This window comes from Poecilia reticulata, chromosome 11, assembly GCF_904066995.2.
Source record: "Poecilia reticulata chromosome 11, P_reticulata-male-v2, whole genome shotgun sequence".
NCBI classification, from domain to species: domain Eukaryota; kingdom Metazoa; phylum Chordata; class Actinopteri; order Cyprinodontiformes; family Poeciliidae; genus Poecilia; species Poecilia reticulata.
The window spans coordinates 20,646,986-21,155,190 of record NC_088840.1 but is presented as its reverse complement, the minus strand read 5'-3'; the positions used below and the strand labels follow the sequence as shown (position 1 = coordinate 21,155,190).

General features: G+C 39.0%; 22 protein-coding genes and 3 long non-coding RNA genes across 33 annotated transcripts; 15 read left to right on the top strand and 10 right to left on the bottom strand.

Moving 5' to 3' along the window:
• Nucleotides 1-31,918: 31,918 nt before the first annotated feature.
• ext1b (exostosin glycosyltransferase 1b) lies at nt 31,919-176,367 on the top strand. The gene is made up of 11 exons (XM_008422746.3): nt 31,919-33,598; nt 142,384-142,477; nt 145,072-145,179; nt 147,849-147,968; nt 153,030-153,162; nt 156,493-156,611; nt 161,765-161,860; nt 170,027-170,116; nt 172,607-172,767; nt 174,461-174,632; nt 176,038-176,367. Exons 1-11 carry the CDS (start codon nt 32,655-32,657, stop codon nt 176,221-176,223), a joined length of 2,223 nt encoding a protein of 740 aa, XP_008420968.1. The 5' UTR covers nt 31,919-32,654; the 3' UTR covers nt 176,224-176,367.
• On the bottom strand, nt 169,886-172,301 carry LOC145553778 (uncharacterized). The gene is made up of 2 exons (XR_014089821.1): nt 171,757-172,301; nt 169,886-170,156 (listed from the first exon to the last, which is right to left on the bottom strand). It is a non-coding gene; the product is annotated as an uncharacterized LOC145553778 (long non-coding RNA).
• Nucleotides 176,368-176,369: 2 nt separating the features above from the next.
• Nucleotides 176,370-181,403, top strand: LOC108166726 (uncharacterized). The gene is made up of 2 exons (XR_001777078.2): nt 176,370-176,662; nt 181,125-181,403. It is a non-coding gene; the product is annotated as an uncharacterized LOC108166726 (long non-coding RNA).
• Nucleotides 181,404-184,758: 3,355 nt separating this feature from the next.
• med30 (mediator complex subunit 30) lies at nt 184,759-237,486 on the bottom strand. The gene is made up of 5 exons (XM_008422743.3): nt 237,344-237,486; nt 236,676-236,967; nt 233,254-233,412; nt 225,577-225,684; nt 184,759-185,516 (listed from the first exon to the last, which is right to left on the bottom strand). The coding sequence occupies exons 2-5, from the start codon at nt 236,862-236,864 to the stop codon at nt 185,421-185,423; spliced, it is 552 nt and encodes a 183-aa protein (XP_008420965.2). The 5' UTR covers nt 236,865-236,967; nt 237,344-237,486; the 3' UTR covers nt 184,759-185,420.
• A 2,192-nt stretch (nt 237,487-239,678) lies between these two features.
• Nucleotides 239,679-250,186, bottom strand: slc30a8 (solute carrier family 30 member 8). Its single transcript, XM_008422741.2, has 9 exons — nt 249,631-250,186; nt 247,135-247,295; nt 246,647-246,793; nt 244,067-244,220; nt 243,792-243,955; nt 243,596-243,708; nt 242,658-242,763; nt 242,428-242,562; nt 239,679-240,410 (listed from the first exon to the last, which is right to left on the bottom strand). The coding sequence occupies exons 1-9, from the start codon at nt 249,702-249,704 to the stop codon at nt 240,265-240,267; spliced, it is 1,200 nt and encodes a 399-aa protein (XP_008420963.1). The 5' UTR covers nt 249,705-250,186; the 3' UTR covers nt 239,679-240,264.
• Nucleotides 250,187-251,767: 1,581 nt separating this feature from the next.
• On the top strand, nt 251,768-256,388 carry LOC103472888 (uncharacterized). Its single transcript, XM_008422747.3, has 2 exons — nt 251,768-253,293; nt 256,031-256,388. Exons 1-2 carry the CDS (start codon nt 253,108-253,110, stop codon nt 256,265-256,267), a joined length of 423 nt encoding a protein of 140 aa, XP_008420969.1. The 5' UTR covers nt 251,768-253,107; the 3' UTR covers nt 256,268-256,388.
• A 171-nt stretch (nt 256,389-256,559) lies between these two features.
• Nucleotides 256,560-259,176, bottom strand: aard (alanine and arginine rich domain containing protein). The gene is made up of 2 exons (XM_008422749.3): nt 258,726-259,176; nt 256,560-257,584 (listed from the first exon to the last, which is right to left on the bottom strand). Exons 1-2 carry the CDS (start codon nt 258,933-258,935, stop codon nt 257,462-257,464), a joined length of 333 nt encoding a protein of 110 aa, XP_008420971.2. The 5' UTR covers nt 258,936-259,176; the 3' UTR covers nt 256,560-257,461.
• Nucleotides 259,177-262,629: 3,453 nt separating this feature from the next.
• Nucleotides 262,630-271,933, top strand: rad21b (RAD21 cohesin complex component b). The gene is made up of 14 exons (XM_008422750.3): nt 262,630-262,743; nt 264,122-264,322; nt 265,275-265,404; nt 265,513-265,612; nt 266,416-266,522; nt 266,610-266,819; nt 266,908-267,030; nt 267,412-267,540; nt 267,633-267,856; nt 267,922-268,081; nt 269,228-269,373; nt 269,438-269,623; nt 269,697-269,780; nt 270,559-271,933. Exons 2-14 carry the CDS (start codon nt 264,179-264,181, stop codon nt 270,748-270,750), a joined length of 1,935 nt encoding a protein of 644 aa, XP_008420972.1. The 5' UTR covers nt 262,630-262,743; nt 264,122-264,178; the 3' UTR covers nt 270,751-271,933.
• Nucleotides 271,934-272,083: 150 nt separating this feature from the next.
• On the bottom strand, nt 272,084-274,384 carry utp23 (UTP23 small subunit processome component). The gene is made up of 3 exons (XM_008422753.3): nt 274,021-274,384; nt 273,763-273,937; nt 272,084-272,715 (listed from the first exon to the last, which is right to left on the bottom strand). The coding sequence occupies exons 1-3, from the start codon at nt 274,206-274,208 to the stop codon at nt 272,311-272,313; spliced, it is 768 nt and encodes a 255-aa protein (XP_008420975.2). The 5' UTR covers nt 274,209-274,384; the 3' UTR covers nt 272,084-272,310.
• Nucleotides 274,385-275,141: 757 nt separating this feature from the next.
• rnf5 (ring finger protein 5) lies at nt 275,142-285,311 on the top strand. Its single transcript, XM_008422751.3, has 6 exons — nt 275,142-275,543; nt 280,673-280,691; nt 281,088-281,200; nt 281,870-281,927; nt 282,037-282,148; nt 282,611-285,311. Exons 1-6 carry the CDS (start codon nt 275,332-275,334, stop codon nt 282,727-282,729), a joined length of 633 nt encoding a protein of 210 aa, XP_008420973.1. The 5' UTR covers nt 275,142-275,331; the 3' UTR covers nt 282,730-285,311.
• A 1,030-nt stretch (nt 285,312-286,341) lies between these two features.
• On the bottom strand, nt 286,342-313,076 carry slc44a4 (solute carrier family 44 member 4). Its single transcript, XM_008422758.3, has 22 exons — nt 312,761-313,076; nt 301,169-301,217; nt 301,016-301,089; nt 298,803-298,881; nt 297,691-297,790; nt 297,480-297,611; nt 297,337-297,397; nt 296,088-296,208; nt 294,751-294,834; nt 293,237-293,349; nt 292,937-293,059; nt 292,460-292,559; nt 291,309-291,401; nt 290,345-290,447; nt 290,012-290,271; nt 288,802-288,896; nt 288,578-288,681; nt 288,409-288,482; nt 288,233-288,303; nt 287,799-287,893; nt 287,631-287,715; nt 286,342-286,858 (listed from the first exon to the last, which is right to left on the bottom strand). Exons 1-22 carry the CDS (start codon nt 312,798-312,800, stop codon nt 286,758-286,760), a joined length of 2,157 nt encoding a protein of 718 aa, XP_008420980.1. The 5' UTR covers nt 312,801-313,076; the 3' UTR covers nt 286,342-286,757.
• Nucleotides 313,077-314,624: 1,548 nt separating this feature from the next.
• ehmt2 (euchromatic histone-lysine N-methyltransferase 2) lies at nt 314,625-333,323 on the bottom strand. 3 transcript variants are annotated; one of them, XM_008422759.2, is made up of 28 exons: nt 333,238-333,323; nt 331,806-331,875; nt 331,553-331,708; nt 330,433-330,671; nt 330,302-330,356; nt 329,749-329,822; nt 329,535-329,657; nt 329,397-329,447; nt 328,954-329,041; nt 327,938-328,024; nt 327,382-327,518; nt 326,374-326,517; nt 325,941-326,257; nt 324,928-325,158; nt 324,057-324,139; nt 322,030-322,136; nt 321,823-321,945; nt 321,631-321,732; nt 320,813-320,917; nt 319,760-319,914; nt 318,595-318,762; nt 318,378-318,522; nt 318,196-318,273; nt 317,848-317,963; nt 316,903-316,989; nt 316,747-316,825; nt 316,330-316,505; nt 314,625-315,329 (listed from the first exon to the last, which is right to left on the bottom strand). In XM_008422759.2, exons 1-28 carry the CDS (start codon nt 333,262-333,264, stop codon nt 315,149-315,151), a joined length of 3,504 nt encoding a protein of 1,167 aa, XP_008420981.2. In that variant the 5' UTR covers nt 333,265-333,323; the 3' UTR covers nt 314,625-315,148. The 3 variants fall into 3 exon arrangements, with proteins under 3 accessions (XP_008420981.2, XP_017162770.2, XP_008420982.2); XM_017307281.2 differs by having other exon boundaries at nt 327,938-328,021; XM_008422760.2 differs by having other exon boundaries at nt 331,553-331,672.
• Nucleotides 333,324-334,225: 902 nt separating this feature from the next.
• On the top strand, nt 334,226-343,822 carry LOC103472895 (uncharacterized). The gene is made up of 5 exons (XM_008422761.3): nt 334,226-334,572; nt 336,841-337,063; nt 337,141-337,335; nt 337,436-337,627; nt 340,632-343,822. The coding sequence occupies exons 2-5, from the start codon at nt 336,860-336,862 to the stop codon at nt 341,703-341,705; spliced, it is 1,665 nt and encodes a 554-aa protein (XP_008420983.1). The 5' UTR covers nt 334,226-334,572; nt 336,841-336,859; the 3' UTR covers nt 341,706-343,822.
• Nucleotides 343,823-344,277: 455 nt separating this feature from the next.
• nelfe (negative elongation factor complex member E) lies at nt 344,278-348,162 on the bottom strand. Of its 2 annotated transcripts, none has more exons than XM_008422764.2 (11): nt 348,093-348,162; nt 347,793-347,874; nt 347,377-347,446; nt 346,799-346,944; nt 345,994-346,068; nt 345,879-345,916; nt 345,504-345,799; nt 345,142-345,286; nt 344,984-345,038; nt 344,536-344,638; nt 344,278-344,451 (listed from the first exon to the last, which is right to left on the bottom strand). In XM_008422764.2, the coding sequence occupies exons 2-11, from the start codon at nt 347,865-347,867 to the stop codon at nt 344,375-344,377; spliced, it is 1,080 nt and encodes a 359-aa protein (XP_008420986.1). In that variant the 5' UTR covers nt 347,868-347,874; nt 348,093-348,162; the 3' UTR covers nt 344,278-344,374. The 2 variants fall into 2 exon arrangements, with proteins under 2 accessions (XP_008420986.1, XP_017163075.1); XM_017307586.2 differs by having other exon boundaries at nt 348,096-348,120.
• Nucleotides 348,163-348,325: 163 nt separating this feature from the next.
• skic2 (SKI2 subunit of superkiller complex) lies at nt 348,326-376,031 on the top strand. The gene is made up of 29 exons (XM_008422762.2): nt 348,326-348,441; nt 349,242-349,360; nt 350,850-350,971; nt 351,108-351,225; nt 351,365-351,479; nt 352,526-352,600; nt 352,694-352,747; nt 352,845-353,008; nt 354,275-354,430; nt 354,526-354,671; nt 355,924-356,070; nt 356,150-356,234; nt 356,316-356,422; nt 356,727-356,873; nt 357,484-357,580; nt 357,663-357,875; nt 358,311-358,421; nt 359,825-359,936; nt 360,022-360,140; nt 360,780-360,911; nt 361,018-361,155; nt 367,790-367,894; nt 368,111-368,246; nt 369,377-369,503; nt 369,678-369,888; nt 372,302-372,412; nt 373,733-373,951; nt 374,344-374,484; nt 375,621-376,031. The coding sequence occupies exons 1-29, from the start codon at nt 348,429-348,431 to the stop codon at nt 375,819-375,821; spliced, it is 3,741 nt and encodes a 1,246-aa protein (XP_008420984.2). The 5' UTR covers nt 348,326-348,428; the 3' UTR covers nt 375,822-376,031.
• Nucleotides 376,032-377,340: 1,309 nt separating this feature from the next.
• Nucleotides 377,341-391,231, top strand: prrt1 (proline-rich transmembrane protein 1). The gene is made up of 4 exons (XM_008422765.3): nt 377,341-377,685; nt 382,013-382,341; nt 382,946-383,137; nt 385,467-391,231. The coding sequence occupies exons 1-4, from the start codon at nt 377,667-377,669 to the stop codon at nt 385,641-385,643; spliced, it is 717 nt and encodes a 238-aa protein (XP_008420987.2). The 5' UTR covers nt 377,341-377,666; the 3' UTR covers nt 385,644-391,231.
• Nucleotides 391,232-393,998: 2,767 nt separating this feature from the next.
• tmem268 (transmembrane protein 268) lies at nt 393,999-416,640 on the bottom strand. 3 transcript variants are annotated; one of them, XM_008422767.3, is made up of 9 exons: nt 416,524-416,640; nt 400,422-400,557; nt 398,921-399,015; nt 398,731-398,838; nt 397,156-397,308; nt 396,964-397,074; nt 396,498-396,587; nt 396,064-396,282; nt 393,999-394,739 (listed from the first exon to the last, which is right to left on the bottom strand). In XM_008422767.3, the coding sequence occupies exons 2-9, from the start codon at nt 400,534-400,536 to the stop codon at nt 394,572-394,574; spliced, it is 1,059 nt and encodes a 352-aa protein (XP_008420989.2). In that variant the 5' UTR covers nt 400,537-400,557; nt 416,524-416,640; the 3' UTR covers nt 393,999-394,571. The 3 variants fall into 3 exon arrangements, with proteins under 3 accessions (XP_008420989.2, XP_008420990.2, XP_008420991.2); XM_008422768.3 differs by lacking the exon at nt 416,524-416,640 and adding an exon at nt 403,774-404,062; XM_008422769.3 differs by lacking the exon at nt 416,524-416,640 and adding an exon at nt 402,652-403,279.
• Nucleotides 406,492-419,592, top strand: neu1 (neuraminidase 1). Its single transcript, XM_008422766.3, has 7 exons — nt 406,492-406,755; nt 409,810-409,999; nt 410,133-410,395; nt 414,684-414,866; nt 416,569-416,788; nt 417,818-418,054; nt 418,143-419,592. Exons 1-6 carry the CDS (start codon nt 406,669-406,671, stop codon nt 418,036-418,038), a joined length of 1,164 nt encoding a protein of 387 aa, XP_008420988.1. The 5' UTR covers nt 406,492-406,668; the 3' UTR covers nt 418,039-418,054; nt 418,143-419,592.
• Nucleotides 419,593-422,785: 3,193 nt separating this feature from the next.
• prrc2a (proline-rich coiled-coil 2A) lies at nt 422,786-443,466 on the top strand. Of its 4 annotated transcripts, none has more exons than XM_081612280.1 (18): nt 422,786-422,938; nt 423,046-423,125; nt 428,286-428,437; nt 429,325-429,502; nt 430,487-430,583; nt 430,660-430,741; nt 431,235-431,378; nt 431,485-431,726; nt 431,810-431,898; nt 431,984-432,129; nt 434,370-434,472; nt 434,565-434,754; nt 435,317-435,409; nt 436,210-436,765; nt 437,759-438,015; nt 438,104-438,407; nt 439,008-439,239; nt 440,205-443,466. In XM_081612280.1, exons 3-18 carry the CDS (start codon nt 428,323-428,325, stop codon nt 443,113-443,115), a joined length of 5,739 nt encoding a protein of 1,912 aa, XP_081468406.1. In that variant the 5' UTR covers nt 422,786-422,938; nt 423,046-423,125; nt 428,286-428,322; the 3' UTR covers nt 443,116-443,466. The 4 variants fall into 4 exon arrangements, with proteins under 4 accessions (XP_081468406.1, XP_081468405.1, XP_081468408.1 ...); XM_081612279.1 differs by having other exon boundaries at nt 434,370-434,484; XM_081612282.1 differs by lacking the exon at nt 435,317-435,409.
• Nucleotides 443,467-447,302: 3,836 nt separating this feature from the next.
• On the top strand, nt 447,303-455,631 carry csnk2b (casein kinase 2, beta polypeptide). The gene is made up of 7 exons (XM_008422770.3): nt 447,303-447,461; nt 448,714-448,795; nt 450,304-450,406; nt 450,580-450,695; nt 452,038-452,113; nt 452,937-453,126; nt 453,236-455,631. The coding sequence occupies exons 2-7, from the start codon at nt 448,724-448,726 to the stop codon at nt 453,324-453,326; spliced, it is 648 nt and encodes a 215-aa protein (XP_008420992.1). The 5' UTR covers nt 447,303-447,461; nt 448,714-448,723; the 3' UTR covers nt 453,327-455,631.
• Nucleotides 455,632-469,402: 13,771 nt separating this feature from the next.
• On the top strand, nt 469,403-490,145 carry LOC103472903 (prostate stem cell antigen-like). Its single transcript, XM_008422771.2, has 3 exons — nt 469,403-469,602; nt 485,317-485,427; nt 488,223-490,145. The coding sequence occupies exons 1-3, from the start codon at nt 469,554-469,556 to the stop codon at nt 488,444-488,446; spliced, it is 384 nt and encodes a 127-aa protein (XP_008420993.2). The 5' UTR covers nt 469,403-469,553; the 3' UTR covers nt 488,447-490,145.
• Nucleotides 476,223-483,818, bottom strand: LOC145553648 (uncharacterized). Its single transcript, XR_014089704.1, has 3 exons — nt 483,381-483,818; nt 477,361-477,420; nt 476,223-476,454 (listed from the first exon to the last, which is right to left on the bottom strand). It is a non-coding gene; the product is annotated as an uncharacterized LOC145553648 (long non-coding RNA).
• Nucleotides 490,146-496,766: 6,621 nt separating the features above from the next.
• On the top strand, nt 496,767-499,218 carry LOC145553898 (uncharacterized). Its single transcript, XM_081612997.1, has 3 exons — nt 496,767-496,906; nt 498,494-498,604; nt 498,720-499,218. The coding sequence occupies exons 1-3, from the start codon at nt 496,849-496,851 to the stop codon at nt 498,965-498,967; spliced, it is 417 nt and encodes a 138-aa protein (XP_081469123.1). The 5' UTR covers nt 496,767-496,848; the 3' UTR covers nt 498,968-499,218.
• A 2,779-nt stretch (nt 499,219-501,997) lies between these two features.
• Nucleotides 501,998-503,380, top strand: LOC145553761 (uncharacterized). The gene is made up of 3 exons (XM_081612648.1): nt 501,998-502,146; nt 502,718-502,828; nt 502,914-503,380. The coding sequence occupies exons 1-3, from the start codon at nt 502,095-502,097 to the stop codon at nt 503,147-503,149; spliced, it is 399 nt and encodes a 132-aa protein (XP_081468774.1). The 5' UTR covers nt 501,998-502,094; the 3' UTR covers nt 503,150-503,380.
• A 2,225-nt stretch (nt 503,381-505,605) lies between these two features.
• LOC145553762 (uncharacterized) lies at nt 505,606-508,062 on the top strand. Its single transcript, XM_081612649.1, has 3 exons — nt 505,606-505,774; nt 507,402-507,512; nt 507,587-508,062. Exons 1-3 carry the CDS (start codon nt 505,723-505,725, stop codon nt 507,820-507,822), a joined length of 399 nt encoding a protein of 132 aa, XP_081468775.1. The 5' UTR covers nt 505,606-505,722; the 3' UTR covers nt 507,823-508,062.
• Nucleotides 508,063-508,205: the final 143 nt, after the last annotated feature.

The following is a 508,205-nucleotide window of genomic DNA, read 5'->3' as shown; positions in this document are numbered from 1 at the left end:
AAACCGTCCACATGTGGAGTCTCACTTATTCCCTGCATTGACACACAGCTGAAATGATCCTGATCCATTATTTTTCTTTCACATAAGAAGAAGTGAAGCTGCTTGACACTTTCTAAAGTTAAAACCTTAAAGTGGACCTATTATGCAAAATTCACATTTTGCACATTTTTGTATTTCTGTTTGAGTCTCAACTGCTTCTAAATAAAAAAAAGAAAACACCCAGACGTTTTTTTTTTGGCAATAAGTAAATGTTTTTTGTGTGTTTAGAAAATAAGCCGTTTCAAAAACCTTCGGAATCTAACATCACAAATCAGCAGGCACTCCCTGTTACCTAGCAACACCTGTGGAGTTCCACCCGTTACCCAGCAACCCTAGAAGCTCTCCAGCACTTTTAGTCAGCTGGTTTTCAAATTCAAAAATACTTTATTAATCCCAAAGGGAAATTAAATGTTGCTGTAAATCACTAATTTAGATTCTCCAGAGTTATTGAAGATAGTGATGGCTTTTGCGCTGTACAATGGCTGCTGGAAAGGACAAGTGTTTTATTCTTGACTTACCATCCAGAAACCACTTGCTGGATTCTATTAAAAAAAATTTTCAAAGATGCACGGTTGTAAAATTTGCGCATCTGTTTTCACATGCGAGTGTAAACATTTGGGTAGGGGGCGTGGCCAGCCGCAGCTTATTTAAAGTGACAGGAGTGACGGCTCATTCTGAAAGGAGCTTAAAGTAAGCAGAACTGAGTAGATAAAATCTCATTATCTATGAATGATATTGTGTAAAACATGTCATGAACATGTTTTTGAGAGCCAATAGGCCTATCCTAAACTGTCCAAGGAAGCGTGACAAATACTTGCTTTGCTGTTTAAAACTTTGAGGAGTTTAACTGGCGATACTCTGAGTAATCAGTTCTCAGATCCTTGAAGCAGCTTTTGTAGGACAGTTTGTGGATGGATCAGGAATGTACCACTGTGATGCCTGCCAAGTTGTTCAGACAAGCTCAAACCCATTGAGTGCTGGGAAAAAGAGGGAATGTCAAACAGGATGTCAAAAAGAGACATTTTTGTACGCATGTATTGGCAGTCGTCCTGCAGATAAACTAACATGTCTGATAAAAAGATAAATATGGGGAGGAAGAAGTTTCAGGACTGGAGAACTGGTTGTTTTCCCCCTGCTAAAGTCCAGTTTCATAAAAATGTCCTATCACTCTTGTGATCATAGCAACAGATCTGTTTGCTGATAATCCATGTTTATGCAACTCATGTTAGCCGTTAGTGCTTTATATTGCCCACTCAAGTGACAGCGACAGCTTTGCTGTAAATGACAAGAACAGGAATAACAAGTTTATAAAAGAAAGTTGTTTCAACAGCACAACCGACTTCTGAGTCATGAGAAAGTAGTTTCACTTGGGATTTAAACAGCTTTTGATTTATGAGCTTATTTTGAACCCATCTTAACATTAATATTCCTTCTTTTTCTTTTTTCAAATATTTGTGAGATTTGTAGTTTTTGTCCTTTACTATTTCAATCATGTGGTAAATATTGTATGGGTAGATTCATATTACAGTTTGAATCAGACCTCCCAACTTTCAGTAAAGTATTTTCACTCAGTATCCATAGAGACGATTAAATGCTGGAGACATTTGCTACTGCTTGCAAAATTTCTGTCCTCAGTTCCTTGTTGCTACTTGTTGAATTTCTTCTGTCTTTATCGCTGTTCATGGCATAAATTGCTTTCCCTGAGGTTTGATGATCTATTTAATGTGAAAAAATGCCAGATTTTTGTGAAGCATTTATTTTGTTATGTAACACAGAGTGGTATTTATAATCATCTCTCTGCTATTCTCTCCTGTAATTCACTAACTTCTGTAATTATCTACTTTCTGTAGAATGTACGCTTGGCTCAGCGGTTCTGAAATCTGAACAAGGTGACGTCTTTTTTCCTCTATGAATGTAGAGCTTGTGTCAAACTCAAGGCCCAGGAGCCAAATCTGGCCCGCCGTAGTTTTTTTTGTGGCCCTCTAGACTCCAAATTAAATCAATTATTCCCTCCAGTCTTTCACAAATCTGCAAAATTCATACAAAATCGACAGATCCCCACATTTTTCTGATTTTACTGAAATTTTTTCTCAAAATTGGCCAAAACATTCAGTTCAAGTGACCGCTGCCTCAGCCTTACTTGATGTCAATCTGACCAATAAAGCGATTAATTAAAAGTCATATTTAACGTCACACTTTAGCGTAAATATCATAAAATGTCCTTGCCAATATTTCTAGATCAGCACCACAAAATCACAAAAACATCACAAAACTGATCAGTGTGAAAGAATATTCAATATTACACTTATTGAATGCTGAAACAAACGGCTAATTATTGATATTTTAACAATTTAATGGTTTTAAGGGCACAACCTGCCCTTTAAGAACATTCAGATTTTTGATACAGCCCAAAATGAAAACAGGTTTGACACCCCTGATGTAGAGGAAGACTAATATAAGGATGTGGTAGAACAATTAAATAAAAAAAAAGTAAACCTGGAGATATTAATTCACAGCAGTGCTCCACAGCAAAGGGAAAAAATAATGCAGAAAAACAGTTGAAAAACAATTCAAAACTGTTCGTATTCATATTTTTTCCTTGCTCTGTGTCGGCTAAGCTACCCACAGACCCGTTGCCATAGCAACTGACTGACAACAGCTCCACTAATGCATCAGCATTCAACACCAAAAAACATCAACATTTCCCACACAAAGAAAATAACATTCAGTCTCTAACAGCTTTATATTTTCAAGCCTATTTATTTTGCCATTATTAATGAATAAGCTAACACAAAGGTTAGCTTGTTAATTAAGCTAACCCAGCTACAGCTGAACTTGACAGCTGTTGCCAGCTCGATGAGCTACAGCAGCTATTGGCTAATCTAACACAGCACTGGTTTGATTAGCGAATTTGAACACCTGCTCTACTGATGACATGTCAGAGTTGGTAACCTTGTTTTTCCATTTCTAACTGCAACACAGCGAATTGAGCAGCACAAATACACGTTACGGTCGTCAAACTTGAGCTATTACAGCTGACCTCATCACCATGGCAACGTGAACTCACGGCTGACAGACATTTGATAATCAGCAGCTTCTTTCATCTCTGTCCCACTTAGAAACACTTTGATAAATCCAGCCTCAAGTTTTCAGCAGTTGTTGAAGTGATGGACAGCGCGGGCAATTTCACCTCAGAGTTTTGGGGGGATAAAAAGGTGTAATCAATCTCGATTAGCTATCGGAGGCTTCAACGAGGATTGTAAAAGTAACTGTAGCTGCTGTGGTATTGAGTTTGATGCGTCGCCATGAATCCTGCTTTATTTTCACCGACTCTCACCTGCGAAGCTGTTATTCTGAAAATCAATGTCTTGTGCTCCCAAAACTTAAATAAACAATAAAATATCTAAAATACAATTTCTTCCAAGTTACCAAAGGCTAGAATTATGTTGGGTTTTTTTTGGGGGGGGGGAATAAAAGTTCACTATTGTCAATCTGAGTGGCATTGTTGTTAGTTTAAAGAGCGTTTCTGTCTTCTTGGTAGATGAATGTGATTTACAGGGATGCGTCCCCCTGTGGTGTGTTTCATGTGACAGATGTTCTCGGTTTCATATAATGGCTTCATTCTGAGTTTTAGCTGCTGTTCAGGACACAAACATCAAAGCTGGTTAATTGGATGTTGGTTTGTTTAGTGTTAAGATTGGACGTCAGTTTTTTTACAGGCTGGATGTATTTAAATTTTAAGATTTTCTGTGTTGTTACTTTCTTATGTTACTGAAAAAGTTTAAATTCAAGAAAGCATAAACCAAGAAAAACACTTTAGGGTTTGGCCACATGACTTTCTAATGGGTGTTTTTATACATGTTTTCAATGAAATTAGCAAAAAAAAGATATAAAAAAAATGTTAGCAATTCTTCCTGGCAATAAATCTTCAACCATTGGAAAAAAAACTTCCTTATTTTCCTTTAAATTTCTGAGTATGTTGGTTGCAGCCATGAAAAATCTACCAGATTTTCTCTCCCGACGCCAAACAGCTGTGCGACGCGTTCCTCACTGGAGCAAAACGAGCCTCGATATCAATGGACCCAACCTGAACACAGAGAAATGGTGAGATGGGATTCTGTAATCAGTCACTAATACTGGTGGGAGAACAGCATGCCTGACCAAACTGGGTGACCAAACTGGGAACCAGTAAGAGGAGAAGGTGGGGCCAGACTGTTCACTTAATGAATAAGCCTGTTATAAAAACACATTAATATATTAATGACATAATGAATTAAAATGTCTGATTTGATGGGAAACTTAGTTTACAGATGCATCATAATCCATTATTTTGTTGTTTTCAGTTGAAAGTGGTTTTTATTCATCGTTCTTTGGTTGTTTCTTTGAAAAATTTCTTCCAGTTCCAAAGTTAAAGTTTACTGGTCATTGTGAGGGCGACCTTTCATGATCAATATTTTATTCTAAAATACCCTCAAAACAACAATATTATCGTTAGTCATTCAGCTGAATTTATTGTGACAGGCCTTCACTGTGTATTGCTTATATTCAAACTTCAATTTCCCCAATAAATAAAGGACATGAAACAACAGTCGGCAGCTGAATAACCTGTTTGGGCCTCCGTAGGGAAACCTGAGGACGTTTTTTAAATGAATTCAATCCTCATAGTCAACAAATGCTTCCTTATTAATGTTTTACCATTTACATGGAAATGAACAGGCTTTCCAACAGTGCAAGATTTATTCCCAAAAAGCAACATTACAACAAAGAAATGAAGGACTAAACACATTTTTATAAAACATTGATGTCAGCAATCAGTTTGCTATAAATCAGCATGTCCACTCATCCATAAAGTCATGTCTATACATCAGTCTACTCCTCCATCCATGCGTCCCTCTGTGCATTGCTCTACATGTCAAAGACTGACCACTGCGGATAATGTAAAGTGAAATGTTTTCAAAGTTTGAGCCAGAATTGGACTGACAATGCTGGAGATTTGAATGTGGAAGAGTCTGAAACGTTGAAACCGTGTGTCGGATAAAAACATTTTCTTTTCCATAACGCAGTGGACAGATTGTCAACTCTTCACGCATCAGTGCTTTTGTCTGAAACACGAGAACTCCCGAACAGCTGAAGGCAGTTTTAGGAAAACGTATGTTTCCTCACATGTGACATCTGGTGCTAACATAAGCAATATTTAAATAAAAATATGTCATAAAAGTGGAGCAGTGTCTCATCAAGCTGTTAACCCTCCAAAAAAAGCCAATAAGGTTACATAAGTATTTACATGTTTTTAGGATGTTTTCAACCCTGGGTTGGCAAATCTGTTCAAGATTAAATCTGGTTCATTTCCCCACTTGGTGCGGCTCAGTTGAATAGAACCAAAAAGGTCCAAAGGAACATCGGACCTTCTTGTGGGACGCAACGCAAACATCAGGTATTTTTAATTGAAAATTCTGATTTTTTTCTCTCTCTAATTCTCACTAAAAACAGATGAAAATAAAAAAGGGCATATATTTGTTTTTCATTTAGTTCCATAATAATTACTCACAATAAGAGCTGCCTAATAATTCTATTAAGAAAGCCTAAACTTCACTTTTACTTTCTGAACTTAAATATTCATGTTTGAGGTTCATCAGCTTCCTGGGATAACAGAGAGTACTGCAGTTGATCAACAAAATAAAGATAATCCTACCAAGTCTGTTTTACAGTATTTGAGACATCCTGCCTGATTTAAGGCAGCACCTTGTTTTGTTCTCCCTTCATTGAAGACAATAACCTTTCCATAAATAGCTACGTTTCCATTGACCATATAATTGTGTAAAGTCACATCTCTAAAATATTTTCACTTCATTTTGAAAACTCTTGTTTTTCGATAAGTTTTGCCTCTTAAGTTTAGTTTTTTTTTTTTATCATATTGAACCTACAGCGGAAACACTTTTTTCACACCACACCAGTCAAGCCACCAAGAAGACGACAGGAAGTAGTTCGAAGATTATAGTGTGGCTTTTTTTTTTTTAAATGACTTATTGTGTGAACAAACATATTCACTCGTGATTTTAATTTTGTTTCTCGCTTAATGAAAATGCAAAGTTGTGTTTTCCGGCACCAGCAGAATGTTGACAAAGTTTTGCTCACGTTTGTAATAAAAACATAAAAGGTGTCATCATTAGGCCGGTGAACAGCCTCTGCAGTGTCATGGTTGTCAAGGAAACGAATTTTTGACTGTTGAAGACGTAAAACTTTAATAACTACCAATTTGCTAATCTGTTTGATGAATGTTTTGGATCGTTGTCCTAGTAGAGCACGCGGTTATGTCAGTGTTTCAACCTTCAGTGAAATTCAGTTCAATTCAGAAATACTTTATTGATGCCAACGGGAAATTGAATGTTGTTGTAACCCATTAATTCAAAGTCTTCAAAGACTAACTGTAGATGGTGATGGCTGTTGTAGAGGTCTGTACTGCAGCCGATCTGAAGAAGCCTCTGACTGAAGACACTCTGTTTTTGCATCTGTCCGCCATTGGACTAGTTAAAGCAGACTGATATTAAACTTCTGGAACGTGCTGCACCTCAACCCTGTAGCAAATTAACTAACTTTGCATAAAAGTCGAATCAGTGCCGGGAAACCAGTCGATTCAAATGAGCTCCAACGTTTGTGATAGTCAAATATTCAGCCACAGTTACGCCTCCAGCTTATTGATCTCTACAAAAATCATAAAGTCAAAGCGCAACAGTGTAAAGAACATTTATCCATATATTAGTGGTGGTGTATGTAAACAAAAAGGGACACATTAAGACAGCTGACGTGTTTTTCTTTATGTTTGGGCGTAAATTTCACCAATTCAAGTTACTCAAACAATTCAGAAACTACAGATATTTTAAAATAATGCTTTTCTGGTGATAAAACAGTCCTACATTTGTTCCCACTGAAAGTGGCTACAATCACACACAGGCCATTGAAGAGAGAGGAAACTCCATAATGGGATCCAAAGAGCTGTCTGGAGGCCTGCAGGAGGAACTGTGCAGCAGCTTAAGAGTCTGGTAAGAGATTTAAAGAGGTCTCAACAGAATTTGAAAACACTATGCTGAAAATGGTGAACAAGTTGAGAAAATTCAAAACTGGCTGTCCAGGCAAATTCCTCCCAAGAGCAAACGGTCTGTGAGACTCGGAAAACATTCCCCGTCATCTCCAAAACGTCGCAATGGGACCTGCAGCAGGATCTTCTACGAATGAACACAAATCAGAAAGAGAATGGACAAGTTTAGCTGTCAGGAGAGATGTGCAAGTAGGAAGAAATATAAGAAAAATATAAAAGCTAGACTGCAGTTTTCCACAGAGTGTAGTGAAGACCTGGCCTCCTGGAATAATGTTCTTTAGACAAACTAGCTTAAAGCTGAATGTTAAGGAAGATGTGCAAAAAGGAAGCCTTTGATTTCTTAGAAACAAAAATAAAAATTGTAGGTATAGAACCTCATTCCAGATGTGAAGGATCGTTTGAGTATTTGCAAGCATACGTCTAAACTGTTCATCTGAGGGCATAAGAGGATTCTTGAAGAAAATCTGAAAATATCAAAAAAAAAGTTTGAAGCAGAATTACGTCCCGCAATAAAATGATCCAAAACATATCAGTAAATTCACCAAGGACTGGCTGAAAACTAAGGAATGAAAGTCATAATGGGTTTTCTATCAGTCGAGATCTAAGATTATTGATTATTTTGGGGGTTTTAAATATCTGAAATCCTGCCAGAGAGGAGCCATCCAGATTTCCTCTCATTTTCTCCCTTCTCTTTATGCCTCTTTTTTAAAATTATTTTTAAGCACAAACCTTAAACTGCTGCGGCGCAAGTTACTCAACAGGTTGTTGCTAGGTGACCGAAGAGTGAGTGAGTTGCTAGGTGACCGAAGAGTGAGTGAGTTGCTAGGTAACCAAAGCCTGGGTCAGTTGATTCCACCAACTTGCTTTTAGCTAGCCGTGAGAGATTGAGCAGCTAATGTCTTTCCTCTGCCTACATCCCCCAGAATGCTGTGCGGTTCTGAATCAAGCTCAGTAAAATTATTGAACCTTATATCTGACATATTTTCTATTTATATTGATTAAGTATCTGTGGTAATATAAATTGTTTTGATTTATTTCCCAGCTCTGACTGTGAGTTTAAACTTTTCACAGCAACTGAGATGCCATAGAAGCATCTGAGTAAAATTATTACGTTAGCACTAGCTATTAGGTTGTAGGGTGTTCTAAATTGCTCTTACCTTGAAAATTTGTGTTTGTCAATATATTTTGTAAGACAAAACAAGGGTAATTTCTTTCCTTTTGATTAAAGACTGAACACTTGCAGGTGTTTTTTCACAAAGACCTATTTTTCTGCACGTATTTATGTATAACTGCAGTCCTGCATGTTTAAAAGACAATTAATTCAAACTTTTACACAAACGTTTTGATTTAAATTTGCCGTGATTAGAATTCACAATCTTCCCACAGTAGCTAAACATCTAATTTTCAGGCTGTTTAACCTCTGAAAGACACAAATGTAACAACATAACACCACTTCATCTTGGCACGCTTATTATGCTAATCAGAAGTCCGGAAAGTGTTTTAAAAATTAGAGCATGTGCTGTTTTATTACAATGATTACCATCGACCGAAAGCGGCAGAACAATTAGTAAATTGACCCGTCTTCTCAATAATTGCTGTGCGGTCGGTTGTTTATTATGGGGGCGAAATATGAGGGAGCCGTGTCTAAAAATGTTTCTCAGCTTCCGATGTGTCGGCTCCCGGTTTATTTTAGCTCGACGCCTGTTCTTCTCAAAGCCCCACGCATATTTCTTTTTTTCTCACTGCAAGCACACAAACTCATCATTACTTCAATGAATCCCTGCAGATGGGAGCTTCTGCTGCTGCAGCTCCACCGTCTCGGCACCTGGCCTAACATCTGGAAGGAGCTTTTAGGACGTTGTTAAAAACACGTTTTTATCCATCTTCTGTCAGATGCAGCTGTTGAGATAAGATATGAGATGAGCTTTGTATGTTTCGCTCCCAGATGATTCAAACTTTTTCTGTCAGTTTTGGTTTTAAAGCCCTGCAGGGACACAGGCGTCCAGGCCAGCGATGCATTCAGTGATTTTCTAATGATGATTCAGAACAAGGAAGTGATTTAGACCCAAAGTTCCTCTTTGTTGAGTTATTTTAATCCACCAACACGCTCCGAGCTCGGGGTGGGCGATATGGACTCAAAAGTTTTACCACGATATTTTATAGTAATATCGAGATAACGATAAAAGTGGCGATAAGAACTGTTGGTTACTTCGTTTTTAGGTGATTTTTTTGGTGACTGAACTTCACAGCAATCATAGCTGCTCTTGGAAAAAGACACAAGTTACTTAAAAAAGTTTGCATTTAATCATATTTTCACATTTATTGATGCTCTTGATGAAAACACAGTGGAAAAAAATAGTAAAATGAATCCCAACAATAGGGACAGTTTTAGAAGATTGTAATCACTGCTAACTGAAATTTATCGTAGCAATGATAAGTCAGGATTCTTATCATGGTAAGAAATTTATCACGATAAATGATAAACGATCCGATAACCTTTAAATAATCTGTTTTTCTGCTTCGTAAAGCTCCTGCTCTTACACAAACACGTGAACATTTCATTGGCTTTGTGGAGAACCAATCCCATACCTATATTTATCCGACTGTTAAAATGTAAATGTTTTACTTTGGTGAGCGTCTTTTAATGACAGCATGAGAAGAAGGTGAAACTAAAAGAAGCACAAACATTAGAGAGCGTTGCCGCCCGCTCAGATGACGCTACAGAGCAACATGAACACAGCAGACTGCAGTTTTATTGGTAGTTACTGGTTTCCAGCTATGCACACCTTATCCCAGTGCCGTCGCCTAATTAAATCCAGAACGGATCAAAATATCAGGAGTCTGAGCCTCGGAAACGGCTTTCAGAAACAACAGAATCTTTTAATTTCATTTTTTTTAACAGAAATGTCCAGGATGAGGAATCACTGCCAAGTCAACAACAACCTTAAACATTTTTTTTATTAGTTGGCAATGTTTAAACCTCTTATTCTGACGATATTTGTTATAGTTTCAACTGAAACCGAATCTCTTCCACACCAGTAGATGACATGGCTCCTCAAACCATCGATGGCTGTGGAAAGTTTGACTTTTAAACAAAATGTAAGTGGCTCCTGTGCGCTTGACTGCAAAGCCTGTGGGATGTTAATCGTTGTCATCTGTACCAGTCCATCAGTGAAACTTTATGGTGCCCCAAGGGGAAACTTGCTACACAGTCAGCAGTTACACACAAAGAAACTACAACCTCCCCAACAACCATCATGCATGAACATGTGCAGCAGCAGAGGCCACATTTTAGAGCTCTTCCACCTGGATGCTCTGCTGTTTCCATGATTACGACATCATTTAACGACAGCCAGTTATCTTTCGGACAGCAATCAATGTTTGCTGATAAAATGTCTAAATATGGTTCTACATTTATGTTTCTGTACAAATGTTGGCATTTTCATGTAAAAATACTCCTAAAAGTACTTTTTTTCCCCCAAAAAAAGTTTCTCAAGTGAATGTAATTAATTACAACTATCAGGGCTGTGTAATAATATCGATTTTGCGATATATATCAATATTTTCTTTCCTAGAAAAAAATGTATATTCATCCGTAAGTATCGTAACATCCAACTGTCACCTTGTTCACTCACCTATGCTTCACTGGGAGAGTGATTAGGTCATCAGGCTTAGAGTGATTCCTTCAGATGTTAAGTGTCAAGGTTAAAAAGGTATCAAACTATTCAGAGCAGGTACTTGTTGCACTTTATTTACTTTACAAATGCATGTAAGCTACAGTTTGTACTGTTTCAATTGAAAGAAACATGTTTTCCCACCACTTCTTTGATTCATTTTGTCCAGCTGTCGACTTTAAGTCTGTGTCCATGTCCAGCCAGAGCCAGGTATTGTGTAGTTAGTGCTTTTATTCAGTTTTCAATTAAATTAATTCAATCCAACTCTATAACAGTCACAAAATGTCACCAAAATCACTCTGTCCCTCTAAAATATTTCAGAAAATCGCAAATGTGTATTGAATTGTATCATTTACTGAATATCACAATATATATTGAATCGTGAGCAGAATATCGTGTATCGTGTCATGAGATTGTTGTATCACTACAGCCCTAATAATTGCTAGTAAAATTTTAAATATGGTTAAAAATGACCATCATTGCAAACTAAATGAATCACTTTTCAGTCACAATTTCACTCCTATTGGCTGTTTTGGGAACTTGACTATTACAAAACAGTTTATATGAGCAGAGACAACAAGAGTGACAAAGACAGATGTTAAAACAATGCCATAATCGATAAATGACATCATGACCCACATAGGATGCATTCAGATCTGTGAATGAACCAGAACTAGTTCATATCCTTGACTGGATTAACTGTTTTGGCACTGATACTCCCATTCAGTCGGATAGTTGTTATCCATCTGAAGTGAAGAAAAAAATGGAAAGTTTCATTTTTTTAAAACTTATTTCTGAAGTAAAGTCACTTTTCAGAGTTGCATTTCAAAGTAAATTGAATCGAATTGCTTTTTCTGCCTTTAAAGTTGAGATGTGACCCTCCTTGTCCACTGCTGGGGGTTTGGTTAATCCCCAGGGACACTCTGATCGAGAACAGACACGATACGGGTGGTGGATGCAAGACTCACCCAACGAATCGATCCATCAAGTTTCTCCTTATTTATTCTTACTTAACAAACAGTCCAAAGCAGATTTGGTCTGAATGTTCGGATCTCTCCCTTTGCCTTAGTTTGTACCTTTTATATAAAAACCTGTCCCTTAGGATTCAGCCGTAAAATCTTAACAAGGAGTCAGTAAAATCTGCCGACTTCACTCGACACCAGTCGCGGGAAATTTATGGGAAAGCAGCAGTTTGCTGTAAGTGTGTAGCGGGTGGAGCGTGGGCGCTGCTGTGCCATCAGAGCGAGGGGAAACCGTTATCACCGTTCCAGTTTACCCCGGGGCGACCTGGCGTGTGGCAGTAATGTGCCTGTCACTGCATCCGTGGAGCGCGCTGAGTGATGAGGAACTCCCTAACTGCTAAACACCAAACTGATTTCATCTGCAACTTTTCATATTCCCCTTTCTGTCACTCCGACTCGTTCTCCGTGTGTCCTTTCCTTCCACTCCTCGCCTTTCTCTTTGTCCCGCTCCTTTTTCCCTCCTCCTCCTCCTCCTCCTCTGTGATCTAAACAAATTAGGAAGCAAATGAGGAGGGAGGAGTGCTGCGGGTGATGAGGCATGCCAGAATGTCAACAGATGAGAAGGAGTGCTGATGAGGAGAGTAATGGATAGACAAGGAGCAACAATGCGATGAAAAGAGAGAAGTATTCCCTAAAAAGCTTGACTTGAAAAGAAATGATTAATGAGCCCAGATGTTGAGCTTCTTTTCTGGATGAATCCTAGCATTCCCCATGACGAAGCAAGATTACGTCCCAGACGGAACATGGTGTAATCTGATTCTGCTTTCGGCTTTGACAACTTTTCCTTCAGAAAATCAACTACATTTTTCAGGGCTTTGTTTTGTCGCGCTCCAGATCTCTGTGGCGAAAACAGCAGTTCCATTAAACTGCATCTTTATGGTGCTTTTCAAAGGTAGAAAAACTAAATCTGGCTGCTGTATTTGGTCTCTAATTAGCTAACGAATGTTTTAAAGTGGGCTGCACAGTGGCACAGTTGGTAGAGCTGTTGCCTTGCAGCACGAAAGTTCTGGGTTCGATTCCCGGCCCCGGTCTTTCTGCATGGAGTTTGCATGTTCTCCCTGTGCATGCGTGGGTTTTCTCCGGGTACTCCGGTTTCCTGCCACAGTCCAAAAACATGACTGTCAGGTTAATTGGCCTTTCCAAATTGTCCCTAGGTGTGAGTGTGTGTGTGCATGGTTGTGTGTCCTGTGTGTCTCTGTGTTGCCCTGCGACAGACTGGCGACCTGTCCAGGGTGACTCCGCCTCTTGCCCGGCACGTTAGCTGGAGATGGGCACCAGCAACCCTCCCGACCCCACTGAGGGACAAGGGTGTAAGAAAATGGATGGCTGGATGTTTTAAAGTACTGAATCAACCAAAATCCTTCTAGTTTTGGGGTCACGTGACGCGTGGAGGAGAACCGGCTGCTGTCGGGTCGCTGAGCTCCAGGAGGTTCTGCTCGCTGAGGCGTGGTTAAAACTTGTTTATGTGCAATTTGTCTGAAAAAACAGGAAAAAACCCTTTACTTTAGCGTTGGTTAAAATTCGTCCAGCTGGGAAGACAAGATTCCAGCCAGACATGCTGTAAGTGAAGTAATCTGCCAGTCCACATTAAGGACTTATTTACTTAAAACAAACTCATATTTCTTGCTTTAAAGTTACTTGTAAGTTAGTTTTGTCTTATATTTGGACTAGAAACTAGACAAAAATACTTGGTGATATTTTGCGTCTCTTCTTCCAGACTGATGCAGCTGTAACTCCAACATCATTGCAGTTACAAAACAGTATCATTACATAATCACATGCTACGATTATGCCTGTTATTTTATTATACATCAAAGTATATCAGCATTTTTTTTTTTTTTACCAAACCTCTTAATTCTTCGTTTAAGAACATGAATCAGAATCCATGCTGCCATGTTCCTCATTTCCAGTCCGATTCTTCTCTTCAGTGGAGTTTGGTTGCGTTTTCCTCTCGGCTCCTCAGAGGAACGCGGCTCACTAACAACCTGCCTGTAAAATGGGTCAGGCGTAGAACATCAGTTGAAACTGCTGCTAACTTCCTGTGTCAGAGAGCTGGTTTGAAATCCAGCAGCCCACCTCGTCCTCCAGCAGGAATAAAACATAAGAGGACCTAACGCTGGCGTAGCCAGAAGGCGGCCGGGCCTCGGCCGTCCCCGTTGCCCTCGCCTGGCGAAACAGGCCATCCATAATGAAGCCCGCTCTGTCGAGCCAGAGCAGCAGCCATGACATGTTCTCACATGTCACTCTAAGCCTTCGTTTTCTCCGCCATCGACTCATCGCCAACATCTGTCGCCTCCTGCGTGAGGACTGCTGTGTGAGAGGGTGAGGGAAAGACGCTTTGATCTGCCGCGCTTCCTTCACAGCTCTCCCACGACGGCTTTGAACAGCGAGCGCTGCGCCGACCAGAGGGGGAGAAATGTGTTCCTCGCTTGTGTCTGTCGAGGTCGACTTGTGTGATTTATGCCCCGTTAGCGAGGCCTGATCGGGATGCTCGAGCCGCAAAAAAAGCTAAACATGAAGCCGATTTCCTCCACTTCCTTTGCTTCCTTCTCTTTATCCTGTAAATATTAGCAAATCTGTCTGTGAATAAAGATTTCATTAATCCCGGCGACGGGGACGTAGGCAATTAAAACGAGCGAATCGAAGGGGAGGGGCACAATTGACTGAGTTAAAAGGTCAGAGGGGTTAAATCGGAGTGAAAAGAGAAACAAGGAAAGGAGCAAGAGGGAGTGATTAAAAAGTGAAAGGAGATTGATTCTTGCATCCATCTTTGGAGACTAAAATAAGAACTAATCAAATGTGTGGGTGGGAATCTGCAGTGGAAAGCCCGGGGCAGAACCGGGGTCAACTCAAAGACAAAAACAACCACGGAAAACGTTTAAAGATTCATTTGTCTCCATCTGAAAACTGCTGTGGGAGTAAAATGGTGTGCAACAAAAAAAAAAAAAAAAAGGGATGGCAGAATCACAAGACTGGAGCTGAAATATATAAATAAAGGGAAGATTTACTGTAGCTGGCACAGGTCAGCGCTACGTCTTTATTGAAGACGGAGCAGCGTGAAATTCCCACACCCACATCCATGTAATCCCAAAGAGCAAATCCAACTTTCCTCAGCTGATCTGCCACCTCCCTTATGCTCATCATGGTGGTTTGTAATCTTATAGTTGCAGAAAGCAGCTCTACTTGCACTATTTTTTTTTTCCTGTAACTTACTGACGATATGTTTTGGGCAGATTTACATTCACAGTTTAAATATTCAGCAGTTTGATCCAACATGAGTTTCACATGAGAGGAAACAGACGGTCCTGCAGACGGATCATTTGTTTGTAAACAGAGCAACTTGACTGCAGAAGGAACCACTGGTTGCCATGGTTACCAGCATTGATTGTGCTGTTTTAGTACCATCCATCCATTTTCTTACACCCTTGTCCCTCAGTGGGGTCGGGAGGGTTGCTGGTGCCCATCTCCAGCTAACGTTCCGTGCGAGAGGCGGGGTCACCCTGGACAGGTCGCCAGTCTGTCACAGGGCAACATAGAGACACACCTAGGGGCAATTTAGACAGGCCAATTAACCTGACAGTCATGTTTTTGGACTGTGGGAGGAAACCGGAGTACCCGGAGAAAACCCAGGCATGGACAGGGAGAACATGCAAACTCCATGCAGAAAGACAGGGGCCGGGAATCGAACCCAGAACCTTCTTGCTGCAAGGCAACAGCTCTACCAACTGCGCCACTGTGCAGCCCCTGTTTTAGTACCAAAACCTGTAATGAATGAATTATGTTTGGAGTTGTTCTTGTCACTCTGATGACCGTTAGACCCTCCCGTTAATTTACCGGGCGCTGGGTGGGTGGACGTCTTGTCCGCTGCGTTGACGGGAGGTTTTCCTAAAATGACCCTTTCGACCACTTCTTGAACTTCAAGCATCCGATTAAGTTAACTTTCGTTTTCAACTTAAAGGATTCCAGTTAGGAATCCTTTAAGTTTCCAGTTAGGTGGTATCAGCTGCTGATTTAAATTTCCCCCACAAATAAATTTGACCTCGACACGTGTACCATATTCTCTTTCCAGTCTTGGTCAGCTTGTTCTGTCTTTCTAGAGTCACAGGAAGATTTCAGTCTCTGCGCTCCAACTTTCGATTTGTTACAGGTTTAAAAATTGATGCCATATTAACAAGATCTGTCGCTTTAACAACTGGATGTAACTCAGAACATTTGAAAGCATCCAGTTAGGAATCCTTTAAGAGCATATTTGTGTTTTTTTCTCACTCCAGCAAAGTAATTACGGTCAGTCAAAGTGATATTGCTTTCATCTTCTCTGAGGCTTTTGACTTGAGGAAAGCATAAACTGCTGCTTTGTTTACGATTTGTTTTTGAAATAAAAGCTGAGGCATTCTGAAGTGTTCCTCACAGTGGAGCCAATCTGCCCAGAAACGCGTCTAGCATCCGTACAACATGATGAAACAGTCATGTAATCTCGATGTAAATCCCTAAAAAGCAGCCGATGCTCTCGGTCCGCCTTTCCAACACAATGCAGCAATCAGACATGTCCTGATTTCTGCAGGTGTGGAGTCGGGCCCACTCCTGTCCACCCATGGGTCGCCACATAATCCACAGACGTCCCAGCAGTCGTCGACAGCTCGGAGGACGTTTGGGTTGGTACGTTGGAAACCGGGTTGTGAGTTTAAAGCTGACAGCTGCAGCGGGGAGCTGGAGCATTAGCATTCACTCTGCACGTCCAGGTTTTTACTCCTGCGTTTCTCCTCAAAAGCAGGGAGAAACTTGCAGACTGCAGAGAGGGAGGAGTGTGTAGTATTTGTGAAAACCTTCTTTCTGCTGCCAATGTGTAGCAAATGGCGTCAAATGCAGAGCCGTGATGAGGTTTATCCCCCCCATTAGAGATCTGTCGCAGCTAAGATACCAATATGTCAGCTAGCAGTTGACATATTGATGCCATTGGCTTCATCATTCCTAAGCTAACCTATGTTTGTAACATTCCTCGGGTTAGAGGTCAACCAAACACTCTGAAATGTTCCCACAAAGTGTGGATAAACTGCAGATGTTGGAGAAAGAGTCACAATTTGATTTATAAACCGTTAAAAAGTCTCTGTTTTCACTCCGCTCGCGGGTTAATTTGCCCTTCTCGGTGTCTGACAGGCAGGCCGCCGGTAGAGGTAGGTCAGGTCTGCCCTGTGTATTGTCTTGAAGGCATGACGCCAGGCTAAAATAGATTGGTTTCCCCCACACAGAATTTTTTTATTTATTCACAGTACGATAACTAATTATAAAGAAATAAGTGTATAAGGTTAATTATTTAAATTAAGGCAGATTATTTTGATTGTCCTTAGAGCGAAATTAAAACCAAGATTTAAGTGCCAAAGTCCTTAAACTTTATACTTTAGTAAATTGTTAATATTGAATACAGTCTGAGTCTACTGTAATGTCAGGATAGCAGTCTAATATCTTATTTATTCATCGTTTGATTGATGTTAAACTCTATTGGAGAGAATGTGGTACAAGATACTACAGATTCGATTTGTTTGAAGACATTTAAATGTTTCAGTTATTAGAGACTGAAGTGCAGAAATTTGAGGTCAGGGAAATGTTTGTTTAAAATAATTTTTTACAAAATAAAGAGACTCGGACTTGATGACATAGACGACCATCAACCTTTTAACCTTACAGGTGAAACAAACTTTTTAAAAAAAGGTGGCTTTTGAAATGGACCGTTTAATTATTTGAATGTAACGTCACCTGATGAACACAAAATTTTACAAGATTGATATGTTGACATCAACAGGAAGACAGTAACCATTATTTGTCTTACAACTTTTAAAACCAATATAGCAGTTGTTTTTATTTGTTGTATTTCTTTATCATGCTAGCCTTGGTGCTCTTGGGGGCCCCCTGGTGGTTTGCTTACCTCGCATATTCCTTGGGCCGGCCCTGCACACCACCACCATGTTTAACTGCCGGTATGATGTTTCCCTGACATGCTGTTTGTGTCATCCCATAAGTCTTTTCTGGTAAATGTGAAATGATCCTTTGTGAGGTTTTCAACCCATGAAAGCAACTTTTGTTGAATTACGACCTCTGACCTTAGCTGAGCATGTGAGGCCTGCTGTGCTTCAGATGTTGCTCTGGGTTTTTTGTGACCTTCTGGATGAACCACAGATGAAATCCTGGAGGAAGTTTGGCCGCTCCTGGGGACGTTAACCCATGGTGTCAACGCATCTTTGAAAAGTCTTATTTTTTACCTAAAATTAAGGTCTTAAAATAACTTAAATTCATTTTAAAAGTACATGTTTGCCTTAAAAACGTTCCAAGTCTTAAATTCTGTATAGGCAGGACTATTTAACCTCATTTCTATGTAGTTTTTAATTTTCCCAGAGGACGTTTCTGTCAGACGGCTCCATTGCGCGACTGGAGGTGGTTCAGGCTACCGTTAAGCTAGCTGCCAATATGTAAATCCTTGCTAGCTGGTCATGTTTTTCGCATCTGTTATGGATAAGTTTGAATTTATCACCAGTTGGCTTGAAGATGTTTAACTTCGCTGTTTCCAACCCAAACAAGGTTCTGCGGGAAAAAAGAAAAAAAAAGCGTAAGGCTGTAGAGAGCACTGAAAAATATTCAGATTTCTTCTGTAATTGTCTGTTGTGATGCAGGTTCTTTAATTTAATTCACAACGGTCTAATAAAGGTCTTACGTTTGAGTTGGTGAAACCTGCAAAACATTCAGGTTTGTTTGTTTATAGCGCATGTCAGCAGGAAGGCACTGAGCTCAAAAACCTGATTAAGATCAATTAATTCAGTTACTTTCTTACAAACAGCTTCATATAACTTTGTTTCTTCTAATAATGAAAATAATCGCAATTTTATAATTTGCTCAACAAAAAAAAAAAGCGAATTTGATCAAAAACATTTGCATTCAAGTTCAACCAAAGAGGAAATACTTCTTCACAGCTCTGTGTGGAAAGGCTAATAAATGGATTCAAAGACATGGAAATGAAGGAAACATTTATAATGTCAGGATGTTTCAGCCTTATGAAAGCACAATATACTTTGCTCAAAAAAATAAAGGGAACACTTAAACAACACAATATAACTCAAAGTAAGTCAAACTTCTGTGAAATCAAACTGTCCACTTAGGAAGCAACACTGATTGACCCTCGTCGGGTCAATCAGTGTTGCTTCCTAAGTGGACAGTTTGATTTCACAGAAGTTTGATTGACTTTTAGTTATATTGTGTTGTTTAAGTGTTCCCTTTATTTTTTTTGAGCAGTATAGTTCCAGTTAGTTATACTTAAGTAGCGTTTTTGTTCCTTTAAGTCAAATGTTCTCAAGTTCAGTTTACAGTATTTAGTTGTAATAAGTTATAATAACCTTTCTCTGGGTTCTGTTGGTGACACTGAGCTCAAAAACCTCATTACGGTCAATTAATAGTTAAGTCACTTGCGTTGTGCAGGTTTCCTTTAATAACTGAAATAATCACTGAGAAACGGCAGATTTGGTCTAAAACATTTGTGTTTAAGTTCAACCAAAGAGGATCGTATGGAAGCACAGCAGCCCCTCAGAGTGTGGATGGCCTGACTTTTCTCTCTCTATCAGTGGGATTACTTGAGCCTATTTATCATTCTATATGAGTGTGGCTTGCATGGGTAATTGTAAATTAAGTGGATTACTTTGCAGTGGAGAGCCCAGGGGGAATTAGAGAATCTCTGAATGGATGCAAAATCCTCTCCGTACTGTAGCCGCCAGGTCCCAGCGCAGCATCAGCACTTTCTGCAGCAATATCGGTGCGAGCCTCTCTGAAAGATCCTGATTTAATATCAGCTCGGTAGATTTAATGACACCGGCGCTCATTATGTCTCGGCTCCCTGAAGAGGGGCCGACGCTTCGAGTGATTGGCACATTCATTCCTGAGTGTGCTTAAAAGTAGCTGCTTTATTGGGGTGTATGTTGGACCCTGCTTTTATTCTGTTCAGCCAAGACAGAGGTTTCATTCTTAATTGCGAAGTTTGAAAGTAAGTGAGAGAGGGCAAAGTAGATGTCAAGTTTCTCTTTCGGGGCTTTGCGTAAGATGAAACTGGGAGATGCATCCTCTGCCTCCTGGCTTCAGTGGCCTTACGCCGTCCAAATCCCCCAAATCAAAATCCACCTCAAATGAATCGCGGTGGAATACAAATGAGGAAGCAGTGGCAGGGATTTCTGTTTTAATGAGGACAAAAACCTTTCACCACATCTACCCTGAAACGCTTCATTTGCTGCTGCCTGCTGGCCGACTCTTCCCTGCAGAGATCTGGGGTTGGAGCCGTGGCGTTTCAGAGCTGTTCACTCAGGGCCCTGGCAACAAGCGACGTCCTCCCTCCCACATCCCCCAAACATTTAAACCCTTCTCAGTTTGCCCTGGAGCCATCTTGGCTCGCGAGTCGAAAGGTCACATAAAGTAAATAAAGAATGCGGAGATCACTCGGCATCCCACACACCGACTGAGCAGCGCTTTGAGCAGATAGCCAAGGCTACACCATTTAGCATTCAGTAGCCTGAAGCAGTCCGCGAGCCTGGCAGTCTGAGAACAGAAAATCCTGAGTGGAGGTTCACTCCCACTCACTTGCCACAGCTTCGTCAGTCACAGAACCGCCTGCTGAACCTCTGGCCTTTTTGTCGCTGTGCCATTTGTGATCGTCAGGTAGGAGAACGGACAACAATATGGAAATAAATAGTTGCCGCAGGTAAGGAGCGAGGTCAGTCCTTTGACAACTGCCTCGTTACATAATGGATGTTTTTCAGTCTCCCTCAACTTTTACACCACCGGCATAAGCAGGAGGAAGTTTCCTTTGCAAACAAATAACATGGATGCATCTGGTTTACAATCAAAGTCTATGGTGAGGCGCTCGTCGTGGCGCCATTGGCACATCTAGGGCCGCTAAGATGTGAAGCGTTTGGCACATCCAATGCGTCCAAAACGTCCGACAAATAGGCCGGCAATGGAAAACGACGGCGAGAGTGATTTTGACGCATCTGGCGTTCTCTCAACACGTCTTATCAAGATGATCCCTCCCAAAAACGAGTCTGGGTGGAACAAATGTCAAATTATTGTGAATGAACACTGCGCAAACAATTTATGCTCCCCACAATCAAAAAGAGCATTGCTGAATTACTTCAGTAGATTTCATATTGTCATATTATGTAAGCAATGTTACAAGCACTTTTCTAACACTATTTGTAGAAAAGTATTGAAATCTTATCGGCATACATGGCTACAACAATCAAGGTTCAGCTACTTGAAGTCGACGGCTAATCAGAGCTGAGCCAACAGACTATAGCTAAAGTCTTCTCAATCATGCTAATAGCTACATGGAGTAAAGCTAGTAGACTGTCAGACTCGAGCTAAACGCTAATCAGTGATGCACCAGAGGATTCTAGGACTCTAAATCATGTTTAACCAAGGTAAAGAAAGCTAACGTTAAACAGAGTCAAGCTAACAGCTATTCAGAGACGAGCTAAAGAGCTAATCAAAAACAAGCTAATAACTATTCAGAGGCGAGCTAAAGAGCTAATCAAAAACAAGCTAATAACTATTCAGAGGCGAGCTAAAGAGCTAATCAAAAACAAGCTAACGGCTGATCAGAAACAAGCTAACTGTTCAGAGACAAGCTGAACGGCTAATCAGAAGCAAGCTAATGTGTTGTTCAGAGGCAAGAGACAGTCACATTTTTCAGTCATATTTGATGTATATAGCATTTTTACTTCATTTTTATTTTTATTACAACTGAAATTATCACAGTTACTTGATTGTGCTATAAAAATGACTCTTTATGCCTGGAAAATACAAAATTCCGCCCCTATAAGCGCACTGCTTTATTTTAGCCAAAATTAGATTCATTAGCAGTCTGTATCGGAGGAAGCTCTTCATGCAGCTGAGAGACCGAGAACTGGGTCACCTGTGAGTGCTTTGGGACAAAAAGAGGAACCCACTGCAGCTTCCAGCGCTTGTTGTGAAGACTGTGAATACATGCAGCAGAAGAAGTTTGATTAATTGCTAGTTGCAATTTTGAAAGAGATGGCTTGTAGAAAGGTTTTAAGGGTCGCTTATATAGCAACAAAGTCGATAAGTTGGTGGCTTTGTTTACCTCTGATAATCACGCCATATGTTGTCACTTCATCTCTCCATAAAAAAAGAGTGCAGCTAGCTTTGCTGTTGTTATTGCTCAAATTTATGTTGGGATTTTGTCACTGATAACATGTTACGATCATCTCAGGAACTTGTAGCAACACAATCTCATGGAAAAGTGATTTTTGTATGCAACTGTTGAGTTGTATAAAAGTGTATGAAGCACTGTATTTACTTTTAGCAACAGTAAAAACTGCAAAAACACAAAATCCTACCAAGTAATTTTGGTGTAGATCCTTGAAAAAATATCTAACCACACTTAAAATGAGAATAAACTGACAAGTAACTTTTCAGCAATATACAGGAGTCTGTTTAGTCAATAATTTCTTAATATTGATCAAAAATTCTAGTTCCATTGGCAGATTATTTAACTTATAATAAATTTCTTCCATGTTATATTTTTCCATCAATATTAAGTAATTATTGACTTAAAATAAGCTTTTAAATCTTGCTAAAAAGTTGCTTTTGAGTTAGTTTTGTCTCATTTCAAGAGTACTAAGATACAGCTCTGGAAAAAATTAAGAGACAACTTAAACTAATCAGTTTCTCTGACTTAACTCTTTATAGGATGCCTGAGTAAAACAAACTTTGTTCTTTTATTGTTTTAACTCAGGAAGAGTTTGGAAATCAATATTTGGATTGATATGGACGTCGGAAGTGAAGGACAGGACTGTTGAACTGAGCGACTGAAATTGTTTTCCCAAATTGTTTTTGTCAGTTTATTCACGGTTTCTACTTGTTCGAGTCGAGCTAATTTATCTGTGAACGTAACACACCTGGTTGGGGTCATAGACGGCAAGTTTGAAACAGCTAGCTTAGAAACCGACCCGTAGCTCCTCCTTCCTGACGTGCTTATAAAATTACCGACTCCACCTGAATTCACACCACATGATTTATATCTGTATGTCATAAACAGCGTTTCCCCTTAGACAGGAGCAGCATTAAAAACGTACAAAAGATGAAAAGCTACCAGTGTTTTCCAGACATGCTATGCTACATAACAGTGTGGCACTGTTTCCATGGTTACGGCCAGATGTGTAGCTTCTCCATAATACAATATTTGATATGTTTCTAATAATACTTACTTATAAATAATTTGAACGTTAGTCTTCTTACCTTGTAAAAAGTGTTCGCTGCAAATCCGCAATCACACCACGGACTGACAGTCGTTATGATTAACGGCTGCTACCCATCGCCGCCATCTTTCCTCATTAAACGTTTTACAATAAAATCACAAGTTGGCGTTACGTATAAAGGGCCGATAAACTGGACCACAACTACCTGGTAAGATGTGTTTTGTTTCTACCATGGTTTCTAAGTTGAGATTTTTCAGAGTGATGTTTGGTGCTGGTAAGATACTGACTTCACCACACAGCCAAAAATAAATAAAACAAGACATGGGGAAAAAAATCCAACGTTTCCCAGTTTTCTCACGTTATAAACTGGCATTTATCTCCCATACGGAGGACAGGTGCATACCTTCACCACACTCTGGAGGCTTAGTATTTACAGTCATTAGTGCCTGCCTTCGTACCAATACACACACACACACACACACACACATGCCCTTTGTCGCTGAAGCAGCCCAGCTTGTTACATCATCCAGAGCGAAGTTTATCAGCACCTGATCAGCAGAAGCCTGAAGACTCTCAAAGGCTGTTTTGTCTTCGCTCTGCCTGAAACTCCCTGAACCCACAGATTACCTTCCAGCCGCGCGTATTTGTTTACCGCGACCTGAATTTGCAAGTCTTTGTGGCAGGCGGCCGTCTCTGCCGGGAAGGGGTTTTCACACGGCGGCGTTTATCAGTGCCAGGGAAGCCCAACTCTCCAGTGATCCAGGTGTTTGTTTAAACAGCGGCCTGGTTTATTTGTTCAGTCGGAGGTTTTGAACAAGCCGAGTTAAGTGTGTGATTTGGTAGGAGTGGTTCTGATCTTATCATGTCATTCACACTGATGAGATGCTGTCAGAGCCACATGATTTACTGAAAGAGATGGTTCAATATTACGTCATTCCTTATGTTGAAACTATAATTTAAATGTTGTCGTTTTCCGTCATTTAGCTGAAGCCTCAGTTCGAAGAGACGTTGAAGGATTAAAGTGACGTCAGCGGAGAATCATCAGGAGAACGATACAAACACGGCGCAGCAAATCAGAAACCAATAATCATAAAAACGAGACAGCCGAGCGTCTGACCTTTTAATCCCAAAGCAATCTGTTTGCCCAACAGTGAAACACAGGGGTGGCGGTGTCATGCTGTGGTGTTGGCTTTTCTTCTGTTTGTCTTTGTTTTCCATCAGGATGGACGTCATCCCAACAGTTTCAAACAGTTTTTCAGTTTGGACACAAAACCTACTTATGTCTTCTGGAGAAGAGAAAGTGATGAAAGTTTGTTTTTATTAGCGTCACAGTGAGCAATAAAATGAAAACAGGCGCTTCTTTTTCTCTAACATGAAGCAGATTAAGCTCCTAAAGTCATCATGTTTCCGTTCATTTCTCAGAAGTCAAGGGAGAGGTTATTTTGAGGGACCAGTCAGAAGCTTTTTGACCCGTTTTGAGTCTAAAACCGGAGTTCAAAAAGGGAAAATAAAAAAAATAATATGACAGAAACCGTTGGAAACTCCCTGGACTTTCAACGTATTGAGACTAAACTTTAAAGGTTGAACACACTGGGAGTCAGGCTGATCTGTTTTACTTTATTGGTACATGTCCCACACCTTTTACGCTGCAGTTTTTCCTTCCACTTAATTTTCTTGTGGCGTGTGTCACAGGAAATACAAGCATTTCTGTATTTAAGATGTTTTTTTAGTCTCATTTAATATTAATTTCTGATAAACTGGTTTGTGTTTTTACTGACTGAATATCAAATCATCAAAATAAAATGAAATGAGCCATTTCACGGTCATCATGATGTAAAATAAATTGTTTCTGAATGACAGAAATTAAGTTTTTGATGATTTTATATCCATCCGTCCATTTTCTTGACACCCTTGTCCCTCAGTGGGGTCGGGAGGGTTGCTGGTGCGTCTCCAGCTAATGTTTCGGGCGAGAGGCGGGGTCACCCTGGACAGGTCGCCAGTCTGTCGCAGGGCAACACAGAGACACACAAACAACCATGCACACACACACACACACCTAGGGACAATCTGGAGAAAATCTACCATGCACAGGGAGAACATGCAAACTCCATGCAGAAAGACCGGGGCCGGAAATTGAACCCAGAACCTTCTTGCTGCAAGGCAACAACTCTACCAACTGCACCACTGTGCAGCCCTATGATTTTATATCATAATCAGAAATAAATCAATTACTTGTATGATAAATCAAAACAAACTCAGTAATTTTCATTTGTAGTATTTATCATTTTTCTCTTTTCTCTCATTTTCTATCAAAAACTGGATGACAAAAAGTCGTCAGTTTGGTGTTTTGGTCTCAACTAGTTATTGTTTGTTTACAGAGACTAAATCATTCATTTTATTTGCTGTATTTGCTGAGTAATTTTTCTATATTTAAAATGTCTTCCAGTTCCAATATTAAATATTCATCAGACTTTAAGGCATATTAATTTTTCAGAATGTATTCTTGCATTATTATGCCTTTATGTTACTTAAAAATGGTCTAAAAAAACCAATATTATCATTTATCGCAATAACATCTGGGACAATTTATCATCCAGCAAGATTTGTAATCGTGACGGGCCTAATTGAGATGAATATTCCCCTTTAAAAATGTCCCCATGTATAATTTAATTCCTCTGTATGCCGGGAAATAAATCAAAGATTAAGCCGTCGTAAATGCAGCTCATCATCCTTTCCGCACCTCGTCTGCTTAGAATAAACTCCACTTCTCAGAACAAACCCAACATGAGGATTTCATTTTCCTAATGGGAAGAATCGACGCCAAAGGGATGCGTTCCCTCTCTTCCAAGTCTCCTCTGTGTTTTTTTTTTTTTCTTTCTCATTTGTGCAGATTAAAAAGCGGGATGTTTGACATGTGTTGCTTTGTCCAGCTTCTAAGGTTTCACAGCTGCAGAGCCTTTCTTGTCCTCTCATATTTCAGCACCGACAGTTCTGAGGAGGAGGAGGAGGGGATTTTTATTTTCTGTGGTTGGTATATTAGAAGTAAACACGAGGAAGGATGAGGGAGCGGAGAGCAGCAAAGCTCGTTGGACGTATTCCCAGTCCTCGGCACCATCGATCTGAGACCACACAGCCGCAAAATGTTCCCAAGCAGCTTGGATAAAGTAGGAGTATATGGTTCCTTTCATGAAGGGCTGTTAACACAGTAGTCTGCTAAAGCCACCGAATCCAGTCCATTTTAAAAATAATTAATAATGGGGATCCAATCCATCTAAAAATAACACATCGACTCAAATTACCCACATTCTCTGGTTTCACGTGTCGCTTAACAACCAGACATGTTTCATCAAAAGGAGCTGAGAGCAAAAAATGCACTAAAGTAAAAGTAGCAGAACAAATACAAAGAGTATTTGTTGAAACGTCTACTCAAGTAACTGATTAAATTAATCATTTCATATTTAAAAGTTCAATCCTTTGATGGACCTACATGTAAAGTAAAGTTGGAATTTTGGTATTTTAAGGACTAAAATGACAATAATTCATAAAAGTAACAAAAAATAACATTTTTGGCCATTTTTTTCTTTCTGAATCAGTTTCTTTCAATGCAAAACTTTAAAAAAAACACTGCAGGTCTCGTTACTTTTTGGTTAAAACACTTTTGCCTTTCATTCAGTGGGTAGAGAATCAAGTAAGAGTAGAAATACTTCATTATAAAATTACTCAAGTAAAAGTAAAAAGGTATTTGGTAAAAAGGTTTACTCAAGTAACTGATCAAATTATCAATCATTTAACATTCAAAAGTTACAAAACCCAACGGACCAAAATAAGAAGAAAATAGTTTTTAAATCAGTTTCAGTCAATAAAAACTTATGAAACTTTAGCAAAAACTGCCCGTCTGAGTCTGGTTGAAACACGTCTGTTTTTCATTCGGTGGGTAGAGAAGTTTACTCAGGAGTGCAAATACTTCATAATCAAATTACTCAAGTAAATGTAATGTAGCTAGTTACCACCCGGCTCTGATTAAGTGAAAGCTCCTCTGGGTAAAGACAAAGTCAGGAGAGGCTCTGAAGGATTCCTGAAAGAAGAAACTGTGACTGCGTGAGCGGCAACAGACGGATGATTTAGGGAACACGTTCAGCTGCAGGCGGTCGGCAAACCCTTACGACATATAAACTATTTAACAAAGAATCCAACAGAACGGCCATAAAGACGCGAGCAGCCCGCTGGAACGACACGCAGGCCTCTCCATCAGCAGCACGCTCCCACGTCGAGTGCTTTCCGACCGCAGGATGCTGGCCTGCCTCCCAGCCAGCCCCGCTAATTAGTCCCCCTCTCTTCTGAGCTAATTGGCTGGTAAAAAATGAGGATGGCCTCTTCACCCGGCCCCGAGTGTTGTGCCACCAAATGGCAGCGAGGAGGATTATGTTGGCTTATGAGGCATGGTGACACTCGGCGAGCAACACTCCTCCGCTATTAGTTTCCCCTTCAAGAGGGTCGCATCCGCCGCGTCGCTCGGGTTTGTTAGTGGGTGAAGCTTCAGCCCAGTAATGTGTTCTCATTAAACGCCTTGGTGTAAATTAACAAGCGGATCATTCATTTAACAGGACATTGAGGTCTGGGTGATATCAGTGTTACATCATGTAGTAATAAAATTTTTAAAAACCTATTTACATTTTTTTGTTTTTTTTGCCTGTTGGGATAATGGGTTAGAGATCTGAGGCTTGCTCCTGACAAAAGGCCTGGTGTTACACTCAAATGGGTCAGAAATAAATCAGACTTGATGAAAAGTCCCAGTTTTCCTCTAAAATACAGCACAGTATGAATGCAAGTGTTGAGCAACATGTTTTTTTTACATATTTGTTAAAACTGTCGCTTTGTTTTGACCCCTTGTAGCGTCACGTCACGTGTGCAAGATCCCGCCCCCATCTGCCTGCTTTAGGGCAAAACCCTGCTGGCTAACGATGATTAGCATTGGTTTTAGCTGTTACGTTATCAGTATAACACACTAAATCTTAAATGTACACCTAATATATAAACGAAAAAAGGAAGAAGAGCTTTGCTACTAATTGTCAACACTACAACAACTAGATGACAAGGTCAGGAGAAAGATTTAAATAAGAAAGAAATAGCGAGGGAGATGGAAGTAGCTCAGTTATGCTAGCTTGACTTTGACAAATGTGACATGTAGACATGCTGTGGAATTTGGTGTGTTTTGGTATGCTCTATAATATGATGACATATCATCAATAGAGCAGGTGTTAAAATTAGCTAATCAACCACCGCAGTGTTAGATTAGCTCAGAGGTTCCCAAACTGTGGGGCGCGCCCCCTAGGGAGGCGCCGTGCCATTGCAGGGGGGGCCGTCTGGATGAAAAAAAACATGAACGCTGTTCATGGGTTTTTACCTTAGAATGGCCAACTCTGTTATTCCTATGTCAATTTGATACAGTAGGGGCTGCCACACTTCCCATATCTGTGTCCTTTGTCTCTTTTATCAGCATTTAAAACTGTTTAATCCGTGTGGTAACCTGTTTCTCCGAGCTGCCTTTAAACGCAACATGAACGCTACGACACTCGCACTGGGTTTACCCCTGTGCGGCAGCGAAGGAGACCTGCTGCTGCTGTGCAGAGCTACGCAGGTGTGTTAGAATCATGGCAACAAACCAGCAAAACGCAAAGAACTTTTCAGTTTTTCCCCCAAACTAATTGACTGAGTTAAGTAAAGCTGTTGGATGCAGGTAAAGTTAGCTAAAAGATGACTAGCTAATATCAATACAGCACATTAAGCGTTAAGCTTGTTAACAAGTAGCCTGTAGGCTACCGATGTTGTTGTCTATGTTCAGCTACATACATTCATTTTGCCCCCAAAAAAGTCGATCCCCCACCCCCACAGGGGCAGGGACAGGGAGTGTCCAAGAATCCTCTCTCCCCCCTCCAGCCCCCTCCCACATGTCGTTCAACCAGACAGCCATTTGTAATCCATAGGGGGGGCGCAGGAGAAAAAGTTTGGGAACCACTGGATTAGCTAATAGCAGCAGTAGCTAGTCTACTTCAGCGATCACTTGGTAGTAAAATAAACATCAAGCCTAAAAACTTAATACTGTACTGTAATGTTTTGTTCTTTGTGTGGAAAATGTTTGAGTGTTTTTTGGAGTTGAATCCTGAAACATAAAGTGACATTGTTGCTGCAGCAGCTAGCATAGCCTGTCATGAATGTTCAGTCTGGTTAGCATGAACACCGATGACGGCAGATAAATGTTTTTTATCTGCTGTTATGGTAAGTTGCTTTTCTATCTCTAGCACATTTAGCAGCGAGTGCATGAGGATGATTGACAGCACTAAAACCCTCCTCCTGGCTCTTATTGGTTTTTTTTTTCAGTCTTGGTTCATTTCTTCAGACGAAAATAGCAGCTCAGGGAGGAGATCAATATTTTCCCAGATTGTCTGTCTCACAACTAACATGGTGACAGTTTTATAAAAGTTACATACCGCAGCTTTGAATTCTCTCTTGTTCAGCCAATCAGCAGCAAGAAAAAGGAATAGCAGACCTGGATTGGTTGGTTTGTAAAACCCAGATATTAGCTTAGCATTATGCCTAATTATTTCAGCATTTTCTTTCGAATAGTTTAGGAAAAAATCCACGAATAGGAAAGTTTTCCATGAATAATTTGAAGTTGTGGTCCGTAGAAAAATCCAGGAGTAGGTGACTCCTCAAGTACTGAGCCGCAAATAGGTGGGGGTCCACTGCATTCCGCATACCATTGTAACCATTCTGACCTTTGACCTCAACAAGGCTTTTTTTCATCCACACAAACTGCTGCTCAGTGGATATTTTCTCTTTTTCAGATCATTCTTTTGAAACCTGAGACCTGGTTGATGGAAATCCCAGTAAGTCATCTAAAATCCTCCCTATTCGTCCCACTTTAAGGTTATTTCATACACATATACGCACATACACACACATTCGAACATATAAAAAGAAAACCTTGAAAAATAAATTTATATCAACTCATACATCTACTTTAACTGAATGTTAAAGTAGATTAAATACTTCATAATTACAACAAACCATAAATACATCTATAAAGTCAATCTTAATCCATTGATTTGCTAGAACATAGTCGGCTGATTCTTTATTTCTGTTTAAAACAGTTATAGCAGTTGAACCGGTGTGCAGTCGGGTGAGAGCAAATGCAACTTAAAGGCCTGTTTTGTTCTCCGTTCTGTAACCAAATCTATTAAAAACAGCAAAGATAACCGTCTGATGGATAGAAATGATATTTTACCACCAGCAAGGTGATTTCCAGAGCGCTATTAGCCCAAGCTTGGCATTCAGTGGATGATTAAGTGAATGACGGCGCATCCCTCAGGCTTAGTTTCGGGATTTTTTGACGCCTTTTTATATTTATTAAAAAAACTTGACTCTTTCTCGGCAGGTTAAACATTTTTTTCTGGATGGATTTGATAAATCCCAGCTGAGAACGTTTCTGTTACAGTAAACCTGAAAGTATAAATGACAAAAAAATGTGTAATACTTTAAATTATTAGAATGAAAATGTTAAACGGAGGAGTGTAATTTCTATTTTTAAACCCCTTTCTATGGGTTTACAGTCTTAATCTTACTGTAAATGTTTGGCTTACTTTGCACTTAAGTTAATTTTATGATTTAACTGTCTGTACCTTTTATTTTTTGTTTTGCATACTGTAAAAACTCCACACAAAAAAACTCATCAGACTTCCTGGTTAAAAACAAAAACGTTAAATAATAATAAATGCAACAGCGAGGCACGAATGTGGCCAGAGAGGAAATATTTTACTTATAGGAGTAATAAATAACTTTAAAAGCAAATTACACAGATATTACTGCCAGTTTAAATGAACTCTGGTATTTATACACTGTGAACTTTAGTGCATTTTGTCCCATTAGAGGATGTATATTCAAAACACACAGATTGTTATTGGTAAAATAAACAAGAAATGTTCTTCCACTTTAAACTATGCAGTACACTGTAAAAAAAAACTTGGCTCAGTGTAGTTTGTTGCTTTGACTCAGTAAAGTTGTATCAACTTTACCCGTCAAGTTCAAAACACTTAATAAAAGTTATTGCTACAGCTTCAATTAAGTTGACTTATCTGTCTTTAGCAATTATAATAAACTGATAATTAATTACAATAAATTTTTATAAAGTCACCCCAATCTTTTTAGGTTTTTACATTATTACATCAAGTTGACTCAACATAAATTTTTTTTAATTTTTATAACTTTTTAACTCATTTCTAAACTAACCTTGTAATGTTCATTTTTTACTCTATGGATTTTTTTTGGTTTTTGTTATTAATTATGTTGGTGAGTATAAATAAAAAAATACAAAGTTTTATGGATATTAAGTCAGAAAATTGTTCAAAATTCATACAGCTGTGTTGGTGTGTTAAAAGGAAGTTGGTTGTTATCTGATTTAATCTGAATAAAGGTCGAAATATTTCTCCTTTCGCTTCCTGTTGGGGGCGGGTGGCAAAATATATATGAAAACTGAAAAGCAGAAGTCTCATCTGCATGTTGTGACCGCGTTATGGTGCATTGAAACCCTGAGAGAGGAGAACAAAACGGAAAATAAAGTCAAAATGGTTAATTAAAAGGCTAAAACAAAGATAAATCCTCACTTATTCTTAAAGGAGACGGTGTTTCGCTTCCTTTTGCGTCCCCCAATTATAAAGTTACAATCAGATAATTTACACCGGTTATGAATGGGTGCTTTCCTCCAAGTCCCGCCCCTTCCGTTCCCACACACGGACCAATCAGCGGCGCCGCTTCCTCTCGGTGGGACGTAACGTCAACTGGCGTCGTGTCGGGATTGGAATGTTAGCGAGCAACAATCGGAACAACTGAGCACTCGGTAATTGGACACTCGGTCTGAGGAATCCTGCCTTTTTTTCCCAGCGTATCCCTCCAGTTTGAGGCTGCCGCTCGCTTCCCTCTGCTCGGCCGGACAACTTCGCCCGCTCCGCCGCTGTCTTCCGACCATGTTCTTTTGATATTTGTGAGGGAATGAGCGGAGGTGATAAATAAGCAGAGAAATGCAGGGATTTGTCAGGTTACAGTTGGACCGCTGAAGCGTCTCCCGGTGTTTTTGATTCTTCCAAGCCGGGCACCATGGAGCGATAAAAGGACAACATCCAGCCGGAGAGGCGTTCACACCGCCGGGGATTCTTTCTTTCTTTATTCTTCTTTTTCTTTTCTTTTTTTAAAAAAAAAATTCTACCCGGTGTTCAACATCCACCCTCCACGTCTGGGAGAGCCTCGGGGACCCCGGCCGCTGGCGCTCCAGCCTGGATGAGGGGAAGCGGCCGCAGCGCAGAGGCTCCGGACAGGTCTTTGTCGGTGCGTCGCTGGATGTGGTGAAACTCCACAAGCGGCGTACAAATCGCCCACATGCGCTGGATCAATCGCCGGATCTCGGAGCACAACACGAAGAAGGGGGGTTGGGGATGGAGCGATGCAGCCGGGGCTGGTGAGAGCCTAACTTGGGGCCACTTTAGCTTTGTTATTCCTGAGCAAGTCGCCTCTGTTCCCGGGACACATGCAGGCCAAGAAACGCTACCTGATCCTGCTGTCCGCCGGAGCGTGCCTGGCGCTGCTCTTCTACCTTGGAGGGGTTGAGCTTCCAGCGGCCAGGAGGAGCCGGCAGGACCGCAGCAGGAGCGGGTACCGGCCCGAGCAGCCGTGGCCCCACTACTCGGACCCTTTACACGCCTTCCTGCCCTGGGATCAGACGGACACCGAGGATTACAACCTGCACATATCTCCGACGCAGAAGCGGGACGTGAACAGGAGCGTTTACAGGGGCAAGCGGTGCCGCATGGATTCCTGTTTCGACTTCTCTCTGTGTCAGAAGAACGGCTTCAAAGTTTATGTTTACCCCCAGCAGAAGGGGGAGAAGATCTCGGAGAGCTACCAGAACATCCTATCCACCATCGAGGGCTCCAGGTTCTACACCTCCGACCCGGGACAGGCGTGTCTGTTCGTCCTGAGTCTGGACACTCTGGATCGGGACCAGCTGTCCCCTCAGTACGTCCACAACCTGAAGACGAAGGTCCAGAGCCTGCCTTTGTGGAACGACGGCAGGAACCACCTCATCTTCAACCTGTACTCCGGAACCTGGCCGGACTACACGGAGGATCTGGGCTTTGACATCGGCCAGGCCATGCTGGCCAAGGCGAGCATCGGTTCTGAGAACTTCAGGCCCAACTTCGACGTTTCCATCCCGCTCTTCTCCAAGGAGCACCCTCGGACCGGAGGGGAGAGGGGTTTCCTGAAGTACAACTCCATCCCGCCTTTTAGAAAGTACATGCTGGTGTTCAAGGGGAAGCGCTACCTGACCGGGATTGGCTCGGACACGCGGAATGCCTTATACCACGTCCACAACGGGGAGGACGTGGTGCTGCTCACCACCTGCAAGCACGGGAAGGACTGGCAGAAACACAAGGACGCGCGGTGCGACAAGGACAACGCGGAATATGACAAGTAAGTTGGATTTCACCACGTTTCAAAAGCTTGTTTTGGAGCTTTTACGCGCCAGGCGTAAAAGTCTGTGCGTAAAAGTGGATCTTGCCCACATATCCAAAACGCCGCAGCTGGCGCTTAGCACATGGAAATGTCAACCTGCGCCTGCAGCGTGAAGTTGGGAGTTGTGAGGTTTTTCAGGTTAGGCATCCAGCTGTTTACAGGGCGGATCCAGATTTGTGTTTTGCACTTTAAGAGTTTGATTTACTCAAGTTCATCCTTAAAAATGTCAGATTTCTCCTCAACGACTAATTGAAGGTTTAAAAGAATTGCCCTCAAGGTAGCAGCTTCCTGTTGTAGTTCATTTATTTATATAGGAAACGGAAGTAACATCATGTCAGTTATTTAAGTGAGCATAATAGTTTAGTGTCATTTATTAGCGGTTAGCATGACTAACATCTGTCTCTGCATGGAGAATGCAGATTTGTTACTGCAACTTTGACTTTGCCAAGAAGCTGCTGAGCATGTTCCAGAACAACCCGAGGTTAAAAGAGGTCAGGAGGATAAAATCTGAGCTCCTTGCTGCAAAACCATCCCGTTATCTGCTGAAAGTCTTGCTCTCTTTTGCTTTCTCGCAGCCCTGTTGAACTACATGGCGTTTCTTTTTTTAAAAAAAAAAAAAAGATTCTTGTCTCTCACTGGTTTGATTTTAAACAGTTCACTGATATTGAAACTGACTCAAGTTGAGTGTTTGTACCACATAAAAACTTTAAAGAGTGTTTATTAGACACACAACAGCTCTTACATGTTAGGTGTTAATCAGAAAACAAGGCGGTTTCCATTCAAGCTGAAAACTATTCAGCATAATTTATTTTTTTACACATTGTCAAATACAATTCAGTTCAAAAGTACTTTATAAAACCAACAAATTAAATGTTGTAACACATATTACAGTTTTCTCCAGAGAGTTGCTGTAGATGCTAATGTCTGTGGGTAGGAAAGATCTCCTGTAGCAGTCAGTACTACAGTGAGTTTGAAAAGGCCTCTGACTGAAGACACTGTCTCTTCTTGATTTCAGGAAGAATCTTTGTTTGTACTATCTCCGGTGGTCCAACAGAACAGAACCGGTCTGATTTATCAGCATGTTGAGCTTTTTAAACGCCTGGTTCTGAAATCTGTATTGGAATTTGTGAACAGAAATGTGAATTTAACATGAGTGGTTCTGGCTTGAAGGACTGAGGAAGTGCAGTTGTGCTGAAATGGTAGAGATTTGAAGAAACACAGATCTTTAAATCCAGACAGGAGTTTTAAACTTATCATTATTAATAAAGATAAAAATGTCAACTTATTTACGTTTTACACAGCTTGTATTTACATTAGTTAGCTAGCAGTAAAACAAATACACGATTACTTTAACTATACAGTAAGTAAAAGTGAAAAATACATGCGTTCCTTCCTGCAGGTCACTCCAAGTTTCCTCGCTTGCCTACAAATTTATAGAAAGCAAATTCTTTTCCAAATTTTTAAACATACGGATAATTTTAACTCAACTTAAAATGATCTTAAATTAGGAAAAAATTATCTTTGTTACTAAACTTTCAAACACATCAATAATTTTAACTTTCCTACATGTTGATCAATTAATCAGACAAAAACATTGACACATTCTACAGATTTTTCATTATACCATTAAAGGCTTTTTTAAAAATACATTAGTAAAAATAGATTCACCATAATTTATTGATTCCTCTATGAAGGCTCGTTTTGGACTATAGCACCAATGTACGGAAAACTGATAGCATCAATAATGAGACGTATATCTTGTTCTAAATCGTTATTTTTTTTCTCATGTGGGAATCTTAACATAATGTGAGATAGCATTAAAAAAAAAAAGTGTTGGCGTAAATAACATGCAGTGGGGTTTTATTCATACATTATCACTAAGACTCTGTTATTAGTGATCAGTATTTTTGCCTAATCAGCAATCTGCAAGACACAACTAGAAGATCACTGAAAATGTCCTAATCACGCACAGATTAGCAGTACAGTTTGGTCTGATGTTCACTCTACCTGTTATTATTGGATGATGGCAGACGAATGATCCGTTTAAAAAAGTAATGGCATTTGGTTATACACAACCTACAGAAAAACTGGTTTTATTTAGTTTACGGCTGTATTTTCTTATTTTTATTTCCAAAAACACGCTGGTGAACATCCCTATCGCCCGTTCTGCCAAGATCAGCACGTTTTCTGGGGGAATCTCTGTATTTTGTACAGTTTTGACTGAATTACTTCTTTAAGTATGTCATTTTATTTTTTTTCAACAAATGGCTTTTTTTGAGTCTGTATACTTCAGTTGACAATTAACCAATTACTAAATTTGTTGACGATTATTTCAACAATCGATGGTAACCATAGATTAATCAGAAGTAATCATGATTGATCCGATTAATCGTTTCAGACCTATATCATTTATTAATTCAAGTTATTTACAGACCTGAATCTGTAAATAACTTGATCACAAATAATCCGACTCCTGACATGTGTAGGTCTCTCAGCTTGACCTCAGCTAGGCGTTCTCTCCTTTCTTTCCCTACTTTCCTTTACCTTTTTTTCCCCCCCAGGCAGAAACCCAGGTTTCCTGAGGGAAACTCAGCATTTTGTACAGTTTTGACTGAATAACTTCTGTAAATATGCCATTTTCTTCAGCAAATGGCCTTTTTTTTGTGTCTGCATATTCCAGTTGAAGATTAATTGACTACTAAATTTGTTGATTATTATTTCAACAATCGATTAATTGCGATTAATCATGATGAATCATGATGAATCACAATTGATGACAGAGGAGTCACGATTAATCGTTTCAGACCTGTATTATTTATTCAGTTATTTTCAGACCTGAATCTGAACCTCTAGGTCTCTCAGCTCGGCGTTCTTTCCTTTCGTTCCCTACTTTCCCTTCTTTTACCTTCGCCGCTCCGCTTGCAGGGAGCACCGCAGCCTTTACGAGGATCTGCACGGACACGTCTGATTTGCACCGTGTATTTAGCGCAAATTAAGTGAAAGTCAACCGTGGGAGCCCTCCGCTATGAAACAGTCGTTAACATCAGAGGGACCTCAGGCTTCCCGCTGCGTAGTTTATGTAAGGCAACACCTTTGATTGAATTATAAAGCGATTCGGTGCAAATAAATCAGTCATAACGGGTTAATTACAGCTTCAATTTGCAGGCGTTAGTGGCATCGTTGCTATCTGGCCCCCCAGGGGACGGCCAATTACCTCTAATTTTGGAAACCTCGGTTTTGTCAAGTTGGTAATTAATGAATCCCCGCCACCTCCCCTTTGGTGGAGCAGCTGTAAGCGGCAGGTATGTTTCCACGCAGAGGGCGGGGTCGTCCCAGGTTCACAGGGTTGAACTTGGCTGTCGGGTTGGCTCCTCTGGGAGTGACTCGGGTTTGAGTTCCTCGGCATTCACGGAGCCTGGATGAACTGGAGGCATGTGATGACAACACTTGTCTTCATTGTTCTTGGAGGGCATGTTTGCGTCGAACTGCTGCTGAGGTTAAAGGCAGAGGCCAGGAATATTTCGGCGCGCTCTGTCAGAGAGCGGGAGACGCCGGAGCTGCAGGCGCCGATAAGGAGCTTTCAGCTCCGTTTCGCTGAGAGGGAAAGACACTTCTCTCCTGAACTCGGCGTGAACTCGAGAAAACCTCAGACTAACTCGTAAAATGGGAAAGAGCTGGAACAAAACTTCACAAGCACGCACTTGTCTTTCCATCCGTCATCCCCACCAGTTCTCTCGCTCCCTCCATCCATCCCGCTGTCCCCTGGAGAGACGCGGCGTCATCCGTGATCTGGCCTACCTCTGCTCCGCGCGTCGCTCTGCCTCCCGACGGATCACACGTCTTCCCCGGATCATCTTCCGATCGGATCATCGATCCTGCTGTAGTTCAGGGAAATCTGAGTCTTTGTTCCAGTGTTGTGTGTTTTTACAGTTGATTTGCTTTGATCAATACCACTTCCTGTTAGTCGTTTCATTTCCAGCATCAGAGCTAGATTTGATTTCTGTTCCAACAAGAAAGACTCTGAAAAATCTATTTTTAATCTTCTGTGCAGCGCAGAGTTTCTGTTCCTCTTCTGAACTCCTCTGTGGTTTAAAACGTCTGCATCAAACAAATTTGGCTTCTGTGCTCCGTCTGCAGATCTGCTCTGGCAACAAAGTTCAACCTAGAAACGAGAACCTCTGCTCCTGTTATGGTTTAGTAACCAGTTTAAAAATTAATCAATCTGATGCCTTTTTCTTTTTAATCAACTCTAAAGCCCTGTGGGTGCCGACCCACGCTCCGCAGAAACCCTGACAGCGCGCTCTCAGGTAAATGGATTTCCATACAGTTAGACGAGCGATGCTCAGCGGGTCAGATGCCTGGCAGGGAGGCGTGTGCTGGTGTGATGTTACCACGGTAAACACCGCAGCTTCGCTGTGTCACGGTGTTATGATTGCAGCTCTAAAATCTGGTATCTTGCTTCTTTTTTTAAGCATCTTTGATGATTTGCTTCTTAAATGTTTGCAGAACTGCTGGGCTGATTTTCAGCCTTTGACATGACCGCTGTTCTAAACCAGCAATTAGGAGAGACATGAATTTAACTAGAATTTCAAATAATTTTATTTTACTAAGGCCATTGTAGATGGGGGCGGGAAAAAAAGTAAATTTCTGCCAAAAAAACCAAACAAAAAACTGATAAATTGAGATTAATCTGAAGAAAAACAAGGACATTTCTGAGCTCCAGACGTTGATTTTTTTTTTTGATATTTTGAGATTAATCTGGAAAATTTTCTAGAAAAAAAAAAAGTCAAATATTTTAGACTTTTGAAACTTGAATATTTCCTATTTTTATTCTAGAAAATTCCTGAGTCTTAAAAAGAAATTTGCTATTCTTTTTAAATAAATTTAAATATCTAAATGACCCTAATCCACCGTCATAATTTCAAGACGGCAAACTTTACCTTGACGTTGCCTCCAGTGGTTGCTGCTGTCCGTAAGCACAATTTGCACGTAGGGCAACGTTCTTCCTCTGTTTGTCTGTTTTATTACGTTAGCTGAAGTATTAGCATATAGCAAACCTAATTGTATTAAACAGGGAGTTTATGGGACTTGCCCGGGCTTGCAGAGCTACTAGCCAATTTTCCCTCCACTTTATCTTTGACCAGACGTAGAAAACTCTTACACCACAGGAACGACCATGACAAAAAATAGAAACCATGACTTTTCCATGTCTCGGTGTTCCTTGAAACCAGTAATCGGCGCATGCGTAGTCGCAGGAAAGCCAGGAATGCACATCATGTGTGAGAGCAGCTGCAGACCTCGTCCACATACCTGGGAGCTCGTTTAATGTCACTGCACATCCACCTGCCAGCGTGCACTCGCCCTCCTCTCCGCCCGTCTTCCAGAGGTATGCGGCTGGAAGTCGGCGCATATCATGCAGAAAATGCCTCCCACCCTCCAGCGCCGCACACACAGCCCCTCACCACGCTCTGTACATTTATCCGATTGATTTTCTCTGCCGTAATAGCCTTCAATTGGAGCCACTCCGGTCCACTTTCATGGCCGAGCACCGATGAAAGGAGCCCATTCACCGCTACATTATCCAGGGAGTTTTCAGGGCTGCTGACAATAATCCTCGGAGAGGACAGTGGAGGGCTATTATGGGCTCTGCAATTGTTAAAAAAAAAATTAAGTTGGCAGAAATCCCATGCTTTGTGCTGACTAAACCTCTTTAACCAGAATACATCCTCCACATGATACACTTTTCCTGGTTTTAGTGATTCCACTGGTGCAAAATCATCCCTTCTATTTATAAGATGCTAATTAGAATAATTTAATCTTTTCATCAGATAACGCCAGTCATGTACTGTGTCACACTCAGACAGTCGTTCAGTACTTCTCAAGTGATTTGCTGTTTCTAGATGGTTGGAAAAGTGTCAGACTAAACTGGACAACGTCCTCCAGCTTTTTGACGTGTCCCTGGTCCAACACACCAAACGAAATGATAAACTCCTCAGCATCAACTCAACTTATAAATATGAGATTCAGGTGTTTAGAAGCAGAGACGCATCTAAAAGCTGCAAACACCTTCACCCTATTCCACTGTCTAAAGTTGAAACCAGGACTGAAACGATTAATCGCGATTAATCCATTATTGAAATAATAAACTAATTTAATAATCGATTAATCGTTTACTGTAGTATACAAACCTTCCAACAAAGGCCATTTAGTGAAAATAACAAACAAAAAAACATAGAGAAGTAATTAAGCCAAAACTATAAAAAAATTACACATTTTCCATTTAAGATATATAAAAAAAAAACTTTGTCTGTAAATCTGCTCTAAAACCGTTTTCTCTCTGGTAACGAGATAATGCCTCCTTGTATTTTCAGCAAGTTTGTAAACAAATATTAATGTAGTTTTTAGTTGGAGCTGAATGATTAATCGAATCAATCGCGATTAATCGATTAGTGAAATAATCGTCAGCTAATTTAGTCATCTATTTATCGTTAACTAGTCTATATATACAGGTTCAACAAAAGGTCAATTACTTAAAGGGCAAAGATTAAGCTAAAACTGTACAAAAATATCTTCATTTTGTATTTAAGATTAAAAAAAACAACAACATTTGTCTAATTATTTTCTACCTAAAACTCAAGTTTATAGTTTTAACTTCACCTGGTCCAAATTAGGTAAAAAAAATTAAAAAATTTACCACCTTTTGTAATTTAATTATTAACCAGTTAATCAATAGATCAGCCTACCTTCACTAGCGTTAACATTTATTCCATCCTTTGCCTAAAGGAAAGCTGTTATTGCATTTTACCCAATAAAATGTTTATTATTTAAAACAGGAATTGCATTTGTTGAAAATTCAGAATGTGCCAATTTTTATATCTGATTAATGGCGATTAATAAACGATTGAATAATTGATTACTGAAATAATGATTCATTTCAGGCCTACTTGTATCTGTCCATTAGCCTGTCCTTGTCCTTCTTTCCCTCTATCTGTTCTTCCATTTGTCAATCTGTCCCTTTAGTCCGTCATCCTGTCACCCGTCTTCTTATCATAAAGCTATCATTCCTTCATCCTTTCATCAGTCTATCAGTAGTTAAACCCATAAATCCACCCTTCTGTCCATCTGTTTATCCATCCAGGTAATTTATCTGTCCACCCATTCTGGAATCTGTCCATTAATTCAGTGTTTTTCAACCACTGTTCCGCGGCACACTAGTGTGCCGTGAGTGATCGTCAGGTGTGCCGTGGAAATTATTCAATTTCACTACGGTACCGTATTTTCCGGACTAAAAGCTGCTACTTTTTTCCTTAACTTTGAACCATGCGGATTGTAGCCCGCTGTTGCTTTTCTGCGGATTTTTCTTCAACCACCAGGGGGCTCTCTAGCATGAAGTGAATCATTACAAGTCCAAATTGTGAAACAAAGAAGAACGGCTAATTTTCATTTAGAACAAGCACATGCTAGCAGCAGGCACGACGGAGAAATGTTTTCAAACTCGTATGATGCAGCTTTTAAGTTGAGGGTTGTCGATCTGGCTCTACAGGAGGGAAATGGAGCCGCTGCACTTAAGTTAGGTGTGAACGAAACCATGGTTCGGCTTTGGAGACGGAGGGCTGCGTCCTTACAGCAGATTTATTAGGACGCAGCATTCTGCTGGGTCCTAATGGAAAACCGAGAGCAGCTTCCAGTTTTTATTTTATTTTATTTTTATTTTTTTAATTGAGGGTGCTAGTATGGTGAGCTCTATAGTCCGAAAAATACGGTAATTAGTTTTAAAAGAATTTTTGAAAATGAATTATCTGCAAATAATGTCATCTTCAAGTGTCTGCTGTAGCAGTAGCAGCGGCGTAATCATGTAATTTTCTCACCACTAGATGGCAGTAGGTACAGAGCATTTTACATTACAACCAGATAATTAGTGATGCATGAATATTACAGGTAGCAGTGAGAGCACTGAATCTAGAAAGACTGTGATGACAGTGATGGAAAAGACAGTGAAGCTCAGCAGTAGTTGGGTTGGAAAGAACATGGGTCCATTTCCCACAACATGTCTGTGTGAAGTGAGCTTCTCAAGCCTGGCTACTATAAAAACTAAAACCAGAGAGAGACTGAGATGTTGAGGAAGAGCTTTGTCTTTCTTCAATTTCTGCCAGTAAATCAGCTGTTTTCATCCAAACATGCACAGGTTTCACACTAGGTGGGTAAAATATACAGATATTGACATTTTGTACATGCAACTCTTCATATTGTAACAGTGAATATGAAGTGAAATGTTTCCCAAATATTATTGCTTCTTTCAGAATAAGAATTATTTTCTGTATTCTGGCTATAAGATGCTTGTGGATTAGTTTGTAAAACACTTTGACGTTTTCTACAACTTCTTTAAATTTAACACCACAGTGTTGTGGCTGTTGAGGTGTATTTTTGAAGTGGACATGTTAAGTGCAATTTGAAATAAGAAATGTAAAATGTGATAATACATTTTTGTGTTTATTTGATTCCTATTCAAGAGACTTTGATAAGAATGACTATATATAGGCGGCTACAGAGTATCTTTATTTCCATTTTTAGTTAGTGGTGTGCCTCGGGATTTTTTCAATTAAAACAGTGTACCTTGACTCAAAAATGGTTGAAAAACACTGCATTAATCCATCCATGTTTCCCTTCATCCATCATTCTGTCCATCCATTTATCTGTTTGTCCATCCAGTCATTAATTTTTCTCTTCATCCACTCCTGAGTTTATCCAGTCATCACTCCATAAATCAATCAGTTCCCTCTATTTATCTGTCCACATGTTCATCCATCCAACCATTTGTCGTTTTGTCCGTCCTTCCTGTCTTGGTTTTTACTGTAGGAATATCTGCCACAAACTCACACCTGACTTTTAAATTTAAACGTCAAAATCGGAGGAAACGGGGGGCTTTTATTGTGAAAAACGTGCAGCAGGAACCCTGCATGTGGGTCGAAGTTGGATCAGTTGGAGCTCCGTGTCCTTTTGGCAAACCGATTATCCTGCAGAAATCAAAAATGCAAGCTCATCTAATAGCCCGAGTCAGTCGCTTCATTGCTGCGATGGAGAGTGCCATCAGAGTCTGACGGGACGTTTCTGAGGCCGAGCAGCTGCGTCATCATCCCCCCGTTTAAAACCCAACCGGCTCTGGTGACTCCTATCGATTTTGTACTGCAGCTACTTTACGGGCCGCCGCTCCAAGTCACCCTGAGGGGAAACTTTAGGACGATCAGGAGGAGTGAAGGGAAGCAGGAACTGGTGACGGATTGTTGTTGGTGTTGGTTGTTTAAATGACAGGAGCAGCAACCAAACCTGTGAGCAGACTGAGGTCGAAATATGAACATATTCTACTCTCAGATCCCCAACCAGAGCTGGGAGCTCATTTACATGAGGAACTCTTTTTTTATTTTTTATTATTTACTTTTTACTTTTTGTTTTACTTTTGCTTGAGTATTATGAAGTATTTCTACTCTTGAGTAAAATCTCTGGATTTTCTACCCACTGAATGAAAAACTAACATGTTTTAATCAGAATTTCACCAGACACAGACCTGCAGTTTTTGTTAAAGTTTCATAAGTTTTTTTTATTGAAAGAAACTGATTTGGAAAAATTTTCTTTTGCCTGATTTTGTTATTTTTTGTTACTTGTGCAAATTTTTGTCATTTCTGTTCTTAAAACACCAAAATTTCCACTTAACTTTACATTTTCTTCAGTTTGATGATGTAATTTTTAAACATTAAATGAGTGATTATTTGATCGGTTACTCAGTCCCAGAGTAGACATTTCACCAAACACCTTTTTAAGACCGTTATGAAGGGAACTTGAGACCTAAATCTCCACAGAAATGTACGATCTTGAGTAATTTCTTGGACGGCTACGTTGTACTTTAACTGGAGTATTTCTACTCGTTTAGTGTTTGGTCGCTCTCCCCCCCTCTCTTGCTGATTTGTGGCCGTCGTTGCCACGTTTCCACCGGCCGCCGTTGACAGAAACTCTGCCGGTTCTTCCTCCCCGCCGCTCTCCTCTTATCTTGGTGAGACGCTGTTATTTCGAGTGGGAGCCGCCGCTCTCACGTGAATGTCGGCGCCCGACTGCGGCCTCTTGTTGGAGATTTTTAAGTGGCTGAGCGGGAAGCAAACAAACATTTGCGCTGCTGCAGGAGAGGGTGTCACACTTCTCGGGTTGCCATTGTTTGTTTTTTTTTTTTTCTGTACTCAGATTAATAAATCATGAATATTTCATTATTGCCTGCTCTCTCCTAGATAAAGCGCCCGGCTCGTGATGGAGAATGCTAATGATGTAGAGGATAATTAGTTAGAATGCAGTGCGGTGTAATTGCCGCCCTTTGATATTTTGGTGTGTGCGTGTGTGTAAGAGGCAGATTTAAGCCTATAACTACATAAAACCTCTGTTTGTTATTCCATCTTATCAGCCTGTGTAGCCATTTCAAATCCCCTCTTTCAGTGCTGAGATCTCTGCCTGGCGCTCGTCTCATCACGGCCGTCTCGACTGCCAGTATGTGGGGCGAGTCGGCGTGTCAGGGTAGTTCCTCCTGCCTGACCCCGTTTGCCTCTCAGGCTGCAGACTTTGACAAAGTTAATTTGTTTTCCAAGTTACATGCCGACACTTTCTAAATATCGGAGAAGGAAACCGGAGTCTGCACATCCTTAAAATATCTTAAATACATGTATAGAAAATTAAGACCTCAACATGCCTTAAATTTGTTAAATTAATGTATCTGACTACATTTAAAATGTTATCAGGACAATTTAATGTCGTGTATTCGTGTTATTTTTTTCATTCTGGCAAAAGTTTGAGTCTTGCGCACACATTTGTGAGTCGAGGCGGTTGAATCTGCGTTTAACTTGCTGCTAACATGCTCTGGCTAGCTACTTACCTCTTTGTGTCTGTCCTGGGTAAGTGCAAATATATCAGTATCAGGACGAAGATCATACATTTCCATGGAGGCTCATTTCATAATGGTCTTAAAAAAGGTTTTTAATAGCCTTAAATTTATGTAGCTAAAATGAAGCCCTTAAAATGTCTTAAATTCATTAAATAAAACTAAGTTGGGCTTAATAAGTTAATCACAGGGCTTAACCTGTTTGGTTCCTCAGGTTTCAAACATTCATGCACAAATTAATTGGTGACAATTTTTACACCAATTTTAAGATTTATCAGTTAATCTGTTGGCCAGGTTTCTGGTCGGTGTTGGTACAAAATAGTAAAATATTTGGGCATGTTGTGGCTTTTTACCACCATCAGCTTGAACTGTTGATGCTAGGCAGGACCTGGTGTTGTTTTATGCCAGGTTCTGACGTTGCAGATAAAATCAAGATTCCAGGCCATATTTTCCAGTTTTTTATTGTTTTGCTTTGTTGTATCTAGCCTCAGTTTCCTGTTTTTGGGTGAAACCAGGTGTGGCTTCTGCTGCTGTAGCCCGTCTGTTTTAAGGTCGAACATGCTGTTTAGTCAGAGACGGCGTTCTGTCGTAAACGAGTGGTTAGTCGAGGAGTTATTTGTTTTACTTTGATCCACGCCGCTGCTGTTCATTGGATATTTTCTGTCTCCGTGCATCGAAATCCCAGTAAATCAGCAGCTTTGGAAATGTCTGATTTCTAGCAGTTGCTGCTATCTGATTGATTTGCAGACGATTGAACGAATCCCATGTATTTCAGCCTTTTATAAGAGAAATATTAGCAAAGTAGGTGACTTTTTCTCCCCAGAAAACAATCCAAACACAGCTGACCTTCAAATCATTGAACGCTTCTCGTTTGAGATCCCAAGTTTTTGTTGCAACTTGCTTTCATTTCAGCAGGTTTTTCCTGTGTGCATCTGCTCATCCACCCATATCTGTGTGTGTTTGATCGCTCTTTGTCTGCAGACACAGGCGTGTAAATACAAGCCTGTGTGTGTGTGTGTTGGAGGGAGCACACATGATGGCCGGGGTCATGACCCTGCTGTCTGAGTGACGAGGACAAAGGCCCACTCTCTGACCCACATTCACTGACGGATTAACAACACAGCCAAGCCGACCCCCAAACTCAAAGGTGGCGGCGGTGGGAAGCAAGAGAGCGGAAGAACCGCAGAGAAGAAGTGGGGGATGGGAGGCTTGGACACTGAAGCCCAAGTCCAACAGCATGCATCCTGCTGCTGCTGCAGGCGATAAAAGAACACCAGAACAAAAAGACACTTGAAAAGTAAAACATATTTAAACGATTAATCGTGATTAATCGGTTGTTTAAATAACCATCAACTAATTTAGTAATCGATTGTTAACTGGAGAATACAGACTCTAAAGAGCCCATCTTTTGAATTAAGGAAAAACTTAATTGCAAAATATATGTATACACTTTGGATTTAAGATAAAAACACTTTTTGTTTATACATACACTGCAAAAACACAAAATCTTCCCAAGTCATTTTAGTTTAAAGTGCAAACTACACTTGAAATAAGACAAAACTAACTTTTTGGTAAATAATTCTTAAATATTGATGGAAATACTAGTTTGACTGACAGATTATTCCTGTTCTAACATGAGAAAAATTTATTTTTGTAAGTGCAATAATCTGAAAAATGAAACTAGAACTTTTCCATCAAAATAAAGGAATTACTGACTTAAAGGAAGCTCATATTTCTTTCTGAAAAGTTACGTATGAGTTAGTTTTATCTTCTTGTGTACTAAACTAGAAATTAGACCAAAATACTTGGTAAGATTTTGTGTTTTTGCAGTGCATGTTTTAGCAAAAACTCCTCGAGTTGCAAAGGTTTAGCCTCAGATTCACTAAAGACAGCACAGCCATTCTATGTTTATTTCCTTTTGGCTGATTGATTCTTGTTTATTTGTATATCACTTAAAAACAGCCAGCCAGGAAAACTAAAGCAAAAAATATTACATGGCAAATGCAATAACTGCACCGTATTATATAGTTTTAAAAGCCTGCATAAAAAGATAAATCTGAAGTTTAGACTTAAAAAAAATCCTGGTTACATAAAAAATTTGCAGAATGTGCCATTTGTTTTGTCTGATTAATCATCAGAGTAATCGATTTCTAAGATAACAACCCTAAAATATCTCCACTTTGTTCCCAAACCAGCTGGAAATGACTGTTTTATTAGCTCTAATTGTAAAAATGTGAGTTAATGTCGGTGCGTGTCCCTCCCCAGGACTGTCAGGAAGCTTTTAAAAAGACGGAGCTAATGAGGGATCTGGGATTAAGAGCTGGATCCGCCTCTCTCGTCCTTCTGTCACAGCTGAAGGCCTCTCATCCCTAACTTGTGCTGATGTAAAAGTTTGCTGGCAGAGAAAGAAGCAAAGTGAGGAGCTGAGCAGTTTTTGGAAAGCTCTGACAGCACAGAACAGAAAGGGGAACAAGAACCTCGCTGTGTTCCTGTGAATTCAATTAAACCAGACAGCTCTGTGACTGGCTGCGGCAGAAACTGATGATCAGGAGAGACTGATTGGTCCTCATTAAATTTTACTGCTGACGGCGGATGAGAGGCGGATACTGGTTCTGTCTGCAGGTTGGAGAGGTAGTCCGAGTCGGGTCTCGGCTTTTTCACCTTCCGGCACGCAGAGGTTGATTCTTGAAGAAGTTTCTGTCCCTTCAAAAGCCGGGAATATATAACTTTAACAGCTTTACTGCACTGCAAAAACACAAAATCGTGCCAACTATTTTGGGTCTTGTTCACATGTGTCAAACTCGAGGCCCGTGGGCCAAATCTGGCCCGCCACAGCTTTTTATGTGGCCCTCTAGATTCTGGACTTAACACTGATACTTATTTTCTGAAGTTACACATTTATTCCAAACGTGGGGGAATTGGACGCACTGTAAAACGAGCTTTATTAAAAACAATTTTTTCTGATTTTATTGTTCTTTTGACTCAACTTCTGATTACTTAGTTTCAGTGATTTAAAAAATGTAGGTGATTTTGTTAGGGTTTATAGTGTAAGTGCTGTAAAATTGGCTCAGATTAATTGGTCTGATTTCCACCAATTTTTAAGGCTATTTTTTTTCTGCATTTAATTGATCTTATATTGGTGTTTTCTTAACCTAACTTGATTATTTTTGCAAGAAATATCAAATTTTTCTGAAGTTACACAATTTTTGCACACTGTAAAACTAGCATTTTTTAAAACGAGTTTGATGTGGTTTTTAGTTTGGTTTTATAGTGTAAGTGCTGTAAAATTGGCTCAAATTAATTAATTTGCTGTTTGCTTTTGTTATGAATTTTTATCAGTTAAAAAAAGGCATATTTTAGTGACACATTTCCACCATGTTTGTGGTCATTTTACTGAAGTTTTTTAGTGTAATCACTGTAAAATGAGCTCATTAAAAGTCGTATTTCACTGTTTTCCTGAGTCATCTAAAGCTTTTCCTGCTCTTCCAGCATACAGAGGAATGTTCTCTGGTTAAAGATGCATAAACAAATGTTCCTTTTATGAGCTCTAGCAGAGATTAAACCGAGATGCTTGAAAGGGAAAGCAGAAATATAAATGCTGGAGGTTTAAGCTCCGGCTCCTTTGCTTTATAGAAGGTGAGCCTGGCAGTAAATGACCCAGCTTCCCCCCTCCCCCATATGGACCACAGCGTCGTTCGCTCCTGGCGATGACGATGGCGCGCCAGCCTTCATCAGCCCGGATCTGCTCTGCCAAATTCCTCAACCCTTAAGAGATAAGCAGCAAAGCCAAAACTAAAGAAGAGGAGGAGGAGGAGGAGGAAGAAGAAAGCATTTGGTGTCACCAAGGAGAGTCTTGGTACGTGCAGAGTGTGGGTGTGTGGTCGCCTGCAGAGAGCTGTTTTCTTAGTTTTATTAGGAGTTTGTTTGCTGCTGCTGCTGCTGCTGAGTGGAGTTTATTCAGCAGCTTGAATGAAGCTGCTTTTTATAGCACAGAGTGGTTATTGGCTATAATTCTGGTTTATTTAATTAACACCTACGCTCCTTTTCAGTTTCCATCCATCTTCTCCTTTCTTTGCTGCTCTTGATTTGCAAACGGTAATCGTTTCTGACGTGAAAAGCCAAAAATTTTGAATTTGCTGTGAAAATATTACTTTTTTTCACAGTCTGTCACTTTAAAGCTAGAAACTTCTGCCTTTGGTAACGTTTTATTTGAAGGGGTGTGCATAAAACTGACATGAAGCTGTCATAAACGTGATATAACACCTGCTATAGACATGAAGGAGTCTTAATAAATGTTTACGACTGCTGTCATGAAGTGTTATTAGGTAAATAATGACACTTTTAATGCAAAGTTCCTCTAATAGTTGCATTAAACGTCCATTATTTACCAAGTAACATTTCATGACAGCAGTCATAAACATTTATTAAGACTCCTTTATGTTTATAACAGGTGTGATATCATGTCATTGTCAGTTTTATGCATTATTAGTCCGTTAATCCAGAATAAATCAACGGATCCGCCCTGGACTGATGAGTCGAGCAGAACTGGCTCAACTTTTCACATGTTGATGTTAGAAGTTCATTTGCTACAAATGATCAAACGTTTACTGAAGGAAACATTCAATAAAATGTTTATTTCCTCATTTAAAAAGGGAATTGAATTGTTTTATCTGAACCTTTTAAAGTATAATATGTTTTTTAAATAAACCTAAGCGGTTAATGAAAAATCTGCATAGTGTGCCAATTTTTTTTATCCGATTAATCGTCAGAATAAACGATTAATCGTCAGAATAACTGATTAATCAGCTAAAAAAGTTGATACCTAAAATAGTTGTTGGCTGCAGTCTTAATCAATAAATAAATGCAGTGGTGGCTGGAGTGAAAAGTGGGTCTAGTTTTGACTTGTGGAGCTTGAAAACAGACTTGCAACATTTTTCTGCGGTTTTTACTTGTTAAAAAATGAAACCCATGAATCATCTTCCTTCCACTTTCAGATTATATGCTTGTGGTTGTAATGTGACAAAGCAGTACTCTTCTAAACCCAGAAAAATAAAAATATTGTGTTCAGTTCAAATTTTCCGCGATGTCGGCGGAGTTGGGTTCTTTTTCTGCCTGCATGTCACTTTCTGTGGTTGTATCGCCGAGCCTTTATGATGCTTTCCCTTTGCACTGCGGCTTCCTTTTTTTCTGCATCCTGGCTTACCGCATCCTGGCCCATGGCAGCAAATTAAAAACATGTAGAAGGAGAAGAAACCCGAGCGAGTAAAACCCAGGGATGCCGTCAAGAGTCGCAGCCTCGGAAATGAAGACAGAACAGAGAAGCGGAAAGATGAAGTGGAAGGAAGATTCATAACAAAGAGCGCGGCTCGACAGGCTGTGCTTTTTATTTTTCTCTGCTCAGGTGAAGCGAAGAGTTTATTTCCCCGGAAAGTTGTGGCGTGACAGCACTTTGTTTTTAAAGCTGGTGCCTCTTGTTTGCCAGCTCACTCGGTAGCGTCGTTCTGCGGCTGTCGGCAGACAGGCAGGCGAGCGGCGGCGTGAGATGGGAAGGTTGGCTGCAGAGAGGAGGAAGGTGGAGTACATCATGCGAGTCTGTGAGACCCAGGATTTGCTGCTGGGAACAGAAATTCAGCAGGTTGGGAATGGTGCTGGGGGAGGAAGCTGGTTCTGTGTGTTGGTTTCTCCTCGGCGGCCCAATCAAAACCTTGGAGGCAAAGTTTGAAACGTCAACACTTTACGCTGTGAAGCCGTAGCTTTATATGAGGCCCTCTAGAATCTAAAGACCAAGAGTGATTAAATATTATGTTATCAATCCAATCAATAGTTTTTGATTACTGCCAAATTATATCAATCAGTCCCTCCAGTTTCTTGAGAATTATCGTGGAAATTCACGCAAAATCAGCAAATCCACACACTTTTCTACACTGACACATAATTATTAGTTTATTGCAGATTTTTCTCAAATTGTCAAAAACTTTCTTACTTGTACTAAACAACTGCCTCAGCCTTAATTAATGTCAGATTATAGCCTATAATTCATACAGCGAGTGATAAAAAGTCACATTTACTGTCATAAATAAGTGAAAATATTTCCAAAGTAGTGCCAGAAACAAAATCCTGGAGGGACTGAAAAGATGTTCAATAATATTTAAATTTTCAGGTTTTATCAATACACTCTGGCACAGCCGGCCCTTTAAGAGCATTCATGACCTTGATTTGGCCCAAAACGAAAACGAGTTTGACACCGCTGCATACGCCACGTAACACACCTGATGGTCCAGTAGACTCGGTCCAGTCTGCTGGACTGATTTGTTCTCTTAGTGGCCAGAATCTCTCTGCCTTTAAATCTAACAGTCAGACACTTAAAGAAGCAGCAAAAGCAACTGAGCTGGATTAGCCTGCAATTAACTGACTGTGCTATCCAGGACATGCTACTATTGAAAACGGAGTTGTCGGCGTGTCATGGTGGTCTTCAGTCAGAGGCCTCTTCAGGTGTGTTGCCAAACTGACTGCTGCAGGAGATCTTCCCCGCTCATTTACTGCATCCCCATCCATGACGACTCTTTGAAGATGATTTGAGTTGGAACAACATTTAATTTCCACTTGTGATCAAGTATTTTTGAACTGTGCTGCATTGAAACCTGATGGTGTCTCAAACTGCAGATGTTCAGAAACACAGCAGCTCCGACACCAGAAGCCTCTTTTATTCTTCCTGCGTTCCAAACGCTCCTCTTCCCACTTTCCAAGTCGTGACATCTTTTGTACGAGCGTCGCTTCATTCCGGTGCGCAGTAAATGAGCTCCCGTTGCTGCGGGGAGCTTTCTGTGCCGCTGCCTCTATATTGAGGCCAGAGGTCAAATTCTCCTGAGGTTTCTCAGACAAACACGCGTGTGGGTCTGTCTGTGCAAAATAAAGCGGCTCTATTTGCGAGCAGGTCCGGCCTCGGGTTTTCAGGCGATCCTGTGTCCTGGGAATGTTTGTTCTCGGTTCAGTTAGGAATGAGCGCCTCGAGGCGCCTCATCACTGCTCTCTTTTTTTTATTATTTTTTTTATGCATTACTGTATATTTTTGTCACTTTAAGTCGGAAAATGTTGGTGACTCAGAATGTGAAGCGCCAAACTTAAAGATGCACTGAAGCAGGAGTTGGATGGGTAACTATTTATAAGAAAAGCCAATTTATTGCTAATGTTAGCATCTATTTGTTTCTGTACATTTCTGCTGCTCTGTCTATATAACAGACGGGAAGAAAAACATTTAGTTCGACGCCTCAGCATGAATCAGACTTTTAGTTTTTCTAAAATGATTTTTGAATGTGACATTTTCCTTCTTTTTTTTTTTTTTAAGGATAATAATAATATTAATAGTGGCTTGTTTATATTAACTTCTAGATAAATTGTTGCCACTTATTTCTTAGCTGTATCTGGAAAAACTTAAGAGGCCACTTAAAATGATCAGTTCTCTGATTTTACTCTTTATAGGTTTGAGTAAAATGAACATTGTTCTTTTATTCTATGTCTCTGAAATCACAAGCAAACATTTTGTATCTATTTGCAGAAAATGAGAAAAGGTCAAAATAAGGAAAAACATGCTGAGCTTTCAGACCTCAAATAATGTAAGGAAAACAAGTTAATATGCATTTAGAAACAACAACACTGTGTGTGTGTGTTGCTCTCTGACTCTGTGTGTTGCTCTCTGACTGTGTGTGTGTGTGTGTTGCTCCCTGACTGTGTGTGTGTTGCTCTCTGACTGTGTGTGTGTGTGTGTGTGTTGCTCCCTGATTGTCTGTGTGTTGCTCTCTGACTGTGTGTGTGTGCGTGTGTGTTGCTCTCTTTAGCTGATTCAGAACCGGCTCCTTCCATCTGCACTTCATGTTTCCCTGTGCTGCCGTTCATCTTTCCGGTGCTCTCCGACCTCTTCCATCCCCGCCAACACACACACGCCTCTCCGGACCCCCGACGTTCTCCGCAGCGTCTTGTTTGGTCAGCGCCGGGTGCTAGCGCTAACCGAAGCTAACCACTCATGTGCAACACCCAGAAGCTACGATTTATGAATAATTCATCCACAGAGGGATTTTTTCTTCACTTGCTGTACAGTAGTACGGCATTCAGACGGGTAGTCAGTGGAACTCAAACGCCTCCTTGACGATAATAAAGACGATGATAATTATTATACTGGGAACTAAATTAAAATCTGACCAGACAGACATAAAATAGATTTTCTCTTAGTATTAAATGTCTTTTCCTGAGTTGCTCAGCCTTGTTGTTCTGTAAAAGTGATGCATCTCTGGTTGGTGAAATGAAGGAATAATAAGTATTAGAGTCTTTTCCTGTGAGGATTAAATGAAGCTTTGCATTTGTTGGTCACTTAGCAACAGTAAGGTTTGATTTATTTTTCCCTCAATGACCAATACAGGTATTAAAATGGCATGAAGATAACTGGTTTTACCAGGCAAGCGAATAAAATCGCCTGTTAATACACAGAATTGATTAAAATTAGGGAATATTTTGGCTTTATATCATCTGAATGTGACTTCTCTCTATACCGCAGATAATGACCACACCTGCCTTTTAAGGCGATAAAACACAGTTTTTGTTGCTTCATTATAAAGTCATGGAGCTGCGACTGAGTCAGGTTTGTAGTGACTTTACTTCCCGAGCTAATCAGTGCGTTGAAGCAGGATTAGCATCCCGTAGCCCTGCTAATCACTTCAAAGCTGCCCACATTATCTGTATTACGCTCCCCATCGGCTCAGGTCCCGTTAATTCAGGATGCAAACGGCCAAACTTTGCTATTGCGTGTTCCATACGCTGCACTCCGCCTGACCTTTCTCAGATGCATGCTGGACACGCTCCAGATTTGCTTTTGTTGCCCTTTGGTTTTTGTTTAGCAGATTCAGCATTTTGACCAGATTTATATTCACCAAAGCACTCCGCCGCTGGCCGTGGTCTGGAGACGCAGAAAGAAAGTTCATGTTTACAGGAACTGGGATATCTAATTAAACTACTCGTTTTGTGAGGAAAATGTAAATGAGACGCTCCTCCAGGCTGAACGGCGTTGATGTTTGGACACATTTCCTACGACTCGTTTCCACCTTTCCTCCCGCCGCTCAGCTTGTTGTGCTCAGACCCTCCGCTGTGTGAGCAGCCAGCAGCTCCAGGTCCGATCTGCAGCGTATAGTTAGCGATTGTCAGATAGCATTACCCAGCATTACTTTATCAAGGCCGCATGTGTCAGGCCGTCACTCCTTATCAGCCTGTTAGCACACGCCTGGATGCACATCCCTGTTTGCGCTAAGTAAGCAGCGTGCAGCAGGAGCCTGAAACACTTTTAATTCGCTCATCTGTCCGGACTGTCATGGCGACGTTGTTCTTTCTGTAGGAAGTGGAGAAAGTACCAGGAAGTACCACCCTAAGCTCTGATGAGGAAAATCACTCCAGGCAGATTTTAGTTTCATTTACCAGGATAAATTCACACTTTTGTTTTCCTTAATCTGCAAAATGTGCCCCGAATCCAAACCCTGAATCCAGTTTTCTTTTCAGGATTCGGCTGTGATGAACTTTTCTTTTTGTTCACTTTTTGTTTGTATGGGTGACGGTAAAATACTTGTAGGATATCTTTTTGTTTCTCTTTTCACGGTTCCAAATCCAAGGTTGCAAAAATGAACCCAAAACTAACCAAAGTTACTCTTCTTAAATCTGTTTGGGATGTTCCTAAACTCATTCCTGTTTACTTTCCTCTTTCTAATTAAAACCTTTGTTAAAAAACAAACCTTTATCTGAAGAACAATCCCCTTGTTAACTTTTTTAGATAGAATGAAGAATAGACGTTGGTTTCATAACACAATTATTCCTTTATGGCATTAACTGTTTGTTCCCAGTGATTTATCGTTACAGAATCTCATTTTAAATCCATGGAATTTATATAGAAATAATTCATTGTCCACGGATTTTCGATTGATATAAATTGAGACTGATTTGTCTGCGCTAAAACCGGGTCTCTGGACGCGTTTCTTCCCTCCACCTCGAGCTCCTACTTAATCTGCTTTTTCAAACAAAGTTTCACCGCAGAAAAACAAACTCCTCGGAGTCTGAGCGCATTATGTTAATGGGTCGGTTAATAGCCGGCAGAAGTGCATCCCGCATTTATGAATCAATATGGCAGTAAGTGGGGGCCTTTATCAGTGGCCAATGGGAGCTTAAATGGGCCACGGAGCGCGTGAGCGCCAGATTGGTTGGCCATCAGGGTTTTTTTTTATTGAAACATGTTAACAAAGTTGAAGTTGATGGAAAAAAATCTACATTTTTAGAGCTGGATGTATTGATCAGATGATGGAGAGTAAATTGGGTTCTATTAGTTCGATGTTGGGCTCTTTGCCAGACAAATTCAAGCTTTTAGTTTGTTTTATTAATGGCGGCTTTGAAAGAAATATGACTGCAGACGGTCAAATTTGATTAAATCTGGCTGTCTGCATTTATTGTCACAATTAGACTAATTTATTTCAGGAAACTCCTTTTTTTTTTTTTTTTTTGCCGTGGCTTCACTTCCATCTCTGATTAATTGGCCTGCTAACAAACGTACAGCGTCACAATCAATGGGTTACCTGCTGCGTTGATTCGGACTGATCCTGACACTTTTTGTCTCGTTATCTCGTGTAGATTCCCACTGATTGAATAAATAATCGGCACGCCGCTCGTTAAACACGAAGCCCTCGCTGTGAGAGGTGGCGCCGCTGCTTGTTTTCCTTCAAAGCCAAGTGATCCTAATGGTGACTTTGATTAGAAAACATTTGCTCCGATGTAACCAGAGGTGCTTTCTCTTTCAGTTGAGGTACCAGGTAATTTTTCTGTTTCACTCTGCAGTTAAAATTAGAAACCTTTTCAACAGCTAATTGTCTTATAACAAGAGCTACAAGCCATCCTGCTGATTTATTGGTTTTTAAAATGATCACTAACTAATGCAGTAATCGCGATTCATCACTAACTGGAGTATGTAGAGTCAAAAAGGGCTTTTCGTTCTGAAAAAAAGAGCAGTAACTAATCCAAAACTGTACAAAATCCCTATAAAGTTTGCATTTAAGATAAGAAACATCTTTGTTTGTCACTGTTTATCCAAAACTCCTCAAGCTTTAGCTTCATTCTGTTCAATTCCACTAAAGGAATGCTACGTTATTGCTTTTTAAGCACTAGAATGCTTATTTTGTTACTTAGAAAGGAATTTAATTGTTTGTTCATCATATATGAACAGGTTTCAGTGGTTAGGTGGAAAATATGGAGAATTCTTTAATCCGATTAATTGATTAATCGACAGTTTAATCAATTAATCATCGAAATAATCGATTAATCGTCAGAATAAACAGTCGTCAGCTTACCTGGTGTTTTTGTTTTTTCTAAGCCGTGTCTTCTCCAGCTACTGGGTGCGGTTCCAGGTCCTCCCAAAGTGGTTTTCAGAGATGTGAATGGGAGGCGAGAGGTGGTTAGTGCTTGCAGACAATGGCTTCTTGCGGCTGCCGGCAGGAAGCTGAGCGACTTTAAATCAGAGTGACAAGGCGACACGCCACAAGCAAAGGCAACTTCCGGCTCTCTGCCTCCAAAAGCAAAAGCATCTTGCTCTCTTTCCACCAGTCCTCGGGCTCGGGGCCTGGGAGATTCGCTCAGGAGGTGTCGGAGCCGGTGACGGTTCTGTTTCTTGTTGTCCCGTCGAACTGCTGTGACTCACATTGAGTCGCCATTTACCCTGACATTTCAGAGCTCACTGTGCGTCTCCTTCATCCAGGAATTGCTGTTGAGACTCTAAGTGGAAAGCTTTCCAGAGTTTTCTTTAAGTGTGTGCTGCAGGTTTTCTAACTGTTGAAGTGAATATACAGCCACTCTGGACTTGTTTTTATGTTTCATTTAAATGTCCTGATGGGGATTTTACTGACTTGGACATTAATTCAAGTGCTTCAAGAAGGGGTATTTTGTCGATTACAGATTTTCTTAATACCTTTAATGTTTACATATATACAGTGTTTAAATAGTAAAATACTATATTCCTTCATAATTCACATGGTTTACATTAATATTATGTTTGTGTACAACTGAGTCTGATAGACTCGGTTTGATTAGGGTCCAAAGTTTTTCAGCTGCTGTGGTTTGCAAAACAAACAAAACAAACTAATTGAAAAACCTGTTCCCCTCCTCACCAGTGGTGGCGCTGCACCAAGAATCACTGAAGGAAAGTTGAGAGAAAAGATAAAGATAAAAGATAAAAGAACTGTCAGTAAATATGTTCAACCCAAAACTCCCCAAGTGTTTTAACTTTAAAATTCTGTTAAAAATAATAAAAATCTCCTATTCAGCAACTTTTGCTGTCCAATTTTTAGTAAGTCTGTAAATCACTCATAATTATGGGTTATTTTTTTTAGGTGCAGAAAGAAAACACTGCTATAAATGATGAAGCGTCATTACAGGAATGCGATGTTATTGCATTTTAGGCAAAAAAATTTCTTATTCTAAGAAAAAATTTAATTATTTGCATTTTTGAATGTATTTCTAATATTGTTTAAAAAGGCTGAAATGGATCGACATAGAATCTGCAAAATGTGTTGATTTTTAATCAGATTAATCGATTAATCATCAAAATAAGATTAATCGATCAGTAAAATAATTGCAGCCCTATAAGGAAGAATAATCCTCTCTGCGCTTCTTCTGTTGAATCCTGTGACGTAATATTTGCATCAAATTATAAAACTTGTCTGTAAAGTAAAGAGGCTGAAATTACAGCTAAAGGATCATTAATGCGTTCACGCTCTCAGAAAACAGAGTGAAAATAAAGTCAGTCTGCAGCATTTAGCTGTGAAATAAGAAACGCAGCGAGGGAAGTTTGCAGCGGAGGTGAATTATGAGCTCAGATGGGTGATTCTGGTGAGCTGCAGCGAGGCCGACCACAGGATGCCTGTAAGCACAACACAAACAGAGAGCATGTGTGTTTCTGAACCCAAGCAGACCACAGAAACTCACTCCGAGCCTGACCCAAACCCAGACACAGACCTCGGTGTGTGTGTGTGTGTACATAAATATGGATGTATGAGGAATGCATGTGTGACAGTGTTTGTTTAAAACCACAACACAGCAGCTGCTGGGGCCGGTGTGGTCAGCGCTAACCCCCGCTGCACCCAGGCCTCATTTACCATCATATTTCCAGTCTCTTGGGGGGTTCTGTCTCCAGCCGCACACATTTGCTCTGCTTGTATTAATTAAGCGTCCCTCAGTGGAGGGCTGTTGTTGCACAGGGCTCGGCAGTATTTGTGTGCGACATTGAAGTGATGAAGATCGGCTCTAACCCTTTAGCAAAAACAACGATGAGGACGAGCAGCGCCAACGATCTAAGCCGGCTTTAATGGCTTTATCTAAAGCATCATGTTTAAACATCAGCTCTACATAATGGCCTTAAGATGGGATATAGTTTCTCCTCATTAATATTTCAAAGAGAGTGCTAAAAGAGGTATTAGAAAAACAGACTCAGGAACATGGAAACTTTTCTTTCTCAGATTGTGAAGTTTAACAGATGAAACGGCTTCTTTCTGGATTAGACTTTGACTGATTAAACTGCAAAAACACAAAATCTAACCAAGTATTTTATGTCTAGTTTTTAGTGCAAATATCTTAATGCAATAGAAATCAGACAAAGCTAACTTGATTTCACTAACTTGATATGTTCCCATTTTATAAGTGGAATAATCTCCCAGTGGAGCTTTTTCATTTGTACGAAGGAATTATTGACTTGAATAAGCCGGTGTATCGTGCTGATACGTTACTTGTAGGTTAGTTTTGTCTTAGTATTTCTGGTGTATTAAGATATTTGCACCAGCAACTAGACATAAAATACTTGATCATATTTTGTGTTTTTGCAGTGTGAGAGCGAACCTGCTTGAATCCTGCGACTCTTTACGAGAACAATGGCAGGAACTGCATTGTTGAGTCAACTCTTCCGAAACAAACATGTCCGACTTTGACTAAACAAAAACAATCTCCCTGGCTGCTGGTTGCTTGATCGGCTCACTGTTTTGCTGTGATTCATTTCTGCAGGGAAGTCGGTTTGAGCCGCACGACATGCTGAACTGATTCACATTGGTATGAATGCAGATGCAGCAGCTGCAGGTCTGTGTGTCGTATCATGAAGAATCACATCACTGCTGCCAACATTTCAACGTTACAGCAATGTTTAGCGACTCTTTAGGCCCTTTTTTATATAAAAAATCTGTTTTGGTCAAAATTGGTATCCGCAGGTTAGACTTTTTAAAGATCGGTGATCGTCTCGAAACTAGAATCAGGGCATCTTTAGTGTAAACATCAGAGTAGATTCTGTATCTACTTGGACGACTCACGAGTTCATGGGTCGATTTTTGAGGATCATCTCACCCAAATGGTGATCAGAACCGAAATCAGTGGATAAATAAAATCTTCTGACAGTAATTCATAGGGTTGCAACTAATGGTTATTTTATCAATCGAATAATTATTATTCTGATAACTAATCAGGCAAAAAAACGGCACATTCTACAGATTTTTCTTTTTTTTTTTAGAAAATATCAGAACTACATTAAAATACGCAAATAAATAATTTAATTAATCATCTAAATAAGAAAATGAACATTTCATTGCCTAAAATGACATAGTAAATCTGAATCAGTTGATGCTAAAACTGCCACTTAAAGAGTTTGGACTAAAACGTATTTTTAGACAGACGTGTTTTTATCTTAAATACCAAATTTCTATACTTCTTTCTACGGTTCTGCTTTAATTACTGCTCTGAATACATTTGGGTTTTTTTTTTATCTGCATTCCCCAGTTAACGATTAATCAGAAATTGGTTAATGGTTATTTCAATAATAGATTAATCACAATTAATCCGATTAATCGTTTCAGACCCAATTGAATTTAAATAAACATACAGAAGGGCAACATCAAAAAGCTTCAACATAACAAGTTATGCTAAAATATCAGTTACACCAAAACATGACTGAGCAGAGTTCGAAAGGTGAACTATAAAAATGAGCAATGGTTCAGTTACATAGGTGAGAAACGGAGAATCTGTTGAACTGGACTGATAAAACTTTACATTAAATCCCAGTTAAACCAAACACTTTGCTAAAAGTGCCAGTGTGAATAATGGCAGAAGGTCCAGTTTATTCTTCCAACCTCATTGGGACGTTTTCTCTGGGTGGGACTGGGTGCAGCGTGGAAACCTAGCATTGTTTAGCATTTCAAAGGATTTCCTGCAAGAAAGGAAACGATGGGAGTGGATGGATGAGTCGATGCCAGCCAGACTAAAAACCCTGACTCTCTCTAAAAGTTTGGATCTTTCTTGTATCAATTATAAAAGTAGTTCTGTTGCTTTTCCAAGATTCCCCTCTTGCGTCTGACGCATTGCTTCCTGCAGCTCTTCTCCCTGCTTCTCTCTGAGCCAGGCCTCACTTGCCAGGAGAGACATTTCTTGAGGGTGTAGTCGGGGTGTTAGGAAGAGAAATTAGAATGCATGGTGGTATTTTTTCTTCTCCCTCCCACTCTCTCAATCCCTTTGGCCATAGCTCCCTCCTGGCTTTTCTTCGGACTAACCCTTTTTGCCGACCTGTCACTCACTCGCTGCTCGGGAAAATCCGACTTTCTCTTCAGCCGGGGGATCAAAGCCGGGCCCAGCCGACATACGAGAAGTCACATTCTTGGGCTTTCTGCTGATCCGCGGAGACCTGCCTCGCTGCCCGGCAGTAGAAAAACGGCCCAGTCTTTGTCGTTTGTCTCCCGTTTCTCCCCCCACTTTCCTTCTCCTTTTGCGTCTGCATGTAAATCATGAGTCACGCACAAACTGGCACACCTCAGTGGCTTCATCGGTTTATGTGCGTTCGAGTCCAATAAGGGATTATTCCCAATAGAATCACTCACAGAGAGGGCAGGGAAGAACTCAACTTACCTTCACCGCTTCAGTGATGGAGGGAGGGGGAAAGCGGTGGCCTGTGGGAAGGGTGAAGCTGGAGGAAAAGACTGAATATCTCAGTTGAGTGTGATTTAATGGGAGGGATGATGAATGTGGTGCATTTAATCCAGGAGGGAGGCAAGGACTCCATTCTCTTGCTCCACAGACTCTCTTAGGTCCAAAACTGATGACATTCATCAGGGGGAGGACAGGGTGGGTCGGGTTTCCAGGAATGACGGGGGGGTTCTGCTGTTAGAAAGGCCGACAGATCTGTTTTTCAGATTTCACTTCCTCTCTGAAGACCTTTGAGTTCGGCTTCAGAAGTTCATATTTTACTCCCCAAAGTCTCGTCATTGTTTAATCGTCAAACTGTGAAGCAAGCTATTAAAGTTCTGCCACAAAATGAAACTTGGATACTTTGGTTGAGAAGAACAAATTTTCTACATCATTACTGTTTCTCCCAAGCGTTTTTTCCCTCCAGTTTTTTCTTGACAAAACTGTGAAAACTTTAAAATTTGCTTTCTTGCAAAGGGCATCAAGAAGTAACAGGTTTTTCACCCAGAAACCTGCTGCGCCTGATGTTAGCGGCGCTAGGCAGTCATCCAGCAGCCCACCGTGTTTCTGTGTTAAAAATGTTAAAAGTTACAAAAATTTGCAGGTGCACGAACAGGCATCATAATTTGTCTCTACCGTCACTGTTACTGGAGTTACTGGAGTTTTAAAAACTCTATTTAAAACAAACAAATTACGTTAAGCCTGGTGGGGAGGCAATTAAAGCCTGGAGGCCCGCCAGGCTTGTAGTACATTGAGGAAAGCCTGAATAGGAATGTTTTTCCTGATGTTTAGTCCTTTTTTCAGGGGGTCCACTCATCTTTTAAAAGTCTTAAAAGGTCTTAAATTTATGTAACTAAAAATGGCCTTAAAATGTCTTGAATTTTAAAAATGTAATCTGGCCTTTAACACGTGAACCACAGGTGGCAGGGATATTTAATCTATTTGAAGTTGTTTTTCTTGTGGGATTTTTCTGTATGCATGCAAACGTCTTCACTGCTTTCGGCAGTTGAGGCTACCGCTAACTAGCCGCTAATACATGCTTGCTAACTAGCTAGCTAGCTTTTTTATGACTTGATTGCATCCAGCAGGATCCCCCAACCATTCTCTATTTTTATAGTATTCCAGTCTTAAATTTTAATCGAGGTGGCATTAAAAATGTCTTTAAAATCGACTTGCTGAAACCTGAAGATACCATGTTTTGACTATCAGTATGTTTGTGCTTTGGTGACAAACTGTCCTTTTTGCTGAGTATCTTTTTTTTGCATTTTTTTTATTTTTTTATTGAATGAAACGATTTGAGTTTCCTTGATCCATAAGCCGCAGGGAAATGTCTCTCTTTCTCTCGCCTTCTGTTTTTTAATCTTATTTCTCTCATCCACAGCATGACATCCAGAAATAGACCTGGACAAAATGGTCCGCTTGCTAACTGCATGCGTCAGAGAGAGATGGGAGCAGAAAAAAAAGAGGGAGAGGTAGCGGAGGAGAGGAGACGCAGCAGAGTGAAGTGAAGGACAAGCAGAACAGAATGAATATGACCCATCATGATGCGCTCAATAACTCCAGCAGCAGCCTGTTAAGCCCATCAGACGCAGACCTTTACTGCTGTAAAATAAAGAGAAAATGCAATGTTCTCAACTCTCCGTCATGATAGAGTTTAATATCCGTTTGCTGCAATAACGTTGAGAGAGAGAGAAAAAAAAAAGGCAGGTTGATGTCTTGCCGTTCTGAAAGCCCACAACGTAATATTTTCACGATAACGGCATTTCGCGCTGGAAGAAGACATCAGCAGACGCAGAAGTCAGCCGGGATGTGGAGGGTTTTTGCATTATGTTGGCAGAGGATCCACATTACAGGCTTTCCAGCAGAAAACCTGCGTGGTTTATTGTTGCTTTCCTGGTTCAGGCTGATGGATCTGTGATGTGACCAGCATAAGGTGATGTTCACCTCGTATCTGGGATACGAACACAGATCCTACAAACTGCGAAGGCAGGACTCCAATAAAGATGTTAAAGCTTTTGTTGCCATTTAGCTGGTATTAACCAAGAGATTATCAGGCTTTATCATTTTCATTGCTGTTGCAAGAAAATCTACAAAATGTTATGTTTCTTTAAGTCATGAATTCCTTCACACATTAAAGCGTTTAGAAAATTTGCTGCAACGGTCATTTTATTTATATGGCACATTTTCAGCAACAAGGCAGCTCAAAGTGCTTTACATGAATTAGAAGGAAATACAAATTAAACAAAACAAAAAGGTAAAAGTGTAAAACTACATATTGGTTCCCCATTTTTAATAAGAATAAATAATCCATAATTTATTAGCTAGGGGATTTCTCTGGATTCTTGTTCTGATAAAACTAAATGTTGGATCCAGTTGTTCTGGGTTTGTACAATGAAAAGCTAAATGTTGGTTCTCCATGTTTGATTATGGTTCTGCGTTGCCAGGTAGACGGTACTTTATAAGTTTGTTCTAGATTTATTAACTAGCAGGAGTTTCTAAAGGCCTCGCTTTATTAAAAGTATAAAGCTAAAAGTTGGTCTAAAGTAGTAAGTTTCTAAAAGTAGCTGTGTAGTACTATAACTGTACTGTAGTACAGTAGTAACTGGTTTGTCTATGTGTGATCCAGATTTACAGATGTAAACGTATCTGTTGAGAGTTCATCAAAACCCAAATTAAACTATTAAATCCTTCTGGGGTTTTACTAACAACATTTTAAATGTCTGTTTAAATCCTTGCTGTGATCACAAAGCTCCATTTATTATCTAGTTGCTTCATTTTCTTCACCCATCCAATTTGTTTTTTATAAGGATGTTCAGATAGGTTCTTTCTTTGTCGACATCAGCAGATGACCACAAGTTTTAACTACCCAAATGTTTGCTGAGCCTCATGTCTGGTGTTTATTTTAATTAAACCACTAGTTGTTGTTGTTTTTTTTTTTTTTTAATCTACAGACAAATCTTTTAGCACGTCTCACAATTTACATTAAAAAAATACTCAGCGATGATTGATTTAATCAGACTCTGGAGGCGTAGTAAACTACTTTTATGTGTTTTCTGCCAAGTTAGAAATGTAAATATTATAAATTTGTTAACCTGATGACAAGTTCAAGCAGTTATGAGGCACAGTGGAGAAACGTGAAACTGCTGCTGTGGCAGTTACTCAGCAGGTTGTTGCTAGGTAACCACAGAATGAGTGAGTTGCTAGGTAACCAAGGAGTGAGTGAGTGAGTTGATTCCACCAGCCTAGCTTTGCCACCAGTAAGAGGCTGTTCAGTTGAAGCCTTTCCTCTGCCTACATCTCCCAGAATGCCGTGCGGTTCCAGACTGAGTTCAGAGAATATTCTGTATATTCGATACTGAATATTGTATCACTTGTATTATCTGCTACTTATTGCTCAGCCCTATTGCTGCCTCAAAGTCGTTGGTGACATATTGATGCTACTTTTCCGTTTGCCGCGCCGTTAAACTGATGTTTATGTTACTGCAAAAACACAAAATCTTACCTGTATGTTTGGTCTGATTTCTAGTGCAGATATCTTATACTTTAGATAAAACAAAAGTAACTTTTGTGCAATATACACTGCTCAAAAAAATAAAGGGAACACTTTAACATTTAAGTGAACACTGAAGTGTTCCCTTTATTTTTTTGAGCAGTGTATATAAAACTTGTTTTATGTCAATTATTTCTTCAAATTGGTAAAAGAAAATGTTTTAAAAAGTGCTTGTTCCATTGGCAGCTTACAACAATACATTTTTCTCATGTTATAAGTGGAATAATCCACCAATGGAAGTAGTACTTTTTCATCAATATTAAGGAATTATTGACGTAAAGTATTATATATATTGCAGAAAAGTTAGTTAAACGTTAGTTTGGTGTCATTTCAAGTGTGTTAAGACATTTGCACTGGAAACCAGACCAAAAATACTTGGTAAGAGTTTGCGTTTTCACAGTGTGGACAGATTTTCTGTTTTCTCAAATAAAGGGAAAACCTAGAGCAGGGATGCCCAAAGTGCAGCCTGTGGTCTGCCTGTATGTATGCCAGGGGTCAGGGGTCAGCAGCCCAATCAGAGCGACCCAGACTTCCCTGTTCCCAGCCACTGGGACCAGCTCCTCTCGGGGAATCCTGAGACATTCTCAGTGTAGAAACACAGTCCCTCCAGCGTCCATTATACTGAACCTGCAGTTCAGTATAATCATACAAAATTAGCCGGCCAGTACAGGTGGTTGATGCAGATGGAGGTTTTGTATTATTAATTTTTGCAAAATTATTACCAACAAATTAAAACCTAGAAACGGTAGACGTCTTTCACTCAGAAGCAGCTTTGCTGGACCCAAATCTGGTAAAACCCTGCTTATGTTTTGGATCTGCAACGATTTACTCAAACATTTCCAACCAGATTTTGACTGTTTTTTTGTTTTATTTAAAATATTAAATGCTTAGTTTATTGTTGAGCTGGTAAAAAAAAAAAAAACTCCTACAAACAGAAACTGACGCATTAAAATCATGACTTCAAACAAGAACCATCAATGAGACATTTTAGATTACAGACACAATTATTTGCGCCGTTTGGTTCGATTTCTGGTGGCAAATTGATTTGCGGCGTCTGTCATTTTAAATGTTCAGATGAGCGGGAAGTCGAGCTGACGTTTTTTCTTCCAGGTCGATGTCATTTTCAATTGAATACCGATGAGATCGGTATCTTCTGGCTCCTCCATCCCCGTTCCTGTTGATCTGCTGCAGAAAAGTGCGTCATCAAACCCCCTTCGCCCAAACCAACAAACAGTATCTGTGTTTATATAACCTCGTGAATAACTAAAAACTTCAGCAGAGGCCCCTTCCTGGACGTCCGGCCTGAAATCGCGATGGTCTTCGATCCGCGGCGCAGAAATTAAATCTGCTTTCGCGAGCCTCGACTTGAAAGCACCGTGTCTTTCTTTGAAGTAAAAGAAAAGAAAAGAGCAGCGAAAGTGACAGTCTTTTCCCAACATGAAGCTGTTGCAGGAGACATGATAAAGCAGAGCGCCTAGAGCGCAGCCCGAGGAAATGTTTATGGGGGTTTAGAGCTCTAAATAAATCAGCTAAACTCTACGTTTCCCTTTTTATTCCTTTCACTTTCCCGTTTTCTGAAGGGCGAACGATTGCCGAGGGAAGCTTCATCGGTGACAGGCCGACTCTGCGGCGTATCCTAACGCTTTCCCATTCCTTCTGTTGTTTGCTGCATGCCGTTTGTGTGTGCTGGTATTATTCTAACCACATATGTTTGTGGCGGGAAGGCGCCGTGCGTCATAATGTGCGCGGTCCCACTGCTGCTTTTACTTTGAGTGTGTGTGGCATGAAAGCCGGGGCAGCGAGGCCATATGGTACGCTCAGCGGACGATCCCATCCAGCAGGAACAACAGAGAGCGAGCTTCTCTGCGTTCAGGAAGGGGGCCAGAGAGCGTTCCCTCTGAGCCTCATTAGGGAATCTGGCAGCAGAGAGGAGGAGGAGGCGGCGATGAAGGCAGCTGGTGGAAGAGGAGGATGGGATGTATAGGTATGGGTTAAGAACAAAGGCGGGAAAAGATTATGAAACCATGCAGCAGGAAAAACTGGGATTTAAAGGTGACCTATCACATATTTTCCCTCTAAAACATTCTTAGACCATGAGATGTTGGTCTGCTCAGTTCTGACCGTTCTGAGCTGTTTTAGTACGTTCTGTCACTTTAAATCCAAATAAGCTGCTTCTGGCCCCAACTCGACGTTTACACTCACATGAGAAAAGGCTGCAAACTGATGCGCAATTACACAACCATTGAAAAGCATTGGTAGAGTCTCCTGCACAACCAACAATAATGCAGTCGGTGGTTTCTGAATGTTATGTCAAGAACAAAACTCTCGTCTTTTCCAGCAGCCATTGTACAGCAGTGAACCTAAGTTTTTTTCTGGACTCATTTATGAACATATTTTCATATACAAGCCTTTTATTTTATTTATAGGTGATGTTTAAACTACTTATAGTTACAGTCACAGTTTTCAGTTTTATACTGATTATGCTTGTATTGCCTTTGTCAATATGTAACACTTTCCATGGAGCTTGTGAACAAATAAATAATTTGCCATTTGGGGTCAAGAAAGTATATTCCATTCTATTCTAAAACCAGCTGATCAAACATGCTGGAGTTCCGCTTTGGTTGCTAGGTGACGGGCGGAACTCTGCTGAGGTTGCTGGGTAATTGGCTGGGGTTGCTAGGTGAGGGCCAGTGCCTGCTGATTTGAGACTTTACATTGGGAAAGTATTTGAAACGGCTGTTTTCCTAGACACCAAAAAAACATTAACTTATTGCAAAAAAAAAAAAACCGCCAAGGTGTTTTTTGTTTTTGTTTTTTTACACATTTTGTCTGTGTTTAGAAGCAGCAGAGACCCAAATGGAACTACAGAAACATGAAAAATATACATTTCGCCTTAAATGAAGCAAAAGAAACATAGAAGAACATCTCCAGGCTTTCCTTTTACTCCGTTCAGCTTTCATTGTCATTTTGTCCTTTCTTATGTCTTGATTTGCTCTGATATTCATGCTACCACCTTCTAAAAAGAACAACAAACCTTCTCAAAGCGGTTCGGGTTAAACATGGGGCCTCATACGATCCTGCTATACCGCTGGAAGATGGATGCATAGAGAGATATTTTTAAAAACCTAAAGAAGTGAGGCAGTGATGATGTGTGATCAGGAAGACGGTGGCGCCATGTGAGGCCTGAAACACACAGCTGGGTGTTGATTAGTGCAGAAAATGGCTTGAAGCTCTTCGCTCCAACATCCTGGTTCGTGTTTCCATGCTGCGGATTGTTGTGGTTCGTAGTTCAGCTTCCGCTAATTTACCAGAAGAGACGTCAGGCTCCGTGAACCCCCAGGGGTCAGGGAAGAGGTCGCTGAGCCGTTTGAGCGTTTGCTTTTCTCAGCTGCTGATTTCCACCTGAGTTTTGCAGCTCAGATCCAACAGTGACATCACATCCAAAGACTGCGTTTTACTGTTCCAAGTAGGAAAACCAGTTTTAATCCACATTTTATGCATTCAGTCACAAAGTAAGATGTTCACAAATAGAGGTTGGACATAACTGTGTGTACCTCTGTGTGGTTTAATAGGACACAAACAGACTCATAAATAGTTTATACCTGCAATATTTACTGCTTTATATTCATGGCAGCCACACTGGACACTGAACTCTGCTAATGAGGACTTCTTGTTGCATTTCTAATAGAGCTGAATAACAAGATGCAATATCTTACATTGTCATGTAAGATATTGCTAATTTATTGTCCTATCAATATGGGAAATGACTGCGTGAGCTAAAGCTCACATTAGCTAATTATATACAGCTGAGGCCAGATAATTAAATTAGCTGTATAAACAAGAGAAGCATTTTGTTTCACTGTGTCAACTTTTCCTGTTTCAGGTTAGTTGGGATTACCTAATTTTGATTAGATTTGTATAATTTCATATTGTTCACAAATCACAAAATTTCGGATAAACAGAGGAAAACCTGTGTCTGTGTTTTATATCGACGCTCCAGACACTCGACTTTCTCATCATGGAAAGCTCAAAGTAAATCTGCCAAGACATCAGGAGGAGAATGCAGATCTCTGTAAAACTGGTTCGTCGTTTCCAGACAGAAACTGAGAGCAGATTGAGCTTTTTCTGTTTTCGAGCCCAAACTTTTTAATCTGTTGCCTTTGAATATCAGACGGGCATCGTCACTTCCTGTTTTAAAAACATGTCTTCTTTCAGCCGTATCTGACTTTTGAAAGAAACAAGTTCCCCTTTGGGACCAATGCAGTATATTTATTCTATTCTAAAAGCCAAAAGAACTGGAGTTGTGCTTTGGTTGCTAGGTGACGGGCGGAACTCTTCTGGGGTTGCTGGGCAACAGACTTGGGTTGCTAAGTGAGGGGCAGTGCCTGCTGAATGTGAGCAGTTTCACTGTTTTAAGTTGACTTTTATTCTTTTATTTATCTTGTTTTTGTTAAGGACTTTGTGCAAACGTCTGTATTTTTTGCGCTTTATATGTAAATTGGATTTGAATTCATAACCTCAGAACAAGAGGACTTTCGAAAGATGCAGGCAAAACCTGCGAAGGGTCTCATTAACCAAAGTGAAGCTGTACTTTTCTATACCCTGAAGGAAGAAGTTGTCACTCTAAAAGCAACACAAGATGGCCAGACTAGTTTGGACTCGGGGGACTTTAATGGAGGCTTTTTGTGGACGTGTCATGTAGTTTGATGAAACTAAAATCATGATCTGAACCGTGGGAAACGCTGCCAGCCCTGCAAACCCCAAACACACACTGCAAAAACGCAAAATCTTACCAAGGATCTTTGGTTTAGTTTCTAGTGTAAATATCTCAGTATGTTTGAAAGAAGTCAAAACTAACTTACAAGGAACTTTTCATCAGTCAATAGTAGCTTGTTTTAAGTCAATAATTTATAATATTAGCAATAATCTCTAAATCTCATAACATGAGAAAAATGTTACAAGTTAAATAATCTGCCATTAAAACTAGTACTTTTTAATCAATATTAACATTTCTACGTAAAACAAACCTCTTTATCTTGCTGAAAAGTTATTTGTAAGTTTTTCTTTTATTTCAAGTCCACAAAAATGTTTGCATTACAATCTAGCCCAAAAATCCCTGGTAAAATGTTGTGTTTTTGCAGTGCGCTCCCTATTGTTGTTTTCTAAAAAATTCATAGAAGTTGCATGAATCAATAGATTCATGGCAAATCTAAAGTCTGGGAGTGAATTAGGTGCTTTAATGAAAACATGAAAACAGAGTCGTCAGCTACCAATAGCAGAGATACAATGTCGAGCCAGAAACATCACAGGGAAACATGCAGGTCCAGACTCTCGGCAGCACAAGGGGAAATACAGAAAGCGATAAAAGGGAAGGAAATCTGCGCTTTTGAGCTGTAATTTATTAAATTGCTTAGTTACACCACAAACAAAACAAGAAGTTTCCCTGTGGGGAGCTGTAATGAGCCAACCACTTCCTGTTTGGCTGCTATCTGCCTCTGTTAAACATCTGACTCTGGATGTTGGAAGCCTTATCTGCTCCTGAAAGGAGCTAAACAACTAATCCAAAAGATGAAAGAGACATTAGGTCTAATATTCAAAGTCAGGTAAAGAATTATGGAGCCAAACATAATACACAGTAAATTCATGGGACGTAGTTAATTTAATGTACTTTGTGTGCTAAATTAGATGGATGTTTAGAGGAGGTAAACTGCTGCATGTTGTTTTACAATAAAGCTGATTTTTCTTTTCTTCCTCTGAGTCGTTTCGTTGTTCAGTTTCCTTTTTGAGAGAAGAACGAGTGAACAGGGAGAGGAACTAGTGAACAGGGAGGGGAACGAGTGAGCAGGGAGAGGAACTAGTGAGCAGAGAGGAAAAGCTTTAGGGAAGATATGAAAATGAAAATACAGAATTTTAAGAAAAAGGAGATCTCAGCCGTTCCCCTTTATCCATCCATCCATCCTGTGTTCATCCATCCATCCATCCAGTGTTTATCCATCCATCCATCCATCCACCCTGTTTATCCATCCATTCGTCTATCATCCATAGACGGATGGATGGATGTCATTTATCCATCCATCCGTCCATCCTGTCATTTATCCATCCATCCTTTTGTCGTTCATCCATCCATCTTGTGTTTATCATCCATTCGTCTATCATCCATAGACGGATGGATGGTTGTCATTTATCCGTCCGTCCATCCATTCATTCCTTCTCTACTGTTTCCTGTCAGATTCTCTCTGACTGTCAAACTGAGGTTGGATGTTTTTGCCAGAATCGGGTTCAGAATAAACCAGAACAAGAGAAGGAAGCAGGTGATCGGCGCCGCAGACGGCGTTCCCTTAAATCCTCTGCTTCCGTCTGTGACTGTTTTCCTGCAGGCGGGGTTGGAAGTGTCAGCTTTCACATTGATTGTATGTGTGGGTGTCAGAGATGCAAGCACATAACAAAATATTTATCTTACAGAAAAACACTCCAGTTAGCGGGATTCACTTGAAGTCCTGGGCGGATGAGCGATCAACCCATAAATGCACCATTTTGCACTTGTATTGGGAATCTGTTGTGTGTTGCTCTTAATGCGCTACTTTAAATGCAGATTGTCTTTAAGTCACTATTGACTGGGCCGATTATTCAGCACAAGCTTTTTGGAAAGCAACCGAAGCCGCCTGAAGTTGTTCTGATCGGTAGTTTTATGTAAACGGGACGTCTAAAGAAGCCGTGGTAATAAACCCTCAGCGTTTTATCAATTTCTGCTCTTAGCTCAATGTTTTTCAGCCGCAGATTCTCCAGCTCTGCTGTCAGATGGTAAAACAGTGCAGTGTTTACCACTTATATTACTCTGAAGTTATCTGGGTTATTATATCAATATAAACCGATATCATCAGCCAGGACTGCAGGTCATCTGAACTATTTAGCAAACAGATTGTTGGAGTGACTGTATCTCTGAGCTCAAACAGAGCAATGCAGCGTTTCTGAAGGTTGTGTTTATCTTTCCAGAGTTAATCAAATATCGATGCCTAAAAAGATGAATAATACAAAAAAGGACAGCCATAGGAAAGACTTTATCCTCATGTTTTAATGTTTTTGAAGAAGTTTTGCTGTTTTGGAAAAACCTAAAGAAATTGGATATCAATTTTAAGCATCCAGATGATGCAACGTTCAATTACCTAATAAATTATATGTGAATATAAACCTTGAATGTCCGGCCATCATACTGAGGGAGGCGGGTTGTGAGCTCCAGAGATAAACGTGTTCAGACACGGAACAAAGGCTAAAGATAAAAGCTAAAGCTGGAAAAATAGACACTTTTACGGCGAAACAAGTTGAATCTGAACAGCCGCTCAAAGAGGAAGAAGCCACCAATCTGTCAGAAACACTTTGATACAAAGACCATATTTTATGCTGACATTAAATTCCTTCAGATGCAATCATAGTCGTCCCAAGTGTGATGTACGGCGGTGGCAGCATCATGAAGTGGTGGTGTGCTAATGCAGGAGGGACTGGTGCCCTTCACAGAACGGAAAATGACGCAAGGAAGAAATATCTTCCATGTTTTATCAAGAGATGATGAGAAAGTCAACCAATAAACCTGACTCTGTTGATCCAGTTCTGTCTGGATGAATTTTGGCCCAAATTTCAGAAAACTACACTGAAAAAACTGAGTAGTAAAATTTACTGAAAAAACAACTTAAATTTTAAGCAAATGTGAATACAATACTTATATCTAGTAAATTATACCAATACAAAACTAAAGATTATTGAATAAATTAGGTCAATTTTGCTTTGAACAAAACGTTGTTACATGGACTTAATAAAAATAAGAGCAAAATATTGATTACAGTTTGGCATAATTACTGCTCTGTGCCGTCAACCATTGGCTATTTTTAAAGTCTTTAAACTCAAGTTAGCGATTAATCAATAGCTTAATTAGTTGACAATTATTTCAAGTCGATTAATCACGATTAATTCGATTAATCGTTTCAGCCCTAGTTGTTTCCTTCAGTTAGTATGGAAAACGGGACACTGCAATTTCATCCAACAACTTCCTGCCTTTTTGTAACAAAGTGTAAGTCAGGAAAAGCCTCGTGTTATTGGGATGTTACTCCCAGCGGGCCGCGCAGTTGAAAATAAGTGCACTGCACTGTCAGGCACTCGGATAAAAGCCCACTATATTTAGCGTTTGGAAGTGGAGCAGTGATGTTTGGAGCTGAACATAAAATACAGTGAAGTGATGGATGTATTTCTGTTCTGCTCTGTGATGCTGCCTGTCCGTATTTACTCTGAAGTGTGAGCGCCGGTATGTAAATCTGCGTCTCATTCGTCTGTGTTTATTCTCATGCGCGCTGACAGCCACCAGCTCCCAAACAGTCTAACTAGAGATTGAGTCTGAAATCCCGCTTTGATCCCCACATGTTCCCCTCCTGAACTCTCTCTCTCTCTCTCTCTCTCTTCCTCTATCCATCCATCCACCCATCCTTCCCTTCTGTCTCTGAATCTGTGGAGCCTCGTCTTTTCATCACGTCGATATTTACTGCTGTTTACTGGTGATGTCTGGATGTTTTGTAATCTGTGTCTGTGTTGGTGCTGACGCGGTGTTTCCGTGCGGAGGGTGGGGGTCCGGTCCCGAGGCCGACAGCCCGGCGAAACCAGACGCACCTTTAAGTCAACCTGACACCCTTTTGTTTGTGTTTTATGTCCCTTTGCGTTCTCATTTAGTCTGCACCTCGGCGGCGGCCTTCGGTCCGCCCTCAGAGGCTCGTAAAGCAGTTTCAGAATGAGTTGTTTGGTTTATCACCTGGCAAGGCTAAGAAAGCAACTTTAAATCTGACAGTCTGGCCATCAGGCAGACGGGACCATATTTATTCCTTCCCAGGAATGTAGCATCACATTTTATGACGCGTTTGTTGGTAGCGTTGAAGCTGCAGTTTGTAACTCTGATGTTTGTTTTTTCTTTTCTGACAGTAATATTACACTGCAAAACACAAAATCTTACCAGGTATTTTTTTGTTTAGTTTCTACTGCAAACATCTTAATACACTTGAAATAAGACAAAAGTACTTGCAAGTAATTTTTTAGCAAGATTTAGAAGCTTGTTTTAAGTAAGTAATTCCTTAATATTGATGATCTTCTGTTGGCACATAAATTAACTTCTAACATGGGGAAAATGTCTTGTTATAAGTTAAATAATCTGCCAATAGAACTAGAACTCTTTCATCAATATTAAGGAATTATTTATTTAAAACAAGCTTCTAAATCTTGCCGAAAAGTTACTTGTAATTAGTTTTGTCTCATTCAAGTTTGCTCATTAATTTGCAGTAGAAATTAAACCAAAAATACTTGGTAAGATTTTGTGTTTTTGAAGTGTAGACAGTTAATCCGTGAAAAGATGAATCTCCTCCACGTTCTATCAGAGCTACTATTGCTGTCTAAAGAAATGCGCCACTCTCAATAAAAAAAACAACACAAAAATAAACAAAACAATTAGAGGCAAGAGGTGGGTCTTAGCGCTGTCAATCATCCTCATGTAGTCGCTGATGAATCTAAGAGAAACGGCTTGCTGTTATAGGAAAACTGTTTAACTAGCTTTAGCATTCAGTACAGTCTCTGCCAGCTGCAGCATTAGCAGACAGCCATGGGTAGAAGGTTGTCACTGAGAGTGATTGACAGCGTTAAGATCCGCCTCCTGCCTCTGATTGGTTGTTTGTAGTTGGCGCAGGAGAAGGCAGAAGAGCTTGATTTATTTTATTTTTTTTCACAGATTTTCTGTCTCATAAGCTGTCATGGCAGAGTGACAGTTTGCAAAAACAGATTTGTTTCTAAACGCTGCACACTGCAGCTTTAAGGGCTGACTCCAGCCACCGCCTTCAGTGCGTACTTCTTGCTGTCGTACATCTGATCTGCGCCAGAGGTCTGTCCCGTTCTCTTTCCACTGAAAACCATTCATATTCATTTTGAGCCCTTTATATTTTATGACATCAGAAAGTTGGCAACAACCCACAGCATTTAATAAAAAATAAAACGATTGCAGGCACCAAAGCTCCAGCGCCACAGCAATTTGTTAATTATGTTGCAGATGCATTTGGCCATTTATTTTTTCTTCCCCCTTTCACTAAAACGGCATGATTTTATCTAGCTGTTCAGATTTACCAAATTATTATGTTAAATGTTGGACAAACTGAACTTTCTGACCCTGAAGGCCGTCATCTTCAGACATTTATTATGTCTCTATGGAAACGGCGTTTGTTTCATCGTCTGCCATTAAGACAAGCTAAACTTTTCCTGTTTAAAGTCATTAAGGATTACCAAAAATAGTTTCTATGAAACACTCCAAAACCTGGACTTTGTTGACCGTGTCCACTTTGTAACTGATTTGTTGACATGATTGGGACCATTTTCCATGTTTATGCCCAGGCTTTAACTTACTGGATGATATTTGGAAGTTTTTGTCAAATGTTAACATTGTGGCCAGAAAATGTCATTTTAGTGACTAAACCACTTGTTCTTGTCTCCAAAACCAAAGATCTTTGTTCCAGAGAACATTTTAAACTCAAATCTGGTTTTTTATGGAGAACTGGCTTCTTCCTTACTGAGCAGCCATTCAGTCCAGGTTTGTACTGGACTCCTTTCACTGTGAGTAATGAAACTTTCACCAGGTTTTGGCAGCATCTTCACAAAATAAATGACTTTTTCTTTTGCAACAATAAACTAATGTGGATTATTTTAATTATATAAATTAAGCAGTCTGAATTTTTATTGTAAAGATGGAAAAGTTAGGTTTTACAGGTTTGCCTCATTAAAGAGAAAGGCATCCAGTTTTTACATTTATTTAGGTCTCAACTAGGAAAGACGAGGGGAAAAGATTGGGTCCATTTTGAGAAATAAAAACAGGATTTTCTGAGATTGCTTCCTGTATTTAGCCAAGTTTGGATGCAGCAAAGTTTGCTTTTGAGAAAACCACAAAGCTTGGTGACAAATACGTTGAGTATTTCCTATTGGAAAAATGTTTTCATTTAATTATGTGTGGGCATCTATCGCATCGTTCATCATTTATTGTGATATTTTCACCTGTGCATTTGAACTTCTTCCATCTAACATATGAACAAACATACCTGCAATGCTCAATGAAGTCATTTAAAGCTCCTTTTTGCCCCCCACACGCTCTTCAAAGACGGCCCTCCCCTTTAACTGTCTCCCCGCGGATGAAACGGTGAAACAAAACATTAAAAAGATCAACAGTTTTCATTACAGCAGCTAATTAAATCAGCCCCACTTTAAACAGTTCAGCTCAAGCGCATCTTTTATGTCCTGCACGCCCTTCGCCTGTGTTCCTGTTTGACTGCGAGTATCACTGAGGGCCGCTCATTGTCTGCCTAATCCCAACCAGCTTTATTTGTGTGAGCATTTGTAAGGCCTCCGTCTCGGCTTAGCGTGACTTAATGCCGCTGAGAGCAGAGCCACTTCTCTACCTTTGATCGGCGGTGGGAGCCAACGCACGGCTAAGGCCACACCAGCATCTCCAGGAAGTCTCCCATCCTTCCCTCTCACTCTTATCCTTCCTCCATAATCTCAGCTGCTGCTGTTTCTTCTTCTTCTTTAGTTTTTTTTTTTTTGCAGTGACACAGCTGCACAAAAACCTCCCACATGTCTCAACGTCGAGGTGCAGCGAACCGTCACAGCTAATTCCACGCGGCCGCCCGGGTTTCACGACATAAGCAGACAGTGACGGAGCGATCTATAATTTTCCTCCTGCTTCTTTTTTTTTTTTTTTTTTTTTTTGAAGACTTCCCCTCTCCGTTTCCGTTTCGTCGGCAGAAATGGGAGCCGGATGAGGGAATTCCTCGTATTTATCCCCAGCTGCTGCTCTGTTTTCTGGTGTTTCTATGAGAACAGAGCCGCCTCCTTTGGTTCGATGCTAATCACCCAAACCGCAGGTATTTTCCTTCAATGTGAGGTGAAAATGTCCGAGTTGTTTCAAAGAGGAATAAGTGAATTAATGGCATGATAAATTAAAACAACCTCAGTCATTTCTATTTGCAGTAAAGTTTGCCTTTGTCAGGAAAAGCAAAAAGCTCTGTGAGTTAAAGACAAAACTTTGTGTTGTAGCCAAAGTTTCTTCTACTGAAGTAGAAGAAACTTTGGTAGAATAAGTTTTGTTCAGAGAAACTTCGTAATTCTTTTTATTTGTTGTTTTTATGTTTTTGTTAAAATGTCCTCCAGTCCAGTGTTGAATTTAAAGTTTATAGATATTTAAGAATGTGTTACTGCATTTTTACACCAATATATTACTTGAAAATAATCTTTAAAAAAAACAATACTATTATTGTTTATTGCAGTAACTTCTGGGACAATTTATCGTGCAGAAAAATGTGACTAACCCAAATTTTCATTCATACTACTTGATGAAAATGGGATATTAGTAGCTACTAGCAACTGCTGGATACTACCTATCATCTTCTTTTTATAGTTATAATTATTATTTACTCTGTGTGTATAATCCGTCCATAAATTAGCGCCCTGACTCTGTTCAGTCTGACTTTAGCCGCGCTCCAGGCTGCTCAGCTTAACCCTCCACACCGATTAGTCATTCGACGTTTTACTGCTCCGCTGCGTTTATTTTTAAAAATGCTTCCAATTTCTCTTTATGCTGGCACTCCCATCCGCGCGCTCATGCCAAACGGCTGAGGTTAGAGCAGGCCAGATGATGTAATGATGCAGATTTTTCCAGAGTCGATCACATGGGAACCGGCTCAGCAGAGCCTTGGAGCAGCACAGCAGCACCCGTTTAAATGTCTCATTTTTCGTAGCATTACGGCCACAAGCTGCAGTGTATTTTCATTTTCTAGGGTTGCAAAAACACACAATCATTTTGTTTAGTTTCTAGTTTAAATATCTTAGTACTTGGAATAAGACAAAAGTAACATACATGTAACTTTTACACAAGAAACAGGAGCTTGTTTTAAGTTACTAACTCCTTGATTATTTCACTTACATCATGGGAAAATGTCTCGCTATATGTGAAATAATCTGCCAGCGGAACTAGAACTTGGTTGCTAGGTGACGGGCTGGGCTTGGCTGGTGTTGCTAGGTAATGGTGCGGCGTCCATTGATTTTGAAATAAGTGAAAAAAGTCTAGTAGTTTTATCATCAACATTAAGGAATTCTTGGCTTAAAACAAACTCCTGTATCTTGTGGAAAAGTTACTTATAAGTTAGTTTTGTCTTTTTTTTCCCCCACCTGTATCTAGAAACTAAACCAAAAACACTTGGTAAGATTTTGTGTTTTTGCAGTGCAGCATGTTGGAGTAGCTCTGTTACGTTACTCCTGATCTGTTCTTTTTGTAGACTTTGTTCCTATTTTTGCTTTTATTCCCTCTGGTTTTGGAATAACAGCATTTTTTTTTCTTCTCTTACTTTTTTACTTTTGGGACCAAAAACTGAAGTAATTCCTGAACAACAACCAAGAGGAATAAAAAACGGAGGAACTTCAAACCACCTCTCCCATCCATCTTATCCCCAACTCCAACATCTCTCTGCATTGCTTTCTAATCAAACAGCCACAGGTGAATTTAAATAGTGCTTTCTAACACCTGATGATGTCATCCAGGGCATGTTACTGTGGAGCCTCTGCTGCTCGTATATTCATCTGTTAGCTCGTCATGTTAGTCGGGTAACTGTCATACATCACCAGCCTTCAGTCAGAGGCCTTTTCAGATATGTTGCAAGACTAGCGTCTACCCTCACTGCCCAGATACTTGGATGATTGCATTTGATGAACATGGGATACATAAGCACATCACTGTGAACTATGGAAATGCAAGGAATCCACTGGTTAAAAGAGGATCCCAGTTTTCCAAAACTTAAATCTCCAAAACCAAAAAATGTGATCAGTCGATAAAATTAAGTCAATAACATAACATATCGCGATACACACTTTATTAATATCAATAGGTAATACATTCTAATAGAATATTCAGTGCATAGAATATTCACTGAACTCCAATCCAGAACCGCACGGCATTCTGGGAGATGTAGGTAGAGGAAATACTTTATTCGCTCAACCTCTCACAAGCAAGGTTGGTGGAATCAACTGACTCACTCACTCTCTGGTTACCTAGCAACTCACTCACTCTCTGGTTACCTAGCAACTCACTCACTCTCTGGTTACCTAGCAACAACTTGAATAATGTGGCTACCCCGTAGCAACTTGATAAATTTGCGCAGCAGCAGCAGTTTAAGGTTTTGCCACCGTTCGTCAAACTGTTTTAAAAATAAACAGCATGGAGTGAAAGCTGGATAAAAGAGGAAAGGTCACACCACCAGCCTGGCAGTAACAAAAAAACCGAATCAATAATTATTGGTATTGTCTGATATGAGACGTAGTAAGTTTTTCAGCCGTGTCGCCCAACTTTGTGTTGAACTCCTACATAAAATCCCAATAACATTCATCCAGTTTGTGCTTGTTGAAATGTAAAAAAAAAAAAAAAAGTTAAGCGGCTATAAATAAATGTGAAAGCTGCTCCAGATGACATCAGAGGCTATAATGTTTCTGCTTGTGGGTCGTAGCGGTTATGTATAGCCGCTTGCTCACGTTCCCACAGCATCCAGCTTGTTTTGCTGAGGCTTTCATCCCTAAATAAACCAGTGGAAGCCCAGTTGCTGTTCGCCTGTGTGTTTGTCTCTCGCCTCACTGGAGCGGACGGCTCGGTGCGCCTTGACGTGTTTACCCTCCACCGCAGATCGTGGCCGCGGCTATAGGCCGGCTGTGTTTGGAGACTGGAATGAGAGCGTGAGCTTGTTCGCGCCGAGGTCGACGGATCAGAGGGGGGAGCAGGTGGAGGCTGCCACTACAACCCCCCCCCCCCCCTCGGTCCCCTTTCATCGTGGCAAAGGTTGGAATCAGGTTGGGAATGGCTGCCGACCCCGAGCAGGAGGCATTCCAGCATTCCTCTGCGGTCAGAATCAGAGCAAACGAAGCCGCTCCCTGGAGATCAAGGGGCCGCCGGGTTATTTCTAGAGCTGCAGCAAGTGGTTACTTCAGCGATCAATTATTCTATCAATCACCCCGGCGATTAATCGATTAATCGTATGGAAAGATTTATACATTCTTTCCAGATTTTTTTTGGAGATGCATAAAAAGATGAATATAAACAAATAATTTTATTTCTTTTTTAAATGAGGAAATAAACATAGCCTGAAAGGCGGGAACACGGCATTCCTTCAGTAAATCTGAACCGGGTGAGGATAAAACCAGGCCTGGTTTGGTTAAAATGTATTTACAGACAAAAGTGTTTTTATCGCTAATGCAGAATGTGTGGTTTTGGTTCACTTACTGCTCTAAATATTTTTATTTTTTCAGCAAATATTAGTTTTCAATAATTGATTAATCTGATTACTTGTTTAAACCCTAGTGTTTGTTTTTCAGCAAAAGGCCTTTTTTTTACTAATCAATTAATCATGATTAATCAAATTGTTAATTTTCATCTTTTTTTCAGCAAAAGGCCATTTTCTAAGTCTGATTTCTCCAGTTAACAATTAAACTATTACTTAATTAGACGATCATTTCACCTGTTTCAACCCTGATGTTTTTCCAGTAAAATGCCCTTTTTTGGTTCTGTATAACGATTAATCTATTACTGAATTAGTTGATAATGATTTCAATAATTAATCTGATTAAACTACATTTGTTATAAAATATAAGATGAATATAAACAAATCATTTTCTTTTTTTTAATAAGAAAATCATAATTTCTTAGTTAAAATGCAGTAATAGCATTCAGCAAAAATATGAAGCTAAAACTTTTTCTCCTGATGAGTTTTGACTAAAACATGATTATAGATAGCCATATTTTTTATCTGAAATACTAATGGTATATATATATATATATATATATATATATATATAATTATTATTAGAAATATTTTGGCTTAATTTCTGCTCTAAATATGATTTTAGTCTGTGATCTCCCGTTTACGATTAATCAGTTACTAAAGTAGTTGATTCTTATTTCAAAAATCGATTAATCACAATTATTCACGATTAATCATTTCTGCCCAAATTATTTCAATACAAGGGCTGAAAGCTGTTCTGGATGTCCCAGAACAGCATGAAATGACCTCTTTTTTTTCTTTGTAGACTCCAGTTAATGATTAATCACGATTAGCTCTACTTGTTCCAGCACATGGGCTGAACGTTGGGCTGGATGTCCCAGGTGAAGTCAGATCTCCTGCCTGCATCGTCTCAGAATCTCAAATTGAAAATATTCCCTGAAATCAAACCTTTAAAAAAATGACTCGTATCATAAGCTTTAATGGTTTCTTGTGCAAGCTGATGTGAGAACGTAGCGTGAGCAGAATGAGTGTAGGGAAACAAGTGAGCCAGCAAGCTGAGGCAGCAGATAACAGGCTATCAGGGAGCTCACACGCTTGTAATCCACCTTGTGATAGCTTCAGCTTTAAAGTATCAGGCAGAGACCAGCACGGATTTCCAACTTCCTCGGTGCTGAAACCTTCTTATGTGATGCTTTTTTATGATTTTTCTGCAGCGTGCTGCGTTCTCCTTGCTGTAATTGGCAGCTCATTCCAGCACCAGGCTCCCCTTAAAACTGGTTTAATGCTCAGCTCTTTATGTGTAACAAAGGATTTGTTTTTATTGCTGGAGAGGTCTTGATGGCGCACAAGAATTTAAAATGTCAGCTCTAATCTCTCAATCTATTTCCAATATCTGACATTTATTTCCTTAATTCAACTAATACATGTTTGGGTTATTATCAGTGAGGGACCTAATTAGGGAGGTGCAGCTCCAGGGAGCTGAAAATCTCAAAAATCTGGTTCCCATTTTCCATTTGCCATTTTTTTGTCCTGCCTTGTGGTTGCGTTATTCTGCAGAGATGCTGAAGGCCTGCAGAAGAAAATGAGGAACGAGACCAGAACCGAAGCGTGCTGTGCGTGTGTGTGTGTGTAGGGCAGAGTGGGAGAGACTGAATGATTTATGAAGATTGATGGCTCACTGTGCCGGGCTAAAGCAGCAGTACATCAATGTGGGAGAATGTCACTCGGTCCTGGAGGATTGTGCACACAGCCTGACGGGCTGTCTCATAATTTTTATTTTTTTTGCTGATGCAGGATCAGCAAACAAATGTGCATCGTAATGAAATGGGCCGAGTTCATGCGGCTCTGGTGGAGCTGTAACTTAAATGAAAGGCGCTTTGTGTCAGGATCAGCTTCTTACCTCCAGAATCTTGTTTCAAATGAGTATTTATGGGTGAATTCACACCAGACATGTTTAGTCCGCTTTAATCAAACTCCAGTTCGTTTGTCTAGAAAGTGCAAACTCCAGAAAAGCGACTGTGCTCCTCCTAAAAACCTCAGTCTTGGTTCGGTTGAAGTGAACTCTGGTGCAGTTTGAATTCATTTATGAATGCCAAACTCTCCAAAAGCAGGAAGTAGTCTATAGTGCAAAGCATTCTGGGTAAATGGAACTAAAACAAATGTGTGAGTCTGGCACTATCACTGGAAATGGATCATAGTATTTTTACAAAAGAAATCCTACAACCTCTAAAATCTGACGCCACATTTTCTTTTTTCACATTTTGTCATAAATTTTGCTGGACGATATATTGTCCCAGATGTTATTGCGATAAATGATAATATTGTCGTTTTGAGAAAAGTACAAAGATCAAGTAACTTAATTTTTTTTAACAAATATTTAACATTGGAACTGGAAGACATTTTAGGTATCCAAAATAAATAAATAAAACAACAGAAACAATAAATTTGTACTGAAGCCTCTGTAAACAAGATTGCCTTTCAAAAATAGGCTACTTGAGACCAAATCACCAGATTGTAGCTTTTTGTTGCAGTTTTTGTTAAAAAGAGATACAAGAAACAAACATCGATTTTATCATACGATTAATTGAAGTATTGCTTATTACGACAGACTCACTTGTCGTTTCCGTCGGTGTTTCTTGGTGCAGCGCCACCAACTGGAGGGGAACTGGATTTTCAAAGGTTTTGGTCCATTTTACAAGTGCAGTTTGAAAGCAAAGCATATAAAACTGACTAAAAGAGAGATTTATTCACGCTTAAGTTGCTGTTGCTGGTTTAAATCTGACCTTGGGTTGGCATCAGTTAGAAATACCAGGGCATAAAGTTTACACCAAGTTTTAGCATCTCCCAATTTAAATGTTGACGTCAGTGTTGCTTTACGCCGTCGACTCTTTGCATTTCAGGGATGTTGACATTGAAAAACTGTTGAATTAGTAGAAAATGTTGATCCAAAACTGCACAACAGCTGAGTGGTTGTTGGATTTACTCGTGAAATAACCTTCAGTAAGAAGGCTTTCTAAAACCAAAACAGTAGTTGTGGATCTGGAGGCTAAAGTCAGCCAGCCGGGACAGACCATATGCTGCTCCTGCTGTCCGGCTCTTTGCTTTCCTTAACGATGTTCTCATGGGTGAACTGCGCTCCGAGTTCGCACAGCATGACTCTACTCACTGACTGTTAGTCCACAACATTTCCGTACAGTGACTCGTCTTCCAAACGTAAGCAGACAAACACAACAAAGCTCCATTTCACATAAACGAACGTTTTTAAACGGCAACGAGCGCTGTGCCGAGGTTTGATCATTTCCAACAATCGCAGCTATTTATCTTAACTCGGAAGGGCAATTATACAAAGATAATTACTTTGATGTGCAGCAGGAAGCTTGAGGTTTCACTCATGCATGCATTAACAAGTTCAGACTGTGTAAACTACTCCTGACTTGGCCCAATTATTCTCACAGCCCTGGGAAAGCACAGAGACGGATGGCGTTTGATGAGGAAATGGAAAGTGGAAATCTTTGTTTCCAGAAAGCCGCTTTCCCAACTTATATGAAGAGGCCTTTAAAGAAAGCTCTTTAGGCTGCGTCCATTTAATTTGATCTCTTGGTTCTCTTCAGTTTGTACTTGAAACCAAACATTTGCAGACACTGCATGAAAACACACACAACCTCTTCTTTTTCCTGACTTTAAATCGACTCACATTTTCACATTGGGTGCAACTGGAGTTTTCAAAATGATTTGTCTTTCTTAAACGGTAAAATAACTGCTTTTATTCACTCATAACCAGGAAAAAATGTCTTTATAAATAATCTGCCAGTGAAACTAGACCTTTTAAAATAAATATTAAAGGTTTTTCTTCCCTTCAAACAAGCTAACATATCTTATGGAAAAGTTACTGGTGGGTTAACAGAAGGAGATATTTTAAGGCACCACATCAATGCTGCTTTCTTGTGACTTTATTAAATATCTAAATAAGTTTAACGAGATGAGAACTGTGGACCTCCACAGGTTTGGTTCATGCTGTTCAGGAAGAAGACTGGTTCTCTTCTTGTGATAAAATGTTTTTTTCAAATCCACCAGAAAACAAAAACTGTCTGATGCTCTTAAGAATAAATTTTGAAGAGCCACAATCCAAAAAGAAGAAAACAGGTTGAAAATATGCTTTATTTTTTAAATAAGTACCATGTGGTCTAATTAAACTAAAATAAAAATGTTTGTCCATTATGGCAGCTTCTTCAGCGACCAGCTGAGAAATGGCAAGTGGACAGAAATGGACCTTTCACTTGGACAATGACTCTAAATATCAATCAATCAAGTTTATTGGTGTTGCACATTCCAGCAGTAAGGCTGATCAAAGAGCTTCACATCATAAAAAACACCATGAGAAACTAAACTTTACATTTTGTCGCCTGAAATGATCAATAAGTATCAGTTATGTTGGTCAATGATTAATTTATTGTGGCTCCAAAGCAAATCTTAGTTGTTGGGTTTTTAGCTTTCATAGGAAGGATCTCGGTGTTTCAGCCGTTTTGCAGTTTTCTGGAAGTTTGTTCCTCATTTGGCTGCATCGAGTTTGTTTGAAGGAATGGGCCAAAATCCCAGCAAACAGTGGAGAAAAGATTGTTGCAGAAAATTCAAAATGTTTGACCCGAATCCTACAGCAGTTTTACCAAATACTAAAGAAACACTGAGTTCCATTAAGTCTGAACAGCCACCTGTTCAGAGCTGCTTTTGAACCGTCATAAATGAACAACATTTTGATGTGTAATAACGGCTCTTTGCAAAATGTGATGTTTACTGGCTGACTGTAACAGAGCGATCTGAACTGCCTTGTTGCTGAAATGTGATGTATGAATAAACTCTATTGACTTATTTAAGGAAATGGATGTAAATTCCTGACTGTGAAGAAAGTAATAACATATTTCTGTTTATTGTTGTGACATTTAGCAAAATAAAAAATTCTGCTGATCCCATCACCAGAATTTGTTTCTTGAACTTCTCCAGTTCGAGAAACAAAATGCCCGTCTTTTTATACAACGTATGCAAATATCTGTCTTGGAGACGTTTCGCCTCATCCGTTTTGCTTCTCCTTGCTTTTCTTTACGTAAATATATTTTTTAGATGGATCCATTTATCTGCTGGCGTCAGTGATCCAGAGTGTGATCCTGCTCTCGTCGTCTCGTAGGTTTGATAAGTTGTGGGATGAGAGGCCCGGGCCCAGCGAGGCGCTTCGTGTCGGAGGGAGTTAATGTCCTGGCATACGGAGGGAATGAATTAGGTGCTAAAGATGAGCGTGTTGCAAACCAGCCATGTTCAACATCCAATCTCATCACAGGAGGAAAGAGGCAGCTGAGTAAATCAGAAGTTGTAAGAATGTGTGGAAGGTCGTCATGCCAGGTTTGTAATGGATCTCTTTGACTGTTGGGCGTGGACGGCCGTAAACAGCTGCACCTTTTCGAAATCTCTCCTCTTCTTCCTCTTCTTCTCTCGATCATTTATCCTCTACACGCGCGTACGCGAGCTCTGGCACCTGGGGAAATGAAGATGGATGATCAGCAGGGCGGCGAGAAGCTCAGGAGATAATACAGCAACATTTACGGCCACCTATTTAAGCAAAAACACATTTCACACACCCCACTGTGCCTTATCTGGCTTGTCGTGGAAAATGGATGCACTTAGCTTTGTGCCGTTGCTTGTTGGTCGTGTTTAAACCATTTGGCTCGTTGCAGCCGGTGAGCTTTAACTGTTTGTAGGGAAGAAATGTGCTCATAAAACTCGTCTACAAACATCTGATTCTTTCTGGCAGAAACGATTAATCGTTATTAATCAGCTACTTGGATAATCAATGTAATTTAGAAAGCGATTAATCAAGTAATCATTAACTGGAGTTAACTGAAAGCCATTTTCTGAAATAAACCCAACATATTCAGAGCTGTAATTCATGCAGAACTGTACACAAAATGTTATTTTGTATCTGACATAAAAACAGTTTTGTCTGTAAATGGGTTTCACCCAGAACTCAAGTCGTAAAGTTTTAGATTCACCTGGTTTCAGATTTACTAAAGAAATGCTATTGTTTGCATTTTAGCCAATGAAATGTTTATTTTCTTTTATTTTGTTTCAAATACTTGGTCGTTTATGGAAAAAACTGTAAAATCTGATTAATCGCCTGAATAAGCGATTAATTATTTAAATAATCGTTACTTGTGTATAATAGCCTAAATAAATATTTTAAATGTGCTGGGGAGTACACAAAATATTAGCATATTTTTATTGTATGGAAAAGATATTAATCGTCAGAATAATCAATTAAATTATTTGAATAATCATTAGTTGCAGCCCTACTTGTGTGTAATAACCTAAATAAATATTTTAAACGTGTTTTTCTGGGAAGTGCATAAAATCGCTTTTTGATGATTGCACTAACAAGCAGCCATACAACATTGCATCATCTTCATCCAACAATAAAAAAATCCAAACGCTCTCTTTTAGAACCAGAGAAAGAAGCTTATTAATCACATCTGGGGCCTGTTGTACTGACTGAGCTCCTCAGAGAGAGATGCTTCATTAACACCAACCCACTAGAAACCAGGCTAACAACACACACACACACACACACACACACACACTGTAAACTGATCATATATGCGTCAGACGCAAGTTAAACGGTGAGAGCGATCATGCAGACGCACTCCATACTGCTCTGTCCTAACCTTTGCATGTGCATCGATCTTAGCCTGGCAGGCACTTGTCCATGCATAGAAAATGTCTACATCGATAATCATCACACACACACACGCCGAGGCAGAAGGGTGTCTGTTTGACTTATTTATTTATTCAGCAGCCGCTTCTGTCCAGGTCAGGTCGTCTCCAGCAGCTTAATGGACACCAGGCTCTGCTGCATGGAAACATTAGCCAGCCTGAGCGCCTCGCTGCGTGTTTTCGGACTGACAGCCGAGAAGCAAACACACACACACACACACACACACTTGAGGCAGGGGCGACTCTGAAATGCTCAGGCTGCTCGTCTGCAGCTACCGTTTGATGTTTTTATAGCAACTCCCAACCTCTCCGTGGCGTTCCCCGGCTGACCTCGCAGGATGCTGCAAACCCACACAAACACTCAGTGGGAGGTACAAACACTGGGATAAACCCGAGCACAGAGGAAGTGTCTGATTGGATGAAACCAGAGGAAGTGACCGACTTTCCTGTTTTGGGGGTGTTGTGTTCCCTGAACGGTAAATGAGGTGTGCCGAGGAAGTGAAAGCTCGCAGCTGAAGCCATTAACTCACACACATCACGCTGATATGTGTGTTTTGGTTGTTTGATTTGGAGCCGGATCTGGTTTAACCAATTCCCTTGGAATAACAAAAAGAGTTGGTTTGCTTTTTTAGCATCACATTGCAGCACACAGAGTTCAAGTCATCAGCTGCGTTTTCGTTGATCGTATAATTGCTCAAATTGGAATTAGAAAAATAAATGTGCTTAATGGAAACACGACAATTTTGATTAAATGTTTTGTGCTAGGAGGATGTAGTTGTTTGGAATGTATTTCTCAAAACTGCAAACAAAATACTTTTTTGCATCACAAGTCATGTGATCAACAACTGAATGATAGGAAGTGGTATTAGGATGATGGCGGACATGTTTATTAACGACGTATTGTGTGAACAAACATATTCACGTGTGATTTTAATTGTGATTCTTTAATGGAAGCACAACAGTTGCAAACAGTTGCAAAGTTGTTGGGGGTTTTTTTCAACAAAGTTTTATGCACATTTGCAATGGAAACGCAGCAACTGTTTAAAATTGTCTCCAGTTTGGAAAGGACATCAAATATGGAAAAATAGTTGTATTTCTAGACTTTATTCTCTATCAAATTTGCATGAAAGATTTATCCACTCAGTCGTTTGCAGTCTTGAAAACTCTGGAATCAGCTGATCAAACTTTATTTATGCAGCACTTCTGCAAATAATACAAATTATTTATAATACAAATAAGACAGAGATAAATGTAACAACTATGGGAATAAATTAGATGATCAAATCAAGTCCAAAGGATAAACCAAGTGAGGGTTGGTGCCTCTGCAACTATTGTTTAGGTAATGGATGAATAACTCTCGGTTATTCTGGCGATTAATCGATTAATCAGATGGGGAAGAAATGGCACATTCTACATATTTTTCATTTAACCATGTAAATCTTTTTTATACAGTATTAAAAATACATTTATCAATGAGTATGAAGAAGATCAATTCCCTTTTTCAATAAATATAAAATATTTTCTAACTTCAAATATAGAAAACTCCCACTTAATATTTATATTTATCTTAAATTCAGCATGTGTACTTGGTTGTACAGTTTTGGCTTAATTACTTCTCTAAATAAGTTCAACAAATGGCCTTCAGTTAGCAATTAATCGCGATTAATCGCTTTTAGTCATGATTAACCCGATTAATCGTTTCAGCCTGTGGTTACTGATCTTGGTAACTTTTCTTCAGCTTCTTGTTCTTCATCAATCAATCAAATTTTATTTGTATAGCACATTTCAGCAGCAAGGCATTTCAAAGTGCTTTACAACATTAAAAACAGATACACAGAGTCATGTAACATTGAATAAACAGTAAAAAAAAAAAAAAAAAAAAAAAAGCCTTTTCACCTGTTCAGAAAACGTTGTGGTGTTTCCCACAGATGTGAGAGGAAGCTGTGGTTTGTGAAAAGCTGAGCACCTGCTTCCATGTAGAGGAAATGAACTATAGGAGCTTATGAGAAGTGCAAACCCAGCTGCTTCATTTCTGGGAACTGTTTGGGGTTTTAGGTGTTTGTGTCCTCCTTTAAAATGTAATTCAGTTCAAACTCGTGTGCAAACTAAAAAGGAAGTCTGGTTAATTAGCATGATGCAGATTTCAGGGCATAACGTAAATGAAACTTTAACTATCCAGGTGTAAAACAGGGCAGAGTTGCTTGAACTTCCTGCGTTTGATATAATGTAGCAGTAAATGTTGCTCTGAACCTGGCAGCACATTATCAGCCCATCTGTCTCCTGATGTCTGTGTTTGACAGTCGCTCTGCTGCTTGTACAAACCTCCAGGCCAGAACATTATGGAGCCCCTAATGGACCTTTCTAATGGGTTTCAGACAGAGAAAATATAAAACGTATCACTGCAGCGTAGTGCGTAGCCCTGCGTGTTTCACCTTCGGTTCAGTTTCAACAAGAACCTTTATAATCTGAAGCTTTCAGTTATTGCTGAACGTTTTCCCTCCTGGTTTCTTCTGTTCGATCTTTAGTGGGTTAGGCTGATATGAGATGTTTGGGTTTCCTGTTCCGGATGTAAACATGATGATGCTCAGCTGCCGTTCAGCTCATCACCAACAGCGATCTGTGCAGAACAGACACGTTTGAGTTAGGGCTGTGTAATAATATCAATTTTGCGTTATCGATATTTTCTTTCCTAAAAAAAAATCGATATTTATCCACAATTATTGTGACATCCAACTGCCACCTTGTTCACTCACTGCTTGCTTCACTGGGAGAGTGATTCGGTCATCAAGCTTAGAGTGATTCCTTCAGATGTTAAGTGAAGGTTAGAAAGGTATCAAACTATTCAGAGCAGGTACTTGGTGCACTTTATTTACTTTACAAATGCATGTAAGCTACAGTTTGTACTGTTTCAATTAAAAGAAACATGTTTTCTCACCACTTCTCACACAAATAATGCTGGTTGGGATTAGGCAGAATCATTTTGTCAAGCTGTCGACTTTAAGTCTGTGTCCATGTCCAACCAGAGCCAGGTATTGTGTAGTTGGTGCTTTTAATCAGTTTTCAGTTAAATTAATTCAATCCAACTCTATAACAGTCACAAAATGTCACCAAAATCACTCTGACCCTCTAAAATCTTTCAGAAAATCGCAAAAGTGCATTGAATTGTATTGTTTGCTGAATATTGCAATATATATCGTATCGTGAGCAGAATATTGTGTATCGTATCGTGAGATTATTGTATCACTACAGCCATAGTTTGAGTCACGTAGATATCAGGAAACACTTAAAAACAGAAGCAGATTGATGATAAATGAAGTTGACATCACTTAAATTATGACCTTCTTTCCTTTCTTTCATAAACTTTGACATTTTATTAGAAAATCTTAGAGCGTGAAATGTTGCTTTTGGGATTTCCCCAATAAACATTTGAAAGCAACAAGGTGAATATTTACATTTTCTGATCAGTTATCACTTTAATGTACCAGTGATTTTATTTATGTAGCACATCTTCAGGAACAAGGAAGTTCAACGCGTTTTACATCATAAAACACAAGAACACAAGAACTGATTTCTTAGGCAGACCTGTGAAGTTACGGTCGATGCGACTAAAGATAAACACATGGATGAGTTTCTAGATCTTGCTCAGACATTAATCCTCTCCTCCTGGAAATGTTCTTCAGGTGACAGAAACCCGACTTTGCAACTGTCTTTATGTGGCTCTGAAGGTTCAGGTCAGAGTCCATCACTACTCATCTCTCTCTTGCTAAATGTTTTCCGTTTCCTGTTTATTTTATCTCTAAAATGACAGAAATCTCTCCGTTCAGTTAAAATTTGCACATTTCCTTTGACTTTTTAAATTTGCTTTTCACTTTCTTCAACATTTTGGAGTATTTTACCAGTCTGAATGTTAGAAAGCACCCAGCTTCACCCTGTAACTGAGAGTTTAGCTCCCTCCACACATCTCTGTAGAGATGAGGTTGGTGTCCATGAACCGTTCAGCTCCTCCGATCGTTTAAAACAAAAATATGAAACAACCAGGCTTGTTCCGGTGCAGCTGTTTCTGTTGAAACTCGGCCCTCTGTTTGCTCCGAGTCGTTTGTGTTTGCAGTTTATTAGCGCGGCTCTCTGGTCTGCAGCCTCTTTACGAATCTCGGCTGATGGCTTCCTCTGTGACTTCCCTCCCTCTCGCTCTGCGGCCCACGCAGGCCTGCCTCTGCCGCTCTGACACCTGAGCGCGCAGGTTTGGTTACTTTATCTAAAGGAAAGCGGTGGGTGGAAGGAAGCGCACAGCGGCACATCAGCTCTGGAACAGGCGCGCTCGCTTCACGCCGAGAAGAAGACAAAATGTCAGGGCTGGTTGTGGGAGACAACAGCCGGCGCTGCCATGGAGACCGCTGTGGAGTACGGCTGCAGAGGATGACTGCCGCGCTTACATTCGCTCAAAATGTCACAACACCCGAGGTAGGGGTGGAGGAGTCGCGCCTGGGCCTGATCACTATCAACCTGTTTGCTTTTTTTTGTGTTTTTCTCGCGCTCTGACACAAAACCTGCTGATAACTGAGACCTTTCCAGGCGCCACTGTGACCTTTATTTGTTTTCCAATCATGATCCGTCCTGTTCTGCTTCACACCAACCCGGTTCAGAGGGTTTCCCCGCTCAGGGCTCTGACGCTCCTCTTCACCTTTGTCATAAATAGCATAATGAACACGGTACATGCATATTTCACAAACAGCAGGACCATTAAGGAGCCCATTAGACCTCCGTTTGGCTTTGGCACGTCTGATATATTCCCTGCATGTTAACTTGATGCTTAATGGCCAGGCGTTTTCCAATCATGCGCCTTGAAGTCGGTGACGCAGCTTTTAGCAGAGGCTCAAAGGGAAAAGAGACTTACTGAAGGTAAAGTGTCCAATGCAGCCGCTACAGAAGTGTGTTTTATTTATGAAAGCTCTGGTTTTTATTAAGGCTGAAGCGATTAATTGTGATTAATCGATTATTGAAATAATCGTCAACTAATTTAGTAATCTATTAATTGTTAACTGGAGTATACAGACTTAAAAAGGCAATTTGCTTAAAGAATAGCACATTCATGTCGGCAATTAAGCGTAACATATACAAAAACTATAGAGAGATTCTTCATTTAAGATCAGAAAAAACTTTATTTGTAAATATTTTCTACCCAAAACTTCACCTGGTTCATATTCTGTAAGTAAAATACATTAAGCATCTTTTTCTCTCCTATTGTTGTTGGTTAATCCAAATATAATCGACAGATCAGCCTACATGGTATTGATGAGTCGAGCATAAAGCACAGAGCTTTTCACATGTTGATGCTAAAAGCATTTTATTTTAGCTGCAGGTTCATCATTTGCTACAAATAATCAAGCTTCCACTAAAACAATGATCTGTTATTGCATTTTAGGAAGTAAAATGTTTATTTTCTTTTTTTTTTAAAAGAGGAATTTATTTATTTGGCATATTTTAATGTATTCTGTAAACTCTGCAGAATGTGCCAAGTCTTTTCACGCGATTAATCGATTAATCGTCAGATCAGAATAATCAGATAGTAACTAATCGTTAGTTTCTCTGTTTAGAAACTGGTGAGATTTGTTGAAAATCTTGCCCTTTTTTTTCCTCTCTTGTTTTCAAAGCGATCTTACTAATTAGTTGAACATTCGTCTTCCTCTGTAGGCAAATTCCTCATTGTTTTTCTGTGAAGATGCAACACAAGCTTTCGTGTCAACAGTTGTGCTCCAAATGCACTCGGTGTGTATGAACACACTCACGGTCGCGGGCCTCTGGGCTACCGCAGAAAGAAAAACGCTGCGTCTCCTCCGCTGCGCCTGCTGCCAGTCATCTGATGGCTTCGCTCCGAGCCACTTGAGGCCGCGTTCGCCTCATCAGCAGCTCGCTCGCTTTCTTCCTGTTTTAACCGCAGCAAACTTTCCCGTCGCCGCAGGCCGTGTGAACGGCTGACTGAACGACTGGTTGGCTGGCTTTAAAAGGACTCCCAGACTGAGGGCTGGTGTTTGGTGTTCTCTGCTTACAGTAATTGGTAGGATCAGGCTGCTTCAGGAAAAGGGTGGCAGCGCTAGCATCATTCAGGAATCAGGATTATTTACAGAAAGGAAGGATTGGCTTCTGGAGCGCTGACTGGAAGTTTAAAAGAAGGATTTGACAACAAAAAAAAAGAGAAAGTATTTGGACTTGTGATAAAACTTGGCTGAAGTTGAGGGTTCCTGTTTATTCCACTTTTAACTCTAGTTCATTTGTGAAGGTGCGAATGCGCAAATCTTAATCAAAATGAAAATTTCCTCCTGAAAACCCAGGTTTCAGTTTGGTTGAAGTGAACTCTGGCGCGGTTTGAGCGCCGAGTGGACCAGAGACTGATCAAAAAGCAGGAAGTGGAGTACAGCGCAAGGCATTGTGGGTAAATACAACCAAGACAAACTTGAGTCTAGCGCTAGCAGGATAAATTGTACTTGGTCTATAATCGACGACAAAAGAGACAACTGCTAAAATCTGACGCTACTCCATATTTGTTTACATTTTGTGAAGAAGGAAGCTGCACCCTTGTCTTCTTCAGAGGTTTTCATGTTGTTTTCTTCAGTAGTTCTTGGTGCAGCGCCACCACAGGCGAGGAGGGGAACAGGTTTTTCAAAAGGTTTGGTTTGTTTGACAGTGCAGAGTGAAAGCAAACGGCACCAGCTGGAAATGTAACGAATGTCGCAGCTTTGGTCCCAAATCAAACCGATTCTCCAGGACTAATGTGGAAATATCCTAAAATCCATTTTTACATTTTTAACAGGAAGGATTGCTTAAGTAAGTTTTGACAAAGCCACCTGTCTGGTTCTCAAATGTTTTGCCGTGTCTCTAAATTACTACAGTTTCCTTCACATCTGTTGGAACTGTTGCCTTTAAAACAAAACATTTCACATTTGGCTGAAACATATTTACAGATAAATGTGTTTGTTTCTTAAATGCAGAATGTATAAATATTCTCTGCAGTTTTGTCTTATTTGCTGCTCTAGAAATGCAGTTTTTTTTCAGCAAATTGCCTTTCTTTTTGAGCCTGTGTACTCCAATTAATTAGTTACTATTAGATTATTTTAACAATTGATCTTTTTTTTCTTTTAAAGGTATTTCTTCTTCTGATTTTTTTTCCAGCGAATGGCATTTTTTTTTGTCCGTATTCTCCAGTTAATGATTAAACGATTACTAGATTAGTTACTGTTATCTCAGTAACTGATTAATCGTGATTGATCTGATTAATCACTTCAGCCATAGTGTAAATGTTGCACAAAGAAAGTGGATTATTTCATGTTCAATGCTATAAATTTTCAGTAAATATGTGGAGCTCCAGCTGCAGTCGTCACTAATAATCAGTTCTGCATTATTGCAAAAATATCACTTGCATGCAGCTCATCGTAGATTAATGCATTTCATCCAACATGCATTAACACACTGCATGGAAATGATATATGTGGCCAGTTGGATGAACCCAAGAAGTTTTATAAACCCTTAACCTGTAGAATGCAAACCTCTCCTCCAGTTTACATCTTACTGAAATCCGATTATTGGCAATAATGGAATTGCTATGGAGCATGTGGCTCCGCTCCGTGCTGCTTGGGGAAGGATGGAACAAGCTAAGTGGGGAAAACGGAAATGAAGAAAAAAAATAAAGAAAAACATATTTCCCAGGTTGCCAACTCAGACGTTTTAGCTTATCTCCCCAAACCATGCTCTGCTTTCCAACCGGCCTAATCCAAACCCATCCTCCTGTTTGACCTCCAGGCTTCCCGGCCCCTGAGGGGGAACCAGTAAGAGTTGAAAATCTGCTTCTTTAGACGTTTGCAGGAAGGGAATCAAAATCTCAGGTGCTGCGTTGAGTCGACTCTGCTGGTTTTGCTCGTTTCCACCGTTTCCAGCTCTCCTCAGACGGTGTTTCACTTTCTGCGGTACAAGTGCTAACAGAGGAGAAAATAACAGCCTTGGCGAGCGCCAGAAAAATAGGGGTTATGAGTCCGGCTGTAGATAAGAGGAGAAAATGAGAAGGTGAAATGATTGTCGGGGGAGTAACAGCGCAACAAAGGCAGCACTGAAGGATTCAGAGGCAAAGAGCTTAATGTGGAGCTCTTTTCTGATAAGGAAGCGAGTCTGTGAAAAGGAGGCAAACTCGGTGAGACGAGTGCCTGGCGGATTTGTAAAGGCGAACTGCCGGCATCAACCTGTTTGAGCTGAACAAGAGAGAGCAGCTTAACTCTCAGCCAGTGAGGCTGCTGGTGCTGAACTCCAACACTAATCGAGCTTTTCTCCTTCTGTTTTCTCTCCCTGCGCCGGCCGTCCCCCAACATCGACCAACTCCGTCCAGGTAAGAAACAGTTTTTTTTTTTTCCCTTCCTCCCCGTTTCTTCCTGTGAGTTTTGTGTGAGAGTTTGTGGGAGGTCGGGTGGAGCGTGAGAACCGCCAGGGTGGCAGAGCAAACATTTCCCGGCAAATTAGCAAAACACACAAACACGTTTCAGACACTCTGCGCACGTTTGTAAATACGTTCCTTTTTAAAAGTGAAGCGGTGACGTATTTTAGGTCTTTAGTTTACCAGTTTTCTGAAGAGGGAAGATCAGAATACGTGCTGCTGCAGTTTCGAGATCCTGTTGTGTTCAGACCTTTTCTGCTTTATACCAATTATTTTTGTTTTCTTTGAGGTCTGTACAACGGAGTTTTGGGGCTGTTATTGATAAAATAATTTATAAAATGGTCACTGATCCAGGAGTATAAAAACAAAATCTTACCAAATATTTTTTGGCCTCGTTTCTGTTGCAAGTATCTTAGCCCATTTGAATCAAGACAAAACTAACTTACAAGTGATTTTTTTTTTTAGCAAGATAAGAGCTTGATTTAAGTAAATGACTCCTTTCTATTGATGAAAAGTTCCAGTTCCCCTGGCAGGTTATTTCACTGGGGAAAATGTCTTGTTTGTAGTAATCTGTTGATGGAACTGGAACTTCAATGTTAAGGAATTATTTACTTAAATCAAGCTTTTATATCTTGCAAAAAAATTACTTCTAAGTTAATGTGTCTTATTTCACGTGTGCTAAGATATTTGGACTATAAACTAAACCAAAATTACTTGGTAAGATTTTGTTTTTTCGAGTAATAACTCCAAATGTGCAGCTTGGATGGCTTGGTTAGCGCCGCTAACACCTAGCTTAGCACGTTTTATTTGGAAAACCTTGCAGTAAATCTGTTTGAGAAACAGCAAAAGCATCCAAATTTATCTACTAAACTATTAATGTTTGTATTGTATATATTCACATTTATACTTTTTAGTATTATTTATTCATTTTTTAAATTATTATTATTGTTGGAGCCTTGCAATGAAATTTTGCTCAATTTGCGAATTTTAAATGTTCAGTTGAATGAAAATAAAGTCTCTGTCTAAATGTCAAACATCTGCGCATATTTAAGATTTATCTGTGTGTCATTTAGGATCTAATGAGGAAAACCTCATCACATGTAAAACTTTTTAAATAATTGAGATTGAGTTGATTAAATTTAACACGTTTATGTTATTTTTAGATGCAGAACTTCAACATTCACAGATTATAGAAGGGATTATGTTTCAGATTTTCTGAGCTTCCTCTTCAACCCAAACCAGATTAATATATATCTGATATCAGACTCACCAGAACAGCAGCCTCTAGTCTCTCTCTGTGCAGGTTTTGTGTCCAAATGGCCGCCGGTTCATGGGGTCACCGCTGGTGCAGCAGGAAATGAATCATTCAGGCCAATATTTAAGGTTTGCTGCTTTGTTTAGTTTTGGAAATTGTTTGGACCTGAGGACATGCTGGGCTTCTGGGACGTTCAGACGGCCGGACGTAGGCTTTTCTATTCGTCTAGAGTGGCAGAAAAATCAGGGTGTTTGTCTCATTTCCTGTTTAGATCCTATGTTGTTGCTTAGAGAAATATATTTTTTCTTACATCCTCACACAACACAACACAATACGTAATTGATTTTATTGATAAAAACAATTTTTAACAGGTAAGTTTTGAGGTATTTGGATTTTTTTCAACAGTTCATCTCTTGGATTTACATAGTTTGTTTGGAGTGATGTTAGCACACTCAAGGCCGCCATCTTGTTCAACAAACATTTTTTACAGCTTCGATTTATGTAGACTTTGAATTCAAGTCAACTCTACAACAAAACAAAAGGCCCAAGCTAAGATTTTGAGGTGTTTTTACACAAATAAAGTCAAAATGTTACAAAAATGTCGTTGTCTTAGTCATGTGACCAGAATGAAGTCTGAATATTAACACTGCAAAAACACAAAATGTTACCAAATATTTTTGGTCCAGTTCAGGACTGTCAAACTCATTTCCAACTTGGGTCATATCAAAATCTGAATCTCCTCAAAGGGCCAGTTTTTCCAGAATGTATTGATAAAAATAAATTCAGCTGTTAAAATATCAATAAATAGCCGTTTTAGCTTTTAATAAGAGTTTCTTAAAATTAAGCACTCATTTTCACACTGATCAATCCATCCAGGATTCTTGATTGTTTTTGTGTTATTTTTTCAATCAAAATCTCAGATTTTGTGGTGATAATTTAGAAATATTTGTAAGGAATTTTTAGGGTATTTGTGCTAATATATGATGTTTTTGGCCAATTTTGAAAAACAATTTACAGTAAAAATCAGAAAAATACTTTTGTAATCTGTTGACTTTGTATGAATTTTGAGTGAATTCTGTGGATTTGTTGAAAAACTGGAGGGACTTTGGAGTCCCTCCAGTTTGGAGTCTAAAGGGCCACATAAAAAGCTACTGTGGGCCAGATCTGGCCCCCGGGCCTTCAGTTTGACACATGTGGTTTTCTAGATACAAAACAAACTTACAAGTAACTTTTAAGCAAGATCTGGGAGCTTGTTTTAAGTCAATAATCCCATAATGTTGATGAAAACGGTACTAGTTCCACAATAACGTGACACTCTGCCGTTACCAAGCAATGCCAGCCAAGCGCAGCCCGTCACCTAGCAACCAGTTTTAGTTCCACTGGCTGATTATTTCAGTTGTAACATGGGGAAAATGTCTTGTTATAAGTGAAATAATCTGCCATTGGAACAAGAACTTCCCAAAGCAATGGGACAACAGTTTTCCTCTAGGAGCGTCTTTAGACTTGGTTAAAGGATCAAAACGTCTCGTGTCCCCCGTCCCGTCTCTCCTGGAGGACACGTCTGCTGTGCCCTGATTGGTGGGAGGTCTGCTTGTTGTTTGAGGTCTGCTGGTTGTTTGCAGCTGCCGGTGGGAGGCTGTTTGGTCTACTCTCTCTGGACTGTTTGTGGACAAACAGGAGGACTGAAGGCTGCTTCACTCTCTCTCCTGTCCCTTCATGGCTGTTTCAGCTGGAGCTGGATGAATGGGATGTGTTGTGTCTGCATGTCTGTTAATTATACCCCAGACAGATATTCATATTTACACTCGGATGTGGCACAGACAAGTTTTCTTCATGTTTCTAAGCCTTTATGCAGAGAAAGCTTCCTCCTGGCTCAGGGAACAGGACTGTAAACATGAGCTGTGCAGCAGGTTCAAAGGTCAATGGCAGCAGTTTCATTTTCTTTAAACTACCTGATGTTTTTAGTGCAGCACTTCCAAAGTCTGGGTTATATTTAAGCAAAAAATAGTTTTTTTCATTATCATATTTAGATTTTTATTTTTTACTTAATGTGTTTATAAATGTATGTCAGAATATGACTTACGTCTGTTTCAGGACAAATTCACAGTAAGTCTGGACAAAAAGTCTGAATTAAATTTAGATAACGTTTTACTTAGCACTTTAGCATTTTTGCTGACTTTGAAAACATTTAGCGCGTTAAGCTTCCCCTAAATTAATTTTCTGGGTAACTTCTAAAGTACTAATTTACTTGTTTGATTTGTTAACACGAACTTTATTCCACCTAAAAACCTAGAGGCGGCTCCAAAAGCAGGAAGTGAACTATGTCGCAGAGAATTCTGGGTAAATGCAACCAAAACAAACACAAAGCAGGAGAAATGGGTCGTGGTCTTTTGCCAAAAGCAAGAGAAATCCTACAAATGCAAAAATCTGACACCAATACATTTTTGTTTACATTTTATGAGGTAAGATGTTACGCTCTGTATCCTCAGAGGTTTTTGTGCCATTTCCTTTAGTCGTTCTTGGTGCAGCGCCCCCACAGGTGAGGAGGGGAACAGATGGCGAACTACACCAGCTGAAAATGTAACAAATGTTGGGAGTTTTGGTGCCTGTTCAACTGATTCTATCTATCATGACTATCATTGTTTGTCAGCAGCTTCTCATTCTTTCTATGAAAACCTTAACATTGGTGTGTTTTTAGGACTGGAGCAGCTAGCTAGATAATCAAGCTGTTAAAACAGAGCGGTAAAGTATAAGTTTCCTTTTGGGTGTAGATTATGCAGCCATATTGAGACTCTATCCCTCCCTCTTCGCCGTCTCCTGTGAATAACAAACTTTTCTCTTATTTTCTCAGTCTATCTCTCATTCTTCCCTCTCTCCTCCTCAGTCCCTCCTTCCCCATTCAATAAACTCGGCTTCATTTGCCGCGGCGCTGCAGCGGGCTGCTTGGCAGACGTGACGGCCCTGTCGCGCTGCGCTGACGGTTGAATGCGGCGCGCCGAGCACACTGGTTGCATTGTGCTTTTGATGAGGCCCTACATCTTAGTCACTCGAGAGCCTTCATGTGCGACTGTGTGTACGCGCGTAGCTGACGGCGGGGGCATGCACACCGTGGACTTCGGCGTGCAAAAAAAAGATGCAAATGCAGCATTCTGGGAGCACATCAGCTGCACTTTGGCAGCTAGATTTGCCGCCAAGCAGCTGCTGACACAGGAATACAGGGATCTCTATTAATATAGCCGCTCTGATGAGTGATTATTACCTGGGCGCTCGGCTCAGCGCAATTAGCAACTGGCTAACACGGTTTTCTCTGAGGGTGAATCCCATTTCACGTCTTGTCCCCACCACTTAACCTCGCCTCCATGATTTGAATGTTCCTGCCAAAGGGGGAAGGGATGTTATTTACAAACCTTCTGTCAAACAACCAGCAGCGTCTGGAAAGGCATGAAAACCTTCCTCAAGCAATAGCTAATTACATCTGCATCTGTTTGGACTTACAGCAGTCAAAAAGCACGTAGAAGAAGCTCCTCTACCGAACAAATGTTAGAGAACTGAATAAACATGAGATCCCTTTTGTTTGAAAGCAGTGCAAGAAACTAGAACCTCAATTAAAATGAGCTGGGAATCACTAAAATCATCGGCTTGCTACTGATTAACTCAGGCTTCATGAAGTCATAAACTCTTCTGTAGTAGTCGATAAATGACTAATAAAGATTAACTCAAACTACAATAATCTTATCAGGTCTCTGGAGGCAAAACAGAAGAGATTTTAGGTTGTAATTCTGGTTTGTTGTTCAGATTTAAATGGGATCAAAACTTCTGGACCTTCAGCACCAGAGTTAAAACGCCTGATTCTGATGGACAGACCAGCATCTCTGTGGACTTTCGGTTCTTTTGTTCAAACGTGTTGAAAATATGCAGAAAGTACAGAGAACCGCATGAAGTAAGAAACTTTTCCTTCCCCTGTTTTAGAGTCCAAGTGTTTTTTCACCTGATAGTCCAGTCGGTTCGATTGGGACCAAAGTTTTCAGCTGCTGTGTTTCGCTTTCACACCGTGCTGTCAAAGAAACCAAACTAACTGAAAAACCTGTTCCCCTCCTCACCTGTGGGGGCGCTGCACCAAGGACCACTGAAGGAAATGACTCAAAAACCTCTGAAGAAGACACAAAGATAAAGTAACGTCAGATCGTGGTGGTTGTCTGATTTCTGTTTGCTAAAAGACCAGGATCCATTTATTCCACTTCTACTAGATTTGTACATTTGTTTTGGTTGTATTTACCCAGAAAGCCCTGCTCCATAGTCCACTTCCAGGTTTTGGAGCTCTCTCGAGTCTGATTCACATTCAAACTGGACCAGAGTTCACTTAAACTGAACCTTGATTGACCAAGGTTTGGTCAATAAATCAATCAATCAACTTTATTTGTGTCGCACATAACAGCAGCAAGGCGGTTCAAGGTGCTTCATATAATAAAAGCACAAAGTTTCAAAGTTATCAAGAAAACGGCACCCAGTCAACAACTGAACAAACATTACATTTTGATGAGTGCCATCGTTAAACATCAAAATGTTGGTTCATGTTTCATTTATATTTAAAAAACTCCCCTTGTTGCTGAAAATGTTCTATATAAATAAAATTAGACTGCAGCTTACATTGGCATAAATCTTATTTTCCAGTGTTCATGTGACTCTGTGGTTCTCGCTGAAGGTTATGGTTCTTATTCTTTCCCAGAATCCAGTGGGACTTTGACTAATAGGTCGGGGAAACCCGTAGAAATGGAGTTAAGCCCAAATCTTCAAGCTTACCTTTTAGTTTTGATCACATCGACTAAATGAGTCACACTGAGAAACTTTAAGGTCTGCTGAGGCCAAAGCTTCTTCCTCTTTAGGCCAGCTCTATTATCTCCTACGCTTCAATCATATTAAGTGCTTTACGGATTAAACTTTTGATGGACACTAAAACAATATCTCGAGTGCTTCCCTCGGCGTCTCCCTGAGGAAAAGCTGCTGATTCAGAGTCGAGCGCCGTGTTGTTCGCTCTCCTCTCGTCTCGTTTCCCTTCGTTTTTCCTCCCCGCCACACGAACGAACTCTCTGACTCGCACAGGCTCAGAACCGTCTTCCCACCTGATTGCTTTCCCATTTTTCTTGCTGGGAGATTTATGGTTAGGGGAATGTTGGAGACAGGCTATTACCATGTCCTGTTTGAACTCATCAGGCAGACAAAGTGTTCGGGGTGGCTGCGGCGACATTCGCCCGGCTCTTTTACCGAGACACAGTCCCTCCCACACCTCAGTTAACCCCACTTCAGAGGCTTTCCGCCGCACCGCAGAGTTTTTACTTTGCATTACGCCGCAGCGCTGATCTCCACGCTGCTGCTTTCTTTTCCTGCTGGAAGTGGAGCCATGTTTTCCCTGCACTGTGCCAACGTTTGCTCCATGAAGCGGCCGCTTTACTTCATCTGTAAGTGTGAAAAAGTGTCCGATTTTACTCCGTTTTAAATACCAAAACCAGTTCTAGAAAGTAATGGCGTCACAGATGTTTTTGCTCTCTGCTTCAAGATCAATATATCTGATTTTATCCCGACAGTAAAGTTGATTTAATTCAAAATTCTTCATTATATTAAATAAAATACAAAAGATCCAAAAGAAAAAGGAACAGTTGTACAAAAGGAAATCAAATTTTCCTGAGAAACTTTTATTGACATTAATCAATAATGAAGATTAAGTCTGTCACATTAAGCAATGAATCAATTGATAAATTAAAATTAGCTCGTTTTCTAGTCTGATTATTAATATGTTTTTGATAAGAAATTCTGCTGATGAAGACATAAAACATTTCATTCCTGGTTTTGATGTCCTTGGTAAGTGGTTTTTATTTGAAATATCTTTTAATTCCAGTGTTAAGAGTTCTTTATAAAATTCAACTTTATTTTTACGTTGAGAGCCCAAACTTGCATTTTTATGTCATTATAAAAATATTATATGAAAATGGTCTCAAAGTAACAATATTATCGTTTATCGCAATAATTACTGGGATAATTTATCGTTCAGAAAAATTTGTTATTGTGTCAGACTGGATGAAAATACGGTTTTCAAAAATTGAGTTGCAAATTTCTCCTTCTCGTCTTTCTAAATTTCTAATAATTTTTAAGGTAATTTATGATTTTAATGAAAATATTTAGTTTGATGTCCAATTTTTCAGATTACAGGAATGCTTTTAACTCGTTTTATTCTTTTCGGTAACTTTCAGAGAACTGTGGCTCTTTAAGCTGCTGAGTTTGAGTCGGAGAGCAGTGGCCTATCCAAAGCACCGTTTTCTGTCCTTACTCCTACCAAATATTTTGCCTAAAGCCACAAAATCTACTTAAAACCTTGCAAAAAATATCTTAAACTTCATAGAGCTTCCTTTATGTACCTTTGGAAGATGAAGACAAATAGATAAGTAGCATTGAAAAGGGGAGAAAAAGGAAAAAGCGTTTCAAAACAATCCTCCCAAAACATGTCAAAATGAAACCAAAATACCTCCATCGACTGGAGACGTCCCGGTTCTTATGGTCCGGTGGACGGCTGCAGCCTCAACATCTAAGTAAGGAGTCACTTCTCCGAGGCAAACATGCACAAGCAGCCATCTTGGACTCTCCAGTTTACCCAATAAATGTAGCTTTATGCCGTTAAATAAAGCTGTGAGTATCCAGAGAAAACCAGGCCAGGCTTAAAGGATAAAGCTCCTGCTGAGGTCCAAACGCTGCACCCTTCATGCTTCCCCAAAATGCTCATAAAACGGATTATTAAAACAGCAAAACACATCTGTGGAGGAGCCCGCTGTGTTGTAAATGGTAAATCATTACCCAATCAAAGTATCAGAGGGTTTTAAGGAAGCAAAGCAAACTGAGATCATAAAACAATAAATACAACATAAGTTCCCGTCTCATAAAATTACCCAATTTCACTTCTTTACACATTATGAAGCTAAATGAAACACTGAATATGGTGACTTGGTCTGTTTGTTTTTCTCCTGTTACTATATTCTTCATTTGTTTAAAACTCCATGTGTGATTTTATTTTTTTAGCAGTTTATATTACATTTTCTATTAGCTCATAAATAAGACTTTAGCTGAAGTGTAATTACAAAAGATAATTGCACAAATTAGTAACTAAGTTGAAGAAGCAAACGGATCTAAACACCAGTTCTACTCCAGTAAAGGAAAATGTTTTATAAACATCGAAAATACTTATGAATCCAACTCTGACCTTGAGAAATGTTTTTGTAGGTGAAAGTTCAAACCTGAGGATGGAAAAGCTACTGATGTTAACGGCTACTGTAAAGCTGTAAAGTTAGCTACTTTACAGCTTTAGCTTGTTTTAAAACCTGATAGACTTGATTCAGTTGAGGGACAGAATTGCAACATTTGTTACATTTTCAGCAGCTGCTGTTCACTTTCACGCTGCTGTATTAAATAATCCACACCTGTTCCCCTCCTCGCCAGTGGGGGCGCTGCAGCGAGAACCGCCAACGGAAACAACACAAAAACTTCCAGAGAACTTAATTCTTCATGAAATGTAGACCAAAAAAAAGGAGTATCATCATATTTTGGTGGTAGTAGGATTTCTGTTTTGTTTATTTGGACTCCAGTAGCTGTTTCCGTAACAACGGGTACTGGCGTCCACATCATTAAAACAACATTTATTACAATAAACAGTTACACACACTTATCGTGATATTAAAAACACAGCACATTAATTCATAAATGCACAATTATCTCACTTTATATGATAAAATAGGTATCTTATATTAGAAACATAACACATTTTCACAATTATAACATTTTGTAATTGACTAATTAAGCACGGCTCTTTTAAAAGCTCCAGCATTTGCTACATTCACAACAGATCCAGGAAGTGCGCTACATGTTTTCATTCCTCTAACAATAACTTTTGTCCAGCAATCCTGTCTTTGTCTTTTTGCCATTTCTCTTCTTAGCATGTTTGTTTTATTGTATTTACCCAGAATGCCTTGTGCTTTAGTCCACTTCCTGCTTTTGGAGCGGTTCACATATGCAGTCAAACTGCACCAGAGTTCACTTAAGCGAGACAAGGGTTCTTAGGCAGACCGGTTCACTTCTTTGGTCCACATCAGAGTTTGATTAGGCATTCACACTTCCACAAACAAACCAGAGTTCAATTAAAGTGAACTAAACATGGCTGGTGTGAACGCACTCAAAGTCCGCAACCCTTAAAATGTACTCTGGTTTCTCCATCTCTATAATTAGAAAATTTTATGAGATCTTTCCTAAAGCTAAAACTCAAGACTTCACGTCTTTGTGTGAACGTCCATCGGTCTCGTAGGAATGAAGTCGGTCTTTGAGTGTGTGAACTTTCTCAGTGGACTCCATCGCTTTGGGACGAGGGTTGTCACTTCCAGTCAGAAGTGTGTTGATCTGCCTGCTTCCCTGCTGCACACTCTCGTGATGTACTGTCATACCACACTGCCCGGTTCCTGTATAAATTTAATTAGAAACGACTCCGCTTTGGTTGGAGACGTACAGGGAGCAGACAGCAGTCGGCTCTCTTGCTGGGGGAATAATGAAAGCCACACAGCTCACTGGATCGTCCGGCGCTCATAATAGCCTCCTTGTGTTTTTGTGTTATTTGTTCTTGTTTGGCTGATTTTGTTTTCCAGCGTCTTTCGAGTGCTGGTGGGCTTCAGTTTTGGCGGTCATCGGCGCTCGAAGCGTCCATTTCGCCAAGCCTGAATTCCACACTTATCTGCAGGCGGCAGAAAGCGTCTCTGGGGAGCAGAGAGGGAGGAATTTACTCAGAAACCCACCCACCGCTTTTGGAGAGGTGCTCAAGGAGAGCAGCGTTAGCCGGTGAAGTAGCCATGTATGTATTTTAGCACATATCAAAGCCTCCCAGAGAGCCTCTTTTCCTCCTTTATCCCCGCGGCTCAGGGTGCATTGGAGCAATAGTGTTGATGGAGGTGTGTGCCCGCTGATAACGTAAACACTCTCAAGAGGCTTATAAAGAAAACGCTGCCGAATATTTCCCCCATTGTGCTGCGAGACAAATCAGCTGGCTGACGTAAATGGATAACGAAGCCGCTCCCTGAGCCAAGACGCTCGTTAAGGCGGCGGGTGAGGCCGCTGGACGTTCGGCTGTCCTGTTCAGCAACCGTGGCACAGTCAGAGGTTTGTTTTGCTTCAGTCAACACAAGTGTCACTTGTCATCCCTGAGGAGGGCCCGTCTAAGAACCAGGGCTCCCTGACAAGTCGCAGTGAGCGAGATAGTGGGCGAGCGATGCCAGATTGGCTTTCCCCTGCTGCTCCAAGCAGTCTGATAAACGCAGAGCCGGGTTAGAGTGGCTTAAAAATGTTACAGGTGTCACTCATTCATTCATTCTTTCAAGCACAAGCTGGGTTTCTTCCAAAGTGACAAGCCAGGAAAAGCAGGAAAATAGCACTTTCTGTCATGGCTTGAAGAAAGTGTAGATTTAAAAATGGCTGTTTTTCACCATTGGGCTGTTTTGGGGATCCAGCATTTTTTTTTAAAGATGACCCGTTATTCTTTGTTGAACAGGTTAGAACAAGTGTATGGTCTACACAAAACATTTTCCACATAATTATTCTTAATAATGAAAATTTACTATGCTCAGTTCTGCCTATTTTGAGCTGTTATTGGGCGTCTTGTCACTTTAAATCCAAATACGCTGCTGCTGCTCAACGTTTACGCTCCCACATGAAAATGGCTGCAAACCGATTCGCAATTATAGAAATGTACGTCTTTGAAAAGTATTAGCAGAGCCTCCTGCACAACCAATAAGAATGCAGCAAGTGGTTTCTGAATGATAAGTCAACAGCAAAATGCTCGTCTTTTCCAGCAGCCATTGTACAGGGGATACAGCAGTAAAACCAGCTGACTAAATGTCAGTGCTTTGGTTGCTAGGTAGCCGGGCCTGCCTTGGCTGGGGTTGCTGCGTAACGGGCAGTGCCTGCTAGCTTTTGATGCTACATTTCAAACGTTTCTGAAAAGGCTCAGACACTAAAAAACATTAAACTTATTGCCAGAAAAGGTCTGGGTTTTTTTAAGTCCGTTTTTAGAAGTATTTTCCATGCTTTTATTCTTCCGTTTGGGTGTCAACTGCTTCTAAAAACAGCCAGACATCTTTTCAGCAACAAGTTTAATGTTTTTTGGTGTTTGGAAAACGAGCCATTTCAAAAACCTCTTGATGTTTTGAATCACACTGCAACCCCAGCCATGTTCCAGCATGTTGGTTCAGCTGGTTTTACTGCTGTACACGACGTACAATGGCTGCTGTAAAAGACAAGTGTTTTGTTGTTCACTTACAATTCAGAAACAACCTGCTGTATTCTGGTTGTTTGAGCAGGAGGCTCGATTTCTGCTTTTCAAAGATGTACAGTTGTGTGCACGTGTTTGCAGCCGTTTTCAGGCGTGAGTGTAAACGTTGGGTTGGGAGGCGTGGCCAGCAGCAGCTTATTTGGATTTAAAGTGACAAGACGCCCTAAAAGAGCTCAAAATGGGCAGAACTGACCAGAATAAAATCTCATTATCTATGAATATCTTTGTTCAAAAAGTGTAATAAGATGTATTTTAGCCGGTTCAACAAAAGGAAGCTCCTTGTGAGTTTACTTTTCCGTCACTTTGTGAATCAAAGTGTAAAGCTCAGTTGCTCCCCTGGATGAAAACATTAATAATTTATGGACATCCATTGAACAAATGTCAGCCAGGCCCCCACACGACCCCCTGTGGAGCTTCTGTCTCACGCCTGGGATTGTGTTTTATTTCCTCTCCTTGTTTATTTCCTCTCTCCGTCTCCCCGAGCGTCCAGATCCTTCTCCCCCCGTCGACTCGGCCATTCATCCGCCCGTTTCCCTGGAGGCCTCTGGGTTTGAGGGGATCCCCTTCAGAGTGCGAGTTCCTCTGGAGCCGGGCCAGCGGCGTGAGAGCCTTTGTTTAAAGAGCGACCCTCTGTAGACTCGCTGTCAGGCTCGCAGAGAGGCCGGCTTGATGGATATCGCCGCTTTTCAGCGAGCCTCGCCTGGCGCTGCGGCTCCTCGGCCGGCTGGCCGGCCAATGGGAAACCCCGGCCCGCTCCCGCTTCTCTCTCTCGCCTGTTCATTTCCGCCGCCTTCCCCTTCGATTCCATCTCATTCCTGCTTCTGTCGCTGCCTGAACTTAATTATTTTTAAGGGTTGTTGTACAAGGTTGAGTTCGAGGAGCAAAGCGAATTAAATCTTTCTTTAATGAGCGCCTCATGTGAACTGCGGTCAGCTGCGCTGCCTGCGGAGAATTTTACACGTACATTTGAAGGTTATTAGCAAGCTGGAGCGTCTTCGGGTTCTTCTTTCATGCAGCTCTCAGGAATTTGCTCCAACGGGGGGAAGCTTTAGTATGCTGTTGATGTGATTAAAACATGAGCAGTGTAACGATGTAGCCTTATTATCTCCTCTGCTGTGACCCACAGTTGACTGTTTCCTCCACAGGAAACGTTCACAGGGTTTCCTCTACGTCAGGGTGTCCAAAGTGCGGCCCGGGGGCCATCTGAGGTCACCCTCCGTGGAGCTTTGGCGGCCCCCAACTGTAGTTCAAGAATGGCTCGGATTTCAGCTCAGATGGAGACTTTTATTTGTAATCAGGGTAAAATTATTAGCAGCATCATTTTCTTACAATGGAGAATGTTAAATACGAAACAAATTTTTTGTCTTTTTCTAAACACGCTTCTTTAATAAGTAGAAACGTTTGCAACGTACCGTTACAGATAAACAGATACAGATACAGATAAAGTGATCATGAATCTTGTTGTTTCAGAGTTTAAGAATCTGACTTTTTGTTTTCCAGTATGAAATTATTATTTAACTCAGATTTAATAACTCAAGAATTTTTAAAGGAGAAAAGTAGGACTGCAAGCTAATGATTATTTTAGCTATCAATTATTCCGACGATTAATCGTCTAATCATATAAAAATGGTTATCTAAAAATTATAGATTTTTCATTTAAACACTTAAACCATTTTTATATATTAGAAATACATTAAAAGATGAAAATAACAAAATAAATCAATTTTTAAAATAAAAAAAAATTAACATTTTACTGCCTATAACGTTTAGCAGTTAGCTCAAGATAGCTAGCTTGAGCTAACTAGCTTAAGCACCCATGCTTAAGCTAGTTAGCTATAGCTTAACTGGCTAGTTAAGCTAGTTTAAACATAACTAGCTTAACCATTCAGCTAGTTAACTAGCTTAACTGCAGCGCTGCAGAGAGCAAACGGGGAGGGAGCAGGTATCTGTAGCGCCACAAGGAGTGTTGATTGACAGCACTAAGACCCTCCTCCTGAGTCTGATTGGTTATTTCTAGTTAGCACTGGGAGAAGGTGGATTAGCTTGATATTTATTTTTTCCACAGATTATCTGTCTCATACATTACTAACACATGTAAAGAAAATAAAGTCACATAGTGCAGCTATAACTAATGTATTCTGGCCTTCATGCTTCAGACACGTTTTGAAGGCTTCCTGATTCTGGGATTCGGCGTCGTCTCATCACCACGGTGATTTAAAGAAAAATCCTAGAGGAAATCCTGATCTCTGACTTTGGTCTCCTGTGTTTCAAGCAGCGGAGATTTGACAGGATTCTCGTCCGTTTTAATGCGCATCGAGTGAGTTTTGTATAAATGATGAGCCAATTAAGCCAGACTGCAGAGGTAGTCTGATTACTGGAGCTTAGCGCCACAATGCGACCTAATTCGGCTGTAATGAGCGTGGCTGAGGAGGCCGGCATTACTCACTCTAAACCCCGTCCTGCAGAGATGAGCTCATTCTGGGGAAGCAGCGCTGTGGCTTTACAGATATCTGCCAAGTTCAGACAAAGTCATTGTTCATCTGGCCAAAAAGAGTCGGTGTTATTGTCATAACACGGTGAATCATGAATCAGACGGCAGCCGGCCCGTCGTGTCGCAAGAACGTCTGGAAAAGCTGACGAGGAGCTTTGTGAAATGAAGCAGAGAAAATCCCGTCCTGGAAAAACCTGGATCCCAGCACAAAAGGAAACGATGTTTTATTTTCTATCTGCTGCTTCACTGAAATGGTTCATTTCTGATAATTAGCAAAACGTGAAGATGGAAAAACAACACAGAGAAGAAATGGAATAAAGGAGATTAAAGGTCTGGAAAATATGAAGGAAAACATGAGAAGATGGAAAAATATTAACCATTTCATCACCAGGTCATCCATCCATCCATTTACTCACTCATTCATCCATCTGATCTTCATCCATTTATATGAATTTATCTGTTCATTTTACTGTAAAAGCTGGAAAAACTTTTGACTAACTGGAACTATAAAGTCTGTCATCTTGAGGGCAGAATTAAAATAAATTAGAGAAACGTTAAAACATTTCCAGCGTCTCTCGGAGGAAACTCACGTTAAGCATTTTCCTCTTTCTAGTCATTCTGCCTGAAGCTCCAATACATTTACAGAGTTAATTAATTAACGGCTCAATTTTCTAAATTCCTAAATAACTTCTTAATCAACCATTTTTTATTTTCAATGCACATAATTAAATCTTGATAAGACATTATATCTGCTGCTGTTGGATGGTAGATATTTTACGTAAACTTCACTTCACCTCGTCCTTTTAGGAATCTCTTTTTTTTTTCCTGCCTATTTAAGTAACATCCTTATCTAAAGCGCATCAAATCGACGTCCTGTGTCCCGTCCCGGCTTATGAAACCGAACCCAACGGGAACATTATCCCTTCCACTCCATGCACTCGTCCCCTGGTGGAGCCAGGCGAAATGTACGGTCCTGTAAATGACAGCCGGCAGATGGTGCTTCTGACAGCTCCGCTAGCATCCCATGACTGATCTCTGCTGATGTCTTTACCTTGCCGGAGGAGATGGGGCGGCGGTGGAATACCTTCTATGACTCATTAGAAGTGCCTCAACGCCAGCTTAGTCACAGGTTAAAAGTTTTTGGAGAGACGCAGCAGCGGCAAATTTTAGGCATTAATCTTTTCTCGCTGAAGAGCAGACGATTGGGACCTCTTGAAGTAACGAAGGGGGAAAAAAATCAAAACAAAGCCTCATGGGTGCCTGTGGGTGTTTTCGCGTGCCCTAATTAGTCCTGCATTTGCCTGAAACGTTCCCAGGCTTTCTCGTCAGGCTAAGTCCCCCTGGCGTTCATCTCGTTCTCCATCTACATGTTTACTATATATATATTCTCTCCGTGTTTTAAGTACCAGAGTTTTCCCGACGGGAGTTGGATTTCCAACACAAATAGACATAAAGAAGACGGATGAGATCTCTGCTTGGAGAGCAGAAGGAGAGGCATAAACACCAAGCAGTGCCATTAGCAAATGGCTCATGTTAGCACACCTACGGTTAAACAAGGCTTTAAGGCCTCTTTCCAGTCTTTAAGCTAACGTTACTCTGAGCGCTGAGGAAAGGAGATGATGGCGCATGAAGATGGACAGCTTAAGAAGAAGCTAGCAGTAATTTTAAAGAGGAATTGGGTAATATGATTAACCGTTTAGTCTGTGTTTGGAAAACTACAGAAAATTAATGCATAATTATACTTTGTGGTTGTTTAAAAGACTGATATTAATATGGAAACTGCTACTTAGATGACGATAAAATGATAACTTAAGCTATAGTTTAACGTAGCTAAATGTCACAGATGTCAATTCCTGATTAGCATTAAGCTAAGTCACATTTATTCTTCCGCTGACATTGAAAATAGCAAACAGTAAAATTCCATGTTGTCTTAGAACAAATCTAAGCTAAATATTTTGTTTCTACATAGCCTAGCGCAAAGCTAAATTCCCACTTAGCTTACCTAAATATTTTGCTTCGGCTTTACCTAGCACAAAGCAAAAGTCCTGCTTACCGAAGTACATTGTTAAACTAATTTAAAATGAAGCTAAATCTGCAATTTCAAGGTCATCCATATTACCACAGAAGTAATTCCTGTGATATTTTAGCACAGAACTACTGCTGGATTAACACAACGTTGGTGTCCCACTTATCATATTTAAGCTAACGACACATTCCTCCATTTCTGAACTGACGTTCATGGTTGGTTGCACATTCTAACTGTCCAAAAGCAAAAAATATAAATCCAAACTGCAATGCCTCAACAGAAAAGTTAATAATAAAACAGAACCAGAACTTACATGCTGCCACCATGAGCGTATATAAAGTTAGCATAAAGCTAAACTCCCACACAGCAAAGTAGCCAATTAGCCTAGCCAAAAAATAACTTCCCATATAGCTTAATCAGAAGCTAACTTAATACTTAGAAGCCCGTTAGCTTTGCAGAAATGTAAGCTTACAGGTAGCTAATCTTATATTAGCAGAATTTTAACTTTTGAATTAGCATAAAGCTAATTTAGCTTTGAACAAGAAAATTTCAAAAGAAGGTACCGAGCTGCAGGGATGCAAAAATCAAAGTGTGACACCTGTTTCTTTGATCGTTGCTAATTGGAGCTAAGGCGTTCGGAGCGTACCATTTTATTTATGTCAGAAACAAAACTATCAGCCATTAACTGTACGCCGCATTGCCATTACCAGCAAATTAATCTGGTTTTTCATTACCCGCCATTGCTGGGTTATGGGTGCAGAGCAGAACGGAGAAGCATACGATTCCTCCCTGCGGCCTCTAAATATAAATCTGTGTGACCTTTTTATTTCCCCAGATGTACCACCGCAAAGTAAATTGCATCAGCTTTCAAAAAAAAAAAAAAAAAAAAAAAAGCGCTACAGCTTTATTCTCTCTCATCTTGTCTGGCAAATTGCTCTTTTCTCATTTCCAAGTGAGGGTGATTTGTTTCGCAGCTCTGGTTTTCAGTTTTATTCTCTTTTTCTCTTAGACACAAAATGTTACTCCTGTAATTGTGGACAAACGTTTGTGCTTTCTATTCCTAATTTCTTGTTTTTGTTACCATTACCCCTAGGAAATAAGCAGAAGTATTGCTCTACAGAGAGGTACTATCTGGTTTATTTTGCTTTCCTTTTAGTCATTTTTGTGTTACTTTAGTTTTATTGTCCATACAATATCAATATCAATATTTTTTTCCCGTTGATTTTGATCTTTAGCCTAACTACTAAAAGCAAGTTTCTTCACATCAAGGTCAAAATTATGGAAGCAATTACTTGTAACTCATTAAGTACAGTTTAGCCCTTGGGCATGACTTTTTCCATTTAATTGGGATTTTTGAAGAAATGTTTTTGCAGTTAATCATTCATCTAATAAAAAAAAAGCAGTCCTCCAAACTGATTTCTGTCCTATGAAAAGGAGTTAATGATGCACTCCTCTATAGTTGGAGCAAATAATGACTTCCCAGAATGGTGTATCTCAACAATTACTGGATCCCATTTCTCAATGCACGGGGATGGGATGGTGTTTTAAGACCCTTGTGGCCTCGGCTACTCATTTATTTCCCTCTGCACACTTCCTGTTTATTATAGGAATCCTAAAAAAAAAATCCAAGACCTAATTTATAGGCTGAGGCATCCTTTCTGAGCCAAAAAAAGATGTTATAAAACTGTTTTCATGGACAAAAGTAGTAATTAGGGCATTCACCTACATGTTTGAAATCCCTGGAGAAACACTTGACCACAGAAAATACGTTACATTTAAGTAGAAAGCACTGCTTCACCTCAAATATCCTGGTTTTATATGTACAACCATTAAATGTGTCACTGAAATAAACTGCTTGAAGAGAAACTGTTCAAATTGAACAACTTGTTCAAATTAAATCCTTCTGATTCATAATCAGGTACAACAGATATTTCTAGTATTTTTGGATTATTATATAGTTGAATAATTAACAGAATCAAAAAAGTCACATTGGTTACTGATCATTTACTGTACTGACCACTATTATCAACTCCATACTGGTCTAATAGATGTAGACTAGTATAATGATCAGTAATGGTGTTTTTCTGATCTGTTAAGAGGTGAGATTTAAAGGAGAAACACAAACATAATTTTAGAGTCGCAGGAGGATAATCCATCATCTTTGGCATCAGAACCAGCAGCAGCACAACAGTAAAAGATGCCTTACTGTTGGTTCGACTCATAGTGTTTGTTCATGATTGGTTTTTCTACATTTGGTTGAATCCCTTTAGTTGAAAATAGCTTATTGGCCAAACAGGAAGTCACATTTATTGTGAAAGGTTTCCTCCTGGCACTGGAAACCCACCACCTCCAATTCTCTGACAACAGGGCTGAAAAAAGTTATTAATGATTAAAGTGGCCTGACATGCAACATTTACATTTTGTTTGCGTTTGTACTTCCGTTTGGGCCTCAACTGCTTTTAAAGGTTAAAATAACATCCAGCCAGTTTTTGGCAATTAGTTAATGTTTCAAAAACCTCCCAGAAGTTGAGTCGCTCTATGTCGTTGCCTAGCAACCACTGCCCGGCCCTGCCGGTTACCTAGCAACTCAAGTAAAGCTTGGTAAAGTAAAACTCCAGTTTCGTTGTTGACTTCCCATTCAGAAACCACTCGCTGCCGTATTACTGGAGACTCCACTTCTGCTTTTCAAAGATGTACGGTTGTATGACTGCTCATCTGTTTGCGGCCATTTTCACGCGCGAGTGCAAACGTTGAGTTGGGGGCGTGGCCAGCAGCTGCTTGTTTGGATTTAAAGTGACAAGACGCCATAAAACAGCTCAAAACATTTAGAACTGGCAGATTAAACTTCATTATGTAAGAATGATTTTGTGCAAAAAATGCAACGGACATGTATTGTTTAGCCCGTAGACCTATCCTAATCTGTTCAGTGAAGCATAATAGGTCACCTTTAAGACAACGGACCAAGAAATGTAAGCTTTGAAGACAGTGCAGCCTCTTGGCAACATGAGAAACTGCAGGAACGTTAGAAAACCAGGCTTTAGTTTGAGAAGCTCTACAGGAGTAGTTCATGCTACAGAGATTCAAAGTCAACATGTTGAACCTCACACTTACTCTCTAAGTGTATTACTGAACACAATGTCCTCCTCTTACTGCCAGAATGTTGAAAGACCGTGCTGCCTGCTGATGTGGAGAAACTCCTGACCTTTGGCATAAAATACATGTTGCTTCTGGGTATTAAGCAGCAGAAACCCAACAGAGGCAGCCATGCAGCTCTGGGTGATGTGGAGGAAGAAGGCCTCAAGGTTGGAGAGAAACATTCAAGGAAACACGCTCCGGTCTGAGTTTGTGTGTTTGCATTTGGACCTCAACCCACACCAGGGGGATTATCAGGCCTTCGGAAGACATCTTTGTCCAAGAGCTGCCTTACAAATCCATCACAGAAGAATCGCTCATGTTGGTCGGAAGGAGGCGTGTAGATCATCAGAGTGCTAATTAAACGTATTTAACCCGAGGTCGCTGCTAAAGAATACAACAGAAGTCCAGACTTAACCCAGCAGAGGAGAAAGCAAAACAAGCCGAGGCTGGAGGAGAGAGCGCAGAGAAAAAGTCTTAAACACGTTGTAAATGTTTTATTTAGCTGCTTTGAACATCTCCCTCTGAAGGCGTGTGAGTGTGTGTACGATGCTACGATGACCCACTTATTCCTGAGGATGATAGTCAGAGTAGATAAAAGACCAGAACTGCAGGGAGCATCTTTATTCTGTATACTACATCTGTTTTCCTTGTAAATATCCAAATATAGTCATTAAATCAGACTAAGAGGTAGTGGTTTTAAAAACGGCAGCAAATGAATGAATTGCAACATCGTCTATAAACTCAGTTGTTTTTTTTAAAGCGTATTAGGAAACAGAGAAATATATTTTACAATCTCAGATTGAATCTTCAATAAATCAACCTGGATTGACATGAGGAATTTTTCTGGATGATAAATTGTCCCAGACGTTATCAATAATCTTTAGCGAACATTTAACACTGGAACTGGAAATATCCAAAATAAATCAACAGAAACTACAAATAGTGAATTATTTAGTCTCTGTAAACAAAATTGTCCTTTAAAAAAGGGGATAGCTGAGGCCAAAACACCGGATTGAAAACTTTTATCATCCAGTTTTTGGTAAAAAGAGAGAAAATGGAAAAAATGAATCAATGATTGATTGATGTACTGCTTACTGGAATAACTATATAGTCTATTTTTAAGCAAGCAATCTAAATAAAACATGCAACCAGGTCGGTTTATTGGTTCTTTGGAACTGAAATCTATTTTTGCTGTCATAAAATATAATTAGTTGACATGTGAAAATATTGTATCTGTAAAACAAACAACCTCTAAGCCTCCTTTAATTTATCCTTTTCCATTAACAGTGTATTAAATCACTGTTTACTTCCCCCTCTCCATGTCTCATAACTTTATTAAATGCTTTCTCGTTGCTCTAATAAACCTGTGTGCTACAGTAGCTAGCAGCAGGAATGTGATGAACTTCTTCACAGCAGTAAAATAAACAGGAAAACGTGTGAATACTGCTGGTTCAGAGCGAGCGGCGGTGAAGAGCGCGGCGGGTGGATTTATACGGGTGAGCGGATAAACGAAACGCAGCGGGCTGCTGCGCTGTAGTTGATGCTCAATGAAAGCGTAGCTTCACGGACAAACCAGGAATTAAATTTATCACCTGGTCTCAACAAATGTGTTATATTATTCATGGGAAAAATAATATAATAAAATCATTTATAAAGATATTTTCACCCTGTGGTTTGTACTATAAAGTACCTATTTTTCATTTAATTTAACCAAATATGATTTTTTTTTCTCTTAAAAATAGCTGATTTTTCGCATTTTCCCATTCAAATGGTTAGAAATGAAGCCGGTGAGGCAGCAGCGAGCCTCACCTGGGATTACACAACCTCTCGCTTACTGCACCGGCTGCCATTATATGAGAGCATGCTCCTCCTGTCTGCATGTCGCCAATAAAATGGTTAAAAACATTTAATGTATGAACTGATTTTCCATAATTTAGCTTATGTATTTAATGTACTGTGTTTTTATTGTCACCAACTGTGTGTGTAACGTGTTTCGTGTGCTGAGGAGCGATCAGAAACGGCAGAGAACAGATTCGAGTCATCGCTGGGGGGCGCTCATGAACTCAGACATTGTGACTCCACAACTGCAGAGTAAGACACAGCGATCTAGCCATACAGCTCTGCGCTGATACAGAACCACGAGAAAGACGTGGGTTTGAGTTGGACTTTAACTGTTTCTCCCTTTGCTGTTAAGCACAGCACGAAATTAATAATATGTACATGTCTATGTTTGATTGAGATAACGGAATTATTCTGCAGCAGCGGCGCGGCTAAGCATCACATGTTAAAGAATAGTCTTTTTGCCCTCAGCATTGTACGCATGCGCAAAATTTCAGCAGGAAATTTATGCGCAAAATTGGGTTTGTGTTTGTAGCAATAACATGCAGGGGTCTAGATTTGTAAATCCGATTATAATTAAGTCGGTGCCTCACCAGCTATGAACCTCACTGCACCTCACTGTGGAGTATAGACATTTTTGTAAGAGTATTTGTGAGCCTGCTTCTTTATTATTAAATTAAATGGAATTTCTGATTTTTGTTTAGCTTTTATTCAGGTGAACAGAAAGTGAGCTATTATTGGTAGTTTAATTTTCTAAACTACAGAAAAGTTATTCGTTTGGGAAGCTCAAATATGAAAAAAATGGACTGATGATAAAATCCGATGGTAACACTGCTGTTGAGTTAGATTTACCAAATGTTTTATGTTATCCAATGTTTTATCTGATTACTCGATTAATCGTAAGAATATTTGATAGAATACTTGATTACTAAAATATTAATTTACAGCAGCCCGGGTGTAGTATCACAGCCGGGACCAGGAACAGGAAGCTTGAAGCTTTTTTTTTAAAACATGTTTTGTGATTTGAAAAGATAAAATCAGCAGAAATCGTCTGTTTTTGTGTGTGTGTGTGTGTGTGTTTTTAAGTTTTGATTGCGCTCTGCGGATGCCGGGGCAAAGCGAAGCGTCGGGTCCTTTCTAACTCATAATGTCGTTGTTATGATTAGCGCTACTATTAGCATTTATGGCTCTGGTAATTGGACTCTCAGTTGGAGGTAAATCTATTACCGCAGGATTAAACGGAGCGCTGTTCCCTCAGATGTTGGAGTAAAAAAAAAATGCGCAGCGTTTTATTTCTGTTGAATTGCTGCTTTGATTGGTGTCGGGATATGAAACCCCGTCACATCCTCTGGGTTTGTGTTTGTAGTTGTGCGACCGGTTTACCAGACGGTCTCTCCATTTGAGGCTTTAAAAGCGGCGGCGGCGGCGCGTTGACTTTCAGGAAGTGGAAAGTGTGCCATCGCCGGAGTGCAGGATGGGGGAGCAACAACACGGAGCTGCTGCTGCTGCTGCGGCGGCGGCCCATTAAGCAGAATTACACGCTCAGATTGGAAACGACATTCCGGTTAGATCAAAGGCGGTCTGATAATTTCCCTCAGCTCTGTTCGGCTGCACAAAAAGCTGAGTCTTGGTGGTTTTTTTAAGAGATGTGGCTCCAGGTCCGGGCTTTCCTGTCAGGTTTTTTAACGTACAACTTTAAACCGTCACTCGTTTCTTTAATTTCTGATCCAAAGGGCAAGATTATCCACTTTTACCTCACTGTGGCAGCATGTTATACAAAAAAATATATATATATAAAAAATGAGAGAAATAGACGGATCAAATAAATCACTTAATTTATTTGATCCGTTAGCCTAGGTTATGTAGATTAGTCGGCTTTTATCAAACTGTCGTTTATTTTCATAAAAGAATTCGGTTCGTTTTCGGAGATGTGAAAATTTAGATCTGGAAATGACTAAGAGCCCCCTGCACTGAAGCCCATTGAAAACCTCGTGGTTATTCCACCAAATATGAAATCAGAAGACAAGTACAAACATATTTTCAAATACGCAAAAAGCAAACAACATTGTTACTCAACACCATGTTGTTTTATCATAATTTTCAAATTTCTTTCAAATACGGAAGGAGATTAAGATTGTTTTTATCTCACTGTGAAAATTATTTCATATGCATTTCAAGCATATGAATTGTGCAAGAATTGAAAATGCATTTTTCTATTGTCGCCACTATCAGTGATATGTGAACTACAAAGCAGTGCATTCTGGGTAAGTACAACCAAAACAAGCGCAAGAGTCGAGCGCTAGTCAGAGAAATGGCTCCAGATAAATACCGCTAAGACCTACTTCATTTTTGTTTACATTTAGTGAAGAATGGAAGTTGCTCTCATGTCTTATTCTTAAGTTGTTCACTTATCATTCAGAAACAATTTGTTGCATTCTTGTTGGCTGTGCAGGAGGCCCCACTTCTGCTTTTCAAAGATTTACAGTTAAGTTTGCATTTAAAGTGACAAGATGCCCTAAAACAGCTGAAAGAAGCTCAAAATTGACTAAAATCTTATTATCTAAGAATAATTTTGTTCAAAAATTGGGATATTTATGTTTTGTATAGGCCATAAACCTACCTTAACCTGGTCACCATTGAGAAAACAAGACTTTGAAAAATTCAGTGAGCTGCACCATGTGGTGTTAATGCTGCTGTCCTTGATCAACCCTGTCTGTGTTTCCTCACTAAAACTTTTACCTCAGGTTACCTTTCCATGTTCCTGTCATTTGAAGCTAAGAGGCAGGAATGTTTCTGGAAACCAAAGTCACGGTTCTGTGGGAACAATATCCCTCCGTTCGTTCGCTCTACAAGAGACTGGCGCTCTCTCTGCTCCGCTGCACCGCAGACATTTCTGACTGCGTCGCCTCTTAATGGAAAAGCGAATGAGGAAGGAGATAAACCGGAGCCCTGTTTACACAACGCATTTACATTTTTAAGATTCCCAGTTTGTATCCGTGGGAGCACCTGTGAACAAACCGAGACGGGCGGGTTTGGGAGGCCCAACGTTCCTCGTCCTCGTTCAGGTCCCCGCCTCTGTTGTTCTTAAATCCTTCACAGATAGAAGAGTAAAGAAGCAGCTGCAGATGGTTAGAGAACGAGAGATCTTGGAAGCGCATGAAGGAGCTTCTCACAGACCTGCATTGTTCAACTTGAAGTGCTGAGCCAGAGCTGCCTCTTCATGTTCACTCCCGTCTCATTTGTATTGTCTCAGAGGAGGGAAGAGAGCGTTTTGATGAGATTATTGCTTTTATAGGGAAGGACGTGAACTTTCCTCTCCATCAAACGAGCTTAAGAGTGTTTTTAGATTTGAAACGGGGCTAATGTTTGGAGTAGAATGTGCGTTAAGGTGATCAAATATCGTTTAGGAGTGCAGAAATAGTTTGCTTTTATGGCAGCAGAGTTTCTACAATGACGCTCAGATTTTTTAGTTTTTCCTTAGTTGCTTCATTTGAGGCCAAAACCCCCACAGTGAAGCATTGAGCAGCTTAATTTAACTTCTCTAACATCATGTCCAGAGTTACTAGAACCCAATCACAGTTTTTAAATCTTTTTTTAAAAGATGCTATAACAATTTGGACTGAGGACAAGAAAAGTAATTTTTATTTTAAGTAGGGATTTGCAATATATTGATGTCAGATGTCTTAAATTCATTCAAAGAAATGTACATAAATATTTTAATCCCAGGCCTTAAATTTTGTTGTAGGACTGTTTGATCTTATATATGGTTATTTTTTTCCCAGGACTTTTATATCAGCTTCTTCTAGCTACTAATTTGTTAGCTAGCTAGCTAGCTTATTTTTGTATCTATCATGTGCAAGTAAAAATGTATCACCAGTTGGCTGAATAATGTTTTAGTCACTTCTACGAGTTGATATGAGCCATCAGAATCTACCATCCCCTCCATTTATAGTTTCAATCTTATATTTTATTCAAGCTGGCTTTTAAAAGGCCTTAAAAAGTCTTAAATTTGATCAAACCTGAGGCTGTACATGCTCTGGGTAGAGAATCATGTTTGTTTTTTGCTCATGTAGAACAGAAAACTGGTTTGGCTCTCAACTAAAAACATTTTCTTTTCATTCCACCCCGAGTGCTTGTTCTCCCCTGGGTGGGGAGCCTCATTGTCTGAATCAAAGGCTTCCACTGGTTTTAGCACGCGATGCATGAATATTCTCAGCACGTTACTTTCCGCTGCAATCCTCCCACCGCATAACTAGAGTTTGACTTTTTATTCCTGGCTGCTTTTGGAAGGAAAATTAGTCATCTTCCTCTCTCCCTGAGAAAATAAATGTGCAGAAATCCCGGTGGGTGACGGCGCGGAGTCATCCCAGCAGCGGATATGCCACAACTCCGACGGCGCGCGCTGATACGAGATGACTCGGGGATAACAGCTGCACCCGTGGAAACCTTCTCCGGGTAGAGAAGCGACACCTACTTCCTCCTTTTGTCTGAATGCTCCTCCATGTGTGACCGTCAGCGACGTACGAGACGACGCTTATCTCTGTCGGCTCACCAGTTAACAGGAAATCAAACTTCGTGTACGTCAGATCTGGTTGCAATCGATTTAAATTCTCATCAAACATCACAGCAGCAGTGGAGCTGGCGCCTCGTGTTTACTGCATGTCATTGAGGATGTCCAAAGTGGGAGCCGGGGGCCATTTGTGGCCCAAAAAAAAATTTTTTTTAAGGTCCCCAACTGCAGTTCAAAACTGATGCATATTTGTTAGTTTTATTCTAATCAGTATGAAGTTTTATATTACAACGCAAATATTTGACTTTTTACGCATTTTACGCAATTTATACGACATTTGAGTCAAAGTATAAATTTTGATAAAGTATAAATTAATTATAAAGTATAAATTTTGACTTGTCATAACAATGAGAAGTTGTTATAGAAGTTGACTTGTTGTCATAGCAACTGACAACAATGCTACTTTATGTTTCAGGATTCAACAACAAAAAACACTCAAACATTTCCCACACAGATAACAGAACATTCAGCCCATTGGAGCATTATGTTCTTAGATGTTTGTTTAGTGATTAATAAGTGATTGCTGTGATTAGCTACCACTGCTATTAGCCAATCTAACACTGCAGTGGTTGATTAGCTAATTTAAACACCTGCTCTCCTGATGATAGGTCAGAGTTGGTGCTTAGGTCACTTTTTGTAGCTAAACTGAATAGATCAAATTCCACAGCACATCTACATGCTGTGGTTGTAATAGTCAAGCTAGCATAGCTGACCTACTTCCCTAGCGATTTTTTTTCCCTAAAACTTTTTCCTGACCTTGTCATCTAGTCGCGCCGTAGACAATTAGTAGCAAAGCACTGCATCCCTTTTTCTTTTACATAACAGCTGTACTTTTAAGACTTAGCGCCTTGATAACTTAACAGCTAAACCAATGCTAGTCATTGTTAGCGAGCAGCTTTTTGCCCTCCGGTGAACAGTCATCATAAAGGTCATCTGCATTTATCTGAGAACTTCTTGGCTCAGCCTCCGTATCATCTTCTTTGTTTCTTGTTGTAGATCGTATTTAAACTGCTTTAAATCTCCTGGTTTTAATGATTTCAGGTTCACTTGCCTTGCAGATGGCAGTCTGCGATGTTTAATTTACGCTCTGCTTGAGAGGAAAGAAGTGTTCTTTTTCCTTCCCGTTTTTGCAGAAAGTGCTCTGAACTCCTCTTCCTTTCTTTGCGTCTCCTTCCAGAGCTGCAGCTGTAAATTGGCCTACTTCCATCTCCTGCTCTGTTCCCTCGTATGCTTCCATAATATTATTCTTGCAGGAGATATTAGCCTTTTGCTGAATCTGTCAGGCAGAAAGGATTTAGTGTTGGGTTCGAGCAATTTTAAAATTTTTTTTTTGTTCTCTGAAAAGACGTACAACAGCTTGGGTAGTTTTTCTTGGTGCCTCGGTGAGATGAGCCCATTTCTCTCCCGTTGCAGGAGGCTTATTAGTTTTCTCTGCTGTTCTGCCGGTTCTGGTTTCTCTCTGATGGAGCGGCGGGCCGGCTCATGATTGTCTGTGCAAAACTATGAAGTGATTTCCCAGAGTTATCGCGTGATGCTCTGCCTTGAAATGTGTTAGCTTTCAACATGTAGCTGCTCCAGGGAGTTCTTAAAAGTCTTTAATTCATTTAAGAATGAATTTAATCTCATATTCCATGTAGTTTTTTTTTTTTTTTTCGTTTGAGGAACTTGAAGTTGCTCTTTGACGTCTTCATTAAGTTCTGTGACTCTGGGCTAGGGTTGCCACCTTTCAGAAATCAAAATAAGGGACGCCCACTAATGCGCGTCGTCCTAGTCTCATAAGCGGGGGAGGTTCAATACGGGACGGTTCCGTATTTTAAGGGACGGGTGGTAACCCTACTCTAGGCGGCTGCAGCTACCGCTAACTAGCATCTAGCATACCCATGCTAGCTAGCTTTTTTGCGTCTATCCCGGGTAAATACAAATTTATTTCTGTTTGTCTTCATTTATTCCTTTTTTCCTTCATTTGCTGTGTTTATCCTTCCTTCCTTTTCTCTTGTTCATCCTTCCTTACTTTTTTCCTTCTTCCTTAATTCCTTCCTTCCTCACATGCATCCTTTTTTTTCCTTCCTTCCATCCTTCCTCAATTTATCCTTTCTTCCTTCTATCCTTCCTCATGTCCATCCTTTCCTCTTTTTTCTTTCATTCTTTCCCATGACCATTCTTCCTTCCTTCCTTATTTCCATCCTTTCCTCTTTTTTCATTCTTTCATGTGTTTCTCATGTCCACCCTGTCTTCCTCTTTTCTTTCCTTCATTCCCTCCTTCCTTCCTGTCTTTCTACCTTTGTTCTTTCCTTCCTCATGTGCATCATTTCTTCTCTTTTCTTTCATTCATTTCTCATGTCCATTCTTCCTTCTTTTCTTCCTTCCTTTCTTAACTTCTGTACAAATATTTTCCTCATTCTGAATCTATCCTATATAAACTTACTGGGAACTCTGGGAGTTGGGAGTCTGGATGGGATTCTCACAGGTTCAGTTTCCCCCCTCCTCTCTCTCTCTCTCTCTCTCTCTCTCTCGTCTTCTCTTTCTCTCTTGTCTTCTCTCTATCTCTGTTTCTCTCTCATCTTCTCTCTCTCTGCACATCTCTCCCACATCGCTGAGGCCACAGTTCCCACAGGCCCGAGGGCCACAGCTGTAGTCCGTCGACTTCTCCCCTTGACCTCTCCGCACAGCGCTGCTGAACAGCTGTTCCACACAGACACACTCTCTCACACACACACTCTCTCAGAGCGCTGCAGGTCAGGCCTGCAGGACGGGGCAGAAGGTTTCGGCGCGCTCAGACAGGCACATGCGGTCTGACATGAACACAAGGTCTCTGCGGTTTGCACAGAAACAGACGCTGCAAATCAAAGGAAGTCAAAGGAAAAGTTGTGCTAACACGACTCTGCAAGCTGCAGAACCACACTGCTGGGCCCTTGAAATCCTGGAAAATCCTTGAATTTCAATGAGGTGTTTGAAAAGTGCTTGATCTTCACGGATTTACAATAAAGTGCAATTTAACGTCTGGAATCTGGAGATGATGATGCAAAAAGGATTTTACATAAAATCACTGAAAACGGTGTCTTCAGTCAGAGGCTTCTTCAACCCCTGTAACACAGACTGCTACAGGAGGTCTTTCCTGCCATCTACAATAACTTTCTCTTATAGTTAATTTGTATCGTTTTTACTTCCAAAGTCTGGGTGCTTGAAAAGTTTTAATAAACTTACCTTGAAAATGCTTGAAAAGTTCTTGAGTTTCACTGTGGGAACCCCGACCCGGAACGACTCGGCTTCAGTTCAAACCGTCTTCACTTAAAGGCTTAGCCGACCCTTTTGTGGCTCAGGGTAGGGACTGCTGCGACCTTTGACCTCTGCCCGCTGACCCCAGCCCACTCAGGCCCTCGGTTCAGTCGTCTGAGACTCTTTTAGCCTCCATCTGTCAAACAGCTAAAATACATCAGTGGGAGCTTTGGGTGAACCTGAGCGATGACATAACAGGAGGAATGTGTGGAAATATTTCTGCAGTCATGAATAGTCCAAAAATGTAGATTTCAGGAAGTTAAATCACGATCTAAATATAGGAACATGTGACAGAATAATGCTGAAACAAAGGTTAAAAGGAATAACTGTTGCATTTAGAGCTGAATTTAGTTTCTTTCCAGATTCAATTCACAAATTTAAACATTTTTCTTTCTTGTCTAAGAAAGAAAAAACTAATTAGAGAAAATACATTTTTTAAAGTGGCTTTTATTTCAATCATCCCTTCTGTGTTGCAAGATGCTAATTGCTGTGCAACAATTACGAAGAAAAATTGGTCTGCTCCACTGAATTTTGAGGAAAGAATTTAAATTTTGACCCAAAAAAAAAAAGAAATACTAGGAAAAACGTCAGAATCCCGATATTGACTTCAAGTTTTTCCTTAAAAATGTAAGAAAAATAAATTTTAAGAGATAAAAAGTCAGATTTTTTAAGATTACCATTATGAGATCTCATAACTTCAACTTTCTTCATAGAATTTTCAGGAAAAATTCTGAATTCTGGGGGAAAAAAAGAGTCAGAATTCTGACTTTTTTTTTTTTTAGAATTGGGAGATTACTTTTTTCTTGAAATTATTTGGAGGACAAAAACTAAATTTTGAGGGGGAAAAAAAAAATCTGAATTCCAAATTTAAAATCAATAAATCAATTTAAAATCAAAATTGTGAGAAATCAGAGTTCCAACTTTTTTTTCTTAGAATTTTGAGAAAAATATCAGAATTCTGACTTTTTTCTTGGAATTTTGAGAAGAAAAGTCATTTTAAGAGAGAAAGTAAATTAAAATCAGAACTAAAAGTCTTTTTAAAACCTTTTTCTCAACATTGTGAGTTATTTTTTTTTCTGTGGCTCTAATCCTCTCCCACACTTTCTCTCCGTTTCTAATGTATCTCTGTCTCTCTGCTGCTTGAAGGAGAGTCATGATCATCCAGTTCATGCATGTTTCACACAATGAATGACGTGAAGCAAAATTACAGCGACTGGTTGTTAAAATAAAAGATGGTGGAATCCATTTCATAGACTCGACCTCCCTTCATGGCGCTCCGCCTCACTCTGCTTCAGATCGTTTTATTATTGTGTCAGACAGTTTGACGCATGAGTTGTTGTAATTACCGTTTAGGGCTGTTGACGTAGCTGCTGGTCAAACACAGGTCGGGTAATTTGTAACTTCTGGGTCAAACGCTTTCAGAAGGAATTTAAAATCAGTGTTCGTGTTCCGTGCCACAGCTTTATTTATGAAATTACATGATTCATATGGCATCACAATGCACGTTATTCGGAACAAATTCAGGCATTTACACTGGGGCTGAAACGATTAATCGGATTAATCGATTATTCAAATAATTCAGTAATCAACTCCTGGTTTTATAGCGGTGACTAATGATCAAATATGTTTAATTTCCAGTGCATTTCAAATTTCAAAGCAATTATATTTTTAGCCAATATTGTGTTATTTGTGATTAATACTGAATTTCTATTAATTTTGCGCTGTAATGGAGACGCCCTGGATTATTTTCACATTTTCTGAATAATGGTTCTGTTGGAACCTGTTTAAGTTCTGATGTACTGGAGCAGAAAATCCCGCCGCCGCCCGGCCTCAGATAACGCTTCGCCACGCCGCCGCCTCGTCACTCGGTCGCCAATATTACAACTCGCCCTCTGAGTTTCTCTTGCTGGAGAAGCCGACGCAGAATATTAAACTGCAGCTGCGGCGACGTGCCGTGACCACAGAGGTGACAGGTCAGAGGTCAGTCCCGACAAACAGCCACATTGCAGCTCATGCACACGCACTCACACACACACACACACACACACACACACACACGCACACACACACACACGCACGCACGCAGACACACAGAGGTCTGGAAACGGCAGCTGAATCTGAATGCTGACCTGCAGCTAAAATCCATGATCACGATTTCTTTACTTCCTTACGTTCCTTTGTTCGTTCCTTCCTTACTTCCTTCCTTTCGTTTCATTTCTTATTCTATCGTTTCCCCTCCATCCCTCCTTGTTTCCTGTTTTTCTTGTCCTTCTATTCTTTCTCCTTCTTTTCTCATTTCTTTCCCTTCATCCTTTTTCTCATTTCTTTTTCTTTTTTTCTTTCTTTGTTTTCTTTCTTCCTCTTTCTTTCACTCTTTTTCTATTTGGTTTCCTTTCTCCTCTATTCCTTTTCCTCTTTAGTTGTTTTTCATTTCCTACTTATTTCTTCTCTTTCCTGCATTCTTCCAGCCTACATCCTTTATGTCCTTCCTTCTTTCCTTCTTCTGCTTTTTGTATCCTTGCTTCTTTCTTTCTTCCTGTCTTGCATCCTCTCTTCCTGTCTTTCGTCCTCTTCCTGTCCTGCATCCTTTCTTCCTCCCTTTCGTCCTTTCTTTGTCTTTCTTCCTGTCTTACTTCCTTTCCTCCTCCCATCGTGTTCAGACGTTTCTCCGTTTTAAATCCTGAATCATTTCGATGTGTCGCATCAGAAACTCCCAGCTTCTCTCCACGCTGGGCGGCAGCGCTCTCGAATATTAAACTGCAGCTGCGGTGACGCGCCGTAACCCCGCAGGTGACAGGTCAGAGGTCAATCCTGACAAACAGCTCACACACCAAACAAACAAACACACACACACACACACACACTGCTCTACTGCAGCAGAATGTGAATGCGGACCTCCAGCCGACATCCATCCATGATTAATGAGCCGCCTGGTTAAGTTTGGGCTCCTTAATGAATCCAGTTTGAGAAGTTGAGGAGCCTATAAATATTTGACATGTCTCCCGAATGTGTTTGCATAATTGATGCAGGAATCTAAATTGAATCATAATTGCATCATAGTGGACATTTTCGTCCCTCCTCCACCTCTCGCCTTCATCACTTTATTTTATTTTTTCCTGTCCGTTCTCATTGACGTCCCCCTCCAGACCAAACGCGGCCCCTTCGCTCCAGCTTACGCAACACACACGCGCAGACGGGGGGCCGACAGACAATCAATGCAATCTCGGGGTGTGACTGACACATGGCACTGATGAACTCACTGGGTAGCATATCGCTTCGCTCGCCCCGCCGCCCTGATTGACAGCTGTACCTTCTCCCCGTCTCTCTCTCTCTCTCTCGCACACACCGTCTCAGACATCACGCTGCTCTCCAGTGTCATGCTGTGCTGACATAGTCTGTGTTTGATGCTGATGTCAAACTCGCTCACAAATGATTTGCTGTGTTCCTGACTGCCTGTGAGCGCGAGAATCAGACGGCAGCAGAGCTGGAGGAGGAATCAGAGCCGCGAAAAAAGCTGTTGCTTCGTTGAAAACGTCGGGAAATTATGCAATTAGGAAGCGTTCGTTAAATATTACAGTAACAGTATCAGCTGATGTTGACCTTCTGTCTCTTTTCTGTAATTTACTGACTGATTGTCTGCATGTTTACATGAGAACTGCAGTTTTTTTTTTTTTTGACGATCGCCGATAAACTGGCTTTAAAAAGCCTGACCTGCAGGTTTTGATTTTGGCAGATACCAATTTCTTTTCTGAAATGTTTCTAAATACAGTTAGTGATGCACCATTTCCTGTACTGGAAAAACACAAAATCTTACCGGATGTTTTTGGTCTGATTTAAGTCTAAATATCTTAGCACACTTTAAATACGGCAAAACTGACTTACAAGTGACTTTTCAGCAAGATATAGGAGCTTGTTTCAAATCAATAATTCCTTCATATTAATTAAAAATCTACTAGTTCCGCTGGCAGATTATTTCACTTATATGGGGAAAATTTATTGGCAAAAAGTTTAGATTTTAAGTTTATTAAACAGTTTCTAACAGGAAATGTCTTTTGGTTTTCAGGTAAATGTTTAGGTCAGCTGTATAGGGAAAACTTTATATTCATAATCAAACCACATTAAAGTTTTAGTATGCAAGTTTTATTTAAAAAATATTTCTTACATGTTTGTTGAAGTGCTCAATAGAAACAACCAGTCTTGGCGCTGTCAATCACCCTTGCACGCGCCTGCTCACCCTGACAGCAGACCCTGTCATGAGTGTTAAGGCTAGTTAGCATAGCCACCGATGACAGGGGGTAAATGGATTTTCTGTATCGTTGTGTTGTTTCTCTGCCTTTAGCATATTTAGCAGCGAGAACATGAGGATTATTGACAGCACTAAGACCCTCCTCCTGTCTCTGATTGGTTGTTTCTGGTGCATTTCTTCAGACGGCAACAATAGCTCAATGAGGAAGTGAAGGAGATTGATCTTTGAACAGAGTATTATTTGTCTTATATTACACTGTCACAACATTTTTAACAAATATTTAAAAAGCGTATAATAAAAGTTACAATCTGCAGCTTTAAGAGAAATAAATCTGGGTGAACTTTAATGACTGGACTCTTCAGGACGAGTCCATGTTCATGAAATCCTCTCCTGGAGCGACTGCTGCCAGAATCCAATCATGCACTGAATTAAAAAAGCAGCTACCTCTCCAAAGTCTGCAGAATAATCAGATAGAAAAGCTGGTGTATCTGCACTGCTGCTGTGGATTGGAGCCTGGCCTCTGATTGGTTGCGTTCAGGGTCCCAGGTGGCTCCAAAACCCCGGCTTTTATTTTGATTTAGAGGAATCTTCAGTGGGAATACATTAGAGTGTTTTGCAGACAAGGAATTAGGTGCAATTAAGTTTCTCCTCACCTATTGGGGGAAGAGTTTTGCTGGTGTTAGTCTGCAGATGGGACCTTGATAATGGTCAGCGGCGCTTTGAAAATAACAAGGCTAGTGTACGTGTGTGCGTGTGTGTGTGTGTGTGTGCGGTTTCTGCATAATGACGTGGACAAAAGTGTGAGTCGGAGTGTGAAGAGACTTCAAGAGTTTGGATAACGATTTATTAGAGAGAGCCTGCAGCGGCCGCAATGTGGATGGATCAAATTAAAGCGTTTCCCTCTCCGTCTCAGTGTGTGTGTGTGTAAGATGAAAGGCCTTCTCAGTGAGGGGCATCTCTGGCCTTCTCTTTGCTCTTCGTTTCAGTGACTCTGATGACAAAACGTGTCAGTGTTTAAAAGGGGAACCGCCGCCGCAGAGCATGTGCTGACATGTTTAAATCTGAGACCGTCTCTCACTCTCGCGGCGCTCCGACACACGAATCGTGCAAACCTCCGACACACAGCAAGGCACAGCTGGGCTCCAGCAAACATCCTCGGAGTCCGGATCCCTCATCCTCAAGATCACACAGTCAAGCGCCAATTACTGACTCTATCTCTCTCTCTCTGTGTGTGTGTGTGTGTGTGTGTGCGTGCGTGCGTGTGTGTGTGTGTGTGTGTGTGTGTGTGTGCGCGCGCGCGTGTGTGTGGAGGAAAACGGGCACAAAGAGCGATCTTTGGAGTCATCATGCTGCCCAACAGACCCAGCTCCAAACGAAATTAGTAAGGGAGAGCAGAGTAAACCAGCTTTTACTATAATATAAATACACAAACAAAGCTTTATGTATCCTTTCACATAAAATAACCATTTTTATTTGAAAGTGACCTACAAAATGTTGAGTAATTATGCTCAAATTAGCTTAAGCGATTAGCTCATACGTTGCAGAAATCTAAGAATCTAAGGTTTCCAATCTGAATTTTTTTTTTTTTTCTTTAACTGCAAAATCAAACTCAATTAAGAGTAGAAATAATAGTAAAAGAAAAAAAAGTATAGTGGAGTAAAAAAGTACATTTTTACTCAAGTAAATGTAACCAGTGCTACCTACTTTTTGATAACAATAGTAGCTAACAAGCTTAACGGTTGACCCTTTGCACGTGACGTCACGCTCTCAGAACTCCGCCCACTCCTCCCTGACGGACATTACAACCAATGCGCTCCTAAAGCTAGTCTTAAAACATCAGGTAAGCTAATATCGCTTATATTTAGTTGATTTCACTTGAAAAATGATCACGGGGCCCTGCGGGGTCGGCTGCAGAAACGGACAAGGAAGCAAACCAAACTTGTCATTTTATTTTATAACTTTTAATGAGGAAAGATGACGGCGATGGAGAGCAGCCGACTCGGTGTAATCGCGGATTTGTAGCGAACACTTTTTACAAGGTAAGAATATTAACGTTAATATTAACTTTATAAGTAAGTGTGATTAGAAAAATATCAAATATTGCATTATGGAAAAGGTACGTGTTTAACCGTTAGTAACCATGGAAACAGTGCCGCACCGTCATGTAGCCTAGCATGTATGGAAGAAAACTGGTTAGCATCTGTCTTGTGTGTTTTTAATGCTGCTCCGGTGTAAGAGAAAACACTGTTTATGACGTAGTGATATAAATAATGCGGTGTGAATTCAGGCAAAGTCGGTAATATCTATCAACACGTCAGGAGGGAGGAGGTACCGACCCAGTAAGCCGACCCGTACTTCTGTAAATACTATGAGCCCCAACCAGGTGTGTTACGTTCACAGACAAATTAGCTTGACTCGAACAAGTAGAAACAACTTAAAACAATTTCAGTTGCTCTGTTCAATAGTCCCATCCTTCACTTCCGACGTCCATCATGACGCTACGGATGATTTAGTGACGCAGTAGCAAAGAGTCAATAGAAATGAACTAGTCATGATTTAGCTAACATTAACCGAATTTAACGGCCTTACTAAACTCGCTCTTTTAGCCTTGGGGAATAAACGGCAAAGTATTTTTTTATGTTTGTGTGCCTTATTAAGAATATTCGGCACTGCCTAATAAATACTTGTGAGGAGTAGCTGTCGTCTGGGTTGAAGTTGACCTCACCTCTGACTGCTGTGTAGACGCTAAGCGTAACTGAAAAACTGCCTCGGTCTCTCGGGCAGGGGAAGCATCCGAGAGGACAAATTGAAAAGATTGCGAGGGTAAAGCCGTCATCGCGAATTAGCTTCGTGGCAGGAAGGGTTCTTGTTATCAGGGTGTTGGTAAAATATGCAGCGGGAATCGGGGATGTCAGGATGTGTAGCTGCAAGCAAAGTTTCTGATGTGTGTAAGTCTGCGTGACGATTTACAGTGCTGCCTAAATACATAAATAGTTTCCCCCTCCAGACCTTGTGTTGTTATTAGTCTGAAAATGTACATGTTAGAAGGCCTAAAATGGTAAGAAATGTTGCTTGATGATAAATTGTCCCAGACGTTATTGCAATAAACAAAAATATTGTTGTTTTGAGACTATTTTAAAGGAATATACCGTAGTGGTATATAAATCAAGAATACATTATCAAGACCGAATAAACTTTAAATTCTATTGAACATTTAACACTGGAACTGGAAAACATTTTAAATATCCAAAATAAATAAACAAAACAACAGAAACAACAGATTAAATGAATTGTAAAGATTTAGTAGAGACCAAAGGACCAGACTGAAGGTTTTTGTTAACCAGTTTTTGGTAGAAAGAGAAAAAAACGATAAATCATTCAAATTAAAATTACTGAGCAGATTTTATTTTATCATGTGGTTAATTAATTTATTAGTAATCTATGTGTTCATACAAACTTCATGTTTTTATTTTTTTAAAGAAGATTAATCCAAACCAGCCTGCTTCTGTGTGAAAATATAAACTTTGTTGAATCATGAAATAAATGATTTAACTGCATTCATGGCTGAGTAGACAGATTTATTTAGAATTGTCAAACGTGATTGGGATGTGTGTCTAAAATTTAGGTTTTAAAATGCCTTAAATTCATTTTAAAAATGTATTTTGTACATCAGTCTGTCTTAAAATTTGTCGAGGGAGGAGAATTTAATGTAGTTAGTTTTCTGGCAAGACTTTTCTGTCAGGCAAAAGTTTGAGTCGCACATAAACATCTTCATAGTTTGGGCGTTTTGCCATGCTTCATTGTAATGTCGCAAATTCCCTCAACCATTCTTTATAATATTTGGCTTTGAATTTCATTCAAGGTGGCATTAAAAAGTCTTACATTTGATTTGCAGAAACCTTGTTTCAGCCCATGTTTCATCCTGTGTTTAATCCTTTGTTTATGCTTTTCAGTGTGAATTGAGATTTAACACTTAAGTCAAAAAATGCGTCACAAAGAGGGGAAAAAAAACATATAAAAGTCAATAAGTCACATGGCCAGCCAAACTGTGAAATAAAAAATGTGATTTATAGTCTGGAAAATATGCTAAGTAGAACCCGATGAAGCAGACTAAAACATCAGACGATCTAAGGAAGCTTAGCAGATACATTTTTGTTGGTCTGGAAAGGATAATAAAGAACCTAATAGGCTTTGGGACTCCACTGGGAACCATCATCTACAAATGGGGAAAACATGCAACAGTTGCTTCGGAACGGTGCCTGGCCTATTAAAATAACTTCTGGGGAACATTGACAACGAACCCAGGAGGTCGCAAACGAAACCAGAACAGCTTTTAAAGCACAGCTGGCCTCACTTCCCTTCATTAAGGTCAGCGTTCATGATTCAGCAACAATAAATACGCTGGGTTTTTATCTGGAGTAAAAGTAACACGTGAAAATGTTCATGAAAAGAACAACATATCAGCGGTGAAACGTGGTGGTGTGAAAGTTTAGATGTGAAGCAAAAACACGTTTCAGTAGAGGGATTACCAGTCCACGTCACGTTGCGTCAGCAGCCGCTTTCCTGCGCATGTCGCCTTCAGAACGCAGGAAAGAAAATATCTTTCTATCTATTCAAACTATTTACAATAATAATTTACAACTCTCCACCAGCGCAGATCGTCTCTCTTCGCCCAGTGCAACTCTTTCCGGCGTCTGCAGCTACACGAGGTTCTATTTAGCCCATCTTTTCTGTTCCTCACACTGCATCTTTCTCATCCCGCTTCATTTTTAATTTCTGACCTCATCACCTGCATTGATGGATGCAGCCACATCTTCGTTTTCCCTCTAACTGTGAGTGCCCTTATCGCTCACTATTTAAGTCTTATTTAGACACTCAGCATGTCTCATTGGGAGCCAATGATCTTTCCGTGAACAAATAGTTTTAATATTGCTAGGTAGTCCGACCTTTCTGCCATTTATCGACTCACCTGCATTTACTGCATCACTAAGATGCATCTCATTCACTAATGTCAATAACTTATTTTATTATGCTGTGATAAACAGTTGTAGTACGCTGACAACATGCTAGCTAATGTTAAAACGGCAAGATAAAGGCGGGCAACCATAGCAACCGGTGAGAATTTAAAGGCCGGCTCTTTCTGCAGTCAAGTTGTGCTGTGTTTACAAACAAACAGTCCCTCTATAAGGAGGAAAATACTTTTTCACTCCTCTGTAAGACGATGTGTGGATGTTTCATTCTTTACGGTTTGGATTCGCTCACCGTCCAGCCCTCATGTCTGTCGTTACACAGATCCAAAACAGAGAAACAAAACCATAGAAATCCCTCAAACCTGTTTGCTTTGTAATTCATGCTGCAGCGCTCGGCAACAGGGGCTTTCCAGGGAAAGTCTGACGAGTACGGCTCATCGTGTATTGGCAGCAGAGATATTCTTAATATACATAAAGCAGTGGAGGGGGATGTGCAGCGCCTGCATATTGATGGACCGTAACAATTCAGACGTTTTCTGAATGTCTGCAGGTAGTTTAGGATTTGTGAAAATGATTCTGGTGTTGTGATTTGACTGAATTCGGTTAGAGTGACAGTGACTGAGAACTGCAGAGAGGAGAAAAAAGTAATAACCGATCCATCAGAGGGAAACACTGCTGACAGGCAGAAAGACCTTTCATATTGAGGTCTTGTTCCAGTTTGATCTATCCTCACGTCAAAATACTTTATATTTAACGTCATCTATCAGAATAACTTATATGTGATGTGTTTAAATAATAATGTTTAGGATTTATATCCACATGCTTGTCTTACCACCTGCAGCACTTCTGATTCTACAGACACATTACAGCATGATTGTTTGCATGAATTCTTATGTTCAAGGTAAATATGATTTCTTTGAAATTATAAATTTAAAAACTACTACTCTAGAGCACCTTTGTTTATTTCACAAAGCATCAAAACATTCCCTACATCTTTGCTAATGTCTAAATTTTGACCAAATTCCCAGAGAGCTCACCCTTAAACAGATATCCTATAACAGTTTTATCTAGTTGTACATTTTGATGCGCACCAGACAAAGAATGGATGTAAAAATGTTTGAGATTTATTTGACTTGCCATTCAACGTTGTGCGAGATTTGTATCGTAGAAGGTTAGAAAAGTATGGTGGCTCAGAAGGGACAACAAACTCAAAGCCGCAGTGCAACAGCAAAAAGCTACAACACAACAAATTAAAAGTCGCAAAGCAGTCGTGAAAAACTGCAATGCTGCAGCAAAAAACTGGAACACAACTAAATCTACAACAGAACAAATGCTAAACCGAAGCATTATATGCTGAACCGTCGGTAAGTTTAACATAACGTATGTTGTGTTGGGACTTTTGCATTTTGTGTTGGGACTTTTGCATTTTGTTGACCTCTCTGGGCTACCGTAGAAAAGTTATCATACTTCTATATAGCCTTCAAGCCTTAAAAGGAAATATTGAACCAAAACAAACAGTACATCCATAGAGGTACAGATGAAGTTTTTGTTGTTGTGGTTTTGTAATAACTTTATTGCAGAATCTTAGTTCATGGACAGGGCATCCACATCGTTAAACATGGTGGTGGCAGTATCATGGCAAAAGTGTTAGGCTCCCATTGTGTGAAGCTGATGAAGACGCACTCCAAAAGTCTTGCAAATGTGATTGCATATAAAAGCTAGCTAGCAAAGCAGTGACCTAAGGGGTCCAATACAAACATATCTAAAAACAAAATTGAAAACCATGCAACCTTTAGCTTCCTCTTCAGAATTATACCCTCCTTTGTGTTGATCTGTCACATAAAATCCCAGTAAATTCCATGAATGGCTGCAGCTGAAATGTGGCAAAAGGTTAAATTGATATTCTAACTGTTGCAAGACTCTGAAACTGGCTTATGTCATCATTGGCTGCAATAAAATGTGTATGTGTGTGCTGCGTCAATCATTTGATGGATTCCTCAACAGGCCTCTCTTGTCTGTACACGATGGCTTGGCTTTACCCTTTTTCAGTGGCCTTTTCTTTAGATTTAATGGTCTGTCTTCACGTCTGAGCCTGTATCGTTTAATTCATGACATCTAACTTGGGCTTAACCAAAGGTTTCTGGAGGTTGTTTGAATGTTTCTTGCACGGTTGCCAAAGTCATGAAATTAAGACGTAGCCTGCCTGCTCTGTGTAGTTTGGATATCAATCAATAGACAATAATTAGTTATGGGATGACATATCCATGCTGTGTGCTAACTCATCTTGGAAGGAGCAGCAGCTTCATAAATTCAGCAGACAACAATTACAAGCTCATGTATTAAGACATGAAGCCAGATTGGTAAATATTTCAAAATTAAAAATCCCAAACATTATTTTAGTTTTTCAGGTTTGCATATGCCATCGATTAATTTCTTTATCATCATAAATCAGTTTTCATGATGATAAAATTCCCTCTTAATGATAAATAAAATAATAATTACCTATCAATAGCTTTTATTTAATAACTTAAATGACTTGACTTTTTTTTATTACTTATTATTACATAGCGCAACCTTGGAACTGCTTTAAACTTACTTTAAATAATTACTTAATTAATATTTTATAATATAAATTTTGTCACTACTTTGACTACAGAAACCTCTTTTACTGACTAGCCAGATCGTTGTCGCTTTACTTTCCTGAATGTTGGCATAAGCTCGCTAGCGGTTTCTTATTAAATGCTTTCTCTATTTAAGTGGTACAAATTACATATGCCTGAGCAGGTTTTGATATCAAAAAGTGCCCAAAGTTTCTTACCCTCTAGTAATGACTTGACCTAAGGCCTATTAGAAAGATTGATAGCATTTAGCATCAACTAAGCAGCTAGCTTGTAACTGTTGCACATTTTATACTCGGGTAAATTGTAAATGCATGAGTATTTTGTGATGTGAAAAGTCTCTAAACATTACTATACTTTTCTTAACCTTTAACCCTTTAATTGAAGCTAGCCTATTACAGCACTAAGATTGTTAGCGTATAGCATCAACAGAGCAGCTAGCTTGTAACTGTTGCAATTTTTCTTTAGTTTTGCTGCCCCATTCCTTTATAAACACCTCCTAAATTTAGTCAGTGGATCTCAGTTTTTTCAGTGCTTCACAGAAGCTTGTTTATTTAGCCAGACATTTGTAACATTACATGTTAGAATGCTAATTGGAGCTAGCGTAAGCTGGCAAATGAACGCAAACTAGGTTAATGAATTAGTTTGTCCGTGTATAGCAGAAGTTGTACTTGCAGTTGGAGGAAAATTGAACGAAATTGACACACAGATGCCAACACACACACACTTATAAATGCACAGCTGTGGGGTAAATAAGTAGAGATGTAGCAAGTGAACGGACATAAATGCAAAGTAACACTGCAGATGCTTCTGCAACCCATGTTTGTCACTCTACCCATGTGAGAACACATTATCTGCCTTAAATGTTTATACAGGGAAACGGCTGGATGGATCCCTGAATAACACACACTCACATTCCCCTTCACCGAACACTATCTCTGTTAGGCAGGACTGCATTTATCCAGCACATCTGCCGCATTCTCATGGGAACATGCACAACAATATGCTCCAGCTTACACAGTTGTCCTTATTGGGGGCTTGAGGACTTTTTTTTTTCAGCTAAATTCTATTGTTAAACATTTATTTCTTTTATTTTTGTTTTAAATTACATGACTTCATGTGTGACCATCATAGTATTTATCATGTCTTAGATCAGGGGTGTCAAACTCATTTTCATTTTGGACCATATCAAAAATCTAAATGTTCTTAAAGAGGCGGGTGGCCAGAATGTATTGATAAAACCCATTGAATTGTTAAATTATCAATAAATATCTGTTTTAGCTTTCAAATTAAATAATATTGAACATCTTTTCACACTGATCAGTCCATCCAGGATTTTGTAATTGCTTTTCTGCAATTCAATCACAGATTTTGTGGTGCTAATTTACAAATATTTGTAAGGAATTTTTACAACATTTGTGCTAATGCATGATACTAAATGTGACTTGATGTAATTTTGAGTCTAGAGGGCCTCATAAAAAGCTATGGCGGGCCAGATTTGGCCCCCGGGCCTGGAGTTTGACACATGTTGTAGTTGATGTAGTGTTTTGTCATTGTAGTTTGTGAGTCACAGGTAACCAAAAATTTAAACCAAAGTTTGACAATTTAATAGTTTATTTACCAATCATTTTTTATCAACTTGAGAGCCCACATGGTTCTGCTCACAAGCCTCTACAGTTTTATAGCCCTGATTTTGTTCCAGACACCTATTATTAAACCGACGCACACAGAAACTCACATTTGGAAGACAGAAATTAGAGAGAGAGTGAGGAGGAGTGCATGAAAGACGTCCTGGAGGATGATGTAAGAGGAGTCACAAAAAGCAGCAAATTGGATCTTTTTTCTCTCTGCTCCTCTGAAGACAATCAGACTGGGTGGGGTTGTGAGTTTTCATCACTCTGGAGAACCACATTTAGCTGATGGACTGTCTGGTTGTCTGTTTGGTAGCAGCAGTGAAACAAAAGGAAGCCCTGTTGCACCTCAACTAAACTAAACTCTCGTTTTGTCCTTCTGTACATCTATTTCAGTACATTTCATGCTTAAAACTGTTGAATTCTTAAACAAGAGAAGCTGCTAGACCTTCTATTGAAGGTCTAGCAGCTTCTGAACAGAACAAAAACTTCTGAACAGTCAATTTGTTTTTATGTGAAAAGGAGACATTAGATGTGATTCCATTTACCCTAAAACTGCACAAATTGAAATTATGAAAATAAATTTGCTTCACAGAAATGACAATTTAGGGAAAGAAAATCATGTTTTTCACAAAATTTTTGCGATGGGCTTAGGTGGTTTTTCAGCTGTACCAAAATTAGTATATTTTCATATCACACAAGTCATTTGATCAACAACTGGATGTTACTACTGACGGAAATGAAGAAGACGACAGGAAGTGGTAGGAGGATGATGGCAGAACCTGTTTATCAGTGACTGACTGGGTGTACAAACTTATTCACGTGTGATTTTAATTGCATTTCTTATTTAATAAAGACACAGCAATTGCAAAATTCTTGAGAAAATCACAAGTTTTTACTTACAAACTTTGTGCTTTTCTGTGAAGAAAAGCATCAATAAAACATTTCCACTCCATGTTTTGCACTATGAAAGAACACCATTACACCACCGCAACCCTGAACTGTTGATATGACAGGACGGATCAGCGCTTTCGTTTTGTTTACGCCAAATTTTGACTCTGCTATCTGAATGTTGCAGCTGAAATCAAGACTCATTAAACCAAGTAACGTCCCATCTGTTATTGTCAACTGTTGATGAGCCGCTTTCAACTTTTAGCCTCAGATTATTCTTGTACTCACAGGAGTTTCATCTCGTGTTGTTGTCTGCTGCTGTACCCACTCTGCTCTGAGGTTCTGTGCAATTATAGATGTTCTGCATACATTTTTTGCACAAAGTTCTTAATTTTAGTCTGCCAAATCTAAATAAGCTGCTGCTGGCCACGTCCACCAACTCAACACTTGCACTCGCATGTGAAAATGGCTGCAAACAGATGCACAATTACCCAACCGTACATCTTTGAATAGCAGAAGTAGAGCTTCCTGCACAACCAACCAGAATATAGTGAGTGGTTTCTTTATGCTAGTAATCAACAACAAAACACTTGCCTTTTCCAGCAGCCATTGTACTGCGAATACAGAGTTAAAACCAAATGTGCTGGAGTTCTGCTTTGGTTGCTATGTAACAGCACAATGGCTGCTGATTTGTTACACTCTAAAAAAAAAAATTATTTTCCAGACACCAGAAAACATTACTTGTTACCAAAAAATGGCTGAATATTTTTTGGGGGGTTTTTAATGCTTGGACTGTTTTTAGAATCAATTGAGACACAAATGGAACACAGAAATAGTGTAAAATGTGAATTTTGCATAATAGGTCCCCTTTAATTTAAAACATGTCACATCAATCTGATTTATTTCCCATTCTGAACCTCATCATAACAGCCACATAAATAGAAATACCCATCACTCCTACTACATTGCCACAGCCATGTGCTTCTCAAATGCAATTCCCATCAGTTCCCTCTTCAGTACCTTCACTTCCTGACAGGACGATGCACATCTCTGAGTAATTATGTGCAAGTGAAAGCTCTTAATGACGGGTTACCATGGCAGTGTTGTAGCATGCTCTCATTAGGGACTAAAGACCCGATTCAGTTTCTCAACACTGATGAAAAGGCAGCAGAAGCAGAGGTCATCCTATTTGTTTCTGGTTTCATTCTGCCTGTGTTGTATTCGCCGCTTGCCTGACCTTGCTTATTATTATACATTTGTGTTTCCAGTCCCTCAGATGTGGGCTGCTAATACTGATTCAGGTGGTTGTTGCACACACACACACACACGCACACACACACACACACACACACACACACACAGATGCAGGTTAATGAAAAAAGCAAAGTTCACACAGAAGCACATTGTGTTGTTTTGATGGTTTTTATGCTCAAATAAAACTGAAGAGCTTCTTTATTGTAGAAAATAATGCAACACAGCAACAACGGGAAGCAAAGAAAGATGCTTCTATAAGACTCTTCAGTGAAAAGAAAACGATCTGTTAGGTGAATGATGTGGGAAGGTTTTCTTGAGAGGCTTCAAATGGACATAAAGCAACTTTTCAGCCTGTAAACACCTGGACAAAAATGGAGACAAATGCAAAGCAATCTGTATTATATTAAACATGAGGCGGTGGAACTGCCTGCTTAGACTTGTTACATGACTGTTGCTCATTAAACTCCACATTTATATTCATTGCCTTCAGATGCCGGTGTGTCTTGTGGGCTGTTAGCTTACTCACGCGGCGTCCGGGCGGACAGATGGCGTTGGAAATATGAGCTAAGATGGCTTCTTCGTCTCCGTCGACAGGTGACGGCACGTCAGTGTGAGGGCGTGCAGCTGTCGCCTGTCCTCGTTTTTGCGAGTCTGTGAGGATGCTCTGCAACACGTAGGTGTGAATGAGGGTGGGATTTTTATCGCCGGCCTTCGTGTTCCCACACATTAGTGGAGCGGGGCTTGAGAGGAGATGTTCGGCGGCTGCCGAGTTTGTGTTTGGGAGGAAAAAACAGAAAGTCGATCGCTCGATTTAATCCGTATGCAACGCGACGCACCGGAGGAAGCATTAGCAAGCACTGTCACACTCCCGCACAAAGCACAGTCACAGCATCATCAATGGTGCAGGATATATATCGGTGTCCTGTAACCTTCACCTTGTATGGATTATAGTTACTTTAGAAATGATTTTCTGCCTCTGAAGTCTTTTAACCTCAAACCTGGAGAACCTGTAGGCTCATTTTCATTTTATAGCACTCAAAAAAAGGACAGTGTGTACAGGCCTGTCGCAATAAATCAATTCATCTCATTGTGAATTAAAATGAGCTTCTGATCATTTCTCTTTCTACCAAAAGCTGGATGATAAAAGTTTTCAATCTGGTGCATTGGTTTTTAAAGGACAATTTTGTCCAGAGATTTTATAATTAATTTTATTTGTTGTTTCTGTTGTTTTGTTTATTCATGTTTGGATATTTAGAATGTCTTCCTGTGTTAAATGTTAAGTAGAATTTAAAGTTTGCTGAACTTTGAGAATGTGTTCTGGCATTACCAATATGTTACTTCAAAATGGTCTAAAAGCAACAATACTATTGTTTATCACAATAACTTCTGGGACAATTTATCATGAGGCAAAAATTATCATGACAGATCTAAGTATATAGCAAAAGTTTTTTGTTTTTTTTTTAGATTAAAATAGTGCATAAATTAATTACTTTATGTAATTTATGTTTATGGTGAAAGCACTACTAATTCCTATTGTAATGCCAATATTCTTATTTCAGCTCTTTGGAAGCCTTAAAATATTCAAAAACCCATCAAACCTCTCTTAGAATTGTCTTCTGAACGAAAACTTGGTACGTTGGTAGACCCCCATCAAAGCAAGGGAAAACGTACAGGGAGGCGGATATTTTTGCCATTTCTCAGGTTTACAGACCTTAAACTTTAGCACAAAATCCCCAAGAATTGTTTATCGGCTTCATCTTTGGTCAGTGTGGTGTTGAGGGATGGTGGCTTAAAAGTTATCAAAATGTTCAGTTTTTGAGCATGGGGCGTGGCCAAGCGGCAAACTTGCAAATGCATTTCCCTCAATATGATTGGTTGATGATGTTGGCTTCTTGATTTCTCATGTTTGGTTCGATGAACCTATCAGTCACCCAATTTGGCCAATGGACTTGTAGCAAACTGGCACTTATTTAGTCCTAAAAACACTTATTTGATGGAATGACGATCTATGGTGAGATATAAGTGGAAAGAAAAAAAACACGATGAATTTCAAAGGGCACACATGGTCCCAAATTGTGCCAAAATGACTAATTTGGAAGCTTTTATCAACTAATACCTTTTTTATTATTTTTGCATGAATTTTGGTGCAGCAAATGGTCAGATCCTGCTGCATACTTTCAAACACATTTTTAAGGCGAAAATGTCTCTTTTTTTCAGTTTTATGTTGTGTGCTTTGTTAATTTACTTTCACTCGTTAACATTGTTAACTTTTAAGCCTGTGGGGTATTTTCTGGAGTCTGACCCACAGCAGTACAAATAAACCTTGCAGTTCCTGAGATATTTTACTTTTATTCTTGACGTGTCAATTTTGGGCAAATTTCTGAAGAGGTTCCCCAAACGAGTGAAGATCATTTCCGTAAATTTGACAGAAAAAACTTTAGTTGCCGAAAACAGTGCGACTTTAACGTCAGCGCAGGAGATAAACGGGACCCTATGAGTAAGTAAGTCTTAACAATGGGACTATCTGTATTCAGAAAACGCTGAGTCAGTTTTGTCAGTGTCAGTCTCGGGTCACATCTGCAGTACAGTGTGATGCTGTTATCTAAAACACAGATAATTTGACGAGAGTTCAGGAAAACAGGAAGACACAGATAAAAAGAACAAAAACTGGCAATTCCACTAAACCATCCATCTAATATAATAGTTTCCACAAATGCCTGTCAAAACATGGAAAAGCAGCATGAACTCGCCAGACTGATGCACAGATACACTCGGTTTCTCCACTTCTGTCTCGGTTTATCACACGGAGACGGAGCCAGCTGTGTGGTGGAAGCAGGTGTCACTCTCAGCTCATTACCCCTGGCAGGGTTGATCACCCTGTTTGGAGAGTAATAAGACACACCTCGCTGGAGAAATGGAGGGATCAGGGAGCTGCAGGAGGGACAGAGGGCTGGAGGAAGTGAAAAGATGTCGAGTAGGAGGAAAATTAGCTGGCAGAGTGGCTGAAGACGGAAAGGAAAGAAAGCAAAGAGTAGAAACAGGATGTGGAGTGAAAACGGGATTCATTAAATTCACTTCTTCTTGCTCCTTTTCAAACAGAGAAGTAGTGGTGAGCTTATTATTTTGTCCCTGTGTGTTTCTCTGTTTTAAAAAACCTATTTGAAGTGAATAAAATAAAACCTGCTGTGTTGGTGAACTCACAGACAGTTTGTGTCTATTTTGCAGATATGACTACAAGGAGATGCTCCACAACTCCACCTTCTGCTTGGTGCCCCGCGGCAGACGTCTGGGCTCCTTTCGGTTCCTCGAGGCGCTGCAGGTAAAAAACAGAGAGAAGCACAAACACGCTGAACATCACCTTCCACTACTAGAAAGAATCATAATTACCCATCTAACACAGATCAGTTAGCTGTCTTATACTGTCAGGACATGGTGACATTTTAAATGTGTAAAAAACATAATTTTTTAAAGAAATAAGTTGCATTCGGCAGCTTTTACCAGGACAGTTCAGTCTGCCACACTGACCTGAGGAGCCTCACACCTTTCACTGCAGCATGCTGCAGGATTTTCAGGCTTTCTGGATCAGTTGTAACTCGTTACTGCTCTTATTTCTTAGTGGAGACAGATTTTTTTTCTTCCTCCAGCCTCACTTATCCCCCCATTCATCCATTTCTCCACTGCACTGTCCTTTACCTCTCCTTTCCAAACACTTCTGTCCACAGAGTGCGCCCTCAGAAGTGTGCTTATCTCACCATCAGCAGCCACACACACACTGCACTTCACTCAGGAGTGAAATATGCCCTTTTCTCTCCTTCCTCCATTTGTCTGACTCAATGATCCATCAGTTTTGCACAGTCGTGTTGGAGATGAAGGGTGCAGAGTGTGGAGGCTTTTGAGCTTTGCATACGGACGCCGCTCCGCTTTGAGGTCAGCGTCGTCTTTTTGGTTCACGTGCGGCTGCTGCTGCCGCCGCATCTGTGGAGCCCAGGGGCCGGCGCTGCTTCAGACGACACCTTTATGACCCGGGAGTGACAGGCCTGTCATTACATCAAACTACCAACACACACACACACACACCACCTGTTCCCTGCAGCTCTCCGCCCATCCTTCTATCCCTCTGCCAAAGGTCACATTCAGCCTCACTATCTCCCCGCTTTTCATCTGTTTTTAAGTCTGTGTATCCACTTTCCTTTTGGCTTTTGATCTTTTTATTTTTTGTATTCCCTTTTCTCCTCATCAGTCCTGCAGCTCACCACCTCTGAGTAATAAACTCTCCCACTCCTGATGTTACCATTTCAAACTGAAGAAGAAGAAAACAGCCATACACAAAGGCTGAACACTTGATATTAGGTTCAAAGAATTTAAACGCTCCGTCTCATTGATTTTCTTTTTTTTAAAATTTATTTATTACTTTGAGGCTTGTGAATGATTTAGAGGTCTTTTATAAATCAAGTAAACACACACCAACCAAGTAATTAAGATATTCTTTTTAAACATCTCAGACTTTGTGCGTGTTGCTGCTGTGGGATCAAATGTTGTATAATTTGGTGTTTTTCCTCAACTTTATTTCTTCTGTTTTTGCTGCAGAATAATAAACCACAGCATATCAATAGATACATGTTTGCTCTCTGGGCCTATATATTGCTCCTGATCTGCATTGCACACGCATCTTATTTTTATGTATCAGGTGTTGGTCAGAGCTCTTGTTTTATATTGTGTTGCTATGATCCCAGAATGTGTAACTTTTTCTTCAGGCCTGGATAATGATAACATTTTTTTTTTTTTTAATATTTGTATTTTCAGAGTTTATTTTTGTCTCGTCTAAAAGTTTATTCATCTGTTTATTCATCTGTTCATTCATCTGTTACACACGTCTGTCCATTTCTCCATTCATCCATCCATTTATCATCCATCTGTCATTTATCTATCTGCCATCTATCTTTCTCTCTCTCTCTCCATTTATCCATTCGTCTGTCCATCTCTTTTTCCATCTATCTAATTTTCTGTCATCCATCCGTTTATTCATCCATATGTCCAAGGTTTTAAATTAAATATGTAATGCTTAGCCTGATGGTGGCACAAGTTAAGCCTGGTGGCCCGCCAGGCTACACTACGGGAAACTGTATGTGCATTCATCCATTATTCTGTTTGTCTTTATTATCCATCCTTCATTCATTTCGATTTTGTTTTATTAAAATAATCTTAAAAATGTTTGAACTGTAGGAACCTTGAAGATGAGTTGTTTGAGAATGCCCAACATTACCGGCTTTAAAGGCTCAGCACTTCAATGGATCCATCCTGAAAATTAAAGGGACTTATTATGCAACATTCCCACTTTGAGCATTTTTGCATTTCCATTTGGGTTTCTGTTGTTTCTAAAAGTAATTAAAGTTATGTCAAAAATCAGCAGGCTGCCCCTGACCTACTAACCCCAGTTAAGCCCAGCCTGTTACCTAGCAACCCCAGCGTGACTCGGCCCCTCACCTAGCAACCAAAACTGATTTCCAGCACTTTTGGTCAGCTGGTGTTTACAGGTTCCTGCTGGAAAAGACAAGTGTTTTGTTGTTGAATGTCTGCAGCCATTTTCTTATCTGAGTGTAAACGTTGAGTTGGGGGGCGTGGCCAAAAGCAGCTCTTTTGGATTTAAAGTGACAAGGCGTCCTAAAAGGAGCTCAAAAACCAGAATTCAGCTAACTAAAATTTCATTACCTAAGAATAATTTTGTGCAAAAAAATGTACTGAACATGTTTTGTATAGCTTTGAATGTATCCTAACCTCAAGTCACCTTTACATTTCTCTCCCCATATTTCATATTTAGGAATCTCATAAAGATGGGCAAGCTTACTTTGCAGAAAACCACATTGATGCATCACAGATTAAAAAAAACATGGCTTCCCTATTTGTGTGTCTCAGGCTGCGTGTGTGCCGGTGATGCTGAGTAACGGATGGGAGCTTCCTTTTTCTGAAATCATCGACTGGAACACCGCCGCAGTCATCGGCGACGAGAGACTCCTCCTGCAGGTAACGGCTCCATGTGCAGCTCTCGCACAAAATCGCCTCCTCTGTCTGTCACCTGAAAGCTCCCAACAAATCAGCAGTCAAACCCAAACCCGGGCTGTCAGTCCGATCCGGGTTTGTTTCGCTTTAGGATGAGGTGGCCATCAATAAAGCAGAACTCCAGCAGCATACAAAGTCCCTCAAAACATCTTGCAGTGCCTCGGATTGTTATGAGAGGGCAAATAAACAGACCAAGCCAATGAATTTGGTTGGAATTGCCTGGGCTTCATAGGGAGAAAAGTAATTATATGCCCATTAAATCTTAATTTGAATGAAGTACGTGATAATATTGTTTGGCACGAGGAGCGCGGTGTGTGCAGCACCGAATGTGTTTAAGCCATCCTGGATTATTCTGCTAATGTATGCTATGAATTAAGATATAATGGCTGGAGAGCAAAGAACTATGTTTCTATTGTTATATTAAAGTACATATGACTAATGACTCTGTGCTTCTACTTAATGATAAAAACAGTACAACAGGCTTTTTTTATGAAGATCAAGTGCTTATTCATAGCCTTTAAAATTTACTTTTGTTGTCTCGTTCTTAAATAAAATACATTCCCATGTTTTCTTTTTTAAATACTTAACTATTGATAATTATTGATGAGTTTTTGTTTTAGTTTTATCTAAAATACTGTCAAACTGGCACAGTTTTCACTCCATGCTGCTATTGTTTCACTGTTAAGCAGTTATGAGGCACCGTGGAGAAACCTTAAACTGCTACTGTGCCAGTTGCTCAAAAGGTTGTTGCTAGGTAACCAAAGTGAGTTGCTAGGTAACCAAAGAGTGAGCGAGTCAGTTGATTCCACCAACCTTGTTTAGGAGGCGCCTCTGCCTCCATCCCCCAGAATACTGTGCGGTTCAGGATTATAGGTCAGTAAATATTCTACTTATTGCACTGCAAAAACACAAAATCTTATCAAGTAATTTTGGTCCAGTTTCTAGTGCAAATATCTCAGTAAAGTTGAAATAAGACAGAGTCACTTACAAGTAACTTTTTAGCAAGATATAGGAGCTTGTTTTAAGTAAATAATTTTTTTAATTTCAACAAAAATGTTCCATTGGCAGATTATTTCACTTGTAACGACATTTTTCCCATGTACTAAGTTAATTTATCTGCCAGTGGAACAAGAAGAAATTTAACATCAGTATTAAGGAATTATTTACTTAAAACAAGCCTCTATATCTTGCTAAAAGTTACCTTTAAGTTAGTTTTGTCTTATTTCAAGTTTAATAGGATATTTGCACAAGAAACAAACCAAAAATACTTGGTAAGATTTTGTGTTTTTGCAGTGTGAATATTCGGCAAGACATCCTGTCTATTTATATTGATAACATATCAATCACAATATATGTTATGATTGATTTATTGTCAATTTTATTCATAAACCAAAATAAAAACTCTCCAAGCATCTTTTGAAGATCCTACTTGGATATTTTCCAGCTAATCTGCCCTTTAGACCTGACGGGGTTAAATTTAAAGGTGAAGTCTGACATTTTGGTAAATACCCTATTAGTTTTCTTGCCGAGACCTGGATGTGAAATGAGAGTTGGTGCTCAGCAGGCTTGATCCTGCCATCTCGCTCACAGCTAAAAAGCAAATTAAAGTATCTCCCAAAATGCCAAAGCCTTCCTAGAGTTACAGAAATGAAGGCTTGACTCTTGACCTGAGCTGAATCCTGAGTGACAGGACTTGACCTGCTGCTTCAAGCGTCAACATCTCAAGTGTTGCTCAAAGGTAGAAATGGCAGATTCATGAAAAAACATTACTTTTTGTCTCTTTCTGATGGTTTCAAAGCTTTAATATTCCTTTGCCAGATCTGAAGTTAAACTTTCTTCAACTTTAGTTACATTTACAGGCTTTTAAAGTCACAAAAAGAGGGGAAACAACAGGACATACAGCCTTACACTTCCTGACACAAATGCCTTGTTTCCACTAAACAGCACAGCACGGGTCCATTTTCAAGTTACAAGATATATAGGGGGTCGCATTTGTCGTTATGATACAACGTTACCTGTGCATGATTTATTTTGTTTTATGTGAATATAAACAACTGATTTCAAGTTAAACTGTGATACATCACTTTCTTGTCAGTCTTCCTCCATTTGAAATTTACTCGTTTTTGCTGTTACATCGATCTAAAATAAAACTCTGGTCTTGGGTCGATTGAAGTAAACTCGGGTGCGGTTTGAATTCACATGTAAAAAGCCAAGCAGGAAAGAGACTAAATGCAGAGCATTCTGGGTAAACGCAACCAAAACAAACATGGTAGTTTAGAGAAATGACTCCTGGTTTTTTACCAAAGACGAAAAAGAAACCTGATGTTATTCCATTTTTGTTCACACTTTGTAAAGAAGGAAGTTGCGCTCAGTGTCTTATTCAGAGGTTTTCATGTTGTTTCCTTCAGTAGTTTTTCGTGCAGCACCTCCACAGGTGTGGAGGGGAACAGGCTTTTCAATTGGTTTGGTTCTTTTGACACAATGAGGTGAGAAATCAAACTGCAGCAGCTGAAAAAACCCTACTGGATAGTAAAGTATATTTCCTCGTTAAACAGTGCCCTGTAGTTTGCTTTTCATCTGCTGAATGTCCTGCCTGTGTTTGTGGCATGGCTGAGCTTTGTTTGTTTTCACAGATCCCGACCACCGTGCGCTCCATCCACCAGGACAAGATCCTGTCGCTCCGACAGCAGACTCAGTTCCTCTGGGAGGCGTACTTCTCCTCTGTGGAGAAGATAGTGCTGACCACGCTGGAGGTGAGGAGTCGAGGCACGCATCCAAGCATACGCTGCGCACACAGAGCCACCTGCTCCTTTGGCCTTCTGTGTCCTCCTGTTCTCTGCTGCTTCCTTTCTCATCAGTCGTTCTCTCAGAGGGCTTTGGAGTCACTGCAGACTCTGTAATATAAAGCTGGAGTACAAACAGAAGGCCAGGCTGAGGTTTAAACACAGGAGAATGGAAATACTGAACACTTTGATGAAAAACCTCTTAGTAAAATGATCTGATCTTCATTTAATTTGTACTCCTTTTGTATATTCATTCAAAATATACATTAAAAAAAGATCTTCAAGGAAATCTCAGAGCTTTCTTGTTAACTTGACAGATTTAATTCAGTGACCTTAAAATCTTATAGTGCTCAGAATAATGTTTTATAACACTCTATCAAGGTGGTAAAATTGAAGGATGGCAGTTCTCTACGATAATGTATTAGGGTCGTTTTAGATGGGAAAAAGGAGTGAATGTATGCTAAAAAACTCAGACATTTTGAGAATAATCTCAGAAATTTTCTAGAAAAAAGCAAGAAAACTTGTGAGGTTCAAAAGTCAAAAATTTGCGAGAAAATAACTGACATTTTGAGATAAATTTCAGAAATTTCCAAAAGTCTTTTTTTATCATTATTTTTTTTTTTTTCTGGAAAATTTGCCAAAAATAAAACTAACTCAAATTTTTTATTTATTTATTTATTTAACCAATTCTCAACTTTTCAAGCTTGAAGTTTTCCTTGTGTTTTCTAGAAGGTTTCTGAAAGTAATTAAAAATTTTAGAGGTTTGCTAGCAAATTTTTGACTTTTCAAACTTTTTTTGACGGACTTTTTCTCAGAATTGATTTGGCAGAATTTATTTGTATCTACAACGACCCTGATATTTCCTCGTAATTTTTAGATTATCAGTTTCTTATAATCATCAGAGAATCCCAGCAGCAATTATTAGTTTTCAGGAAGGTTTCAGAAAGATTCTTGCTCTTTTCTTTCTCTGCGGTTAATAGAAATGCCTCCCCAGTAATGTCATAAAATACAGGATAATTCTCAGTTTTAAAATAAACTCTCAATGATAAACTTTTATGTCGTAACATTTTGCAGAACAAAATGTTCCAAGCCTGCTGAGATCATCTGGGCATTGTTGAAAAACCTAAATGAAATCCATCAATCTGGTGCTTTGGCTTTGTAACTAATTTTATTTGCTGTTTTTGTTTATTTATTTTAGATGTTTAAAATGTCTTCCAGTTCCAGTTTTAAATGTTTATTAGAATTTAAAGTTTATTGATGTTTGAGAATGTGTTCTTGCTTTGTTATGCCATCAGCTCTTGAAAACAATATTATCGTTTATCGCAATAACTTCAGGGACAATTTATCGTCCGGCAAAATGTTTTTTTTTTTTTTTTAGGACAGTAAATTCATGCTGTTGTAAATATACAAACCATAGTTTTATGTTTTATGTTTGGATTGCAATATTTTTAGCATTTTAAGCAAACATTAGTCCAATGTACTTTTACGTTATCTTTTCATCTGTCTAATTCAACTTAAAAGCTTCAAATGCATCTATTTGGCTGACAATATACTACAGAAATATGCTTATTTTGTTATTATGTGTGCTTATTCATCAAATAATATTTAAATTCCCCCATTTTTAAACAGGTGACTCATTCTGTCTAACTTACAGTCGTAGAGAAAAATCTTGATTCTCCTCTTCTTTTCTCTAAAGCAATCTGATTTTTGTGATTCAGTATCCTCTGTTGAATTTAACTCCCAGTTATTTGGGGAGAAATTCAGCTATGTACAGACCCAAACTGCCCATTTCCACCCACTCCCACTGCACACAACCCAAGCTGTGGCCTCAAAGTCAAACTTTTGATCTGCCTCTACATCTTGGGTATGTTTGCTATCAAGCCTCGCCTCCCTGCGACCGATCACACACACCGAGTCAGAGGAACATCTCCATATGTCAAGGCGGCCAGACACACATGGCAGCACCGGGGCACGACCCTGCCGACACTCCGTCACTCTGCTGCGAAGTGCAAGGTGACACTGCGACAGCTTCTGACTCACTGTGTGCGTTTGGCAGGGAGTGTTGTTTGCTTTAACTACGCTGCCGGCTGAAAGCTTAATTCTAACTAATTGTTCTGCAGAAAAAGGTGCAGAGAGAGAGAGAGGAAGAAGGAAGGAAAATAGGATCACAGATGATATTATGCAAGATTAGAAATGCATAAAAATACTCAAGTACACAAATAAATTCCTTTTTTTGAATAAGAAAACGATCACAGCATTATATCTGGATTTTATGTGAAATGCAAAGTTGTCGGGTTTTAACTTTGAATAGGCAATTCTGACACGAATGTACTGATCCAAATCACTGTTGTTTCATATATGGGAGGCCTATCATGCTAATTTTATGTTTTTGTACTTCCATCTGGGTTTCTACTGCTGCTTGTACTGGTTTATGTTTTCTGGTGTCTGCAAAATGAGCTGCTATAAAAACCTACAGAATGTAACTTCACAAATCAGAAGGACCTGCCTGTTACCTGGCAACCCAAGCTGAGTTCCAGCATGTTTGGTCAGCTCGTTTTGCTGCTGCATGCGCTGTACAATGGCTACTGGAAAAGACAGATGTTTCATTGTTGACTTACCATCCAGAAACCACTAGCTGCATTCTTGTTGGAGGAGGCTCTACTAATGCTTTTCATAGATGTATGGTAGTATGATTGTGTATCTGTTTGCAGCCATTCTCACATGTGAGTGTAAACGTCGCGTTGGTGGGTGTGGCCAGCAGCAGCTTATTTGGATTCCTTAAAATGTAGATTTTGTGTTAAAAATGTGATAAAGATGTTTTGTATAGACCAATCCTAACCTGTTCAGGGAAACTTAATAGGTAACCTTTAAAGCAACGTCAGCATTCATGGATTTTCTTGTAATTTATTTGGTGCTTTTGAGTCCTAATTTAATTGCACAATAGGACAGACATTACAGTTTTTCCATAGTTTGACTGAAGGGCAACACAGTGAGCCAATCATGCAGTGTTTCCTGTCAGGAAGTGGCAACATTTCAACCAATCACAAGGTCAGTATTGCTGGATCTGGGCTGCTGGTGCACCCATTAAACTCACCAATTAAAGTCGAGTCCGCAGAAGCAGGATTTATCTATCATGCTCTAATTGGTTGATTGTGGCTGGTCTGAGGAGAGATTGAGTCGTCCATCATGTCCGACTGAGGGCCGCCGTCGGGGGAGGAGCCGCAGCCAAGCGAGCCGAATTGCCCGTCATAAGGTGTAAAAGGCTGCGGGGTTTGAAGGTGGCAGGACGGTTTTTTATCGAGAAGTCGACGGGTTTCTGAGGTAATCTGTTTTTCCGAGGCGCACCGTTATCGACTGCCCTCGGGGACGGAGCTCGGGAAAAGTAAAAGAAACTTCCAGTGCGCTTGTTGTTCTCTGTTTCCTCACATCACTTCCCCTCTGTGATGAATTTTTGCTTTGTCCGTGCTATTGCAGCAGCCCTCCCTTCAGCTGTGTTATTGGCTTTTAACAGTGAGAACAGCAATCACAACGCTCACTCTCTGCCTCCTTTCTGAGCTATATAAACGCCTTTTTGAGTTTCCACGCCAACAGCGAGGCAGCTCCTGATTCAATAGCAGCTATAAAACATGGCTGCAAACCTGTGTCTGTTTTACTGAAGCAATTTAGCTTGGCTCAAGGGCGCCGAGGCAATATCTCTGTACGTTCGCCCGCCTGTTCAGCAGAAGCCGGGGAAAACGGTGGCCATTTTCACGTCTGACCGTTTGACTGACTGCTCTATTTGGGCCCAGAAAGGATTGAGGCAGGCCTGACAGACTGACGCTTAGATACAGCTGATGACTCCGTCTGCATTGTCCGACTATCGCGTCCCCCCCCCCCCATGGCTTCCTCTCTGTGAGACGGACCGGCGCAGATGCCGCTGATCTAACCTCAGTTTGGCTCGTCTGTGAAATATTACACAAGAACACACATTTATTTCAGCTTTGCTTTGGGCTGCAGATCTTCAATAGCTGCTTTCAAGGCGGCATGAAGCAAACAGTTCAGGAGCTTAGCTACGCTTTCATCATACTTTTATGCTGCTTTTGAAATGTTTATTCAAGGTGGTGGAAGGTGTGGCAGAGGGGTTTTTGCATTTTAAGCAATTCTTTGCAACAAAGGTGCGGATTAGCATTTACAAATACCAAAATCTGAGGTCAGATATGTGATAATTTCATTTATTGCTCAAAGAACAGGCAGACAGTGGCTTTTAGGGTATTTACTAGGAATGCACTGATTGTCTTTTTTCACTTCTGATACCAATATATGAGGTTTACCTTGTCTGACACAGAAAAACTGAGCTGAATTGACTTAAAATGTTTGTTTTTTAAACATCTTGAGGTCATAACGAATAAACATTTACATCACAATCAACATTTATACAACAAATCTTTAAATGCAACGCCACAAAGCTAACCATCTGTGGATAAACGGCAGAATTTCACCTTTAAGTCGTCAGCTGACTTTGAAAACACTTGAGTAACATTCTGGTGTGAAAGCAGGAAGTTGTAGCTGCTTCACCTCGTTGTTGTGTGAAAACTCATCTCTGTGTGAAACGCTTTATTGGAGTGATTACAAGGCTCATTGATGGTCCTTTATGGTTTCATACAGTGTAATCTGAGAGGCTAACAATCAATCTTTTCATTCACTCGTGTAATTTTGATTTTTATGTGCTCTCGGGGACGGCTGTAAAATGTGTGGAGGGGGAGTTTTGTGTTGTTTTTCTAACTGAGTGAATCAAAAAACCTTACAAATTAAAAGTACATTTCCAAGATTCAAAGAAGCCAAGCTATGAAAATTAAGACAAAATTGTACTTTTTCTTAGAAAATGGCAGATTTCCTTTTGAAATTATGCTGATGTTAAAGCTTTTATGTTCTGTGGTTGTGATTATACCAAAGAAAAGACCATCAAAGGACTGTGTTGAAAGTAAATATCAAGCAGAGTAATTTTATTCCTAGAATCTTAGTTGTTTTTTTGTTTTTTTTTTCTGTTTGCAGATCATCCAGGACCGAGTGCTGGAGCACGGCTCCAGGAGCAGCCTGATGTGGAACAGCCACCCTGGAGGCCTGTTTGCCTTGCCGCAGTACTCCGGATACCTGGGAGACTTCCCCTTTTACTATGCCACACTGGGTCAGTAACGCACAAAACCCAGAGCAGCATTAACACAGAGCAGGAATTGTACAAAATTCAGATTTTATGCTCTTCCATCTGCTGCTTCTAAATAAGTCATTAATAATTTTGGGAATAAGTTAATGTCTGGTTGGTTTCTGGGAAACGAGTTGTTTCAAAAACCTCCCAGTTGTTAAGTCGCCTTTGACGGGCAATGTGCCGTTACCTAGCAACCCAAGCAGAACTCCAGCACATTTGATCAACTGGTTTTACTGCTGTATGTACTATACAATGGCTGCTGGAAAAGACAAATGTTTTGTTCTTGACTTACCACCCAGAAACCACTTGCTGCATTCTTGTTGGTTGTGCAGGATGCTCCACTTCTGCTTTTTAAAGATGTCAGGTAAAGATACCAACACCTGTGGTTGCTAAAAAAATCTGGCAACCACAGCTGTGGGTATTTTATTGTGAATTAGAGACTTTTTTTTTTTTTTTTTTTACATAATACACATAATTTCTGATTTGCTAAAGGGGCAGGAATGTTTCTCATGGTGGGTTTTTTCTGTTTTAATGTCAGAAAGTGGCTTTTTCCATATAAGCATCTTGAAATGATGGAAAACAGAAATTTCCCACTCGGCTCCCATATTTTCTCAAACTGAAATCAGGAACCAACATTTCCTGTGAATTTCCTCCCCTTTCTCTTTATTAGTTTTCATCCAAGAAGACGGTTTCCGTATCATTTCTGTTCAAATCCAGCTGTGGCTCCTGAACTTTATCTGATTGGCAACAAGAGATGGAATAAAGTTGCTGCTGCTGTGGCTGCATCAGGCTTGTAGTGGGGTGGACGAACGGGTCTGTGACGGATGTCTGTATTAGTTCTGCTGACACACCAACCCGTCCATCACTGGGTTTAAAGTCAGCAATGCTGCGACGAGGCCAGATTCCTGCCGCTACGGTTCAGCAGAGCCGATATTTCCCCCCGCCGCCACATTTCTGCAACCCTCTCCATCCCTGACTTCCTCACTCCATCATCATCCACTGCTGCAACACACACACACAGACTGCAAAATGAACTCAGCCAGGTTTTACTTCGGATATGGAAATGGATGGATGCGGTGACAGGCACAGATTACAATGGCTGCAGCTGAATTTGTTTGTCAAGGAGGAAGCAATTAAACATGGATGGGCTTTTAGGAGACAAAGTGGCTTGTCACTGATGGGTAAATGTGTGAAACCAAAGCCAGATCATTTGTTTCTAGCTGGCTTTTCTTCTTCCTCTCTCAGAGCCAATGAAAGGCTGCTGACTCTGTTGTCATTCACAACAACACTCTCTAACTGTAGCTGTGTTTCCACTACAATCAAATCTTTGTCAACATTCTGCTGTTTGAAAAAAACCCACAATTTTTCAACTGCAGTGTTTCCATTAAATAAGAAATGAAATTAAAATCACATGTGAAAAAGCTTGTTCACATAAGTCATTAAAAATCCTGGCAGCAGCCGATGTAAACATGAGATACAATCAGCCATCAGAGGAGACGGCGGCGTTGGAGCGACAAACCTCTTCTCCATGCATCGCTTCGGGGAAAATGTACTCTGCGATTTTACAGAAGGATTTTGGACTCAACATGTTCAAATGACACAACTTTTTATGAATAAAACAAACAGACGCTCCTTCATTGTGAGGCTTCACCAGCTTGAACAAGTCAAAGATCGCAGCCCTAATCCTGTCCTCCATGTTATGATGCTGCACTAAAACTTGATGCCAGAAGTACAAAAGCCTGTCTGTGCCTCAAAGCAGCCTGGAGTGTTTCTGCAAACTTCCAGGAAGTGAGAAGCGTAATGTGCTCATAGAGGCTGATAAAAGCCACCGAGTATCATGTGCCACAGGCAGAAAACGGCACGTGAATCCAAAGTTTAGCAACCCAGACAATGAACTCTGCAGGTTCTGTTTGGGGTTTCATCAACTCCTGGCAGCTCTAGACTCATACTTGCAGATTTCTGAAAAGTCTGCAGTGGAATCGCAAAGATACCGTAGTTTGCAAAGTTTGAAAACCGCATATGTTAATCTACTCAGAAATTGCTCAGTGGCAGAGAGACGAGTCGTCTGACGCTATCTCCTCCCCGCCATGCTTTGCTGGTTTGGGTTAGATTAGATTTAAATTAGGAGACGCTGGACGCCCTTTATGATCTGTCTGCCTCCGCGTCTTTTCCTTCCGTGTTTTCAGCTTCGATTATTCTGCTCCAGCAGGAAGTCGGGTTGAATCTAAAGTCACACCAGCGGTCGGTTGTCTCTTTATCAAGCTGCAAGATGAAATATTTAGTGATCGGGAGATTCAGAGTTTTTCCAAACACATTAACATTGTTGAATATTTTAAAGTTGTTTTGAAAAATGTTCATCCCTGCCAGTTAAACTGTTTGTATTTGTTCCTGCTGACAGCCTCGTCTCCACTGAAAATAGACTGAAAGATTTTGAGAATGAGCCTCTAGTTCTTTTTGACAATCGGCTCTACGCTGCAAGAAAAGCCCCAAACTTTTCAGTTTCAGTTTTAAGTTGATAATTTCTTAATATTGATTCAGAACAGTGGTAGTTCCACTGGCAGATGATTTCACTTAATTCAAATAATCTGCCAGTGGAACTATAACTTTTTCATCAAAATTAAGGAATTATTGACTTAAAAAAAGCTCCTATATATTGCTGAATAGTTACTTGTAAATTGCTGTACTGAAACAAATTTCTTTGTACTTCTGTACAATGACCATAAATACTGATTCTGATTCTGCTAAGCTGGAACAAACTTTCAGAAAACTGCAAAACAGCTGAAATACTGAGTACCTTTAAATATAGACTGAAAACCCACCAGTTTAGAGTCGCTTTTGAATCATAATCAATGAAACATTAACCAACAATCTGATGTGTAACAATGGCACTTGACAAAATGTAATGTTTCAGTTGTTGACTGTTCTACGCTTTTGTATTTTTATGATGTAAAACGCTTTTAAATGCCTTGTTGTTGAAAGGCACTGTACAAATAAAATGTGATCTGATTTTGATTTTCACTTTCTGCATTGTTGTTGGTTGTGCAGGAGGCTCCACTTCTGCTTTTCAAAGATGTACAGTAGTATAACTGCCCATCTGTTTGCAGCTGTTTTTAGGTGGGAGTGTAAACGTTGAGTTGGATTCGTGGCCAGCAGCAGCTTATTTGACCCTAAAATGTCGGATTTTGTGTAAAAAATGTATTGGACATGTTTTGTATAATCCATCGATCCAAACCTGTTCAAGGAAGCATAACGGGTCACCTTTAAGTTTCAGTGAGAGTCATTAAAGACTGCGTGTTTCTGTTTGTGTTTCAGGTATTAAACCGTACCCCAAGTTCACTGCAGTCATCCACGCCGTCTCCCCTCTGGTGTCCCAGTCCCAACCCATTCTCAAGCTACTGGTAGCTGTGGCCAAATCCCAGTACTGTGCTCAGGTAAATATTTGCCGTTATCCTTGAACTCTCGCGCCGCATTATGCGGCTCACGGCGGCCCGCTCCACAATTGCATTTTCCAAGCGGAGCAGAACAGCAGAGCTCATCCCGGGTCTGTGTGTGCTGTGAATTAACTCTGGAGGATTGAATTAGAGCAGCAGTTTGCAGCCGGGGTACATCTGTCTCCATGGCAGCCGAGCCCCCTTCAGCACAGCTGGAGATGGCGTGTATTGATTCCCCAGCTTGCTCCTTACCAAAGCGGGAAATGAAATGGAATTTGCTCCTGGATGGCCGGGTTTTTTTCTGTTGTTTTTGTGGGAGTTGGGTGGGTGTGTTTTGGTTTGTTTGTGCAGGAAACAGAGTGAATGAGAAAGTAAATCCAATTCAGTATTTATAGTTTGCAACGGTAGTGAAATATTCAGGGTTCCTATGGTTTTCAGGTCAAAACTCCACATTTTCAGGGTTTTCCTTCCCTTTTAGGCAGAAACACAAAACTTCACTGTTAATGTATTGGAGATGCTCAGAAAATGTTCTGACCTGCAATATTAAACTGGAGGATGAACGGATGTACTAAGAGACAAACAGGCTGGGGGAAAAACTGGTAGCTGAGCAGACAAATTGAGAAATGGATGGATGGATAAATAATGAATGAGTAAATAATGGATGGATGATTGGACAAAAGGATGGATGGATGAAAGACTGGGTGGATGGATGAACAAATGAAAGAATGGACAGATAATTGAACAGATCCCTCATACAGGCTCCCTCTGGTCTAATGAAGGTAGATCCAGGATTATATCCAGTAGCACAAATAAAGGGTAAATAATCTGTATCCCTTAGGGCTCATTCACACCAGCCATGTTTGGTCCATTTTAATCAAACTCTGGTTTGTTTGTGTAGAAGGTCCGGTTTGTTTGGGGCGGCGTGAATACACAATCAAACTGATGTGGACCAAAAAGTGAGCTCTGGAGTGCTCTGAATGCACATATGAATGCGAAGCGGACCAGAAACCGCTCCAACAGAAGGAAGTGAACTGTACCACAGAGCATTCTGGGTAAATACAATCAGAACAAACGCACAGGTCTAGCGCTAACAGGAGAAATGCCTCGTGGTCTTTTACCAAAGACAAAAGAGAAATCCTACAAATGCTAAAATCTGATGCTACTCCATTTTGGTTTACGTTCTGTGAAGAAGGAAGCGGCGCTCATGTCTTCTCCAGAGGTTTTTCTGTCGTTTGCATCAGTAGCTTTTGGTGCAGCGCCACCACAGGCGACCGGGGGGAACAGGAATTTTTGAAGGGTTTGATTCGTTGGACATATTGCAGTGAAAGCGAACCGATCAACGATCTCATAAAATTAACAATCAGGGCCGATTTATCGGTGTATCCCTATTTTTTTTTCAGGTGCTACAAACGATCAAGCGTAAAGGTGCAGTTATTGCATTTCAAGCAATAAAATCTGTATTTTTTTATTTAGTAAAGAAAATAAGTTTTATTTTAATTAATGTCTAGTATTGTATGAAAAAGATTTAAATTAAAAACTTGCTAAAAAAATTCGATTGTCAGAATAATTGATTAATCAATAACAGCCATATATCAGTCTCACCCCAGCTTTCTGCTTTGATGGAGCTGCTTTCCTGTTTGCCTTCTCCAGGCTGTGCGTGCAGAGCGGAGAGCCGGGTGCACAGCGAAGGGGGGCATTTCTTCTTCTTATCGCACAAAAAAACAAGAGGGGAGCTGCTGTGCTACGAGTGAGGATGAATGAATGAATGAACGGTGAACACCAGAGGGTAAAACTGGACGACAGAAACGTTGTGAGGAGCGCTCTGACTCGGCAGACCTCCTGCTGCGTGTTTTGCAGTTTCCTCCTCCCGTCGTTTATCCGGCGCACTCAGACAATACTTCCCTGTCGACACCCAGAGAGGGCGGCGAGCCGACAGAGACTCCATCTGTCTTCCTAATCAAACCGCAGTAGAAGTGTGTGAGCGCATTAACACCCGTCTGTGTGCAGCATACCTGTTGTTATCTCTCTGTGACAGCAGTATTTACCCCCCCATTAGCTTCCTGAAGGATTTCTTTTTTTTTTGTTATCTCCGTTCACTGAGAATAGGGAGACGATTTAGCGATTTATCAAACAGCTGTACATCATCTTCTTCCTCTGCCAGTGACATATTTTGCACGCTAACTCACAGCTGCTGCAGCCTTATGGGAATACCTCAGCACACATCCAAATATCTCCCAGCACATTGCTCTGCAGGTCCAGTCAGGGATCAGAGTCCCCCCGGGGCGAGCCGCGGTGTGTGTGACGTCGCTGCTGCCTGAGTAACACGAAGCTTTATTGATCGCTGCAGGGAAATTCCTGTGGTTCACCTCCGTTGGGACTGGGGACGCCTCTGAGCGGAACCAGGATGGGAGAATCTGCAGACTGGCCGGAGGACATCTCATCAGGGCAGACGCAGACTGAATGGGAGGCTGCTGCCGTGTCCCAGAGAGTTTTGTTCACCCCAAACCAGGAGATTAACGGGTTAAACAAGAGTGGATTTTCACTCCCAACGCCATCTCAATGTGGTTCCCATATCCGTCTGCCTAAGTCAGAGCACTGCAAGAAACTCTCCCAACACACTATAATTAAGGCTATTTTACTCAGACAGCTATTATTTGGACGATTAATCAATTGTTCTGACGATTAATCGATTATTCTGACAATAGATTAATATGATTTTTAAAAATTGGCACTTTCTGCATATTTTTTGTCTAATCACAAATACAAATAAGCAAATAACTCGATTCCTTTTTTAAAATAACCAAAATGAACATTTTATTCCCTAAAATTCAACAGCATAGCAGCTAAAATAATACTTCCAACACCGTGTAAAAAAGTCCTTTCTCCTTTCTGCTTGACTTCATATCTGTTAATTATGTTGTTTTTTATTAATTGTATTGCATAAAGAGAATTTTTTACTGAATTTAAACCGGGTGTAACTAAAACTACGTCATGTGAGGAGTTCTGGGTAGAACAGTTTTAGACATAGAAGATTATTTTTTCCATCTTAAATGCAAAATGCACATATTTTTGTACATTTTGGTGTTTTTGTACATTCTGCAAATGGCATTTGTTTGATTGAGTCTGTATGCTCCAATTAACGATTAATCAATTACCGAATTAGTCAGCAATTATTTAAATAAGTGATTAATCATGATTAATACGATTAATCGTTCCAGCCACAACTATAATTATAAACATTATTGTTTCAGAGACTGTTTTCTTCACAAATCCATCCATCCATCCATCCATCCATCCATCCATCCATCCATCCATCCATCCATCCATCCATCCATCCATGCACGTTGTCTTTGTCTGATCTGAAATGTGCAACAAAAAACATAAAAACATGATTAAACTCTTAGGCTGGAATGTTTGCACAACATTTTACATCTTAAGCAACTGAAAACATAGAATTAAGGAACAAATTAAGGTGGATTTAATTCTACATCAAATTAAATTTACAACTTAAAAAACATAATACTGGTGAACAAATTGTAAAGCAAAAAAAAAAAAAACAACAACATGAAATGGACACAAGCAGTTATGGGAAAGAAACACAAAGAGATGCAGAAGAACCACAAAGTGCCAGTTTGCCCAGGGGAAACTAAACTATGCGGCCTCAATAATGCAGGACATACAGTTGATACCAAAAGTCCTTCTGACGACTAAAGAGCAAAATAATTTATAAAACGATTAACACAAAACCCTGAAAGGAGGAACAAAACCAGGAACACAGAAGCAAAGACATTGTTTAGCTTTTTTTAGTCAAAACTCAGAGCAGACAAACGTTTTGCAGCCATAGAAATAAGAAAAGAGTTTTTTTGTTTCTGTTTAAGCCGTCTGGGTCGGCCTGACCTGAAGGACAAACGCAGACATGTTTGTTAAACCAAGAACAGCACGACTCTGCTGTCTGACTTTAACTAACAGCACTTTGTCATGGTCTGTGTCTCCATACCATTTCTCACCAGCCTTCTGTGTGACTGTAAACGTCTATGGGCGTGTGTGTGTGTGTGTGTGTGTGTGTGTGTGTGTGTGTGTGTGTGTGTGTGTGTGTTTCTGATTAAATATTAATGAATCCTGCTGTGGTAATTCAGTGAATCGGTTGACCTGCAGGTTGCTGCGTCGTTGTCTGAGTCATCTAAAACATGACATGACCGCAGCTGAGGGCGTGACCTTTGCCCCTGACTGGAAAACGTCCTCGGACGCCGTGATTGGATCGTTTCCCGTCTGAAATGTTGACGCTGCTGCTGCTGCTGCTGCTGCGGCGCGGTGATAATTGGAAAATATTTTATCGCTTCGTTTGCCCTTTGCGGCTCTTTAACATTGAATCAAGTCGTAACAAGGTGACATTTTCTGGCCGCGAGCCACATAAATGTCACGTGTTTCATGGTTTAAATCTGTAGGTTTGGTCCTCTGAGGGTGAAACAGGAATAAATGATTAAACATGCACAGAAAAGGATTCAGGGTTTCTGACTATAGTTTAGTTTTTTTTCATTGTTTGTCTAATTTAACTGGTCTTAATTAGTTTGTGCATTTTATACTTTTTATTTGCTAAATATTTTCACTTTTACTATATTTTTATTAGTTTTTTTATATCTTGTTTTGATTTTACTACTTTTTATTAATTATTATTAGTTAAATATTGTATCATTTTTGCTAGTTTTATTAGTTATTCTTAAGTTTTGTTTTGTTTTTGCTAATTTTAATAGTTATAGTCGCAGTTGTAGTTTTTTCATACTTGGGTTAATTTTTCGGTGCACAATTCAGAAAAGTCAAAGTATTGTGATTATTCTTACATTGATTGGTTTATAAATACTCAACAGAAGGTGCAATTAAAAAAATAAATCAGTTATTGAATCTGGAGTTTCCTGTGGAGTTGGGAGAAACGCCGACAGCGCCGTAAAAAAATCTATTTCACTTCGGTTTGAAAGGCAGATAAATAGATTCATACACATAAAAACAAAGGATAATATATCTATAATTATAAGAGTGTTTTTGTTATTTTGATAAAAGTGTGAGATAGTTCCAGTTGGTTACAGTTTTCCCCTTTAGTTTTAGTTAACTAGAGCAGCTTTACATTAGAAAAAAACTATTTTTTCTGTCTTTTCCAGATTATCGTCCTGTGGAACTGCGACAAGCCGCTCCCAGCCAAACACCGCTGGCCCGCCACCTCCGTGCCCGTCATCGTGATCGAGGGAGAGAACAAGGTGAACACGCACACACACACACACGCACACACACACACGCACACACACACACAAACACACACACACTCACACTCAGATGCCTCACAGGTGTGATTGCTATCATTTCTAATTACATATTCCCAAATGGTAAACCTACTGTATCTTTATTCACTCTGGGAGTTAATGAGTTTCGATTTGAGCCGCGCTGATCCCATTAAAGGACAGTTTTAGCTTTAATTCAACCTCAGTAATGAGAGTTTTTCACTCTGGATGACTGGAGGAAAATCCCTCCTGTGTGTTGGACCCCAGCTTCAGAACCACCAAGCATTTATTTGGTTTGGATTCACGTTTTTTACCTTAATTATGATCTAAATTATAATCAAGAATCAACTTTTGTTCGTTTTAGCTTCAACAAAACTGGTATTTGATTTTAAAATCCATAAAATAAAAAAGAATCGGCTGAAAACTGTAGTTGGCCAACAAAAATGATCTCCAGTATTTAATCCTACAAACTCAGCAGAACATCAGTTTGACAAAATATTATTGTTACTAGTCACTTTAACATTATTTTTACTATTCAATAAGCTGATATTGAATAATCATTATTATTACATAGCATTTAAATAATAATATTATAATTTATTGTGTTACTATTATTTTTTGTTAATCTGTGTTTACCTTCTACAGAGGTTAAACTTTCTGGATATTTCCCGTTTAATTATGTTCAAAACTTTATGGAAGTTTTATTTCTTGTCATATTAGTAAGTTTATATTAATATGACAATATTGGTATAAAGTATTCAAAATGAAACTTTTCATTTCTAGATTTAAAAAATTGTTTCAATCTAGCAAAAATCAAAAATCTTGAAATAAAATTAAAATAAAAAATGTTTTAGGTTTTTCTTTTTTTGGTTTTGATCCTTAATTATCAGAAAAATATTCAGGTTTTTCTTGTTTAATGAACCTCTAATTTCTCTGCTTTTGTTATATTTATGCTTGGAATAAAAGCTGGATTGTTTTAAAGTTTTTTTTCTTCATCTTTACCAGGATTTTCTGCAGTTTGTGATTTAAGAAAACCTTAAACTCTGCAGAGCTTCATCAGTGAAACGCTCAGAGCGGCTGCAGCTCTTCTTCATTTCGCTTTTTGACGATAAAACATGTTTGTAGAACCTGGAGAACATGTTGACCGTTCCCACTTCTTCTTTATAAATCCCTCATCTACTGAGGAATCGCTCAGTTTGTTGAATTATAGATGTCGATGCTTCAGACTCACCTGAGTGGAAGTGGTTTCCTCTCCGCTGTCAGTCAGTCAGCCGGCGGCGGCAGGCGGGTTTGTGGTTTTCCTCCCCTTCTCGTGACTCTCAGTGGTTTATTCCAAGCTGTCAGTCATAACAGGAGGCCTCAGCGTCTGAAAAAGTGAGCAGAACGGGCCCAGCGTTCTGCCTGCGTGTGTGTGTGTGTGTGTGTGTGTGCGCCAGGCGGCCTGTGGTTTGTTGTGATTGTGGTGTTTCTGTGTTTACTGCGGCGAGCCAAGCTGTGTTCTTCACCCCACAGAGGGAGACGCAGGCAGGGCTTTCTTTTCTCCATCCCTTCTTTATCCTGCAGCTTCCTTATTTCACCGTCTTCCTTCATCGTTTTTCTGTAGAAAATCATTTTTATTAGCAGAACAAAACGGTCGGTCTGGTCCGGATCAGACCGCCGTGCTTTTATACCCAAAGTGACCAAGTTGGACCAAACCGAATCGCTGCAGCCGTTTGACCGAACTGGAAGGCAGTGGGACGGTTTTAGGAAAAATGATGCCAAACTAGATTATGTCATCTTTCTGCTTTCTACTGGCCAGGAGACTCATGGTTTTAGATGGAGGAATCCACATCCTCCAGCACACGGAGGCTGGTTAACCGAGGATATGTTGCATTCATTTGGAGAAGATTAGACACTGCAAAGATATAAAACCTTACCAATTACTTTTGGTCTAGTTTCTAGTGCAGATATCTCAATGTATTTAAGGACAAAACTGACATAAAAGTGACGTTTTATCAACATATAGAGGCTGGTTTTAAGATAATAATAATTCCTTAATATTAATGAAAACACACTTGTTCCACTGGCAGATAATTTAATTTATCACTTTTTTTCCCCAGCTTATAAGTTAATTTGTCTGCAGATGGAACTAGTACATTTTCATCATTATTAATAATAATTATTATTATTATTATAATAATAATAATGGTTTTTATTTGTCAGCACCTTTCAAACACCCAAGGACACTTTACAACATTAAAAACACAAATTAAACAGTAGAAAACTGCTACAAAAACACAAAGCCACCAAATAACTAACAAAATTAAAGAGAGGAAGTTAACTTGAACAGATGAGTTTTAGTTGTGCTTTAAAAGTCAGAAGAGAGTCAGTTAAGGAGTTATTTACTTAAAATAAGCCTCTTTATCTGGCTAAAATGTTACTTTAAGTTAGTTTGTCTTATTTGAAGTGTTCTAAGATATTTGAACTAGAAATTAAATCCAAATCACTTGGTAAGATTTTGTGTTTTTGCAGTGCAGTCAGAGGATCTGTTTAAAAAAATGGCAGCCATTTACATCTTATGTTTGAAGGAATTTCAGCAGATAGATTTTTGTCATTTTTGCACAAACCTGAAACTGGCATTGGCTGCTTTACCGGTACAGAGCAGGTACAGTGTTGGTGAGGTGGGAGGGATTTCTGTGGTTTCTGTTGTTATTGTTTTGCTGTGTTTAAATAAACACCAATAAAAAGAGCTTGATTAAAAGCTACCAGAATTGCACAAAAATGTAAAAATTCACACAAAAACATAAAGATTAAACCCAACATAACCTTCTTAGTCAGTTTCTCGGCAAAAAACTGAGTTTCATTTTAAATTTTTACTTCCTGAAACCCTAATCGGCCAAATATACGATCCCCACTTGTTGCTAAGTGTCCGGTCGGCTGGTCCTCCCTGTCCTCCCTCCTCCTCCGCTGAGGAGGAGCCGGATTGCTGCAGGCGGATTCCCGCTGAGAAGAGTCCCGTTCCTGGAGAGCAGCACCAGCCCCAGGCTGATACGTCTCACTTCTAACGTTACAAACACCAGCCTCTCATCCTGCCTTTGTCTCGCTCCCTTGTTTGTCTCGCTGTCACTCTCCTGTCTCCTCGTCTCTTGTTTTCTTCTTCTCTGGGTGGAAAAACAAGAGGGAGAGCAGGAGAACGGATTGTTTGGTTTCCTCTCTTTGTGGCCACAGGATGAAGTGAGACTGAGGGCGAAGAGCTTCTCACGTTTCCTCTAAACTCTGATTTTCCCTCTTCGCCTGTCTGTCGCTCACACGCTGGAAATACGAGCAACACTTGAAGTGATGAGAGTCTGGACGCTTCGTGAGAGCAAGCTGGAGTCAAATCAATGTTTTCCACAGATACATCAACTCAATATGAGCAAAGGAAATCCCTTCCCCTTCCTCATGCACTGCAAAAACACATAATCTTACCAAGTAGTTTTTGTCCAGATTCTAGTGCAGATATCTTAGGACACTTGAAATAAGGCCAAACCAAACCAAAAATAACTTTCAGCAAGAAATAGAAGCTTGTTTTAAGTCAATAGTTATTTAATATTGATAAAAAGTACTTGTCACATTGGCAGATTATTTACCTTATAATAAGACATTTTCTCCATGTTTTAGTGAAATAATCTGCCAATGAAGCTGGTAGTTGCCTGCGTGGTGTTGCTGCGTGTTGTTGCTGCGTGTTGCCTGTGTGTTGTTGCTGCTGCGTGGTGTTGCTGCGTGTTGCTGCGTGTTGTTTCTGCGTGTTGTTTCTGCGTGTTGCCGGCGTGTTGTTGCTGCATGTTGCCTGCGTGGTGTTGCTGCGTGTTGTTGCTGCGTGTTGCCTGTGTGTTGTTGCTGCTGCGTGGTGTTGCTGCGTGTTGCTGCGTGTTGTTTCTGCGTGTTGTTTCTGCGTGTTGCCGGCGTGTTGTTGCTGCATGTTGCCAGCGTGTTGTTGCTGCGTGTTGTTGCTGCGTGTTGTTTCTGCGTGTTGCCGGCCTCAGCTGCAGCAGTGATTTACACCTGCGGACGGTGAGATCGGTCCCGGAGTGCAGGTGTTCCTGGAGGAAACGGTCCAGCATAGAGCACAGAGGATGGGACCGTCTCCTCCATGCAGGTGGTGTTTTCCTTTAAAAGGCCGAACCTTTAGGAGCTGCTGAGCTCTGGATCAGAGGCTCCTCTCTACTGGCTTTAATGTGAGGGAGACTTTAACTAGACCACAAATTGAAATGTTCCCCAGATCCAGACGAGGAAATCCCTTCATCTCCAGAATTTACTCTCATCCAATCATTCCCCCGTCCATTTTTGCATCCTTCTGTCCTTTCATCCATTCATTTGTCCATCTATCCATCATCCATTCTTCATTTTTGCAGTTCTTTCCGGTTCCATACTTAAAAAATTTAAAAACACATAAATAATTGATTAAAAATCATGAATTAAGGATTCTGTGTTTTGATTTTAGCTTGGAAAACGTGACAGAACCATGTGTGTGTGTGTGTGTGTGTGTGTGTGTGTGTGTGTGTGTGTGTGTGTGTGTCTGCGTGTGTGTGTGTGTGTGTGTGTGTGTGTGTGTGCGTATCAGCACCAATTAAACCCATGTGTTTGTGTGAAGCTGTGGGAGTTGCAGCTCACATCCGGTTCAAATCTCCATCAAGAATCTGCTGTTTCTTTTCTCCTCCTTTCATCACTGCAACCGTTTCAATCTAAATATCCTCAAGATGTTGCTCCACTCCCATCACTCGCTCCGCTTCCTGTAAATATTCAGCGGCTGTCATGTATAATACAGGCCGGCTTCTTCTGCTGCAAAATGTACGTAGTCTGCTTTCAAACTGGCGTGGAGGAGAAGAGTAAATTTGTGCCACATGTATAACGCAAGACTTGCAGCATGTATCTGGGTCCGTTTCTGTGTTTTTATTGATTTAAAGGAGAAAAGAAGCGCCTGCAGCAGTAATGGAAACTTGTTTCAGCACTACATCACTGCTGAAAACGACAGGCCGCACCCTGCAGGAAGGAGCAGGAGATTTGCTTTTCCCTCCCCTCTTTCCAAGCCGCCATTTGTTGTTGTCATGGCCTGTTGTCTCCCCTGAATCCTGTGAATGTGTGAGGCGCCATTAAAAATGCATGCCTTAGATATTAGGAGCTAAAGAGTGAGGGGATTTATTTTTGAATTCATCTCGGGGTGCATTTTTCTGTCCAGATTGAAGGGAGGCGGCTGATCCATGCATGCCTAAATGTGATATTTTGCACAGTTTTGTTCTTCCATTTGGTTCTCAGTTGCTTTTTAAAACAATCTAAGCGCTTAAATGAAGACACCCAGGCAGCTTTTGGTATTAAGTTTAAAGTTTTTTGGTGTCTAGAAAAACTAGCCATTTCAAAAGCCTTCCTTCCAAAGGTTAAGACAAATTACATGCACACTGCGCTGTTACCTAGCAACCCTGGTAGAGTTCCACTCATCACCTAGCAACCCCAGCAGAGCTCTAGCACATTTTGATCAGCTGGTTTTACCTCTGTGTGCGCTGTACAATGGCTGCTGGAAAAGACGAGTATATAGTTGTTAACTTATCATCCAAAAACTACTTGATTCATTCCTGTTGGTTGTGCAGGAAGCTCCACTTCTGCTTTTCATAGATGTACTGTTGCACAATTGCAAATCTACTTGCAGCCCTTTTCTTGTGAGTTGGATTTATTGGGAGAAAAGTGACAAGAGGCCCTAAAACATCTCACTCTGAAAGGAGCCCAGAACAGGCAGAACTGACCAGACTAACATTTCATGATCTGAGAATTATTTTGTGCAGAACCATGTAATGAACATGTTTTGAATAGACCATAGATCTATCCTAACCTGTTCAAGGAAGTGTAATAGGTCACATTTAAAGCTAAATCTGCCATTTTTCTTTAAATGAGAAATCTACTTATATCCCAAGCAGCTCTGACTGACTGTGAGTCAGGAAAGTAAATTATCCTTTTTCTTCCTAGATTCTTTCAGCTCTAATTCAACTTCAGACTTTGTTCTGGTTCTGTTCGTGTCTTTGGAGAGGAGTGACTGTCTGATAACCATCTGGATGCTACCTGTCCTTCTCAGTGGCTGCTGAGTCAGCAGAGCTGCAGCCGTATTTCTGTCAGGACCTGATAACCATCTGACATGCGTCTGCTGGCTTCAACTTGGTTTATGGTTGGTTTTCCTTCAGATCCATGCGTAGCCTGCAGCTCCGTCTGCATGCATGACCTCAGTCACTGAGAGCAATTAAACCTCCATCAGTCTGCAGTTGAATCCCAGGAATGCTGGCAGGAAAATCCTTTGTTTTACCTTTTCATATTGCGTTAGTGCATCCAAACAATTAAGACTTATTAATTGTCAATTAATGGTTAATTAGATTTGAATTAATTCTTGTCAGTTAACTAATGATGTTTGCTTAGGCTTTTTTCAGTGTTGTAGTTTGGTCTCCAACCAGCAGAGGGCACCACGGGTCACCCTTAAGTGGGTCAAGTTGATAAGGAAACAAAGGTGGCAGCGCTATGCCAGAACAGGAAAGAGAAACAGTCTAAACAGAGTCCGGTTTGTGATGAAAAGTTTATTTCATGTGGTTCTGGTCATAAATATAAACACTCAACGAGCTCCTGAAGTTCACTCAGCTTAAGAAGTTTCTATTTTGTTATGTTTTATAAATTATTTAAGTTTAATAATGTGAGAAAACCACAATTTAATGTTTTACTCGGTCAGTATTTAAAACAGCTGACACAAAATAATGTTAAAATTTAACAATGTTTCTGTTTTTAAGTTATTATGAAATCAATTTCCCCATCATTTCATGAAAAAGCGGTCAGCCTCGTGTTCCAAGAGAAAACTCAGGTTTGTAAGAAAATGGCCGCTTATGAAATTAGCAGATCAATAAGATTGACTCATTAATCAATAACTTGCATCCCTGTATGAACATTGGTGTTGATTTATTTTTAATGCTCCTGCTGCTCTTACACAAACAACCAGGCTAAATGAAAAACGCTCCGGCTTGTTTAGTCGCCACTCGACCCAAATTAGCAGAAGATGAGAGGAAGAACTGCCAGCTGAGTGTCTGAATCAACAGGAAGTTATTTTACTGTTGAAATGCGACTCTTACAATGGCTTGTGCTCTTCTGAAAGGTTTCCATGGAGACGTATTAGCATTACGCTGCTGTAAATTCACTGTGAACTGCTGTCTGTCTTGGCTTCAGATGATGAGTCATTTTCAGACGTAGAAATCTGGAATAAACTGTTTGGATCCCAGGCTTTTGTTAGCATTGCTCTCTTGCTAGTCGACTATGTGTTTGTCATTTTCTCAGTGACATCACTGCTGTGCCTCCAAACATGTTTCTGTAATCAGTTCTAACTATCATGACCTAAACACATCTCTTTCCTCAAACCTCCTGTTGACATTTCTGTTACACTCTTTTCTTTTATGTGAAATAAATAAGATCAATTCTTATACAAACACGCAGCATTCTGTGTAGGCGCTTTTGTTTTCTACACTTCCTCCTTCCACTCAATTTTCCATGAACGTATCCATAGACAAAGTTTTTTTAGATTTTAAATGCAAAATGTACATATATTTTGTTTGGCTAAATTACTTTTCTGAATATTATTTTTTCAGCGAATAGCCTTTTTTTGAGTTCATATACTTCAGTTAATGATAAATTGATTACAAAATTAGTTGATGATTATTTCAGTTATGATTAATCATAATACAAATTGTTTTTGAGTTGATATTGTTTTTGTTTAGTTTTGTTATTTGCAGAACCCTATTTGAACATATTTTTGGGATAAAAGAGAAAATATTTTTTTCTTTTTCTGCTGCCTTTCCTTTTATTTATTTGTATATTTTTCTGTTGTATATAATTGTTTTTTAATGATTTTTTACAATTTGATTAATTGTTTTTGCCCTAGTTGCATGTAATAATAAAATGCCCTGAGATCAGATTTTTAGTTTCTAAACTATAATCATCAAAAGGAGCAGGAAAAATCCAACTATGTATAATGAATTGAGAATTTATCTAGTTCCCTTTGCTCTTTCTGTCTCTTTGAGCTTCGTAACCAAATAATCCTTTATGAACCCGGTTCTGCAGCTGTTCTGGCTCGTTTCTCACTCTGGGTTCTGTTTCTCCTCCCTGCAGGTCATGAGCAGCCGCTTCCTGCCGTACGAGTCCATCGTGACCGACGCTGTCCTCAGCCTGGACGAAGACACCGTGTTGTCCACCACAGAGGTAACTCCTCACCACAGCCGCCATCTTTCTGTTCGGCTACCTGCAGATCAAACACCTTTATTATGTTTCCTTGAACATGTTAGGGTAGATGTATACAAAACATGTTCACTACGTTTTTTGCTCAAAATCGTATAATGAGATTTTAGTTTGTTCAGTTCTGCCTATTTTGAGCTGATTTCATAATGGTGTTGTTTTAAGGCGTCTTATCACTTTAAATCCAAATAAGCTGTTTCTGGCCACGCCCCCAACTCAACGTTTACACTCAGCAAACAGATGCGCAATTATACAACCGTACATCTTTAAAAGCTTAAGTGGAGCTTCTTTCACAACCAACATGACTACAGCAACAACAAATAAATCACACATGCTTTTTAGTTAGCTCTGTGAAATGTGCACCGTACGTACAAAAAGACCATATTCTGGATCTATTTATTGTATTTCTACTTAATTTTATCTGTAGGTACTTTATTGATATACAGTTGTTTATATTTTTGGATATTTTTTTTTAGATATTTTTATATTCAGTGGTGTATATATTGACTGTAACTATTCAGGTTGACTATGGACTATTCAGGTGATCAAATTATTCTGGAACTCAACTTGGGTTGCTAGGTGACGGGCTGGGGTTGCTAGGTGACGGGCTGGGGTTGCTAGGTGAGGGGTTGGGGTTGCTAGGTGAGGGGCAGTGCCTGCTGATGTGTGACTTAGGTTTTTGAAATGACTCATTTTCCAGACACCATCTTTAACTTTTTGCCATAAAACAGCAGGGTGGGTTTTTTAAGTGCTTGGCTGGTTTTAGAATCAGTTGAGACCCAAACAGACGTATAAAAATGTGCAAAATGTGAGTTTTGCCTAATAGACTATCTTTATTCTGGTTTTAATTATAAATGTCTTGTCTTACGTTCACTTCTGTTCAGTTTGTTGTCTCTTGGAAACCCATCTGAGCTTGTCCGCTCGCCTAATTGGGAGCAGCAGTGATTTTGTTGTTTGTTTCTGTTTGTTCCACATGCTGTGGAAAAGTGTACCAGGATCATTCCTGGTTTTGGTGTTTTTTTTGTTGTTCTTTTTTTCTTATAACTGGGGACGAGTTCTGGCGCAGCACCATGGGAAGCCAGATGCTGCTTTGAAGAGCGCAGAATTAGATCTCATAAAAAGGCTGTTGGTGCGGATCAAGATGGCAGAGCCGAGGGAGGCAGGAATCCATCACCCAAAACTAATTCCACCTGTGTTCCTCCCATGAAGATAGCTGAGCACAAACTGTTCTCCGTGGGTTTTAGAAGTCGCAGCTTTAATGTCGGCTCAGAGGAAAACTTTTTCTTCACCGCGACGCTTTTGGGCTTTCATCTAAACAAAGTCGTTCTTTTTATCCTCCTGTTTACTCCAGAGTTTTATGTGAGGCGCAGTGGAGGGGACTGGGCCCGTTTTTGCTTTTGTTTCACGAAGATAACCTCAGTAATCAAACGAATTGTGAGAGAAAAACAATCCAAACCTATAAATGAGAGAGTATTTGCCCCCCTTAAAGGCAGGAGATTTTTGTCCTACTTTTCTTTGCTTATGATGAACTAAATTCACCTTAAAAAGTTAAAAATATGTTTTAAAGAAATAAAAGTCTTAACCACTTTATCCATGATGTTTCTTACCTTTACCAACTTCATTAAAGGATGCTGTCCTCTTTGGTTACCTGATCAGTGTTTTTCCTGTTTCCTAGCAACAAGGGGTGACTCAATTTACCACAAACCTCCGTAGAAGCTTTAATTTAACCCTTAAATGTATCACTTTGTATTTTACTTCTTGAATCAGATAACTGAAATTAAGTAATTTCTACTGTGGATAGTTAACTAAATGCTTAAAGTCACAGTTCATACGGATGCTTGAAATCCTTGAATTTCAATTAGGTGTATTCAAGTTTTGGAAAGTCCTTGATATCCATGTTTCAAAAGCATTATTTACAGGTGAAACCAGTTATTTTTATACACCCAATAAAAAGACACACAAAACTTTTTTTTTCTCAGTCTGAAGAAAAATCAGACTAAACTTCTTCTCGTTTAGGTTTGTTAGAATTATAAAAATTATTTATATTTGGTGAATTCCAAAAAATCTACCAAAACCTATTTTTAGAGATTTGTTTTGTAACTTTATTTAATTTGAGCATTAAGATCATTTACCCACAATTTGTGGGTGTTATTTGTGTTTTTTCTCAGAGAAGTCGGGCACATGGTGTGTGAGAGACATTACAAAACACAAGTTTAATTTACGTACAATGTTGAATACTATGAAGATGTTATTAACTAATACGTCATATAATAGTGAATTGAAATAGTTTCTTAATTAATTTGTAAAGTGTGGTGCTGGAAAAGATTGAAAACGTACTTGAAAAGTGCCTGTATTTTTACTGAAAAGTGTACCAACCAACCCAGCTTAAATCTGTTTGGGTTTTTTCCTCATGATATTGACGGTAAATTCTCTCCTCCTTGTTGACGTTTTGTCCAGGTGGACTTTGCTTTCACCGTCTGGCAGAGTTTTCCGGAGCGGATCGTGGGTTATCCGGCCCGCAGCCACTTCTGGGACAGCAACAAGGAGCGCTGGGGCTACACCTCCAAATGGACCAACGACTACTCTATGGTTCTGACCGGCGCCGCCATGTTCCACAGGTACGGCTCTTCTCCACAAGTAGGTTTTAAGTAAATGGTACATAATATAAATGGCAACGTCTACAGACGAAGTAGGCTTTTCCAAAGGAAGACGTTTCTCAAAAGCCGCATTTGATTGGACGAAACTAACGTCCGTCATTCGACTTTTTCTTTTACTAAATAGTTCACTTCTATGGATTCGGACTTTTTATCATTTGTTATTTTTCAGTTTCGTTTTACGGGCTTTCTAATGTAACCCAGGATATCAGAAGACTTCTTGGTTGGTTACACTTAGATACTAAAACGACAGGCAGGTTGCGTTAGATGGCCCGACATTAGCAGCGTCTTCATAACGTCTCCTCCCGCCCCTCTTAACAGAACATCCGGTTATATTTCAAAATAAGAGCATCAACAAATCGGTAGCGATTTTTAAGAAATGTTGATACCTTGCTATTATAAAACAAAAATTCGTTTTGCTTACTGAAACGATGTAAAACTGTATCAGAGGACTTTGTGTGATCACACTTATTACATCTAAGTGTGATTGTCCCACTTAGATGTAATAACGGCAGACAGATTGTGTTAGCCGTTCAGACGTTAGCAGCGTCTCCATAACTTCTCCTTCCGCCTCTTAATAGGGTATGTCCGATTACATTTCAAAATAAGAGCATCAATATAAATCATGCAGTTTTACAGTAGCGACTTCTCAGAAATGAGAGTAGGAAGAGGATGTTGATACCTTTTCATTACATTAAAAACAAAAGCCGTTATTGTTACTGAAATAATGTAAAACTTGCATAAGTAGTTAAAAACTAATAAAAACACATTAAAAACACAAAAGTTACTTAAATTGGTTTTTGAGACAAAGAAATTGTACCCTTAGCTTCTTTTTTTCTCATTCAACTTTTTATAGCAGTCACCAGAGATGATTTCTACAAGTTTCTGAAATATTTCTGCTGCTGGAAGTAGCCAATCAGTCAATCTTTAGCCAGTCTCTAGAAACGCCCACTTTGAGTCTGCAGAGAATCCCCTCCAGCTCGTCTCTGTTTTGATGGAGCGCTTTGAAGCAGTGATCTGCAGTTCATAAAGTAGATGTGATGTTCAGTGGAGCACAGCCTCAGGAAACCAGGGTTTTGACACTGACTACGTTTTAGAATAAGAGTCAATTTGTCTTGAACGCAGAGCTCTGTAGCTCCTACATGAGGCTCACCTGATGTCCTGTCAGCTTTAATATGGCTTCAGTCTGCTGTAGGAGGACGCCACATCAGGCCGGAGTCAGCCAGTCAGCACCGCCTAATCACTCCTAATATGGCTCTTATCACGCTGGAGTAGAAGCATCATTCAGGAAATATAATATGGAAGACACTCGTCTCTCCAGATCCCACCACTTACTCCCTATCCTGTTCTCTAAAAGTGTCTTCTAGTCATCTGTCCATTCATCCTTCCATCTATCAGTCCAGGTTAGCTCCCACCACTATAACAACTGTTGAACGATAAATTGTCCCAGAAGTTATTGCTATAAACAATATTATCGTTTTGTTTCGCTATGTAAAAGTAACTGAGTAAATGTAACTAGTTACTACTCAACTCTAAATGAAGCTAAATGTACCAATTTTTTAAATCCGATTGTCAGTAGCCGCCATATTTAAATCCCAAATAGAGGAACTCTGTTGTGTAATCTCAGCGTAATCCTAATCCAGCTCCCGTCTCTTAGGTACTACCACTTCCTGTACACCCACTACCTGCCCAGCAGCCTGAAGAACATGGTGGACCAGCTGGCCAACTGCGAGGACATCCTGATGAACTTCCTGGTGTCGGCCGTCACCAAGCTGCCGCCCATCAAGATCACACAGAAGAAGCAGTACAAGGAGACCATGATGGGGCAGGTGAGGAAGCACCAAAGTAACTTTATTATTATTACTAATAGACCATGATGGGGCAGGTGAGGAAGCACCAAAGTAACTTTATTATTATTACTAATAGACCATGATGGGGCAGGTGAGGAAGCACCAAAGTAACTTTATTATTATTACTAATAGACCATGATGGGGCAGGTGAGGAAGCACCAAAGTAACTTTATTATTATTACTAATAGACCATGATGGGGCAGGTGAGGAAGCACCAAAGTAACTTTATTATTATTACTAATAGACCATGATGGGGCAGGTGAGGAAGCACCAAAGTAACTTTATTATTATTACTAATGCAGTAAATCATGAAGCTTGTAGCGTTGGACCAGAACCTGAGTTGTTATTTTGATTTTCTTCCTTCTTCTGAGCCGTGACTCATCTTGCAGCCATCGTTTCCTCTGAGCTGCAGCCAGCTCTCCCTGCTTCTCAAAAGCTTGATTTATAACGCTGTACTTTAGCTAGGCCTCTGGGGGCCGCAGGACGAAAGCTCAGAAACAAGGGAACCGACGTCCAAATACCCCCCCAAAAAAAGACGAAGCGGCCGATGATTGATGGAGAAGCTTGTTGCTCCTCTGATGGTTTTCCCGTCTCTGCAGACGGAGCCTGAATCAGAAGTTGAAATGTTAGACGAATCGTTCCAGAGAATAACACAGAAGATTCATTCATAAAATCATCATGGATCAAACATGATTTAGTAGGTCTGAACCATTAGCTTTAATCGCTGTTTATCCAGTATTTAAAGCGTTTTTATCCATCCGTCCTTCAGTTGAGTTCCTGACAGGATTCCCACGTTTTTCATTCTTTAAATCTCAGACTCCTCCGTCTGTCTGAGTCTCAATAATCTGCACTGTTTAGATAAAGCAAGTTTATTTATTTAGCAACATTCATACACAAATACTTCAGAAAACATCAAAGTATGAACATAAAAGGAACAAATATTTCAAATAGCTCATTAATCAGATCCTTTGATGAAAAGCTGCTGTAAATAGAAATGTTTTCCGAACATAAAAATGTAACTCAGAGGGGAAAAAAAACATATTTAAGGCTCAGGACCGACCAAACTGAAAAGACTGAGGCTGTTTTCCAGAAATGATGGTAAATGAAGAGGTTTGCTGTGTTTCAGCCGTTGTTTACGTCCTGATTTAACGCCTCTGGCATCTTCTGCTGCAGCATAATGATGGAAAAGTTGCAACATATCCTGTTTATGACAAATTAGATTTATTGTGTGGGTTAAAAAATCACAGCTGGGACATTCAGACTTTCATGACAGTCAGATCTGGGTTGCATTTACCTAAAGTGACAGGAAGTAGATCTCTGAAAGCCTGCATTACTTAACCTTACTATATGTCATATTTTACATATGGTGCGTTTCCTCCTGCAGTCTTCTCGGGCGTCCCGCTGGGCCGACCCGGACCACTTCGCCCAGCGGCAGACCTGCATGAACAAGTTCGCCAGCTGGTTTGGCGCCATGCCGCTCGTCCACTCCCAGATGAGGCTGGACCCCGTGCTCTTCAAGGACCAGGTCTCCATCCTCCGCAAAAAATACAGGGACATCGAGAGGCTCTGACAGGACCGCCGCCCCCTCGGGGGAGACTCCACGCAGGGGGAGGCGCGCGACAGAGACTCCGTGGAGAGCCGGCGGAGCAGCCGCACCACGGCCGGGTGGACGGGGAGAGACGGCGCTCTGTCTTCCACTCAGCGCATCGCCAATGACCACAGCGCCGCCGCCGCTCCCCGGACCTGATCCGGACGGGAATCAGGAGGAAACAGAAACGATGCAAACAGAGACGCAAACAGAACTGGATGTTTCACACGGCGCGCACTACTGACGACAAAAGACAAGAAGGAACTGGGTTAGAATATTTTTTTCTACGAGGAAAAACCCTGGAGGACGTCGACTTTCCTGCTTTCTCCGCACATGTGCAGGATGGTGGAGAGGGGAGGGGCGTTTGAGCGTTCCTCGCCCGCATCAGGACATGAAACCGGACCCGGCAGATCCGGCTCCTGTAGGTAGAAGCTGTTCGCACACAGAGCTTTGGTTTAGTTTGCTGGTGTCTCCCATCAGCTGTTCCTCAAATTAAATTAAACTGGTTTCTAAGAGATCAATAAGTGGATCCAGAGGTCAAAGGTCAACAAACCTGGAAAAATCAAATGGAATATGGTGTCAGTTAACTGTGCTGCTACATTTGTGCCGTTATAATTTTTAAGATAAAAAAAAAAGGTCACCTGAGATCAACCTGCCTGTTATGCTTCCTCGAACAGCTCAGTGGCCTATACAAAACATTACTTCCTGTCACTTTAAATCCAGATAAGCTCCTGATAGCCACGCCCCCGAAACTCAATGCCTCCATTACAGACTCTGTCAATATTCTAACGTTGGAAAAACACACATTTGCAATTAAAATCCCGTGTGAATAAGTTTGTTGTGTTCATTGCAGTTTTGCAAATTAAAAAAATGTCCTAGCAGCAAAACCTTTTAATCGACAACGGGATTTTTTTTGTAATTGCCGTGTTTCCATTAAGCAAATACATTTTTGATGTGTCCAAATGTGCAATTCTACAAACGTATATCTTTGAAAAACAGAAGTGGCGCCTCCTGCACAACCAACAAGAATGCGGTTGGTGATTTCTTGACGGAAGGTCAATAACAAAGCACTTTTTTCTCATTTTTCCAACAGCCATTGTACAGCGCATTCAGCAGTTAGACCTACTGAACAAACGTGATAGAGTTCCGTTTTGGTTGCTAGGTAATGGAGTTCCGTTTTGGTTGCCAGGTGACGGGGCAGCATCTGCATTCCGTGAGTTTTTAAACGGCTGAGTTTGATCCTTTTAAGCACTTTGGCTGATATTAGAAGCAGTAGAAATCCTGATGGAAGTAGAAAAAGTGAAGTTTGCATAATAATCAATAAAACTGATAAAAGTTGCGTCATGTTTGTGCAGCTAAAAAAAATGGCAGCACATTTGATTGATACCAAATTTTCCTAATTTTTGCAAATATTTGACCTTGAATGACCTCTGGAAATATTGATCTCTTTAAAATGATCGCGGCTCAAATGTTTTACAGCAGTTTAATTTGATTTGAAGGTGGGGGATCGATCCGGCCTGGTGCCGGTTCCGTCCGGCCCTCGTCTCGTTTCATGACCCATTTTCCTCTCATTTCCGTCTCTCCGTCCGTTCGTAGCGCCGAACGCCGGAGAACAAACCCAAACCTTTTCTTGCATGAACACAATCCTAATGGAGTAAAGATAAATTTTTCATTTGACCGCCATCTTTTCTGTTTTTAATCGGCGCCATCATGACCTTGCAGTCTGCCTTCGCTGTTTGCTGCGCATCACGCTGCCTAGACGCCATTTTTCCTTTTCGTTTCCCCTCCACATGTCAGACGACCTCGGCAGTTTAATTGATTAAAACGTTTTCTCCTCCGTTCGTCAGGCCTCAGTTAAGAGAGAAGAGCTGGTGGTGAAGCATCATGTGTGACCCGCGAACAAACGTTCACCTGAAAACTCGGTCCTATCGGGTTCGATCGGTTCCTGGAACAATAGTCACATTTTATCCACTTTTTTTTATTTTAGCGATGCAAAGGCCTTTTTTTTTTCTTTTTTTTTTTTTACAACTCTCAGCATATATATCATATCATTTTTTACTGTTTTTTACTTGTTTTATCTGTTTAATCCAGAGTGTTGGGCCATTAAACAGAATCTGGGTTCAACGTACATCTGGTTCTGGTTTCATCCGATACGTCTGGATCCGGATCCGCGTCTTAAATGTCTCAAGAGAACTGCAACCAGAACAAACGGTGCCTTGTGAAAGTATCAGCTGGCTTTGATGTATTTTATATGACCAAACACAAAGTAGTACATAGTTTTTAAGTTTAAAACAGAGGCCCTAACTTTTATGAGCAATCTGAAAAGTGCGGAATGTTTTTTTTAAATATTTTTATTCAGCCACACTGAACCACCTGCAAGCCTGTTGGGCTTTATTTCTACCAACTTTACACATCTAGAGCGTCCCTCTCAGTGCTGAGCAGACGTAACCCCATAGCATGATACTGCCACTACCATGTTTCACAATGCAGATGTGCTCATTGTAGACAAAAATGTTGAATTGTGGCCTCATAAGAGCCACAATCCACAATTTGTGGATTGAAAAGATTCTCTGTTACCATAATGAGCCTCAAATTTAAACTTTAAAGCAGGAAGTAGAACATAAGCCACACCCACTTTACATTTCTGACCAGTCACACCATATTTGTTGAAAACTACCTAACTTTGCTTTAAGGTTCTCCACATCTATTTAAATTAAATAAAAACACAGGCGGACTACTTACTAATGATCTGTTGTCTGAAGGAAACTGGCTGCTTTATTCAGGCATGCCACACTTATCAGATTTTTTTATTTAATAACTTGGAAACATGAATAATTGTGTGAATGTTTAGTAGTCATTTGAACTTCTACAATGTTCTGGTCATTCAAGACGTTACAGCTACGATTATTGGTATTAAAAGCTTAATTTATTGAATTGTAAGTTTTTTTTAATGCATATTTTGACTCAATTGGAATGAATGGAAAACCTCATTCTGCCAAAAAAAAAAAGAAAAAAGCTTCGTCACAGCTAACTATTTCCACATTCTGTCAGTTTAAAATCTAGTGATACACTTTGGCTACTAGCTAGTGTTAGCCACTGTTCTGAAATTAGCATTTTAGCTTTTATCCAAGTAAAAGCTAATTGGAGAATGTTAATTTTAGGTCAACATGCTAGTGTTAGCCTACATGCTATTGTAGCTTTTTTATATTATAAAATATATATTTATATATTACCTAAGAACACTAGCACATAACACACTGCTCTGACTTCACCATCAACTTTAGCTCATTACGCTCAGTAGTAGTACCACAATAGTTTGTGGTACCATTAAAATGACGATAAGTACTACTTTCCTACTTTGTAGCTGTTTTACACATACACATTTTAAAAAGTATACTAAACATTTATATGCGCTTGTTCAGGACAGCAGTCCAGGGTTTCCCCAGAAAAGCCCGCGGTTCTGGGTGTTGGGTCAGTCGTTCATCCAGCGACTCGTGTTTTTGAGTTAAAAGTTGACAGGAAATTTGAAAATATCACTTGGTAATTATGTTATTGGAAGATTGAAGTTTAACACCTGAACACCAAATATAAAGTCTTAAAAAAGGGAGTCATTAAAAAACAAATAAATAAACAATGCTTAGCCTGGCGGGGGCACAAGTGAAGCCTGGCGGCCCGCCAGGCTCATAGTACACTGAGGGAAACCCTGCAGTCACATAAAGACGTGTTTTATGTCACTAAACTGATCACTAACTGCACTTAATCATATTTTCAAATGTATTGATACTCTTATTGAACAGACAGTGGAGGAAATTGTAAAACTAAGTTCAGTTTTAGGGGTTTTAAACTTCAATACTTGGAATTTATTGTGAGAATAAATTAATTTCTTAACACGATAAACGAGCAACATTCTGCACCGAATTCCAAAACTTTCTGGGATTTTTACGTTAAAGTTTCCAGTCATGTTTTTGGTTGTTGTGTATTTGCTTTTTGCAGGACATTTCAGTTATGAGCTACTTTGTGTTGGTTTATTGAACCCATTGAACGATGACAGGATACTTTTCCAACGCTCTGTGTTGGACCTGAACACATCAGGCCTGCGTCTCTGAGGGGAGCAGCTGATATCTGTTCAGTTTATTTCCTCCTCGCTGGGCACATCGGCCCGTTTCCGTCAGCCCGTTTCTGGGCACGTCGGCCCGTTTCCGTCGGCCCGTTTCTGGGCACGTCGGCCCGTTTCCGTCAGCCCGTTTCTGGGCACGTCGGCCCGTTTCCATCAGCCCGTTTCTGGGCACATCGGCCCGTTTCCGTCAGCCCGTTTCTGGGCACGTCGGCCCGTTTCCGTCGGCCCGTTTCTGGGCACGTCGGCCCGTTTCCATCAGCCCGTTTCTGGGCACGTCGGCCCGTTTCCATCAGCCCGTTTCTGGGCACGTCGGCCCGTTTCCATCAGCCCGTTTCTGGGCACGTCGGCCCGTTTCTGGGCACGTCGGCCCGTTTCCGTCGGCCCGTTTCTGGGCACGTCGACCCGTTTCCGTCAGCCCGTTTCTGGGCACGTCGGCCCGTTTCATCCGTCATACGCAAACGGGAAACCATCAGACTCATCGCCGCAGCTCTAATCTCACAAAAACATCCCTGCTAATCTAGATTTGGGCCGTCTCGGTTCTCTGCGGGAGTCAAATCATGAAGCCCCGGCACAGATTCGGAGGCAGCTGGGTCGCTCCAGATGGTTCATTACGGTAATGGTTCTGATCCGAGTGTGACGGAGCAAAGTGAGGGGAAAACTCCTCATCCCACCGGAGAGTTCGGCTGCAGCGTCTGGGTTTTATTTTCATCTTTCTGTTCAGAACTGGACTCCGAGTCTGTTCCTGATTTGTGCCTTTTATCAACAGGATCCCAAACTTTTTTAAACACTGGAGGAGTCGCAGCTTCACTCACAAACACACACAGCTGTATTGTTCTCATTGTTCTCGTGTTGGACACCGTTACCGTGGTGACGATGTGCGACAGCTTCCTGTTGATGTGCGAGGGAATCGGTGAAGCCCGGCTGTCCTGATGCTTTTCCTCCCTGTAACTAAGAGAAGACTTTTATAGAGGCCGCAAATTAAATAGATAAATGACCATTTTGTAAGAATGATTTATAATAAAAAATAAACTCATATTTGATTACAGACGAGCGTCTGCAGTTTGTTTCTGATCGATCAGCAGAGGTGGAAACTACATTCACTCTTACATTTATGTATGTATTGCTTTTGAAAACAGAAGAACTTTTAGGAGTATTTTTTACTTGAGTAATTTTACTATGATGCTTCTCAACTCTTGACTAAAATTTCAGGTTTTTTTCTACCCACTGAATGAAAAGCAAACAGATTTTAACCAAAATTTCACCAGTTTTGTCAAATCTTCAGGCTTCAAAAACCTGAAGCTTTTGTTAAAGTTTCATAAGTTTTTATTGACAAAAACTGATTTGGAAATATTTTCCTGATTTTTTTTTTGTCATTTTCATCCTTAAAAAGCTAAAAATTCCTCTTAACTTTACATTTCGATCCGTCTGAGTCGGAAGTTTAAATGATTAATGAATCGATCAGTTTCTCGGTACTTCAGTTGACTTTTTACCAAATACTTTTTTACTTGAGTAATTTGTTGGACTTTTTACATTTACTAGAGTATAATTATGTTGAAGTCGTGCTCCTCTTCAGTAGTAGTGCAGTTTATGGTTTCTCTACTCACTGAGCGATGACCGTTTTCTCAAACTGAGGTTCTCGGACCGCCGGTGGTCCGCGGGTGTCACCTGGTGGTCGGCCTGTAAATGACCGTTTCCCGTGACGGTAGCTCAAAGTGTTAAACGTTTTGGTCACTCAAAAGAAAAAAAAAACTCCTACCAACCCTAATTCTCATCAAATTTAAAATGATTAATCCCAAAGGGAGATTAAATGTTTTAACTGAATAATTCAGATTCTTTTTCATTTTTTGATTGGTGATGGATGTTTGCAGAAATCAAACTAATTCCAGTTCTCTTGTGAAGTTATACTTTGGTTTCGGTTTTAGAAGTACAAAATATTTAATCTTTCAACACTTCAAAATGTTCATCAGTGGCAGAACTTTGAAACAATTAAAGAACTATTTCAAATCAGAAGAACAGCTCACATCAGATCTTCATTACTCAAAGCTTTGCCCTCAAAACATTTTTTTCTAATAATTTCTCAAATTCTAGTTTTATTGTGTCTTTATAAAATTATAATTTTATTCTAGTAATTGCAACTACAATAAAAAAATCTGATACCAAAAATCGATTTGCTGCTGCTGATTTCTGCCTTCCTGAATCTTGTGGTTGAATCCTGGAGGAACCAAACATTTCCAGATAGTCTGCAGAGGAGCATCGATAAAAGCTTTTCTCTCTCGTTTTACTTGCGCTGAGTGTTTTTGCATGCGCGGCCCTTCGGCTGACCTGTGGCTCAGCTGCAGCTCGACTCTCTATTTGTACAGTAATGATGGTCCTTCAGCGCCGCGGCGACCGGCTCTGCGAGGACGGCTTTATTAGTCACCGCTCTGAACATCGATTCCCTCCAACGCCGCCGCTGTCCTCCTCCCTGCGGACGACAGCGCTGCGACCCGACTCTGACGCAACCCGGCTGTGTAGTGAATTATTAAACGGGTCGTATCAAACACGCCGCCTGCAGACCTGCGATGGCAAAGACTCACGGATCACGTTTCGTTTTCCAGATTATGTCCACTGTGATCAAGAATCCCTCCTTTAATCCGACGTCTAACTTTACTGATCTACAACGGAGGATTAGAGCCACGCGGAGAAAAACGTTTAAGGAATTACGAGAATGAAGTCATGTGACAGAAACGTAGTTTTAAAGTAGCCGTAGAACAACGAGAATAAAGTTGAAAGGATTGTTGTAATGTTATCAGAAAATATAAACACAAGAAAAAAGTTGGAATAATGTGAAAATAGTCAAATTAATACAACAAAAGTCATAATCTTCAGATTATGACTCATATTTTATAAGAATAAAGTTGTAATAATATGAGAATAAAGTTTAATTAACACAAGATAAAAAGTTGTAATAAAACGGCAATAAAGTCACAATACTTAGTTATAATGTTATGAGAATAAAGGTGTAATAATACGAGATTAAAGTCAATATTTTGACAATAGTCATATGAGAAAAAAGTCAAAATAATGAGAATAGAGTCAATACTTAGTCATGATCTTCTGAGAATAAAGTCGTAATAATATGAGAATAATCATAATATTACAATAATAAAGTCATAGTATTATCAGAGTACTCGTTATGAGAAGTAAATAAAAAGAATAAAATCATAATAAAGTCAAAATAATACAGGAATAAAGTAAGAAAATTAAGTCGCAATCTGACTTTATGCTGGGAATTTTATAATCCTAATACTTTTTTGAAAAAATAAAATAAAATCATCAGACTAAAGGTTGTAATATTATGAGAACTCATTTCTCCAATCCTTAAAAAGAAACTCGGAGAAAAACAAAAGTCCTACTGAGCCTGAAAGCTCCACACGATCAGAACCTCCATCAGGCTTTGAACAACAAAAAGGCTTTTTAAAGTGGGAAATAAAGAGAGAAAAGTGACATTTCAGCCCTAAAGAACAGAAGAATTAGCTGTGGAAATGTAGCAACCTGTTAGAAGCTGCCAGCAGGTGACTTTCAGGTGAAGTGGCGATGTTTATTAATGAGAGCAGCCTTTTTAAATTAGGACTTCCTTTGATGGAGCTTGTTGGAAATTCAAATTTAAAAAGCCGGAGCTCTCTGCAGGTTCACTGCGGCACAGGAACCGGCTCCTCATGCAGCGCCGCAATCTTCCAACCCTGACAGAAGAATTACAATTAGCTCAGTGATTTACAGACTTTTAAATACACAGCGTACGATGCAAAGTGTCTGCATCCGTTTCTCACTTTGAACCAAAGACCAGCGACTCAAACTGTCCAATCATGCTTCGTTTACGGTTCTTCTTTGGAGAAAAGGTGATTTTTCAGCCCAAAACTCCCAACTACACAGGAGAGACTCTCAAAAAAAGTAGCAGAAAGTAGCAGAAAAGCACCAGAAGCATGTTCTATCTCTGGTTCTGCACCTCCATTTTGGTCTCTACTGCCTCTAAAAACACCCGGACATGTTTGGGCAATAAATGAATCTTTTTTGGTGTCTGGAAAATGAGTCGTTTAAAAAAAACAAAAAAAAAACACAGGAGGCTACCATGCCATTGCCTAGCAACCCCAGCAGAGTTCCGTCCGTCACCTAGCAACCCCAGCAGAGTTCCGTCCGTCACCTAGCAACCCCAGCAGAGTTCTGTCCGTCACCTAGCAACCCCAGCAGAGTTCCGTCCGTCACCTAGCAACCCCAGCAGAGTTCCGTCCGTCACCTAGCAACCCCAGCAGAGTTCCGTCCGTCACCTAGCAACCCCAGCAGAGTTCCGTCAGTCACCTAGCAACCCACTGTATGCATCGTGGGATGGCTGACAGGGACAAGACAAGTGATTTGACAAGTGATTTGTTGTTGCTTACCATCCAGGAACCATTTATTAAGATTAAAATTCGTAACTCGAGCGTTTTTCGCCTGAAGAAAAGATCAGGAAATAGGAAATAAACCTCCAAAACTTCAAAAAAATTCAACAGCATTTTTGTTAGAATGATTTCTAGCAAACAAAGAAAACAAATAGTGACTTGTGTCTGAAATCTCAAAACGATTTATAGTTGAGCAGAGTATTTAACAGAGTGGTCAGACTCGGCCATAGTGAAGCACTGATGATGTTACATTGAGTCCAGAAGTGATGATTAGCTGTAAATACAGTTTAGTAATACGGTTTAGCCTCAGCGAGTCTCACGTCCTTCAACTCTGAGTCCAATTATCTTCAAACTTCAGTCTGGAGGAAGTATAGTCTGATTAAATACGTCTATAATTTCTTCATTCAGCCTGCAGCTACAGATACATGAAACATTTGATCTTTAGGTTAAATAAATCTGATTATAGATCATCGAGGTAGACAGAACCGTCTCTGCCGTCCAACCCTTCGTCCCTCGTTCTTCTTCTGTGGTTTCCAACACGCTGATATTGCCAGAGCTCCCGTTCCTCATGTAAAGTGCAGTCTGTTCGTCCGTCCGTCCGTCCAACCTGCAGGTCTCTCTCTGACCCCAGCGTGGGTCGGCGGCGCTCAGCTGCGGACGGCCAGCATGGAGTTGATCTCCCAGATGAGGTTCCTCAGTTGGTCCATGATCTGCTTCAGCTGCTGGTTCTTCTGCTTCAGCTTCTGCAGGAAATGCAACGACACGAGAAGGAAACTTATAAACTCGCTGCAAAAACACTAAATCTTACAAAGTAACCTGGTTTAAATTCTGATACAAATACCTCAGTACTTGAAATAAGATAAAACAACTTTTCCCAAGCAATAGGTGCTTATTTTGAGCCAATAATTCCTTAATGTTGATGAAAATGAGCTAGTTTCAGATTATTTCACAGAATGTCTTGTTCATAATTTGATCTTATGAAGCATCAAGTCTGAAATTGAGAAAACTTTTTTTGTTAACTGAAATAAATAAATAAATAAATAAATAAATAAATAAATAAATAAAGGTAATGAGGAAAAACTAACTGGAACTATAATGTGTTAATAAAACCAAAACGTACTGAAACCATTAACCCTTTATTTTTATGAATCTGTGCCTTTCAAACTGATGTGATTTTTATGCTCAGACATTTTGCAACATGGCAACATGTTGGGAGTAAAAACAAAAACGGAAAGCATTTTTTTATTGTATCTCCTGTTGAATATTCAACACCAAATCATTGTATAAATAATAAAAACCTTTTTAAAATCAACCACAGTATGAAAAAACTGAAACAAACTACTGGAAACTAACCAAGATATAACCATCAAAAACACTCTGAGGGGGTTTGCTGTGGTGGTGCAGGGGTTCAGCACAACCCACACATGGACGCCTCAGTCCTCGACGTGGCCGTCGCAGGTTCGATTCCCGGCCTTGGCGACCCTTGCCGCATGTCCTCCCCATCTGCCACCTTCCTGTCAATTAACTATCAAATAAAGGCCACTAGAGCCAATAAAACCTTTAAAAAAACACTAAAAACTGAATTTGACAAACAAAATGGTAAAAAACTCAAGTTTTAGGTTTCAACTTTCAAAGCCTGGTGTACAGTGCCTCGCAAAAGTATTCACTAAAACTACTACAGCTATAACTATTGGAAACTAGACAATGTTTAACTAACAAAAACACTAAAACGAACTAAAACTGAATTAGACAAAGAATCAACACTATGAACTAAACCAGAATGAAAAACTATTCTAACTGGTTAAACTTCGTTCTGCACACGGAGATGCAGGATTGTTTGGATTAATCAGTGCAGGGACTCGATTTCCTCCTGGCTGGAGGTGAAACATAAACACCCAGAGACGTTAAACTTCAGGTGTTCAGAACAACAAGCCTCCGCACATAAAACCTCATCAGGATGACATCAGAGGAGCAAACAAGCCGACCTCCAGCCAGGCTTTGTCCCCCGGTCGTCTCTGAATGCTTTGCTGAGATCTGAGTCAACAGCTGCTGTGGACCCAAAGCTTTACGCTCAAACTAATAATGGCTCCTTCACTGCCGCTGCAGCTGGAGACTCTGAACAATAAAATCAAGCACAGCTGCCAAGCGTGGGCTGCGTTAGAGGAAAGAAATTTAAATACCTGGAAACGTTTGGAGGTTTGGGCAAATTTAGCACATCAGAGGAGGAAGAGGAGGAAGAGGAGGAAGAGGAGGGAGCTCCTGTATCTGCAGTGCAGTGAAATCTATTAAGATTAAATCCATCTCGCTCTCTGTAACACTCCTTTAGCCATGACTAATTACCAGCCATTTCTGCGGCGCAGATAACACCTTGAGCAATCGATTTCACACGGCTCTGGTAATATCAGCTGTTTAGCTGATTGTCCTTGAAGATATTCCAGAGTTTGGAAAGCCTCCAGTCTCTTCCTCAGGGGGGATTTCTAAACGCTTCTCGAGCTTCTGCGCTTCTCACAGACGTTCGCTTTGATTCTGGGCGCCTTCCTGCGCGACTGCCAGCGAGTATTTTACAGGATTTGCCTCATTACTCCAACAAGTGAGACCCGAAATACCCGATTTCTGTGTGGTGCTCAGATGACGCCTCCTTGTTTTCAGGAAGTTTGTAAACAGAACAGTGCCGTTTTTAATTAGGCCTGAAACGATTAATCTGATTAATCGTGATTAATCGGTTACTGAATGAATAGTCAACTGATTTAGTAATCAATCAATGGTTAATTGGACTATATAGAATCAAAACTGTATAAAAAATATCTATATTTTACATTTCAGATGAAAAAATATAAAACATTGTAAACTTGTTCTAAATCTGGTTTGTTTATTGAGAAAATGCCTCCTTGTATTTTGGTAAGTTTGTTAACAAATAATGTAGTTTTTAATTAGGGTTGACATGATTGTGATTAATCGATTATTGAAATAATAATCAACTACTTTAGTAATCGATTAATCAGTAACTGTAGAATACAGACCCACAAAAAAAGGCCACTTCTGAAAAAATCCTCAACTTATTTAGAGCAATAATTAAGCCAAACTGTACAAAAATACATACATTTAAGATATATATTAAATAAAAACCACCGTTGTCTGTGAATAAAATGAACATTTCTCAAACGCCATAGTTTCACCCAGTTTATATCCATTAAAGAAATGCCACGGTATTGAATTTTAGGCAATAAAATGTTTATTTTCTTACATAAAAAAGGGAGTGAATTTGTTTTTATTTGCATGATTTATTTATAATGCTATAGAAAAAAGGTTTTAAGCAGTTAAATGAAAACTTTGTACCATTTCATCCATTTAATCGAATAATAAAAGGGTTAATTGATTCCTGAAGTAATTTATAGCTGCAGCTCCGTTTGTAAAATCTGCAGCATCGGCTTCGTTTCATGTTTCTCTGAAAGGAGGCATGAAGCTGCAGATCTTTCAGGGCAGCAGCCTCTTCATTACGAAGGCTGCCTGGCATATCGTGATACATGAATAATTATCAGAGAAATTATGCATCAACCTCAGGGAAATGCAGATTTCATTCATAACCTCAATTAGTGTGACTCTAATCCTTCACACCTATACATCCTGCAGCTTCACACCTATACATCCTGCAGACATCCTGCAGATTTCCTGCAGACATTCTGCGTTCTCTGGCGTTTAGACGTATTTGCAGCTCTGCTCAGACATGCAGTGACCAGTCAACAACTCCTGGATCGACCATCCGGTCTCTGAGGCGGCCAGCAGACTGGAAGGCTGCCTGACCTGCTGCACGCAGCAGAACCGCCTGCAGAGAGAGCAAAGCGGCACAGTGACCCGGGCTGGAATGTTAGCGGTGACTGGCGAGCTTACAGGCAGGTGCAGTCATGTGTGGAGGTGAGCACGTCTGTCTTCATGCGCTGGTTTGTGACTTATTCTGGGCTTTTGGGCTCCGACTGTTACAATGAAGCAGAAACCGCAGAAACGCACAGCAAGCAGTGAAACAGAGACGGATTCCCACTGCAGGGACGGTCTGTGTTCTCAGTTCACGGCCTTCAAAGTAAAAGCACCAGTGATGCAACGAGTTCAGCTACCTGTCGCTGCAACTAAAACAGAAAAACAACCTCAAATCAAAAACTGGATGAAGTATTTAACATGTCATAAAGGTGGACACTTATCTTATCGTATCGTTCATCATTTATCGTGATAAATTCTGATTGTTGTCACAGTAAAGTTCTGACAACAAACCGAATCTTCTAACATTTGGCTCATTTTTGTAAAGGATGCATTTATATTGTCATGTAACAGTTATGCATGAGAAACATGACAGTCGCTGTGTTCTGGTCCGTCTCATGGATCCGTTTCCCGAGCAAAGAAAGCTCAGCTGCTGCGATTCGCGTTTCATCCCAGCAGCTCAGGTTCTGCGTCTGTAAACACGCTGAACTCCACGTAACAACCTAGAAACAAAAACCAGCGCACAGTCGATCCGGGCTGAGCCCAATAACCAGGATTTCTGGTAATATGAGGTTCACTGGGTTTGTGTAAGCAATCTGAGAATTAACAGTCTATCTGAGTGTGACCCAAAACGAGGGCGGACAGACGACTGGACCGGGCCGAGATCTGCTTTGTAAACCGAGGGAAGCTGAATGTAAACCCAGCGAGCGTTTTACAAAGAAAGCCGAGCAAATCCAGGATTACTTTGACTTTGCTGACCAGACAAAACCCAAATCCCTCAGGCACCAGGTAGCTCAAGCTGCGGAGGGAGAAACCAGGAACAGAACCTGAAAGTTTGCTCGAGCCGAAAACAAAGAAATAAAAGAAACAAGAGGTAACTGGACAACTGTCGGGTTTGTTTTTCTGCTAAATAAAAAAATAGACCGGCGAATGAATATTTATTTTCCCAGAGAGAGAGAGAGAGAGAGAGAGAGAAGAGTTTGTAAAGGAGAAGTTTAAAACCTACTGAAGAATACTGAATTAGACTCATAACACCTGATAAACTTCATAAACATTCATCACTGCCATGAGGAGTCATTCAGTAAAAAATTACACTTTTAATGCAAAGTTGCATTAAGAGTCTTCAGTCAGAGACTTCTTCAAGTTCGCTGTGGTACAGACTGCTACAGGACACCCTTCCTGCCAACAGTCATCACCAGTATATACAAGAGTTCAATTAATATGAATTACAGCAACATTTAATTTCCCTTTGGGATCAATAAAGTATTTATATGGATGGATGGATCTGAAACACTCAACTCCACGTTAAAACCTAAAAAACAAACAAAAAGCAGCTCTGATCTACATGTTGTTGGATTTTATCATCTGGGCTCAGAAAGTGAAATCCAGAGTTTTCCTTCCTCTGGTTTTCCTCCGTGTGAATCGGATCAGAGCGGCCGAGCGAAGGAGGGGAGAGAAAGGAAATGAATTTTTCATAAAGTCCTACATTAAGACTCCACTTCAGAGACTCGGCTGCCGCTCTGGATCTGCTTGCTGTGTCGGGACAGATTTGGGCTCAGGCCACCAGAAGACGACCTCTGACCTCAGTCAATTAGTCACCAGCACATTCACGCGCCGCCGGCCCGCTGGCACGTCATAAAAACCAGTAAACACAGTCCAGTGTTGGCCATTAAAAAGCCGCCGCTCTTCAGGCTAATTTGGCTTGATAGCCACAATCTTTACATTAATTAATTCTGCTGTAACGTCTTCACATTAAAGCTGATTGGAGAGGCTGTTCTGATCCATTACGCAGCACAGAAAATCAAAGTAATCTTGTTATAATATCATTATACGAAGGCATTTATCTTCTTTCCAGTCATTCAGCCGGTTTCATTACCGATTAAAGGGACGGCTGGCGCTGTGAGAACATGGAGGGCTTTGCTTTTTGATGAAGGGGTTTGAGATAATGGCGAGAATGAGATTCCTTCCTTTAAAACACAAACGGACGCTCAGAAACACGGCGCAGAGAGAGGAGGAAAAGCCTTCAGTCAGGATTCCCCGGCTAATCCGCGCCGTCGCTGGCAACTCAAATCGCAGCTTTGACTCAGACGGATCTGGCTGGGAATTACAAGTGTAAGTGTCTGAGCGAGGAGCAGGGATTAGAGAGCCGAGCGGAAATATTCCCACCGCGAACGTCGCCTTTATTCATGTAAACCTTTACCTACGACGCATAAAAACACGACTAATTCACTTCTACCTAAACAAAATACTAAATAAAAATAATCATTAAGTGTCACAGATGCTCCTGAAATGGAAACAAAGTTTTTATTATCCAAGATTAATCTGATCTGGTTCCCTTTACACTGCAAAAACTAAATTTTACCAAGTAATTCTGGTTTAGTTTCTGGTGCAAATATCTTAGTTCACTTGCAATAAGACAAACCAACTTAAAAGTAACTTTTCAGCTTGTTTTAAGTAAATAATTCCTTGATATTGATGAAAATGTGCATTGGCAGATAAATTAACTTATAACATGGGAAAAATGTGAAATAATCTACCAATGGAGCAACTATTTGTTCATCAATATTAAGGAATTATTTACTTAAAACAAGACTCTACATTTTGTTAAAAAGTTACTTTAAGTTAGTTTTATTTCAGAAACTAGACCAAAGGTAAGATTTTGTTTTTGCAGTGCAGGATTTTTATAAGTTTTTAAAAAAGCATGTTAAAAAAACAACTTTTGTTTATGATGTGGAGCAGGTGGTAGATGCCCAGGACAATGATTGTTTGTTTTAGTAAACACCATGTTGGATGTTTCTGTTTACAACATTAAATCCTAATTTAAAGTTATATTTCAGTGTCATGTCTGTAAATTCAGGTGGATCCTGAGTTTTTACTGCCGTATCGAAGGCTGAAGCTCAAACAGCCACAGGAAGGAAAGAGAAATTAGCCGACTGACGATTCTTACTGCTGAATATCAATTCACTCTCCTTTAATCTCAACGCCTTTTAATTATTTGGCGTGAGGGAAGAGATGCGGAAGAAACACCAAACGGAGAGAAACGATTTGCTGTGGCAGGAAGGAACTAGAGAAGAAGAAGAAGAAATCATTTGCCTAATCTCCGTTTTAGATTCTGGAGATAAAATATGAAACTAAATCTGGAGTTTTAATAACTTAATTATTAATTACACAGAATTTAAACACTCCAGGCAGTTGTTTCCATCTTCCATGTCTCCTAATAAATCTGCATAATATTAAAAATGATTTTAAATGTGAACAACAGGAAGGTTCTGCATTTGCCACAAAGCACCATTTTTGTTTAACCCTTCTAGACAGGAACTTGTCGGCGCCGACACATCTAAATTTGCAGTACCGTAATTCCGCCACACGTGGCGCTATCTGAAAAATTCCAACGGTTTCTGAAAGGGGAGACGTTGCACTTTCCAGCAAATATCGGGTTAATACGTAAACTTCGCAGCTGCAGCGGGTAATTAATGGGAGGGGGGCACTCGTTTAATAGATGGTAAATAACTTGCTGGATATTGAAAGTTCCGGTTCTTATGGGTACTTGGGTAAGTATATCATCTCACAGGACATTTAAAGAACTACTTACAATTAAAATAAGGAAGATTTATTTAGGCAGACGCTCGAAACTCCGGCATAAAAGGGTTAAATTACTTGGAAATGTCCTTTTTTTTTTTTTTTACATAATTTTCCACAGATAACATCCTATAATGATAAATCCATATTCTGTTTGCAAATGTCTTATTATGTTTATTTTAAAACCTGGGAGGAGCTTAGAGGTTTATAAATCAGCCAGAAATCAAAACCGTCTGCTTTGTTTTTATCATGTAACTTTGTTTATTGTTGTCCTTGATGGAAAAAACTTGAATAGAAATAAAACGTTGACTCTTCAAAAGATGGCAGATTTATTAAAGTAGATGTTTATCAGAAGTTTTCTTTTCCAAAGTCGATGTAATGTGTAATGTAATGGACTGTAAAGGTTGCAGACCTTCATGCTGGTCCAATAATCACAATAACCAATAAATCAATTAACTGCATGATAAAATGAAATGTCAATAATTTCCATTCTGCTGGTCAAAATTTTTTAAAGACCAATTTTGTTTACAGAAACTTAATTATCCATTTAATTTATGATGTGTGGTTGTTATTTCCATTACTTCAGTGGTACTCAAAGTGTGGCCCAGGGGCCATTTGTGGCCCTAGAAATGACTTTGTTTGGCCCCCAGCCACAAATGCTGACAAAAATAAAAATTTGGCCAAAAAAATAGAAAACAGCTGAAGACACAAAGCATTTGGAAATGTCTTGTTTTTCTTTAATAAATCAGCAGTTCAAACGCACATCTCTGATTTTGATCTGATTATTTAAAAAAATGTAAAAAGTTTGTTTTTAAGCAAGTAAAACTAAACAAAAAAAATCACAATAAACTGAATTTTAATTTAATACATGTTATTGCCTGCCAGTAGCTTAAATGTAAAAGTTTTGGAAAACGTTCAACTGTTTCTGATCATTTTTATCCATTTAGTCTGAATATTTAAAATTATCTTCCAGATCGACATTAAAGTTTGTTGATCTTTAAGAGATAATCACTGTATCACGTGAAAATGGCCTCAAACCAACAATATTATCGTTTATCACAGAAACTCCTGGGGTAATTTATCCTGCAGTTTTACTGTTTCACTCAAAACTAAACAAAAAATATAAACCACAAGCCAAACATCCAAACTCGCCACCGTGATTCACTAAAAACTAACACAAAGGAAAATAAACCAGATAAAAAAATAAAGTTCTTTGAAGCCAAAGTGGTTTATAATAAACTTGACAAAAACATAGAAATCAGCTCCAGTTAAGGGCAAAGGTGGTTAATTTCCGTGAGAAAGCAGAAACATGAAGTTATTCAGGGACGTGGTGGAAAAGTGACTCCTGTCAGGAGGAATTAGGACAACAAACTCGAGGGGCTCATATTTTTAACGGCTGCGTCGGCAGGAAGAGGCTGTCACACTCCATCCTTAATCATTTCTCTAATTTCTGCTCATAAAGCTGCTAAGCTGACAGCGATAAAATCTAAACTGCATTTTCTAATATTAATTCAAAGTCTTTACTTTGTATAATTTATTACACACAAAGAAAACAGCCCATTAATAATCAGTCGTGGTTTTCAGAGCTCTGCTACAAAAATCTGCCGTCCTTAATAAAAAACAAGTATTTCAGCTTTTCAGGCGCGTGACGGAGCGGAGGGAGCTGGAGGAAACCAAACGGTCTGAGGAAACCAAACGGTCTGAATAATGAGGCTCAGCAGGAAGCACAGATGATCGATTCACTCACATGATCAATCCTCATCAACAGAAGGTGATCAGAAAAGTTTGATTTCACTCCTGAGATCCATCAGACAACAGAAACGCATTTAATTTACATAAAGATGATGGAGAGAGAGAGGGAGAGAGAGGGAGAGAGAGAGAGAGAGTGGGAGGAAGAGAGAGAGTGAGAGGAAGAGAGAGAGAGAGGCAGACAGAGAGCAAGAGAGAGAGTGAGGAAGAGAGAGGGAGAGGAAGAGAGAGTGAGTGAGAGAGAGAGAGGGGGGGGGAGGAAGAGAGAGGGAGGAAGAGAGGGAGAGGAAGAGAGAGAGGCAGAGAGAGGGAGGAAGAGAGGGAGAGCAAGAGGAAGAGAGAGAGAAAGACAGAGAGAGAGCGAGCGAGAGAGGAAGAGAGGCAGACAGAGCGAGAGAGAGAGACAGAGGGGGAGAGAGGGCGAGAGAGAGGAAGAGGCAGACAGAGAGAAAGCGAGAGAGGCAGAGAGAGCGAGAGAGAGAGAGAGAGAGAGAGCGACAGAAAGGCAGACAGAGAGATAATGTGTGTAGAACTTGGTGGGGATCAGAAAACTTGATTTAAAGTATTAAAAGGTCAAATAAGGAGAGATATGATGCATTTTTGAAAACTGGATAATTTTTATCAATCTGTTCTGGTGAAGAAATAAAACGTTCTTCACAAACAGGGTGAAACAAACAGAGCTCTGTAACACGGGCCCGTTATACATTTAATAAACTCCAAGCCATAATTACATACAGATGCACCAAACAACCAAATCCTTCTTCATTGGTTGTGACAAAAAAATACTGAAGTCAGATTTTTACTGCTGCCCATTAAACGCATGGAAACGGAGTTCAGTAATTTTATAGGAATTATTTAATAAACTGAAAATAAATGGGGAAAAGCCGTTTTTCTCAGAGGGAACTTGTAAAAAGCACACGAGTCGGGGCGATAAGCCGCTTGCAGCTCCCTGCCCGCCTGGGGAACCCTCCGACGCTAAATCGGTCCAACTTTACCATCTGACAGTCCCTCCACAGGGAGGCAGGCCAAGCAGCTTTAATTTGCCTGACATCAGTTTAAAAAAAAAAAAAAAAAAAACCTTAATTGACTTTGTAAACTTTATGGCTTTTCCTCGAGAGGAGGGTTTAAGAGGCCGATTGTTGAGTGTTTGGCGCTGGCTTTCCCAGGGGAATTAAGTCTTTAAAGGGGCTCTGAAAGCAGATAAAAGCTTTCGCTCCCAGCAGTGGCAGAAATACAATAATCATGTTGTCATCCTTGCGTGCACCTTCCAATGGGGTTCTTTCAATACGTCTTCGGCATTGAGGTGGAGAGCTTGCAGCGTCAGCCGACTGTTGCAGAATGGCTGCCATCGATTTGGTATCCGAGGCCCGTCGCCCTCACGCCTCCTCCTAAGCACTTGCATCCTTGCCAGGTAGCGCCATTGATTGGGCTTTCCTCTAAGATTTGGTTCCCACTGATAATAAATGAGGATCTGGGAGGCAGCAGAGTGGTCGCTTTTACACAGTGTCCACTGGCGCCCTCTTGTGGTCCGTCAGGTACTGCGTGTAAATGACCGTTTATTTGCCGTGAGCTAAAATTTCAACACAGAGCAGTGAGAGCTGATGTTTTGTTATGACTTAACTTACTTATTTAATTTGAAATTATTTAACCGACGAATAAAAACAGTAGATAAATATAACTGATAAACTCAGTTAAATAAATGAAACCTAGATTAATTTTGTGCATTGCGCCGCAGCAAAGGGAAAAAATAACGCAGAAAAATCGTTAAACGACTCAAAACCACTCCCCCCCCCCCCGAATCACTCTCTGGGTCGGCTACGTTACACAAAGACACGTCGCCATAGCAACTGACAACAACGCCACTCAATGTTTCAAGATTAGAGGCCCAAAAAAAATAAATAGATAAAAATTCCCACACACAGAACAGAACATTCAATCGGTTACAGTTTTATGTTTTTGGGCTTGATGCTTATTTTCTTAATAAGTGATTGCTATGGTAGATTAGCTACCGTTGCTGCGGTGGTTGATTAGCTACTGTTGCTATTAGCTAAGCTGACTTTGCGGTGGTTGATTAGCTACTGTTGCTATTAGCTAAGTTAACACTGCAGTGGTTGATTAGCTAATCATACACCTGCTCTACAAATGATATGTCAGAGTTGGTATGAGGGTCACCTTGTTTTTTTCATGTTTTAACTGAACCAAAACATTAAATTCCACATCACATCCAAATGTTATGGTTGTCAAAGTCAAGTAGAATAACTGAACTACTTTCTTCCTCGCTGTTTTTTTTCTTAACTCTACCACAACTAGATAAGGTCAGGAAAAAGATTTAATTGACGATTAGTAGCAAAGCACTGTGTCCTTTATTCTTTTGTTCATCAGGTGTAAATTTAAGGCTTAGCACATTATATTAACTCCTAAAACCAATGCTGGTCATTGTCAGCCAGCAGCTTTTTGCTCTAAAACAGGGAGATTTTGCAAAACATAAAAAACTCTTAAATTACAAACTTGGAGTCGTGATTGATCAGCTGGAAGGTGAGTGTAAACAGCCGACATCTTTTGGCCGCCAATAGTTTTTAAACAAACTCTGGATAATATAGTGATTTAATCAGTGACAGACAGTAATGTGTATTATGAATTGGATGGATGGGGGCGAAATGGATTTAAAGTCTTATCACGATATTTTGTCAAGTAATAAAAACTATTAGTTTTTTCTGTATTTCTGTGTCGACAAGGCACAGTAATAAAAGCCCCACAAAACAAAAAATGCTACTGAAAAACATTCCCATATGTAATAAGTTTATTTAGGACACGATTCACAATCACTAAACTGCACAAAGTAACTCCATTTGATGATATTTTTTAACTAATTCATATTTATTGGTACTTGGTGAAGAAACATTGTAGAAACTAGTAAAACTAACAATCCCAATAATGTTTTGAGGGCAAACAATAAATCAGAATTATTATGTTAAGAAATGTATCATGATAAATGATCAATGATGCAATGAAGGCTCAACTTTACGCTGATACTATTAAACCCACTGCAAACCTATAAAAAAAACAAAAATAAGGTGTGCACTTCATAAATATATCTATAAAAACATAGTTCACACCTTCTAGTTCGCTCTACTATAAAACCTTTATGATGAAAACTGATCAAATTAAGTATTAAAATAAAAGTGCTTCATTGGAGGCACATTATGTACATAAAATGATTAGAATTTAACTTTTGCATTCATTTTAAAGAGAAAAAAGACGTGTTTTTTTGCATGTAGTCACTTATGTGTGTGCATATTTTGCACATAAACTTGTGTGAACAAGCCTGCATGTTTGCACCGAGATCTCGAAGCTGCCATTTGCAGGGTGATATCCTGCCGTGTCAATTTCAGACCAGGCAGGATGTCGTCCTTTCATCTCCATCAAATGTTTGTCAGGAGCTTATATCATCTAAGGTCACACGTCTCCTCTCACACTCAAAGCAAACATCAGATTTAGAGCCTTTTTAATGGGCAGCAGAGGGCTGTCAGGTTAAAAAAGACCTTTGATCTAAATGTTCTTCAAAAACCGACAACAGCTCTTCAAACGTCAAAAGCATCTCGTGGCTCAGTCGTGCGTTTAATTGGCACAATCGCTCACTCTCTTTAAACCGGCTCTCCTGTGGCACGTCTCCGGTGCAGCAATATAGGTTCTAATTACCGCTATCGTCTTAAGAGTGGAGCTAGCAGTGGGGGGAATAGCAAAGCACGCAGATTTGTAGAAAGATAAAAGAGAGGTAATTCCAATTTAATGCTTCCCCTACACCTGTAGGAGATTGCTTAATGCAGAAAGGAGCAGAGCAGGGAGAGGAGGCCTGTTAGCCGAGACTCACCCTCATGGAAACTAAACCGACTCTTCACATACCAAGCAGGTCTTCATGTTCTGATGTTAAGATTCACAGCAGCAAACAAACAGAAAAAAAAAGAAAAGCAGGTTTTTGTCCACAGAGTGAAGAGAAGAATGGAGGTAAAGAGAGGATTTCAGAATAGCTTTTAGGAAACATAATCCAAGGAGCGACAGAAATAATGAGAATATTGATGCTTTAACAAGAGGAGGGAGCGACGATTGGCATTAAATTATGTAAACTAAAAATGAAAATCCAATTTCTACCCAAAGCACAGATTTATTAAACTATTAAACAATCTTTATCTAAATTTCAAGAACTTCTCAAACCTTCAAATCGACTCAATAAAAACATTTAAATATTTTCCCACCAGAATAACGTCTGTAAAGACGTAAATATCTGACAACACAAAGCTCTCCATCCCTCATAAACAGTCCAATGACCAGTACAGCAGCTGTAATAAAAACCAGCTGAGAACTGCCCTCAACATTTAATCCAACAAAATGCTACAAAATATCTTGCTCCCAAAAGAAGAAGAAAAAAAAACAAAACAGCCACCAATGTTTTTCCAAGAGCTTTGAAGCTCTGGTGGCCCTTTGACCCCTGCCAAACAATTAAAAAGCTCCTGGCATACAAAGAGCCCCTAATGGGTTGCATATGTGTCTGCTAATAAGACAGAGGTTCGGGCGCCTGCTGTGCACGGCCTGCTAATGCTGGACACTGACCGGAGAGGTGGAGGAGGGGAGAGAAGTGATAAAAAAGGAGGGGAGGCAGGGAGAAATCAGGAGTGGAGCAGAGCAGCAGGGGTGACGTCTGCAGGACGGGGAAGAAGAAAACCTCAGTGTGTAAAGGTGAACATCTCCTTCCAGACGCAAGAGTTCAAAGTTCTCCTGAGATAATCTAAGAGGTATAAACATAAAACTTCACTAATAAAATAATCCAACTTCAGCTCATCTGTTTTCTCAAACCTGCAGTCAGTCAGTAGCAAACGGCCACTTGAACTGAGCCAGGTTCTGGTTCTGGTTCCTGTTAAAGGGGAGGTTTTCCTACCACTGGAGCTACATGCATGCTCAGTATGACAGAGTGCCGTAATTGGATGGCGGTACTGCCGTAAAGGTCGGTGGATTGGACGGCAGTACTCCTGTAAAGGTTGGTCCATTGGACGGCAGTACTCCTGTAAAGGTTGGTCCATTGGACGGCAGTACTCCTGTAAAGGTTGGTCCATTGGACGGCAGTATTCCTGTAAAGGTTGGTCCATTGGACGGCAGTACTCCTGTAAAGGTTGGTCCATTGGACGGCATTACTGCTGTAAAGGTTGGTCCATTGGACGGCATTACTGCTGTAAAGGTTGGTCCATTGGACGGCAGTACTCCTGCTGTTTCTAGATCAAACTCCCCACTGAGATTCATTATTCACAAACATCCAACTCGCCCAAAGACCAAAACAAAGACAGACGGATGAGTGAACCGTTTGAATTTATAAACATCCTCTTACTTTTAATTTCTCCCGTTTCCTCATTTGAATAAAGGAGGACAGACTCGGTAATTAACAAGGCATTAAAAAAGAAAGGCAGTGTGCAACGAGAGACGAGGAGGAGGAGGGTGATGAGGGCGCATGGGAGACAGCAGTAAGAGCGGGAGAGATAGTAACTAAAAGAGGAAAGAGAGGAGCTGTGGAGAATTAATAACAGGCGAGATCTCTCCAAGGCCCCCTTAATGGGCTGTGACAGGAATTTATTCACACTTAGGCTGGTATTAAATCAAACGCCAGGCGAGTGGCGGTGGCAGGCAGCGGCGCAGGGTGGGGAGGCAGGTGGAGCGCTGCAGACGGAGAGGTTTCTGCCGCGCCGTCACAGATCCCCTGCAGGGCGGAGGGGTTTCACTGCGAAAGCACAAAACCTTACAACCACTTCTGGTCTGGTTTCTAGCACAAACATCTTGAAATGAGTCAAAAACTAACTTTGAAGAAACTTTTTAGTAAGAAGCAGGAGCTTTGTAAAGTAGAAAATTCCTTAGTATTGAGGAAAAAGTTGAAATTTCAAGTGAAATAATCTGCCAGTGGACATTAGAGGTGGGCATTTATCGTATCGTTTATCATTTAATCTGATTAATTTCTTATAAGAATTTTGATTTATTGATGTTAACTGAGATAACAGGTAAGGTTAAATGTGTGTTCACTTCTTCCGACTATTTCAAACCGAAAAGTGATAAATTATTTTGTTCTTGGTTATGCATGGACATGTTTTCTCTGTCCTACCGATTGATTATTTTCTTGTTTATAAAATCCTGTTTGAAATAAATAAATTAAATCGATATAAATTCCAAATACGAGTAGAAAAAAACCCTCCTAAACTCTCAGTAGTGTCGAGATTACAATTATTTTAATTTTGTATTATTTTATCAATTATTCTGATGATAACTGGGTTAAAAAAAATTGCCTCAATCTACAGATATTTAACAATATTAGAAATACATTTAAAAAGATGCAAATAATTCAACTTAAATAAGAAAACAAACATTTTAATAATAATAATTAGAGGTGTGCCGATCGATCGGCCACCGATCATAATCGGGCCGATTTTCGTGAAAAAGTGCATGATCGGTGATCGGTGATCATTGGCTCTTGTTGCCGATACCGATCACCTGCATCTCATTTGGCAGCCTGCCTGTGCAGCTGGTCTCCTCTTTCCTTCACACTGCACAAACGCGCAGCAACAAATCCTAAGCGATGTGGAACTATAACGCAATGGGGACGTTTGCGTGTTGCGGCGGAAAATTGAAGCACGTCAAAATGCATCAACACAACGAAGCTAAGCTAAGCTAAGCTCCACCTGGTAGTGACTCTCACACCAAACCTCTGCTTAAAGCTGCAGCATCTAACCTAAAAAAATACATTTTACATGCGTATTAAAACTTTTGCTGTCCTAACATGAGACAGATAATCTCTAAAAAAATAATCAATCTCCTCCCTGCTTTGCATAATTACTCCGCTCAGTCAGAAACAGCCACTCAGAGCTAGCAGTAATCAGCTAGCCGCCATGCTAACAGGAAGTTTTCATTCAGTAACTCAGGATTGTTTATTGTAATGGAACCTTTATTTGCCTTTGAATGTTAAGTTTTATACTTTAATTTTTTGGCAATGTTGAGAGGTTTTATTTTGGCTCTTTGCATTATTTAGCCTCTTCAGAGCCTTCATATGTTATCAGTCTGTTAAAGATAGTATTACTGATAGCAGTACAATTTGCACAATGCCTGTTTTGTTTAGTTTTCTTCTTGGAAAAAGTTATTAAAAACAAGCTTTTGTCTAAATTAAGGTGAATTCATGGTTCCTTTTTCCACATAATGTAACCGGTAGTGTTTATGATAAAAAAATAATAATAATTATGTGATCGGTATCGGTGATCGGCCCTCATGGGTGATCGGAATCTGTATCAGCATGAAAAAATCTGATCGGCACATCTCTAATAATAATATAGCATTTCTTTAGTGAATTTGAACCCTGTGAAGTTAAAAATAAGCCACTTGAGTTATTGGTAAAACAGATTTACAGTGTTTTTAATCTTAATTGGAAAATGTGTATGTATTTGGTGCAGTTTTGACTTAATTATTGCTATGAATGGGGTTTTTTCAGTAAATGACCTTTTTTGAGTCCATGTACTTCAGTTGATTAATTGCTAAATTAGTTGATTATTTTAATAATCAATTTATTAATCGATTAATTGTTTCATCCTTAGTCGAGATTGTAGGTCTTAATATTTTCTCCACTGTTTGTTCAATGAGAGCATCAATAAATAAATATTAAGTGCAGATTAGTGGCACAAATCACAGTTTTCTGTGACTGTTGTCCTAAAGACGTTTATTTTAATGGATGTTTTTCAAGAACAGAATTTGTGTTTTGCTTAAAAAGTAGTAATATAAAGTTCTTATCGCCAATTTTAACATTATCACAATAGTACGATAAAATATTGTGAAAACTTCAAGTTCATGTCGCCACAAAACAACTATTGTATTTGGTATGTATTTGGTTTGATTTGGTGTTGTAAGGGTTATCTGAGACCCTTGGGAAAGATGGAAAGACGGAAGGAATGCAAACGATGAGTGATGTGCCAGTGACAGGACAGGCTGTCCCACGTCCCAGATGGAATGATTATCAAGCAGTCCAGAGAGCCTCTATGAATCATCCTTCCTCCATTCTGCAAAATGCACCATCAGTCAGCGGCCAGCCAATCAGTCAGGCAGGCAGGCAGAAAGGAAGCTGACAAAAAACACAGAGCTCGGTCCAAATTGACACTCTAATGAAAAAAGAAATCCTGCAGGCTAATTTATTTGTTCGTATTCGCAGTTGTCCTTCATTATTTGGCGTGTGACCAGTCATGTTGGGCTGTAATTTTTGGTCACTTGGGTGCCACTGGATTTGTTTTCTGTGTTATTGGAGCAGAAACACAGATGACGGGCGGGACTTTGAATTTATATGCACAATCACATCCAGTGACACCAGAGGTTTGGGCTGCAGAAACGGAGCGACTGCAACACATTAGGCACCAGCGGTTTATGGCTAATGAATCCAAAAGACTTACTCACATGCTCAGATTAACTTTACCCTGTTACTTGCAGCACTAGTACTTTATTAACCGATTAATCGATTGTTCTGACGATTAATTGGATAAAAATTGGCACATTCTGCAAGTTTTTTATTTACGTCTCTAATACATTAGAAATACACTAAAAGATGCAAATAAACAAATTCAATTCCATTTATAAAAAGAAAAATAAACATTTTGTTGTTGAAAATGTAGCAAAGGATGCATCTGCAGTTCATAAAACACTTCTAACATCAAAGTGAAACGCTCAGCCCTTTCTACTCGACTTACCAAGTCTGTGTAGGGATGATCTGATGACATAACAATCCAATTTCTTGGATTAGCCGATTAATAACAGAATGCAAAAGGTGCCAAATAGGAATTTTATTCATTTTTTACAGAATTTGAACTAGACGAAGCCAAGTCTGCCACATGAATATAATAATATTTTTTTATTATTTTAATTCAAAATGTATATATTTTGTACAGTTTTGGCTTAATAGAGCTTCGGAGCGTGACGTCACTGCTCTAGTCGGAGGGGTATCAGCGCCATCTTTGTTGCCACCGACAAAAACGACCGTCTCACAGATAATTTAGCTATGGATACAGAAATATGTGTACAGTTGGAAGTGGCTGTTTTCTCTCATTCAATAATTTAATGTATTAAGCGTTCATGAAACATTTGATTCAAGCACTTCAAGTTGCATGTAAACAGGAGAAGAAATGAATCACATTTAAAGTAAAAATTTGATATTTAAAATATTTCAGGTAATAAACATACACGTGATAGATTATATTTTTAAATAAACATTTTATGTGATTAAAGTAAACAATTATATAATCAGACATGTGTCAGGACACTGGGTTTTTGGGTATGTTTTACTTTCATTTTATTTAGCTTCATGTTTTAGTTCACTTTAGTTTAGCCCAGTGGTGCCCAAAGTGGGTCCTGGAGGCCCGGCATCCTGCATGTTTTAGTTCTCTCCCTGGTTTAACGCACTTGGATCAAATAATGGCTCGTTAGATGGCCTAAGGAATATTGACAAGCTGAAAAGGTTGTTGCTGCCACCAGGGAGAGAACTAAAACGTGCAGGATGCCGGAGCTAGAGGACCGAGTTTGGACACCCCTGGTTTAGCCTTTCATGGTCCTTTTGATATTATTTGAGGTATTTAGTGTAGTTAGAATTATATTATTGCTTTCCTTATTTTCAGTCCTTTATAGTGTTTCTAGTTAGGTTAATTCTTTAGTTAGTCCTTGTTTGTCTGAGTCCATGTCAAGTCTTCAAGTCAAGTCAAGTCTTATAGTTTAATTGTATTTTATCCTTCTAGTCATTTCTTATTTCAACCTCCCTGCAGGGATTCTAGTAATGTTTATTTCTTAATTTGATCAGTTGTTCTTCCATGTTAAAGTCTATATATATATCTTCCTGGTTTTTTCTTTGTTTAGATCTTCACCACGTTGCCAGTTGTTACCTTTGTTATCCCTCGTGTCTCCTATTTCATTGTGTTTTGGATTTCCTTGTTTTCCCTGGATTTTGGATTTAGTTTTGTTTAGTTTATTAAAAATAACATCTTCATAAAGTACATCCACTGCCTGCTGCGTTTGTGTCCACCGCCACATCATGACACAAACCAGATGACAGGGCCAATCTTTAAACATTTAATGTGTAATTAAACAATAAAGATGACGTACATATTATGAAATAGATCACACTTTAAGTAAATATTTGTTGTAGTTAACATATTTCAGGTAAGTAAACATGTTATGAAATAGATCCAGTCCTAGAAATTTATGTAATTGAACATTACAGATTACAAATGTGCTTATCATCTGAGGTAATACATTTTATGAACTTTTTAAAAAATATATTGTTTAAATATAAATTTGGTTAAAAAATAAAAAAGGGGTCAAAATGAAATAAAAATATGCCTCATCTATATGGTCTGGTAGAATAATTTCACTCAGATTTTGAGTTAATGGGTCACATGACCTAGAAGCTAAGAAATATAAAAAAAAGTGTTAATATGTTTGAGTTAATGAGGTACACAATTTGGAAGCTATTGAAGAAAACCTTTAATATTTAAAATATTGAATATGACTTAAACATTTTATAGAAGATAGTGTGCCTCGTTTAATAGCACGAATTACCAATTTTTTGTATTAGTTGGTCACAAGACAAAGCATTTATTTACAGGAGTGTTCGGAAATTGACGGTATCTGAACCTCCGAGCGCTTCAGGAGGCATCGGTAGAGAGCAGCTGGCCAAAATTAGCGTTTATAAATCGGATCAACCTTGAGCTGAACGTCCCTTACTCCGCGGAGGGCGAATATCCAGTAACCAATTTGCAAAACAACTTCGCCGCGGTCGTTAATAAAATGACAACACCGCTGTTCTGACTAGTTTGTTTTGGTCTGTGGGCTGCAAACATGGCGCCGAGCGACATAAACGTCATACGCTGTGACGTCAGCTCCAAAACTCTATTAGAGCTCTCCATAGGTTGTTTCATCAAATTGCCTTTTTTGAGTCCTTATACTCCAGTTACCAATTAATCGATTACTAAACTAGTTGACTTATTTCAATAATCGATTAATTATGATTAATCATTTGCAAAATGTATATATGTTTCATATAGTTTTGGTTTAATTACTGCTCTGTGTTGCTCTTTCAGCAATTTGCCTGTTTTGAATCTTTATACTCCATATACCAATTAATCGATTATTGAAATTATCGTCAACTAATTTAGTAATTTAGTAATTGATTAATCACAATTAATAGTTTACATGCTTTGAACAGTTTGGGCTTAATTACTGCTCTGAATACGTTGCTGTTTCAGCAAATTGCCTGAATCTGCATACTGGTGTCTTGATTAACCGATTATTAAATTACTTGACAATTATTTCAATAATTGATTAATCATGATTAATCATTGCAACCTTAATGCAAAAATAAACTTTTGCATACATTAACCCAAATAACATGCATATACAGAACGCACAAAGCATAAAAAATGGAGGTAGTTACATTGGAGACTACACACAGAAGTCAATTAAAATGGATACAATCACAAAGCTTCCCTGTAAGGACACTGTGCAGATTGATGAAAAGTGATGCCTCGCCCTTCCATCCTTCCCAACTCCGGGCAGATTGCGTCACCATCCATCAGCCCGACTCTGACAAACAGCAATTACCCCAATCGACGAATAACGAGAGCAAGGCTATCATTCACAGCCAGGATGCCTCATAAAGCAGTCAGATATTACCATGCAGGAGTCATTTATCTGGCCCTCCTCCAGCCCGCCTCTTTTCTACTACCTCTTCACCTGATGGCTCTGATATTTAAGACTGATACCTGTTCACACATCCCGCTCCAGGGAGGGATCCCAGCCACCCACAGCAACAAGAATGGAATGAAACCGAGAACTTGAGGGTCAATGAGAGCCTTGGGGATGGAAAACGGATTTTTTAATTGAAATGATTACTTTTACCCAGATTTCAGAGCTTACGATCCAGATAACATTAGACAGAATTTCTACGTGTTTTAAATTAATACAATTTTCCAAACCCACATTTCTTGATTTCTCTGCTTCTTTTTAGCCAAATCTTTAGATATAAACAAGGTTTACAATAAATTTATGGCAAACATTTCTACAATGGTCACTACAGTCTGATGGAGTGGAGTAGTGTTGAACAATATGGCTGAAAAACGTATTACGATACAAGTCAAAGTCGATAATTATTGATTAGGTTTTTGTTTATTTGAAATACTACCAGACTAGTGGTGTGACCTTTTCTGTTTTATCCATAATTTTCATTCCACATCATTGTTTTTTTATTTCTAAACCGCTGTGAGGCACAGTGGTGAAACCTTAGACTGCTGCTGTTACTCAACAGGTTGTTGCTAGGTAACCAAAGAGTGAGAGAGTTGCAAGGTAACCAAAGAGTGAGAGAGTCAGTTGATTCCGTCATTCTGTTATTATTGCTGAGACTAAGGCCCCGTTTACACGACAACGATTTCGGGGGAAAACGGAAGAGTTTTGTTGCGTTTGTAGTGTGCATTTACACGAAACCACCGAATGTTTTCTCTAACAACGGCACAGATTGAAAACAGGTTCCAGAGTGCAATGTTTCTGAAACGTTGTCGTGTAAACCTAGAAAACGGATCTTTTCTTCCAGAGAATCCCCAGCTCGTGCAAAGTATGACGCAAAACATAGCTGCTTTCTACAATCCACAGAAGAAGAAGAAACTACTCACAATGCTGGTGTTACTGTTTCCCCATCAGATACGGTTCCCTCAGCGTCTCTTCACCGCTCCGCACCGCCCTGGTGGCAAAATACACGGCTGCTTGTTCAGCGCTCTTATCTAGAGAACTACGGACCAGCCCCAGCTACAGACGAGTTTAACAGGAGGGGCATCGACTTATTTTGGGGGTCAAAATGAATCTAAGTTGCTGAACATAGACAACAACATCAGCAGCCTACAGGCTACTTGTTAACAAGCTTAACGTCCTGTATTGATATTAGCTAGTCATCTTTTAGCTAACATCACCTGCATCCAACAGCTTTACTCAACTCAGTCGGTTAGTTCGGGAAAAAAACTGTGCAGTTATTTACGTTTTGCTGGTTTGCTGCCATGATTCTAACACACACCTGCGCAGCAGCAGCAGGTCTCCTTCGCTGCCTCACAGGTGTAAACCCAGCGCAAACGTCTCAGCGTTCATGTTGCGTTTGAAGGCGGCTCGGAAAAACAAGTTACGACTTGTTAGCGACGGATTAAACTGTTTTAACTGCTGAAGAAGGTAACAGAGGACACGGATATGGGACGTGCGGGAACTCCTATTTTTATCAAATTGATATAGGAATAACAGACTGTTGGCCATTCCAAGGTAAAAACAATAAACAGATTCCAGTCCGGGGCCGCTACGGACACCGTGAAAGCTCAAAGTTATCCCACTTTTTCCAACTGCATGCGCCCTAATCAGACGCACACAATGCGTGTTCTCTCATGGAAATCCACATGCCTTCAAGTACAACTTTTTTTTAAACACATGCGCACTTTCAAAGTTTCAAAGAACCTAGCACCAACTAGGCGCAGCGAGAGCATTACACGTTTTCGATGTGCACCGTTACTGTGTAAACACAGATCGTAATCAGAACGTTATCGTGTAAACGATCCAACAAAAACGGAACAAAAGTGCCGTTTTTGTTGGATCGTTGTCGTGTAAACGCCCCCTAAACTACAGGTGTTTTCACACCTGATTGGGGAACAAAATTGCAACATTTGTTACATTTCTAAGCTGGTGCGGTTTGCTTTCACACTGCGCTCTGTCAAACGATCCAAACTAATTGCAAAACCTGTTCTGCCACCTCACCTGTGGTGGCGCTGCAGCAAGAACTACTGCAGGTAACGACAGAAACCTCAGAAGAAGACATGAGCGCAACTTCCTTCTTCACTAAATGTCAACAAGAGTGGAGTAGCTTCACATTTTAGCGATTTCTCCCTCGTCTCCCACCAGTGCTAGACTAGTGTATTTGTTTTGGTTGTATTTACCCAGAATGCCTTGCACTGTAGTCCACTTCCTGTTTTTTGTGTAGACATGGGCTGTTAGGCGTACCACCTCCACAAATCAACCAGGCTTTTTAGGCAAACAAATTAAAGTTTGATGAAAGCAGACTCAGTCGGCTGATCTGAATGCCGATTAGACATGTAGGCTGGTATTATTAAACCAAAGTTCTAATTAAAAAAAAAGATTACCATGATAAATGAACCGATGCAATAAATGCTAGCTTTTTTATTCTTTGGAATGGGTCCCAAGTATTCACAGATTTTAGCAATTCATAAATTTCAGAGGATCCCTTAGTTTTAATTATTTTTTAAGTGATGGTTTGATGCACCATGCTTGATTCTTGACGGCTCTCATCGTGGTGTAAAAAGGTAACAAGAAGGTCGTCTTTTCTCCGTTTATTTCAATCAGAACAAAGCCCCATCGTCAGACTCAGATTGGTATTTTCTTGACAACCTGTTACTCTGCATTTCATCCCTTCTTCTGACGATACATCTGTTCATTATGCGCAGCAGCAAGTGGATCTAAATTTTGACAGAAGTCCATTTTTTCCCCAACAAATAATATCTACTGTCAGTATTTCTGAGGCAATATTTGAAGCTGAACCAGCCTGACATATCAGCTGGAGAGTTGGCAGCGTGCTTGGACTTATCTTTTCACTTGTGCGTCAATCTCCTCACTCTGTCAGCAATCTGCTGCAGAACGCATCCAACTCCCCCTGCTTGCTCCGGCTGAATTTCATCAGTTTACAGTTTTTCCTTTAGGAGATGCTATCTGAAAAACGGCAAGCAAACGCTGACAATCTACAGTCGTCTTCAGATTCATCAGTTTATGCCCTCATCAATCATTTCCCTTCACATCAAACAGGCTGATCCTCTGCTGCTGCTGCTTTATGTGGTTTTCTTCATCTCAGATGCAACACATGGATGTTTTCTTTTGACTTCTTTCCCTCTCAGTGTTTTCTTTGTCCTTTACCCTTCACTTCACATATCAACCCCCACTGACAACATTGCTATCTGTTTGGTCATTCATCCATCTTCAAACGCTTTTCCCACATGAACAGCCCATTTCTCTCCTTTGTGCAAACAGGATGCTTTCCTTTCACGCTTCCCTTTCTCCCCCATCAGTCGCAAATATTTTATTCTCTGCTCCATCTGGTAAGATTTCTCGGGCATTTACTCCTCTTCCTACCCTTCCTTCTCGCCCTCTGCTTTATTTTGTTTTACATTTCATCTCCACGCCCTGAAACGGAGCCATCCTATCAGGCTGAAGCGACTGCAGCAGATGTAGCCAGGCCGCAAACATCTGCTTCCCATGTCCCGCCGCAGCTCTACTCTGCTGATCAGACTAACCGCTGATACTCCCTAAAGCTCGCCGTCGTCCCTGCTGTCGTGCAGCTGGCCGGCCCGGGAACAATCACAGCTGAAAATGTGGTAAACATGCCAAGCTTACAGTGAATATCTAAGTCGATGTCGGGGAAACCTGCTTCTAATTAGCTTAGCTTTTTTTTCAGTTGCGAAAATAAAAGTTACAAGGTTTCAAAAACAAAAACTGGCCGTCCTGATTAGAGTGTGTTGCAGTGGTTTAGTCTGTTTAACATGACACCGTCTTGGATAGGAAACTGCACCGCTTTCCCTCCCCCACTTGTTGCTATCTGCTGGAAAAATAAAAAGACTCCATTAGGGCTGCATCTAACAACTATTCTGACAATTCAGATTTAAAAAACTCACATTCTGCTGATTTTTTCTTAACCACTGAAGACTTTTTACACAATATTAAAAATTTAATACAAGATGCACATAAATTATCCCAAAAATCTTTTTTTTTTTAAATAAAATACATTTTATTGCATTTCTTTAGCGTATGCTGATCATTTGTAAAGGACGCAACTGCAGTCAGCAACTGAACTTTGTGTCTGTATACTCCAGTTAACTGATTACTAAATTAGACGATTATCTCAATAATCGATTCATCATGATGAATCCAACTGATAGTTTTAGCCCTGGACTACATCCTGTGGAAACTAAAGTCACCCATCACCTCATTAGCATACCGTTTTAAAACTGAAGCTTAGATCAAGATATCATTGAATATAATTGATCATTTTGCTAATATCAATTATATAATTGTGTGTCATTTATATCTGAATTCGCCTCATTACGTTCGCTGGAGATCGGCACCAGCACCTCCTGACCCCACTAAGGGACCAGGGTGTACAGAGAATGGATGAAAATCAAAAACATAATTTCACTTGGACCTTAGATTTGATGAACAAGTACAAAACAGACCAATTAAATCTACTGTCAGATTTAAACAAAAACTGCATTTTAAGAGCTTAATGCAGGTGCTTTTTAGAAAACTAAAACTGAATGTAAAAACTCAAGTTTCATTGTTCTAAAATCCAAATTGTAAACACAAGCAGTCAAACTTATACATTTCATATCATAATTACATATTGAGCTTGATTATTTTGTGAAGGATTAAACGTCTATAGAGGAAGTTATTTCTTAGAAGTGAGCAGCAGCTGACCACGACTATAAAGATCCAAAAAAGCAAAATTTATAATAATTTGCTGAATTATAACTTAAATTTGCTTTAGCATCAAAAACAAAAGTGTAGATAACTGCGGTGAACACAAACACACCAGATTTGATGTTTAAAATCAGTTTTAGATTTTGTAACATTCCCATCGCTTTAAGTTATGAATCTGATGTTGGAATTTGTCTGAATGTCTTAATACATATAAAATTAGCTGTTATTTATTTTAAAAAACAAAAAAACACTAATAATTTGAGTAGTTGTAACTTTAGAATTTTGATTTGAACTGGATGAATAATTTAATGATAGAAACTCTTTAAACCAAGTTGATTCTCGATTCTAAACAACCTGAGAAATATCAGGATACACAGAATTAAAAATGTACATAATTACATGAGCTTTTTGCACATGAAAAAGCCCAGAAAGCTCCAGAACATGTGCTGGGATAGCTGATGAACTCAAATTAAACCTGGGATTTATTCACCGTGAAGGAAATTGTTTGTTGCAACCCAACCTTCTTACCTCACACTGACTTCATTGTTTAGAGCGACGCCCTGTTAGCTCTCCATGTGGGATGCTGTTTACCAGAGATGTAAACGTTTGTCTGCCTTCAGCACTCATCACTCAGCTTTTCCATCCGTAGACGTTTGAATTGTTAATATTGCAATAACATATTCATTCTTGGTCAAATGCCTGTATAATCGTCTTTCAGCGCGTCGTGTAAACAAAGCGGTCCCACTAAAGCTAAGTGTTCAATTAGCAGATACTGAGCTTGGCTCGCGCACTTCAAACAAAACCACAACAGGACAAAACAAAGCTGCAGCTGTCCAGTTTAATTACACTAAAATATTATACTTTTCTTTTAAATGGCATTGAACATTATGCTGTTTGAAAGCAGATTCTGATTGCTGCATTTCATTCTGCTTTTATTGCTTTATTTCTCTTTGTTGCTATTTTAACATTCACAGTTATTGGAACCTCAGAAAAAGATTAACCTGAAATAAATGGCTATAATATGAACCTTTAACCTTTTTGTTATTAATCTGCACATATGGGTAATTTTTCAGTAGCTTTATTTTCTTGTAGGCTTAAACAACATCCCTTAAATATGTTTTATTGTCTTTCCCATTTTGAAGAACAGACAAGATAAACAGACTTGATTGTCGCATCATGAATGTAGCTCAGGGAACGACATTGGGAAAAAATACAATATTTTTCAGTTTCCCTTCATGTTATTGTAATTTTATAAAGCGTCAATAAGTGAAATAAAAAAACAAACAAGTACCACTACTATTGAGTGGATTTTCAAAATAAAAGTCAAATAGAACAGGTAAAATGAGCAAACAAGTTTTGTTAGAAAAACAAGTGAAAAAGTGTGAATTCTTATTATGAATAGAGATGTGCCGATCAGGTTTTTTCCTGCCGATTCCGATCACCGATACCGATCACATAATAATTATTTTTTTTAATCATAAGCACTACCAGTAACATTATGTGGAAAAAGGAACCATGAATTCACCTTAATTTAGACAAAAACTTGTTTTTAATACCATCTTTAACAGACTGAAAACACATGAAGGCTCTGAAGAGGCTAAATAATGCAAAGAGCCAAAATAAAACTTCTCAACATTGCCAAAAAATTCAAGTATAAAACTTAACATTCAAAGGCAAATACAGGTTCCATTACAATAAACAATCCAGAGTTACTGAATGAAAACTTCCTATTAGCATGGCGGCTAGCTGATTACTGCTAGTTCTGAGTGGCTGTTTCTGAGATTATCCTATAAAAATCCTTTATATAAAAATCCTATAGAGATTATCTGTCTCATGTTAGGACAGCGAAAGTTTTAATATGTATGTAAAATGTATTTTTTTTAGGTTAGATGCTGCAGCTTTAAGCAGAGGTTCGGTGTGAGAGTCACTACCAGGTGGAGCAGAAGCGGCGCTCCGTCTGTGAAATATTACTACCTGTAGCGCGTAGCAGCGGTTCAACAGCGAGAGCAGAACCAGCGTCTTACATCGCAGCTCAAAGACTTAAATCATTTTGCCGGTTATTTGTTTAGCTTTCTGACCGTCATGCTAATCCGGGTGAGTGTTTGTAGCTGTGCGCTGCTTTACCTGCTATCTGATCCTCCATATGTCTTTTTACTGCAGTGAGCCTCGATGTAGCCAAACCCCGTCAAGTATGGGATTGTTTTTATGTCGTATTAGCTTCGTCGTGTTGATGCATTTTGACGTGCTTCAATTTTCCGCCTCAACACGCAAACGTCCCCATTCACTCAGTGCGTTATAGTTCTACATCGCTTAGGATTTGTTGCTGCGCGTTTGCGCAGTGTGAAGGAAAGAGGAGACCAGCTGCACAGGCAGGCTGGGAAATGAGATGCAGGTGATCGGTATCGGCAACAAGAGCCAATGATCGCCGATCATGCACTTTTTCACGAAAATCGGCCGATTATGATCGGTGGCCGATCGATCAGCACACCTCTAATTACGAATATTAGGAAATACTGTAATTATGTGATTAGTAATGACATTCTAGTTGCAATACACTAATATTTTTATTTTTCTCACTTATCTCTTTATAATCAGTCATTACAATTCTTCAAATTGTTCCTGGACTTTTAGCTGCTTTGCCTTCAGGTGTTTGCAATTACAGCAAAACTCTGAACATGATAGTTTCTCTACAGCAGGGGTGCTCAATACGTCGATCGCGATCAACCGGTCGATCGCGGAAAGGTTTCGAGTCGATCTCGGCAGGTGACAAGCTGAACGCCGTAAGGACGCTGAGTCCAGCACTTCCTCTTCTGATAGGCTTATCAAAAATATTCACTAAGATCCTAAACGTTTGTAGCTTCATTAAAAAAGAATAATTATAAAAAGTCAACGAAACATGTTAAAATTAATAATCTCAGTAATTATTGTTTCAACAAGGTGTTGCGCAATTCAGTGCGTTTCGGTTCCATTAAAAAACAAAAGAAAAAAAAAAGCGACTCAAAGTCCGACTGACGAGCAAAGCAGGAGTTTAAATTAGCTACTCAACCACCGCTGTGTTCATGAGAGGCTTATTAATAATCGAGAAATAAATATCAAGCCTGGAAACCTGATATGTAACGGACTGAATGTTGTGTTTTTAATATAATCTTAGCTCGGCTTAAGAGCAGGTGGTTGCCACGGCAACGGGTGTGCTTAAACAACAAAGAGAGACAGGGGGGGGATAAAGAGGGTAGGAGTGGTTTTGAGTTGATCGTCTTTTCGGATTGTTTTACCTTTGCTGTGGCTCATTACACCTGCTGTAGTTTCTGAACGTTCAATAAACGACAAAAATGGACTAATTACCTCGTTCGTTTGTGAGCATTCGTCACAACATCAAATAGGACAAACATATTGTATTAAGTTTTAACAAATTCTACCGCGATAATTATGTGAAATTATATTAATTATATCCCGACTTCAGAAGATTTGCCTTTAAAAAGTAGAAAAAGTAGATCTTGGTCTCAAAAAGTTTGGGCAGGTCTGCTCTACAGAGTCTATATGTGGGAACCATCTCGGGTCATAAGAAAGGATAAGTACTAAGGAAAACCCCAATCTGCCTCCACCAAGAGCTGTTTGACATCATCAGATAAGTTTTGGCCAGTTTTCTATGGGACCAACCAACATATTCCACCACTCACAAATGCACAAATGCAAACCAAGCAGCAGCATCTGCAGCTAGGTTTGTACATGTAGGTTCGTATGTGCTTGAGATTTTCCTTTAAGCTTAAAAAAAGAAAAAATGTTTTCACATTTTTTTATTGTCTGTCTTTACCTTTAACATTGTGGAGAAAAAAAAAGATATTTTGTGTCAAATCTTGTACTTGGCGCACAGTGTGAGTCTGGGGTTGTGCACGTCCTAAGCCTAAATGCTCTTGGTCAGGTTACTGTTGTTTAATTGGTGGTTTGGCGCTTTTTCCGTAGGCTAAAAAGAAATGAGCAGAGTTTGATCCCTCCCGTAGTTCTAGGAGCAGTCGTGTGGATCCCACCTGAGCTTTTTACCATCTACGTGGCTCTGGCAGGATCGCCGGTTTATGAGTTTTCTTTGTGGTTTCGCGAACTGCAGAGTTGACGGGTTGACCGTGACATCTGCCGCGCTCCTTGTAAGGATAACTTGTAAAAATGCCGGAATTGGTGTGCTGTCAGTGGGTCATGTGCATTACGCGAATGTGGTCTGTATTCGTGTGGTTTAGGTTTGTGCTGGTTCTGTGTGACACACACATGATGCGCATTAGAGATGTGGTTGTGCCCTTGTGGGTCAGGTGATAGTTTTTTGCATATCCTCCAATAACATCCTGCAGGCCCATAATGTTGCATCATTTAAGGGAAAATAGTCAAGATTTTAAATGGTACAAGAATTAACATTTTATTTCCATATATTAGTTTATTTGATATGGACAATGCACACAAAGTCAGAACATAAGTCTGTAACTGATGTGTTGCACAAAGAATATAATAATCAAATTAAGTTTTAGCCAGAAAGTAGATTAAATATATAATCCAGATGTGCACCAGTTGTTTTCTTTGAGAATTTCTTCAGCTTTTCTTTCCCAGTGAAAAACATATTTTTAAATGTATTTTCTCACTCTGGATAGATGCAGTGCTGCCTGATTGATTCCGTATCTCAACACGCTGTAATAATGAGTTACCATAGCAACTGGTTGTTTACATGCAGGATCGGTTGCTTTAGCCTTACCAAGCTTAACTAAATCCTAGAATAATTTCCCAAATGAGTTCAGGGGGAGATTTTGTGGAAGCAAAGCGTGAACAATTAGAGAGTTTAGAAGACTTTGACTTTTTTATTTCATTCTAATTGGAAATATGATGAAAAAAAATAAAAATAAAAAATAGTTTGAAGCTCCAACAAGGAATATGAGGAATATAGAAGGATCTGTTGAACCAAGACAGCAGTAGAGGAAAACATTGCAGATTATTTCATTGCCTCTACCGGGCCTTTGGCAACATGTGCAGACAGATTCTGCAAACTCTTCATCATCTTCCCCAGTTTCACTGCAACAACAACAAACAGAAGACCTTTCCTCTCCAATATCCTCACACACAGCACTAAAAACTACTGAACAAGTCAGTGGTTTTCTAAAATGTATTTCTAACAGGGAAACGGATAAATTAAACGAGCTCAATTCTTTCCCATTTGAACTGGGGGGTAAAAGTCATCAGTTTGGTGTTTTGGTCTCAACTCGCCCTTTTCTTGAAGGACGATTCTGTTTACAGAGAATTCATAAATAATTTTATTTATCGTTTGTTTTGTTTATTTATTTTGGATATTTAAAATGTCTTCCAGTTCCATTGTTAAATGTTCATTAGAATTTAAAATTTATTGATCTATGACAATGTGTTCTTGTATTACTTTGCCATTTACTTTAAAATGGTCTCCAGTCAACAAAGTTATCGTTTATCTCAACTTTTGGAACAATTTATGATCCAGCAAGATTGCAAGGGCAACAATAAAGTAATAACTTATGTTTTATGTATTAAACACACTTAAAGACATTTTGTAGAAGGAAGAAAGTAATTCTTCTGTGCATCGTGTCTACCTGGTGCTTTAAAGCTTAACTGCACAGTAAAAGGCAGGATGCGTGACAAATGAAACGTTCAAGTCAAATAAATGACTCCCTTCCTCAGCTGCCACTGCAGCGTATAGATTTTGTTAAAGGAGTTATATTTGGTACATTTACCTCATTGCTCCAGTAAACAAGTGTTTGTTACACGAAGAAACAGCAACATAATGATTTTTACCAGAGCATGCTGCTCGTCTCTCTCTGTCTGGCTCATATTTGTGGACACGTGTTTGTACAGCCGAGTGGCGCGCAAGCTGTTGTTCTTAATAAACCACATTGTTTAGCTAGAAAGACTCTCACCAAGAGAGGAAATAGATTGGCCTTATAATCTATTCCCTTTCATAAGAGATGCAGAGATTCATTAAAGTTTCAAAAGGTTGCTACACAGGTTTTATTCCCCGTTTTAGCTGCTGATATTTCCTCCATTTTGGGCTGTTGACGAAGCTTTGGTTTTTAAATATACACGACTCTAAACATTACCAAAAACATAAAATATTCAAATTAATAAGTGGATAATATTTGGAGGAAGACAGCAATTCAAGAAAGAGGACGACTTATTTCAGTTTGAACTAGCTGCAGCTATCTAATACCTTAGTATTCTTCTGAATAAACTATGGATTATTGAGGCAATTGCATCTATATGTATAAAATCCTAAAATTTAAACGACTGTAGTTTCATTTCACCTAGATTGTACATCTTCTGGAAATGTTAAATCTCAAAAACTGACATTAAATCCATTCATTGATGGCAATCAAAGTTTGTGAGTATTTGACTGACCATCTGAAAATCATCTCATTCTGGTCACAGACCTGGTTTATTGATGCATCTCTACACCATTGTTCTCAGATTTTCTGTTTTGTGATACAGCCCAAAAGGTTTTGGCCTTTCCTTTGATGTACATTTAATCATCATCTTCTGATTCTCCATCACACATTTTAAATTACTTGCAATAAATGACCTTGTGAAGCAACATCCACTTAGCTGCACATAATCAGGTGGATTAAACGGAATCACCTTCAACTGTACGTTACTGGATAAAGGTTTAAAATAAAGCTGGATTCATTTAAAGGCGACATATTATGCTGCCTTGATGTGGCTATGGGCTGTGAAAAACATGTCTGTTACATTTTTTTTGCACAAACTCATTCTAGAAAAATTTGATTTTAATCTGCTCGGTTCTGCTTATTTTGAGCTCCTTTCAGAATGAACGCCCACAGCTCAACGTTTACACTCGCACATAAAAATGGCTGCAAACAAATGCGCAATTACACAGCTATACATCTTTGAAAGGCATCAGTAGAGCCTCATGCACAACCAACAAGAATGCAGCAAGTGGTTTCTGAATGATAAGTCAACAATAAAACATGTGTCTTTTCCAGCAGCCATTGCACTGCACTTACAGCAGTAAAACCGGCTGACCAAACATGCTTGAGTTCTGCTCTAGTTGCTAGGTCACGGAGTTGGGCTCGGGTGTGGTTGCTAGGTAACGGGGCAGCACCTGCTGATTTGTGACATTACATTCCGGAAGTTTTTTAAATGGCTCAACAAACATTAACTTCTTCCCAAAACAACGCTGAGCTGCTTTTGGAATCATTTGAGACCCAAATGTATTTTTTTTTTCTTAAAGTGCATTTTACACAACAGAAGCACTTTAAAACAAAACTGAATAAAGAATAAATAGAAAGAATGGGCTGAATCAGGAGAGGCTTAAAATATTGTTGATTCAGTGTGTTCTACGTTACTTTGAGAGAATAAAAGGCTGTTTAGTGCACTTAATGCGCTAAACAGCCTTCAAAAGCACTTTAAGGGTTCAGAGGTAAAGAATGGGAGGTGCTTTAGTTCTTTTTATTCATCTTTCAATGCTTTATCGCTTGACAAGAATCAATCTGCATACTAATGCTTTGCATAGGGCAGGTTCACATCGGAACCAAGATTATCACTTAAACTACAAAACAATAGCCTCAAATACCAACGGTGGTCAAAGCAACATCTGCTTTATGTTCGCTGACAGAACAGAGGGATGTGTGTCAGTATTTGCTGAAGCACTGACATTATTAAAGCCTGCATTGGCTTGTTTATTTACTTAAGCAGCGTCCTGGTGCTCTCTCTGTGGGTGTGGACGGCTTTGTGGGGAACGCTGCTGTTTCTTTTGGACGGGGCTGCGTGCGGTGGAGTTTGCAGGGTTCGCTCGCTGTGATGTTACTGTAGTGTTAACATTTAAAAGCAGCCTGGGGAGCTGTGCTGAACTCTCAAAATAACCACTTCTTACCTCTGCTGCTGACATTTCTGACCTTGGACCATTATCATTGCAGCAAACAGACGGCTTGGCGCACAAGTACGAACAGACCAACAGTTTCAGCTCATGCACATTTATAAAGCACGCGCAGGAAGAAAATCTAAAGAGAAAGTTTCCTTTTTCTTACCTTTAACACACTTAAAGATGTTTTCAATAAAGATTAGAAATACCTTAAAGTCCTACTAAATAATACACGATGAGTTTAAGTGAGTCTACCTTGTTTTACAATTTATAACTGTTAAACTTTGATGATACTAGCAGGCAGTGTGTGTGGCTGCAGGCCGTTTACCTCACCTGTATTTATGCAGGTTCTGGGTTTCACTGACCCAAAGCTGATATTTGCACACAGTGATTTAAAGTCATCTTGATGTAGACGCTTCCCAGAGAGAGATTAAACCTAATCCAGAGCTGAAAATAATCCAATGACAAATGTCAACAAATCAAAGTGAGGTAGTTTGTTTCCTGCTCCAGAGGCAACAGCAGCATTTTCTCTTATAATTGAGTTCTCATTCAATTCCTAATTTATTACTTTTTAATTCCCGTCTCTCCTTCCTACACATTCAAAAGTTCACACTATCTGATCAAGACTTTCTGAACACATTAGAGATTATTTTATTCTGCATAGTTTTTACAACACAAGCAGAAATTCACCAGTTAATTAATTTCCAACCCTTCAAATTGACCTTGTGCAGCTGTGGTGCAGCAACACAGAGAGCAGGATGAAGGTCCATGAAAATGAGACGGCGCAAAACACGAAGCTTTTTACAGTGCAACATTACACGGGAAAGCAAAATAAACACAAAAATAAATGTATGTTAATAAAATACTTCAAAGAAAAACAATCTAATAAATGGTAATGTTTGATACAAGTTTTGCCCAAGAAAACTTGCAAAGCCTGGTGGGCGACTTAGCAACCGTGTTTTTGTATTAAAAAATATCACTTTGACAGGAAATGTAAAAGTATGACTTGGTAATTATATGTTACTGGAAGGCAATGTTGACAAGACTTCAACACACAACTAAAGACCCTTAAAAAATGAATTAAATTAAAACAAACATTAATTTTTTGCACGATAAATCCCAAAGACGTAATGAGCCGACCCAAGGCTGAGATCCCTCTACATTGTAACACAGAATATAAATCTAGAATTTTAACGTTTATCAAGAATGTCAATGTTGTTAAATCTGATTTTGTGGTTCCAGTTTTTAAATTAACATTTAAATTAGAAATTTAAAGGAACTGGCATGTTTACTTTCTGAAACTGCAAAAAACAAGCATAACTAAAAATCCACGCTTCATACTGTGTCGGGTTTCTTTATTTCACTATAGAACCGCAAAACAGTGAAAACTATAATAAAACGTATATCTCTAAGCATGAAAGTTTCATAAGCGCCATATAATATGGTGTTCTTTTTTCTTTCACAGTATTACAGCATACAAAGTTTAACAATCTTACTTTTTTAACCATATTTAAGATGGTTATGCATTACAAACAATTTATTTCAACTCAAACCTACATAAATATAAGAAACATGTTACAGACAGCTGATGTAGCTTAAAGAAGAAACCATGTTTGGACCACAGATAAACAGCGACTTGCCAACTTCTAGGTAACCATGGCAATAATAAACATTACAACAAGCTTTGTAGTTAGTTTGTTGTGTTAAAGCTCAAATCTGATGCTATGAGTTTAATCTTTTTGTTTGAGCTCGGTTCAACCACATGTACATCTCAGTAGATCACAAAGATCACTGAATCTACATTGAAACGCCGTTAGTGGTGCTGGTGTAAAGGAAGAGGGGCCCCCAGGTCAAATTCTACTCAAGGCCCCAAAAGACACTGGACCGGCCCTGCATAGTGAAATCAGCCGCACTGCGCACTTAACTTCAGAAAGAGGGAAAAAAAAGTGCTTTTGCCTTTTTACTACAGCGTATAAAAATATCTGGTTTCAACTGCTTTCCATCAAATGTTTGAGTGAACTTTACTACAAAACTGTGCAGTTTGAATATCAAGCACTTTCAAGGACTTTCCAAACATTGAAAACAACTAATTTAAATTTTAAAAGGACTTAAAGCAACTGTACCAACCCTGGAAACAAAATTATCTACAAAAAACAAAACAAACCAAGTCTGTTTATGATATATAATAAACACAAAATGTTTTTATTCAGTTAGTATTGAGGCTCTTTCTTTCCCAGAGAAACTCTATTGAGCAAAATCCACCATCAATGTAAATTATTGCTTTGAAACCATAAAATGCTATGAACTGCTTCACAAAAGAGGTTTTATACAGAAAAATGTATTCATTTCTACACTCAAAGCACTTTTTACTTCACAACTGCTGAACAAGCTTGGAGGTCTGCCTTATTGAATAAATGCTACATTAAATAGCTTGTTCTACTATGAAAACCAGTGGAACCAAAACTACAACATTTTTAGAGATGGTTAAAGGCTACAAGCAATAATATAGAGGATCCAATAAGCTTTTTTTCCTGAATGACTTCTTCTCTTCGGCTTTAAAGTTCGCAATTTAGGTTTTAAGGCTTTGATACGTGGAGCTGTTGTGCTTTATAAACCACACGAGAGTTTTTGTCCAGATCAGGGAGACCAGAAAACTTCTGAAAATGAGTAGAAACAGCTGCTTCTAATACTGTGTCTAAAATTACAGAATAAGTCGCCACTCAGGGATGGAAAGCTAGAAGATTATTAGAAGAACTAATCACTGTTTTATTGTCGGAAGATCTTCATAATTCGATATTAGCTGAATGAAATTTTCAGTCAGAGGAAACTATAAAACTGCAGGGAGTGAATATGTTGGAAGAGTTAATGTTCATAAAATATCTCTTTGCAGCATGAAAAGCCAGCCACTTTAAAAGGCAAAAACAGATTAAATTTAATTAATTGCAACTGGAGTGGGACTTTAATTTCACCAACAAGAGCAAACTACAAACACTGTTCCAATGAAATGGAAAACAGCTCAAAATTTAAACACAGAATCTCAAATAAAGCAGAAATCTGTTTGAATTTATCAATAGACAAGGATAAGTGATTCTAGCACAAGACGTTGTCCACCTCTGCTTTACAACGTGTAAAAATCTCATCTAATTCCCATGGCCTTTGAAAGCGGTATGGCAAATGTGTTGTTGAGTCTGCAGCCTTTGATTTAAAGTGTCGCCCTTGAGCGCTGCTGTCCTTATCAAATCACATGTAAACGACTCCGGCCTGCTGCAAAGCAACTCCACACAGCGCAGAGAAACACCACAGGCACGTCGTTTACCAGAAGCATGCGTTTAGAGATCGCGCTGCATATTAAAGTTTATGATGTAAGGTGCATCTCTCAGCTTAATGCATGTTTTAAGATTGCCTGATATGTTTTTTCCCCCTTTCTTCTATATTGAAGTTATACTAAAAAATAAAATCCACACCATCTGCCTCTGGCTGACGAGCTGAGGTTTGACTAAAGATCGACGTGTTCAGGTTTAGTCACGGCTTGACACATTTGCGTCTGACTAAGGGTGACTTAATAAAAACAACACCGTATTGACCAGTTAAGATCCGACATACTGCATGTAGAGATGGTGGAACTAAAATAACACTCTTCTATGTAATTAAGTTTTTAATCTTTTTAAAATACTGACGACGGTACTCAGTGCGGTCCGAAAAAAAAGAGAAAAACTGCTACAGAACAAAAGAAGCAGTATGAGTCCTAAAAATCTACATACAGAAAACAAACAAAGTTTATAAGACATGTCTAAGAAACAGCACCTGATGCAAGGTCTTCAGCCAAGATCCAAAATACTGTTTTCCCTCTGTCAAACCATGTTGTCTTTGTTATTTTTAATAGATTCAACTAAAGAAATGAGAACAATTGGGTCTTTGTCACAGGCTGCTAGTAACCAAGAGACTACATATCCAATTTAAAATTGGTTCTTTGCCAAGTTGTCAGTTATTTCAAAACAACCTTGAGTTTAAAAGGCTTTTTATGCCAGAATCAGTCACAGATTGTTGTGAAGTGGCTAAGCAATAATTATTCCTTTAAAAATTCACATAATGCAGCATTAAAAAGAGGCAGACAATTTTCAAGACCTTCAGGAAACCTTAAGAACTGTTGTGCAAGAATCCCACAGGAAGGAATATGTCTCAAGATTATTTTTACTAAAATTAAAGCCCACAAATGACCCACTATTACCAGGATGAATCTAAATTGTCTCTCCATAATAAATGAATGTAAATTAATGCAGAAAAGTTAATTATACAGGTTCAAGACAGCCAATGTTAAGAAATAAAATTCATTCCCACAATGCCTCAGTCATTAATTAAAACGCCTACAGAACCAGACTAATATTTAGGGGCAGCTCAAAGGTTACCGTACTAATCAATAAGTCCATGAATTCAGTTAAACTCAAAAGAATTTAATAACGTTTTCTCCGTCTATAAGACCTCTCTTCTTCCGACTCTTTCATTAACTTGCAAAAGCCCATGTCAGTCATTATAACATCTTTTTCTGCGCTAAGATTCACCTTGTTTGTCTGCATCGTTCGACTCCCATGACATTTCAGCGCTGACTGACACGCGATGTCAGTTTGAAGAAAAGCTCCCAGCACAGCGCTTCGCAGTCTTACAACGCCGCTTCACTATTAGAGTCTAGAAAAAGCATTTCTGACAGTAAATAAAGCTGAAAAAGCTTTTACGCCTGTTTGATGTCTGACACATGAAAACTGCTCAAAAATGAACACCATAGTCAAAAGAAAGAGGAGAAAAATCCAGCTATTGCTGCTGTCTTATTAATATTTAAAACGCAGCTAGCTATGATTTCCTTCCTCGGCTCTGAAAAGACATCAGGATCAAAACGAGTGAAAGATTTGGAGGTATAAATTTCTGTGAAAAATAATTTATCCCCCACGTTAGAAATATTTCAGCCAGAAATAAAGTAAAATGTGCTGGTTCCTTTTGAAATCAGGTTATAACAAGAAATAATATTAGTAAGCATAACTATGCGGATGATACACAGCTCTACATCACGATGTCAACATCCGACTCTGAACCCATCCAAGCACCGAACAGATCATTAAAACAGATAAATGTGTGGATGTGCCAAAAATTTCTCGAGCTGAACAGAAACGAAAGTGAAGTTATTATTTTTGGACCTAAAGCTTCAGCTTCAGTTATCACAACTAAAACCAGAGATCAGGCCAGAAACCTGGGAGTAGTGATGGACTTTGACCTGAACCTTCAGAGCCACATAAAGACAGTCACAAAGTCGACCTTCTATCACCTGAAGAACGTCTCCAGGATTAGAGGACTTATGTCTCAGCGCGATCTAGAGAAACTCATCCATGCGTTTATCTTTAGTCGCATTGATTACTGCAACAGCGTCTACACAGGTCTGACCAAAAGACCAATCCTCCAGCTGCAGCTGATCCAGAACGCTGCTGCTGCTGTTCTCACCAAAACTAGGAAGTCCATGAAATACTGTTGTTAGTTTACAAATCACTGAGTGGCTTAGCATCACAACACATGAATGACCTGCTATTCTAGACCTGTCAGGTCTTCTGGTTCTAGAACCAAACATGGAGAAGCAGCGCAAATTTTTTATGCTCCACTAATTTGAACTAAATGTCCAGAAAACAGAAAAACAGCTGAAACGCCGAGTTCATTTAAATCACAACTAAAAACCCACCTGTATAGAGTTGCTTTTGATTAGTAGTAAATGAAACATTGATCAACATATTTGATGTGTATTGATGATTTTGATAGAGGCATTTGACGAGATGTAATGTTTATCGTTTGTTTCATAATTGGTAACTTTGCTTTAATGATGCAAAACACTTCGAACAAAAGCTTCCTGAGACAATTAATTAAATTCAAAAATAATCCATTGATCCTAGAAGGAAAAATAAATGCAGTTCTAAATCACACTACACAATTTTCTTCCAAAAACAAAACAAAAAAAAACTTTCCAGTGACAGTGAAACATTAATGTTGGAGTGGCCTATTCAAAGTCCAGACTTTTGCAAACAGCTAACATCTGAGCTAGCATCACTTGCCACCATTTCAGAGCAATTTCTTTTTGGAATATGTTGCCATCTGAAATTACATTAATGGCTGTTAAAATCTGTAAAAGAGAATGAATTAATATTTAATTAATGCAATGGCTGAATTTATATTCACTTGTTTTATTTATTTTATTTTAGTTTTTAAATTGCTGAAATAGTTTGTGGGTAATGTATTTTGCTATGTCTTTTTGTAATGTTTGTAATGGCTGATTTGTAATTTAATTTAATTTTGTTTGTGTCTTATGGAAGACCATTATGACGTTTTGTAATGTCTATAAAAGTTGATTTAATTATGAATGTTTGGACTATCCTGGAAGAATAGTCTCCTTAAACCCTTAGATAAACACATAAATAAATAGTTTCCTACTCTGCAGTGTATAGGAGTGAGGGACAAAGGCAGTTTGTGTGGAAAGGACAATTAGAAACCCCAACAGGGGATTTGCTTTAAGTTTTAACCGCCACAGAGGAGCAGGGCTCCGTCTCCTGCAGCAGGAGGAAAAAACCTAATCAGGTTTAATGTTGTACTGGATTATGAATGCAAACCACAAGCCCAGGTGCGACCACCTGCACAGCAACAAAATGCACAGATAGCTGAGAGTAGCTGAAATTCTCAAAAGAAATAAATTCCCTATTAGCATTTAATAGCATTTCCCTGTAGCCTCCAAACCTCATTTAAATACACAAACTCTATCAGCAGATAATAAAGTTAACCAAGCGTAGCCCCTTAATTCTGCTGCACGTTATCCAAACAACAGCAAGTCGGCCTTTAAGACATCAAATCAATGCTAATGTTTCACACTACCTGCCTGGAAGAAATTTCATGCTTAATTTCCATTTGTAATCTAGAAGATAATGTGGAAACTTTACTTAATTTTTTTTTCCCTGTAATTACTGTTCACACATTATCTCATGTTAGCACTGACTGGAAACCCAACCTGCAACACAAACACGGCTGTGCTACCAAGATAGAGAACATAATACCTTGTTGACTTCCAGGATTTCTCTCCTCTCCTCGCTGGTGAGGTGGCTCTGCCCGCCAGATCGGTCCTCATGTTTGGAGCCGTCGTCCTCCACAAAGGGTATCAGTTGCTGGGAAGGAGAGAGCAAACAAAAGTGTGGCTTTACTACTTACTGCAAGCAAAGCAGCTGCACTCAGATGACTGACGCAGATAAGGCGGCACCGTTACGCGGCACCCAAGATGCCAAATTTTAGTACTTCCATTTACTGCTTCTAAAAACAACTCAAGAAAAAACAAAAACATCCTGCCGGTGTTTTTGGCAATGAATTTATGATTTTTGGTGTCTGGAAATTGAACCATTTCAAAAACCTTCAGAATGTAGCGTCACAAATCAGCAGGCACTGCCCGTTACCTAGCAACCCCAGCAGAATTCCGCCCCGTCACCTAGCAACTAAAGCATAACTCGAGCAAGTTTGGTCAGCTGGTTTTACTGTTTTATGCGCCGTACAATGGCTGCTGGAAAAGACAAGTGTTTTGTTGTTGACTTATCATCCAGAAACCACTTGCTGTAATCTTGACGGTTGTGTAGGAGGCTCTACTTCTGCTTTTCTAAAATGTACAGTCATATAATTACGTGTCTGCAGCCATTTTCACGTGTGAATGTAAACTCTGAGTTAGGGGGCGTGGCCAGCAGCAGGGTATTCAGATTTAAAGACTAAAATCTCATTATTTAAGAATTATTTTGTGCAAAAATGTTTCTCATAACCCATATGCTAACTTGTTCAAGAAAGCATTATATGTCACCTTTAAGGTTTCATATTTATTGTAATAAAATCTGTTTTCAAAATAATCTGGATTTAATCCAAGAATTCAGCATTTTCATACTATTCTTTCTCGAATAATAAAACTGATATTTTATTCTCATGTAAAGTTTGGATTAACGTGTGCTCTCATCTCACTCTCAGATACAATGTGTGACCCATCAGCTGTCTTCTACTCTGGTTTCCAAGAAGCAACAGAAAAAAGGGGGATTGAGTGTAAGCTCTCCAGCTCCGGCGGTCTGATTCGCCTCTCTGTGAGAGGAGGAGACAGCGAGTGAGAGATTAATTCATTTTTAAACGCTCTGTGTGCTTGACCTTGTCTGCTTGACACCACCAAGAGGCTGATGTGCAAGAGATTTCAGGCTATGGCAGCATTCTGGGGAGCCGCCTGGGCCGCCGCATGCTTTCTGACGTCATACTGCCCCCTGCTGGTCAACAACAGGGGGCGATGGGAGGCGAGAAGCAAGTTTGCTGCACTTTTTTTAAAAGCTAGATTGTGCAAACTAAAACGAAGCAACTAAATACCTAATTATATCTTTTTGTAAGGGGAAATCATACTGGTTTTGCACACCCTAGACGGCTCCAGTAGGGATTTTATCTACACTCATTATGCGCATGAATATCACCATTTGGTGTTTTCTTTTGCTTCTTTTCTTGGCCGGATTATACAAATGACGTCAATAAATTATAAAAACAGGCTGTACATGTTTGGATTTAAGTGGATTTTCTGTAATTACACAGGCTAAAATGCAATATTTGACGAAATAATCCTTAGCAATTTGCAGAAAAACACATTCTGCTTCTGGCGTCATCCAGTTGAAAATCTAACATCCAAACTAGTGAATTTAAGGCGAAACTCCAGTATTAAGGCAAAGCTGAGGCCGTCAACATTCCAGATGTTTCCCGCTAGCTGGCGTTAGCTTCTCTAAAACCCCTTCTAATGTGAGCTTTGGCTTATTTTGTTCTGTTGGAACATCCAGAGTTAAAACATCTGGCTGAACGTGAAAAATTTGGAGGCAGTCATTTTTCATCATTCCATCCACTTTGTGCCACCATGTTTGACGATTGGTACAATTTGACCCTTCAAATATTATTGCAGTAATTATCCCAAAACGCCGCAGTCTTTGTCCTCTACAGTTTTAAGCAGGGGAACCAGAACCTATATTTAGTCTGAGTCCAAATCAAAGGGAACTTTGTAAAAATCTGTTAATAATCCAGAGGATTGCATTTGTTTTTCTTTGGTGCCTCAGATACCAAATGTTTTAGAACCAAACGTTCACTTCAAGTGAACAATTTACTACCTTTTTCCATGAAAGACAATGATTCAAAATCTATCCGAGTCCAGATGTTACCTTTAGACCATTTTAAAGCTGACTGAAATGAAAGACTTGCTGTTCATATCATTTTTGGGGAGAATTTCTAGGCAGCGTTACTTCTTCACTAAACCTTCCCCTTATTTATTTCTTCCTCTTAGAGGCCTTTAGGATGAATTCACACGAGGCTTGTTTAGTCTAGTTTAACCAAACTCTGGCTTGTTTGTCTAGAAAGTTCAGTTCGCTTGCGGAGTTGTGAATCAAACGGATGCGGACAAAGAAAGCAAACTTTGGTTCGCCTAAACGTAGGTCTTAGTTCAGCTGAAGTGAACTGTGGTGCAGTTTGAGTGACTCTGTGCATAAAAGCTCCAAAAGTAAAAAGTGGATTACAGCACAGGGCATTCTGGGTAAATACAAATAAAACAAACGCACGACTAGCGGAAGAAATGACTCTTGGTATTTGACCAAAGACAAGAGAAATCCTACCAACCACTAAAATCTGATGCTACTCCATTTTTGTTTACATTTTGCAAAGAAGGAAGTTGCGCTCATGTCTTCTTCAGAGGTTTTTGTGTCGTTTCCTTCACTGGTTCATGGTGTAGCGCCACCACAGGCGAGAAAGGGACCAGGTTTCTCAAAGGGTTAGCTGTGTTTGACAGAGTGCAGTGTGAATTTGAACCCCAGCAGCTGAAAATGCAGCAAATGTAGCAGCTTTTCTCCCCAATCCAAGTCTGCCAGGCTATCAGGTATGAAAACACACCAAGTATCTAAAGGTGTTATTCACAAATGAGAGGAAAATGGAGATGGATTGGTGTAGCATCTGAAAACAAAGAACTATTAAAATGGCTTAAATCTCAACCTGTTTAAAAGTATTTACACTATGCTTAAAAACTAGATCTGTGCCAAAAGAAATCCCACAAGATCAAAAGACTCCTGGTGAGAAGATCAGTCAAATATCCAACTATCAGCTCGTGGAAAGCAACAAAAACTGGTGAAGGTGTATTTTTAGGAGTACAGGGACTGTACGTCGCTTGTGTTTAGAGAAAACTCCAGTAAAATAAAGCTTATGTATGAATATATCCAAATTACTGACTGGACAGATATGAAACAAGCTTAGTTTATACAAGAAAAAGCAAAAATATTCCTGAAAGAACAAAGTCGCTGTTGGCAAAAACAAAGTTAAGCAAACATAATGGAGCCTCTCCAAAACTCTGACATTCATAGCAGACAAGATGATAAACACAGATTAGGCTGGAAAACCTCAGAGAAAACACTGTTTCACTCCAACTATTTTGGATAACTTTACTATAAACACCCCAAAGTTTTTGGTTAATTTCAGTTTAGCCTGAAGCTGTGCAGCTGCTTGATGACTGAAACGATCAAACTAATAACCAGAGCGAGAGGGAAACAAGCAAAACAAGAAAACCTGGAGGAAGAGAGGGCAGAAAGAAAGGTTCGTAAAATTCAAGCACTTTTCAAGGCAGGTTTTTCAAAAATTAATACAAATGAACTAGAAAAAAGACTTTGTAACTTAGACATTGTAATAGTATATTACAATGTCTAAGTTACAGTAGTATTCTATATTCTACAGTAGAGATAACGGAAACTAAAATAAAACAAAATGTTATTTTTGAAATGTTTCACACACCTTGTACACCTGACTGGTCAGAGAAAAGTAAAAAATAAAAAAAATCTTTATTAAAAAATGTTCTTGCTAAGTTTTCTCGCATTTAACAAGCAGAAATAATTTAATAACCTAAAACAAGATACATTTGGTCCGATTTAACTTCAGGTAGCAAGAAAAAAAGTATCTGTGTGTTTAAATTATCTGGTTTCAACTGTAAATACTAATTTAAGCTTTTAGTCAAACAATAGATTGCTAATTATTACAAAACTGTGCTGTTTGATTATTAGCATTTTTAAGGACCAAACCTTGAAAACACCTCACTGAAGTTCAAGCATTTTCAAGGATTTCCAAGAACCCTGAAAAGGTCAAAGTGAAATATTTAAATCTAAACTAAAGATGAAAGAGGTGAAACATTTCACCCATTTGGGTTTCAAAATCACCAATTAAGGATCAATAAAGGAAACCTTTAAATCCTGAGAGTTTCCTGGAAAAACTCCCAATCCAACCCGTGATCTTAGAAGAAGAAAGAACAACAACACTGACATCGAGTTGGACATTAAACCAAACTATAAGCTGCGTCCCAGAAGGAAAACAGAAATGTTTTTTCATCAGATCATTTAAGAGCAAAACCAATCCACGTATCGAATCCTGAGGGTCGACTCTGGCAAAGGAGCAGGAAGGAAATAAAATGTGCTGAGTCCAGCTGGGAAAAGATGGATTCAGAACGCTCTGTGCATGCGAGTCAGAGTAAATGCATGTGCAAGAATGTGCCCGTGTGAGTCACAACCCCGGCCTCCTCTGCAGAAAGATGGATGTGGTTTCCAGCCTGACAGAGAGGAATGAGCTAATGAAGTTCTCCAGGTTGCCTCGGTGAGACAAGAGGAAAAGGGCAGATGCAGAAAAAAAAGCGGAAACGGGAGAAAAAAGAAAACAAGTAATAAGAAAATAACAGGGTGAACGGATAAGGAGAGAGGGAAATGAAACAGCTTGACTGTTCGCTGCAGGAAATGACAAGAGCTGCGGCGGACTGGAGCAAGAGTGAAGTGGGAGAAAAGGAGAATTTGGTGCCTTGCAGAAAAATGTATGCTCCCTAAACCTTTTCCACCCAACAGCCACAGACTTAAATGTGTTTTATTTAAATTTTATGTGACAGTCCAGCACAAAGCAACGACTAACTGTGCAGCAGAAGGGAAAAGGTTTCAGCAAAATGTGAAAAGTAAACCATCCACATCATTAATTTGGTAGAGTCCACATGTAAGTAGGCCTGAAAATAACCAATTCTGCTGCACGATAAATTAGTTATTGCGATAAACGATAATATTTAAAAATAATGCACACATTCTTAAAGATCAATAAACTTTAAATTCTCACAAACATTTAATACTGGACCTGGAAGACATTTTAAAAATCCAAACCAAATAAAGCACAGAAAAAACAAGTAAAATAAATTATAAACAAAATTATCTTTAAAAAAAACAAAAAAAAGTGTTAATCCAGTTTTTAAATTATGCAAATAGAAATGATCGAGTTTGCTTTAATTTATCATGCGATTGATTGATTTATTGTTTATTGTGACAGGCCAACATGTATGTGACTTAATCTCGTTTGAATCCTTCAGTTTTTTAGAAAACTTCATGATTCGAACTGTATTATAAAGACCAAACAGTGAAACCAGAAGTGTCCAAACATGTGGTGACAGGACCCAAAAACGGTCGAGGTAAAAGCAGTCAAAGGACACAAAGATTATTAAAATATTTTAACGTTACATTTAAATTGGTACCTTATTAAGTGAAACATTAACCAACATTTAGATGGAAAAATTTAATGTTTCATCTGTTGATTTTTGTGTCTTTATGATGGAAACATTGAAATGTGCTCTACAAATAAAATTTGATTTGATTTTAACTACATATTTTAACAAAGGTTTGTTGTTGGTAGAAAAATGGTAAATAATTTTTTTTAAAAAGGACATAAAAGTGTTGTTTTCCTTCAATATATTCCAAATTATTAGAAACAGAGTTTGATCCACATTTCTTAAAAAATCTCGCTTCATTTAGCCTAGTTTAAGAAATTGGTGCGCAAAGTCTGCGTCCAAGTATAAATCTCTCGAGGTTGGAGGTCTTATTTTCTATAAAATTAAAGCAATAAATGTGGCTGATAAAAGAAGAATTCTGGGAAGGTTTTTTATTTGCCTGCATTATTTTTTTTAAGTGTTTGCCTCAGTGAATCTGCATAAACTGCCTGGAATGCTGAACCAAATTTGAGGTGTAACGCCATGCAAAATTACTCAAAAATTAAGGGTTTTTTTCTTAAATCAGTCATAAAGTATGGCATACATATGGAGTCAGTCCTGTTCAATTCCATCCTCTTAAATTGCACTGATTTGCACATCTGCTGGCTGAAATGTCCTGGATTTAAAAACATTGAAGTTTGTAGTTGCAATGTGACGAAAAGGTTCAAAATGTATTACATGTCCAAGGAACTGTAAAAATAAAAACTGGCCTGCAGAAAAAGAGCCAATACTGAACAGAAAAAGGAAAAAAGCTCAACTAATCATGTAAAGATGGAGAAAGACGGGGGGAAAGCTGCAGCTAGCGCCAGCTGGAGAGGAAAGGAGCCTGATGTGTGCGCTCAGTCCAGCTGTTCATTAAACGGGTCTGCTGCTAATTAGGCTGCGATGAGGTCACACCGCTCGAGTCATTGATTCCACTTCCTGTTTCAGGCAGCCAATAGCGAGCTGCTGTCAGGCTGGCACCTGAATTTTCCCCGGGATGATAAACGAGGCAGCCGCTGGGCCAAAATCAACAACGCTCAGCCCCAGGCAAACACGGTGAGCTAAGTTATTGGCTGGTCAGCGCCGCTCTGGGTCTCCAGGGGAAATGAATACACATTTAAATAAAGGTGGAGGATGAAGGTGGAGGTCAGGCGGCAACAGCAGGAGGAAAATGCCGCCCTCATCGTAGATTTTGATTTAGAGGTGGAAAAACAAACCGCTGTTCAGATATTACTCAACACAAGGTTGGCATTAAACAGAAATTTGTTCCAATTTAAGACCCGTCTCCTCCCACATCCTCCATTTTCCCCAGTGGGAGTCTGGAGACCAGGATTAGCTCTGAGGCAATCTGTAGAGATCGGGATGCGACTGCTGCAGCCGCAAATGCAATCAGAAAGCAGCGGAAAGCCAGGCTGCAGCGCTGCTGCACATGTGAAGAGCAATCAGAGTGTTTAAGTCTGGGTGTGTGATTTCACATGTACCAAGAGCAAACAAGCCTGCATGTAGACCAGAGGTGAACCAATTAAATGTTACTAATCGATCGTTGAAATAATCGTCAACTAGTTTGACGATTATTTAACATTCGATCAATTGTTAATTAGAGCATACGGACGGTAAAAAAAAATGCCGTTTGAAGGAACAAAAATGCAGTCAGATTTGTAATTAAGTCAAAACTGTACAAAATACATATACATTTTGCACTGAAGATAAAAAATAAACCTTTTCTGTCAATTATGTGGAATAATTTTAGCTTCACAAATTCTGTGAAAGGTATTTTGTTTAACTGCAGATCAATCCTTAGCTACAAATAATCAAGCAAACAGGAGGAATTATGTGTTACTAAATGTTAGGCAATAAAATATCAGTTTTATTTTTATTTTTTTAAAAAGGAATTCTATTATTAATTTGCATCTTTAAATATATTTTTAAATGGTTAAATGAAAATTGTGCAAAATATGACAATTTATTTTGTTCAAATAATCAATTAATCGTAAAAAATAATTAGTGGAATAATAGATAGGAATAAATAAATATAAAGCAGAAAAATGAAACTAATCTTGTGTTTAAAGGGAATAAATACATAACATGAATTACAGAGGGTCAAATTTATATATTCTAAATTAAACTGTGTTAAATGTAGTAACTCAATCTGTTAACCTCTGACCTCTGGGGGGATGGAGTCCAGCCCGGCGCAGTTCTCGTTGCATTTGTCGTAGACCAGTCGCAGCTTCCGAAAAAGAACGGAAAGCATCCGGAGATGTTCCTGAAGTTTCCCCAGTCGGTCCTGATGCGTGTTGGGGTGATACGTCACTCCATTGGGTAGCTGAGAAGGAGAAGAGACACGGATGGTTAGAGACACAGATGGTTAGAGACACGCCTGGTTCATTTATCTGCCCCAAAGGACAAAATGAGGCAAAACTGTTGGACACTTTAATTTATTTTAATCCCATAAATCCTGAATTTATCTCAAATTCTCCAAAAAAAATACTTGTTTTTGCCATCAGACGTTAAGACAGCCTAAATGTAAATATGGCACCTAAAATTAGTGTAAATTTTTTAATCTCAGTTTGATTATTTTTATTGATGTTCTCAAACAAGACTTTTAACATTTTTGTACAATTATTGATGTTCATACTGTAGTGTTTTAAATACAGCTAAATACTTTTTAAAAAAAAAACTTTACTGCTTTTATCCTATCTGAAAAAAACATAAAAAATAAACGCATATTATTACGGTACGTTCTTATGTAAATAATTTATTCTTTACTTATATAATTCTTCTACAATCTGAAGTAATCTTTTGATTCAAAGCTGTGTAATAAAAATAATTGCACAGAATTTAGTTTCTACAATTTTACATCCAGGTATTCCATTCCCAAGTCGCCTAGTGTCACTAAAAAGCCTCATACCCAAAATTACAAAAACCTTCGACTTTTGGTCACATGGTGTCTATTTTAATGTACAACCAGAAGACATTAGTAAGTGTAAATATATATTTTTATTACAGAATCTAGTTCAGGGTAAAGATTATTTACTGATTGTCGGCAAAATTCTATTTTAATTCAAAATTAATTCACATTTATTCTTCCATAAACCATGTGTAGTTCGCTTTGGTCACTTCTAACATTATTCTTAGAATATGAATCAATAAACATTTGTAGCAGTGATACACCTGCCTGGTTGCATTTGTAAAATAAGATGCATGAAGCTAATTAGCTTAGCTAGCATCTGAAGGGTTAAGGATCCAACATATTTTGAAATAAACACAACAACAGAAAAAGTTGTAATTGCATTAGACAGCTCAGATCTTCTGGGGCGTAGCTAACTTGCTTATTTAACGCAGCTTCACAGAACATATTCTTTTTACAAGATTAAATCCCAATTCAGCATCATCAAAACAAAGTCTTCCAGCACGGCTGGATGGATGTTTGTTTGTTTTCAGGATTACTGGCATTAAACTACAATGGTGTTAAAAGCAACAATGCATTCTTTCATTGAGAGGATCAACAAGCCTCTGAGGCTCCAATGTCTGATTATAAACATCCTACATAACATGAACAAGCCTGCCTGCGGGCGAACAAGGAGACAGAGAAACAGAGACGAGACGGGAATAAAGAGAGCGGAGGAGAGAGGATACAGGAAGAATTTTTATTAGTAAGACAGTCTGTGATCTAAAGAAACAAGTCACAACAATGTTGTTTGTGAATTCTGCTGAGCAAGAAGAATGCGTGTTTGGCTCTGATGCAAACATGCAGCAGGGAGAGCGACTCCGAGGACGATGGAGACGTTCAAGTTGACCTCGACTTTAAGAAAACCCAAAACCGAATGTGGATTCAGGGAAAACTGAGCAACAACCTAATAACTAAAAAGAATCAGAAGAAGATGAAATTTAGACATCAGCCTGACCTCAGAGGAAAAGACGACGGCCATTCTTGTAAACAGAGATGGGTAGTAACTAGTTATATCTACTTGAGTGGGAAAAAATGTGCCAGTTAACTTCAATGAAGAAAGAGCAAAGATGTACGACATAAACCTAAAGTTTATGTCAAAGTGAGACTTCTTGTTTGTACACAGGCTTTGTTGTTCTGGTGGTTTTTTATCTGCTGGAGATCAATAAGATACAATAAACACTATATATTAAAGTATATTACCCTGCTCTAATGAACACATCACCTATTTAAGTAGTTTTATGCAACATTTATAACTGAAAAAGTGTCTCCTCTGCCAGAATGTTGCTTTAGTTTTAAAAATGCCACATTTTTGACATATTTTCACTTTATATTGTGTGTTTAATGACACCATTTTAAAATAGTAAATCAGATTTTTTTGATCAGTTACTCTGTACTTACTAGAGTTTCAAATGCTTGTCTTGAAAAGCTACATTTTGTTTTTGAGTAAAATTTTTACCTACTCCACCCATTTCCACTTGTGAACAAAATAAGCAGTTAGCTAAAAACATCAGGCAAGAAATGAATTCTGTGAAGATATCAGCATTTATTCTTCAGAGCCCCTCTAATTGTTTTGATATTAGAATTAAAACTCTGTTTTCAGCTACAGCTTCATGGGAGACAAAGTGGAGGTGGTTGGGGAGAATAAATGTCGGCGTTCACCTGGAAAACAGACTGAACTGAAGGGACAGAGCAGACAATACTGAAAGTTTCTTAAGGAAACTTCGATCCTTCAGGGTTTACAACCAGATGCTGCACAGATTCAACAACCTGATCTGTTCTGGTTCTACTCTGGAAGATCTGGAGTTGGTGAAAAGAAATTCTTCATAGAAATCAAGAACATTTGATTTTTATGAAGCATACGTTTCATGAGTCTGCGTTAGAACAGCCATGTTTTCAGTCAGAGGCTTCTCTAGATCTGTTGCAACAGAGACTGCTACAGGAGATACGACATGATCACAGCCATCAGCATCAGAACCTTGTGAAGTACAAATTACAAAGACATTTGATAATTACACCAGAGCGGTGAGTATTATTATTATTATTGTGTCAAATGAATTAGATTTTTGGCTGTTAAAACTTATGCAAAAACTCATAAAACTTGGCGGATGCATCAGGCTTGTGTGACAATTACATATTATAAATCCAGGAAAAGTGATGGTTGGACGGACAGAACTTTCAAACAACGGCATTTTTTCTCCCAACTTCTTCATTTAACTCTTATCTCCATAACAATAATGTGGAAGATACTTAAAATATTTTAAACTAGGCGTCTTCTAATGTACCAAAGGTGACTAAATTATTACAAGTTTTACTTTTTTCCTGTACTTAAAAAAAAAAAAAAAAAAAGAGTACATTAATTTTGCGGTCGCACTAAGCCAAGTTGTCGTCATCATTTGTCAGAGTGATACGTGCATTTATTTTGGTAGAACCACTGGACAAACTTTAAAAAACATCTAATCCATAAAGTTTGTACACATGCTGCACGATTTCATGTCATAGTGAGGCACATGGACTGTGAAACAGCAGCTAAAGTCCAAAATAACATATCTACTAACTTACAGGAGCTCTGAGTCCTTGAAAGCAAATTAGAAAGGATAAAAAAAAGTGACTCAAAACGTGAGCAGGTAGAAACAGACCTGCATGTTCCTGAGTAGCTGAAAGATCTCCATCGTCCTGAGGACGATGTCTTGGACAGTCTCCTGGCCGATGCGACACAGTGAGGAAGTGTTGACATCTCTGGCAGCCTGGGTCTGCTGCTGCTGCTGCTGCTGTTGGGGCGGAGGAGGCTGACCAACGAAAGGAGGCACTAGAGGAGGGGTCGTCATGGAGACGGCAGGTCAGGATGCTGAAGGAGGAGAAGGAGCAGCAGGTTTGGGTCCGGGTGGAGTCTCCTTTAAGGCTGAACTACATCAGCACACCTTTACATTCCTTCAATAAAAGGAAATTTCAATCCATATTACTGGTTTAATTGGAAACAAAGAACATTTTACATCACTATAATGAAAATACAAGCAACTCTACAAGTTTAACAGCTGTTACACACACTCATCGTTACAATACAAGTCAGACATTACATTTTAAACAAGTTTTACGTTAGTTAATAGCTTTAAAAATGTTATTGCGGACTTTCAACAGCCCCTTGTCATAATAAGTAACGGAAAGAAATTTTTGCCTAAGCTAACTCAAACCATACAACTTCATCTTCGTTTGCTTTAGTGTAATCAAACTGACCCGACGCGACAATAAACGCTGCATTTTACTGAATGTTGATGTTAACAGCTAATTAAACGACGGGTGATGTTACCTTTGAGGTGATAATTTTTCTCTTTCGTTGACATTTTAAGCCCTGCTAAAACAACCAAGCTTCTCTTGGGCACAGCTGCTGCTAAGTGTATCTTAGTATCGCGAGAGTACGTCGTTCCAGAAATCATGCAGTAAATTCCAGAATAGGTGCGCCGCTGTCTTTCTTCTTCTTTTGGTTCCCTTCCGTCGCCTTTCTTCTTGTTATTTTTTCTAGATTTAGTTATCATATAAAATATTATTCTCTAATATTGATGATAGACTCCACATTTTTTCCCTGTATGGGAGAAATGTCTTGTTGAAAAAGCATTGCGCACTGCACATTTGCTTAGGTTAATCTTGATGTATTTTTTTATACAGAGAAACAGCGCCCCCAGCTGGTATGTCATTTGTACAACATTAATCGCCACACATGCTAGACAGCTTGGCACCAGATTCAGTTTTCCATGTCTGCGACGCCGCCATATTGGGAGGGTCAACTTGTCGTTTTCCAGTATTCAGAGTACAGGAACTGAAACTTTTCTACAATAGTGACTGCATACTGAAAATATTCTTTGTATAGCCAAAAATGAATTTAATTATATTTTATTGTATGAAAAAAAGCCTCTGGACTAATTTAGCGAAATACAGCAGAATGCTACAAACTTATTCAGTCTATGAATGTCTGCTATGACCAGCTCTATGTTAAATGTGCTTCTGTCTTTATTTGTACAGATTTGAAATCACTTTCAGAAATTTTGTTCTCTCTCTGATTGTATAAGATTTTTATTTAAAAAGAGAAAAATTTGTCTTGTAGGTTGAAAAGCATCCTATTGCAGAATTCCTATTATTAATTTCAAAGTTCACCCTTTAAAATTCTGTCATCTGACAACTAGTCATCTGTGACTAGAAACTAATTGTTTTTACACCTTTTCTTGGCAGAGTAAAATCCAAACTAATTGTCATCTGACAATTAGTTTGTGTAATCAAAACCTGAACTGTTTTTTTTAAAGAAATCGGATTTTACTCTGCCAAGAAAAGGTGTAAAAATACAATCTTGCTTGTGTTACCACAACTTCTTAATTAAAAAAAAAAAACAATTGAAGGTTGACTTGAAGCAAAATGCATGTTTTCTTTCTCTTCCTGAGCGATTTATCACTGCAAAGCAAAAAGAAAGTGTCAATCATAGGTAGATTTTTAACGTGTTGCTGGGGTCAAACCGCAAGGAGTAAAAAATGAGCATCAAAGATCTTCATCTATCACAGTGGCAGAAATCGTATCATTTTCACATTTGCACATCTCGTCATCTCTGCTCGCCTCAGACAGCATACTGTACCTGAAAGAAAGCAGCTGCTTTTACCCGCAGCTTCAAAACAGATTAAACTGGAAAGAGCTTCACTGAACGGCATCAGAGGTGCTGCAGTCTGAACAAACAGACAGAATATATCCAGATAGAATAATAAAAACAGGAAACAAGCTATTTTAAAGTCAAAAATAACCTGGAAATTAGCTTTACCGGTCATCACTTTCAAGAAAACGTAGTAGTAATTATTAGCTTAAGGGGTATCAGCACTAAAAGGGATTATCTTTGCACTCTCTAGTGCATTACTCATGCTTTAATTAAATATGTGGCTCCTCCAGGGAAATACGCTGGAATGAAGAGAGAGCAGTGAGTTACTCTGAGGGCAGCTGCATCTAAAGTCCATTCAACTCTTCAAAGCAAATTCACTTGAAAGAGCCGGGATTAGAGCTAAATATTCAGTTAATGCGCAGTAAAATGATACAAAAAGGGCATTTACTGACCACTTTAATATTTTAATTTTATGCTACAATAATTTTAGTTTTCCTCATAGTTAGATGGCATGAAGAACAATTAATTTAAATTTCAGTGTTGACTGAGTGGATCAAATAAAACATTTAAATAATTCCAATAGTTCATTAAGTTTTACAATGTAAAAAATAGATATTTTCTCTTTAAACCACATGTATCAAACTCGAGGCCCGTGGGCCAAATCCGGCCCGCCGTAGTTTTTCATGTGGCCCTATTGTAATGTGCTTAAATATTACTTCATGAATCAAATCAATTGAGTTTTTATCTGTTTACTGTCAAATTATATCAATCAGTCCTTCCAGTTTCTTGCGAATTATGGTGGAAATTCACACAAAACCAAATTCCCCAATTCTTTTGCACTAATAATTGGGAGCCTATTACAAATTTTTCTCAAAAATTGTCAGATTTTACTTACTAAATAGCTGCTTGGGTTTTAATGTGTCATATTATAATCCATAATCTATACAGCAAGTAATAAAAAGTCACATTTACCAACATAAGTACAAATATCAAAATATTTCCAAATTAGTACCATAAACACTTTGAATTTTATTCCAAAAAAAACAACTAAAAGTCCCCAAAAGTATCACAAAATCCTGGTGGGGCTTAATAAATGTTCAATAGTATTTAATTTTAAGAATTCATTGACATTTTAACAGCGTGTGAAAGAGTTTTATCAATACATTTTGGCACAACCGGCCCTTTAAGAGCATTCAGGATCTTCATTTGGCCCAAAACTAAAATGAGTTTGACAACGGCTGCTTTACACAAACTGCTATCATGCCAACACATACAGTGTCTTCCAAAAGCATTGTGTTTATTTGTATTCAGCACCTTGACTCAACATTTAAGAATCAATAAAAATATATAAAAGACACTCAAATTTTTAAATTCAGAAAGAAGAAAAATTAGAGTTTAATGTGATTTTTTTTTTTTTTGCAGTAAGTCGTTAAACTATTACAGCTTGTGCCATCATAATTAAATACACACAATTATAGGAATTAGTACAAAGTGCACTTAAAATGCAGTAACATAAGTTTGTCTGAGACACTGCAGTAAAAGAAGACGTCTCCCGGGCCGTCCTAGTTGCTATGGAAACGAGTCTGGTCGGGTTCCTAGTTTTGAGGATTTTCACACAGCGTACATCCAGGCTTCAGGTCAGCCTGCCGCTCCATTTGAATGGTAATGGAGTGGAAGTTGTAGGAGGAGAAACAGGCCTGGGTCATTTCCCTCAGGACGGTCTGGGCATCAACCGAATCATCTGGAGAAACGGAGACAGACAGAAAACAACACTTACAATTTACTTATTCTATGTGTAACTGAAATGCTGTTGACATCTAAAGTGAAGAGACCAATAAAGCCGAGAGTTTATTACAATAAACAAATTTAAAAAAAATTTATATAAGGTATATTTTAGTTCGAAAAAGCAAAAATGTGACTAGGTGGCCTTTTTATTACATAGGATTGGATGATATGGCTAAAAAAAAGTTTGGTTTCACAATATAGTTGTTTCTTATCAGTCAATATTGATAATTATTGATTTTTTTCATTGTTTTAAACAAACTGCTGGGCTGACTTCCCTGTTTTATCCACAGTTTTCACTTCACTCCGCTGTTTTTTTTATTTTTAAGCAGTTATGAGGCACAGTGGTGGAATCTAAAACTTCTACTGTGGCAGTTACTCAGCAGGTTGTTGCTAGGCAACCAAAGAACGTGTTGCTAGGTAACCAAAGAGCAAGCGAGTCAGTTGATTCCACCAACTGACTCACTGAGGGGGCGTTTACATGACAACGATCCAACAAAAACGGCACTTTTGTTCCGTTTTTGTTGGATCGTTTACACGATAACGTTCTAATTACGATCTGTGTTTACACACAGTAACGGTACACATCGAAAACGTGTAATGCTCTCGCTGCGCCTAGTTGGTGCTAGGTTCTTTGAAACTTTGAAAGTGCGCATGTGTTTAAAAAAAAGTTGTACTTGAAGGCATGTGGATTTGCGTGAGAAAACAGCATTGTGTGCGTCTGATTAGGGCGCATGCAGTTAGAAAAAGTGGGATAACTTTGCTGAAACACCTTGTTTGAGCTTTCACGATGTCTGTAGCGAGCCCCGGACTGGAAGCTGTTTATTGTTTTTACCTTGGAATGGCCAACAGTCTGTTATTCCTATATCAATTTGATCAAATAGGAGTTCCCACACGTCCCATATTCGTGTCCTCTGTTACCTTTTTCAGCAGTTAAAACAGTTTTATCCGTCGCTAACAAGTCGTAACTTGTTTTTCCGAGCCGCCTTCAAACGCAACATGAAAGCTTAGACGCTTGCGCTGAGTTTACACCTGTGAGGCAGCGGGAGACCTGCTGCTGCTGCGCAGGTGTGTGTTAGAATCATGGAGGTAAACCAGAAAAACGTAAACGACTGAGAAAAACGACTGAGTTGAGTAAAGCTGTTGGATGCAGGTGATGTTAGCTAAAAGATGACTAGCTAATATCAATACAGCACGTTAAGCTTGTTAACAAGTAGCCTGTATGCTACTGATGTTGTTGTCTATGTTCAGCTACGTAGATTCATTTTGCCCCCCAAAATAAGTCGATGCCCCTCCTGTTAAACTCGTCTGTAGCTGGGGCTGGTCCGTAGTTCTCTAGATAAGAGCGCTGAGCAAGCAGGCGTGTATTTTGCCACCTGGGCGGTGCGGAGCGGTGAAGAGACGCTGAGGGAACCGAATCTGATGGGGAAACGGTAACACCAGCATTGTGAGTAGTTTCTTCTTCTTCTTCTTCTTCTGTGGATTGCAGGAAGCAGCTATGTTTTGCGTCATACTATGTATGAGCCGGGGATTCTCTGGAAGAAAAGATCCGTTTTCTAGGTTTACACGACAACGGAAAACGGTACGTTTCAGAAATATCGCACTCTGGAACCCGTTTTCAATCTGTGCCGTTGTTAGAGAAAACATTCCGTGGTTTCGTGTAAATGCGCACTACAAACGCAACAAAACTCTCCCGTTTCCCCCCAAAATCGTTGTCGTGTAAACGGGGCCTGAGTTGAGTTGCTAAAGCCTTTCCTCTGCTTATATCTCCCAGAATGCAGTGCGGTTCAATGAAATTACTGAATATTTTATCACACGTATCATTTATGAATACTGATCCCATTTCTAATCTGATTCTTGTTACCGATTTATTCTCCAGCCATATTATAATGTATTGTTTTGAACCACAATGCCAACTCTTAACAACTAATTGAAATACAAAACAATCTGTGAAATAAATGACTGACTTTTCTCACCTATTGCTATGTGTGCAGACAGAACTGCCTGATTCATGGTGAGCGCCCAGATGTGAAGGTTGTGAACCGCTTTGACTCCGTTTACAGCCAACAAACGGTCTCGCACATCACTGTACCGCACCCCCGATGGCGTACCTGCAACACAGTTGGGAAAAACAACAAAGGCAAAACTGAGAGAAAATGAGCTAAATCTATGATAATGTATACTAAAAGTGTAGTGATGACCTTACCCTCCATTAGAACAAGAAGGATGTCCCTCATGATGGTGAAGGTGGTGCATAGGACCAGAATGGAGAACAAGAAGGTGCAGATTGGATCAGCGATTTTATATTCTGGCTGGAAGCAAAAAAATAAATAAATCAAAAAACATAACTTAATAAATAGCTATATAATAAAATGCTACATTTTTTTTATGAATAAATTAGATCTCTCTTTTAAGCACAAGAGCAAATTATCTTGGTGAAATCCTTAAAAGGGCAGCTGCAATGAAAACAAATCTTTTGTTTTGGACTGGAGACCATTCCCAAAGCAGGAAGTGGATCATGGGGCATTTTAAAACTTCTACTGTGGCTGTTACTCAACAGGTTGTTGCTAGGCAACCAAAGAACGTGCCAGGGTTGCTAGGTAACTCACAGGCTAGAATCTAAAACTAGAGGAAGAAAAGACTCATTGACTTTTACCAAACGCAAAAGAGAAATCCGACAACCGCTAAAACCTGACACTACTCCACTTTTGTGAAGCAGGAAGTTGCGCTCAGTGTCTTCTTCGGTGGTTTTTGTGCTGTTTCAACACAGGCGAACAGTGCAGCGTGAAAGCGAATCATCAGCCGAAAACGTAAAATAATGTTCTAATGTTGGGTCCCAATCGAACCGAGTCTGCCGGACTGTCAGGTGTGAAAACGCCCTAAAACACCTTCCTGTTCAAGATTATCTTTGAGTTTAAATTAAAACTTTATGAAAACTATTAAGACCATTTCAGTAATTTTCAAAGATATAGTAGTTTCACAATAACAACTTTTAATTAATAAAATAAGACTTGAGATGAGGAAAAACTTGCATATTTCTATCTCTCAGACATTTTAAACATCCGTTTGCAGTTTCTACCACATAAAAAAAACACACTCTTTAAAGCCGAGTTTGGGTTTGAGCCCAAATGCAGAACAAGATACCTTGAAGAAGATGATGATGGCACTGACGAGCACGCTAACACTTTGGAGAAGGTCTCCCATCACATGCACAAAAGCTGCTCGCACACTTGCATTCGCCTGCTGAGCCCTCTTTCCTAACACGCATAAAAATAACGAACATTCACATCATGTTACGCCATTTTAGTGTCTCAATGATGTTGCTGTTCTTCGATTGTACCGTTGCCTGCATGGTTTTCTTCCATGTCTATGCAGTCGTTTGAATAGATGTTGTTTGGGCTCTGAGTCTTTTCTTTTCCTCTCTTGGGACTGTGACTGTGTCCATGTGAGGCGAGTCCACCGTGACTGTGGCCGTGACCCGACTGGTGAAGGGTTAAAGCCATTCTGTTGGAAAATAAGGACCAATTTCAATCAGCGCTATAAGAAATGCTGTTCTTCAACCTGTTAAACAACAATTATTGAATACTTTAGCATAAATAACAACTATTTACTCACATAATGTTGGCCACCACTGCACAGCCTGAGGTAATGAGCATCACGTGGCCCTCGATCTCGTAGTCATCATGGACGATGCGCTCCACAGCGAGATAAACCAGCACTCCTGTGACGATCCAGATGGTGAAAACTGACAGCAGAGCCCCCAAGATTTCTGCATGGACAACGAAACAACGTTGCAAAGAAATCAGTTGAGAATTCACCAGAAAACATAACCAAACATTGACCAAATGGTTATGGGGCAAGAAGCTGACCTTATTTTACCAGGTAGTTGCTTCTATCCTAACCTAAACTAGTTTCTTAGAAATGTTTTTGGCAGAGCAATAGTAATTTAAGATTCAGCCTAAAACTGGATCTGGAATTGCAGCTACTAAAATGAAATTTGTGCAGGATGAAAAAGATGCTAGCTTGTTATTATCAGTTAGTTTATAACCATGAAGTTAATTAACCACGTGCTACCAAGAAGCTAACTTTCCATCCACACTCTTAAGACATTTAGGGCCATTAAAAAAAAAATGTATACACTTGGAATAAAAATAAACTCCATACAGAAAGAGCTTGAGGGATTTATAACCAGAGCCTTATTAATGCAGCACAAGAGTATTAACAACTGCATCCATTAAAGAAGCTAGCATGTAGCAAATTAGTAATCTATCTTCATTTTTAGTTAACAAGGATCCGACTAGAAAAAACAACAAAAAAGGAAAAAACAAAGATTCGTGGCATCGTTCCAGTAGTAGTATCTGGTCATCTCACAGTCCTGTGTGTCCCCAAGATACCTGCACTAAAGATTAGCTAGCTAGTAGGAACTGCTAGCTAGCAAAGTAGCTGCAGGCTAGCCAAAAAATACTATGGTAGTGTTGAGAAAAATTATTATTTTGAGTGTTTAACACAGTTTAAACCTTTTAGAACGAATTTCTTAAGTTTGAACAGGTTTGTGTTAGTGATTTAAAACCCGAAGAACTATAGGATCTGCAGGAGAGTTTCGGCTCAGACCCCTGGAGTCTTATCATTAAAGACAGGAGGTCATAAATTAACATATGCAGGAAGGTGGAGGACATTATCACTTGAATTACTGTGAGAAAGGGAACTTTGGTCGGTTCACGTAACCAGGATAAGAAGTCTTCTAAAACCAACATCTGACATGGTGCAAAAACTGAATATAACATAAAATGTTTTAAATCACTAACATTTAATTTGTAAGACATTTTTCTTAGTTATTAATAACATGTTTTGACTAAAAATTCTATTATCTAGTTTTAGAATTAATTTAGTTAATGATGAATGTATTTGAAATTGTATTATTTCTGACTATATTAGAGTCACATGAAAAGGTTTTGTTTAGTATTAGAAAATACTTAGGTTTATGGTGAATGAATGTCTTAATTCTTATTTGTTTCTAATTCCTAATTAGAAACAGGAATTGTACTTCATTATTTTCTGTTGATATTATATCTATTGCTTTTGGTTTGATATCAGGACTAAACCTTGGAGATGCTGAGTGCAGAAGAACAAATTGGGTTTTTGGAGAACTTTTCATTGAATTAAAAGTACAGTATTAAAGGTTTGTTCCTGGCAGAGCAGAAGAGAAACCAGAATTTCACAGCTACCTGTGAGGTTCCTGCATTTGTTTCTCTTGGCCCAGATGGCTGTAGAGCCGGATAGCGTTAAGAAAATAAATTTAAAATAAGTTAGTTTTAGAATTTATCATGACTTGATTGAAATACCATAATTATAGTTTTAAAATTTATAACATATTCTGACCTATTGATCTATATTTTAGTGTAGTTAAAGCAGATGGTTTGTCAAGATCTCCGATCTGCTCTTTGTCTGTTGGGAAACAATCAGTAGGAAGTTCTAGCTTTTCACACTGATTTGTGAAAGCCATAAACCACCATGAATTCGGAGAGTCTGCTTCCACCTTATTTAACAAAAGGTGTTTGATCTTGCGACCAAACTGCGGGACTTTTTCTAAATTTAAAAGGGCCAGAGATGCCTTCCAATTGGTCAAGTAGAGATACGCCTTATTTGAATACATTAAAGAGGAAAACACACCTACAGGTATAAAAGTTTGTGCACAAGGGAAACAATTCAGAAAAAAGCTGATTTATTTTACTTCTGCACCAGCTCTTTCTCCAAGGACGTCCTTGATATTTCTTTGTCTTCTTGTCTCAGGTAACAATGTTTGTATCTGTCTTTCTTTAGTTTCCTGTACTATCTTATTTACTTATTATCGTATTTACTTCTGATTGGATTAAATCCTGTAATTCTGTGACGTCAACACGCATTGTTGTGTTTTTGTCCCCGCACGTGGCCACGCGAGAGAACCCGGGATCAAAAGGAAGTATCAGAGCCAGAGTTTTGCTAAATTTACCAGTAATATAAAATTCTTCCTTAACAGTAGTCATTCAACCAACAAGGTCTATTGTTGGCATGTAGATAATGAAATAAATGATAGTCTCAAAATTGTGTTTTCATATGTACAAAGAGTGTGTTGTATTAATGATTTCAAACTAAATGTTGTTGGAAAGGAAGCATAAATGCAACAGATGCTGTTGGACCCGTCCTATGACTCGGTACCTGCACGATGCCAGCCGTAGTTGAGCCTTTGTGTGGCAGGTTTAGATGAAAGCCAGAGGGAAAACAAGCTAATGACAAAGCTGGCTAGGTCAGTCAGAAGGTGAGCCGCGTCCGTCATGACCGCGAGGCTTCCTGCCAAATATCCTCCTGCAAAAAGGAGACATTCTAACAATTACTAAGGGTCTGGCATCAATATTTTGTAACTCTGATGCTTCCAGTTGCATTTGACCTCTTCTACATGTGTTAACTGGGCATTTTGGAGTAAAAATAGTTGTTTTTTTGAAGAATGCAGGAAAAGGAAAGAGAAAAGACAGGAGGTGGAGATGTAATGAAAAGTTGAATAAAGAAAATGAGAACAGAACAGAGTTAAAAAGAACAAAAGGACAAAAGCTAATGGTCAAAATTAACCAGTATTGTCAAAGAACACTGAGAAAGACTTAGGATGAAACTAATAAAGCAAGAAAAGGGATTTAAAAAAAATAACTTACCAGCAATCTCGCCTATCATGAAGAGCAGACAGACGATGGAAACAACGTACAACCTCCTCCTGGCAACTTTTTTCTCCGTCTCTCGGTCCTGCTGAGCAAAGCTGTTGTCGTGGCAATGCTTGAAAGTCCCATCCTTCTGCAGTTCTTCATGGTTTGGCACACTGTAATCAGAATACTATGCAATGTTACAGAAAGTTAGAAGGTTGAGATAAATTCATCCCCAAGAAACAGAGATGGGGACGATTTCATTAAAACGCTGGAAAATCTACAACCCCAAAAGTCCAGAGAGTCCAACTGGTGATGGAAATGATCTTCTGAACCCACCTGAACCTGCACCAGCCTCTGCCACACTGATGAGGGGAAACGAGGTTGGCTCCTTGTGCAAAATATATTTTTATACACGTCGATGACTAGTTTGGTAAGTTGACAGGGAAAAATATTTATAATCAGCATTTCAGGACTACAGAACATGTTTAAAGGAGATCTAATATGCTTCCTTAAACAGGTTAGAAGGTTTCTAGAGCTACACAAAAGAAATTATTTACAAAGAAATAATTCTTAGATACTGAGATTTTAGTTTGCTCAATTCTGCCTATTCTGAGCTCCTTATAGAAGGAGCCGTTTTAGGGGCTCCTGTCACTTTAAATCCAAATATTCTGCTGCTGGCCACGCCCCCAACTCAACGTTTCCCCACATGAAAATGGCCACAAACGGATGTACAGTGACAATTGTATATCTTTGAAAAGCATTAGCAGAGCCTCCTGCACAATCAACACTGCAGCAAGTGGTCTATGTGTGATGGGCAAATGAAGCCTCATGAAGCAATGAACCTTTCCAGCCCTTTGCTTTGCAAAAAAGTTCAGTACTCGATGCTTCATGGCTCACTAGTGACATCTGCTGGTGAAACTGTAACAGACTTGTCACGCAGGTGGATCATACTTCCAAAAACTACTAAATGCAATATTGTCACAAAGTTTTAATCAAACTTATATTTAGTAACAGGAGAATCAATGAAACCATATTTAATCGTCATATGTTTTAATTATTAAAATGATTTAGCCAATCTAATCCTGGTTTATGTTGAATGTCAGTGGTTGTGTTGGGTTTTCTTTTATGTCAGACTGATTTGACAATAAAGACATTTGATGTTTTAATGTCTCGGGAGTGCAATGCCTGTTGGGGCGTTCGCTTTTTCTGGGATTTCTAATTGGCTCTCATCCCTTATATTTGGCTACATGTTGAATTTTTGTTCTGCAATAGCATTAAATCTGTTTTTGCTGTGCAAGACTGATATATCTTTACTAATCAGACAACAAATAAAGAGGGTAAGAAGGTAAGAAATTGGGAGGTGGAGGGGTTGATCATTGTTATCCAAGAAGAATTTTATTGTGAGGATCATCTCAAAGTATTCCCAGATGTCAGAGATTTTCCTCTTGCTGGATCCATTTCAGACAATCCACCAAGTTTACTTGTGTAGCACATTTCAGCAACAATGCAGTTCAAAGAGATTTACATCATAAAACCACAAAAATATAGTTATAAAAAAACAATCTAGAATTGAGAAAAGCATAACAAACATTAAATTTTAATGAGCGCCATCATCAATACACATCAAATATGTTGGTCAATGTTCATTTTATTTTGGCCACTGAAGATAAATATCCTCCTCTGATGCGAGACCAAAAGGACAACATACCCATGATGCAGCACGGCTGATCGCGCTTTTATTTTGAAAACCGACACGCAAAATGAAGCAGTCACGTGACCCAGGCAATGCGAGGCCTCGTTTGTTGGCAGTCACGTGGTTTTCAGCAAGACAACACAAGCCTCGAAGCGGGGCTTCATCGGACACGCCCCCTTTTTACTCGGTACAAGCCTCGAAGCCTGGATTCACATAGCCCATCACTAGTCTACACTTTTACCTCTTTGTAAACTTTTTATACTTATTTTTCTCTAGCTTCTCTTTTGTTATTGTGTTCGTACTTCTTCCAACTCATGTAAAGCACTTTGGATCGCCTTGTTGCTGAAAATGTGCTTTATTAATCAAATTACCTCACCTGAAGGTGTTTAAGCAAAGTATGTGTCAGAGGGTGTGCAATATTACCAAATCTGGTTATTGCAACTTTATTTTTCAGAGATTTTAAAGAGTTGTTTCTATTAAGTATCCATATTTAGGCTTATTAGATTGACTTAATTACAGTTTTATGAGTTTGAGACAATTAAAATGACCAATTATGTAAAATAAAAACAAACAAAAAAAACTCTCAACCTCTCAGCCCTTAAATCTGAATGATAATTTCCCCTAATCAAAAGTGATCGAATAAATCGGTTGATCAATAAGCTAATTTAGGATAATTAAATGCAGGTTTGCGCACAGATCCCACATTAGTAGAACACGAAAATAAAAATTAAAAACGAGTGAGAAATCGCCTCTTTTTGCAGTTTTTACTTTGTAGAAATCACCGATATTCAATACAAAATAAAAGTTCGCCTCACCTTCCCGGGAGGGAGTACGCTTTGCTGTGTTCTGCCAAAATGTGCCGTCGCTCTGGATCCTTGCTTTTGAACATCACTGGAGGAAAATATCAAACACCAATTTCCAGTGGACAAAAGAAAACCTTTCACAGATTCAGATCCGCTTTCCTCTGGCTGAAGCTTTGCTGGTTCTCCACACGCCGATTGCGAATATTTGCACCCATCCTACATTATAATTAGTGCAAATAACCAACGCAGCCGTGTGCAAATTGCAACCCGTCTGAAGAGGGAGGGGGGTGGGGGTCGGGTCGGGGTGGGGAGAGGTGGCGGTTCGACGTTGGGAGGATGCAGAAGTTGAAAGCTCATTGCGACAAAAACAGCCAGTGGAAACACTTGTGCAACTAAGTTGACTCTTTCTTAAAGTGGAGAAACTGGTGATTGCGGCAGCGGCCCAAACTCTGCCCGCTTCACGCAGCGCCCCGCAGCAGCAGCAGCAGCCGACACTGCGGGGGTTACGCAACCCGCTGGAAGTGCCGTGTGCCGCGGATTCCTCGTGCGGAATCACATGGTTCATCCGCGGATCCCCAAACCGGAGTCAAATTTATTTCAGATTAACTCTGCTGGTGGAAGTCATGGGTATTGTTCTGTGAAAAACAAACAAACAAAAAAAAAAACAGCTTTCCTGCTGCGAAATGTTTGGATTTTAGTTGAGGTGTTTCTTGTTTTTGTTTGGGGGGCGCATCATTAATCACCAGAATTATAAATAATAAACAGAAATGAGAAATATAAACATGAAATGTAATTCATTTCTTTTCATTGCGATCAAAACAAGATGAACAGAAACTTAAATGAGTTAAATTAAATCTGATTTTCAAACAAACATTTAGGTTTTGATCAGCTGGAGCTGAGACATTGATTGACTTATTCAATCAATGTTTGATTCAATCATTGAATCAAACATTGATTGAGTGATTAACTAGTGTTGATTGACTGATTGATTGATCTTGAAACACACTCACCCAAAACTAAGCAACTAAGCCTCCAAACCACCAGGGGCCTAAAACAATGCTTCAATTTCACCACAGTCCATAAATCTATTCACTTATTTATTTATTCTGACAATAGAACAGAATATAATAGAAATAGAAACTATTTCAACTATATGTCCAGTCAATTACTCAGATTTACACACTGAAAATAACACTTGATATGACGTTTCACCATAAATATTAAAATATTCAAAGTGCAAACAACAATCTTTATTGTGAAGACTGATAACAGCTGATGCTGTAATTTAATATTTTGTTAATGTTTGGTTTGGTCACCTCTCATCTGAAACTCATTTGTTCCCGAAATTAACACAAGAGGGCGACACTGAGTTATATACTAAAGGAAACCGTTATGATTTAATATTTTCAAATGAGATAGAATAGAAAAGAAAAGAAATGTTATTTATTGTCCCCTCAGTGAGGAAGTGTCTACAGCATAGACAAACTGAGGTAAAAATATGAAAACATCAAAAATAAGAATAGAAGACAACGGGGGAACTGGCAACATAAGGATAACTTTTTTTTTTAATTTTAAAAATAGCATGATCAGACCAACACATTTGCAGCTGAGTAAGAATGATTTTAGAAATGCTTGATACAATTTTTTTTTAATTAAGCTCGAGATTTCGAGTTCTTTTCTTGCAAATTTTCAGCCTTTGGAGCTCAGAATTTATTTATTTTTCCAGGAAGATTTATGAGATTAATCTAAAAATTTCAGAGTTTTTATTTCACAATCTTTCAACTTTTGGGGCTTAAAAATTCCCAGGATATTTCCAGAAAATTTTGAGGTTTTTTTTTTTCTTTCAGAGTTCAGAAATGTCAAAACTTTCTCAAAATGTTTTCAAAAATATCAGTTTTATTCTTGCAAATGTTCGATTTGTAGAGCTCAGAGATTTCCATTTGTTTCTAGAAACTTTCTGAAAATAATCTCAAAAGTTGTTTTTCTTGTAAGGTTAAGAAAATTACAGGTTTTAATCTAGAAAGTGTTTCACACTAATCTAAAAATATCTGAGTTGTTTTGAAGGCAATATAGTCCCATATTCAATCAATCAATCAATCTTTATTCCAGACCAAAAAGGTCCATAAAAAAGGTAAAAACAAAATAAGAGAAAAATAATAAAATAAAAACATGACATTCACTGAGTCACAAATAAATGATGACACCAATGTTTCCACAATCTTGAGAAAAATCTCACTGTACTAAAAACAGGATTTACTAAAATTGCAATTATATTATTGCATGACACAGAAAATCTACACATACATCTATACATGAGATTCCTGAGCACAGCTGCACATGTGGGAACATCATTATGTACAAACATATGGCCAGCACTGCTCCATCTAGGCACTCTGAGTAGGAGCCTCATGCCGTCATTGTAGGCCACATAAAGTTTTTGCCGGCTACTTTTGTTGTATCTTCGCCACAGATGGTGGGCCGTGTAAAGTGAAGTGCAAAAAGCTTTAAAAAGAGCTATCTTCACAGCGCTGATCCTCACAGAGGATGAACACATACTAAACTTTCTGACCAAAGTATTAGCTTGTGCATACATCATACAATACTGCCTACGAATGTCACAATCATCAGACAGGTCATCAGTTATGTAATGTCCCAAATATTTAATTTCATTGCATCTGTTGAGGACAATGCCAGATAAAGAGAAGTCAGGGGTTATCAGATGCTTATCTGCCCTACTTCTAACAATCATAACATTGCTTTTCTTAGCATTATATTTGATGTCAAAGTCACAACCATATTGGGAACAGACCCTTAATAGTTGTTGAAGGCCAGCATGGGCTTAAGATTACCAGATCAATGACCCTAACACGTCATCGCACGTCACAAATCCTCATCCGTTTTAAGCGCAACATTAACACCATGACACATTCACACAATTAGTCTTTTTTGTTGTCGTTTTTTTTACTCTATTTGAAAGTTGGTTCAGTTGCTCTTTTCTGTATGTCTAAAAGTGGAACCAGTGGAAGTCTAAAAATAGCTTCTGGCGCTTGTTTCGGTTCGTCCGGTCCGATAAAGACGTCGTGTGTGTTTGGTTGCCAAAGCGAGCGGACCGCCGCTGGGTTGCCCCGGGCAGCGGAGAGGCAGGACGGTGGCATGGGAGCAGTTAGTCACACATGGCTGTGCTTAACATTTACCTCACAAAAACAAGAAAGCTAAATGAAGAAGCCCTTCCTCTGTCCCCGAAGATACGCAAGCCCCGTCGTCATGGCAACCACCAACGTCCTCCGCTAATCGTCGAGCGGATCCGATAAAAACCGGACAATGCATCGACGTCAGTCACATTTCCCTGTGAGGTGACGACATTTAGCTTTTTTCTTTTTGGCTAAAAGGACTAGCAAGGGTCACGTTTGGAAGAGAGAAAGAAGGGAGCGATTTCCTCATAAGTACCGTCCGGTGGAGACCGGCTGAGGAGTTCACCGGACTGGCGTGATGGACGTGGTCCTGACCAGACTGCGGGATTTCTCCTGCAATACTTCAACCTTTCATGATGGCGCAGTTTGGGAGAACAGACCCAAACTACGCCACTTCTGGCCCCTGAGAGGGGCGCACACGGCCGGAAGGGACGGCAGCCGGTGGGACATTGGGAGCGCACTGGCCTGGCTGCGAGCGGAGCTGGTAAGACCGGAGCTGCGGAGTAACGAGTTACATTTACTCAGTTACATTTACTTCGATCGATCAATCGAGTTTAACTGGATAGTAGGTTTCAGCAACAAGGACGTCCAAAGTGCTTTACGTCATAAATACACAAAAATACAAAGTCACTGAAACATTATTTTGCCAAGTGTCGCCGTTACACTTTAAAATGTTGGTTCGTGTTTCAAGTTACTTTTTAGACTAATGTACTTTTAGGTTTTTTTTACTACGCTGTACTTTTTACTTTTACATGAGTAACTTTATTTTGAAATATTACTACTCAGTAAAATACCCGGATTTTCTATCCACTGAAAAAATAAATTTATTTTAGTCAAAAATTCACCAGACACCTGCAGTGTTTGTTAAAGTTTCATAAGTTTTTATGGAAAAAAACTGATTTGGAAAATTTTTTCTTTTGCCAGATCTTTTTTGTTTTGTTACTTAAATTATTGTGATCTTTGTCCTCTAAATACCAAAATTTCCACTTAACCTTATATTTTGATCCGTCTGATGATATAATTTTTAAATATTAAGTGATCATTTCATCGGTTACTCAGTGCACGAGTAGACTTTTTAATATTTACTTCTTTACTCTTACTTGAGTAATTGTATTATGAAGCATCGCTACTCTCACTCTTAATGAAAAACATTAAGATCTGGTGAATTTCGGTGTCAGAGATTCACCAGACACGGACACACACCTGTGGTTAGAAAACTTATGAAACTTTAACACAAACTGCAGGTGTGTGTCTGTGTCTGGTGAATTTCTGGTTAAAACAAGTCGGTTTTTAAATCCCAATCCAGAAATTTCACTGAAGTGCGAGTACTTAATACTTTTACTCAAGTAAAAGTAAAGCATATAGTTAAAATACTCCTAAAAGGAAGTTTTTCCAAGTTAGCCAAGTAAATGTAACTACAGTTGCTACCAAATCCTGCCATTAACAGAAGTTTAGACTTCAAATTTTGGCTCATTATGATAAAAAAAAGACATATGAGATAAATAAACCCTTTGTGATGAGAGAAAAGCAAGATTATTTAGATCAAATTACAATTTAGCCTCTAAGGAAAAGAGAAGAACTTTATCCCCGCAGCACATCTGAATCATAAATCCAGCTTAAATGCTAAGATCTTCATTTTCCCCGCAAGTGAAAGAACTTTGGAACAAAGAAGCGTCTTGATTGAGTCTTTTTGCTCAGCAGCTCTTTCTCTCTTTCTCTCTCTCTCTCACACACACACACACACACACACACGCACGCACACACACACACACACACACACACACACACACACACACACACACACACACACACACACACACACACACACACACACACACACACACACAGTGACAGTGTGAAAGGGACCAGCGTTTGGCATAATGAGTTGGAGCCCAGCAGGCCCCCGTCTCCACTAGGAAAGTTCATGTTTCATCTGTGAGTCGTTGAGTTTCTGACAAAGGCAATAAGACCGGCATCTTTCAGCCGGAGCACGGACTCTGCGACTAGAGCCGTAATTAACACAGAAAAGAAATGCAGATCGGCCCGCCGGGGTTTTTGTTCAAGACATTCCTGAATCCTTGAAAGCAAACTTGGATTTGGTGAAGCTCGGGAAATCGCATTTTACAGTGGATGTAATTAGATGAAGAAGTTAAATTTACATTTGAAAGGAGAGATGGTTCAAATGCTGCAGTTTGCACAGAAAATCCACCAACAAAAAACAAAAACATTTTCATCGAAGCCTGGTAAAAACCGTTTGTCCGTGATGTATGTAATGCACCAGTTCAACGCTATGAAGCTTACCAGGAATAGACTAGACCACAATTCTATGTAGTTAAATTGGGGCCATAAAGTTTGTTCAAAAGAAAGAAAATTGAAACTGAAAAAAGCATGAAACTGAATAAAGTTTGAAAATAAAAAAAAGTTTTGAAATATAGCAAAGGTTGAAGCTGAATAAAAGTTCTGAAACTGACAAAAGTTTGAAAATCCAAAAAAAGTTTTGAAATATAAAAATAGCTTGAAACTGAACAAGAATTATTTGAAAGTGAAAAATTATTTTGAAAGTGACAAAATTTGCAATTGAAAAAAATTGAAACTGAAAATTGTCTAGAAACTAAAACGTTTTGAAACTAAAAAAAAAAAAAAAAAAATCTGGAACTCAAAAAGTAGTTTTCAACATTTTCTTCAGTTTTGCGGCCTGTTTTTCCAGTTTAAATTTTTTTTTCCAGTTTCAAATCTTTTTTTCTTTCAGACTGAATTTTCTTTTCTTTTGGACCAACTTTATGGCTCCAATTTAGCTCCATAGAAGCAACGATCATCCACTGTGAGAAGAAAAAAGTGCCGATCCAAACAAGATGGCTGTTAATGATATTTCAGTAATTAGAGGCCAACATCAACTGAACGGCTTCGTTCACTTCCTCCGCTGTTATTGCTAAAACCATAGACATCATATACGTATTTATGTCTTTGGCTAAAACTACAAGCAGACTACATTTCCAAAACAACGCAAAAAAATCGACGTCATCGTTCTCGAGTTCTTCTCTTCGCTGATTGGCCAGGTTGAAATTCCACCGGAAGGAATCCGAGTAAACGGGAGAAAGCCACGATTTGATTTTATTAGAGCGGAATAACGCAGGAAGGACATGGTCAGTTTGATTGAGAAGAAGTCCAGTTCCCCCGCTTTTAATCCACAAGTCTGACCTAAACATGTGTTTTATGTTCAGATGGAGATGCGTTCCCAGGACCAAGCGCTGATCCGGCAGCTGATGGAGCTTCATTCTGGCATCCAGGAGCTGAAGCAGGAGCTGTCCGAGGAGGAAGAGGAGGACACGGATGAAGAGGGCAGCTGCTGGGACTCTGATAGCGACGGAGGAAGCAGAAATTTATTCTTCCGTCAGAAGATGAATCAAACTTTTTATTCAGCTGGAAAAATGACCCACAGGAGAAGCTCTGTGCCTTAATTTTCTAAATATGTGCACAGTTAGCTTGCATTTTGTAAAAGTGACAAAGAACATTTAATCATGAAAGTCTCATCTGTCTCACATCCTAAACCAACAAAGCAAAATAAAAGAGAAAAAGATAGCTCTGGTCGGTTGTTGCCATGTTTTTTGTGTGACTGTTGTGGCCTAAAATGACTGAGATTGTAGAACCTTGTTTCTGTAAACTGCTATTTAAAATTATGATAGTATAGAAGAGACTGAATAAAAGAGGGAAAGTCTGGGTGAATTGGCTCAATAAAGCTGCTGGGACAAATACTTTTAACTATTTATTTATTTATTGTTCCTCAACTTCACATTCATTATGATTTTACTGTTCAGAATCAGAAGAACCCTGCAGAAGTGCAGAGCGTCTTTTAGGCTGCGCTCACACTGCAGCCTGAAGCGAACCATTCAATTTTTTATTTTATTTTTATTTATTTTTTTGCCTTAATGCGGCCTGTATCTGATCTTTTCATGACAGTCTGAACAACACAGGTCAGATGCTTTTCGAAAGCGACCCAGTCCACTCGGGTATCCGATACGTATCCGATTCAAATGCGACCTAACGTCCCGGTCGCGTCCATCCGACCTGAACGCCACTGACACTCAACAAATGTTACTATTTTGCGGGAAGAAAAACAACCATGACGGACTGTAATTAGCATTAGGTTGTTAATATGCTGGTTCCGGCTGGACAACAACTTTAAAATCGATACGCTCCACCGTTAGCCTCCGGGTTTACTTCTGTAAACACTGAGCTCTTCTTCTTCTTATGGCGGCTGGCAGAACACTGAGAACGCTGACGCTATTGCGCCCTCTACTGCGCATGCGGGACACTTTCAGGTCGTTGCCCGTTCACACCGCAGAACGCATTCAGGTCGCATTTATTTGGAAGTATGAACGACCACGGCAAAAAAATTAAATTAAATTAAACAAAATAAAATAAAAAAATCCGATTTGACAAAAAAATCGGAACAGGGTCCCTTCAGGCTGCAGTGTGAACGCAGCCCTGGTTACTCTGTCTGCCTCCATTACTGTCCATGTAGCATCTCTACTCTGTTCAAACGATGCATTCAGCGTTCCTCTGTTGTGTCGGATTCTTTACTTCTGGCTCCACGGATTCCCTTCGTCAGCTGTAAGTCCTTCCCAGATGAGAAGCATCCTCGTGGGGTTGGCTCATGGCTGGTCGTCCCCTTGCGCCTCCAGCCCCCCAAAGCTCTCCCTGCGCAGTCTTTGGATCTCCGTGTTGAGCCCCAGCAGCGTCTCAGCCAGCTGCACGTCCTGCGAACGCATCTCCAGCTGCACGACAACAGGCAGAGGTCAGAGTGCATCCAGGCCCGGAGCAGGCGCTACTAGATGTGTTTATAAGTGGCCGAGTAAAGATTTATTAATGCATTCACTTAAATAAAACTGGAAACACACATAATGAAACAAACAAATATGTGTTTACAAACCTTTATTTAGCCATAAAAACTTAATGTGATCAATGATCTATTTGGCAAGAGAAGTAAGACATTTTTAAATAAAAAAATCATTAATAAATATTTTACTTGAAATTTTGAATTAAACAATTAGTATATATATATATATTTTTTGGTTAATTAAATGAATAAATCCTACAAAACATTAAATACACATTGAAATATATGTGTGCTTTTGACAAAGTGGATTAAAAATGTACAGAACATTGATAAATATGTTGATTTTTCAACTGTGTATTCAAGTTTCATAAAAAAAAATAGCCTCTGGGATATTGCAATTATCTTAGGGATTTTTTTTTTTGCCATCAAAATCACTGATTTTGTGGTGACAACGTAGTAAAATCTGCCAGGAATTTTGAGACATTTACGCCTTTTTCTGTAAAAGTGACTTTTTGTTACTTCCACAACGACGTCGGATGACAACGCGACATCAGATAGGGCTGGTAAACATACTGCCACCTTCTGGTGGGGGCGAGAAACACTTAGACAACAATGTTTCAGACCATATCTGCAGAAATTTCCTAAAAAACTGAAGATATTGATTGATGTAATTTGGCAGTACACAGCTGAAAAACTTCTTTGATTTAATAAGATAATACTTGAGCACACAAATGTGATCTTAAATGTTTTATTTATGCATCCCTCTGCAGTCCAGAGGGCCAGATGAAAAGCTGTGGCGGGCCAGAATTGGCCCCCGGGCCTTGAGTTTGACACCTTTTATACTTTTGGAGAAGTGGATTAAATGTAAGCATCAGCCGATCACCGATCTCTCAGAATTAAGGAAATCAGTGCTCATAAATCAGTGCACTCCTACATATTAGTCATGTTAAGAAAGATTGACAAACTTAATTTGATCACATTTAGCAAATTAACTCTTTTCTTTTCAAACTGAAATTCAGAAATACTTCAAAAATTCAAAAATTCTGTTTTCCGTGCTGAAAGGAAGCGTTAAGTCTCACCAGTTCGGACCGGAGCCAGGTCAGAGCTCCATCTATCTGCGCCCGCCGCAGCTCCTCGTTGGCCTGCTGGCTCCTCCCGATGCCGCCGCCGGCCTCCCTCTGACCCGCTCTGGACTCGGCGGTCACCCTGAAGGCGTGCATCAGTTTGTTCTTGACGTTCTCCAGGACCATGGTGGACACCGTGTCCTCGCTGTGGCTGTCCCGCTCCATGCCTGGGTAACTTCTGCTAAACTTTCTGCAGCACAGTGAGACCTGCTCCTTCTTCTCCTGCTGGAGTTTTGAGTGTCTCCCTCTGAACTGGCTTGTTTTGTCATTGTTACTATGGAGAAACACCCTTCTCCTCGCACCTCCCTCCTCTTGGTAGCCCTAATAAGAATGGTGGAAGATCTTGAACAAAGACTATTGTTGCCTCCAGAAAGAGCTGAAAAGACCCCTCCAACCACTGCCACCCCCCACCCCCCCACACCCTCCTCCTTCCCAGCAGATCCAGCCCCCTTACAACCCCGATGTGAGAAATGTGCAGCGATGGAGCTTTCTCTTTCAGCTGAAAGGCCTGTGTGTAAACCTGCAGAAAATCAATCACCCCCCCCCTTCGCATCTCCCGGTAGACTTCTCTTTGCTGCGTCTCCCTAAATAAGACCTGCTCTTCAGATTATAGCGGACGGACAGGTTGAGCGAGCAGCAAACACAGCCTCAGTGTTGGCTGATTCAGAGGCACAAAGGCCGTCCTGCGGTGAAATATAACCAGGCCTTTTGTCCTGGAGTTAAATCCATTCCCCTCTGGGTCGGTGGGACGGTATCTGGCAACAGTGAGCAGCTTTTCCCCGTCCTGACTCCTGCATAAAGAGGAGAAAGGCCTCCAGTGTGTCCGGCAGCAGAAAGAGAAACCAGAAATTAAAAAGATGCTCAGTAACGTGTGACAGATGCACTGCAAAAACGCTAAATATTACCAAGTATTATTTCACCTGCAGCTTGGGAAAACGTCTCGTCGTAAGTGAAATAATTTACCAGTGGAAATAGTGTTTTTTTAAATCAATATCACTTAAAACAAACTCCTTATCCTACTTGAGAAGTCACTTGTACAAAGTTTTGTCTTATTTCAACAAGACAAAGCTTGTTTTATTGACGTAAAACAAGTTCATACACTGTAAAAAACAAACTAAATCTTACCAACTATTTTGGTCTGGTTTCTATAGTGCAAATAGCTTATTACGCTTAAAATAAGTAAAAACTAACTTACAAGTAATTTTTCAGTAATATAAGGAGCTTGTTTTGACTAAATATAGTATTAATATTGATTAAAAACATACGTTTCACATTGGTAGGTTATTTCACTTACATTAAGGGGAAAATGTCTTGTTACAAGTGAAATAATCTGCAAATAAAACAAGTTCTTGTTCATAAATATTAAGGAATTATTGACTTAAAACAAGCTTTTATGTTTTGCTAAAAAGTTACTTGTAAGTTATTTACTTCCAAATTAGACAAAACTAAGATATTTGCACAATAAAACTAAACAAAATACTTTTTAGATTTTGTGCTTTTGCAGTTTATTTTATTTTAAGTCAATAAAACAAACTTTGTCTTGAAATAAGACAAAACTAACTTACAAGTAACTGTTCAGCAAGATATAGAGCCTCGTTTTAAGTCAATTAGTCCTTAATAAATATATAAAGGTTCCAGAGCTACTGGCAGATTGTTTCACTTATAACGAGACATTTTCCTTCAAATCATAAGTGAAATAATCTTCCAGCGGATCAACTAGCTTTTTTCATTCAAATGAATGAATTAGTAACTTAAAACAATCACCCATTTCTTGCTGAAAAGTTACTCGTAAGTTAGTTTTGTCTTTTTTCACAAGTATTAAGATATTTACAGTAGAAACCAGACACAACTACTTGGTGAGACTCTGTGTTTTTACAGTGTGCTGCTTGTCGGGGCTCATCAGAAGTGAGTTACGGTTCTGTTTGTGTTGAGTTCTGTGAAGCGTGAGAAGATGGTGGAGGTCGTCAGCTCTAAAGGTCAAGGCGGCGCGGCGACGCGTGACGCCGATGACAGCAGCAAACCAGCCGCAAGCGACGCCGGCTGAGCCTCAGATGGAGAGAAACGTTTCCTCTGCAGACGACTCAACGGGTCGCTGTCAGAGTCATCAAATGCATTTTCATCTAAAGGTAAAGACAACCTGTCTAATATTAATTAAAGGTTTGTGATTTGATTAATCCATCAGGAGATCTGCTGTGCCTTTTGAAATGCTACATATTTCCCCTGGTTATTCTTTATGCTGTCTTATATGCATTAACATTAAACTCCTGTATAAACTTCATAAGTTTTATTTGGAAAAATGTTTGGGAAAGTTTCTCTTCTGATTAAAACATGTTGTTCTTTAGTTTTGGAATTAATTTTTTAGGATTAAAAAAAAAGAAGAAACATACGAGAATTTGCACCTAACTTTATATCTCCGTTTGCTTAACATCATTTTTAAACATTAAAAAAAAATTATGTGATCAGTTAATATTAATACACACAAATTGGAACCACAGAATATTTACTTAAAACAATAACATGTATTTATATTTACACATTAAACCAACTGAGTGACGACGCTCCATGAACATTTATTTCACATTTTTATTAGAGGTTTGCAAACTATTTGTGTCCATTTCACTGTGCAGAAAGATCCTATTTAATGGCATTTGAGGAAAAATAAATTAAGCAAATGGATTAAATCATTTAGATCATTTTTTACAATAATCTTTCAGATTAGCTCAGCATAAGAAACTATTCTTTGTCCCAAGTGTCATGTTTTATCTACTGAATGACATTACTGCCCTCTAGTGGTGAACAACTCCCACTTCCATTTTATGATTAGTTTACGTTCAGTTGTATTTTTCAGTTTATACAGTAAATGTTACAGTTTCTAAAGTAAAATGCAGATGCTGTTATTTTTTAAACAGCCAATTGTTCCTTTTCCCACAATTTATATGTCCATATTTCTATGCTTTGCTTTGGAACAGATTGTGTCTGGTTCCCAAATCTCTTCCATGCCACAAAATAAAGTTAATATAAGTATTTCGAGTTTTACTCACATTTTTTAAACACAATTATTTAGCATGTGTTGCAGCAGCCTGAGGGACTGCAGGGCTCACTGTTCGGTCAGCTGAGTTTGTTCAGTGTCACATGGTCGACATATTAGCTCAAGAAAAGAAAAAAAATGAAAAAACTTTGATCAAACATGCAATGGTACAACACTCTGGATGTAGTCGTGGTTTTCTGCATGTTTTCTCGAGTATCTGGATGGTTTTTCACGTCAGAATGACACAAACAGAACAAGAAATGTGTTTTTGTTATCGCTAATGTAATAATAATAATAATAATAATAATAATAATAATAATAATAATAATAATAATAATAATAACTGGACTGACAAAAAAGGTCTAGTCAAAGTCTGAACTTAAACCTGGTTGAGATGATGTGACATTCACGTAAAAAAAAACTTCAAATGTGGCAGAAATAAAGAAATTTTGCAAAAAGAGTGGATCAAGCGTCATCTACAGTGATGTCAGATATTTTTACCACAATGAAAAAAAAAAAAGAACGGAGCTCCATCTTAAAAAACAAAAACGGTCTCATATAACTGAACTAAGTTCCTCAAACTTACTTTATTCACATTTGTTTCACATGACAACTCAATAAACTTTGCATATTTACTAAGATGAACGTAACTTGACGACTCCTTTTTTTTAAAAGTTGTTTTAACTGTTTTCTTTTTTCAGTGCATGTTGCTGATATTTTTGGAGTGATTTTGGGGGGCATGATGGCGATCAGCATCCCTCCCTGCATCCCCCTCACATCAGGACCGCTCCGCATGCTGAGGAGGCTTCAACCCGCGTTCCCGCTGCACAACACCACGCGCCGCCATCTTGGCTGCTCCACCTCCAGGAGGAGCGGAGGGCTGAGACCCGCAGCGGAGACCCGCACGGCGCCACAGAAGCGCAGAAGGACATACGATCCCGCACGGTGAGTCATGAATGTTCAATGTGAGCTGCTGGGATTTCTGTGTGACTTGTGACGCGCTCGCTTCGGGTTTTGCCCCTGCGGATCGTCACCTGTTGGGATGCAGCATCGACGGTTTGTGCAATTTAAAATTTGTTACGGTTGAAGCAATTTATTTTTATTTTAGTTTAGTTTTTTTGAAAGACGCAAGCAAAAAGTCCGCAGAAATCGCGTTTATCGACACGTTTGTTCCTTCATTAGAGAAGAACAACGATCAGCCACAGCGGTTACATCATACTGCTGCAGGTGCATCACACCTGACAGGGTATGGCAGGCGGTTGTAGTATATAATCACAACACGCTTCAACCTCAAATGGCCTTTCTTGGTAAAAACGGATGTGAAATTACTAAATTATACGGATCTGAATTAAGTAATTGTGACATCATTGTTGGACTTTCAGGATTTAAGAAAGAACATGCAGTAGTTGGGTTCTGCTTTCAGTCAGTGGTGTTCAAAGTGTGGCTCGGGGACCAGTCGTGGCTCTTGGAGTGATTCCGTCAGGGTCTAACCGCCATTTCTTTTTAGTTTATTTAGGGCAGGATAAAGTCATGTGAACAAGGAAAATAGAGGAGAAGCTGTTTATGGTTTCATATCCATGCTTGTTTTTTGCTTTTATATTAATAAAACTAATTTTAAAATACACTGCTCAAAAAAATAAAGTAAACACTTAAGTAAACACTTAAGTGTTCCCTTTATTTTTTTTAGCAGTATATATAGATATTTATAAATATTTTATAAAAAAATATTAATTAATAAATAAATGTTTTATTTATTTTATAAATAAAAGTCTTATGTGCATCGTATATACAGATAATTCCTTATAATAAGGCTTCTCATATTCAAATTTCTTTTGTATTTCTATTATTTAATTATGCTTTGCGTTGTTATGCATTTTAGTTGATATGGTACACTTTTCATGTATCTTGTGTCATTTATGGTGTTGTTTTAATTTTGTTTTCAATGTAAAACAGTCTGCAACATTTGTTTAAAAATGAACTATACAAATAAAGTATTATTATTATTATTATTATTATTATTATTATTATTATTATTATTATTATTATGATTATTATTATTATTATTATTATTATTATTATTATTATTATTATTATTATTATCATTATTATTATTATTATTATTTGTGTGGGTTAAGGACCACAACTGAACATCTGAATATTTGAGGCTCTCTCGAAAAATGCTTATAACTGTTTATATTGTTTGAAAAGGGCAAATTTTCCACAAATAGTTTGGAATAAATGTGTGATCAGGTGACTGTAGAGCCTGAGCCATTCAGTCAAACATGTTCGTATTGCTCATGCTTTTCTGTCCGTTTTGTTTCAGGCCCAGCGCCTCCCTCTCCCCTTCCCCCTGTGCTGAGGCGGCGGCGGCGCTGAGACGATGTTTTATGCCCACTTCGTTCTCAGCAAACGTGGGCCGCTGGCCAAAATCTGGCTGGCGGCCCACTGGGACAAGAAGCTGACCAAGGCTCATGTGTTTGAGTGCAACCTGGAGAGCAGCGTGGAGAGCATCATCTCACCAAAAGTGATTTATTTATTGCCTCTTCATTACGCCAATAATGGGCTTAAAGGAAGACTTTTGTCTGTAGTTTCAAATTTTGTATAAAATTGGGTCTCAACTCGAAGTTTTACTTTAAGATGAATGTTTTCTGTCAGTCAAGTTAGCAAATTCCTCCACAACAATGTCAAAGGCAGATGCTGCCCCCTGGTGGCGATATGGCTAAAAAAATAAAATCTCAGATTTTTTAAATACCAGATCCGATTTTAATCCATTTTTTTCTTGCTTATTGCTTTCTAAAAAAAAAAGAATGGCAGAAAATATCTTCAGAAAGTGGCTTTTATTTCAATCACCCATTCTGTGAGTCGCAATACTGAGTATTAGGGCTTAATTACGAGAATATAGTCATAAAGTAGCAGAATTTAAAATAACAAATTAATAATCAATCTTTTTTTGCTAATTTTCCATGTTGGGGTTCACTTAAAATTACTTCATTCTTTCAATATTACTTTATTCTGTAATATCAACAGTTTATTATTGTATTATTTTGACTTTATTCCTGTATTACTACAAACAAATTCTTATGATATTATAACTTTAATATTGTAAAAATATAATAAAAAATGCAAATCTGACCCTAATATTTTGTCACAGAGTTGATGTGAATTCAAAGTCCAAATAAACAGAAGGTGTACAACACGCTTGTGAAACAAGATGGCCGCCATCGGTGTTCTGACATCGTTCAGTTATTGATGGAAGAAAAAATATATATTTTTCCAAAAATTACATTTTCGAAAAACAAAAATCTGAAAACAATTTATCCCCCCAGGTCGAGTTTGAGGTTGGTTTTGATAACTTTTTGAATGAAATGATTTGAAAACTGCTTCTTGTTTTTGCTAACACGATGTTTGCCTGTTAATAAAAGGTTTTTGTTTCTGTTATTTATGACTTTGGGGTTTTTTCTGTATTTTTTTCTCAGGTGAAGATGGCTCTACGGACGTCGGGACACCTGCTGCTGGGTGTGGTGAGGATCTACCACAGAAAGGCAAAGTACCTGCTGGCTGACTGTAACGAGGCTTTCATCAAGATCAAGATGGCGTTCAGACCAGGTGCGCCATCTTGTGTTACCATCGGTTTCCTCCTGTAACGTCACAGCTTCAGGTGCTGCGTTTCCTCGGCCGTCACATTTCAAAACTTTGGGTTTTTTTGGTGTGTAGGAGTCGTGGATCTTCCAGAGGAGAACAGAGAGGCGGCTTACAACGCGATCACGCTACCGGAGGAGTTTCACGACTTCGACCAGCCGCTACCAGACCTAGAGTGAGTCCGCCGGGTTCTAGGACAAGATCATCCAACCATCGGTCGGTCTGCCCATCCGTCCGTCCATCCATCCATATATTGGTTTGTCCATCCATCCGTCCGTCCATCCATCCATCCATCCATCCATCCATCCATCCATCCATCCATCCATCCATCCATCCATCCATCCATCCATCCATCCATCCATCCATCCATCCATCCATCCATTGGTTTGTCCATCCATCCATCCATCCATCCATCCATCCATCCATCCATCCATCCATCCATCCATCCATCCATCCATCCATCCATCCATCCATTGGTTTGTCCATCCATCCATCCATCCATCCATCCATCCATCCATCCATCCATCCATCCATCCATCCATCCATCCATCCATCCATCCATCCATCCATCCATCCATTGGTTTGTCCATCCATCCATCCATCCATCCATCCATCCATCCATCCATCCATCCATCCATCCATCCATCCATCCATCCATCCATCCATTGGTTTGTCCATCCATCCATCCATCCATCCATCCATCCATCCATCCATCCATCCATCCATCCATCCATCCATCCATCCATCCATCGGTTTAACCATCCATCTAACCAGCCAGCAAATCCCCCCATAATTTCCTATTCTGTTAATTTTGCATTAAATTTCTTGTTTTGATCAAAAGTGCAGGATAATCTTGAGCTATGAGACAAGAGAGTCTAATTTAAAAGCTCCACATTAAAGTATCTGAGTGCCTGTAAGAGTTTCTGCTGCTTAAATCAAAGGTGGCAACAGGAATGTTTGGTGATGCGTTTTCAACAGTGACATCGATGTGGCTCAGCAGTTCAACCTGAACCAGAGCAGAGTGGAAGAAATCACCATGAGGGAGGAGGTGGGCAACCTCACGCTGCTGCAAGACAACGACTTCGGTACGCGCTTTCATTTTCAGACCAGTCAGAGACACGCCCAAAGACGGGACGGGGGGATTGATGGCGTTGGGCTTTTCTGTCTCGCAGCCGACTTTGGCATGGACGACCGTGAGATGATGAGAGAGGAGAGCGCGTTTGAGGTGGACATCATGGGTTCGTCGGCCTCCAACCTGCTGCTGGAGGCGGAGGGCGGAGCTAATCAGATGGCGGACAAGTCCAATCACCTGGAGTACAACGAGCAGTACAAGGATGACTTCGGAGACAATCCCCTGGAGAGCAACGAGGGCGGGATGCTTGGTACTAAAGCAGAGAATCCTTAGTGGATTATACTATTTGTGTTATAAAAAATATTAAAACTATTATTTATTTTTGTATTTTGATGTAGTTGACAAGCTGCTAAGCAACGAGGATGGAGGTGGCATATTTGACGACCCTCCTGCCATCAGTGAGGGCGTGATGATGCCTCAGGACAACGGGGAGGATGAGGACGACTTTGACGCCCTGTCAGGTCCGTTTCACAAACAGAACCTCACTCGCAGACGTTAGGGTCTCGTTTTGGAGACTGAAAGATTGCAAACCTAAGGAGAAATTCATACTGCAGAATAAAAAAAAGTTGATGTGCAGCTTAGTTTAATGGAAATCTAACAATATGAAACAAACTCCAGCAGTTCAGTCAAGAGGAGAAATTTGTTTGAAATTGAGAAAATTCACCATTAAGTCAAATTCCTGCCCCCAGTTTTTCACTTTAGAAAACCCAGTTAAAGCTGTACTGGAGAATAATCCTGGAATAATGGAAAAAATGCTTCAAAAAACCCACCAACAAATGATTAGAATGAGTGTACGTGGCTGTAAGTGTATGCAAACCAGCTGCGTCTGGTCTCATTGTCAGCCGGAGCCCCGGACAGTCCGGACTCGGGCCCAACAGAACCGGCGCCGGCCATGACGGACCAGCAGGAGCAAACGGCTCTGGCTCACAATGAGGAGGAAACCTTCGCTCTGGAGCCCATCGACATCACAGGTGAAATTCGAAACAAGCGTTGAATGTCGGTCCGTGTTCTGCAGACCCGGTCTAGAGTCGGGTAACATCGGGTTTCCAATCGGTTCCTGCAGTGAAGGAGACCAAGGCGAAGCGAAAGAGGAAGCTGATCGTGGACAGCGTGAAGGAGCTGGACAGCAAAACCATCCGAGCGCAGCTTTCCGACTACTCCGACATCGTCACAACCCTGGATTTGGCTCCTCCCACCAAGAAGCTGATGATGTGGAAGGAGACCGGAGGAGTGGAGAAGCTCTTCTCCCTGCCGGCTCAGCCGCTCTGGAACGCCCGGCTGCTGAAGGTACGGGACGGAAACTCCGGGACGGTCAGAGGCGTTCTTCTTTTAAAACGCCACCTTCACTCTAGATGTTCACAAGATGTCTGACGCCGCTGGTCCCGGATGAGCTGAGGAAGAGGAGGAAAGGCGGGGAGGCGGACAGTCTGGACGAGTTCCTGAAGGATCTGGAGAACCCGGAGGTGCCGAGGGAGGAAGCAGCAGCGGCTCATCAGCAGAGAGACATCATGGGTAGGAAACTGGATTTGAACACATCCAGTTTGTTTTCGGGTCATTGGGAACAAGCAGACGACGCAAAAAGTATACTCAAGTAAAAGTAGCACAACTTCAACATACTTTCACTAAGTAGTACTCAAGAAATATATTTCGTAAAAGTACTGAGCAACGACAACATAGAGTCACATTAAGAAAAACAAAAAACTAAATTACAAGAACGAAGTTGGACGACTTGATTCTCGTATTAGTTTTGGCTTTATTGCCATGTGACTTTATTCTTATGTTATTATGAGTTTATTTTTGTAATTTTATTTTTTGAATTTAACTAACCAAACCATCAGTCATTTAGTATTTAAAAATTACATCATCAGATGGACCAACATACCAAGTTATGTTGAAAGTTTGGTATTTCAAAGACCAAAATGAAAACAATTCATAAGAATTACAGAGTAACAAAATCAGGCAAATAAAAAAAAAATCCCAAATCAGTTTCTTTCAATATAAAACTCATAAAAATTTAACAAAAACTGAAGGTTTGTGTCTGGTGAATTTTTTTGTTCTCCATTCAGTATCCAGAAATTTTACTCAGGTAAAAGAAGCTATACTTCATAATAAAGTTATTCAAGTAAAAGTAGAAGTACAGCGTAGTAAAACTACTTGCAAGAGTTTTTTTTCCCAAAAAAAGTTACTTAAGTAAATGTAGCTACATAATAACTACAACAAAGTACTGGTAAGAAAACGTCATATGGGAATAAAGTCAAAATAATACGAGAATAATGTCATGATAATATGAAGCTAAAGTCATAATATTACAAGAGCAAAATCTTAATAATATGAGAATAAAGTCATATGAGAATAAAGTCATATGAGAATAAAGCTGTAATAATATAAGAATAAAGTTGTAATAATATGAGAATAAAGTTGTAATACTATGACTTTATTCTCGTAATATTTTTATTAGCGTGGCCCTAATACTCCATCCTAACCAACCAACTCTGGAACAGTTTTTTGTTTTGCTTTTTGTGTGAAATGCTGCTTGGATTATAGTTTCAGTTCTCAAACATATTAATAAGAAGATGAAATGGACGACGTTAATTCTTCCCGAAGCAAGAATAAAGCCGTTTCCCCCTCTGTTTTTGATTACATTTGGCCTCCGCCCAGACCAGACCATCATGGAGGAGGCCAACGCGCTGCAGACCTCGGCGGTGGAGGGCAGCAGGACGACGCTGGACGAAGCCGCCATGCCTCCACCGTCCTCTCAAAGAGGCCTGAAGCGCAAATCCCAGGACTCAGATCCGACCCTCCCTGTAGGTTCACTCTGGGTTTTGTTCATTGCAACTGCGCTGCCTCCTCTGATCCTCCTAAATCCAGACAGGAAACCTGGACGAGCAGCAGCAGCAGCAGCAGGGACCAGACGCCGCTGCCTCTCAGCAACTGGAAGCCGCCGCGGTGAATTTGCCCCCGGAGGACGCCGCCGCTAACATCAGCCAGCTAATAGAGCTGGACTTACTCGCCGACAAGGACAAGAAGAAGAACGACAACGACTCTGAAGAAGAGGTGACAGGAAAAATGTTTTTACTTACGTCTCTTTAGTTTGTAGCTTGGATTTAAGATGGTTTTGTTGCGACAGGAGGAGGAGGCGCAGGGAGGAGAGCAGGACCAGGAGGAGAGGAGGTGGAACAAGAGAACCCAGCAGATGCTTCACGGCCTGCAGGTACGAAACACGCAGCACGAGTTAGAGGTCGGCTTTTATCGTCTACCTCAACAAATAAGGTACATTTATCTACGATGGCATGTTACGGCCACTGTAGATAGAAAATACAAACACACAGAGGGGTAAATTTATGCCAAAAATCTCAAATTTACTTGAAAAAATTCATGGAAATTTCCAAGTTTGAAAAGTTGAACCTTTTCTACAACAAAAACTTGTACATTTCTGAGTTTTAAAAGTAAAACATTTTTGTTTTTCCAACTTTTTCTAAAAAATTTCTGAGATTAATCTCAAACTTTGAACTTTTTTTCATGACTCTCTAAACTTAAAAATTTCCAAATTCTTTTGAAAAATCTTCTAAGATTAATTTCAAAATTTCTATTTTTTTTCTGGCAGATTTTCAACATTTCAAGCTCAGAATTGTTTTTCTTTTCCTTTTTTTTCAAAATCAAATTAAAATCAACATTTATTTGTTTTTTGGCAGAAAGGTGCTCATTTTTTACAGCGACCCAAACACGCCATCATATTACTCCACTTCCACATATTTTTGAACCAGAACCCAGACCAGGGAATCTGACCCTTTCTCCTCATTTTTTTATTTTTATTTGACCACTTGGTTCATTCTGTGTAGCAAACACCGAACATTCAGGTAATCTTTAAGTGTGGAAACAGAAAAAAAAAAAACATGGCAAGTAACTCCCAAAGGTTTTCATCCCAATAATCATGGAGGCCAGTTATAATCAGCATTATGTGACGGCAGTTTTACTCTCTTACATCACAGAGGGTGATGGCCAAAACCGGAGCCCAGTCGGTCAGCCTGTTGGACCTGTGCAGGAACAACAACAGAAAGCAGGCGGCGGCCAAGTTCTACAGCTTCCTGGTTCTGAAGAAGCAGCAGGCGGTGGAGCTGGTCCAGGAGGAGCCGTACAGCGACATTGTTGCGACGCCGGGACCTCGTTTCCACGTCATCTAGAACGAGGCTGCCAGAGCAGCAACGCAGAAAGAAACACTCTGCTCCGACGGCCATGTTTGTTTTCATTTCACTGAAGTCTTTCTGATTTGTTGTTTCATTTATGTTTAATTTCTGCCAGCAGAAGTGGAGAAAAATATCCAAAGAGTTATTTGCTTTGAAAAAAATATATCTAGACCAGAAAAGTATATTAAAATGAACTTATTTTGCACTTATCAAATTCCACCATCAGTCTGTGATCGTCTAGCTGTCAGAAACTGGTATTTGTTGTAATCCTGTGTGCACAGAATGCAACGTGCACCTAATAAGTTTTGTATTTGTCTTCAGAATATCACAGAATAGTAACAAAACTTCGTTATGGGTAATGAAACCATGAGTTGACTGGAACACCTGCATGCCGTCTCCAGAAACAAACGTCGTGCTGCTTTAGGATTTCATCCCTTCACCTTCTACGGACGATAATTTAGCAGCTAATTCAGTGTTCTGCTGTATTATCACGCAGTGTTGTTTGTACGCCAGATATAACTTCTTTTATACGTGAAAGTAGATTTAATATTTACTCGTGACTTGACCACAAAGCAGCAGATCACCAGATTTCTGCTTCCCGTTCAGTTAAATCAGCGTAATCTACTGTTTTTTAGATGCACTTCCTCCACTCCAGCTGACTGTGTCAATGTCTGAGCACGTTGTGTATTTAAAAATATGTAATTTCATTTTGTAAAAACGCAAAGACAAATCATCAAAGTGCTGCAGGTGTTGTCTAGAAGCACTTTAAAGTCAGACTGGTTTATGAGCTACAAAAAAGAAAAAAAGAAAAAACGATTTTTCAAAATAAAAACAAGACCAGTGTGAAAAATTACAAAGTCCAATTTATCTTCTGACTGGAAAAGAAGAAATTTGTTATCAGTGGATTTATATTAGAAAATATGAAGTTAGAAAGGTTTATGGAACGAACGATTCCACCATCCATCCAGTTTTCTAACCATTAATTTGTCATCATTCCGGCGTTTAAAGGGGACACATTATGCAAAACTCTCATTTTTATACTTCTATTTGGGCCTAGAGCAGTAAACTGTCATGTAACAGAAGCATGTTTTCTGATTGCTGGTTCAATACAAACAAGTTACAGAATTACATGTTTAATTTATGGCTGAGTTGGAAAAATTACATTCACTTTGGCCCTCAAGTCTGTTTGACGTGATTTTGGCCCATGTGATAAAAAGTTTGGATGTATGCAAATGGTCTCAATACAAACATCGCATTTGGCCTGTTGTGAGGAACTCCAACATGCTAAAGCTAACAGAGGGGATGATAGTCATGGAGGAAACAGAAACAGTCCCGGTAATCCTTGATGATTTATTTGAGTTGATACTTTCATTGTAATATTTATGTTTTTCCTGATGTGCTACAACATAAAAGGAGATCAAGAAAGTCTGGTTCCTTGGAACCAGACTTTCAACAGTCAACAGACTTTCAACAGCAACAGTTTTAACGGAGAGTCCGTTAAAACTGTTGCTCATTGTTTAAGAAGCTAAAGGCATGAGTCTTTGTCTTTCTGTCCCACTACGTACTAATAACTACAGGAGCAGCCATGTTGTCTCCTTCTGCCGCTTTTCTTCTCTTGTGTCGACTTCTTTTCTTCTTCTCCCCTGGTTCCGTCTTCTTCAGCGCCGGAGTCGGCACACCTTTCTTCTTCTTCTTCTTCAGGCAGCTCAGAGGGTTGGGGTTGCTCTGTTTCCTCTTCCTCTTCTTCCCCCGCCTCTCCCCGACTTTCTGGCTGATGCCCTGCTCCTCCTTCAGGCTGCGGATGCTCTGCTGCTGGACCGGGGTCACCAGCTCCCCCAGCTGAACGGCCTGGACGTGGTCCAGGGACGCCTGGCTGGGCTTGTCCAGCACCATGGTGTTGAGGATGATGTAGAGCAGAGGGACACCTGGGATCTTTTTGAGTCCATCAGTTACTGCACGGTCCTGCACAGAAATGGACAACAGGATTATGCAAAATAAAGGTCTAAAAAAGCCTAAATTGAAAAGCTATTTATAATTCTCCTTCCATTCCACAGTAATTTTTACAATCCAAGACCCCCTTGTGTCTTCAGTCCGGCTAAATAAAACTGATAAAAATATTACATGACCTTGTGAAAAAAGAGAACTTATAATTATATATATATATATATATATATATATATATATATATATATACACACATACACTGTAGGAAATTCATTTTCATTTCTAAAAAACCAGCAGTTTATTTATTTTTTTTACAATGAGTGTAGATATTTGTGAGAGAAAAAATATATTACTGGTACTTTTAGAGTCATTCAGTAGTTTAAATTAAAATTAAACAGTTCAAACATGCATTTTTTAATCATATATATTTAAAAAATATGACTCGGTTGTATTTAAATCCCACTGATAGGCATGTAAATACAGTGTGCCTGGTGTGAGCAGAGTTGGGTAATAACTAGTAACATTTACTCAATTACATGAGAAAGTAAAAAAAAAACTTTTAGGAGTATCTTTATTATGCTATTATACTTTTTATCCTTTCCTTGAGTAGTTTTATTATGAATTATCTCTGCTCTTACTTGAGTAATATTTCTGGATGTTCTACTCACTGAATGAAAAACAAACATGTTTTAACCAAAAAAATCACCAGACACAGACACACACCTGCAGTTTTTGTTAAAGTTTCACAAGTTTTAAATTGAAAGAAACTAATCTGGAAAAATGTTCTTTTGCCTGATTTTGTTACTTATATCAATTATTGTCTTTTTTGTCCTTAAATTACCAAAATTGGAACTCAGTCTGATGTGATTTAAAAATATTAAATTATTAATAATTCCATCAGTCACTCAGTACTTGAGTAGACTTTTTAAACAAATACTTGTTTTATCCTTATTTGAGTGGTTTTTTTTGGGACGGCTACTTTTTACTTGAGTAAAAATATGCTGAAGTAGTCCCACGTTTACTTGAAGTACTGTTGTCTTTACCACCTCTGATGTGAGTGCGTACCTGCGTGGCAACAAAGTAGTGGTGTGGGTTCGTCTCCTCCAGCATTGACAGCAGACACTCAGACGCTGGGATTGGGTTTTTCAGATGTGCACATTTCCTGACCTGAAACCTCTGCAGGATGAGTTTAGCTCCATAAAGCTGCTTCCCAAGAGTCACAAGTTCCTTCAAAGCACAGCTACGGATGAGACAAACGCATAAAGCACGCAAGATAAAATGGATCGACATGAACGCTGCCCGCAAACAAGTAAAGGTTTTCACCTTGTGGTGCAGAGCTGGATTTCTCCCATCAGATATTTGGGCATCTGCTCCTTGATCTGGATCTTGTTCTTCAGCGCCGCCTGACAGAAAGTTCCGTCAATGAGGATCTGAAAAGGCTCCCTGAAGCTGAAGTTGTATTTGAAAAAGCTGATCGTTTTCTTAGCTTGTTTCTGTCTTTTGATCTTCATGTTGGATCGTTTATCGCTGGAGCTTTACGTCGCTTAACGGGTTCAAAAATAAACCCCGCTTTTGCTTTACTTTAGTGGCGACAGCACATATTTACAACCAGAACCAGCATGGACCCTTGCGGAGAACACAACACGCTTGGGTGCATACCTTTTACGAGTCCGATTAGAAACAACGAAGCGAGAAAAGTTCCGATTTTGTGCGACATTCTGTTCCCGCTGTGTTGGGAGAGCACGCTGCAGCTGCGATTTCTCGGTAAAACAATTCACATAGTCATGTCGATAAATAATTAATTGAATAAATAAATCTAGATATTAAGGAGTTTTTGAAAAAAATAATTAGTTCCCCCCTAAATTAGTTTAGGGAGAACAGATTATTTTATTTCAAGCTAAAATATTTGGTTCCCCACAGGTAAATTTGGCAATTAAACAGCTAATGTTTCTACTGTTAATCACGTTTGGCAAAAAATTATTTCGGCCATTATTTTAGAAAGCCGTGTGAAATTTTTATTTATTTAAATTATTATTGCATAAAAATGGTAAAATACTGTACAGAACATTGGGTAATGACATAATAGAATACATAGTTCACAAATAGAAATAAGGCAGTAGTGCAAGTAAAAGAGATAGTAATTTCAAGGCTCCAAGTGGCTTCATCTGTGGGATTGGGTGAGGTGCGTATGGTTGCATAATGCAGTAATTTGCATAAAAACAGATTAAGTAGAGACTTCTTGACAGAAAATTTGCATTTTTGAATATAAAATTCAGCCATAAATAATATTAGGTTAATTACATGAAAAGTTGCTTTTAGAGGAGCAGGCATTGTAGAATCCAAAAAGTACATCTGTGTACAAAAGTGAAAAACTACTGAAGATATTACAACAGGGGTGTGTGTCTGAGCGTCATTACGTAGAAACGTGACGCATGGTTAGCCCCGCCCCTGTGTTTTCCTTCCGGAAACAGACGTCATGATGAAGGTAGCAGTGAGGTAGCGGCTGCGGCTCCACACGGTTCATGGTCGGCAGTCACCTCTGACTCGTAGCTCCCTTCGGCTCGAGTCGGGAACCCCGCTGAAGTCGGCTTGGCTCGGTGCTTTTAATTTCTCTTTAGCTCGGCGGCTAACATCATGGCGGCCACGGATCCACGTTTCTCGAGTAACGGCGGGCCGGCCAGCAGAGGAGGATTCCCCGCGGGGGAGAGCAGCAGCGACCGCGACGGGCCGGGCGGCAGCAGCAGCGGCGGCGGAGAGAGCGAGCGCGATCGGGCCACCTTCGAGTGCAACATCTGCCTGGACACTGCCAGGGACGCGGTCATCAGTATGTGCGGCCACTTATTCTGGTAGGAGTCGGTGGTTTGTTGCTGTTTGGGAGTAGTTTGGCCGTTTGCGCGGCCTCCGTAACCCGTTGTTTGTGTGGCTGTTAGCGGCGGAGTCACGCCCCATTATGGCCCGTTTTATCAGCTTGTTGTCCGTCTGACTGCTGCCAAGATGGCTTACGAGTTTTGTTTTTGTTAGTTTTGTTTTGATTTTTTTTTTTTAATCAAAACTCATCTTTTTTGCCGGAGAAACGTTTTAAATACCCATTCCATTCTTGATTAGCATATTTACAGCGTTAACATGTGATCTGCTTTGAAGGGAAGTGGTTTAGACTCATCATATGATCTGATTAGGACCAAAAATGTTCATCAAACGCTAGTTTTTGCAATTAAGGACATTTTTTAAACTTTGTAATAAGAAAAATATTATAATAATTTCACTAATTTGGATTATATGTAGTTTTGAAAGTGATAAAATGCATTAAATGAGAAAAAAGTTTATTTAAAAAGTCGTTTTGGTAATGATTAATTAAATTCCTGAAGACTTCTAAAATAAAAGTGAATGATAAATGGTAAAAAAAAAAAAAAAAAGTCCACTTTCATAGCTAAAGATTAAAAGTAAATCATTACAAAAACATTCAGGTAATCTACGGAGTTAAAAACACATAAATCCAAGTTTCTGCATTAATCAGCTGCAATGTTCTTATGAAATCTACATATTTTTGTTCTATAACCGTTAGTGTTTAACATAAACTTGTCAAAGTCTTTTTCACCTTGAAAAGCTTTCATTCTAGCACTTTCTCTTATCTGAGGTTAGGCTAACCTTGCGCAAGATGCAACCTTCGAACCATGTGTGCGAAGTGGAAGCAGCTCAGTGATGTGTTTCCCATTCACGCCTGTTCCTGTGCTCCAGTTAAAGCTGAAGGCAGATTACAGCCCAGCAGCAGATCTGCGTTAGCTCCAATGGTATCATAATCCCAGGAAGAAGAAGAAGAAAAGTCACGTTCCTCCACCTGGGTACCAGCGGGAGGTTGTGGCTCTATTTTTAAAGTGACCAAGATTTTCAGATTCACTTTCCAGATGTCGTCTCCTCTAGAAGTGCTTTGCTCAACAGAAAGAAAAAAAAAAATCTGTTTCAGGGTTGAAAGGTTGAACTGTGGCCCAGATTTAATCACAAATATTAACCTGGAGGACAAATAGTCTGAAGCTGATGTGATTCTTATGACGTTTAAAGCAAAATTTCGACTCAATCTTTAGCTAAGCATCAATAATAATAATAATAAAGGAGCAGTAAAGTGGTTATTTTTTCTCATGTTTTGCTTAAAGATCAGTGCCTGGGTGGGATGTATGTTTAGTGAAACATTTACAGTAACTTGTGTGTTCTTGTACGCTGTGTTTTGTGCTGATGTAATGCAGTTGCCATGTTGCTTTAATCCCCTCTGCTCTTGGAAGTCGAGCTTAATGTGATGAAACTGTGATGAAACTCATCAGCCTGCAGAACCGCCGGGGTCAGCTCACCTGCTGCAACTTCGAATTAACGTTGCATTATTGCTGCAGCAAACTGCGTCGCCGCGGCGGTGTTAATTAGTCGCTGGGTTTTAATGAACGTGGATACGACCAACGAAGGAGCCGATCAGTTCAGCAGCTCTGCTGTCTGTGTTTGAGCTTCAAATCCTTTAAATGTCTTAAGCTGAATTAAGTTACAGCTGGTTTCTAAATAGATACATCGAGGTTTCTGCTGTTGTAGCTAGAAATTTAGCACATCAGCATCTCTGTTATGCTTTGGAAAAACTTGATGATTTCACTGTGAATATGAACCGCTGTGCCACAGTTTGACTCCTCTCTAATATATTTAAATATGAACAAAAAGAAGCTGCATTTGAGAAGCAGCTGCTCATCTCTTTAGCTTCTAAGAACGAAGAGAAGCGTCACTAATTTCTGAAAGTAAAACACAATAAAGCATTTTTCTCACCTCACACAGTGTCTCATGTCTTACATATGATTATCAATACATTTTTATGTCAGTATCTAAAGTTCTGGGGACATTTTTGGCCCTTAAATGATTTTGTTTCTTGACAAAAATTCAATAATTGTAAAGAGTTTGGCCAACAAAATAGAAAACAATCGATGACCCAAAAATTTTGAATTTTTTTCTTTCTAAAAAGACGAAAAAAAAAAACACATCTTAAATGGACAAAATCATCAGCAACATTTACATTTCAGAGACATTTTTCCCCTCAATTCAATAAACCAGATTTACAGCCACAACTATTACTTTACTTTCTTATAACTTTTAATATCTACTGCAGAAAATCTTAATTTTTAAATAGTAGATATTTTATTCCTATTTTTAGGTTTTAATGTAAAGAAAAATGTACGGTATTTTCAAAAAGATTTTCATTTTCTATACATATTAGCACAACAGTTTCCAGCCTGAGATCAGGAAGAATCCATAAAATAAAAATGAGTCATTCATAAAAGCGACTATTCCGTGACAAAAACCTGAAAAATAACTAAAACAAGCGTTAGTTGTTATATGTACTTTTAAAACTTCAGTAAGTTGTTTATATTTTTTAATCAGAGTCCAGAGTTCTGTAGCTCGTTTTCAGCAGCACAGCAGAGTTTTGATCGGCTGGTTCCTGTTCGGTTTGGTTCACTTCAGGCCACGTTTATCATCCGTCCTGAATGTTTTTGTGGTTATGAAAGTGAAGGAAAAAACAAAAACAAGTCCTGCCAGTCGGTCATGAACCGAGTTACTTGATGTAAGTTTACCTGACGAAGGAGTCGCGAGGAGACGACCTTCAGGCTGAAGGTCTTAGGAAATAAGCCGTACTTTAAAGATGGACCTGCAGCTACGAACCTTTAAGATCAGATGCAAAGAAAACACTGAAACATGCAGAATTCAGCCAAGATGCTCAAACTCACCCATCATATCGGCTCCATCAGCTTTAAATTGTCTTAAGACGCATTAGGAAGAGTCACTCGGTTCCAAAATCCATTATTTTGGAACCAGGTTATTTTTATTTCTTATGTGTGCAAAAGAGCATCAACAGTCTCAGCTTGGAAACGAAAGTAGCGCCACCTTTTAAGTTCCTGTTGCTGTAATAAACATCCTGTTGCAGGTTTAACTCGACCAACTCGTTAACGTCGACGTCTCAGGCTCAACATGAGCAGAAATACATGATATTCAGAGTATTTTGTTATTTTAGACCTACATGAGGTCGTCCACGACTGATCACATTTATTAAAATATAGTTTTATGAGATTATGTTTAAAATTAACTGCTTCTTCTGCCTGTATGACTCACCACCCAGGGCGCCATTCCAACAGGGCGCAGCTGAATCGCTTAAAAAACAGAGGGGAAAAAACCTGTCAGCTACGCATGAGGAGTTTTTGTCAGCCTGTTCCGTCATCATAACTTTCTTTTTCAGTTGTATTTCTACAATCAGTTTGATTTTTTATTGATTGATCAAAATTTGATCAATCAATAAAAAATTGATCAAATTTTTTATTTTTGAAAATTAAATTTTTGATAAATAGGGATTTATTTTGTCAAAGCACTCTTTGGGCGGCCATCTTGTTTGACAAGCACGTTTACAGCTTATTTTTATTTGAACTTTGAATTCAAGTCAAATTTATAGCAAAATACTAGAGAAGGGCTATGATTTAATTTTTTAATGTAATGTCAAAATATTGTCAGAATAATGTCGTAATATTAGTAGAATATTGTAATTTTATGAGAAATCAACACAAAAAAACCAAAATGAAAAATGTTGAGCATATTGTGAAGTTGCACTTTAGTACAAGTTTTAAAGATAATTCTTAACACTTCATAAAATACTTAATCTTTCAACATTTCAGCATCAGATTGGTTTCAGTATCTGGACTTTGAAATGATCATGCAACATCTTGATAATTAAGTTTTTCTCAATAAAACAACTTTTTTTTTCATGTAATTTGAAGGTTTTTTTTCAGGTAAAATTGTTTCTCCTCTGCTGATATTATCGCTATATTCCTGTAAATAAACAAAAATTCTTGTTTTATTAAAGAAGTTGGAGGTTAAAAATATAAACATAACAGATTTGCCTGGTTTTGGTCAGTGAAGTTGTGGCAGGTTTCCTGCAAACGCAGCACCAGGTGCAGGTGATGCTCTGCTCTCGGTTACACACCTGACCCACTTCTGACTATTTTTAGCCAAGTTTTCAAGTTTCCCCCTCCGAGTCGGGTTCAAGAACAAAGAAAGTATTCGCAGAATAAACGCAAAATTTAGTCGAGTTAAATTTGACTACATTTATCTATGTGGCACATTTACAACAATCTGAGCTGACCCAAGTGTTTCACAATTACAGCATCATAGATAGATGTGTGATAAAACAGTTTGATTTTAAAAGAAAATACGATTGGCAGTAAAAAAGAAGGATAAACTAATACTGCGAATAAAAACCAAACATACTTACATTCCCAAAAACTGGAATCAATTAAGTGTGAGTTGTTTCCCCTCTTTTACAAGAAGATTGTCTAAAATTATGAAAAATCATTTTGAGGAGAAAAAAGCTTTAATAATTACCTTTTTGTTATGTTGGAGTTTATTCTCCAAATATTACAACTTTATTCTGGTAATATTAAGACCTAATTCTCGTATTAGTTAGACTTTATTGTCATATCATTTTAATCTTGTTAAAAAAAAACAAGCATTTTGTCGTAGAGTTGACAATGGAAGCTGTAAACAAGATGGCCGCCACAGGCGCGCTCAAAATCAGGGTTTACACAAATTAAATCTTCAAAAAATAAATAAATAAATCACCCCCTTTGTATTTTTTCATTTAGATGCTAATTTCTGTATCATACCAGCAGAAACATTAAAAACTAGAGAAATATTCACATTTTCATCCCCATAAATCTCTCCTGTGAGTTTTTCCCTCAGCGTTTCTCCACACGTTGAAGCAGCAGGTCAGGAAACCAGCATTAAACCAAACAGGCAGCAGGAGCGACTTTAACAAAACGCATCTATTCTGCAGGGTTTTTTTCCCCCTCATCGCCTCTAATCTGACGCTTAACATGAATTTCCTGCAGGAATGTTGATCTGAGCATTTAGAGAGCAGGACATTCTTGTCTGAGTGTGAACTAATCTTTGTTTATTTGTGCCTCTGCAGCTGGCCCTGCCTTCATCAAGTAAGTACCTGCTTTGTTGTCTCTTTTACACCCAATCACACACAAACAGGTGGATAAATATAATTTTTTTTTAAAGGCGTGGTTTTGTAGAAAAATCCCAAAGACTCAAATCCAAGTGAAGAAAGTTGCTATGAAAATCTAATGTTTACATGTAATATTAGTAACTGCTACCTATAATTACAATTGAAGTCCAAATGTACCAAAACTACTATCCATAAAATCTATAAACTGCCCCTTGATTCCACATCGATTTAACTAAATAAAAACAATATTTCAATTGAAATCTTCACATTTTTCCTGACATTTGACTCGATTAATGCATCATTTTTTAAGTTTTCTGCCAAATTGTGTCTTTTAAACGAGGTTTCTTCCTTTTTTTCCCTTCTTCGTTTTCAGTGGTTGGAGACGCGGCCCAGCCAGCAACAGTGTCCCGTCTGCAAGGCGGGCATTAGCAGGGAGAAAGTCATCCCGCTGTACGGCAGAGGGAGCTCCAGCCAGGAGGACCCCAGGTACGCCTCCGGTCCAGTCTGGTCCGGTCCATGCTCGGTTCTGATCAGAACCGCTTGCTAGAGCGTATTTTGGCTACGTTCACACTGCGTACTTTTATGCTCAAATCCGGTTTTTGCTTTTTGTTTTGTGGTCGTTCACATTTCCAAAATATACGGTATGCGACAGGTATCTGATCTCCCAATAGCAAACAATCTGAAAGTGTCTCGCATGCGCAGTGACGTCACACGTAGAGGGCGTGCTCAGTGTTTTGCCAAGAGCCATGAAGAAGAAGAAGAAGAAGAAAAAGAAGGAAAAAACAAACAAAAAAAATAAAAACGTACCTTGCGGTTTTACAGTTTTCATCCGAGCAGAATCAGCACATTAACGAGTTAATCCTCATTATAGTCCGCTGTGGCCGTTGTTTTTCTATTTGCGGTCGCAGAATAGTGACGTTTTGTCGAGTATCAATGACGTTCAGGTCGACTTAATGCGACCTGGCCATTCAGAGAGCCAGATTCGTGTCATATTTAGGACCCGCATGTCCAGGTGGCCTGGGTCCCATTTGAAAAAATCCGATCTGCGTTGTTCAGACTGTGATAAAAAAAATAAATAAAAAAGATCAGATGCATTGAGGAGGAATAAATGGATTTAGGTCACGTCCGGAAAAATGTTGCTTTTGTTCTGCTCAGGTTGAAAACTCCGCCTCGGCCTCAGGGACAGAGAACCGAGCCTGAAAGCAGAGGAGGGGTGAGTGAGACGCTGTTTTTTTTTTTTTTTTTTTTTTTTTTTTACGTTAGCAGATAATTTCCCCTAAAAACGTGATAAGTTGACCAACGGGTTTCCTGTCTGCGTCCAGATGTTCCCCGGCTTTGGAGAAACGGGCTTCCACATGTCTTTCGGGATCGGAGCGTTCCCCTTCGGCTTTTTCACCACAGTCTTCAACGCCAACGACCCCTTCCACAGAGCAGGTAGACCACTAAACACGAATCAAAACAATCAGTTTACACTTTATCTGGATCGTTTCTCATCAGAAATCTAGTTATTGGATTTATAAAAAGTAAACTAAGGATGTAAATATTACACTAAGGTCATATAACCAGAATAGAGCGGGGAAGTGTAACTTTTTTTCCTTTTGAGTGTCTGGAAATTAATAATACATTTTGACATGGTTGTCCATTTTACTTGTTGTTTTGATTGGCTAATTAAAATACATTCCAGTTCCAGTATTAAATATTTGCTAGAGTTTGATTCTGTTTTTGGGGAGGATGCATTATTATGGCCTAACTGCACTAATTTTGTTGGTCTGCTGCACAAGATCCCAATAAAGCACATTAAAGTTTGTGGTTAAAAAAGGTGCAAGGCACTGATTATGTATAAATGTAAAGTTATAATGCGACAAAGCTTCCTTATAATCTCCCGTCTCTGCTCAGACCAGTATGTAGGGGATCACCAAGCCAACGGTAACCTTAACAACGGCAACAACAGCTGGCAGGACTCCCTCTTCCTGTTCGTCGCCATCATCTTCTTCTTCTGGCTGCTGAGCGTCTGATGACGACGACAGTATGAAAATAAAAACAAGACTGGAGACACTAGCGCGTGCACACACACACACACACACACACACACGATTTTCATTATGTAACCTGAGAAAAAGCTGCTGAGAGTCAAGAAATACAGGTTTTCTCCTCCACTCCGCCCCCAACACACACTGACACACACCTGCTGGGTTAACACTGTAAAAACACAAAATCTCACCAGGTATTGTTGTCTAATTTCTAATGCAGATATCTTAGCACACTTGAAATATGAGAAAAATAATTTACAAGAAACTTTTCAGCAAGATATAGGATCTTGATTTGAGTAAATAATTCCTTGATGATGATAAAGTATGAGTTCTAGTAGCAGATTAATTTATTACACGGGAAAAATGTATCTGAAATAATCTGCTAGTGGAACAAAACATTTTACACGGATGGCAAATGACGAGCCTTGTTATAGCTTATAATATGGGAAATTATTTTTGGTCTACTTTTTAATGCCAATATGTTTATACAATTGAAATAAGACGACAAGGTTTTCTGCACAACACAAGATCTTGTTTTAAGTGAATAATTCCTTAATATTCATGAAAGTGCAACTTCCTGTCAGATTATTTCACTTATAAACTGGAAAGTGAAATAATCTGCTTGTGGAAATGGTTATTTTTTAATATTTAGGAATTGACATAAAACAAGTCTCCATTCCTTCCTAAAAAGTTACTTTAACTTAATTGTCTTATGTTAAGTGTACTGAGATATTTTCTTTATAAACTAAACTATAAATACTTGGTAATATTTTGTGTTTTTGCAGTGAATGTTGTTTATGCAACAAAATAGATCACAATCCAGAGCAGGAGTCAGCAACCTTGCTTTTTAAATTTTTTTTAACTCTGTTCTTTACCATTTTAGGTCAAAGTCAGAGCCACAGGTTGCTGACCTCTGACCCCCCCAATAATCTAGGGCCACCTCTGTAGTTGTCAGCACAGAGTTCAGTGACAGTATTAAAGTTTTTAGCCGATGGAGCAGAAACAGCCGGGATGGGTCAACCTTCCTCCTGGTTTCTGTATTCAGTATCCGTACGGTGGAAGGAACGGCAGTCGGTTTCTTTACGTTCGTCTTAAACTGCCATTACACTGTGAGGTCACCTGTGGATGGAGCCGTCCTTAACGTCTGGTGTCTTTTTGTTTGTTTTCCCCAGAATGCAGCACAGTTTTATTTCAGAACGGATCCATTGAAATCTTAAAGGTGCCACTCACAGGACTTTTGCAGAATAAATGAGTTCTTTGGACTTTTCCCACTGAAACGGAGCGATTACGAAACACTTATGTCTTGTTTTGTTTTATCTGTGTGTGTGTGTATACATAATATATTTGTATATATGAATATTGTAAATGCTGTTTATGTGATTCTGGGAGCTACAGACGATTGCTGAGACGTGAAAGTTATGATTCTGTTTCTAAAAAAGCAGACCTTCCCTATTGATGTGAATGATGAGGTGAAGTTTCCTTTTTCCTGGACAAATAACTGACAAAGTGTAAAAAAAAAAAAAAAAAAAAAAATAATAAAAAATAAGCCCAATCTTTATAGTGATACATTTTTTCCAGCCAATACCAGATTTTTATTTTTTATTTTAAAAGGTGCTTCGGGTTTAATTTTTCTTTTTTAAATTCAAATGAAATACTTTGTTTATCCCACAGGGAAATTAAATAATCTTAGTGATTTTTAACATGACAATAAAGAAGCAGAATATTACCTTCACTTATGAATAAAGTCTTACCAATTATCTTTGCTCTAGAGTAAATAGTTTGGTACGTTTGAAATAAAACTAACTTTCAAGTAACATCTCGGCAAGACGTGAGTTTGTTTTAGGTCGATAATTCATTAATGTTGATTTTAAGAACAGTTCTGGTTCCACTGGCAGATTATTTCACAGATATTTTCATCTGTTATACAAGTAATCTGCCAGTGAAGCCTGTTCACTGTGTTGAGTCAAAATCAACTGGTGCTGCAGCGTTACCTAGCAACCCCAGCAGAGCCCCGCCCGTTGCCTAGCAACCCAGGGGGAGTTCCAGCACACTCCAGCTTCAGACGATTTTGCTAAAAAGTTGCTTATAAAGTTTTGTCTTATTTCAGGTGTGCCAAGATATTTGACCTAGAAACTAGACCATCTTGGTGAGACTGTTTTTGCCGTGTAAACCTTTATCTGACTTTAATTAAACTCAGAGTTCTGAGTTTTAGTGCACTTAATATTAGTATTTGACCTGCTGATTAAGGGAATAAATCGGCCAAACCGATGGTGCGTCTCTAGTTGCAGTTTTCTAACCTGTTGGATCTGGAGATTGTGTTTAAACCACGAATCAAGTCTTCTATGTTCCCACCAGAGTCAGAAAAGAAACTGAAGGTCATCTGAAGGACGGGCTGTCCTTCCGCCGCCACCAGGCCTCGTTCTTGTCTTACGTATTTGTCAGTCGGAGCGACTCTTTGTACCGAGGGGCTAATGTGACACTAAAACAGGTGACTGAGGTCACAATGCAAATGGAGACTGTTGTGGAAAAACCAAATGTTCCTGGAGATTAAAGTTGATTGAAATGTTTGCTTTGTGTCTGATTTAAAAGAAAAACGTGACTTTTTCTACAGGACTTTAACCACTCAACCCTGTTTATCCAATATTAGAAACACATGAAGACAATTTAATTCTTTTTAAATAAAATAAACATTTTATTGCATAAAATGTAATAACATTCCTTTAGTGCAAGCTTGATCATTTGTAGCAATTGAAAAAATACTTAACATGAAAAGCTCAGCTTTTTCTGTTTAGAGCTAATTGATTATTTTTGCATTAACCAATTGATAGCAAAAAGATTAGAAGCTTTTTTGTTTCTTACAGAGTTTGAACCAAGTGAAGCTAAAACTATTCCACTTGAGTTCAAAGTAGAACATATTTACACATGAGTATCATTTTATCTTAAATGTGAAACGTAGATGTTGTATTTGAACAGTTTTGGATTAACTGCTGCTCTGACTGTTCTTTCAGTAAAATACATGTTTGGGTCTTGTTGGGAATGGAAATCCCGGTCAATGAATCATAATTTGTATTGATACACGGAGCATAAAATCAGCCAAGAAAATCATTCAGACTTTACTTATTTTATTCACTTTCAGCGCTGAAAGGAGACGCTTTTACCATTACATCCGAGAAGTTTCTAAAAAAATCTGCAGCGTCTCAGGAGGAGGAGGAGGGTAGCTGATTATATGGACTGAAGACTCTCCCTGAAATCACACCATGTCTCTGTCCTGATAAGTTTCTGTTTCTCTGAGGAATCAGCCTGAGTGTCTAACAGAATCAAACATGTAACTCTTTACTATGGGCCCTTTGTCTAACAGTGTGACTCTTTCTCGACCTGGTAAAGCGTCTCAACAGTCTGTACTGTAAAATTTTTTTTACTAAATTGCTTGATTAATTGTTAATATTTTCAATGTAATAAGGAAAAATGTACTGCTTATGAAATATTTTAAGGCTCAAGTCTATGTGGAAAAACTAACAGATTGATTTGGTCAATGTTATTAAATGTAAAAACTTCAAGATCGGAGAAAAGAAAAGGCTTCTTAACAGTAGACTGAAACATTATTTACAATTTTATTGTACAATTCTTATTACAATCAAATGCATAAAATACAGTACAGTGTATAAAATATATTTTTTTAAATGTTTAAAACTTTTCTATGCATTCTTTCCTATAAATAAAAGTCACAACAATGGAGTTGATGTGATTTGAAATGTTACATTAAAAGCCGTTTATCTGAGCAAACTGATGTAAAAACTGGAGAAGGTCACTTAAGGTAAAAGAAACGTGGAAATCAGAAACTAGATCCAGATAGAATAAAACACATAATTAAACAGTAAATATTAGGATTTCACAAACATGAAAAACTAATTAAAAAGGTGCAAAAAGCATTTTAACTTTGGTAAACGTATTTAGGAGGGGGAATAAAGCACAGCGGGCTAATTAAAGGGAGCAGAAGAAGAGAGACGTCTTCCTCATTTTGCCTGTTTGTTGGATTTGTTGAGGATCTTCATGAGGTTTCTGGACATAAAATACGGCTTCTCCAGGGATCCATTGTTACGCTCCAGATCCTCCACTGTGAGAACAACAGTCGAGTTTTAATCAGCTACTTATAGTAATAAACAGCGCCCTCTACTGGTACTGGAACATGAGCGTAAAAAAGGAGTCTTGGAATAAATTCATATATCTCAGTTTTCTATCCTCCTTTCCACGTCGGCCTTATTTATTACATTTGCAATTATTTTAAACATTTCATTGAATTAAATTATTGCCCTGATTGTAAAAAAACACATTTTTACCAAGTATTTTTGTATAGTTTGTAGTGCAAATATCTTAGTATATTTGAAATAAGATCAAACTAACTTGCAAGTAGTTTTTCTGCAAGACAGGAGCATGTTTTGAGCTAATAATTAATATTCATGAAAAAGTCCCACTGGCAGATTATTTCACTTACAGTGTGGCAAAACATTTAACTTTTTCATCAATATTAGAAATTATGTACTTAAAACAAGGTCCTATATCTTACAGAAAATTTTTGGCTGAAGTTTAATAAGATATTTGCACTAAAAAGTATACCAAAAATAATTGGTAAGATTTAATGTTTTTGCTGCGTGCAGGGAGGATTAAATGACAAGTTATTTTCTTTTAGCTAACCTAGCTATGTAACCTAGCTTACATAGCTAACCTAGCTATGTAAGCTAGGTTAGATAACCCAGGCCAGCTAGCTAACCAAGCTAACTAATCTATCTAGGTTAGGTAAGGTTAGCTAGCTAGAGAGATATTTCTTGGTGGTAATAACGGATGACGGTACAGTAGTGATGTCCGAGTTGTGATTTGCGTTTACTCACAGAAGCAGAGGAAGAGCGTGTCGACACACATGTTGTAGACGCTGAAGAAACCGTGAGCTATGAGGTAGCTACCAAACACCACAGTCTGAAACAACACGAACATACATGGATAGATATAAAATACAGCTCGGTGGTTAATGATAGACAATAGAGTGATCATCAGCTCACAATAATTGGCATCCAGTAGTAGTTGAGCGTTTCAGAGTGAAATGTGTTGCCAGGGAGTTTGATCCGTCCAGAGAAGAAGAAGAACGACAAAACACCTGAAGAGAAAAATAAACAACACTTAACATTTTTAGTTCCTGCAGGGAGACATCATTTACTTACAATTAACATTTCTGTGAAATATAAGAGTTTGTTTCAAGGAAATAATTCCTGAACAATGATAAAAAGTACAAACTCCATTTATAACATGGGAACAAAGTCATGAAAAATAAAATCAATATTAAGGAATTATTTTCTAAAAACAAGCTTCTACATCTTCCTTAAAAGTTACCTGTAAGTTAGTTTTGCCTTATTTCAAGTAAACTGTTTAAATGTTAAACTAAACAAAACTACTTGATAAGATTTTGTGTTTTTGAAAACAGAACCCATTTCCTCACCTACTCCTCCAACCACAAGCAGTTTTCCAAAGAACAGCAGGATGTCGGTCACTTTATCGAGCACCACCACCCTGTGAGGAGGAGCAGGAGGAGGGAACATAAAACCAGAACCGCGTCACAAACGGCGGCAGAGGATGGAAACGATCTGATCACTTTAACGAGACCGCAGCACAAACCTTACGATGTTTCTCATGAGCAGACTGAAAGCGTTTTTGGCCGAGACGCAGAAGTTCTTCCCATAAATAGCAATCTGACGAAAAAAAAAGAAATATTTAGGAAACATTATGAGCTTTTCATGGTATCATCTGATATTTCTATGTGTTACTGAATGAACTGATTCCTCACCATGATGTAGGCGTTCCTGTTGATGAACTTTATAAACTTCTCCAGACACCAGAAGCAGCATTTTAAGCAGCAGAGAACAAAACGGGCACAAGGGTTTTGAGCCGCTGGAAACGAGACATTAAACTTTTGAACAAAAACAAAAATCCGTTTCATTCTCATCTAAAACTATTTACTTACAGCACATTGCCCATCTTAACATTTTAAATCAGCTGAAGGGGACTTACATTTGGTCTTGTGGTTGATGTACTCCAGTATAATCCTCACGATTTGAACCAGCGTCAGGATTAAAGAACCGAAGGCGAGAGAGCCAACATGGAACCTACAATACAGCATAAACATCACGAATCCCAGTTTAAATGAGAATATAACCAGAAAGGAGGCATGGTGACCACAGCGGTTTAGGTTTAGCACAGTAAAACATTTTGCTAAATAAATCTATCAAATCATGTGACGTCTTGAACAGGTTAAGATAGATTTATGGGCAACACATGTTTGTTACATTTTTGACACCAAATTATTCTTAAATAATGAGATGTTAGTCTGCTCAGCTCTGCTCCTTCCAGTATGAGCTGTTTTAGGGCGTCCCGTCACTTTAAATACAAATAAGCTGCTGCTGGCAACGCCCCCCAACTCAACGTTTACACTCACAACTGAAAATGGCTGCAATCAGATGAGCAATTATAAATCTCTGCATCTTTGAAAAGCATTAGTAGAGCCTCCTGCACAGACAAAAAATGCAGTGAGTCGTTTCTGGATGGTAAGTCGTCAACAACAAAACACTTGTCTTTTCCAGCAGCCATTGTATGGCAGTAAAACCAGCTAACCAAATGTGCTGGAGCTCTTCTTGGGTTGCTAGGCAACAAGCTGGGAACAGCTGGGGTTGCTAGGTAACAGCACAGTTCTCCACTGACAGATTATTTCATTTATACCAGGAAAAATGTCTTGCTACAAGTAAAATAACATGCCTTTGGAAGTGTTAAATTTTTTAAGATTAATATTAAGGAATTGTTGACTTAAAACAAGCTGCTATATCTTGACAAAAAGTTACCTGCAAGTTATTTTTGTCTTATTGCAAGTGTTTTAAGAAACTAGACCAAAAATACTTGATAAGATATTGTGGTTTTGCATTTAAGGTTTATATTTAAGTTTTTTATCTTTTTTTTTACTAGGTTCTTGGGACGCCCCGTACGCCTCAGCGCTCTGAGTGGTGGGCCATTTTTTCCAGATAAAAACAGAAAAACAACACTTTTTCTGAGCACACAGTCTAACATTTACATACAACAGATTGTAAAACCTAATTAAAACGTCAGATGGAGCTTTAATATTTCTTTTACTTTAGAGGAATAATAATTTGAACGTCGCTAAACTATAAATGAAAGGATTACATCTCACTTTCAGTCGCAGAAATCTAAATAACTAAACTCTTTACATTACCTGAGCGTCCGCAAAAAGCTGGCACCCACAGGAAACACGGGGATGTCGTCCGGCTTGGTGAAGGCCCAGTAGTAGGAGGCGAAGGCCCCCGCCAGCGTGCACTGCCCCAGGGCGATGACGAAGTTCACACACCACAGGAAGGCGAACGCGTTGTAAATCTGCAGGTTGAACATGTTCTTCTGGAAGAGGCCTTCCTCGTTGTAGCTGATGAAGATGCAGCTGGCTGAAGGGCACCCTGGGTAATGTGATGAGTTGAAAGTCTGACAGCAAGCCAGAGAGACGTTAGTGATGAAATTATCCCTGTACTGAAAACGTATGAGGTCATGGTTCAACCTGAGGGTTGCAGGTCACGTTGCCGGTGATGCTCGAACAGCCGCCGTGCGACGAATTTAGAGTCACCACTTTGTAGATGGGCTCTCCTGACGTGGCCAAGTATCTGCAGGTCCCAGTTCAGCCAAAACAAACACTGGAGCCCAACGGTCAGAGCCGGGCAGTAACTACTTACATCTACTCAGTTACATGTAGCTACTGGAGTAACATTTCTGAAAATATTTACTTTTAGGAACTTTTCACTACGCTGTACTTTTTACTTTTACTTGGATAATTTTATCAGGAAGTATCTGTACTCTTGAGTAAAATTTCTGGATTTTCTACCCACTGAATGAAAAACTAACATGTTTTAACCAAAAATTCACCATAAACAGACACAAACCTGCAGTTTTTGTTAAAGTTTCATAAGTTTTATATTGAAAGAAACCGATTTGGAAATTTTAATTTTCTTTCACTTGAATTTGACTTATATGAATTATTGTAATTTCCGTCCTTAAAATACCAAAATTTCCACTTAACTTTATATTTTGTTCTGTCTGATGATTTAATTTTTAAATGTTTGATCAGTTACTCAGTATTCGAGTAAACTTTTTTACCAAATACCTTTTTACTCTTATTTGAGAAATTTCTTAGACGGCTAATTTTTACTCACTTGAGTAAAAATATGTTGAAGCAGTTGTACTCAAGTGAGAGTTCATACTCTGCCCACCTCCACTGACAGTAGCCAAAGGAGGGCATACAAAAATTTTACTCAAGTAAAAAGTACTGAGTAACTGATAAAAACATCAATCATTCGATATTTTAAAATTATAGACAGACAGAGCAAAACAAAGAGGATATTTTGGTATTTTAAGATGAAAATGAAAATAAATATTTAGGACTGAAATGATTTATCACGATTCACAGATTATTCAGTGAACTAATTTAGCAATTTATAACCGTTAGCTTCAGGAAAGTTAAAGGATACATCGCGGTGGCGCCCCAGTAGGAGACGCAGACCAGCAGCAGAACAAATGTGACCAGTGGGAACGCCAGGGAAGACATCATGTGACCAATCGCTCTGCAGGTGATAAACAGGAGTTAATGTCTCAAAAACAAACATCTTTATACAAAATCAACATGAATCGAAGCAGCTCAATCAGAAGAGGGTTTTGTTATGGGCAACACAGGCTGTGTATCCATTACAAATATGCACAAAACTTTGTTAATATTCCGCTAATATAACCCCCCCCCCCAAAAAAAAAACAATTTTGCAAATGTGGTGTTTCCATTAAATAAGAAATGCAATTTAATAAATAAATAAAATTGTATAAAATCACACATAAATAAGCCTGTTCATGCTAAAAAAACAACTCTTTAATTGACATTGCCAGGTTTCTATTTAGCAGATTTATTTTCGTAGTTCCAATTTGAGCAATCACATGTGTAGCAGGGTTTTATTTTAACAATATTAGAGATGTGAAGTTTGTCAATTTGGTTTTTTTTACTGTTTGAATGTTTAATGTTAAGTCAACAAGTTGTTTCTCCAGACATTTATTGCCATATTTAAGTTCTGTTGCGATGCTCTTGGCAGTTGGTGGTTTCCATAGAAACCAGTAACTGACAGCTCCTCCCCCTTTTTTTCTGTTGCCGTCGGTAACTGTGGTATTAGAATCAGCTCTGTGTTTTATTTACAAATATTATTTTTTAACATACATTTTAGACAAATTGAATCATGTACAGTGTTTCATGACTGATTTTGCTATGTTTTGCTTTGTTTTGAGAGGGTTAAAAATAAAATGCTAACTGCTGCCAACTGCTCATTGGGAGCTATTGCTTTGTAGTTTATTTATTACATTTTATTTAATGTATAGGGGCAGAAGCTGCTGGACTGATGTGAACCACCATCTTGATTTCCTCTTTTGTTAGAATAAACACAATGAAGTCAACTTGAGACGAATATTGACAGGTTACAGACGGTCAATGGAAACGCAGTTATTGACAGTCACCCAGGGCAGCAATAGAAATGGAGCGCACAAGCACCAAGTAAAAAAATATAGCTCTAGTTATACCTTGAACAGGTTTTCTATTGCTTATTTCCCCGCCATTTTACTGCTTTCCAGTTGTGATCCGACTCACCTGCTGGACTCCTGAATGAGAGCGATCGCTATCAGGATTCTGGTTCTGAGGAAGATGAGGGTGAGGAGGATGATGACTTCCACCACACAGAGGACTATCACTGAGGGTCAGAGAAATTATCCACACCAATCACTCACAGCTGCTCATTCAATAAGCATCATTGATAAAACTGTAGCTTTTGTCCCGTAATTTGAAATCTGCTTTTTTTATTTATTCAGGGAATCTCATTTTCTAAAAGAATAAACAGAAAACATTTTTAAGGAAATTATTCACAACACTGCTGAGGAAAGTAAATGCTAGCAATAAAAGCAGATTAGAACAGCAACTAACAATTATTGTCATTTGTTCCAGACTTTTCCATCAATTTATTGATCTCATCAGGTTCCTACTGACCCAAAACGTCAACAATTTTCTTAAAAACTGAGAATTAACTGAAAACACAAAACGCATTTGGATTGAAAACAAAACTAATCTTACTAATGGCCAGCCAGGTCTCCTGGACTTGCAGATAAGTCTGAAAGTTAGAGGTGAATCCGATGTTAGTGATGCTTGCAGACTGTTGTTTGTAGTTATTGTATTCCCAGTAGCAGTGCCAGATTCCTGCGTTGGAAAATTACGGATTAATCAAAGCATCTTAAGAAACGGAAGCTAAAATTTAGAAAAACAGCTTAAGATCACAACAGCAATGAAAAAAAGACTTTAAAAGTGCCGTTAGCCGTTAGCTACAAGACAAAAAAAACAACAGCGCTGTAAATATGAAAGCAGCTGAGTTTTTACCGTAAGCGCCAGATGCCAGGAGTGCGATGATGATCAGCCAGATCATGACTGGAGCGATGAACCTCAGCAGCAGCAGGAACAGCAGACTGACCACCATGGCTATCACCAAACCACTAAAACCAGTTAGACAGACAGGAGCAGCAGGAGGAAACCAGTTACCAACGAGACAACAGGAGATCAAAGCTTAAAACATGAATTTATTTCAAGAAAAATACTTAATTCTCCTAAAGATTAATGATGTGAAACAAAAAAACTGCAATTATTTTTTTTTTTATTTCATTCTAATTTTTATTTGTAATTTTCCAGTTGCCTTATGTCCGTGTTTTTATTACTTTATGTGTGGAAACTACAAAGGTTGTCACATCAATCCCGAATTCGGCAGGTGAAACGATTAATCGGATTAATTGTGACAAATTAATTATTACAAATAATTGTCTACTAATTTAGTAATCGATTAAAGCATGCGTATCAAACTCAAGGCCTGTGGGCCAAATCCGGCCCGCCGTTGTTTTTAATGTGGCCATAAAATCAATGTAATTTTTATCCGTCTACTGCCAAATTATGTCAATCAGTTCCTCCAGTTTCTTGTGAATTATTCTGGAAATTCACACAAAATCAACAAATACCCACACTTTTTTGTGTTAATACATAATTGGGAGTTTATTGCAGATTTTTCTCAGAAATTGTCAAACTTTCTTACTTGTACTAAACAGCTGCCTCATCCTTATCTGATGTCAGATTATAGTCCATTATTTATACAGCGAGTGATAAAAAAGTCGCATTTACCGTCATAAATAAGTGCAAATATTTCCAAATTAGTAACACAAACAAAATCCTGGAGGGACTGAAATTAAATAATTTTATTTAATTTTAAGAATTCATTGATAATTTAAGTTTGGCGAATAATTTAAGTTCATGTTGATAAACAGGTTTTAACAACATATTCTGGCACAACCGTGCCTTTAAGAGCATTAATGATTTTGATTTGGCCCAAAACAAAGATGAGTTCGACACTCCTGAATTGAAACCTCAAAAAAAGCCATTTGCTGACAGCGGTTTCATCTTTTGTCACACATTATCAAACATACACTAAAGGAATACTATGTTTTAGAATCTTGGGCAATAAAATGTTTATTTTGTTATTTAAAAATTAACTGAATCAGCACAAACAGCAGTAAAACCAGCTGAACAAATGTGCTGAAGCTCTGCTTGGGTTGCTAGGTGACGGACTGGGGTTGCTAGGTAACGGCACAGTGCCATGGAATGTGACTTAGTCTTTGAAACAGCTTTTTTCTCCCCAGATAACAAAAAAAAAAAAAAGTTAACTTATTGTCAAAAATGGCTGGAAACAGCTGAGACCTATATGGAAGTACAAAATGTACAAAATGTTACATTTAAAGGGAACCTGTAATGCTTAACTCACATCTGGAAAGTGAAACTGTGTTAGTCTAACACAATTTCTAACACATAAAGTGGTCAAATGTGAAACTGGTGCAGCTCAGCTAAAAACTCACACTAGAATCCACGGCCAGGCTGATGAAAAATCTTCAAAGATCCGGAGGACAACGTTTTTCATATTGAAGCTGTTGATTATGTCTCTAATGAGGAGAAATTCAAAGATAAGTTGCATTAGAGCTGCTCTCCTTTCAAACTTTGGATAAAAACCAAGACTTAACAAGAACTAAAGAAAGACGACATGGCGGCGTTCATCTAAAACAGGAATGACCAACTCCAGTAAAATTCTATAACTTTTCAAGCATTTTCAAGGGAAGTTTGGGTTTTTTAGAACTATATGAAGCTAAATTGGGGTCATAAAGTTTGCAATTTTTTTTTAAACTAAAAAAAAAAAAAAAAAAAAAAGAAAAAGAAGATTTGAACGTGGAAAATAATTTTGAAACTGAAAAAAATAAAAGATTTGTAACCAAGAAAAATAATAAACCGGAAAAAAATAAGACAAGAATAACAGGTAATTTTTACATTTTTTCAGTTCAAATTTTTGGTTCCAGTTTCAAAACAGACATTTTTTTAATTTAGCTCCATATAACTCACCTGAAAACAAGTTTGCACATTTTTATTAAAAATGAAAAAAAAAGTAGCTTTGAAATTTTTTCCAGTTTTAAAACAGACATTTTTGAGCTAACTTTATGGCCCCGATTTAGCTCCATAAAACTTACCTGAAACAAGTTTAGTCTGATTTAACTTCAGACAGAGAGAAAAAAAAAATTTGCGTTTTTTTTTATTAGATTTCTGAAAACATCTGGTCTCACCTGTAAATAAAGTTAATCCAAATTTACTTTTTAAAAGCGTTAAATTGCATTTTATTACCAAACTGTGCAGTTTGAATATCAACCACTTACAAGGACTGTATACAGAAATCAAGCATTTTCCAAACCTTGAAAAGACGTAATTGACATTGAAGCATTTCAAGGATTTCAAGCACCCTGCATCTTGATTACCCTCTGCAGAGCTGAATTGAGGCGTTTTGCCTCTGAATTAGTAGCTCTCCAGGAACAAACACCTTAAACACTACAGAGCCGTTTCTACATTAACCCATTTCTCCTTCAAACAGACACAAAAAACAAGACGGACTTTAAAAAGTCTCCTTTAATCATCAGATTAAAGTAGCAGACTCAAACTACGGCGCCTGAAACTAGTATGTTTTGCGAGGCGTCTAGAGGCCGGCGTGCGTCCCTGAAGCCACCGCCACCCAGCTGCTACGCTAAAGCCGATGAAAACTCACAACCACTGACCGTGAGCTGGTGATGAGGAGCAGGGAGGAGGCAGAGAAAAGCTGAGGTTTACCATCTGTTGGTGCTGCAAACATTTTCACGGTTAGCGGTTTGTGTCTTACCCAGTGCCGTTCTTGATGAGGTTCGCCGTCTCGTTAATCGAGCTCGGCAAACCCGGCGTGTTGGCGAAAAAGCCAGGGATTGAAGCTAGTTTCTGGATGTCGGGGAAACATCTCCCCAACGCTGAAAAAAGAAGAGAGAGATCTGAATAAAGGGGAATTATTTGTCTTTTAAAGTTGGTAAAACTGGTTAATATTTAAACAAGATGATGCAGTCATAACATTGTGGGAATAAAGTCGTAATATAACGTTATAATCTTAAAAGGAGACTTATAATTGTGATAAATTGAGGAATGCTGAGCATCCTGTGTTTATATTTTATATCTATTTTACTAGTAAGGAAACACATCAGCTGCAGTGTTCAATACGACTTTATTCTGGTTAAATTAAAACTTAATTCCCGTATTATTACTAAAATTACTTTATTTTGGTAATATTGTGACTTTATTCTCAAAATATTACAATTCTGTTCTTGTTATTTTGACTTTATTCTCGTATTATCCATCCATCCATCCATTTTCTTGCACCCTTGTCCCTTAGTGGGGTCGGGAGGGTTGCTGGTGCCCATCTCCAGCTATCGTTTCGGGCGAGAGGCGGGGTCACCCTGGACAGGTCGCCAGTCTGTCGTAGGGCAACACAGAGACACACGGGACACACAACCATGCACACACACACTCACACCTAGGGGCAATTTGGAGAGGCCAATTAACCTAACAGTCATGTTTTTGGACTGTGGGAGGAAACCAGAGTACCCGGAGAAAACCTATGCATGCACAGGGAGAACATGCAAACTCCATGCAGAAAGACCGGGGCCAGGAATCGAACCCAGAACCTTCTTGCTGCAAGGCAACAGCTCTACCAACTGCGCCACTGTGCAGCCCCTATTCTCGTATTACTACAACTTTATTTAAGTAACATTACTTTATTCTCAAAACATTATAGCTTTATATCTTAATACTGCGACTTCATTCTTGGAACACGAGTTTATTCTCGTATTACCACGACTTTTTTCTGGTAATTTTCGTCTTTGTTCTTATAATATTAAGACATTATTTTCATAATATAACTTTATTCAGGTGTTATTTTAACTTGTATGAGTTTATGCTACAATTGTGGCTTTATTTACACAATTTTATGACTTTATTCTTGTAATTTTCTCTTATTAATTTCTGTAATTTTCTTCTGTTTTATCTTTCTTGGCTTGACTTTACTACTCTGTCGTACACAGGAATAATCAAAGATATTTCCTCACCTGAGGTTGTTGGTATGTGGAAGAAAGGACAGAGCTCTTTGCTCACAATTTCTGAAACGCTCTAAAAATAAGATAATTTACAGTTTTAAATAAACTAATTCAGATTTATGGTAAAACAGAAGCAACAAAAAGCTGTAGCTCACCAAATCGGTTGTTTTCAGGTCCAATGATGGGACGCATAAGCTTTGATTAAAAACTTCCTTTGCTGGTTTTGCAGGGATATAATCCAGAGGGCTGACAGCCCAGAAGGTTGAAGGACATTTTTCTACACAAATCTGGGGGAAAATAAAAGCTTTGTGTTAAATAAAGTGAATTCAGACAGCGGTATAGCAAACATAAAGCTGGAGTCTGTACCTGCGTGGTTGGGCACTGCAACCCGTTCAGAGTCGTCACCAGAAAGTTCACAGACGACGCACATTTCAGAATATCGAAGTAGAACAAGTGTGGTTTGTCTCTGGAGGAGAAAATCAGGTTTTATTACAAGATTTAAAGCTGCCATATAGTAATCACACCCCTGAACCTTTTTCACTTCTTTTTGTTTTACAGATTACAATAAAGTTCAATGTATTTTCATTAACGTTAAAGCAACAAAGCATTCTACAAAGTACACAGAAGAAATAAACTCTGAAAAGTGTGGCTTGCATTATTTTAGTGTCTTCAGTCAGAGGCTTTTTTAAAAAGATTTATTGCAAGACTGACTGCTACTGGAGCTCCTTCTAGAAGTCACCAGATGATGTCATCACCTAATTTGCATATCGGGTATCGCGTAATCCAGGCAGTAGAAGAAAGGATTATCTAATTTGAATAAAAATACTATAAACATTTAGAACTACAATTAAACTTCATAAAATAATTGAATAATGGCAATTTCATAATGTAAATAAATACTTTGCGATGGAGTATTAGGGCCATGCTGACTATTTTTTTCTTTTTAATTACAAGAACAAAGCAATAATACTATTAGAAGTCATACAGGAATAAAGTCGTAATATTTCAAGACTAAATAATATGAGAATAAACTCGTATGAGAAAAAAGTCATATTACGAGACAAAAGTCATAATACAAGAATAAAATTTGCTAATATAAGAATAAAGTCTAAATATTATGACTTTATTCTCATAATTTTATGATTGTCATAATTCTATTTTCTTTATTTTCTTAGTGTGGCCCTAGTACTCCATAGTACTACATAAATCAGTTTTGTATAATATTAAATTTTACTCAGTGAAAGGTGGCTCCACTGAGTATTACTGAAGAGAGATATGCAATTCCTTTTTAGGTTTTTATTGGTGAGAAAATATTAAAAACCATCAGTTTGTTTCTACTTCACATCTCTGCATTACTGTGTGTTGGTCTGTCACATAAAAGCCACATGAAAGAGATTGCAGTTTGTGTTTGTAATGTGACAAATTTGGGAATGCTGCTGCATTATTAGAAAATTATAATGAAAACATTGAGGACCTACTTGTTGGGTCCGATGCCACAGAACCAACCGGTTGAATTCCTTGGAAAGAGGACATGTCTGGGATCTCCGTAGAGCCAAGCTAAACGGAAAAACAAAGAAATTAAACATTTTTTTAAATTTAGCCTTTATTTACCAGGATAAAAACCCACTGGGATTAAAAACCATCCTTTTCAAAGGAGTCCTGGCAGGGAGGCAGCAACACAAAAAAAGAAAAAGAAAAGAAACAAATCAAAGTTTGTTTAAAGCCACATCTAAATCTAAAATTATTACCCAAAAATCGGAAAATTTAATGTGGCTGCAGCAGTTTTTTTAATTTCCCCAACCCAGCCCAGCCACCAGGGGGCACTGCAGCTTGCACTTTCGCGTTTTGACGAACCAGCTCCCAGTTTCCATGTCACACATACAGTAAACAAAAACACAACTAGAACCAGTTCATACCTGGACTTATTGGGTCAAAATCTGATCCTAAATCAAACCCCTGCGGTTTGTTTGTTCTCAACATTTCCACAGACTTTTCCACCTTTGACAGATTTGTTAGCAAAAGTAAAGCAAATCCAAATTCGATTATCAGTGATTTTGAAACGTTTCCAGTGGAAGTAAGGTTGACACACATATTGTGGCAGCAGATAACCTGCTTAATCAGTCTGATGTATTGACTCTAGATAAGAGAATGTGCCCTGAGTGCTGGAATGAGATTGAGGACAAAGAAATAAAGACCTGCTGGCTGCACAATGACAGGAAGTTTCATTCACAGATGAGAGGGAAACACTTAAAACAGTTCAAAGAAAGAAAGGAAATCAGTGTTTTCTAGTATGTCCAAAACATAAACTCCAAAACAGATACAGATCAGTGTAGCTCGCTTTTCTGATTTTTTATAAACTACATTTACAGTATGTTTCTGTTCTGGTCATTTTTGTTGTTTGTTTATCTTACCTCATTAGTTTAATTCCTTTCTGTGTTTAGTTTTAGTTTATTCTTATCTCCTGTTAATACATTTAGATCTGGATTCCTTTACTATTGATTTTCTTTCTGTCTATTGTTTGTTTAGTTTCAAGATAAGTTAAATTGTTTATCTTCCATCTTTCCCTCATTCTTCCACCCCCTTCTGCACCTACACTGCAAAAACTCAAAACGTTATCAAGTATTTTATGCCTTGTTTATACTGCATATATATTAGTACAGTGAAACCAGAACTTTTCTATCAATATTAAGGAATTATTGATATAAAACAAGCTCCAATATATTGCTGAAAAGTGATTTGTAAGTTAGTTGTTTTTTTCCAAGTGTATTAAGATTTTTGCACTGGAAACTAGACTAAAAATAGACTTTGTGTTTTTGCAGTGCATTCTCTGCTCCTTCCTCATACTGTTAGTTTGCTTCCTTGTCCTCCATTCGCCCCGTTGCCCTGCTGATCCTTCCTGCTCCAGTTTCATAAGTCTTTCATGTCTCGTTAATAAATACAAAGCCTCCTGAAGGAAACAGCAGGAAAACCTCAGAAGAAGAAATGAACACAACTTCCTTCTTCACAAAATGTAAACAAAAATGGATTAGCATCAGATTTTAGTGGCTTTAGGATTTCTCTATTGTCTTTGGTAAAAAATACTATGAGCCATTTTTCCTGCTAGCTCTAGACTCTTGTTCGTTTTGGTTGCATTTACCCAGAATTCCCTGTGATTTAGTCCACTTCCTGCTTTTGGAGAGGACTCCAGTGCGCTTCATGTTCACATATGCGTCAAACCGCATCAGAGTTCACATTAACCGAACTGAGACCCAGGTTTGTAGGCTGACCAGAGTTCAGTTTTTTGGTTCACATATTTCAAATGAACCAAACTTTTACAGAAATGAACTAGTTGGACTAAAGTGAACTAAACGTGAATGAACCCTTAAAATAGAGAGGAACCAACTCCATTAAGCATTTTTGGTGCATCACATCTTTGTTCCTCTACATTGGAGGTGTCTAAAGTGTGGCCTGGGGGCCATTTGTGGCCCCTGCTCTGAGTTTGTGTGGCCCCCCCAACTACAATTCAAGAATGATTCAAACTGCAAACTTTTTATTTTTAATCAGGGTGTAATTATAAAAGTATAACATAACTTTCTTGCAATAGAAGATGTTAAGTACAACACAAAGTTTTTTTGAATTTGAATGTGAAAACTGCTCTGCATGAACAGTGGAAGTTGTTCCAGAAACTTTTGGATCTTTTGGGTTCACTCACCTAAGATTCCTACGCCGATGTAGCCGAGGATGACGACCATGAACAGAATACAGCAGATTATATCCGTGCATCCTCTGTGGAGAAAATTTAAGAAAAGTCAGGAAGAATTTGAATACATCAGAGTAGAATAAAATAAAATAAATAAAGTTTCACCTTTTCTTTATGGGTCCATCAAAGGTTGGGTCAAACTGAGTCGGTTCACCTGGGAGCAGAAAACAGTCATTAAACATTAATCAGGGGACGTCACTGTTTATGGTCATTATCAAGTAAACAGTAGCAATGAAGACATTGTGAACTTTTAATCACCTTAAGGAAACGGACAGAAATGTTTATCAGTGTCTATATGAAAAAAACAACAACTTCCTGTTGCTTTTTAAAACAAAGTGTTTCCTTGAGTTTTCAGGGTTAATAAGTTACTGTGGAACTGAGTAAGGAAAACTTTTTAAAGCATGTCAGAATATTTACTTGCATTTTTAACCAAGATACATTTCAAGGTTAAAGTTTTACTGCAAAAACACGAAACGCACCAAGTATTTTTAGTTCTAGTGCAAATGTCTTAGTACACTTGAAATTAGACAAAACTATCCTAAAAGTAACTTTTTATCAACATATAGGAGCTTATTTTAAGTCAACAATTCATTAATGTTGATGAAAAACTACTTGTTTTATTGGCAGATAAATTAACTTATTAACATGAGGAAAATGTCTTGTTATAAGTAAAATAATCTGAAAATGAAACTAATACTTTTCATTAATATTAAGGAATCATTTACTTAAAATTAGCTCCTAATTCTTGCTGAAAAGTTACTTTTAAATTAGTACCCTTGAAATAAGACAAAACTAAGATATTTGTACCAGAAACTAAACCAAAAATACTTCGTAACATTTTGTGTTTTCACCGTTTATAAGTTTATTCTTCTTTCTGCTCCTTCTGACTCAGGATTTTTTGTTTTTGTTACATTCATATTCATTATTACGTGTATGAAATAAAACGTAAAATAAAAATGTACTCTCCAGAATCTGGACACACTTTCCAGTGTTATCCTTTTCTGCATTTTGAAACAAAAAGTGTATTTTGGCTGCTGTATGCAATACAAAAGAAAGCAACCAGGACACTAAAATAAAGTGGAAATATACAAATCCATTACTTTTTAAATGTACTGAAATTCTTTGATCTTGTAAAATTCAAAACTCCAATTTATGTTAGAAATCAAGAAGCTGTTGATTACTGAATGTGGAAATGGGAACAGAGGGAAATATTTGCAGTCTGATCGCTTGAGCTCAGTCCTGACATTAAGGTACGATTTCTGCTCTAAAGTCACATAAAAAGAAAATCACCTATTCCGCTCTGAAGACTATTAGACATGTTTCAAATACAAACAAAACAAAAAATACACAAAACATCCATTTATTTGTTTGTTCCATAAACTGACACCTTTAATTTTTTTAAAACCTCAGTTTCTCTTAAGCTGCATTTAAGTTATGGTAAAAAATTACTTGTTTTATCTTTTTACACATCGTTTTCAATATTGTTTGGTAAATTAAATGAAAAGGTTTTAAAATATTAAACTCTTAATTCATAAGTTTAAATAAGTTTGGCTGCATAAATATGGGCTTTGTTTCACAAATCAAGGCCAATTCTTATGCACACTTTTTTCTTCCACTCAACTTTTCAGGTCTCTGGACAGACGGCTTTCTTTGGCAATGACCTTGTTAACGTTTTAACGACCTTGTTAACATTTTTACGACTTGTAAAATCAGGCATGTTACTCATGACAGTCCGGCCATAACATTAAAACTTTAATGGTTTTTTTATTGACCTTACGCAACATTCAAACTGAGTTTTCATTTACTGTAAGCCATTATTACAACTTAATGTATAATTTAAGAGTTTTACTTTTTGAACAGAATTTCAAAACTGAGTTTCCCGTTTTATCATGAGATGCACCATTGAGGAGTTTGTGAGGAGTCATGCTTGCTTCCTGGAATAAACGGTGAGTTTCATATTTATGCTTTACAGGTGCAGAGCGTTTTAAAGAGCGCTGCACTCACGCGGACTGAAATCTAAATATCATTTGAATGTGGGACATGCATAGAGTGTCACAAACATTTCCTGGTTTCAACAGAATAATGAGAAATGTTTATTTTAACGAGCTGAGTTAGCTTCTGCCTTGGGTTAGTGTGCAGGAAAAACCTGCTGAGTGAGTTTTTTCTCATACCAAATACAAGCAGGTCTTGATAATCATTTCACTGCAAAACCAAACTCGCTGAACGGGTCTTTATCGAACAATACCAAAAGCAGCAGGTGGAAATTTTCTCTGATTCATGCAAACACAGGATGATGAAGTTGTTCTTCCAAAGGGAGTGGCGTTTCTTACTGCAGCTCCGCTGTAATTACCTCCACTGGGACCGATTTGAATAGGAGTGAATGGAGACTGTGTCAACATTATTCTCCGAAATGTGCCAGAGGCTTCGAGTAGGATGCAAATACTGAACCAGGATGCAGGAAGTTCAGAGCAAACCATGCAGGTGCAGCCTGAGAACGTCTTAGATTCACAACTACAAGCAAACTTCTTAGGTTTCAACCTGAAACAAATAGTTTTAAGGCTGATTTGTCAGGGTCAAAATGTCACCACTGGGGAGGGAAGTCTCAAAAGACGTTTGTTAGAATTTAATGAAGTGGTTCTTGGAAGAGACTTGATATTTGCTTTGTAGCTGGGAATAAATTGGCTACTTATCCAGTGAGTTTTACCTCAGAAAATATGAAACTTTTTGGAAACCAGAGATTTTTCTGGTTTGTTTACTAAGTGACCAAGCTAATGGCTACAAATACAGGCTAGTAAAAAATTATCCATCTTCTACTTCAAAACAAACTCAGTAGCAACATATAGTCCTGTCAAAATAACACATTTTGCTGGATGATAAATAATTGTCCCTAGAGTTACCGTGATAAAAGATAATATTGTCGTTTTGAGACGATTTTCAAGTATTATACTGATAATGGTATAATAATGTTTAACTCAAAGACTGACGAACTAAAATTTTATTTTGTAACCAACACAACAAACAAGATATAACAGAAGCTATAAATAAAGTGGATTAGGAAGTTGTAAAACCAAATATTGTGTTTTTTTTCACGAATAATTAGGAGTCACGTTCCGCCAGATATAAAAACTAAAAATAGAAAAGATAAGCAAATCCAGTAAGCAGACTTGCATGAAATCCACTTGGTAGACGGCACAAAAAAACAAGAACTAATTTTACTACAGCTCTGATAAAATTTTATATGCAAGGCGGCCATATTGGATTGGAGATGTTCTGCGACTTTCCCCACATTGAACAGATTGTTCTTATGTGACGTCATACTGAGCTGACAGCCATTTTGGTAGGTATCAGTAACTAGCGGTCATGACAGTTGCTGTGGAGTTGCAACAACAATAAAAAAAAAGCCCACAAGGAATTTAAACAACAATTTAAATACATTACAACTACTTGAGCAATCTACCCACTTCTGTGTAAAACTAGGATAAATATCAGTGATATTTACTGTAGTACTTTCACCCCAACTAGCTAAATTAGCTTAACTAATGTAGCTTTTATCTGCTAGCCAAGACCGACATGTAGCCTACGTGTTTGTTACTATTTGAACTTACTCTGCCGACCACCAGAACCCTGTTATTCACATAATCATTGATTTTATGCATCTACAGATTTCAGGCCTTGAAGCTCCTCCCATGTTGTACACACTCTTCATGTTCACCAAGTATTGAATTGTGTCATATCATGAGATCTGAGGCAGTTTGTCCACATCCGTCTCATACGGGTCGACCCAACAGCAGCTAATTTGCTGATATATATTCCTCTTGTACTTTGGTCAAGAATGTGAATATCCTTTCTTTTTGGTGCCGCAGTTCATCTGCGTTTGCCTACCAAGATGGAGCTTGCCTCTTATAAATAAAAATGTAATGCATAATTATACAACCCATAAAATATTTTTTATGAAGGACTGAAAAAAGATTTACAGTAAGATTTCGCCATGAGGGACAAAAGTCTGAAAGATCAAAGTTTAAGTACTACAATCTGTAGATCCACAGCCGTCATACTGTGGGACCACTGGTGGCACTTTGGTTGATTTCAGTTTTACTCTGAAGAAATGATGGTAGTAGTTTGGCAAATATGTACAAATTTGCAATATTTCATTCACTTTAGAGATCAAAACTCAAACATGTTTCAGTCTCTGGATGGAAACCAGTTGGATTTGTTAATTTATGTTCTCTGTGAACTAAAGTAAATACAAGCTAATAATAATTATAATAATAATGTACTTTCTAACACTAAAGCAACATGTTTGTTCATGAATCTGTATGATATTGATTGGGAAAAAGATTTAGTCAAAAGTGCAAAGTATTTCTACTTTGTCTACTAAATGTTATATGTACGGCGGCCATGTTCGATTTTGAGGTTGGATTTGTTATCAGGGTGAAAAAAAAAGTCACAGTATGGTTTTAAAACGCCCCCAATCAAAAAGGAAGTAAATTTTGATTAAAGTAGTACAAGTTCTGTTTTATTCTCCGTTAAAGGTCCATAAAAAAGTAAAAAAATAAAAATAAAAAAAAAACACTCTGAAGAAGCAAAGAGGAAATAATTACAAATATAAACTTATCCACTGACGTTGCTTTGTGTACGGAGCTTCATATTTCAGTTCTGCACAGTCTGGTGTGTGTTTAGAGTAAACAATGACACTCGCTCACCGTGTTCCCCTCCCACGGATATAAAAGATATTCAAGTTTTTTATGTCCTTGTAAAAACCGGAGAGAAAAGCTTTAAAACCTGCGGACTTTGGATCTCAGTCAAACTGAAGAGCATTTTTACAGCTGAAATCAGAGATCAGTGACCTTCACTGAGGAGGAAAGACTTGAGTTTCTAGTTACAGAAATACTAAATGTGTGTAATGATTAGACATTTTGAAAAATAAGGCTCTGATTTCAGGACAGAGGATGAAAAAGTTTATCAAACCAAGTTGATTTAAATATTGTCATAAGAGAAATAGTGTTACTTCCCCCCATGTAATAAAAAACCTTTTTACAGACAAAATAATAACTTTTACATAACATCTATCATTCAACATGCTGGTAGAGGCTCAGAAACAGCTTTAATGTCATTTTTATTGTTTTATTCTTCAACAGGGCTCAAGTCTGAGACTTTATGTACATTTTGCCACCAAATGTCCTCAAGAATCAAATAAACTTAGAATATGAGCTTCATTTTTACACAACCATCATGTTAGCAGAGTTGACTCATTTTAAAAAAGTGGAGATTCGGACATGCTTCAGTTCTGTGTGGAGTAATTTGACCCACTCTGAGTCCAGACTTTGACTAGGCCAATCAAAAAAACTTTTGGTTTGTTTAAGCCATTCAGAAGTAGCTGGTGTGGTTTGGATTATTGTTCTGCTTCAACTGATTCAGGGCTGAAACAATCAGATTAATCAATTATTGAAATAATCGTCCACTGATTTAGTAATTGATTGTTAATCGGAGTACAAATACTCAAAAAAAGCTGAACTGATGAAAGAACACCACACTCAGCAGTAGCTAAACCAAAAAAAATAAAAAATACAAAAAACATTATGTGTATTTTACGTTTAAGATTAAAAAAAAATGGTAAATTTATTCTACAAAAATTCCTCAATTAACAGAGTTCCATCTTCAAACTGTGTTTCACAAATCTCCTAAAAACACTTTTGCTAGTTATTCACGGTTAATCAAAGAAAATAAAAGAAAATCAACTCTTATTTCCTTGTTTTTTCTAGAAAATTTCTGAAATTGATCTTAAAATTCCAAGTTTTTTGGTGGAAATCTACAAATACTAATAGTAATAAAAAATGTAACCTAAACTGGCCCTAACAGACCGTTTTACTGATCACCACCGTTTTGGAGTCGAAATTTTAAATCCAGAACATCAGATATTTGGAGACTGGATCTCTCAGTCACATTTTGACAGAAAACTTCTAATTGCTGCACTAAAAATACTGATTTCCTAACAATACAACTTTAGAAATGTGTATACGTTTTGGCCTCTTAAGTAAAATAAATAAAACTTAAAAGCTTCAGGAAGAGGAACCTGAGGGAACTGACCCTTGTCTGTGTTGTTTCGTGCTACAGTTAGCTGTGAAAAAGTCAACAAACCCTCCCCGCAGGTAAATATCCAGGTGACACCTAAAATAACTTCAGCTCATTAAACACATTTTGTATGCAAGGTTAGAATCTCTCAGTGCATTAAATTTAGCATTAGCTACAGCAGAAAGGAGGAAAGAAAATATATTTGTATGTCTTAAAACACCGTTGGTACTTTAAGATGGCAAAGGTTAAGTTAGCTTAGTTATTTTCTGTCCTTTGGATCCATTTCCTGTTTAAATCCTGCATGGACAGTTAATAATCTGACTGGAAATTTTGCTGAAACGGTAAAGAAAGTATGTTTTTATCGCAACATGGTTAATATAGCTAATGATTTGAGAAGTGTAAGCTTAAAACAGCATCTAATGTAGATTAAAATTTTTATGATTATACTGGTTACATACTATGTGGGTTGTTTTTGTTGTTTTTAATTTGATTTTTAAATGCAGATATATTTAAGAATCAGTTTCCAGAGAGACGCTTGGAGGCCGCATCATTGGTCAGCTTAAAACATTTCTTCTTCCAGTAAATGTTTGATCCTCCCTCTGCTGTCCTGAGAGTTTCAATAGAGGATCAAAGTGCAGAGAGACGCCTTAACTTTATACGTTTCCGTCTCATCCTCCCTGCAAACACACGTCCTAAAGCTTCAGGGCTAATTTACAAACGATTTGTTGAGATTTTAATAAGCAGGTTTGTGTTTTCTGACCTCTGATTGGTTAATAAGAGCTGCACATCAATTCATTGATTCATAAAAACACCTGCTGGTGTTTGAAAATCTAACTCTCACTGCAAAAACACAAAGTAATTTCGGTCTAGTTCAAGTGGACATATCTTCATTTTAACTTTTATAGTAAAGGAAAAGGTACTAGTTCCACTGGCAGATTGTCAACTAGACCTTTTTCATCAATATTAAGGTTGAAAAGGAAAAGTTTTTATCCAGCAAATCTTCTACCATTTTTCCTTGAAAATTTCTGAGGCTAATCACAAAGTTTGAGTCTTTTCTAGAAAATTGTCAACTTTTCAAATTCAGTGATCTAGTTTTATTCTGGAAAATGTCTAAGTTTAATCTCAAAATTTAATTTTCTTAGTAAATTTTCAACTTTTTACAAATTAGCCTAATAATTTCCTTTTTAGTAAAATTTCAACTTGCCATACTCATACATTTAAATATTTTTTCCTAAAAAAAAATCTAAGATAATCTCTTAGTTTATTTTTGTTTTTTTAGTAAATTTTCAACTTTTCAAACTCAATGATACTGGTTTGTATCACTGGTTTGTTGTAGAAATTTTCTAAGATTAATCACATAATTTTCTTGTGTTTCTATTTTTTAGCACATTTTTTCCTAGACATTTTCAGGTGGAAATGTACTCCTGTTTTACTCTATAAAAGCTACATTAAGCTGTCTATAGATCAATTTAGCACAACTGGATGAAAAGTAAAATTAAATATTTGCTTGATATTACTGTGATCCACAAACTGTGATAATTTCACTCTAAATTCCTTTCAAGTTATTGCAACCTGCCTTTTGAATTTATAATCTAATCTTATTGCAACTGTTTTTGCTTTAAGTTTATTTAAAACACATATAGTACATGTGTGTGTTTTTATGAACTCAAAGATTTGTTTCTTATTTCCTAAATGAATAACTCTTCATGTCACGTTTCACATTTCCTCAATCATAAGTTATCTTATCAGTACTCCTTAACTCGCACGGTTGCACCATCTTGGGGATTTTAAGAGGAGTTTGATGACGTAAATTACCGAAGAAAACAAGCATGTCATTTTCTATACAGTCCAGTAAAGTACCAGTTTAGAAAAACACACCTTGCAAAATCACATCCTGCTGAAAATCAGAAGAAAAACTGTAAAGTTAAACACTTATTCACTGCGTCTCTTTGTCTTTAATCTGTATTGTTATGGTTTTATTTACTAGTAACAGTCAGTACAATTTTTAGTAAAATTTATGATAATAATTAGTCAACATTCAGTTAAATTTACTTGAATAACTTTTTGAGCAACTTTATTATAAAGTATCGCTACTCTTGAGTAAAATCTCTGGATTCTCTACTCACTGTGAGAAACTTCATTGAACAAAGAATAAATTTGTTTTTATTAAAATAAATAAATCAGACACACATGCAGTTTTGCCTGCATGTGTGTCTGATCATTTATAAGTTTTGAAAACTAAGTTTGATTTTGAAAGATATTTATTTAGAAAAAAAAGTCTTTGCTATTTATATGAATAATTTTCATTTTTATCTAAGAAATACTTAAAATGCCAACATAACTTTACATTTTTGTCCATCTGATGATTAAATTTTAAATGCAACTTGTACTTACTCGAGTAAGTTTTTGGACAGCTACTTTTTACTTTTACTTGTTTAAAATATATGCTGAATTAATTTTGAGAATAATTTCAGAAATGTTCCAGAAAAAAACAAAAAAAAACCCCGAACATTTCTGAGTTTGAAAGGTCAAAAATTTACTCGATAAAAACAGAATTTTTTTTACTTTTTTTATCCTTGATTCTGATGAAAAAGTGAAACTGCAAGACATTGTTCCCATATTATAAAAGTTAAAACGTCTTGTTCCACTTAATTGAGAACAATTTAACATTTCACTCATTTCTAAAACAATAGTTAGGATTATTTTTTGGTTCAATTTTTATTCTGAATATATTTAATTTAAAAAAAAAGTTGCACCAACAGGACAAATATCAACTTTAGCTGAATGACAAATTTCCACTTTTTCATATTAATTTAAAGCTGCCCTCGTCTTACACAAGCTAAAATAGCAAAAATATTCGCCGAATAATTTCAATAAATTGATATTACAAGCATAATATTACGAATAATTAAAAAACAATGGAGAATATCTTGACTTAAAGTAAAAATAGGTAAGCTATCTCTGAAAGTGGGACCTTCTATTAATGCGACTCCATGTGTCAAACAAATTTAGTGATACACTGGCTGAGTGACTTTTAATTACATTGTTTTTTTCTTTCAAATGGACAAAAAGGATGGATTTTACTTTAACCTTTCACTGCAGTCTGAGTGCAACCTGAAAGAAAACCACCTCTATCAAACATGTTTTCGAGGTTACTCTGCAAAATTAAGCAAATAATTAAGTGGTTATATCTTGGTCAAGTTAAAGGGAATTATTTAATTACATTGCATTTTGGAGTAGAGAATATAGCAACAAATTAAATGTGAACACACTAAATATGAAGGTGGGAATGCATTCATGTTAAAACTGCCGCTGCTCAGTTTCATTTCCCCATCTCACCTTCTGTTTCGGGCTTTTCTAGAGAAGATAGCAAATTAAATATGAACACACTAAATATGAAGGTGGGAATGCATTCATGTTAAAACTGCTGCTGCTCAGTTTCATTTCCCCATCTCACCTTCTGTTTCGGGCTTTTCTAGAGAAGATAGCAACAAATTAAATGTGAACACACTAAATATGAAGGTGGGAATGCATTCATGTTAAAGCTGCCACTGCTCAGTTTCATTTCCCCATCTCACCTTCTATCTTGGGCTTTTCTATAATCATTCTGTTCTTCTCTCTGGTCAAAAACAACAAGCAGGTACCAAATCTAATGGAGTATTTCATAGTGATGGGATGTAACTATACTTAAGTAATTTTTTGTATGCATCTGTACTTTACTTAAGTAGATTTAAAGGCGGGTACTTTCGACTTTTACATCAAGTATTTATTTGTACTTTCTGCTTCACTACATTTCTATTGACTCTTTGTAACTACGTCACTTAATCACTCGAGGCGCCATGATGGATGTCGGAAGTGAGGAATGGGAGTATTTAACAGAGCAAATTGTTTTCCCAAATTGTTTTTTGCCATTTTATTCGTGGCTTTTACTTGTTCGAGTCGAGCTAATTTGACTGTGAACGTAACACACCTGGTTGGTGTATTTACGGCGGTATTTACAAAAGTTTGAAACAGCTAGCTTAGAAACCGACCCGTACCTCCTCCTTCCTGACGTGTTTATAAAATTACCGACTCCACCTGAATTCACACCACATGATTTATATCAGTATGTCATAAACAGCGTTTCCCCTTAGACAGGAGCAGCATTAAAAACGTACAAAAGATGAAAAGCTACCAGTTGTTTTTTTTCCATACATGCTAGGCTACATTGTTTCCATGGTTACTGATGGTTAGAATCGCAGTTCTCCATACTGCGATATTTGATATGTTTCTAATAATACTTACTTATAAAGTATTTGAACGTTAGTCTTCTTACATTGTAAAAAGTGTTCGCTGCAAATCCGCAATCACACCACGGACTGACAGTCATTATGATTAACGGCTGCTACCCATCGCCTCCATCTTTCCTCATTAAACGTTATACAATAAAATCACAAGTTTGGTTTCTATCCTTGTCTGTTTGGGCAGCCGACCGCGCAGCACCCTGTGACCAGTTTTACTGCGAAATCAACTAAATAAAAGCAATATTAGGCTACCAGATGTGTGTTTTTGACAGGCTTTGCCGAAGCACACTGGTTATTTTTTGACGTCCGTCATGGCGGAGCGAGCGGAGTTCATAGAAGAGAGTGACGTCAAGTGCAAAGCGTCGCGTTACATCCACGTCGCATTGCGCTTTTTAAAATTAGTTTGTTAGTTTGAAAGTAATCAATGGCGAGAGGAGAACAGGCCCACTGAACCACTGCAAAGCCATAAAGTACCGTTAGACCCTCATTCTAGAAGAGCAAGGCGGACACTTTGTACTAAATAGACAAACGCAAAACTTTTGCGAGGTAAAGTTCCGATGAGGCTCGATTGTCAGTGAGGCTGACTGACAAGCCTCACTGACAAACGAGCCTCAGGTATTAAACATATTTTTAATTAGACCCACATTCCTGCATTAAGTTTTTTTTATTGCTCTGTAATCTAATCAAATGTCCTGTTTTCATTAGCTGTGAGCTAATCATCATTACAATTTGTGGAAAATTAATATGTATGATGTGTTTAACTTGTGAGCTGACTTAAGTATATGAGCTTTTCATAAATATTATAATTTATTGAAAATGACTAAGGAATGCTAGAGTGAAGCAGGCCATCCCTGAAATCACAAATCTAAAATTTAAACTGTGTCACAGAGAATAAACACATTAAAACATTCTTTATTATCTGCAGGATTGTTCATTAAAGTGGCGCATTACTGATGTATTAAAATTAAATACGATAGGTACACTTATATTACATTAGCCTTTAGGTAATACATTTAGCAAGTATTACTTTTAATACTTTAAGTATTTTTTAAAAGCCAGTACTTTCTTACTTTTACACAAGTAAAAATATTAATGTGGTACTTTTACTTTTACTAGAGTACATTTGTGTCTGTTTATTTGTACTTTTACTTAAGTACATTGTTTGGGTACTTTCTCCACCACTGGTGTTTCAATACAAAATAAACCCTGACATCCAATTTAGTTTTCTGCTATGTAAATTAAAATATTACTACTTTCAGTCTACATGCTCTGAACATTATGCAGCGTGAACCTGCCCTGAAAAGACGTAGTCGGTGGAAACTAACGGGCGATGCCGACTCACCGTATTCGGAGTCCGGTCTGTCCTCTTCATTTTTCCCCATGTTCCTCCACCTGCCGTCCTCCGGTGCTCCCGCTCCGAACAAAACCGCTAAACCGGACAAAACAAGACGCTAAAACTGGACTAAAAGTGGCTCCGCTGCGTTCGAACAGACCATGGTAACTAAGTGAGGAAATCTTTTCCTTCCTGGCAGTTCTAACTACGTGCTGACGACACAAACGCACCTGCTGTGGGATGCGCACCTGAAAGCTCCGCCACAGATAGTCAATGGGGAGAGAGGTATCACTCCTCAGATCGAAGCGAAGAGAGTGAAAATTTATTGTATCGCTGTTTGTGTAATACGAGGACCTCTTCTGTTTAATTTAATTAACTGACTGAATTTTGTGACAGTGTTTGCGCTGTTAAAATTAGAAAGTTGTATTTGGAGACCAATTAAACATTGTTACCATGGAAACTGAATACGGATCAGTATTCAGAGGAAGATTATGGCAAAAAAACAATACATGTAAAATCAATCCATTTTCTTTACACCCTTATCCCTTAGTGGGGTCGGTTGCTGGTGCCTCTCCAGCTAACGTTCCGGGCGAGAGGCGGGGTACACCCTGGACAGGTCGCCAGTCTGTCGCAGGGCAACACAGAGACACACAAGCAACCATGCACACACACATTCACACCTAGGGACAATTTGGAGAGGCCAATTAACCTGACAGTCATGTTTTTGGACTGTGGGAGGAAACCGGAGTACCCGGAGAAAGCCCATGCATGCACAGGGAGAACATGCAAACTCCATGCAGAATGACCAGGGCCGGGAATAGAACTCCCAGAACCTTCTTGCTGCAAGGCAACAGCTCTACCAACTGCGGCAGTGTGCAGCCCACATGTAAAATTCAATAATAAATATTTTTTTTAATTAAAAAAGAAAACAAGAAACATGACTTTAATCTTAAAATTCTAAAAAGTTGAGTTTTGAGGTTGTGGACTACAAAAAAAATTAGAAAGCTGTGGTCAGATTGCTCAATTTGGAGGCTAACCAAACACAGTTACCATGGAAACTGAACATGGGTGAGAGAAAAAACATTGGTGTCCATTCACGGACTTCTTAATCGAGTCCTTTCTGAGGAGGATTATGGCAAGAAAACAATTAAATAAGAATTACGACTTTCATATTAGAATTCCGAAAAAAATAAGTTTAGTCTCCATGGTTACTCTGGTTACCATGGAGACTGAACATAAGCCACAGAAGCGATATTATTGACCATTAACTGATTTCTTAATCTGAATTGTTTACACAGGAGTATTAGGGGGTGGGAGGAATAGAAAAAAGAATTGTGATTTTAATCTTATAACTCTGAAAAAATTTTTATTTAACTTTGTGATTAAAACCAAAATTCTGAGGAAATTTTTTTTTAATTCTGATAAAAAGTTTCAAATTAAAGTCAGAATTTTGGCACTAATCCAACTCCATAGAAGCGTGTCAACAGTAACAAACTTTTTTATTAAATCTAAATCCATAAACATAAAAACCTGTTTCAATTGTTACCTTATTAAAAGGAAAAACAATTTCAAAATTCTTGGGGTAATCATTTGCTTTCTATTTTAATGGCAAAATTTTTTACTCTTCTTGATTTGTGATCGGGGGTCCGAAAAAAGTATTTTCTCAGGTCACAATTGGTCCCCGGGCCACACTTTGGACATCCCTGATGCATCTGATCCGATTTTGTTTTAAATGTGTATGAAAAACCGCAATAATGATAATGACTCAGAGTGAGACATCTTTCCAATTAACACATCTCTAACCTTATCCAGCCTGTCAAAAGATAATTCTAACGCCCCCTGCTGACAGTATACAATAACAAAATGTCAAAAATAAACTCTTTTGCCGTTTTATTTCACTACAAGTGACAGAAGAAACAACATGTATAAAAAATAATACAGACAATTAAACTACCACAAGCATCCATCCACAAACGGACACAATAAGTTCCTTTATGAGTCCAGAAAGGCCTTCAGTTGATGTTCATGTTTTTGCCACAAAGCCTTGAGTTGGTTGGCACAACAGGAAGAGTGTGGATATAAAAGACTTTCACATATAAATGAGCGGGTAATGAAGGCCTCCAGCACAAACGTTTGTTTCTGGTATATTTTTCTGCAACACCAACATGACTACACACACAACTATCGTGAGTAAATTTTGTAAAACCGTTTAAAGTCTGGTCCTTTAAAATGTAAAGGTTATGATTTCTGCAATAGCGAACGTAATAAAGTGACAGCTTTAGGAAAATGTAAAACATGACAGCACCACAAAACCGGCAAGGCCCCACTTCTACAGTCGACTGTGTGCACATGTAAACGTAGCAGGGTTTGATCCGAAGGCCCGGTGGCTTAAGTGTTTTAAGAGTTTCCCATGAAGGCCATCCCGCAGTCGGCTCCCGATTCCGAGCAGGCGTCCATCCGGGCCAGCCTGCTCTGCTCCAGAGCGATGGCCTCTGCAGAGTGCTTACACTTCTCCGACCCACATTGACACGTGAAGTACTTGCTCTTAATGTCCCAGAAGCGGTCGCCGTAGTCAAACCTGAAGACAAACGTCACTTATTTACGACGGCGTCTTACGGACATCGTAGAGATATACATAAAGCAGAATTACATTCCTACCAAAAAACAAGAAACAAAAGGAATAGAAAAGGAAAGTTTGAGACTAATCTGGGACATTTTTAAGAGAAAAACGTGAACATTTCTGAGTTTGAAGAGTCAAAAATTTGCTAGAAAAAACTCAGAGATTTTCAGATTAATCTCGGAAAAATTTGAGGAAAAAAAACCCTGAAAAAAAGAGTTTGAAACATTTAAAAGTTGCTAGAAAAACTGAAACTTTGAGATTAATTTAAGAAATTTTCTAGAAAAAACTTGTACATTTCTGAGTTTCAAAATTGGAAATGATAAAAGAATAAAAAAAGAACATTTTGAGATTAATCACAAATGTTTGAGGAAAAACATGGAAATTCTTGAGTTTGAAAAGTCAAAAATTTGCTAAATAAATATGAAGTTTTGTGATTAGAAATATTCTAGGAAAAACTTGGAAATTTGTGAGTTTGAAAAGTAGAAAATTAGCCAGAAAAAAAGAAAAGAAAGAAATGTGGATGTTTATTATTTTCAATAGTTGAAAATTTGCTAAAGAAAAATCCAAAAAAATTTGACTGTAATATCAGAAATTTTCATGCTTTGTCCTGAAATATTTTATAAGTGTAAAATTTGCTAGAAAAAACTCAAATTTTGAGGTACATCTTAAAAAATTTCGAGAAAAAACATGGAAATTTCTTTTGAAACTCATAAAATTTCCATGTTTTTTTCTAGCAATTTTTCTACTTTTCAATTTCAGAAATGTTCATTTTTTTCATTTCTGAGAATAATAAAAAAAATTCTGACAAGTTTTTGACATTTCAACCTCTTGTTTTGTCCAGAAAATTTCTGAAATTTTTTGGCAAAAGATTACTTTATTTTCTTTGATCTAAACGGCCCTGGCGTGTCATTCTTAATACTCGTCAGGGAAGTGAAAAGGCCGTAAATCGTCGTCTCACCCCAGTTCCTGTCCACTCAGGATGTCTCTAGAGCTGAAGAAGGCGATGCGAGGGAAGCGCAGGTCCTGATGCAGCATGAACACGCGCACCGGGATGAGGTTTGGGTCACACAGGTGGTTGATGAAGCGGCTGATGTTGCCGTAGTAACGTGCGTCTATGCAGTAAACCTCCCCGTCCTTCAGAGGAAAAAACAGAAATTGGGATTGCAAAAGCAAATCTCTTGAGATTATAGAACTTGATTTAATCAATTAATTGAATTGTTGTTTTTTTAAAGATTACATTTTTGGATTCTTTTTTTAAATGGATGCACTTCTTGAGTTTCCATCCGTTTCTATTTATTCAGGCCAACTCTATAACAAAATAAGGGTCAGGCTTCTTTTATTTTCATTAAAAATATTTTTTCTCCGTCTGGTTTACCTTGTTGTCGAGGTCAAACAAGTAGGAGTCGTCTTCTCGAACATCAGCCTCGGCGTCAGAGATCAGCTCTCCCACATATCTGAGTTTGAAGAGAAAAAACGTTTTGTTACGTTCTGCAGAGCAGGACGGCAGACGAGTCGTGAACGCTTCTCGTACTCGCAGATGAAGCTGCCCTGAGGAATGTCCTGCATCGCTCGGACTCCCCAGCCCATCTTCTCCGTCCTGTACAGCTGCAGGCGGACTCTGAGAAGCAAGAGGTCAGAGGTCATCTGTCTCCTTTTGAGTCTTCTGCACGTTTTCCAAGTATACATTTCTTTTCTGGTTTAGATGTTAATGTTTGTAAAGAGTAAAAAAAAAACAACAAGAAAAACAAACAGAATCTGTGAAAACAAAAAACACTAAGCGGTGGATGGGTGGGTGGATGGACAGATGGTTAAAGATTGAAGGACAGACTGATGGAGTTATGGATGGACGGATGAATCAATCAATAAACAAAAGTCACTGTCGAAAAAAGAAACAAAGAAAGAAAGGAATAGAAAAAGAAAAGCAAAGAAGAAAAGAAAAAAGCTAAAATAAAAACAAAGAAATAGAAAAATGAAGCAAAAAAGAAACAATCAAAGAAACAAAGACGCAAAGAAAAAGAAAACCAAAGAGAAAAAAATAATGAACTAATGAAAGAACAAAAGAAAGTAAAGGAAAGAATCTGAAAAAATAAGAAAGGAAAGAAAGATATGGGAAAAATAAAGAAAAAAGCCAAAAAGAAAAACAAATAAAAGAAAGGATCAAAGAGAAAAGAAACAAAGAAAAAAAGAGAAAATCTGACAAAACATAGAAACAAATAATATAAGAATAAAAGCATAAAACAAAGAAAATAAAGGAAAAAGAATCAAAGAAAGAAAGTAGAAAAGATAATTTTCTTCTTACTTGGGACATTAATCTGAATCTGAGTTTTCAGTTTTTCAAACTTATCCAGATGTGTAAAATACTTTAAATGTTTTCTGGTTTTCCTTAAACTACTGAAAACAGTCAACATGCTGCTGCTTAAATAATCTGTTTGACAGAAACCCTGTAGATTAATAATCTGTAATCTGTGGTAGTTACTTTATTCCTGCTTGGACGACTCTGTTCTTGCATGTCCGATAACACGAACACGCCATGTTGCATTCAAAGATGAGAGGAGGTTCGATTTTGTTGAATTCCTGAAGCAGCCGTTGATCCTGCAGACAGAAATGAGAAAAAAAACATAAAATAATTCAATCAGATAAAGTTTCACATTTAATCTGACGTAAAACTTTTAGTACCGCATTAAAAACAGAAAGTAAGATGAGAGAAGATACCAAAACTAGCTTGAAACAGTCCAAACAGCAGCATAGTTTTACTGTTTAGTTTTATAAAATGTGTGTTTAAGTAATAAAGGATAATTCCTGAGATGCTACAGCAGGTGTTTACCTTGTCATACCAGCAGCGGATGCTCAGCTGCCCGCAGAGGCAGTTACTGGAAGAGCAGTCGTCAGTGCAGCTACAATGCTACAAACACCAAAAGTAGAAGGAAACTTTGTGTTTATTAAAGCAAAACCCCCCCAAAATCAATTTTTTTTATACAACATGAATGTAAAATAAAATGAGATCACCTGTAAGTGTGTGATATTTCGATCTATGTTCATTGCTGACGTCTCGCAGTTTTCAGAAACGTATTTATAATCCGACGGACATCCTTCGTCGTCCACGGCGTTCACGCAGGGGATCGGTATGTTTTCGTAGCCCTGCGCCACGTCGCTGCGACCGACAACAAATCGTCGTTCAACGAGCGAAGAGCAGAAAACTTCGTGAAGCTGGGAGGGAACAAACCTGCAGATGATTCGCTCTGTCCGGATCAGCCGGTTGGTGATTCCTCTGCGCAGCTTCCTGTTGATCTGTAGCGAAACCCAGACGGGCGTGTCGGGCCGGGCGAGGCTGAGCGGCGTGTCGCCCTCCCTGTTCATGATGTCGATGTCCGCACCTCTCGACAAAAACAACCTGCAGAAAGCAAGAAAAGTTCAAGTTTAAAGTGTGAGGCTGCATCGATTAATCACGATTAATCGATTATTGAAGTAATCCACAACTAATTTAGAAACTGATTAATTGTTAATTGTTTTCACATCTAATAATCCCACAGATTGTTTCTTTTGGAGTCAATATTTACCCAGATAGTTGGAGTAACATTCGTGATTAATCGATTATTGAAATAATTGGCAAGCTAATTTAGTAATCAATTAATCGTTAACTGGACTAAAGAGAGATTGTGTTGCTGAAAGAACAACACAATCAGAGCAGTAATTAAGTCAAAGCTGCAAAATGTATACATATACACTTTGCATTTAAGATTAAAAAAACTCTTAGCTTTCAGAATTGTAAAATAAAATTAGAAATAACATTTCAGTCGACATTTACGTTTTTATATTAAATAAACTGACAGATTGTTTATTTTTTTTAATCATGTTTATCCTGATAGTTGGAGCAACATTAGATCTCGATTTGTGATTAATCAATTATTGAAATAAGATGCCAAAGGAGATATGCTGCATGTCTCTTTATCAAAACCGATTAACATACCAATTAGTAGGGCTGAAATGATTAATCGTTATTAATCAACTATTGAAATAATTGTCAAACTAATTTAGTAATCCATTAATCCTTAACTAGATTAAATAGACTTAAAAAAAGTTCCTTGGCTGAAGAAACAACACAATCAGAGCAGCAATTAAGCCAAAATTATAAAAACATATGTAAACATTTACACCTATGATGAAAAAAAACAAAATGAAGTGGAATTGTTTTAGCTTCACTTGTTTCAATTTCTGTAAAAAAAAACACAACAAATCTCCTATTTCACACTTTTTTATATCTGGACATTAATCTGTTAATCCAAAAAAATAGTCAACAGATTATCGCTACGATGTGACGACGATAAAAAGTCTGCAGAATGTGCCAGTTAATGGTGAGAATAATCGCTGGTTGCATTATGTGAACTCACGTCACACACTCCAGGTATCCCTCTCTGGCGGCGATGTGCAGCGGCGTGTCTCCATGCACGTTAACCGAGGCGAGGGAGCAGCCGGAGTTCAACACCAGCTCTGCGATGTCGATGTTTCCGGCGTACGCCGCCCAGTGGAGACACACGTTCAGCTCCTGCAGCACAGCAAAGAGCTTATCCACCGATATCCAGGAATCCAAACCTCCCAATGTTAGGAACTTAACCCCTTCAGGCATGAACTATCATCATTTATGGCAGGATTTTTTTCTAAAGTGTTTGTGATTTTCTTAGGGCATAAAAAAGGTGGAAAAAGTTTTTTGTAAAAAAAAAAAAAGAAAAGTTCTCCCTGTGCATGGTGGGTTTTCTCCGGGTACTCCGGTTTCCTCCCACAGTCCAAAAACATGACTGTTAGGTTAATTGGCCTCTCCAAATTGCCCCTAGGTGTGAGTGTGTGTGTGCATGGTTGTTTGTCCTGTGTGTCTCTGTGTTGCCCTGCGACAGACTGGCGACCTGTCCAGGGTGACCCCGCCCCTCGCCCGGAACGTTAGCTGGAGATAGGCACCAGCAACCCTCCCGACCCCACTGAGGGACAAGGGTGAAAGAAAATGGATGGATGGGTTACTTGATGTCACAATATTCCTTTTACCTTCTACAGTCGTCTACAACAGAAGGAGGGACCGGGTTTTCCTGAGTTGGTCGACAGGCTTTTTCGTCTGTCCGCCATATTGGATTTAACAAAATCTCCTTGCAGTTGCAGCTGATGGCCAGTAGTTGGCATGATGCACTAGTGCCCACTTCAGTGGTGTGTGTGTATTTATACCATAAAAATCCACAAGAAAATGACCTTTACTGCAGTGACCGCTATGCATGAAAGGGTTAAATGGAAATTAGATATTTTTTGGGAAGCAAGTAATTCTGTTTTATACTAAAGTGCCAAAGAAATCATAAAAATTCAAGCAGAAAATCCATCTTATGTTGCCTTTAAACACCAGCTGAGGCTCTCACACATTGAGTTTCTCATTTAAAAACAAACTTTATTTTTTAAACACTCACCTTGTCTTTAATAGAGACGTCGGCTCCTCTGTTCAGCAACGATTTGATCACTTGAACGTGTTTGTGCTCTGCAGCCCAGATGATCGGTGTCCAACCACCGTTGTCCTGAAATTGGAGAACCAAACCCGTTTGTGTTTATATCAAATTTCTGAAATATTAGATAGTAATCTGTTGGATTCACGGTACTTTAAAGTTTATTAATGAAGAAATAAACGTTAAAGGGCAGTTTTATGTATTTTCCAGGCACTGTGTTGACTTCAGTTGTTATAAAAATGCTATATTTGTCAAACATGACTTAAAGAAATTTGCCTTTGTTATTTAAGGCCTTGAAATTGAGTCACTGTCTCTTTAAAAACTCTGCCTTCATCACAACATGGCTCCTCTATTAACCCTTTTATAAAGTTTTTTTTTTTTTACCAGCATCTCTCTGAGAATTAGCTCAGATAACGAGCTCAGCGCAGTTCCACCAAGTGTTTACTAATTGATACTGGCTAGTCTGAAGGAGCTGAGTGAAGGAGGAGCAGCGCCTCGAAGGCGGGGCTACGTCCACCCAGGTGTTTGCTGAGTGGTTGCCATGGAGATTAAAGGATTTCTCAAACATGCATGAAAGAATCAGAGCAACACATAACGTGGCGTAAAGCTTAAAAATCAATTTTGCAAAGCACTGCTCCTGTATAAGTTGGATTTCGATACATTGATGTGAATAATAATTGCAAATGAGTGTGGAAGGTGCTTTAATAACCTTATATTTTTTTAAATATCCACTATAAATAAAAAGATCTTGTGACTGAGGTTAATGATTGTAGTTCTGCTCCCACCTGAGCATTTACATCCACCTGGCCGGTCTCCAGAAGCATATTAACTATTTCCAGGTTCCCCAGCTTGGCTGCGTGGTGGAGGCCAGTGTATCCATCCTCCTCCTGGTAAAGAAACACAAACAAAGTGACTGAAACCACAACAACAACAACAAAAATCCAGTGTAAATGCGAAATGTGAGCACGGATACTCACAATGTGATAAACGCAGGCGCCGTTCTGGATCAGGTAACGAGCCACATCAACGTGATTATTGATTACAGCTTCCAGCAGAGGAGTCCTCAGGTCTTTGTCTTTGGCATCAACCTGAGCTCCAGCCTGGCGCCATTAAACCACAGCAGGAGGTTAGTTAGCTGGGTGCTGAAACCTGTGGATGACCAGCAGGCTGCCGCGTTTACGCACCTGTATCAGCATGTAGCAGACCTCCAGCAGGCCTCTCTGGGCTGCAGCGTGGAGAGCTGAACGTCGGTTCTGAGACTCAGGCTGGTACGTTGGATCGATTCCCTCCACTGGAAGACAGAGAAACACAAATTAACTTAACGCTCTTTTTGCCGTAAATTTGATAAAATAATAGATTTTTTGCATATTTGTTGCAATAATAATCTTTTACAAAATCAATCTCGTCGACTTCCTCCTTGAGCTTCTATTGCCTTCTGAAGAAATGCACCAGAGACAACCAATCAGAGACAGGAGGCGGGTCTTAGCGCTGTCAATCAACCTCATGTACTCGCTGCTAAAAGAAACTACTTACCGTTACAGAAAACCATTACACTGCTGTCATCAGCGGCTATGCTAACTAGCATAATGCTAACTAGCGGACACCCAAAATTGGAGTCATAACAGGTAAATTCAATAAAACGTAAAAGTGTTGATCCTTCGTGTATGCTACTAGCATGTGCTAAATGAAAATGGGCGCTTCCTTCTTCTTCTTCTTTAGATTTCAACAGCAGCTTGCAGTCATTATTGTTGCACTACTGCCATCTACTGGATAATAATATCTATACCTCAAATTCTCATAATGATCCCAGTATTATTTAAAAAACGAAAAATCTTCTTTTTTCCCCTCAATGCTATTTAACTGATCAACAACATTCTCAAATTTCTATTCCCTATTACCTAATTCCATTTTAATGGGCGCTTTCTTCTTTTTTTTTCAATTTTGACTTCCAATGATTCACTTCCTGCTAAAGAGCCAAATCCACATATAAGCGGCTTATAGTCCGGAAAATACGGTAAATGAAAAAAAATCTAAATGCTCTCTGGTATTGTTCAGGGGGCCGGACCAAATGTGGAGGCGGGCCGGATCCGGTCCGCGGGCCATAGTTTGGGGACCACTGGTTTATAGTTTGCGAGAAGGCAGAGGTCGATTTTTTTCAACTATTATATGTGTCAGCTCCCAATGTTAACTAGAAACAACCAATCAGAGCCAGGAGGAGGGTCTTAGAGCTGTCAATCATGCCCATGTGGGCGTTGCTAAACCCCACCACCCATAAAGCCCATAAACAGCAGATCCTGTCAAGAATGCGAAAGCTAGGTTTTCCAGTCACGGCGAGTTGTTTTATTTACATTTAGCAGCGAGTACATGAGGTTGACTGACAGCACTAAGACCCTCCTCCTGTCCCTGACTAGTTTTTTCTGGTCGGGAGCGGTGCATTTCTTCAGATACCAGCTCAGGGAGGAGGAGGTGGTGGAGGCAATCGATTGTTTCACAGATTATCTGTCACAACATGGTGAGAGTTCTAACAAATCTCTAAAAACGTATATTTTTCTATAAAGTTACAAACTGCAGCTTTAAAGAGCCTCTCTGGTGGGTTAAAGGACAGCAGACCAAAGACATAAACTTATCCTGATGCCTGCCTGGCTTCTCCCTGCAGCAGATGCAATAATCTCTCCTTACCTGCATCATCATCCCTGGTGTCTGGGCTAATGTCTCCTCCCTGACATTTTGCTCTTTCTATTGTGGCAATAAAGATTCTTTTAAATATGTGGAAAGCAGCAGTGAGCACAAATTCTGTACAGAAAATAAAGAATGTAATGAAAGATTTGGTTTATTCCTGGCATTAACTAGCTAACAAGGGATGTAACAATATGAGCATTATTGCTAATATTAATGCTAACTAGCTTAACATGACATACTGGCATCATTTAGCATAAACATCATTACTTAACTTACAGTATTTGGAAAAAACTGTAATGTTTCTGACACACACCATGCAGAAATACTCAGCAAAATGTCTCTGGTTGGTGTAAGAAAGAGGTTAGCATCTCTACGCTCATGGTGCGTTTAAAGATGGCTCGGAAAAACCTGTTATGGCATGTTTAACAGCGGTTCAAACTGTTTTAATGGCTGAAAACAGATGACCCTTCCAGATATCTGTGACATATGTTGTTTTTTTCTTTTACTGTGCTTATTATGGTATGCCACTCACTCAGCATCAGCAGCACTCGCTGGACCTCTCCTTGCTTTGCAGCAGGATACAGCTGCCGCGGGTGGAACCTCAGTTTCTTCCTCCTGGTACAGAAAGAGCAGTTTTGATCAAAAATAGTAAAGAAAATGTGTTTTCTTTTTTCTTTTTCTGGATGACAATGTTTACATGCCTCTACTGCAACATATGATTATGTGAAATTATTATTATGTGAGCAGAAAACAACTTTCCCCCAATTAAACAGATTTTAGCAAAAATGATTGAATTCTGCACAATTTCAAATTGATAATCCAAAAATTTACTCTCAATATGCTTCTAAAAGTACAGAACATTGGGTGCATACTAATAAATAATAAAATACTAAAAAATTAAATTCTAAGAATAAATGTTAAACTTTTCTGTCTTGTTAATGAGATTTATAATCTCAATGAGACAATATGTATAAAGGAAAAAAAGTAATATATTAATATATTATACTATATATGTACATATTACAATATTTACATATTATTCACATATTACATATATAAATATGTAATATACATAAATAATAGAATGTAAATATGACATAGGTAGAGCATATATATATATATATATATATATATATATATATATATATATATATATATATATGATATTAAATTATTATTATGATAATAAAGTCATTAATTATTATTATTAGAATGATGTAATTATAAAATATAATCAATAAAGTTTATTCTACTTCATTATTTTCTATTATTACTGTATTCTAATAATTTTATGACTTAATTCTCACAATAATATTTACATATAAATATATCATTAATTTTATTTTATTAGTGTGGCCCTAATACTCTGTTGTACTAAAATCTAAATCCATGCAGTCTCTAACCTTTCCATTTCCTGTGTGAGAATTGCTTTCTGCAGCGCCGCCCTGCTGGGTCCAGGTGGTAGTGCACTGGGGCTGACTGACTTCCCATTGGGCATGCAGAGAGACGGTCCCACGCTGTCCACTCCCTCCTCCGCTGGAGGAACGGCAGGCAGAGTCGTGGCTGAGGGGACGGGCGGAGGAGGCTGCTGCTCCACTGTGGGAGCTGCCAGGCCGTGGCTTCGCATTCGAGCGCTAAGAAGACACAAAAACAGGGAATCTGCAGCTTTCACCAACTCAAATATAAGACTTTTCAAGATGTTTTCAAGACCATTGCGTATGAAATTTAAGACTTGCATCACTACAGAAATGTACAAAAGAGAATTTCATATTTTATACGGTAGTGCTAAGCTTCCTCGCACATAAAGCGAGTAGCATTATATCGGTCAGAATATGAAGAAATCCAACGTCGTCCAACCAACTGGGGCAGTGAACCCCCAGTGTTTTATAAGTCTGGCGGGCCACCAGGCTTTACTTGCACCCCCACAAGGCTTAGCTTTGCTTATTTTAGGTGTTTTTAAGACTTCATAGTTGGAGTTAAGGTATTGTTGATAATGTCTTCCAATAAGTGATATTTTAAAATTTCCTCTCAACTTTAAACATTTTTTAAGTCAAAAACACAGAAAGTTGCCGGATGACTGCCCTAGCTTCCCTACCATCAGGCTTGGCTGGTTTTCTGGGGGAAACCCTGTGGCGATAAAGTTACACTTACCAATGATCAATCAATCAGTAACACTTATTTGAATGGGTGTGCATAAGACTGACATAACACCTGTCATGAACATGAAGGAGTCTTTATGAATGTCTATGGTAGTTGTCATGAAGTGTCATTCGGTAAATAATGGCACTTGTAATGCAAAGTTACTCTAAAAGTTGCATTAAAAGTCCATTAAATATGCCAATTTTGCATTAAATTACCATAATTTACAAAATCATGCAAAATCATATTTGTAGAATATTTCAGTACAATATTGTACCTGACAGGCCTTTCAGGCATCTTCCCGTCCTTCATCCCTCCTGTTGAGGCAGTGAGAGAGGGCGCCGTCGGGGCTGATGGGGGCAGGGAGGGCGTGGTTGTGGAGGAGGCCGACATGGTGACCACTGTGGTTGCAGAGGTTGATGCCGAGGAGGGGATGATGATCTCCTGGGCCTCAGAGGCGTCTTCCCCACAGTGCGGACAGAAAAGCATCCCGCCGCCGTTGGCCTTGCTGCGGCCGCCGCTCAGTACGGTCACACAGCCGCGGTGGAAGCGATGAGCGATCCGCTGGTCCGGGCAGCATTCCAGAAAAGTGCCCTGAGAGAGGAGGGGAAATTCGAAACAGATCAGAATGAAACACGGAAAGATGTGATAAGAAACAAGGAGGAGGAAGGAATCCTAATTTTACCCTGAATCCACAGGTTCACACTTACTGCTATGCAGAAGTACCCACAGCCAGGACAGCAGTGGTGTTTCACCATGTGGGAGCGATGGACGTCACACAGAACCATGAGGGGAATCCGGCTGGACGGCCGCATCGTCTCCGCTTTCATGGTCCAATTGGTGCAAGCCTGGAGCTGAAACCCAGCGACAGAGGAGCCGTCAGACTGAATTTAAGACTTTTGATTATATTTAACCGCCTGAACTAAACATTTCAAATTTATTATTATTAAGGGTGAACTATTTTGCTTCCTTGAACTAGTTAGATCTATGAGCGATACAAGACATGTTCATTACATTTTTACATACAATCATTCTTAGATAATGAGATTTTAATCTGCTCAGTATCTTAAGATCCTTTCATAATGACCTGTTTTAGGGCATCTTGTCACGTTAAGTCCAAATTAGCTGCTGTTGGCCCCGCCTCCCAAATCAACATTTACACTCGCACATGAAAATGGCAGCAAAACAATGCACAATTATACAACCATACATCTATGAAAAGCATTAGTAGAGCCTCCTGTACAACCAACAGGACTACAGCAAGTGGATTCTGGATGGTAAGCCAGCAACAAAACCCCCGTCTTTTCCAGCAGCCATTGTACAGCAGTAAAACCAGCTGATCAAAAGCGCTGGAGGTCAGCTAGGGTTGCTAGGTGACTGGCTGGGTTTCGCTGGGGTTGCTAGGTAATGGTGCCGATTATTACTCAACATTTTTGTTTTGTAGACACCAGGAAACATAAACGTGTTGCAAATTAGAAGAAGCAGAAACTCAAAAGGAAATGCAAAAACAGATTTTTTTCCCACTTTTTCTAAAAAACAGAAAATTCTTGATTGTCCTTCCTTTATTGGGCTGCTGAATTTCTTTCCATTTGCATCTAATGTTTCAGTTCCTTCTGATCATTTGCCTTTATTTGGTCCCTTCTTTGAATATCTTTGGACAATGGCTCCTAGTTTGCCTCTTTTCAGTCTAGTTCCTGTCAGGTATCAGCTGGACGAACCTCTCCGTTGAGGCTTTCCGTCGCCATGCACTGTCTGCTGACCCGCTGGCTGGTGCTGTCGACTCGAGGAGCCTCCATCCTGCAGCTGCACAGAGGAAGCTCCTCCAGCCGCTCCATGTCGCCTGCTTCGCTTCCATCTGCAGAGACATTTCACATTTAACCGCAAACAACAAAAAATAAAGGCTAGAAATATATTCTACACTAATTATAGCCAGAAAAAAACATTTAATCTGGTCATTTTTAATTTATTTTGTACAATTAATTAGCTACTTTTTACCAAATATTTGAACAGACAAATTAAAGGATCCTGATTGTGAAGATTAAGTAACATTTTTACTAATCTGTACCAGGCAGACTAAATCATTTCACATCTAAAAGAGTCTAAAAGTGGATCCCAATTGTTATTTTCTTTATGAACACTGACTGAAGACAAGCACATTTGAATGAATCTATCAGCTGATCAGATAAGGAAATGCTTTTCCAGCTAATTTGACTGTTTACATAAGAGCCTTTTATGTGGTCCACAATTTAAAGACAGTAACATTTATAAACCGACCAGCAGGAGGGGAAAGAGTCAGACTGTCAGCAGCAGCGATGTCCAAATCACCCAAAGGAACCTCTGTGTATTCTGCAGACCTTTCTGCTGATAAACAAAACATAGATACAAAAATCACCTATGTTTTACAGAATGGATGGAGACGAGAGTAGAAGAATGATTTATTCAAATAACTGTCATTTATTAAGGGGAAAGGCTGCACTATGAGTTTAAAAAAATTCAAAACAAAAGTACAAATTAAAAGCTGTGGTAACTCATATCATTCAAGTTTCTTCAAAGAGTCGAAGTGGCTGGTAATTCTTTGGATCTCCAGTAGCAGTCAGTCTCATAGCACATCTGAAAAAGTCTCTGACTGAAGGCTGTTGCTACGTGACAATCTCATGACATGCTAAGCTGGATGACATCATCAGCTGTTGACAAGGACTGCTAATCAACTTCATTTGCTTTTGCCGCACCTTTTTAAATCTCTGGTTAGAAAACTGGAATATAGTCCAGGTATTATTTTAGCTTTTGAGACGGTAATCGGCTGTTGCCGGTTGTGAAAACAACACCTTGTTGCCACAGTTACGCATCATAACAACTGTCCAAAAGTGAAACTTAACAGTACGTTCACACCAAACGAGTTACGCGCGTCTGGTTTACGTTCAAAGTCAATGTGGAGGAGTGTCCGACACTCCAAACGCACCGCAATGGGCTCTCAGCGCGTCTCCACGTTGACTTTGAATGTAAACCAGATACACGAAACGCGTTTGGTGTGAACGCACCATAAGAAAAACAAAAATCCTTCTGGTTGCACAGAAGCCAAAACCAGAGGGAATAATTTTCCAAACATGAAACAAAGAGTAATGAAAAGTGTAGAAAAAGAGCAGAATCAGAACAAACATGCTGCCACCAGGAGCAGAAACAATAGCAGCTATTCTAGAAACAATACGGTAAAAAGTCAAAAACAAAGAAAATCTGTGAGACGGTGAATAATTGTTCACAGACTTTTGGAAAACTAAGCTCTTTAAGCTCACCCTCTTCGGTTTCCCCCAAATCAATGGTGATAGTGTCTTTGTCCTGATCCGACTGCGGCCGCAAAGACTTTCTCTCTGGCTCCAAACTCTGCAGGTCAGAGAACGAAAATAATATATTTGACATGTTTGGATGGGATGTTCAAGCTGCTTTCATACTTTCAAATTTGTGGATATGAGAAAAAAAACATTAATCAACAAAGCATCAAATTGACCCAAAGCTGAGCTGGTGTCAGCAATTCTCTCAGTGTATTATAAGCCTGGCGGGCCACCAGGCTAAACATTGCTTATTTATTTTACTTTTTTTAAATGTTCATAGAATGAAAGAACAATGTTCAGTTTACTCAAACACATACCTATAAACAGTAAAATCAGAGAAACTGATCATTTTAAGTGGCCTGTTAATTTTTTCCAGAGCTGTATATTTACGGATCTGAAATAATCACCTGATCTTCTGTGTTGGTAATTGGCTGCTTCTCTTCACCTCCATTTTCCAACTGAAAACCACAAACAACCAAATTATGGTTTCACTTCTTCCACACATGAATAAATAAAATCACCAGTAATGTCATTAGGCCTGTCACCTTTTCTGAATCTAGAGCAGATAAATGGTCCCCATCGTCAGCAGACTTCCCCAAAGAGTTTTTGCTCTTCGCTAAAGCTTGATCTGTAACAGACTCCGCCTTTTTATGAAACAGCTGCTCGCCCTAACAGAAACACAAAAGAGGCCATATGGACGGCACAGGAGAAATCGAGCCAAACGTTTACAAGCCAGAAAAACAGAAATGATCGACTCACCTCAGCTTGAGTCTTGTTTGAGAGTTTTTCACATTTCCCCGGTGCGCTCTCAGATAGCTTCCTCTTTTTTGCAGCTTTTAGAAACAAAACAACACGAGCAGCAGTAGCTTTAGTTTCACAGAAAAAAATGGCTTCAGGGTCAAAGGTCAATGTAACAAAAAGAGTTTTAATTAAAAAAAAAACTGTCATCTGAGAATTTCTAGAGGATTTAAAGTTTGGATGGATGGATGGATGGATGGATGGATGGATGGATGGATGGATGGACGGACGGACGGACGGACGGACGGACGGACGGACGGACGGACGGACGGACGGACGGACGGACGGACGGACGGACAAACAGATGGATGGATGGACGGACGGATGGATGGACGGACAAACAGATGGATGGATGGATGGATGGATGGATGGATGGATGGATGGATGGATGGATGGATGGATGGATGGATGGATGGATGGATGGATGGACGGATGGATGGACAAATGGATGGATGGATGGATGGACGGACGGACGGATGGATGGATGGATGGCCATGTTTTTAAAGCCACTAACCGGTTTCAGAGTCGGATCCTGACGGCGTCGCTGTCAGAGCATCAACGTGACTCACCTGTTAACAAACATTAAAATCACACAGAAACCCTGAAAATATTCATTCACTTCTATGTGATCCAACTCGCCCTCACCTGGCCCAGCGGCGGCCGGTTCATGGTCTTCCGGGCTCGGTGGATCTTGTGTGGGCCTGGAGAGGCGGATGGAGTGGAGGAAGCAGAAGGAGACGGGGAAGAGGAGGCGGAAGGAGCTGGAGGGAGGTTGACCTTGCTGGTGGACGGCCCAGAGACGCTCATCTTGGCTCGGCCAGGAGACAGCGGGGACAACGTGTAGGCAGAGGGAGACATCGAGGAAATGGACTTTGCAGCATGACCTATTAAAAGATAAATACATTAAAACAAAATCTGTAAAAGTCATGAAAGTTAAAAACAAAGAAAACAAAATAATTCTTAGATACTAAGATGTTAGTCTGCTCAGTTATGCTTATTTTGAGCTGTTTTATATCCAAATAATTGGCAGCCGGCAATGCCCCCCGATTCAACGTTTACACTCTCCTGTGAAAATGGCTGCCAACAAATGCACAATTATACAACTGCGCTTATTTGAAAAGCAGAAGTAGAGCCTCCTGCACAACCAACGAGAATGCAGCAAGTGGTTTCTAAATAGTAAATCAAAACATTTGTTTTTTTCCAGCAGCCATTGTACAGCACATACAGAGGTAAAACCAGCTGACCAATCATGCTGGAGCTCCACTGGGGTTGCTAGCTAACAAGTTGGGCTTGATTAGGGTTGCTAGCTAATGGCGGAGAGCCCGTGGAATGTGTCTTAACCATCTGAAGGCTTTTTTGAAACAGCTCATTTTCTTGACAACATATTAACTTATTGCTAAAAAATGGCTGGATGTTTTTTTTTTTTTTTTTAGTGCATGGGTTGATTTTAGAAACATTTGAGACCCAAATGGAAGAACAAAAACATGCAAAATGTGAATATTTCAAAATTGGTCTCCTTTTAAAACTGTTTTGCCACTTGGTCAGTGGAAAAAGCAACAATAAAAACAAAAGAAATTCTTCAAACATTACATGGAAACTGTTTCTCTTTCCACCACAGTTTCACTCTTCAGAGATACAGCAGCTTAGTCATACTCAAGTTGCCAGTTTTCTTTATGAGATTAAAAATAGCCTTGCTCCATAAACCCGTGGTTAACTTTCTCATGTTAAGACGCATAGGGATGGTGTGATTATCTGCAAGCTTCACCTGCAGCAGGTTTGCTCAGCGGCGGCGAAGGAGGAGGCGACCACGTCTCTCCATCATCAGCAGTGTCAGAAAGGCCCTTTTCCGTCTTCTTACATGTCAGCGGTGAAAGCGCTTTGGCTTCTAACATGGAAGCAGACATGGTGAGGGCTGCGACATCTGGTAACATTCAAAACTTTTCTGTTCATTTTTATTAAAACATTAATGAAAAACAAAACAGATTAAAGATGTTTTTCATGTCCAGGAGTCAACTTACCTTCGTTAACGTCACTGGGAACGGCTACGGACTCTGTTGGTGTTTCTGGGTCGTCTTGGTCTGGGGTCTCCTGGCAGGGAGCAAGAAGATGACAAATTAAAAGAATATTAACGTTTACATTATTAGTTTATTACATTATTTAGAAGCCGCAATGAAGCTACACATATTTACTCTAATTTATAATTTCCTGAAAAACTGATAAATAATAAACAGATCAATAAGCTTCTGGCTTAATATCTCACCATTACAGTTTATTTTAAATTGGTTTGTTTTTAGTATAGACCCTGCGTTAAAGCAGTCATGAATTTGTGGTAAAAAGTGGTAAAGGTTGGGGCCGTTGAGAGTTATTCGGACAGTTTCAACCACAGCATGATGCTGCCAGAAATAGCACAATGTTCTTAGATTTGAAAACCTCTTCATGATCCCTACAGCTTGTCAAATGCTTGATCTTAAACTGTCTCTCTACTGATGCTAATCCTTTTCTCCAGAAAGCATCACACTGTGGAAATATGCAGATGAGTGAGCCCTGCAGAGGCCAGTGAGGGGAGCTGAGGTCAATGAAGTATGAACTGCAACTAGACTGCTGCTGCACAACATTCTGCGTCAAGCTATTAAAGCTCAAAACTTTATATTATCCAGCTGATGTTGTATGCTTTATTTATTTATTTGATCATTCCTGTAAACTAACTGAAATAATATTGTAATCTTAAATGACAAGTTTTCATCAACTGTACGCATCAAATGCTCATAATTAATGGAAATAAAGGGTTGAAAACGTGAATCGAGTTACTGGAATAAATTAACTTTTTAAAGATTTTGTAATTTATTCGAACATTTTATTACCTGATGTATCACAAAGTTTAATTAAATTTGTCTGCAAAGCAGAAATATAATGTAGTTATCTAGCTTGTTCCTAAGCCATTTACAAACTACTGCATGTATCAATAATTCCATGATTTTGGGGATAACTGAGAACTTTAAGATGTAATAACTTCCGCTGAAAATAGCCGGAATAAGCAATTCACTACGTAGATTTGAATCACTTAAAGTGAAAAAAATTACTTTTTTGCACCACTGTCTGCTCAAAAACAACAAGCTGACTTCAAAATGAAAACAAACGCATTGAAAAGCGGTTTCACACTGTAAGAAAGCAGCTTACAGGAGATTTAAAGCTTCAAACAAAAAATAAAAAAGGATAAGTATAATCAATAATACAACTATCATAAAGGTAAAACATCACAAGCGAGGCTAACACTGCTAGCACTCTCTGCTTGTAAAAAATGGCCATTATTAGAGACTAAATCAGAAATATGCTTAGTGAAGAAAGAGACGTCGTTAGCACTTATTTGCTTTGTACGTTGGTTCGTGTACAACATGATAAATAAATGTTATTATCGTTAACAAGCCTTTAAAGTTCATGCAGCTTTTCTACCTTTGTCGTTGTCTGAGGAGCCGACATGTTTCCCAGTGAACGTAAACGGTTATGAACGTGCTACGTCCATAGACTCGGCAGAACAGACGCCGCACGCGCTTCGTTCCACCGCAGAAACGGTACGTCACCGCGTCCGCCATATTGCTATTGGCAAGCTCATAATAGAAAGCAGGACAACTGCTTGAAAACGTGAATTTTGTGAATTAGATTAACTCTAAATAATACCATCAGCATTTTCAGGAATCATACTGGTTGTTTTATTGATCAGTATTAGATGGTAGCTTTGAAACTCTCCTTGACATACCTGTAAAACTATCAAAATTACCTGATTTAAGTCAGTTTTAGACAACTGTTAAACTGTACTTGTGTCAGGTGTCTTATTAAAAAAAACTAATAATGATAGTTGTTGTAGTTATTATTATTAATATTATTATTATTATTATTATTATTATTATTATTATTATTATTATTATTATTATTATTATATTAATAGTGTATCACTATTGTGATGTTTTTTCTTGCTCAAATGGTTGTAAGTAGTTCAGAATCGTAACACTGCTAAGGACAATTAAAAGTCATTCTTCAAATAACTTATAATAGTGAAGCTGTAGTTATTTTGACTATTTTGTTTTCTGTAAAGTATGTTAAGGAACCATTTATTGTTGTTTTTCGGATGTTAATTGAGTTATTACACCAGAATTTTCTTATCAAGCAAAAAAAACAAAAACAAATATAGCATCAATAAAAAAAATCAAATGATGCCTCAATCTAAATTAGATAAAGAACAAAGAAGAAACAAAGTTATTGGCATATGCAAGTCTGAAAGAAGTTATCAGTTCATTTTAAAGGATGAAATATACAGTGGTGGCGTTTCCGAAGCCACTCACAACACGGCGGCAAAGTTTACGTACAGTTTGAGGTTTGAACGCTCACGTAGCATCTAAGTGTTCTATGTCTATGTGTGCGTCAGCACGCCTGAACGCTGGGTCCCCGCCCCATTTTTCTCTCCCAGTCCATTGATTTTAAAATCGCTGATCAGAAATCAGCAGGCGTGCTCTTAATTCACGGCCTCGCCACGGAAGAGGCGTCGTTCTGAAACAGATTCAAAGTCAGTTTTACTGGCGAATCGCCGGTGGTTTGTTATTCCCGGTCACGAGACGGTACTTCCTGCGAGAACGAGGCCGAAAAGTAAACAGAAATCGAGGTGGAAGCATTTTTCCCCCCCGGAGTAGCTTTGAAATGTGCAAATTTAGCTGGTCAGCAAGTGTCTCCTAGCGTTTGTCCCGTTCAAGAAAACCAACAACGGCGGGCTGAGACAGAAGGGAAGACACCGAGGTGAGTTGTTGCAAAGTTTTAACCGTAACTGTGTGAGTTTTTGCCTTTTGTGTTTGGTTTCCAGGAGATAAGTTTGATACTAGCTAAAGGTGGCTAGCAGTCGAGTGGATAAGCTAGCTTTGCTAAAACAAAGGAGTTAAAATGTATATTATTTACGTTTTATTTGAACCAGTTGTGTCTATTAAAATAACCAGCATGAAATTGATTGATTTAAAATGGGTTTCACAAATTAATAAGTATTTTACAGCTTTTTTAATCCGCCCAACAATGATGATAGCTAGCCGTGTTCTTTCAAAGCAACTAACTAGTCTAGATGCCATTATGTTACAATATAACAGCGTTGTTTTTTTACTGTCAAGCTTCTATTGCTAGAAATTATTTTTTTAATCTGATCTGAATAAAACGCGCTGTGGTTTCAGTAGAGAGAAATAAAACTGAATGCATTTTATAAGGTTTTATTCTCAATGGGCTGAAATGTGATTGGAGAGTCACAGATTTTGTTCAGATCGGCCAATAGCTTCAGCCATTTATGATTCTGCTCTGCAAAAGATCAATAATTAACACCGATACTCTAGAGTAAATTTCCAAGTTATTATAAAATTGTAGTAGAGTAAAACAAAATGTCTATATTTTCTCAAGAATGGTCTAAACGTAAAGAGCTGTGTTGGGTGTTTTGCTGAAAATGTACAGTTTTGATTGGAGATCACTAACTTTTTGAGTTATCTGCACACCCAGAAATGTAGAATTGTTCATAATCATAAGAATAAAGCCTATATAAATGTATCCAAACCATTTCTTGTGCAATGTTATTGCATATTGGGGTTCTCTCTGGGTACCTCACTTATTAAATGTCAGGTTAGGTCCGCTTATCAAAGTGGAACCAACCTAACATTGGGGTGCATTCATTTTGAGACTTAAAGCCAAGTTTTTGTACAACAGAGTGTGATTATGATCAAGAAAATAGCTTTGAACCATCAGTTATCAGACAGAAATCATCCTTCTACAAGTGCAAATGGGTGTATGGTTGGTGTGAGTCTTTCTGCAGCAGGCGGCTGTGTCTGTTTTTCTTCAAAATGGCCAAAAATACAAAGGCACAAATGGAAGAAGAAGTGAATTGATCAACGCCGTCGAGAGAAAGGTCAAATTGAGACACGGCATCTCTTTTGAGGAATTGCTTATCAAGATGAACCAAAACCAAAACAGTTTCCTAAACATGAGGGAAAACAAACATTTGCAAAATGTAGTGATAGTTATAAATATACCTTCTAACATCCTGTGAAATTACCAATAAAAGAAATGTATGCAGTTTTTTTTAAAAATCCCACCTTTCAATATTTCAATATTAAGAAAAAAAATTACTTGTATGACAATTTATTCAATGCCACAAGATCTATTCTGGATAAATGACTCAAACAGAAACATCCCAAGCTTTGGGAACACCACAGTGAGAGCCATTTTCCACAAATGGAGAAAGCCTGGAACAGTGGTGAACCTTTCCAGGAACGTCCGGCTTTCCAAAATGACTCCAAGAGCAAATCCATGACTCATCCAAGAGGTCACCAAAAAACCCCCAAAAAGAAACAGAATAACGTCTAAAGGTCTGCAGGCTTCACGTGATACAGATGATGCAACACAGATGGACTAAACAAACATTTCTGAAAGTATCTTGTTGTAGAAATTATCTACAACAAGCTGAAATTATACAACTCTGTGAAAAACAAAGAGCCCACTGCACTGATCCCCATTAAAACCTCCTGGTTTTTCCACCAAATATTGATTCCTGAACTCTTCCTGAGTTAAAACATTAGTGTTGTTGTTTCTAAATGAATATGAACTTGTTTTCTTTGCAATACTTGAGGTGTGAAAGCGCTGCATCTTTTTTTTTCTCATTTTCTGCTAATAAATCCTAAATATTTGCTTGTGATTTCAGAGACATGTTGTCAGTAGTTTATAGAATAAAAGAAAAATGTTCATTTTAAGTGGTATCTTAGTTTTTTCCATAGATCTAAATTCTGCACAGTTTTTGGCTTAATTACTTGCTATTCTTTGAGTCTGTATGCTCAAGTTAGTGATTAATCAATTACTAAATTAATTGGCAATTATTTTAATAATCACGACTAATCCGATTAATCGTTTCAGACCTAGTTAGAAAGGTTTAATTATTCTGGAAGTTTAGCAGAGTTTATTTGGGGCCCAAACTGTGAGAACGATTCTTCACAGATTCTTTATTTTTATTTCATTTCTCTTCTTCTGACCTGCGTCGCTCAGAGTCTGTTGGCCAGACAACATGGAGACTGTGTGTTTCCGGCTACCGGGACACGGGGACACGACCCTGAAGCACATGAACTCCCTCCGGTCCCGCCAACATTTCTGCGACATCACCATCGTGGCCAGCAACAACCAGACCTTCAAAGGTCATAAGGTCGTGCTGGCGGCCTGCTCGCCCTTCCTGAGGGATCAGTTTCTCCTCAACCCCTCACCCAGGCTTCAGGTGGGTGAGATTAAACGCACAGCACCTTCCTAGACGCTGCTGTGCACCGTGGAACATATTTTTCATGCTTTCTCCAGGTGTCGATGCTGTACAGCTCCTCGGTTGTGTGCGACCTGCTGCAGTCGTGCTACACCGGCATGCTGCAGTTCAGCCCTGAGGAGATCGTCAACTACCTGACTGCTGCTAGCTACTTCCAGATGGAGCACATCGTGGAGCGCTGCAGAACCGCGCTGGAGAGATACGTGCAACTAAAGAACCCCAGTCTGCTGAAAGTCAGTCCAACAGTTGATTTGAACCACGTTGATCTACCTTCTCTCTCACTATGAAGAAGTAAAACTGTGCATTTTTCCTCCTTCTCCTTTCTATTTTTAGATGGAGGAGGACGGTCAGGTCAGACCGGTTATTCTCAGTGCCAACGTTCATTCAGTGGCTTCACCTCTGACCACTCAGCCCTCCCCCATCGAGCAGCACAGCCCTGCAGTCATCACACTGGAGGAAGAAAACAGCGAAACATCTGCTCAGCACACCGGCGACAGCCCCGTGCTGGATGAGCCTGACGCCAAGGTGATTTTCACACCTCGCATGCGAACGAGACGCACTAAACTAAACAAAACAGGCATTGTGCAAATTGTACTGCTATCAGTAATACTATCTTTAACAGACTGATAACACATGAAGGCTCTGAAGAGGCTAAATAATGCAAAGAGTCAAAATAAAACCTCTCAACATTGCCAAAAAAATTCAAGTATAAAACTTAACATTCAAAGGCAAATACAGGTTCCATTACAATAAACAATCCAGAGTTACTGAATGAAAACTTCCTGTTAGCATGGCGGCTAGCTGATTACTGCTAGCTCTGAGTGGCTGTTTCTGACTGAGGGGAGTAATTATGCAGAACAGGGAGGAGATTGATTATTTTTTTTAGAGATTATCTGTCTCATGTTAGGACAGTGAAAGTTTTAATACGTATGTAAAATGTATTTTTTTAGGTTAGATGCTGCAGCTTTAAACTGAGGTTCGGTGTGAGAGTCACTACCAGGTGGAGCAGAAGCGGCGCTCCGTCTGTCAAATATTACTACCTGTAGCGTAGCAGCGGTTCAACAGCGAGAGCAGAACTAGCATCTTACATCGCAGCTCGAAGACTTAAATAATTTTGCGGGTTATTTGTTTAGCTTTCTGACCGTCATGCTAATCTGGGTGAGTGTTTGTAGCTGTGCGCTGCTTTACCTGCTATCTGATCCTCCATATGTCTTTTTACTGCAGTGAGCCTCGATGTAGCCAAACTCCGTCAAGTATGGCATTGTTTTTATGTCGTATTAGCTTCGTTGTGTTGATGCATTTTGACGTGCTTCAATTTTCCGCCTCAACACGCAAACGTCCCCATTCACTCAGTGCGTTATAGTTCCACATCGCTTAGGATTTGTTGCTGCACGTTTGCGCAGTGTGAAGGAAAGAGGAGACCAGCTGCACAGGCAGGCTGCGAAATGAGATGCAGGTGATCGGTATCGGCAACAAGAGACAATAATCACCGATCACCGATCATGCACTTTTTCACGGAAATCGGCCGATTATGATCAGTGGCCGATCGATCAGCACACCTCTAGCGCCAACAGACTAGAGCTAAAACGATTAATCGTGATTAATCGATTATTAAAATAACCGTAAACTACTTTAGTAATTGATTAATCATTAACTGGAGTATACGGACTTAAAAAAAGGCAATTTGCTGAAAGAATAACAGACTCAGAGCAGTAATTAAGTCAAAACTGCACAAAAAAATCAGTCAAGTTAATTAGTGGAGCGCATTTGTAAGAGCTTAACATCATAAAAATATAAAAATACGTGGAAAACATTAAATGATTAAAACATAAAATTTTTCCAAATGCTGCCATTACAGTTCAAAATGTTCAATTTGAACCACTATGAATTCAAAAAATTATTTGAATAACTATTAATTATTATAAGTTATTAATAAATGATTCATTCAAATAATTTACAATATTTGAATTTATAGCTTAGATTTTTAGTCTAAATCTACAGTATAAAAATATACATTATTAATTTAAAGACGTATAAAAACCTTCTTTGTCTGTAAATATGTTCTGCCAAAAACTTCCATAGTTTTATCTTAACCTGGTTTAAATAAAACAAAAAAAATCTATTGGGCTTTTTTTTTTCCCAAACAAATGATCAAGCGGAAACTAAAGCAAATCTGTTAGGGTAGCCAATAAAATGTTCATTTTCTGATTTAAAAAGAATTTTAAATGTTCATTTACATTTTTTATGTATTTCTAATATTGTATAAAAAGGCTGATGTGGTTAAACAAAAAAAATTGCACATTTTTAAATCTGATTAATCATCAGAAAATAATCCTTAAAAAAACATTGCTAGCTACAGCCCTAATGGAGACAAAAATTAAAACTCCCTCCAGCATTTATGTAACTTGTTTTAGTGAATTTTGGGTTGTGACTCTGTGTTGGCCGATTTTTATTCATTAAATGACTGTTATTAGCATCTGGAGCTAAAATCTGTCTCCGCTTCCAGCACGTCTCCTGCAGCAACATTTGAAGACCTGCATAAAACCGTTAAGCAGCTTGTGAAAGACCTCAGGACATTACAGGAAGCTGAATTCAGTTTCACTCTCCTCTGCTAGACTCATTGTGTGAGAAAAGAACCTGTTTGACAACACGAAGTAGGCTTAGCGAGCTCAAGAACCAACACATCACACTCTGACCTAAACAAACTCAGGAAACAGGAAACCTGGTGATTAACGTCTAAATAAAACAAGGTTTCAAAGCCATTTCCAAGTCTGTGGGTTCTGGCAAACCACAGAGAGATCCATTATCCACTAATGTGGAAAACATGGACCGGTGGTGAGGCGTCCCAACGGGCCGCCCGACTTAAATTACTCCAGAGAGCCCTGCTGACTCACTGAGGAAGTCCAACCAGCCCAGACTGCAGGGCTGCAACTACCAATTATTTCTCTAACTTGATTGTTCTGACGAGTAATCATATTTAAAAAACTGGCACAGTCTACAAATTTTCCATTTAAATACATTAAAAGATGGAAATAAATAATTTTTGATGAAGAAAATAAATATTTGACCTTGTAAAATGCAATAACATAACTTTCCTTTAGTGCACATGTGTCAAACTGGAGGCCTGTGGGCCAAATCTGGCCCACCGTAGCTTTTTATGTGATTATTAGTCGTGATTATTATTACAGCGAGTAATAAAAAGTCGCATTTACCGTCATAAATAAGTGCAAATATTTACAAATTAGTACCATAAACACTTTTTCATTGCAAAATGAATCATGAGATCCTGGAGGGACTGAAAAGATGTTCAGTAATATTATGTAATTTTAAGAATTCATTGATATTTTAACAGTTGGTGATCAGGTTTTACCAATACATTCTGGCCCTTTCAGAGCATTCATGATCCTGATTTGGGCCAAAATGAGTTTGACTCCCTGCTTTAGTGAATTTGAACCGTGTGAAGCTAAAGTGACGCCGCCTGAGAAGATTTGTCTTGAAAGGTAAACTAACATTTTATTGTTAACTCCAGGTAAACGCGATGGGTGAGGAGGACGAGAACCGGCCGGAGGACTACAGCGTCTACAGAGTGTACATCCCAGAGGAAGAGCTGGCAAACCGAGGCGGGGAGGCGGACAAGGGAGACTCTGTCGATGTTCCTCAGGATCTGTGCTACCCAGAAACCAACAGAATCTTCATTGCGGGAGACGGCAGCGAATGCGACTTGGACTCTGCTGAGGATCTGAGTTTCGGGGGCCTCAAAGCGTTCAGGCGAAGACTGTCCGAGCCGAAAATCAGCCGCGGCAGAGGGAAAGGCAGGGGGAGGGGATTCAAGAAGCGAAAGTGGGGATCGTCCCAAGAGAAAAGGTCGCCGACCTTAGCTCACCGTCAAGATCTGTGGTATGCTGCCGCTGCTGGACTGGGAGGGGGCTTTGCCCTGGACTTCAGCCAGGAGGATCTGAAGACCGCAGCAAATTATTTTGTTGATTTTCCCCGGTTGGACTTCGCTTTGGGCAGCGTTCACGGTGAAAAGGTCTCCCCCATGAATCAGTTCTCCCTGGAAGAGTCTGGCGCCGGCGAAGGGAGTTCTGGGTTGAACGCTGTCGGCACAAACGAAGGAGGGGACGAGTCCGTCACTTCCAGTGTGACGGGGCCTGTAATCTGCGAGCACTGTGGCCTCACTTTCCCCTCAGCACACTCCCTGGCCATCCACTCCCGCTCCACCCACCTGCTGTACGTCTGCCCCTGCTGCGGGAAGCACTTCCACCACTCCAGCAACCTCACCCGGCACATGGCCGTGCACCGAGGGGCCGCCAAGGCCCACCAGTGCCCCCTGTGCTACAAGACGTTCACCCAGAAGTCCACGCTGATAGACCACATGAACCTCCACAGCGGGGAGCGGCCGCATCGATGCGCCTACTGCCACGCCCGCTTCGCCCACAAGCCCGCCTTACGACGCCACCTGAAGGAGCAGCACGGGAAAACCACGGGGCAGAACTCCCTGCACGAGCAGGAGGAGCGGGAGAGGGCGAGAGAAACTGCAGTAAGAGAGCCGGAGGAAGAACAGGAATGCCTGGTTACTGAACAAACGGAGCAAGTGTCATGAGCAAAAACATGTTCCATGTTCTGTTAAACCCAATCTTCAGTGTATTTTATCAAGATCTTTTTTATCGGGATCTTTTTGTGACAGGCCAACACGAGGTGGTGTACTATTGTGAGGTAGAAGAAAAAAATCCAGTTTTTACAAATGAAAAGATGAATTATGTGGCATGTGTAGATTCTAGCAAGGGCTGGACAATACATCAATAATAATATATATCATGAAAGACACGTGATCAATATCAATAAAAAATACGTCTGATAGAGTAGTCAATAATTTTACTGAACTTATATCCAGAACCACATGGCATCCTCGGTGACGGAAAGAGGAAAGCTAAGCCAGCTAAGATAGGTTGGCGACATCAACTTACTCACTCACTCGCTCTTTGGTTACCTAGCAACAGCATGTTGCTAGGTAGTTTAAGATTTCACCACGGTGCCTCATAACTGTTTAAAAATTTAAAACTGAGGTGTGGTGTGAAACTTTGGATAAAGTAGGAAAGGCCATGCCACCAGTTCAAACTAATCAATAATTATTGATATCGACTGATACTAAACACATATCATTTGACATTTTTCAGCCATAACGCGCAGCTCCGACAGAATTTCTACCGGCCAATCAGAGAACAGAAGAAGTTGTGAACGATGACGACGTTTTTCTGCTTGTAGTTTTAGCCATGGCATCGCTGGAAGTGGCCGAAGCCGTTCAGTGCGTGTTGGCCGAGCTTCAAAAATACTTGATTAATATTAACAGCCGTTTTATTCGGCTTTGCACTTCTCTTTGCAGTGCAGGATCAGGCTAGGGCATGACGTACGTCACGGCCGAACGTTAGCATTGGGTAAAATTTAAAACTTCAAAGACAAAGCGTAGAGAAAGGGGCTTGTTTTTACGACGCTAGTACATTTATATTCATATGTTTATATTATTTAAATTAGGGCTGGACTATATAGCCTAAAATCAATGTTATTATATATTAAACAGTTCATTAGCTGCTTATCTCCCTTTTCGGCCACCGTATTTACATTTGACATTTCCTCCATTTTCTCAACCTCACCGTCTCTCTGGCTTCTTCTGGATGGGGTGGAGTCACGTGACTGCTGAATGTACACGTAGCGCGACGTCTTAAAGAAACACGAGCATAGTCTACTAAAAAGATACGTTTTTTTTTTATTAACACTGGTGTTTACAAGTGGGATCCAACCGACCTCACACCCATATCGTTTGTATCAGTTGCCTCAGTCCTCGCACAAGGGTTAAAAAAAAACTCCAAAAATACCGAGATGTGCAAAATGGCGTCGGTCATAAATTTGGGTGTTAATTTTTCGGTTTATCGCCTTGGCCAATCGTCGTTAGATGCTCACCGTCCAATCTTACTGAGCTTGAACAATTTTGCTAAGAAAAACGAGCATATTTCTCCTTTTTGAGTCATTCAAAGATATGGAGCCACATTTCAGATTTCCATTGAAACGTCCTGCTTTGTGTTGGTTTATTACATCAAAATCTCCTAAAATACACAGATTTATGGTTTTAACTTTAATGTGAAAATGGTTCAAGGGAAATGAATTGTGAAGCATTCATGCTCATCAGCTTACTGCAGTCTGCTGGATCTGCTTTTCAAAGGGTCATGGTGACGTTATTGATCTTAAAGTGCTAAAAATATTAAAATGCCTTCATACGTTTACTGCCAAACCACGTGTCTAGTGTGAAGATAAATGGATAGTAAACAAGCAATATAAATGGTCCTTTCTGGTTGTAGCTAGTAGCTGTTAAACTGCATCTGAGTAAACTGTACCAGTGGATATTATGTGAAACTCCCTGAAGCCAAAGACGATTATTCTACCAGTACTTTTTTTAACATATCTGAAATTGTTGTGAACTATTTTCTCTTTTGGGTTTGAGTGAGATTTTGTAATGTGTCATGTAACAAAAAATGAGAGAAAATTACTAACATGTCTTGTTTTTAATGTAGATATTTGTACTGTAATGGTAAATCAGTGATTCTCCTCTCAAACTGTTCATCTGCTGCACACAGAAGGTTGATTAAAACTCATCAATGATCCGAATATCGGTTTGAAACAAGGGGAGCTGCACAGGTAATAAACTTGGAGAGCACTCAGGAAGGATTTAAGTTTGGTTATTTTCACAGGGGATGCAGGACGCTTATTTATTTTGAAGACTTGTAGTTCAGTTTAAAAATATATCTATTTAAAGTCTGATGTGTAGCATTTAAGCCTAATTGTCAAAATAAAATACTGCTTTCAGTTGCATAGAGTTGAAAGAAAACAAGACTGCATCTTAATTATTTTTGCACTGTATATCTATTTAAAGAACATTTTTTTTAATTTTCAGACTTATTTCTTCATGATTTATGGCAGATTTTTCTCAAACGATCCGACTTTAAATGAAGATGAGATTTTATTCCGTATTGTCTGAAAATTTGGTCTTTATTAGGAATTTGATCCTTCTGTCAAATTCCTAATAAAGCCGTGAAGTTTTATATTTTCACTTTTAAAAATGATCTGAGGAGTCCAGAAGAGTTCAGGATTTTGGCAGGAAAGATGTGCAGAAACCTTATAAATCCCAGTTTTATGGAATTCTACTTGAGAATGTGATTTATTAAATTCAACAAAAATACAGGCCAGCTTCTCGCTAAAAAGAAAAAAACAAAACTTCTTTTATTCCAGGAAGTCTTCACTGTAGACCACTTGGTTCCTCTTATCCCTGTAGGAGCCTTTGGTGCTGTTCTGCACAGCTGGAAGAGTTAAAAAAAGAAAGAAATGACGGGCGTCGACCTTCAGAAACAGACGTCTCAGTGAACAAGAGAAGAAGAGTTTACCGAGGGAGGCCCACACTGATTTTCCGGTGGCAGCGTCCAGCATGGGCTGCTTCCTGGCAATGCTGACTCTAATATGAACGTCTCCCACCACAGCTCCATTCAACTGTCCGAAAAAAAAACACAAACAGGCAAAAATAATCAACAGTTTGATGGAAACATTTAACCTGAAGACAAAATTTAGACATTCTGTGATTCAACTTTTACTTTTTAATAAAGGTAAATTAAGTGGTTTTGGGTTTTATCAATTAATAGTGTTTGGGTTTTAAAGATTTAATTTTTGAAAAATTGTTCCCCCCCACCAAATCTTTCTTTGGTTTTCCATAGTTAAGTGTGATGTCGAGATTTCCCTCGCTTACCTAAAACACAACTTATCATTAAAAGTAGTCAAGTAATGGAGTGAAAATAAATGGAACGCCTCCATAAAATGTAAAAATAGCGCAGTACCAACCTCAGCTACAGCCTGGTCTGCAGACTCCATCTTCTCAAACGTGATAAATGCACAACTGCAAAGAGAAACAGGCGGAAGAGTTCAAGTGTTCATATAACAAGGAGAATGCATCAGAACGTCAGGATAATGGTTAGCATAGCAGAGTACTGGTTCCGTACTTGCGCGGGTTGTCCATTGAGAGGTCGATGAGGTTCCCATGCTGGGAGAAGGCCGAGCGCAGGCTGTCCTCCACCAGGCCGGAGCCGTAAACGTACACCGTGTTCCCCTTACGCACACCTCTTCGCTCCGGGTACGAGTCCGATCCTAAAAGGAAAAAACAAACAAGAATCAAAACCACACTTATCAGTAATCCATACTTTTCAGTAATCCATCTGCATTTTTTTTATTTCAGTTTATCTACAAACTGAGTACATGATAAGGCTTGGTGAAAAATTTGTTAGTTGGTTTTATTTTAATGCTTTCAATGTGTCATAAAATATTTTAAAAGGTAAATAAAAACCACCTATGAAGGTCTACTTACTTCTGAAAGGTGCGTCTCTGTCTCTCTCCCGCTCCCTGTCCTGGTCTCTGTCTCTCTCTCTGCTTCGTTCTCTGTGTCTTTCTCGTTCCCGTTCTCGTTCTCTTTCCCTGTCTCTGTCTCTGTCCCGGCCTCTTTCTCTATCCCGTTCCCGTTCTCGATCCCGATCCCGATCCCGATCTCTGTCTCTTTCCCACTCCCTGTCTATGTCTCTGTCCCTTTCTCGGTCCACGTCACGGCTGGACGACATGCCGCCTCCTTCTTCTTCATCCCGGTATCGGTCGCTTGAACTAACGAAGCTGCAGGGACGCAGAAAGACACTCAGTCAGACCCACAGAGGGACAGTTTTAGAGGATGGGTTCAGGTTCAGGTTTTCACCTTTCATACAGACTCTTCATTTGACCCCTCTTTCCAGACTAGAACAAATGACACAAAGAAACTTCAGAATAGAAAGCAAAATGTATATATAAATAACATAAAATCTCATTTATACCTCATGTGGATCATCATCTGTAGAGACACTCCTTTGGAAGGGTAAGAAGGCAGGAGCCGGACCTTTTTCTGGGTCCTGGTGAAGTGGAACAATAAAAGAAGAAAACTGGTAGAAAAGGAGATAAGCTGCATGTTCCTTTATCAAAACCAATTAATGTACAGATTAGTTGGGCTGAAATGATTAATTGGATTAATCAGCTATTGAAATAATTGTTAACTAAATTAGTAATTGATTAATCGTTAACTGGAATATGCAGATTCAAATAAGGCGAGTAATTAAGGAGTAATTAAGCCAAAACTGTAAAAAAAATAAAAATACTTGTAATTGTAAATCTGTTTTATCCTGAACTCCTTAATTGTCAGTTTTAGTTTCACCCGTTTCAGATTTACTAAGCTATGTTACTGCAGTTTAGCAGTAAAATAAAATGCTTATTTTCTTATTTTAAAAGGAAATTAAATATATTTTTTTATTTGGATTTTTTTCATGTATTTCTAAGATTATATAAAAAGGCTCAAGTGGTTAAATGAAAAATCTGTGGGTGGTGCCATTTTTTTAATCAAAGTAATTAATTAATCTTCAAGATAATCTGTAGATTAAATCGATTACTGAAATAACCATTAAGTAGCATTACACACAATGCCTCATTTACTACACAGGACTGAAGAATACCATTTACTCAGATCATCAAACTAATTGAAATAACAGACAACGGTAATCAAAGTGACAAAAAAAGCAAAAAAGAGGAAATCTGTGTTTTCTGGGGTCCAAATTATTTTCCACTGCCCTGTATTTAATGATACAGTACCTTAAGTTTGATTTCTAGCATTCGGGAGCGTTTGAAGCCGGAGTTCTTGGTCTCTGATTTAATGGCGCTGATGGCTCCTGACTTGATGAGCATTTTAGCTTGCTCTGTCGCTGTTGCGGTATCAACAACAGGCTGATCCGACAGCGCTGCAAAACAAGGCAGTGAAATATTTAAAATAAAAACCAACGAAGTGTTTACATAAATAAATGGCAATTGATAAGCATTAAAAATATACATTTTCTCTGGTTTATCTCAGCACTTGACTAAACACAATCAAAGCAAAAAAAAGGATATCCTAGATAAGGCAGTTCAACAAATGTGTATTTTATAAGCTGGTTTAGGTGGTGTCACAATGGCTTGCTGTTATGGTCACAGTTCTTAAAATTATCATGTTTTGCATTAATTCGACCTCGTCTTACTTATACATATATTTATTTTTGTTTTATATATGTACATGTAAAATATCTTCAAAGATAGCAAAGTGGAGCTAACGTCAAATTCCTCGTTTTTGTGCAAAAACCATGACTAGTAATAAATTTAGTTATAAATCTATTAAAAAATCAATCAAAAGCACTTACTCCGTTTCAAGCCACTCTGGTTTGTTTGGTTGGTTGAACTCTGCTTCTTCAGTGCAAGAAGAGCCTTTTTCTGAAATTACAGCAGTTAAAACACTTAGTAGCTGTTGACTGATTTTTCAGCAGTACAACCTGTTAGCAACTTCACAAGAACCACAAGAAAAGCTGACAAATCTATAGATTACGTCTTACTGCGCTCTTGATACACTGAAATATCCCCAAAAAGGGGAAAATAAATATTGTTTCATTTTATTTTATGCTATTCTATTCACTCATCCACAAACATTATTAATATTAAGTATAAATCATTTAGCATCTTGCAGAGCAAAATTAGGTGAGCATTTGAGCCTTTAAGCAATATTTATCATGGTAACGGACCACTACAATATAAAAGGAAACAATTCAAACCAGGAGATTACCTTTTTCTTAAGTTTAGCATACTTCTTCTGTAGAGACTCCTCTTCCTCCGTTAGTGAGTTCGGAAACAACACCATGACAGAACTAAAGGAAGCAAAAAGAGGCAAAAAGGAGCATTAATAAAACAGAGCTTTTATTTTCAACCACCGTTAGCCGTCTAATTTAACAAGCCAGAAACGGCAGGGTAGCTGCTATCCAGAGACTGTTTTGTAAACAAAACAGAAAATAGCACAAACAGAGTTGCTCTATTAATGCAGCCCAGACATGAATTATTTTATTCTAAACTAGTCGTAATAACTCACCACCTTCTCTGGAAGTCAAACGGCTCAAACAAAAACACCGACGCGTAGATATTACGTAAGCACGTATTTTATTTATTTATTTTTTTCTTTTTTTAAAATCTAGCCAACAAAATATACATATAATTATTGTTGCATATTACCAATTTCATGAAAAATATTCTTATATGTATTTTTTTTTTTGCACATTTTTATTTTTGTTATTTTTTGTGTGTGTGTGTGTTAGCTTCAAGTGCTAGCTACTTCCGCTTTGGAGTTCCGGGCAACTTCCGCAGCGACAGCAGGGCAGGACAGGACAGAGCTTCATGGTGGCAAGATTCAGTCTGTTGATGAAAGACCATGGACAGAATACGTACGTTGTGTTTTAGCGGAAGATAAGCATATCCTTTAAATATTCCTAAATAACTTAAATGTGTTACAGTTTGCTTTCTTGCATGCGGAGCTAGTGAAGGTTTCAGTTAAACTATTACTTCAATCAACACCAGATCGTATGTACAGTTGACTTTACTGATCTAATGTCTGTAGCAGGAACTGTTTTCTTGGTGCACTTCATCTGCTAAAGTCTAATAGATCGATTTTTATAACAACCTGCGGTTTACATGTGTGAATAAAGCTTTGATGGTTTCTGTAGTGTGGTTTATGTGTACGGTAGAAAATTAGAGTCACTGGACGAAAAGAATAAAGTGCATTTTTAGTGTAATCTCATAATTCTGACTATTTCCCCATCAGAATTATGACTTTAATCTCAACATTCAGAAAAAAAAGAAATCTGACATTAATCTCAGAAATAGGAGAAAAAAGTCAGAATGAGATTAACCACCGGGGGATTATATAGGGTTTTTTCTTTTTTACATATCCAAAGATTAATTTATTTTGTGTTCAGCCAGTATTGTTTTTTCACGACCCACCTCTTTTGGAAATGCAACTTCTACTTTGTGAATTTTTTCAACTCTTCTGACGTCAATCTCAGAAATAGGAGCTAAAAGTCAGAATGAGTAGAACTAACTGAAGAGTCTTCTTCTTTGAATTAAAGCCAGAATTCAAAATTTTATCTCATAATTATGAGATGAAAGTTATAATTTTTTTTAAAGACTATAACCCTCTTCCAAATATGTGTCTGTTAAAGAAGCATCTGTGTTGTTTTGAGTGCAGATGTGCCCCCTGTCGGCCCCATGGACCTGCCGCTGTCCCTGCTGGAGATGGGGCGCTCAGGAAGGTTTGAGCTCATCACACACCCGCTGCCTGACCAGCCTTTGCCTCCCCAGAGCACGGTCAGTACAGGGCAGGTTTACGGTTTAAAATAATAAAATTTCACAAGCTTGACACATCAAACGGAACTATTATCTGTTGTTCCTCTTCTTTTATTTGAAATCTTTACCAAATTGCCCATAAGAACAAAATTCCACCCTGCCTATTTCAGAAGAGAGATTTATACTGGGGGGGAAAACATATATAGTGCAATATGACTATTTTATATTACCTATGAAAGAAGATCAAGCATTTCTCCTGCCTGGTGCGGACCACTGTTAAGGTGGATATTTGTTTTATCTGATGTAGAATTACCAGCATGTCAAGACAAAAAAACTGACTGTAAAGTATGTGTTAGTGTTGCTGCTCCAGGACCTAAGCAAGTTATCAAAATCAATTCCATTTCTCTACAGAAAAAAAATTGGAAGAGAAAATCCTGCTATCAGTTTGTGACTTTAAGCTTGAGTGAACTTGTATTATGCTGCTGCAGGACACAATCAGGAAGAAAGTTTTGGATTAGCCAAAGACTTTAACCTGATTGAGATGTGATGGCAGGCACTAAACCAGGCTGTTTGTGCCCGTAAACCCTCCAGTGTAGTTGAACAATTCAGGATTAAAATTTCTCCATAAAATTGTAAAATTCCTACTACCAGTTATCAAAAACGCTTGACTGAAGTTGCTGTCGCCAAACTGCATGCTATGTTTATGAGGAAATTATAGTTTCACACAAGGTCATGTTGGTTTGGATAATATTTTTACCTTAATAAAGGAAATTATCAGAAATTTCTTTACTCTGGCTATATAATACAGTGAAATATTTAAGTGTAAAATAACAAAATCCGAAGAAATTTCGCAGCACTTCAGAAGTTACCATTTTCCTTTTGACTGCATTATTTGTTCTCCTATTGTCTTTGAATTAATGTTGTATTTTGCAATTTTTGTCTGTTATCCTCCAGCTTAATTTAATCTAAGGCTGGACAATAAATCAATAACAACACATATCATGATAGACATTAATAGATAAAAAATGAGAACAGAACAGAATATTTCATAAGTTCACTGAACACCGATCCAGAACCGCAAAGCTTTCTGTGAGGAGGTTGAGAAGCTTTAGCTTTAGCTTCTCAACCTCTCAGTTTGGTGGAATCAACTGACTCACTCTCTCTTTGGTTACCTAGCAACTCACTCATTCTGTGGTTACCTAGCAACAACCTGCTGAGTAACTTGTGCAGCAACAGTTTAAAGTTCCGCCGCTTTTTAATTTTCTTAACTGGTAAAAAATGAAAAACAACGGCATGAGGAGAAAACTGTGGATAAAACAGGAAAGGTTATAACACCAGTTTGAGAGTATTTTAGATATTTAAAACAAACAAACAAAAAATGATCAATGTAAACCAATATGAAACACTAATATTGTGAAATGTTTTTCGGCCTTATCGTCCAGTCCTAATCTTATTGATTAATAAATGGGGGAAAACCGTAATATTTCTGGTCTTATCCCTTCCTCCACAGCTTCCCCATGGACTCCCACCCACCAGCCTGGGCCTGGAGAGAGAAGTGGAGAAACGGTTTCTACAGGACCCGTCCTGGCTGCCCATCCATGACACAGACTTTGCCTTCCAGAAGTTTCTCAAGTATACCACACTGTTTATCATCTTGATGTCATTATTGAACACTCACGACTTATCATTTCACTCATAAGAGATGAATAATCACCATCATAATGATATGTTGAGGAAGACGCGATATTTTCTGTGTTTTTCTCCCCAGGGTAACTGAAAGGAAGGTTGATGTCGACTCTTTGCTCAGCTGCGGCCCGTCTCCGCTTCACTCTGGGCTCTCGGTCGTCAGAGATCCAACCACAGGGATGCTGCTGGACTTCACAGAGGTGACGCTTTCTCTTCTTTACACCAATAAGCCACTCAATCTCTGCAGAACTGTTGTGTAAAACTGCTGCATTAATGCTTAAACTAACCCCATCTCACTAAATAAACCAATATCTGTACTTTTTTGGCTTGTTTTTTTAGGTTTTACTTGAAAACACTGGCCTGTCAGCCAAAAACTCGCTGTCACTGCAGCGTCAGCCTGGGCCTCCTTCTGAAAGCCTTCGGGGAAGCAACACTAACTACCCCTTCCTTCCCGGTGAGAGATATTGATATATTGATCCAGAACTTCCTTCCTGCTGTGATTTGTGGACAGGATTGTCCAGAGGTTTTAAACTCGTCTCTAATTTTTTTGTGCTATGAACCGAGCAGAGTTTCTTGCAATCTGGCTAATATTTCTTTCAGCATGTCATGACAGCTATGATACTGTCATATAGCAACAACCTTCAGTCAGAGGCTTTTTCAGATTCGTTGCAAGACTGACCCCTACTGCAGAGGCCTATAGTGATAAACTGTCCCAGAAATTATTGCGATAAATGATAGCATTGTTGTTTTGAGACCATTTTAAAGTAATATATTGATAATTGCACAATAATGTAAGTTTTTCCTCTCAAAGACTAACATAGTTAAAATTTTATAAAGAACACTTAACACTAGAACTTGATGACATTTTAAATATGCAAAATAAAACTCAATAACCGAACATAAAAAAAAATGTAAAATAAAAAAACACACAACAGAAACCATAAATGAAATTTATTATAACATCTCTTTGAACAAAACTTTCCTTGAAAAAATATAATCAGAATGAAAAGTATCAAGATCATTTTAATTTATAATGTGATTAATTGATTGATTAATTGCTCACTGCGACAGGCTTACTACTGGAAATCTTTCCTTTCCACAGCGTCATCATCTATAAAGACCCTTTATGATATGAGTTACAGCAATATTTAATTTCCATGTTGGTTAAATAAAGTATCATTTCACTGAATTAAATTGAACAAACAAGACTTTTGTACAGAAACTTAAAATAATGTAAAGATGTTGCTATATAATTTGGCTAAACTTTATCAACCAATCTTACAATAGGTTTTAAAATAAAACATATTTTGGTAAAGTCTAAATAAGGTGAAAGAAAAATGTTAACCTTAAAGTAGAGCTTGCAGAACTGCTGGTTGAAGCCACTTGAAACATTTACCAGAAGCTCTGGATCCTTTGAAGCACAATATTAAGAAGAAAGATTATTTTTGCAGAGTTTTGCTTAAAGCAGCTGATCAATCTTTACCTTTTGATTTTTCACAGGAGGAATGGAGGAACTCACTCTGGACCAAATTAAGACGAGATCTGAGCAGGAGGAGGAAATAGACTTTGAGAAAGGTTGTTTGTTTGTTTTTTTCTCCGTTTTAAGAGTATAAGTTTGTAAATCACCGCCACAAAGGAAATAACATTTCATGTTATCGTTTACCTCAGATTTACTGAAAATCCCTCCTGGACTCAAAGCTGGCATGGATTTCTCTGACACAGGTTTGGTTCAAGACATTCAGAAAATATATAAATTTGCTCTTAATACTTTGAGATAATTTATTCACTGGTTCCTGCTTTTTCTATTTGCTCCATAAAGATGCCAAATTAGCAAAACCAGAGGTGAACCTCATGTCTCTGCTGTCCACACTGGAGGACATTCCTGATCTTCTGCCTGAAACAGAGGAGAAGGAGGATGGCAAAGCAGGAGAAGAGGCCGTCAAACTTCCCAGGACTAACAGCCTGGAAGACCTGGGAATAAAGGTGTTTCTTTTAATATCACCACTACTACTATTACTACTACTAAAACTAGCCTGGAGGACCTGGACATCAAGATCTGCTATTTAATTGGACTTCTCCTTCTACTATTAACGCTGCTAGGGGTATAGAAAATTAATTCACTTACGATTAATTGCCGATTAATTGTTTCTTAGATTAAAATTTGTTCCAATAAATGAAGTAACAAAGTCCTTAGACCTTCTTTTAGTGTTGTAGTTTGACCGCCATCCAGAAGAGGGCGCCTCTGTTCATTCATAAACCAAGCAGTAGGTACAGATTTAAAGATGGCGACCATACCAGAATGTGGAAAGGAAACGGTCCAAACGAACTCCGGTGTGTTATGCAAAATACACTTTATACGGTTCTGTTTTGAAATATTATCTTTTATTTTAATATTCAGCAACTTAAGAGATTCCGGGTTTGTTATCGTATATTTTATAAAAATGTCAGAGTTTAACAATGTGTGAAAACCACAATTTTCGAACACGTATGGAAAAGACTGGTTAGCATCTCGTCTTTTGTACGTTTTTAATGCTGGTCCGGTTTAAGGGGAAACGCTGTTTATAAGTTATTGATATAAATCATGTGATGTGAATTCAGACAAAGTCGATCATGTAAGCAACATATCAGAAGGAGGAGGTACGGGTCGGTTTCTAAGCTAGCCGTTTCCATCTTTTGTTAATACCGCTGTCTATAATCCAACCAAGTGTGTTAAGTTCACAGACAAATTAGCTCGACTCGAACAAGTAGAAACCGTGAATTAACTGACAAAAACAACTTTAGAAAACAATTTCAGTCGCTCCGTTCAATACTAGCGTCCTTCACTTCCAGTGTCCATCATGGCGCCTCCAGTGATTAATGATCAAGTGAAGTAGGATCAATAGTTCTTTCAAGTCAGAGGACTCCAAAACTCTTTACAGTCACTCATACACACATTCATCGGAAGTAGGAATCCAACACACTTCAAGTGAAAAAATTTTAAGGACTGACAAAATATTTTTTTATATTAAAAAAATATTTTTTATAGAATTAGACAGAAAATGCAGCATAATCAACTCTTTAGAACATAAACTGGAGTGAAGTATTTTTCTCCTCTGAACAAAAACCTTGTCAATGTTTTAATCTTACTAATGTTTAATGCATCACATAAATTGGTAAATGAAAATATGAAATAACTGGACTTATTCTTGCTGTAATTAATCACTTTAAAACAGAAGCTTTTAATAAATTAATTTTTTTGTCCGTCTTCAGGATGCAGAGATTTCCCGTTCCCAAACACAGGCTGGAAAAACAGACAAGTCAAAGCCAAAAGAGAACGCAGAGGAGAAAAAGAAATGGGCCATCCCTGTGGACATTTTGTCACCCTGCGAGGATTTCTACAAACGCATCCCAAAACCGGCGTTCAAGGTGGCGACTCGCATGTGATTCATTTCTGAGTTATCTCTGTCTGGCTGCGATGGAGCGTCCGCCGGTGCCTGACTGTCTGCCTTCCTCCGTTTCAGTGGCCCTTTGAGTTGGACACTTTCCAGAAGCAGGCTGTGCTGAGGCTGGAGGCCCACGACTCCGTGTTTGTAGCCGCTCACACCTCAGCCGGCAAAACGGTGGTGGCTGAGTACGCCATTGCTCTGTCCCAGAAACACATGACAAGGTGAGAAACTGTTGGTGCAGCTTCATTACTGCCTGCCTAAAGCGGAAGGAGGAACATATGAGATATAATGGCAGGAATTTGACCGTTTCTCATTTTCTGTAAATAAATACAACATTTTTGCTTATAATTTCAGAGACATGTTGTCAGTAGTTCATAGAATAAAATAACAATGTTCATTTTACTCCTCAAACATTTACCCATGAAAAGTATATAGGTATATGACCGTTTATAATTTTAAGCAGTCTCTTCATTTTTTCCAGAGCTGAATGTGTACATAAATTGATTTAATAAAAACAAATTAGTTTTAAACAAAGGAGTGGAAAAATGAAATAAAACTCAATATGTTGGGAGTTTATGTGACTGAATTGCAGGTTAAATGGATCATTTCTGCAGCAAGTTTATCGGATTTCTAATCTCTTGTTTTCTGTAATTTAAATCTTTTTAGTGGGCATTTATAAAGGCACCACATTACCAAGTGATTAGCATACTTTGTTAAAAACCCACTTCTCTCATGAGCCAGAGGTCTCAAGTCACTGTTGACTTCAGGAATATTCTAAGGACAATGAAACCAACATCTGGTTTCAACGAAGCTTTTCTGACTCCACCACTAGATGGCGCTGAAACAGAATAATCAAAATATGAATAAAGGTTTTAATGTTCTGAATTTATCTTTATCATCAATAATCCCGTCATAGTTGGAGCATTATTTAGTAGGGCTGCATGATATAAGAAAATCTTTCAATGGGGGTAATGTTTGCAAATGTTGCGATATGTGTCTGTTTTCTTTCTTTCAAGACAAACAGAAAATTAAACCAACTATTTTTGTTTAGATGCTAGTGCAAATATCTTAGTACAGTAGGTAACTTTTCAGAAAAATAGAAGCTTGTTTTAAGTGAATAATCCCATAATATTGATCTTATAAGCAGACATTTTTGCACTAGAAACTAGACTTAGTGAGATTTTGTATTTTTGCAGCGTATTTGTGCTTCCAGGACTACACACTGGTACTGTGATGTATTGATAAAATATATTGTTCATGATTATTTCATAAAAAAACATTTTGTTAACTCCTTATCCAATCCAGCTTTACTTATAAAGTATTTTAAATTAGGATCAAAGTGTGAAACAGAATACATTAAAACACTTAAAACACAACAAATGCCTTTACAAAAACACAAAAACATGAAATACAGAACAGTTAGTACTACTAATGATCCTAATTCAACCTGTTTGGACCTCTGGGTTTTTCTAGGACCATCTACACGTCTCCCATCAAAGCTCTGTCCAATCAGAAATTCAGAGACTTTAAAAACACTTTTGGGGACGTTGGACTCCTGACCGGAGACGTCCAGCTCAGTCCAGAGTCTTCCTGTCTCATCATGACCACAGAGATCCTCAGGTACCTTCATGTTGAGTATTTTGCTTTCATTATGATGAATAAAACGTCTACATCGACTTGTCTTGCTGCTTTCTTTGAGGTCGATGCTGTACAACGGCTCAGAGGTCATCAGAGACCTGGAGTGGGTGATCTTCGACGAGGTCCACTATATTAATGATGCCGAGGTCAGGCAATTTCCCTGGAGGCTTTATTTCCTCTGCTTCCTCTGAGAGAATAGCAGTTTTTCTTCTGTTTGTGTTCCCCAGAGAGGGGTGGTTTGGGAGGAAGTGCTGATCATGCTTCCTGATCACGTCAGCATTATCCTGCTCAGCGCCACGGTGCCCAATGCTTTGGAGTTCAGCGAGTGGATCGGGTAACTGCTTCAAACGATTATTTTAGTAATCAATTATTAGGTTTGACCGATTGTTGAACCCTCTGAGTGGCCGCCTTACTAAAATTATTCAAGAGTACATTGTTGACTCATTGAGGAGGTTACAAACAAACTCAAAAGGTTTTGCTGCATCTAATGATTATTTTAGTAACTGATTATCTTATCAAATATTCTGACGATTAATCTGGTTATTAATTTCAGCCCTAGTAACTTCTCAAAGCTAAACTGGAAGTTGGAGGCTGTAAATCTGTTCTGAAACTCCTGACCCGAGTCCTTTGGTCCCCAGTCGTATTAAGAAGAGGCACATTTACGTGATCAGCACCATGAAGCGGCCCGTACCTCTGGAGCATTACCTGTACACCGGAAACAGCACCAAGACCCAGAAGGAGATGTTCCTGCTGGTGGACGCTGCAGGAAACTTCCTCACCAAAGGGTACGTCTCTCCAGCCGCTCGTTTAGACGACACCAGTGACCGGCGTCTCTGACCGGCGCTTTTTGACATCGGGTCTCGGAGGGAAACTCTTCTGCAGCAGCCCAGCGGAGGTGTGAAGAGCTGTGCAGGTGTGAAAGCGCATGTGTGCAGAACGGATGACTTCAGGGTTTATTCTACACATGCAGGGGGAGAAAACAAAAACAATTGTGGATAGCACTGTACTACTTCATCTGTTCAGCTTACCATAACTTACTTTATTTTAGTAATTTTACAACTTTATTCTCATAATACTATGACTCTATTCTCGTTTTAATTCCGTTTTATTCTTGTGTAACTTCTTGTGATATTGACTTTACTCTGGTAATTTTATGACTTAAATTATTTTCCGTTATGGGCCTAATACTCTGTTGTACGTGAGTTAAGCCTTACAGTGAAGTGGAAGCTAGTGAGACGTGTTTGATTGATATGCTAAACTCACAGTGCCATCTAGTGGCCTGGCATGACAACTACAGGTGATGTCTAAACGTGGAACTTTTTCCACATGAGTAAAAATACCGGCTGTTTCCAGGCGGCGGTCTCGGTAAATAAAAATAAAAATTTGTCTGTTCAGCTACTACACTGCTGTCGATACAAAGAAGGAGCGGACCAGCAAACACGCCCAGTCATTCGGCACAAAGAGCACGCCTCAGCACACCTCAGCCAGCCAGGTAATCGTCCTGCGTTGCCTCTTGGTTCCACTCACCATCACAGTTTTTGTGTTCACATCTCATCCTTTTTGTTTCCCTCCAGGACCGAGCGGTGTGGCTCACGCTGCTACACTTCCTGTCCCAGCGGCAGCAGACCCCGGTGGTGGCCTTCACCTTCTCTCGGACGCGATGCGACGAGAACGCCCGCTCGCTGGACTCCATGGACCTCACCACCTCCATCGAGAAAGCGGAGATCCACTCCTTCTTCCAGAAGAGCGTCAGTCGGCTGCGAGGAGGAGACCGGCAGCTGCCGCAGGTGAACAGCTGCAACTATTTAAACAACGAAAGTTGATCTGTACTGAGGTGTAAATCTGTTATTCAGAAGATTGTAGAAAAGTTATTTAAATTCACAGAGGGACGGATTCAAATCTATTTAGTTCATTTCTGATGATTATGGCTTTCCGTTTCTGAAAACCAAAGTGAAATTATTCAGATATTTAGAATATTATACACTGCAAAAACAGTGTATAATACTTGGTATTAAGTACTTGGTACTTAATACCAAGTACACTTGAATTAAGACAAAACCAACTTAAAGGTAACTAGTTAGTTTCATGTTTTTCATGTATCTGTAAAACATGCAAAATCAACCTCAGATCTAAAACCTACGGAAAACCTGTCTTGTCTTGTTGACTAACTGTTCCTGTGCGCTGTAGCAGAATATGTTGTGATAAACGGACTTCCTTTGCAGATCTTGCTCATGCGGGACCTTCTGAAGAGAGGCATCGCCGTCCATCACAGCGGGATCCTCCCGATCCTGAAGGAGGTCATCGAGATGCTTTTCTCCCGAGGTCTCGTAAAGGTCAGTCGCTGTTTGTTTTCAGATTAAAGTTTGGTTTTAGATGATGCAGAATTCAACATTTTCAGGTTTCTACACTTGGATCTGAGTCTCGGATGCCTCTAAAGCTCAAACAAACACAAAGCCGTTTTTGGCAATAAGTTCATGCTTTTTTGGTGTCTTGAAAATGTGCTGTTTTAAATACCTCCTGATTGTTAACTCACAGTGCGCCATTGCCTAGCAACCCCAGCAGGCACAACCTGTTACCTAGCAACCCAAGCTAAGTTCCAGCACATTAATCAGCTGGTTTTACCACTATATGATCTTTATGCAGCTGAAAACTCCCACTTGTGGGACTAGTAAAGGATTATCTTATGAAACTTTACCAAACCTTACCTTACCTTGCCTTACCAAAAGGAGGTTTTCTCTCAGAAAACCTGTTAAGCCCAGTGGTAGGGGTGGGATAGCTAACATGTTTTTGAGTTAAACATTTTGTAATGTTGACAGAAAATGTTTAAATATTACTTGGTAATTGTGTGTTATTGGAAGACATTATTAAAAAATACCTAAATCCCAACTATAAAGTCTTAAAAAGTCACAAAAAAATAAAATAAGCAATGCTAAGCCTGGTGGGGGTGTAAGTAAAGCCTGGTGGCCCGCCAGGCTTATAATATACTGGGAGAAACCCTGCACTCTGTTGACCCATCATCCAGAAACTACTTGCTACATTCTTGTTGATTGTGCAGGAGGATCTACTTCTGCTTTTCAAAGATGTAGAGTTGTATAATTGCGCACCCGTCTGCATCCATTTTCACGTGTGAGTTTAAATGTTGAGTTAGGACCATGAACAATAAAAGTTTATTTGGATTTATATGGGCTGCACAGTGGCGCAGTTGGTAGAGCTGTTGCCTTGCAGCAAGAAGGTTCTGGGTTCGATTCCCGGCCTGGGGTCTTTCTGCATGGAGTTTGCATGTTCTCCCTGTGTATGCGTGGGTTTTCTCCGGGTACTCCAGTTTCCTCCCACAGTCCAAAAACATGACTGTCAGGTTAATTGGCCTCTCCAAATTGCCCCTAGGTATGAGTGTGTGTGTGCATGGTTGTGTGTCCTGTGTGTCTCTGTGTTGCCCTGCGACAGACTGGCGACCTGTCCAGGGTGTACCCCGCCTCTCGCCCGAAACGTTGGCTGGAGATGGGCACCAGCACCCCTCCCGACCCCACTGAGGGAAAAAGGGTGCAAGAAAATGGATGGATGAAAATGGATTGGATTTATATAGAGGCTCTAAAGCTAAAACGATGATTTTGTGCAAAAAATGTAATGAACATGTTTGGTATCGCCCATAGATCTATCCTAACCTGTTCAAGCAAACATAATGGGACATTTAATAAGTTGTTTGCTGTAATCTCTTCTCGCTCGTTTCTGTCCCCAGGTGCTGTTCGCCACGGAGACATTTGCGATGGGAGTGAACATGCCCGCCAGGACCGTGGTGTTCGACAGCATCAGGAAACACGACGGCACCGGCTTCAGGAACCTGCTGCCAGGTTTGAAGCGCTCCCCGCTTTCTCTGTCATTGGACAGACAGCCGCATTTTGATCCAATCGTCTGCATTTTGATCTGCACTTCAAGGCGAATACATCCAGATGGCGGGCAGAGCAGGAAGGAGAGGCCTGGACGCCACAGGAACAGTCATCATTTTGTGTAAAGCGGGCGTTCATGATATGGCCGATCTGCACGCCATGATGATGGTGAGTCCCTCCATGTTCAAAAACTCACAGCAGAGACTTTTGCGATGGGAGTGAAAATGTGCCGTTTCAAAAGATAATTCTCCACTCATCATGGGCCTAAATCTTTATTATATATACAACCACCAGAAAAACACAGTAAAAGATGCAGAAAAATGTTTTTTTTAAATAAGAAAATAAACATTTTATTGCCCAACATGCAGCAGCAAAGCATTCATTTAGTGAACTTGAACTTGAAGAGGTTTGGGTAGAAAATATGTATAAAGTTGTTTTTATGTTAAATGCAAAATGTATACATATTTTGTATAGTTTTGGCTTAATTACTGCTCTGAATATGTTGGGGTGAAATGACCATTTGCTTTGAAAAGGTCATTTTCATAACAAATGACCTTTTTTGAATCTATATTCTCCAGTTATCGATTAATCGATTGCTAAATTAGTTGACGATTATTTCAGTTCACCACGATTAATCGTTTCAACCAAAGTTTTCTATCCTTCCTTGCTTTGTCGGGAAATAAATGTATATAAATAGAAAAATAGAAATAAATAGACATTGATTAATAAACAAATATAACCTGCAGTTGAGCTTTCTGCTGACAGTGTCAGAAACAGTCTGGCCTGATTTCTGTCTGTTCGGTTTAGGGAAAGCCCACCATCCTCCAGTCCCAGTTCAGACTGACCTACACCATGATCCTAAATCTGCTGCGGGTCGAAGCGCTCCGAGTGACCGACATGATGAGCAGGAGCTTCTCTGAAAGCCACAGAGACACTCAGGTGATGTCTGCAGAAAAACCACTCGGCAGCAAACAGAGAAGCAGCAAGAGGAAGTCGGTCTGAAAGCTGACGAATAAATCTGTTTTTCTTCTTCCTGCTGTTGCAGGCACACGAGAAAAGGATCAGCCATCTGAAGCAGATGTTGGCGTCTCTTCCCCCTCTGGAAACAGAGGGCCAGCTCTCTGATATCTTGCCTTATTATCACATAGCAACAGAGATGCAAAACACCAGAGAAGCCCTGCAGGTAACACCAGTCAGTTGATTAATAAATAAATATAAAGCACATTTACTGCAGAAAGTTTCGGGAACAGTCCAGTTGTGTTGTTGTGAATGTAAAACAACAATACTCTGCACTCCCATTGGATTCATTTATATTTTGACTTTCTAAATTCAAGTTCACTCAAATATTGGATGCTGACAATCATACAATGATTATTTGTTTCATTCAGAAAAGGTGCTCTTCTTGTTAAGTGCTAGAGCCAGTACTACTTAAAGCACCACAGTAATCTTAACATGCTTGAAAAGGTGCAGGAAGAAGTAAAAACAACTTATGATCCCCACAAACTCATACCATGTTTTCAGATGGACAACCACAATATATATATATATATATATATATATATATATATATATATTAGTTTAGTCTGATGTACAAGTTGCTGTGACAAGACGCTGTGGGGCATTTATATATGTATATATATATATTTATATATATATATATATATAAATGCGGTATATATACACTGCTCAAAAAAATAAAGGGAACACTTAAGTGTTCCCTTTATTTAAAGGGATAAAGGGAACACTTAAGTGTTCCCTTTATTTTTTTGAGCAGTATATACACCGTATTTTCCGCACTATAAGGCGCACCTTCAATGAATGGCCTATTTTACAACTTTTTTCATATATAAGTTGCATAGAATAGACGCTGCAGTTAGGGTTGCCACCCGTCGAGCCGATACGGGACATGATTTGCTCCGTTCTCTACAAATGTAGAAGTGTAATAATAAAGAAGTGGTCCCCGAGTACTTTATATAATAGTCTGATCCAGTCATTGTTTCACTCACGGTGTTGGCGATATTGTGCCCAACTGCTTTCTGGGTAACACAGACCAACCGACACGCTGCCGCCACAGTCTCTGTCTCTCGCCCCCCACCCCTCCGGCTTTAAATGTAGTCGAAGCACCCCGGATGAATATCTAAAGCCACTTTGTTGGCATAAAGAATGTCAACAAAACAGTTTGACTCGGGTCGGCGAGGAGAGCTTTTCGCGACTGGGCCGGGGCGTGGCCTGACGATGGTCACCCTTCTCCGTTTTCGCACAGCATGTTGGTGGAGAACGTGGTGCTAAATGACCTGCAGACGACCTGATTATCAGGTCGGTAGGTAGGTCAGTCAAACTTTATTAACAAACCAGCGTTCTGACAACTATCCCAGCATGCACCGAGCACTTCTTCTTCTACGGGGGAAAATGAAGTCGGCGGCTGCTTACCGTAGTTGCTAGACCTGTTGTGGCTCAATATTGGTCCATATATAAGGTGCACCGGATTATAAGGCGCACTGTCGGCTTTTGAGGACATTGCTTTTGAAGGTTTTTAGGTGCGCCTTATAGAGCGGAAAATACGGTATATAAAATAAATGTTTATATACACTGCTCAAAAAAATAAAGGGAACACTTAAACAACACAAGTAAATCAAACTTCTGTGAAATCAAACTGTCCACTTAGGAAGCAACACTGATTGACAATCAATTTCACCAGCTGTTGTGCAAATGGAATAGACAACAGATGGAAATTATTGGCAATTAGCAAGACACACTCAATAAAGGAGCAGTTCTGCAGGTGGGGACCACAGACCACTTCTCAGTACCAATGCTGTCTGGCTAATGTTTTGGTCAGTTTTGAATGTTGGTGGTTCTTTCACACTCGTGGTAGCATGAGACGGACTCTACAACCCACACAAGTGGCTCAGGTAGTGCAGCTCATCCATGATTGCATATCAATACGAGCTGTGGCAAGAAGGTTTGCTGTGTCTGTCAGCGTAGTGTCCAGAGGCTACAGGCGCTACCAGGAGACAGGCCAGTACACCAGGAGACGTGGAGGAGGCCGTAGGAGGGCAACAACCCAGCAGCAGGACCGCTACCTTCACCTTTGTGCAAGAAGGAACAGGAGGAGCACTGCCAGAGCCCTGCAAAATGACCTCCAGCAGACCACAAATGTGCATGTGTCTGCACAAACGGTTAGAAATCGACTCCATGAGGATGGTATGAGGGCCCGACGTCCACAGATGTGGGTTGTGCTCACAGCCCAACACCGTGCAGGACGCTTGGCATTTGCCAGAGAACACCAGGATTGGCAAATTTGCCACTGGCGCCTTGTGCTCTTCACAGATGAAAGCAGGTTCACACTGAGCACATGTGACAGACGTGACAGAGTCAGGAGACGCCGTGGAGAGCGGTCTGCTGCCTGCAACATCCTTCAGCATGACCGGTTTGGCAGTGGGTCAGTAATGGTGTGGGGTGGCATTTCTTTGGAGGGCCACACAGCCCTCCATGTGCTCACCAGAGGTAGCCTGACTGCCATTAGGTACCGAGATGAGATCCTCAGACCCCTTGAGACCATATGCTGGTGCTGTTGGCCCTGGGTTCCTCCTAATGCAGGACAATGCTAGACCTCTTGTGGCTGGAGTGTGTCAGCAGTTCCTGCAAGATGAAGGCATTGAAGCTATGGACTGGCCCGCCCGTTCCCCAGACCTGAAGCACATTGAGCACATCTGGGACATCATGTCTCGCTCCATCCACCAACGTCACGTTGCACCACAGACTGTCCAAAAGTTGGCGGATGCTTTAGTCCAGGTCTGGGAGGAGATCCCTCAGGAGACCATCCGCCACCTCATCAGGAACACGCCCAGGCGTTGTAGGGAGGTCATACAGGCACGTGGAGGCCACACACAATACTGAGCCTCATTTTGACTTGTTTTAAGGACATTACATTAAAGTTGGATCAGCCTGTAGTGTGTTTTTTCACTTTAATTTTCTGTGTGGCTCCAAATTCAGGCCTCCATTGGTTAATAAATTTGATTTCCATTGATGATTTTTGTGTGATTTTGTTGTCAGCACATTCAACTTTGTACAAAACAAAGTATTCAATGAGAATATTTCATTCATTCAGATCTAGGATGTGTTATTTGAGTGTTCCCTTTATTTTTTTGAGCAGTGTATATATGCTACACATATATATGTATACTATATATATAGTATACATACACATTTGGTATACAATAATACAGATATATATTTACATTTAATATAAACATATATATGTTCATATAAAATAAACATATGGCAATATATTTTTTATGCACATACAACATTTATTTATATATAAGTATACCATATAATACATGTATAGTATACATACAGACATCTGTCTATATAAAATAAATATGGCTATAAATTTTTATACATTTATAAAAATAATATAAAAATATTTATATATATATATAAAATAAACATATGGCTCATATATATAGATGTTTTTCTATGGTATTTTTAAACCGGAGCTCCCGGCGAGAACCAAAGTTAGAAAATATGTCTGTCCATCCCCCCCGTCCCTCTGGCCATCCTCCCATCTCTCTATCCATCCCCCCATCTCTCTGTCCATCCCTCTGTCCATCCCCCCATCTCTATCCATCCCCCCATCTCTGTCCATCTCTCTGTCCGCCCATCAATGACAGACCGATGTATCTATCATGAATGTTTTTGTATGGTCATGTCAGACCGGAGCACCCGTAGAGAACCTAAGTCAAAAAGTCCCTCCTTCCATCCGTTCCTCTCTCTATTCCTTCTCTCCCTTCAGTAAAAGTACTTCCACCATCCCTCCTTTGTGTGGTTTCTGCCTTTTACTCTGTCTTTTGTCCGTCGAGAATTTGCTTTTGCTTTATATTTGCTGTCATTGTCCGAGTCTTCAGTCTCTGTTCTAGCTTTTGAACATCTGACTTTGGACCCAGACCTCCCCTTCAATTGATTGTCGCTTTCGTCTTCGTGGCAATCTGTTGAATCCTCTGTGGACGTCTCCTCAGCTGTGGGGCACGAACTGCGTCTTCTTCGGGAGGAATCTGTTGACTCATCGTCTGAATTATCTCCAAATAGTCTTGAATCAGGCGTTAGTCTTCCTAGGGGTAGTGGATATTTCTGGTTGGAATCTGTCGACTCTTCAGTCATGTGCTCATAATCTGTATCGCTTGAAGACTCATCTGAAAATTTTTCTGGTTTCCTGATTGCATTCGAACTCTCCGCTGAAGAAATGTCCGACCTCAGTGGATTATAAGGTTTAAGGTCCCCCAGAAATTTCTCAATTTCTGGTTGGAAGGCCTTATATTCCTTCAGGAAAAAATTGATTTTATTCTTGAAATAATTCAAGCGTTTGTTCATCTTCTCGTCTTTATTTGATTCCAATTTAAACTTGGAAATCTTTCGTTTGGTCCCGAGTTTTACTTTTGCCTTCAACTCATCAATCTTCTTTAGCTGCTCTTCCTCGGCCTGCTCCAGATCTTTGATCTTCTTCTCCATGTCTTTGTAAATGACCTCCCAGGAAAGTTGGTCTGAAAGTCTGTCTGTTAAGACCACAACCACCGTTTCTAACTCTGTGTTGAGGGCTGTGAGCCTTCGTTTCTCATCTACTGCGCACAGAAACTGGTATTTCAACATGGGCACATTGGTCGCTTGATGTCTCAACATTTTGATCATTTCCACTAGTTTCTCGTTCTTTTCGACTGCTACCTTCAATTCTTCCTGTTCCGCCGCTACTTTCTGCTTCACAGTGACCAAGTCGTAGATTTTTAATTTCTGCCTTATCTCTCTAAAGTAGCTGTCTTGAAAGGCCATCATCTCCGTGCTTTCCCTTTCCTTCTCTGTGAACTCATCAAATAGTTTAGTCTGATGTACAAGTTGCCGTGACAAGACAGCAACATTTCTTCTCAACTCTCTGTTAAGAAATGTCAGCCGTTCCTGCTGCTGCTGCGCCGCCATTTTCAAAGATTTCATCACAGGTGCCTCAAGTAGTTGTTCGTTCATGTTTTTCATCACGTCAAAAAGCAGATCTCTCCTTTTGCATAGGCCGTCCACTTTTTCTCTCTCATCAATCCAGATGTCAGACTCCAAATTCAGCTTAAAGAGCCGTCTTTCGCATTCTTTGAAAAACTCCCTCTCGTCTCTCTCCAGTTGTTTCCGGCTTTGATAACGGCTTCTGCGCAGCTTGGCGTTCTCGAGTTCTGCGTTGATTTTCAGGAGCTTCTGCAACGCCCTCCTGTTCTTCCTGCGGACTTTTTCAGCATCAAACACAGGAACTGTGTCTTTCTCCTTCTCGGCTTTATACATTTTGAGATTTTTCTCGCAGGTGAATCCAAAAATGTCAGAGCTAAACAAAATGTAGGTCGGACAGCTTCAGGGCCAAAATCCAACTGGAGAGAATTCTGATGACTCACAGACAACAGCATCAAAGGATGACATCATCAGTCTGTGTGTGACATCATTGGTGTGATGTCATAACCATCCATCAGGGCTCTCTGTTTTATAATTGTTGCTTAGACATAGACGGAGTTTGTCATTCAATTGTAGTTTTAAAAACTTACAAATTGAAAGAAATGTTGTAGCAAGGCTCTAATGATAATAATAAACAAATAAGTAATAATAAAAGTATTGATGTAAAGATGCTTGTGTGGCTTTTAAAAGTGTCCTGAAAGCTGCAATTCCCTCACCGTCTCAAGTTTTCTCAGTAACAGGCAATCTAACATCTGCAGTTTTCCTCAGAAATGTTTGTTTAAATCTAAATTACTTAAATTTAGATTTTTGTCCAACGGACTCACCGAAAATCAAATAAAAACGCAGAGCGCCGTCCTGGTTTACAGAACAGCAGTCCTGGAAAATGTGAGAGCGTGGAGGGAGTTTTAAACCCGGAAAGTAAACGTTGCCATGGCGATTCAGTGTGGTTGCCCAGGGCAACCCCTTAAAGAATTTGTGGCATTCTACATTGTTAAATCTGTCCACATGATTGGATGGATGATCTTTCTCTCTACATACCTGGGGCCTGCTTTGCCTCCTGAATGCCTTTAAACAATTCAACTATCTGACCATTTGTTGTTGCCTTTTAGTTCGTTTTTTTAATGGTTTTAAATGTTAGTAAGTCACTGAAATTCTTGCCTTTCGTTATTTTTTTCTTTATTTTTAAAAACATAAATAAATTCACCTTGTCCAAATCTTTGGAAACCGCTTTGGAAAAATAAAACCAGTATTTAAATTGACATCTGTTGCTCTGCTTCCATTGGGAAGCAGCTTAATGTTGGTAAAACGTCATTATGAGGCGTCAAATTACTTCTTTTTTTTCCCCCCATTTGAGAAAACATAGGGGCACCCAAATGACCGTTACTGCATGACGGATATATATATAACTTAATTTCTTAAAAGTCTGACACTTTTTTTTATTTCGGGAAAAAAAGGTATTCAACAAATTTACTTTGTTTTTCCACTGATATATCAGTCATGTTAACAGCTTCATTAGTGTAACATTCTATGAACATTTGCGTTTAGATCTGACAACTGTGGAGCTGATAATCGTTCATTTTGTTTTATATTTTCAAGCGGACCGTCTAAAACACTGTTGGGTTTACCAGCTTAAGGCGATTTATTTTGTTTTAAATTTGCAGAGAATATTCTCAGTCTCTCATGAGCAATTACATTTTTGACTCTCTTAATAGTTATCTTCTGTTTTAAAATACGTGACAGGAAACTTCTCATTAAGCATTTTAATGACTTGTGTTACTTTTAGGTAAATTATGAACATCCCTAATTGGCTTCATATTTACCTGCTGTCTTGTTTTCAGAAAGCCATCATGGAGTCTGTGAACGGACTCAAAGCGCTGTCTGTCGGTCGAGTTGTCATCGTCAACAACAAGCAGCATCTTAACGCGCTGGGAGTTATTCTACAGGTAGAAAACACACCCTGGACTCGGGGATTACGCTCTCCCTTTTTCTCACAGTTGTAAACATCCAACCTAATTTCTTAAGCTTTTGATCATCATGTATTCAAGTATACTTTTTTCATCTGTGAGCAGTAAAAAAAAACCCATCTTGGTGAGCCGCTATTAGCAGCAAGTGTGGAATTTCTTTGTTCTATTAATAACTCCGTCTTGTTTGTTTTACAGGTGTCCAGCGACTCTGTGAATCGCACCTTCACGACGCTCATCATCTGTGAGAAGGGGAACGAGGAAGTGGCTGGAAAGGCTGAGGACAGCACGTCTTTCCAGCACCTGTACAACACAGCTCTGTTCATACCTGAAGGTAGAGCTGCACAAACCCATAACATCAAAGTAACAGTTTATTGCGCCTCTTTCTATGGACCCCTTGCATGTTATTGCTTACAGAAAATTTGCGCCTGTGCACAACGCCGGAGGGCAAAAAGATGATTCTTTTACGTCCCATCCATAGCTGCGCTGCCGTGGTAGAAACATTTTATGAACTTAATGAAACCTGGAGATGTAGGTATTATTAATTTAGTGCAGTGCGCCACAGCAAATGGAAAAATAACGCAGAAAAAACATCAAAGAACAACTCAAAACTACTCGTATTCTTCATTTTTCTCGCTCTGTCTGCTACGCTACAAAGACTCGTTGTCATAGCAACTGATAATGACGCCACTTTATGTTTCAGGGTTCAACACCAAAATACACTCAAACATTTCCCACCAAGAACAGAACATTCAGTTGGTTACAGTATTAAAAGCTGGATGCCTGTTTTGCGATTATTAAGTGATCGCTGTAGTTGATTAGCTAACCTAACACTGTGGTGGTTGATTAGCTACCGCTGCTATTAGCTAACCTAACACTGCGGTGGTTGATTAGCTACCGCTGCTATTGGCTAACCTAACACTGCGGTGGTTGATTAGCTACCGCTGCTATTAGCTAACCTAACACTGCGGTGGTTGATTAGCTATCGCTGCTATTAGCTAACCTAACACTGCGGTGGTTGATTAGCTAATTTAAACACCTGCTCTATTGATGATCATCTCACCTTTTTTAAAACATTTTTAACTGAACTGAAACACTGAATTCCACACCACATCTATATGTTGAGGTTGTCAAAGTCAAGCTAGCATAACTGAGCTATTTCCCTCTTCCTCGCTATTTATTTTCCTAATTAAATCTTTTTATTGGCCTTGCTATCTAGTTGTCGTAGTGTTGACGATGAGTCCCTTTTTATTTTAACTGTCAGGCGCATATTAGAGATCTAACACGTTATAACGATAACTTAACAACTAAAACCAATGCTAGTCATCGTCTGCTAGCAGCTTTTTGCCCTCCAGCAGGGAGGCAGTTATGACGTCCATAACTGCTTTCTTTTTATATGTAAACAAGCAGGCCTTTCAGATGCAGGATAATGTTTTTCTGACGTTGTCTTGCTGGTTTTGTCAGGTCCATGCAGCCACACGGTGCAGAAGTTAAAACTTCAGGACATCTCCGCCATCACAGTGAAAACCCTCAAAGTGATTCCCGACAGGATAATCGATAACTACAACAAGAGGCAACAGCTGCGGTTCAGGTGCCGTCAGCATCCATCTTTCATGTTTTAATGAAGGGATTGGGACCCAAACCTGTTTCTGAGGCCATTTTTACATTTCCAATAGGGGCGAGCGGCATGGACTTAGAATTGTGTCGCAATATTTTGTGGTACTATAGCGATAACGGCAATCATTTACGCTCCTTGGTGATTCAGGGCCGACCCTCCCGGACAGGCCATCTCCACGGCGACACAGGAGCTGCTGCGCCTGGCCGAGGCGAACCCGGGCGGCGTGGCCACCCTGGACCCGGTCAACGACCTCCAGCTGAAGAGCGTGGACGTGGTGGAGGGCTCCATGAGGCTCCGCGTGCTGCAGGACAGCCTGCGGGACTTCAACTGCGTCCACTCGCCCACCTTCGCAGAGCAGGTGTGTTTTTCTGGACGTGTTTAGTGTAGAGGGATTACCAGTCGACGTCACGTTGCGTCGGCAGCCGCTCTACTGCACATGTCACCTTCAGAACAGGCGAGAATATATATTATTCTAACTATTTAAACTATTTACAATAATAATTTACAACTGGCAGGGACTCATTGAGAGCTGATGATCTTACCGTGATCTAGTTGCTTTGACATGGCTAGCATGTTAACGTCCGACGTTTCGGCCGTTTTCTCTCGTCATTTATCGACTCGCCTGCATTTAATGCGTCATTAAGACGCATTTCACTCACAAATGTCAATTTAGTAACATAACTTATTTTATTACGCTGTGTTAACCAGTTGTAGTACGCCGACAACATGCTAGGTAACGTTAAAACAGCACGATCAATTCGGGTAACCACGGCAACCAGCGAGCGTTTAAGCCCGCCCGGCTCCTTCTGCAGTCAAGTCCGCTGTGTTTACGAACTAATAATCCAAACATTTAATAGACTTAGGATTAATTGTCGATTAATTAGATCCAAATTAGTTCCAGTCGTTTATTGTTTAGTGTTGTAGTTTGGCCACAATCCAGCAGAGGGCGACAATGGTCATCCTTATGTTTGACTTTAATAGTTTCCTCTGTCAGTATTTAATACAACTGACTCAAAATAATGTTTTGTTTTTTTTGTTTTTTTTCATCCGGCATATTATGAAAAAATTTGAGTTTATTGTTGCAAGAGAAATGAGAATTTTATTTTTAGTTTTTTTATATTTGAAGATATTTTAATCATCCAAAATAAAACATGACGGAAATAAAAACCACTTAAAACCAAAACCATGAATAAAATGGATTATGTCTGAAAAGAAAATTGCCCTTCAGAAAATATTAATCATCTGAATGGAAATTGAGCTCATTTTAATTTTCCATGCGCTTAATTGATTAATTGCTTATTCCAACAGGCTTGCTTGCATCCCTAGTTTAATAATCATCTTCTTCCTCTTCTTTATATTTCTGAGAGGCACAACAAATACAGGACAAAGCGGTATTAATGAGAACAGAATATTTAAAGAGCTAATTAACACCACAGCTCTACTTAAGACCCTTGTTTTGTAGCACGCCCTGTTTGTTTCGTTTTTATCCCTGCTCCAGTTTTCCTTCCATCTCTCCATCAGTTTCTCCTCGAGCTTCATAATAATATCAAACTCTAGCTTTAAACATCTGCGTCTAAGCTCTCAAAACAAGCAGCTTCAGTAAGGTGATGTAACCCGTTTCTATAATTAAACCTACAGCCGCGGCTGAACGCCGTCTCACACGCACAGTGTGTCTTTTGAGCCACCTCTCTCATTACTCTGCATAATAAAAAGATCTAACTCTCCGTATCACACCCTCCTCTTATCTGCCCTCATGTCTTCAGTCAATATTCTGGGTTTTATCTGCTTATTAATGCAGTGTGGATGAATAATGAGAGATGTTTGTGCAGTCATGAGGAATGAAAGTAAACCGCAGTTTAACCCTGAATGGAGAAGTTATTAATAGAAAAAAACTCAGATCCTAGAGCTAATGGACTCGGCAAGTTTTGATCTAAATTTCTGCACTGAAAAGAAGATTATCTTACACAGGAGCCACACTGCAAAAACACAAAATCCTACCAAGTATTGTTTTTCTGGTGTAAATATCTTTGTACATCTAAAATAAGACAAAACTGACTTACAAGTAACTTTTTATCAAGAGCTAAAAAATCGTTAATATTGATAAAAAAGTACAACTTTCACTGGCAGATTATTTCACTTTTAACATTGGAAAATATCTTGTTATAAGTGAAATAATCCGTCAGTTTAACACTTTTTAAAGTCAATATTAAGGAATTATTGACTTAAAACAAGCTAATATATCTTGCTAAACAAGTTGCTTGTAAGTCAGTTTGGTCACATTTTAAGAGTATTAAGATATTTCCACTAGAAACCAAACCAACAATACTTGGTAAGATAGTTTTTGCAGTGTACAAACCTTCACAGATCTTGTTTTTGTTTTTACTAATATTAATATCAAGATAAGATTAGAATATGAAACAGGTGAAACAAATGATAGCAATCAGTCTTTCACACCTACAGATCAATTATTGAAGCATATTTTTACTCTTATTTTTACTTTGTTTGAATCCTCTTGTAGGAACAGGAATGTATCTAGATGCAGATTTTTCATTTCGGCCTCATTTTTCTCTAATAAGTAGCATCAGTTTAAGTTCAAATTAAATAACTTGGAACGTTACCATCTCGCCTTTTACTACGTCCCAAATTGTGAAAACCTAAAACAGAAAGAGGAAACATTTTCTACCGTTAAACATGTTGCTTCAAAGCCTGATTGTTTCTGCAGTGTTTCTGTTTTACGGTTCATCTCGTGTGTTGCTCTGTTTTGGTTCCAGTTTGCTCGTATTAAGGAGAGGATGAGCGTTCAGGAGGAGCTGGACCGGCTTCTGTTCCTGGTGTCGGACCAGTCCCTGATGCTGCTGCCTGAATACCACCAGAGGATCAAGGTTTGGATCTTTCCACAGAGTTTCTGTTTGGTCCTTAACAGTCGATCAAATTGTGTTGAAGACTGAAGTTTGAAGGAAATAATTACTCACCGTGAAATTGATCATGGTTTATTGTGTTTAACTAGAAAATTGGGATCAGAGCGGAAAGTTTTTTGTAAAAGTACGATTCAAGTTTTATGTACTTTTACTTAAAACTTTGAAGAGCTGATTGAAAGAGAGAAAAACTACATTTACAAAACTCTTACAGGATTTTTCTCTTTGACTTGAACTACACCGTTACAAGGCATAACTACTTTTACACCAGATATACTTCCACAGCTTCCTTTCCTCTAACATGTGGCTTTAAAAAGGGCGTCTATTATGCAAAATTCACTTTTTTATGTTTCTGTTTGGGTTTCAACTCCTTCTAAAAACAACTCAAGCATTAAAAAAACACTTAGCTGTTTTTAACAATAAGTTAATTTCTGTTTCAGAAACTACCATTTGTTAAGTCACATTTGGCATTACTTAGCAACCCAACCCTGTTACCTAGCAACCCAAGCAGAGCTCCAGCACATTTGGTCAGCTGGTTTTACCTCTTTATGCGCTGTACAATGGCTGCTGGAAAAGATAGGTGCTTTGTTGTTGACTTTCCATCCAGAAACCACTTGCCGCATTCTTGTTGGTTGTGCAGGAGGCTCTACTAATACTTTTCAAAGATGTGCGGTTGTATAACTGTGCATCTGTTTGCAGCCATTTTCACCTGTGAGTGTAAACGTTGAGTTGGGGGGCAGAGGTCGTGGCCAGCAGCTGACTGTTTGGATTTAAAGCTGCAGTATGTAACTTCTACACAAACATGTTTAATCCATATTTATTAAGTGTCACCATGTTGTGACCACATGGTTTGAGACGGATAATTTGTCAAAACATCGATCTCAACTTCCTCCCATTGCTACTATTGTGGTTTTCAAATATGCACCGCTCCTGGTCAAAAACAACCAATCAGAGCCAGGAGGAGGGTTCTAGCGCTGTCAATCAACCTCGTGTACATGCTACTTAATGTACTAATGGTGGAAAAGCAACTTACCATTACAGGAAAGCTGTCATCTGTGGCTATGCTAATTAGCCTTAGCATTGGTGTCAGGCTACGTTGTGATGAACCAGCTGTAGCGTAACAGAGACGTAACAATTTATCATCTAGCAGAATCTGTTACCGTGACAGGCCTACTAGAGCTATCCTAACCTGCTCCAGGATTTTAAGGAAGTGGGTTCAGTCCTGCAGTCGTTCGTCAGTCTTGATCCTGACCAGGTTTGTTCATCTTCCTGCTCTGTGGCCCTCAGGTCCTTCAGTCGCTGCAGTACATCGACAGCAGCGGCGCGGTGCAGCTGAAAGGCAGAGTGGCCTGTCAGATCAGCAGCCACGAGCTGCTGCTGACCGAGCTGCTGTTCGAGAACGTCCTGAGCCCGCTGGCGCCCGAAGAGAGCGCCGCCCTGCTGTCCTGCCTGGTCTTCAACCAGAACACGCAGACGGAGCCGCACATCACCAGCACTCTGAAGGAGGTGAGGAGGAGGAGGAGGAGGAAACGGGCTCTGCTCCCTGCGCGTCACGGAAAGTAGTAGTTAATGAAGCGCCGCGTTGCAGAGACGCCGCAGTGACTCATTTTGTGTAAGGCTGTGTTGACCTGATGCATAACGTCCTGCAGAAAGGACAGCGAGGCCTCGTCTCCTGACTCACACCGGGTCACGTATTAAATCACTTTCTGCTTCAGAGTGTCGGGAGCAGCCTCGACATGAAAGAGCTTTACTGGAGCTTAAATTAGTGATGACCTGAGTCGCTGTCTGGAAGAAAAAAAACACAGATTTCCTGGGAAAAGATCCTCCTGTTGACACCCAGCAGCAGCTTGTAGAGTCTGACAGGTTTGATCCACTTTGTCCCGTTTCTCTCCTTTCAGAGCATCGAGCGCGTGCTGTCGGTGGCCCAGCGGATCGGGCAGCTGCAGCGGGAGTGTGGGATCGCACAGACGGCCGAGGAGTTTGTGGGCCAGTTCAAGTTCGGCTTGACTGAGGTGGTGTACTGCTGGGCCAGAGGCATGGTGAGGATGTCCACGTTGTGACCCAGTTCTCACTTTTTACACCACATTTCTTGCAAACTGCAGCGTCCGACTGTTGTAAGAGTTGTTCATTTGAAACCAGTAAACCCTGATGCATCTCTTGGGGTTTTGTAGTAATTGAAGGAGCGTTCACTCTGGCCACTTTTAGAGAGTTTGATTTGTTTATGGAGGTGTAAATGTGCAATCAAATCCTGAAAAGCAAACTCCTGTACGCCTAAAAACCTCCGTCTCAGCTGTTGAATTGAACTCTGACGTAATTCAAACGGATTTGTGAATCAGACCAGAGGCCACTCCAAAAGCAGGGCATTCTGGGTAAATACAACCAAGCAAACACCATAATCTAGCGTTACAGGACAAAATGGCTCGTGGTCTTTTGCAAAAGACAAAAGAAAAGTCGTACAAAAATCTGACGCCACTCCATCGTTGCTTACATTTCATGAGGAGGAAGTTGAGCTCATTTGTTCTTCAGAGGTTTCTGTGTTGTTTCCTTCAGTGGTTCTTAATGCAGCGCCACCACAGGCGAGGAGGGGAACAGGTTGTCAAATGGTTTGTTTGACACAGTGCAACTTCAAAAAGAACCGCAGCAGCTGAAAATGTAACAAATGTTGCAATTTTGGTCCCCAGTTGAACTGAATCAAATGGATTCAGTTCACCTTAAACTTCAACTCGTTAAGAAAATGTCCTTGGGGTGTTACGAGAATAAAGGCATAAAAATATGAAAATAAAGTCAACGTATTACAAGAGTAAATTTGTAATATACTTATATTTATTCTCATATTTTTATAGATTTTTCTTGTAATATTATTATGACTTTATTCTCATGATTTTATTACTTTTTACTTTATTTTTTTAATATTGACTATTGTAATTTATTTTTTCTTAGCGTGGCCATCGTGGTCATAGAAAAGGAATCAAAAATAAAATCGATTAGAATAAAAATAGAATCTGAATGTTATTTTTCAGCCCTACCTAATGATGTCACATTAACTCGAGCTGGCCTATAAATAAAGTGTTTTTGAATCATATTTAGTTATCGCACCTGTATGCTCCGTTACATTAATCCACCCATTGATTTATTGATCAGTTGCTCCACTAACTGATCTCCTGTCCTGCTGCAGCCGTTCGCTGAGATCGCGCTGCTCACAGACGTGCAGGAGGGCACGGTGGTCCGCTGCATCCAGCGCCTGGACGAGGTGCTGAAGGAGGTGCGGCAGGCCGCCCGCATCGTGGGAGACTCCGTCCTGGGCAGCAAGATGGAGAAAGCCTCGTTGGCCGTCCGCAGGGACATCGTCTTCACCGCCTCCCTCTACACCCACTGAGAAAACGAACCTGAAGGAAGAACGAGCCAATCATGTAGAAACTGGACAGACAAGGAGGGGGGATGTTTGTGCCTAAAGAAAGTGGAAGCCAGCTGATGTTTACATGGAAATCTGGGAGAGATTTTAACTAACAGACCAAATACTTGAGGAAAAGGACGTGGAGTTTGGGTTGTAAATTATTGTACAGAATTAAAATCTGTTCCCAAAATGCTTACATGATTTCTTTAAAAAAAAAAAAAAGTGTTAAGATTATTTAGGGAGAAAATTGAGGTTCTGAGAAGATAAATTAATCATATTTATCAATAAATAAATAAAAAGATCCTAATAAGGATTGTTTCAGCAGGGCTGGTGAAAGATTATACAGGGCCTGAGGCACAATTGGATTTTGGGCCCCACTTCCTGTTAATTCTACAACTCTTGTAGCTAATGTTCATGTTTTATATTTTATTCTATTTAAATGTATTTCTTCAGTAATGGGACATATTAACCAACATAAGTGCATTAAAACAACCGTGTAAATATGGCAACTTTAGCCACAAGGGCTAATTTTCAAATTTAGTCCCCTGGTTTATGGTAAAAAACAAAATGAATAGAACCATGCGCAGCATAGCATTTACAACAAATTACATTACGTAGTTATTTTAGCTACTTTTAAATTTTATTACTTGTAGCCAATTAAAATGCTGATTTGAAGAAAAATTGAGTATTCTGTATTGCCAATTAAAAGGGTTTTTAATTTAAATTTTATATTCTGGTCAATAGAATGAACAATCAGTCACTTCCTATTGTTGCTTTACCTCTTTTTTGTGTTTATTAATACTTGCGTTTCCATTGACCATACAATTGGTGCGATTTCACATTTTGAAAATAAATTGGCCTAACAGAAACAAATTTTGACATTTTTTGATAAAGTTTTGTCGCTTTAATTAGAGGGTTTTTTTTGGCCATATCAAAATTTATTTCACAAAAGTGCATTGGAAACTATTTTCTCATCACATGAGTCACATGATCAACAACAGGATGTTGCTACTGGAGCAAACCACGAAGAAGACAACAGGAAGTGGTAGGAGGATGTTTTTAATGACTTATGAACAAACTTTGTAGCGTTTCTTGTTTAATGGAAACACTGCAACTTTGACTTTTTCTTTTTGTTACATTATCGGAATATAGACAAACATTTATTTGTAATGGAAACTCAGCTACTGACTTCTCTAGAGTCTAGACACATTTTGAGCCTATTAAAGGATTAGTTTTGATGATCAGATTTGCCAAATATGTCATAACAGATTTTTTATTAAAATTAATCACTCTTAATTTACTTAAATTCAGCTATAACTAAAAAAAAAATGTTTTCAGTGGATATTTTTTATATTTAATGGTGCAGATCTGGATTTCTGTTTCTGCCAAAGCAAATATTTTATATTTTATTTTCTCCATTGTTGTAAAGCTCTTTGCCGCTCAGTTCGCTTCTGCTTTGGGCCGGCTCTCTTCCAGCCCACATTCCGGGCTGTCGCTTTAAGACGAGGGTAGTTTTGTGTTTCATTAATTCAATATACAGCGACGTGTTGGTGAAGAAACCTTATCGGAGCAGCAGCCGCACGGAGCGGAGCAGCGGAGCGACACCGAGGATTAAAACCCCGTTAGAAATAAAAAACGCCTCGAGTTTATTTCAAACCGAGCGTGTTTTTAAGATGAAGACATCCTGAAGATGGGTTTAACGCATTTGGAGAAATAAAATCATCGAAAGGAGGGGTTTTTTTTCTTCTTTTTTTTCTTATTTTTAATATTCACCAGCAGCTGGAGTGAAACATCCGACTAAAGGAGACGTACAGAAAACCGGGAGGCATGTCGTCTGAAAAACACGGTAAGACTGAGACGCATTTTCTCTCTTTTTTTGTCAGATTGGTTCACATTTTGCTCCATCCCGAGCTGCTTGCTTCAGCGGGAGGATGCGCCGCTGTGTGGGTGCAGCATGAGGGGGAGAAAATCACCGCAGGGCCTCTAATTATCACTGTTAAAAGTGCCCCCGTCAGGGTAGTTTCGGGTCACTTCCACCCCGGCGACACGATTCCACCCGTATTTCATCACGAACCACCCAGAATGCGGCGTTAAAATCCATAAAACCTCAGTTTTAATCTCTCATGTCCATCATTACGCACAAGCTTACGTACGTCTCCCCAGACTGTTTGATGTGGGTGTCCTCTGCATGCGCGTGCCTTTACTTGCTCGTGCCTCCGCTAATTAATCAATAATAAATAAATAAATAAATAATGACAGTAATAGCTGTGGGTCTGCAGCCATAGTTACATCTAATATTGGGAGCGGAGACGGAGCTTGGCATCCAGAATGAACTGGACTGAAAACTGGAGCTGATAGAGGAGGGAAACAAAGGACGAGCAGCAGCAATAAAGAAACAAAACGGTCTATTACATTGGTTCTGCATCATACGATTTATATCAAAACAGTTTCAGAAATTAATTTTTAAAAACGACTTTCTATTACAGCTAGAAACTAGTGATCAGGTCCTGAACCTCCAAAGACACATAAAGACAGTTGCAAAGTTGGTCTTCTTTAATTTCTAGGCTTTATGGATTAATATCCCAGCACGTTTTACATGTTTATTTAATCTATTTTTGGTCTAGTTTCTAGTGTAAATATATTAGTGTTTGAAATAAGACAAAACTAACTTACGAGTTATTTTTTAATAAGATATATGGGCTGTTTGAGGTCAGTAATTCCTTAACGTTGATGTTTAAAAGTTCTGCTCATCGGCTATTCCTACATCACGTGAATTACATCACTAAAACACATTTTAGAGATTAAAAAAGAAAAAAAAACTACTTTCTATTACAGCTAGAAACTAGTGGTCAGGTCCTGAATATCCAAATACACATAAAGACAGTTACAAAGTCGGTCTTCTATCAGTTCCAGGATTAAAAAAACTAATATCCCAGCAAGCTTTATATATTTATTCATTTTATCTAGCTTCTAGTATAAATATCCTGGCATTTGAAATAAGACAAAATGAACTTACAAGTTACTTTTAACTTGTTACTTTTACTTGTTACTTGCTTGTTTTAAGTCAACAATTCCTTAATTTTAAAAAAAGGATTATTTCACTTATAATATGGGAAACATTTTGGTCCCATGTCACATGATTTACTTCACTGAAACAGTTTATAGACATTAATTTAATAACAACAATCTATTACAGCTAGAAACTAAAGTGACCAGGTGTAGTGATGAACCTTGAAGACGGTTACAAAGTCGGACTTTTATCATTACAAGAACGTTTCTGGGATTAAAGCACTAGTGTCACAGCAAGATCTGGAGAAACGCTACTGGTTCCAGAAAGTGGCAGATTATTCACTATACATTCCAATCTGCCAGTGGAATGTATAGTTCCACTGGCAGATTATTTCACTTATAAGTGAAATAATCTGCCAGTGGAACTATATATTTTAATCAATATTAGGAAATTATTGAACAAGCTCCTGAAAAATTACTTGTCAGTTATTTTTGTCTTGTTTCAAGTGTACTGACATTTGCACTAGAAACTTCTACTTTGTAAGATTTTGTGTTTTTGCAGTGTGAAATATTTGGTTTGTCTCTCTCCGTCTCAAACTCAGTCAGATTAGATTATTGGTACGTTTGTAGTGATAACTACAAAAAGCAGCAGCTTTAACTCTGCACTGCTTAATTGACTTTGGACAAAATTTAGATTTTCTAAAAATGTTCCTAGAGGAAACATTTTAGTCTCAAATTTAAAAAGCTTAAATTTTGAAAAAATCAGCTGCAACTCTCAGATTGAACGCGGTGAGCCAGACAGTTCTCTCAAATTGATCAAACTCAGTGTAAGTATAATTTGTCACAAATAGATCAATATGTTATGGTGTATTGTTCTATTTGCCATTTTATTTTAAGCAATCATTCAATCAACATATTACCAAGCAAAATCAAGCTTCCTACTCCGCAAAAAGTGCTTTTTCCACTGGTGGATTTTTTAACTTTTAACATGGGAAAAATATCTTGTTATAAGTGAAATAATCTGCTAGTGGAACTATTACCCTTTTTAATATCAATATTAAGTTATTATTGACTTAAAACAAGCTGATAATTCTTACTGAAAGTTACTTGGAAGTTAGTTTTGTCTTATTTTTCCCCCATTGAAAACTCTGCCGAACATGTAGCATAATATCTTAATGCTTTGGTTGTAAGCAGGCTGACTTTCTTGTAATTGTTCAATGGAAATTGCTATTGTTAGATATCAGAATATTGGTTGTATGTAGGTTGTTTTTTGGAATAAGCGAGGAAACAAACATCAGCAGCAGTGTTTAATCCATTTGTTGCAAATCTTATGTTTTGTGGATTATTCCACGTGAACGCTGATGTCTTGTGAGAAATGTTTTGCCTCTTGTTGCCTGTCGGTCCTGTAAGCATGGGAATAAAAATGCCTCTTGGTTGCTTTTGCAAATAAACTTCTTTTCCCGTCTGTAACCTTCGCTGGGTGTCTCTCTGTGTTTCTGGTCCACTTCCTTCTTGTGATGGGCGTTAAGGAAACTCTACATAAAGCGAGTCGTCACTGCAAAAACACACAAAGTCTTAGAAAGTATTTTTGGTCTAGTTTCTTTTGCAAATGTCTTATTACACTTGAAGTAAGACAAAACCAACTAACAAGTAACGTTTCAAAAATATAAGAGCTTGTTTTAAGCCAATAATTTCTTAGTATTGACGAAAATGTATTAGTTCCTGTCGGATTATATTCATTTATAATATGGGAAATTTTTTTTGCTGTAAGTGAAATAATCTGCTAATGGATCAAGTACCTTTTTAAATTTAATATTCAGGAATGAATGACTGAAAACAAGCTCCTACACTGCAAAAACACAATCTTATCAAGCGTTTCGGTCTAGTTTCTAGTGCAAATATCTTATTACAATTGAAATAATACAGAACTAACTTACAAGTAACTTTTTCAGGATTGTTTTAAGACAATAATTACTTAATATTGATGTAAAAGTATTAGTTCCACTGGCAGATTATTTTACTTAAAACATTTTTCTCATAAGTGAAATAATCTGTCAGTGGAACTGATACTTTTTCATCAATATATTAAGGAATTATTGACTTAAAACAAGCCCTTAATTTGCTGAAGTGTTACTTTAAAGATATGAGCTTGTTTTAAGTAATATTGAAAAAATGTCTTATTAGTGGATCTAGTACTTTAAAAAAAATCAACATTAAGGAATTATTAACGACGCTCCTATATCTTGCTGAAAAGTTACTTGGAAGTTAGTTTTGTCTTATTTCATATGTACTAAGATATTTGCACTAGAAACTAGACTAAAATACTTGTTAAGATTCTGTGCTTTTGCAGTGCAGCTGCTCGGTTCAACATCCAGCATGCACCTGTTTCCCCCCTCACTTCCCTCCTCCATGTCCCTGTCAGGCAGTATTATCTCAGCTCCCCTTTATGCTGTGAAAACACGACACTCCATCAGTCATTTTCTGACAAAAACGGAGAGAACTCACAGGTGGGAGAAAGCAGACGAGATTCTCCACGATGAAATGCCACATGTCTGACTGATGATAAACAGAGATGAAAAGGGTATTTGTTTCATCGTCTTCATCCTGAGGCGTGAAAATGTCGACTGCTGTCATCATTAATGCAGAGATGGAGCAGGTTGGAGAATATATGGCCTTCCTGTACAATTCTGCTTGATTCTCATCTCCCTTCACTGCTCTGTATTGGATTTCTCCCATGTACTTTGATTCCCTCCTTTGGGGGAAAAAAAAATTTTAACTTGAAATTTGATACTAAAAAAAAAGTCTGAAAAACAGGGCTGCACAGTGGCGCTGTTGGTAGAGTTGTTGCCTTGCAGCAAGAAGGTTCTGGGTTGCATGGAGTTTGCATGTTCTCCCTGTGCATGCGTGGGTTTTCTCCGGGTACTCCGGTTTCCTCGTTTCAGGTCCTCCCCCCCAAATTTAAAATTATTTTTAGTTTCAAATCTTTGTTCAGTTTCAAAATAATTTTTCAGTTTTAAGAGTTTACGTTTCTGTTTCAAACATTTATTTCCAATTTCAAAACGAAAATTTTTATACAAACTTTGTGGCACCAATTTAGCTCCATATGACATTTAGACGAGCTGCGCTCACATCGTGTCTGTTAACCGTCGCTCTCCTCCTCTCAGGACTCGACGACTCCGGCCGTCAGACCATGCAGCCGCCCCCGTACCTCCCTGGCCCCCCGGATTCCAACATGCAGCAGCATCCCAACATGGCCGCCGTGCCGGGCGCCCAGCCCGGTTACCCCGCTCCGCCGCCGCCTCCCGGCTCCGACGGATACCTCCAAGAAACGACGTTCCACTTCGGGGCTCCGGGCGCCGCGCAGGGCTACACGGTGCAGACCCAGGGTCCCGGAGGCGCCATGCAGCACCCGCCCGTGGGGTACATCCACCCGGGCTACCCGCTGCAGCTGCAGCCATGCACCGCTTACGTTCCCGTCTATCCCATGGCGTCGGTGAGTCACAGACCGACTCCGAAACGCTCACAGATTTATTTTTTCTAACTTTTGTTTTGTTTTTATCTATAAACTTCAGGATTAGTGTTGCCACATTGAGGCAGTTTCATGCTGCGTTTATTTATTTTTAGGTTAAAATCTTGATTTTTAAGTCAACCTTTGCTTATTCTAACTAGAAATATTTGACGTTTTGGGTGAATCTTAATTGAAAATCCTTTTATAAGTTTTATTTTTTATCATCATCAATATTTTTGGTAGTATCGTTTTATATTTAAAGGTAAAAAGTTCACGGATTAGTAAAACAAGTAAACAAAATTGGTTCCTAAACATTTAACATCAAAGTTCGTCTGATTTCCAAAGTTTTCATTCAGTTTTATTTTTAGTCCATTTTAAAGATAAAAGATAAATATTTCAGAATAAATTCAAGATAGAAACATCAATAAAGTTGATTTGAATTAGAATTTGTAATTTAATTTGAAAAGTTTGGAAACTTACCTGGAAAATCCTTGAAAAGTGCTTGAATTCTACAATGGGAAAAGAGTGCCATCGCTGCTTTAAGCTTCAGTTTGAATCATCTAACCGCTCCATGTTCGGGTCCGCTCAGGGTCAGCCCTACATGCCAGCAGCAGGAAGCCACCCGGGGATCCCCCCAGGCCAGATCCACCCCATGCAGATGCCCCCCAGCATCACCCTGATGGACCGCCGGCCGCCCCACGACTACCTGCCCATCGCCGTGTTGACCACCGTGTGCTGCTTCTGGCCCACAGGCATCATCGCCATCATCAAGGCAGTGAAGGTAAAAATAATTTTATTATTGTACCTTTATGTCAGAGTAATAAGAACTGCTAATAGCGGATAAAGACACTTTGGATAATTTAACACATCTCTGACTTTGTGTACTAAACAGCTGCCTCAGCCTTAACTGATGTCAGAACCACTGAAAACACATTGGAGCTGACAATCACATACTTTACTACAGTACGATTAAAAACAGGTACAAATGTTTGACCCAAAGTTGTACCAGAAGCTGGAACATAGCAAACCACAAGCAGCAAAACTCTGCAAATACTTGAGGCTCCTTCTATAAAGGCTTTCAGCTGCCAGTTTTAGCAGTTCAAACACCAAATATACCTTAACGTGCATTAATAGTGGACGCCATCTTGGCACGACCTCAGCAGCTAGCTCAGCGTACAGACCTCAGCGTGGTCTGTACGCTGAGTAATAAAAAGGCATAAATAAGCGTTAATATCACTAATATTTACAAATTAGTACAACAAACAGCACCCCAAAGTGATTTTTATTGCAAAAAAAATAAAAAACAAAAAATTACAAAAACAATTGCGAAATTCTGGAGGGACTGGAAAGATGTTCAACATGATCTCATTTTAAGAATTTATTAATGTTTTTAACGGGTTTTATCAACACATTCTGGCACAACCACAAAGAGCATTTATGATCTTAATTTGGCCCAAAACAAAAATGAAGTTTGACACCTCTGCTATAAAACCATCCTGCAAAACAAAGTGCATGAAGTGTTTGGAGCAGCAGAAGGTGGGAAGCTGTTTCAGTTAGAGCTGTGCCGGAGTTTTTCCATGCAGGACGCGGGGATCACAGCTCCTTGCGGTGGCTCTCCTCACACTTAACGAGTCCTGTTGTTCCATCTGTGTGACGGTAAACCGGGCTGACCAACATGCACTCAACATGCCACGTTACGTAACCGCACCACTGTCAGTGCAACGGGACAGAATGGATTTCGTCCTCCGGGCCCGCTCAGCTGCCTGTGAGCTGAGCGGAGCTGACAGGCCGTGGAGGCGCCGGTCCGAGCGGTACAGTATGTGTGGCCGCTGCTCGGCCCCGGCGGCATGGGCGGGCACACAGTCAGCCGTGCCCGCACCTGACCTGTTTAATTTATTTATCTTTTACCTCCGAGTGGTCAGCCTTCTATTTTTTTATTATCTCGATTTGCTCCTGCACTTCCCGTATCTGTTCCCCGCATTTTTTTTCTTCAGCCGTTACAGCTGTTTAATCCGTTGTTAACGTGTCGTAACGTGTTTTTCCGAGCCGTCTTTAAACGCAACATGAGCGGTTACGGTGCTAGCTCCGGCGGGTTAGCAACCGAGACATTTTGCTGTGCAGATCTGAACCCTGGTGTGTTAGAAATTAAAATCATGACAGAAAACCAGTAAGGCAAATAACCTTTGCACAGTTTTCTCTAAACAAACCGAGTAAGTAAAGTAATAAGCTGTTAGCTAGCTAATCCATGACAATTAAGCTAGTTAACAAGAACAGGCTACTAATTTTTGCTATCTATCTTCAGAGGTGGGTAGTTGAGTAACTTTTGGGGGAGAAAAAAGTTTTACTGCACTGTGCGTTTTACTTTTAGTAATAGTAATAGTGACATTATTCCTTCTACTAACACTACTACTAATAGTTTTGCATTTAAAATACAAAGTGCTTTGTTCATATACATCTGCAATATTTTGTTTTCATTAAAATCATAAAATGAAATTCAGTTTTTCTTCATTATTACATTATTACACTGTGTCATCACAGAGTGAATTATGAATAACTGGTACACATTGAAACTTCCATGATTTCTGAAAACATGGGTGAAACCATTCCCTCCTTGAACATTTTCTGTATTTTTTTTACAGCTAAAATAAACAAAAATAGCCAAATGCTGATTTTGAGGTTTAGGTAGAAATAGACTTCAGAGATTGGAAACATTAGATTTTTGCAATATATAAGATAATATTTAAAAAATCTGAGCATAATTACTCAACATTTTGTACATGCCACTGTTGACATAATTAGTTTTTGTATTAATAAGCAAAATGGATGTTTTATTTGAAAGTTATACGTTTGTTTATGTATTTATATTAAATTAAATACCTATTTACTGTTCCCCTCCCTAAATACGTGCTTGCAAAATTCCCATGGAGCTGGGTCTGTCGCTGCCGTGTGTTTTGTGTTTGTGTTGCATGCAGCGGCCTCTTCCTGCACATGCAGCCTGCGCTGCAGTGAAATCGATCCATACATGGTGCTGTCTTGCTCCCACTCATGCACCGTCTCGTTATGCAACGTGTTTCGCTCAGTTCGCCTCTCTTTTCCTGTCCACTGCTCAGGTGCGCATGGCGATAGCCCGAGGGGACATGGTGACTGCGGAAATAGCGTCCCGTGAGGCCCGCAACTTCTCCTTCATCAGCCTGGCCGTGGGCATCGCCTCGCTGGTGCTCTGCACCATCCTCACCGTGGTAGTCATCATAGCCTCGCAGCATCACGACGACGACTGGGACCCCTAACTGGTCCCACTTTCCCAGCCAGAACGTCTGAATATTATCTATCTAACTACTGTCAATCGCTTGGTGAGGAGGGGGGGGAAGGAAAATGCACCGCTTCTGCTTGTCGGCCCTTTCTGTACAGCTACCCACACAGTTTAAAGACCTAACCTGCTTCTATCAAACACCCACCAATGGCCAAAAATAGCAAGCGGTTGTTAAATAGGTCCAGAGTGACCACTTAATATTTGCTTTCATATTAAAAGTATGAGCTGCAGGATGGAGACAAACCTTCTTGTGTTCGCGATCCATTTGTCTGCTGCTAATTGATGCAGTTGGGTAACAAACTGTAAGTCACTGTGTGCTTAATATTTCAACAACCGACTCGCAACGTTCATTTATTACACCGCAAAACACTAAATCCAAGTATGTTTGGTCAGGTTTCTGCTGTAAATATCTTAGTACACTTGAAATAAGAGAAAACTGACTTCCAAGTGACTTTGTATGAGCTTGTTTTGATCAAACAAGCTTATTTGCAGAGCACATTTCAGCAACAAGGCAGCTCAAAGTGCTTTACATCATACGCACACAAAAATATAAAGTCATAAAGCAACAATTTCAACATTACGTTTTGCCAAGTCATTACAAATCAAAATGTTGGTTAGCGTCGCTTTAATTTTGGTTAAAAAGCAACTCCAAACAGGTGAGTTTTTAGTATATAAAATTCTTGACAATTTCTTAATTTTGATGAAAAATTACTAGTTCCATGAGCAGATTATTAAACTTTTAGGAATACATTTTTGTCATATTATAAGTGAAATAACCTGCCAATGAAACTACCACATTTTCATCAATACTAAGGAATTACTGACTTAAAACAAGCTCTTAAATCTTGCTGAAAAATTACCTGTAATTTGCAGAAACCTGACCAAAAATACTTGGTAGGATTTTGTGTTTTTGCAGTGTAAGTTAGATAAATGCACTTTTAGTCCTGCTCAGAGCATAATGCATCATTGTTGGAGCATGAAGTAGTTTTTATTTGTTTTTATAAAGGTTTCCTGCTCCACAAGGCACTAATTTGTGAAGATGGATTGGCCTCTATGCATTTATACGACTGTCGTCATGCATGGGACCCATTCTAGTAATTAAGTAATGGGACTCAGATGGCGTGTCCTTTGGTTATGTAATGTTTCCTCCAAATCAGAGGCAGTTCAACTCTAGGCAATAATCGGGACCCACACAGGTCTCAGATGAGCTGAATAATTTAAAATGATACTCATTTGTGTCCCAGCTAAGATTTATCACTGGTTTTACCGACACTGGTTGCATCGGCCCATTGTGAGCCCCAGCCTGAGCAAGACACACATGGGGCCCAACATGCAGCATCACCAGAAAGTATTCACACCTCATCACCTTTTCTATTTTTTTCATTTATTTATGAATTTTGGTTTCATTTTTTTTCCTTTCTTTTTAAACAAAACCCACACCAGACAGCCTACAATGACAAGATGAATACAAGTTTTCAGTCATTTTTGTAAATTTAAACAATAAATGTTAAATATATATTCAGGTATGTAGCTTAATTTTTTTGGTTTAATCACCTTTGGCAGCTAGTTGTGTTCTACTGACTCCTCTACAAGCTTGGTTTGTTGTGTATTTTCTATTCTCTGCAGATCCTCTTGAGGTACGTGCAGGTGGATAGGCGTGATGAATCGACAGCCTGGATTTAAATCTGGTTGGACATTTTAGCAGTTTAAGAACTATTGGTGGGCACACGTCGGCTAACACTCTAATAGCATAAATATTTTTTTTCATTTATGTTTCCGGATAAATTTTAAAGCGCACATTGCGTGTCTCTTTTGTAAAGGTTCAGTTGAATAAAATTCAGCGTCAGTGTTGAAGTTTTGGTTACCGACTGTTAAGAATTGTTCCAGTATTAGTATTCAAGCTTTTATTTTGAAGTGAGTGAAGACTGTTTATGCATTACTTTGTTAAATATTCTCAAAGTGACTCGTTTATGTGAAAGAATACAAGATTTCTTTAGTTTTAAATATTTATTTCGATACCAGTAGGTGGCGGTAGTGGGCACTTTAACTTTGTTTTTTGCCAACAGAGTGGAAGAAAACTGTTTAGACATAAGTTCCGCTGTTCTGTGAGATCGACAGAACAACGCTGTGATTATCACCATGTGCTTATATTTTATCAGCAGCATAACACCATGACATAGAAGATAGATCGTCATATACTTTATTAATAGCTGTATGACATATCCTGACTTAGCGGCTAACCAGTCAGATCATCATCAACGAAAAGGGAGGCGAGTTTTATACGTTTTGTAGTTGACTGCAGCTGCGGCTAGAAAATACACTTTGAAACCACGACAATGCATATATATCCATCTAGTTATCATTAAAAACAATTCATTATATTATTCTTTTAGTTGTATCTTGTGTATAAGCTGAACTGAGCTACTGTAAATGTCGCGGACCTCTTAATGCGCATGTGCACGCATGCGTACTCACTGCATGTATGCTACTCTGAACGTCTCCGGACGGTCTCTTTTTTCACCCCGATTTAATTTACTTAAAACAAGAAGCTTACACGAACAAACCAAAACGGCCAGAGGAGAACAAGTTCTAAACATAAAGGTATTGTAGAATATAAATCATAGTGTTAACATTAAATTGGTGCTAAAGTGTTGTAAGGGCCGACATAATTTGAATTAGCAATTTAGCATTAGCTTCCACTAAAAACGTGTTGGTAGGATGGTGTGATTATCAGTTGCTGTTTTTGTCCAGACATGATTCTAAAAAGTTTAATTTCAGTGTCACCAGACCAATTTCTCATAACAAAATGCACATTTCATAAACTCTCCAAAATCTCTAAAATCATGTTTCCCCCTTATTTTGTTTTTTGTTGTTATTTTTTTTATAAAGTAAACTATTTAGTTTGGTTTTTGGCTAAATCTGTAACAAAATGTGGAGGGAAAAAAAGAGGTTGTGAATACTTTCTGATGTTAGGTGTCAGCAAACTTTGCTTTAATTTCAATAAAATGCCAGATGAGATAGCACTATTACAAATGATAGGTTTTCTAATTTATTTATATATTATTTATTTTCTTATTTATTTAATCCTGACCCTTGCATCAACCTTGTCTGCTGTAATCTGTAGTGAGTCGTTGCAGCTACCCGATACTCTGAATTGGCTTACAGTTAGTACCTCGTGATGGTAATGATGATGATATTGCACTTTGTAGTAACCAGATAAAATGACACAGCTGTTTACATTTATAGATCTTATAGTGCATGATGAATATAAATCTAGGCTAATGGGCTTTTAGTGCAAAAGTAGCTGTGCTCCCAGCAGCTGATGGGAACATTTCCTAAAATATTCAATGGGTTTGTGATGCAGTATTTTCCAAAGTGGTAAACAAGCTACTCCAAAAAAAAAAAAACAAGAAACGGAGACATAGATAGAAAGAATATACAGATTAGATCTGCAGATATTCTTTTTGTAAGTAATTTAGAAGAGTTTTAGCCTTTTTTTTCCTGTGGCAGAGCTAATATTTACCCTCTAAGACTCTGTTCTTAGTACAGCAGTAGACATATGAGGTAACATAACCCTGCATGTCGTCCTCGGTTTGTTTCCATTTGTCCTAAGTATTAAGGATAGATGTGTGCGTTTCTACAATGTAGCTCCGAACAGCAGCTGGGCTGTTGTCTCTGAGAGGTATCGTGGCTGTGAAGTCGCTCTATGAACTTTTATCTTAGGGTTATGAAATGAATGTTTCAAGTAAAAGAGAGAAAATATTAATGCCTACATTGTGTTGTAGCACTTTCTGCTCTATGAAAACTTTATCCCTCCCTGTGAGTCCCTGTTTAATGATAAATGGACCTATTACATATCTCTTCTGCTCCACATTGTTTCTCTGCTTCTCCCTTTGATGATGATACTTTTAAAAATAATATAGTTATTTAAATTTACAGACAGTATTTAAAAAAGAAAGATATATGCTGTAGTTTGTAATTAAGAGTATTATTAATGGCGGTGTGTTATTTTCTGTATATCTGGGAACATCTGGGCCTTCATTTATTAATCAGAAAAGGATTTACCCTGCAGCTGTACTGTAATTCTTAAAAAGGAAACGTTATTCTTTTGTAAAATCAGTTGTGGGTTTATGTTTAAATTATTTTCTTTTACGAGTGTCATGAATTGTCTTAGCTAACTACTTATTTGGATGATATTTAGTCATTTCTAGTCATTATAAATAAAGTTATTAGGTTTAGGAGACAATTATTTTTTCACATTAGTTTGAAAATCTTTTTTCCCCTTCTAAATTAAATCATAATTTGAGAAATGTTCTTTTTATTGTGACTATTTACTTTGTTTATACTTGATATTAGAATTTATTTGATTATCTGAATTATTTAAATGCAATAAAAGGCTAAAGTGAAATGGGGAAATACTTTTCGGAGCACTGTAGGGTTTATCAGAGTATATTCACCCTATGGGTAGGACAGCAGGTGTTTGAATTAATTAACTTTCTCTATATTGTTAGCATGGCAGACTGTTGTACAGAGAATGCTAATAGTTTTAGCATGCTAATGCGCACGGGGAAGGAAATGTAGAAATAAACTGAAAGTTACCATTACTTTTTTTTCTCACTTTATTTACTTAGAATAAAAAATATTTTACAGTGATGAATTTCTACAGGTTTGTGATTAAATTAAATTAGACGACGCCTAAATTGTCCCTCACTTTTCTTAGATGTTACTCTGACTGAATGGGTCATTTGTGTGAATTTTCACTTTGTAAATTATTTTTCTTTGCACAAAAAAACCATAAGCTCGCTTTTAAATTGAGCCTGTACATGTTAGCCTAGCTAAGGTTAGCTCAGGCTAGCCTTACTGTCTCAAACGGTTTTTAACTTGCCTTCTCTCACCTCTTTGTTTTGTTTTAATCTTTGTACATATTTAAACTATGTTATATGATGTCTTGGTCAGCATATTAGAGCTAGCAGTTGTATTGTATCCATTTTTGATGGACGACTAGCTGGTGCTAAAGCTAACAGCTGAAGCTACATTAGCTTAGCAACGCATCACTGCAAGAAAGCCAAATAAAATATACCTCTGAAAGTCTCAGATTTATATTGTATTTATTAAAGTTATAGTGAACAGGTGTACATTTTTATCTTTATGCATTTTACCCATTTTCCATGTTTTCCTGTTTGATAAATTCAGGCCCTGCTATTATATACAGACAATGATATTCAGTGTTGCAGCGTAATTGAGGCACAGTGCTGTTTAGTATTATTATTGTAAAGAAGGCTTTGGCGGTAAGTGTGTCTGCTGAATATAGACTTCTGTTAAGTGGCATTAGGCTGCGTCTCCCTTTGTGCTTTACAGTAACTGCAGCTCAGAGGTGACTCCCTGTTTATTTCATTATCTTGAGTTTTTTTAGGGGTTGCTTGTTCAAGGAGCCAAAAACTACCTGTGTAAACGTGGGGGTTTATTATTCTCATGTTTTGGGCTGTGTTGCACATGCATTGGTTGCTTCTGAGTTCAGTTGTTTGAGTAATGAATAAAAAAATAATTCTGATTTGTGAACAAAAATGTTTGGTGCCTGGTTTCTGCATCACCTCTCCATCCTCTGTCTCTGTGGCATCTCATCTCTCCCTCATCACTGGGATGCTATTTATAGTTGCCCCGGTTTTTCTTCCTCCCTACTCTGTCACAGAATGATACACAGAAGCTCTCACAATCTTGTGTTTAATCACAGGAGGTCTTGTGGCTGTTTGTTTTGCAGCTGCTGACATTTCTGCACCACAGAAAAGATAATTATCTTCCCCCAAATCTTTCCACTGTAGAATTTGAATGATTGGATTTTGTTGTTTCTGTGGAAGATTAGTTGCTTTAAATGGCTCCAAAAGCAATTTCATCAAACAACGTCAGTCCTTTTCCCAGGGGCGATCCTAACCTACTTGGGGCCTTGGGCGAAAACATTCAGAACCCCTTCACCCCTGAAAGGTCATTTAATCTTCCATTTACCAGCACAAGTTAACTGAATCTTTTTTAATATCTCATTTGAAAAAACACGTGTGATGCAGCACACCTCTTTATTTGTGGGGTGTTTAACAAAGTGTAACATCAAAACATTTAAAGTGACAGCTGGGATATTTTATTTGAATGGATCATTTCAGATTTAGGTATGGAAGAAGATTATGATCAAAAAAGTCCTATGGAATGAATTAAGACCTAAAATGTCCATCATCTTCCTGAAGTTTTCAGTTTATAGATCTGAAAAGCTTCAGTTGCTACAAATTGGAGAAGTGTTTTCACCCAACACTGCAAAACAAAACATCTTACCAAGTATTTTTGTTTAGTTTTTATTGTAAATCTCAGCATACTTGAAATAAGACAAAACTAAGTACTAGTTCCAATGGCAGATTATTTCACTTACAGCAGAACATTTTCTCCATAAGGTTAAAAAGATTAATTTACTATTTATTTTAAACCTCTTTACACATTTCTTTATGTCAGAAATGCCAAGAAATGCACTGCAAAAACATACAATCTTAAGTATTTTTGTCTAAGTTTCTCATTCAAATACACTTTTACACTTGAAATAAGGCAAAAATAAGTTATCAGCAAGACATATGGGCTCGTTTTAAGTAAATCGTTGTTTAATATTGATGAAAATGTAGTAGTTAAATTGGCAGATTATTTCACTTATGGGGAAATTGTCATAAGTAAATTTATCTGCCAATGAAACTAGAACTTTTTCACCAATATTAAGGAATTATTGACTTAAAACAAGCTTTTATATATTGCTGATAAGTTATTTTTGAGTTAGTTTTGCCTTATTTCAAATGTAATGTAATTAATACATGTGAAATAAGACAAAAGTAACTTACAAGTAACTCATCAGCAATAAATAGAGGCTTTATTTAAGTCAACAATTCCTTAGTATTGATTTTAAAAAGTACTAGTTACTTTGACAGATAAATTTACTTATACAAAACATTTTCCTTGTGTTTTTAGTGAAATAATCTGTCAGTGGAACTAGAACTGGGTTGCTAGGTTGCGGGTTAGGCTTGGTGGGCGTTGCTAGGTAACGCCCACCTAGCAACGTTTTTCATCTAGTTTGATGAAAAACTAGAACTTTTTCATAAATATTAAGGAATTATTTACTTAAAACAAGCTGCTATATCTTGTTGAAAAGTTACTTTTATGTTAGTTTTGTCTCATTTCAAGTGTACTAAGATCTTTTCACCAGAAACTAGACTAAAATCACTTGGCCAGATTTGGTATTTTTGCTGTGTTTTCTTTTTACGGTGGACTGTAAGCCTCCAGTTTCAGTTCAACAAGCGCAGATATTTTCCACCCAGCTTCCCAAAACTCCATCCATCACCAGGCCTGATGCTGCGGCGGCGGCGATGGCAGCCCGGCATGGTGCAGCAGGATGACACAAACACACACAGTGAGACATCCAGCGAGGCTGACCCAGGGGAAGCCCAGACTCTGTGATGGAAGACGGAGGCGTGCAGCTCGAGGCCAAGCTAAACGATCTCAGAGACACCGGATCTCTTCAGGAAGCTAAATGGCCATCTGTAATCTCACAGACACAGGTTGGCTCCACTCCCTCTTATTTTCTCTCTAATCTTTTTTAATCCAATGCATGCTGATTTTTTTTCTCTTTTTTTTTAACTAGAAACCTTGTCTATTTGTTTAAAAATGTAAGAATATAAAACTTTTTTTAAGTTAATCTTAATTTTTGGGAGATAAACAGTGACTTTCTAAGAAGGATGTTTATAGGATGAAGTTTCAGCCTCTGATATCTAGGATGCAGTTTTACAAAAACATTTTTTTACATATTTGTTGAAACTGTCTCCATGTCATGACTGTAGAGATGAGACAGATAATATATGAAAAACATTTAGCTCCTTTGCCTTCTTCCAGTGCAAACTAGAAACAATCAATCGGAGCCAGGAGGCTGGTCTTAACGCTGTCAATCACCCTCGCATGCACCTGCTCATCCTTACAGCATAGCGCAAGACAGCATGGCCACCAGTTATGGCAGATTAATGGTTTTCCTGTTGTTTCTTCATCATTAACACATTTACGTAACAGCGTACACGAGGATGATTGGCAGCGCTGCATTTCTTCAGGCGACAATCACAGAACAGGTGGAGGTGTTTGATCTTTTCAAAGATTTTCTGTCTCATATTCCACTTTTACGTTATGATGAGAGGGTTTAGCATACATGTAAAAGATGTTTTATAAAAAAATAAGTACTGCAACTTTAAGATGGAGAATAGAGATCATGATTCAAAAAGCTGCATTTTGTTAAGTTCCAGGGAACATTGTACCAAAATTGCTCTAAAAACCAGATAATATTTATTATGTCCTGATGCAAAAAAGCCCAAATGGAAAGTGGGTGTACTTTCTTTTCTCCATTTGATCAAGAGTTCACGTTTGAATCAATGTGATTGATGTTGTATCCATTCATTCCTTTTCAACTAAAGGTCCTAACAGTTCACAGCACAGAAAAGCTTTCTTCGTGGCTCACTAAACAGCACATTAATTCAAACAGCTCTACAGTATAATTATCATTTGTATAAATAATTTAAACGACTCTAGATAGTAAATATGGTGGCGATTGTCATGTGTAAACAACTATAAATATTGTTTGCCAGCAGTTGGGCTGAACGATGACAGCATTTGGCTGAATGTGAACAAATTAACATCCAGGTGGTGCAAACACAGAGCTGGCAGAAAATCAGAAACTAGGCAAGAAAAAATAAAACGAGCTGCATCACAGGACGAAGAGAAAAAACATCAACAAAATATAGAATTACGGTCCAAACGAGTCCATCAGCGGATAACTTGAATCCACGTTGGCTCCAGAAGGATAAATTCTGTTCGTTTGTCTGTTTGCCTTCAGTTTTCTTTTTTACCGAAGGACTTTGGTTTTAATGTACTGGCAGAGGCAGACCGGCGCCGTGGTGCAGTGGCTCCTCAGGGGCCGCAGGCGGTGACGGGATGGCCCGGCCAGCCGCTCAGACATTAGCAGCTTTACGTACGCTGCACTGTAGGTCATCAGAAGTTGGTAGGCTTTAGCCTGAAAGAATACAGCAAAGTTGAAAGGTCACCAGAGGTAAAGTTAGAGAATCAGAATGGAGTCTTTCTCCATTATTTCACCTCTATGCAACGATCTGTTAGTATTGGCAGCATAGCAACCTTCCAAGCCACGGTTCTGCAACCGCCATGCTTCACAGCTAGCATTGCATGGTATCACCTAGACTTCTCCAAACAAACCTAATCATTGTGACCAAAGAGCCTAATGTTGGCCTCGTCTGACCAGGATTGTGTTGATTTTGGACGTTTCCTTTGTGACAGCAGTTTTGTTTCTATTGACCGTGAAATTGTGCAAAATGGAATTCTGCTGCAATTCTGCAGCAAAGTGCTTATTTGTAGACAATTGTGTCCTTGGACAATGCACAGCTGGCTTCCCAAGAGGTCTTAATGAACTGCAAATTTAATTGAAAGTTGAGTTTTATCATTCGAAACTGTTCAATCCTGACTACAATTTCCTAAAATTGCTGCATAATTATGCCTCTTCAACCACTGTCCTTTGCTGTGAGAGGTTTTACTGACAGACCGGCCCACCAGAACATGTCTGCACATTTGTAGTTAATAGCCAACTCAGTGACTTTCTTGCTATATTCATCAACATTTCAGACAAAAAGTTAGCGTCAGCCAAAATCGGAATCAGCAGGTCAGGCTTTTTAAAGATCGGTAACCATGATCGGCAAAAAAACTGCAATCGGTGCGTCACCAACAATCGATCATCCCTGAGTCACAGATCCCGTCGACTCCCTGAGCAATAAGAAGACTAGACGCCCTCTGTTGTTCATAAGTGGATGTTTCTGTTTGAACCGTTTCAGTCATACATTTAGGTTTTTCAAACAGAATCACATAAAAACCCTTTCATGCATTAATTATGATCCTTTATGTCAAATTGTTCTAGTATTTTTTTCTAGATGATCAGTTGTAATTTTCTCCAATACAAAGTTGTTATTTTGAAAATACGTCAGTCGTCTTGGTGTTTAGGGGTTACTTGATGCCTACAGTAGAAGGAGGGACTGGATTTTCCTGAGTTGCCTTTTCGTCTGTCTGCCATGTTGGATTTAACAAAAATTTTCTTGCACTTGCGGTGGATGGCCAGTAGTTGGCAGTGTATTGTATGATGCACTCGTGTCCACTTCAGTGGTCTGTGTGCATTTATAACATAAAAACCCACAAGAAACACAAGAAAATGGCTTTGAGATAGCTGTCCACTGCAGTGAAAGGGTTAATTATTTGTACCAAATGGAGCCTGAGAACCTGATCAAACAGGATTTGTTTATTAAAACATCCACTCATCCACATGATTCACATCTCACCTGAGCAGGTAGTGAAGCTTCAGGAACAAGGCTGTAGTTAGAGGTGACCTTCGAGTCCCCCCACTGGCTGGGCGGCGTACTGCACCCTGTGTCCTCATTTCTCAGCAGAGGTCTGTTTTCATCAGAGTCTTGCTCGACATCTGAACCGCCGGCCTCGGGGTTGATGGGAGGGAGCTTCGTCACCAAGACGAGATGTGACATTCTGCTCTTCATGGTTTTCTGAGGAGAGAGACTGATCTGATTGCTCTGACACAAGACTGGAAACCACAAGTACCGCAACACCCTTGAATTTATGCTTAAACCGAGAGAAGCACGGCTTCCCGAGCGTCTGGAGTTACGTTTCTATTTAACGTGAATGAGGGCAAACCAGGGGAGCTTCAGTAAAGTCAGTCAAACAGCAGGAGGACAAACGGCGACAGTCGCAGTCGGCTCACCTGCGTTTCATTTGTCACGAAGTTGCGCTCCTCTAAAGTGTCAGACAGCGTCCTCAAGCAGTAAGACATGTCCCAGTACACCAAGTACAGCTGCAGAGACACAAACAGGAGAAAACAAACGGTTTGCTGAACCTGTGATCTGATTCCAGCTTGGTAAACAACATCACACAGATCAACTGTGGTGAACCTGTGACTTTATATAAAACTTCATCTGTTTGACATTTTGTCATGTTAGAGCAACAAACTTCGGCGTGTTTTTCCAGGGATTGTATGTGACAGAGATTGCATGTGCGGTGAAAAGACATTCAAAAAGTAGATTTTTCTGAACATATTTTGTAGCATTGTCTGTAGGTCAGCAATGGGGTCATCGGCTACAAGCTAATGAAATGAACAAGTTTGGGACTTCTACAATTTATTTGATTTGGGGCAAAAATTAAAACACAGTTTTCAGATTTTAAATAAGTACCTGCATTTGTCCGGCGCAGTTCTGGACCCAGTCGGCAACACCCACCATCAATTTATGCTTCATCATTCTCTCATTCACCTGGATCAACCGAACGTCGATGTTGATGTTGATCTGATCGAAGAGAAGAAATGTAGCTTGTTAATGAGTCCAAACGTGTCCAGGTATGTGCTGAAATGTAATGCCAGGCTTTACTTCTTTGTTACTGTGATGAAGAATGTAGATGATGGCGGTGGTGAGGAGGATGGAAACCAAGCTGACGGACAGAATGAGGACCCAGTAGTCGGTAACGGTGATGTACAGGTGGAGGGTTGAGAAAACTGCACACCACAGCACCACATAAAGCACCTGGAGGGAGCAAAACACTCAAAAATTAAAGTATATCCATCTGCATGTCTAAGGAATGGTCCAATGGCAAGTTTTGTTTCTAATACGTACTCAAACTGTCATTTACTCATGTAAATGATTGAACATGTAATATTACAATAATCCTAATTATTGTAAGATTGAAAGATGGAAGATTAATTTACAATTTATTTTAAACTTTCTAAATATTTTTTAAAATCAAAGATGCCAATAAACACACTGCAAAATCAAGTAATCTTAAGTATTTTTGTCTTGTTTCCAGTACAAATTTTGAATTAAGAAACTCAAAAGTAGCTCAACAGCAAGATATAAAATCTTGTTTTAAGTAAATAATTCCTTGATATTGATGAAAAAATACTAATTTCATTGGCAGACTATTTAAATTATAAAGTGTGGAGATGGAGAATTGCCACCAGGGGGCGGAAGTTTGGCAACCCCTAGTCTAGTCAAAGTCCAAAACTAAACCCAATGAAGAATCTGTAGAAAACTTGAAAACTGATATTGACAGTGTGCCTCTAATTGACTGAGCAATTAAGCAAAGACAAAGTCCAACTTTAGATCAAAAAGCTTAGATGCAGCAAAAAATGGTTCCACAAAGCATCAACTGAGGTGTTTAGATATTTAAACACAAAATCTTACCAAGTATTTTTATCTAGTTTCTAGTACAAAGATCTTAGTACACTTGAAATAAGACCAAACTAACATAAAAGTATCTTTTTCATAAGATACAGCAGCTTGTTTTAAGTAAATAATTCCTTAATATTGATGAAAAAGTTCTAGTTCCACTGGCGCCGTTACCTAGCAACAGCAGCCATGACCAGCCCGTAACCTAGCAACCCAGTTCTAGTTCCACTGACAGATTATTTCACTAAAAACACGAGGAAAATGTTTTGTACAAGTAAATTTATCTGCCAAAGTAACTAGTACTTTTAAAAATCAATACTAAGGAATTATTGACTTAAATAAAGCCTCTATTTCTTGCTGATAAATTACTTGTAAGTTACTTTTGTCTTATTTCACATGTATTAAAATATTTGCACTAGAAACTAGACTAAAATACTCGTTAAGATTTGGTGTTTTTGCAGAGTGTGACTCTTGTTACACACCTACCAGATCATTTGATGAGTTTATTAATGCAGCACTGTATTTATTTATTTATTTATTTTTGTTTATTTGTTAGCACAATCTACAAGACAAACTCGCTGTGTTCATCGCAGAGTTAGAAGTTACACAAATAGTTTTTGTCACCTGATGAAAGAGGGAAATGCTTGCTTCCTGTGTCTACTTTACTCATATTTTTTGACTGTCTAGATAAAAATAAGTTAATAAGGAAGATCGAAAAAACCCAAAGAATATAAAATGAAGAAGTAAAAGCAGAGAAAGAGTTTGCTAAACTTTAAATACCGGCGCTAAAACAAAGTGGAAAAGGCCCGAGTTGAAAACCATGTATCTTCTGACTGAGGGGACATCCAGAGCTGTTTTCAGTGGCTCTTCCAGGTCTCTAACAGGAATCTGATTAAAACATACAGAAAATGTATTAATTCAGATGAATTAAAATCCTGTATTTGCTGTGAAATGAAATGATTTGACTAACCTCAAAACCTTCCTGCTCCAGTTTGGATCGACAGAGATCCAGATCAAATCTGGGGCTCAGCGCTGAACTGGTCGGGATCGCCGCGACACACTGACCTGCCAAGAGACAAGAAGAAAAGATTATTTAAAGCACATTTGTGTCAAACTCAAGGCTCGGGGGCCAAATCTGGGCCGCCATAGCTTTTTATGTGGCCCTCTAGGCTCCAAATTACATCAATTAAGTTTGCAAATTTCACACAAAATCAACAAATCTCCACATTTTCTTCTGATTTTACTGCTAAGTTTTCTCAAAATTTGTCAAAAACATTTGGCTTAAGTGACTGTTGCCTCAGCCTTAACTAGATATCAAGTTATAGTCCGTGAAAGATAATTCGAGTAATAAAAAGTCACATTTAACCTCGCACATTAGCGCAAATATTAAGATTTCCTACAAATATTTCTAAAGTAGCTCTACAGAATCTATTGTTTTGATTGGAAAATGCCACAAAAAACAATCAGAAAACCCTGGAGGGACTGGTCAGCGTGTTTTAAAAAACACAAACAAACAGCTGTTTCTTCATTTTTTTAACAGTTTAATGGTTTTATCGACACATTCTGCCACAACTGGCCGTTTAAAAAGATATTTGATTTGGCCCATAACTGAGTTTTCAGCCCTGATTGAAAGGTTCAAACTTAAAGAGGGTCAAGAATGAACAAATCCAGCTGTGTGGAAACATTGAAGCTTGGCTGTTTTGAAAGAAAGCCATCTTGGCACATTGAAACTGTAAAAAATTCCTCTATGAATCAGAGATAATTGGGAAACTTTTTCTCAAATGTGACTAAAGAGCATAGCAACTTGTAAAAAGGGGGCGCTGAATACAAATGCGTAGTAAGTGTTCATTTTTCACTTATAAAATAATGTAAGGACAACGTATTGTTTTCCTTTCAAGTCCGAATTATTCAATACTTTGTGTTTGTCTATCATGTATAAATAAAATACAATTAATGGAAGTTTGAGGTTGTGACAATAACTAAATGTAAGAGGCTTCAGCTGATTTATTTTATATTTCATCTCCACATAACCTTTATCAAAAACAGCTAAATATTTGAGAGAAATTTGTGAAGAAACATAAATAACTTCAACCTTAGTTATATTGACACCAAGAGTTGGAAACCAGTTTTTATACTCCTGAAAGAAATGGATAAATAAACTCAGACATCCAAAATCTACAAACTGGTTTAAAAACATATATTTTCCAAGTTATTTTTGTAAATATATTTAGATATAACTAATAACAATTGATCAGTTAATGAACCTAAACTCAATTTGTTTATATTTGTATTTGATTCAGTCAAAAATGTTCTTGACTGAAAAAAAATCAAATTGAAGCGTAAAAAAAATAAAGTGAAATGACGCCACCTGTTAATAGATCTTTGATGAACAAACATTAATATGAATATAACTCGTATTAAATTCTAGGTATTCCTTTGATATTGAAAGAATAAAAGCAGCATTTTGGTACCGTTTGTCCATCTGGATCTGTTGTTGTTAGTCTGCTGGTCCGTTTGGGTTCGTCTGATTTCAGAGTCGACAGCTGTCTCCTCCGACGCCTGGCAGTCCCCATTCCTGTCCTCCATCAGGTCAAAGGTCACAAGGTCCTGAACAAAAAGTAAGAATAAAATCTCTCTGCCAACCTACTTAAACTTTAACTGGTCCAGAAAAAGAACATAATAATCATTATTCTGGGGATTTTCCTTAGTAATGTGACAGTAGCTTTATAAACAAAGTCATCAGGGGAACTAATATAAAACATTTGTGTGTTTTTAAACACCAACAAAAATATTCGCTCTGTTTCTTAAGTTGCTAAAACCAATGTTGAAATATCTTTTAAGATTGTTCAGTTGAAACATTGAAGGTTTCAGAAAACCAGCAAACAAACAGAGCAAATGAAAAAAGGTCAAAATATTCAGAGCAGTAAAACACAGCAGATATACATACTTAAAATAAAAATGGCTGAAATAAAAGACAGCATCTAACACCAAATAGCTAAAAGTAAGAAAAGAGTTGTTTACTTTTACAAAAGTGGCAAATGAATTAGCTGATGCTAACGCTAATAGCTTAGCTGTTGAATAAAGTGAGTGAAGATTAAAAACATTTGGCTTAAAATAGAGAATTTAACTGGTATAAATGGAGCTACGTTTAGGTAATGTGCACTTGAAATTGTTCAAAACATTTTAAAAATAATGAGTTTAAGTTGGAGCAAAAACAGTTTGAAAATGGCCGCCGCTAACGCCGAAGCTAGTAGCTTTACTGGTGAAAGTTTATGAGCAAGAATAGAAAGAATTTACAATTAAAACAACTGGATTTTGTACGTTTTATATTATTCATCTTGTATGGAGTAATTTAAAGTATATTTTAATGACTTTTGCTCTGTGTGAATGAGTTTTAAAGCAATCCTCTTTCATTTACTGCAGACTTATCATTTACATTAAACAGGTTTTACACTCAGTAAAACCTGTTTTATCAAATATCACAGGTCATAAAGTGAATATTTGTGAACTAATGGGTGAAAACTGCAGTTATGACTAATTCTGCATAATTATCAGCATTAAATTACACCGGGTTACAAAAAACATATTCTTTGGAAGTTATCTGTGTGGGTTTTTTTTTAAAATGAATCAGGATTATTTTTGCACCGCTGAATCCAAAGATGACGTCCATTTTTCTCAATCAGGTCAGGATTTTATTCTAATTTGATTTAGAGAAATCTGATCGTCTGACTAAATTGTTGACATTCTTGTGACATTATCAGTTCATTAATATTTCTCATCCAAAACCGGTTTTTCTGTTTTCTAACAGAGTGCTTTTCGTGGTGTGGTGTGGCGGTGGAAACCAAACGCAGCAGGCAGTAGACGTGGGTAGAAATAAGTGGATGTTTTAATGAGGAAAATCAACCAACAAAAAATATCCAAAAACAAAACAAACTGGAAACACAAGGAAACAACAAGTGGTCCAGGGAAGGAAACATGGACCGGCGAGGCGTGACTGGGATAGAGAAGCTTAAATACTGGGAGGTAGTAAACGGATCAATGGACCTAACAAGATGAGATAAATGGTGTGAGAAGTTGGCACAGGGAAGCTAAGGAGATATACTGGGAAAAACAGGGAGGAAACACCAGGGAGCTGAAAATACCTAAACCGGACACATGTTAAAATAAGAGACAAAAAGACCTGAGGGAAAAACATAAACAAACCTAAACAGAAAGACGGCTGGTCGATCAATAATAAGAACTGGGGGACGTAGAGCTAGAGAAACTAGAAGATCTGAACAAAGAGATAAACTAGAATTACTAAAGAAAGACTAACTAAACCTAAAGTGACAAAATAAGATCTAGAAACACTACGGGGGGAGCTAGAAGGATTAAATAAAAATGAACTGTAATCACTAAAGAAGCTCGACGTGAACTCAGACATACAAGAGAAACAGAACCTGACTAAAGAATAAACCTAACTAGAAACACCAGGAAGGGCTGCAGATAAGGAAAACAACAAGGCAATTCTAATCACACTAAATAACCTCAAATAATCAAACTGGAATGACCATGAAGGGCAATGATGAGATCAAACCCAAAACCAAAAACCCCAGAGTCCTGACAGTGTGTTAATTAAGTGCTGCAAACTTGGATTTCTGTAAATTGAATAATAAACACTGATAAGGGTGAGTACATGTAAACTGAACTTTACGACTTCACCTCTCCTGCTCATCCCTCATTGGTCCAGATCCTCAGGAAACCGATCCAGATGTGAGAACAAGTCTTGCATTTTGATGCTCATGTTGCTCCATAGCTCAGAAAGTTGACCCGATTGAGCAAAACCAACGAGATTTTTGGACTCGGCTCATTAAAATGACCCTGAAACAGTTGGAAAAACCCCAGGCAGTGTTTTTGGCTGTGGGCCAGTGTCACGTTATAACCGGTTTCCAAGAAGCTGCTTCGGGCTTCACAGCTGGTGCCAGGAGCTCTTCTGGGTCGATACGTGAGGCGGAAAACTTTCAGCATATCATGGTTGGAAAAGCAGAACCTTTGTGCCAGAAAGGCTCTGAAAACGGCCTCGGCTTTTATCTCATAAACACGTCGACTGTTTACTTAAAAGAAGCATGACAGCCAGCAGGAAACCCGGCCACTTCTGCTTTTGGATCCTATGTGACATTTACTCTAGTGACACTGAAACTTCATGCTCTCATTCTCAGACTTAGCTTTCAGAAACTCTCCTCCTTTGTCTTTGTTAGAAACCGTTTCCAGTTACTGTTGGTAAACAGAATCAAGTAAAAATCCCACTCGCAGACCCAACCTTCTCCCTCCATCAGCGGCTCTGTCACATTTTTAGCAGGAGACTGTGAAAACACAGCCCCGCCTCCGAGAGCTCCTTTCATTTTCACTTCCTCGTTAATGAAGACCTGCTGACACAGAGCTCTGATCGCCTGATAGCGCAGACTGCATGCATGCAATAAGCAGCCTGTCTTATCTTAAGCAGCACGCTGAGTGCCTTGTTACCACACTGACCAAATTACCAGTAAAAAACATCTTTATCTGGAAGCAGCATCTTTCAGCGTGTGGCGTTGCTGTAAACATGGCACCAAAAACATTTCCTGCTCAGTATGAACTCAGCTTGAATATGTGTCAAAGGATTAGACGTCACATATTTTAATAGAAAAGCGTTTTTTTGTTTTTTTTCAGAGTTTGTGTCTTTAAACAAGAGGAAGTCTGCTAACATTTTTCAAACTTTTTCTCAATTAAAAAGTTTGATTTCGGTGAGAAATAGAATCAAAAAGCAGCGTTACGGATCCGGAGATGCTGTTTCTGAACGTTTCCCACCTGTGGCTCAGATGAAAGTCCATCTTCTGGTCGATGAGTCTCCGCGTCGTCATTCTTCCTGAGAAGTGTAGAGCCTTTTAAACTGGTTCCTTGAAAGCAGCTGGATGCCAGTTCAGACTTCGTCTCTTCTCCCTTTTCATGCCTGAACGTGTTCGGCTTGTTCCTCTCTTTCGCTCTCTGGCTTGTGACTCAGATCATCTGTGCCTCATGACTGCAGGAATGCGGTTTGTGATCCTCATGTCTGCAGGAGGAGCAAGAAGAAACCCAAGCGGAACTCCTCTATGGTCCAAAAAGGACGTCTGGATTCAAAACGATTGCTTTTTTTTAATGCATGGAGTGCTTTTATTTGATCAGGATTTGTAAAGATAAGTCAGCTTGTTGACGTTTTATTGGAGCTGTTACACATTAACTCGTGAAGTACAAAGAGTCAGTGGAGGTCATGCCAAGAGTTCAGATATATTTATGATTCTTTCACTGAAGACAAAAACACGGATAAATGGGAAGTGTCTCAACCGCAGAGCTCCATAAATATGGAGAAGTGAGTGAGACTTCATGTTGTTTAATGTCTTTGTTTTTCTAAATAAAGTGTTTCACATAAAGTGGTTTAATTTGAAAATGAAAGTCCAACCGCTGCCTCAAAACTGCAATGTAAGTCAACAATTGAATTGTTTTGGTTTTAACTCAGAAATTAAAGTTCATGAAGTTGATTTAACAAGTTGTCCAAACATTGTTTTTAAGTTCATTTATCTTGAATTGTGAGTTTTAACTTACTGCTGCAATTTAAACCAAATAATAATTTCACAATATGCAAGAAAAGAAGGTGTGACAAAATTAATAAAAAAGTTAACACAATTTACTACTGTAAGTTTATCCTTCACAAACACATTTAGGTTCAAAATATAAAACTTGTTACATTTATTTGACTTAAAGAGTAGAAGATAGTGTTTTCAAAAGGTATGTTTAATCCTACAAATCAGTCAATTCAGAAAATATTTGATCATTTATTTAAAAAGTGGGAATTCCAGACAGTATTTTGTCTATTTCAATGTCAAAAAGTAGTAAAAAGGAGAAAAATGTACTAAATACACAAATTTAGGCTTAAGATAATTTTACCAACATGTTTCTTTGGCCTGGAGGTAGTGTTAATGGTTTGTAGTGAGTCCAAACTAGACAGAAAAGCTGAGAAAGAAACTAAATATTAGCGTGGCTTTACAACTTTAAAGAGTTTGACCTCATTACCCAAAATAAATCTTCAAAAATATCTTTGGAAACCTACAAAAAGCTGGTTGAGAATTACAAGAAGGGAGTAATAAAGTGCCAAAAGAGTTTTTTTTTACTAATTTTCTTTTAAGAGAGTAAGCCCAAAATTATTTACACCCCAGGAAGGTTTATAATTACTTTATTCCACCCAGATAAAATGATACAGACATCTCTCAAAACAGAATCAATTAGTGTAAAAGAGGAATCAAATTTATAAAAGTCTACTTTTGTTTTATTTATGTTTTATTTAGAAAATGTCATGTCATAGAGGATTCATTGATTAAAGGAGTCACGTGACCTCCTGATTAATGAAAATGTTTTGGCACAAGATGTGGAAAGCCACATCAGAGAGCTTAGGAAACTCTAGAGGAGCTGCAGAGATCCATAACTCAGGTAGGAAAATCTGTTGGCATGGCAACTGTTAGCTGTACACTGAACCTGTAAGAAAATAGCTTTTTATTGGAAGAAAAACAAGCTGTTTTCCAAAACACTGTAAGTAAATGTTCTACTTTGACTAAGATTAAACTTCCAGAACAAGAAAACACGAAATGTGACAGATTTTTATCACGCACAAAAAGGAAAACCCCTCAAGCGACTGGAAAACTAAAAAGTATGATTTAAAAATCTGTTCAACTGGAGAAAGTTATTGAGTTTCTGGTCAGTTCTGCCCCCTTGTGGCTGAATTCTGGTAACTGCAGACAAACTGATTTGTAGCATTGCTGTATTACATGATATATTGAAATACTTTTATTGTGTAGTTTTTATTGGGTGATTAATATGACTATTGGATCAATTATAAATTACAACTTGATGTTCGGGTTTTGGATTTTCATAGCGATGGCGACAGAAGTAGCAGTATTGTTGAATTTCCTCCACTTTATAATGTTGATAACATGTTCGGATTCCTACCAATTCCCTGTTTTGTTTATATTAACTACGAATATTATTATTACTATTATTTTTATGGGTTTGTATAGTGAAACAGCAGCATTTACAAAAAGATTAGGATCCAGAATCATAGAGAAGTAATCTAGATTGATATTAATGACAACAATCTTCTAACAATAGTAGAAGACGTAGTAATAGTGGAGGAGAGCAGCTGAATCTCAAATGTAAAGTAGCCAAGTTATAATTATAATAGTCACAGCAATAGTAGCTGTATGCTTCCACCTGTACATCATGTCCAACTATTCTAATAATAAATGAACATTTCTACCATTTTCTTTATTATTATTTTTAAATATTATTATTATTGGTAGTAGCAGTAAAAATATGTAACAGTAATGCCTTAATAATTACACAAGTTTGTTTAAATAATACAAACACAAAATTAAAAAGTAGCGTTTGCTAAAAAAAAGATAAACATAAAAAAAGTGAACGGAGACAAGGTTTTGATAGGTCCGAGTCGTGCGACGTACATTGCGTCATTTCCTGTTTTATTTTGACAGATCGCGGCAGTCACGTGACCTCCTGATCATATGACCTACCGGATAAACAAGAGCATAAAATGTGCACCAGTCAGTGAGTGACAGTTGGTTTTTAGTTCAGGTGGCTTGTTTGGTCACTCGGCTACGTTTTGTTTAATTTGATCTGTTCGGAGTGAAGAAGAAGAAACTTGGAGGACCTGAACCAAACATGGAAACCGGAAGTTTGTCTTCTGCTCTGTTCTTACTGCTCAGTGCGCTGCTGTCCGGATGTCTTTGTGCCTACAGCCCGGCTCAGGTACACTGAAACTGTTATTAACCCATCATTATTATGGTATAACACTGTTATATGCTGGTCGAAGCAGGTAAAAACCGCATTAATAAAGCTGATGAATGTAGTGGTTTAGTCAAACCGAAATGGAGAAATTCAGTTATGTCATCTAGTGTCAAACTCCACCTGCTTTATTCCAAATTTACAGGAACCAGAATTTCTCGTAAAGCTGGTTTGGACTCGTGATTTTTTTACAGGCTTTTGGAAAAAAAAAATATTCCAAGCTGATTATATCTGCTGAAAGGTTTTTTTTGAAAATTGTTTTTTCGCTTGACACAAACAAATGAACCTTTGCACTATTACAAATACTCTATATAGCCTTCTGTTGTGCATGAAGAGCAAAATTGAAAGTGAATGCCTTAGCAGTTTCATATTTCCAGCGAGTTAGATTACATTTTTTATTCAGTGATAATTCAGTTCCACCCGGATACAGTAGTTTCACTGACAACAGGATTCCCAAGGTAAAAACTCTGCATATCTTCATATCTCTAGAGGCGAATTTCAAAATAAATCGGATTTGGGGCTAAAGATGCTCAGAGCCCCATCAATTCGGATATCTTACATAATATTCTACATTCTTACTCCTGTTTGTTTGGTTTTCTATTTAACATATCTACAAATAGGCTCTCACCAGCTATATTATTAGGTACACTGGAAGTGAAGCTAAAACTGAGTATCAGGCGGAAGAAAAACTTGGAACTTGCGATTTAGAAACTACCATGGTTGTCGGCGCCAGATGGACTGGTTTCAGTATTTCAGAAACTACTTTTCTATTGAAACTTTCACACACCACTATCTCTTGGGTTTACAAATAATGAATAATAAAAGGCAACAATGGGTTGAATAACGGCTGAATACGATCAAGGTATGATGAATATCATTGCAACCTTAAATCAGAAGGGCTCGAGTAACAGATGGTCTCATCATATATCATTTATGTCAGCTAAGAATAGGAAACTTAGGCAATAATTGGCACCAACTCACCAAAACTGAACAATAACAGACTGGAAAAACATTTTCTGGTGCAGTGAGTCTTGATTTCAGTGGCAACATTCAGATTATTGGGTCAAAATTAGGGGAAAATAAAATAAAGGAACTGATCTATCCTGCATTATCAATGGTTCAGGCTTGTGGAGGCATTGGGGATATTTCATTGACACAATTCAGCATTAATTAAGTATTGATGCTGATAATTTCCATCTCTTTATGATGACTTCCTCTGCATTATCCTACTTTCAGCAGGATAATGTCACAAAAGTTGAAATCCCCTTAAACTGGTTTCTGGAACATGATGGTGTATTGTTCTCCAATGGCCTCCACAATCACCAGATCTCAAATCAATAGATCAATGTATGTGGAGACTTGCGTCATGGATACGCAGCTGATAAACCTGCAGCAACAATGGGGATCAATCATGTCAACATCTGAAATGTCTGAGAAATGTTACTGATATTTTGTTGAATTGATTCCACAAAGAACTTGATCAATTCTGAAGTTAATCAGGTTGTAGAAATGTTATCCAAAGAGTGTAGTCTTCTTATCTGCGCGGAATATTATGGACATATTCAACAGAGAGTCTCACATTCCAGATTTCTAAACCGGGCCAACCTGCGAACAGAGAACTTCTGGACAAAGGCGTCAATTTTCTGCGCCGTTTCTTTTCATCAACGGCAGTGGGGAACGTGAACGAAGCCGTTCAGCCCGTGTTGGTCACGCTTACAAATACTGAATTAGCATTAATAGTCGCCTCGTTCGGTACTTCTCTGCTGTACTTCTCTCTTCGCAGAGGAGGACGGCTGTTTACGGCATAGACAACTTCCGGCAAGCTTTTTTTTTTTATATTTACAATAAAATGTACAGCAACTTACATAAACAGAAACTAAAATAACGAGGAGGCTTAAGGAAGGCAAAAGAGCAAAAATTACAAACAGGAAAAGGTTACAAATAGAAAGAGGTTACAAACAGGAAAAGGTTAAATACGGCAAATTAGGGCAGTTTCCGGTAAGCTTTTTTTTCTCTTCCGGTTAGCTTTACAGAGTTGAACTGGCGCATTACACATGACAGACGTTAGAAGTTGGGTAAAATTTTAAACTCCAACAGATTCCATGCTTCCATATCGTTGGTATGAAGCAAAACAAAGAAAAAAGGGCTGGGTTTTTATTTTAAAACTTTTTTAAACCAGACTTCTTGCTCCTAGGGATTTTTTTTCTGTCTCCTCAAACCTCCAGTCGGTCGAGGGAGATGATCGTTTGTACTGAGCCAGGTTCTGCTGGAGGTTTCTTCCTGCTAAAGTGGAGTTATCATCATTAAATTCTGAAAATACTTGGAAGAAAGGGCAGCATTGTTTAAAATTGACTTTGTTTCAAGTTTATGCACTGTTATAGTATTATATAACATTATAGTGAACCCCTGGTGGTACTGCCTGAGTTTATTATAAAAACTAATTCTCAGTCCAGCCTTCCTAAGAATGGTTGTAAATGGCATAATGGAGGAGCGTTGATGTGATAACTTAATTAAGGTGGAGCGTAAGACAGAGGAGGAGCTTCTTAAAGAGACAGACGCATCAAATTTAATTTGTTATGGTTGATAAATTCAGCATTATTATAACAGCTAAAGGTAACATAGTTACTTGATTGTGCTATAAAACGGCACAACGTGCCTGGAAATCTATATTACCGCCCTTTAAGAAAAAACTTTCCAAGTAGAGTTTGGGTGTTGCTGATAATATAATATATCCACACTCATTCCAGATGTTAAACTCCACTATTATTCAGGTGTAATCATGTTTTCTCCACCTGTTTGCTGTTCTCACAAACAGAAATGAGGTGAGGTTGCTCAAGGCTCTGCTTTGTACTTCCCTTTCACACACTCACCAGACTGTAGCAAGACTGCTGATGATACAGATATTTTTTCATGCCTCAACCTGTTCTGCTTTCAAACATTCAAGCTATTCATCTTTCCCTTTGTCAGCCTTTGTTATCCTCGACGCTAACTCTGTACCATCTCGTCTGTGTTGCTTAGCTTGACCCCCTGGTGTTTGAGGAGCAGCTGCTGTGGGTGAGCGGCGCCCAGGGTCAAGTGAACACCTACAGAATCCCGCTCATCACTTTTACTCCCCAAGGAAGCCTGCTGGCCATTGCCGAGGGCAGGAAGTCGTCGTCCGGAGACATAGGGGCAAAGTTTATCGCAGTGAGGCGATCCACTGACAAAGGCAGGACCACCACACTGAAAAATATCAAATAAAGCTTCACATACTTATGGGCTTTGGATAGACTCGTGGATCACGTGAAAGCTTTTGGTTTCCAGAAAGTTGAGGTCTGTTTCACTTCCATCATCTGCCACAGGAAACACTTGGTCTCCGACCGCCTTCATAGTGGACGACGGCACCTTTCCGGACGGCTTGAACCTGGGCTCCGTGGTTGTGGATGAAGAGGCTGGTTCAGTGATTGTGATCTACAGCATCTGCTTCCACCTGTACCACTGCAAGCCGGCTAGCACCATGATGGTGGAGAGCTGGGACGACGGCCTGAGCTGGAGCCGACCCAAAAACCTCTCGGTCCAGCTGGGAGTGAAGGCCTTCGCTCCTGGGCCGGGATTCGGCATCCAGGTGAGAAAGGAGATTCCCGATATGCTTGAATAACATCACATTAGAATTTCCCAGTTCTTCATACATGAACTTTGACCTCTATGGAGAGGTCAGCATGTAAGAATCCTGATTGGACTCAATAAAACTTTGGGACCCCTTGTAAAATATATTGATAACTTTAACTGAAGAAGGATTGATTTGATCTTTGATGTAATAAGATATAAGTCGAGGGGAAAAGGAGGTGGGTGAGACCTGAGGATTAGTGATGCACCGATTGCAGTTTTCTGGTCGATCAGCGATTACTGATCTCTAAAAAGCGTGACTTAGCGATTCCAAATTTTTCAATACCAGTTTTCTGTCTGAATTGTCGCTAAATGTAACAAGAAAGTTGCAGAGTTGGCAACAGTGAGGCGGATATTGTTAAATGCCAACGTGTAAACATGACCTGGAGGGTTGGTCTCTCTCACTGCAGAGCAGGAGAGGCCAGTGGTTGATTTTTAGACCTTTGCTGAGGTAGATAAGATCGATAAGTATCAGCTGATCTCCCAAAATTAAGGAAATCAGTGCAGATAAATCGGTTGCCTGTGTTGAGTCCATAGTTCTTGCTAGCTAAATCGATGCCCCTCTAATGAGTTGTTCTTGTTCATTTATGCCACTTTTGTTCTGTTTTTGTATTTTCTTTATGATTTTTTTATGGCCAAATTGAAAAAAGAAGACAAAATTTATTTGTTGTTGCTTTGATTTTTCATGACGGATCCCTCAATAAAACAGTTTGACGCGATACACACACGCTTCCAAACTGCAGCAAGCATCCTTAAAAAGTTTTAAATTAATGTATCTAAAATTAGAAATGTATAAGTTGGCCTTAAATACGTTAACACAAGTCCTAAATTTTGTTGTGGCATTACTATTTAATTTTGTATATTTTATGTAGTTTATTTTTCTCAGTTGAGGCTACCGCTAACTAGCTGCTAATAAAACCCTGCTAGCTAGCTTGCTCTTTAATTTCTATCATTGGTAAGTGCCAATTATCTCCAGTTGCTGGATGACACTTTTGTTGCCAACCTATATGATGCTACATCCCTTCTTGGCACTTCTATATAAAATATGCCGTTTTCTTGTACGTTTCTGTTATGATTTAGGTCTTAAAGTTTATTCATAGTGGTCTTAAAAAGGCCTTAAAATGTCTGAGTTAGAAAAACCTGCAGAAACCCCGGCGTGGCTGTGCTGGTTGCTGGGAGACGGCGCTGGGAGGTTGCAGTTTAAAATGTAGTTTTCAGATTGTCAAAGTAAAAATTTGCCATCACATTTATCAAGGAGGAGAAAGAAGTTTTAGATGTACAAGCAGAACTTCATAGGGTTTCTCACGTTTGACAGGATTCACCAAGCGTATGCACCCAGTGCTGTACTCCTGGTTAAAATTATTTTTCAGGATGCCACACTCTGTTAAGTGGCAGCATTTTGACTGCAACCCTGCTGATGAGGTGATGGGAACAGGACAACACTAATGGTGCTTCCTCCTCATCAGTGTTACTGTAACTGATGGTGGAGATGCAGAAAGTGCCTACAGAGAGGAAAGCTGCAGCAAAAACCTGTTTAGCGAGTTCCAAGAAAATAAGATAATAATTACCTTCATGCCATGTTTTCTGCAATCCAGCCACATTTAAAACAGTCCTGGAGGGTCTGCAGACCACAGCTCAGTTTTAATTTTAACCACAAATAAAGACTTTTCATGTAAAATTAGCTAAACTTTAAGCTGAATGGCCTGTTTTACAGCTGCACTTTATTGCGGTCATAAGAAATCACATGTTATGTCTTTCACATCACATGCACATAGTTAAAGGCCTGAGATCATCATTTTAGAAGAATCTTTCTGAGTCATTGAAAAGGTATTCAGCTCCTGAGTGAGTCACTGTGTTTATTTTATTTCCTTCATAGCTGAACATTGAACAGTTGTGGTATTTTTTTTTTAAATTCTGCTTACAATAAAACAGGAAACAAAATTAGTTCTTGTTTCGAGTCAGAGGGGGAAAAAAATCACCTTAAAAGCCTCAATAAACATCTGATGTTTCAAAGTTATGTCGATTTCCAACATAATTTAAAAAAATCATCCGTCTGGATTATTAAGGCTGAATTTTGCATTTCATTTTGTTGTTGTGTTGCTGCACTGAGACTTGCCATGCTCACATATTAATGTAGTGGCATTTATCTGATCTGGTCACAGTGGATTTGCAACATTTTGTCAGTTTGTGGATGAAAACTGCTTCTGTAAAGCAACAGAATCATGATTTTCATCCTTGCTCATGAGGTTGATGGGTTGCTTTCATACATTTTTCACTCCATACTGAAAATAAAATAAATGTCCTAATTTTCCATCTTTGCCCCCATTTTTAAGTGTGAAATATTGATATGCGTGGAAATTTAGCCGTTTTCTTCACGTAAGCTGGAGCCGGAGTAAACAAACCAACATGTCATCTCCAGTTTTAGGTTGGATCAGGCCAGGCTGCAGCGAGGAAACCCGGCTTTATGGATCCCTCTTCATGGCAGACCTCTCTGCATGTGATAACATGGTTTTATAGCAAAATTACCCACAAGCTAAGAGCTCAGATGTTGTTAACTCTTAGTGAAAGAAAGAGAGTCCCAGCCTCAGTCACTTGATAATAAAAGTTGTTTTACTTCTTTGCACATGACAGCACTGAGTTATTATAAGCAATTTTCTCATTAATAGTCTGGGCATTTTGTTGCAATTTGGGAGACAGTCGGAGTGAACCGTCTCCAGGCTGAGTTTTATGTTGAAATGACTTTTAAAGGGGGAAAAAAAAGTTTTTTCTTAAAGTGCGCAAAATGTAGCTATATAGAGACTAATAATAGATTGTGAAAAGAGCAGATAAACAGTTTCCAAAATGAGGAACTGCATGTTAGATCTGAAACCATCCAGCATGATTTTATGTTTTCAAAACAACATTTTATTGATTCACTTGGATTATCTGTTCTCCTAACACCCATACAACACGTTTAAGTAATTTGGTTATCTGTTGGTGGATAAAGAGAAGTTAAAATCATCTCCCTGATTCCAACTGTGCAAACACTACTGGGCGCTGCATCGTCTTTGTCTGCATCTTTTTGCTAAGTGATGCAAGCTTCATGCAGATAATTCGTTTGATTTGCTTCCATTTTGTTTGTTTTCCTGTGGATTTCGGTGCAGGTACTCGACAGGGCAACGCTTTGTGTCGGGCCAAAGAAAATAAGAATGTAAAGAAATAGCTTTTCTTTTTGTTTTTGCAAAGTTACCAATATTATTGGCACCAATAATTTCTTTATTTTTTTCTAATTTGACAAAACTTTGTCACATAAGATTTGCAATGCACGTCTTTATCCGACATCATAGCTGTTATGGATTCTTGGTTTGTGAATTTTTCTACACTTTTAGCGTAAGATTATGCTGTAGCAAAGGAAGATGGATTTATTTTTCTGTGTTTTTCAGACCTCCTCCAAAGGGGAGGATGTGATTGGGGGAAGTTGGTGGGTATTTTGAGGACATTTTATTCCTGGTCCAAACAGGAACAATGGACTTTGAAGGTGCTGTTTACATTGCGGGCGCCGGATTATCGGCCACTGTGTCGCTACAACCTGTACACAAAATAATTCATGAGTTTGCTCTCTCCTTCATCTCTTTTCCTACAAAACAGACCTTGAAATCTTATAGTTTAATATAAAATAGAAAGTTTGACACCCTTTAAGGTACATTTATATATTTTCATTTAAGGTTCCTCTCTCAGACATCTCTCATATGGTTGCAGATGAAATTAGAAGCTTTTCTCCCATTTGTAAGCAAAACCAACAGAAGTTGTCCAACGCTTGAACTTTCTCTTGATTTTACATCCCATCTCTATTGATGTTGTTTTTATTATGCATCCTTTGCTACAAATGATCAGCCACAAGTTGAAGGAATGCTATGTTATTGTATTTTCAGCTAAAAAGTATTTGCTTTCTTATTTAAAAACGGAATCGAATTATTTGTATTTTGTATGCGTTTTTAATACTGTATAATAAAAAATCTGCAGAATGTGACATTTTTTATTTTCGATTACTTGATTAATCATCAGAATAAACAATCAAGTTACTAAAATAATCATTTGTTGCAGCCCTAAACAGCACTCTGACAGTTTGTGTCCAGGATGTGTGGGGTTTGCAGCGATATTAGCTGCCCTTTCATTCATTCCGTTTACCTAAAAAAAATGATAAAAACCTGTGTGATAACAATAAGAGCTGTTAAATTCTCCACCCTTTGTGTCCTTTTGTGCTATAGAAGCGCCTTGATCCTGCAAAGGGGCGGTTGGTGGTGTGCGGCCATGGGACGATCGAGGGGGACGGAGTGTTTTGCATCCTGAGCGACGATCATGGAGAAACGTGGCGCAACGGAGCAGCCCTGAAGAGCATCCCTTACAACCAACCGAAGAAAGCTCAGGACTTCAACCCTGATGAGTGCCAGGTACGTTTCTGTCCAGATAGAGAGGATTGTACGCTGCAAGATCCCATTTTTTTGTTTTATTTATTGCGCTGCTTGTAGCACAAAGATGATGTTTTCTCCAACTATGACTAAAGGTGTTTTCGCACGGAACGGTACGGTTCCAGCCCTGTTGTGTTCACATTACACTGAGGGCGCCATCGAAGCGGTGCCGGATGTCATTATTTTTTAAACTAAACAATGGTTTTGATGTAGCAGCTGGCTGTACTCGTTCATCAGCGAGTAAGAGGAGGAAAAAAAATACCTCATCATTAGACCAGGTGATTGCACTATATTGAGACGAATCCACTGCTAATTAAAACTAATAATAAACATATTGAAAAGAGCACTCTTTACAAAATAAAATACAGTGTAGTGAGAGCCAGCTGTCAACGGAAAATCAACGTCTTGACTCCATAACAACCAGCGGCCAATCAGCTGCTGGTTCTAAGCAGAACCGCTTGGCCGGCCCAATTGGAACCACAGCTCCTGTGGTTCCATGGGGCCGGGGGGAACCGGTCGCAAGTTGTAATGCGAACACGCTCGGAACCGTTCCGTTCCGTTCCGTGCGAAAACGCTTTAAGAAAACTACAAATATCGTCAGTTGTGTGGTGTGCAGTTCCAAATGTCTTTGGATTCTGCTTTTTGTATATATTTAAATGTTTTAACTGTTAATAGCAGGTAAAGTTAAGTCACTGACAAACAGCTGATGCTAGACTAAATCTGAGATCTATCGCCCCCTGATGGCTGCTATGTTTTTTTTTTCCAACACAAAATCTGGCTTTCAAACGTTTTACCACAATTGCCAAAGGTATTGAAGGGCTATCATTCCCTTTTTACAATTAAAAATGAAAATAAATAAATAAAATCAAACATGCATTATTACAATTTTTAAAAAGAGAAAGAAAGGAATTACTTTATGTCCAACATAGTTTCTCAAGTGTTTGCCTTAATAGAAGTAAAGATTTCCAGCTTTTTATACGGAATGTTTTTTTTAAATTTTGCTGTCTAGAAAATGTTTTTATTCTACAACAATGAAAACTTAATTTAAAAACCCTCGCTGCATTTATCAAAGTTTAAAGAATCATTGTGCTCAAGCCTGTTTTTGAGGAAAAAGTCTCTGGAAGTTTGAGATCTGACTTACTATGAAGGATTAATAAAAGAGAAATGGTTTGTGTTGCATCCAACATTTTTTTTAAAACATAGAACAGTTTTAGATATATATTAAAATATATTCCAAGCACAGCAGACGGTTGGTTCCTGGGTCCTTGATTCAGGACAAGATAACAGATGGATGAACAGAACAAAACAAAACAAAGTAATTACACATTCAACAGAAGTTCAGATTCCATTTTCCCCTATATTTTCACTAATTAAAACTCAGTGTTGGATAATATTGTCCCTTTCTGGAGACTTTTTGACCACATTCACTGCTTTTACAAACAATATTTAGATAGTTATATGTAATAAATAATGCTTTTCTTGATGTATGATTGCTTCAACTGCAAGATTTCAAACCTCTGTTGATGTTGCACCAAGGGTCTCCATTTTTTATTCTATAAACAAATTAAATGTAGGTATTTTTATAAAGATTTTGAGCATTTTTTATGCTCTGGAAAACAAATTCCTATTCCTAACATACCTCCTTTCTTTCGAAACCTGCCCGTTTGTTTCTGCCTTCCTGCAGCCCGTTGAGTTGATGGACGGCAGCATCATGATCAACGTCCGGAACCAGAACAACTACCACTGCCACTGCCGCATCGTGGTGCGCAGTTTGGACGGAGGCCTGACGCTCCCGGTGGAAGAGGTGGTCTTCGACACCGCGCTGATTGATCCTGCAGTCGCGGCCGGAGCTCTGCAGAAAGACGGGGTGGTCTACTTCACCAACCCGTCCAACGACCAAAAGAGTACATACTTTTACAAATGTTCGCTTTTGTTAGTAAAATTAGAAGAGATAAAGCTACCTAGCTTAAGCTACGTTCATACTGCAGCCGGAAATGACCCAATTCCGATTTTTGGTTCGCCTTAATGCCACCTGTATCTGATCTGTTCAGGACAGTCTTAACAACACAGATCGGTTTTTTTACGAACGCGACCCAGGCCAGTTGGATATCCGATCTTTTCAAATGTGACTTGAATCCTAACGACCAGGTCGCGTTCATCCGAACGGAACGTCATTGATACTCGACAAACGTCACTATTCTGCGTCCTGATATGCGCAAGTTGGAAGAAAGACAACAAACCTGGCGAACTACAATGAGGATTAAGTTGTTAATATGATGGCTCTGATCGGACAACAACTTTAAAATCGATACGCTCCACCGTTAGCATCCATGTTTACTTCCGCAAACACGGAGCTGCTCTTCTTCTTCTTCTTCTTCTTCTTCTTCTTCTTCTTCTTCTTCTTCTTCTTCTTGGGGATTAACAACTGGCGTTAGTAGCATTATCGCCACCTACTGGTGACGAGCGTGGTTCATTAGGATCTATCTATCTATCTATCTATCTATCTATCTATCTATCTATCTATCTATCTATCTATCTATCTATCTATCTATCTATCTATCTATCTTATATAATCAAATTCTATGAAGCTATTTAGTTTACTTTAAAAATCAAAAAATGATTTGTATCTGCTTACTTACTATCCAAGTTCTTTTTTAATAAAAACCGCAACCTTTTCCTTAATAGTTTCAATTTCTGTCTTCATATAGTTTCTGTCTTTTCCATATCTACAAACATGGCGGTTGGCGAAACACTGAGTACGCTCTCTATATGTGACATTATTGCTCCCTCTACTGCGCATGTGGGACACTTTCAGACCGTTTGCAGATCACACTAGATATACGCATTTATTTTGTAGTGTTTACAACAAAAAAAATCGTAATTGGGTCCATTCAGGCCGCAGCGGGAGCGTAACCTTGCTGAACTCTCCTCAGGAATAAACCTGACGCTACGATGGTCGCTAACGGACGGAAAAACCTGGGAGAACAAAGCCGTCCAGATCTGGCCAGGGCCGAGCGGCTACTCCTGCATGACATCTCTGAACAATGACTCTGTGGAAGACCAGAAATACATCTTCGTCATTTATGAGAAGGGCCACAAGGACATCATTGAGACCATCTCATTTGTGAAGATCCACCTGTATGGCGGGCGGTAGGACGCGCTGGTCAGAGGTAAGAAGAAACAACTTCACCAGGAGTCAATCGATGAAAATATTTTCACTTTCCTCTGACTTCCTATTTGATTCTGTTTATTTCTCAGATCTAAACCTTAAAGGGAAAAAGGATACAAGAAGATAGTGCAACAACTTTCTCAGGAAGAGAATAAGAGACTTTTTACACACACTTAAAAAATGGATGTTGGGAAAAGGAGTCCCTGCACTGTGAATTTCCGGCTTCTTGGTCTGTTTTTCCTACTTTTATTATTTTTATATCAAAATCTTATTTTGCCAAATAATTGATGAGCCTCAATTTGTATTTTAATGGACAAAGCCTGGATAAACAGGAGATTCTTGGGGAATACAAATGAAAGAATGATTCAGCACTGCAAAAACACAAAGCCTTACCAAACACTTTTGGTTCAGTTTCTAGTGCAAATATCTTACCACACTTGAAATAAGACAAAACTGGGGGTGCTATGGTGGTGCAGGGGCAAAGCACAACGCACGTATTGAGGCCTTGGTTCTCGTGGCGCAGGTTTGATTCCCAGCCTGGTGACATTTCCTGCATGTCTTCCCCCTCTCTCATTACCCTATTTCCTGTCAAACTACTTTCAAATAAAGGCCACAAGAGCCAACAAAACCTTTAAAAAGAAATAAGACTAAACTAACTTACGAGTAACTTTTCAGCAGGAAATAGGAGTTTGTTTAAGTGAATCATTTCTTAATATTGATGAAAAATGCTAGTTCCACCGGCAGATTATTTCATTTATAACATGCAAAAAATGTCTTGCCATAATTTAAATAACTTGTCAATGGAACTGGAACTATTTTTTAATCAATATTAAGAAATGATTCACTTAAACAAACTCCTATTTCTTGCTGAATAGTTACTTATGAGTTATTTTTGTTTTATGTCAAGTGTACGAAGATATTTGCACTAGAAAATAGACCAACGCTACCTGGTAAGACTTTATGTTTTTGCAGGGATTTATGCTATTTTTACCACGTCAATTATATGATTTACTTTTAAACGTTTTTAAAGAGGCTTGGTGGACTAATTTCTAAAAACAGCAGAAAAAAAATGACATTTTTCCTTCTACTTTATGGAAAGATTTTACATGGGAGACATGCGGGGAAATCCAGCCTGCATCGAGTCGCAGCTCACGGATGATGTTTGTGTTCATCCTAGATGCTGAAACTACGACTTCTGTCTTCATTCCAACTATTTCTGATGTTGAGAACCAAAAGGTCTGAATCAAGCTGCTTCCTAGAGTAACCATAATATCAACAGTTATAAATAATTTTATAACATTATATAATATATAACATTATTTAAAGTGACCTAAATTTAGGTCACTTTTATCGGTACATAAAAAACGGTGTAAAGCACATGTGTTAAACTGGAGGTCGGTGGGCCAAATCCGGCCCGCCGGAGCTTTTTATGTGGTCCTCTATGTTCTAGACTAAACATTAAGTCTGTTTACATATCATGTTTGCAATCAAATCAATGCAGTTTTTATCTGTTTACTATTAAATTATATCAATCAGTCACTTCAGTTTCTTGTGAATTATTGTGGAAATTAATGCGAAATCAACAAATCCCCACACATTTTTGTGCCTCAACGTTAATTGATCTCAAGTTATAGTCCATGATCTATACAGCGAGGAATAAAAAGTTGCATTTACCGTCATATTTCCAAATTAGCACTATAAACATTTTGATTTTTGCACAAAAAAAAAAAAAAAATCAGAAAAACAATCGCAAAACTCTGGAGGGACTAAAAATATATTCAACATTATTTAATTTTAAGAATTCATTAATATTTTTGACAGTTTATCAATACATTCTGGCACAACTGGCCCTTTAAGACCATTTATGATCTTGATTTGGCCCAAAGTGAGTTTGACACTCCTGCGCTAAAGGTACTATGTTTGACAGGTTGGGAGGTTTGATGCAAAGAAAGAGGTTCTATGTCAGCAGAATGAGTGAATTTGTGGGAACTAATGTAAAATATGCAAACTGGTTGAGAAAAATCCAGAGTCTTCTGCAGAAATCTGACATTCAGAGTAAAAAACAACCTTTTTGTAACAAGACTGGATTCTCTGCTATGTAAATTCAGGTTTTTATGCTGTTTATTCGCTCTAAACTAGAGGACTTCATATATTTTCCAGTGATTTTGACTGTTATGGGTTTGAGTTTCACATGTTAGGAAAAAGCACAGGAAATAACTGTGAAATTAGATCCCAGTCCACTTTTTAATTCTTTCCACAGTTTCCAGCCACTGCAGTGAAATCCTGTTTTTAACATGAAGCAAAACTTTTATTTTTAAATCGGCCTTATTGTTTTGGGATTTCATTAAATGTAACAGTCAGATATCTGGTATAGCTAAACTATGAGGTAATTACTTTCTTCATGATTCATTTGAGTTCTGAAATTATGTATTTTCTTCCCTCCATAAATTCATGCATGATTTTTTGTTTTGTTTTATGTAATTATATAAAACAATATAAATAGTCGTATGGGATGATGCACTTATATATTTTTGTAATACCTCTTGTTGAGTTTAAGTGATTTAAAAACAGTTGCAATGTTGGTTTTTTGGTTATATTTGTGTGTGAAAGAGATGAGTGAATATGACCTAATTATCATTAAATACTTTGAATTCACTAATATTTTTCTACGGTGGTTAGATGACAACAAACATCTAGTTTCTGTCTAAACACAAGATAATACCCAACAGCGGTTTATTTCTTTATGTTTTCCATTACAAGACACTTTAAACCCATCACTGTCTGCTGGTGGGAGACTCTTGAGCCTTTTCCTTGTGACTTCATAAATACAAATCCCCAACATGTTATTGTTTTGAGGGACTGCTGTTCAAATAAATAAAATCAGTTTGCTGATAAGGTGTCATATTTATTTATGGAAATGATTTAACCTGTAGATCTGAGTCTGATCCTGATTCCTATTACTGTTAAAATAAAAACATAATCCTATGAGAAGTGGGATTGGAAGTTATAACCAGGAGGTTTAAATGGGGCTCTTAGTTTTTACAGAGCTGTATCTTTCTTGTCATTATGTTCAAAACTATGTTTTTTTTAAATCCTTTCTATGCTAAACTTTTATGTTTTTAATTTGAAAACCAAAAAAATGTAACAAAATTATTGTTCTTCAAAATTTACAATAATCTTTCCATAGTAGATATTCATCAAAAGGAACAAGTTGCTCTTTTTTCAACAGCTATTTCACATGAGCAGCTCTAAATGACTTTTTGTTTGTTAAACTCATCTAAAAATTGACTCTTCAGGTTATAAAAGTTGTAAACTCCTAGCATAAGTATAGTTGAAAGCAGATATTTATGTACAGTATGAGAAAGACACAGCTTTTTATTTCTGACATAACATTAGAATAAGACCATAATAGTGCTCACCGGTCCAAATTACTTTTCAGATTCAAGTAAATTTTCATTTAATTTGAATATCAAGAGGCGGTAAAAATACAAAACACAAGTTAATTAAGGTCCAGATTGAGGTTTTGGGGAGTTATCATGTTATTTTCAGGTGTTGGTCCACTAAGTTTTGTTAAATCAAAAGCCATTGCAGTCATCCACTAGGAAATGTTACATTTTCTTTTGCTGCCAAGCTTTAAAAAGGGAAGCTGGTTTAGGATTTGACACCTGCCCACACAGTCCAACTGTACTAATACTTTAGTAACCAGGGGATTAGTGTGATGGAACTGGTCCAATCTAAACTTAATAGAGTTTTATGGCGTAATTTGAGAGGAAGACAAGCTGAAAGCTGATTTTACATCAACCTGGGCTTCTCCTCCAGCTGTTTATTCACTTTTAGTAAAGTTAATAAATGTTTACATCCCTGTAAATAACCGGTTTTTGTTCACAGATACAAGCAATTTTTTTATTATTCTGTTCAGTTGCACATTTCTTTGAATTAGTGTTTTTAAACAATGGCATTTTTTGTATTATGCTGTAATTTTGCCCTTACTGTACATTCTTTTCTTACTTCATAATATTTCCCCAATAAGTGACAATAAAAGTTATCTTTACTCTATTTTTAAGTAGGTCAACATTTCAGAATATATATATATTTATTATTATTATTATTATTATTATTATTATTATTATTATTATTATTAGTAGTAGTAGTAGTAGTAGTAGTAGTAGTATTTGATCTTATGTAGGCTGCTAATTTTCAGAGAAATTGAACATTGAGTTTTTTGTATCAGTCCATTTCATCAAAACAAAACGATAAATTTAGTGTATCAAGTCAGTGTTTTTCAGATGAATTTGTAAAACAATAAACTTTTAGGTTATATTTAAATTTCCTACATTTTTTTTTCTTTTACATATCAAGTTCTTGTAACAATAAACTGTGTGCATGGAGCGTCCCTGATTACCTTAAATCCCAGTTTTGGCTGTCAGAGGCTTTGGGAACTACCTGAAAGCACTGTTGCTCTACATGCAATATGTCATTTCTTTGTTGTTGTAATTATTTATTCTTTTGTCGTACTTGGAATGTTTTCTATTTTTAAAATCTATAACCCACATCGATCAAATGAACTGATCTCATGTTAAAGTCCTCTAAAACAGCACTTGATGGAATCAAACAACAAGACGGGATAAATAACAGCTTTTAGTATTGTTTCTAAATATATAGACTCTTCTTGAAGGAAGTACTTTTCCCTCCCAATTTTTATTTTTCAAATAATATTAATAATTGTCACATTTGTCGTTTCTGTTGAGGTCCCAAACGGCTCCCATCGCACGAAATTCACCCAGTAGCCGTTGACGGCTCTTTAGGTGACGGATTGAGTCCAGAATCAACAATTTTCTTTTCCCGTTTTCGTTTATTTTTTTAGGGGGGGAAAAGGAACAAGAAAGTAAGCCGAACACCTCCTGTTATTTTGTACAATATCGATCTAATCAAAGTTGGAGGCAGTTTTTGCAAAGACGTTTTCTTTCCGTGTGTCTCTGCGTGTCTTTGCAGGAGGTTAGAAAGCTACACCGTAGCAGCGAAGCTAAGCTTATTCTGCGATACAACCTCGAGACAAGTCGGGACAAGACCAGGTCAGTGGATGGACATTTCCAACACGCTATTAACTCTTCGGTTACATTAAACTGAACCCGAGTATGTCCTTGTTACCCTTGATGGTTAGCTAAAGCGACGTTTAGTAGAGAAGGTGTGATATTTTTGTGTCTTTATTGTTGTTGTTAGCCAACGGTCATGTAGCATAGCTTGGGAGTTTGATTTTAAGTGGACGCGTTGGCTGTTCAACCGGGGAATGTTTTGCTTGTTTTATGCTACATATGAGATGTTTAAGTTGTTTCTGGTGTGATTGGGTGTTAAGGATCAAAAACTACGCAGCAGATGTTACCGGATAAACGATAGCTTGGTTTGATGCTACTGGTAGCTTCGGCTAGCCTACCCTGCTGCTTTAGCATACACTGCCATCACTTGAATTAACATGTTGCATCACTTATTTATAAAATAAGTAGCTTTATAGCCCTACGTTGCTTGTATTTTTGTAATGATTTCAGCTGGTGGGTTGTGTTTACAGTGGTAGTTTTCAACCGTCCTACGTTAACGGCTCTAGGCCGTTCTCCTCCGCCATTTTGTTTTGTCCGCTAATAAAAAAATCGTTTGTTCTGCTTCATCTCTGTTGCCATCCGTGAATGAGCGTCGTGAACGCGTCCGGGTGTAATGTGAGCGTGTGCTGGAATCGAGCGGTTCGTTTTTGGGGAGTAGTGGACGTCTCAGAGCTGCCGTGGGTGTTGAAAGTGTGTTATGAAACAACGCAGCTCCCCTCCTCCCCAAACAGAACAGAGAGGGCCCTGTGTGTAAAGGCAGCTAACCATAATTAGCTACGAGATACGGTCGTTTTTCATCATCATACTTCAGGCCAGCGCTGCAGGTGGACGTTTTGTAGCTGTGGACTGATTTTTCTCTCTCTCTCCTCAAAGATCATTGCCACCCATGGTTGACAGGAGCTTAGCAGGCCCTCTTTGTACGTTTGGTCCCCTGTTAATCCCCGTACAACACGTAGTTCACCAGCCATCCCACGACCTAATTTTCTAATCTCATCTGGCTATTGAGGCACGCTGGAGTGCTGCTGTTCTATGATCACAATGTAAAACCATCAGTTTGGATGTGAATCTATGTTTGTTTGCCTCGTGTCAGACAGATGGTACTGCAGCAATCAAATCAGATATTCAGTTTTCCTTTGATCAGCTCTGATTTCTTTGTGCTTGATTGTTAAATGCATTAGAATTGAAAATTACGCGCATCAACAAACATAATGTTCTGTGGTTGCAAAATCAGACAAAGCTTAGGGATATAGACGAATAAATTGATATTGTAGTGATTTTATTTTGCTTTGGATTCAAAACTACTTACCTTTTTCTTTTTTTTTTTTTTTTTTTGTCAAAAACTACCGTAAATATTTTTCTTTTCAGAAAACGTGTTAAGTCTGGCGGGCCACCAGGCTTTATTTGTGCCCCCACCAAGCTAAGCATTATTATTATTATTATTTGTTTATGTTTGCATTTTTTAAGACCTTATAGTTGGTGTTCAGGTATCAGTCTTCCAATAACACATAATTACCAATTGATATTTTCAAATTCCCTGTGGGCTGTAAACATTTTTTAGCTTAAAAACAAGTCGACCCACTGGATGAATCACTGACCACCAGGCTTAGCAGGTTTTCTTGCACTGGGGGAAACCGTGTTTTATAATCAATGTCTGGTGCTTTTAATTGTTGAGTTAAAATTAAAATTACACAAATGACTTTTTATTGGTCATATGCCTTAAAAAGCGATTTTCGGTTAGTAGGTCAGGGCAGCTGTGGGTCGTTTGCTTCCTGTCTGAGGCTCCTGGTCTCAGGTAGAGGTGGGCGATGTGCAGTTATTAGATTGTGAAAAGAGCCACACAGTATATTCAGCCACTGTGGTCACTGTGAGCTCAGTGTGGGCAGTATCACAATTGGATGCTGTATTGTTGATGAACCTTCGGTGTCTCCAGTGGTTTCACCTTGTGTAGGTGCTTTGTGACCAGAAACGGTGGGCATAATTATGATCATGCAGGAGAGAGGCTGAGAAAATGTGGTTTAATCGCTTTCTGCGTACAACAATATCATTACTATGTCTTATTCCCCTCACATTAAGCATTCATATTTATGAAGAATGAATATGTAGGTGGCCAGCTGAAATGGGGAGGTCATAATATTGTCTACAGGGCAGAATCTGTGTATTTCTTTCCTACGCTCTTCCTCTGACTCATCAGTTTTATCTCTTCTTTTAGCTTCATAAATGGGTGGAGATTAAGTCATTTAACTCTAATAAATGTAGCACACGTTATCACATCAGTGTGCTGCACATGCTGTTATTAGTCCTGATTTTATTTCATGCAACATTTTGCTATCAGTCATTATATTAAACTAGTAAAAACAAATAAATTGCTCCTTGACGTGCTGCTCCGGCAGTACCTGTCGATTCAAACGGTCAGCATTTCTTCCCGTTTGTTGGATATTTAACTGTAAAAACATTTTGTTTGGCATACTGAAAAAGATGCAATCTTTGCTGTGTGAGTTAACTATTTCACATATTAGGAGGGGATTGTATCTATCATGTATTATGCCAGATTACTTTGTAATAATTGCACAGACTATCAGTGTGAGTTCACTTCTGGTGAAATCACACACACTGGTACCTGAGCTGTGGTTTGGTTGTGGAGTTTAGCTATGTTAATATGTCAAATATTAACTTTGTGAAGGGAATGAGCAGCTGAATGAGTCTCAGTAAAAAGGGAAACTCCTGTTTATTTTTGCTCACTTGGAGTGATCCAGAGTGAGCTCTTTGTTAGTTCACTCCTCACATGAGATGTGTCTTTAGGACATTTAAGATAAAAATAACTAATGTAGTTATTAAAAATTCAAATGTTTTTGTTTGTGTGATTGTTTTCAGAACCTTTTCCTTTTTCTTTTTTTTTGTAACCCAGCATATGTTGACTAACATGCTGGGTCGGTTAGTGACAGACTTGTGGTCCAGTTTTCCTCTGACCATCATCTCAAGCTCCACTCAGTAGCATAACTTTGTATGTGTTGAAAAAACTCTTGGTTTTGTTTTCGTCCCAGCATTGGGGACAGTTTTACCCAACATTACTCTTACAATAATATTTTATTCTTACAATAATATTTTAATATTTTGCCAGCACGTTTTTTTTTTTTTTTTTTTTCTGGCTGACAGTAAACTTTACATAATAATCTTAAGAGATGCTAAAAGCTTGATTGATTTAGGCTCCGTAATGCCAACAAAGTGTTTTCCACAGACTATAACAGTGTGTTATTTTAATTGGTACGTTAAAATAAATATTTTTGTAGGTGCTTGTGTGACTTCCTAACTGAAATAAACTGGTAGGGTTTTTTAAAAAAAAGCCTTTGTCAGGGGTATGAATATCACATGATTTATTTTTTTTGTAATAAAGCTTTTAATCTTTATTTATTTAAGTTGCTTTATGTGAAATCTTTGGTGTTTCTGAAGCCACATTTCAGATCGGAAGAGTTTTCTGTCTTGTTTTCGTTTTTATTACTCATGTCATTCATTATAATAAAGTATCACAGCTCTATTTGGCTTTATTTGCCCATGATGGTTTTCATCATGGACAATCGGTACAGGCTAGAGTTATTTGACACCTTTCAGAATCAGTGGTGAAGACCCAATTAGAGCGTAATGGACGCTGTTCAGCATCGATGTTTAAAGCAGTCGGACGAGGTCAGAGCAGCAGCTGCGTCCTGCTGGAGTGGACAGATGTCCACGCTGGGTGTTTTTTATTGATGATGCTCATCAAACGGAGTTTAATCTGAAGGCCTGCTGGCTGCCGCGAACCCGTCTCCAGGCAAGCGGGGAGGGAATAACTTGCAACGTGTTGCCATAGTAACCTGGATCCTGCGTTTCGGTCTCTTCAGACCGTTACCAATAATGAACGCGGCGCTGCATCAAGCCCGTTCTACCACAATGCTGAAACCGACCTGCAGGCAATTAGTGCCGTTATGATGATGATGTGAAATATTTGTGCTGTGATCAAAGGGTTGTGCAGTTTAGTTTAATTGTGACTGCAGATATATTTATAAAAAAAAAAAAAAGCCATCGCTAACGGCTTCACCAACTTGACCAGCACCATTTGCTGCAGATCTGATGAGCTCTCCCTCTTTATCAGGCTTAAAATGAAAACATGTTCCCAGTGATGCAGTAATGTCTGCCCTTTTAACATGTTGTTTTAAAATATTAATGTGTTCTGAGTGAAATCCACTTAAATGTTGGTAATTAAGACTGACGCTCAGGAATCAAACACTGGAGATGGGTTCAGTTTCAGATCATTTACAACATTCATTTCTTACATCACTGTGTTACGTAATTTACACACAAAAAAATTAGATGTAGAAAATTGCCTTAATGAAAATATGTTTAATATTGGTGATGGGTAATTATTGTATTGTTTATCCTTAAATAAATTCTGATTATTATTTTTTTCTTTTTTTCTGCTGTTTTCTCCTTTGTTGTTTACATTTTCATTAAATGTAAAAAAAAAAGAAAATAGGATTAAATGCAGTTATTGTGTGATAAAAATCACACTTTATGTTTAAAAATGTTTTTATTGTTGTTTATATATTTTAATTTATTAGTCTTCACAGTTTCTGGTTTTTAACTAAAAATACCTGCACATCATTATTGAACACGGTTATTTATTGTATTATTAAGATCATCTAAATATTTTCATTTGTAAAGATGAAGTGTGATTTATTGTAAAGTATTATTTAAAGACAATAACAAAATAAAAAATGTTACAGAAAAGTTGCTCTTCTCTTTAGTTTTTCCAAAATAATCACCTGGTTTAAACTGTAAAAGCACATTGTTCCATTTCACCCATCAGGCTGTTACTGTTGTGCAAAAACTAAATTACACTGAAAAATGTTGGAATCTGGTATTTTTACATGTGCAAGTGAGAAAAAACCCCCACAGAGATAAAACTGCATTTATTCAACTAGATGAATAGATTAATCTTTCTTTAGTGCGATGCATTTATAGAGCCAGCAAACCTCAAACAGACCATCACATTTTATGCTCTGACTTCTCAGACGTTTCCTGTCGTTTTCAGACTTTCTCTCTCTGTGTGTGTTTCCTGAGCATCCCTGGTGTCGGGTCGCTCACCGTCTCTCCCTCCTTGTCCCCCAGTCTCAGGGCTCACCATACTCAATGAGCGGACAGCGCAATGTCAGAGCGCTCTGGGCAAACTGCAAAGGGGAAGGAAGGCAAAACCAAGTATGCGTCTCTCAACTTGTTTGATACATACAAAGGAAAGAGCCTTGAAACACAAAAGCCTGTTGGTGAGTATTTGCTCCGTGTCGCGTTGCTTACACATCAAAGAGAAATCTTTTTTTTTTTTTTGAAGGATCTGTTTTTAGTTCTCTACAGACAGACCTGCTCATTCATGCTCCAGGTCTGTCTTGGTTTCTGCTGGAACCTTGACGCACAGCTTTGTTCAGCCTCTCATTGATCTTTTACCCGTCTTTGAACTTACTGTCTTTGTTTTGCAGCAATAGTTGCACCTCAAAATACGAGGGGTGCACTGATTTACCGGCCTTCCGATTCCCTTAATTTTGTGAGATTGATGATTGGCCGATACTTGGATGTGAAACCGATCTTATCTACCTTAGCAGAGGTTTAAAAATCGACCACTGTCCTCTTCTGCTGTACAGTGAGAGGTTTGACTGACCGGTCAGGTCTGAATGTTAGCAGTTAGCAATATTCACAGTTTCTCTGTTTTGCAACATTTCAGACAAAAAAAAGAAAAATTATAGGCCAAAATTGGAATCGGCAGGTCAGGCTTTTTACATCTTGGTAATCTGCAATCGGTGCAGCTTTACAAAATACGAGAAGGTTGTGTTGTAAATTATAACAAGCCTAGACTGATAGAAATGTTCTCATCTCCCAGGTTATATTTTATTCAGGGGTTCCCCATTAGACTTCCAGGAACGCACATCGCTCGTGTGTCGTTGTTGTGTCTGAATTTAGAAACTCATGTCTAAGAATTGTTACTCTACATGCCACCCACCCTGTAACCTTAGTTCTTCCTCGCCTGAGTTGCATATTCAACAGAGCTGGCAGCAAACCCGATCCCTGTCATTCGCCCAGTCCGTGCGCCGAGTAAACATGGCGGGCGTCACGTTTCAGTGGTCCGTCTGTGCTCACAGCCCTCTGTTCCCCCCGCCAGTTCCCCCCCGCCATGGCCTGCAGTCTCTTGGTAAAGTTGCCTCCGCGCGGCGCATGCCACCACCTGCCAACCTGCCCAGTCTGAAGGCGGAGAACAAAGGCAACGACCCCAACGTCTCGCTCGTTCCCAAAGACGGCACAGGATGGGCAAGCAAACAGGAACCAGCAGACCCAAAGAGGTAAAGCGGGAATGTTTGTCTGTGGTTTACTTTTTTACTTTTTATTTAAAGTGTTTGTATAATTGAACATGGACAATTCCCCATATTCCATATTCATGGAATACACAACCTGGAATTGTGAAAACAAGAAAATACATCAAGAGAAAAATAAATCAAAATTATTAATGAATAAAAAAGCACAACACAACTTTGAAGCAAAACGATTCTTAATAAATATTCAGGACATAATTTTCTAAGTATTGTAGTAACTCAATTCATCAAATGACAAGATATATTTTGAAACGGCGCCACCTTTGGTCAAAGAGATCAATTTTTCCATTGGATGCAGCTCTGGAAACAATGAAGAGACCACGTTAAATGATCAGTTCTCTGATTTTACTCTTTACAAGTTTATGTTTGAGAAGAATGGACATTATTTTATTCAATGAACTGCTGACATGTCTCTGAAATCACAAGCAAAAATTTAGTATTTGCAGAAAATGAGAAATGGTCAAAACAATGAAAAAGATGCAGAGTTTCAGACCTCAAATAATGCAAAGAAAACAAGTTCATATTCATATAGAAACAACAACACTGATGCTTTAACTCAGAAATCAACATTTGGTGGAATAACCAGAAGGTTTTCATGGGGTTCAGTGCAGCGGCTCTTAGTTTTTTACAGATCGGCTTAATTCTGGATTCTGTTTCCATTCAGTTGTTATTGGGGGTTTCAGATCTTTCCACTTCATTAAGACCAGGTTTTTTTCAATAAAATATGTGTAATTCATCTTAAATGATTTAACTCAGCCTCCAATAAGTAAAACATAATTTGTTCCTCCAAAATGTTCTCCTCCTCCCCCTTAATGTCCCTTGGAGTTTGGATATCAGGACAATGTGTGTAAGATCTCCTACTTTTGCATGTTTTCTCTAAAAAAAACTTGTTGGTTGTCTGGGACTCGTTAGGCTCACGTGTGACTCGTTTTTTTTATTATTTTTTGTCGACAGTACCGATGCATTGTCAGCACCGCAGCCGGAGTCGCAGCAGCCTGTGGCTTCACAGATAGCTGCACCGACCCGCCCGAGAACCCCACCAGTTTCAGAGGTAAGAGGCACATCCTGCTGCAAATACCAAACACAAACACACGAGTCTGATGTTTGTGTGTTTGTGCTCTCCTCAGGCTCTGGCCCCACCTTCAGCACAGGCCGTAGGGGCAAGGTCGTGGGCACAGGCCAGCGTTACACATGGAACACAAGGGGATGGTGAGTCCAGATTTAACCGTTTCCTGTTTCCTCCATGATCTCTTTGTTGCCACCAAGTGTCCTTAGGTCTGTCCCAATAAGCAATAGATCAATTAATCACATGACGGATTAAAACAAACTCAATGATTTCCATTTGTATGATTTATCATTTTTCTCTTTTCGTTCTCTACCAAAAACTGGATGATAAAAGCCTCCAGTCTGGTGCTTTGGGCTCAACGAGCCGTTTTGTTTACAGAGACTTCATAATTCACCTTATGTGTTTCTGTTTATTTATTTAGGATGTTTAAAATGTCTTCCAGTTTCTGTGTTAAATGTTAGAATTTAAAGTTTATTGATCTTTTAGAATGTGTCGTTGCATTTTTATGCCATTACTGTTAAGTTACCGTTATGAAAATTGCCTCAAAACCACATTATCGATTATCACAACATCTTCTGGAGCAGCATGTGGTCCAGTGGCGACAGGCCTAAGTGTCCTTCCTCGCCCGGTTTGCAGGTGGAAAGGGATCAAACCTACCGTCGCCGTTCTCTCGCGAGGAATTTCCCACCCTGCAGTCGGCTGGCGACCAGGACAAAGCTGGCAGAGAACCGGCCACTGCAGATCAGTGGTATGGGCCCGGACCAAGCCTCCGCCCCCAGAGTGAGCGCTCACCGCACCGCCCAGCCCGCTTTAGTCCTGCCACCGAGCCGGAGTTCTCCCGCGCCTAACCGACGCTTTGTACGTCTGCTTTTGTCGTTGTTGTCAGACGTTACAAGTTGGCGGGACGGTGGGGGCCGAGCCTTGGCGCCCACCCTGCCTGGGGAGGGGGCAGCGGAGGGGGGCACAGGTGGAGCGCTGGTGATGGATGGGACAGCTGGGGTCCCCCATCCAAACCCCCAGATCCAAGGGCCACCTAGGAATCCCCCTGCAGGCAGCCCCGCCTTGCCCCTGCCCCAACCCCCCGTGGGGCCCGGGTTTCCTCCATATCGAGGGATCATGCCACCCTTCGTACGTTTTCCTTTTTATTACCGCCGCCTTATCGAAAAACAAAAAGAGTTTAACCAGGGTTTTTAATGTTTGTTTGTTTGTAGATGTATCCCCCCTATCTCCCGTTCCCGGGCCCCTATGGCCCTCAGGGGCCCTACAGGTACCCGCCACCTGGGGAGGGGCCACCTCCAAGGTGTGTATCCACATATTTTCTGTTTGACCTGTTGGAAGCAGTTATTCCAGTGTTTTGATAGTTTTTTCTTTATCTCTTCTTCCAGGTTCTCTCGTGGACAGGGGCCCGACGGCAGGGCCCAGGGCGGCCCTCGGGACTCAGGGGAGGTGGTGAAACGCCCCTCCATCTTGAAGCAGGACGACCTGAAGGAGCTGGATGAGCTGGACCACGACGGAGACGACGGCTGGGCAGGTACGGAAAGAAACGGGCTCTGTTGCAGCTCTGACACAAATCAAATAAATGTTGTCGGGATAAAATGGCGCTGAGGTTTTTATGTTTTCTCTAGAATTAGTGCCTCTGTCTCATAAATGTTTAAGAAACAAGAGTCAGTGAAATTTGATTAATTGAAATGCATCATGGCTGTATTTGACCAGTTTTATTACATTATGGGTTGTAGAAATGTGTTCATCATGAAAAATCTGTTCTTTCTGCCTTGCATAAGTGTTTTACCTTTGGAGCTTCTTCACATTTTGTGGAGATAAATCCACAAATTTCAGTGATTTTACTGGGACTTTATATGACAGAGCAACACTAAGAGCTGGATGGTTTGTTTACTATTTACTATGAAACCTGCCAGTTGCTTTCAGCACCAACTGATTTGCAAATGGAGCCCACCTGTGTGTAATTTACTCTCAGTATAAATCCAGCTGTTCTGTGGAGGCTTCAGAGGCTTGTTAAAGAACAAGAGTGAATAAACGGCTTCATCTAGACCAAGGAACTCTGCCTGAGATGTTTTAAAAATAAATATGTACAATTTTCAGTCTCTAGATTTGAAGGCTAGTAGAGATTTGCTGGAAAAGTTGCAGCAAAATGCATGCCACACTTCTCAGATTTTTAGTTGTCAAACATTTAGTAAAAAATCTATAATTTTCCTTCCACTTTGAATATATATACAGAGCCTATTAAGGTTCTGAGTTAAATGTGGAAAAGTTTCAAGGAGTGTGGATTAGAGATGTGCCGATCAGGTTTTTTCCTGCCGATACAGATTCCGATCACCCATGAGGGCCGATCACCGATACCGATCACATAATAATAATTATTATTATTTTTATCCTAAACAAATACCGGTTACATTATGTGGAAAAAGGAACCATGAATTCACCTTAATTTAGACAAAAACTTGTTTTTAATAACTTTTTCCAAGAATAAAATTGTACTGCTATCAGTAATACTATCTTTAACAGACTGAAAACATATGAAGGCTCTGAAGAGGCTAAATAATGCAAAGAGCCAAAAATAAAACTTCTCAACATTGCCAAAAAAATTCAAGTATAAAACTTAACATTCAAAGGCAAATACAGGATCCATTACAATAAATAATCCAGAGTTACTGAATGAAAACTTTCTGATAGCATGGCGGCTAGCTGATTACTGCTAGCTCTGAGTGGCTGTTTCTGACTGAGCGGAGTAATTATGCAGAGCAGGGAGGAGATCGATTATTTTTTCAGAGATTATCTGTCTCATGTTAGGACAGCGAAAGTTTTAATACGTATGTAAAATTTATTTTTTTAGGTTAGATGCTGCAGCTTTAAGCAGAGGTTTGGTGTGAGAGTCACTATCAGGTTGAGCAGAAGCGGCGCTCCGTCTGTGAAATATTACTACCTGTAGCGCGTAGCAGCGGTTCAACAGCGAGAGCAGAACCAGCGTCTTACATCGCAGCTCGAAGACTTAAATAATTTTGCGGGTTATTTGTTTAGATTTCTGACCGTCATGCTAATCTGGGTGAGTGTTTGTAGCTGTGCGCTGCTTTACCTGCTATCTGATCCTCCATATGTCTTTTTACTGCAGTGAGCCTCGATGTAGCCAAACTCCGTCAAGTATGTCATTGTTTTTATGTCGTATTAGCTTCGTTGTGTTGATGCATTTTGACGTGCTTCAATTTTCCGCCTCAACACGCAAACGTCCCCATTCACTCAGTGCGTTATAGTTCCACATTGCTTAGGATTTGTTGCTGCGCGTTTGCGCAGTGTGAAGGAAAGAGGAGACCAGCTGCACAGGCAGGCTGGGAAATGAGATGCAGGTGATTGGTATCGGCAACAAGAGACAGTGATCGGCGATCACCGATCATACACTTCTTCACAGAAATTGGCCGATTATGATCGGTGACCGATCGATCGGCACACCTCTAGTGTGGATATTTCTCCATGACGACGTGGAGCAGCTCCTTTTTGTTTTAGTCTCCAGTCCCATTAAATTACCTTCTAAAGCATCGCAGTGGAAAACATCTTTATTTATGCCAGTAAATAATTAAGGAGCCGATGGGATAGTGATAGTGAATGAGTTTGATGCTTTTGTGAATATCACATTTCTCGCTTATCGAAGCAGAGTGGCTCATGTGGCTAGAAACACTCGGGGTAAAAAGAGAGGCTGGGAATCAAATTGATCTGAGCGATGAACAGAAACGACGCTGAAGCTGCTTCCTGTCCGAACAGGGGCCAATGAGGAGATCGATTACTCCGCCAAGCTGAAATTCAGCGATGACGAAGCCGATGAAGAGGGAGACGAAGACAAAAAGGAGAGCAAGAATGACTCGCGGTACGTGAACAAGTAGGTCTATTTGTTCCAGAGGTTTGATGCAGACGGGGTTTTGCTGCGGTTTAGTTTGTATGCTTGTCTTTCCTCCTCAGTGAGCAGCAGAGGTCCCAGGACGCTCCCGCTGCAAACTCTCACTCCCGAGCCTCGGACAGCGGCGGGGAAAGTCGACACACGCCCCCCTCGAACGCTGACGGCGCCCCACAGCCCCCCTCCAGCAAGCCAGGATGGGCCGAGGAGGGAAGCAGCGGCTGGGGAAACCAAGGGGCGCCATCCAGCTATCAGGTGGGAAGTCAGACCGCAGCAACCGTCTCCTCTGCAAGGCACTGCTAAATCTGGAAATGCACAACACTGTAAAAACAAAACGACAACAAAAAAACACTCAATCTTACCAGGTGTTCTTGGTTTAGTTTCCAGTACATTTGAAATAAGACAAAACTATCACATAAGTAACTTTTCAGCAAGAAACAGGAGCATGTTTTAAGTGAATAATCCCTTAATTTGATAAAAAAAAAAGTTCCAGTTCCACTGGCATATTATTTTACCTTCAACATAAAAAAATCTCTCATTATAGTTTTGTTGCATTTTAATCAGATTTTTTGCTCTTAGAAAGAAACTGCCTCCTCCAGATAAATGTTGCAGCTGCATCAAAACTAGCTTTGGGTATTTTCCCTAGTGTCGGCGTGAAGGTTGTAATTTTAACATCGCGACCGACCAACCTGGTTATTGATCCGTATCGATGAGAAACGATCAGGGCCCAGTCCGATGCCTGCGATTGGACCTGGACCTCCCTGCTTTTTGCATGCTGCTGTCAGTGCAGATTATGGCTAACCGTGTCTGCCTACAGGGGCGCAGGCCTGGATTGGGTGGCCCCCGGGAGCAGCCCTCCCCCCCACCTGGGCCGCTCCTCGGACCAGGGCCCTACTCCTTTTATCGACAGGTAGCCGTTTGAACGGGGCCTCATAGATCAGCCATTCCTGCCATGACCTCATCCTCCGCCTGCAGAGTGTATGGTTCAGCCATCTTTGCAGATGTATCTCAGTAAATTAGAAGATCACAGCAGGTTCAGTCATTTAATTCCAAGAAAGGAGATTCAAAACACACAGTGATCGATTTCAAGTCTTTGTGTTGATAGAAACACAGAATTCAGTTTCAAATAAATGGAAAATATTAAATATATGCCAATAGAAATGGGTATTTAACACAGAAATGTTACTCATTTGGACCTTGATTTCCAAACAAAATTTAAAACTTACTTTCCTCTGAAAAGAGTCATTTGGACATCTGAGTTCTTCTTTACACTCAACTTTACATTACAATGCTTTGGATAAAGCTCTGTGAAAAGCTAGCTTCTATAGCAATGACCATTTGAAGCTTATGCAGCAGGAACACAGAAAACACTGTTTCCTGTAACAAAACAATCCCTTTTTATCCATATTATGTACCACAGAAACTGAATGTTGGGATTTTAATCAAAATTAACAGAATCAAATGCTTGAAATATATCAGCTTGTGATGAATCTTGAGTTTCAAATTTTGAATTAAATCACTCCAGTAAGTCTTTGATGATGTAATTTAATGAGATGCACCTGTTTTAGTTTTAAATCCGCTCTTTTGTTCTTTAGTTCCGTCTCTGTTTGAGATTCATTCATTGGACATTTTGTGACACATTCCAGCTGAGTCATCTTCAGGACTGAACTCTTCATCGTCACACATTCAAATCTTTCTGTGACTCTGCAGGACCGGCCGCACGGCCAGGGTTCGCTCCTCGGCCCGGGAAAACCCGCCGTTGTCGCCGCCGCCACCCAGCTCCAGCCAGGATCAGCGGGTCCGACCGCTTCCTCTCAGCCCGGCCTGCTGGTCCACGGCTCCCAGGGAGACGACGAAGACGAGACCTGGCGCCAGCGCCGGCAGCAGTCCTCCTCTGAGATCTCTGCGGCCGTGGAGCGAGCCCGTCGCCGGCGTGAGGAGGAGGAGCGCAGGATGGAGGAGGAGCGGCGGGCCGCCTGCGCCGAGAAACTGAAGAGGCTCGACGAGAAGCAGCAGCAGCAGCAGGGCAGCGGCCCGGCAACCGGCGGCGGCAGCAAGACCCCCAGCCTCGACGGGAACTCCACCGCTGCTATGGCCGGCAGCCCCAGTCCATCGGTCTCAGCGTCCTCCCCGAATATCAGCCAGCCGACCTCCCCCTGCGTGGACCACGAAGAGCCTCCGGTGCTGGCAGCCCCTTCCGGGTCCGGCTCTGCAGCGAGTGACCGCCGGAGAGCCAGCAGCAACAGCAGCTACGACTCCACTGCAGGTCAGCCTCACAGGCAGGGTCCACACGCATCGTTAACAAGTTTTGTCTAAAAGTAAAGCGGCGGTACGTAACTCTTCCAAAAATATGTGAGTCTTACATATACAGTTAAAACTGTCATCATGTTGTGACATTATGTTCGGAGAATCTGTGAAAAGATTGATCTCCTCCCTGAGCTGCTGTTTCCACCTGCAGAAATGCACCACTGGTCAAAAAGAACCAGTCAGAACCAGGAGGAAGATCAATAATGCTCATGTACGTGCTTCTAAATGTGCTAATTGTGGAGAAACCGTTCTAGGAAAGCCGTTTATCTGCCGTCATTGGTGGTCATGCTAACTAGCCTTAGCTTTCAGGAAGTAGCTGTACAGTAGCAGAGATAAAGTAGGAGAGCGTGAGTGTCTCCTTCACAAGAGTGATTTACAGCGCTAGAACCCTCCTCCTGGCTGTGATTGGTTGATCATTTTAACAATTATAAAAAACTTGTAAAGCTCCATAATACAGCTTTAAGGCCATAAAATGTCTAAAAGTAATTTAAAAATGAATGTTGACCATAAATACACTAATCAGATCTGAATTTTTTTTAAGGCTACCGCTAACTAGCTGCTAACAAATCCTTGCTAGCTTTTTTGTGTTTATCATGAATTAAGTGTAAATGTATCGCTCATTGGCTAGAAGATATTCGTCTTTGCTGTAGTGCAGAAAGCTTCACATTGTGTGGTTAAAGCTGTGAAGCTGTGTGAGAAACGCAGAACTACTGCCAGGAGCTGCAGGCGGACATCAGAAGTTTCAGTTTTGCGATGCTTGATTTGTAGCGCAGCATGTTCCCCCAAACATTCCCTACATTTCTACTTTGTTTCGGTCTTAAATGTTAATCATGATGGCATTTATAAGGTTTTAAAAAGTCTTAGATTTGACTTCTTGAAACCTCCCTGAATTAGTAAAGTCCTGTGTGGTTCATCCAGGGAAGCTTTAACTATGTTGTCCACCCGTGTGCAGATGTCCAGCAGTGTCCCCAGCCAGCTGTGTCCCAGCCACAGCAGCCCACTCTGGATGTCCCTCCGTCAGTGGAAAGTAAGGAAGAGGCCGCAAGCAGTCCTCACGTCCGTGCAGGAAGTGGCGGTGAAAGAGGCGTCGAGCCGGTGAAGATGGAGAGTTCTGGCGTAGGAGTGGGCCGTCAAGCCGGCGGTCCTCCTGGCCAGGGTTACTCCAAGTACCAGAAGTCTCTACCGCCTCGCTTCCAGAGGCAGCAGCAGGTCAGGGCTTCCCTTTGCCACATGTTTTAGATTGATGCTCAGACTGGATGTCCAGAAGGGTCGAATGTATCTGCTGTTCTGTGTGCAGGAGCAGCTTCTGAAGCAGCAGCAGCAGTGGCAGCAGCAGCAGCAGCAGCACAGCCAGGCCTCCCAGAGTCAGCTGTCCCCCCAGCCCCAGGCGCCTCAGGGCCCGTCCCCAGGCTCCACGCCCCAGCCGGGCCCTGGGCCAAAGCAGGGCGGACCCCTCTATCAGCCGGGCAGCATGGTGCGACCTCCACCTCTGCCCATGAATTTTGATCCTCGCTGGATTATGATGCCTTACATGGACCCTCGCGTGATGCAAGGTCGCCCTCCTCCCATGGAATATTACTCAGCTGGCATGCACCCGTCTGGTGAGTCGATGCAAGATTAAAACAACTCAACAATGAAACCAGGGCTGCATCTAGTGACTGTGTTAATAATCGATTATTCTGATTATTAAACGAGTAGTCAGGCAAAAAAAACTGGCACATTCAGCAGATTATTTAACTGCTTAAGCTTATTTCATGAACTATTAGAAATGCATAAGAAAATGCAAATAAACAATTTAATTCTTTTTTTTTATTAAATAAGCATTTTATTGCCTAAAATCAGTGTCTGCTTGATCATCATGTGTGTGAAAAGACGCATCTGCAGCTAGTAAAATACTCAGCTCAGCTCTTTCTGCCTGACTTGATCAGGACGGCATAAGAATAATTTGTATAATAACTTAATAGGAAACTTTTTATGCATTTTTACAGAATCTGAACCAGGTTAAGCTAAACCTACGTCACTAATTACTGCTCTGAGGGTCCTCAGAAAATGGCCTCAGTTCTCTAGTTAACAATTCTTTTATTACCAAATTAGTTGACTGTTTAAATAATCAGTTAATTTTTACAATGAAAGCAACATTTGTAAATTAACATGCTGATTGTAAACTGCGTTTTTAGTGAAACATAATTTCGCTGTTGCAGGGCTTATTGGTCGTGAACGATCCGATTCAGGCGGCTCTGGTTCCGAGCCTTTCGACAGGCAGCAGCAGCAGCAGCAGCATCCGGGCCACCCTCACCGTGGGACCCCCCCTATGGACCCAAAGCTGGCCTGGGGGCCCGAGGTGTTCCCTGGAGGAGCGGACAGCCGCGGCCTGACGTCCCCGTTGAGACAGAAACAGGCACTGGAGGAGGAGGAAGTGGGGAAAGGGCCCAGGTATTCATGTCTAATGTTTCTGACCGTTTGGCTTTAATTTAAGTTATTTATTATTTCATTTATTTGGTGTGTTTTCACACCTGGAAGTCCAGTAGATGCAGTTCGATTGAGGACCAAAATTGCAACATTTGTTGCTTTTATACTGCACTGTATTAAACGAACCAGAACCTTTGAAAAGCCTGTTCACACCCTCGCCTGTGGTGGCGCTGTACCCAGAACCACTGAAAGAAAATGACAGAAAAGAAGACATGAAGATAGCATTGTTTGGTAACACTTTATTTGAAGGGGTGATGCTGTCATAAACATGAAGGAGTCTTTGTAAATGTTTATGATTGTTGTCACGAAGTGTCATTCAGTAAATAACGACACTTTAGATGCAAATTTGACTTTTAATTGACTTTTAAAGCAAGTTTTTGAGACTTTGTAATAAAGGTGTCATTATTTACCAAATGACACTTCATGACAACAAACATAAAGACTTCTTCATGTTCATAACAGATGTGATGTCATACTTATGACAGCGTCATGTCAGTCTTTTTCACACCCCTTCATATAAAGTGTTACCGATTCTTCTTAGTGAAATGTGGACAAAACTGGAGAAGTGTCAGATTTGAGTAGTTATCTGGTAAAAGACCACGGCCCATTTTTCCTTCTTGTGTTAGACTTGGACATTTGTTTTAGTTGTATTTACCCAGAATGCACTGCGTCTACTTCCTGCTTCCTTATGCATTCATACGGCACCAGAGTTAACTTCAACCGAACCGACACCTAGAGTTTTCTGTTCTGGTCCTCATCAGAGTTGGATTGTGCGTTCACACCTCTCCAAACTAACTGGATTTCCTGGGCAATCGAACTAGAGTTTGATAAAAGCGGATTAAACACGGCTGGTGTGAATGCATCTTAACATTATCTGCATCTTTGGCTTCAGTTACTTGTATCGTTCTAACTTGCACTTCTCTCCGTAGAAGTGACACTCCTCCACACCGCCTGCGCGACGGTGGACTGGGACCAGTTCAGCAGCCCAGCTCATCATCTGGCACCTCCAGTCAAACTCCTCCTCCTCCCGTTGGTGTGCAAGTTGGCAGCCAGGGAGGCACACACCACCCTCATCACTACATCGGAGGGCGGGGCAACTACAGCAACTTCCCCGACCAGGGTGCAAGGATGCCTCCCCACCCGCAGCAGAGGCAGGGCGAAAGGGGCAACCAGCCCCACGGCTTCACCCACCCAGATGACGGGCCTTCTCGAGGACCTCAGCAGGTGCAGATCTGGGGAGCCTCACATTCTCATTACGACCGTAACGGCCGTGCAGACCTCCCCGCCGTGGAGGGCAGCGCTCATCTTCCCCACCACCACAGCCACCACCATCAGCAACCTCAGTTCCCCCTGCACCCCCACAAAGCAGAAAGCAGTCGTGACAGGGGCGGCGAGGCTCCCGCCAAGAAGACGGACTCTTCTCCACCTCTTCACCAGCCATCCCTGTCATCCTCATGCTCCTCTTCCTCCTCCTCCTCGGCCAGGGAGGAAGGGAAGGCGGCCCAGCATCACCCGCCGCCTCTGAGGGAGGCTGAGGCTGGCATAGGGGAGAGAGGCAGCAACAGTCACATGAAACCAGACAAACCAGGCCCCACTTTTCTGGCCCATTCCAACCAAAACCCTCTTCAGCATGGCGGCCATAATCAGACTCAGCAGCATCCTCACTCTAAGCCAAACCAAAGAGGAGGGCGCGAGCATAAAACGGAGACGCAGTGGGGCCCACGGCCTGGAAGCAACAGCATGGGTGGGGGATCGTCTCACAGCAGGAGGGGTAACAACGCAGGAGGAGGAAGAGGAGAGGACCCCTCCAGTACTCCATCAGACCACAAACCCTCCAACCAGACAGGAGGCAGCAACCCCAACAAGAGGGCTGGTCCAATCAAGAAGCCTCTGCTGAAGGAAATAAAGAGGGAAGGAGTGGAGGTTGATGGAGGAGACAAACAAGGCAAGGAGAAAGAGCAAGATGGCGGCCAGCCCGCCTCCTTGAAGCAGGACACTTCCTCCATCCCCCAGAATGCCTCGACTGCAACAAAAGAGGAGCAGAACCATACAGCTAAAGCCAGGAGCGGAGGGAAAGAACGGTCCTCTGGAGGTGGAGGAGGCTCCGGCAGAGGGTCCAAGGATGTAGACACATTGTCTTCTGGGTTTCCCTCCAGGAGGGACAGAGACCGCTCGTTCGAAAGAGGCGGAGTGCCTGTGAAAGGGGGCAGGCCCAGTCGGGGACGAGGAGGAGAGTTCTACCGCGGTGGCCGTGGTTACCGGGGTACGTACACTGCCAGTGCTGGACCAGCTGGCGGCGGTCGTGGCAGGATGGGAGCGAGGAGTGGGAGAGACTACCGCTCCTCTACTGGGGGCGGCCACCACCAAGAAGCCAAGGGTGACGGATCCGGTGTTCGGCACGGCCAGGACCGGTCTCAGCATAACCCGGCGAGAGCGAGGAACCGCAGCGAGACCCGCAGCGAGGGCTCAGAGTATGAAGAAATCCCCAAGAGGAGGAGGGAGCGAGGTTCGGAAACGGGCAGTGAGAGTGGGGGCAGTGACCTTGGTCACTCTGACAAGGACGAACACCAGAAACCCAAGAAAAGTTCAGAGAACGCCGGAGCCACAGGGAACATCTCTTCAGTGGCGCCCAGAGTTTCTCAGGCTCGCGTGTTCACCCCCAGGGGGGTTCCCTCTAGGAGGGGCCGGGGTGGAGGCGGCGGAGGGGGAAACATGTACAGGGGCAGTGGCACCGTCGGAGGGCCTGTTGGGGGTCACCGGGTTGGACCTGGCTCAGGGTCTTACGCCGGGTCATCAAAGTCTGCCGCTTCAGGCCGGAAACCGCAAGGTCCACCTCAGACCTCTGCACCCAAAGATCTGGGTCGAGGGGGTGGCGCAGGAGAAAAGAAGGACAAGGTGGTAGACGGAGGCCAGAATCAGGGGGCCAACCCGCCTCCGCCATCTTTACCTGCCACGGCCCCTCCTGCTGTGGCGTCCGCTGAGAACGGAGGAGTGATCATCCAACAGGCTGCAACCAATCCCGCCCCGAACTCAGGAGGCCCGAACGCCCCCCCACATCCTGCCAACCGGGGCCACCCTCCTGGTGGGTTCGACCGACCCCCGAGGCGACGCCGTCACGGCCGCTCTCAACACCAGCAGGACAAGCCTCCCCGCTTCCGCAGACTGAAAGAGCGAGAGAACGCCGCGCGCATCAACGGCGGAGTCGGCGTCATCGGCGGCGGCAGACCTTCGTCTCCTTCCCTGAATTCGGTTCAGGACAGCAACGGAGCTCCGGCGGCCGCCCCCGTCGCAGGAAACGCCCCGAACCACGGCTCCACTCTGAGCACCAACAACAACAACAACAGCGGCGGGCAGCAGCCCAACAACGCAAACAGCCACCACCATCACCACTACAACCAGAGCAACGCTGCCCCAGCCCACGCCCAGCACCACCACAACCACGGTGCCAAGTCTCCGGACTTCACCAACCAGAACTCGGACCAGGCCAACGAGGAGTGGGAAACCGCCTCTGAGAGCAGCGACTTCACCGAGTTCAGAGACAGGGACGCCGGAGGGGGGAAGTCCTACGTCTCCCACCATCACCATCACCCGGGTAGAGGCGGTGGCGGCGGCCTGGTGGATCGAGACATGGCCGGTAAAGAGCCGTCTGCGAATAAACGAAGCTTCTCCAGCCAGCGTCCCGGGATGGAGCGACAGAACAGGAGGGTCAACACCGGAGGAGGCGGAGGCAGAGGCCCTCGCGGCCCCCCGGGCGGCGGCGGCGGCAGCGCTCCCGCCAATGGAGGTGGCAACCGCGGGGAGAAACGTGGCAACTGGCCATCGCCCAAAAATAGGAAGTGATGGAGTATTAAGATGTTTTGTTAGACGAGCCCACACACCCACCCTTTCATCTTAACCCCTTCTGATTGTTATTTCATGGCTTATCTGTTGACTCCCCTCACACATTAGTGGATCGTGCCGTTTTATGAAGATGGTATTCATACTCACCTCAGCTGTTCCTTTTACATCCTGCGTACCGTCCGTTTATGTAGCGTTGTCTCTTTGTTTGGTCTTGCTCTCCTTTAGTTCATGGACCCCCTTCGTTTTCTTTTTAACCGCCCTTTAACAAACACTGAGAAGCATGTGGCTGTATCGCTAAGCTACACAAGCACCAACACGGCAGAATTAAAATGTTTGCTTAGAAACCCTGAACATGTTTGGATTGGGTTAATTTTTCTATTTATGCGTTCAGTTTCCACCACTCTGACCTGGGTGGGACTCGGGTAGCACAGGTCTGCATTGGTTCCCTCCTGGAGGCAGAAAACTCGTTTTTAATCACTTCAGACCATAAAAGGTTGAGGTTTCTGGTGGGTTTTGTTGCATTTTTAGTTGGATTTCAGCCCCACACATGAACACAGTTCTGTAAAGCAGGTGATTAAATATTTCCCCGCTCACATCCACCCCTCCCCCACCCCCCCAATTCCTCCATGAAAAGATTGTCTGGTCACTGCTCGGTGCTCACCTCCACCTGGGTTGATTTGTCGTTGGTATAAGTGTTTTTGTTCCTTGTTCAGATAGACGGTGTGAATTTTATTTTTGCTCTAAATTGTTAACCTGCTCTGACATTTCAGTAGTCATTAGTTGCTCCTTTATTTTTATTTTTCTCTCTGTAGGATCTCTTCTTCTGGCCTCATCGTAGCATAATCCTTCCCGGCAGAAATCCCACAGGCTGCAAACCCCCCAGCTGAATATAGTTTGATCAGATGTGTTTTCCCTGTGAGGACTGTACTGATAGCATGATGGCTTTATTTTAACAACCATTATTTCCTCAGCGACCGGCGTTTTAGTGTGCGGGTTTTTTTTTTGTTTTTTTTTTCAATCGATTCTGACAGGAGAGGGAAAAAAATCCTCCATCTAAACGCCGGTCCAGATGTTTAACGCAAATGTTTATTCTTCAGTAGATAATCGTATATGTTCAAATAAGCACTCCTTGTAGTATTTTTGTTTCATTTCATCTTTTTTTTTTTTCTTTTTTTTTGTTTTGTGGTAACGTGTTCGGGGATGTTACAGGACGGGTTTTGCTGTCCGGGCCCACAGATCGGAGCTGGTGTTGTACTGTTTTAAACCAACCCTCCCCTCTTTTCTCCGCTTACTGCCGCCACGCAGAGATCCGTCGCTCCTCGAAGGACTCGACGTCTGAGGGAGGAAAACGGTTTCTCGCCCGGCGCACATGCAGACGGGGCGGGCCGTTAACCGGGACAATGCCAAACATGTGCAGTTCACACGGTCCGTGGGATTTTTACTTGCAACAACAACAACAAAATGGTGACCTGGAGTGATGTAGGATTACACTCGTAAAAAGTGTTTTTTTTTTTTGTTGTTGTTGTTTTTAATCACACGTAGGAGACGTAAAGCAGCTTATAATAGCATCCAAAGTGAACTAAAACGATTTCCTCATTTGCATCCATTCTGTCACTGCTGTAAGTTGGGGCTCTTGTTTGTTTACTGACAATAATTTTGAAGATTGTCTCTGGGATGTTGTGAGTAGGGCATTTGATGAACTGTGTGTGTGTGTGTGTGTGTGTGTGTGTGTGTGTGTGTGTGTGCGTGTGCGTGTGTGTGTGTGTGTGTGAGCGAGCGAGCGCGCCCGTGTGCGTGGGTCGGTATGTTTTCTGGTGTTGACTCGGGGACGGGGGGGGCAGCGACTGGAGGGGTTGAAGCGAACGGCAAGCGCACTTTCTGCCTTGTTTGCCCCCCCCCACCTCCCTCTCCTCTCCACATGTGATTTAACAGCTATAAATCTTCTTAAATACATCCACGTGTATACATTCAGCCGTGTGTATATGTTCAGCATCCACATGAAGACTCTCTGCAGAGAATTGTCACTTTCTTTCCTGTAATTTAAAGCATCTGTTCTCCAGCAGGCGAGTGAAGTTGGACGTTTTAATTTTTCACTCTGAATTCTTCTTAGCATGAAAACACCGCTGGGTGCTGCTTGCATTGCCTGTTACTGGTTTATACATTGATAGCTGTACACTTAACACTGGCTCCAAGAGTCTCTCATCCCTCCTTCAACGTTGACGTGCACATTAATGTATGTACCCATGTTAAAAAGATGAACACCAGTCGTGTGTCCCAGCGAAAGATCTCTCAAAGATTGTATTATGTTTCCAGAAATACCGAGGTACACCGGGTGGTTTGAGCTGTTTTTAGCATTTATGGTTTTTAGTAAAAAAAAACAAAAAAAAAGGAGCCGTAATATACACACATGTATGTATATTGGTATGTATCTAAGTTTTGTCTACCCCAACTTACATTCCCACAAACAAATGTTGCAATTTTTAGTTCAAGGGAGCAATGTACAAGCAGAGAAGTGTCTTATTATAATAAAGTTATACAGAGAAGGCAAAAGTTAAATAAACTACTTTTGATTTAATGGAAAATAATCGTAAGTCTCGTTATTGACGTGACGTTTTCTCTGCAGCCGCATGAAGACTGGAAGTCTGGGTTCAGGTAACAAAATCGGCTGACAAGCATCAATATGTAGATCTGTTTAAATGAAAACTATCAAGTTAATTTAGTGAAATAATTGTGACTCATTTCCTCTTCAAGGGGATTTGCATGAGATGTCTCACTGCAAAAACAATCTTACCAGGGGTCTGTTTTATAGTGCAAATATCAAAGTAAAAGTGAAATGAAACCAAACTTACAAGTAACTTTTCAGCTAAACATAGGAGCTCATTTTGAGTAAATTATTCCTTAACATTGATGAAAAAGTGCTGCTTCAACTGGCAGATTATTTCACTTATACTGTGGGGAAAATGTCCTAATACCAGTACATTTTCATCAATGTTAAAAAATTAACGGAAGCTCTGATCTTGCTGAAGTTACTTTTAAGTCAATTATGTCTCAAGTGTACTAAGAGATTTGCACTAGACAAAAATGGACCTAAACACTGGTTTTTATTTTGTTGTTTTTTGCAGTGAGCAAAAAGTCAGACAATTCAAAAGATTTATTTTTTTCCAGAAACGTCCAAAGTGCTGCTCTTAATTATTCAAGTGTTCACAGTTCAGTATGTGGTTGATTCAAATATTGTGTAAAAGATGTCGAGGTGCAAATGTTACTGACCTTTAAACACACAAAGTCTCCACGTTTTGTCGGCCTTGTTTTTGTTCTTTCAGTTTAACATCATAGTAAACAGGACTGCAAACATTAAGTGACTCACTGAAAAACAGACTTGGTTGCATCTGGTTACTAAATTTCACTAAATAAAGCAAGAGTGATGAAAATCCTGAGGAACTTGGCCAACCTGGAAGTAAACTGTCTGAGCAAACAAACTAGAGCATTTTATGCTGCTTTTCTGGTGAAAATGTGAAGATTTTTAATTTTCCGGCCAGATTTTGACTACCCAATATCTACTTCCATGACGTTGTACTTGACTGGACAGAAAATACCTTAGCAATACCTGGTCTCCATGCTGTACAGGTAAGGTTTACTCAACAGTTTTCAATAGTCTGACATTAAAAGTCCTTATATATTTTAAATGTTCTAATATGTTCATCTGGCATTTCTCTCCGTAACTGGCTTCATATTCTGACAAGATATAATTAATGTTTCTGTGTTTATATTAGTCAATTTTGGTTTGGCTACTTTTTCTTCAGCCATTTTAATTTTCTTTAATAATTTGTTTACATAAGGTTTTTAACTTGTTTTCAAAATTATTATCACAGGGATTCCTACACAGGATTGGATAGTCCTCAATGTAACATATTTTCAGGTCTGTATAAATACCTAAAATATTTTTAGGCTTTATTCCCTATATAATTTTCTAAAACTTGTAAACATCCATTGTTTAACATCCAACCATTCATACGTCTTCTTCATTCCACTTTTTTTATTTTTGCAACCCAAATTTAAATTTGCCTAAATTAAAATAATTTTCCATAAATTCATTGTTTTCTGCTCAAGATTAGACTGAAAAGGGCTGAAAATCTCATTTTTAATCACTTCAGAAATAATTTTTAATCCCCACTAGTGTTGTACTACTGGAAGCTAGCAATAGGGGGCAGCACTGAGCCGTCGGCCGCCATAGGGAGAAGAAGATCCTGCTTAGTGAACCGGGAGGGGGTGTCCATTTTATTTACACTAGAGAGATAGCTTTGTAACTGAAAGTCGGCTTTTCTCTGGCTTCAAAAGTTAAAAAACAGGTAGGTATTTATTCTAATTGGACTGGGATATTTAATAAAACACGGAATATAAGGGGATTCGAGCGGAAGTCGGTCTTTAGCTTGAGGCCTGTTTTCTGACGCTGCGCCATTAGCCGTTTTTAGCCTAGCTAGCTAACTTTGGCTTCAGCAACCACCACATTTGTTTAAAACACATTTATAATCAGAATCGACACCTGTTAATTTACACATTGCGATATGTTTGAGGAAATATTAAAAGTTTTAGTTTTTGAAAATAAACCTTCACTTAAGGTTATGACTTAGTTGTTTAGCGTTAGCCATTTTAGCTCCGATGGTATGGATTTGACTCATAGCCAATATATTTTGGGTCAAGAGAGCTGTACTCTATTAATTCCCTCTTTGGCAATCATTTTTATGAGCTTGCAAAAGGAAAACTATTACTGAGGTGGGTAGTCGGGTAATAGTTGCCCTACTTCAGCATATTTTAACTCAAAAGTAAAATGTAGTCATCTAAGAAACAACTCAGTTAAGAGTAAACAAGTATTTAATTAAGATGTCACTCGAGTTATGAGTAACTGGCCATAACTTATTTTATTTTCTAAAATGATGTCACAGACTTGAATATAAAGTTATGTGGTATTTTAATGAGGAAGATGGAAAAAATGGAGACATGATTACAGAACAACAAAGCCAGGCAGAAGAAACACTTTTCTTTAAATTCTTCAATATAAATTTATGAAACCAATGATCACAGTATGTAATGTGAAAACATTTGTTAGAACAGGGTGAAGTGCTTTCTTTCATTGACTGGGTGGTATTTATCGGATTGATCTCCAAATGCCCCCAGCAGATGGAAATAACTTTTAAACAACAAACTTGTGTGAAATAAGACGTCTCACTTCAACATAAACAGCATTTTACGTTGCAATACTTCATCGTGATATTGCTCAATATAAAATGTAACGTGTGGTGCAGTAAAATTACTCCTAAAAGTTAATTTTTTCCAAATGTTACTCAAGTAAATGACTGATTAACCTCTGGTTAATTATTCATTCAACAGCGAGGAAAGGGAAACTTAACGTCCACTTCTTTTGACCGAATGGTTTTAGTAGCTGCTTTATCTTAAAACCTCTTACTGTACGGTTTTTGTGGTTTCCAGATCAACACGTTATTTAGAAATATTTCACAACTGTTTGCCTAATTTTTGCTTTTGATTCTGATTAAACTAGAGGCGCTAAAGACGTTTAATGGTTTTGTCTGCTTCCTGTTGTAGATTTTTAGAGATGAGCAGTTCGGAAGAAGTGTCGTGGATTTCCTGGTTCTGTGGACTGAGGGGGAATGAGTTTTTTTGTGAGGTAAGTGACCCAACTCTCATCGCTTGTTGACAGTAAAAGCTGAATTAAAAGACATGTTTGGTTCCAGATTATTTCAATGCTTTGCTTCTTTTGTCTTATTAAAACCATAAAAAGCTACTTATTTTAGTTTGTCATCTTCTACTTCCGTTGTGATTCTGATCCTGTTTTGATCTGATTCGGTTTAGTAAACATTGTGAAATCAGAATTAGTCCTTCTAACTTAAGTCAGTACTCAGCGTCTGGCAACTTTTAGATGAATTTCTTCTTCATCTGGTTTGAGTTAAATTGATGAGGAGGTAAAAAAAAAAAGCCATTAGATTCAGTCATATTGTATCAGAGACACGTTTAAGATTCGTTGATGCATTCATTGTTCATACAAGCTGGATTAACTATAGATTAGAAGCATTTATTAAAGGTCCAGATTTGCTTTATTATGGTGAAAGAAGGAAATGGGGAAGCTGTTATGTCTGACTTTATTCCTAAACCTCATCTTTTTATCCCCTCCATCTTTCCTTTAATCCTCCTTTGTTTAGCGGTCCAAGTATTTATCTCTCCATCATCAATCTGTTTATCTTCTTATGCCTTCATTTGTCTGATTCCTCAACTCTCTACTGTGTTTTATGCATAAAAAACAAAACCTTTTGTTTGACCCAGAACTCATTAAGTAACAAAGTTGATCTGGGAAAGGAAATGTTTTTAAAAAATCTCCCACTAAGTGTCTTTTACTCTCCAGTTATTAGTCGGTTGATTAAAATAAATAATCAATTGATCAGCCCTACATTGTACGGATTAGTCGAGCAGAAAGTAGATGAATAAAACAGAAATTCAGCTTTTATAATTTAGATAAAAATACAACCTGAACCGGGAAAAAATTAGTTGTTTTTGACGTTTAGTTTGGTTTTAGTGTTATTTTAATTTAAAAGAGAGTTTAATCAGGTGTTTCTGAAACTTGTCCTGCAGAGCAGCGTTGTCAAACTCAAGGCCCGGGCGCCAAATCTGGCCCTCTGTAGCTTTTTATGAGGCCAAAATTACATCAATAAGTCCCTCCAGATTTCCACAAATCTGCTAAATTTATTCAAAATCAACAAATCTCCACATTTTTTTCTGGAAAAGTTTCTTAAAATTGGTGAAAGCATTGAGTTTAACTAACTGCTGCCTCAGCCTTGCTTAGTTTTTTTTTATTTTTGCTACAAATTATAAAGCGTACACTATAGGAAAGTTGCTGTCGCATTTTAGGCAATAAAATTTTTGTTTCCTATTTTAAAAAACAAAAGTTTTTGTTAATATTTTTCTAATATTGTATAAAAAATCCTTTAATGGTTCAATGAATAGTTTGCACAATGTGTGACCCGGTTTATCTCACAGCATGAAAACTTCCGAACAAACTAAAACTGAAAACGTTTGACTGAACCTTCTATAAGAACCAAACGGATCCAAATCGATGCTCGCGGCCCGACCCGGTATCAGTAGAAGTTCACGTTTGGTCTTCTGTGTTTCCCTGAACTCCAGGTGGATGAGGATTACATCCAGGACAAGTTCAACCTGACGGGCCTGAATGAGCAGGTTCCTCACTACCGCCAGGCCCTGGACATGATCCTGGACCTGGAACCGGGTCGGTACTGCTGCCTGTAGTAGTTCTGTTTGGCTTTCATCTGTTTTCTCTCATCAGAGCCTTTTCCTTTCATTTTTTTCCCCCCAGTTTGCTCCAGATAACGTTTTCCTCCTCTTCCTCCTCGTGTTTCACGATGTTTTAACCTCATGAAGATGTTTTTTCTGTGTCTTCAGACGAGGAGCTGGAGGATAATCCCAACCAGAGCGACCTGATCGAGCAGGCGGCCGAGATGCTTTACGGCCTCATCCACGCTCGCTACATCCTCACCAACCGAGGCATCGCGCAGATGGTAGGCGCCAAACCCAAACTGTGGTCCTGCAGCTCGACCCGACGCTCCGGGATCGAAGACAGGAAATCATGACTTCCTGCTTTTTTCCCTTCAGATCTGATGCAACTGGAAATTAGTAAAGAAACACCAAATAATAATTGAAGCCTCAGTTGCTCGTTATGTCGTCAGAATATGAGAGTAGATGAATAAAACAGAAATTCAGCTTTTATAATTCAGATAAAAATACAACCTGAACCGGGGGAAAAAATGAGTTGGGCCAAATCTGGCCCTCTGGAGCTTTTTATGAGGCCCAAATTACATCAATAAGTCCCTCCAGATTTCCACAAATCTGCTAAATTTATACAAAATCAACAAATCTCCACATTTTTTCTGGAAAATGTTCTCAGAATTGGTGAAAACATTGAGTTTAACTGACTGCTGCCTCAGCCTTGCTTAGTTTTATACACCCTAATTGATACGGAGTCTAAATTTCTTAAAATTCCTTACAAACATTTCCAATTTGGCTCCACAAAATATGCAATTTAGATTTTAAAGGAGGCAAAAACCGTCACAAAATCCTGGAGGAACAGCTACTTACTGATACTCTAACAGTTTAATGGGTTTTATCAACACGTTCTGGGACTACCGGCCCTTTAAGAACATTCAGATCTTTGATATGGAGCAAAGTAAAAATGAGTTTGATACGCCTGATGTAGAGGAACAAAAATCTTCCAGTCAAATTAAACTTACATTTTTCTGGTAGATTCTGCAACAAGAAACCAGTAAAAATGTCAAAACTTCAGGAGTTACAGATTAAATGTTTCTATAAACTCAATGAGATTTTATCCCAAATGATCTTGAATTTCTAAATTAAAATCAGAAAAACTTTATTAGAGCTGGAGTTTTGTTTTGTTGTCACTGCATCTCCTGTAGCAGTCAGTAAAACACCAGAAAACGCCTCTGACTGAACCCACTCTGTTGTTGGTTCTCCATATGTTTCTTCATTTTTATGTCTGTTTTATTAACATGAATAAGTTTGTTTGACGTTTTGCCTCAGTGATTAATTTACTGTATTCAGTAAATATTAACGGTTTGTTTTAGACGGTTTGCAGATGAGAACAAATTGACGGATCTTCAGTCTGAATCCAAGTCAAACACATAATCAGTTCTCTGCTCACTAAGTCTGCATGTATCTATTTATATCTCAGTTATTAAATTATGTCTTTATTTACTCTAGAAAGTATAAAAAATAAAAGAATACTTTCTGTTTAGGCCTTAAAATGTGTTTCAGGTTAAAAAATAGATCAAAATGAAAAGCTACATGTTCCCAGTTTGACTCTGTTTTGTGTTTTTCTGCCATCAGCTGGAAAAGTACCAGCAGGGAGACTTTGGATATTGTCCCCGGGTTTATTGTGAGAATCAGCCCATGCTGCCCATCGGTGAGTCAGATAAAGGAGTTATTTATGACGGCTGCTTTTTACGCTTCTCGACGTTTATTTGATTGAACCTGATTTGCTTCCGTTGTTGGGAGTCGGAATGTTTTCATGAAATGTTTCCTGAATTTGTGGAAATGGAAGCAACGCCTTGATTAAGTTAGGAATATTAGAGAAAAGGGAAATAATAATAATGCAGATCAGAAAATTACAGCCAAAAGGGGAAAATCTGGAGACAATTGAGAGAAAAAGATCAGTTTCTCTGATTTTACTTTTTATAGGTTTATGTTTGAGTAAAATGAGCATTTTTCTTTTATTCTATGAACTTCTGACAACATGTCTCTGAAATTACAAGCAAAAATTTAGTTTTTATTTGGAGAAAAGGAGAAATGGCCAAAATAATGAAAACAATGCTGAGCTTTCAGACCTCAAAGTTCATATATTCTATATATTAATATAGAAACAACAATCTTAATGTTTTAACTCAGGATTGGTTCATAAATCTGTATTTGGTGTAAAAACCAGGAGGTTTTAATCAGGTTCAGTTCAGTGGCTCTTGGTTTTCTTACAGAGCAACGAAATATGTTAAACAATTTCCCTGTTTTTGTTTGGACTCCATCTGGTTATGTTCTGTTTTGTCCTGAATGTTTCATTTTAATGTACAACTCCTTTTAAATGTTATTTTATTTTGGCTGCTCTTATTCATTCTCATATCCAGTTATTTATTTTCTAGATCAAAACCTCTGTGTTTGTCTGTAATGTTTGCTCTATTCACACCAATTGGTGAATAAAAACAAAGATGTTTTCATTGAGTTCCTGTTGACCTCAGGCCTGTCGGACATCCCAGGAGAGGCCATGGTGAAGCTCTACTGCCCTAAATGTATGGACGTTTACACACCCAAGTCCTCCAGACACCACCACACAGACGGGGCCTACTTCGGCACCGGCTTCCCCCACATGCTCTTCATGGTTCACCCCGAGTACCGGCCCAAACGGCCCGCCAACCAGTTCGTCCCCCGGTTAGTGAAACCGTTTCATTCTGTTCTGCCTTCATGTGGCTCTGAAGGTTCGGGTCAGAAACCACCAGGCTCTGCTTGACGTCTGTTTGTCACCGTGTGTTTCCTGCAGCCTGTACGGCTTTAAGATCCACCCCATGGCCTACCAGCTGCAGCTGCAAGCCGCCTCCAGCTTCAAGAGCCCCGTCAAGGCCATCCGCTAGGAGCAACGACGAAGACGAGGAGGAGGACGAGCGTGGCGAAAGGAAAGTCAGGAAAGAAGCACGTGGAGAGGGGTCAGCTGCATTTCCCCCAGATGGCCCCTCGCCATCATGAAGACTGTATTATTTTTGCTTTAGATTAGCCCATATGAGGGGAAAAAGGGTAAAGATTTAAGTGTGAACGAGACGGAAGAATAAAACACACACACACACTTACACAGATATGATCATGGTGAGAAACACACACACACCCACTCATGTAGACGGAGCCACACACTTTAGATTCACCGAACTCATCCGTGCCAAAAACAGAAGGTGTGAGGAAGCGGAGAGACGGAAGGACGGAGGGATGGAGAGACGGAGGGATGGAGAGACGGAGGGATGGAGAGACGGGGGGGCTTCGTGGCGCCGCAGGCTGTGATCCTCCATCTCTGCTCGGCTTCCTCTCCCGTTTGGATGCTGCTGGGAGGCGGTTCTTATTTTTACTTTCTCTTCATCGGAACAGGAAAACATGGAGGCATTTCTGGGGCGGTCGTGTGTGTTAAATTTGCCTAAAGGTGCAGAAAATAATCAAATCTGACTTTCTGAGTCGTCAATTGTAATTGATGTGTAAAAACCTCCTGCATGCGAAAAGCAGCCGCCAGTAGAAACGCAGCTTCTGCTCCGAATGTCGGCAGATTTCCTCCTTCCCCGCAGAAACAGTTTGACGTCGAGACGTTTCATCCATTCAGACCCTGAAAACGCTGGTAGATGGTCTGTAGGACTCGCTGTTTGTCAACGCAGCTGGTTTTAGTTTGTGTTGTTTGTTGTTTTTGTTTGCTTTCCTCTAACCAGGAAGCTGTGAATGTGACCTTTTGACCCTGCTGGCTTGTTTGGTTTTTATTTTTTAGCTAACAGACTTGAAACTCATAAATCTCAAAGACGGGAGTTAAACTTTGCTCTGATTTCAGGTTAATGTTTCTTTATACTTTAAAATTTATGTTCATTTTTAAAAATATTAAATATAAGGGTTCAGAATCGGACTTAAAATATGCCATTTGGTTTGATCAAACATCTGAGTTTAATTTCTGACTTCGTCATCTAGCAGATAAAAATCTTTTATCTTGATTTATATTTGGATGACCTCCATCAAATATTTGTTTTAGTTTGCAGCCTGATTGTTTTTGCTGCTCCTGCATAGTTTCGCAGATTGTTTTGTTTTAGTGTTTAGTTATAATCCTTAATCTGGATTAGACGCTACAGAAACTATTTTTGAGAGTTTTTACAAACAAAAATGATCACAAACTGATTTAAATTACTCATTTATTGTAAGACACTCCAGTCTAGATTTGAAAAATTTTAGTTTTCTTGTTAAAATAGTCAGTGATTCAAAAAAGCTAAAAAATAAATGAATCGGGTGATTATGAACCTCCTGACGTTTTCGTACCACAAAGTTTATAAAAATTTTCTGAAATATTTTTCAGATGCTGAATTTTGTGGATTCAGAGATGGAAGTATTGGAGAGGTTTTGTTTGGTGCCGGGGTCACGGGGTCACTTCATTTCCCTAAAACGGCTTCCTAAGCCTGGACTGAACAGCTTTGTGTGAGTTTCTTCTAGTTGTTGGTATTTATTGCCTTCTAATCATCATTCTGATCAAATATCATGATTAATCTATTTGTATGTCTGCTGAACGGTTTCTGCTGCAGCCCTTGTGGTTCTGATCCACGTTCTGGCCCACGATCAAACCAGAATAATGAAGTCGGTCGGTAATCTGTGTTTTCACTCTGAAGGTTTTGCTAGAAACATGATGTGGTGCCACTTTGGCCGACTTAGATTTTTTTCTTTTATGTTAGTTTTCTTTGATGTTTTGGTTGCATCCACAGGCTCTGACCTCCTGGTTTCTACCTTTTCCGCTGTCTAGCTGCCTCCATATCCGCAGTAACCAACTCTTAATTCATAAATAAAAACATAAACATGTCAAACTATTTCTGAGGAGTTCGACAATCTGAATCCGTCAGCTCGTTCTTCTGCTGCACCGATCCGACTTTAGCCTCTCCTGTTTTTATTTATGTTGAGCTTCAGAGACGGCCTCTCCACCAGACCTGTGTTTACCTTTTCTTTTCACCTTTTCCTCCCAGTTTTTGATGGATTCAACAGGCCGTACCCTCTTTTGTGTGACTGCAACAGAGTTTTCTTTTCAAGACTTCATGACACAAGAGAAACTGTATTTATGTGTCCAGATCTTAACTCATGTTTGTGTTGTTGTGTTTGTGCGACTGGAAGGCTGAGCAGGATTCGGAAACTCAATAAACTTCTATTTTCTTTTCATGTCTTTTGTCGTCTCTGTTGAAATTCAGCCTTGGTGCCACCAGGTGGCACTATAGAGAAAGTTCAAATTACTTTCTGAATATTTGGTCACAAATTTGTATTTTACTGGAGCATAACTTTGTCAGTGTAATTAATATTTACTGTAATTCTCAGACTGTATTTAGATCGGAAAAAATGACATTGTTGTGGTTTATTTTTGTAAACGGTACATATATTAATATGCAAAATTCACATTTTACACGTTTTTATACTCATATTTATGTCTTTGTTTCTTCTATAAACAGTCAAACTGCATTAAAAAAAACAAAGACCCAACTGTTGGAAATAAGTTTGTGTTTTTTGGTGATTTGGAAAATGAGCCGTTTCAGAAATCTCCCGAATGTTGAGTCGCGTTGCGTCGTTACCTAGCAACGTCACCTAGCAACCCGATCGAGCGCCATTACGTTTGGTCAGCTCGTTTTATTGCTGTGCGCCGTACAACGGCATTTCAGGGATTAAAATAGTGAAATATATGAGGTGGAATGGACTTAATGCCACATTTCATAAAAGTGCATTTAAAATATATATTTCTGTCTGAAAAAGTCATTTTGTGTGTGTGCAAAATCACATTTTTACCTAAGGTAAGATTTACCTACACTGAGTCAATCAAGAATGAATTAAAATGCATTTAGATTGTTATTTTATTAAAAAATTTAGCAAAGAATATAGCAATGACTGCCCTGGCTAGTCCAGTGAAGTGAAGAAAAGATGAAGGTACATTGCTTCTAATATCCACCAGCCCTCTTACAATGAGCAAAAAGGAGGATCCCACGTATGGAGGCCTTGGTCCTCGACGCGGCCGTCGCCGGTTCGATTCCCGGCCTGGCGACCTTTGCCGCATCGCATGTCTTCCCCATCTCAATACCTACTTTCCTGTCAATTAACTATCAAATAAGGCCACTAGAGCCAATAATAAAAAATATATATATATAAATTTATTTGATAAATATATACATATGTCAGTGTTTTTTCTTATTTTGGACATTCCCAGATTACGATAATGCTTAAGAAAGTATCAATTTGCATAAATAGGATGTTAGGAATAACTTTATTTTCTACTTTATTGGTAAAAATTTACATTTTAGGACTTAAAATGAATCTATATTATGTACGGGGAGGACTGTCATGGTGGAACAATTTATTTACAAACACCTTTTCTACAAAAGTCGCCAATTCTGATGTTTTATATGCAGATTCACATATGATTCATCATTAAACTATTCCTGAATCCCAAATGTCTGTGTGTGTTTTTCCTGTAGAGAAAAAAGGGCGTTTTCCTGTTTTGGGGTGTGACTGCAGGGATATTTCACATGACTCTTGACAAACAGCAGTTAAGTGGGCAGATTTCCACAGCATTAGTACAAAATCACAAGATTGCATTGCTGTTGCTATGGTTATGTTTACCTCCAGGTCACTCTTTAGTCCTCCTGCAGAGACGCAAACAGGAAATTAAAACTGCTTTTACAGACAGCTTGAGCATATAGCATTGGGAATGACTGGAACGTCTGGGTTTTCCTCATGTGGCTGCTAAGTTTCTGCAGTGGAAGAAGAGGAGTCTTCCTCTTGACTCAGGATAACCTCAAACCGCAGCTTGGGACCTTCCCTTCTCCTCCACCTCCTGTTTTATGAGTTGTTTGAACGCCAGAGGAGTCAGAGGCTGGCGCGCCGCGCTGAGACGGTTTCCAAACGCAGACAGTGTTTGAGTTTGAATCAGATGCTGCAGTTGGGGAATCTGCCACACCCAGATGCAACAGTTTGGTTTTGTATAACTTTTAGGTGGCATAGTAGAGTACAAATCTGAAAAATGGGCCTCATTGGAAAACATATTCTACATTATTAAATGACTATGAAGCATTAGGGCTATGCTAAGAAAAAAATAAAAATAAAGTAATAATATGAGAGTAGTCATATTAACAGAATAAAGTTGTACAAGAATAAAGTAGAAAATAATATGAAAATAAAGTTGTAATAATATGGAAAAATGTCATAATTTGACAATAAAGTCTTAATAATTTCAGAATAAAGTCATAATTTTACAACTTTATTCTTGTATGACTAATTTATTTTCATAATTTTATAACTTTACTCTTGTGATTTTATTTTATTTCTTAATATGGCCCTAATACTTATCATTATAAAATGGAAAGTTGAGTGGAAGGAAGAACTGTGGCAGGGAAAGGTGTCTCAGGAACAACTGTCACATTTCTTTTTGTTAAGACACTTCTAAACCAGAGACAACATCAGAAGTATCTATATTGATAAGTTATTGATCAGTTATTGAGATGCTGATTTCATTTTCTAACTGGATTTAGTTCCATCCACGCTGGATTCACGGTTTTATTCACCTGAGCTGAACCTCATAAGAATCTATGAAGTTATTTTTGTCTATGGAAGCAACATGAGCATCGTTGGCGCCTGATTGGTGCCACAACTAATTGGGAACAATTTTGACATCTTATAGCTGATATTTAGCTGCTTTTGAAGAGGAAAATAATTTAATTTTCACACTTTTTTCTTTTACTGTATTCTTTGTACCATTTGTATATATTTTTTCTAGTAATATGAAATGTGTTGGTTACTAAATGCAAACATGAGAATTAGCTTCTAGGGGAGGAGCCGTCACAAGAAACTGATCAACCAATCAGAAGCAGACTCTGTTGTACAGCCAATAAGAAGAGCTTTCTTAAAATAAACAAAACAATGTCATTTTTCACACTAAAAATGTCAACAATATGTTATTAAATACATAACTATTTTTAATTTAATGTTTAAAATATGCAATTACACTATTCAATAAAACATGTTCACTGAATTTCTGACTCATTTGTATATTTTGGAAACTGTAACAACGAGGAAACATGACTTGTGTCTTTTTATTCATTACACGACCAGAGTCCCAAAGCCACTGAGTCAGTGTGTTAAAAATATAAATGAGTCAGATGGATAACCTGACCATCACAGTAGAGCAAAGTCATATGATTCTGATGTTTTGGAAACAAGAAGATGTTTTCATTATTTTTTAAATACTCAGCAGAAATTAAAAAAAAAAACACCTGGAGAAAAAAACTATTATACTTTAAAACAGAAGAAGGAAGACGTCACTACAATGTAACAAAACATATTCATTTTTTACATTTGATCGAAAGAAAAATTATTTTCTTTGCAGTACAGTCCCTAGAAAAAGTTTTTACACCCCTTTTCTAGGAAACGGTGTACAAACACGTTTTCTAGAAAAGGGGGAAAGATTGATGTATAAAAGCAAATCAATTTGATCAAGAACACTGATCTTTTTGGATGTAAACATTTACAAAAACAAAACCTTTAATGTCAAAGTGAAAATTGATTTCCACAAATGCAAATTTTTGCCCCATTGAAATACATGGTGGAATTCACTAACTGACGTCAGTTACTAGAGTTTCCACTCTAGTAACTGACGTTTTTGAACTTTTAATGCTTTTTTTACAAACAAAATGATGCTGTTTACTTTATGGAACTATCATTGCTACAGCTCTTTCTCTTTTCTGTCAGACTCTTCTGGAGTACAGCCATGTCACACTTTCTCCTATTTTTTCAATATATTTCTCTCTTGTGCTGTTTCTATCTGTTTCTATGCATTCTGCTTGTCTACTTTTCTGTTTGCCTTCTGCTTCTACTAGTTTTACTATCTGCCAAGGTCTTCTGCAATCTTTAATCAATTTTAGCAATTCATATATCAAAATGTTCTGCTTCTTCTGCTCCTTTATGCTTTTTGGTTTGTTATAATTCACTTCAAATATTTCTGTTTTTTTTTTTTACTAATTTCTGCTTCTGCTAATTTATCCTTTTTGCTGTTTCACTGTTTGTTTAAATTATTTCTGGTTTTGTACTAATTTCCGCTTCCTGTGATAATTATGCGTTTTCTTAAGCAAATTGACTTTTTCAAATAATTCAGGTTGCAAACAAACTCCTGCTTCTTCTGCTGAATTCTTCTAAATTTCATTACTTAAACTTTTTCTACAATGTATGACTGTAGCTTTCTTGTATTTCTAAATCAATCATTCTGCAAATATGCTTCTTTTGCTCCTTTATGCTTTGTTTTGCTATGTTTCACTTTTTCAAATATTTCTGGTTGTGTACTAATATCTCCTTCTACTAAATTTATGCTTTTTGATCTGTTTTACTGTTCAACTGTTTCAACTATTTCTATTTCTTCTGTTTTCTTCTACTTCTTAAGCTTTTCTCCACTTTTTCTGGCATTTCTGTAGAAAAAGTGGAGCCCAGTTGAGGCCTAGAAGCAACCTCAACTGCTTCTAGGCCTCATTTCAGAAAAATCTGGAAGTCGCAGAAGTGGCATATTACCATATCTAAACTCATTACGAGGCGTTTGTGTAGAAGCGTCCCTAACATGTGTTGGCAGGTGTAAAGATTTTAAAAGTTCATCTCCAGACAATGGCACTCCCGTACAAAATCTTCTAGTTTTTTCTACCAGGTTGTATGATGGAAACACTCCTGCTCTTTGAAGAGTCCTGTTATATGTAAAAGGCTGGAAGATGCCATATGCTGGTTTGGGTCGCTCGATGTTGTGGAGCCCCAGTCCGGCTTGAATCCAATGTGAAACTGTCTTAAAGAAACTCATTGTCAAATTTGTTAGATGTAGAATAATAATGATGATCTGCAAAGTTAGGAAGCTGAATACAAATAACAGATCTTATGTGTGTATATATATGTACAACCCCTCTGTGACGTCATAGGACAGTTTACTTATCTAGCCACGTCACCGGTGTGTTGCGTAGGCCCAAGGCAGCTGACGTCAGCAAGGTGAATCACATGACAAGCTGAAGATCGAACTTCATGTCACGTGAGTTGGAGAAGACTGCAGAGAAGAGTAGGAGGCGGAAATGGGCCCTCCAACTACAGACGTATTTACGTTTTATTCGTGTGTATGCTCCCAACCAACAACATAGAATTGTTTGTGAATAAAAATATAATGCCCCTTTTCCAGTGTTGTGGTACTCGAAGTCGGTCTTGGTCTCTATGTCTCGTCTCGGACTCGACCGCATTTGGTCTCGGTCTCGGGCGCTGAGGACTCGCATTTTATTTCAAGACCAGTCGAGACCGCAACTGTGAAAATATCACTAAACGTACAACATACTGTCCAGTTTATTTGTTAATGTCTTTGTTTTCAGTGGATGCAAAACGCACCGATTAAAATCCAAGTAATTACGTGTTTCTGTTACTCCCCCCTCCCCCTCCCCACCTTTCACTCGCAAGCGGCGCTCCAGGACATGCGCAGTGGTTTTCTCTCAGCGGCAGAAAATGTCTGTCTAATCGTCAGTAATATAATAACGCTGCATAAATCATAAGAAATCCGATGGCCACAGCTAACTCAACATCGCTTCGCTTTCACAGACGGTGGGGATAACGTCTAACATTTTTCGTCACTTAGAAAAGTAGCTCAGAGAAGGTTAGCTCCGTTGGCATGATGTTAGCAAAGCTAGCTGTACGGAGACACATAAGCATTTGTGATGAAAAAAAGTCACTCACTGCCTGAATTATTGTGCTGAGGTGCAGACTGACTTGTCGCAAATATGGGACAACGCCGTATCCAAAAGTCTGCAATATAGTGATGTGACATTCAGAAACAGTCGATTCTTCTCCACGGCTCTTTACTTATTAGATAGGACTGGAGAGCCGTTGTTCTATCAGATTACCATACGCTGTCAGAATAGCACACATGCGGTGAATACCATGCCTGCGCATGCGCATTAAGAAGTCCAACCGTCAGTGGAGTTGTCAGTTCAGCATACGCAACAAGTTATGACGAAAATAAGTCATTGAATTGTTTATAGTATGACATAATGTGATAACTAGATAGATATACATGCGTTGTCGTGGTTTCAAAGTGTATTTAAAGCAGGGTCTAGCTGCAGTCAACTACAACACACGCCCGTGTTGTGGTGTTCCAGAAAAGAACAAACCTCTAGATTTAAGATTGTTACACATTTTTGGGTATGATTATGCTCCTATGTGTTGGAGGCTGTTTGGTTGTAAATGTGAAGATAAAAGCAATATAACAAATCGCCATTGGTGGCGCTGTTGCTGTGCACAATGAGATGTGAGCTGAACATGTAACAAAGAGGAAGATGAAGTTCCCCGTTCCTGAATAAACGTTGCCATGTGCTATCTCCAGTTATCTGCTTGAATATTATTTTTATTTGACCTAGTGTATCATACACAACACGTGTAAAACTCAATAACCTACTTAACCGCTAAGTCAGGATGCCATATAACTGTCAATAACCAAGTGTATGATGATCTATGTCATGATTCTATGTTGCTGATTAAATAAAATCATATGGTGATGACAGCGTATGCATGTTTGAGCTAAGCGTATGACGATCTGACAACGTATGCTGATCTGACAGAACACCGTGAGTTGGTGCTAAGCGTATGACGATCTGACCTGACAGAACACCCATTCTTTGTTCTTGTAATACTCTGTGTACACTGCATCATTATTTTATTTCATTATGTATGTTAATATTTAAATTAACAAATAATGAGCAGCTCAGAATGCACATTGCTCTTTGATTTTCATTCAAAGTGGCAGCTGTAATGTCTGCCATGGTGTCAGACTGCCTGGCTTCATGTACCGGGAGAGAGAGAGTGAAAACAGTCAGGATGAGCGCTTTCTGTTTGGTTACTTCTTGCTCCTTGGTCAGTGTTCATAGTTGAGCGTTATTTACCATCAGGCATTGCCTCAATTGCTATATTTAATGGTGCAGACAGTGGCGGTTTCTTACATAAGCAATATGGGCAAATGCCCAGGGCGTTATCTTTTTAGGGATGGCACGAGACCATCACACATTGTAGCACAGAGATGGAATATTTAACATTGGTAAAATGTATTAAGTATTTAATATTTATGTGTTTTTATGGGAATATGGATCTTTCAGATCATTTTGAGAAGCAATTTTGATCATATTTTACATTGTATTGTGTCATGTAGCGCGGGGCTCTGGTCTTGGTCTTGACTCGGTCTCGACTTCCCTCGGTCTTGGTCTTGACTTGGTCTCAAACCCTAAAAGTCTTGGTCTTGTCTCGGTCTCGATACACTCTGGTCTTGGTCTTGTCTTGGTCTCGGGTTAGGTGGTCTTGAACACAACACTGGGCTAAGCCGATGAACTTTTCCTATTGGCACTGATTGTTCAAATATGCAATTTTCTCTTTCTTTTCTTTTCTCCGGTGCAGTTTGGTGATTCCTGCAGCCGATGAATAAGGATCAGTCTGTCTGCCACACGCCTTCGTCCCGATTGTCAAAATGTTGGGCAACACAGAGGATCTGTGGGCAAAACAGCAGAGCGGCATTTCCTCCTCCCTCAGCATTTCAGCATCGTGACTCTGCAGAAGTCATTTCATAACTCTGACCGCCCTCCAGCAGAAACAAACTTCACGATCCCCTCCCAGATAATCACCAAATTACTCTCATGGAAACAGAAAAACCTTGAAAACACACATCTCCAGTAATCTGTTTGTTGTTTGTTTGCAGACTTTCAACCACAACAAACACTCAGGAATGTTTGAGAGCAAACCAGACAAGATGGGACCTGACCAGAATCCCTCCTGCCAAATGTCCAGTTGGTTCTTTTCCACCTAATGAACTTTAAATGAGAGGAGACAGGAATTTCCCGCCCTTAAAGGTCCACCATTATTATTCACTGACCAAGATATACACTGCAAAAACACAAAATTAACAAGTATTTTTATAGTTTTATAGAGCAATTAACTTAGTACACTTAAATTAAGACAAAACTAACTTTAAAGTAACTTATCAACAAAATACATCAACATCAGTTCCTTGATATTGGTGAAAAATAGTTAAATTGGCAGATTACTTCACTTATAACATGGGGAAATTGTTTTGCTGTAAGTAAGTTTATCCAATTGAATCAGAACTTTTTCATTAACTTTAAGGAATTACTGACTTAAAACAAGCTGCCATATCCTGCTGGTAAGTTCATTTAGTCTTATTTAAAGTGTAATAAGATATTTTCACTAGAAACCAGACTAAAAGTACTTGGTAATATTTGCTGTTTTTGCAGTGAATGATATACAAAACATGTTCATTACATTTAATACACAAAATCATTCTCAGACATTTACATTTCACCCCACCAGTTCTGCTTGATTTGAGCTTTTTTAAGGAATGTGCTGCGTTGGAGTGACGTCACGATTATGCAAATGAACTGCTGCTGGCCACGCCCTCCTAACGGAGCATCTATTTTAGCATCTCTGACAGAAGAGAAAATGGCTACAAGCAGACGCACAGCGGCACAAACAAAGCAAAAGGCAAAAAACATGTCAGGAGAAGATGATTATTTCCATTAAACTGATTAGTTAATGTTTGTTATGTATTATAAGAGCTAAAGGATCAGTTAATTATGAGCTGGGAACTGTTGAACGGGTGAAATCTATCCGTTAGGTCAGCGTGAACAGGAACAACCAATAAAAACAGGGAAGTACAGAAAGTGATCTTGATTTTTAAAAAATAAAACTATTCAAAACATGACCTTCTCTCACTGGAAACATCAGCTATTGGTTTCCTTCTGTGACACTTTTAATTTCCTGTTTTTCTCGTCAAAAGCCGACTGGAAAGCTCACGGTTTTATAAACTTACTGAGGGAAATGTGTTGCAGCAGCAACAAATATTTCAAAACAGCAATTGAACCGGTAGAAGCAAATATTTTTCTCTGTTGCAACTTGATTTTCAGCCAGTATTTCCAGGTGTCAAAAGTACTCACATTCTTTAATTAAGTACAGATACGTGTACAACAAATGAATAAAAAAATTAAATAAAATGAAACTTTGCCATAGTTTCGATCCATTTAGTTTTCTTCTCGTGAAGTGAGTTCTTCTTCTTCTTCTTTGATTTGATTGCACCAAACTGAAAATGTTTGTGCATTTGGTGGATTGTTTCTGTCTTTTTTTTAACGATCCTCGTGTGATAAAAAGTAGAAGCAGATATTTCTCTTAAAATGTAGTAAGTAAAAGTAAAAGTCATCCAAAAGATACATACTCAAGTACCTTAAAAATCTTCTTAAGTACAGCAATGAAGTACTTTTACTTTCTTACATGACACTTTTGTCACTGGAAATATCAACAACAGACATCAGAGTCTGATTATAAAAACAAGGTTGAGAAGAGAGAAAGATGCAGGACAGGAAGAAGTACGGTAAGTTGGAAACTCACTGCTGGCTAGAGCATCATCAGATAAAAAAGGTGAAGGATCTGAAACACAGACAAAAGGAACAAGATTATTTCCTGTTGTTCCGCTTTGAGCTTCCAGTTTATCTTACGCTGCGCTAAAAATGTGGCTTTGCAAACTCATGCTGAATTCTCTCCCACCTATGTGCAAGGTTTATTTCACCAGGAAATCTTTCTCTTCTGCTTCGCTTACAGTTTTTGCCCGTCCTGTCCCCAAAATATTTTCAGTGACATCACAACTTAAAGGGGACGTCTTTAGAGAAATTCACATTATCTTCAATGTTCTCTTTCGTGCTTCCATTTTTTAAGAAACAGCTGACTGTTTCTCAAAAAAACAGTCTCTGCTGTTTTTTGAGAAACAGCAGAGAGAGAGAGAGAGAGAGAGAGAGAGAGTTTTTTTTCTTAAAAAAAACATCCAACCATTTTTTGGAAATAAGTCAATGTTTTTTTGGTGTCTGGAAAACGAGCCATTTCAAAAACCTCCATTAAGGCACAGCGCTGTTACCTAGCAACCCAAGCTGAGCTCCAGCATGTTTGGTCAGCTGGTTTTGTCACTCTATGCCCAGTACAATGGCTGCTGGAAAAGACAAGTGTTTTGTTGTTGACTTATTATTCAGAAACCACTTTCTGCATTCTTGTTGGTTGTGCAGGAGGTTCCACTACTGCTTGTCAAAGACATGCGGTTATGTAATTGAGAATCTGTTTGCAGCCATTTGTATTTGCAGTCTAAACTCTTGAGTTGGGGGCGTGGCCAGCAGTAGCTCATTTGGATTTAAAGTGACAGGAGTCCCTTAAACAGCTTCTTCTGAAAGGACCTCATATAGACAGAACTATTATTGGAGAATCATTTTGTACAAAAATTATAATGAACATGTTTTGTGTCGCCCATAGATCCATCCTAATCTGTCATGTTTAAATAGATATTTCAAAAACAGAATCTCAGTCAGTTGATTTCTCATCCTCAACAGTAACCCTGAAAAACTGATTTCTACCCTCTAATAAAAAATAAAAATGTTGTAAACTTGAACTGTGACCTCTGCTCCATGCGGCTCTCCTGTGAAAACTAACAGGTGATATCAAAATAAACTGCAGGAAGATAACACACAGTAGGTTTGTATTAATCCACTATTTTGTTAATGTTGAAGTGATGGTTTTACACATTTTCTCTAAAATTAGGCAGATCAAAACCAAAAACCATCGTTTGAAAACACAATGTTCTATGTATCCACTGGCTAAGAAGTTAATAAAAACCTCTATATCAGCGCCGGAGCCCGAGCTTCTGCTGTGGGAAAGGCGTTCAAAGTGAATATTTATCTACTCTAGGTAAGATACTGAATGCTTGTAACTTCTCAACAGAACTCCACTATAATGTCTCCATGTGTGTCTATACCTTCATAAAACAAACTGAAATGGTTCCAGTTTGTGAAAATGTAGATTTCTTAAAATTTCCCAGTTGAATCATGGCTACAGGTTAAGGAAAAGACGTCAATAAACAAGTTGTGATTCACTCCAACTGTAAATACGTTCTGTTTCTATCATCTGCTCTGATTCCTCCCCCTTCAAATGTCGCCCTGGGCATCTGCCCATTTATATCAACATTAGCTTCCGTGGGATTTGGTAGCTTTTGAAATCCTTGATTTTTACTGGAAAATGTCTAAGAAATTATACCTGAGTTGGGTAATTAAACATCTTTTTTGTCATTTTTCTAACAATGCACAAGAACATAGCGAATGACCTGATTCCTGGAGATAATGACTAAGGAGACATGTTCCACTGAAACTGAAGAAAAGGAATGTAATCTTGGGGGTTAGAATTTCATCTAAACAGATGCATTCTTAGAACAAAAAAAAGCCCCAAACTGTGGCTCTTGGTTGTATTTATTTACTTTTGAAAGATTTTAAAAACCGTTAATAATAAAAAAGCAAAAATGGCTATCAAACAACAATAGATCTTTTATGATAAATTAATAAAAGGGCCACCATCACTTGCTTCCTTATGAAGCACTAGAAAGAGATAAAAGGAAGCCAACATGAAACCCTGCAGGAAACTGAAGCTGCCCAGTAAACGCAAAATTCTAAACTCATTGAATGAGGACAAGCGATGTGATATTTCCTTGCATTGTCCAGAGAGGACTCTGTTACAGGTCACACGTATTGTTTGTTGGTCGTACCAATAAATATTTATATGCATGCAAATCATTGGAACTAAACTAATCTAAGGTCAATCAAAGAATACATTTAACTTAATATAACTCCTCAAAGCATTACCCGTCTTAATTGAAAATGGTATGCTCCAGGAGCTTTCAGCAGCACCTGGAGCTCCCTTTGCTGCTCCACCCTGCCTTTAAAGTTTGGTATTTAAAGGCGAACTTTAAACACACCCTGAAAAGTACCTAAACAATTAGCAAACTCAAATTAAACCAATAGAAATCAGAAACAAACTAACATTCCCCCCCACATTCTCTCTGAACAGGAAAGATGGCCAGCCTCCCTATACCAAAAACAATGTTCAACTAAATGTCACAATGTAACTGAAATAAAGAACTGAAACAAAAAGCATTTGGTCTGTAATTCGGTCTAAATTAAACACAACATAATATCGATCATTTATTAGGGATGGCACAGAGAGAAGTAAAGGCAGAAGCGTGTCTGCGATGCTCTGCTTTGCACACCTGTGTCGCATTCAAGGGACGTCTATAAATGAATTATGAGTGCAACAATGTAGAGAATTTTAAACTTATAATGATGAAACACCAAACAACCTAAAATTATAAACCACGAGCTAAGCATAAACAGTGTGGGCTTTTTAAGTGGAGGGCATTGATAACATCTCCAGATGTTATATATGTGGCAATCATTAACAAGTGTACCAGCATTTAATTCTCTTCAAACCTGTTAAGAAACTCCTCACATTGTGTTAAACTGGTTTGGTAAATATGAGTTTACCAAAGCTGAAGTCATAACATGGAGCAGATTAAACTTTAGTTTCAACAAACCTGCTTTCATATCTTTGTTCATAATTCTTTTCAGACATAATCATAAAAGTTATCTTGATGGGTTCTGTAAATGTTTGAAGTGTTTGTTTGCGTTGAAAGAGTCAAAAATAAATAAAAAAGTTTTGTTTTGTTTTTATTCAGTGCCTGAGTCTGTCTCAGGAAGAACAGTTTTTATTCAAAATAAATAGAAGTTAAATATATAAAGTGTTCATGCCAGTGATTAAAAAACATAGTTATAATGTTTTGTTGACATGCACAGGTTCACAACTTTTCTTGATTACTTTCAACCTTGATGCCACATTGAAATAAATATAAACAGTTCAGATGTATTAATATGCAGAAATGAGCACATTTTCATTTTCTTTACACACTTTGAAAATGATGTATATGTGCTGCTAATGTAGGCACAATCTTCCAAACACATTGTAAAACTAGCATTCTCATTTTTACAAAAGTCAGAAATCTGTTTATTCAAGAACTGAGCTGAACTCTGACAGACAACACTTTGTTGTTTATTCATCAGGCCTATTAAATCAAATCCAGTCATAAATAATCAGTCACGGCTGATTAGTGGGTGAACTCACGGCTGCACAGTGAACCCACTGACTTTTTACAGCAGCCAGCTGCTCCTCTCTGTTGCAGGTACTGCGTACCACCGCTAAATCTTTTAGGGGTACGCAGTACCCCGCCGTACCCCCTTACTATCACCCCTGCCCTGGTCATAACATATAAGGTTAGTTTAGTCAGATATTTGAAAAATTATATTTTGTGTATATTTTATTCGAATTTTGTGCTTTATCCATAGAACCTGTTTTGTCCCTATTCTCAAGAATATATATATATATATATTTATATAAAACTATATTTACTTGAAAAAATTAACATTGAGGACTATTTTACTACGCTGCACTGTGACCTTTACTTGAATAATTTTATTTTGAAGTATTTCTGCTCTTACTTGAGTAAAATTTCTGGATTTTCTACCCACTGAATAAAAAACAAACATGTTTTAACCAAAAATTCACCATAAACAGATGCACAGCTGCGGTTTTTGTTTAAGTTCAATACGTTTTTTGTTGAAAGAAACTGATTTGGAAAAGTTTTCTTATGCCAGATTTGATTTTTTTTTCCTACTTGAATTATTGCCATTTTGGTCATTAAAATACCAAAATTTCCACTTAACTTTATATTTTGATGATGTAATTTTTAAATTAAGTGTTTAATAATTTGATGAGTTACTTATCACCAAATACTTTTTTACTCTTACTCGAGTAAGTTCTTTTCAAATCACTTGAGTAAAAATATGCTGAAGTAGCTCTACTCTTGCTTGGGTGAAATGTACGGAAGCCGAGGTGCTCCCCCTTCCCCCACTGCTTTCTGAAAGGTGACCCCCGCCCACATTTACCTGTGCCGAACCCATCGTACCGTGAAGTCCTCCCGCCCGCCCGGACCGGATCACGGTGACGTCTCGGTCCAGAAGGTGGAGGGATATAAAAGCCTCCATGTCGGAAAAACTCTGCTGTTCCTCCCGGATCATAACGGTCTGAGTTTCCACAGACACGCAGCGCCTTTTCCGTCTCCTCCCAAGAGTCTCCTCTCCTGACAACTTTTTATTTGTTTGTTTTTCCTCGACTTTTCTCCAAAGATGAACAGAATCGTTTTTGTCTTCGTCGCCGGACTCGCCTTTGCAGTCGGTAAGCAGTGGCTAATTAATTTAATCAATGAAATTAATCGAAGATAACTGTTTCATCGGTCAGAGTGCATGAAGAAACGGCAATTTATCACCTTTTTTTCCTACTGCTTTTTACTTATGATTACAATTTGTGCCATAATTCGCCCCAAGGACAGGTTTGGAGGTTTTAAAATTAGAATTAACAGTTTTACACTGTTTTTTTTTTTTTCAGTTAATGAGGTCACATCATCATTTACCTTTATGTGAAATACCACATTATTTCGTCTCCTTTACATAAAATGTGGTTCAAATTTAGTCAGGTTGGTTTTGTTTGGAGTCCAAACTTCATCTTTTTGGCTTCAGGTTTCAGGCTGGGTGTGTTCAGCTGATGAGTCAGAAATAAACAAGATCCAATAAAACAAACAAACAACAAAACAAAAAAACTTTCAGCCAATTATGAATAAAACGCCGTCACGTTTGGGTGGGGTCGTTTGACACGGAAGGCATTTTTTTAAAGATTAATTTGGATTTTGGTAACCAAGTTACATTTCTTTTTAGCATTAATTTATTTGGATGTTGCAAATATAACGATTGTGTTGGATTTTGAAAAGATTACATGGTTTTCATAAAGTCCTTTTTAAGGTTTAAAAAACTTTCCACTGTATGAGGTATAACTAGCTAAGATACTTTTAAAGTTAAGAGATGCTTAAAATCGTCATGGCACAGATCCAACAAGCTGTAAAACTCTGGTTTATTTTGACCAGATAATTAAATTTGGTAGCATCAGGATGTTCTTTGAGTTTTTGATCTGCCCTCTGTTGACGCCATTGGAGAGCAGATTAGCTCGTTTTCATGTCCAACAGTGTGACTGGAGGTGATTTTGATGCGTTATCTGGCTGAAAACAGCCACCAGCAGATGGGTAATAAATGAAGGCAACATCGCTCAGACCAGCTGCGCCAAGTAAAAATCTCCCACATCTGTATTTGGCCTGAACCATTGACCAAAACTATGATGCATTCATGCCTCTGGTTGTTTACACCAAATTGTGGTCCAGCCGTCTAAAAAAAGCGCGACTCATCAGACCAGGCAACGTTTACCTAACCTTGAGCTGCTGTATGTACAATCAACTAAATGAAGAGGTGTACCTAATAACATTTCCATTTAAATTATGGTAAATTGTGTCATCTGTGGTTGTAATTGGAAATTTAGGAGCTCCGTTGTCTGAGGACTGAAAAAGGTTGCACCTTCCAGGCAATTTTGTTTCAGATTTCACTTCAAATGGCAGGGAGATAAACAACAGCAACAGGGAGGGGTGGGGTGAGTTTTCAGTTATTTTTCTTGCATCATAATAAATAAGCTGGAGTTGTGGTTTGGTTTCGAATATTAAGAAACGGCTTAAAATTACCCTGAGCAGGCGGTTCAGAAGAAGCAAATCTGTCTTACTTTACTTCTGGGGAAAATTTGTCTTGTTCGTAGAAGTTTCAGTGAATTTTTGCTGCAGTTTTGCAATTCGAGGTGGGTTCGTTTTTTATGTAGTCTGCTTGAAACGTCTTGCATAACTTACCAAAAATGGGTCACATGCAGTGGTGCAGTTATTGGATGATAAAAGATGAATGTTGTGGGATAAGGCAAAAGGAGCTGATTGTTGGTGCAGTTTTGCTAAATGGGTAACATCATGCTGTGAGTTGTGGCAGCAATAAATAAGTTTTGAATTGTTATTGTGGCCAACTGAAAAATTCCTTATTTCAAGGGCAACTGTTGTACAACTCAACGTTCAGTCTCCTTCTGGGCTAGTTTTAAATCTTTACATTTCTTTTATTTAACAATTTTGGCACTAGCAGGTTGTTGATGTATAAGGCTAATGCTAACATCACTTGTTAATTCCATGTTTTATTACAATTCCAATATATAGTGTATTTTATTTATAAAGCATACATACATAATCCTTATGTTGCCTCAGGTTCAATGTATTTATTCTAACAAAAGAGGAAATCAAGATGGTGGTTAACTTTAGGCCAGCAGCTTCTGCCCCTGTACATTATATAAAATATAATAAATAACTCTAAACAAACTACAAAGCAATAGCTTCCAATGAGCAGTTAGCAGCGGTTAGCAGCATTTTTTTAAATTAAACCTAGCTAAAATTGACAACAAATTTAATAACAGTTAAACATATACAAAACATAGCAAAATTACTCATAATATACTGTATACCATTACATTTGTCTCAAATGTATTTTAAAATATAATATTTGTCAAGAAAACTCAGAACTGATCCTAAATGGTTACAAACAGCAACAGAAACCGGGAGTGGGGGAGGGGGGTGAGGGGATGAGCTGTCAGTTTCTGGTTGCTACGGTAACCACCAACTGCCAAGAGCAACGTTAACGAATTTAAACCACTAATAAATGCTCGGAGAAACAACTTGTTGACTCACATAAATAAATAAAGAAAAAAAGCTTCACATTCATAATAAAACCCTGTTACACATAAACATAGTACACAATAAATTGCATAATTTTTTTTTATTATGCTAATGAGAAGTCCAATCCAAACTTCAGTTTGAATAATCTACTGGGCAATTGTAGCTTTGTTGCACTAGTTTAATGAATAGTAAAGAAATCAGTTCTGGAGATATTTGCTATGCTAAAGCTAACAGGTTGTTTATTTTTGTAGGCTAAAGCTAATGTTGCTTGCTAACAATATTAGCTTTAGCCAAATGTTTTAACATGACAATTTACTGATTTACTGGTTTCCAGAACATAATAACCAATAAATGAGTCAGAAATGACTAATTTTATTTTTAAAAAAAAAGATTCAACGCTGTGAGTAATTGTAGTTGAATGACATATTTGCTAAGCTAAAGTTAGCAGTTCCTTTATTTTGTAGGCTAAAGGTGATATAGCTTGTTAATACATTTGCTAATTCCAATGTCTGGAGTCCAATAAATCAGTCAGAGATGACTCTATTAGTGTTTTTTATTTACAAAGCAAAGTATAAACATACATGAACACAGTACACAATAAAATAAGAAATATTTTATAATGAAAAGCTAACTTCAGTTTGTGCAACCTGTGAAGAGTCAGTTTAACCTTTATATGTTTCTTTATAGATCCACCAGTGTCAGTAACTGATGGATGAAAGGCGGAGCTTAGGTTTTTCTGCAGCCTGTGCTCTGCTGGATTCACTTTAATGCTGTTTTTGCAGGTCGGGGTGAGGCATCGTGTTTGAGTTTCACTGCAGTATTTTTTCTACACTCTTTAAAATCGGTGAATCATGTCCCGACTTGGCAACCCTTGCCTGAGAAACTCTGCAACTTGTAAAAGTTGCCTTCTCGCATTCCTTAAACACAGAGGACATTCAAATATACCATCTGTCCTGCATCCATTGTGTCCCGGTTTTGTTTTGCTCTTGGGGTTTCTTCCACCATCTTGACTCGCTCTCATATTTCAGACCACACCGTAAGAGAGGGGCGGTATATTCCCATCGTGTCTGTTTTTCTTCGCTCCATGTCAGGGCACTGACCTCACTCCCACGTTGCTGAGCCTAAATATATGTTACTTTGTGACAGAAGATTGAGTCACAAATGCAGATAAAGTTATTTGGGAATTGACCAGGAGGCCAGGTTTAGGGAAGTGGCTGGTTTCAGCCATGCTAGCTGCAGGAATCAACATGTCACAGGCTGCTGGGAGGTTTCCCCAAACGACTGCCAGAAAAACAAGCACAAAGTTTCACCTCCATGTAACTTTGAGCCTGTTATGTCACGACTTTTCCAGAGAAGGAAAAATAAAACAAGGTGGCTGTTGATTTAGTAGCTCTTGGATGTACTTTGTATCCAGTTACTTAAAAACTGTTTAGTTTTACTGCTTTCTTGTGTTTGTGCTTTAGTTTCTACTGAAAATCTTTTAATTCACTTGACGTAAGACAAAAGTTACAGCAACATTTCTGAAAGGTATATGAGCTTGTTTTAAGTAAGTAATCCCTTTATATTGATTAAAAAGTTCTAGTTCCACTGGTATATTAATTTAATCTAATGGAAAAATGTCTTATTAGAAGTGTAATAAACTGCCAGTGGTGCTAGTACCTTTTTAGAACCAGTATTAATGAATTATTTACCTAAAATAAGCTACTATATGTCGCAGAAATGTCACTTATAAGTCAGTTTTGTCTTATTTAAAGTGTATTAATCTGTCATGATAGCAAATTTAGCTGGACAATAAATTCTCCCTGAATTTATTGCGATAAACGGTAAAAAGGTTATTTTGAGACATTTTCAAGTAATATATTGGTGATGACATAATCTACAAAAACACAACTTTAACTTCTAATCAACATTTAACACTTTAATACCCAAATAAATACACAAAAGAAAAGAAACGACAAATGAAACTAATTATTTAGTCTCCGTGAACAAAATTGTACATTTCTCCTACCATGTTTTAGAAAAAGCTTTTGTCTTAATTTTAGAAAAACTTCTTTTTTTTTCTTTTTATAGATTTCAGCTTTTAATTTTCTTCCCATTCAAATCAAATAAGAAAACAAAGTATTTAATTAGCACCCGTGCAGATTAAATTGCCCCTGTTGCTTGTTTTTTTTTAATTGCAATGTACACATAATTATTTCCTCGACAAAGAAGCTTTGGAAACGACGTTTGCTTAACGTTTCACGTGATGATCTTGTTTACCCACTGACTGGACCTAAAATGTTTCCACAGTCTGACTCACGGAGCGTCTCTCAGTTTCAGCTCATTCTCAGAGTCACAGCTTACTGGATTATTTTTGTTTTCTAACTTGGGATCCAACTCCCTCTTGACTTCACCTGAACACAGAAACAAATAAGTTGACACCTGAACAGAACTTGTTTCAACTGGAAGCAAACTACTTAAAAGTGATTGCAACACAAACGCCCTCAGGTTTAACAGACGCATTTTTGTTTTTCAAGGTGCCAAAATGCTGCCAAAATGATTCACTCTTAGTTTGATCATGAATTAAACTGACCATTTTGTTCCTTCTTTATTTTATTGTAATTAATTTAACTGCACCTGCCTTTATTTTGGCTGTCTTTTCCGGGTTTTTTTCTCTGAAGAGTTTGTTTTAGTTTTGAAGCTTGCAGTTCTGTTGACCGAACACCAGGGGGCAGCATAACACCAGGAACTCATCGGTGCCACACCTATTATCTAAAACGGGCCGTTTGTTTAGAGACAGAAATGCTTTTCATTTGGACTCTTCTCCATACAAAAAGAAAGTACACCCGTTGCTAATGCTGGGGTGTAATTATATAAATAATTTGATCTTTACTGGGTTCTGAAATTATTGCAATCCAAGTTTAAGTTTACAAAACTACACAAAACATGAAGCCATAATGGAGGGCCCTTCAGTGATTAAACTAAGTACATCCAGGTGACATTTCTAAGTTCTGCTTGACAACTGATGACATCACCTCTATAGTGTTGTATAATAATTTATCTACAAATGGAAAATGTTTAATTCTAACAACTTCCTGATGCAAAAAAATGACAATTAAAAACTTTCATATGTGATTTATGTATAAAGTGCTCCTTTACACGCATAAATATAACAACCGGGTCAGAATGACGAGGCTTTTAAAGGCTGATTAAAATGGTCCAGTAACACCAACCAGGCCTCTAAACTCACTTACTTCACTTCTGTAGCTGTTTATGTTGTTGTCATGCCCTAAATTTAATATTTCTGAGTATTTAAACTTTTATTTGATAGGAATGGATACAAAAACAGATCTATGGTGTTTGTAGCCAATTCGCATCATTAGAAGTACCTTTAAAAGTTGATCTTAAATCAGTAAAAGGGTAAAAAACAAAACAATGTATTTAAAGCTACTGAATGAAAAACGGTTAAAATTAATACAATTTTAGTTCATCTTCATTTTAAAGTCAGTTCTGGTCTCAAAATTAGATGGAAGTGAGTTTTCAAAGCTTACAACTCTTAACAGAATAAAAATAAAACCTTTTCTGTTTAGTTAATCTTTAAATAAAGGTTAAATGGGAATAAAATTAAGAATTGCTCATTGTTGAACGGTGTAAAGTTAGATTATGGTTTAATTCTCAGGAATTATGAGTATGATGTGATTATATTGCTCATCTTAAAATAAAATGAGTTGGTTTGTTTTGTCTGGATAATTTTTTTAAAAAAGGTTTGAATGTTTTTGTACAAAAACAAACAAACTTTCCCAGCCCCTTTTCTAATTTAAGAAGCTTTTCATTTAAAGGGGCGTCTCTTCCTGCTCCAGGAGTGAAGACGGTTCTGGAAGTGACGTATTAACGTTCCAGTAAAATCTAAAATTAATCTCATTTCCTTACAAAATTAGGCAAAGATAAATTGTTTCCAAAGCTGAGAATAAGTTTAATAAAAACTAATTAAAGTTTACACTGCAGCTGTGTGTCTGTTTATGGTGAATTTATGGCTAAATTATGTTTGTTTTTTTCATTCAGTGGGTAGAAAATCCAGACATTTTCCTCAAGTAACAGTAGAAATACTCCTAAACTTATCTTTTTTTAAAATCTTTTTAGATAAAGTAAACGTAACAAACGTAACAACCTCTGATCATCTGGTGAGAAACAAACAGTGAATTTCGTCTTTCAGCCTCTTGGAAACTATGCGCCTGGTTTTGTCACTGACGGAAACATCTCTGGGAACAAAGCTCGCTTTGCGTCAGAGCGTGTCTGGACCCGAACAGAGCCGGGAAGGCGTGCCGGATCGGGTCCGACCGGATCCAGAGACTGTAGAGGGAGGAGAGGCATGCGGCCGTCCGGCTGCATTGCTGAGCGCTGAGGTCCTGCTGGGCGACGGGCGGGGCAGAAAACACCTGACGCCGTTTTCAGGCCTCTGGGGTTTCAGTCTGACAGAAAATAAGAATAATGAGAACTACAAGGAAATTATGTTACTATTATCTCTGTTTTCTTGTGTTTCATCTACGTTGGAGCGAATGTTGTTCCATAAACTCTGGCCACAAAGCTTCATCTCATTAAGTCAATAATTAGTTTCTGAGTAGTTTGGACTTTTAAAATAACTAAATATGATGTTTAAAGGAAACACAAAATGCTTCAGTGACTGCAAAACAAGATTAAGTCAGATATATTATCAACACAAACCAAAATTAATGTTTTATTTTTTTAGATTAATCCTATGGACTACTTTTTGTCTCGAAATACAGATTTTCCGAAATCATACGTTTGCAAACATTACTAAAAAGACAATCCCATCAATAAGACTGTCTGGAAATGCAAAGTTAAATATATTATTAATTGTATATAATATTGTATATTATTGGCACACTTGTGATTTTTCTGTTTTTAAAAAAAAATATTTTAATTTCTTTTTCTTTGTGCTCTGGTGCCAATTTCACTTGCTCTAAAAATGAAATCACTAAAACCACAAATAAAGTTAAAACACAAAATTAAGATAATCAGCCTCAAGATTTATAACATTTTACAAATATAACAAAGAATTAAAACGCACAAACAAAACTATAACATTAATGCCAACAAGGCTGCTGGTTTTATTCAAGTCTACATTTACCAGTCATTGTTTTAATAGTTTTTATGTAATAAACTGACACAAATCACTCTGTGATAGTGAAATAAATGATTTTTAAAAATAACTTTACGTTTACCTAAACTGAGAAAAGAGAAACAACAAAACGTTGAAACTTTGCAGCTCAGGCGAACAAACGGATATTTTTTACACACTCCAGAAATAAATGATCAGCAGCAGAAAGATGAAATAAGTTGTCCAAAATACTTACAATACAAACATGGTGGCAGCATCATGCTGTGGGATCCTTCCCTTTAGCAGAGGCGGGAAGCTAAAAACAAGAAACAAAAAACTCAGACACAATGGAATGGTTTCTGGCCTAGTCAAAGTCCAATTTTTTTTTCTGTTAAATTCAACTTTAAATTTGATGTTCATCTGCCTCCCATCCAATCTGAGATATTATGCAAAGACAACTTCCTGTTTCTAAATGTGACACTTTCTCCTATAAAGGTGATTCAACAAAAATATTGACTCGCCACACTTTTCAGATTTTTATTTTTAAAAATCCTTAATTTAAGTTCCACTTGTTACTTATTTAGACTCCAAAACTACGTTTAAAGTGTGCATTACGAGGAGCAACAAAAGCCTGGGTGCAGCCAAAACCGGCGCAGCGAGCGCTGAATCACCATCCTTTACAGAAACATGGGTGAACTTCAACTTTCTTATGCAAGTACTTTAACTATAAAGTACTTTAATTAACCGTCAAGAAGTACAACGCAACTTAATTAGTTTTAGTTTACTTCATAAGCAAATGTTTATTTGCTTTAAAGATTTGATAGATGACATGCTGTGGAAATGCCCACAGCAGTAATAAAAGTATTTGTTGCTCAAAATTAAAGAGGCACAAGCAGCACTGCAAAAACACAACATCTATTTTAAGTGTCGATACATAAGTACACTTGAAAAAAAACACAAGTGACTTTTCAGTAACATGTAGGAGCTTGTTTTAATTAAATAACTACTTAATATTGATTAAAAATTACTAATTCAACTGGTGGATTATTTAAATTATAACAAGACATTTATAGAAAAATAATCAGAAAAAACACAAAATTTCGTTTCTTAGTGCACCTGAAATAAGACAAAAAACTTTTCAGCAAGATATAGCAGCTTGTTTTACGTAAATAATTCCTTAATATTGGTGAGAAAGTTCTAGTTAAAATGGCGCCGTTACCTAGCAACGCCAGCCAAGCCCAGCCTGTCGCCTAGCAACCGAGTTCTAGTTCCACTGGCAGATTATTTCACTAAAAACACGAGGAAAATGTTTTGTTTTAAATTGATTTATCTGCCAGTGGATCAGGTATTTTCTTTAAACCAATAGTAAGTGGTTAGTTACTTTAAAAAGCTCCCATTTGTTGCAGAAAAGCTACTTGTAAGTTAGTGTTGTCTTATTTTAATTGTATTAAGACATTTTGATGTCAAAATTAGACCAAAATACTTGGTCAGATTTTGTGTTTTTGCAGTGAGATGAGATTAAACGAGTACTACAACAGAATTTATAGTATTTTTCTTTAAGGAAAACATCTGCCAACTTCAGAAAATGTCAAAGAAAAATGATCAAAGTATTGATCTTTACATTTTGCATGTGAGGAATCAGGTTTTCTGATCAATAGTTTTGCTCGTATTTCAGTTGATTTTTTTCACAAATTTTCTGTGACTGATTAGTTTCTGAATGTTCTTATGAATGAATGTGTTCATGGTCTTTTGTCCTGTGATGGATTGGAAATTTGATTAATTAATGAATAATTTCTGTTTATTTAACCTAAAACAAACCAAAGGATGCGTGACTCTGGTTTTACTCTCAGATGTTGTTTATTTCCTCTAAACAGTTTTTACTTGGGTGTGTTGTTGTTTCTTTCTTTTTCAGTATCGTCACTTTTTTTGCTGGTAAAAGTAAAAATAAGAGAAAAATCAGCAGGGTTAAATAAAAAAGGCTTCCAGAAATGTCAAATAATAATCGATCATGACCAATTTAAAAGGGGGGTGGGGGGGAAAGAAATCCAAAATATATCAAAATTAGGGGTTAAAAAAGCTCTTGAAATCAGGTGTTTTAAAATCTACAAATTAAATAAATTCAACAGATTGTTCTATTTTTCGTTCATTTTTAACTTTTACATACATTTCTTGTATACTTTCCTAAAGCATCTGATTAAATTCTTCTCATTTTTAAGGCCCAAACTTGCTGCGTCGACGTTAAAACATTTCATGTTTCAAAACATGAACATGTAATAAACATTTCAGGTCCAGTCACGTTTTAAACGGCTACATTCTTCACAAAATGTATTTTTAAAGTGACAGTCGCACTAAAACGCATCTTTTTGTCTGATCCGTGGTATGAAGTTGGACCGGACTTCATGTCTTCCTTCAAGCCCTCAGCAAACGTTTCTACAGCATTTATTTATCCTTCATACGGGTCCAAGTTTAACTCCTTTTGTTTTTTTACTGCTCATTTATCGTTTTCTTCACAAGTAGTTCTCTGTGTCGTATTTCACCACAAAAATACCAAAAATAAATATTTCAGTTAACAGTTTCCAATAATCAAAGATTGTTTAAAGGTCTATTGTTAGAAAATGATAACTATAAATTCGTTCTCACAATCAAAGTTTAACATTTTAGGAATTTAAAGTCGGTATTTCAAGTAGAGTTCAACACATCACCAGGATTAAATGAAAATAAATAAAACCAGGATAGATTGGTTTATTTTGTCCATATTTTAAACTCAACATTTCCCATCAGCCATTGCTTCATTCATCCATTATGACGGCGTTCAGATAAAACATTTCTACTTTTAAAGTTGTCACATTTTGGGCCAGAACTCTGCGATCTTCACAAAATGTACTTGTGAAAGTGGCACTGGAAGCGTTTCACCGCTTCGTCTTGACCGGAATGAAGTCGGACCGGTTCTGACGGGCTTGTTTAAACTTCCAGGTCTACAGTCTGTAGCTCAGGGAACACATTTTTAAACACTTTAGTTTATAAATCACAGAACGGCTTGGCACCAAAACACATTAAAGAACAGCTTCAATGCAACACAAATCTGGAATAAACTAATGCAAAAACAGCCGAAACACTGATTTCTTTAAATCTCAAGTCCTTCCTGTTCAGAGTTGCGTTTAATTCATAACTTGATGACGGATTAATCTGGTTACATTTACACTGCAGGCCTTAATATATTGATGAAAAAGTCTTGGATCCAGTGGCAGATTATTTCGCGTCGTGTTGAAACTTCTGGGTGACCCACTGAACTTTGACACACACTGCGAAAACACAAAACTCGTCAAGTATTTTTAGTCTAGTTTACTTAAAAGTAACTTTTCAACAAGATATAGAGCTTTGTTTTAGGAAATAAAAAGTGCTAGTTCCACTGGTGCCGTTACCTAGCAACGCCAGCCAAGCTCGAACCGTCACCTAGCAACCCAGTTCTACTCCACTGGCAGATTATTTCACTAGAAACACGGGGAAGTTTCTTGTTATAAGTTTATTTATCTGCCAGTGAGTCTAGTATTTTTCCATCAATATTAAGGAATTATTTTCTCATCTTGCTTAAAAGTTACTTTTAAGTTACTTTGTCTTATTTAAAGTGTGCTAAGATCTTTCCACTACAAATATTTGGTAAGATTTTGTGTTTTTCGCTTTGTGTTTATTTAGCTAAATCATTTTAGCCAAATGAATGTGGAACTCTGAAACTTGATCTTGGGATATGTTAATAAAAACTTGTAGAAATACAGTGAAATTTTAATATTTGAATAAACCAAAGAAAAACAATTATGCTTCAGGTTCAAAGTGTAAGTAATGATCCATTTGAACGCTTGTATCTCTGACTCATAAATCAGAACGGGTCACAAAGGAAGGAACAGTCTGTAACTATTTTAATGACGTACTTTCCACCAGTCACAAGATACTGGGATGATAACTGGGCCAACTGGTTCTGCTAAAACATGCCGTTTCATTGTCGGTGTTTAATCACACATACGGTGAGCCAAACATGGCAACAAGCGGCTCAACATGGCGGCAAAGACAAATCCTGAATTAAAAACAAATGTAGTTATGGTTCAGTTTCTACTATTTTCTGGTTCAGCAGCTGGTAAAATATGTTTTACATTTAAAGCAACATTGGAGAAAAACTTTGTTTTATTTCTATTTATAGTCGAGGATTTTTATGATTTTACAGTCAGACGATTTAACCCAGGGATGTCCAAACTTTTTGTCAAAATCCACAAGTTGAAAGTATTGAGTACTTTTTTTTTTTCTCCCCAAATTGAAACTCAAAAATATAATTTTTAAATCTTTTTTTTTTGCCTGCACAACGATAAATAACACATCTAACATTGTACATTTACCATTATTTGGCCTTGTTATTCTCCATTTTTTTTTAAAAGTCTATAAAATGTTTCTAGTTTATTCCCAAAATGTGAATCAACAATTTTTGCTGTATTTAGTCAAATATAATGAATGAATGTGTCCAACTGCGTTCTATTCAATGCAACAAGATTAAATAAAAACTGGTGTTTTACTTAACAATTCACCGTTTTAAGAAGATGAAAAACTCTCCATGGAAAATTTCAGAGGACCAGATTTAGATCGGACCTCACAGAATGAATCAAATGGCCACAGTTGGCCCATGCGCCGCACTTTGGATACCCCTGATTAACCTTTTAGCAACACAAAGTGGTGTGTTTGTCCCCAAATCTGCATATTTTGTACACAGACATCTAGATGTGAGATGAAATCATGTTTATTGTTTCAATGCTGTGACATAAAGTCACTGACTGTGAAGCCAGAAAAGCTGCATTCTCCGTACGTCTTCCTGACAGTAAAACCAGTTCACCACAGTTGTTTTTTTAAAGGTTTCTGTCGCTCACCAGCAGCTGAACAGGAAGAAGGAAGGCAAGACGTGCAGTAAATGACGGGAATTGAAAACTACACGTTTGAAGCACCAAAGTTCAATCAATTTCTAAAGTAACTTCTGCTAAAGATTAACTTAAAAATAAAGTTGAATCTCGGAGGAAGGAAAAAAACTGTAATTTTATTACTTTTTAGCTGATAAAGCCCCGTTTGTTGTAAAAACGGCAACAATTTCATGATTTAACACTTGAAATGTATCCATGTTAACATCCAGACATGCTGGGTTGCTTGTCAGTGGGGAAAAAAACTAAATGATTAGAAACTCATGAGTAAAATCTGGATTTTTCTCCAAAGAAACAGCAGATAAACCTTTATTTTAATCCAACATCAATCAAAACTTGGATCAGGATGAATTAAATAAAGTTTTCCTCTATTGTGCTGTTAAGAGCTTCTTTGCTCCAGTGGTTTTATTTATTTAGGTTGATTAGAGTTGTATTTATAGCTGCCTCGTCTCGCTGCTTCCTGCTTCTAAATTTGTAACAAATCCAACACGGAAATGTTTCATCTTGGAAAATCCCAAACCGAGTTTTATCTTGAGCTCATCAGTGTGTTTTCAGATCTTTTACATGCCAACATACCTTCCTTTTAATGCCATCATTTGTTTTTAAAGAAACCTTAAAGTCCTAAAACGTCTCTAGTCCTATCCTTCGTTTCTTGGCCTCTGGGAATTTAATTACAAATCAGGAGTAATAGCGGTTTTTATGCCAGGTTCATGTAATAAACCGTGTCCAAAAGTAAAACTTAAATAGTAAGAAGCATTTCCATCACACAGTTGGGTTGCAGAGGCTTCAGTTTCGAGAGAGATCATCCTGACCCTGATGCACCTTTTGGCCTCCGGCTACCAGGAGGATGAAACTCATCAGAGGAATGAAGAAAAACCAGAATGCGAAGCAATGCAGTCCTTCTGCTAAACACCCAGTGACTCAACTACACAAAAGAACAAAACGCCATCTGTCTAACTACTTAGCTAGATGGATATCTAGCTAGATAACCAGAAAAAGCACTAGAAAGGCTCAACTATCTAGATAGTTGGCTATACAGTTTACCATCTAGCTATTTAAATAGTTGGCAAGAAAATGCACACCTAATTAGCCAGATAGTTGGTTAATTATCTAGCTAACTCCCATCAGAAGTCACCTAGCTAGCTAGTTGTGCCATTTCTATCCATTGTTGAGAGACGGAAACAACCATCGCTTCAGAAACTCGTATCTCTACCCGGGTCTTAGATATTTCAGGCAAGACACAAAAATGAGCCACAAACCAGAATGTAAAACCACTCAACATTTATTAAATCCATGCATTTGGCCAAATGGAGACACGACTCACCCACAAACACGACCAGCGATGCGTCCCTGAGGAGGAGGTCGTGTCTGAGTGCGAGGACCTCATACTTTCATCTCTCAGCCTCGCACCCCGAGACGTCGCGAACCCCTCCAGCTGTCCCCTTACACACAAACTATACAGATCCTCTCAGACTGCATGAAACTCTCCCCTCTTGGCTGCTAACCATTTAAGGAGTTGTGTTTTCTTAGATGTTTCACCTTTTATTCTGCTGCTAGAACATTCTGACCCGCTGCATCCTGTTCTTGTGCTCCTTATCTAACTGTGGTACAAACTGGGTTATTCATCTTATCCTGAGCCGAAACATTTCAAACTATAATGTGGATACAAGTTTGTAAAGGGTTTAACACAGTGTTGCAATATGAAGCTTTATGTTTGATACTCAAAATATACAAAACTCACTTATTTCTCCACACCACCTAGAGAGTTGGCTAGCTAACTAGCTGGTCAGCTAGCTCCCATCAGAAGTCGCCTAGCTATGTATCTAGCTACATAGCTAGCTAGCTGGGTAGCTAACTAGCTAGATGTGCCTTTTCTAGCTACCTGGACAGTTGACTAGATGGCTAGCTAGCTCGCCTCAGAGCTGGTCACCCAATCCGTAAGCAGAGACTTTCTCTATTTATTTAACTTGTATACAAGTCCAGTTGTTCTCTTCCGGCCTCATGGTTCTGTTCAAGAAAATTAGTAAACATAAAACTTTATGATGTGGTTTATAAAGTCTGTAAGATCCCAGACCCTGAGATTTATTTGTCATTCAAACTTAAGACACAAGGAAATAAAAAGGTTTAATACCCAATGATGCAGCACAAACTCATTTTGGATGCAGAGAATCCGTCACCGTTCAGCGCAGGGCTTCACTCAGACGTCTTAACGATGACACCAAGTGAAGCACATTTTGTTTTTATCTATTCCTCCCTCTGCAGCCTCTCATGATTACTTTATCCAACACAATCTGCCAGTCTTATGTGCTGCGGTTGTAAGTGAGCGTGCAGATAAGAGGGCAAGAATCAAACTTAACAATGAGGAGGAAGAGAGACGTGGAGAAAGCTGCAGCGCCATTTAAAGCTAGAGAATGTTATGAAAGAAGGTCATTAAAGGCCGTGGGGGAACTTTCATTATGCTATGTGTAGCATGGTGGTGGCAGCATCATGCTGTGGGGTTGTGGAGGTTCATCACCAGCAGAATGATCCTAAACAAACAACCAGAGCTACAATTAAATTAGGTTTAGATCGATCAGTAGTGTCCAAACTGTTTTCATTTATCAAATTAAATTTAAAAAAAATTGTCATTTATTATTTTAATAAAGATTTTATTGACGCAAATGTAATATTTTTTTAGATGCAAAAATTAAAAAGGTTTAGTAATATTGGGGTCAGTTAAGTTACTGAATGTTTTGTGGTCCTATAATACAAAAACCTGGCCAATGAATTAGAAACTTGTGCTATACCAATTTTTTTGTGTGTAATTTTAAGATTATTTTATTTGTCAGTAAAATTTGTCAATCTAAAAGAAATTTGAAAAATTGTCCATTCCTCCAGAACTGCAGTTGGGAAGCCACAAAAAATTATCCAGAGGGCCACAAATGGCCCTCGGACCGCACTTTGGACACCTTGGTTTAAATCAAAGCATGTTCATATTGTTGCCAATAATTTTTAAGTTTTGTTTCAAATAATGTCCGTGTTCATTGTGACAGGTTTGTTATCGTTTCATACTTTAGCCGCCTTTTAAAGGACTGAAATCGTTTCTGCTCTTCCTCATTTTTTATTTTTATTTTTTTAAACACCTCTGTTGGTTTCCTGCTCTGATCCAAACAAGCGGTTCTGCTGTCAGTAACTTGCTGTACTCATCTATTTACAAGTAAACATTTCTTCTCCTCCTTTCTGTCTCTTTCCCCGAACCCTTGATTCCTCAAACCCAACAGGTCAAAACCTGGAATGCTACAAATGCAGCATTGGCCTGTGGAACCTCTGCTTGACCACAAAAACCATGTGTAACGTCGGGGAGCGCTGCTTCAGCGGCGAAGGGGGAACGGGTGAGTCACTCATCAAAAACGCCTCGCCGTGATGAGATAATCATTCACAACCGCATTCCTGAACCGCTGGGTGACTAATTTGTTTTTTAAGGAAATGTTTATCAGCAGAACATGGTGGTGGTGGTGGTGTGGTTTCCAGGCATTTGCTCCACCGGCTCCTCCCCATACCCAGTAACTGGTTGGGCCGGCCGGCCTTTGTGGCACAGAGTCGCTTTTATTGCTGTGGAGGAATGTTGGAACATTTTCAGTCGGCCATGTTGGTGTATTTTCCAACAGTAAGAGCATCTCAGCTGGATTTAAACCCAGTCAAAGACACTCCACTCCACCTATCGAGTAACTTTGGTCTGGTTTCTAGTGCAAATATCTTGGTATACACTTTTTGGCAAGAAATGGACCCGTTTTAACTAAATAATTCCTTGATATTAATGAAAAAGTACTGGCTGCATTGGGAGATAAATTAACTTGTAACATGGAGAAAATATCTTGTTAGAAGTGAAATAATCTGCTAATGGAAAGAATTTTTTTTAAATTAATCAATATTAAGGAATTATTTACTCAAAACAATTCCTGTGTCTTACTAAAAATAAAAAATCAAGGAAAAACAAGAAATAAGATGAAACTAACTCAAAAGTAGCTTTTCAACAAGATATCATGACTTGTTTTAAGTAAATAATTCCTTAATATTGATAAAGTGCTAGTTCCACTAGCGCCGTTACCTAGCAACGGCAGCCCGTCGCCTAGCAACCAAGATCTAGTTTCACTGGCTGATCATTTTACTAGAAACATGAGGAAAATGTTTTGTTTTAAATTAATTTATCTGCCTGTGGATCAAGTACTTTTTCATCAATACTAAGGAATTGTTTACTTAAAATAAGCCTCTGTCTTGCTAAGTTACTTGTAATTTAGTTTTGTCATATTCCAAGTGTAGTAAGATGTTTTCACTAGAAACTAGACCAGAAATATTTGGTAAGATTTAGTGTTTTTGCAGGGCAAAACCTTAATCCTGTTTAATCTGAGAGGTGGATTGCTCTCAAATGTAACAGGAAGTGAACTTTCAAAAAATATCCGCAGGATATGTACCGAGAAGTCATCACATTTCCCTCTCGCCACCCAAATATGAGGCAGCCATTTTGGTTCTTTATGCTCGGCAATGATTTTGGGTTTACATTAACTCTCCAACCCTCCGTCTTCAGGGAGTCTTACATTTATGTATGTAAAATGACGGCCTTAAAATGTCTTAAATTCATTAAAAAAAAAAATTAAGTTGGCCTTAGATAACAAGTCTTACATTTTGTTGTGGTAGGATTACTCAGTTTTATTTTTTTGTGGGACTTTTGTCAATGAAAAGTTTATCTTTGTGCTTAAAAGAAACACAAAGAACTAGCTGGTAATATAGCCTTGCTACCTAGCAAGAAAAAAAAACGAAGGGAAAGTAGAACTTGATTTTAGGGAAAATGCTGCAGCTGAAATTAAGTGTCTTGGGTTTTATTCATATTTTTTCTGCTCGTTTCCACTGACATTTTATCTCTATAAGTTTCTCTTAGCTTATCAGCAATAAACAGACACAATGCTTATGACATCAGTGTGTCTAACAGCACTTAAAAAATGTCCCATAAATAGCAACACACACAAAAACATGATCAAGTTGTACTACTGGCTTAAAAACACTGAAACAAATAATTAAAATAGAATCAACATCATGCAAATCTTGTGTAACATGAATAAATGTTATGCAACAGAAAGTTTATCATATTTCTGTAAGTGTCTATATGAGTAAAACAGCATTTTCAGATAATAATATATAATCTAGGTCAATTATAAATGGTGTTTAAATATATTTGTTTCTTTATCTGTTTATTTTTTGGTTGTAGGTAAATATTTTCATGAATTAAACAACCACATGGATATAAAGTGGTTTTGTTTAAGAAAGAATGAGGAAAATAGAAATGTGAAGGTGTGAAAAACGGCTACAATTTAAAAACTAACAGTTCATTCACAAAATATCAGCAGGTATTTTATTATTATTAGTTTTTATACACATATAAACCTGAACCAGGATGTCGACTTGGATTCTGTTTACCGTAAATTCTCTGACTCGTTTTCCTGCCAGTCATCCTCACTTTGTTTCCTGGCACATAAACCTTCAAAATCACAAAACAATCATGTCAAGATTTTAAAATCTGATGTGTCATTTTCTTTTGCCATTATGTCTCCGGTGATGGTTTTAAATTTACAATCACTTGGAGTTAAACACTTTGCCACTGAAGGGAACGAGCACAAGCAAAACAAGAGTTTACCTGCATGACCGCTTCATGCATGTCTTTGTGCAGGAAGAGGGAATCGGCGTTAACACACAACTATCATCTTCTGATCGATTAACTCGTTATTCTGAGAAAACCAAGCAGAAATTAACTGGTTATTTTAAGAAAACCAATGGGAAATTAACTCATTATCTTGAGAAAACCATAAAAATCAGGTAATTAACTCGTACAAAAGTCAGAAACTTGACTCAATCCATCAGGAAATGAACTCGTTATTTTGAGAAAACAATCAAGAAATTAATTTATCTTGAGAAAACCATTGGGGGAAAAGTATATGTAGAAAATGTTCACTCTCACCGTCTGTACGACACACAAAAAAATCCCAAATACTTTTTGTTCAACAACTAAAGTGACTTTAAACATGACTTAAATACCCCAAAAAGCCACAAGTTGAACAACTTTCATTGAAACGGGTTGAAAATGGATTTACTGGTTGATAGTCAAACCTAAATAGTGTTTTTTATTCTTCTACAGGTGATGTGAAAATCAAAATGAAGGGCTGCCTTGAAGTGGCAAAATGCAACCAGACGGAGAACGTGAACTTACCCGGCACCTCCAACACCACCATCTACAAAATGACCAAAACCTGCTGCAACACCAACCTGTGCAACGCGGCGCCCGGCCTGCCCGGCGCCTCCGCCCTCAGCCTGGCAGCGGTCACCATGTTTTCTCTCCTGGCTGCCAACTTCATGGTTTAATACTCCAGAAAAAAGAGCTTACAGACACATAGCACCATCATACACGTTCTAGCACTAGATCTTTGTTTTTCATGCATGTTTTAAAGTGATTTTTACATAATTTAATTCCTAAAAATTAAATTAACTGGAAATTAAGCTAAAATCTAAATTTTTTGCAACACATTTGCAAATTCTGTGTTCTTACAACTTTACGGATTTTGTATTGAAACGTAAACATTTTGCTCTTGGAACAGATTTAAGCCTTGGTGATTGGCTACGTTTAGCTAAAATAAACAGGAAGTTGTTATTTTACGTCTGTCTAAATATAGAAAAAGAAAATCCAGATACAACACATTAATACCAAGTGTTAACATAATTTGATTTGTCTTTTTTTATCACACAAAGGATTTTTTAAAAGACATATTTAACCGTTTTTCAGCAATTACCTTGACTAGCTTGGCCAAGCTAAGCTATTGTAAGATGACGGCACAAAATGCTATTTGTTTCAGATGTGCTGCATTAATTTGGGGGGGAAAAATGAGCTTTGTTTGCATTTTATCTCAGAAACCAGAAACTGAAATATTTCTGACTTACTCTTGCTTTAGCTTAAAAGATTTTAACCCTCTTCTTGGGAACTAACAGGCTAACGTTAACCGAAATAAGTAAATGCTGGTTTGGTTTTCTGTAAATGTAGAACAAGTTTCAGTCTTATTTGTGACATATATTCCACTTTTCTTTATTAAATTTTTTTAAAGGCATGCCAGAGTATTTCTGGTCACACAAATACACTTATAGAGCCGGATTAAGTTTTCTGCGTTTGGTTTAGCCGAGTTAGATTAGCTAACCTAATGTAAGATAAATGCAGTAGCAAATGTTTGCCAAAGTGCCGTTTGTTTTTAATGACATATATTATTAATTCAAAGTAAAAAGGAGCTTAATACGCATTTCTACTTCAACTCAGTATGTTAGAAACTGGAAACTTAATCTTAAATTCAACATTTTCTTGACCGGTGACTTGCAAAACGGCTAGCTTGCTAGCTAGCTCACAATATAGAAAAAACCCACATATCTTTCTATCGCACATGTGACACATTTTCCAAGTATTGAAGAAAGAAAACTGAGGTTATTTTTGCAAACAAAAGACAGATAAGTAATTGTCATTCTCAGTAGCTAGCTGTTAAACATGCTAAGCTAATCTAATGGTAGATATTACATAAAGTACGATATATTTTAGTTTTAACATTGGAATAAGATCTGGAAAGTATTTCTTTCTGCTGATTTAAAATTAATGCTGTAGAAGCCAAATAGAACGCGTTTGGTCTTTAAACATTTCTTTTCGTATTTCTAGGTAGTTGTTTGGTTTTGTTTTAGCCGCCCATCTTTCTTTTTCTGCTATCTTAAAAATGATTAATTATAAAAAACACATGACTCCATCAGTTTTATTTGGCTTCTTGATGTTTGTGTCAAAGTTATACATTTACAGCGGTTGATCAGAAACTGTAGGATGAAAGTTTTTACATGTTTTTTAAGTTGTTTAGGTTGCGTTTCCTTTAAAGGTTTCATTTATTTACGTCAACTTTCTCTTTGTTATGTTTCTCTTCCTTTTAAGGATGTTTCCTCAATATTTTCAAAATCAGAAATTTGTGTCTGACTTTAAGGTGAAATGTTTCTTTGTAAAATAGTTTTTGACAAAGGTGAATAAAATTGGAAAATGGGGAAAGAGTGAGCTGTTTGTTTCAAGGTGTTTTCTAAACAGAATCGCCATGGAAACGTTCCCAGACTGACCAGTTCTTCCAGTATGACACACAAACACGACTCGCCTGTGTGGAAAACATACGTAAAAAACCTGAAATTATTCAACATTTTGATAATTGAGTCGGGACATAACAAGACATTGAGAAAAAACATGCATTTGAAAGTGGGTGAAATTAATGTTTTGAACACAAATACGAAATACAAACCGGATTCCAAAAACGTTGGGACACTAAACAAATTGTGAATAAAAACTGAATGCAATGATGTGGAGATGGCAAATGTCAATATTTTATTTGTAATAGAACATAGATGGCAGATGAAAAGTTTAATCTGAGTAAATGTAACATTTTAAAGGAAAAATATGTTGATTCAAAATTTCACAGTGTCTACAAATCCCAAAAAAGCTGGGACAAGTAGCAATATACGTTCAAGTTTGTTATACGTTCAAGGAAATTGAACGTATAACAAACAGCTGGAAGACCAATTAACACTAATTGGGTCAATTGACAACATGATTGGGTATAAAAAGAGCTTCTTAGAGCGTCTGTGTCTCTCTGAAGCCAAGATGGTAAGAGGATCACAGAAAGATGGTGTTGTACAGAAAGAGTTGCTTATGGCTAAATTAGGGTTAGAGTGCGGGTTTTGATGTCTTCCATGTTTTTATGTCTTTGTTTTTAATTTCTTTTTATTTCTTTTCTACGTTTTAATGATGTAAAGCCCCCCGGAAAACGTCCCAGTTAAACGACGTCTAACTAAAGACTAAAGTTCTGCGGGGTTTAGAGTCCCAGTTGACAGAGTTCAACTAAAAACCTAGAGGTTGGAGTCCTTGTCAAACGATGTTTTTGACTAAAGTCCCTGAGGGTTAGAATCCCAGTTAAACTATGTTTAACTGAAGTCATAAAAGGGTGCAGGTTTTAATGTTTTCATCTTTTTTTTATCTCTTTCTTTCTCACTATTTATTCACTATCACTTGCTGTTTTTATTTTAATTATGTAAAGCACTTTGAAATGCCTTGCTGCTGAAATGTGCTATACAAATAAAATTTGATTGATTGATTGCAGCAATACCAGAATGGTGTTACCCAGAGTAAAATAGCAAAGACTTTTAAGTTATCATCATCAATTGTGCATAACATCATCAACAGATTCAGAGAACAATCGTTGTGCGTGAGGGTCAAGACCGTAAAACTACTGGATGCTTGTGATCTCCGGGCCCTTAAACGTCACTGCACCTCAAACAGGAATGCCACTGTCTAGGAAATGACAGCATGAGCTCAGGAATACTTCCAGAAAGCATCGTCAGTGAACACAATCCATCCGCCGCTGCAGCTGAAACTCTAGAGTTTCAGCTGCAGCTGGCTGAGCTTGTGGCTAAACTCCACAAGCTCAGCCATTTGCACTGGGCCAGGAGTGATTTAAAATGGAGTGTGGCAAAATGGACGACTGTTTTGTGGTCAGATGAGTCACGATTTGAAGTTCTTTATGGAAAACTGGGACGCCATGTCATCCGGACCAGAGAGGACAAGGATAACCCAAGTTGTTATCAACGCTCCGCTCAGAAGCTGCATCACTGATGGTCTGGGGTTGCATGAGTGCTTGTGGCCTGGGCAGCTTGCATGTCTGGAAAGGCTCCATTAATGCAGAGAACTATGTTCAGGTTCTAGAACAACATATGCTCCCATCTACACGTCATCTCTTGCAGGGAAGACCCTGCATTTTTCAACAACATGATGCCAGACCACATTCTGCAGCAATCACAGCATCATGGCTACGTAGGAGAAGGATCCAGGTACTGAAATGTCCAGCCTGCAGTCCAGATCTTCACCTATAGAGAACATTTGGCGCATCATAAAGAGGAAGGTGGGACAAAGAAGGTCCAAGATGATTGAACAGTTAAGCCGTTTTCGCTCTGCAAGGAACGGTTTCAAAGTAGTCATTCAAATGTCATTTGCATTAGAACTTCCGACCGGTTCCACCCGGCCCCTTTGAACCACAAGAGCTGTGGTTCCAATCGGGCCGGCCAAGCGGTGCTGCTTAGAATCAGCAGCTGATTGGTTTAGAGCAGTGGTTCTTAACCTTTTTTGAGGAACCGAACCCATCAGATTCATACGCGCATTCACTGAACCCTTCTGTAGTGATAAATAAAATGATTTTTTTCCCAAATTCAAGACATAACTTCTTAAAGTTGGGTCACTTTAAGAAGGTCACTAAGTCTTCTTAAAAGGTAGGGTCTCTGAAAACAGTTCTTCAAAATATAGTCAGTGTCTTCAGTAAAGTTGAGCTGACTGTCCAGAAACGACCCAAGGTATTTAAAATGTGCCACAGTTTCAACAGGTTGGCCATCAAGAGAAACTGGAACCACTTTAAGGTCTTGTTTAGATCATTTTTAGATCTTGTTTAGATCATTAGCTCTACATTCTTAAGAGAATAAAAAATTAATAATAAAGACTTTGCGGTATTCTGATTTAGTAATGTAATTATATTTGTTGTGTTACCACCCCCACGCCACTAGAGGCAGTAAAAAACCCAGAAAAGATGCGACTAAGGAGCAGATTTAGAAGTTCACCGAAAGCTATAGAATTTGGTAAAAACCAGGCACGTGCAGAGGGGGAGATGGGGGTGTTTGAGCACCTGCCCTTTTTGCTCCTTGCCCCAAAGTGCCCTTTCGGTCAATTTTTTATTTATTTATTATTTTCTAAGCCCTCTTCTGACACATAAAAACATGTACTAAAATGATTTGGCTTTTTTTTTTTTTTTTTGTACAACATAATAAGCCCTCCGGTCACCTTGTTACCTTTGACCTTTTGCCCGTGACGCATGACGCAATTGCCTCTCGCGCAGTGAGATAAGGCGGCTAACTGGAGCTCAACGTAGCGAACGTTCCAGATTACAGAACAGTTTTTGGTGAATTAAAAAAAAAAAACGTTTTTGGTGAATAAAGTGGAGTAGACTTGCTACTTGTCAGATGACGGAAAACGTTGAAGTATCGTTTCTGCTTCAGCTCGGAGTCGCGGTTTAAGCAGAGAGGTAATGAAATACAACAGACACTGACAGGCCTCTGCGTCTGCCTTTCTCTGAAGAACTACTGAGCGGGAGGAGACAGCCAGGTGAGGAGAAACTGTTCTTATCATTCAGTATTTTTATCATACAGACATTAAGCTGTTATTGTTGTGCTATTAGCTAGCTGATAGCTAACGACTTTGCTAGCAAAGCTAGATAACTAAAAAGCTTCTCCCCTGTATCTTTAATAATATCAGTCATTCTTTAGTATCGCTTATGCAACAGGGGAGCATCGCCCGTCCAAAACCGATCATCTCCATAATGGATATATGTCCGATCTTCTAATTTCCTTTGCTGCATAATGTATATTTCATTTATTCTGGCGTTAGGTAAATGTATCAACAATGGAGAATAACACTTAAATAAAAGTCCAACAAGGATATTCATTTAGAATTAAAAATAACTCACCCTGCATTATCATGATATATATAATGAATAAAATAAAAGTGACATTAATGAAGGGGAAAAAAAACTCAATCCAGACTTTTAGTTTAGGGTCTGGTTCGCAGAGTATGAAGTTAAATTTGTTTTCCCAATTATTCAATGGGGAAAAACAAACAAGAATTGTTTTGATTTCATTGTAATGATTTCTTTAAGAACAAGTCGTTTTGTTTAAAAAACTTTTTTAAATTAAATAACTAATTTTTGTCTTGTGAACTTAAAAAGTTATTTACCAAACATAAACATTTATTTGCACACATCAGAAATCTTTTATTGCAATTTTGGGCCCTGCCCACGACTCATGTGAGAAACACAAGTAAAACTTTGAGTCAAACAAAAACTTAGAATATTAAGAAAAGATTTATGACATGCACAAATAAGTTTGTTTAGCAAAAAAAATCACTTCATGAGACAAATGTGTGACTTAAATTTTTTAAAAAGTTTTTTTTAAGTAAAACTCAGTAGGCTTTTCTCATGGTGACATGCATTAACAATTCAATGTTTGCTTTTGTTTTTTTTCTGCAGTTCCACGTTAAAGTTTGATGCAGCTCTGCTTTCCTGAATGGACCGTCTTCATCTCCACTGCAGCAAACAGGCAGCTCTTTTATAGATTACAGTCACTAAAAGGTTGCATTGTGCCCTTGTTTACATTTTTAATAGTGTAATTCTGTAAAGACAAAATATGTCTGGTGGTCCAGCTCTGATTTACATATCCTGCTAAATTACGGGTTTGAATATTGCAATACTTTCCTATAACAAAATAGACCTGCAGAAAGAAACTACTAATAAAATATCTTACATATGTATAGTTGTATGCTCTGTATAGAGATGTTCCTTAGCTTTGATTGTATCTCACAATTTTGTAATTTATCATTGTTTATTAAACTCTGAAAGCTGTTTGTTCATATTCTGTCCTAGAAGACGGTTAGATGTGCCCTTTTTGTTTTTTGTTTTTTTGAGCACCTGCCCCTTTAGTGGTTTCTGCACTGGTAAAAACGGTGAGCTTTGCTGAAGTAAATAAAGACTCAAGTTCAAACCCATGCTGAGAGTGGAGCTCCTTCAATCAGGGCTCCTCCGCAGCTCTGATTGGCTAAGCAATGTAACGTGATCCTCTTATTGGCTAAGCAATGTAGCGCGATCCTCTTATTGGCTAAGCAATGTAACATGATCCTCTTATTGGCTAAGCAATGTAACGTGATCCTCTGATTGGCTAAGCAATGTAACGCGATCCTCTTATTGGCTAAGCAATGTAACATGATCCTCTTATTGGCTAAGCAATGTAACGCGATCCTCTTATTGGCTAAGCAATGTAACGTGATCCTCTGATTGGCTAAGCAATGTAACGCGATCCTCTTATTGGCTAAGCAATGTAACATGATCCTCTTATTGGCTAAGCAATGTAACGCGATCCTCTTATTGGCTAAGCAATGTAACGTGATCCTCTGATTGGCTAAGCAATGTAACGCGATCCTTCAGCAAGTGATGCCAAAGCGGGGCGTCATCACGACTTTACACAAGTGTGTCTTTACCTCCACGGCAGACGCTCCGCCGAACCCCTGAGACCGACTCACCGAACCCCTGGGGTTCGATCGAACCCAGGTTAAGAACCACTGGGTTTAGACTCAGCCGTTGGTTGTTTTGCAGTCAGCCGTTGATCGGGTCCAGCTGGCTCTCACTAAGCGGTTCTTACTGTATTTTGTAAAGAGTGCTCTTTTTAATATTTTTATTATTATTTTTAATTTAATTCCTCTCTATTCCTCTCTATTCTGCTGCTACCTGGTCCCATGATGATGTCATTTTTTCCTCCGCTTACTCCCTGATGAACGAGTACAGAATGAACTATCGGTTCAAGGCTTTGGCCGCTGCATCGAAACCATTGATTAGTTTAATAAATAATGACGTCAGGTTCAGCATCGATGACGCCCTCAGTTGTACGCAAACACAACAGGGCTGCAGTTCGGGTGGAGCCGGACCAAAGCGTTCCGTTCCTTGCAGTGCGAAAACGATTTTATTGGCCTGTATTAGACATGAATGGAGAGCATTCATATTTCTAAACCTGATAAACTGGTCTCCTCTGTCCCCTGACGTCTGTTGACTGTTGGAAGAAGAAGAGATGTCACACAGTGGTAAAAATGGCCTCTCCCAACTTTTTGGGATTTGTTGACGTCATGAAATTTTGAAACAACATATTTTCCCCTTAAAATGATACATCCTTAAACTTTTGATGTGTGATTTGCGTTCTGAATAAAATATTAGATGTTGGCACCTCCACATCATTGCATTCAGTTTTTATTCACAATTTGTTTAGTGTCCCAACTGTTTTGGAATCCGGTAAATAAAGAGAATCCACATCTATAAATGAACCCAGTCACCATTAGGAGAACTGTGTAGGTCTCAGTTACATTTGTGTTGTTTAGTTTGGTATAAAGAGTTTCAGTAGAAAACCTTAAACATCTTATGAAACTTCTGTGTACAGGATTCCTGTGATGCCAACATTCCCAGCGACATCTTTCCAAAACAAAAACACAACGAACGAATCTGTTAATATAAAAAAGTCATTTTTAAGACAAAACTCCATTTTGAATAAATTATGATGATACATTTTACACTTTTTCAGAAATTATTATGAAAAAGTCCAAATATTAAATTCACAATTTCAATAGTAAATGTCACCTCACTTTTTTTTTCTGCCATATCAATTATTTTAAAGCTTTATATAACTTCCATGATTTAAAAAAGAGAAATATATGTACATACTTTTTTTTTTTAATTCAACCACAGATTTCATTATAATTTATTAAGACATGTTTTATAATGAGAGGAGAAATGCATTTAGCTTCAGATCGAGTTAATCGGTTTGTCATCTCCTAAATGAGTGGGAATCTAATATTTTTTCCCCTTCTATTTAAATAAAACAAATATACAGTTAAAAAAGTTCTCAGAACATTTCAGATGCTTGTAAAATTGTTGTTGCTATCGTGTATTTCTCCACACTCCCTCAGCTGCTCCTTTATTCAAAAGTACAAAAGGAGGAAAAACACCCATCACACACCCTGCAGCCATATATTTATATAAATTGCTGCTGTCACCAATTGTCTCCATACTTCTGACCTCCTGCAGCCTCTGATCGTCTCTATTTTCATCTTTGAGCCGAAACCCAAACACTGAATGAAGATGGGAAAACTGTTTTTTGGTTTTGTTGTAGCCATTGCATCCTTGGCTCTGGGTAAGAAACATTTACAGCTGAACGAATTGTAATGTTGTCATTTGTAATATTAACTTGTATGAAACAAAGATGTGCTGTTTTGAGTTAATGTTTGAAAACATTAACGCTTGTTTGTTTGTTCAAAAGAGTCAGGCTGAGATAATGAGTTAATCACAAGAAAACCATGTGGGAAATGTCCAATCTCAGCTTCCGTAGTCAAAGTTTGATACTGTTCCAACACAATCAATTCAATCCAATCCAACTTTATTTATAAAGCACTTTAAAACAACCACAGCTGATACAAAGTACTGTACATTAAAACACAATAAAAAATAAAAAAATAAATAAAAATCAGAAACCGTTGCTCAGTATTCCAACAACAACGTCTCCATTTTCAAAATGTTCAGACCAAACCAGGTTTTATTTTCAACAATAGAACCTGTAGAGATAACTGCGTCCTTGTTGAGGCTTACACTGCAAAACACAAGATCTTACTAAGTATTTTTGGTCTAATTTCTAGTGCGAATATCTTAGCACACTGGGAATAAAAAAAAAAAACTAACTTAAAAGTGACTTTTCGTCAGGGAATATTAGCTTGTTTTAGGGCAATATTGATGAAATGGTTCTAGTTTCACTGTACGATAAGTTAACTTGTAACAAGACATTTTTTTATACATGTTTCTAGTGAAATAATCAGCCAGTGGAACTAGAACTGGGTTGCTAGGCAACGGGGTGGGCTTGGCTGCCGTTACTAGGTAACAGCGCCAGTGGAACTAGAACATTTTCATCGACATTGCAAGGAATTATTTATTAAAACAAACCTCTGGATCTTGGTCAATAGTTACTTTTGAGTTAGTTTTGACTTATTTCAAGTGATGTAAGATATTTGCACTAAAAAACTAAACCAAATGACTTGGTAAATTTTGTGTTTTTGCAGCCAAAAATTCCAAAATAACGCAAAATTGAACCACTGCAGGAGTGCAATACAACTCTAATCTATCAATAAAAGTAGAAGGAATACCTTTCCTTTAAAACCAACTGTAAATCAAAATATTTCATAGTCAGATTTTTTTTTAAATAACCCACTTTGGCTTTTTATGTAGCAGAGTTTCATGTAGAAATTTCTGGAAATAAGCTGATCTCACACATTTCTAAAAAAAAAAAAAATAGGGATGAGAAAATGTACTTTTCTCAACGTTTTAAAGTAAAACAAAGAAAGTAAAAATGAAAATACACTTTGTTTTGTTTGCAGAACTTCAAAGATTGAATATTATCCAACAGTTATTGAGGTGGTGCTTGACGACGCCTCGCATTAAGGCGCAGTCAGCCGAAACCGATAACAATAAAGAGCTAAAACTAAACTCCACCAGTCAGAGATAACTTCAAACCATCACACAAAACTCTACTTGTTTTTACTTCACCTCAAATCAGAAAGTTATTTCAAAGACAAAAGACTTCAACAAGAAAATAAAATGTTCATCGACGATGAAGCATTTCTTAGAGCTAAAAGCTAAAGTTAGCAAGGATCTACAAGATAATCTTGATGTTTTTACTCTTTGATGTTTGAGGTTTTAGTTCAACTTTAACATGTTTCTGTGTCTTTTTCAGTGGATTCACTGATCTGCCGGAAATGCTCGGTTAGCATCTTCGGCTTCTGCTTGAACACCGCCAACGAGACCTGCACCGGGAACAACACCGTCTGCTTCACTGGGAAAGCGAGTCAGTTGCCTTCTTAAAGCTTACAAAATGTTTCGCTCACGATTAGCAGTAACGCCACACTCACACCAGGGTTTTCTGACACAAAATTAATGAAAACCTCACATTTCCCCTGCAGATTTTCCTTCCATCACAGGCTTTGGTGGCTTCAGCAGCCAGGGCTGCAGGGTGAACGACACCAACTGCAACAGAACCACGACGTCGTCTCTGCTGCTGGGCACCGACTACAACACCACGATCGCCTGCTGCGAAACGGACCGGTGCAACCCCGTCACGCTGATCAGCGCCGCCACGACCACCAAGATGACCTTCAGCGCCGCCATCACCGCCGCCGTTCTGGCCTCCTTCCTGGGAAGCATGTTGTAATCAGATTACAACACGCTACCAGCTACATGTAGCTTCTCAAGCTAAATCAGTGTCCAATGTAAATCTATAAGCAATAAGTTACTAATTTATTTGTTCAGGCTTTGTTCTCGTCAGATCATGGAAGTTGATCAATGGGATGTTTCGAGGAAACGTTGAGCTTGTAAATCTTTCATGATGCTGGTTTGAATATTTTTTACTCTAAATGTATTTAACTTTCTGAAATAAAATAAATCTGTACATAAATCCTAAAAGTCTCAGTTTCATAAACTTACTCTACTTAACTTGATTGTTGGGAAGTTAATAGTCCAAATAAATGGAGAATGCATAAAAAAAAGTATCCTCACTTTTTAAAAGTTTATTTAATCTGCAGTTTTCAAACTCGTACATTACTTTTGATTTAGTTTATTTGCGGCTTTGCAAATGAGTCCAACAAGGAGAAAACATTAGAAAAAGTCATAATAGTCAATTAGATGTAGCATTAAAATCTGCAAAATATACAACAGAAGCAAAGAAAAAACTAAACAAAGGTGAGAAACTTTCTTTGGTTTCCAAAACTCATGTTTTCATTGGAGATCTTAATTATATTAAACTTTAAAAAATACAGATTGTCTCATTAAGATCCAAGATCTCATTTAGATTCTGCTACATTGTTTGCAGCATCTAGGAAAAGTGACTCTGGCTGAGACGTAACTTTTCTTGGGATCATTTCTTCCCACCAGACGGTTTAAATACAAAACATCAGGATAACCTAACAGTATGAGAGGCCCCAAGGGCCAAAACCTACAAACTCTCTTACACCTACTATCAAACTCTTTCATTCACTATCAAACTCTCTTTCATTCACTATCAAACTTTCTTACAGAGTTTGATTGCAACGGAAGTTAACTTAAAATTTAATTTACGATGTCATTTAAAATATTAGTTGCCTCTGAGTCGCTGGCGCTCAGCTATTTTCCTGTCCGTGAAAACCCGCCTACTCCTGCCTGGGGTCCAATCAGAAACTGAAATTTTAAGTTAACTTCCGTAGTGAATGCAAGAGACTTTGATAGTGAATGAAAGAGAGTTTGATAGCGAATGAAAGAGAGTTTGATAGCAAATGAAAGAGTTTGATAGTACGTGTCAGAGTTTGATAGTACGTGTAAGAGAGTTTGACTGTGAATGTGAGAGTTTGATAGTTTGATAGTACGTGTAAGAGAGTTTGACAGTACGTGTAAGAGTGTTTGATAGTACATGTAAGAGAGTTTGATAGTACGTGTAAGAGAGTTTGATAGTATGTGTAAGAGTGTTTGATAGTACATGTAAGAGAGTTTGATAGTACATGTAAGAGTGTTTGATAGTACATGTAAGAGTGTTTGATAGTACATGTAAGAGTGTTTGATAGTACATGTAAGAGTGTTTGATAGTACATGTAAGAGTTTGATAGTACGTGTAAGAGAGTTTGATAGTACGTGTAAGAGAGTTTGACAGTACGTGTAAGAGTGTTTGATAGTACATGTAAGAGAGTTTGATAGTACGTGTAAGAGAGTTTGACAGTACGTGTAAGAGTGTTTGATAGTACATGTAAGAGTTTGATAGAACATGTAAGAGAGTTTGACAGTACGTGTAAGAGTTTGATAGTACATGTAAGAGAGTTTGATAGTACGTGTAAGAGAGTTTGACAGTACGTGTAAGAGTTTGATAGTACGTGTAAGAGAGTTTGATAGTACGTGTAAGAGAGTTTGACAGTACGTGTAAGAGTGTTTGATAGTACATGTAAGAGAGTTTGATAGAACATGTAAGAGAGTTTGACAGTACGTGTAAGAGTGTTTGATAGTACATGTAAGAGAGTTTGATAGTACATGTAAGAGAGTTTGACAGTACGTGTAAGAGTGTTTGATAGTACATGTAAGAGAGTTTGATAGAACATGTAAGAGAGTTTGACAGTACGTGTAAGAGTTTGATAGTACGTGTAAGAGTTTGATAGTACGTGTAAGAGTGTTTGATAGTACATGTAAGAGAGTTTGATAGTGAATGAGAGTTTGATAGTACGTGTAAGAGAGTTTGTAGGTGTTGGCCCTTGGGACCTCCCATATAACAGGCCTGATGTGTTTCTGTTACAGTTTTAAGAGCAAAGTTTCTGCATGCAAAGTAAATATTTGTTATGAATGGAAGACAAACAGTTTAGGTTGAAAGTAAGAAACTAATAACTTAAATAATTGGGGCCTGAGATGCTCTGATTCTGACTGAAGGGAGAAATGACCAGATTTATAAATGTTTTCCTGACGACAGCGCTGAGGTTAAAGGCAGGGCCTTGTTTCAGCTGCACCCAAAAACCAAGAAAAGAAACAATAAACCTGCCTGTCAATGCAGTGATGATGTTCATGCCATTGTGCTTTAGTCTGATTTCACTTGTTAATTTCTGAACACTGTAATTATGAACACCTTACAAGATCAACTGGTTTTCCATATAACAAAGATAATTTCTTAGAATAACTTCAGCTTTCATAGAAGGATCAAGGTTTCTGCACAGCCTAAAATGTCTTTTAGGCCTTAAAACTCCTGAAAAATCAGATTTAATTCCAATGTTTACATTTACATTTTTAGTGCTGGTCAATTATCAATCTATGAAGAGACTGAGTGAGTAATATCCACTGAAAAACCTTAAAAACAAAACAAAAACAGAAAATAATGAATGTGCTATAAACCAATCTAGCTCAGCTAGCTGGCTAGTCTTACACTGAGAAAACCGAGAAAACATAAATACACACTTTTTAAAACAGAATTAAAAATATTAAACCATAAATTATTGTGTTTTTTTTTAAAGAAACTATGTTTGACAAAAAGTTTGAGACAGTCCTCTCTGGTATTTTGGGATTTTCTCAGGACAAAATAATTACACTGTAGTGAAAAAAAAAAAAAGAGGTCAAGTCCTTTTAGACATTTTTAAAAACTTCTAACGAAGCTGAAAAATTTAAACTTTTGTCATTACGAGGCTCCACACCCCATAACATCCCCACCCTGCTCGTACCTATAAATCTCTGACTGCTTCCAGCCTCATCACTTCTGACGTCTAGCAGCAGCAGCAGCTCGTTACCTGACAGAAAAATACCTTCTGGCCTCAAGGACCTGAACCAGGAAGCAAGCAGAGATGGGGAAGCTCCTTTTTGCCATTGTTGTGGCCATCGCATCCTTTGCTTTGGGTAATAATTACTTATTCTACTAAAACACAAATTTGTCATGTTTGTATGGCAGGAAAAAAACTGCTTTGTTTTTTTAAAAAAAGATATGTTTTAAACTTGAATTTGACTGTTTCTTATGTTTACAACAATGCAAAGTTATGAACAATAATAGGGAAAGTTAACCGTCTCATGTTGTGTCTGAGAATATTCTTTAAACTCAAAAAAGAAAAGTAATTCACGCAGTGCAATCGGGATGAATTTAATTTCCTTCCAGCTTCACTGTCAAAAAAAAAGTTTCACTAAAAAAGAAAAGAAACACGAAAACTAACTTTAATAAGCAGAGCTTCTAAATCTTAATGAAACTGCTTTGTGTAAAATGAGTGAAAGGTATCAGATGACGTCCAACTGGCTTTCACCACACCTCAAATTAAGGAGCGGCCAGCCGGATATTTGGAGGAAATACCAATGACACTATTGGGCTGAGAACAAGCCTTATTTCAAATCAGCATCATTCCCCATGAAGGCTGAAGCTTTTCTTAACGGTAGATGTTACGTTTTTAATGAAACTGTTATGTTCCTGTGTCTGTTTCAGTGGATTCACTGGTCTGCAACAAATGCTCCGCTAGCGTCTTCGGCATCTGCCTGAACTCCTCCAACGTGACCTGCACCGGGAACGACACCGTCTGCTACACTGGGAAAACAAGTCAGTAACTTTCTTATTCAGCCTTTTTTTTTTTTTACCAGTTGATGATGCAACATTAATGCTAAACTTTACGTTTCCTCCGCAGGTTTTTCAGTAACGGGCTTTGGTGGCTTCAGCAGCCAGGGCTGCAGGGTGAACGACACCAACTGCAACAAAACCACGACGTCGTCTCTGCTGCTGGGCGTCAACTACAACACCACGATCTCCTGCTGCGAAACGGACCGGTGCAACCCCGTCACCATCACCAGCGCCGCCCCGGCCAAGATGTCCGCCGCCATCACCGGCGTCATCCTGGCCTCCTTCCTGGGAAGCATGTTGTAATCAGATTTCACCACGCTACCAGCTACATGTAGCTTCCCAAGCTAAATCCCTGTCCAATGTAAATCTATAGGCAACAAGTTACTCATTTATATGTTCAGGCTTTGTTCTCGTCCGATTATCAATGGGATCTTTGACATTGTAAATCTTCAATGATGTTGGTTTGTTTTGCTTAATCAAAATGTATTTATCCTTCTCAGAATGACAAAATAAATATCCACATAAATACTTAAAGGTTTTTGACTAATTTGCTTGAATTGAAGTCAACAGCAGAGATGATGGGGAGTTTTACATTTATTGAGAACGTCTCAAACCTGAGACATGCAGAGTGGGTCCAGCTGGTTCTGATGCTTTTACCAAGCAGTACCTGCTGATTCATTCTTTTATTGGACCTAAGAAACATCAGGCCAGGTGTTGCTGTTTCTGTAGATGCTTTTAGATCAGTTTGTATTGAAGAATCTGAACCCGCCAGAGGTCAGAGGTGACAGAACTCAAGTAAAAGTAAAAAAAAGTATTTGGTAAAAATTTTACTCAAGAACTGAGTAACTGATCAAATGATCAGTTATTAAGTATTTTAAATTACATCATCAGGTGGACCAAAGTACAAAGCGGAAATTTGGGTATTTTAAGGATAAAAAAAATCAGGTAAAAAATAATTTTCCCAAATCAATAAAACACTTATAGAAACTGCAGGTTTTATTTGTGTGTGGTTAGAATAAATTGGTTTTTCATTCAGTGGGTAGAAAATCCACAAATTTTACCCAAGTAAGAGTAGAAATACTTCACAATAAAATTACTCAAGTAAAAGTAAAAAAGTACAGCGTAGGAAAAAGTTATTTTTCCACAAAGAGTTACTCTAGTAAAGGAAACATTAATCAACAGTCTGACAAAACGAAATGCTTAAATTGTTGATGACTTTGTATTTCTGTGTTTTTATCATTTAAACCAGTTTGAAATGCTTTGTTTGGTAAATGTGCTTCCCAGATAAGGTTGATTGAAGTAAATGTTTACTCTGCCGCCTGTATTGCAGCTGGACCAGCAGGTTTATGAAGAACGGCAGCGCCTCGTTTTTCTTTGAACCCGATGACGGGATTCAGTTAAAAGGGAGTGTATTGTTGTATCTGAAGCCTCAAACCTAGAAAAGAAACAGCAGACCTCTGCTGTCAACAAGCGATTGTCGGCTGTCGCTATGTGAGAACTGAACGCTGCAGGTCAATAACTGGGATTCCTTAGACACACACACACACAAAAACCCCTTTTAAACTAATTTGAATATTAAACTATCTTAAATGTGCTGTTTAATGACCAGGATTAACTCTAATATGTGTGTCTTTTTATGTAGACTTGACATTTGCTGAGAGATTGTGGTAAATAAACAAACTGAAATGAAGTGAATAGAACATAAGGAGTGTCAGGAAAGGTTTTGACGGCCAAAGGTAAAACTTCTGCAAAGTTCGTCCAGATATTTGGATTAGCTTCAGATTTTGGGGGAGGATCAAGATTTCTGCACAGCTTAAAAAACTCTTATCTTGATTTAATAGGTTTTAAAAATCAAGAAAGCTTAGATTTTTGCACCTTTAAAATTGCTGGCTAGCTAGCAAGTTGAATAATCGATTTACGTAGCGCTTCGGTGAAATAAAATCCACAAAAAACAAACACAAAGTCTTACCAACTATTTGGTCTAGTGTAAACATCTTACTACTCTTAAAATAAAGCAAAATTAACTTACAAGTAACTTTTGAGCAAGATATATCAGCTTGTTTTAAGTAAACAATAGCTTAATATTAATGAAAAAGTGCTAGTTCCGCTGGCACTGTTACCTAGCAACGGCAGCCATGCCCAGGCTGTCACCTAGCAACCGAGTTCTAGTTCCACTGGCTGATTATTTCACTGAAAACATGAGAAAATGTAATCATCTCCCAGTGGAACTAGAACTATTTTATTACTACTAAGGGATTATTTACTTAAAACTAACTAACTTAACTTGCTGAAAAGTTAAGTTAGTTAGTTTTGTCTTATTTCAAGTGGACAAAGATATTTGCACTAAAGCTGAACCAAAATAATTTGTAAGATTTTGTGTTATTGAATATGTTTTTAAATATCCTTCCATCTTTGCTGCCAAGTTACACGGAGTGACTGGATAAAACCCACATTAATTTGTTGCCCAGTTCATGTGTACATGAGTTTATTTTATTTGCATAATAAATATTAAACAAACTTCTATTTGTTTAAGCAAACCACACTGTCCTATAATCTGGGACAGTAATCTTGTGTGTGTTTAGATTACCTCAGAACAAGATAATGATACTGTAAGAGAAATACCAAAGCAGAATAAGCTGGAGTTCCTCTGCACATTTTTCAAGCTTCTCACTAATCCTCGAGTTCGTCCTCTTTTGAGGGTCCAACCCCATAAAGTCTCCACCCTTCATGTTTGTTTATATAAACCCGACTTTTCTCCCAGTCTCATCACTTCTGACATCTAGCAGCAGCTTGATACTTGAGGAACAAAGACTTCAGCCTCACCTGATAGGATCTACTGCCTTTGAGGAAACCAGGAAGCAAACCAAGAAGCAGAGATGGGGAAGCTCCTTTTTGCTGTTGTTGTGGCCATCGCATCCTTTGCTTTGGGTAATAATTAATTATATTCTACTTAAAAATAATTTCCAATGTTTGAAGGCATCTTTACACAAAAAAAAAAAAGATTCAGAAACATTTTCAGACTTGAACTTGTTTTTTCTTGTATTCTAGGAAATGCATGTTCAATTAAACGTTCTTGTAAAACTAAAGATTATGAATAATAATCATAAAACTCTCCCATCCGGTGGGAACGACGCATTTAATTCAAACTGTAACAATTCAAGTCATTGTAATGATTAAATTACAGTATTTGTAATAATTAAGTAATTGTAAAAATTACTTTGTCCTGCCATGCCACTAGATGGGCGCTGTGTTTTTAAATCTCGAACAAAGAAAAGTCATCCAACGCAATCAGAATTAAACTAATTTTAAATAAATTCTTTCAGTTAAAAAAAAGAAAAGAGAATGGTAAAAATTTAGTTTTTTGTGAAAATGAGCACAATAGACTTGAATTATCTGGATTTTGATTGACAAACTGGATATTTTAAGGCGATACCGTTGATATTCATAACAATAACTAAATAGGATGAAATATTTCATAAATTATAGGAGTCATAGTTTATTACATTTCAACAAACTTTGGCTCCAAAAGTGGTAATTATGTAAAGTTAAATTATTAACCAATCTAAAAGAGAAATTTGCTTAGTCCTCTTTGACATCTTGACAGAAACAAAACTGTTTACAGATTATAAACAATTTCATCAAACTTAAATTAAGACATATTTTATAGAGTGACTGTAGCTGTACCGGCTAACAGGCAATGGTCCAATCCAGTAACATATCAGTGGAGAAAATCTCATATTTTATATATTTCATTGGGTTCAGGTGTACTTTGTTTTTTTTTTGAAACCTTGTTTTTTTTGTAGCCAGAGCTTTTTCTACTGGCCCTTTTTCCCTCTTTATCAACAATTAAATAATGGTTTATTACAAAAAAAAATTAGGTTTCACAAACAAAACAGAAAAAATAAAAGGATTAACAAAACTAAAGAGGGTTAAGTGCAACACCAACAATAAGACAAAAATAATAATAAACTAAATTCAAAACAACCCCAAAAAATACAGTAATCACTACCAAACCTCCCAAACACAAACTTCTAGGTTGATTAGAGTCGATCAGGAGCAGAACAAAATATGTTAAAGCTGCTCAAAACAAGCAAACAAACACAGTGTACAAATCCTCACAGCGTCTGATTGGCCGGGTTGTCGTCCAATGGCGTCGCTCTGCAGCCTACAGGAACCAATCAGCTAGGGCCACAACACCGCCAATAAAAACACAATACAAGTTAATTTCAAACAAGAGCAAACAGTGGCTTCTCGTCAAAATCAAAACCTATTTATATTATTACTCAGCAGAGCTTCCAATGGATTAATAAAATCTTAATTTAAGTGGAAAAAAATCTGAAAAAACTCCTGGTGTGTTTTGGTTGTAGCTTATTCAGTTTTTGCAGCTAATCAGAGAAAGACTTCAAATATTGAGTGTAAGAAAGTTTCTCAAAAAGGTTAAAACAGCTGAAGCTGGAAAATGTCTGCATGAAATGAAGAAAATATATTTTTACTCTTTGGTACTTGTTATTGAAGGTTTTAATTAAGCTCTCATGCGTTTCTGTGTCTGTTTCAGTGGAGTCGCTGATCTGCAACAAATGCTCCGTTAGCGTGTTTGGCGTCTGCCTTAACGCGGCTAACGTGACGTGTGGCGTCAACGAAACCGTCTGCTACACTGGAAAAGCAAGTGAGTGTAACCTCCAGTAACCCAACAGTGTTGGTGAAACAAAACTAACGCAAATCTCCAATGTTTCTCTGCAGCTTTTCCTTCCATCACAAGCTTTGGTGGCTTCAGCAACCAGGGCTGCAGTCTGAACGATGCAACCTGCAACAAAACCACGACGTCATCTCTGCTGGGCGTCAACTACACCACCACGATCTCCTGCTGCGGAGCGGACCGGTGCAACCCCGTCACGCTGAGCGGCGCCACCAAGATGACCTTCAGCGCCGCCATCACCGGCGCCGTCCTGGCCTCCTTCCTGGGAATCATGTTGTAATCAAATTACAACACGCTACCAGCTACATGAAGCTTCTCAAGATAAATCCCTGTCCAATGTAAATCTATAAGCAATAAATCTACTGATTCATAAGTCCAGGCTTTGTTCTCGTCAGATCATGGAAGTTGATCAATGGGATGTTTCGAGGAAACGTTGAGCTCGTAAATCTTTCATGATGCTGGTTTGAATATTTTTCAGTCTAAATGTATTTAACCTTGTGAAATAAATCCTTAAACTTTCTCTTTCATGATTATTTACTTCCTTAACTTGATCTCCACAGAAGGGATGATTACAGCTGTTTGCCAAAGTCTTCATACCTCTTGAACTTTTCCATATTTTCTCTCATTACAACTAGAAACATAAATATATTTCATTGGAATTTG

Excerpts from the sequence above, each read along its gene's own strand:
- prrt1 (XM_008422765.3), top strand. Across the intron at positions 382,342-382,945 it reads CCGTCTATCCCATGGCGTCG|GGTCAGCCCTACATGCCAGC; the intron begins GTGAGTCACAGA and ends GGGTCCGCTCAG. Across the intron at positions 383,138-385,466 it reads CCATCATCAAGGCAGTGAAG|GTGCGCATGGCGATAGCCCG; the intron begins GTAAAAATAATT and ends TCCACTGCTCAG.
- tmem268 (XM_008422767.3), bottom strand. The coding sequence starts at position 400,536 with ATGGAGGACAGGAATGGGGACTGCCAGGCGTCGGAGGAGACAGCTGTC. Across the intron at positions 398,839-398,920 it reads TGGAGCAGGAAGGTTTTGAG|ATTCCTGTTAGAGACCTGGA; the intron begins GTTAGTCAAATC and ends TGTTTTAATCAG. Across the intron at positions 396,283-396,497 it reads TCGTGACAAATGAAACGCAG|AAAACCATGAAGAGCAGAAT; the intron begins GTGAGCCGACTG and ends CTCTCTCCTCAG.
- LOC145553762 (XM_081612649.1), top strand. The coding sequence starts at position 505,723 with ATGGGGAAGCTCCTTTTTGCTGTTGTTGTGGCCATCGCATCCTTTGCT. Across the intron at positions 505,775-507,401 it reads CATCGCATCCTTTGCTTTGG|TGGAGTCGCTGATCTGCAAC; the intron begins GTAATAATTAAT and ends TGTCTGTTTCAG. Across the intron at positions 507,513-507,586 it reads CTGCTACACTGGAAAAGCAA|CTTTTCCTTCCATCACAAGC; the intron begins GTGAGTGTAACC and ends GTTTCTCTGCAG.
- csnk2b (XM_008422770.3), top strand. The coding sequence starts at position 448,724 with ATGAGCAGTTCGGAAGAAGTGTCGTGGATTTCCTGGTTCTGTGGACTG. Across the intron at positions 450,407-450,579 it reads GATCCTGGACCTGGAACCGG|ACGAGGAGCTGGAGGATAAT; the intron begins GTCGGTACTGCT and ends CTGTGTCTTCAG. Across the intron at positions 450,696-452,037 it reads ACCGAGGCATCGCGCAGATG|CTGGAAAAGTACCAGCAGGG; the intron begins GTAGGCGCCAAA and ends TTCTGCCATCAG.
- slc44a4 (XM_008422758.3), bottom strand. The coding sequence starts at position 312,800 with ATGGGGAAAAATGAAGAGGACAGACCGGACTCCGAATACG. Across the intron at positions 297,612-297,690 it reads TGCAGTGCCCAACCACGCAG|ATTTGTGTAGAAAAATGTCC; the intron begins GTACAGACTCCA and ends ATTTTCCCCCAG. Across the intron at positions 287,894-288,232 it reads GCTTGTGGTTGGAGGAGTAG|GTGTTTTGTCGTTCTTCTTC; the intron begins GTGAGGAAATGG and ends TTTTCTCTTCAG.
- LOC103472888 (XM_008422747.3), top strand. The coding sequence starts at position 253,108 with ATGGACGTGGTCCTGACCAGACTGCGGGATTTCTCCTGCAATACTTCA. Across the intron at positions 253,294-256,030 it reads CCTGGCTGCGAGCGGAGCTG|ATGGAGATGCGTTCCCAGGA; the intron begins GTAAGACCGGAG and ends TTTTATGTTCAG.
- nelfe (XM_008422764.2), bottom strand. The coding sequence starts at position 347,867 with ATGGTGTTGTTTCCGAACTCACTAACGGAGGAAGAGGAGTCTCTACAG. Across the intron at positions 345,287-345,503 it reads CAGAGACGCACCTTTCAGAA|GATCGGACTCGTACCCGGAG; the intron begins GTAAGTAGACCT and ends TTTTCCTTTTAG. Across the intron at positions 345,039-345,141 it reads TCAATGGACAACCCGCGCAA|TTGTGCATTTATCACGTTTG; the intron begins GTACGGAACCAG and ends TTCTCTTTGCAG.
- LOC103472903 (XM_008422771.2), top strand. The coding sequence starts at position 469,554 with ATGAACAGAATCGTTTTTGTCTTCGTCGCCGGACTCGCCTTTGCAGTC. Across the intron at positions 469,603-485,316 it reads CGGACTCGCCTTTGCAGTCG|GTCAAAACCTGGAATGCTAC; the intron begins GTAAGCAGTGGC and ends CAAACCCAACAG. Across the intron at positions 485,428-488,222 it reads CAGCGGCGAAGGGGGAACGG|GTGATGTGAAAATCAAAATG; the intron begins GTGAGTCACTCA and ends ATTCTTCTACAG.
- slc30a8 (XM_008422741.2), bottom strand. The coding sequence starts at position 249,704 with ATGTTCAAAAGCAAGGATCCAGAGCGACGGCACATTTTGGCAGAACAC. Across the intron at positions 247,296-249,630 it reads GCGTACTCCCTCCCGGGAAG|TGTGCCAAACCATGAAGAAC; the intron begins GTGAGGCGAACT and ends TTCTGATTACAG. Across the intron at positions 242,764-243,595 it reads CCATCATCATCTTCTTCAAG|CCAGAATATAAAATCGCTGA; the intron begins GTATCTTGTTCT and ends TTTTGCTTCCAG.
- LOC145553898 (XM_081612997.1), top strand. The coding sequence starts at position 496,849 with ATGAAGATGGGAAAACTGTTTTTTGGTTTTGTTGTAGCCATTGCATCC. Across the intron at positions 496,907-498,493 it reads CATTGCATCCTTGGCTCTGG|TGGATTCACTGATCTGCCGG; the intron begins GTAAGAAACATT and ends TGTCTTTTTCAG. Across the intron at positions 498,605-498,719 it reads CTGCTTCACTGGGAAAGCGA|ATTTTCCTTCCATCACAGGC; the intron begins GTCAGTTGCCTT and ends TTTCCCCTGCAG.
- ext1b (XM_008422746.3), top strand. The coding sequence starts at position 32,655 with ATGCAGGCCAAGAAACGCTACCTGATCCTGCTGTCCGCCGGAGCGTGC. Across the intron at positions 153,163-156,492 it reads CTTTTACTATGCCACACTGG|GTATTAAACCGTACCCCAAG; the intron begins GTCAGTAACGCA and ends TTTGTGTTTCAG. Across the intron at positions 156,612-161,764 it reads AATCCCAGTACTGTGCTCAG|ATTATCGTCCTGTGGAACTG; the intron begins GTAAATATTTGC and ends TGTCTTTTCCAG.
- aard (XM_008422749.3), bottom strand. The coding sequence starts at position 258,935 with ATGGAGCGGGACAGCCACAGCGAGGACACGGTGTCCACCATGGTCCTG. Across the intron at positions 257,585-258,725 it reads CCTGGCTCCGGTCCGAACTG|CTGGAGATGCGTTCGCAGGA; the intron begins GTGAGACTTAAC and ends GTTGTCGTGCAG.
- rnf5 (XM_008422751.3), top strand. The coding sequence starts at position 275,332 with ATGGCGGCCACGGATCCACGTTTCTCGAGTAACGGCGGGCCGGCCAGC. Across the intron at positions 281,201-281,869 it reads TCCAGCCAGGAGGACCCCAG|GTTGAAAACTCCGCCTCGGC; the intron begins GTACGCCTCCGG and ends TGTTCTGCTCAG. Across the intron at positions 282,149-282,610 it reads CGACCCCTTCCACAGAGCAG|ACCAGTATGTAGGGGATCAC; the intron begins GTAGACCACTAA and ends GTCTCTGCTCAG.
- skic2 (XM_008422762.2), top strand. Across the intron at positions 351,480-352,525 it reads TAACTACCCCTTCCTTCCCG|GAGGAATGGAGGAACTCACT; the intron begins GTGAGAGATATT and ends GATTTTTCACAG. Across the intron at positions 359,937-360,021 it reads CTTCAGGAACCTGCTGCCAG|GCGAATACATCCAGATGGCG; the intron begins GTTTGAAGCGCT and ends CTGCACTTCAAG.
- LOC145553761 (XM_081612648.1), top strand. The coding sequence starts at position 502,095 with ATGGGGAAGCTCCTTTTTGCCATTGTTGTGGCCATCGCATCCTTTGCT. Across the intron at positions 502,147-502,717 it reads CATCGCATCCTTTGCTTTGG|TGGATTCACTGGTCTGCAAC; the intron begins GTAATAATTACT and ends TGTCTGTTTCAG. Across the intron at positions 502,829-502,913 it reads CTGCTACACTGGGAAAACAA|GTTTTTCAGTAACGGGCTTT; the intron begins GTCAGTAACTTT and ends TTTCCTCCGCAG.
- rad21b (XM_008422750.3), top strand. The coding sequence starts at position 264,179 with ATGTTTTATGCCCACTTCGTTCTCAGCAAACGTGGGCCGCTGGCCAAA. Across the intron at positions 264,323-265,274 it reads AGAGCATCATCTCACCAAAA|GTGAAGATGGCTCTACGGAC; the intron begins GTGATTTATTTA and ends TTTTTTTCTCAG. Across the intron at positions 269,781-270,558 it reads AGATGCTTCACGGCCTGCAG|AGGGTGATGGCCAAAACCGG; the intron begins GTACGAAACACG and ends CTTACATCACAG.
- LOC103472895 (XM_008422761.3), top strand. The coding sequence starts at position 336,860 with ATGGAGACTGTGTGTTTCCGGCTACCGGGACACGGGGACACGACCCTG. Across the intron at positions 337,336-337,435 it reads AGAACCCCAGTCTGCTGAAA|ATGGAGGAGGACGGTCAGGT; the intron begins GTCAGTCCAACA and ends TTCTATTTTTAG. Across the intron at positions 337,628-340,631 it reads TGGATGAGCCTGACGCCAAG|GTAAACGCGATGGGTGAGGA; the intron begins GTGATTTTCACA and ends TGTTAACTCCAG.
- utp23 (XM_008422753.3), bottom strand. The coding sequence starts at position 274,208 with ATGAAGATCAAAAGACAGAAACAAGCTAAGAAAACGATCAGCTTTTTC. Across the intron at positions 273,938-274,020 it reads ATCCAGCTCTGCACCACAAG|CTGTGCTTTGAAGGAACTTG; the intron begins GTGAAAACCTTT and ends TCTCATCCGTAG. Across the intron at positions 272,716-273,762 it reads ACTACTTTGTTGCCACGCAG|GACCGTGCAGTAACTGATGG; the intron begins GTACGCACTCAC and ends ATTTCTGTGCAG.
- prrc2a (XM_081612279.1), top strand. The coding sequence starts at position 428,323 with ATGTCAGAGCGCTCTGGGCAAACTGCAAAGGGGAAGGAAGGCAAAACC. Across the intron at positions 431,379-431,484 it reads ACCAAGCCTCCGCCCCCAGA|ACGTTACAAGTTGGCGGGAC; the intron begins GTGAGCGCTCAC and ends CGTTGTTGTCAG. Across the intron at positions 435,410-436,209 it reads CCTACTCCTTTTATCGACAG|GACCGGCCGCACGGCCAGGG; the intron begins GTAGCCGTTTGA and ends GTGACTCTGCAG.
- neu1 (XM_008422766.3), top strand. The coding sequence starts at position 406,669 with ATGGAAACCGGAAGTTTGTCTTCTGCTCTGTTCTTACTGCTCAGTGCG. Across the intron at positions 410,000-410,132 it reads GAGGCGATCCACTGACAAAG|GAAACACTTGGTCTCCGACC; the intron begins GCAGGACCACCA and ends CATCTGCCACAG. Across the intron at positions 410,396-414,683 it reads GGCCGGGATTCGGCATCCAG|AAGCGCCTTGATCCTGCAAA; the intron begins GTGAGAAAGGAG and ends TTTGTGCTATAG.
- ehmt2 (XM_008422759.2), bottom strand. The coding sequence starts at position 333,264 with ATGTCGGCTCCTCAGACAACGACAAAG. Across the intron at positions 329,042-329,396 it reads TTACCAACACAGAAGATCAG|AGTTTGGAGCCAGAGAGAAA; the intron begins GTGATTATTTCA and ends TCTGACCTGCAG. Across the intron at positions 318,274-318,377 it reads GAAATATCACACACTTACAG|CATTGTAGCTGCACTGACGA; the intron begins GTGATCTCATTT and ends TGGTGTTTGTAG.
- med30 (XM_008422743.3), bottom strand. The coding sequence starts at position 236,864 with ATGACGACCCCTCCTCTAGTGCCTCCTTTCGTTGGTCAGCCTCCTCCG. Across the intron at positions 233,413-236,675 it reads AGCTACTCAGGAACATGCAG|CTACCCAATGGAGTGACGTA; the intron begins GTCTGTTTCTAC and ends TCTCCTTCTCAG. Across the intron at positions 225,685-233,253 it reads TGGACTCCATCCCCCCAGAG|CAACTGATACCCTTTGTGGA; the intron begins GTCAGAGGTTAA and ends TCTCCTTCCCAG.